At 41.3% G+C, this 544,554-nt stretch overlaps 43 protein-coding genes and 3 long non-coding RNA genes across 70 annotated transcripts; 24 read left to right on the top strand and 22 right to left on the bottom strand.

Annotated features, from left to right (window-relative positions):
- Nucleotides 1-3,009: 3,009 nt before the first annotated feature.
- prkcha (protein kinase C, eta, a) lies at nucleotides 3,010-23,609 on the bottom strand. The gene is made up of 14 exons (XM_063908398.1): nucleotides 22,985-23,609; nucleotides 19,297-19,360; nucleotides 16,373-16,523; nucleotides 16,242-16,276; nucleotides 15,650-15,732; nucleotides 13,870-13,999; nucleotides 13,646-13,779; nucleotides 13,426-13,557; nucleotides 13,130-13,303; nucleotides 10,955-11,109; nucleotides 7,840-7,978; nucleotides 7,066-7,254; nucleotides 3,749-3,895; nucleotides 3,010-3,580 (listed from the first exon to the last, which is right to left on the bottom strand). The coding sequence occupies exons 1-14, from the start codon at nucleotides 23,333-23,335 to the stop codon at nucleotides 3,431-3,433; spliced, it is 2,034 nt and encodes a 677-aa protein (XP_063764468.1). The 5' UTR covers nucleotides 23,336-23,609; the 3' UTR covers nucleotides 3,010-3,430.
- LOC134881223 (uncharacterized) lies at nucleotides 16,355-18,648 on the top strand. The gene is made up of 3 exons (XR_010168024.1): nucleotides 16,355-16,548; nucleotides 17,648-17,701; nucleotides 18,586-18,648. It is a non-coding gene; the product is annotated as an uncharacterized LOC134881223 (long non-coding RNA).
- A 6,924-nt stretch (nucleotides 23,610-30,533) lies between the features above and the next one.
- On the bottom strand, nucleotides 30,534-43,093 carry slc38a6 (solute carrier family 38 member 6). The gene is made up of 16 exons (XM_063908491.1): nucleotides 42,854-43,093; nucleotides 40,819-40,949; nucleotides 40,618-40,691; nucleotides 39,334-39,386; nucleotides 39,182-39,221; nucleotides 37,086-37,164; nucleotides 35,067-35,152; nucleotides 34,917-34,975; nucleotides 34,637-34,708; nucleotides 34,146-34,202; nucleotides 33,472-33,551; nucleotides 33,287-33,387; nucleotides 32,659-32,783; nucleotides 32,049-32,193; nucleotides 31,622-31,716; nucleotides 30,534-31,439 (listed from the first exon to the last, which is right to left on the bottom strand). Exons 1-16 carry the CDS (start codon nucleotides 42,950-42,952, stop codon nucleotides 31,356-31,358), a joined length of 1,380 nt encoding a protein of 459 aa, XP_063764561.1. The 5' UTR covers nucleotides 42,953-43,093; the 3' UTR covers nucleotides 30,534-31,355.
- trmt5 (tRNA methyltransferase 5) lies at nucleotides 43,093-45,874 on the top strand. Its single transcript, XM_063908490.1, has 5 exons — nucleotides 43,093-43,207; nucleotides 43,366-43,949; nucleotides 44,123-44,247; nucleotides 44,385-45,024; nucleotides 45,557-45,874. Exons 1-5 carry the CDS (start codon nucleotides 43,200-43,202, stop codon nucleotides 45,616-45,618), a joined length of 1,419 nt encoding a protein of 472 aa, XP_063764560.1. The 5' UTR covers nucleotides 43,093-43,199; the 3' UTR covers nucleotides 45,619-45,874.
- Nucleotides 45,871-77,909, bottom strand: mnat1 (MNAT1 component of CDK activating kinase). Its single transcript, XM_063908492.1, has 9 exons — nucleotides 77,739-77,909; nucleotides 76,018-76,108; nucleotides 69,538-69,690; nucleotides 69,081-69,154; nucleotides 68,504-68,607; nucleotides 68,214-68,354; nucleotides 66,510-66,641; nucleotides 57,870-57,991; nucleotides 45,871-46,190 (listed from the first exon to the last, which is right to left on the bottom strand). Exons 2-9 carry the CDS (start codon nucleotides 76,104-76,106, stop codon nucleotides 46,070-46,072), a joined length of 936 nt encoding a protein of 311 aa, XP_063764562.1. The 5' UTR covers nucleotides 76,107-76,108; nucleotides 77,739-77,909; the 3' UTR covers nucleotides 45,871-46,069.
- LOC134881276 (uncharacterized) lies at nucleotides 63,559-68,864 on the top strand. Its single transcript, XR_010168026.1, has 3 exons — nucleotides 63,559-63,922; nucleotides 67,782-68,048; nucleotides 68,217-68,864. It is a non-coding gene; the product is annotated as an uncharacterized LOC134881276 (long non-coding RNA).
- A 4-nt stretch (nucleotides 77,910-77,913) lies between the features above and the next one.
- Nucleotides 77,914-84,317, top strand: six4a (SIX homeobox 4a). Its single transcript, XM_063908489.1, has 3 exons — nucleotides 77,914-78,780; nucleotides 80,305-80,999; nucleotides 82,077-84,317. Exons 1-3 carry the CDS (start codon nucleotides 78,056-78,058, stop codon nucleotides 82,670-82,672), a joined length of 2,016 nt encoding a protein of 671 aa, XP_063764559.1. The 5' UTR covers nucleotides 77,914-78,055; the 3' UTR covers nucleotides 82,673-84,317.
- Nucleotides 84,318-90,099: 5,782 nt separating this feature from the next.
- LOC134881898 (homeobox protein six1b) lies at nucleotides 90,100-92,402 on the top strand. Its single transcript, XM_063909494.1, has 2 exons — nucleotides 90,100-90,962; nucleotides 91,716-92,402. Exons 1-2 carry the CDS (start codon nucleotides 90,403-90,405, stop codon nucleotides 92,008-92,010), a joined length of 855 nt encoding a protein of 284 aa, XP_063765564.1. The 5' UTR covers nucleotides 90,100-90,402; the 3' UTR covers nucleotides 92,011-92,402.
- Nucleotides 92,403-108,950: 16,548 nt separating this feature from the next.
- Nucleotides 108,951-127,074, bottom strand: six6a (SIX homeobox 6a). Its single transcript, XM_063909495.1, has 3 exons — nucleotides 126,783-127,074; nucleotides 110,792-111,461; nucleotides 108,951-109,698 (listed from the first exon to the last, which is right to left on the bottom strand). Exons 2-3 carry the CDS (start codon nucleotides 111,361-111,363, stop codon nucleotides 109,533-109,535), a joined length of 738 nt encoding a protein of 245 aa, XP_063765565.1. The 5' UTR covers nucleotides 111,364-111,461; nucleotides 126,783-127,074; the 3' UTR covers nucleotides 108,951-109,532.
- A 3,162-nt stretch (nucleotides 127,075-130,236) lies between these two features.
- ppm1aa (protein phosphatase, Mg2+/Mn2+ dependent, 1Aa) lies at nucleotides 130,237-150,472 on the bottom strand. Of its 3 annotated transcripts, none has more exons than XM_063908444.1 (6): nucleotides 150,078-150,472; nucleotides 148,261-149,114; nucleotides 148,043-148,160; nucleotides 146,679-146,790; nucleotides 146,528-146,585; nucleotides 130,237-130,486 (listed from the first exon to the last, which is right to left on the bottom strand). In XM_063908444.1, exons 2-6 carry the CDS (start codon nucleotides 149,095-149,097, stop codon nucleotides 130,451-130,453), a joined length of 1,161 nt encoding a protein of 386 aa, XP_063764514.1. In that variant the 5' UTR covers nucleotides 149,098-149,114; nucleotides 150,078-150,472; the 3' UTR covers nucleotides 130,237-130,450. The 3 variants fall into 3 exon arrangements, with proteins under 3 accessions (XP_063764514.1, XP_063764513.1, XP_063764515.1); XM_063908443.1 differs by lacking the exon at nucleotides 130,237-130,486 and adding an exon at nucleotides 130,545-131,895; XM_063908445.1 differs by lacking the exon at nucleotides 130,237-130,486 and adding an exon at nucleotides 138,349-142,996 and having other exon boundaries at nucleotides 150,078-150,469.
- Nucleotides 150,473-150,792: 320 nt separating this feature from the next.
- Nucleotides 150,793-156,130, top strand: dhrs7 (dehydrogenase/reductase (SDR family) member 7). Its single transcript, XM_063909298.1, has 7 exons — nucleotides 150,793-151,802; nucleotides 152,799-152,951; nucleotides 153,091-153,197; nucleotides 153,602-153,841; nucleotides 154,387-154,509; nucleotides 154,616-154,831; nucleotides 155,709-156,130. The coding sequence occupies exons 1-7, from the start codon at nucleotides 151,673-151,675 to the stop codon at nucleotides 155,748-155,750; spliced, it is 1,011 nt and encodes a 336-aa protein (XP_063765368.1). The 5' UTR covers nucleotides 150,793-151,672; the 3' UTR covers nucleotides 155,751-156,130.
- On the bottom strand, nucleotides 155,813-166,339 carry pcnx4 (pecanex 4). Of its 2 annotated transcripts, none has more exons than XM_063909296.1 (11): nucleotides 166,204-166,339; nucleotides 164,466-165,240; nucleotides 164,180-164,359; nucleotides 162,794-163,332; nucleotides 162,562-162,662; nucleotides 162,260-162,382; nucleotides 161,118-161,478; nucleotides 159,613-159,716; nucleotides 158,049-159,154; nucleotides 157,491-157,677; nucleotides 155,813-157,310 (listed from the first exon to the last, which is right to left on the bottom strand). In XM_063909296.1, the coding sequence occupies exons 2-11, from the start codon at nucleotides 165,161-165,163 to the stop codon at nucleotides 157,059-157,061; spliced, it is 3,651 nt and encodes a 1,216-aa protein (XP_063765366.1). In that variant the 5' UTR covers nucleotides 165,164-165,240; nucleotides 166,204-166,339; the 3' UTR covers nucleotides 155,813-157,058. The 2 variants fall into 2 exon arrangements, with proteins under 2 accessions (XP_063765366.1, XP_063765367.1); XM_063909297.1 differs by lacking the exon at nucleotides 166,204-166,339 and adding an exon at nucleotides 165,715-165,854.
- Nucleotides 166,340-171,395: 5,056 nt separating this feature from the next.
- lrrc9 (leucine rich repeat containing 9) lies at nucleotides 171,396-185,925 on the bottom strand. Its single transcript, XM_063908813.1, has 32 exons — nucleotides 184,748-185,925; nucleotides 184,373-184,591; nucleotides 183,893-184,033; nucleotides 183,723-183,786; nucleotides 183,549-183,619; nucleotides 182,778-182,960; nucleotides 182,248-182,403; nucleotides 181,920-182,113; nucleotides 181,661-181,792; nucleotides 181,367-181,546; nucleotides 181,097-181,214; nucleotides 180,884-181,016; nucleotides 180,611-180,751; nucleotides 180,411-180,535; nucleotides 179,943-180,116; nucleotides 179,737-179,856; nucleotides 179,359-179,550; nucleotides 179,144-179,269; nucleotides 178,889-179,029; nucleotides 178,591-178,768; nucleotides 178,268-178,488; nucleotides 178,060-178,182; nucleotides 177,836-177,966; nucleotides 177,567-177,675; nucleotides 177,332-177,471; nucleotides 176,097-176,233; nucleotides 175,427-175,644; nucleotides 174,503-174,571; nucleotides 173,535-173,660; nucleotides 172,158-172,341; nucleotides 171,815-171,971; nucleotides 171,396-171,710 (listed from the first exon to the last, which is right to left on the bottom strand). Exons 1-32 carry the CDS (start codon nucleotides 184,802-184,804, stop codon nucleotides 171,677-171,679), a joined length of 4,494 nt encoding a protein of 1,497 aa, XP_063764883.1. The 5' UTR covers nucleotides 184,805-185,925; the 3' UTR covers nucleotides 171,396-171,676.
- Nucleotides 185,666-205,011, top strand: rtn1a (reticulon 1a). Of its 4 annotated transcripts, XM_063908814.1 has the most exons (9): nucleotides 185,666-186,159; nucleotides 193,129-193,839; nucleotides 194,297-194,959; nucleotides 202,339-202,546; nucleotides 202,635-202,773; nucleotides 202,997-203,066; nucleotides 203,374-203,420; nucleotides 203,506-203,564; nucleotides 204,165-205,011. In XM_063908814.1, the coding sequence occupies exons 1-9, from the start codon at nucleotides 185,934-185,936 to the stop codon at nucleotides 204,205-204,207; spliced, it is 2,166 nt and encodes a 721-aa protein (XP_063764884.1). In that variant the 5' UTR covers nucleotides 185,666-185,933; the 3' UTR covers nucleotides 204,208-205,011. The 4 variants fall into 4 exon arrangements, with proteins under 4 accessions (XP_063764884.1, XP_063764885.1, XP_063764886.1 ...); XM_063908815.1 differs by lacking the exons at nucleotides 185,666-186,159; nucleotides 193,129-193,839; nucleotides 194,297-194,959 and adding an exon at nucleotides 197,230-197,551; XM_063908816.1 differs by lacking the exons at nucleotides 185,666-186,159; nucleotides 193,129-193,839; nucleotides 194,297-194,959 and adding an exon at nucleotides 200,455-200,683.
- A 272-nt stretch (nucleotides 205,012-205,283) lies between these two features.
- Nucleotides 205,284-225,104, bottom strand: tdrd9 (tudor domain containing 9). The gene is made up of 35 exons (XM_063909444.1): nucleotides 224,901-225,104; nucleotides 217,924-218,006; nucleotides 217,756-217,823; nucleotides 217,153-217,368; nucleotides 216,378-216,500; nucleotides 215,767-215,847; nucleotides 215,519-215,683; nucleotides 215,327-215,430; nucleotides 215,117-215,236; nucleotides 214,909-214,993; nucleotides 214,775-214,832; nucleotides 214,560-214,664; nucleotides 214,387-214,484; nucleotides 214,170-214,301; nucleotides 213,418-213,580; nucleotides 213,214-213,277; nucleotides 212,817-212,880; nucleotides 212,656-212,700; nucleotides 212,254-212,307; nucleotides 211,834-211,950; nucleotides 211,499-211,606; nucleotides 211,217-211,317; nucleotides 210,952-211,122; nucleotides 210,322-210,433; nucleotides 210,003-210,218; nucleotides 209,026-209,115; nucleotides 208,672-208,929; nucleotides 207,780-207,947; nucleotides 207,270-207,340; nucleotides 206,980-207,089; nucleotides 206,463-206,559; nucleotides 206,243-206,381; nucleotides 205,959-206,077; nucleotides 205,802-205,874; nucleotides 205,284-205,691 (listed from the first exon to the last, which is right to left on the bottom strand). The coding sequence occupies exons 1-35, from the start codon at nucleotides 225,026-225,028 to the stop codon at nucleotides 205,593-205,595; spliced, it is 4,005 nt and encodes a 1,334-aa protein (XP_063765514.1). The 5' UTR covers nucleotides 225,029-225,104; the 3' UTR covers nucleotides 205,284-205,592.
- Nucleotides 218,505-225,402, top strand: rd3l (RD3 like). The gene is made up of 3 exons (XM_063909447.1): nucleotides 218,505-218,955; nucleotides 219,624-219,950; nucleotides 223,656-225,402. Exons 2-3 carry the CDS (start codon nucleotides 219,652-219,654, stop codon nucleotides 224,020-224,022), a joined length of 666 nt encoding a protein of 221 aa, XP_063765517.1. The 5' UTR covers nucleotides 218,505-218,955; nucleotides 219,624-219,651; the 3' UTR covers nucleotides 224,023-225,402.
- A 506-nt stretch (nucleotides 225,403-225,908) lies between these two features.
- On the bottom strand, nucleotides 225,909-235,788 carry kif15 (kinesin family member 15). The gene is made up of 35 exons (XM_063909443.1): nucleotides 235,635-235,788; nucleotides 235,245-235,275; nucleotides 234,692-234,878; nucleotides 234,381-234,457; nucleotides 234,230-234,267; nucleotides 234,026-234,123; nucleotides 233,744-233,923; nucleotides 233,409-233,618; nucleotides 233,190-233,315; nucleotides 232,656-232,778; nucleotides 232,394-232,541; nucleotides 232,032-232,111; nucleotides 231,712-231,921; nucleotides 231,337-231,514; nucleotides 231,110-231,245; nucleotides 230,614-230,755; nucleotides 230,334-230,501; nucleotides 230,121-230,249; nucleotides 229,903-230,008; nucleotides 229,611-229,776; nucleotides 229,374-229,524; nucleotides 229,200-229,285; nucleotides 229,020-229,098; nucleotides 228,844-228,930; nucleotides 228,654-228,758; nucleotides 228,378-228,500; nucleotides 228,162-228,299; nucleotides 227,981-228,076; nucleotides 227,710-227,874; nucleotides 227,394-227,497; nucleotides 227,083-227,149; nucleotides 226,959-226,996; nucleotides 226,715-226,847; nucleotides 226,215-226,346; nucleotides 225,909-226,114 (listed from the first exon to the last, which is right to left on the bottom strand). The coding sequence occupies exons 1-35, from the start codon at nucleotides 235,651-235,653 to the stop codon at nucleotides 226,040-226,042; spliced, it is 4,131 nt and encodes a 1,376-aa protein (XP_063765513.1). The 5' UTR covers nucleotides 235,654-235,788; the 3' UTR covers nucleotides 225,909-226,039.
- Nucleotides 235,789-236,524: 736 nt separating this feature from the next.
- tacc3 (transforming, acidic coiled-coil containing protein 3) lies at nucleotides 236,525-243,116 on the top strand. Of its 2 annotated transcripts, none has more exons than XM_063909161.1 (17): nucleotides 236,525-236,643; nucleotides 237,644-237,809; nucleotides 238,258-238,385; nucleotides 238,471-238,496; nucleotides 238,584-240,066; nucleotides 240,175-240,217; nucleotides 240,317-240,479; nucleotides 240,662-240,720; nucleotides 240,816-240,946; nucleotides 241,116-241,191; nucleotides 241,313-241,441; nucleotides 241,965-242,032; nucleotides 242,117-242,160; nucleotides 242,251-242,411; nucleotides 242,521-242,627; nucleotides 242,710-242,830; nucleotides 242,924-243,116. In XM_063909161.1, the coding sequence occupies exons 2-17, from the start codon at nucleotides 237,645-237,647 to the stop codon at nucleotides 242,987-242,989; spliced, it is 2,970 nt and encodes a 989-aa protein (XP_063765231.1). In that variant the 5' UTR covers nucleotides 236,525-236,643; nucleotide 237,644; the 3' UTR covers nucleotides 242,990-243,116. The 2 variants fall into 2 exon arrangements, with proteins under 2 accessions (XP_063765231.1, XP_063765232.1); XM_063909162.1 differs by having other exon boundaries at nucleotides 236,575-236,643; nucleotides 240,175-240,226.
- Nucleotides 243,117-244,043: 927 nt separating this feature from the next.
- Nucleotides 244,044-269,584, bottom strand: LOC134881654 (fibroblast growth factor receptor-like 1). Of its 2 annotated transcripts, XM_063909163.1 has the most exons (7): nucleotides 269,312-269,584; nucleotides 268,503-268,598; nucleotides 253,218-253,490; nucleotides 248,129-248,215; nucleotides 247,722-248,006; nucleotides 246,390-246,743; nucleotides 244,044-245,407 (listed from the first exon to the last, which is right to left on the bottom strand). In XM_063909163.1, exons 2-7 carry the CDS (start codon nucleotides 268,585-268,587, stop codon nucleotides 244,962-244,964), a joined length of 1,530 nt encoding a protein of 509 aa, XP_063765233.1. In that variant the 5' UTR covers nucleotides 268,588-268,598; nucleotides 269,312-269,584; the 3' UTR covers nucleotides 244,044-244,961. The 2 variants fall into 2 exon arrangements, with proteins under 2 accessions (XP_063765233.1, XP_063765234.1); XM_063909164.1 differs by lacking the exon at nucleotides 253,218-253,490.
- A 1,597-nt stretch (nucleotides 269,585-271,181) lies between these two features.
- Nucleotides 271,182-293,059, bottom strand: zfyve28 (zinc finger, FYVE domain containing 28). 5 transcript variants are annotated; one of them, XM_063909594.1, is made up of 14 exons: nucleotides 292,722-293,059; nucleotides 280,418-280,558; nucleotides 277,974-278,111; nucleotides 277,578-277,780; nucleotides 277,331-277,420; nucleotides 277,121-277,210; nucleotides 276,934-277,035; nucleotides 275,298-276,845; nucleotides 274,980-275,075; nucleotides 274,353-274,516; nucleotides 274,150-274,266; nucleotides 273,587-273,691; nucleotides 273,370-273,473; nucleotides 271,182-273,061 (listed from the first exon to the last, which is right to left on the bottom strand). In XM_063909594.1, the coding sequence occupies exons 1-14, from the start codon at nucleotides 292,755-292,757 to the stop codon at nucleotides 272,930-272,932; spliced, it is 3,066 nt and encodes a 1,021-aa protein (XP_063765664.1). In that variant the 5' UTR covers nucleotides 292,758-293,059; the 3' UTR covers nucleotides 271,182-272,929. The 5 variants fall into 5 exon arrangements, with proteins under 5 accessions (XP_063765664.1, XP_063765665.1, XP_063765669.1 ...); XM_063909595.1 differs by having other exon boundaries at nucleotides 273,587-273,688; XM_063909599.1 differs by lacking the exon at nucleotides 292,722-293,059 and adding an exon at nucleotides 282,329-282,470.
- A 1,116-nt stretch (nucleotides 293,060-294,175) lies between these two features.
- On the top strand, nucleotides 294,176-298,876 carry cfap99 (cilia and flagella associated protein 99). Its single transcript, XM_063909308.1, has 16 exons — nucleotides 294,176-294,432; nucleotides 294,621-294,745; nucleotides 295,172-295,316; nucleotides 295,410-295,504; nucleotides 295,586-295,692; nucleotides 295,768-295,945; nucleotides 296,072-296,152; nucleotides 296,290-296,358; nucleotides 296,508-296,594; nucleotides 296,687-296,775; nucleotides 297,156-297,360; nucleotides 297,543-297,684; nucleotides 297,776-297,927; nucleotides 298,007-298,212; nucleotides 298,330-298,522; nucleotides 298,654-298,876. The coding sequence occupies exons 2-16, from the start codon at nucleotides 294,632-294,634 to the stop codon at nucleotides 298,759-298,761; spliced, it is 1,971 nt and encodes a 656-aa protein (XP_063765378.1). The 5' UTR covers nucleotides 294,176-294,432; nucleotides 294,621-294,631; the 3' UTR covers nucleotides 298,762-298,876.
- A 684-nt stretch (nucleotides 298,877-299,560) lies between these two features.
- Nucleotides 299,561-305,568, top strand: si:dkey-21a6.5 (tumor necrosis factor receptor superfamily member 9). The gene is made up of 9 exons (XM_063908173.1): nucleotides 299,561-299,772; nucleotides 301,385-301,555; nucleotides 301,652-301,790; nucleotides 301,907-301,995; nucleotides 302,240-302,303; nucleotides 303,248-303,336; nucleotides 303,452-303,564; nucleotides 303,654-303,810; nucleotides 304,875-305,568. The coding sequence occupies exons 1-9, from the start codon at nucleotides 299,724-299,726 to the stop codon at nucleotides 305,030-305,032; spliced, it is 1,029 nt and encodes a 342-aa protein (XP_063764243.1). The 5' UTR covers nucleotides 299,561-299,723; the 3' UTR covers nucleotides 305,033-305,568.
- Nucleotides 305,569-307,289: 1,721 nt separating this feature from the next.
- mrpl35 (mitochondrial ribosomal protein L35) lies at nucleotides 307,290-308,858 on the top strand. The gene is made up of 4 exons (XM_063909111.1): nucleotides 307,290-307,354; nucleotides 307,594-307,759; nucleotides 308,341-308,485; nucleotides 308,593-308,858. The coding sequence occupies exons 1-4, from the start codon at nucleotides 307,324-307,326 to the stop codon at nucleotides 308,779-308,781; spliced, it is 531 nt and encodes a 176-aa protein (XP_063765181.1). The 5' UTR covers nucleotides 307,290-307,323; the 3' UTR covers nucleotides 308,782-308,858.
- Nucleotides 308,859-308,919: 61 nt separating this feature from the next.
- Nucleotides 308,920-315,924, bottom strand: reep1 (receptor accessory protein 1). The gene is made up of 8 exons (XM_063909110.1): nucleotides 315,820-315,924; nucleotides 314,231-314,303; nucleotides 314,057-314,133; nucleotides 313,811-313,931; nucleotides 313,300-313,413; nucleotides 312,952-313,114; nucleotides 311,982-312,244; nucleotides 308,920-311,001 (listed from the first exon to the last, which is right to left on the bottom strand). Exons 1-8 carry the CDS (start codon nucleotides 315,849-315,851, stop codon nucleotides 310,942-310,944), a joined length of 903 nt encoding a protein of 300 aa, XP_063765180.1. The 5' UTR covers nucleotides 315,852-315,924; the 3' UTR covers nucleotides 308,920-310,941.
- A 1,209-nt stretch (nucleotides 315,925-317,133) lies between these two features.
- Nucleotides 317,134-320,161, bottom strand: chmp3 (charged multivesicular body protein 3). Its single transcript, XM_063909518.1, has 6 exons — nucleotides 319,915-320,161; nucleotides 319,346-319,406; nucleotides 318,821-319,000; nucleotides 318,543-318,664; nucleotides 318,287-318,401; nucleotides 317,134-318,132 (listed from the first exon to the last, which is right to left on the bottom strand). The coding sequence occupies exons 1-6, from the start codon at nucleotides 319,957-319,959 to the stop codon at nucleotides 317,993-317,995; spliced, it is 663 nt and encodes a 220-aa protein (XP_063765588.1). The 5' UTR covers nucleotides 319,960-320,161; the 3' UTR covers nucleotides 317,134-317,992.
- Nucleotides 320,162-321,447: 1,286 nt separating this feature from the next.
- On the top strand, nucleotides 321,448-329,206 carry hspa4l (heat shock protein 4 like). The gene is given in 20 exon segments (XM_063909633.1): nucleotides 321,448-321,837; nucleotides 322,899-322,956; nucleotides 323,115-323,255; nucleotides 323,480-323,602; nucleotides 323,688-323,787; nucleotides 323,950-323,964; nucleotides 323,967-324,082; nucleotides 324,168-324,412; nucleotides 324,504-324,580; nucleotides 324,677-324,828; nucleotides 324,947-325,053; nucleotides 325,244-325,377; nucleotides 325,591-325,787; nucleotides 325,984-326,058; nucleotides 326,158-326,301; nucleotides 326,774-326,899; nucleotides 326,998-327,105; nucleotides 327,252-327,371; nucleotides 327,484-327,645; nucleotides 328,368-329,206. Coding segments are annotated over 20 exon segments (2,484 nt in total). The 5' UTR covers nucleotides 321,448-321,730; the 3' UTR covers nucleotides 328,545-329,206.
- Nucleotides 329,207-331,452: 2,246 nt separating this feature from the next.
- Nucleotides 331,453-337,295, top strand: plk4 (polo-like kinase 4 (Drosophila)). Its single transcript, XM_063908516.1, is given in 16 exon segments — nucleotides 331,453-331,698; nucleotides 332,638-332,733; nucleotides 333,059-333,154; nucleotides 333,378-333,492; nucleotides 333,613-334,600; nucleotides 334,676-334,767; nucleotides 334,880-335,211; nucleotides 335,298-335,402; nucleotides 335,522-335,624; nucleotides 335,707-335,856; nucleotides 335,951-336,179; nucleotides 336,273-336,306; nucleotides 336,308-336,376; nucleotides 336,491-336,616; nucleotides 336,701-336,807; nucleotides 336,897-337,295. Coding segments are annotated over 16 exon segments (2,784 nt in total). The 5' UTR covers nucleotides 331,453-331,668; the 3' UTR covers nucleotides 337,009-337,295.
- Nucleotides 337,296-337,511: 216 nt separating this feature from the next.
- On the bottom strand, nucleotides 337,512-364,623 carry itpk1b (inositol-tetrakisphosphate 1-kinase b). Of its 2 annotated transcripts, none has more exons than XM_063908518.1 (11): nucleotides 364,414-364,623; nucleotides 363,625-363,775; nucleotides 360,221-360,245; nucleotides 353,306-353,431; nucleotides 349,432-349,549; nucleotides 343,325-343,423; nucleotides 343,044-343,084; nucleotides 342,312-342,477; nucleotides 341,023-341,090; nucleotides 340,779-340,941; nucleotides 337,512-340,139 (listed from the first exon to the last, which is right to left on the bottom strand). In XM_063908518.1, the coding sequence occupies exons 2-11, from the start codon at nucleotides 363,717-363,719 to the stop codon at nucleotides 339,820-339,822; spliced, it is 1,221 nt and encodes a 406-aa protein (XP_063764588.1). In that variant the 5' UTR covers nucleotides 363,720-363,775; nucleotides 364,414-364,623; the 3' UTR covers nucleotides 337,512-339,819. The 2 variants fall into 2 exon arrangements, with proteins under 2 accessions (XP_063764588.1, XP_063764587.1); XM_063908517.1 differs by having other exon boundaries at nucleotides 364,274-364,524.
- Nucleotides 340,947-342,785, top strand: LOC134881292 (uncharacterized). The gene is made up of 2 exons (XR_010168030.1): nucleotides 340,947-341,113; nucleotides 341,737-342,785. It is a non-coding gene; the product is annotated as an uncharacterized LOC134881292 (long non-coding RNA).
- A 2,030-nt stretch (nucleotides 364,624-366,653) lies between the features above and the next one.
- Nucleotides 366,654-373,054, top strand: LOC134881389 (putative E3 ubiquitin-protein ligase UBR7). The gene is made up of 12 exons (XM_063908684.1): nucleotides 366,654-366,714; nucleotides 368,844-369,053; nucleotides 369,412-369,545; nucleotides 369,645-369,705; nucleotides 369,799-369,894; nucleotides 370,004-370,057; nucleotides 370,169-370,274; nucleotides 370,382-370,515; nucleotides 371,604-371,798; nucleotides 371,953-372,109; nucleotides 372,246-372,307; nucleotides 372,477-373,054. Exons 2-12 carry the CDS (start codon nucleotides 368,937-368,939, stop codon nucleotides 372,558-372,560), a joined length of 1,200 nt encoding a protein of 399 aa, XP_063764754.1. The 5' UTR covers nucleotides 366,654-366,714; nucleotides 368,844-368,936; the 3' UTR covers nucleotides 372,561-373,054.
- A 25-nt stretch (nucleotides 373,055-373,079) lies between these two features.
- btbd7 (BTB (POZ) domain containing 7) lies at nucleotides 373,080-397,902 on the bottom strand. Its single transcript, XM_063908683.1, has 11 exons — nucleotides 397,581-397,902; nucleotides 391,916-392,142; nucleotides 388,965-390,098; nucleotides 379,761-379,969; nucleotides 379,097-379,172; nucleotides 378,494-378,654; nucleotides 378,112-378,255; nucleotides 377,474-377,663; nucleotides 377,180-377,358; nucleotides 376,595-376,999; nucleotides 373,080-376,481 (listed from the first exon to the last, which is right to left on the bottom strand). Exons 2-11 carry the CDS (start codon nucleotides 391,995-391,997, stop codon nucleotides 375,717-375,719), a joined length of 3,345 nt encoding a protein of 1,114 aa, XP_063764753.1. The 5' UTR covers nucleotides 391,998-392,142; nucleotides 397,581-397,902; the 3' UTR covers nucleotides 373,080-375,716.
- Nucleotides 397,903-399,591: 1,689 nt separating this feature from the next.
- si:dkey-85n7.8 (COX8 domain-containing protein) lies at nucleotides 399,592-400,929 on the top strand. The gene is made up of 2 exons (XM_063909273.1): nucleotides 399,592-399,807; nucleotides 400,484-400,929. The coding sequence occupies exons 1-2, from the start codon at nucleotides 399,694-399,696 to the stop codon at nucleotides 400,589-400,591; spliced, it is 222 nt and encodes a 73-aa protein (XP_063765343.1). The 5' UTR covers nucleotides 399,592-399,693; the 3' UTR covers nucleotides 400,592-400,929.
- Nucleotides 400,930-401,565: 636 nt separating this feature from the next.
- LOC134881045 (protein unc-79 homolog) lies at nucleotides 401,566-433,841 on the top strand. Its single transcript, XM_063908160.1, has 51 exons — nucleotides 401,566-401,775; nucleotides 403,197-403,317; nucleotides 406,396-406,709; nucleotides 408,032-408,202; nucleotides 408,374-408,469; nucleotides 408,578-408,633; nucleotides 410,466-410,595; nucleotides 410,722-410,786; nucleotides 411,876-411,964; nucleotides 412,286-412,326; nucleotides 412,729-412,757; nucleotides 413,927-414,153; nucleotides 414,370-414,541; nucleotides 414,691-414,921; nucleotides 415,163-415,353; nucleotides 416,149-416,272; nucleotides 417,005-417,145; nucleotides 417,511-417,726; nucleotides 417,868-418,095; nucleotides 418,403-418,544; nucleotides 419,208-419,287; nucleotides 419,378-419,526; nucleotides 419,787-419,944; nucleotides 421,294-421,475; nucleotides 421,573-421,774; nucleotides 421,885-422,067; nucleotides 422,694-422,762; nucleotides 423,142-423,479; nucleotides 423,600-423,782; nucleotides 423,935-424,097; nucleotides 424,320-424,469; nucleotides 424,585-425,829; nucleotides 427,005-427,106; nucleotides 427,567-427,683; nucleotides 427,884-427,986; nucleotides 428,070-428,210; nucleotides 428,337-428,375; nucleotides 428,493-428,605; nucleotides 428,831-428,916; nucleotides 429,309-429,482; nucleotides 429,789-429,857; nucleotides 429,939-430,049; nucleotides 431,276-431,380; nucleotides 431,480-431,557; nucleotides 431,679-431,768; nucleotides 431,846-432,021; nucleotides 432,351-432,534; nucleotides 432,629-432,832; nucleotides 432,949-433,026; nucleotides 433,119-433,160; nucleotides 433,259-433,841. The coding sequence occupies exons 1-51, from the start codon at nucleotides 401,754-401,756 to the stop codon at nucleotides 433,445-433,447; spliced, it is 8,109 nt and encodes a 2,702-aa protein (XP_063764230.1). The 5' UTR covers nucleotides 401,566-401,753; the 3' UTR covers nucleotides 433,448-433,841.
- Nucleotides 433,842-436,223: 2,382 nt separating this feature from the next.
- On the bottom strand, nucleotides 436,224-447,426 carry prima1 (proline rich membrane anchor 1). The gene is made up of 4 exons (XM_063908146.1): nucleotides 446,711-447,426; nucleotides 445,734-445,875; nucleotides 443,307-443,439; nucleotides 436,224-438,371 (listed from the first exon to the last, which is right to left on the bottom strand). The coding sequence occupies exons 1-4, from the start codon at nucleotides 446,990-446,992 to the stop codon at nucleotides 438,272-438,274; spliced, it is 657 nt and encodes a 218-aa protein (XP_063764216.1). The 5' UTR covers nucleotides 446,993-447,426; the 3' UTR covers nucleotides 436,224-438,271.
- Nucleotides 447,427-451,042: 3,616 nt separating this feature from the next.
- Nucleotides 451,043-452,963, top strand: LOC134881891 (protein FAM181A-like). Of its 2 annotated transcripts, XM_063909484.1 has the most exons (3): nucleotides 451,043-451,242; nucleotides 451,370-451,641; nucleotides 451,770-452,963. In XM_063909484.1, the coding sequence occupies exon 3, from the start codon at nucleotides 451,828-451,830 to the stop codon at nucleotides 452,599-452,601; it is 774 nt and encodes a 257-aa protein (XP_063765554.1). In that variant the 5' UTR covers nucleotides 451,043-451,242; nucleotides 451,370-451,641; nucleotides 451,770-451,827; the 3' UTR covers nucleotides 452,602-452,963. The 2 variants fall into 2 exon arrangements, with proteins under 2 accessions (XP_063765554.1, XP_063765553.1); XM_063909483.1 differs by lacking the exon at nucleotides 451,043-451,242 and having other exon boundaries at nucleotides 451,265-451,641.
- Nucleotides 452,964-453,081: 118 nt separating this feature from the next.
- LOC134880968 (ankyrin repeat and SOCS box protein 2-like) lies at nucleotides 453,082-458,690 on the bottom strand. Of its 3 annotated transcripts, none has more exons than XM_063908035.1 (9): nucleotides 457,676-457,793; nucleotides 457,451-457,597; nucleotides 455,634-455,803; nucleotides 455,333-455,488; nucleotides 454,996-455,241; nucleotides 454,731-454,902; nucleotides 453,758-454,361; nucleotides 453,516-453,669; nucleotides 453,083-453,385 (listed from the first exon to the last, which is right to left on the bottom strand). In XM_063908035.1, the coding sequence occupies exons 1-9, from the start codon at nucleotides 457,711-457,713 to the stop codon at nucleotides 453,255-453,257; spliced, it is 1,818 nt and encodes a 605-aa protein (XP_063764105.1). In that variant the 5' UTR covers nucleotides 457,714-457,793; the 3' UTR covers nucleotides 453,083-453,254. The 3 variants fall into 3 exon arrangements, with proteins under 3 accessions (XP_063764106.1, XP_063764105.1, XP_063764107.1); XM_063908037.1 differs by lacking the exon at nucleotides 457,676-457,793 and adding an exon at nucleotides 458,110-458,690 and having other exon boundaries at nucleotides 453,084-453,385; XM_063908036.1 differs by lacking the exons at nucleotides 457,451-457,597; nucleotides 457,676-457,793 and adding an exon at nucleotides 456,119-456,353 and having other exon boundaries at nucleotides 453,082-453,385.
- Nucleotides 458,691-461,092: 2,402 nt separating this feature from the next.
- On the top strand, nucleotides 461,093-464,430 carry si:ch1073-416d2.4 (coiled-coil domain-containing protein 42 homolog). The gene is made up of 9 exons (XM_063909528.1): nucleotides 461,093-461,451; nucleotides 461,558-461,603; nucleotides 461,690-461,866; nucleotides 461,977-462,134; nucleotides 462,223-462,305; nucleotides 462,416-462,588; nucleotides 462,679-462,789; nucleotides 462,894-463,010; nucleotides 463,091-464,430. Exons 1-9 carry the CDS (start codon nucleotides 461,345-461,347, stop codon nucleotides 463,274-463,276), a joined length of 1,158 nt encoding a protein of 385 aa, XP_063765598.1. The 5' UTR covers nucleotides 461,093-461,344; the 3' UTR covers nucleotides 463,277-464,430.
- A 149-nt stretch (nucleotides 464,431-464,579) lies between these two features.
- LOC134881922 (ubiquitin thioesterase OTUB2-like) lies at nucleotides 464,580-467,136 on the top strand. The gene is made up of 6 exons (XM_063909531.1): nucleotides 464,580-464,683; nucleotides 464,802-464,882; nucleotides 464,991-465,109; nucleotides 465,183-465,267; nucleotides 465,793-465,984; nucleotides 466,088-467,136. Exons 2-6 carry the CDS (start codon nucleotides 464,802-464,804, stop codon nucleotides 466,292-466,294), a joined length of 684 nt encoding a protein of 227 aa, XP_063765601.1. The 5' UTR covers nucleotides 464,580-464,683; the 3' UTR covers nucleotides 466,295-467,136.
- On the bottom strand, nucleotides 466,368-472,460 carry ddx24 (DEAD (Asp-Glu-Ala-Asp) box helicase 24). 2 transcript variants are annotated; one of them, XM_063909525.1, is made up of 9 exons: nucleotides 471,374-472,460; nucleotides 470,248-471,161; nucleotides 469,469-469,927; nucleotides 469,220-469,373; nucleotides 468,203-468,718; nucleotides 467,828-467,903; nucleotides 467,371-467,559; nucleotides 467,156-467,285; nucleotides 466,368-467,065 (listed from the first exon to the last, which is right to left on the bottom strand). In XM_063909525.1, the coding sequence occupies exons 2-9, from the start codon at nucleotides 471,155-471,157 to the stop codon at nucleotides 466,794-466,796; spliced, it is 2,706 nt and encodes a 901-aa protein (XP_063765595.1). In that variant the 5' UTR covers nucleotides 471,158-471,161; nucleotides 471,374-472,460; the 3' UTR covers nucleotides 466,368-466,793. The 2 variants fall into 2 exon arrangements, with proteins under 2 accessions (XP_063765595.1, XP_063765596.1); XM_063909526.1 differs by having other exon boundaries at nucleotides 470,248-472,460.
- A 250-nt stretch (nucleotides 472,461-472,710) lies between these two features.
- Nucleotides 472,711-475,071, bottom strand: LOC134881918 (protein Z-dependent protease inhibitor-like). The gene is made up of 5 exons (XM_063909527.1): nucleotides 474,944-475,071; nucleotides 473,901-474,530; nucleotides 473,526-473,799; nucleotides 473,174-473,321; nucleotides 472,711-473,079 (listed from the first exon to the last, which is right to left on the bottom strand). Exons 1-5 carry the CDS (start codon nucleotides 474,978-474,980, stop codon nucleotides 472,888-472,890), a joined length of 1,281 nt encoding a protein of 426 aa, XP_063765597.1. The 5' UTR covers nucleotides 474,981-475,071; the 3' UTR covers nucleotides 472,711-472,887.
- Nucleotides 475,072-475,183: 112 nt separating this feature from the next.
- On the bottom strand, nucleotides 475,184-479,949 carry atxn3 (ataxin 3). 2 transcript variants are annotated; one of them, XM_063909529.1, is made up of 11 exons: nucleotides 479,831-479,949; nucleotides 479,162-479,326; nucleotides 479,031-479,075; nucleotides 478,846-478,931; nucleotides 478,669-478,735; nucleotides 478,501-478,588; nucleotides 478,294-478,423; nucleotides 478,012-478,175; nucleotides 477,614-477,770; nucleotides 477,097-477,161; nucleotides 475,184-477,008 (listed from the first exon to the last, which is right to left on the bottom strand). In XM_063909529.1, exons 1-11 carry the CDS (start codon nucleotides 479,873-479,875, stop codon nucleotides 476,956-476,958), a joined length of 1,065 nt encoding a protein of 354 aa, XP_063765599.1. In that variant the 5' UTR covers nucleotides 479,876-479,949; the 3' UTR covers nucleotides 475,184-476,955. The 2 variants fall into 2 exon arrangements, with proteins under 2 accessions (XP_063765599.1, XP_063765600.1); XM_063909530.1 differs by lacking the exons at nucleotides 475,184-477,008; nucleotides 477,097-477,161 and having other exon boundaries at nucleotides 477,610-477,770.
- A 392-nt stretch (nucleotides 479,950-480,341) lies between these two features.
- On the top strand, nucleotides 480,342-497,752 carry ubr1 (ubiquitin protein ligase E3 component n-recognin 1). The gene is made up of 47 exons (XM_063908787.1): nucleotides 480,342-480,511; nucleotides 482,022-482,281; nucleotides 483,953-484,031; nucleotides 484,397-484,507; nucleotides 485,655-485,782; nucleotides 485,872-486,010; nucleotides 486,112-486,174; nucleotides 486,294-486,417; nucleotides 486,720-486,827; nucleotides 486,915-487,003; nucleotides 487,087-487,185; nucleotides 487,412-487,569; nucleotides 487,655-487,754; nucleotides 487,875-488,003; nucleotides 488,119-488,299; nucleotides 488,388-488,440; nucleotides 488,575-488,685; nucleotides 488,791-488,856; nucleotides 488,946-489,047; nucleotides 489,134-489,197; nucleotides 489,284-489,408; nucleotides 489,494-489,546; nucleotides 489,635-489,737; nucleotides 489,826-489,874; nucleotides 489,995-490,149; nucleotides 490,257-490,356; nucleotides 490,474-490,577; nucleotides 490,701-490,781; nucleotides 490,970-491,151; nucleotides 491,267-491,475; nucleotides 491,567-491,666; nucleotides 491,806-491,958; nucleotides 492,046-492,146; nucleotides 492,594-492,693; nucleotides 492,776-492,924; nucleotides 493,012-493,067; nucleotides 493,144-493,240; nucleotides 493,369-493,436; nucleotides 493,570-493,717; nucleotides 493,796-493,880; nucleotides 494,754-494,890; nucleotides 494,971-495,079; nucleotides 495,161-495,217; nucleotides 495,319-495,396; nucleotides 495,482-495,652; nucleotides 495,793-495,894; nucleotides 496,360-497,752. The coding sequence occupies exons 1-47, from the start codon at nucleotides 480,467-480,469 to the stop codon at nucleotides 496,499-496,501; spliced, it is 5,223 nt and encodes a 1,740-aa protein (XP_063764857.1). The 5' UTR covers nucleotides 480,342-480,466; the 3' UTR covers nucleotides 496,502-497,752.
- On the bottom strand, nucleotides 496,891-501,349 carry LOC134881446 (photoreceptor outer segment membrane glycoprotein 2-like). Of its 2 annotated transcripts, none has more exons than XM_063908788.1 (4): nucleotides 501,184-501,349; nucleotides 500,063-500,875; nucleotides 499,327-499,573; nucleotides 496,891-499,057 (listed from the first exon to the last, which is right to left on the bottom strand). In XM_063908788.1, exons 2-4 carry the CDS (start codon nucleotides 500,641-500,643, stop codon nucleotides 498,785-498,787), a joined length of 1,101 nt encoding a protein of 366 aa, XP_063764858.1. In that variant the 5' UTR covers nucleotides 500,644-500,875; nucleotides 501,184-501,349; the 3' UTR covers nucleotides 496,891-498,784. The 2 variants fall into 2 exon arrangements, with proteins under 2 accessions (XP_063764858.1, XP_063764859.1); XM_063908789.1 differs by having other exon boundaries at nucleotides 501,205-501,292.
- A 1,044-nt stretch (nucleotides 501,350-502,393) lies between these two features.
- LOC134881169 (protein ELYS-like) lies at nucleotides 502,394-508,502 on the top strand. Of its 6 annotated transcripts, none has more exons than XM_063908318.1 (19): nucleotides 502,395-502,690; nucleotides 502,923-503,095; nucleotides 503,200-503,289; nucleotides 503,380-503,523; nucleotides 503,649-503,807; nucleotides 503,894-503,975; nucleotides 504,092-504,281; nucleotides 504,430-504,573; nucleotides 504,993-505,183; nucleotides 505,262-505,397; nucleotides 505,481-505,532; nucleotides 505,613-505,754; nucleotides 505,863-506,034; nucleotides 506,137-506,452; nucleotides 506,538-506,619; nucleotides 506,705-506,814; nucleotides 506,910-507,082; nucleotides 507,192-507,635; nucleotides 508,396-508,502. In XM_063908318.1, the coding sequence occupies exons 2-18, from the start codon at nucleotides 503,005-503,007 to the stop codon at nucleotides 507,342-507,344; spliced, it is 2,427 nt and encodes an 808-aa protein (XP_063764388.1). In that variant the 5' UTR covers nucleotides 502,395-502,690; nucleotides 502,923-503,004; the 3' UTR covers nucleotides 507,345-507,635; nucleotides 508,396-508,502. The 6 variants fall into 6 exon arrangements, with proteins under 6 accessions (XP_063764385.1, XP_063764388.1, XP_063764387.1 ...); XM_063908317.1 differs by having other exon boundaries at nucleotides 506,134-506,452; XM_063908315.1 differs by having other exon boundaries at nucleotides 502,394-502,690; nucleotides 505,863-506,452.
- Nucleotides 508,503-511,946: 3,444 nt separating this feature from the next.
- Nucleotides 511,947-515,217, top strand: LOC134881225 (transmembrane protein 179). Its single transcript, XM_063908400.1, is given in 5 exon segments — nucleotides 511,947-512,637; nucleotides 512,639-512,971; nucleotides 513,419-513,556; nucleotides 513,650-513,728; nucleotides 513,814-515,217. Coding segments are annotated over 5 exon segments (774 nt in total). The 5' UTR covers nucleotides 511,947-512,587; the 3' UTR covers nucleotides 513,988-515,217.
- On the bottom strand, nucleotides 514,869-528,584 carry c19h14orf180 (chromosome 19 C14orf180 homolog). The gene is made up of 10 exons (XM_063908399.1): nucleotides 528,422-528,584; nucleotides 528,114-528,348; nucleotides 527,320-527,350; nucleotides 524,087-524,173; nucleotides 522,393-522,513; nucleotides 520,354-520,384; nucleotides 520,147-520,255; nucleotides 517,954-518,117; nucleotides 517,674-517,806; nucleotides 514,869-516,670 (listed from the first exon to the last, which is right to left on the bottom strand). The coding sequence occupies exons 2-10, from the start codon at nucleotides 528,264-528,266 to the stop codon at nucleotides 516,549-516,551; spliced, it is 951 nt and encodes a 316-aa protein (XP_063764469.1). The 5' UTR covers nucleotides 528,267-528,348; nucleotides 528,422-528,584; the 3' UTR covers nucleotides 514,869-516,548.
- Nucleotides 528,585-544,554: the final 15,970 nt, after the last annotated feature.

Raw genomic sequence — 544,554 nt, 5'->3', positions numbered from 1 at the left:
CTTGAATCAGATTCATGTGGTCCGTCTTTCCCTCACCTTGGCCTGTCCCCCTCCAGTACCTTTTGTAGCATGTGCCTTTCTGCCCCAAAAAATATATTAATTTAATCTGAAAAAATGATATAATGTCATTGCAAATGCTTTTGAATTTAATAAGTGGATTGTGTGCAAACTACATATATAAAGAGAAAGGGATTTTCTGGGTTGATATGTCTTCACGTTACTTTACCATACTCACAACATTTTCCCAATGTTATAGCGTAGTTAGCAACTTAAGAGTGGTATTCTACAAGGTGATGTAAAAAGATTGCGTTACATATAATTGGTATTAGAAAGTTGGTAAATCAACATTTTCTTCAGTGAAATGGACAACATTTAGCTTGTGTGTGCATTTGAGTTTTCTATATAGATTCTACTCATCATTCACTGGCTTAGAGATGGTTTTGGTTATTTGCCTAAAGCGGTTTAGAGATTTCCACTCAGGCTCCTCCTCCCATACCACTGTTTGGAAATGGTTCACATTGCCTGCCATTCAGCCCTGGCTTTGGACAAAATGTCTGTAAAATAATTTTCCAGCCAGCTTTACTGCTCATTAAATTTTCTCTTTTATATTTTGCCATACAGTCCTTCATCCTCTTCCATATAGTTGGTTTTAACTTCTGGCTATGACACATTTAGGCAAAGCTTTGGTCATCACTTCTCAGAACTGTTGGCAAGTCATTGTGTGTTAGATTCAGACTTTGAGTTACAGACAAACAAAGACACAAATAGGCCTGGTGTAGCTAGGCAATACCTTGTTCATTTATTGGGTTGGCCTATAAAGAGGTGTGAATAAGAACACTGTTGAAAAGCATATGTGGATTTATAGGGTTTTTACACTATGCTAGTAGCTGAGCTTTACCAGAGAGGACTGACCTGTATTACACATTGTCTAATAGGTAATTGCAATAAAGATTACACAATTGCAGCAACTACTGTTTATTTATTTAGTCCTTCTGATAAACTATATGATTGTCTGGAAGAAGTCTAAGGAGCCACACCTTTTTGTCAACAAATGGTACTGTACCACCTAAAAAAATGCTATGTTACAACAAGCTCTTCCAGTTATATCTGCAAGAGCACTCTCTGCTGTGCTACAACACCATTAACACAATGCTTCAAAGAGTAATGTTGTAATGTACAAGAAAGATTACATTGTTGTTGTAATAACCACTGGTTGATTTGATTCTGCTTTCCAAGTCGATTCCTACTCAGAGCAAGAACCATAATCTAATGCAATGACTACAGGCCAGGGTGCTGAGCTGTGTGTTTAATCACAGAACTGATTTTGTGTTGTTGCACAAAAAGTCCAAGTGATGTCTATGTAAAGAGTCTCTTTTGTCCTTATCTGTTGCCACTTTCAGGGCTATCAATCATACAACCAGGATAGCAGGGTCGAACTCAGATTCAATCGAGCGTTGCAAAGACGCTGCTGGCAGCCATCAGTAAGTCTCAGTAATGAAAGCTGAGACAAGGTTCCTAAATCTTGCCTCTCATTCAGACATTACCAGAGGAAAGCTGCCAAACAGGGCAACATTAATGGGTAAACAAAAAGTAAAGTAATTCAATCCAATGTCCCGTTCTTTGTATAGCATACACAGCTCATCTTTGTTTGAGCGTGCTTAAAGTGGATTAGTTGTTAAGTACCTGAGATCAATGCAGTTTTAAGCCTGGGTTTAAAATTATGTTTAACTGGGATTGACGCACAATAAGTAGAGCTTAGGATCTCTACTTGTTCAAATGTATTATTTGAAAGTAAATAGAACTTTGCAGTCGCTACTTTTGAGCTACTGTATTCAGTTTCAGATTATATTCACAGGCCTTTCTATATCTGATTCCCCCAATTTACAGTATTCAGTCGCACATTCCTCCACAGGATAGGGGGCTGAGGAGATAAACAGATGTGGGGCCTGAAGACTTCCTGCCTCTAACTAACAGGAAGAGACCATCTCCGTTCTGTAAAGTTGAAGATGTTTGTGTCTCGGCAGGTAGAGACCAGAGAACACGAGATTTCTAACAATGCAAGTTACTTTTCCCTTTGTTGTCGTTTTATTTTAACAGTTTCCATTTATACCACCAACAGCACATACTGTACTGAATTCATGCTTCTTCAAGTGTCCCAAAAGGATGCTTCTTGTCTTCTTGTCTCTTCCTGTTTCTATCAGAGGCAACAGTCATGACGCTGTGTGGTTTCCTGTTTATTCTCTACTGGTTTGCAATGACGGAATGATCTACTTAAGCCCCCCCCGATGATGATTGGCCAATCTTAAAGTGCTGCAGGGTTAAAGTTTCAAGTTCTCACTCTCTGTCTGCCTCCTCCTCATTTATATTCTCACAGCAACGATAGTTTAAATGTTAAGCTGTGAGCATTTTTAATATCTGCAGATTTGAAAATGCTCCTGTGTTTACCCAGGCAGTCTGCCTACGGACCTAAGTTTGCGGAGAGAAAAAGTGTGTGTGTAAGCAGAGAGTGATTACTGTTACTCTTGAGAAACCTTGAGACACACACAAAGACTCAATTGAATCTGACAGTTACCAAATACTATACAAGCATTCTTCCTATCCCTGGACAAGTGTGGTAATATCAAAAGTTCTGGTTGTTTCACAGTAAGCCTGAATCACCACAGCAGTGTTTCATCATACTCTGCCTGGTCAAATGACATGGCTAATCCTTGCCAAAATCTTTTATAAGGTGTGATTGATGTAGACATATTACCTACTGTATTATCTGAAACTGACAGTGGTACATAGACAAATCATCTGTGTAAATTGTTCGAATGGCATTTTGCTTGCATGTGTGCCTGTGGGAATAAGCTGGGACACATCATCGAAAAACTATTTCATCTGCTCCCTCAGTTTTTCCAGGACTCGGGAGCTCAGCTTTTCTGGGAATTTCTAGCAAGACGGTTCCAACTGGATAAATTCTTCCTCTCTAGAAAATTGTCAAGCAAAAAATGAAACACAAAGCACGCCTTTATGCTTCAAAAAGTGCCTTTTCATTTTAAGTAACAGGAAGCAAACTCATCCAGAGTAAAATGTACAGTAAAAATCAATGGTTGTACACTTTTCAAACACATATCAAATACACCATTTACATAATGACATTTGGAGGAATGTGTCCAGAGTGAGGGGTAAGTCAAGATTTAATAGTATTTCAAAAGACGATCACATGGCAATTTCTCTAGAAATACAGGAGCGCTTGAAAGTTCACCAGGTGCAGACCCAGTTCCTGTCAAGCGTGTGTTTGGCTGAGTCCTTGGCAATTTGCATCCTCATGTCTCTGGGGAATTTGGCAGCAACATGCTGCACGTACCACGGGGAACAGTCTTAGGCAATTCACGGATGCTGGAAACAGTTGGGGTGCAGGAAGAATTGTGGATCAATGAGGAAACTCTTAGCTCTCCTGCAGTTCAGGCGAGGTGAAGGAGAAGTTACGGAACTCCTCCTGGTTGATGGAAGGGATCATAGGGTCATCGATGGGCGTTAGGGTGGGCTCTTCCCGGGTGAAATCTGGATCAAAGTTGTTGACGTCTTCTGGTGTTTTCTAAAGGGGAAAATACAAAATGATTTATCAATTGCAACATTTGAGTAAAAACCAGTCGCAGTCACCAGCTAAGAGAAGGTCCATCATTAGGTAATGTCTGCTGAGTGTCTTAATCATCACTTACACACACGCTATCAAGCCATTCATAAAGTAATTAACGTGACTTACGATCCTAGGCTTGAAGGGCGGCTCTATTTCTCTACGATTCAGCTTCGCCCAATCGATGCCAGTGAAGAAGGCATGGCCGGTCACAGCACTCTCTCCGCCTTCTGAGGCCACACAGCCCAGACGTCGGGCAGGGTTTTTGGTCAAGAACTGGGAAAACCAAAAGATTCATGAATATACAGAAGAAGCTTACAAGAAACGGTACTTGATAGTCACTTGTTGGATATACTTCATGTAGAGATGTCTGCTTTACTTAAATATTATTGAACTAGAGGGCATGTGGCTTGTGGTGCTTAACATCAAAATATATGAAGAACTCAAAAGCAATGTCTTATTTCAGAAATAATGACCCTGTTACTCAAGATCATCAATAGACCTTATTGTAAACAGTTTCATAAAAAGGTATTATTTTCTTTAAACCAATACAGTTTGCGGTTGTAGTTCTTTGGAGAATTTGTTTTTTTGTTGAGTTCTTAAACACTAGGCAACTAGCACCAACACAATCTAGATTCATAAATAGCACTACAGGTAAGAGGGTTCGAGAACATATTTTACTTTTAAGAATAAAAAAGAAATGTAATAAAAATGTGCAATTGTCAATAAGATATCACACATAACAGCACAACAACCAAGTAGGGTTTAACTGTTTGAAAACAGTTTACTTAGCAGCAGATTATACTTTGTTGTATCTCTAACGCATGTTATTCAACTAGATCAGACCAGAATGTTTTTGGAGAAGTGCCAAACTTGACTTGAGTCAACATGACATCCAGTCAATCCCTGCCTCCCAATTTCTGAAAAAAACACACCCTGTGTTGTTACTGGCACCAGCAATGCTTTATCTAAAGAGAGTTCAGCTTAGTTCAATAAAGTGCAACTGAGGTGTCTGAACTTCCTGGTTTCGCAAACAATAAAACAATAGAATAGTTAATCACCTCCAACTGCTCCTCTGCCAGAAAAATAGAGGAATGAGTCCAAACAAAGCAAACTCAAAATTGGAAAACTTTATTCTAACTTGCCTCTGGGAGGAGACTGAAAAAAAAAAAAAAAAGTGTATTGGACAGCTCTGTCTGGGCAGAGGAGTCTGTGCACACCTGAGGGCTGACGGTGACATTCAGACAGAGCTGCGACAAACTAACTCACTGTCTGCACAGCAACAGTGACCAGACTAACCCAAAGCCATTGGAAAGGTACGTCTATCAGCTCCAAACACTACAACCCCATATTCCTCTGCAAAACTAAGTTCACAAAGAAAGAGAAAGCTGATTACAGAGACGTCAATGGAATATAATGGCACTTAACTGGAGAGTAAAAGATAAAGAAGAGATGCTGAATGTAAAACACTGTTGGTTTTGCATAGTTTAGTCCTGTAACTCACAATCAGACAAGCTCCACCATGAAGATCTACTTGCAGAGACTTGAATCTTGCATCGACAATGGGACATCTCTCTTCAAGTTTAGAAATCCATTTCATTAATGCTGACATAACACATTATTACTGAGCAGCCTTGCAGTATGTTTGTAGATTTTAAACCTTGGTTACTAAGCAAGTTAAGGATTAGTTGTTAGGCACTTTACTGTAAATCCCCCCCGACTATGTGTTGTTGTATAATGTGTCCTTCTCCAAGGTTGTTGTTGTAGTAATGGTGACAGGTGATGTTGATGTTTGCTTGCTTCAGTCTACTTTTATGTAGGTCCATATTGTACAGCGTTATTGTGAAAGTGTACATTTCTTCCTCTTTGGGGACGTAACATTATGGTTTAATGCTTATGCAGTTGCATATGGGGATTTGCAGCTGTAAGCATGACTGTGATGATGTGATTTGCAGTTACTGAGTTCAAACTTATTTAAAAACCACACCAGTGCACCAGTATGGCCTTGAAGTGAAAATAACAGAGTAACACAGACCAACGGGGGTCGATCAGTTCAGGAGCTTACAGACCACACAACTTAAGGAAATTATAACACTGATGCCATCTTTCCATCCTCAGCACCAGACCTGCCACGTCAGCATTACTGAACTAAGAACGCATTCTCCACCACACTAGCACAAAAATACAAGGTAATCAGAAATTAACATGAGGGCTAGTGCATTAAAAAAATACATATATATTTGTTTTATTGGATTGATTAATCCTCCAAGTAATCTATAAACTAAAGAGAAAGACATACAGGATATCAGCTTTTGGCTCTGATAAATTGTGATGGGCATTTTATACTTTTTTTCTGATATAGTATAGAATAGAGGATTTATCAATTATCAAAATGAAATGTTTTTACTCAGATTGAGCTTCATCTGAATGTGCCTGCATGAACGAGGAGCACCTTGCAAAGATCAACTTGCAGTATAAATAGTGCAGCAGCGTTCAAATCCCATCACACCAACAAGCATCTTTACACAACATGTGACACTGGCAGCAGTGACACAAATCACCAGGGGACATGGGTCCTGTGCTTCCTCAAGCATGTTGGAGTAACAACAAGGATAAGAGTAGGAGGGGAGGGGAGGGAGGGAGTGAGGAGGCGTAGCGTATTTATAGCCTGTGTGCTGTGGCTGGGCAGTGGACCATGCCTTAATATAGTTATGTAAGAGACCTAGGCCAAACAGCTGGCTGGCAGAGTTCCGCCGGTCTGTCAGTCACTCTGCAATCAGAGAGCCTCAGTCACTCTGAAGGACAACAAATAACGAACCCTGATCACAGAAATGCAGAGCAAGGCCATCCAACCTTTGACCTTTAAATACAACACGCAGCAGGCTCATGTTACTCTATCCAACAATGCTGGGAATTGGTCTTTTAGAAAATGTTCACAATTGATTGGTTTTTCTCCACCATGCTGGTTGCCAGTCAAGTGAGAAATTGATTTCCTCTATCATTAGTTCAGTTTTAAAAAAAAGTTTCGATGACATTTCCTGCAATTATATGTTGTGTAAAAAGTCGGACGGAGGCAATCTGGGGATGTCTGCCAAAGAAGAAGATTGAGCAGCTATTACATCCAGCTTTATCCATCATGCAACATTAGGGCTGCAGTAATTATTCACCTAATTGATTATTGGATCAACAGAAAAATGATCGTCAACTAAGAACTGACTGCGAAAATGGCAGTAGATCAGCCTCTTAACTATTGAGATGTCATGCTTTCCTTTGCTTTACATCAAACTGAATATCCTTGGGTTGGAACTCACAGAACAAGATATTACCTTGGATTTTGAACATCTTGGATGGACATTCAACTGTTTTCTTACATTTAAAACATCATTGGTTGCAGTCATATTTAGCAAGTTGATGAAAATGAACCACTTTAAGAGATGCAGACTCACAGATTGGAGTATATTCACTGCCTCATCACTGAGCCAAGACGCATAAACGATCGCTTCATTGAGGATAGATTCAAAGAGGTCATCTTCATTTTCAGCCTCAAATGGAGCGTGTCCCGACAGCATCTCATACAGCAGCACCCCGAGAGCCCACCAATCAACAGAGGGCCCGTATAGCATCTCCTGCAGGATCTGTGGAAACATGTTGCAGCATTAAAGTTAACTACCACAGCACAGAGAGCATTACAAGCCAACTAAAAAAAAAATGGTGGTTGAGCCAGTGAGGCTACACTGAGGAGCAAGTGTTGACTGTTAAAGAAGCCTTTCATAAATCCAGACTCTCAAACATGAGGACACAGAGCATCGTAATCCCTAAATATAAAAACAGAGCACGTTTGTAATGAGGGGATGAGGGCTTGTCATGTCTATAGAGCCTTTCAAAATTTGAGTTCAAAAGGTACACTGACTTCCTGTAAGTCAGGAGAGAATTTGAGTGACAGGCCCTGACCACAGTGTTTGTTTATAGTGGAGTGGTGTGATGGAGAAAGGAGGGCACTGGGAACGGCCTCAAATGAACTCAGAAGACCTCGGTCACAGGATGCAACATGTTTTCTATGTATTTCTTGTTGCAATCTGGTGCGGAAATAAAACAGAACAAAAATATATTAAAATGTCCTGTAAAGCAGGGGAGGTGAATAAAGGGTCCAGATGTCTGTCATTATAGGAAGTTAAGGGTAAAGTTATAGTATGATGTTAAGCACAAGAGCAGAAACTAACCTCGGGTGCAATGTAATCCGGAGTCCCACAGAAAGTTCCTGTTGCCGCGCCTTCAAACATGCCCTCTTTGCACATGCCAAAGTCCGCCAGCTTACAGTGGCCGTCTTTGTCAAGAAGAACATTGTCCAGTTTTAGATCCCTGAAAGGCAATAGAAACACAGACAGAACCAGATAATTATATATTTGTTTTGGGACATTATTAGCCAGCAGACATTAATGGTACATACTGTAGCAAAGCTGGAAGCTATTATTCAAATGGCCCTCATGCTGTCTGGTGTTGTCAATTTTGTGTGTTTATAACGTCTGTTGTTACTCGTGTTTTATAGTTTGGTTCTAATGCTTTTTATGGTTTATTTCTAAAAATGTTACTCTTGGCTTTGTGAACTTGCTCTATGAAAGTTGATAACTTTACATACTAATCACCACCCATAAAAACATTTAATTTACGCTAACAGATGCAGACATGTCAAGTTTGTGTTCAGACTCCAGTAGCATCCTGTTGGTGTTGTTTCTAATTATATCCCATGGAGGTGGAAATTTGTGGTGAGACAAAAAAAGAAGGTCTCCTGAGAACAGTGAAGCTCCTGTATCCTTCCCAGTGATATTTGTGTATGTGAACTGAAGGAAAAGATCTCCCTCTCTGTGTTCATGTCAGCTGGTGCTTTGTCATCTGACAGGGAGATTAAACCTTCAGAGTGTGGGATCTGGAGTTGAGCTCTAATCTGCAATCAGGTGACCAAACTTTAGACCAAGGTCATTTTTCAGAGAGGAAGCTGGATGGAAGATACTTTGTAATGTTACAGGCTGATGCTGCATATAAATGACAACATTTGGGAAAAGCATACAACATTCCAAAGGAAAATATATTTTATTTCCTGTCCTTTCCAGTAAAAGAGGTCTCTGATTGTTTTTCAGAACAGAAACTCTGAATGAAAAAGGGACAGAGACTGCCGATCAAGCCACACTGGCTTGTTTGTATTAATCTGGTTTGCTTTACATAAGCTGATTGTGTAACAGTGACTCAGAGGGTCATGGGGACTTTCTGTCGCATTCAGCCTTACATGTATGCCAAAAGAGAGCAACTCTGACCACTGTGCCGTACAGTATCCAACATGAAACTGCTTAATACAAGAAGAAAAAAATAACTGTAGAGGCCAGCCCACTGGTTATGAGCCCTTTACCCTGACAGATTTGAACAGTGCTCTCATTACACACACAAAAAACCCACTATACCTACTGAAACACTAACTGGGTAAGAGATAAGAGTTCCACTAATGAGCATTTCCAAAAAAAGAGAAGAAGAAGTGCTGACAAACACTATGATGCAGATCCTGTAATAACATTTTTTCTAACTGTGGCAAGGGTAAGAGAACATTTGGACAAACCACCACGGCCTTCTTATACCTTTACAAATAGACATGAATTTAAGGTTGAACCGCTCTCACTATCTAATAAAGTCGCTGTTTACCAGGAACTAGTAAAAAAAAAAGGAATAAGCACCAAAGCAAATATAAAATGGATGAAGTATTTGGATGTTGTCAGCTTTTTTAATGTTTTGTTCCCGTAATATTATTTGTTCTCTAAAGGTATGTACTCTCAGTTTCACAACGGCAAAATGTGTTGTTCCTCATGCTCTAAAATGTTTGATAAATGATTATTGTTGCACCTTTGTATTCCTCATGCTGTTACATTGTCTGAATTGTCTTAAAATGACCTACCTTACTGGTTTTAGGTAGCTGCCTTGTCAAACTTGTACTCAATAAAACTTAATAAATTAAACTGACACCTGAAGATGTTCAGGATACTGTGTTCAACTCCTGCAGACTCTCGTCTCTAGGCAAGTATTTCAAACCAGCCAGCCTGGGTTCAGACCATTTGAAATATAGTTATCAACAAAATGGGATGTTTTATATATCAGGATGAACTACAGCATTTCCACACCTTCAAACGTAGGAGGATAATAATTGGACATGTGCTGTAATAACAACTCAGAAGGTCCAAAGCACCACTTCACATCAGCTAAGGCTAACAGCGATATATCTGGTTGTAACACATTACAGTGACTTGAGGTTGCTGGCTTATTTTTAAGGCGCTCTGCTGTTATTACACTGGCCTGATGTGCAAGCTGCTCTTTGGCTTGTTATTTTGGTTTTAGCATGCAAACTGCGTGTGGCCTCTTAAGCTAACAGTCATGCTATGTGGTGCAGGCCACACTTAATACTTGGACCTCTAAATATAACCAAGGATTTAGCTCACATGATGCCTGCTTCCTTATCATCATGCACCAGCAGGCCCCCAATGGTTTAAAAATAACAAAAACTGAAATATGTGATGCTGGAATACAAGTAGTAAAATGATTACATATGAAATAGAACTAATGATATTATTAAAAGTGCATTTCTCATCAAATTGTAGCTCTGTTTAGATCTGTTGTGTGCTTGCTGTTGCTTGTTTCTATGGTATGAGCCTTGAGGAAAATAAAAATGATAATGAGCTTAAACTAAACATTTGGTAAACAGCCCAAGTTTCTGGCTGCAACACACGGCATAGCAACAGCTGCCTGGAGAATTTTAATGGGAAAATTCATTAAGGGCTAATGGTTTGATTGAAGGCTGGGGAGTATATGATTGATGGCTTCAACAATTGCACGAATGTTGCTACTGAAATGGGGAGTGATAAAATAATGGATGAATAAACCAACATCCATCTTAAAACAAGTTTAATGAGATTTTGTAGTTTACCCTGATAAAGTTGGACAATTTGCAAAAGAAGAGTAGAAAGAATTGAGGCCATTTCTGGGCGTTTCTAGTGTATACACTCACAAAGAGATGCATGTCTTTGTTTTAGACACTTAGGGTTTAATCTGATTAATAACCAGAATGACCATCAAAAAACATAATAGTGGCCAAACAAGATTTAGAAATCTCAATGATATATTTCATTCTTCAAAACACTTCTGAAAGACTCATCAATAGAGTAAATACCTGGTTAAGATGGAGACCTGCTTCAGTAGACTATAGCACAAATGCTTTGAGGACCTTTCTTTGGACATACGTGTTCTAATCTATCAGGCCCGCAAAGCCCATTAAAGTTATTTGTGTTCTGTGACTCAGACCTGTAGATGATGCCTTTGTTGTGCAGGAACATGAGAGCGGAGGTGATCTCTGCAGTGTAGAAACGCGCTCGAGGCTCTTCAAACTTCCTGGACTTCTGGATGTGGAACATAAGATCGCCACCATTCACAAACTCCATCACAAAGAAGAGGCGTTCCTGCAAAAGTGGATGAGATTTAATGACACAAACCACACTAGCCTCACAGAGGCTCTCATGATGTTATACAGTCCACAAATCCGTGACCATGGACATACTGAGATTTCCTCAAGGTTGACGCACGTCTGCTTCTCATAAATTTCACATGTCTGTTTAATATATTCCTGTGCAGCTTGAATGTCAGTGGGGCACAAGAAATATTGATCGAAATCCATATATCTTTTTCTCCTAGTACAGGCTATGGTTGATATGTGATCTAGAAAATGAAAAACTGGAGAACATGATGTTCAGCTTTGCTCGTAAAGCTTCCTGAATGTAGCAGCCACAGCTGACTACATTTTACTGCTCTGTGGTTAAGGGTGGTTTGATATTTAATGTTTAATAATAATGTGTTGCACAAGTAAGGCAGCCAACACTCTGTGTGTGGTGTAGCAGGAAGGGAATCTGTAAATCTACAGTTGAACGATTTTTCTGTTGAACCTCTACTGAGTTTTGTTGAGTTGACAAAATTGAAAATGCTGTTCACACTGACTCACTCAAACTTTTAAGTACTATTACATGTGTTTGTGGATTCACTTTTACTTGAATTAAATTCAATAGCTTTCTTGAACATTAAAGTAGCTACTGATGCAATTTCCTAGGGTGTTCAGTTTGGATCCACAGCTAACGATGGCTGCCTCCGGGAATTCTTATACTTAATTACACTCATTTATTTTGCAAGACATTTTTAAGACCTTGGTCAACTTGATTGAGTTAGATGTGTGGTTACGCAAGGTTAGGTTTTATTTTTCGATCAAAATGAGCAATCAAAGATAAATTGGAAATTCCAGCTTGACTTCATTTGGTTAAAAAAATTTGCCCAATCAAGGAGCAACACTTCCCCTCTCACTCTTTCAAAACCTACCCACTTCAAAATGGTACAGAGTTCAAAAGTTACTCTTTTAAAAAAAATCAACAACGTTTCTATATTCCCTTACAAGAAAATATCAAGTCATTTCCTATACAACCTGCTCAGGAAGGGGCGATGACATGTCAGATAACGAGTAAAGAGTGGTGCAACAAAGGCTTTTCTGTGAGTATAAATGGGTAGGGGGGGAAGTGTCATTCTTCCCTTCATGCAGCTCTTTTTTCAATCCCAGAAGAAATAGGTCGGTAAAGGTTCAAACAACTAAGGCAGATTAGAATTGTCAGCTGTGTGTGGCATCACTCACTCCTCACACATGCACACAAAACACTGGTAAACTGCTGCCACCTGCTGCCCAATGTACATATTACAAAGCTTTGTCCTAATTCCACAATGCATGCTGACTATCTCTAAGGTGTGGTAAAGTTAAAATTTGTGTGGTTAGTATACAATCTCAAGCAATATGGGTGGGTTCAGTTAATCGACCTGATAACAGTGTGGTGGCAATCGATATATAAGATGCAGAAACCACCTATATCATGATATAAGAATGGAAACTGTGCCAAATGAAGACTATCAAAGTACTGTGTTAATTAAGATATATAGATATATGTTAATATGCAAGACTTAAAGCTTGAGTGCAGGACTTTTACAAATACATTTATTTAATGTATACTATTACCACATGGGATATACAGTAGAAAACTGGTATAGTGAAAGCAACAAAAATAAATTGGCATATAAGAGATTTAAAGTGTGATATGATTTTATGTTTCTCTGCAAGTGCTTGTGTGCAAGTGAGCTTCAATAAAAATACCTAAGAGACAATACCAATACTTTAAATTGTTGTAAATATGCAGCTTATTCTTTAGCAATTTAGGCTTCGAATATGTGCAATACAGTATAAAGAGTGTTGAGAGATATGACAGCCTTTGTTTGCATAGAGCTCTTTTCAAGTGAACACTTATTCATCCCACCATTTCATCTCAAAACCTTTCTTCAGGAAAGCAAGTGGGATGGAAAAAAATGTAGCTCTTTGAATTGAAAGAACTGATTTTATCCACAATAGCTTTCTAAGCTGCTATATAAATGCATGTGGGTGTGATCCGTACTGACCGGCGTCTGGAAGCAACAGTACAGCTGTGTGAGGTAGGGGTGGCAGCCGGCCAGAGACAGAACCCTCTTTTCAGTCATGGTGCACTCCACATCATCGTCCTGCAAAATGATGTCCTTCTTCAAAACCTTGATCGCAAAAACTAGATCTTTGCCATTTAGTTTCGCCAGCATCACCTGCACACAGAGTAGGATAGACGAGAATTCTGTTTTTATTTCCAAAATATTGTCTCAACTTGATACAAGTCCTATCAGAAAAGATGAGGTTATGTTTCTCAATATCTTCTGATCATTCCCACCTTGCCAAAACTGCCTTTGCCGAGAACTTGAAGAAACGTGAAGTCTGAGATGCCCAGTCGAGGGGTCTCTGTCTGACTGTTTGTACTCTGCCTCCTTTCAGTGGGCACCCCTATCTGACTGGCACTTCTGGCCTGTCAGAAAACAAATAAATAATAAACAACACTTAGATCAGCCCTTTTGAGGCCACATCTAAATAACAGTTAAATTCAGTCTTTGTACCAATGAGTTGCGTTTCGAGAGTCCTCCAGCCTGCAGACCCATCTCTGCAAGCTTATTGGCCAGTTCCACACTGTTGACCCCACAGTTTGGAGCGACGTTGCCTCTGCAGCGGATGTGAACATTCATTTTACAGACTGCAGAGATAAAACACAGACACAAGCCCTCAATAAGAGACACATTAAAGATATTTAAGATCTAGATGTAGATGTTGATGATGGTCTTACTTTTACAGTGCAGCCCCTGCTTCACTATTCCCCACAGCAGGGAGCCACAGTGGTCACAGAAAGTGGGTGATTTGTAGTTGTGGATGTTGAACATGTGAGGGATGTTGATGCTGAAGCCTTGGGTTACAGGCTGCGGAGAGAAGACACACGGTAAACTAACCACTGTGGGTGGCAACACTATGTTTTACCTACACATGTTGATATTCTATCCTGGAACAACAACACCACTGCACTGGCAAAGAAGGCCCAGCAACGCCTCTACTTCATCAGGAAGCTCAAGCCCCCCCACCCCCCCCCCATCATGCTCTCATTCTACCGAGGCGCCACTGAGAGCAACCTCAGCAGATGCATCACGCTGTGGTTTGGAAGCTGCACCGCCTCCAACCGCAAGAGCCTGCAGCGCATCGTCAACTCTACTCAGAGGATCATCGGGGTCTCACTCCCTACACTACAGGACATCTACAGCACCCGACTCACCCGCAAAGCACTCGGCATTGCGGGGGACCCACCCACCGGCATTGCGGGGACCCCCACCCCTCCAACAGCCTCTTCAGCCTCCTGCCTTTAGGGAGAAAGTTCCGCAGCCTCCGCTCGAGCTCCACCAGGCTGAGGAACAGCTTCTTCCACCAGGCTGTCAGGATGCTGAACTCTCTCCCTCCCTCCCTCTCTCCTCTCACTCTCTCCTCCCTCCATCTCTCGCTCTCTCTCTATCCTCCGTCCCTCCCTCAATCCTCTGTCTCTCTCGCCTCCCTCCCTACCTCTCTCCCTCCCTCTCTCCTCTCACTCCCCCTCTCTCATCTCCCTCTACCCCCGCTCCCATCTCTCCCCTGACCTCTCCGCCCTACCCACCTTTCCCCACAGCCTCAATGGAAATGTACCAGGACATTAATCCCCCTCCCTCACACACCCGTCCCTCATCCAGCACCAGTCACTTTCTATTCTCCGCTGCTACTGAAAATGTACTTTGCACAAAGCATTATTTGCACTAAAGCACTACTTGCACTACCGTCAAACTGTGTTGATTGTGTCGAACATACGTATATATTACTTAGGTTTAAAAAAAATGTATACCCCTTTTTACCCCCCCTTTTTTTTCTACGCTCTTGTCTTTTTATGTTATATGTTCTTGTTTATATTTTCACTGTGGGACTGCCAGAAACGGTATTTCAATTTTCTGTATGTATAACACATGTGGAAACTTTGACAATAAAGTGGACTTTGACTTTGAAATTCAGTTAGTTTCTATATTTGCTACAGTAGGACCTCCTTTCAGTTTATTGCTGCCTTTGCTTCTCTCTGAATTTCGCAAGGAAGAAAAACTTGTCATGCTCAGCAAAAACTAGTAAGTCAGAGCAAAAGTGACATGTTTGAAATGCTAAAACAAGATCAGGTGTATTTATAGAAACGTATATAAAAATGCTAAAACAACCATGGGTGGAAAAATATAGTGTTCTGGTTCAGCGATTAGCTCAACACAGAAACAGGAACCTGTACGGTCTGCTGATCGCTGCAGCTGTTAATTAGATGTGTGTGTGTGTGTGTGTGTGTGTGTGTGTGTGTGTGTGTGTGTGTGTGTGTGTGTGTGTGTGTGTGTGTGTAAATCCTCTTTTACACACAAATGACTTGAGGTGGAAAACAACAGCTACAACACACTTCTGAAACCTTCTGACACACTAATTACTTTGTTATTGACCAAATGAGCTGTAGTGAGATGAAATCCTGTTGTTATAACAGCGTAGTGTTACTGTGTACGGACAGTGTTGTGTCAAACTTTTCTTACCTGCTCATTGGTTGGATTCTTCATGCGTGGACACATGGTGACGACGAGCTGGTGGCATCGTTTGTGAACCACACAGGTACACACTGGAGAAAACAACCGCTCAATGTCAAACTCAACGATAAATGTTCATTTGCTTATCAATTAATGACCTTCTGTTACTTAGAATTTGTGAAAAAAACTAAAAGAATTATCAAAATATCTGAGAATAGTCATAATGGATTTAAATAAATGTGGCCCTGCATTTGAAAACAGCTCAATCAATACATCATGTTACAGACTCTCACACAACTCTTTCAGTAAAATCCACTTCTTATTTTAACCAGACGTATACTCACTTCTGTCCAAGCACAAGCATTTACAGGAACATCCAACTATTCAAATATCAGACTTGGGTTAAACTGTAAGGCATTGTAAAAAAGTTTCTAAACTGCTGTTTTGCTGTTGGAAATGTGGCCCCATTTATTTCTATTCATTTAAAACATTCTCTACTTTTTCTATGTTTCATTCACTAGTTGAGGCATACTTTATACAAATTGCGGTTTTGGGATGTATGCTTTAACTGTGACAGAAAGTGATAATAAGGTCTGCTCACCTTGGCACTGGTAGCCCTGCTTTCCGAAAACACCCCTATAAACAGAGAAAGAGACACAGTCAGATCCCGTTTACAGTCCACACAGATCCTGTATGTGCAGACAGCAGGGAATCTTCCATTTTGACTCTCACCAGATGAACTCTTTGCAATGGAAACAGAAGGTGGGTTGACGGAGAAAAGTAGACATGAACTTGTGCCCGTTGACCTGGTGGATCCTTCGTCTCACGGCGCCCTGACGCTTCCTTGTAAACTGCTTCTTCTTCTCTTTCACTATGGCGTCGTCTGACAGAAAACAATGACAATGAAGGTTTGTTAAGAGTAAAAGTTTGCATTCAAACAAAGAGAGAGCCACAAAAGTACTTTTGTCCAAAAACGTACCTTTCTGTGTCAATATTAATTAAGAATTCAATGTGTTAATTGTATTGTATTTAATTATTGCTTTTATTTTATAATTACTATCATTATTTATTATAATTTCAATGATGTTAAGCACTTTAAAATACTGTTTAAAAGACACCAAAAAAAACACCAATTCCTAGATTCCTAATTAGAATTGATAACCACCATCATGTTGTGGGATTTATTTAAAGCAGATATAATTGAAAAAATGTGGATCAGCTGAAGATAAGATAAGATGTACCTTTATTAATCCCCACGGGGAAATTCAGGAGTTTAAACAGCAACAGAGTGAGAATGAAAAACAGGACAGTACGGACTCACACAACCGTAATAAAATGTAAGGTAAAATTCAAGTTAAACACATTACTACTACTATATGTGAAAGGGGACACCCACAATGAATTATAATTGGTTTTGCAACCCAGACATTTACCTCGTGATTTTCATAGCGACATTTTCAGCCACAACATGCTGCTGTTTAAGGCTGAAAAGCCCCCACACATCACTCACTGTACACTCCCTGCTCAGCAGCGAACGGTAGACGGACACATTTAGCAACTAGCTGGCTAACGCGGTGCAGTGCTTGGCAGTTTATAGGTCAATAGTTTCCACAGACATGGTGTACACCGCTGAATGACCATGTGATTATTGTTTATTTTCATATACTTCAAATTTCAATTTCTACTTATAATACTGTAAATCCGGAATTTTTTTAAAGTTTTTTTGTGATCTTTACACAAAAAGGGACATGGGTGCTTACATGGTCATTTGTCATAAGATTAATGTAAAGGAATGTAAATCCTAAATTGGTTCAATATAGAATCACCAAACACTGAAAAATTGAAAAAGAAAATTGCCTTTCAGAAGCTGGAACCAGGGAAATGTTTGGCCCTCTGGCTTGATAACAATATAATGAAGGAAATTGCTGTAAGTTAGTTTTCATTTCGATTTTCAACGATTAATCATTAACTCTTCCGATTTAATTTTTTTTTTTTTGGCAATTCCAGGATCAATACTCCCTCTTTGACATGAAGTTCCCAACTCGACCACGATTCAAAAAGGTAATTTTTAAAAGGCAAACAAATATTGGAATAAGAAGAATGTCATTGATTATTTTTATTGGTATCATCTGACCATAGCTGTTGTGTGACTAAGGTCACCTGACATACAGGACACACAGAATGTATGACAGATAGAAAAAAAGAAACTGGGAATTAAAAACAAAACACTTTTTTTTTTACATTGTATTGTGTAAATTCATGTGTTCTACGTTTACCTTTGTGCTGCTATTATGTTTTGGCTCTTTGTGTTCTAGCTTCACTTACGTATAAGTGTTGAGGAGCTATTGCGAGATGATGTGAAACCACACCTGCATTAGGGAAACATTACCGCTAAGCCCCCGCCTTCCCCCTGTATGCAACAGTTATATTTTAAGTAGAAGTGTGAAAATTCTTTGAACAGGGCGATTTTACTCTAAAAGCCTTTTGTCATAGGCTCACCTCTTAGTATTTCTCAGTAAAAGGTCAATTGTAAAATGATAAACCTACTAGTTTGTGCGTTTTACCAAAAAGATTTACCTTGACCAGATAGATTTGTGTTACTTTTTTGTTTTCCTTAAATTTTTGCATGGAATAGAGTTTATAGGGCATATCAATGTCTATGGCATGGAAATTATAACGATTTATTAATGATTAACAGTGTAATTCGCATGATAAGGTGAACAGACAGAGGTTTTCCAAATGAATGACCCTGAGGATATTTTAATGTACACAAACAAACTGAGTCATTTCAGTTCTTGTCTCTAATGAGCAAATTGTTTTTCCTGACATAACAAATAGAAATGAAGCCGTTCATTGCGTTCAACAGTTTTTGAAGACTTATTTTTACATTTGCACACATTGAATAATACATATCAATATCATAGCATATTCTTATTTTTTTTCAGGAGCTATTTGTACATGGAGACTGACATTGAAAAAGACACACAGAGACCGTCTTTGTTTAAGCTGTAAATTAATAAATCTTTAAAAAAGAAAGTAATGAATCTGTGAAGATGTTTTGCTAGTTACCAACATTGGGAATCTTCAGTTTATTTAGGCCTTTCTCATTTATTTCTTTATGAGTAAATAAAAAGTAATTGTTTCATGAGGTTTGGCAGGCAGCGAGGCATGCTGGCAGCAGATTGGAAAGAGGAACCTATCCGAGGCCGAGTAGCCAGGAGATAACCAGACTTCTGCTTCAAATGTCCTGCAAGGTCACTTCCTTCTTGTCTTAATTTATTCAACCCATTGTGAAACGATGACGTAGATCTCTCTGCTAAAGATGTCCTCTTGTCATAGCAAGACCTGACATACCAGACACATACTAACCTACCCGAGTCACACACAAACATGCATGCAAACCTTTTCTCAAGTATCTATTATTAATGCTACACAGTTGGACTATGTATTTAACTGCTGACATATGATGATTATTATTAGGGGGTCAGTGTGTCACGGACTGTAAAATATAAGACGGTTACTAAATGAGGTGGTATAATCATTGCTGCTGTTAAAGTGGATGTGAAAAAGAAACAAAAAGAGGGAAAGTGTGAGGGCGCTGTTCCTGCATTGGAGGAAAAAGTGATCTGCCTTGGAATCTACAATAGCAGCCTTACCATCAGTGAAGGATCCAGTCAGTGCAATATGAACGTAAACCTTGCCCTCTGGCTCCAAGTCCATCTGCAGACACACAGAGAGGGCAATTACGTTTTGCATACTCAAATAGCAAACCAGCAACAGTATGGAACAACATCCTACAATACCAATTCAACATTGCAATATAAACTACATATATATTGAACAAAAAGTATATCAGAAATAGGGCATTGGCTATTTTAAAACTATGAGTTTAGTTAGTCAGCGTTATGAACAATAACTGGGTTAAAACAGGCCTATGAGACATCTCCTCTTCCTCTTCATAGGAAGAAAGGAGCTGCGTAAGTGCATATTTGATCATTCTTCAGTGTGCATGTAATGTCGGAGGAATTTGGACACGGTGGCTGACAGAAAAGAAGCTGGTCTGGCTGGTTGGGCTGGTCGCAGAGCTTGTTGTGATTTGATTCTCAGCTGAGAGTGATGTACAAATGTCCTAATATGCATTAAAAGCACTTCATACAGAAAAGGGTCTGTATGAGATAGATACACAGAACAGAAGATACTTCCTGTAGAAACCAATGAGTGGAAACTTAGGTCACTGTAAGGAGCTATTTATGTTACACACACCCACCTGGAAAATAAAGGTTAACCACAAAGCATTTCATTTCATGACAGGGTTCATTTACTTTATCTACAATTGCTTTGTTTTCAGTAACCTGCTCATATCCTGTGTCTGGATCTACAGTCTATACATCAAGACTTGTCCACAGTGGAGACTTCCTATAGGAGAGCTATGTCTAGTATTCTCACCGTTGCAAATTAAAGCCGTCGTTTCTAGAAACTAAAGTGCTGCAAAGCATTTCTGAAATTTCTCATTCTGGTGAAACAGATCAAAGAATAGGTTCACATTTTTTAAAAGTTATTTTAAAACATTATTTCCATGTCTGTAAGTACATAGAAATAGTTATTGGCTGTTCTCCTCATATTGGCTATAGGCTTGTCTTAAGAAGGAATTTGGTCACAGAAGTATGTGTTCCCCTTTTCGGTCAACCAGGAAAGTAATTGGTTATTTTGACCTCAGTCAATCAAGATTTATTTAGTTGATTTGCAGTTTTTCATGCTGAATGACTTATTTAAAAGAAAAATATGTTATGATGTTGATCTGGTTTAAAGAACTAAATAAATATAGAATTTCTTTGAATAAAGACTGCCCCTGAAGACTGTGAATTTTGTCCCCCGTCAATCACATTACAAAAACTTTAGAAAAGGAAAGATAACTCTACGAAATAAAATGGAAAAATAATTGAAATGTGTGAAAGCAGCACAGCGATGTAGGTAAAAAGCAGAACACTTAATGCTGCATCACAAAGGAGGAAGTTTCTTTTTTTTAAACAAGACATGAGGCCCGTTTCAGTCGGGCAAGCAGTTCTCTTTGCTGGAAAATGTTGAGTGGCCTTATTCAACTTACTTTCAGTTTCAATGCTCCTCAGAAGGACTAGATTGCTTTAAGACTTAGAAACTACATATTGTGAAATTAAACAGCTCAATGGAACAAGTCAAGAATGTCACATCGTAGTGACTTCATGTCTCTAAATGTCATACAGTGGTGAACGTCTCAGACTGATGATGTAAGCGCTGACAAATGATTTCAAGATAAAAGAAGGAGTTGTATGACTAGAGATTTAGTGTTTTGTGGGTTAAAGTTTATCAAACGGAACTCTGTGCACGGACCGGGGTGAAAATAGTTATATGGAGCAGTGACAGTGAGTATTTTCCTTGTGAGCCCTCAAGCACTGTTCAGGTGATGGGAACGCTGTGATAAGCAGCAGCGTGGGCGTGTGCAGGCTTGAGCCTCAGTCTCTGCTGCCTCACACTTGAAACAAACCAGCCCTGAACTTCTTGTGCAAAAAACAACTTTCACTTCAGATATACCGAATAACAACTTCAAGCAAGGGTCTTGTCTTGAGAAAGTTAATCGTTTGTTCCGAAACTGAGAGGAGAGCTCCACTTTCACACCACCCCCTCTTAACTTTTGAGGGTCTTCTTGGTAGAGGTGACTGCATAGCTTTCTGTACTGGTTTCTTTTATGATATCATAACGTAGACGTTCTTAAGGGCACCAAACTCATTTGTTGAAATACTTGTCAAGCTATGTTGAAAATTCAATAATTATAGTAAAATTGCGTATAACTGCCACATTTGTCAAACTCCATATCACTGGAGGTTTTCGACAGTTTACTGCAAGGTCATTGTAAATATCTGGTGTGAGGTGATCAACTTTGGTGGTCAGAATATACATTTTAATTCTTGTTTTTTATAAATAGACGTGTGGTGTTGAAGCATTTCACCCCCAAATTACTACTTTTTGTTGCGTAATTCAAACCCACTGATCAATCTATTCCACTTAAGGTTAGGGAATTAGAAAATCCTGCTTATTAATAAAAACAAATGTCAGTAGAAGAGAGGAAGTTACATGTGATGAGAGTGTTGCAGTACGTACTGATACCACCTGAGCCGGCTAGAGGCCGAGACAGGCCCAGGTTACGTTCACCAGCACCTGCACTTGCTTATAATCCTAGAAAGATGCAAATAATCAAGACCAGGGAAACTCCAGGTGACCAGTTTTTGGTTTGTGTCTGGAAGACAGTGAGACGATTATGATACTCTACATAAAGCATTAAATCTGAGCTTTGATGAGGTGCATTCTTCATTCTGAACTGTGCATTAGGAAGCGTGGGAGTTTTATCACGTCTCATTTATTTGGTCAAATGTTGTGCAGGCAAGTCTGATGCAAGTCTGCTTGTGCACTATGGATAGTATAACACGTCTCTATAGGCAGAATTTGCACCTTTCCACAGAGGTGGCAAGTGTTGTCTGAAACCACATTTGCCAATGATCTCAGTAAAAGCTGCTATACCAATGAGTGCAAGACATGAGAGGTCCATGACCACAACATACTGCCCAGACTGAGAAATAAAGGTGTAAAAATGTGAGGGTGTGAAAGCTGTGTATCCAAGGTAGTGGTGATGTTTTCAGCAAGAACAACAGTCAACGTTACCCGCAGTGTGAATATCGAGATAATTAGCATGTTTTTTCCTGAACCTGCTCTCAAATTATTAGAATATACATGGGTGAAATTTCAGACTATAGGTTCCAGTAACAAAAAATAACCGAGGAAGATACAACTAAAATATCAGATTGGACTGGATGGGGGTTTAAGAGCCCCCCTTACTCTGTAAACCCTATGATTGTGTCTGTAGGCCAATTGGGTATCTCAGCCATGGATGTGTTTGTTCTTCTCTTCTCATTGACTTTATAACCATTATTGAAACACAATCAACCTGGGGCCAGATATTGAGTTGTGTTGGCAAATCAATAAGTAAACTAATCAACAATAATAATGGTTGTTAAAATATTTGTTTGATGCATATATACCATAACATGTGGTGTTGTGCCCTCCAATATGGAGATTTTCTGATATATATATTTTTTTATATCAAATTAAACTAAATATATTTGGGGTTATGACTGACAAATCAAAAATATTTAATTTATAAATTGCAGTCTTTATCACTTTGGACTGGGAAGGAACTTTTTCCAAACTATCAATGGAGGAAATAATAGGTTGGTATGAATTCGGCCCTGATTAGGGTCATTAGGATCTGAAACCATTTTTACAATAAATGCTCTGTGTTTACTTCTCACTCACCCATCCATCGAAGGTCTCTCCTGTGTTGGAAGTTTCTATGAGGTCCTCAAACTGAATGATGCAGTTGGCCACAAAGTCATCATAACCGATGGGAGTATCGTGAAAGACTGCCAACTCGATTTGTTTCCCGTCGGTCACGTTGAGGCAGAACTCCTCGTTGAACGTCGGTGTGTTGGTTTTCTGTTTGGTGATAGTTTGTCCAATTTTGATGTCGTCTACCTTCACCACAATGTAGGGGTCCAGGCCCGGGGGGGCTTTGTTGAAGATGACCGAGTGGCGCAGGGAGAAGGTGGTGGGCTTCAGGTCCACCGCCTCACCGATCCGGAGCTTGAGATAGCCATTAAACTTCATGTTCACACAGCTAGTTCAGCAACATGCGACAAAAACACTCGGAAAAAATAAATAAAAAAACATTCATGCGCACTTCATATCAAAACTGACCAATGAAAAAGGTTGTCATGGGTTCAATTACGCTCCAATTTGGTGTCTGCGCTTTGTTGAATTCATTCTGACTTGTACCTGCTCCTGGCGCCTCACAGCGCGGACGTGTTACTGTCACACAACGCTCCTCTGTCTCGGTGTGAACCTGTTTGTGCAAGAAGTTTCAGAGAGTAGGAAGCCACAATACACAACATGCAGAGGAGGCGCCAGTTCCGCGTAACAAAGTCACGGATAACACACAAACACGACACACACAACCTGTCACTGTTGGGTTGGTATGTCACATGGTTGGATTGTAGTTCTTTGTGTATAAAGAGGCGCCTGGAACTACGTTCACCATGATGCACCACTGAAGGTGTTGTGAAGGCTCACCTGTCCTGTGCTGAGTGGAGAAATAACGCCGTCTATCGGCGAATCAAGCAAACTACACAACTGGGCTTTCTTTCTTCTATTTCCTTCTTTCTTTCTTTCCTTCTTCTTTCTTTTTTCTTTCTTTCTGTTTTCTGTGTCGCTGCTGTTTATTAAATCTAATAATTATTCAGTTATTATTCATTTTTGCACTTTCACCTTTATTTTTATATTTTATACCTGTGGTTTCCCATTTCAGCTTGGATCTGGACTGGAAATGACCACTTTGATTGTATTTGAGATTGGGTTCTTTTGCACTTTGTGTTATTGCTTTTTATCTTTAGCATAAACACTTTTACTTTCTTTGTTGCGTAAATGTGCTAATACTTGCCTTGATTGAAAAGCACAAAACCATTTCCTATAGTACAGCAATTGATGGTTGTTAGTTTAAGGCTGAATGTATTTATTAATAACAAATGGATTTTGTGTTTTTCTCCCAGAAACCAAAAGAAGCAACTTCTCATCCATTTTGCAAGGTAAAGGGAATTGAATCATAATGTTGCTATTGCTAGCAGCTATAGATGGCGAAAAGAGGATATGGATATGCCTCAGCTCGAAGTGCATTTCAAATCAACGCAATTCTCTTTGGTTAAATTAGGCACTGTGGCCAATCACAACAATAGAACAACCTGCAGTTGAAATTTGTGATGACATGATTTGTCCAATTAAAAGTCAATCATCTTGAAACAAATCTTTCAAGTCAGAAAATATGGTCAGGGAAAAAAAAAAAAATACTGAACATAATTGAGTCCAGCTTTTCGGATGCGAGGATTTGCTGCTTTTGCCTTTTTTGTAAATGAAATAGTTTGGAGGTGGGGACTGTCAGAAAAAAACAAACATCTTCCCTGTTTCTGAGAAAAAATGTTGGGCATTTTAAAACTTCCCTGGACCACAAGATTAATTAATTGTCGCAAGCAAAAGTAGCAAAGGATGGAATATAAGACAAATCCTTAACTGAAAAGAAGAGATAAATATTTGACAGTAATAAATTCACATGTCTTCTCATACCAGTATTATCCCTTTTTCTTATCTTCTTTGAATGCAATTCTCTCTCCATCGCACTCTTTCTCTCTCTTCCTCTCTCTGAAAGTACTCTGCCTGCTCCATCCATAAATGCCAGGATCAAAGTCTCCTTTTTATTGGTGTTAGACTTGACCTCCGACCCCGCTCTGCCGAATGTCAACGCTCCCCATCTCTCTGCTCTGCTCCAGCTGTTATAAATAAAGAGCCTGGGTCCCAGATCTTACACATCCCTGGGATACAGACTGTCCTGTAAACAACATCTCAGACATGACCTTACTGAGCAGAGAAGGTCGTAATGATAAAGCACGCAGATAGCGGATTGCCTCAGTGCAGGAGTGTGAATACACTCAAAACCATCAGCAGCAAAGGCTAGATATTTTCTGATGGACCTGATGGGTCAAAGTGACACATTTTGCACCTGGAATCAGTCCTACAGATCACCTCAACCAACTAAAGTAAACATGCAAATACATTCACGCTAACCTTAGAGTCAAGGTGTTTTAATGGTATTTCTGAGCCTGGACAATACGTAAGAGGTCATAAATTGTGAGTGGTGAGAGTACCTGCTCCCTGAAGCTCCATGTAAATACGAAAATAAAAAATAACTAATATGTAGCACCGCATAACTCCCCCAGCTGATTACATGTGTTTTGTTTAGAAGTTTAAACATTTTTAAAATTGTATATTTAACCATGCATTTTCCCAGTTATCTTACAAAATATAGCAATGTATACACAAATATATTTGCATATATATTCAGGACATAAATCTGAAAAGCAAAGTACAAAGATGTTTATTTCATTTGGTTGATATATAAGAATCAGGTTGTTAAAAGCTATAAATGACAAACCACTGATAACTTAAATAAAGGCAATATCTGCTCTTTTTTTTATTTAACAAGCATTCTTAACTATGTTTAAATGTGAAAGTTAGGCACAAACAGTAAAAAAAAAAAATGTAAGTGCATAAAAATACTGTTTTTTCATCTCCCCGAAGTGTCACATTGTCCAGCAGATGGCATGATAAGACTGCAAAATTATTTTTCCCACCCTCCTCCTCCTCCTCCTCCTCCTCCTCCTCCTCCTCCTCCTCCTCCTCCTCCCTGCTTGCCTCTCTATTACAATGAAGCAACTTTATTTTATTTCGTCTCTCCCTTGTTTTACCCTGGAGCCAGAGCTGGCACTTTAATGGTCTTGGATGATTTGTTTTGTTTCTTTGTTCTACCTGAAGTCTCCCTCTCATTCTCCCTCTGTCTGTCAGCTCTGTGGCCCTGTATCCCTTCCTCCTCATTTCAGTCTAAACTCCTCTCTGTAAGTGGTTGCCAAATCTTGAATTATGCACCCATGGGAGACGTCTGCAACTTCACATGACTCACACAGATCTGAGAAGACAGACGTGTGGGATTCATGTGGACATGTACACACACAGACACGTGTGTGCCTTTGAGACACACACATGAATGAATACACTTCTGATGTATCTCCTCAACATTTTATTGCACACAAGAACACAGCCAGCTACCAGAAGCCTGCCATATTTCAGGCCGGATCTGTGTATATGACTTAATTTCAGCCACCTGTAGAGTTTCCACATTCACTTCACAGCCTACGCTCCAATTTATGTCCGTGTAACCCAGGACAGCTCAATCCTCTGGCTCCCTGCCCAGGTACACCCTATAGCTGCAGCTAATGAACCATAGCATTGCTGCCAAACAGGGCAGCGGGGAAAGGAGAGCATGGCCCAAAATTTGGCGAAGCCCGTTCCCAACTCTTTTGACCCCGGTGAGAGAAATCCTGCGGGGCCAGTATACACCCCACCACAACCCCTGCCCCACCACAAACTCAATTACATCCATCAGTCACTTTGCAGTGGAACTAACCCCCATCCCACAGTCACAAGACCCCAGCCTAACCTGAGGTATAGAAATGTATACACACACACACACACACACACACACACACACACACACACACACACACACACACACACACACACACACACACACACACACACACACACACACACACACACACACACACACACACACACCACATCCCTGGGGCTGCCAGCATGGAAGCAGGAGCACTCCATAAATCACACCTGTAAAATCTGATTTGGTGCTAAATGTGCTATATTCACAAGTGGTGTTTACTGCCGGTGCGCTACCACAGGAAAACTTGACTTAAAATGTACTATTGTGCATAATTCTACCACGATGTGAGAAGGCCATGAGTATTAACTGTTCAGTTTTAGAGCTGTTGTAAGGAAATTAGGGGATAGGTATAAGCTCATATTATTATTAGTATTTATAGTATTTTCATTATTATAATATATTTTTTAATTATGATTATTATTATATCTCTAGGTCACCTAATACTCTTCTCCAATAAGCTTCTAAACTAAATCCTTGATCAGTAGAGGATGTGTTTTTTTTGTCAAGACAGGGCAGGAGAAGAGGAAAGGGGGACCGACAAAATAAAGAGTAGTGTTGTGAAAAGTGGAGGAATGTAACTGGGAGAGTGGTCGGAGCTGTGTTGGACAGCGGAGCAGAGGGGGGGAGCTCTGTCACAGCCCCTCCAGGGTAATTGGCTCCAGATGTGAGGCAGCGCGGTCCCTGCGCCAGCGAGGCGTCAGGGCCGCATTAAGAGCTCAGCCCACTGCTGATGGGATCGCAGAGACAAACTGACCCCTACTCACCACCCCAAAAACACAGACTGAACCCCATGCTGTGCTGATGACCACTGAGCCTCCATCAGTACTCGTCCTAACTCTCAACCCCTGCTCATCATCTGCCAAAATAACCAAGCACAGCAATACTTCTTAAAACATTGTAAAAGCCCCTTATTTTATTTACCAAAGTCTTATCCCACCCTTGACCCTGATTTCTGTGCTGAAAATATCAAATCTGTTATTCTATCCCTGAGGATTATTATGTGGGGACTATAGGTGACTGCAATCTTTGGTCTTTGTGTTGCTGCTATTATGTTGGTGCTGATTGTGGAGTGTGTCAGGCAATTCTTTTCCGAACAATGTTTCAAGACGCTCTATTCAAGAGAGCAACATGTTTGTTGCACACAATGGTAAAACACAGTTTTCCGTTTTTTTGGTGACTGAGAGCTTTGTGCAGCACGTGGTGCTCTGATATCCACAATGGAAGTTAAGGTGAAGGACAAACACTCTTCGCAGATGTGCAACATAAATGTTAAGACTTACGTTATACATAAAGACCAAGATAAGCACAGCATCGAAAGCTTTTTATGAATAGGCTTACACTTCAATTCCCTAGAGTCTTGTTAGCTGATACTGTCCTAATAAGAAGTATACTTTACTGACTTATTGGCCTTGATATCATATCACAAAAAGCATGAAGAAACTTGAGTGTAAAACGAATAAATTCCTCTATGGCCCAAGCATGTGCTATCTGAAAAAGAGTCCTCAGAGCGAGGAATGCTCTTACTGTGACCCAAAGAGCATGTTTACTGATAGAGCATGGAAATTGATTAAAAGCAGAAAAGCAGCATGGAGTGGTGGTCGATGAAGAGAATGAAAGGGAATAGAAAATATAAGATGGAGAGCACTTCATCAGTGATGACACTTGCATATCGATGGCATTTGCTGTGTTGCAGTCTGCCACCATGACTAACAAGGAAAAGCACTCATCATGCCAACCAGCATTAAAGGGCTCATGCGAAAAGACTCTTGAAGCACCTTTCAGCCAGGAATGCCTGTTGAACAAGATTATACGGGTAAACAGAAAGCAGATGTCCATGTTCTCAGCTCTGTTGCAGTCTCTGACAACCACTACCTGTGAAGGCCGGATCAGATGTTGTTGTTGAAACACAAACAGGAAGAAGAAGTGGGATTTAGCATTGGCTCTGCTTTCTGCTCTTGCTAGTTTGTAGAGGGCTGCAACCACCTCACCCCAAAGACAAACTGTAACATCTAGGCTGTCGAGTGACTGCAGTTTAAATCAATTAATTTTAGTCAGATGTACACAGAAAGTCCTGTAACTGTAACTGACTGTACATGTATTAAAGCTAATCACCTCACCAGTGTAATAGCCTACTATTTATGGCTAGGAATAATTCATATACACTATATGACGGCAATGACGGTCCATTGTATTAGTTGAATTGAGCTAATTAGGTATACTTCAGAAAAGCTTGAATTTCATTCATCTAAGCTATGAAAGCAATGCTATTAACCATAAGATGTCAAACAGTTTTAAAGGTCATAGTGGTGACATTAGGATCAGACCCAGCTGTTACCGAAAAATCCTGATTTCCAACAACAGAAAATAATTTTCAGAGAACACAGTTGACTCCTCTTAAAACAATACCAGAGCTGGGGCTGCCAACAGGGGATTGATTTCAGCCCACCACCGCTCCTCCGCCTCATTCCATCCTTTAACCCTGGGAGATGGTGTTGTCATACTGCTGGACACGGGCCCAGGGTGTGAGTGAGTTTAACTAAACAAAAACACTCCCACCCTGGGACGAGGACTCATGCCCCAGTCAGACGGACCTCCATAAAAACACTCTGGTCTGTGTTAACATGCATGTTTCCAACACATGATAAAACCAGAGCATCTGGTTATCTCTTCCTAATTAGGCGTTCATAAACCCAGAGAGGAATGTCAATGAAAGAAGAAGAGCAAGACTGCTGTGAACACAGTCTGACACTAGGTGGTAATCTTGTTTTGCAAATGGGTTTAGGTATGTTGTTCCCATAGGAGCCCATGTGTAGGAGTCACAGTTTGTTTTTTATTTCTGAAAGAGCTTAGGTTTCCACAATTACGTTGACAGACGGCTGGTGATGGTCGCTGAAAGTGCTGAAGAATTAAACTTGTACTGTACAGCCTTTCAGAGGGTCACACTCTTTAACTCAACTACACTATTTGACAGCTGTTTTGTTACTTTTCCGATCATGGTTTTGAAGCTTTTGAAATATTGAATGTTAAAGATTAAACCAGTGGTTTTGTTAACTTTTTGGCTTGAAAACTCATGCAACTTTCAGATGTTTTTTTATTGTTATGTTAGGGAAAACAAACTTGAAGTTGGGAACTATTGAATTACTCAATAGCACTTTAACCAGCATCAAGAGAAAATAAGTAAAATCATCCCATATATAATAAAGTCAACAGTCACATAAGGAGATGTTTTAATGCTGGGCTTGTAATTATTTTTTATTTTGTTGTATTTGTACTTTTAGCTAAGTATGGGGTCTGAATATTTCTTGCACCAAAAAGTATATATTCAGGCTTGATAGTAGTTGGGGTTTTCTTCATGTTAGTGTCCTTCAAAGTGGAGGATGGGGTATTTGCTGGACTAGGGAACCTCTGTAAGGGGGCGTGAAGGGCGGGCAGCCACTGCTTTCTGCAGGCCCGCGGGGCCCGTCTGCCTAATTCTTCAGATTAAAAGCAGCAGTCGGATGGCTGTAGGTTCCAGAGGCAGCATGAAGACAATCTAAACAGCATCATGATTAGAAACGTACTGAGCATGTGGCTTTTATTAACTGCAGGCTGAACCCACAGCACAGTGCTGAGGAGCAGGTCCCAGCCACCACACTGAGCCTGCCAGTCAAACACAGCCATAGATGTGACATGTTAGACTGATGAGCTTCCCACTAATAAACACTAATAAAGACAGGTTAGTGAATAAATGAGCGAAGGCACATGTCGGTTCATAAACAATTTCCCTTTTATTGAATGCCAATAGTCCTGAAGAGAGTTATATTTTTCTAATGTGCATTATAACCTCATACAGTACATTGGAAATTATAATTGTTTTGGTCATATACATTATAAAAGCTAAAGTACAAAAGTAGCAGCAGAAATAATTATACCTGAAACTTGGAAAATCAAACACAATCATTAAATTACTTAAAACAAGTTTAAAAGAAGAAAAAAAACAAGTGGAAAAAAGCATTTGAATAAATTTGTGATTGTGTACAGTATCTACAAAAAAAAAGTGAAAATGCTCAATAAACAAATTTGAAAAAGTGAAATACATTAAGGCTAAGACTTGGTCAACAGCATTTCAAAAGTATTAGCAGATTGTTTTACATTAGGTGCGTAATCCCCACACAGAACAACAGGCTCTTAGAAAGAAAGTGAAAAAGAAGTACATAAAAAAACAACAACATTAAAATAATGGTCATCTTGTTGAGACTTGCTTGTATAGTTCTGACACAGTAAACGTTGCCTATTTTGTGTTCTAGGCAGATTAAAAAATAAACATTTGCCCTGAATTGGCATATAATCTAAAATCAAGCATTTAAAAAAAAAAAAAAGTACGTATAACATTTAAAATCCTTGATTTCTTCAGGCTTATATGTGCGGAGTTTGGTCTACGTTTGACGAGCCTGGTATTGAGAACCACTTTAAAATATAGATAATCTGCCTGAGGTAATGCTGATTAGCATCTGTTCGTTCCCTTTCTTTATCCACTGCTCAGTGTCTTTGGCACGCATTCTCCTTTCTTTGCGTTGCCAGACGAGGTTAAGAGTAATTTATCCATGTGTTGACAATGACAGAGAGGCTGATTATTCCCATAATGAAACCAGAGACCACCAGAAGTACAGCCTGGAGACAGAAAGGGCATAAACAACATAGTTAACATCATTAACAAAAAGGTAATGGTCAATATGATATAATACCACAAATGTAAGGAAAATGGGCTCAAACTGTTTGGTTGCTTGAATATATCAGCATTCAATATACAGTATTTATGTATCTATAGATGGAGTTTATCAGTGTTTAGTTACCCCAATGGAGTCAAAGGATCTGAGGGGTCCTGGGTTGATCTTGAGGTAGAAAATGCCGGGGTAAACAAACAAGAGACAGGTGGATGTTGTCGATCCTGGAGAAAGGAGCAGGAAAGTCACTTGAAATGCAAAGACAACACACTGTAAATGTCTGACAATAGCAGCTTCATAAACTGTTTGAGAAGGACTGCCCCATTAATTATGTATAAGCAGATACTGTGAATTTAGCCAACACGATCAATAATTGTGGAATATTGACATCTTAGCTGAGAGGTTGGCTGCTTTAATGGCTGCCGCAGTTGAAAACAGATCTGAATGTTTAAAGGTCAAGCAAAAGGATTTTCTGTAAAATAACAAGTTGAATAATCATAGAATTTATAAAGACCAGAATAAAGGAAAACAAACATTATTTTAAAATGATACATACCCACTACTCCAAACACATTTCTGATGTCAGGCACAAAGAGGGCCAACAGCAGCACCACACTCAGGATGGTTAGAGTTGCAGTGACGTGGATCAGCCAGGAGAAGGGCCGATTTCCAAACAGCATAAAGACCACAGCCTTGCGTGCCTTAAACGTACACACAAGCAAAGATTAATCCAACCAAACATACGCAGAGAAGATGTACTGCTTTAATGATTCTGACCAAATGTCTGGCCAGACAAGAGTTGTGGTTAGTCATTTTTTAATCAATTGGAAAACAGTAAGTCAGCAAATGTGCAGAATCTATTCAATATGAAGTTCAGCATTATAAATACACAAGTATTCACACAAAATATTATATTAAAAATATGAATTAATGTACCTCTATACAGTAGATCAATCATGACTTTAAAAAGTGCAACAATGAACTATTTTTATGAAAATACAAAGAAAGGACTCTTGAAACAAATAATCAAATAAACATTTGAAATCAGAGGCTCCCCTTTTTCACATAATTTCATCGAATTGAGAAACGAATCCAACATTTTAAATAAGACATTGGGAAACTACTTTTCATTTGTTTAAAGAATATAATGAGGTCGGTGTACTCACAGGAAAGTGAATCAGGGGTACAGTCAGCAACACAGAGAGCAGGATGGCCAGACGAACCACCATCACCATGATGTCCCGAGGCATGAACGTGTCGTAACTGAGCAACAGCTCAGAGTCCACATGAGCTGTGAGCCGGAGACAAGGACAGAGTGAGGGTGCAGACATGAAAGGGTTTAAAGAAACTATAAAACTGAGGTGAAAATAACTTGGATGCTATGAAAAGAGAAATAAAAGATGAACTTCAGAAATTATAGAATAAAAACCACCAGTTATAAAACTAATATTCTAACTTTATAAACTAATGTACCTGGCAACTGTATTTCCTCCCAAATGACAGTCAACATTTTTTATTTTGTAAGAGAAACCAGAAGAAAGATAATAAGTTGTACAGAAGTAAAAACATGGTGACTTTGCTGCTATAGCTCTGTATAAACACATGATTCTGATTCATTGCTCTTAAAAGAGAGGTGATGTTTGACCGTGAAAAACAGACTGCAAGAAGTTATTCAGATATAACTAATTTTTGTAAAGTTTAATATTGATTGTGTGTAAATGTGCAGTAAAAATTCATATGGTGAGAAGTATCTATAGTAAATAGTTTCAGTAAAGAGTGTCACTTAATGCTTACTGTAGAAGGTGAGGTATCCAAAGAGCGCAGAAATGATGTAAATCGTGAAGCTGAGGCTAATGCTGACATTTGAAATGTTCTGCATCTTGGCCTTACTAGGTCTGAAACACACCAAAACATTTTATTGAGAACATTGCTGGTGAACAACAGGCTTGATCACTTAAATGAAAAAGAGAAATGCTGACCGGTCCAGTTCGCAGTAGATTGGCAGCACAGTTGTGTGACACAGGAAGGAAAATGCCATGGTCGGGATGGCGAAGCCGCTCTGCAACACACATCAGACAGAGCACAGCGGTCATTAACAAATTATCAGCTTACACTGCTGCACAGGAGCGAGGGGGCAGGTGGGTCAAGGTATGGTTTGTGTAGCAGTAATTACCGTCTGGGCTGCATGAGTGTGACAAGGTCAACTTCTCATGAGCACAGAAAAACAGCATCTTCTCAGCTTTGTGACAACGCACTTTCAAGCTGATCCAAGAGGTTTATAAAAAGCTTTGATAGCTTAAGAAGTGGGAACATTTTTAACTATTAAGGATATGAAACTTGTAATCTGTATTATCTCTGAGATGGTGAGGAATAGAAGTACAAAGTTAAATTAAAACAAAACACTTCTATAGTAGCTACATTTTGTACCAAACATGTGCTTCATGTAATTCAGAAAGTACATTTGGCCTCTATATGTAAAATAAATATGAGTGGCAGCTGCATAGTGCACCAGAGTTCCTTACATATACAACCCAACCTATGGAAAAGAGTGCGACCTGTCCCCAGAGTCAAAGAAGTGCAGCAAATCTACTTTCCACTACTTCTCTCTGCCAACTCACAGGAAGAGAGAAAAGGTCTGATGTCATACACGTACCTTACTGGAGATGATAAAGAGTTTGGGTGTACATTCTGAGTCAGAGGAATTTGATATCTGCAGAAACAAGGAGAGAAGAGTGAGCGTGTTATTTCAAAGAGGAGAGGAATTTTGCAGTGACGCTGCAATTGGGAGAAACACATCTAGATTTCATTGCCTGCCTTTAGAGGTATAAAAAGGGAAAACAACCACGCCAGTCTGAAGCCATACTTTGGGTTGTATAATTTCAAGGGGCCAGAGGTCATTTCCAGACTGATGCAAGGTCACCCGAACTTCCTTCCCCTCAGGACTGGCACCATTCACCACACAGAGCTCTCTGGTCCTCATCAGCCAGAGCCAACATAATCAGAAGCTCAGTTTCCGAGGTTCCCCTCCTAATCCTGTGGCCGTGACCGTCGGGCCAGACTACATGCCTCAGGCCTGCGGTATCTTATGTATGTGTGTCTGTGTGCACGTGGACATAAATACTAGGAAACTGGGGTTGTTGTTACCTTGAATGCATCTGAAAGTATCGTCATATTGTGAGGCAGTGGACAGGGGATGGACCATTTCTTGACTACAACCTGGAGAGAAGACGAGACAACATTTAAACAAGGGAATAATATATTTGCTTAATATAGCCATCTCAAAAAGTCATGCTTAAACTATGAAACAATTATTCTACTATCCTGAAGTGCACTACTGCTGCTGCTTCTTTTTTCCTTGATTTCCAATCTAATTATTTTGACCAGTATATCACCAATACTGAATACTGGGTATATGTAAACTTACCACAACTACAAAGTACAGCATAAAGAAAAAGGCGATGCTGCTGGTGTAGCCCAGGAAGCCTGTGAGGGTGAGAGAAAGATCAGGTAAGGAACAACAATTCAAACCAGACATGGTCAGCAAATCCACATGCAACTTGATTAACACACTCACCAATTTTAGGAAACATTGCCAGAGGTACAACAACACACAGTGTGACTATGATCAGAAGCAACCTTCCATCCTCATACCAGTCATGTCTGGAAAAGAAAGAGGACATTAATTATTAAAGGCTGGATCAAGACACATTTCCCATCATTATGTACTAGCACCTCCGATAAGAAGGGCTACAAAGATCAATCTTCAGGGCTTTTAAATGCACCAACTCTGTAAATTTGTCTCCATTTCGTGCTCAAATACAGAGCGACAGATTCATCATGTGGTATGAATTAAGGGCTTTAGTCCTCGCAAACCATAACAATTATGTAATACACATGCAAACTTGGTGTCGCTCCGTCAGATGAGACCACATTTCACTTGCCGGGTTTTTCAGAGAGAGGGAATAATATTTTCCTTTGCTGAGGGATAGCCTTGGCGGTTGGCTCGGGATTGGGGAGCTGAAGGAAGAGAAGTAGGAGGAGGGGGAGGGGGTAGGGAAAAGTGTTCGAGGTGACACATGTGGAAGGCATGCCGGCTCCGATGGGGTCGGGGTTGGGTGGAGAAGGGTGCTGCCTGCCGCTGCTGTATGTTGCAATGCAGCGCGGGGTCACAAGGGACTGGCTCCACCACTCTTTATGGGGCTCCCACAGTCAGCAGCACCTGCTCCGACCACATCAACACCCACTGACCCCTGTTTGGCAGTTTCACAGCTGTGGCGGTACCATAGGCGCTGATAGATTTGTCTCTGCGTCTAGGCCGTTCCTGCCCTGTAACTGGATGTCAGGGAGACCTCTGCTCTGACCCCGCACTCGAGCCCAAGTTTAGCTGAACCACTCGACCGCAGCTTAGCTAACCCCCTCCTGCACTTTTACAGAACATAATGCACACACGGGGATGTATAAAAATCCCAAACACCACTAGGATCCATTCTCAGGAGGCTCGGGGGGCTTACTGTAAAGGCGCAGGTTACCTAGAAGACCCATGAAATGTGGAACATTTCACGCTATGACAAGATGCACGATAGCTCTCAGTTAAGGTGGGAGTATGACTGCCAATAAGTCAATCTCCACATAGTGTCGAGGATCAGCATAAATCTGGCCAACGCAGCACAAACCCAAATCCACAGCTGTGCACGTCTTTGGCCTCGTTATCAAACTGAAACACGCAGAGAGAAACTCATACAGGACTAACAGTCCACTAGCAAAAAGACTAAAAAGATTTAGCACCGCTTTGACTTTGCTCCGCTGTATTATGATAAACGAGCCAGAAAAAAAAAACACATTTCAATAAAAAACAACTTGTTCATTTAGGCTCTGATGAAGCCGAGTATGTGTCTGTTAACATGCCGAAGCCACTCATTAACAGAAATGTTTTGTTTCCTTCAGCAGTGAGCTGTAATTAGAATGGCAAAACTGATATCCCCTTGTATCAGTCTGATTCCGGGGAACATGTGCGAGAGATTTGGGGGTGAAAGGAGAGCACTAATACGAAGCAGCTGTGTGTGGAAGATTCAGATGTTGACGGATTGGGCTGTGAGCAGTTACAACTCTCACTTAAACCAGTGTGGCCAATAATAAAGTGATAGAAGTTACATTCTTGGCCTGGGATTCGTCTGTGAGTCCATGTAGGCCAATGAAAGACGCAGGCTGCTCATGATGGGTGATGTATGGCTCTCCATCATAAATACATTTCCTCTGGGCAAGCTTTATGCTGTACAGCAACGAGCACAAGTCACTCACAGACAAAGTATTAGTACTGTGGTTTGTCGAGATCTTCTTCTACAGCATCAGTTATACATTTCTCATTTCCCGACTAATAGCAGTTTGTGTAGCTTTGTGGAGCAAAAATGTCAAGTTTGAGTTATTTGAAGGCCAAAAGGTGTAATCTACAACATCATGGGAACAGTATGACTCATTCTTTATCTCAGTTCTGTTAATCTAGAAGAATGACTTGGTCTTAGCCACAGCTGTGACACATTGTGAACAAGATTTCCTTATTGGCCCGGATGTAGCTCAAAGTGCTGAAGGTACCCACACTGTTCTGTCTGGACTCAAGAAGCTGCCGATGGCTGCAGGAAGCTCCGACTTCAGGATGAACAAATAGGATGACATGCCTGAGTGAGAGAAGGAAAGGGGTTCAGGAAAGGCCTTTATTTTTCAATAAATTAAACAAAATATCACACAATCATATCAAAGATTAACCCAGCGGCGTGAATGCATGTTGCCACAAGCAATCAGAACCCGAATACCTTTAATCATACCACAGAGGGGATATTTTCAGTCCTAAATTTCTGTGTCAGGGTGGTATGATTTTCCAGCACAAGGAAATGGAAGTCAGGGTGGAGGGGGTACTGTGGCTCTGAGTTAATGCAGATGGGTGGGGCAAGCAGCTCAAGGGGATCACCAGCAAAGCCCTGGCTGCAGAGGAGCAGACGTTATGCAGGTCTTCCAACTGCTGGTGAGTGGAGTAGCAGCCAGGGTGGAGAAGTGCGAGGAGGGGGGAGGAATGCTAACAATAATGATCTCTGACGCTAATCCAGGTATTTCTCCCACTGTTCCACCTCACTAAGGAACAGGATATTATCAGCCTCCGACTGGCTCCAACATCCTTCCCAAGGACAGCCAATCACTGAGGGGATCAGGGTCACTTCCTTGGGGTCATACCAGCCCCAAAAACACCAGGAGGAAGAAAGGGAAAGGGGAGAAGGAGACTGAACAAGGTGGGCAGAAGGTTTCTTGCTGAAACAGGATTCAGATGCAGTGTGTGGTCAGTAATAAAGGGAGATAATGTTGAGTGATTTAAATTTGTGCAGCCAGGCAGAGCCAGAGTTAGCTGGGACCTCATTGCCCCCGAGGCGGGTCTTGCACTCGCCGTTAAATAAGCCTAGACCATAATCCCTAAGATCCTGTATTTGTTTATAACAGAAAATTCCTCCAATAACCCTCCAGCCCACACAGAGACAAGGACACTCCCTATGTGAATAACTAATGGCATTTATGAGCACTAAAATCTGTCAATAAAGTTATTCTGAGGCAGCAGTTGCTTTAGTGTTTTAGCCAAAAACTTTCCCCCAAAAAAGGCTCAGTTTATACAAACCACAAAAATAAAAATATGAGATTTTAACCACACAAGCTAATAAAGAAGCACTGACAGGGATCACACAGCAAGCATGATGCAATGGTTTCATTTCAGGCAGGTTACTGTATGCACAACAACACTTAATACTTACATCTTTAAACAAAATCGGCCCTTGAGTGAAGGAAAAATGTTGTTATTGGCCATGTGGTAGGAAAACATAGTCTTATAATAAGGAACAATTCAAGAAAAATGGATGTAAACCTTCTGTGTGTGTGGCCAGCAAACAGTGGGAGAGTGTGTTCAACGTTAAGACAGAGCCACTTTCATTTCATTAAGAGCGAGGGGACAGGCAGGCTGTGAGAGCACAGGGCTGGTCAGTAATTAAGGTCAATTGGCCCCTCAGCCTTTGGCAGTACAGATGAATGTTTACCCAGAGTGAAGCTAATTGCACTCTTATAAAAGGTGCCGGGGGTGTAGACAGATGCATGCTGGAGTGCTGGCTCTCACACTCTCACACATACTGCCCCATGCTGGGATAACCACAAACATACCAGAGGGCACGGCAATAATCCACTCAGCCATGCCTCTAATGACTGCGGAGGAGCGATCACCTCAGCTTCCACCGTCTGAGAAGAGCAGTTTGGGGCTGAGGGACGGGTGGAGATGTCAGTAAGAGAGAGAAAGAAGTGTGAGGGGGTGGGGGAAATAAAAGGGAGGGGTCCCATTAGGTTACTCAACACTGGGTGGGTTTACCATCAGTGATCAATTAGACGAGAAGTCAGGTTTCAGGCCCAGGGGAGGGGGCAGAGAGGACAGCGGCTACAGGGCCAAAGGTTATCAGGGAGTCCGGATAATAGCCTCACCGGAAGGAGGGAGTAAACCTGAGCTCAGATGCCTCTGATCGTCAGTAGGAGGCACTATCTGCCTCCAAAATGCACCGGCCACAGTCTGACACTGCAGCAGAGTGAACCCTCTTCAACACTCTGTTTCTCAAAAACCACAACATCGGTTTATGTCCACATGTCAAAAGAATTCAACTGGAGCTGACTTACCTCCAATATTTTGGATTACAATGGAAATTCCAACCAGAATCTAAAAAGAAATTTGAAAAGTTGGTTGATGTGAACATCTCTTTTGGTCATGATGAAAATTTCAGTGAATGTATGTATTGAAAACTCACACTAATCCCAAAGACAACACTTACTTTTCCTGGTTTTTGCAAGGCTTTCTCTCCAAGACCTTCATATGAATTGATACCTAAGAGTCAAATCATAAACAATCAGGAATACTATAATAAATGATGGACCGTTTAAAATGGAAAGTAGCAACATTAATGTAGCACAACCAGAGAAAAAACAGTCGAGACATTCTTCCTACTTTTCAAAACCTGGTGCCTACATTACCCACAATGCAAATCAACTGCCAAAGGTGTGTTATTTTAGCAGTAGCTTTTTAATTCATAGGCCTGTCATGATTATGACGTAATTGTCTTATTGTAAAATCTATTTACCTGGCTGCTATATCTCTTTCAGGATGTGTATTTTGTAAATTGTGTGTTTTTCTTTATCTTGATATTTTTTTTAAATGCATATTTTCTTTTGTAAAGCTGTGTTTGGCTCTGTTGCTGCTGTAGCACATTTAAATTTCCCCTCTGTGGGACCAATAAAGGGATTCTGATTCTGATATCGACATGACATAGATCATTTTTGCTGAACTAATTTCTGTTGTGCTTAAATGCGCAACATAATGCTAAAATGAACAGCAGGCTTTTCCCCTAAAAGTATAAGAATGTTTGTAAAGAGAGTAAATTTTGTTTATAGTTTTATATTTTTAGGGTATTTCAATATTTTGTTTTTTTACATCTAATTCCAATGTCTAAATGGAAAGCGGGTTATTCCATATTATGTTAATATATTATCATTGCATGGGGGTCATAAAATGGTCAAAAAATTACACTTAAATATTGTTTATCACAATTATTTTTGGGAAAATATATAACCCAATAATGGTAGTTATCAGGATAAGCCAAAGGTCACTTCTGCCTGACCCCACCTTAAGAATTCTAGCATTTTTAAACTTGCAGACTTCAGACCCAAACAAACTTAAGGCAATTTATCAGAAACTAGAGAAGGTCAACGTAGAAGATGATAAAACAATCAGGACATGTAGCCCCCACTCAGGAAACTCTCACAGTATTTGGGGATAATTGAGAAACAAAAACCCATCCATTATCTCATTTTATCTCGTCTCATCATGGCTCAATTAACCCAGTATTTACATAAACTGATTAAATTACAGAAAGGAAGTAAATAAAGAAACAAAGAGATTGCAACACATCAGCTATTTCCCTGAATAGCATTCTAATTATGAGGTAATTAGGGGAAAGAGTTCAGGGTGTGGTTAAAAAAATCTGGATAACCCCTCTGGGTAAACATACGAGGAAATGACAGTCTAAAGTTAGATAGTGCATCCATTGTTAGTTTCTCACCTGTTTGGTCACACAGCTTTAGAAGGAGATGTATAGAGTACGCTGCCAGGCTGGACACTAGTACTAACAGGAGACTGGAAAGGAAAGATACATTCAGTAGAAATGAGTGCTCATGTAGCTGTATTTATGTCTGATCGGGTCAAAATGGTGTCAGATATTTAAACAACACTGTGGTAAAAGATGTAATGAAAGCAGTCTTACGAAAAACCAACAATTCCAGTGTGAGCCATGGCATAAGACAGACCCAGTATGCCGCTGCCCATGATGGCATTCATCAGGTTAAACACAGAGGAAGCGAAGGAGGATCCTTTGGCTCTGGTCTGCAGCAATCCCTGCAGAAACAGGAGAGATAACATGTGAAAAGATATGGAGGTTAGACAGTTATTGTGAAGAGAAAGGACACTGAAAAATAAATGTTATTATTTGTGTAGGAGCTTAAAGGAAGGCTCATGACAGATTTAAGAACAACTGGCTGGCCCTGATGATGGATGTCATGAAACAACACTGCAGTGGCATGTAGGATCAGGGAATGGAAATGGGAATGGATGTGGTGGGATTTGAGTAGCTAGCAGTGGGACAGCTGCATGAGCTCAGGATAAGGGGAGCTGCCCAAACTGCTTGACCTCTCTAATAGGGGATATCCTGAAGAGAATGAGTGGCAACTCTGGTGTCAGTGTCACAACAAGCTTGGATTGACCTGCGAGCTGCTGAATCAGATCCACCCTGGGTTACAGTTCCGAAAGACAGGAAGTAAACTATGACACAAGGTAAAACTGTAGGGTCGCCATGATAACAACTAATGCACCAAATCAAATTACACAGATAGTTAGGATATTTCAATGTTAAAATAAATATGCACTGGTAAGGTATTGTGATATACAATTAACAGATACATTTAATGACAGTGCTTCTCTTCCGTAGTTCCTTTTACATAGCATTTATTGAGCTTGGTTTCAAAATGTTGATAGGGTTTATATATGTCAAAGTACAAAGGAACATGTTGTATCATGAGAGGTGCAATTAATCAACTTCACAATGCGTCATTAGAAGTGCATGGGTGTTTCTACTCTCATTTTTGACCCGGGGTTTCTGTCCACATGAAAACAGTAAGTAAACAACGCTGATTGATTAGTGTATTAAATAATAAGTCAGATGACTCATTACTTGTTCCTCTACTTTTAAACCTAATATTGCTTTGTGTAGGCCTATCTGAACCATTAAATCCTTTGTTCAACATCATAGAGATGGATTTGAATATCAAAGAGAACTTCTTTGAGCTACTCAATCAATCACTAGAGTGGTGTTAATGGACCAAATACAAAAACAGTCAGTGATAATCAATACCTGTATTGATTAGGATGTACCACAGATCACCCGGGCTATGTTATCTGGATTGATTTGGGGAATTTATAATTATTTTACACACTGAATAGTAGCTAAATTATAACGCAGGACACTTAAAGGTGTGCCTTTTAAGGCTGGCCTCCTATAATGCAACGGTTTTAGGAAAAACAACTAAGTTAAATACAGATTATGAAGAGATGTATTGCAAGGACTTTGGAAAGTTCCCACCAGAGCCCAATTAACATATTAAATAATTTGTTTTAAAGCCCTATGGTACTAATCATGAGTGTCCATTACTGCAATACACGTCTACATTATTGTTATCTGAAAAGGACAGTAACTAGCGGAGACGTATAACATATATAATTTCACTTTATTAATCATAGACTTCTGGCTGAATTGTACATTTTCGTTTCATTGCAATCAATGCAAGCTTTGTGGTAATCTGTTTATCCCTTTTTTTAATTATAACTATTGATAATTAACAGTTATTGTATCTTTTTAGGACATCTTTGATTTCTAACCTTTCCTGCCAACCATTTCTTAAATATTTTTCTCCTTTTGTGTATATGTGCAAACAAACTAAACAAAACAATTAATTTAAACACAATGTCTTTTGTCCAAATTTGAACAAGATAGATACTGTATATCCTCAGTGGAAAGTACTTAATGAAACACCATAGTGTAGTTTGTGTAATGGGTGGACTTTCACAGTTATTGCTGACAGAAGCAGAAAGTGGAAAATGAGAAGTTTACTGAAAAAGCACGTGATGTTATTCATAAATATACACAGAGAACTTTATGTACTGATAATTTGCCTGTTTTCTTAAAGTTCACGTCTTCAGAGTGAAACACTGTTTTTTAACCCATTGAAGAGTGTTTTCTTACTCACATTTGTTATTAAAGGTGTCGTTTCGTCTCCTTCGATATTTCTGTCGCTGGCGACGCATTCCCGATATAAATCTGCAGCTGAATCTTTATTGATGCTCATTTTCTTCTCTCAAAAACTCAGGGCACAAGCTAGAACACTTCCTATTCACGATTGAACTTTTCCTATCAAATTCCAGCTGCTGACTGTTGTTGTTTATAACTCACCTCAGCTGCCTCTTTTTCGTCGCATATGAGACGTCAGGAAATAGACCGCCCAATCAGAGAGCGACTCTCGTTCGCTTGTCCAATCACCAGCCGGCTCTTGTCGACCACTGATGACGCCTTTCAAGCATGCCTGAGAGCGGAGGATGTTGAGGTGAGATCTCAATGTTACATTTCTTAGAAATAACAACATATTTACCAATTATTTAACATGAAGCTACTCTGTTTTGTTTAATATGCCACCCAATTCACAGTTATTTGGTGTTTTATTACTTTTCTGCTTTCTAACCGCCAAGTTTTATGTCATTTTAGGTCCTTCTTCAGGGTCGTTTCCTATGTTCAAGCTGAAAGAAATCTAAAATCTGCAGTAATTCGTAGCCTTTGGTCTGCAGCCTCAGTTTGTTCTGATTTTTATTTGAAGCCCACCATGGAGACTAAACTGTACAGGCCCCCTCAGGAGGTCCGGGGTATGACCTCTCTCAACAAAGATGCCTTTACACAGACCATCAATGTCCCCGCTCTTCGGGTGCCCATTGGGGTCTTAAACAAAGTTGTTAAGAGCCTTAAAAAGGCAACCCTCCAGCGCCCAGGGGTGCCCAGAGTAGTGCAAGATGAAGAAGGAAGTAGTGACTTTCGTTTAGTCCTGTTGGACCCCCACAGAGTCTCCTCGCCAAGCTCCTTTAACGAAGATGAAGCCGAGGCTCTGAGGTCTTTCAGTGTCGTCCAGGAGCTTCGGCACTATGACCTGCAGCTCACCTATCACAACCTGAAGAGTGATGAAGTGCTGGAGGCTGTGCTCCCTCAGGGTCAGGACGTGCCCTCTGGGTTCAGCCGGGTAGGACACATCGCACACTTTAACCTGAGGGACCATCAGCTCCCATACAAGAACCTTATAGGTGAGAGGAACGTGTTGCAAGACAAAAAGGTCTTTTAGCTGCAGTGCATTCTCAAACTTTGCACTAGTCTCTGGAAATGTAATAATGTGATGAACATCATTCATGTGAAAGATTAAGAGTTAGTGACACACTTTATTAATTTATTTCTAACTTTGTGTCTGCTTCCATTGTAGGTCAAGTCATCATAGACAAAAACCCTGGTGTTACCTGTGTGGTCAATAAAACAAACATGATTGACACCACTTATCGCTTCTTCAAGATGGAAGTGCTGGCTGGAGAGGAGAACATGGTTGCAAAAGTATGTTAAATAATAAATGTGCATATATTCCACGTAAATGATACGTTTGTAAAAAAAAAAGACTATCCATTTGTACAATCACTCAAATATAATCAGATCACTGACTGAAAGTTGATAAATCTTTGTCTCTGGTGCAGATAAAAGAAAACGGGGTGACATACGAGTTTGATTTTTCTCGTGTTTACTGGAATCCCCGACTGAGCACAGAGCATCAGCGCGTTGTGCAGCTCGTGAAACGCGGTGACACTGTGTTCGATGTTTTTGCCGGTGTTGGACCTTTCGCTGTCCCGGCTGCCCGCTCCGGTGCCAACGTCTTGGCCAACGATCTCAACCCAGAGTCCCACAGATGGCTGCAGCACAACTGTAAGCTCAACAAGGTGGAGAAGAAAGTCCGCACCTTTAACCTGGACGGGAGAGCCTTCATCCAGGGGCCCGTGAAGCAAGAGCTGCCTGAGCTGCTGAAGGAAAAAGCCAATGTTCACATAGTGATGAACCTGCCAGCATTGGCTCTGGAGTTCCTGGATGCTTTCAGAGGTCTGCTGCACCGGGAGCCTTCCTGTGACGAGAACCTACCCACAGTGCATTGCTACGGCTTCTCTAAAGAAGACAACCCTGAGGCAGATATGGTAGAGAGGGCCTCCTGTAGACTCAAGTTCCCCCTGAAGGACAGATGTTCTGTGCATTTTGTGCGTAATGTAGCACCCAACAAAGATATGATGTGTGTGAGTTTCACAATCCCTAAAGAGGTCCTCTTCAGCAGTGATCGAGAAAAGACAGGTGAGTTATTTCATTCAACCGTGAGGAATTTAATGACCAATTGATGATCACTTCAAAAAAAACATATTCAAACTTGAACAAGAATATTATTTAAACATATAAATAAAGAATTTTAGAGACAAATGTTCATCCCCAGTTTGCCAAGTATGAGAGGCTAAATTATATAAAACATACAGTGATGCAGGGACAGCATTATTTACACCCTCTCTCTACATGGTTCTCTCCATGAAATTGGTCAGCTTAAACTGTATATTATATTTGATATAAATAAGCTCCCAAAATAAGCTGAAAGTTGGCACTTAATTAATAATCAATTTGTTGTTTGACACATTTTTCTAACAAAAATGTATGAAAGTAAACTGAAGTTCTGAAGACAATTTACTATAATGATACCAAGGCAACTTGAAAACCTGTTTCTGGTTCAGATTAACAATAATTAGCAAAGTAATCTGTGATGAAATTCATCTTTATATTCATGCTGTGTGTACATTTTCAGACTATACCACTCTAAACCTATTTTCTTTATCCACAGAGCCTTCAGAAGAACCTGCTCCAAAGAGACAGAAGTGTGAAGAAGCCACAGATTCAACATAGTAATTGACCTGCCAGTGCTAGGAATTAAAAGAAACATTTGAGTTGAATTTTTTTTACAAATCTGAGTTTAACTGATGTTTTAATAACAGATGATGTTGCATGTTGTCATAAGAAATCTGTCCAACCTGTACTTCCAACTACTACATACTACATCACTTCCTTTAGTTTCTACTTGATTGTATTAGAGCTATTTTTATTCAAAGCTTGACCATACATCTTGAGTTGTGTCACGTTTAAATAAAATTCAAAACATTTACAGTTTTTCATTGTCTGATTTATTTAAATATAAAATTAACACAAAATATCAAAAAAGTCATGTACACACGTAACACAAATCAGTCAGAGCAGCATTCCGCTCAGCAACACTGGCCTCTCCGTGGTTGCAGCGAGTGGCTTTTATTGTCCCTTGAGTCACATTTCTCTTCCATGTCTGTTCGGGCTCTGGATGTTCTCAGCGTTTGAAGACGAACATCCCACTGAAAGCGTCCTGAATCGCTCGGTGACAGGCCAAAGCTGAGGTGTATCCTCCAGCTGTGTCCTGAGGCATGGCAGCCCGCACGTGGTTCAGATACCTGAGAACACACACAGAGCTCTGGTCAGTATAAGCAGTGAGGTATTTTGTAAATAATGTGACTGACTGGCAGCCTGAGAGCAGTTTTCAAAAAGTAGTTCCTGTGAGTGTAACCCGAGTACACGTTTATTCTTCATTAAATCCACACTTGAAGTTATTTTTTCTGGCTCTCCGCGACCCTTTGGCCCTTTTGATGAGATCAACGAAGACAGACGTACCCATACAACAACACTGGAACACCTTGTGCCTAAAAGCCTCTCCAACTTTGCTCTATTAAAGTATTATGGGTGTCTTTTCTTTTTTAAGTGCTTACAGATGTATCCTGCCAAAGCCCCTTTTCAGTTTCTTAAGCAAAGCCAAAAGTCACTGTTTATTTTCACGTTCGTGCACAGACAGAAAAACAGTCCAACTGTTCATTTAGTCCTCACATTGATAGATGCCCCTCTACTTCTGCGTTGTGTTGTGTTAGTATAAGGGGGGTTGACCTGTGTCCCCCCACCCACTCTAATCCTTCCTCCACTGTTGTGCCGTCAAAAAGTGGGCATTGGCAGAGAAACCTGCACGCATGTTCTGTTCTCCAGCATCTTGACTACAAAGCTAAAACGACAAAGTCCTCTAACAACTGAGAAGACACGTAGCCTTGCCTGTCAATACTGTCTCCCCCCAACCCCCCCACACCACCCTGCAGAAATCAGAGTCCTGGCAGAAAGGACTAAAGCCCTCACACGAGTCTGGCTTTGTGGCCCCTGTTCCTGTGAGCCGGAGAAACTTCAAAGTGAAACGGGAATCAAGAGCACAGACAGCCCTCTGTGATTTCTGTGCCCATTCAAGCTGCTTTACAGAGTAACCCAACACCTGTGGGGAGGCAGAGAGAGATGGAGAGGGTTGAGAGGTGTGTGTGTGTGTGTGTGTGTGTGTGTGTGTGTGTGTGTGTGTGTGTGTGTGTGTGTGTGTGTGTGTGTGTGTGTGTGTGTGTGTGTGTGTGTGTGTGTGCGCATGTAAATTAAAGATGGACAGGGAAAAAAAAGGTGTTGTGGGAATACATGCCGAATAGACCATATTTTGCTTTGGTGTTATGATTCTACGAGGTGCTTTGCTTGCTACACAATAAAGCCTTCACTGAAAATAAAAGTTAAACATATTCGGTGGCACGACTGTGACTCAAACGCACAAAGTTGAACATTTGCTAGTATCAGAAGGATGACCTTGTCTTGTCTTACAACAGACAGTGAAAGTGAGAGGAAGAGCAGCAAGAGATGTCAATCAGGACACTCATCACCCACTAGAGAAACGACACACAAGTTCAAAACAGGAGGCCCAGTGATTAATAATAACTTCATTAGGCCCAAGCTGCTGTAGCCTGTCCTTCAGAGCACTTGAGGGAGGTCTTCTCATATGGCTTCCTGCATCAGATGAGTGCTATCTATTGATTATATTGTACTGGGCCTTTTTAATGGTGAAAAAAGTGGGCTATTTACAGCCCGGCTAAGTCTGCTCTTCCTGCTAATCTAATCCCCAAGCTACTCATGTGGTCATTCCTTCCAAGAAAGCTGAGAGCTCTGTGTAACTTTATACCTGCCTGCCCCTAAGGAGCGAGAGAGAGGGAGCAAAAAGAGAACATGAAGGAGAGGGGGGAGGAGGGAGAGGAGGGTGAGGGGTGGAAGGGAGTGGGAAGTGGAAAGGAGGGAGGATATGAGGTGAAATCACCTTTGGGTATCATCATCACAAACCCTCTTCTCTTAAACCAACCCTGTCTGCCCTCTGCTCACCCCTAACACCCGAGGTTAGTTCAGTTCTGCTCCATTAACTCAGCGGTCATATCCGCATCTTCCTGTAAGGGCCGGCCGCGTACATGTACAAGCACAGGACCGGCTGCAGAGGAAGCAGAAAGATAAACTTGACTCTTTTCACATGACTGTACTTGACAATGCTGAAACATTAAGAATGGACTGACAACACAGTAGACCTGCAACAACATGAACTGCGTTTACATTCGGAGCAAACCTGCCTATAGAAACAGGAAGACGCCCTCAATCATGAAACGAGGTGCAACACACAAACTATACATCAAACCCCTCTGACGCTACTGTTTCAGTGTGCACTCCCCGTCTCCACACCCTCCCACCCCGTAACCCCCCTCCACTCATCCCCTTTCTCTCAGAGGACTGGACTGCCTTTTGTTCGCAGGGCCCTGAAACCCAAGCCGTGTCGGCCGGTAACATCTTTCACTCTCCGGGCCCCACTCGAGCATTAGCTGCAACTCGATATGGGTCTTTTCAAAGCCTCGTATTATTGGGTAAATATGGGTCACTTTGGACTGGCCCATTATGTCGCTTGGGGGGAGTGGGAAAAGACGAGTGCAGGTGATGAAGACAACTGAATGACACAGTATGACAGTGTGCGTGTCAGACTGCAATTGCCACATGGGAATATGACAGGGGTTTTCCATTAGTATACACACTGAAAAGCAGTGATATATGTTTTGCCAGATTTTTTTCTCACATGATCCTCTCAGCATAAATCTTCAAATTTAGATTTTTCTGTTGTATTCCCATACGCTAAGATGATAAAATGCTTGCAATATTTTCACCATCTACTCATACCATCTGCTGTTAACGCTGTATTTAAAAAAAGGCATGTGGATCAAAATTGCTCAGAGCCAGCAGCATTTTTCCACTTGTGTCTGGAGCTCTGAATACCTGCGCAATGTCTCCTGCTAATGCTAATAATGGTCAGAGATTTTCCTGACGGGACCCCAGGAGTATTCCCCACTCCGGCTGCCTGGAAAACACAGCGCAGCCGCATCCCTAATTCAAAGTGAAAAGATAAGTGGCGAAATGTTCCAGTGGGGTTCTGCGTGATTTCCAGCTGAGAATGTGTGACTCCTCTGTGTTTGGATCGACGATGCTGCTGCGGAACGGCGGGTGTTTAGGTTCTTCAGGGAAATAGCTGTGAGGTTGGGGATCTGGAGGGTAAAACGGCCGATATCAGAGGGAGGTGCAGGCTGTGTTGGGCCTCTTGTCTAGACTCCATGTGTTGGCTGGAATTGGATTAAGAAGAGCTGTGGAAGCGCAGGCTTGATGGAAAAGAAAAGAGGCCTGTAATTCTACAAGTCTATTGCAGCAAGCAGACACTTAATCAGCACACAAACCACAGAGCAGGCGCACAGGACAATGGAGCAATCTGAATCAGTCCTAAACAATGCTAACTTTAGAATAACTGGATGTGGTTTGGTTGCTTTCATTCTTAAACGCTTAGCTCAAAGAAGCTAAACTGCTTCAACAGAAAACACTGCTATCTGAATGAGTTGGATTGATAAGCTCCAAGCTGCTCTCACGTTTTCCTTCAAAGCCCTGACCTGACACCTGTCCACTCGCAACCCTTACTGATCCAGGGTCAGCATTTGTTTTGCTTCACATGAGATGAGAGGCTGTTTGAATTCAGATTGTCGTCAGCATGATTCATGACCCACACAGGGTAAGCAGACTTCCAGGCAGTTGGAGAGATGAACTCTTTCTTCAGTTCAATCAACACTGGAAAGATAAATCAATAAATCCTAACCTACCTGAGAGCGCTCCAAGGACTGAAGTCTCATTAGCTATGTTTATTAAAGCGAAGGAGCTTACACTGTAGTATTGAGTGCACATACGAGGGCAGCTGACAATCACAGGGCAGGCTATATCTGAGCCAAGGCTGCCCCCCACTTCTGTAAGGCCAGTCATGAGGCTGCTGGATGGCAGCGTGGATGTCCGGAAGTCTTCCTTTAACGCTGTGCTCCAGCAGCGGTTGAGGATTCCTGGCCTGGAAATGATGGGGGCTGAAGGGGGGAGGGGGGGGAGAGCCACACACCTGCCAGATGATTTGTCATTATAGAGGGGTCAGCACTCAGCTGTCACCCCCTAATCACCCATCCTACCCCTTAAGTCAGCCCCCCTTTACCCCCCAAACTCTACTCCAGTCCTCCAAAAACACCCCCTGCATTCCTAAGGCAGATCCGGTTTCACTCATAGCACTGCTGCCCCTCCTTCCTACACTCTGCCCTGAGAGAAAATGTACCCCTGTGAGAGACACAGCACACTGAGCACATTGTGTGGATGTGCGATGTGTGCTTATGCCCCCCCATGTGTGTGTCTACACAATTCCAAGTGTGTGAACGTTTTTGTAAGGGCAAAGCTGTTTGTATCGATACTGATGGTGAAACAGACGAAGCAGAATTTACCAGCACGGGATGTGTGAATTGGTCCAGGCTGCAGTCCAGAAACAAAAACCCCTGCAGACAAGCCAAACACAGAGGACTCTCACAGGTATACTATATCTGTCAACAGCGGTCTTTCATCACCACGGGTCAGAGGTCACACTCCTTTCCATTGAGTGCAGCTTCCTCTGGGACGTGCGAGTGTGTGAGACAGATCCTCAGCCATCAGCCTACCCACTGTCCACCAGATTATCTCAAGTTGTGAGTGCGTCTGAGGGGGGCTCGGTGCAGTTACATCATATCCTCACGAGCCTACAGACCCCTTATCCATTATCGTGCTTCTTATCATTACCACCAACAGCCTCTGCATCCAGAAAGCAAGCAGGAGAGGGAGGTGGGTGTAGCTAACACTTAGTTAAGAGGAGAACATGTTTAGAGTGTTAACAGAAGCTTTGGGTGACACTTGACATTAACACTTATAGGAATACACTATCATGTGGATGACTGACAATCTGTACGATGTCAGGAAGGCAGCGTGTTCTATCAGTGATAAAGACTAAGAGGAACACTTGTTTTGTGTCCATGAAAGACAGCATTATGGAGGTGCCCACGATAAAGGCCTATTGTGCCCAAACTCCACTTCCTGGTCCCAGCATCACCTGTCACTACTCATCCAGGGCTCTCATGTGCATCAGCCCTGCACCTCCTCTGTGTGGCCTGATGGGGGCAGTAAAGGCCGGCTGACTGCACCTAACCACAGCAGCCGTGGGGCTTGGAGAGGCATCACACATCCCGCTGAACACTTGATACAGAGAGCATCTTTCTTTCGTCTCCTGAGCTGCCACTTGATAACTCTGCCCCCTGGAGAGTTTAGAGGAAGGAGGAGGGAGGCAAAGCAGACAGGAGAGGGAGGATAATGACATGACATCAGTGTCATCGTTAACCAAATGGGGCCGTAAACAATGGAAGGACATATGCTGTGCAGTGAATGGCTGCTAGCACAAGGCACACCCATACATGCACAGCAAAGGAGCCATGACAGTTAGATGTAACATCCTGGGAATATAGCAGCGATAAAGAGAGGAAGAATAGAGTTTTCCTGAGGGGGAAGAGTCGCCTCCACAGGTATCAGTTACTGAAGCACCTCAAGCACTGAGGAGAGGCAAAGAGGATTTCAATTAGGAAGAAAGATGCGAAAAGAGTAAACAAAAACGCAGGGAAAGCTACAGCAGCAGGGGGAGGGTGATAACTCATACGTCATAGTGGAGAAGTAGATCCTACCACTGTGCGTGGCAAGTCCCTACAGTCAAATCCCCCACATGACGGGAGTTTGTTTTCTTTCTTCAGCTCTTAAGAGGGAAAATGAGCCAGCTAATCCCCCTGTACATTACTAGGCCCTTTGCCCCAGGGGTAAAAAAGAAAGAGAGGCACGAATTTCAGGTCTATTGGTGTTTGTGTGGAAAAACCACATACAACCCCAGGGTGTGTGCACAGAGTTATGAGCCCCATCATGCTCAGAATCATAGCATGCAACTCTAGAAAGTGTGCGGGCGCTCTTCACCTCTACACAGATCACTGTGTGTTAAAATAGTCAGGAGACATCACCTCACCCTCCGCTGGGTGACACAAATAAACCTGCAGGCAAGAGGCGCTGTTATAGTCGGAGTTCCCTGTTAGCTGGTGTCTCCTTCGCTGGCATTGGCCTGGTTTGGCCTGGCCTGCGTTTGTCCTGGGAGGAGACTGCTTGTCTGTCTGGCACACAGCCCGCAGAGGGAAAACAATAACACTAAAAGCAGACCTCTTTCAGATGACCAGAATACACACAAGACAAATGTTTCTCCCGCTCTGACATTTTGTAATGTTCCCTCTGTTTCCGCCCGCTCTCTGGGTCAGAAATGACACACACACACACACACACACACACACACACACACACACACACACACACACACACACACACACACACACACACACACACACACACACACACACACACACACACACACACACACACACACACACACACACACACACACACACACACACACACACACACACACACACACACACACACACACACACACACACACATTTTGACTCGTACTTCAAGAGAGGATCAATATTTGCACAGATCTATGGGATGGGAAACAATAGTGATCTGGCCTCCACCAGCTCTGTCTGTTAATGGTCTGTTTACTGAGGCAGACGGGATAATGGCCTGGGTGGGGGCTGGTGAGAGTCGGACCGTGGCCACGCTCCACTCTGTTTCTGATCTAGTTAGAAACGAAGACAGACGAGCACCTACTGTACAAGAAGCTGAGTATCAAAGCAAGGGGGAAGATGGGGCATTGTGTGAACAGTGACAGGTTTGCAAGTCAAATAGCCGAGCTTGAACCTCCACACTTTCATTGTGCCTGCACTCTCTTTTGGTTATGCAAATGTTAAATCTGAGAGACGTAACACTGCTATGGAAGCTATGGACACACTTAAATGGCCAAAGAAGCACTGCACTCAATCCTATAGCTGCTGGCAATGCAGGAACTTGTAGAACAAAACAGTGGACTGTGGAAGAAAAGAGGATATCAAATATCTGGAAAACCAAGTTCAGCTTCAGGTCTTGGTTTTGGTGGAAACTCAAAGTCTTTCAGGAAATGTTCTATTGTTATGCAAGAGCCAAAAAAACAACTTTTCCTAAACATAAAAAGGCCCTCATGGCAATTTCAATGAATATTTTTTAATTGGATGATTCAGAGCAAAATATGTGCCTTGAGACATTATCTAATAGTAGTAAAAGTAGATCAAAGCATGCTGCTCTTGAGTGAGTTCATCTGAGGTCATGCTAACCGGCGCCTCGTTCTTCAGCTCATAACTTAGCATCAAAGCTGTGTTTGTGCGAGACATAGTGTGAGAAGGCATGACTATTTGAGGCCAAGAATAGGAGTCCCGTCTCTCCAAGGTGCCATCACTCTGCTCCCGTCAGTCTCGGCACTCTGACGTCCCGGTGCTGCACCTCAGCTCCCCCGTGGTCAGTGACCTCTGACCCCTTCCCCCCACCCCCCGGCCCTTCCAGGCCCGTCAGGCCCGTCAGATGGATATGCGCCCTGCAGGGATCAGAGAACCTGGGATGCATGGAAAAAACTACTCACGGCAGTTTCTAGAAATTCCTCTGGAGCTGCTGTTCTCTATTGAGTGAAAAAGAAGAATATCACGGTTGACTTCCACTTTCATCAGAGAGTCAGAGGGGAACGCGGGGGAAGGAAAGAATGATTTGTATGCAATTTAAACCTCATACACACCAATTTAGTGATGGCAGAAATGGATTCATAAGTACTCTATGGACCATGTTTAGTGGTCCTGCTGAGTCCATGAGCCAAATCCAGGGTCAGTGGCAGTGCTCTTGGCCAGCTAGGCCAGAGCTGGAAGATGGAGAGCTCAGACCTGGAGTCAGGCCAACCAGGCAGGGAGAGGCTAACAAAGCCCGCTGCCAGGAAGTGAAGGCTGTGATAGCACCACCGACTATTCTGGATATCTCCCTCCCACCAAAGCACTTAACATGCAGTATAAGCCAACACACAAACAAACAAACAAACAGATACGCACACACCATTAGCATAAACACGCAGACGCCGAGGGATGCTTGTAAAGCGAGAGAACCCGGGCAGAAGGAGAGCATCACTCAGAGACCCATTAACCCTTGGCTCTCAACCAGAACAGTGAGCAGGCTACCTTTAAGTACACGTTAAACATAGCCAGTCCATGTTTGTGTGTGCACAAGTGATTTATGTACTTCTGTGTCTCCATGTGTATGTACATGAAAAGATTAGGTCACTTTAAAGAAGACTTGGGAGCAGTTTCCAGGGGATGAATACCATTGGTTGTCCTCTGTGTTTATGAATGAAGGTGATAGAAAAACTATGCATCGCTATTTAACCCCTTCGTCAGTCACAAGTCTCTTCTGGGGGGGGGGAGCTCTAAGGACTACTTCCTCGTGCACAGAAGTGTATCCCCAGGAGAACATCTCCAGACTAAACACACTGCTCATTCAGCTGCTCTCCTTCACCCTGCAGACAAGAGACTGATGCTTGACAAGCGCTCCCAACAGAAAAACCTCACTTTTTCCACCAATTATAGAAAGTAATGCGGAGTGGGGGAGGAGGCAGAACTTTATAATATTATACACACTGGCATTTGGTGAAACGCATTGAGCAACCTCCGTCAGAAAGAGATGGGCTAATTTCAGGGCGACCTGTGCCAACACAAACAACTGTTCTGGCTAGCTTTCATTGTCAGCACTTGAGGTTTAAGTCAAATTTTTCAGCACTCTGCAGCCAATTTCTCTTTCCCCTATTTTTTTCCCCACATATGATTTGTCCTTGTCCAAGATCCCAGTAAGTCTTTCATCGCCTACGCAGTTAGAGCTTTTTTCTTGTAGGGAACAAACTCAAACCCAGATGCTCATCTACACGGACACGGACACGGACACACACACACACACACACACACACACACACACACACACACACACACACACACAAAATTAGAACTAAATAAAACTTTAAGGTCATGAGCGTGTGTTTACTGAGCTCATGTACGAGAAAACAAGATATATTTTAATTATAATGCATGCGTGACTTCAGTGGTGCTGTGCATTTTGATGTAGTGCTTCCATTCGGGTAATGTCCATCAGCAGACAGGAGTTAAAACAGCTACTACTTCATTCCCTGGCTGCTGTGTGCTGGGACTCATATCACAGCCATGTCCACGTAAACATCATATGTTTTAGTTTGCGTCGAAAGCGCAGTATTTACTTCTACTTTGATTTTGTTTATTAGAGGCTTTTTATGTTCATCATAAAAGCAAGGAGCCATGGCAGGACATTTGGATTACAGGCAGCGATGTTGAATTCATAGCTGGCTCATAATTCTCACCGCTCATGCATGGTTCTGTGTATCTCAATGAGATTGACAGCCCTATAACCTCAGAGCAGGGGTCCTATCCTCTGGCAAATCAAACACACCTATGTACTTCAGGGGAGGAGCATTCGGTTATATTTGTGTGCATGAAGAGGAGGTAGACATTGAGGTAGAAGCTGAATGGGCACTTTTGGAAGCCCCTGTTGCCTGAGCATGCAGGCTCAACTCCGCTCCAGTATTGAGGCAGCTGTCTTTAATATAAGAGCTCTGCTCAGCCCATATTTATTCAGGTACAGCTGACAGAGAGGGGGAGACAGTGAAAGAGGCGTGGCCCTTCTTTTTCCTGGCAGCATTTGCAGTACTCCTGCGGTTTTTGGGGGGCAAAGGGACACGGCAAAAAAGACACAGACACTGAGACAGAGGGAGAATGTGAGCAGTGTAGAAGAAAAGAAAGGATTGAAGCAGAAAAAAGCATGGCTCCAGTCAGTCCTATGTTGACTGGACATCCTGTGCATGAGACTGGCCCCAGAGGCCCCTGGGGCCACTAGAGAGGGGGTGTGTGAGCTCCACTCTCCAGTCTCTCCTGATGGCTGGGTGCAAGACAAATCACCAGTGGTGCTGCTGTCACTGTGGGACTTGACCAAGACAAACAGGCGTGTTTTAAAAAGAGTACCTGCCCCCTCATGGCCCCTTTCACCTCATCCACGCTCAGGCACATTCACATCTCCTCACACATTCAGGCATATTCCCTTCACAGGTCATAGGGCCGGAGCTGTAGTCCTACACAGGGGACTCACTTTTCACCCTCTCAACACTGTATGCATTCTCTTTCCACTGCACACACACTCGTGAATACCTACCACATCACACAACTTCCATTGCGACCAATGCTGGGATTGCAATTACAGGGGTGAGTGTGAGTGTTTATGACACTAAATGTACAGCAGGTTTAAGGGACAGTGTCGGTATGCACTTGAATGTGTGGGGTTGATCATCTATGTATATCTGCGCTTGCATGCACAAAACCTCTAACTTCGCTGAATCACAAACTGCCAACTGCGCAGGAGTGTCAGCATTATTCTTTGGTTTTACTTAAAAGCACATTGCATCTTGGGAGTTGTGGTTTGTCTGAACGGGCCTGTCTGTGTCGCTGACTGCGGCCTGCACCAATGGGACTGGTGCTCCTCACTGGACCTCATTTATCTCAGTGGCAGAGCCCTTCTCTCCAGCATCGGTCCTCCTGGACCCCTGAACTGCTGACACCGCCCACCCCCTCCTCTTCCTTCCTCCTCTGAGCTCCAGCATGCGGCAAAATTTGTGAGATGCGTTTCATCTGCATATTGATCAGCCTGGCCAAAAGAAGTAGGACCTCAGCACTTCACTGAATACATAATGTAAATAAGTAGCAGTTATTCTGCTTAAACTCCACCGCAATCCTTTAAGGAAAATCTTTCACCTTAAGTAGGTGATTTTCAAGGTAATTAGGTAAATGGGGCTGTGCAACAAAAGTCAATAGCAACTTTTATCTGCAGAATAAAGAATAATAAAACCCTCATCTCAAACATGCTGACATTATGTTCAAATCCGCACATCTCAGCTAAATGGAGGTTTCTATCAGGGTGAGGCAGCGCTGAGAGTCAATGCGCTCGCCCAAAAAGAATTAAGAATATGACCCTGTTTTGCTCCTGTCACCCAATAAAAGCAGTCCGCTCTCAGTGTGTGGGCAGGCCTCAGTGCCAGCCGGTTGCAGTACAGATGGCGGGGCGCTGGGCTGTCTGATGGATAGCTTACATTCGGCAAGGACTGGACCAATGGCGTCTTGGATTGATTGGCCCAATGGGGCCGACGGGGAAAGCACTTCCTGTGTGTGTTAATGGACACTCCTACAGAGGCACTGTGGCGGCTTGTGGCAGGGCGATGGTTGTTACTCCCTCTCTCTCTTTCTCTCTCATTCTCCCAGCCCTTCCCCCCTCGGTTGCTCTCACCCTCCCAGTTAATCAGAGGAGAGTCAAGTGAGAGGAGCCAGGCTTTCCCAGCAGACATAACTCTCTAGCAGCTCTCTGGCCCTAAACCACAACATTTATAAAACACACACTATGTGGAGAAATACAAAACTACTCGATTTAAGTTTATTTGGTAAAACCTTTTTATTTATTTTACTCGTCCTGTAACTTCCCAGAAAAATAACTTTAATTTCCTAGGGTGGTCCTTGGAAATACCTTTTTAAATTGGTTTCAATTTCAAGGTAATTTCAGATGTTCTTAATTAATTACAATTACTTGGGATTTAATGGACCAGTTCTTTCAAGGAAATATCCATATACAGCTGCTTAGAAATCCGACCCAACTAATGAATCCGAACAGTCTCAAACGCCTGTCTCTATTATTCTAAAACTACTTGGCAGCAAAATGACATGGTTCTTTCAAGGAAACGTCCAAAGAATTTACGAGGAAATGATGGACTTGTTATTGGTTTATTTTCTATCACTCAACACGATAACTCTGCTCATCTGAAAGTGAAAACTCAAAGTTAATGGCTGCGGCAGATGTGTGTGTGTGTCAATAAGTCGTACCCGAGTCTGCCCAGCTGCTCCAGTTCAGGCACTAGGGGTCCGTAGGTTTCAACATGAAGGGCCTTGTACTGGTACAGAACTTCCTCTATCTTGGGAACAGGCTGAAGAGACACCGTCTGTCGCTGAGAAAAAACAATAGAAAAACCACAATTAACAAAGAACAATAATCTTCATTGTTTTAGCTTTGTGTGCAGCAACATTGGAAACTACGGCTATAGCACAATCACAATGACAGGAACAGGAAAAAACTATTCAAAAAGGTCTAATGTCAAATCAACCGCAGCATTGACAACAACTAGTTCTTGACTGACTGGTTTGGCAATAGGAGTTTTGTCTGACAACATTTAAACTTTCCCAAGGCACTGTTGTTTAGTGGACAAACCTCACTATGACAATCCCTGAGCATTTCTTTAGTGGTCAACATACTGCTGGCAACTCAACAGCTTTTCCTGATAGGAATCTGATTTTGATTTAGAAGAAACTAACAAAACATCACGCAGGAGAACTGAAAGGGCTGATGAGGAAGTATAATTCCTGATAACAGAAAGTGTACTTTGGATCCAAAATGGCCAAGAAAACAAAAAAAGACAAATCGAGTATTTGCAAGAAAAAGGTTATATATTACTTAAACTTAAATTTGGCACGGTAAACTTACTGTGCAAGAAGTGCATTTTTATTGGTTTGGCTGAGATTATTTGCTGTTTTCATTGTGTTTTCCCAGATTGAAAAATGACTGAAATTGTTCATCTAAGAACGTATACTTTTTGTTCTCTTACAGCCTTAAGACCTGCAGTGGCAAGCACAGAAAATGTAGCCAGTTTTATAAAAAACTCAAGTAGTCAAGGTTGAGATTTCAGTCAGGGTACTCCAGTTCCTAATGCTCTTGACCATGGTGATTGAGAGAGAAACACGATACTTCTTAAGGACACTGTAGAATTGTTCGATTTGGGGCTCTGCCATCAAAGGGGAATTTCCGCACCGCGTCAGACCACTTTGTTTTCTCCAGCATTAAAGTAATGAGACTCAGAAGAAAAGCCAGGATCATGAAACAAACCTGGAATTAAGATGATGATGTCTAAACAAACACCAACTATTTTAGAGAAGAGCAAAGGAACTTGGAGACAAAGGAGAGATAAAAAGATAAGAAAAAAAGCAAAGAAAAAAGAAGTGGGGGAGTAAGAACAACACAACACAGAGGGGAGCTGATGAAAACCAAACTAAACGAGTAACATGTGCCCAGCGGCCTCAAACTGCCCGCCCTGCGAGCACACACACGGGGAAATAAAGCAACCAAAGCTGAGCTGGAAGTTACAAAAGCACTGAGGGATGAACAGTGAGACAGCAGTGGATGCAGAGTTTCTGAGCCAAACACAACACCGTGGTAACTGTTCAAACCAGGCCAGCGTGTAGAATAGTGAAGAAAACAATCACCACCAACGCAGAAATCTTACGCTGTATCATTCCAATGTTATTCCAGATCAAGATTTAGTGTTACAACAATCTGGGATTTTTCATTTAATATATCAAAGTCTGTAATAGCTTAGCTTATTATTATTTTAGATAGAGTTTTGTATTTAGTCATTGTTTGCCATGGTGAAAATCATTGACCACGACTATTTTAAAGCAGGATTGAATTTTTTGACAAAGTTAGCAACTACATCATACCAAAGTACATCGATATTTCATATATTTAACTCATTATATCAGCTAAAGAAAAGACGCGCCTGTTTACATATGTTAGACACTAACACTTTTATGAAAATGTACTATATCACGATATACTGTATATCCATACTGCAATATAAAATGACATTCACTTTGATAGAGGATTTTCCAGAATTACTTTAAAGTACCTTAGCAGAACGAGCCTAAACCTGTTGCGTTCTGCTGTGGTTTAAACATGCAGGAGGGGGAGCAGCAGGGGTACGACAACGGCGTTACATTTACAGCATAAGAGTGGGTTTTTCCAACAAAGAAATGGTGAGGGACGATCTACTCTAAGAAACAACATGTATTTCGGCATCATTACCTTATGCTATTGAAACCACAGCCGCTAAAATAAATGATAATTATTTATGACTGATTTATTTTTATATATATATTATCATCAAACTCTTGCTTCTTGGCTTTAATGGATCATTTAACATGTATCCATGATGGTTTACTACTAGAACTACCCACAAAAGTCAATCAAATAATGGACCCAAGAACAGATACATTTTGGCCTATCGCTAAATACTATTTAAATGCTTTACGTTGTTCATTTTTTTCCTTTAAACACAAATGCTAGACACAGGCATCTCTGTTTTTTTTAGTCAACCTCTAACCCCAGGGTGCCAGGGATCCCCTATCCTGTCCTATCCATTCATTCATCCAACACAGTGGAGCCCCACCATAGACTAATGAAACCCAGACAAACCAACTCAAACTCAGTCACTCTCCCTCACTTTCACACTCCTTCAGTCCCTCCATTTATCTTCTTTCAGACTTTCAGCACTGGTTAACTCCCCTGCTGCGCCAATCAAAGAGATTGGGATGAAGGGGTGGAGGGAGAAGCAAAGAAGAAAAAAGTGCACAATGTTGGAGGGGTAGTGAAAGAGAGGCAAATTAGGAGTTGCAGATAGCTAAAGGGCAGCAAATCAGAGTTTTGAGCGACAGACGGAACAGAGCCAGCCCCGAGTCTGGAAGATTTCTGTTGCATTCCTCTGTAAGGGCACCTTGAAAACTGGCAGAGACACTTAATCAGGAACAAACACAGACATGCATACACATGGACAGGCTCTGCTCCTCTGAATATATTTACCAAAAATTGCAATTTGAAAGTTTATGGTACTTCGTAGCTTTTCCGATGCAAGTCATGCTGTCCGTCTAACACAGAGCTGCCTGTCAACTGCATCTAATAGTACTGATGAAACTTCCAATCGGGAACACATCATGTCCTATTAAAAGCTTGTGTGAATTGCAGCATATGAATGTTGTTTTGAAATGCTCCGGTGAAAGAAGGCAACAGAGGGGGAGAGAGAGGTGACCCTCACCCAGGCCCAGCAAAGCAGAAATGGCTAAGGGGCCGCTGGAACAACACCACTGAAAGAGCCAACACAAACATCTGCTTTTACCATCACAGAGGCCCGTCTTACTACCTATACAAGCTCATGTGTGCCCTCAAAGTGCTTTCAAGTTTGTGTATAACTGATATTTCAGAGTCTTATAGTACCCCTGTGACTCTAAAATGAAACTCTGGAGGTCATCAATCTTAATAAAAACAACAGGGGAGGATGATTTCAGGAAATCACCGTTGTGCAAGAGGGAGTCGTCCTGCTTCTGCTTCTTCTGGTGTTGTGATCCTCCAACATCTAACTTGAGTTATAGTGATGGGGCAATACCAGCTTAAATTTCTAGGAGTGGACTCGTTTTAAAAGGTCAAGAAAAGCGGCTTCTGTCGCCTGTCCTCGTGTTGGTGTAGGGGACAGGTGTGCTGGCTTGGAAAACTGTTAAACGCTCCACGCATCTTGGGCGGGGGGGTTAATTTGACATGTGGTGTGCCGTCACATTACTCCTTCAACTACGCTGTCCTTCTTCACCATCCCTTCTGGGAAAGCAAGAGGGTTGACACTTCTGACAGAGTGATATGGCAGACATTCATATGACTTTTACGGGATCGGGGTCTCGTAAAAATTACATTAGTTTAAAAAGTTTGACAGGTCTGTGCCTTTAGGGCATAGCACCCAATGTACCAAAGTCTTAATTAAAAAGTAGAATATTTAAGCAACATTGTTTATTTTGTTACTCATCAACATTTCCCAATGTTCTCCTTTAATGCTTTTACCATGTGTACAAACTTTATGTATGATAGAAAATGACTCTGTGATGAAGGACGTCTTATCTAATGTTCACGATGCCAGCCTTGTCTAAATGCTCATTGGTCAACAGCTCTAATTATGGGTCACCACTAACATTGCCACCAGAAGCATGTGCTACACACACACACAAACACACACCCACTGCATGACCATCAGCACTCTCCAGGCCCCCCAACTCTCCTCTGAATTTGCAGCTCAGCAGGACACATCAAGGTCGCATAGAGACTAACCCCTCCATCAGCACCTCCAGAACACATACACACGCGCACACAAAACCACACACACTTCTGTTGTGGTTCCTGAGGGTTCGGGGGCCTCAAGCAGGGCCCTGGTCACTAATATACAAAGTGATAATGAGAACAGTGGTCAGCATTATATTGGGGGTTACAATTAATAAGGCTAGTTAGGGGCCATCCCATCCTCAGCTCTCACTTCCACCCTCTGCCCTGGCACTGCCCGTGCTTCTGTCTGGATAAAGAGCTTTGGGCTTCCCACAGGCGCACTGAGCAGCAAGTAGCAAGTGTAAACGCTGCTGCCCACACAGTGCCTCCCCTCGCCTCACAAGTTTAAATATAACTGCCTGTCCGGTGGCAGCTGCCCCAGCGCAAAGCCCCTAAAGCCGACAACTCCTTTTTCCGCCAGGATGGGCTAGGCCTGGGCGAGGGTTGCTGAGGCCGACCCACCGGGGCCAAGCCAGGGGCAGAAGTGTGAATGCCCACAGGTGCTGATGCCAATCAGGGTTCACTTTACCCCCGGACCTGACCCCCTCTCACCAAGCCTTATAGCTATCAACCTACATACCAGCAATCCAATAAAAATTAAAGGTTAAAGGGGAAAAGGGTTATGCCCTTTCCCACATAAAACCATTGGTTTGTGAATGTTTTTGTAAGTCAAATTTTATAAAATCATATCAAAATGTGTCTGATGCTATTTGTCTAAAGATTGGGACTACAGGAAATGAGAACTACATAACACTGAAGACAGTAAAAGAGTAAGTGGGGGTTGGGGGAGAGTATGTAGTGTAAAGCTTGCAGGTAAAACAGGTTAGGCAAGTCTGCTAGAGAAAAGTAAAGCAGTGTGAGTACGTCTGCCGAGCAGAGGTCACTGTAGAGGACAACTTCACCAAGTAAATCAGGACTTAGCAAACAAACTCACACCATGAGCGTGAGTGTAAGAGTGTGTACTTGTGTTTGTATTTTCTATGGTAGTCAAATACCACCGGCCTAAGTGTAAAATGGATTAAAGCCAGAGAGAACCCGGGGTTATTTCAGTCGGCCACACATCTATGTTTAGGGATAAACTTTCCACCCACATTTGGCTGGCTGTGTGCGCGAGTTGCTCTTTGTTTATGTGTGTGTGTTTTCTGCTTTCATTAGGTGCCCATACTGGCCTCGTCAGGTATGTCAGCTGCTCCGCCGCTTGTGAGGAGTGGATTGGAGCCCAGCAGTGCAGGAACCTGGGACCTTTCATCTAAGATGGCGCTGAAAGCTGCCCCAAGGTGGAGAGATTCCCCATCGGTCACCGCTTTCAGGAATGGGACACTGTAGCAGCTGAGGACAATCCCCGACCCCACTAAACTAGAAAACACTGTAAAACTACTGGCACAAACAAAGCCAGCATGCTTTAATACTAAAAAAAACACTATTACTCATACGAGACTTAAATCAAACATCATTTATAGAATAATAAACCTTTTAACAGGTGCCAAATGTGATGACTCTTCACGTCATGAGGACTCTTGTCATCGTGCCTGGCACTGAGGCTGGTCTTATGTGTCAGACAACAACAAGCAACCTGTTTAAACAGTGAATAGCCGCCTCCCTCCCACACAGAGGGTCTCTTTTGATATCAGCGGACGTCTATTTTAAAAAGACACTTTATTCTTCAAAGGATGTTTACTCAGACTGGGTGAGGGGAGTGTGTGTTCATATGTGTGTGTTCATCCGCACAAGGGTGTGTGTGTGTGTGTGTGTGTGTGTGTCTCGGTTCAATAGAGTACCTACAAAGTGAGGGATTAGTGAGTGATTCAAGACCATTCCTGAGGCAAGACCAGGCCCATCCCACCTCACATCACACCTGGACCGAGACTACTTTCCCTCAGGATTGGCTAACTGCTTTTAAACATCCGTACAGGCAAACCGAATAATCAGGATCGGGGTCCCCTTCACCGTCTCCTGGAATATCACCCAGGAGGTGAGTAGTGCCAGAATAGCTGAGATGTCCTCTTGCATGTTCGCAGTAAACAACATGACACAACTAGATGCAATGTTAGATCACACTTTAAATAAAGCCTGGGGAAGCTGAGGAAGAAATGGCATCCTCACGATCCAGGGATCATACGGCTCTAAGAGGGAGATATGTCATTCCACTGGTGACGGCTCACCTTGGCCCGGGGTGAGGCAGCTGGCTGAAGTGCTGTTAGGGCAGCTGGTGGCGGGTAAGGGGATGTTAGGGGCACCATGTATTTCTGCTTGTCCTGACTGGGGGAACTTGAACATCACCAAAAGTATCCAGATGAAAAAACAAGAGGTCATGCATCGGTCCCTCCGACCATTCATCACTGTCACAACCGTTCCTGCTCTGAGAATGTGCATCACAACAAAGTATGGATAGTAGCTTCTAGTAGAAAACTATTTTCATTGTCCTAACAGCTTATTTTTTTCTGATTTTTAACTAAATGTAATATATGTTCATCACAACCTCCGAGAGTCATTGTGACGCAATGTAAAATTGGCAGTTTTGTCAGAAAAACAATCAGAAATCACTTTATTATGCTAAACTAAATTACCACATGGTATCGTATATCCTCACAATATAATTGTATCCTATTTTAGCCTAAAAAACATAATGCTTCTGGCCAAAGTTGTTGCCGAAACTGACAAAAAAGACCCCAACCTCACACTTGAGAAACTTCACTAGCATCTGTTTGGCATGCTTAACCTAAATGAGTGATTATCAAAAGCAATTATCTGATGCCTTTTCTGTCGAACGATTAATCAATTAATGACTAAAAATGTCACCACGAAATGGATATTCCTGTAATTGAAGCGAGGAGCACAATTCATCTGAAATGTTGAAAGAGGCACATCATGGAAATGTGGCCCGACTTTAGAAATGTGCTTTTACATTTGCCTCCCCCTAATTTCTGCTGAGGAAAAACCGAAACCTTGCTTGGAACAAGGGACCACAAGTTAGCAGATAAATGAATTCCAGCAAGCTGCAGGAATCCACCGCTCTGTGCTGAAACCCCACCAAGTCAAACAGAAGTCATTCTTATGGACTCTGAAGTGAAGGGAAATCCAAAACCCACACGTTCCCCCGACTCTAGTCTCTCGTTCCAACACAGCAGATGCACGGTGAGAGCTCTGCTACACCAACAGGAGCTCTGGGACGGGAGGATGAAGAGAAATGGGGAGAAAGAAGCGAGGAAAAACAGCCGCAGAGGAAGCCAAGAGCAACACAACCGTGCTGTTTCTCTCTCCATCAGCAGTTTAACTTCATGCTGTATATCAGGGGTGAGAGTCAGAGTACCAAATCCTAGTTTTGGACCTATTCAATGCTTTTCCATTGGTGGTGGATGAGCCAGCTGCTTCTTTGGGGTGTAATGATTAAATTAATGTTTTTGTAAAGTCTGACTTTATTACTGCATCATGTTATTCAACCAAGACCTATGAAAGAGCCAACCCAGTGGAAAACACATTGAAAATGGCAGGATAGGCAAACAAAGTAGGGGAAAAGAGAGATTTGGGTTGTATCAGAGTAAATCAAAAACTGTGCTCCAGTTTGAGCTTAAGGTGAGTACTAAGCAGATATTTCTCCCTCGCATCAGTGAACTGTGGGAAGACAACCATGCCTCATGAGGGTTGCTAGGGGAGAGGTGGGGATGATGACACAGCCTATCTCATCACAGTAAAATGAAAATAAACGACTGAAAACTTGAACGAGAGCCAATTATAATGTCTGTCCTGACACGGTGAGCACAGAGCTGTGAGCTCAGAGCGGCAAGCAGAGCCCTGAGCCCCCATGCTCGCTCTCTGTGTGTCCCGCTGTTCACCAACAGGAATGTGATGACAGGACTGAAGGGGTGAGGGCCCCGTTCACAGATAGAAGAAGCCCCAGACACCAACAAACTTCCTCCCTTTGAAGGTCTGAACTCTTATCACCGCTGTATTGTCAACAAGCAGTTTAAATTAGCACTGAACTAAAGTCACTCCAAGCATCTAACTGTGCAGACCCACCAGTGGGCAGAGCGAGGTATACGACCATGTGACCTTAACCTGCATGGGCACATTGTAAATATAGTGGCCATTTGTTATTTATGCTACATATAGATTCTCCAAGCTCTCATGTTTCACTCTGCTCACCCTGCTTTCACCTGAAGCAGCAAAGCCCACGCTGACAAATGCATGCAAGGTCGTGTTCAGACCGACATTACCCCTGCGTGAAAAAAAGGAGCCCCCTCATTCATTTCAATGAGGCCACTCTCTGCTGATGCATTGGGGGTCCCAGTGCAGAGAGATCCTACAAAAAACAATCAAACCTGCACATTCTTGGGAGATTTGGTTAAGATTATGTCTGTCTAGATAACTTGATAGAGTTGTGAAATACTTCCTCCCTTCTTATTGTGCATCTGATAATACTCATGCTGTATTGTCATTTACTGTCTCAAAAGCACCTGAAATTACAAACACAAACAGCCCCTTGCTGGTTTTGAGTGCAGGCAGGAGTCTGTCACTTTCAGTTTGGATGTATGAAATGGCGTTAAAAAGATGGCACTCACCATATGTATTCCAGTTGAAAACAGGTTTGTAGGTTTGACAGCCTGTTTCTGCTGCTCTATCTCAGTCTCTAGCTTGGCAGCACGGACCCTGTGTTGAGCAAGCAAGATGGTGGCAGGAACGTGAGACTTCTCCTGCAGAAACAGATGGGATTAAAGATTCATGAGGATGAGTGCTTGATGAGGAACTGCTCTTCAAAAACATCTGACACTTATGTATATTGCAGACATCTCCATTTGTAACTGTTGCACGTTGAGAATAGAGATCCTCCCCTATCAGCATCGGGTCCTTTCAGGCCACAATATTGTTGCAAGCCATATCAACAAAACTGTGACAATGCAGGGAACGCCGCTTCAAGTTCACTGCGCCGCCTTCACCTCCATTAAATGCAAGGTCGGACATTTCAATTTCTCCAGTGGAGTGTTGCCAAGCACAGAGGTCTAAGAACACAAGCCTGGACACTTTGTTCACTGAAGACGTAGGACATATTTTGATGGGGTGGACAGCAACGGTAGGACAGTATGGGAAGGTGTCTTAGCATTAAACAGTAAACCAAAAGTGTCTTCGAACATGTATTAGTGCTGGTCTGACTGCAAACCTTTAAACACAGTCACTTATATGAGTTATAATGTTTTTCTTTATCAAATAAATCTTTTATTATGATCACATCCCATGATTAAGGAGTTTCCTATTTCCTAATTTGCAATTATCTTGAGAAGAAAAGGGTAATGCATTTAAGAAAAAAAACAAGCCTGCTGTCAAATGATTTAAAGTCCATGTTCAAGGTGTTGCTACATGCGGGGTTTGACAATAACTGTGACGTGTATTAATAAAAATAACAATATTTTCACATATCATTTTGTGTAAATAAAAAATGTCCAACACATTAAATATTTTTTCAAAGAGAAAAAAACACCAACTAATTTCAAGATGAATTTAAGTGAAAGCAGTATTAAATATCAACACCATTTTTTTCTATAAATTGCGATAACAGCGTTATCATGAATACTTTGCCCATGATAATCGTGTAGTGAAGATCAGATTAAAGAAGACTCGAGAGGTGAGTCAGAAGCTCCCAGAGATGTGTAACATTGATAATTTAACCACAGCTTCCATTACAGGAAGGAATAATCTGAATGTTGGTGTTGTGTGTGTGTGTGTGGTGTGTGTGTGTGTGTGTGTGTGTGTGTGTGTGTGTGTGTGTGTGTGTGTGTGTGTGTGTGTGTGTGTGTGTGTGTCTGTGTGTGTGTGTGTGTGTGCGTGTGGGAGAACAGTGAGCTCTCAGACCACAGGGATGTAAAGATGTCAAGGCTCAGGATAGTTCCCCCTGGGGGGGGCACGGAGCTGATCTCATCTGCCTACAGTCAACAGGCCCTGTGCCTTAAACAAACAAACACACAGCTTAGCCTGCTATCTGCGATGGTCCTTCAGCAACCCGCTCTGCAGGAACAATCACTTCCAAAGCTACAGCTCAACACAATGGAGCCAGGAGGCTTTGGAATCACAGAATGAGAACAATGCAGCCCGCAGCACAATGACTGGTAATAATCTCTTAATGATCTCACTGTCATGAACCCTGGGGCTGAGGGTGTGTGTGTACTTATGTGTGAGGGTCAGATATGAAACATCTGTCATGATGATGTGACTGCTTTTTGCTTCACCTGACTGCAGCAGATGTATGAATTTGCATCATGTGTGTTTCTCACCAGTTCATCCAGCAGAGCCTGCTTGTTCTTCCTCTTGGCCTGCAGCTGCCTCTGCTCCTCCTGCAGCAGGTCCAGTCTCCGCTGCTCGTTGACCGTCTGCTCCTGCAGCAGCATCTCCTCTAGATCCTCCTGCTCTCGCGACTGAGGAGAACAGGGATGGTGCAAAAAAGTGTGTCAAATCTTTGACCACAAGGCTGAATTCTCACCACCGTTGAACTTGACCCGTGGTCAACATCTCCGAGGTGAAGCGTAAGCAGAAAATACTATGTAGGAAAATACTTGGTACAAACCAGTTTAACTTTATTCCTCTGGATGAGATCTCTGTTGTCCTTCTGGTACTGCTCCATCCGTAGCTTAGTGTTCTCCACATCTATGTTGTTTGTCAGGTTAAACACTGCAGAGAAAAACGTAAGGTGTAATTCCTCAGAAGTGCTTGTTGATAACATCTTAAGATGGGAGCTAGGTTAGTATCACAACCCTTCCTGGAATTATACAATCATTTCTTCACTACAGGAGCTATGACTTAACACACGAGAGGTTGTGTTCTTAATTATTTTACCTATTTGTATTCTTCATTTTATTTTTAAATACTATTATTTTTAATGTTGATTTCACTCTTGGTTTGTTCAATAGGGGTGGGGATAATGTAGATGTTGGCATACTGTAACATTTCTAAAACCCAATAAAAACATTTGACTATAAATATAGAAGTGATGGTCGGCTTGTTACTGCTTAACAGCATCACTTTTTTTGAACAACGGATCGGGGGCGGATGTTCCTCATTTTCTGTAACATACGGAATCAATGACGACCGATCATTCACATCGGCCAGCTATGTGGAGGTGAGAAAGGAGACAGGAGGCCTACCTATGTCTTCCACTTGCTCCAGGAAGTCGTTATATTCTCTCAGGCTGGGGAAGTCAAAATCTCTCTTGTTGTATCTGCAGACACAGAACAGAACTGAAGAGACAAACAGTAAAACCTGATGAAAGCAAATATGCTCCGACATTAATAGCCTCCATTAAATCAACCATTGTAAAATACCATGTCTGCATAGTGCCTAATAGACACACATTAGATCTCAATTAAGGGGCTATTAAAGAGCAGATGAGGGAGAAAGGGGAGGCAGGGAGGGGCTGAGAAGTAAAAACCTGGCAGGGAAAGAGCCTTGCCGTTTGAGTCCCCCCGGGGAGGCTCATTGTCTACAAAACAAACAGTGTAATGAGAATGACAAAGGTGGCTTAAAAAGTGGGTGGAGGCACAAGATGACACATAAACACCCAGGGCCACACCCCTCACCGTCCTGGTTCCCCCCCCCACTCACATCTTCAGCACCTTCTTGCGAATATCCACCTCCTTATCTACGGTCGGGTCTTCGAAGAGCTGCACGCGGAAGTTGCTCTTCCTCAGGGGCGTGTCGCACTGGACGCAGTTACCCGAGCCGCGAGCAAACAGCATCTCCACGCAGTTCTCGCATCTGGGGGGGGGGGGAGAGGGAGGGACGTCAAAACAGAAAATAAAACCAGGCTGGGTTTAATGTCTCCAGAGGTGACTCTCTCAGAGATACAGTTTTAAGCATGTGTGCCTCCTGAAGTAAAATTTTCCTCACAGCAAAGATAAATTGTGTTGTTGTTTTCGTGTCTGTAAATGATCAGGCGGTGGGGTGATAATGGGGCTTATGAATATTTCCTCTGAGTGCTCAAAGATGGCCGGGATTATTATTGGAATGTCGATTAGGCTGCCTCCTACTCTCAGACAAGAGGAAATTAGTCTGACACCCCATCAGTGGCGTGTCTGTCTGCACTGGAAAAACATTTGCTTCATTGTTATTTCAACAGACCTCAGTCATGCCACGTTGCATAATATGATAAAACCCAGCTCCGTCAGTCACAGTGTAGTCTATCATTATAAGAATGGAAAACATAATTTTGGGCAGAAAAGTCCAGATGAACAATTGCAGTGTTTGTGTATTCTTTAGGCTACTTATTTGGTAACGTATAGTGTTTTAATTGTCATATATGCTTAAGGCTTTCATTTATTTAAGAATGTAACTTTAATATCTAAATGGAACATCAGTATTTTGTCATGCAATGCCAAACCTCTTTTCTGCCAGAAAATGTCATGATTATTCCTGACAATGCCTAAATGAAAGGAAGCTGTATAATGGCAAGCTGTAAGCCACATTATTACATACTGTGGAAATATTGACAGTTATTGATTTCAGTATACTGCAAATCTTTTTAATGGATACAATCACTTTTCAAGACAAAATATGGAGCTGCACAGCACAGTCATGATGAGTTTTTCAGACAGGCTTTGCTTCCTCATTTAAATCTATTCAGTAAAGAGCACTTCTCTTCACCTGTGACCAATTCTGAACCAAAACACAGAAACACTTTTCAGATGAGAAGTGAAGCCCGGGTTCAAACAGGAAGGTTTACTTCATGCACTCCACGGCAGCTGTCAGAGCTAGCTAAGGGCACAACTGAGCTTAGCCATCAATCACACCTTTATGCAGGTAGGCGTTTACCCATCAGTCACACTCAAGTGAGGAGCGGACACGGAAGACAATGGGAATGTTCCTAAATCTCCCCTGATGGGGTGGAGGGCCTGGATAAACGTTTGCACAGTGCGCTCTCTTAATTAAGTCTCTGTGGAGCTTTATAACCCCAGGAATTTACCTTCCTGCTTGTGACCACCTTCACGAAAATGGACAACATCTGGTTTCCAAATGTCACTATCTGCTTTGAGGTGCAGATAGTTTTCATATTAAAATAACAGAAAAGTTGATGAGAAAGAGTTGGATTTTTCACCATACGTCATTGATGGCAATGTTGAGTCATTTCTTCCCAAAGTCAGGGAGAAACTGGTGCCTAGTGACATACTCTCTGGGGATGGAGCCTATTAGAACAATCATGACAGAGTCATCACGCAAGGCATTTCACTTCATCAGCAGGATTTAAAACCAAATAAAAGCAGTTAAAGAAAAACTGCAGAGCCATGGAGTTTGGCTGTTTACATCTAGCGTCTCAGATATGGGTCAAACAAGCCCAACCTGCCAAGTGTGACACCAGGCTTTCACAGCCAAGCAACAAACAGATCAAACGTGCATCGCAGGGGACTTTCTCCCAAGCATTGCCAGTTTAGCTTGGCTCCAGATGAAGCCTCAAAATAAAAATGAAAGCTGAACGACAGACACACATCTGCGTTGTCCAGTTGGTGTTTCAGAGCATGAAGGAGCTCAAGTGCACTCTGGAAGAGGCAGATGTTCGCTGTGGCCCCGGGCTACAGGAGATGTATAGGACTGGCCATATGGAGGTAGATGGAGGGATTCAGCTTGTTTCCACAGGCCCACAAAGAACCCATTCATCAACACAGGGCGAGGAGTGGGGCGTAGCTTGCCCCCTGCCCCATAAATGGACCACACAACAGAGCTCTCCAAAGGGGAAATCCTGTGTAACTATGGTGCAAAGAGGGAGGGAGGAGATTTAAGAGTCAATTTGCCATCTTTCCTCGGAAATGTGCCTTCTCTTAGTGACAGCTTTTGGATGTTTTGCCTGTTGCGATTTATATTTTTTTTTAAACATTCTTGCCAAGGCTACGCTGCTCTATGGCTGGGCATACTGAACAGACGTTTAAGTTTGCCGACAGATCTCCAACAGCTTGCCATCTCTGTGTCCCAGGGCTGTTGTCGCTGACTGAGTGCTCCTGACTCCTCCCTCTCTCACCTGTCCTGCTCACAGCTCCAGGCTCCTATCTTTCCCATCTGCAGCTGTCAGCAGGTCAAAGAAGGGGGTAGTAAGAGGAGGGTGAACAGGGTCCTGGCTCAGCAAATAGACTGCTCTACCACCACCACCACCACCCCCACCGCCCCTTAGTGACGTTGCCTTCATCTTTCCCTCCTTCTTATGCAAGAAAGAGCAAAAACAATGCAGGACTATGAGGATCTGGATTCACCACAAAGCCTTATGATCTTCGCAGAGACTGGACAGAGCTGGCTTTGTGTCAAATTCAAACCTGCTCTGACACTCTGTCCTGCCCTGTGACCTACAGTACCTGCAGCAGCAAACTCAGAAAATGCTGAGGCCCAGGAGTCTGATTGCTTACACAGGAAGCCAGCATAGGCTTGTGTGATCTTAAAAAAAATAAAGCTTAGATTTGGTGTACTTTAGAGAGAAGCGCAGAGAGCAGAGACAAGTTTCCCAGAGTACATTTAAATGAAACAGCTTTGTAAATAATCATTTCAATGTTTCTAAAAAGGATATGAAAAATGGAACCAATTTAGGGACAAATACTGCCAAAATAAGAAGTTAGTAGACCAGAAGCTGAGCCGGGGATGATGTTAGGATTGGTATAGGCAGCCTTTGCAACACAATGTAAAGATTGACAATTTCATTTGCCTCAAAGAACTTGTGGCTGATTTCTCTCTTTACTAAAAAGTTGTATATAAGCATTTTTGCCCAGACTATTAACAGAAGATCAATACCACTTTCTGTTGTCTGTCTTTTAGATATAAAGCTACAGCCAGTTAGCTCAGTTTAGCATAAATATTTGAAACAGGCAGAAACAGCTGCCTGGTTCAAAATGGTAAAAAAGATCTGCCTTAAGGTTCATTCATTTATATTTTATATTATTTAAAATCTGTATGACAAATCAAATTTAAAAAACAAGATTGATGGAGTTACAGAGAGTTTCAGGTGCTGATAGGCAGATGTTTTTAAGACAAAGCCAGGCTAGCGGTTTCCTGCCTCCATGCAGCTTCAATGCTAAACTAACTGTCTCTTGGATGTAGCTAAGTTGTATTTGACCTTCACATTTAGCTTTAGGCAAGAAAAAATAAAGGTTAATTCCCATTTATCATTTTAGAATATATAACTACCAGGTCAAGAACTAGCTTCTACTCAATGAGGTGTGTCTATCCTCACTGCAGATGGTGGACCCCTATAAACCCCACTGTATGGCCATCGTCTGTGCCCGAGCTCAGTGTCAAATGCCAAAGGACATGGTGTCATTGTGCAAAAGTAATAAATAACACGCATCAAATGCTCCCAGTGACAGGGATACAAAATGTGCTGTGGTGGGGTTTAAATATAGATGCATGCTAAAGGTGGAGAAGCTCAACACTGCATCGCAACAGCCGCTCAACCAGGCAAAGGTAGAGTGAGCCTCACAGTTATCGAATAAATGAAAGCGAGACTTGGGGAGCTAATGATCGCGTTCAGTTTCATTATTGTATATTTACAATTATCAATATAACATAATTAAATGATGTAATACTGCTAATTATTTCATAAAATACAAAGAATAATTCCAGTCTCAGTTTACCAGAGCTAGGTGACATCAGATTTCTGGTTTTGTCAAAGCCAGCCCGTAAAAGGAATTTATTTTAAGTTAAAAAAACATTTAGGATATATCCAATGAGGGGATTTTTGATTGTCCTGTAAAGAATGGTGTTGCTTCAGTACAAAAGTGGACATTAACCAACAACCTCAAAGTAAATAGAAAGGATGACTGTCACTCACATCCTAAACCATTAACGATTTTTGTCTTTAAATTTACTCAAGAAATGGTTATAAGTAAGGAGACTCTATAGACACATAATGTATGAGATTTCTCTGCCTAATAAACAACTGTAAATAGAAGTAAACCACTCTGCAGTTGGGCAGAAACTAAGCCCTGCAGTTGGTACTGTAGATATATTTCCCTTCATAATGTCAGATTTTTCAGGCTTCCTTTCTTTCTTATTTACTTTTTTCTGATAGAATTGTTGATGACACAAAAAATTGGAAATCAGTAACTGTGAAATTGAAACACATTGCTCAAGCTACAGTACAAGTTTCCATATCTATCAACCTCTCAGGAAACCCAGCATATGACATCCGTGGTAAAGAATATTGATACAGTTTGAGAGAACAGCAGTGTCCAAGCAGTGCATTAATTCACCGTTGCACCCGCTCTGAGGAACAAATCCAAGGTGACCCGGGCTAGGAGGACATCTTTCCAAATTGCTTCATTGCAGAATCATTTTAATTTTCTGTGTGTAGCCCCGCATCTAGACAGAGGGCTGAGTTATGAGCTTGCTGACCTGATGACAAAGCACGACCACTTCCTGATGGTACGGTCAATAAACAGACAGGGTCAAAAAGATGCTCTCAACAGGATACCAGCGTCACTGCATGGTGCTCATAGAGAACATGTCGCCTTCGTTTTAATGACCAGGTTTAGAAACAGATGACAAGGTTAAATATTGGAAAATGCACAGCAAACACGTTTACTTGACAGGAGGGTGACTAGTGCTGGAATTGTTTTTTCGTGGTTTTGTAAATCAGATTAAAAAAGAAGAAGAAAAACAATATACGTTTAAAATGTTGGCCTCTGGAAACTTTTGAATGTTTTGAAATATTTTAGATGGTTATTTTCAGGTATGGTATAGAGATGGAAACGATTATGTTAATGTTGCATTTGAATGGCTTGCGCATCAGGGGTAAGGTCTGGGACTGACTTGTGTCTCTGCTTGTGACTATCCATTAGAACCAGCTTAAACATGTAAAATGATTCATCAGTTTAGCACTAAACTAAAAATGAGTCGTAATATGATCGTGCACAGTACTAGTGCAGATAACAAGATTGTGTTTGTGCCTTTAAGCTGGACCTTTACCACCTCTGTATAATTGTGTGCTCCTCATGTGGATTAAAACTCATCCTCAGTGACTCTTCTCTCTGCCATCTTGAGCTTTGTGTACTTTCCATAAAAGGGGATATTTCAAAGGACTGACATCTCTTTCAAGTGAAAATCCACATGTATGATTGAATCACCCACATCTTTTTGAAGACCTCTAAGATGTAGGAATAAGCAGCGGAGGACAGGTGCTGTACCAATGCAGTATAGGTTAATTATTCTTCTGATGTCTTACAAGATTTACAGTTGTCATGCAGCACTATTAAGTCTCTAATAAAGGAATGAATCCACATTTAAACTGTGTCAACTTGCCTGTTAAAGCTAAGTTACCTTGAGTCTTTCTGAGAGTTAGATAGATAAGAGTATGGAGTATTTCCATTTATTGCTACTTTATACTTCTACTCAGCTACATTTCAGAAGCCGATGTTGTACTTTTTACCCCACTACATTTATTTGACACTTTTACTCTGTACACATATAAACACATGATATGCTGATATTGTTTAATCCATTGCTGTTCTAATAATCTACACAGTATAGTAAATGAATTGGGTCACCATTGACCAACTACAGTACTAACATGCTTTTGCATATTTTAAATAAGATAAAACAATAACCATAATAATATAATACTTTGAAAAGATCCATTCTGCATAAAGTGTACTTTTGCTTTTGATACTCAAAACAAATTTATCTGATAATACTTCTTTATAATTTTGGGTCATTGTGCAGAATGAGTACTTTTACTTTCTGTAGTTTGATGTTAATACTTTTGTACTTTTACTTAAGTAACATTTTGTAATGGAGTATTTTAAGAAAAAAATAATTGTACTTTTACTTAAGTAAAGGATCAGAGTACTACTCCAACACTGCTTTTTTCCCACCTTAATCAGTCCAATTATAAAAGAGAAAACAAAGCGTTAGCAGTTAGCTGAAAGTATTTTCTATGTTAACGGCCAACCATTAAGATTTAAGAAAGGTTACGAAGCTTGAATAGTTTGAAGAAATAAGACTTTACCGCTTGCTTAAGGGCTTTCTTGTGTGAGTGCATGTGTTTTCGCACAGTTTGAAGCAAACACTGGGGGATTTTGTGCCTTCCTTTAGCTGTCAGATGTAAATACTCACAGCGTGTGACCGCAGACATTCACCATCAGCTTCAGCGACGGGTTCCTGTACTTGGTTGTTTTGCATCTCGGACACCCCTGGTCGTCCATTTCTGTCAGTTCAACACAAATTTAGATAAAAAGATTGAGTGAAAAAGTGTCTACAACTAGAAGCTCTCCTGTCACTTTCTCGGCGGCGAACTGCTGTGTTACACAGAATGCGGTCCGACGAGCAACGCCATTAAGAGGAGAAGTTCCTCTGTAATGATAACCTCTACTGCAGCAGTGGTCACATTGTGCTACAGGCCCACCCAGGGGTCCCTAAAGAGTCCCAGGGGTTCTGAGGTAAAAAGCTGAGTGGTTTATTTTCACTTGTATTTAAAGAGAGTGGTTGTGTTGATTATAAGTTTCACCGCCTTCTTTGTGTAGTTTCCTATAGCTTACTCTCCCACATATTCCATGATCTGGTAAGCCTGGACTGACACATAATTAAAACCAAAAAGCTCTCCAGATGTTGCTCCCCAGGGCTTCTGACATCATGTAGTTTCTGGGTGAATGTGTAACAGTTTAGGGAAACAAGTCAATAAGAATGGTGGATAATTATACCATGTGATTTATTATCTTAAATAAACAATGAATGATGGAGACTGAAAATTACAATTACAGTGATCAAAGAGTAACACTTACTGGCGTTTTTTTTTTTAGGATATAGCTCTGGACACTTATATTATATTACAATCACTAAAAGCCACGTGCTATATTGATTTATTGTGTGTATAAATATGTATAAATGACAGTTATTAGACTCCAGTGCCATATAAAGACTGGAGTGTATAATTTGCAAAAGACATCATTTACCAATCTTTCAGCTTTCAATTTAAAGTAATAATTTTAAATACATTTCTGTTGAGTCCCCATCGACAAAAAGATAACAAAATCGTGATTCAGACATTAGCCAAGTGATAAAAGTCTTACTATTGCAAGTAAACTGGAAGTCATAAGATAAAAAAAGATAAGAATTACTTTATTAATCCCAAACTGGGATTTTTTGCAGCAGCAGCAGCATCATAATACAATACAAAGCATAGCAAATAATTAGAAATAAAAAGAAGAAATCAACAGTTCTAAAGTATAGACATGAAAAGTGAGAGCCAAAACACTCCTATTATTTAAAACAAATGAGACATCAAAATCCTGTTATTTAAAATTGAATTCATGGGAGTTTGTTAGGTTTGTTTTGGTGTTCGAATAAATGTGTAAGGTGAAAATAAAACTTGTAGCTGTATACTTTTGGGGGAGGACAAATATCACACAACATAATAGGCCATTCCGACAATGCTCTTAATTTTCATTATTGCAGAGATGCTGGTTTATCACTTATATTGTATGTTCATGTTATTTCACCTGACTTTTCTATTAAAGTTATCATGATGTTGGAGCTACTGTCAGCCAAACAGGCAGTATTTACACTTTATCTCATTTACAATCAGCACCTTGAACTATTTATATCCAACAAATCCAGCCTCAGTGTCAAAGTCTGTTTAATGTTATTGTGAGTCGTTTTAAATTGTCAAAATCATTTTAGTTTGATACAATGACTGACATAATCCCGGGATTGTTTTCCTTTGATTTCCTCGATATGTGAGAATGCAAATGTGTTGATGTGTCCGCATTCAGCTAAGTCAGCTCCTGACAAAAGAGACAACAAGGATATCCCGTTCCCACGATCCCAATAGCACTCACCTTGCACAGGTGAGCCACGGGAATACGCTGCATGTTATATGACTGACAGCTGGAAACCAAACATTCGTGCCTGAATCTCGCTCGCTCCTCCCTTATGAGGCCCTCGGCGTCCAATAGCGTAGCTCTCCTGCAGATAGACCCGAGTGAGTCTCGTTCCAGCTCCAGTCCCCGCAGAGTAAAAGTCACGTTGGAAGGAAAAGGGGAGAGAGATATCTACTTTCAGCTGCTGTCAGATATCCGATCGCATTCGCATGGCGAGGAGGTAACCTGATCGAGCTGGGAGGAGTGACTTTACCAGGGAAGGCTTGAACAAAAAAATGTCTTCTTCTTCTGCCGGAGAAGTCACAACAGCAAATGACATCAAGAGGGAAAATGTGAAGGAGTTGGAGAAGCGGGAGTGCATCAAGCTTGTGGCGCTGGACGCAGCGGAGTTGTCCATGGAGCGCAACACCGATGCGGTGCGCACGGAGCTGTTGGTGAGCGCCGCTTCCTCTCTGGCTTTCTCCCCGGAGCAAGTGGCGTGTGTCTGCGAGGCTCTGCAGCAGGGAGGTAATGTGGACCGGCTGGCCAGGTTCTTGTGGTCCCTGCCGCAAAGTGACCTGCTCCGCGGCAACGAAAGCATCCTGAAAGCTCAAGCCCTCGTTGCATACCACCAGGCTCGGTACCAGGAGCTGTACAGTATTCTGGAGAACCACAGTTTCAGTCCCTCCAACCACACCTTTCTGCAAGATCTGTGGTACAAAGCCCGGTACACCGAGGCGGAGAAGGCGAGGGGGAGACCCCTGGGCGCCGTGGACAAGTACAGAATCCGGAGAAAATACCCTCTCCCCAGGACTATCTGGGACGGCGAGGAGACTGTGTATTGTTTCAAGGAGAGGTCCCGAAACGCGCTGAAGGATCTGTATACCCAGAATAGGTACCCCTCGCCCGCCGAGAAAAGAAATCTCGCCAAGATTACAGGACTCTCCTTGACCCAGGTCAGCAACTGGTTCAAAAACAGGAGACAGAGAGACAGAAACCCGTCCGAGGCACAGTCAAAAAGGTGAGGAAACAAAGGGAACACATTTCATTCACATAGAGGAAATTATTAAAATGAGTTCTGGGTGTGCGTAAAGTACGCATTAAAACACGTTTAATTTAAACATTATTTTAATAAGTATAAGAAAGCTTTTTGTGGAATGGGTCTAGTTTACAACCATTCTTTCACACACATTGACTGACAATATTCAGAGTATTTAATAATCTCGTGTCGCATTTATTTCAAGGACTTGAAAATGGGAGCCAATACCGCTGATAATAAACCAAAAAGTGTGCGTAAAAGGGTTTGGAGCACGCTTTTAGTGTTTTGAAATATGAAGCGGTTGCCATTCAGATCCGGTTTCAAGTGTGTTGGTGCTAAGGGGCATGGAAACCATAAGCGACTAAATAACATAGTAACCTCCACACTACAGTGACTGGACAGACACGAGACGCAGCTGCTGAGTTAGAGGAAACAATTAACAAGTTATTTTTATTTTTTATTTATTTAATTTGTAATATTTGTGTGGGTAAAAGAGGAATACACACAAACACAGTAGTGCGTAAACGTACATAAATCATTTTCCACTTTTTTCCCTCTCAGAGCCTTTCTCAGCTCCTGCGTTTCATTTAATAATCCTTCACACAAACAGACTGATACGTAGCTTCTTTCATGTTTCTCTTTCTCTGTGAACAAAGCTGACGCACACCTGGTGGAGGTGACCCCTCTCTCGTTCACACGAACACGCACACGCACAACACGCTCACAAACCAACGTACACTATTATCGACTCCCTTTGAGTAGCTATTCAGAAACAATATTTTAGTATTCTATAAGTCGGTAACCTGTGGATATTTAGATTTTAACTTTCTATGGTAGTGTGTGTGTGTGTGTGTGTGTGTGTGTGTGTGTGTGTGTGTGTGTGTGTGTGTGTGTGTGTGTGTGTGTGTGTGTGTGTGTGTGTGTGTGTGTGTGTGTGTGTGTGTGTGTGTGTTGGTAGGGGTGCAGCTGCTTGAATCAATCTTCTGTTCTTTAAAAAAAAAAAGGTCCTTCATTAATAAGTGTTACCAACTACTTTTGTATAGACTTAATGGAAACAGACACAATATGAAAGGCCAATCAGAGCACCATTTTTAAGTTAAGAAGATATTTAGATAAATCCTCTCAGCCATTTGTTTTGTAACGACAGTGCTGGCAGTTTGTCACTCCAGAATTTATTGCGCCAAATGGTTGCACGGTTGTTGACGTTGGTGGGTTGTTGTCAGTGCAGCTCTCCATGAGGTAAGGGAGGGCTACACCTTCCCAAACACAGCCTGCTCTTCAAAGCTGTGCAATAACACAACAACAAATGTGACTCTGGGAAGGATGGAAATAAATGCCAATATACACAATATATCTTATTAAATTAGGTGCTTGAGAATTTGAACTCTTTGCTTAAAAACAAAATGCACCCACGGGAGAAAAACATGTTCATTTTCCAATCTTATTTTTAAATCCTTATTTTGTTTTCTTTGTTTTGTGACACACCATTTGTAATTTTGTTTCCAGTGAATCTGATGGAAACCACAGCACAGAGGATGAGTCAAGCAAGGGCCAGGATGAGTTGTCTCCCCGGCCACTCTCTAACTCCTCAGATGGTGTAATCACCCATGGGACCCTGCCCATTCAGTCAGGGCCTCTGGACAGTGGGGTGGTCATTCAACAGATCGGGGACATCAAGCTGCCTGCTGGATCCAACGGTGGCAGTCTCTACAATGGAAGTCTAGTGACCAGTAACAACGGCGTGTTTCACAACGGTGGCTCGTCTTACCTTCACACGCCTGGAAACATCCTCTTCAACGGGCTCAATCTGGGCATCCAGCCGCTGGCCTTCAACCCTCTGAGGCCGTCTGGAGGGGTGCTGCTGGGGGGCTCAGGTATGGACATGCAGATGCAGACAGGGCATGAGAAGGGACTGGGCAGCTCTGCGGAGGACTCAGCCCTGCAGTACGCCTCCTACTCGGGCTGTGTGAACGGATCAGATGTGAAGCTGGAGGGGGTACACACCATGGCTGCTCAGAACGGTGGCTCCTCTGTGCTCACGTACAGCTCCTCTTCAGGAGCGCTGCAGCTGGGGGGCTACAGCCTGGTCCAGGTACCAAGTGGAGTCTCTGACAGCGATGGCAGCTCATTACTCAACAGCGACGTAGGTCTTCCTCCACTGCAGCTCTCTTCTGCTTCATCTTCCTCAGCAATCACACAAGGTGGGTTCTGATCAGAAATGGTAGCATGACAATTATTTGGATATGACTCGTTGATTTAGTAAATTTGGTATAATTTATGGTCTGAAATGGGGCCATACCACTTAATGAATTAGAAGCCTCCACTGTGTTTCCCATTTTTAAGCAGTTAAGTATGTAGTGAAGCGTTGAGGACCAGAAAAATAATGAAATTGAGGTCTATAAAACCAAAATCCATCCATAGTCTTCTTTACTATGATCAATTATACAGTAGACATGATATACTTATATTTCACAGCTTGATAGCCAATATGTGGGGCCCTTTGCCCTCCTTTAATGTTCCAATGCATGCTGCACATCCCTGGTGGTTTGTCAACAGGTCTCCACTACGTCCATCAAATATATCTGAGCTGTTTTATTCTTGGCTTGTCTGTTTTTGGACTGTAGCCCAAAGGGCCAATACTACACATAACACAGAGCAGAAGAAATGGGGCAGGGCCACACACACACACACACACACACACACACACACACACACACACACACACACACACACACACACACACACACACACACACACACACACACACACACACACACACACACACACACACACACACACACACACACACACACACACACACACACACACACACAAGAAGAAGGTGGTCCTTTGAAAACCCAAGAGATGAATAAAAACAAGCTCTGATGTCGCCATCACTCATCATCATTGCACTCTTGATCTGCAGAGTAGGGGAAATATGTTTCATACAATCAGAGGCCATGCAACGCACTAACAGGGAATACGCCATTACAGCACTTAGTTTGACAAAAAGCAGAGAATCTACAGCAGGATGAATAATAAGGAAAACAGAAAATTGCCGCTTGCTGTTGAGTACTGGCAGGCCTTTTCGCTCGTTCCCTGGGGCACGGCGGGGTCGAGCTTAAGGAGCACAAAGTGTGTGAGACACACAACAGCAATTTTGGGGCCAAGGCCTGCTGTTAATGAAACTTATAATTCTGTGAGGAATGAGGAGGGGATTGGGAATGTGATCCAAACTGAGGAACTGTATGTATTGATCTTTTGTTGTATTTCCACAGGTACCATGTCTCTGAACAATGTAGCGGTGAGTTCCCCAAGCAACGACTCCTTCCAGCAGCAGGACAAGCTAGCCATGACGTCCCTGCATCACAGCACCGTCCTCTACAGCATGGGCAACGCAGGCCAGACATCCATCAAGAAGGAGCCTCTGGAGGGGGGCGTCTACTCTTCGTATCACCACGGGCTCCACCTGGACGCCAGCGGTCAGCTCAGCTACACCACCCCAAACTCAGAGGAGGGTCCTTCCAGCCAAGGTCCCGTCTCTAGCACCGATGTCTCCGCAGTCAGCTCGTCCAGCCCTGAGCCAGAAGTCTACACCACCCTCACTGTCAGCACGCCGCTGATGGCCCAGCAAACGGACCACAGCAGCCACCACCTCCACCCCACAGAGTACCTTGGGGGCCACGAGATCCGGGGGCACCTGATGGGCTCCGGCATGAACAGCAACTACATGAACCTTTCAGACAACAAGGTGGCCTCGGGGGGTGTGTGTGAGATGGTACGGGCGATGTGTGGGGAGATGGAGGCTGTGGAGGGGAAGGAGCTAGCCAAACTACAGACAGTGCAGATGGAGGAGGACATGGCTGACCTTTGACCTCTTGCAGGGGAACTCTGCCTAAACAGTGATATGGTGAATCATTTTACTTTTGTGTGCGAGTGAGTGTGTGAGTTCCTTTTTCTTTCTTTTTTTACCATTCATTTCCTTTAAATGTTAAATTATTTGTGTTCATTTAACTTTTACAATGCACTCTAGTGAGAGTTGAGCCCTGTGGTTGGGATTTTTTAGTTTATCATTAAAATTAAAAAAGTCTATGACATGTTTTAAAAGCCCTGTTCATAAGATGAAACATTACGACTGTTACGTGCTAACAGAAGAAGAAGTGGCTGTATGTGTTCGAGCCGTGTTTAAATGTTCATTTTTTATAGACAACACCTGCTACTTCCTGTTGAGTGGATTTGATCTGCAGAAGCAGGTGCTGGAATGCCTCGAGTCATGTGACCGGGATGCTCCTCCAAACTAAATGCGTCATATGGGTCAAACCAAAAAGGTCATTAAGAAGGGGGAAGAGGGAGAGAGCCTCTGTGAAAACGCTCAGTTAAACAGCTTCACTTAAGGACAGCACACACACAGAGAATAGGTCAATAAACACATAAAGCTGCTGATTTAGGGAAAAAAGTGTCCTTCAATTATCACTTTACATTTCTTTTAAAGCCTCTCAAGTCCTTGCAAAACCTCTTTTTGTGCTTTTTACGATACCAAATGAACTAGGAGTGTTGGACTGCAAATGTGCCTTTCTGCTACTTAAGAATAAACAATGGCAAAGGTCTGTTTTGGCATTTGCACTACCATGATGGCATTGCAATGTAACATGTTTCAAACAGCCTTCATGTTGGAGGGTTTGAAACGCCTCAACAAATGCACACTATTTCAGTAATGACTCATATTTCAAGCCTCATCGTCAACCTGTGAGACCATGACGTGAATTATGATCTCGAGGTTGTTCACCGTATGTTGTTTATAATGCTGCAACTCATTGTATGTTAACTAGATGTGATGATGCTATACTATATCCTGTTTCATTTGATGTGTCTCTCCAAATGTCATTAATGATATTTTTCTATTAAGGGATTGTAATAATCTCTCTTTGCATGGCGTCAAAATGTTTTGGACACTAGTGCCTTTTGCTTTTGTTTCCTGAAAAACACTGAAAGTGAGCTCGGTCGTAGCTCTCATGCGTTGGCATGCCGGCAGTGACATTGCAGCCTCAGAGATTTACCACCGCCGCCGCTGTCACTGGCACATTTGTTGGGTGTCAGTCGAGGGAAAGACAAGAGAATGTGGAGCCCATTTGTCAAGTGTGTCCAGTGCTTTTCACAACAGGGGCCTAATTCCTCGCTGTCATACGTGACCATAATAGCACATTTCAGCCTCATAGCCAACTCACACCATGCACATCTATCAGTGCGTCACAAAGCTTTATGCAAGTGGACTAGAAATACTTTTCTCTGTCAAGATTTATGACACAATCCCATCAATTTGAATGGCCGTTTCAATGAAAGTATCCTCAGTGCTTTAATGTCATATACCAAAAATGAGTTGTGGGCAAATAGTTCAACTGATGGTCATTCGTTTTTTTTAATCTTAGTTTGAATTATATGTTTGTTATCTGAAATTATGTGAATGTATTTTTCTAAATCTACATACTGCAATAAAAGTTTATATTTATAAAAACATAAAACAGATTTTTTTTTACTTTATTATTTTTCACAGATTTATTTTCAAGATAATAAAATTAAGGAATAATCTCTGAGGTTTTCGATTATTTTAGGCACACAATATGTCTGTAATAAATGTAAGTTCATGCCAGACAGAAAGCATATGTCTTCCCAACATTTAAGAGTCCTATGTAGCCAAACTGAGGATCGGGGGAAAGTGGCATGCAGTAATCCAGCGGGCCTGGTGCTGCTCTCTGAAAACCTGCGGTGATCGTTTGCACATGCCTGGCAACCTGGAGTTCATTAGCCCTCCTTTTCTCATCTCAGCCCCTGTAATTCAAATAAACAGCAATGAGATTTCCAGAGGTAAAGCTCTTTTTGGGTGGGGGGTCTGCAGCTCCCCACAGCTCAGTCCAATCCAATGGCCTTTTCCCCGAGCAAAGGCCGAACAACTCCCCCACTACTTTAACATGTGGAAGAATGAATCTAAGTAGCTGTCACTCACAGACACTGAGCCACTATCCAAAAAAGAGCCTGAACTCCTCTCAAGGCTTGAGGGGATTCTCCCTAAATTCATGAATTTCCAACCCTATGCTTGTTCACTCAGTGGGCACCCGACCAAACCAGCAACGAGAGATAAGATGGAGACAAGGTTTGACAAATGGTTGAACAGCGGGGGATTTTTTTTAATTCACAGCGTGTCTGTCGTGGATTATAGGAGTTGTCCTCTCAGCGGATCCTGGCTAGAGGAGTTATATATGATCTAAGTGATGACCTAAATAAACAGAGGCTGTTTGTCTGTGCTCACTGTTGAGGCACAGAGAGAGAGAAGAAAAATGGGAGAGTCTAGCGGGAAAGGGAGGGAGAGGTAGGTACCCGGGATAAAGTTACCTGTGCACAGGTGACCTCGTCGCCATGGGCAGTGGATTAGCTGATTGTTAGGTATCAGGTAACTCCTCCTGTAATATTGAAGAGGGTGAAAACAGCTTTGTTGGAGCCCAGAACAATATCCCATTCGCAGTATGGTCCGTGGGTCTCACGGGGAGGGGGCCACAGAAAACTCCAAATTCCACCTTTTGTATTGTGCCTATAAATTAGACAGGAAAGGAGCACAATTGTTCCCTCACAGAGGATTGGTGTGCATTTTTCATGAGGACTGCTGGTTGTTGAATTTTACATTTTTACTGCTCCCCTTCATGTGGTAATATCAGGATCCCCATATCTAAATAGTAATGGATCATTCTGTCCACAATTTCAAATATGCAATGTAAAACTTACTTGGGTGTGCAGTAAAAAAGGGGGGAACTCCGCCAGAACTCTGGCCTTATTAAAAACACTGACCTCTGATCTTTCAGATGGTTTCAAAGCTGACATTTAATGCAGCGCAGCAGACTGCAAGCCATATGTAACATGACCTGGGGAGCACGGTACTCCACTGCTCCACGTCCCACTAATGAGAGGGCAGGGGTCAGCGGGTACCAGCCTGCTGCAAAGACCCACCACTACTGGCCAAGGCATGAGAGGACTTCTCCCTCCTGGCAGAAACTAAATCTGCCCCTGGCTCTCGTTGGGTTGTGGAAAGTAGGTGGTGTTTATGAACTAGAAGGAATAAATGTCCTCAAGCCTTGTTGATTTTTCTCTTACCTCCACTTAAAATAATTGGGTTGTTGCTTGGCAGGGTGAAAGGTATGTGCACTTCATCACCCAGTGTGGGAAAGATGCAACCAGCATGATTCACTGGTTTCTTCAGGACTGCAAGGAAAGAGAGCACATGTCAGTTTTGAGAGTGCATTTGTGAATGTGACACTCACACAGAGGCAGCAGCTGGGAGGCAGCGTCAGGTCCAGCACATCCCAAAGAGAAAAACAGCACTTTGTAACAGGAGCAGCAGCAGATGAGACCTGACATGATCAGTGGAGATCACGCACACACACACACACACACCTGCTGCTCAACTGCCTACTAAAACTTTGTCATTAGCTAAAACACATGCATCCTCTGAGGAGGAACGTCCTGACTTGTGTGATAGCACTGTCATGGCGCCCCCTCCCTGCCAGCAGGCACATGGTATAGCAACAGATCCGACTATAATCCTTCATTTTGTTTGTTTATGTGTTTGTTTCACCACCTGGTTGTTTTCTTACTCCAGCCCTGCAGCTGAAAAAAAGAGAGATTTTTCCTAATCATCTGTATGCCCGGGGCGTGTTTACCGAGCAGAGCACTGTAAAAGCCGAAGCCGTAATTGCATATTTGTGGAGGTGGTCCTCTGAGGAAATGCGTAATGATTTTGATGGGGGGCTAACCCCAGTGCACTTGTACCAGGTCTAATTTTCCAACATGACAGGAAACTCTGTTAAGCTGATAATTGCAGCTCCAATTTCATTTAACTCACTCATGTCAACAGTTTTGTTTTGTTTTGAGAGAAGGAGCTGCTTTTTTTCTTACTGCCTTTCACCTCACAGAATAAATCGCTTTAGCTCTTAATTAAATGCACACATTTAAGACATCTTGGAATAACCAGAAACTGAACACCAACCGTTTACTATTGATAAGATTAAGCAATCTGTCAATAAATGTGCAGTTAGTGAAATTATAATTGTTTGTGATTGAATTATGTCTATCAGAAAACAGAAATAAAATAACTGTAGTCCTACCTCTTGTAATTAAGCTTGTCTTTTAAATTTGATTGGATAAATAAATATATTTTCATTGTAGTCTATGTTTTTTCAGTGCAGTAAAAGGACACCCTTAAGATGTCACCAAAACCCCTCCCGAAAAAAAACCCTGGGGACCAAATAAGACATTTTTCACTTAATTTAAACAGTATCGGCTTTGTTCCAGTCGATACAGCTGAAATAGCACTTAGGATTTAGATAGAGTGAAAACCATCTGTTCAGTGAGCCAGTGGTCGGTTCAGTTCTCAAAAAAATAATATCTCTCCTATAGGAAACACTGGCTTTTCTGATGATGACATTTTTATGAAGTGTTTTCTGGTGTTTTGGAGTTGGGACTTTTCCTTTCTTCGTTTTCTCCCACAGGACCGGAGTCACCGTGACTTTTCGTTTTCTCAGTAATGTACGGTGTAATAAATTCCTATAATAATAACACAGCTATTTTCATAAATCAGTAATCAATAGGCCCTACGTCGTTTTCACCTTCATCAAGAGATGGGATAATTTAACAAGCAGAGGGCCACATTTCTCTGAGGCCTGTACCTCTCATTAAACCAGTTTAATGAGAAATGGAAAAAAGCGTATTTTCTCCCGGTGAAAACTGTGACTCATTTGGGTTTTCCGGAAAGGCAATGACTAAAACTTGGAGCATCCATCTGTGATATTTAACAGCCCTGAGCGTCCAGGAGAGGCAGGCTGATTCAATGCGTTTTATAGGTTAAAAGATGAGTTTCACGTAAAGAAAATAACAAGAATAAAGAGTCCCTGGCCCACTGTGAGAGGAGTAACGAGTGATAGCCTACCTAAGTATTGCATTACTTCTCGGGGTTTGAGAAGCGCATGCAGCCCTGGCCGTGTAAGAGGCGGAGAGTCCACATCTTGAAATAATCTCGCCCCCCGGGCTGCTCGGGTTAAAGGAGGAGGCGCGGCGCAATGTGGTAGAGATATTAGAGAAACCCGAGAGCCGCTCATCAGACAGCTCATTTACTGAAGCTCTGAGGTTTTACACACAGCCGAGTGCTGCTGGACCCCGGCCTCAAGTGGCCTGAGAACCTGTGTGTCCACTGTAGACAGTCCAGCAGTCAATCAGAGGATATTCGTCATGTTTAGGCAATATAGGACGATGGCCTTACCACACGATAACATGAGAATGAGCTGTTTTTAAAATCTACTTCCCTTTTATTTTAAATACAAATTCTTCCAGGTTACATACATCATGGTTTTATCCATTATTATAACCATTATAATACGGAAGTTTATTACAGGTTGATGACATTGCTAAAAATATTGCTGAAAATCATTCAAATAATCCTAAAACTTCAGGTGTTGTAAAATGCGACTAGTTTTCGTGTGATTGATTCGATAATGTGATATTTCCTCCAGACAACTGTTGTAAGAGTGCATTAGTTCAGGCGGAAAAAAGCTTCCAGTCTATCTGATAAATTATCAAATAAAACGTTCAAAAAAGTGGTGATAACGTTTAACTGCAGTGTTGTTTTAATTTACACTTTTAAAAAAAGCATATTCACAGCCTGACCCAACCTTATTCCGTCATTCTGAATTAAATCTAATTTCTTTCAGCAGCATATGCCTACATTCCCTGATATTTCTGATTATGTTGTAGCCTATTTGGAAAAACATTACTGTTTTTTTCATGAAATAATTTAGGGAATAAAAGGTTTTCCGGAGTGGAGCTGTTTACAACTGTTCTCTGTTTTTTCAGCTGTCTGCCGCCACAAAAAAAGTTCAAAGCCTTCTATCTTTACAATAAAAAAAACATTTTAAAGAGGTCATCTTCTCAAAACGTTTTAAGGGAGTTTGTTTAGTTAAATCATATTTTCTAGGTCAAATCCTCTTTCTTAAACCAAGGGAGTCTAGTTTCAGACACTGCAGATAAAGAAATGTGATCTATATGGCTCGAACCAACAACTGCACCATCAAGAACCAGTGTGGCAGAGAACTCATTTACTAATGGATTGGTATAGTGTTTCACCCCACAGAAAACACTGGAGCCAGTGCGGTGCCCGTCTAATCCCTGAAATATAAATGTAGGCTACAGGCTGGAAGGAGCTCTTCAAAAACACGTGACGAAAAAAAGAAAGAAATAAACCTACAACAACAAATTAAAGGAAGGAGTGGGTCTGAAATATCTGTCCAGTATTTAATATTCATTTGAAAATCTACAAACAAAATTAAAGAAAAGTCTCTGTATAAAACCAAAAGTCTGACTTAATAAATTAAAGCTGGACTTATCTTTAATTGTACACATTTATACGAATGTGAAGGCTGCTGTCTGTTATTTACAATCTTATACACACACACACACACACACACACACACACACACACACACACACACACACACACACACACACACACACACACACACACACACACACACACACACACACACACACACACACACACACACTTTAAGTGCTGATTTCCTTTTCCTACTAGTGGTCTATGTCCCGTAGCACGTTTGGCAGGTAGTTTAGATTTTCTCCTATAAAAAGGCGTGCGTAATGGCACAAATTGACTCAACAAACATGGGCACTTATTAGATTATATCACCTCATAAAATAAACGGCTTCGGTAATTAATAGAGTATGAAAGGTGAGGATACAACAAAATGTTCAATCTGCATGTAATTAAGGTGGGGGCGTCAACCCTGATCAGCTGTGATGGTCATAAATCTCGAGTTTTAAAAAAAATATAGCAATCAATATTATCTTTTTTGCAATATTAAAAGTTCTGCACACTAATCGTTGGTTGATTAAGTGATTGCTTTTAAGTGTGTTTCAGCCCTTCAAGTAGATAAACGTTCTTTTACTGATAAAAAGTTGTGTGTTGTTGTGGCTTCACCCTTCACTGGCTGTGATTACTGATAACGTTTGGAGATGCAGTGTGTGGTTTTGACCCACCAGGGAAATCTGGAAGCCTATATAGTTGCCGGCATTACAGAGGATGTATATTCAGAACATGTTAATAAGGCTTTTTAAGAGGTCTGTAATAATTGATTAGTGTTTAGGTGCTCTGCTCCCTGAGCTGCAGCGGCAGAGGGACTGTGGGGGCGGGAGGTGGGAGCGCTCCTATTTCAGCCCCTGACGCACTGCCTCTGGGGAGGAAACGGAGCTGCAAACTCAGTCCTGCTCTGCTGTACACGGTGCAGGGCAGAGGGAGAGCCAATCACCGAAACGCACAGGCTCCCTTTAAGCCTGACATATCTCCAACAGGAACAAATTGTCCCAACAATCAACATCCCAATCTGCTGCGCGCATCAGGGGCTGGAGTGGAGAGGATAGCCTATAGGCCTGAGCTGCGCGGACGGATCGCGCTGGATTGCATCGCGACAACAAACTATAAACACTGAGAAATAAACGACAGCTATCGTGTTGGATACCAACGATTTGGGCGGAGGCGCAAGCTCGGACATCATGTCTATATTGCCGTCATTCGGGTTTACGCAGGAGCAAGTGGCATGCGTTTGCGAGGTGTTGCAGCAGGGAGGGAACCTGGAGAGGCTCGGCCGCTTCCTATGGTCCCTGCCCGCCTGTGATCACCTCCACAAGAACGAAAGCGTCCTCAAAGCTAAGGCGGTCGTGGCTTTTCATCGGGGAAACTTCAGAGAGCTTTACAAGATCCTAGAAAGCCACCAGTTTTCTCCGCACAACCACCCAAAGCTGCAGCAGCTTTGGCTTAAGGCGCACTACGTGGAGGCGGAGAAGCTGCGCGGACGGCCGCTCGGAGCTGTAGGGAAGTACCGGGTGCGGAGGAAATTCCCGCTACCCCGCACTATATGGGACGGCGAGGAGACCAGCTACTGCTTTAAAGAGAAGTCCCGGGGTGTCCTGAGAGAGTGGTACACGCACAACCCTTACCCTTCCCCGCGGGAAAAGAGAGAACTGGCCGAGGCCACAGGACTGACCACCACGCAGGTCAGCAACTGGTTCAAAAACAGACGGCAGCGAGACAGAGCAGCAGAGGCGAAGGAGAGGTACGTGACACAGCCTCGTTGCTGCCTGGAATAAATACACAGAAATATTATAATTTTTGCATGTTTTAAGACAAAAAAGGAGGTTTGAGTTGGAACAATATATTTCCAAAACGTGGCTTAAAGCAGCAACGGTTCTGAAAGTGCAGGAATCGCAGTTTTCATATTTCTAGCTCTTTTATTTCTGATAATGAAATCTTTTAATTAATTCTGAGTGTTTTCAAAATGTGGGTGTTACGCCTATCTAGTGCTTAAATTAGACTATTCCTGATAGCAATATTAGTGAGTAAACAGAAGCGTGTTGTTGACAAATGTTTGGCTTTCTTCTGATTTGAGTCTCAGTTATAATATACACCTTTTAAAACACAGACGTTTTGGAAAGGGGATCACATTGTGTGTGATAGTGTTTGAATCATTCAAAGAGCAATACGGTCACATTTAGTGAACTTTTCACGTTTGAAAGGTTAACTTAGGTTACAGAGGAGTAAAATAAAGTACACAACACGTGGTTTAAAGTTACCGGGAACATCAACAGGAAGAGAAACAAATGTGGTCAAAACACCTTTACAGAGAAGTTCAATAATTAAACTTCCTTCTTTATTAGTTTTACTTCAATGGATACACCTACTATGTTTTTGTGGTAATGCACAACAATTAAGGAAGATTTTTTTTTTGCTTTGTTGTCATCAACGGATTTAATGCTATTCTCCCCAACTGATCGTATTTTTTCTAATTTCTCCTTGTTTTCATTTCCAGAGAGAACAGTGAAAACAGCAACGCAGGCGGTAACAAACAGAACCAGCTGTCCCCGCTGGACGGAGGAAAGTCTCTCATGTCCAGCTCGGAGGACGAGTTTTCTCCACCCCAGAGCCCCGACCCGAACTCAGCGCTTTTGCTTCAGGGCAACATGAACCACCCCGGGGCCTCCGCGTACCCCATGTCCAGCCTGGGGCCCCCACAGCCGGTGCACAGCATGCACGGACACCCGCACCAACTGCAGGACTCCTTGTTGGGACCTCTAACCTCCAGCCTTGTGGATTTGGGCTCTTAAAGAGGCTGCCAGATTATTTTATTTTACAACAACAGAAAAAAAGAGGACTGATAAATGTATCAGATTGATGTATGAAATAACACTATAGTAGCTACCTTATAATATAGACTGACTTGTCTGTCGTTAAATTTGGTTAGAACAAAATTCCTTTTATGCGCTTAAACTGTATATCCCCACTGACAGGAGCATTTTCGTCTCCTGCACACGAAAACACACAAACAGGACCTGTCTGAAACTCTTAACTCGACGAGACACTTAACTGGACTGCCCATTTGCTTAATTTATGATATTTTGTTGATATAAAAGGATTATGGCAACATCCTGCGATGGAAACTAAGAGGTAACGTTTTCATTAGTCATGGTAATTAGTTTCCAATAAAACAAAAGTAATACATTTGTCTCTGTGTTATTTGTGTTTAGAGAAAAAAATAGACATTAATTTTATTCTAGATTATAGTGTTACAACAAATGCAAAACAAATTAATCTGGACTATTTTTATTGTAACCATTGTCTAATTGGGAACTGGTGAAAATCAGGTAAATATTTTTTGTAAAAAATGTTTTAACCTGTTAAATTAGGCTATATGTTTGCCTGCTGCTAAGAATGAGTAAATACATGCAAAATGCCAAGCAATCAACAATATTTAATACACTGGAGAGATATCAAACATAAAGAGTCATTTTGTGTCAAATATTAAAATCTGCTCCACGGGTTCTTTGGGATTTTAACAATAACAATGCTAATTAAAATCATATAATTCAAACACAGAGTCATAAAGGGAAATTTAATTATACAAACGTGAGTCAACATGAGCAGCTGTCTGTCAGGAGGCGCAGGAACCAGCTTCGGTCCCTTTGAATGTCTGCTCCGTAATATGATGACTGAAGGAGAAAGGATTTTTTTTTTTTTTCCCTTTTTCGTCATTTTCAGCCCGAGTGCTGCGGATCATTGGCTTTTTGTTGCCGTGTTTTCTTTGCTCTCTCCGAGAGTTTGTTCTGTCGGTTCCGGGCCATGGGAAAGAGCCACCACTCAACCTCTTATACAAGCTCTGGATATTCAAACATCCCATTTGAAAAACGTCATTGCCTGATGAAATCAATATAGATACCCTATAAACAAAAACAAAACAAAGCAAAACAAATAATAGTGGTTCAAAAAAGAGACATTTAACTTCTTAAATAAAATAAGACAAGCAGACACTCCCATAAAAATAATTTCAATAATAAACAACAACAATGTGCCAATTATAATAATAAATAAAGGGACTATATTTGTAGCAGGGAATTTGAAAATACGTTGGCCTGAGAGCAGGAATCTGGTGAGGGCAGCTCTCCTGTCCCCCCACCCTGCACTCCTCTTTGGGCTCATGTCAGGGTAAATTGTTTTGAGCAGAGAGCACAGAGGATTTCCTGAGCATAATCTGAAACAGTCGCTGCTAGCATTACTGCCTGATTGCAAAGATTGCAGGGCTGCAGGGCTGCAACGCCCGGCTTCATGGAGGGACCTTGAGGTATTCTGCATCCCGGAGGCCTCCCTCCCTCTGCCTGTCTCTCTCCCTCTGATCCCCTCAGGTCTACTAACAACACTGGGGCTGTGCTCCCCATATATCACCTACAGAGATCCATATGGTTGTGCTTGAGCGATGTGTCTGTCTGAATGTCCTCAGCAGACCTTCCATCATCAGGCTCTTTGGTCAGTGTTTCTTCTTTTTACCTTTTTAATCTAACATGTGAGGAGAAATGTATGCAGTTATTATAGTAACTATAGTTGTTATTTACTTGTGTACAATTAGAAATGCCACATATTGTAGTTGTCAATTAGTAAAGTTCTTCTTTCAGCATTTGACCTTAAAATAGTATAGACTCAGCTAAATACATTTACAGTATTACAAAGAAAAGCCCCAGTCTTTTTTTTCTTCATGCTAGTAGATTATCAAGGTAAATTAAAGTACATTTTAGCTTATTTGTCAGATGTTTGGTTGGTCTAACAATGCATCGTGTTCATAAAGTGCAATTTATTATATTCTGAAAAGTGTAAGATATACTGTATCTGATTTCCCTAAAAATGTAGCACCTTAGAAGTGTTAAATAGCATAAAATCCAAATACTATAATAAATAGTAAACCACCATAACCTGAACATTTCACTGAAAGCCGTGGACTGAAAATTAGTTAAAGCAGCTTTTTAAAAATGTTTTAAAGAGTTCAAAAATATGTATTGATAATTAAGTTAAAGTTAGGAAAAACAACTTTTCTATTAGTTATAAAGCATTTAAAACTCGAAAGCTTATCTTATTTGCCTTACCAGGAACGTCTGGGTGTTGTTTGATCAGATGTGACTGACAGCGGCCTGCAAAAGTAAACATTTAAATCAGATGTTGATTTGCTGAATCTTGATTGGGAAAAAAAATATGTGAGATACATTTTTTTCCACACGATCCCAGACACTTCAAACCTTGAGACAAAAACAAACAAACAAAAAATCATGAGTCATGAGTAAAAAAATCCAACTAAAGCAAAAAATAGTCTGCTCTACGAATCATCACTCACAATACGAAGCTGGTGTCTTCAGGGCTTTTGGGGTTGATACTAAGAAAATGTACGTAGTTACTGATTAGATTATATTGAGCATTTTAAGTTCACTGAAAATATTAAGAATTTAATTAAAAGATGTCAACATTAATGTGACGTGTTCTTACACAGTTAATCCTGGTTTAATCAACAACTAAAAACATATAGATAAAAATGATTATTGATATTTTACTTTAAAAGCAGTCACAGACTATATGACTGGTTGCATTACTGAGGTATCAAATTGAAAGAATTAACGGATATTTTTAAAGAAGGGAAGTTTGCTCAGTGCAAGTGGATTAATTGAATATACTAATGGCCTTTGTTGTACTATATTAAGATATACATGTGTATTATAGAAGCCTTCAGTGTCACATTCAACAGAGGTCAGCAGAGAGCAGAGGTCCCACGAATCAGATATAATTCTGACCAACCACCACAGCACATGTCCCTGGCACACAGTGTGGCTAAATATTCACAAATTAACAAACAGGTGATCACAAAGCCACCAAAGCGACTCCTCATACCTGTTAATCTAATGACAACATGTCCGGCAGGGTACACACACAGCAAGGATTAAACCGGCTCTGTGCAACATGACAGAGGGAGGCTACCAGAGTCACCTTCAGGATGTGCAAGAGACTAAAATCAATCCAACACGGAAACTCTGACATTGCTTTTAATCACATATGAATCCCTCGCTTCCGAAATCAGGAGGGACAATAAACTCTCTCCTGCATCAGCCACTGTGCCCTCCTCCCATCAGACATGCAACAAGTGCAAGTGGTAGGCGTGCTCCGGCCTATAGACTAAATGACAAAAGCTGGAGGTAACGTCGGTCCATAAAACACGCTAGCATCAACAGCTGCTGATGGCAAACAGAGTCCGAGTCATCAAAAGGGCATTTCATTTCTCATAGTTGTAAGTGGCAGTGGCTCTAAATCAACAGCAGGAAGGGCCCTGACATGTGCAAATAAACATGGAGAGTAGCCTGCATTAGCCTGCGCCGCCTGCCTCAGCTGACTTCATGTTTTCTCTGGCATCAGAGTCAGAGTGCATCTCTTATAAGGACAAAATCCAAAAATGAGGAACATTTGCTCGAGTTGCCTTTCATGGTCTGCTGGTTGCAGGTAGCATTGCCCCACATGGGAGGAGGGTGTGAGCCAGGTATCTATAACCACAGGCTGTATGAGGGGTGTGTGTCAGAGAAGCGGGAGATGGGGGAGAGAAGGGAGTGGGGGGCAGGCGGGTGATGAGGGACAAAAGGATCTTTTCAGGTCTGCCTCAGAGGGGCGGGGGTGGCGGTGGGGTAGAGAGATTTTCTTACCAATGATGCATGGATCTGACAATGTTCCTGCCTGGACGTAGCCAGAGGCAGTGTGTGTGTGTGTGTGTGTGTGTGTGTGTGTGTGTGTGTGTGTGTGTGTGTGTGTGTGTGTGTGTGTGTGTGTGTGTGTGTGTGTGTGTGTGTGTGTGTGTATCTTAGAATATATAACTGATTAAAGTAAAACATTATCCTGATGGCAGTGGCAGGCGTCTGCTATGTTTCTATGACATAAGTGTACAGAGATCAGAGAGATTATGCTACTCCGCACCAAGAAATGTTAATTATGCTGATGTGGGAGCTGCGAGCCAAAAAGTAGGAAGCCTTTTCGTCCAACAGGAAGCTCTTATGTGACAGAGCTGAAAGAAATATTTATCTCTTTCTTCCAGTGAGATGAGTGATGGATGACCCTGGGTTCAGATGTGAGGAGGAGGAGGAGGAGGAGGAGACGCTGCAGTCGATCCCTAACTATTATGGTGTTAAGTAGCATGTTGTGTGTCAAATGAAGGACATCATCATACATTACCTGATGAAAGGGGGGAGTTTTATAATATGTTACAAGAGGAAAAGACAAAGGACAAGATAAGATGTGTGTGTAATGTCTACGAAAAAAAAAAATGTTGCCAGGAGGCTCAGCTCATATAACAAACTCTTCCAGAGACAAAACCCGGCTCTGGTTGCTGAGAATCAGATATGTATATTTTTGGAGCTTGGAGAGAAAGACGATAGTGGCATTAGTCTGATAGGTTTGAGCAGGAAAGTGACTTCAGTCTGGGAGGTTTTAGGGATTCTTTTGTGAGGACTAAACAGATTTTCTCAGTAAGTTGCCGTTTTCAAGATGAATTAAAACAGATCCACTCAAACCAAACTGAAAATGTGATAATTGAACATTATATGTTTAGCAGACACTGAGAGCAGGAGCAGTATGCTAAAATACATGAGATTTGTTATTAGTTATACCTCACATGTTTATAAAAAATGCAAATATATAATCTAAGTAAAACTTTTTTTAAATTGTCCTCAAATGACATTTTATGTCAATTTCAGAATCATCCTGTTTTGCCGTCTTTAATTATTAAAGATGGTGTTAATTTATACATTTCTTGTTGTCAACAAATACAACGATAACAACAAAACCAACAATGTGTTGGTTTTGTTTGTGGCTTGGTCTCACTGGTTCTACTGCCGATGTAAATCTTTGAAAACGAGACACAAATATATATTTTATTCCTTTTTTTAAGACCCTTTAATCTTCCTAAACAGCTGGTCATTCTAGTTTTTAGCAAAAACTGCTAAAACAAGAATAACTAGTACATTTACAAGGAATCTTTAATCTGTGGATTAATACACATTTGTTGAAAGTGACAGAAAAGTGTACCAAAAGGCAGAAACAGAGTGCTATGTCCTACATAAACTGAAGTATTGATGGATTATTTAAAATATATATTTTTTAAAAGCACAGGTTTAAAACATTGAATTTGAACTAGTTGATTAACGTTTTAGAGAAGAGGTTTGTTGGTTGATCTAAGAATGAATTTCACATTATTATCTTTGTAGTCAGTACCAAAAATAGCTACATATCCATGCCATATAGCGTAATTGCAGAGGTCGGAGAAGTACTCAGATGTTGTACTTGAGTAAAAGCAGAAGTACCAGAGTGTAGGAATACCCTCTTACAAGAAAGTCCTGCATGCAAAAGTTTACTCAACTAAAGTACAAAAGTATCAGCAGCAAAATATACTTAAAGTAAAAGTACTCATTATACAGATTGGTCCATTTCAGATTAATATATAATATGTTTTGATTTTCATTATTGGTCAATAAAGTGTTACCAAAGCTGCTAAAGGTGCAGCTAGTTTTAATGACATTGTATACTGCAGGGTAGCTTGTGATTTTACTCCAGGTGGAACTAAAGTCTGAATTAAGTGTTGATTATATTTCACATCATTAATCCAAATCTGTAAACTCAGTGGAGTAACACAAGCATAAAATGGAAATACTCAAAATTTTACTTGAGTACAGTACATAAGTAAATGTATTTAGTTACTTTACACCTCTGCGTAATTGTTGACAATAAACTATTAAAATGTATCCGGGGGACTCACAGTTACAAAGTGGGAAATGGTGCTTCCTTGGGAAAAATATAAAACATCCGCCTCAACCCTAAAAGGGAATTTACAAAATAAACATGTGATATCCAAAAAAAAGAATCTCATTTAAAGGTTTTCATTCTGCCTTGAACATCTCTTCTACTGTAGAAGTATGAACCGAACATAAAACAGCCTTGATGGATTATTTTAAGGAGCCAGACATAACCAGAGCCATAATGACCGTGTTTGGTATCATATTATGGGCATTATTTTTTGCAACATGATTAATAATTGATACTTCTGCAGACTGTTTGCAAGATATGGCTTGATGTTCTGCTTCGATATTCAGCCAAGAACGACTCACGAGTCTAAACACAGACACACCAGTGATCCAGCTCAAGGGCTTTTTGGGAGGGGCAGGGGTGGCAGACACAACAAGAGGAAGTGGTATGGGATATGGGATAATGAAATACACCTCACACTCCCAAAGGGCATCACCTCACCTATCCTGGGGCTCACAAATAGCTCAAGTAACCAAGCCTCCTACTTCACACACATGATCCACACCCCGCTGTGCCAAAACTACACCACAGCTACCCTCCGCCAGGACCCTGCAGCTAAGAGCAGATTGTACTTTATTTGTTTGCCAACGTTGGAGTGACAGCAGCCCGAATTTGAGCTGCCATCTCGCTCCCCTCGACCTTCATCTTCAGGCCGCAGAGCAGGAGGATAAAATACCCTTCTAGGTTTCCATGCAGAAAAAAAAGGAAAGAAAAATATTCAGGAAATGAAAGTTGTAACACGATCCTCTGGGTGCCAAACGTCTCCCTGAGCAGGGACAAAAGGCCCAGAGAAAAGCTGCTGCTGGGCCCATTTTAGCCTGCACATGATAGAAGAACAGGGAGAGAAAGTAGAGAAGAGAAGGCATGAAATTAAGACAAGTTAGAAATTAGGAATTATTGGAGATGCAGTGGGGGATGTACTGAAGTTATTTCCTCAGACAGTGAAAGAGGAGGAGGCTGCTGCAGTGATGAAACTGGTTTGCTCCTGCAAGCCCTCTGTGCTCAGAGCCCCACATCCCACAGATATTCATGCACCAAGCAAAATAAACTTCCCATTCCGGCACTGCAGTATGTTTTCCAGCAGGCCTCTCCTGAGAGAAATCCTCCAGGGCTCCTCATTCAGCACTCATGGCCAAGTCGAGTGTGTCAAAGGCAAAAACAAAGAGAAAGATCAGGGTAAAATAACATATTCTAACTGCTCTAGATTGGTATTAATGGAGCAGAAAGAGAGAATACTTCTTGGTCTGTCTGCTGTTTGGCAAGTACTTTCTTCCCTCTAATAAATCTTGTGCCATGGTTGATCAGTGGGGCACCCTGGCAGCGTGAGGGAGGGAGGGAGGGAGGGAGGGAGGAGGAAATGCTGGTCCCCTCAGTGCTGGCTAGTGCATTTGCAGCATGGTGTCAGCGGCCGGTGGTAATTACCAGGCTCTCTCTGAGTTACCGCTACACCAATGTGCCACCGGCTCTGGTATGCCAGCTAAGCTCTGATATTAGGCACAGAGCTGCCACTGGACAGTAGGCTCAATGCGGCAGAGACAATCAGTGTATCTGTCTCTGTATCCATCTATCTACTGCATCTATGTTTCCATCTATCTTGTCTTCCTGCAAAGGTGATGATTGTCTATGCAGTACAGGCTGGGGTGCTAAATTAGTAGGATTTTTGTTGTTATGTGGGAAACATGTTTATCACATGTGGCAGCTATAATTACGCACAACAGAGCTGTCATCTCACTCCACCACAATGACTGAGTTGTCTTTATTAAGGCTGCACTTTGGAAAAACATTTATGTAAATCCACTCACCGATCAAAGAAGGAGCAAAGAAGAAGGAGCCTTCTCATCATCATTCTGCAGCTGGATGCAGACGGCTTGTTTTTCAGAGAAACACGGAGAGAAGAAGAAAATCCGTCAGTGAAATACTAGTGGAGACTTGATGTTTTAAAAGTGAAATCCAATAATTTCCTTAGAAAACCTTTGTTACAAGTATGTGATTAAGAATTTTCTAAGTAACACACAAGGAAGATTTTAAACAATCACTCAAGGATATTTTGAAGATAAAAAAAAGCAAAAAACCGTCATGATTAAGCAATTTGATGTTTAATTTAAAAAGCGACATTACAATCAGTTGAGGTGAAATTGAAATGCTTTTTTTGGGTTGCTTTGGCAGGAATGTCTTATGGAAACACACGTGTGAAATTGTCAAATCTAGCTCAACTTCTCTGTGAATTACTTTTGTATTGCTTTCAATTATGAAGCAAATATTTAAAGTGTCAAACATTACATTTAACACAATCATCACACTTTGGTTTTCTGTCAAAAAAACACCCTACACACAACACACTTTTACAAATATTCATTAAAAAAGACAGAGATTAAAAAAGAGCATTTAGACACACAGCATGCACACACAAAAAAAAAAATAAATAAATAAAACAGTGTTCTGCATAACATTGAGTTATGACACATGGAGGATAAAACATTGGTCTTCAGATACAACCTTAAACAGTGTATTTCCACACTGATCCATCCAGAATAGTTCGTAAAAACTGAGTTACAACTAAACATTCCTTAGTCTTCATCCATTTAATAGTTAATACTGGAATAAATATGATATGAGCATGATGATTTCAGGTGTATCCAGTATTATGTTCTACTTGGCATAATGAGTTTTGACAAAACACAAATAAATGCATGTCCCTGCACAAATTCCTATTTAACCAATATACAATTTGTATTTGAATATATAAATGATTAGGAAGCAGGGGGAAATAAGAGCAAGCAAAAACAGATAGTTTCCACTCCTTTCTTTCACAGAAAATGTTAAACAATAAGAGTCTGTTAACCATTTCAGAGAAAGTGCAGTATCGCTGTGTATTATGAGGAGAGGCGGTGTGTAACATGAGGATGAGCTGATAATTGTGCAGGTATTTCAGTTCAATGACACTGGGACTTTTGGAGCTCTATGGGATCCCATGAAGGGCAGACTAGGGTCTCTGCTTCACTCTCTCTGTCTCAGAGTTTGGCAGGTTTATAACTGTGACCCAGGAGCATGACTGAGAAAGGCTCAAGGTGCTGAACTTAAACTTGGCGACAGCTGCAGAAACTAGAGACCAGAGAGTTTAAATTTAGACCGTTAAAAATCCCAACTGGTGCCCTCGCCCTGCCTCAACACTTTCTTACACATGTACGTTCACACCCTGCACTCAGTAATGCTGTACGCTCATTTACACTTGGGTCCATGTTTACTGCTGATGTACCTGTAGTTTGTTTGTAAATGTGTAGCCTACAGTCACCATGTTTTTAAGAGCTTTTTGTATAGCACCATATTATCATAATGTGAATTAAGTATTCTCATTAAATGGAGCCCAACTAGAGGCATAAGCCAAAATAAAAATATGTTAAAATTAATCAAAAACATATATGTCCTCGCAGACTATTGTCTCTAGGGAGAGCTGTTCACTTTTTCAGTGAAAGACGTTATAAAAGTTTTCGTTAATTATGTGAGAATTTTCACGAGTACATGAATATAACATTGAATCTGCAGCTTGCAGCACTGAGTGGTTTCCTCTCTATTATGGATCTTGTACACCATCTTGTGGTCAGAACTCAGTACTGCAGGACAGAAACCACATACCGGCATGCAGCTTAAAGTTTTACCAATAAACAATAACTATATAAATATAAATGATATATTTATGATATTAATATTGTTTATTGGCATAAAAACAAACACATATTTGTCACAGTGCTAATCTGAGTTAGAGATAAATGAGTTATGAATTAAAAAATGAAAGTGTTTACTGATATACATAAATATAAACAAATCATATCTGATAAAAGAAATAATGAAGTCATGTAAAAATAACGTCAAAGCACAATTTATTTCATATTTATGATATTTCTGAAAAAAAACATTTCATTTGAGCGTTCAAACATTTTCATTCAAATATGAATATGAAATAAATACTCATTAATAAAACAACATTCAACTAATGTTTTATAAAGGTTAAAAAGGCATACTGTTAAAAATATTCTAGATATAAAAAAACAAAAAAATAAATCTCTTTCTCCGGTCACTGTCTCCATCTAGTGTCCAACCCGGCACCTAACTCACTGAATTGAGAGTAACAGCAACAAATATTATCTTGTCATGCTTACTTTATTATTTCCCCCTCATTGTAAAAAGACAATATACAGTTTTACACATAAAATATGTTGCAATACTTGTTGAAATAGACCCATGGTAAAACAAGGACCCTCACGGACCCACATTACTAAGGTCACTTCTGTGGTAAATCATTTGTGGTGATTTAATTATTTGCACATTTGTTTGACAGTATGCACCACTAAAGCCACAATGAAGGCCTTCACGCTGATTTATCGCACTTCTCAGTAAGCTGAGTTTGATGCAGAGTCTTGTAAAGGGGCCCTGGGTCAAAATTCATGTTTTATAATACAGTAGACTTTACCTTTCATAGGACAAGTGCCGGTGTGTCTAACAACAGACATGGCAGTGTGACAGAAATGTATAAATGTATTGTTTTTAGTGATCAAGGTCAATTATTAAACTATTTTTTTACTAACTTGGGGATGAAGAAGGAAGCTTTAGAGACCCCACAACCTTTACAGTTTGGGCCCCCAAGTGGATGAATCTGGATGAACTACAGGTGTTTGTATTGATAACATACATTAATATTGTAACGTCAAAAGTAGCCATTCTTAATAACAACAGGATTAATAGATAAGGTGCTCAAATATCTTTTACATAACAAGGTATTTGGAGAATTTGTGTATTTACTTTTAATCAAACTTAAGGGGCTACTTTCTCCTTCTTTAAAAGTCCAAGGTTTTCGTAACTAAGCTGCAGGACATCTGACCTCCATCTTCCTCTAATATCTGCTCTGTGGATATTCGTGTTTAAACAACCTCAGCACTGGATCTTATTTTCATCTCATGTTTTGTCACCAGCTCCTGTCAAAACAAAGGCCACTTACAGCTCCACTCGCAGGCGGAGTATTGTGGCTGACAATAGTTCTCTTTGTGCGAGCAGAGCAGCCTGATGATGTGAACGCTGGCTGGCTTCACATAATTGCCTCACATTGTCTGCATTGTATGTGCTAACAAACAGCGGATTTGTGAGCGGAGCAGACAAGCAAGGTTGGAGGAGCGATGTATCAATTGATCCGCCTGGCAAAATATAGAAAGGGCTACTTGGAGCCTGTACATGGAAACGTTTAAAAGCAGAACTAAACAGCCAATCAATTTCTGTGAAGACAAACTCAAATTTAAACACTGCAGAACATCAGTCTATTGTCTTATGGTTCAATATCATCAATAAGTGGCCCTATATCAGACTGACTTACATATGGGGCAATTATCTGAATCTATGTGGGTTTATATAAATTTAAAAGGAATTATAATAACATTTATAAAGTAAACCTCTCAAAAGTAATGTTTCTTTTACCATTTAAAATATGTTTGAATCTGGCTTTACTTGTTGTCAACATGATGATTTAAGTTCTGAAGATAATCCTCTACTACTCAAATGAAATGTATTTACTTTTTTGGCATATTTTAGTAAGTGCTGTTGGATTATTATTACAATATTTTAATTGTTCTTTCCCGTAAAATCTTATAGCTGTTTATTCGCTAATAACAATCTATATTTTAACATGAATGGTTTTGTGCAAACTTTTGCCACATAACGGAAGACATTTGTCTGAAATGATAATGCTTACGGGTCTCAGATCTAAGAGACCTAGTACAAAACCATCATGTGCAACAGCAAAGTAAACAAAAGATGGTGGAGGGGTGTCCACAGTATTTTGACCATAAAGAGTATAAAAATGTGGCCAAAAAAGTAAAAACCACTAGAAAAATCTATGTGGTTTATTTTAGTATAAGACACTAAACACATGATCAAGCCAAGGATAAAGTGCAGGTGTTTTTGTGTAAAAATCAAATGAGGTTTACCTAGAAAAAAATGATATCATAATGTTCTGATAAATTGTGCACAGTTATTGATGAATTAGGTGAACAGTGTCTCTGTCCGTGGTGCTGAAAGTCTCATGCAGTGTTTCAATGTTCATCTGGACTCATACAAATCAGCCTTTGTAATATGAATGTAGTGACATATTACCTTCTATAGAATATGACTACCTGTATTTTAGTTTTACCTGAAGTCTGGGACATGCGTTATTCAACTTCCATCTTTAAATCTTATCAGGTCATTAGAGGGACATTTATGCCGTGTACAGTATTGTTTTCAGAAAAATTGGAGATTTAAAAAAACAAGTTTACAAACTAATTCTGAGATTCTATGAAATCAAATGGGACTATATTAAAAGGGTGATGAATTTAAAGTAAAACAGATAAGGTTTGCTATTTTTTATATTTATTTTATATTACTGAGAGAATTGTATGGAGGATACTTTTAAACGGTGCGTACAATCTTATTTTATTTTTTTACAGTTGTTGGTGTTTGGTCAAGCTTCTTTAGATGGCTGGGTAATGTGCACTGATTGTTATATAATTGTATTTTGGCAGCAGTGGTATGTTGGATAAAAATAATTATTATATTAGAATTGGCATGAGCCTGTTCTACAGCATTTCCTTATTATTTAAATTGGACCCTAAAAGTAACTTGTAATTTTTGTCTTTTTGTAATTTTACAGTCAGGGGCAGCAGGAAATACTTCAGATCAGTGATTTTTTTATTAATATGTTTTGTTCTGGTTTCAATCCGAAAGGGAGGGAGAAATTTTGCGTTTGTAGTTTAATATCGTGCCACTAATATCTAACTTCATCTACGTTTTTTTATGGATTGACAGTTGGTTAAATTTAAAAAGTGCCAACCATCGTGCAGATCCATGTAACATCACATCCCGGCCACGAGGGGGCGTCACTAGTCTGCAGTTTCCATGTTTCCTGTGGCGCATTCCGAGGATGAAGCAGCATCACGATACAGGAGAGTTCTTAAACCTTTGAGAAGAAAAACACATCTCTTGAAGCAAACAATAGGTTACAATAACACTCTACACACACAAGCCTTGAAACAGCTCTAGGCCATTTCCAAGGTTGGGAAACACTGAGGGTAGAATAGCGGTTTCAAATATGAATACATTGATATTAATTCATGGCCTTCCATATAATGAGCTGACAAAAAAGGGCCGCTGTTGATTTCATCTAGCACAAACTGTTTTGATAGCGAGGTTTTGTACATTTTTCAGAAAGATCACCTAAACAGTTCATGTTTAACATTGGAAACAACAAGCAACGGGTTAAAAACTTAGAGGATAGTTGGCGTTAGATGGGATGGAGGAGGTAATTGCTGCAGTTTGTATTATTATAATCGTCCTTACTATGCAACTGTATTTGTTTTTATTTCTTTTCTAAAATACATAAAAAGGTATCAAAGCCCAGACAGAGAACTAGTTAAGGCTGTCAGTAGATAAGGAAAAAGCAAATCAAGCTAAATGACAGTAAGTATATTTTTTTCAAAGTGTCTCTCACGGTGTAAAAATACTCTGCTACAGGTAAAAGTCCTGCATTCAAAAACATTATGCTTATCCAAATAAAATACCAAAAGTGAACGTATACAGTATATATGCAGAACTGAACACTGTATTATAAAGGTAGCCAGATCTATCATACAACTCATTGATTTTTTGGCATTTATACATTTCGTCGCCATGGCGGGATATTTATAATGTTGTACTGCATTTTATTTTTAGAGATGATTGTAAATATTTTTCCTCCCTATTCACATAAATGAGGTCATAACATTAGCACATCATAATGCAATTCAGTACATGTGACCTGAATTGTATAGGCTTAATTTGAGTAACTTTATGCTTAAACAGTGCTATTGGATTGCATCAGACTGTACAGGTGTTAGCCTACCTAACAAAATGCTCACTGGGGGTCATTCCATTCATAATCTGAAATTGCAAAGTAACTAAACCTGATACCTGTTATGTGACGGAAAATTTAAATTTTTTGCGTTCAAATAAAGTGGAATATAAAATTAAAATACTCAAAACATGCTTTAATTGCAATTAAATATACTTAATGCTGCAGAACTTCCAGATGTCTGCTGCCACACCAAGAAACTAAAGACTTACTACGTACTTGTTTTTCAACGAGGAAACGATCTACATGTATACGGTGCACCTCGAAAGTAAAATATTGAGCTACGGGTAAGATGGCAGGTGTTCACAGGGACAGCCAATCGTTAAGCAGGACACGTTTCAATATTTGTATTGCAATCTACAGGTTATGGATAAAGCAGGGTCTCTGAAAGCTGCGTTTATAACGCAACAATATGGCTTTAAGATGCTTAACTTCAATACCAAAGCTGGACGTAAACAGAGTTTTCTGTGCCTGTTACTGTGACTAAAGAAACGATGATGCACCGATGTGCAAAGTGTCCTCACCTTACATCCTCACAGTTTGGAGAGCAGACAGTTTCTATAGCATCTCTGTGACCTTATTTCAGATTTCTCCCTGTAGGATTTTGTTGATAAAAAGGTTATAGTGTATATCGGGCTATAGCTACGTTGTTTTTATTTTTTATTCTTCTCTTCTAGTTAAAGTCTGCCCTGCATGACTTCTTGCCTTAGAAATAAATAAAAAAACAGTTTGGAGTCTGACAGCCAGGCATATTGCTAAGAAAATAATCATGTAGCCTATACCAGCAATAAATGTGGCACATAAAGCTCTTCTGTATTGGCTTTTTATGTTAAAGTATGTTTTATTTTAATCCTATTTGTATTCTCATACCAATGCGGCTGCTCTAAAACATTTTTTCATGTAATAAAAAAAACATCCTTGTTATTTTATCCTTCAATTTATTATGCCGATGTTTAGGCCAACTATCTTAATAGCCTTAAATAGGCGTTTACATTTATAACGTTATGGTAAAAATACAAATACAGATGCCTATTAGGTTTGAGGCTTTATAACAAATACACAAGTACCCTATAGGTTAAAATAGATCGAATCCAATCAGATAAATAAATGCATTTTTTCTGCAGACATACCCGGGCTGTCATGTCAGTGCAGTCATTCCTGATGACAGACTGTGCTGCAGTGTCTACACACTGAACGTGGTTGACAGATTAAATAACCACAAAGAAGACGTTATGTATAGTCGAGGCTGCAGCCTGCCCTTCAACACATATCACAGCCCCAGCTCAAAGAGCCTGTACTGATACGCAGGTTAACCTCACTTATCTGACAACCCTTAACTTGTCGAAATGATCTGAAGCTGAAATACTTGCTGCAGCTCTGCCCACCAGATCAACAGAGTGTGAGAAGTTGTCTCTTCAAGGCCTTGATCAGATTTGACCAAACTATGTTATAATCTAGTCAATTACGCATGTGCTGTCCCCATTGGTAGCCCACTATGCAGGTCATAAAACATTTAACTGGTAATTAAAATCCTTTTATAATAGGCCAAGCCATGAGCTCAACACAGACACACACGCACGCGCACACACACACAAACGCACATTAGAGAAGTTGTGATTTCCGTGCCCCAGACTCCTCTCACAGGAGTCTTTTCTTTGGAGAGGGACCCGCGGTCGCTTCCCTTTACAAAACAGCGGCAGGGCCCCTTTTGTCCGAGCAGGGACCCCAGACCCATCATTAGCACTGATTACCACTGACCAGTTTGACAACCGTATTGACTGCGAAAAAGACTTTTTCATCAAGTCCCCGGTCCTCCTTATGTTCAATAGAAAAGGAAATATTCAGCCATTTTGTCCCTGTGGTTTGAAAAGAGGAGCAGCAAAAAAAAAAACATAAAAAAGGAAGAAAAATCCCCCCAACCTCATTTATTTCCCTTCACTTGTTTCCTCTCTTTCCATACAGATTTAGCTTGTTGTTCGAGCTGAAAGGCTTTTGCCTGTTGCAGAAGTTACTGTAGCCTAATTAATTGCGAATTGGAGGAAACCAGGTGTCTGTCCCATCAGTTGGAAAAGCTCGACTTTAACTTCTGCTTCAGCCTGCTTTGCTCACTTTGCTCTTCTCGCCACATTCAAAAGCTGTAGGCAACTCGGTCCAGTAAAAGTGGTATTTTTACTGGTATGGCATTCAAAATAGTTTGCATTCTGTGCAGGTATATATATTTCACTGATCTTTTTTAAACACGGAACACAAGATTGTTATTCCAGATATCAATGAGGGATGTAGCTGATAACACAGTTTTTTTCCACAGAACATTTTTGAAGTTTTGCTCCAATATTTTAGGAATATCATGTTGATGTGTTTAAGGGTAAACATTTAATTGAAGCAGGTAAACCAATGTATTTAAAATCAAGGACATTAATAAGCCTGCAGTCAATTACAATTTCAACTTGATAAAAGAATAACCAATATTGTCCAAACGGATATAACATCATAGGCTATAGAACGTTTTCGTTAATGCTGAAAAAAAAGTCGTTTTAAAAAGGGATGCATTTGCACTAAAAACGGCCTATTTACTGAATTAAATGCTGTCTTGGGAAAATGGACACTTGCAAATATTTAAGAAGCTTGTTTCTTTATTGTCTGCTTTTCTCTACGGGTAGGATAACGCCCGTTTCCACAATCTGCTGTGTTTTGATCTCCATGATCTCTCTCGCAGATCATCCGGGTTAGTGAGTCGGCCTCTCAGTGACCTCTCGCTGTCACCCTGCATTACACGACGCAAAACATGTTGGCCAATTAGGCCTCGCTATAAAACGTGTCAGGGATAAAGCACTGGCGTTATAAAGTTTCCTTTATGACAACATCGAAAAAGCTTTATATAAGAATATAAAAATGATTCATATTTTATAATAGGGCTCATCGCTGTTTTTTCCCCAAACACATCTATAAAAAAAAGAATAAACTGTATTCTGGCTTGATCCACAATTATTTTATTAAGTTATCTTTACGTTTTTTTTTTCTTTTACTGAAACACATTTTCACTAAAGCGCGCATGCTCAACAGGTTCACCTGTGTACAAGGTAAGTATTAAAAACACCAAGCAAATGAATATGAAATTCAAAGAGACAGAGCAGATCGTTTTTAAATAGGCAAATAAACATTATTTATAAAACTTTGAAAGTAAAGTAAAAATGTCACAGTTCTTTTTCAACATGAAATACCCACAGAGAACAGCAGGCTAGGCGATCATCCCTTTTCTTTTGTACTTTTTTTCTTCTTTTTTTCCTTTTCTTCTCAGGGCGTTGGTTTATTAGTCCGTCAAATATGTTTCGTCCATATTAAGTTCAGTTATCCACACGTGGGTAAAAACAAAAAAAAATAATGAAAAAATGTAGGCCTAAAAGGAAAAGGACGGGCAGTCCGCCGCAGATCCCCTCGTGTTTGGCACCCGTCAAAAATCAGTTTGTGTGTTTGTTTTTTTAACTCAACTAGGCACTATGACTTGTTTTATTAGATTGTCTCTCACTCCTCTCCCCCTTTAATTCATCTTCACCGCGGATCTGCCCGTCAGATGTCACATTCACTGTCGCTGGAGGTGATGGAGATGGCCGAGGCGGCTGCTTTGCTGGACAGACTGGCCTCCGGACTGGAAGAGTTCCCCAGCCGGTCCACGGTGCCGTCATCCTCCGCCAGGGAGCGAACCGAGCCGCCGGACAGGACCTGCTGCTGGAGCCTGGACACACAGAGAGACGGGACAACATCACACAAACGTGTCTACCCTGCAGAGAGTGTATTCATAAATTATTTTTTTCATTATGAAAATAATTTGGGGGAAAATAATTGAAAAAATGACATATTGTGCTGCTATTTCTGAGGATATCGTTAAACTAAGAATATTTGTATTGATTGGCCTATATTTCTATGCTGTGTAATTTTCGTGTTAAAAAAAATGCTGAAACAATTAGGAGTAAAATAAATGGCACATCTAAAAAACAACAGTTTAGTCCTATTTTTCTCCGTTTAAAAACCACACAACATGAAATTATATTATGTAAAATTGGCATTTGTAGTTTTTGCATGGTTGAAAACATTCCTTCTTGTCCCAAAAACAAAGATCACTGTTATGGTTGATTATAATTTAGAGAAATATAACAAGATTGGTTGTTTGCGTTACCCTTTCATAGGTTAAAGCAGTAGGATAATTACGTGCGCTATATCATTTCACAAAGATGTCATTAACTAATGTAGCTCACAGATTATACCACTCTAAACAATAATGGGCTGTTTTAACTGTAGTAAAAATATGAAACAGTATGATCTCTTTGAAATAACAGATTGTAATTGGAAATTACACAACTTTATCTATTTAACTACATTATAGCAAATTACCTTACAAGCTTACTACAACATTGAAACGTAAGCATGACAAACGTGAATGTAGATTTCAATCCATGTTGTTGTTACACAAAATGCTGTTTTGCAATTTTTTGTTCATCTGAAAAGTAGAACCATTTGTCCAGAGCTTTGTTATCTCAATAATCTACAATTACACTGAAATGTTGTTGTTTTTATTTTTCTCACTGCTGGCATCACATACACTGTGAATCTGTGGTATAATACAAAAGAAAATCCCCCTGATTTTAGGACTAAAGAATGATGTTGAATGCATCCAAAATATATCAGATCTGAATAGCTCCAATTAGCGAAGGTCACGGCCTGCTTTGCTACATTGAACTGAAAGACGACACATGCTATTGTCCAAATATTTAGTTTTCTGTTGCAGCTATCATGATCATAAACCATCAAAATATATTGGTGTGGCTCACCTGTTCTTTGCAGCCGCTGCTCTGTCTCTTTGTCTGCGGTTTTTGAACCAGTTTCCTACTTGTGTGGGTGTAAGTCCTGTAGCCTGTGCAAGCTCCCTCTTTTTACTGGGATTCGGATAGGGATCCTGCAAATACCATTCTCTTAATAAGTGCCGGGTCCTCTCCTTGAAGCAGTGGGTTTTCTGCTCTCCATCCCATATGGTTCTTGGAAGGGGGAACTTCTTCCGCACCCGGTATTTGTCCACCGGCCCCAGCGGGCGTCCCCGCAGCTTCTCCGCCTCCTGGTAGTGAGCCTCCAGCCACAGCGCCTGCAGCTTCGTGTGCGACTCTTTGGTGAACTTGTGGTTCTCCAGGATGTGGTACAGTTCACGAAAATTGCCCGTGTGAAAGGCGACGACGGCCCGGGCCCTCAGTACCGACTCGTTCTTGTTGAGGACCTCGCAGGCCGCCGGCGCCACGGGTAGAGACCAGAGGAAGCGGCCGAGGCGCTCCACATCCCCGCTCTCCTCCAGAGTCTCGCAGACCCCGGCGACCTGCTGGGGGCTGAAATTCAAGATGGGCAGCTGAAACATGGAGGCTTCTTCTCCGGTGCTTCCCTCTCCCCCTCCTTTCTCTCCCGTCTCCTCCGCGTCGAGTCCTCCTGCTTCTGTCTTCCGTGCGCCGATGCGGTCTGAAAAAACGAGGCAATCCCAAAGTTACCAAACCAACCGTGTGAGCAGCCGTGAAACACGCAGACACCAGAGGAGGAGGACCGACGCTGCGTGGGGGCCAGCTACCGCATCCTCGGCTCGGCAAACTTGGCAGGCGAAGGACTGAAGGTGCGAGCAAATTAAAGCCGGAGCCGGGGTGTATTTTTCAAGGTAGTCTGGGATTGAAAGTACGAAAGAATTAAAGCCGGAGTGGAGATGTATTTTTTAAGGGGGGAGAAAAAGACAGTCTAGCCCCCTCCGATGATTTCCTATTGGACTTGGCAGATTGGCTGCCCGGTTGCCATGGATGCACGTCAATCACTGTCAAGTTCGGCCAATCAGGCGGAAAGGAGATCTCAGCACCTCCCTTTTCAAAAATAATATAAACATTTTGACCTTTTTGCTTCGCGTCTTCAAACGTTTAGCTGCCCCGCCGTGCTTTCCAAACACCCTCTGCCTTTATGTTAAAGAAAGACTCTTCAGTCTATATAGTCAAGTGCAAAGCAGGCAAACACGCTCAGCTCAGTCTCCCTTTAGAGCTCTTGAAACGGGCTTTACAGCAAAAAGACATCCCCCGCTGCCCTGCCCTAAAACTCATAGGCTATTAAATGTAAGACAATAACACACATCAGTTGATAATTATACAGTGTTAAATATGTTCTTTTACATGTCTGGTTTTATTTGAACTCTCCTATTATCTAATAATAAACCATAACCCTAGAAGGGTTATGGTTTATTAAAAGGAAACAGTAAGAATTGTTATCATTGTTAAAGATTACAATTCGTTATGATTAATACTTGTTTACACCCTCGAGAGCTTTCATCAATGTTGAATTGTTGAGAAATATTAAAAATGGGCTTTATTTCAACAGGACTCGGAATTTGCAGCCAACTCAGATTTGCAACCTTGACCAGAGTTGGTCGAGGCTTCCTGTATTATTTAACCTCACAGAAGTGCTAATATATTAACCAAAATAAATAATGTTACGGTTATGATGACGCAACTCTTTTATTTGGGGCGTGAATAAATGCTCTTTTTGAAAACACAGGCTATTTTTTTCTTTTTATTGTATTGGTAGATGTGTGTGTGATGGTGATCGCAGCAGACTGTAGCTCATTCAGTTTAAATCTACCTTTATTCACAGTATGCTCGTGCCAGGGCGGACAGCATGTGCGCAGAGAGGCTGCTTCTGTGAACTGAAACATAGAAGGGAATAAACGTGATACTTATTTATATAGGATTATCATGGCCCTGCCAGGCTACTCGGCTTTAGTATCAGACACACTCCGTTTTGTGCACAGGCTGATTTGGTAAATAAGAGGGCGGATAGATAGCGCAGATGGTTTGAAGTGTCGGGTCAGATTATTTCATGGCTGGATACAGTAGTAAAGTTCATTCTGACGGAAAAGCCTGATTTTATTTTCACAGATCGCCGCCTCCCGCACACCCACACACACATATATAGGATACAGACTCTCTCTCTCTCTCTTCCCTCTGTCTCTCTCTTCCATGCACGCTCACGCACTAACGCACGCACACACTGGAGCCGAATCCCCTTCGGGCTTTTTTTGCATGAATTATAGACTCTTGATGCGGGGTTATGAAATGCCTTCTGCACAGGAAGCTGTTCATTCTGTAGCTGGTTTACTGGAGACGAAATCATTATGACAATATCAAAAAATAAAATCTCAATATTTAAGAATGAGCTAATAATGTTCAGAAATGGGGCTGATTTGACCAATAATCTGCATCTTAATTATGAAATTGCCATGTTGTATCGGATAGACGAGACACCACGAGCATGAATTAAGACGGTTCTGTATGTGGCCATTCATTCACCCATATTATCACACCAACCGGTAAATATTGGTAAATAAAGGATAGGGCCTCCATGAGATGCAGCATCGGAAGTAAACTCCGAGGGCGAATGACAAGGTGCTGCTCTGAAATATTTAGCCGCCTGTAAATATTTAATCCATGCAGCCTGCACCGCCCAAGCAAAATTTACAAGTACTGCAATACTTTCTCTAGGAAGTGCACATCAATAAAATATGGGCGAGTTTTGGATCTCTTAAACGGAGGGCTGGAAATAACAATTGTAGACTACGCTCTGTAAGCAACACGTCTAGTTTATAGGCACTGTTACAACATTTATGGAAAGGGTGAAAAAGGAAGACACCATTTTTTTTTCTCATTGTGAAATCTCGTTTAGGCATCACTGCGCTAATAAACAGTTAATCTCAAGCAAAACACCACAAATATTCACTTTTGGTTTACTTATTGTTTGGTTTTAATTGCTCACGTCAGACACATTTTTATTCATTAAATGCTTCCCTATATCATTTAACATTCCAGTACATTTTCAATATTGTGCCATCTTTAATCAGACTGAAGGGGCAGCCTAGGCTATACTTCCTCTATGCATCCAGGCCTATGTCACTGTGTCAGCAGAAAGTAGGCCTCCTGACACCAATATCTCCCCACATTCAGCACCACACAGTGGATCTCATTCAAATACGTCTACTTTTTTTTCTCCTTTGTCTATTTGCATTATGGCATCCCCGCAGCCCTCTGTTAGTTTTTCTACATCAAACCTTTTTAAATTTACTCTGTTTAGCTTTTTTTGAAACAAACATTCTCTAAATGTAACCACATCTTTCTACAAAACCCGAGGAGGATTGTTGTGAAGATACAAGATTCAAAAGTTGAGTTTAGAGGGTGGACAAGATATTAGGAACACAGGGAAATACAAGCCACTGACTAGAAAAGTATTTCATAATGATCTTATTCGGAAGAGCAACAAAACATGCCAGTAATTGTTCCCGGGTAAATGCATGTGTGTATGATAGCTTTAAATGTATTTTGTATACCTTCTGCTGATGTTAGATATGAGCATGATGTTTCTCAATATCATCATTTAAAAGCAAAATAATAACTACAAAAAGCCTCTAAAGTGATCAGAGAAATTGAAATATTCAATTACACCTCCACTGGCTAAATCCATTGTTGAAGATCATGGTATTTTTGGGCAATATATCAATATTATATTGACATGATAAGACAAAAAGCCTCAGAACAGAATTAAAATGTTCCTTCAGCAAGGTAGAGTTTAATCAACAGCTGAACAGAATGAAACTTTAAATCTGAAAAAAATAATTATCTTTCAAGTTAGTGTTAAATAATATAAATTCCATGTTTATCCTTATGAACCAAGTATATAGTATGAATCAACTTAATGAAAGTTACTATAATACTATCAGGAACATTTAAGGCTGCTGTGGCTGTTATACCTTATCATTAACTGCATCCAACAGCGGAAGATAATTGCCTAAGAGAAAAAGCTTGATACACGTTTCTTTCTGAAGCTCACTGACAGACAGCAACACAAGGACAACTACAAGGTGAAGAGAGGATTGATACAGAGGCACCGAGGTGTGCTGCACCCTGCTGTAGAACACCGCTCAGTTGCTTCACTATTTATGATAGGAGACGAATGCGTTTACTTTGTGTCATCATTAGCATGTAGCGGGGCAGTGGATGGCCCTGGGCAGAGGGAGGGAAGGAGTGGGGAATAGTTACATGTGAACAGGCTGGAAATGACCCAGATTCCCTAGGATCACTGGAGCAGACGAGACGCTACAAGAGCCCGTCACCAACAGCCATGCTGCCACTATCATATACAGACCTACAGCACCTCTCTCCCCATCACTTCTGCTATTCAGAAACATGCAGGCACACCAAAGAGGGCTGCCTCTGAACGACACTGGTTAATGCTAATCTGAAACAAACAATTTCATCTTAACATGCTCTGTTACTGTAAATATCCCCTGGTGTATTTGTGTAGGCACAGAGCCTGTTTAAAGTACTTAAACAGCATCAAGAGAAGGCGGCAGTGATGTAAACAGTGGCACACAATTCTAATGTATGCTGTTTGCCCGGGGCAGGAAGACACTTCTGCTTAGCAAAACATGGAGGATGCAAGCATTGCTATGTACATTCACTAGCCGCTTGACTTCAGTGTTTGTTGACTTGTGCATGACAGTGTGTTTTAACTAGTCATCTATCCCGGTGTAGGATTAACTTCGACCCGGATGTATTTAAAGGGCAGGCTTACGCAGAGTGACTGAAAGAGAAGTCTCGTACGTTGACTCGTGGCTAAACAGTGACAGGAGGGTTGCAGAAAAGCTCTCCCAGAGTTGTATTTTCAGACCCATTTACCCTCGGGGCAGCAGTGGCTCTCGACACTGTGTTTAATCTGTGGATTTGTGGTAACAGAGAAGACTTCTTATCCACTGACCCATTGGCCCCTAGTGTACGTAATCCAGTGCCTTTCATACAGCCCTGCTGACACGGATCGAGGAGAGCCAATACACTGCAGCATTCAGTGTGGGGGCTGCACGCACACACCCTCAAACATACATACACACACACACACACACACACACACACACACACACACACACTGCCAGCCCTGCCCTGACACACATTCTCCTCCCCCAAGCTTTTGTTTCACAGGGCATACACTACACAGCACAGGCTACTGTTATTATAATCAGTGCACGTGATATTTGACCTTTTCCACTAAGCCAATTCACAATAGTATGGTAATATGTAATACCGTAATAATGCTCACTTAAAAACTGAGATAGACAGCAGTGCTCCATATTTGTACTGGAGAGCCCATTCTCAAAGTCACTAGGAACAGTAATAGTAAAGTAATTTTAGCTATTTTGCAGAACATACACAGTAAGGCAATACAAAAGCAGGGGTGCCATTACACTTGTATAAAAGACATTTTCTGTTGTGAAAATCTCTGCAATTCCCCTGCGTATTACAACAGGCTTTATCAACCCTCAGTGTCTTGTATGTAACTTCATTGAATCCTGCTATTGTCAGACAGCTGAGGCGAGATCGTATATCGAAGGTTTCTACATTTCTTCTACCATGCCCTTAACAAACGCAAGCAAGAGAACTAGGCTGGGATGTCACAAACAAACAATACAGTACAAGTGTCCCTCGAGTCCTTGGAAGAAAGTCATTAGGAATACCTTGAAACCTACCTTTTTTTGAAAACACATTTGCTGAGTATGTTATAGAAGACATGCAATTATTTCATCCATTCCATTCATGAATAGTCAATTCCTACGATAAATGAAACTAGAGAGAGTGCATGTTGCACACGGCGGGCTATATATTACCGATACTTGTGAGTGTTCGTCTAAGAGGGAGAGCATGAAAGCAGAAATTGGAATTGAACAAATGCATGCATCACCTACAGCGCTTGCACAACAAAGTGATGCTGTATGTGAGGCAGCATTTAGCTGTTAGAGCTAAAATGCCAACCTGGGAATTACGAACAGTAAGTCCTCTGTGTTCAGGCACAGCCATATACAGCAAGCTGGAAATTGAACAGAAATAAGGGATTTTCCACACAAAAACATACAAGAAATTGGCATCCAGTGCCTTGCTTTTCTTTTAAATCACTCTTTTGTTTGCAGTCCCACTGAACAGCAACTGTCAAGCGTAATTGTAATAGGATGCAAAGTGTTTTCTTTTTATCATCCAAAACAATGTCCCAGTTGTCAAACCCTAATACTACATGAGGTAGAATGTAAGAAAAACACAATAAAATCTTTTCAGTTAATCTACTGTGTTGACACAGCTAGACAAAAAAAAGGTGGGATGATTGAATGCTTGGTCTTTAGACCTTCCTCTGCAGTCACCCACGTACTATCTCTGTCTTTCTCCTTTTCCATCCTATTCACTAACAAACACACTTTACAATGCTGTGGGTCGGCAATACATAACACCTCAAAGTGTTCTTTACATCTATTATGATACATTATAATACAGTTTATTCGACGTTTCTGACAAAGTTTGTATGCCAGTAATTTTCAGAGTCTATGAAAGATTTCTTTGAATATTCTTCCTGTGTGAAAACAGCAACCCCCTCTTTTTTGGTTTCTTTCTAGAAAGCGTCCTCGATGTCTCCTCTTGTCTTTATTCTCCTCTAGTGTGGACAGTGGTCACCCGTAGAGCATTTTAGGCTGCAGAAAAGCACCCTTTAAAGTAAAAAAAAAAACAAGAACGAAATCAATGTCAGAGAATCTTGACGACACCCAAAGGTGACAGGAGTCAAAACTCATTATGGTCAGAAGGTCCTCTGGCGCCATGGAGCTACATGATGCGTGAGTCAGGGCACAGGTCACAACGCCGCAGCCTTGCAGCCTGGGCCCTCACCTCCACTTCACATTGTCTAAGAGCCTCTGCTCCTCTTAGTCCCCACACACACACACAGAGGACTGTCAATAAATGTCTCTTCTAGCAACAGACTTTGCTCTTTTGTCTGCACTATCGCAGCTTTTTCAACAGTGACCTTTACACGGTCTCTTTAGGATGTGTGCGACTTAATGTGTCTCACGCAATAAACAGCTAGCAATATTTCTTTCTTGAACTGGAAAATAAATGCCAAGCCAGATTCCTTTAAATTATTATACATATATTTATTTATGTGTTTTTTTACCCCCCATACCTACCTATATATCTTCAGGCAAATTGACAGAGCCTGAATTGTGTCCATTAGCTTAGGAGGAATGATTCATACAGAGCAGTGACTTCACCCTGAGCTCAGAATACTTTATAGTAAATGATACACTCATCGCTGCACTACACTCTTCTATACGAATAAAAAAAGACCCCTTTAAGTGGATCAGTTTCAATAAAACAGAAAAGTTTCCTGGACATGGTCATTTATTAGAGACAATCACAGATGGGCAGCAATCTGTAGCTAAACCGAGGTGCACTGGGAGAAGAGCCTCCGCATACAATGCAGCACAACAACACATTTTCTTTTGGAAATGTTTCAATGGCCAATGAAGCTGCCTCTACAGAAAGGAGTTAGAAAATGGAATTCAGTATAAAGTCATAAATGTTACTTATTGTCCTTATCTGCAAATACAGCTTATTTTCAAATATTCTAAGAATTGCATTGAGGTAAAGAATATCAGCAGCTGTGTGAAATTAATAATTGTCAGATAACGTAATAATCTTTCTTCTGATTGGAGCACACACTCAGAATTTGGGAGTTGTTTTCACTACAAGGGGCAGCAGTGAGGGATATCATGGATTTCCGGACTCTTAATGTCTGTCAGCTGTGCTTTATTGATGGCTTATGTCAAATGCCATCCTGACAGAGCTCATTAGGATGAAGGGAGTCGTCTAGGTAGAGGCAGGAGAAGGCAGAGCTGGCGAGCTGCCTGATCACTGTGTGCACCGAGCTCACCACTGTACCTAGAGGGTGAAGCCTCTGACAGGAGTTCGCTGACAGGGATATGTGTGTGTGTGTGTGTGTGTGTGTGTGTGTGTGTGTGTGTGTGTGTGTGTGTGTGTGTGTGTGTGTGTGTGTGTGTGAGACTCAGCGCGGGGTGAGGGAGGCTGATGGACTGCAGAGAGAGAAAGTATATGTGTATGTGTTCATGTCATTGCTTGAGTTACCCAGTGTCACTGAGCAGGTCCCTGCTTGATGCCACAACGCCAAACACAACTGACAGGCTGAGAGTCATCTCGCTTTCGCCACTCACACATACTCAAATATTTATCCGGCGCAGCCCTCTCAGTGCAGTGTGTGGCATCAGCAGTCTTGTGCTACAAGGACATGGCCCTGTAGAGACTTCAGGGACCTTGAGAAGATGAGTCAAATGATTTCCTAGCTGGCCCCTGCTCGTCTCTATCACAGAGTAACATCCTGCGATTCCCTTTAAATGAAACAAAGACAGGCATTTTACTTGTACCTGGACCGTCACTTTTGGTATGTGGTATATGGGTGTTGTATGGCAGAAATACATTTACAAATCCTCTTTCAGGGATTATACTCTATAGCCAGCAGCCATGGTCTAATGTTACTCTAAACAGCTGAATCCATATCTGTTATGGCCAGAGGCACTGGTGATGAGCTCAGACTGTTATGTGACATCTTAATATACTGATTAAAAATGCATGTTTGGAGGGTAAGCAGAGGGGTGCTCTGGGTGCTCCTGCCAGGGAAGATTAAATCACCCTACTTAACAGATATGCTGGGAATTCGGGTCAATGTAAATGAGCAAGCTATAAGAAAAACAAAGTCAGCAGCGGATTATCTAATGAGGCACAAAAAACAATATCACAAAAGAAAATAGGATCAATAAAAGTCATGGCTGTACCAAAACCAGATGTGTTGACATAGAAGCACTAATTCAGATGCTGAACCAAACAATTAATATTTCACTCCAAGAAAATCCATACTGAAATCCACTATAAAGAAGGGAGGGAGATGTATGACAAGCCGAGTGTGAAAGAATGTGATACAAGTTTGTTTGTGACATCATAGGCATCCAGTTGCATTAAAATCTTGCCAAATAATTTGGCACACTGCAGCACATCGACACAGAAGCAGGGAGGCTGAGCCAGGAGAACCAGAGACTGTGATAAAGCTATCGCTGCTTGGAAGTTGTATGGAGCTCGGCCAGAGAGATGGTGTCGCTAATCCAATCAGATAAACACACACACGTCCACAAAGCCACGAGAGAGAATCGGTCACTGTTGCTTTTTTTCCAACAGCCACAAATTATACACAGGTGGAGAGACACAAACTCACCAAAGCCATATACCAAGCCACTCACAATTAAACGGAGGTACTTAAGTCACAACACCAATTGTAAAAAAATTTTTTTTAAATCCAGTGTAAGCTTCAAGAGTAACAGTTGTTTGTGGTTAGAAAATGTGTTCAGTATTGTAAATATAAATGAAAACAAACAAAATAGAAAATAATGGGAATAAAAAATATTGTAGCATCCAATTGTAATATTTAAGTCTAATTTATTAAATGTCACAGGTCTAAAAGTTGATCAAATCAATTATTTATAAAATATTTCATATACAGCTCTGGAAAAAAGAGACCACACCAAATTGTTCTTAAATCTTTATCTCTACAGGTATGGCAGCCATTCCAGTGTCTGTTGAATTCCAACACAGAGAAATGTTGTCAGTAGTTCATGGAATACAATAAATAAAAATAATGTTTTCAACTCAAAGACATACCTATAACTAGTAAAACCAAAGACCTGATAATGCTGAAGTGGTCTCTTATTTTTTCCGGCGCTGTATTGCTAATGTTAGTCATTTCAATGTTATGAATATTACATATCCATATTTAACTGCCAAGGAAAATATGCTTAATGTTTCAAAATGATCATGCATCAAAGAAAATGAACTGTAGCGTTAATCACTTTAAATGTTGAAATCGAGAAATAAAAAGGTGCAATCTTACATTTACCTGTGATCTGATTGAATGATACATAAATGAGACAAAAGTGAGACAAAGAGCCACTAAAAACCTTTAAATCACATGAATTACTGTATGACCCCAGAGTTTTGACTACTTATATCAAAAACAACATATATTATTTTCTGAGGAAAGCACAAGCTTTGTTTCTTTAGCCTTTGGAAGCTACATCAAGGATGTTATTTTGACTATCAAATATGAAGCTCGAATATTGTTCCACACAATTTGTCGGCTCAACACATATGAAAGGAAGCTATTGTATACAGTATCTTTCTTTCTCTTTGTACCTTGGGGGTTCCTGACAAATTTTAGCATCACCATTTACAATCTTCCAAATGCTTTTAGAAACACTGACTGTCATGACCTTGTGCTGAATAATACAGCTTTAGAGAGAGCAGGGGAATTTTCCTCCGGGTACAGGTGTGCCCCGATAGTCTCATAAGCCCAGGCAGCACAAAGAAAGAATGATGCTTTCTTGGTGAAAATGAATAGGGAGGCACGAGGCAGATCAACAATGGCGTTTTCGTTTGGGTGTATTTGGTTTTGACCTTCAGACAGAGCGTCAAGTAAATGCAACACCGAGGGGGGAAATCAAAAATCCCACTGACCCTGAATCTCTACACCCGGCGCTTGCATTGAATAAAAATGTGATGTACAGAGATGACTGGGGAAGAAAAAAAAAATCTATTTCTGAAAGTGTAATACCTTTTTTAGAAAAGCAGAGAGATAAAGTGTGCAGGTAATGCCTCATTATCAGCAGCACCAGCAGGCGCAGTCGTCCCTGTTTGTTACTGGCGCTCTCAAAGACAGGGGTGCTGCACACTTAACACAACAATCAATAAACACTAAGCATCGGACATAACACGAACACCTTTATCAATTTAATGTGAAAACTACTGTTGTTCAAGCTACCTTTTGGATTATTATGCCTAAATCAATTAGTCTACTACAGAGCAGAAGAAAATGCATCGACCTTTAATCGTTATATATATATATATAAATATTTATGAGAATTTCACTACTTGAAGGTTCTTTTCTCCATTTCCGCCGTACTCTCAACTTGTGTCTGCAGATGTCCCGCTGAAAGGGTCAGTGTGGATGCATGGGGCTGAGAGGCTTGACATGCAGTGACGGGGCTGACAAGGTAAGTGGCCAGACTGCTAAGTCAGGCAGTAAGGAGATGGACACACACCTATTGAATGAGGAGAGAGCTGAAGGATGTGTCTGCCCAGGAAAATTCTCTGAACGTCAGAAACATCTGAATAACCGTAATGTGTACTGTATTTATTAACTGCATTTTGATTGGAATAAAGGTTTTTTTTTTAAACACTGCATCTCAGATTTTATTTGCAAATATCACAATTTCAAATGGCAATCTCCCACGCAGCAATGCCTGCAGGGAGGCAGGGGTTCGTAGATCTCCTGCCTGTCCTTGTGTGTCACTTACCGGCCCCGGGAAAATACAGTTTTTTTTATCTGCTGATAGCGCAAAGTGTCTCCATGAGGCTAATGCTTTATGTCAGATTCTATACTAACTGTCGCATTAGAAAGAGGGAATCCACCTTTACTTTCCCTATAAAGCATCTGTCTTTTCCCACCACCCTTAGCAGCATTAAGGTTTTTGAGCATCGAAGCAGTTGAAAAGCTGATGACTAGGTTCTTAGTGGGTGCTAGAGGTGTACTGTAGAATCCTCCGTGATTCACCGTGTTTTGTCTATTTTCTCTTCATTTTATTATCTACACTTCAGCACCGAGGAGAGCAGGACAAGTGAATTGATGGTTGGGTGGAGCAGGGAGGGGAGGTGGAGGTGGAAGGGGGGGAAGGGGTTGATAAGGAAGAAAACAAAATAAAAAAAGAAAACAGACAAGGAGTGCCAAGCTCTGAAAACTGGCATACTGCAGTTGTATGTCAGTCACCTAGCAGTCAGTCACCTAGCAACAAGTCCTCCCCATCACTTACCCCCCGCTTCCCCCGTCTCCCGCTGCGCTCTCTAATTCAACAAATCTGCTCAGAATGTATGGCTGCTCTTCTAACAAAACGCATTCTGCGCTGGGGGCTAAGGATGTGGGCCTCCGCTGAACACGCCACTCAGCTGCCCATTGACCACCGGGGCCTTTCTCTGCACACACTAAGGAGCGAGGGACAAAGACCCTGAAAGCAGGGGCAGCTCCACAGAGAAAACATTTGCTTGTAATTGTGTTTGACTGCATAATGAAAATGATGTTCTTTTTTAATTTGGGCTTGTTAAGGCCACACTATTTTCCTCTGGTCACCTGATTATTGTAAAGAAGCAACCCCTCACTTGCCCTATTGGGTGCAGAGGGGGGAAATATTGAAAATGGTCCAAAGACCTCCTCCCTCTTTACTTTAACCCCTCTTGTGTTTCAAGTGTTCTCTGGTAAAAACATAAATATGTAGACTCTGTTCATTACAGGATGGGAGAGTACGCTAGAATGAGTTTTTTTTTCTTCCCTTGAGAAAGGATAATGACAGTGAAGCGCACACACACACACAAACACACACACCACACACACACACACACACACACACACACACACACACAGATGGGAGTGCTGCCATGCTTGCCCTGAGTCGTGAAGCATTGAGAAGGTTAGCATTCCTGGTGCTACTTCAGTGAAACAGACCATTAGTGGGAGCATCGGGCTAGCACCCGAAGAGAGTGCTTCAATGGACACATTCACATCCAGTGATTATTTGCACTTTTAGCCCACCCAATTTCCAGTTTTATTAATGTGTGTTTTCCACATTCATTTAGCTGTCCCCTTTTTCTCCTCACTGCTCTCCTGTGGCAAAGGTGAGGGGCCATCAGGTGAAAGTCTTGCCACATTATACGTCTTGTAAAAACAGCATTAAAGTACCTTCCTTTAATAACTACTCCGTCTCATTTCTTCAGAGATTTCTGTCATGTTCTATATGATTTATGTCAGAAGTTGATGCAACTCTGAATCAGACAAGGTTTCCTGTCACCCTGCCTATGGACAGCTATTCAGTGATTTAATTGGTTTACGTCTGGGTCCCTTTTTTACTGTCATCCCCAGGAAACCCTGTGATAAAGCAAAAGTCTGCTGAGAGGTCGCAGGTGAGAAGAAACTGGGCTGACCTCTGCTCCCTGATATCCAAACATATTCTCTAGGTTTGTAGCCCAGACGCCGGGGTACAAGGTCGAGTCATGTGACCTTGATGGTGATCGATAGCTTTCCTAACCAAGAATTTAATTCCAGGTGAAATGTCAGTCATGATACTTGCTCATGTTACTGAATCTCACAGTATTTATAGAATCATATAGATGTGATAGCATCCAGCTGCTTTCACGATCACATCAGGCTTAACGTTCGACCTCCATTCACTGCTGTCCTGATTAGTTTCAAACATTTGAACTAGGGCCTGGATAAAAGGGTGCATTTAATACTATCATTGTATATTCAATTTAAAATAAACACTTGGTTGCCAGTTTATTAGGCTAAAAGTTACCCAGTCTAATACAACAGTCCTGCATCAAATGAATGAATGTTATAATGTGAAACTGTAAAGAGGCATTGATTCAATTTTATGGTCATTTTGGAGGCTGCCGTTTGTGATGCTGAAGAATCGCATTCTAATAAACTGAGAGGTGCTGCTAATATTATACCCACTGCATTTAAATCAGTGAGATGGATTTAATATAAATAACACTCCTCAGTATAACACAATAACCAAAATGATCAGTTGAATCAACACTTCTCTAAAATTGTTTCAACAAAACCTTCATGAAAATGGGACTTTTTACATTTTAACTTGAACCTAATCAACTTCTTTTTACATTTTAGTCAATGAAAATAAAATACTTGATTATGTTAAATATGACCAAAAAAGCAGTCCTGCTCATGGATTTGCAACACAACCCACAATTGTTGAACTGTATTCAACCAGAGATATTAAAAACATAACTATGTGGATGTAAAATCCGGCAAAATAATTAACCTCACAGTAGCCAAAAGTCATACATCGTCATATCACTATAAACTATCTATTTGTCACCTGACAGACATGCATCAGCAATGAGTTTGCTGACAGGGTGTGTGTGTGTGTGTGTGTGTGTGTGTGTGTGTGTGTGTGTGTGTGTGTGTGTGTGATCAATTAATCATATTTAAAATGTATGAAAAAAATCATATGCATCATCTAGGGTCTACAATAATAGCATTTTTTATGTTTTTATATCATTTAAATTTTGATCTGGTTTTTGACAAACCCACATTTTTTATCACAGGTAGAATTGTATGTCAGCAGCCCGCAGAAAAAAATTGATCTAAAAGATTTCACACTGACATTAATATCTTTCTCAAGGTTTAAGCGATTCAATGCACAGATGTGTCAGCGTAATTTGGTGTGCATTGTTGAGCAGGTGTAAAGAAAGAAGAAGGGTTGAATATTCTGAGAGGTCAGATGGGACTGACTCCAGTGGAGGGATCCTGTCACACTGGAGTGGCTAGAGGGCTCGCAGTGACACCCCCACCTCCCACTATGGATTAACAAGTTTCAGCACCACATTGACAAGACCCTGTTTCATTCGGTTTCTCAACAACAAGTGTCAACAAGCGAGCGTGTGGGTATTTTCAGGACTTTCACCATAAGGATTCCAACTTTGACACCAATTAAAGAGATTATGTCTTAAGATGAGAGGAAAACTATAGCCGTGTGTTACCACGGTGATTGCTTTTGACAAGGTCACAGGGTACCGTGCCACAGTGCATGACCTCCACAGGGAACTGCAGATCATACTGGGATAAAAAGCAAAGAAACAGTCCATTTACAGACACTTCACTAAAAGAAAAACCAGTGCAGACAGATACTCTGTCTGCTTGTAAGTAGTAGCAGGATATAAGGAACATATGACCTATTTTTAACACTGTCTACATTTAGCTGCAGCTCTCCTCCAAAATGGCCTAGCCTACAATAAGTCAACATTGCACATTTTAAAATTGAGTGCATTATGCATGTTATATGTTATATAAAATCAGTATTTGCTTTATATTTCAGTTTACCTTATTTAATTTTGCATTTGGACTTCATTAAAACGTAATTTCAGTGGATGACTCTTTTCAGAGTAACTGATTGTTTGCGTTTTATTTTCACAATGTAATTTACAACATTAGGCGTACAACCTTGAAATCGAAAGGGCTTAAGATAGCCTACTGAATGAAACTTAAATCACCCAAGATGTATTTCTAGGGAAGAGTAAGAAAACTGGTTAATCTGGTTTATTCAAACAACAAACCATAGTGAGCGTTTGTATTTAATGTTAGACCAGCCTAACAACAAACCATAGTGAGCGTTTGTATTTAATGTTAGACCAGCCTAACAACAAACCATAGTGAGCGTTTGTATTTAATGTTAGACCAGCCTAACACTTCTATGAGATCCTTGAACCCTTTTATTCGTTAATGAGTGTTTTTACACTTTTCAGCAAGGGGTCCTTTTATAATACAAAAACACACGCTGTGCATTTCAGTACACATGCTTTCATTTGTACATTATATGTTTGCAGAAAATCCAACTAAACGAAATATAATGCGAAGCGGATGGCTATTATTTTAAAGGCCAGTTTGATTTAACACAAATAAAACCTCACAACGAAATGTTTGCTGCGTCGCTTTCAGTGAATCGGCAAAGACCTGATTGGCACTTTTTTTTCTACTTTTATCAACTCAATAGTTATGCTAATTCAATTAAAACATTGTAAATATGTTCATAGTATTTCTAAAGACAGTATTAAATTGTTGTCACGTCAATAAAACAGATTACTGCCCATGTTCAAATACATCCCTTTAAAGCTCTTCAAGCAGGCTCAACCAGAGCTGAAGTAGCATTAGCATAATATTAGCTTTACAAGGCAGTTGCTAACATATGCTACATGCTAAACTAATAACAACAACACACTTTTGGGGTCCAGCTCTTAGTTTTAATAGTTTCTGGTGTCCTACCTTGGTGTGGAGGGAAGGTTCATTCTGACTTTTGTGGAGTAAAACTCAGTGGCCTCCTCCCCCTCTGTGTATTTTCCTGTCCAATTTTTTTCACGTGTTTTCACGTTAATTGGCAGCAGTTGAACTGTGAGCCGTAAATCAAGAAGTGCAGAGTGTATTAATGAGTCGGACCACCCAGGAAAACTATTTTCTCTGCACTTTCTTAGCAGACAATGTGAGGATACTCGAGTCTGCAATGCTCTGAAAACCATGAATGAACATTCACAAGAGCAGTGGTCTCCTGCTGCCACATTTCCAGCAGGCGAAGGGCTGCCACAAGAAGGCCCACTGATTACATTTTTTTTATTTTTTAAGTGAAGTATTCTGGGAAAAAACAGAATAATTTATCATACAATTTATCAGACGAAGTTGGGGTCGCTTATTTTCTTATATACGCGGAGCATGAAGCTGTGACAAAAAAAAAGTTAGAAATTGAGTTAGAAATAAGTTAAAATCTTAAGAGTAAGGCGAATGGCTTCAACACTGGCCAATACAAATAAATATCCCGAAAGAGACTTATTAAAGTAACACAATTAGGAACCATTAAGGAATGGGAAAGTTTTCTATTGCAAAAGCAATGTTCATATCTTAAATGTAGCAGAAGATTCAATTCAAATGGAATAGGTCAGGCTATTCCACATGCATCCCAGTAAAAATCGAAATTTACATCTGCAAGGCCTTTTAAAAACCTGTCAAAACTGCCTTTTTTCACACAAGAGCCGATCCTCAGCACTGAAGGTAGTGCTTAATTGTCATCCATTATGAACCCCTCACAAAGCTAGACCACTGGCTACTAAAATACCAAGGTTAATCTTGATTAAATGTCTTCACAGGGTACAAAAAGCATATTTTACATAAAACATCCATCAAGGGGAGTGAAGCATGATGTTGGGAAAAAAATTAAATAAAATATTGCTGATGGCAAGGCCAAGCATCACACCTCTCAAATGAAAGGTATCAAAGAGAATAAAGAAAAACTATTACAAATTCACACACCACTATTATGGCTTCATCTGCATTTCCCATTATCTTCCTTCACAATTCAAGTCAGACCTTGGCAAGCCAAAGCTGTATCTTTAATCTTACCTCAAAGTACATTTTAGGATTTCACATCAATTGTATTTATTGCATATTTGCAGCATTTTAATATGTTCTGCTTTTGAAGCCACAATTGGTAAAGACACGTTTTTTAGCCTTTAGGAACTGCCTTATAGTAGGTGGTAATTGCTGTAAAAGTAAAGAATGACAAACTTTACGCTTCCTTTGTAGGTTTCTTACTACATAAAAAACCGGCTGTGAAGGTGAATAAAATAAATAAGGTTTAATTCAAACTGATTTTACTGAATGACTTTACTGATCATTGTAAAATCTCAATATCTATCAAAGAGCAAAGAAGTGCAGTTAATTCAGCTTCATAAATGCTTCTGCACAACCAGCTGTATCAAGGCTTCCCTCTTCTTTCCTCTGCAGAGCGAGGAAATCCTCCTGCAGGCTGAATGCCCCTTGCCAGCGTCTTTTGTTCTCTCACACTTACCCCACACACTCCAAACGTAACATCCTCTTGCAGAGAAAAAAGTGTTTCCTCCAACACCTGTTGATGAATTGTGTTTGTGTGTGAGGCACCGACAGGGCAGTAAGTCATGTGTCTTTATACAACTGGGGCACAGTCCCAAAATAGTGGTTTCCCCTCATGGATAGTGGTGAATGAGGAAACCCTTTCATAAGAAGACAAGCTTGTGGCCAAATTATAGTGATCGTCATTGACAAGCAGAAAATAATGCCCAATTTGGGCAGAAAGTCATGATGTCTTAATGACTGCTGCTTTAGAGGGAGAAAGGGCTGTTTGTGCTGTGTGGTGGGGGGGAGCTGTATGCTGACAAATTTCTCACCAACACAGGCCGCCCCTCATAAATGAACCCATGCGGTTTTATTATACCAAAAATATAGAGGAACAACATGTGTTCAAAACCACATCCAAACTTTTAAACTTAATTGGAACTAATTGTTAAAAAGCAAAACCTCAACTCAGACAGTTATACAGTGTATGAGCATTATATATATAGGTCTTTATAATATTCACACAATCAAAGGTTCAAAACTTGTTGCACCTTTTTTCCATCACCTTGGGTTTGTTTTATGCAATCTGCAATTTAGAGGTGAATTGTGTACTTTTACTCCATAACATGTATGTAGTACCTTTAGTTACTTTTCAGATTGAATGCATGTTTCATGAGAGATAGGGAGATCGAACGTCACTATAGTGACTTTGTCTTCAGAGAGTCGCATGCACTCTTTGAGAGTGGTGAAAATGGTGTTGTGGTCATTAGGGTCACCTTCGATGACTGGGAAGAAGTCGATCAGCTTGCTCTGCTTGGCATCATCTGCATGGATAAGTTTCATCCAGCCATTCCAGTTGGTGAGTGGGGGTGGCTGTTTTTGCACTAAGGAGTGGTTTTGGTGAAAAACTAATGCTTGCAATTAACTCAGAATCATGAAAAACCCCTAGTTTGACCCCTCACAAGTTACATAAAGCCACATTTAACATTTTCGATTTTTCAGAAATCGGTTTACCCCAACTTTGAGCAATTCTTTAGGAGGTTTCCCACGGGAGATTAATTTCAACATTTTAAGACATGATATTACACACCTTCCTAAATACATTGGTGAAGACATTTCTTGGTAAGGATTTAGTTCCCAGATTGGTCAAATATCTGCTTAAAGGCCCTTACTACATGCAGGCGTCACGTTTCTTCTGCCTACTTAGAATTAGACTCATTTTTGTTTTCCCACAGCATTGTCTGCAGAGTCAATGCAAAAAAAGCACTTCTGTTATTCACTAAAGAGGCACTTGCTTTTGCACTGAAAACTTAAGTTATACAGATCTGACAAACATGTTAAATCTCTAATATTTTCATGTCCAAAATGTGTTAAAAGGACAATCTTTTCTACCAAGCAAACTCTCGTTCTGATTATCTACATACCTTATCTTTCAGAGAGGATGGCTAAAAATGTTATAGATTTACATGCATTAGGTCAGAAATAAATACTGTACATACTGTATGTATTCAATCAAATAAAAGTATTGAATAAAATCAATTCTTTTTACTATATTTTAAGTGACAAGCTTTTCATTCAAAACTTAAAGCAAAACCCTACTGTAAGAAAAAAACTCAAACCTTTAACTTGACTAAATGGATTCAATGACAGTTAAGCTTGTTTTGTAGTTTTGAAATAAAAACAGGAAGAGACACAAAACAGTGTGAAAAGTGCAACCAGTAATTGCTGTGATACATGTTTATATTCAGATGCTTGTGTAGTGAAACTTAAGTGTGCAAGTGTAGAAAGAAACCTTAATGAAAGGACAATCGAGCTCACTGAAATGGAACAGAAATTATTTAAGGCATTTTCGTCACCTATAATTCACTCAGTACATATACACAATAAAAGCTTACATGAACTAAATATTCTTCTAGAAAACTGAGGTTGCAGCTAAATCGCTTAAACTCTGACCTTGTCCTTTCTTGTATTCTACTTAACAATGTAAGCTAATAGCAATGTATTCTATGGCTGTATTTAAGTAGAGTTGGAAGAAAAACATAGCAGTAGATAATGACAGACACTGAAGGCACTTAACGTCTTGGATTCCTCTTCGCAAGCTGGTTGACCTGAAACACAAGGCAACACAATGACATTCACACAACAAAACATACAATGAGGGACAGCTGTGTTCAAGGTTTTATTGGTGGACATGAATTTCACAAAGAGCAATGTTTATTCAAGCAAGATGCTTGAGATGTGCCTTCCAATCAATGCAGATATACAGTACAGTACATGTCAGGGTTAACCTTTGAACTCGAATGCTGATCCGCAGGCTGTGACACAATTTGTGGTCATAGAGCAGGAATAAATATACCTGTTCCTTTTGGAGAATCAACCTTAGCTCAGCACCATTGTTTAACTCAGACTGTTCATATTAAGTCTTAAGATGAGGTCAGGAAGTGACAAAAGCACTACATGTTTTTTTTTTTGATGGAGCAGGAAAAACTGAAGAGCATCACAATCCTCTTGATTTCCCTTGAGTCAAACACACCGACATCAGAAATAGAAGGCTGCTGATAGGCTCAAAGTTTTTCTTTATGTCTGTTAACATACAATATAACGGGAATAAAACTCTTTAAACTGCCTTAAAAATCCATACAGGCGTAGATGATACACTGTCCCTGAAAGGAAAGCTACAGTGACTATTTTTCAATAGTGGCAAACAAAGCTGCAATAGTTCATGGCAGTTGTGGAGAGTCACAATGAAGACTTATAAGTTACAACTGCATTTACTGGCATTTGAGGGGATTCACAGCTCCTGATGCGTGTAAAGGCACGGAAATGTACACAATCTGATCAAAAACAAAGGAAAAACTTCAAACACGAAGGAGGAGCCATCGGAGAAAGGAGCTAGTAGTACTTTGATCCCTGAAGAAGTCAAATATAAGGTTTCCAAATGAAAAGACACCCCTAAAGCTGCATACACTAGATTACTGGGAGATTTATAATTCTCTTACCTTTATCACCTCTAATAAAACATAATATTCCACAATTATAACGTCTCCTTGGCAGGAAACTGCGCATAGAGCATAGATGTTCTTTCAGAGCCAACATTATTGGATAAACAAATATGTTTTTCTCATATTTAGCAAGGGGCCTGAAGGAATAATACATTAAGTAAGTGTACCTTTATATCTACACCATCTTTCTAATTGTTTCTGCTTTACTTAGGTTCAAACATTTTACCATTTAAGCCAATTCTCTGCATAGAATATTATAGTATTTGGAATGGTGTTATAGTGACCAAGACAGGTGTGGATGAGTTCCTCTTTAAATGGAGAAACTGCATGGAGATCAAGTGTTGAATGAATGGTTGGGGCATATGAGATGTGCACACAAATGAAAACTAAATTAAATAAATGATGAAAGGAGGGGAGAAACTTCATTATGGTGATGGACAAATATAAGGTAGCTGGACCTCCTCTGATTAGTTCTTGTTTTAGCTGAAACCACGGAAGAAGAGGATGTCTGGGTCCTGGGGAGGAGAAGAGCAGGATGGGGATGAAGTTTGAAGATACAGATGAAGTGACGGCATGCAGGAGGATTTACACCCACAGGCAGCATGCTTCCAGATGTCAGACGGCATGCATAAGAGATGAAAAAGACAGATCAGTACCAAAGAGTCCGACGTGTGTTCTCTTCTGCACAAACGACATGTATGGCACATCTGCATATAGTATAGGGAAAGGGTTCCCAACCCAGGAATCACTGAAGGTTCTTTTTTTTCTGCACGTTAAAAGGGTTTGAGTTGATTATTTGTGATTTGTTATTTTGTCTGCAAAAGGCAATAACACTCCCAAAACATTTCACACATGCTTAAAACCTTCAACAGTTATTTAGTCAGCATTTGAGCCGCACTGGTCGAAATGTTTCGAAGTTTTTTTGACCATGGCATTCAACTCTGGAAAAGATTCCTATACATAACTCTTTGTTTACAGCCTACTGTACTATACAAGAATGTGAGAATTCTGTATTGCGCAAAGCTTTTTTGTATTTCACTGAGGTTTTTAGATTCAAAGTCACTACTTTACAATCCTGAAAAGAAGGGATCTTTAAAGAGAAAATTCATATAATGTCAGAAACAGTGAACAAAAACATTTTCCAAAAAATGACATCAATGCCGAAGAAAAAAGAAGGCTGGTTATTTTTCTTGAAAGGACAACGATAGTATAGTAAAAATAACAAATCGTACCTCCTCACAGCAAATGATTTCATAGATATTTATGAAATGTACATTTATCGTAGACAATTGTATCTATTCATTTGCACACAAGCCCAAACAGAAGCAATTTGCTTGAATAAAATGAGTACTCTAATCTTTATGAACAACAAACTAATTGTTCAGAGATTTCAACTTACACAAAAAATATGAGTTTACTCAATAATAGAGCCAAAGAAAATGAGAAAAACTGTAAAATTGACTCGACTTTAAGCATTGTGATTTGTTTTTAAGCCATTAATGGTAAAGAGCCCAAAGCGTGATGACAAGACGCCTACATACAGTTTCAATCTCCCCGCAGCCTAATGACGGACAGGAGAGAATGCTGCAAACGAGAAAAGGCAGGGCAGGTACAAAAGAACATTTTTTTTCTAGCAGTCGCATCAATACATTTTCACAGTAGAGCACAATAGATGGTCTTACGCAACAGAGTAATGAAGAAAATTGCTAGTACAGATTGGCAGAAAGCAGCAATGACGGTATTTGACAAACACTATACGCCTTAAGCAGTCCTTAACTATTGAAAAATAAATATCAACTGCATATTTAACCTTTGTCTTACGGAAAGAATCGAATACCATCTGCGTCTTCACGCTTGTGAATTACGTTTCGTTGAGGCTGCACTAAAAAAATACAACATTAAGTGTTTTTCAGACAATGTTGCAGGATCTATTGCTCATCTTTCCTAATGCAGTTCAGCCATGTATTTTAAGACTTTCCTCTAGCCACATTACATAACGGTGCTGGTTTGAAGTGATGAAACAGCTTGAATATCAAATATAAACAGGATTTTGTCAGATTTGAAGGGAAAATCCAATTATTTTAATATTGCATCTCCTCAAAGTTTTGGGACTTGCCTTCGGCAGAATGATCAAAAGCAGAGGATGAGATATTTAGACCAAAAACATCAAACCTGTCACTTTAATTTATTTGGCATTGCAAATATGTTAACATTGTGTTTTCCTATAAGTTAATGAAAATATATTGTTCATTATTGTTCCTGGCATGTGGCAAGAATATTGATACTGAACATATATAAGTAGACATTTTATTGACAAGGTATTTTATTTTTTCCCCATCATATATAAACAAAACTAACACTAACATTACAAAACCAAACAATGTATTTATATGCAGAAACTTCTGTATGGCTATGTTTAGATTCTCACTTACTTTTGGTCAGGGAAACATTGTGGTTTTCAGAACAACTCTACAGTGACATAAATCTCATTGTCTAAAGTTAACCACAAAAGATACAGGAGGCTTTTGTGTGCACATTCTGTCATTCATTCAAAAACAATATAGCCTTTGAACATATTCCAGTAGCGATTACATTTACAAGCACAGAATAATTTGGGAAACTATTAAGCAGTCATTTCTTGGAGACAGATTGAAAACACTTGATCTAGATTTCCTAGAATGCAACTGGATTAGTAGCTTCTGCTGGACTACAGGGATTTTAATTCAGACTTTGTAAAAACCTTCCATAGCGAATTAAGACAATATGTAACATCTATGGACAGTGGTGGAATATCACTGAGTACATTTAATAAAGTACTTTGAGGTACTCTACTTGATTTAAATATTTATATGTAATGCTCCTTGATATGTCAGATTTTTTTACACTAGTTCTATGTAGTTACTTTATAGATTCAGATTCATGTTACAAAATATAACTGTAAAAAAAGGACGATGATTTATCGGTACACAACTTTACAACATTATTGTTCTTTTAGTGAAATCGATAAGCTGCCCAGCATTGTACTGTACAAAACAGCTCCTCCTTACAATTAACATCAAATTAATTATAATACAGGATATTACTTTCTTTATTCCAAACTTTACTTTTAGTGCTTTAAGTATATTTTGATGCTCAATTTCAATAAGTATTTCTATACTGTAGTATTCATTCAGTAAAATATCTGAGTAGTTATTTAAACACTTATGAAAGGCTGACTTTTATGGTGCAGTTAACTGTCCTGAGTGCCCTATAAAATGCAGGTCTGTTTAACGGTTACATTTTTACCCCGTTTCAGGCATTATGTAAAGAAACACACAAAGTCTGAGCTACTGGTCTATCCCCGAAAAACATTACAAAGACATAGAAAAATAAACAAAATCAATAAAAGAACATTATGATAATCAATGAAATGGCTTTATAATGAACAAGCATGTTGCTGTGAAACAGGTTCAGTCATGTTGTCTATCCCCTGCAGCTGGGACAAACAACTAGCCACTTGCCAGACGAGATTTTTCTCCCCCTTCCACACAATGAAATATGGATATGAGCAGTGGGGATTGTGGGCAGCTGTCAACAAATACCACAGCTCTCCGCCACCACTGATCCATCAGAACCACAACAGGGCTGACCTGCTGGCTACGGCTGACATTAATCCTAAACCTCTCCGTCAGTGTGGAGGAATGACAGGACACAACGTGGTGGTGGGAGCCAATGCTGATACGGGCCCTAACAAGGAGAGGTGCTGATGCTAATGGGTTTATCTGTGGCTCTCTAACAAGTCTGCATCGTTTAATGTCCTAATTTACAGTGAGCTGTGTCTCAGGGGTGCAGGATAATGAGCTGGCCCGGGATTCCCAGGGCAGCAGCTTGTGTAATACACCTCATGCAAGGGGAGGCTTACTCCCACCAAGTGTAAGTGAGAGACAGAGAGAGAGAGAGAGAGAGAGAGAGAGAGAGAGAGAGAGAGAGAGAGAGAGAGAGAGAGAGAGAGAGAGAGAGACAAAAGCAGGAACGACATGTCCGCAGGAGAGAGAAGGGCGTGAGGGGGGAGGGAGGGTACATGTCATCTCTGCTTGATATGGTTGTTTGTACACACCAATCATTGAATCGCTGCAACCAAGTGAGAAAAGCGTGTGTTCTCTGTGACAAACTGACCTCGGGCAACAAGAACACTCACAGAAAGAGGAAATGGAGAAGGAAAGCAGCATGGTGAGTGGGGGAAGAATAATACCATGCCATATATAAATACAGCAGGGCAAATGTAGATTTGATCCTATCTTATGTCGTCCACGAACCACCTGTCATCCATTCTTTTGCTCTCCTATGCTTAACTCAATAAAAAAATTATATTCCTCCTTTTTTTTTTAATACAGAGCAACCCTGAAAAATCTGGTTCCTAGTGCACACCAAAGCAAATTAACAAATGTGGAGCTCAGTGACCTCAGTGCAGAGACCATCCACGCAGAGTATGCGGTGTGCCCTACCACCCCCACCTCGTACTGCTGCGTCTGCATGGCTGCATTAGTCAGGCTCAAATGGTTTTTTTCCGCCATGAGAAGCAGAGCATGACATGCGCTAAACAATGGCAGGCAGATGACGAGCCAGCTCCATTTGAGGATGGCCTCTGCCGACGTGGACGCTTTTTTTTTGTGAATGTGGGGGAATATAAGGGCAGAGTGATTCATTAGGGGTGCACAGGTGGCCCGGGATCTAATGAGTGACATTTTGTTCAGTTCTAACGTGCAAATGGCTCCCAGAGTTATGTATGCACTTCAAAAAACAAGCTTGTTTAAGATTATTTTTCTAAATTTAGCTGTGAAAATGTTTCGTATTTTTGTAGCACATTAATCTAGTAGCCAATAGAAAAGGTTTCCAAAGCAACAGAGGGGAGATATTTAATAACATGAGGCTAAAAAGGCAGCAACACAGGGGCAATGACCATTAACATACCAGATATTCAGTGTGATGTGACTTTAAGTCAAGTGTTAAAGTGCTGTTATTTAATTCAAATCTGTCAGCAACATCTACTTAATGAAAGAAAACCCTGACTGTTTCCATCAATTAACTTCCAGAGGCCTGTTTGAGTGTGAATGCCGCAGCTGGTGTTTCTAAGCAGTCTCAGCTATTAACACTGCCCCCCTCTGGTTTACTGGCGGCCGGATTAGGAACCTGTTAGTGCATTGATCAGACAGACATTGAGTCATAAAAAAAGCTGGGAGACATTTTTAAACGTTGTATTTGATAATTGATATCCACTGACTGAGAGAACATATTTTAAAAATATTCTCCTGAATACATTACATTGCAAACTCTAAATTTAATCTAATCTTGCTTCCGTTTCTTTAAAGAATACAGAAAAATATCTCCTAAAGAAGCTTGTTTAAGCATGCCAGTCAATTCCTCACAGGAGCCACAACAATCCAAATTGTACCTGATCTATTAACTGCTCGCCACTGAGCACCGTTTGAACGTTTGACCTTCTAACACAGCTCATGACATTATGTTGACATTTGAAGTAATCCCTCCCACAGTTCTTAATCCCGGTAGCCGTGGACCGCCATGACCCATCCTCTGAGCTCAAGCCCCTGACATGCACTCACCACACACTGACAGAAAAGGCAGGGAGACAAGTCAACAACACCACTGCGCTTCAGAAGCACATGGGGCTCAGGAACATGCAGCGATAAAAGGGCTTGATAATTTGTACACACACTGCAAGCACAGACATTGAAGGTGTAACATGAGGATAGCCCCTGAATGCTCCTCTCATGTTAACCATTATAATGTTCCAAAAATAAACTGGAAATGTTTGGAAAAACACAGAATTTCATATTAAAACAATTAAAAGCTGTTGTCGACTCTGGATGTGGAAAAATATTCTTTCCACTGCACAATAGTGGCCTGAAACAAATCAAATCTGTCCTCTGTAAAAAATGTGAATATTGGAAATAAACATCAAAATATAACATTACAACCTGTGATCATTTTTTCATATTTTGGTTTCACAAATTGAGATACAAAATGTAATTTTCAGCAAACAGGAGTAATTTAGGAAATGGGTTACATATTTTTTTTATCGTACCATTGGTGAAATACTTTTTCATCCAGATGTGTGAAAAGTCTTTAGAGGGAACTACCCCCTTTTATTTATTTTTTCACATTATTCCTACACTCTAAAACAGAGATATTAGACTACATGAACACATTTCTCCCAAATCCAAATACTAGGGTTCCAAAACTCAAATTTTTGAAGTTTCCACAGACAGAGAACACCCAGGGGATTGTTCTGAGTATATGGGCCATTTTTTTGTTTCAAATCTGAGAACACTAGAATAAAGAGGATTTTGGTATAAAAAATTGTTATCAAACTTTGCGTGGGTTTACAAAATCAGTCACTTTTCATGTGTAGCTCAAGACTTCACATTTGAGGAAACCGCATATTTGAGACTCAGAAAACTGTGAACGTGATCATATGAATAAAATATAGCAATGATTTATTTAGGTGGTGTTCGCCTTTGAGGATATACCTTCACAACATCTATAATGCTGTTAAATGAATTGGCCAGGTATTTATTTTTTATAAGATTCTATATTTATGGATGGATGCAATTCATTTACAGTACACTGTCTTCTACATTGTAACACTCAAGTTGTCTCTAGAGTCGTGTGATAAGAACAAAAGGCTCATTCTGCGTAAATAGCATCAGAATTTTGAAGATTTGCGTATGAGCCCTAAACTTATTTTAATGCATGTTCAAGTGTAACATAGGATCGTGCAGAGCTAGTTAATCTTCCAACTTACCATAATTTTAACAAGCAAATTCGATTCAATCCTGTTTTCAACCTACTTTTAAGTAATATAATGTAACTTTTTCTGTAAGAATGTCTTTCAAGTTTTGTTTTCTTTACAATCAATGAAGGTTTTGCTTGGGCAACAGGCCCCCCAAAAAAAGTGATGAATTGAGAGGTACAAGATGACAACCCATTTATTTAGTAATACATTCTGCAAACTAGAAATTTTATTCAAACTTCAAAGGCTAAAAAATGAAAGAAAGGAAGGGAAGAAGGGGAGAAAATGTAAGGACCAGGGAGAGAAATGCATCAATTCACAAGCAAGGAATGCAATTTGTTCAATCGACAACACAAATAGTACAATTTAGTTCAGGGAACAAAGCTTTTTTAAACATTTTCTTTTTTTCTGCCATTCCTTTGGAGCTAGAACATAATACAAAATATACAGTTATTGAACTTTGTAAAATCACTCACAGAGGCCTCTGAGAAGCATTTGAATCAACATTGACAATACTTATCTACAGCACTCTAAAGCTATTCTTGAATGTAATCATAAATATAGCAGACGTGAGTGTATGTATGCACATTTTGAATGCTTACGAGGTTACCATGTCAAAACACTTGCATTGGTTAAAAGTATGACATCATATGCAGTGACAAATTAAATAAGCTTTCAAGACCGAGATTCAAAAAGGTAACATGGGCAGGGGGGGGAGGGGGGACAAATAGCATACAAACCAGCGATGGTTGAAAAGTTGTACCGTGTCACAACCAGAACAAAGTCCCTTTGTTGATCGCTGACGTACCCTAGCATGGTGACAGTTTTGAATCTAGGAGAGTCATTTCAGCTGGATTACTCCTCATAGTGTTTTATTGAACAAGTACTTTAGCAGGGAAACATGAGATTGGGTAAGGCAAATCGGTGAGCTTATTTACGAGCTGAAAAAGTCAGCAAAGTGAGGCTCAGGTCGCCCTGTGAGGGGACAAATAAACCACAACTGCTAAGGGTCACACAGTAAACGCCACAAGCGAGGTACATCAATATGTACAAGAGGGCGCAAGGATTTCAAATCTCTTCAACGTCTGCCAGGTTGTCCTCCGTACAAGAATATACAGGGTGCATTCCAGGCAACCAAAGGTAACTCTGTTAATAGCTTTATAATCTTTTTTTCTACAATAACAATTTTCTAAAAAAACAAAAAAGATGATTATAAATGATCAGTGCATCTGACTTCTGTCATTTTGTCACTTCCCACATCTCTAAAACCCTGAACTCTCGGTACAATTCTAGATTTTAAACTAAGTGAGCTTCACAAGTAGACATGGTGGTGAGCTTTTTTTTTGTTGTTTTTTGTCTGGGGTGGGGGGGGGGGTAGCTTATACGACAAGGCCAATAGTGTTACTAGTTACTAAAATAAGTTGTCATTTGCAGTAGCCACTTATATCCTATCGTTAACATCAGCACAATTCAGTCAAATACTGTACACAAGCACAGGCTTATTCCACTCAAAAGGATCAGTGTTAAAATCATAAAGACTAAGGGCCACAAAACAAATGCTTTCTCCCTCTCTCTGAACAGATTGGATCTACATAACACAAGACAAAACACTTCCTATAAATGTTATGAGGTATTTCAGTTCAAGAAAAAATAAAACAAGGAGAATAAATTTGGGAGATTATTTTGGGGGGGAGATGCGGGACAAATAGGGATGTGATTTTACATGATCTGAACAAAATGCACATATGTAATAAATCACACCCAAGCAACTCTCAATATCGACTAACACTTCAGCTACAGCAATCTTGAATATTAAAAAGCTTATTTCTACATTTTTCATTTTGTGGGTTGTTATCGAAATGGATAATTAACCAGCATCTTTCAGGGGCCACATCCTGATTTTAAATCTCTAGGGCAATGCAGGACTATCCAGGAGCAGGGGGGCGGGGGGGGGTATTGATGGCCTCGAGATGATTACAAATATAGTTTGTTCCTCATTAAGGGTGAAGAAAAACTGCATGAAATGTTGCTTCAAGAGTCATCAAGACCTACCAGGTCTGCAATAAGCAGCTGCGTGCTGGTAACCGTTCCACAAGAGACGTTTAGTGCACTCTCAAAATAAAACTTCTTATCTAAATACAAAAAGGCATTTTGATTACATTTAGTTTTTCCTCAAACATACTGAATGAACTGGCTTGAAGAGTTTATATTAAACAAGAGCACAATATGTTTTGTGAGTATTGTAGTAGGTAATCAATACTGTGAATTGACCGTGTTTTACTGCTCTGTTTTTTGCTTCTTTAAATGGGAGGCAATATTGAGGAAACTACATGTTCATGCAAATAAACACAACGCAATCTGCTGAATTATGACTACGTTAATATGTATGCCGCCTCTCGGTTCTTTAAAAGGAACCCTATGGAGTTTCCGTGTAAACACACTTAGGTTTACGTTCAACACTTCTTACCAAAATGCATCATCAGAGTACCCTCAAGCCTAACGGTGTAAAGAAATGTAAAACGGTTTTCTTTTTTTTACAGGAATCAACTTTATATTGTTACTTCTTGTGATATAGATTTCACAATTTAAATTAATCGAGTGTCTTTGGCCGTTTTGCCACAAAAGTATATTAAAAGCAGCTCATTGAAGATGAACACGAGTTCCTTAAAGATTTGATAATGAGCTACCACCACAAACCTAAAAGCGGTGAAAGTGTTAGGATTGTCTTTTTAATAAACGGAGAGTTGCACATTTAGTACAATATTATTGTGTATTGTATAAAACGAACCGTTAAAACCCTCAGTGTTTATCAGAGGGACAGCAGAGTGATTAGAGGGAACCGTTAGCCCAAAACAAACCAGAATCACATTTTGTCCATGGCAAAAAACTAACTCAAGCGAAATGATTTATTCCTTGAAATTTTAAGTCAAAAATATATACATACATTAATTTCCAACAATGCAATTTTAGACAAAGATGACAGAAAATAAATCTGAATTAAACCATTTCTCTTCAAGAAGTAGATCTACTGTGTGTTAAGAACAGATTTAGACTGTGACTGTTCATCTTTTCAGAGAATTAACTAGCGAGAACAAATCAACCCGCAGATCACACACTGTAGCAGCAAACTATTGGGCTCTGGCTTGTGGTGCTGGGGGGGAGAGGTTTAGGTGGAGCACTCTAAAAAGGTGCTGTACAACCATGAGAACTCATCGCAGTAGGCAGATTTGTTCTTGGTTTGAAAGTCCAACTGAAAACCATGTGAAGAATAAATGTAGCCTTGTTTGTTTGTCCTATTATCTGACAGGTCATTCTGCTCTGAAGTAGACAGCGCTGTAACCGTTTACAAAGAGTAAAATGATCAGATGTTAAAAGGTAGAAGTTAAAAATCTATCTGTACCACATGCAAAATCTGAATCTCATTAAAAAGAAACTTGGCATAGGCTGTCATAAAGCTGAAAAAAGTGATATAAAATCATATGGCACCCACAGTGGGCACAATGCATGTTAACGTGATATTTAAATATGACACAATAGATGTGTAAACTAGTCTAGACTTGACTAACTGCAATGCATTATACACGTTGGGTAAATTGAACTACTCGTGTCATCTCAGGTTACTGTATGGTTCTGATATATAGCTTGAAGTTGTTCAGATAGCGTTACAGCATGTAAACTCTGTTATCCAAAACGTTTTGGAATAAGAAGTAGTGAAAGCCTATGCTGGGTTGATGTGGAACACTGGCTGAAAAAGGGCAGACAGAGGGAAAGCATTGGGAGAGAGATTCCCTTAAACTCCAGCCCGGTCTGACCAAACCACCCTATTTAAATTAGAGTTGCACACACAGATCTGCCTTTACACTGACACACTGACACACGTGCGCACATACATACACACAAGCACCCATGCACGCTTGCAGGTATCTATTTGCACAGACAAATGTGTTAACCGGGGTCTTTTTTTTATCAGATGCCTCAAAAAAAAGGATTAATTTTCAGTTCCAAAATGACTCGAGAAACACGTAGCCATTATTATTTGAGCATGTACAGAAAAAACACTTACAAAAATAAAATACAATAAAAAAAAGCACAGGGGAAAAAATAATTAGGGTTTAAATGGTTTGATATAGAGCTTACTGTGCTGTCAACTATACAATTTACCCGTTTCTTAAAAAGGAGCATAGACTAACTGAAAGAAAAGAAAAGGAAAGTACTGTAAAAGCGCAGAGACATTGTGCCTGGAGGACAAGCAGTAATATTCACTGAATAGACATTTGTTACAATTCCAGAAGAGCAGGAAAAGGCAGATAGTGCATAAAAGGTTCTCTTTTTCATTTCTTTCATTTTTTAACTTAAAATCAAGCTGCATTAAATACAGGCTGTTTGTACAGGACAATTGCACTTCACAAAAAACAGAAATATACAAACACACACAAGGAAATGTGAATCAAATTAATTACAGCAAAAAAAATCTTACTACTTAAGCTGATTATTTAACAAAAAGAAAGAAAAACCTTGGGGACTTGTTATGGGTTACTTTAGAGGAGAGTATCAAGGGGGGGGGGACATAAAGGGGGGAGACAAGACGGTGGGGATCCTGAACTCCAGAGTGGACTGGTGCTGCACTATTCCAGGTTTGTGTGCATGTAACTCCTCTTCTTCCTCCCATGAAATTCCCTTCTTAGAAACCAAAAGCTCAGAGTGACGGAGAGACAGACTGCTTAGCTGAGCTGCTGTGGGTCTTGAGAGGATGGTGGTTTGTAAACTCTATGCTGTGTTAGTGGTGGGAGGTTGTGTTACCACATGTCGTCTGTGGACGCAGAGTCCTTGATGAGAGAGGAGAGGAAGGAGAAACCCTTCAGACTGGCTCTAAAAACCATCAGATCTCTACCAACAGCTGGACAGCTTTAAGCATGTATGACACACACTGACAGAACACAAATCATCCAGGAGTTCACATTCAACAGCGTTATTTCCCCAAATATCCTTTTGAATTCTGCCGTAATCAACTTCTTAAGTGTATAACATATCTATATACCATTGCTATTTAAAACACTCATTACTCATCAACTGTGTATAAGGTTACCTTGTGTATCATTGTTTACCTGACACGCAACAAGTAGGGGCTGAAGCAGTATTAGCAATATCTGACATTATTTGCATGTCTGTTTAAAATATCCCTTTTTCTATAAAAATAAGCCTTTGAGCAGTTAAGTTTGGAAATTATTTTAGCACCCTTTCATCAATCCATATTTACTTTTTGCTATATTTAAATGTGTTTATATGTTTTAACATATGTTAAACCAGGCAACTGCATTATGCAGCTATAAATCCTTAGGCATACAAGTTTAGTATACATGTGTAAAAGTAAATGAGGGTAAAAGAAAATGAAAAGCTACAATTTAAAAATGCTAATAATTAATTATTCACACAAACATAAGATTTATATGAAGGATAAAGCAGACTGTAATGCTATTTCTGACTATTTCCTGATTTAGTTTGTGGACTCCTGTTTTAATTTTCGCCATTGTTTTAGGTTTGTAAGGAAGTGGCAATGTTCGGCAACTCTTGTAACTTGCCACAGGTATCGTCTATTACAAAACACTATTACAGTAGGTCTGATCGTGAATAACGACTTTGTGTGAACGTGTTCAGACTTATTTTTCACATAGAACGAATGACCTTTCACTACAAGTTCAGACATACACCTGGCATCTATCCTCCTTTGGGCTGGAACAGTTATTGTGGAAAAAGATTAGTGCAGTAGCTTCCTGCTAACAGTTAAAGCACAGCGTCACAATGAAGGGCATTATTCTCATGACTGTTGTAACTGCCGTGTTGTTTTAGCACTACCTGCATGATATGCCACTGGTATTCATGTTTAAAAGTCAACCCTTAAGATTAGTATCTGGGCTGATTTGAATACCAGCAAAAATAAACCAGACAAAATTCTGTTCTTTTACTGTAAATCGGTTCCCCTTTGTTACAGCTAGGCTCTACAGGGAGAACATTTAGTCATACGTGTTAAAAATAAAAGTCAAATTTTGAGGAGAACCAGAATTTGAGGTGTAAATCCTACACAGATTTTGTAGGCTAAGCTTGCTTTGAATGTGCCAGATACATAATAGCACTAATTATCTTTGCTGCTATTTAACCCTGCTTATTGCATACATGGAACATTTTTGGCACAACTTTGGGTGTACGTTAAATTCTATATCATCACATTTGTATGTTGTAGTTTTAACGTGCACTAGGCATCTATGTCACTAAAGTTAATATAGGTTAATATAATGAAGTACTTGGTGCAGGGCAAATAACCCAGAAAAGGACTTTCCCTACGTAAGTTGATGTGACGTTGATATTTCTTTTGAAAGTGACCATTTTTATCTTTCTTTATGGATGAAGTAGTTTGTGTAACATTATTCATTGTACCTTAAAAGTCTACCTTGTTAAAAAGACTTCAATACGGCTAGGATTTTTACTTTATTTGTTACTTTCCCTTATCAGAAACAAAGAAAACTGCCAAACATGTAATTGCTTGATGGAGATGTTTAGAGGAGTTTGTAAAGAAGCAAAACAGCACTCCAATTTCAAATGTCAATATTATTATCATTATAGTAACTTCTGTTCTGTCGTTGTTATTTTACAACAGAACAAAGAATACAAAGAGAAGAACAGTTGCCCTTCTTGATGTAGGTAAATAATGAAATAATTGAAGTTTTTATTATTTCAGGCAATATGCCATTTTAAGAACAAATACCTACCACAAAATCTCCAAGGTTAGTCAGTTTGACACCTACCACTGTATGCAGTCAATGTGTTCATATAGAAGGTGTTTTTTACACTGATTCTTTTACTGATTCATGTGATAAAATTGCCACAGAATTAATGACATATCCCCCACAACCTTTTCTGTATTTTGTGGTGCTACAAGACTTAATAATGGGCCATTAGGATTTGTTGTCACTGCCTCAACCCCTTTGTTTTCATTGTGACGTACTCTCCAAAACATTACCTATTCATGCAAAGGTCTTTTCTGAAAAACTGAGAGTCAGAACGAGCTGGATGGAGAAATCCAAACCAGGCAACAAGGAACTATCCAATCAGAGCAACGTGGAGAATAAGAGATGTCACCAGAGGAATAAAAAAAAATGGATTCGATAAACGATAACAACGGGCTTCATCACATGATGTCTGAGGTTTGAAAGCAGGCTAGTTAGACTGACAGCACAAGGCAAAATGAGTTGGTGGTCTCATGAAAAGACCATATAGCGCAGCATTACAGCCGCAGAGTCCTGTTGTCTCTCTTTTAGGGGCTGTGCTAAACAACACATTTCAATTAGATTTCTTGTAATAACTTGGTGAACAAAGATTATAAATACTTGTACTAGAACAACTGAAAGTGCAAACGCTGCTAAAAAGGTGGTTCAAATGACTACCCACTACCAGGTAGAATATGGTAAGAAATACTGTATTAAGTATTTTATAGACAACTTTAAAAACATTTCTACATTCCTACATTCCTACTCCATAGAAACATTTGTGTCTATTTAGCCCATTTATGTATTCAGGCTGTACCACATAATACAGAGGAGGTGAAGGGGCCCCAACGCTTTCTGAAGGTACCCTAATTTCCCCAAAAACGGAATATGTGAATGTAATTCAAAAAGTCTATCATAACGCAAACATAAAACACTGAAACAAAGGGCTAATTTGCACAGTCAAGGACAAGATCAAATATGACCAATTCAAATAGGCTGACCCAGTGAGCTTATCTGATGTACATTCAAAAGCATGATATCTGAGTGGAAGAGGGCAACAGCTTTGTGGTCGGTTTGTATATAAAAAGGAATGATATGCAATGGTCCTCTAAGAAACTATGTTGTAAGAGAGTGCAGGTTTTTTAGCCCATCCACACAAATACCAGACATTTTTTCTTATTAGCTCTTCCCTCTTTGATTTAAAGAGCTCTAATTAGTGAAATCAGCTCATGTAGTATGAAATTCAGTCTTTTTGGCATAGGACCTGCAATGCAATTGTAGTCTTTGGTAGAAAGTAAATGAAGTAGTATTATGTAGTATTACAAAACTACAATAGAATATTAATCAAATGTTCATTTTTTCAGATTCACATGAACAGGACAAAAGGCAATGAGACAACCATAGAAAGGTCGCTATGCAAGTCTGTTGTGTTTTTTAATTAGACCTGGCAACAGGCCTATTTCTCTGTTCCAAGTTGTTGAATGCTAATGACATGCATAAAATTGGTTAAGATTTTGCTGGTCACACGTCAAAAAGCATGCATACTACAGGCCAAGCCCACCTTCAGGGAGTTAAAAGAAGAGTTGGGATACTTACTGTGTCATCACTTCGGTAGGGGTTGAGTTTGTTGTACACTGCTTCAATAACACTTCGTCTGAGGGTAAGAAAAAGTACAAAAATGTTAAAGGTTATTTGATAATTACCATCAGAACAAAGAACGTGTCATTTTCATCAATAGCTCACTCACTTGCTTGCCAGCTCCCCTCCAGGAGGGAGGTTAGGGATGCTCTCAGACGCTAACGTCCGCATAACATGGACCAAATCCGGGACACCTTCATCCCCCTGCTTTTTGAGGATCTCTGTTGGAAAACAAAATATTTAGATTTTAATATAAATGTACATCAGTGTTTCTAAAAACAATATTTCATTGAAATGTGCAATACAAATGTCAGAAAGTATGTATCTATGTGCACAGGACCATGCTGTAGAGAATAATTATGGTTGTAACCTCCCTTACTTAAATGTCGCTATTATCTTGCTTAGACTTAAGCTATTTTCAAAAGGTAGATGTCTTGAGAGCATCAAAGTTTCCATGTGCCATGGTATTTTCCAAGATCTTTTCTTCTTCTAGTGCCGTTTGAATGCAGGACAGGGCATTGAGTGTGGGGAGGCCATGGTCAAAGGCCTGTGCTCTCCAAGTGCCGTCTGCTTCTTAAAAAAGGTTTCTATATATACACTGTACGCACAACATCTACAGTATTGCACGTGCTATTTTGATTGTAAAGCTTTTTGAAGTGATGTTGTGATTCACACTTGTACACTATACAGTAATAAACAAATGTTCTTCCCTCTTGCTAGACTCCAGTGTGAAACCATAAAGGTAGAGTAGTGTAACAATGAAAGGGAGTGGTAACCGGTTGGTTTTTGAGACCTATTGCCAACTACTGAACCTACAATAAAAACATATTAACAAGAATGATTTTATATACAAGTACTTTTTCCACATTGTGGCCTTGTATTTTACACCATGAATTTACTTCATGAAAGTCTACTGAACAACACATCTAGTGTGTGGGATTCCTTTTTTCATACCTGACATAGCAGTAAATTTCCGGTATGAAATGTAAGGTATTGCACTATATAGTTAGCGACAGAATCAAATGCTCTGACAAAAAAAATGAAAACATTTGGCAAAACTGGGATGGGTTACTCTGTTGGATACATTTGAAAATCCAACTCAATGTGTGACCAAATTAAGATGCATTAGATATTTACAAATGCTCAGAGATCACGTATACTCAAGCAGATAACAATAATCTACTAGATTAAAAAGCTGTCTATTTATTTTCAATTTTGTTCGTGCAGTATGTTCTCTGACAATAAAGGAACCGTTTTTATTCTTTGGCATGAAAGCAAATTTTCATCTTTTCCAATAAGCCTAGATGTTTATAACGCTAACATTATTCAAAATGTTATGTAAACTACAACAAAAAAACACGGGGTTTACACTGACCAAAGAAACTACGATACCAAAAAGGAAAGGTATTATTATGTCCATATCCCTTGTTCTATGGTTGTATACTAACCCCAAATATATATATATTTTCTTACCTTCTACTCTGCCCTCCAGGTATTTATCCAGCTCAGCCTCCCGTTTCACCGCTTCTGGAGAAACCTTTGGCGCCCCAGGAAAGCAGATCAACACAACACTCATATTGTCCCTGCTTCCCTGTTGAAATAAATACCAAACATGGAGGTCATGTAAATCATCAACGATACCAAAACAAACATCACACCATGTCAATGAAAGTTTTGTGGACATGCCATACCTTGTACAAGCAGGTGTCAACAATTTCATTGCTGACTCTTTCAAGATCATCAGTCACTTCTAGCCTTGACCTGACAAAGTCACACAGTTCCTCATTGGCCATTACATCCCAGATGCCATCACAAGCTAGTATAATGAATTCATCTTCTCCCTCACATCTCTCTATTGCATAAACTTCGGGCTCAGGAGATACAAGCTGCTCCGTCGGGCCTTTTCCATGCACGCACTTGTAGTCGAAGTCTCCCAAAGCCCGAGACACAGCTAGGGACCCATTTACTCGCTGGATCATAACTGATCCCCCGGCATTCTGGATCCTTTCCTTCTCCAAAGGGTTGCTGGGTTTGTGATCCTGTGTGAAGAAGTGCACAGCTCCACCCCGGCTGAGGAGTCCCCGTGAGTCACCGCAGTTGATAAAGTAGATATGGTTGGGAGCAATCATCACTCCCACTGCAGTGGAACCACTGCGGTCCACGCCATGCTTCTTCTCAGAGATGGTTCGCATGTGCTCATCAATCTGCAGAAAGCCTGTGCGGATCCCAGTCTTGATGCTCTCGACAGAGGGGTCTTCCTGTAGAGCACTCTGGAAGTCTGGGTTGCTGGTGATGTGCTCGAGCAGGTGCTCACAGCAGTACTTGGCCACCTGGGAGCCAGCGTGCCCATCATAAACGGCAAAGAATGACCAGGGGTCGAGACCTTGAGGCAGACCAATTACTGCTGTGTGTGCATCTTCCATCTCTACCCGCCAACCCTGCATGCTACTCAGCCCATATCTCACGTTGTTGCCTTCACCACGGGAATTGTATTTTTCCATCTTTGGTTTGTCCAGAAATGCACCCATTCTGTCCTTCTTAAGAACTGTGACACAAATAAAAAGAAATCGATTAATGTAAAAGATATGACACAAATGTAATATTTTCTAAAAAGGCTAATCATTTAAGAATGGTGGCAATATTCAGCTTCTAATCAAGAAATAATCCAAAAAGGCATACATTTATAGGAACTGTACATCAAATAAATACAGCATATCTAGTGCCAAGAAGGACACAGTGTTCTATTATACCGGGTTAAAATAAAAAATACGTATTTCAACCATTTGTTGCAAAGATTAGTATATTAGAGTTATATTAGAGCTCAGTTCAGGCACCATGCTCTAATCTAAAAATAGTAGACATGTGTACACATTTTGACTACATATTAGGGTACACTGCTATTATGGGTCGGATTGAAACGCCCTTAAACCTGTGCCTGATCGATCGCATGTAATGTTGTGAGTGTAATGTAACGCACGTTGTTATCCTTTGAATACACCGTTGGACAGCTATCTGACCTTCGCAGTGCACACCACTTCACCATAGTTGCTAGTCCGGGCTATGTTAGGTAAAGCTATCGTTACATGCCTGCAGAGCTAACGTCAGCTAACCGACTGACCAGTTACACAAAAACAAACACAAAACAATTTCAGGGGATCTGACAAATCCAACATTAATGCTAACGTTAATGTGAGCTAATTCACAACATGAACCTGCACAGTAAGGATAGATTTTGGTCTTAGATTTACGGAAAAAGTTAGCTCTTTAGCAAGTCCAGACCACAACCCAAATAAACAAACAGCCTTGCCTAGATGCGGGCCTTGACCCTTGTCCCCCACAGCTAACTTTGACAGGCCTCCCTCCACCATAACGTTATGTTAAGGCAAGGAGAGCCCTCGGCCTTGCTAACGTTTTATCGCTAGCGTCGAATGCTAAAACGGCTAGGACAGCTATCTGCCAAACGTTCCTCAACCGCTGCTGGCTTTAGAGAAAACATTGTATGACTTACCAAAACTCCGAAATACAAGTTGACAGCAACGGAAGCAGCGACCGTGACCAGGACGGACTGGCCTCCGTTCACACCGGAGAGTGTACACCGACGAAACTGGGGGGTTTGCGGAGGTTAGCTAGGCTAGCTAGCCAGTTAGCTAGCAATGAGAGCAGTCGTCACTCGGGATTCAATGCATATAAATGGTGTAAGTGCGGAGGTCCCTCTTTGCGTACGCCCGTGATGCATTACATTATCTCAGCTGGCGATCTAAAGTATATTCTGACAGATTTTCAGGGAATTTGTGGGCTGGAGCTTTGCGTGGCCAAGCCAGGGGGGAAGCTGAAACGTCTGTCCCAGCCTCTCTCCACTAGACAGCTTGACAGCTTGCTAGCTAACGTTAGCTTCGGAGGAGCACAGAGCAGCGAGCCCCGGGGACGGCGTAGTGGCTACCTCACGTAATTACAACTTCCGGGATAACAATAAACATCTGAGGTATTTTTTTTGTAAATACTATGTACCCTGGTTATTAATCAAAACAACGGAAAAAGGGACAATCTGAATATAACGACGTCTTCCCTAAACGTTGTAATTCATCCTGAAATAAAGAAAAACATTAAAAGGTATAAACAAAATGTATGATTCAAATGATTTTTTCAGAACAAGGTTTAAAGTTGATGTAAATAATTATCACCTTTGCTAAACTAATGTACAAGCACATTTGCACGTGTGTTATGCATACCATATCCATAAATACAGATTCCTTCTATTTCAAAACAGGATAGCGTAAGACAAGAATATTGCATTTCTTGTTAAAAAAAAATTGTCATTGTATATGTTTTGAATAAAGTTGGTTAAAAAAAGGACATCTTTTAACGTAAGCGCTACAGACGGAGGACCCGGATGTTGCAGGTTGCGTACTAGAAAACATGACATCATCCCTGAGTTGAGGCTTCTCAGGCTGCGCAGTAGGCATGTATGCTGGAAAACATAAACTGATATATCCTGATATAGCTTGTACTTTACAGGACCTACATCTAGTTTTAAAGGTCCTGTGTTAAGCATTTATTGTCATCTAAATTTTTCTGCAAAAAGACCCTCCTAAATCTAACACACTGGATCGTTAAGATGTTTATTTCAGATTGAGTCGTTTCTAAATGATCCATATTCTATTAGTATAGGGTCCTATTGTACTTACATTATTGTAATGAGAAGGGGAAGAGTGGGGGTTGTTGATGGGGTCAACACATTTAATTTTCCCCAGGTTCTTCTTCGAAGAATATGTGGTCATTACGGAATTTGCTCAGGAAATAGAGACTCATGTAGCCTAAATACGACCTAAAACATCCACTGAATTGCCTTTATAATTTTGATTTATTGATATATAATAATCCCAAGTCAGATGGGACTTGCTTCACATACTTAATGTTAATTTATCTTAATGCTGGCTGGCTGGTGATTCTTTTAAAACTGACATCCGCCGAGCTTTAGTTTTGAAAATATCCAAGCGGAAGTGACGTATTATCCTTTAGCTGCAGTATTGTTTTGGCTGAAGCTTAATTATGCAGTAGCAGCTACTGAACTTAAACAATAACTGTATTCATTTATTTCAACCAATGGACTGTTGCATGGTAACTGCACTGTGGAGTTTTGCATCAGTTTATGCACTTCTTCACTTCCTGTGCTTTATTTTCGCGGATGCAGACTTCACTCTGCTGTGGTCGAGTCTGTTCGGACACAGACCAGGTGAGTTAACCTTTCATAATGACTCCTAATGATGAGTCTTGTTTTCCTTTTAACAAACAATGAAATGTATATGTGTGAAATTAAAGCTGTTAAAGTCATGATGAAGATACTTCTCATTTCCAAGTTCTCGTTGCAAAATGTCCACCGTTAAAGAATTACCAGTTAGCTGTTTATGTGTGACCTATGTGCTCTACTGAGGTCCTCAGAGATCAGAACTCCACTTTTATTTAGCCTTACAGATTTCTCAATCCTCCAAGTTCAAGTGATGCACATCAAGGATTAATTTTCACATGTTTTCCCATATCAACAAACTTTGCTGAGTATGACATACATTTTGTCAAGGGTGTGACTTTTTATTTGATTTTGTTAGCTAAAGCAAAGACTCTGACCTTAACCCCTAAAGGTCAACAATTTCCACATTTAAAATACTACCACTACTGCCAGTATATTTACTAGTAAGGTTTTTTGAACTCCCAAATGTCAATATCTTATCAACCACAAAATTCCAGCTAAGGTTGGGCTATAATTGCTCCTGATGGAGTATGTGTAGGAATCATTTTTCTGTGGCGACCAAGGTTGAACAAGTCTTAACTTTATACTTTTGGAATTTGCCATTTAAGAAATGCTTCTAATTTTTGAACTGATCATGTACGTTTTATAATGAAAACATTCTTCCCTGCAAATATTTACTACTGCTTTCAAATAAATGTTGTTGAATAAAAAGAAAAAATTTCGGCAGAAAATAAATGTTACTTTCCACACACATGGGTCACAAAAAAAAAAACCTTGATTCATTTTTCTTGTATATATATATGACTTGTTTCTCTGGAATTATTTTGTCAAAATTAGGTTAAAAAGACAAATATCTGTCCTTATTTTACTATGGATGTTCATGTACTGCTAGGATAACAGATTCAGTGGTCGTCTATCCTCTTTTTAAACAGAGTTATGATGATGTCGAGTACAGCCTAACATTTTTTTCCTGTTGTTAACCAGAGAATAAGCTGAAGGGTCTGGTGGTGTGGATCACAGGAGCCTCCAGTGGTATTGGAGAGGAGCTGGCCTATCAGCTGGCAAAGTGCGGCTCGTGTCTCATCCTGTCTGCACGGCGTGAGGATGAGCTGAATAGAGTGAAACGTGGCTGTTTAGGTGAGGAAAGTTTAAAAGTATTTTTTTTAGCAATTGTAATGACTGGTTTAAAAATCCAATTGCAGAGCATTAATTGTAATTTCATTCAGTCTTCCTTAGTTCTGACTAGCTCAATTCTTTCTGTCATTTACTCCACAAGAGCGCTCCAACCTCCAGGATGTAGATGTACTTGTTCTTCCACTTGATTTGTTGGAGAGAAGTTCGCATGAGGAAAAAACCAAAGCTGCTATTCAGTTCTTTGGACATGTGAGTCTATTGCAATTACTCTTATAATATAATTTGTTGTCATACTGCAAGTGTTTCACTGCAACAGGATCATTTCTATTTCATTATCAAAGCTATCCGTTAGGAGAAGATAATTCTTTAGTTTCTTGTTTTTAGCTGGTGATATTGTTATTATGTTTCCTTTAATAATGAGTTAAAATAAATTCAAATATTCAAGTGTCTGGATTTGACTTCTATTATAGACATCATCTTCTTTTGTTTGAAGGAAAGTGTATTCAATCCTTAAATATTTTATTTGAATTATTCCTTAAACTCAAAATTGACTATGACCAAGTCAAAGCAGTCTCTTCATGCATTTTAATTTAAAATTAATTAAAATCATGCTGTTGTCCTATTCTCTGGTTTTGTCCACTTTTCCTCTTCAGATTGATGTCCTAATTAACAATGGGGGCCGAAGCCAGCGCTCTCTGTGCTTGGAGACCAGTTTTGATGTGTATCAGGCTCTGATGGAGCTCAACTTCCTGGGTACGGTCTCCATCACCAAGCAGGTGCTGCCTCACATGACGCAGCGAGGCAGCGGGAGCATTGTGACCGTCAGCAGCGTGGTCGGCATTGCCGGGGCGCCCCTGGCAACAGGATACTCTGCCAGCAAACATGCTCTTCAGGTGACGTGAATACATTTGCTGTTATTGCATGTGTTGTTGTTATATTATGTGGTACAATGCACACACTTCAACAGAAGTATTTACTATCTTTATTATAACTTCTCAATGTCAATATATGATTCAAAAAACTGGAGCAACTGCAACACCTGAGGATCAATATAAGTACATCTGATTCTGAGATAGCACCTGTTGGATCAGAGCCAAAAAAGTCACAACACTTTCTGATTTAATTTTGCCGGCGTATTCAGACTGTGTATTCATGTTTTTAGGATGCTTTTTTAAAAACTTTATTTTCCTTTTTCTTGGACAACAAATACAGTGTCAAAGACAGAAAAACAGGTGTGCAGGTTGTGAATTATTTTTTAAACCCCCCCCCCCAGAATAAGACAACATTAAGGATGCTTATTTTAATCACAGAAGAGCAGGTGTGGTTTATCTGGATCCCTACTTAACTTTAATAGTTTTATACGTGATACCTTTTACAGACGATTAGCTGTCCAGGCCTTTGTATGTACTACAGCTGATTGTTACTGTATTGTTTACAGGGTTTCTTTAATTCCCTTCGGAGTGAGCTGTCTGACTTTCCGAACATACTTATCAGCACCGTGCTGCCCGGGCCTGTGCAATCACAGATTGTCCAAAATGCCTTCACAGAGGAAGTGACAAAGGTATTCAGTAAAGAGCTTTTGATTTTTAACACAGTGCTGTGTAATATGACCATAGCTATTTCAGTAGTGCGTTTACAATATCACATTTTCCTTCTCTTTTCCTAAGCCTGTGACTGCGGCTGGTAACCAGGAGCACAAGATGCCAACCAGTCGCTGTGTGCGTCTAATGCTGGTGGGAATTGCAAATAATGTGAAGGAAATGTGGATTGCCAATCAGCCCTTCCTCCTGTTTTACTACACCTGGCAGTATGCTCCCACATTTGCGTGGTTCATCACAAACATCTTGGGCAGAAAAAGAGTGCAGCATTTCAAAGCTGGTCTGGTAGGTATTTAATAACATTTTAGGAAAACTATGTGCACAAGGTCAATATAATATGTGTTCAACCAAGCCTATTTTCACCATTCAGAGCCTAGCTGATATAATCCTAGGTAGAGATCTATTGAACCAAACACGTGGAAAGGACCACCTGGGTGTACCATGCGTCTGTAGGACCTTCAAAAATAGCTCTGTTCTATTTCTGTATTATTTTTCATTTAAAAAATGTATTTACACCTGGTCAAATTCAGATAAAAATGATGACTGGTCAGAAGCTCTCACATGATGAGCTGTTTTTGTGTATTGGGCCTTGCTATTGCATTGGGTACGGTTGACCTTGCTCTGTTTGAATTGGTACCGGGGCATTCTCACTGTGTCAAAGGACTTAAAATACTTGAACAAAGCAGAAGGAGGCAGACACTATGCAGAGCTGTGTCTTAACAGCTGGGGGCCTCAGCTGTTACTGACCTTGCTTGACTCTAAATGGAAGACAACGGTGGCTGGGGTATAACAGTGAGAATGACTACCTCCCTGCGGTGCCGACTGACTGACCAGTGTGCCTGTTGGCCTCTGCTGGACAGTGACAGCTGGGGGCCGCAAAGAAAGGTCATGTTCCAACTGGCCAGACATTGCAGCGTCACATGCTTGTGCTTCTGTAAGGACTGGGACGCATACTCATGACAAAAGAAAACTACAAAAAGACGAAATCAATATTTATCCTAAACAGTGAAGTCACTGGTGTTTAGGCAAAATGACAGCCCTGCTTGTGACTACCACACAACACTAGTATTACAAATGTCACCAGTGCATGCAGATAGTTTTCATGTTGGAATTTCACGTACAGTGGTCAAACAGAACTAACAGCTAGCCGTTTGTTTTGCAGGATGCAGACTCTGCATACTTCACCAAGCCCAAGACCTCCTGAGAGTCACATTGTCAAGAGGAAACATGTTTATTGCATTCCTGATGTTCGACCTTCAATTGTAATGGGTTTCTACAGAATATAGGTGTCTTTGCTTTCATCTTAAAGGAAAATATTTAACGGCACAACTGGTTTTAAGCAGAACCAAGGCAGGGTGTAGTAAAAATAATCACCACATTACTTTTTTTCATTATGCTTACCTCTCTGATGTAAAGTAAACCCTATACTTTGCCCTTACTTTACTATACTTGATTTTAAGGTAACACGCATCTCATATAATGTGAAACTTGTGCCGAAAGCCTACATGAATGTAAAACATAAGAATGTAATTGGAAACTAGCACAAACCTTTTGGATGACTAATAAAAAAAAATGTTTGGATTATTTCTTCTGCCCACGCAAGGTTCTTTAGTAAAACAGTAACACTTTTTTTTCTGCCAAGCTATTTTATTATAAGTTTATACCAGTAAACATATAAAAATCAACAATATGTACAAGAGAATATGGACAAATTCATTTAACTTTTCATTCTAAATTGTAAACAAGTGGGTTGTAAACAAAACTATAGCACTAAACACCTTACACACATACAGCAAGACATACCCAAGGCACATCCTTGATATTTTAACAAAACATTACAATTCTCCTCCTTTTCTTTGTGGACATAAATGGGATCACCTGAACATTTTGAAAACTAAGCATTAAAACCAGAGGTATTCTGCAGGTGTCATGTAGAAGGGAGGAGGGCAAATAGATTCACTTTCTTTTTAAGCACAGACATCTATAAACAAACCACAAAGCATATGCTTCTCTGGAAACCCATGAGGGATCTTTTTTTTCCTTTTGTAATGTGCTGTTCTAGGAGGTAGTTCACACTGTCAGTTAAAATGTGTTTACAACATTTTTCCACTTGCAGGAGAGTATACAGTGGTGATGCCACTGCTCTTCCTCTGTAGTGCAGGAAATTAAGGAACCCCACAATTCTTTAACTTACTCAAGACAAGTTTTCTCTTTCCTAAGCTGTAGTTTCCACATCAATTTCCTTGTCACCCTTTACTTTTTTTAGGGTAGTACCAACTGAAAAGCATCCTCCGTATGTCCTTAAAGCTTACTCGACAGAGCAGGGCACCATGTACAAAGGCTGAGTTCTGACCGCAGCGGCTTGGGTTTGAATCCGGAAGTTGCCGTCCTTTTTCTGTATCTAAACAATCCAATAAAGGCTTAAAGATGGAAACAAATCTTTTTTTTTAAAAAAGAGACTACTTCTTTACTTTATAGTGTATTCAGCAGAAAAGGCAGAAGAAGCCACAGGTCAGAGGCAGGGGAAGTGAAGAGGGGCTGAGGAGTAAATGGGGTATCCTAGAGGGGGATCAGCTGCCTGAACAGTTAAGTTCCTTAGCATGAAGGGGTGAGCCTGGATGCTGTAACGCTCCTCGTCGTCATTGGTGGCATACAGGAGCTCCCAGGACAGGTTTGCCCACTGGCCTCGCACCCCCTCTCCATTCAGACGACCCACCTGCACCAGCTGCTCCTGCAGGGAGAGGACTCGCCCTGTGTACGTACCCTGTGCACACAATCATACATTTTAAAAAACACAAGATTGGCTCTAAATTGCAATAATTTTAAATACCCTAAGTTGTTTTTCAATGAAAGAATAAAATGCTGCAGGTAAGGTATCAACAGAGGTCCTTTCACGGTTTTGTAACTTGGCAGGATGTTAAAAAGGACTGGTGCATGTTATTACCATAGCGAGGTCATGTCCTAGAGAGAATAGGAAAGGTTTCTCCTGAAGGACGCTGTCATGCCAGCCTTTCTCTGTCACCAGGCCGATGTACCAATCCCTTTCATATTCCTCCAAGGTGCTGAATAATTCCTCAGGGGACTCCATGGGCCCTAGACTCGCTTGATCAAACAGCAGCTTGAAACTGAACCTGAAGGCGGACAAAGCCAAGTTAAATGTAAATCTTTTTTCCGCTACTTAGACATTAGACATATAGCTCAATTAACTGGTTATATAAAAAAGAAACAAGTCACAGGATTAGACATCTAGCTCAAAGGTTGGATCCGAGATGGAATGGCATAAAACACAAAATATGTATTTTCTTTAATAATTTACCTCTATTTGTATTATTATCATGCTTACTTAATATCTTAATCAATATATAACTACTAATTAAAATGTCATATAGTTGCTTTTTTATTTCTGCTTTTCTTTCTTTTCTAAGGAATAACCACTATAAGGATTCCATTCCATTCCATCAGTCTTTAAAAAAATGTTGAGACTTGTATCTGCCACTGTTACCTGAAAGCCTGAAGTGCAAGCTGGTAAAGTTCTTTACTTGAGGAGAGCCAGTCGAGTCCTTCAGTCCACGGTATGTCTCCACAATAGAGTCTATAGACGTGACTGGGACTGGTGAAGGCAGACTCTGCCCCCACTGATATGAGACATGAAAGTGCAACCTGTGCATGCAGCTCTTTCAAAGCTTCATCCTCCTTCAGCGCTTTGGTCATGTGCTCCGAGGTCTCGCCCTGAACAACAGCCCCAAACTGCCCTAAGCTGAACCGAAACCAGTCCTCAGGAAACAAAGGCCTGAGCTGCAGCAGGCGGGATGGCAGCAAAGGTGCAGTCCTCCACCCTGTCGGTAGGTTGAACACCTCCGACTGGGAGCAGCTGAAGTTCAGCAGAGGGAGAGAGCCAGGACTGTCTCGGAAGACCTCAGGGTTACGCCCTTTATCCACGGCGGGCATCCCAATGCCCAGACCCAAAGGCTGCAGAGGCTGCAGAGCAGAGAGAGCCATGTTTTCAAAAAGGCTGTCCATCTCCACAGAGCCTGGCAGGGAGGCGCCAGTCTGCAGCGCCGTGAGTCCGGGCTGGGCCTCTGCGGTCACCAACGCAACTGTCCGCCTGGCTGGTTGAGGACCAAATAAGTCATCCTCATCTGACCAGTCCCCAAAGGAGGTCAGACTGGAGCTGTCCTGTCTGAATCTGAGAGAAGACACGTTGGATTCCACCACAACAGCCTCAGGTGGCTGGTTACAAGTTGTCTGGGCAAATTGGGAGGACTGGGACTTCCTACCTCCAACCCCGGGCCCTTCTTCACCGCTCCATAGAAATCCTTTATGCTTCTGCACACAGTACCTGAGAAGCAACCAGACCAGTGCTTTCAGAAAGTCATCCTGAAGCTTCCTCAAGTTGTCATGAGAGTCGATGATGCCTGAGAGCACATTTCGGGCGTCAGAGTAGACCCTCACTGTAAGGGCAGCACAAGGAGTGAGGGCGTTCCCCCAGTGCATGTTAAAGGCCTGAGTGAAACCAAGCCGCTCAGGACGCTCGAAAGCGGCCTCGAACACCTCGTCAACCCTCCGTGCCTCCACCGTGTGGCAAGATGTCTCCTGCAGCTCCAGACCCTGTAACAAACCACACATGTAATCTCGTAAAGGACTGCTGAGGAATATGAGTTTAACACCAACTTTAAAAAACTCACTATAATCCGAGTCTCATTTATCCAGCTTTATGCTTAGATGCATATCTACTTAAACTTTTTAACTAAAACCAGCAAGCCTGTGCAAGCTTGAAACTTCTCATAATAAAGGTTTTCGCAAAGCGTTTGTTGAGTAGTGAACATATGAATGGATTAATTACACTTGGATTATACAGCACAAGTTGTGTGTGAGTCTAAACTGGTGTTGAGATATAGTTTTGTGTTGAACTGACGTTTACTTACTTTCATGTAAAGCCTTTTATTTATTTTTTTATTCTTTGTTCACAAAACTAGTTTTCTTGGAGAATTTGAGGTAACACGGTTAATTGAAGGTCAATTTGGGGTGAAGTTTTACTAAAATAGATATGGAGAAAGACACCGTACCTTAATGTTGACTGTACAGTAGCCATATCCTCTCTCCAGGATCATTATCCAAACCATACGGTCCTGAAAGCGCCCAAGAAAATGAGAGCCTGGGGCTAAAGAACCTACAGAGGGGGAAGAACATCATCAGCCATCCATGCCGCTAACATGTAAAGATGTGATCTGTAAGTCGAGAGCAGAGAAATGGTGCACGTTCTTTTCATTTCGCATCAGCCCTGTGTCCCTCAGTAGAACATTGCTACTGGATCAGCTGCAGGGAAACGCGTACCATCACAGTCGCACAGGAAGGTCATGATCCTGTTTTAACTGGCTGACTGCACAGAGATCTAAATATTACATCTTTCTTAGCCTGAGCTTTCCATTAGTCTCTGAAAACGCAGGCGGAAGACAGACGTTTATTTCAACTCAGATGAACAGAAATGAAAGAAGGTGATGGAGGCTTTTGTTTAAAGTTCGCTAATGCTTGCTTTGCTCAAGAAAGAAAAATGTCATGTCCCATAACGACATCTCAGAATAGTCCTAGCCGCTACCTCATGATGGGAAGTGACAAGATGGGAAGACTCCTTTCCCGCTCACTGCCCCCAGTGTGAGGAAAGCAGAGAACACTACAAACTGCCATCGTTACACTGCGAGCATCAACCTAACAAGCGCTTGTTCTGAATTATACATCACAGCTACAGCACCCTGAGCTAAGGAATAACAAAATCAAGATTGAGTGATAACATCACCTCAGCAGCGTCATTCAGTTTTGAATCATCACTCCATAAATAATGATTTGCATTGTTTATTGCTCTTTCCCCCTCCTGATGGAGCACAGAACAAAATCCTAGCAGCAGCAGCAGCAGCTCAGTTTGGCCTAAGAGTATTACACGGTTAATGGTGTGGAAACATTTGGATGTAATGAATACAGATCAGAGCTATTTTTTTTGGGTCACTTCACAGGAAGCTCAACTGGATCATACAAGCTCGCATTACTGCCAGCAAAAAAGAGCTGCTCACAACAACATTCCTCTTATTAATAAACCATACGAGGCGATGGTTCACTGCACCCTGAACAGCAAACTGTCCCTACTTGACCCATAGGAGGATTCAGTCACTGCAATTATAGCACCGTCAAACCACACTGTATAATAATAATTATTATTAAATTAATAATAATACAATTAACATATGTTGTGAATATTGTTGGAGCTGTATACTGGTGTTGTACTGCTGTAGAATGTAAATAATATTTTACTCAAAGCAAAATAAAAAAAGAACGCCACAAAATGCTTTAACTTTAAGATATAATTCTGAACATTGTAATTCTTTCAATTCACGATTTATTGATTTAAAAAAATAAATAAATTCCCAATACATTGATAATAAATAGTTAATTACTTAATATTGATCAAATAGATTTGTTGATGTTGTAAATACAACTATTTCACTATGATTACTTTATTAAAAAACATTTAATGGAAATAAAAAAGACACTATATAGACAGGAGACACATCATGCTTACCCAGTGAGCCTCTCGCGAAGGCGGTCCTCAGAGCAGACGCCAGACTCCCGCTCATCTGCTGGTAGAAGATGGAGTCGGGGCAGGGACAGGCGGTACCTACGGGGCCTGGCCAACTGCGCTGAGGTCTTGGGAACCCCACCAGGAAGATGGGCAGGGTGAAGAGGGGCAGCAGAGGGGCAGAGAGCAGGGCAGACAGGGTCACTACCAGCAGCAGCAGCGGGCATAGGGAGGCGTTCAGGGCCAGCAGGGTCCCAGCCGACTGACGCCGCTGCTTCTTCTCCGTCCAAGATGTCACCAACACAGTCAGGGTGAACTTTAGCTTGGAGAGGAACTGGGTCACTCTGTCGATCAGCAGGCCCACCTGGATAAGACAAACATGCAGAGCACTGATCTACTGAACCACCATCATGTCAGTCGATGTTTGTGTTATGTACATTTAGTTTGAGCTATTGTGTGCTTCATTCCCTTTTTAACTATGTTATTTAAGTTACATTTTTGTTTTTTTCATATCAATGTTTAAGCAAAAGCTCTCAACAGGCCCTGGTAGGCTTTTTGTTTGGCCGAACAGCACCCCTTAGCTGTGATACAATCAAAATAAACGACAGCCTGAATTGACCTATTAACCTATTTTGTTAACAGATAATAATTTTCACAATAAAATAGTCCCTTCTGAGCGTAATGCCTGCACATACAGAGACATCTGCTATGGGGTATACACTAGAAGCTGGCATAACATTTATATTAGTTATAATAATAATAATAATACTAACAACAACAACAACAACAATAGCAAATGATTCATTTTTTATGTCTGCAAGTTTATAACCATTCACATATTCTTACTAGTCTTCAGTTACCTAGCATTATCACTTTGTACCTGTTCTTCACTTAATGAAAAAAAAGTTGCGTATGTTGGTCAAAAATGGTGTCAGTACCAACAGTGATTTTCAAAGTTTCAGTTTAAAGCAAGCTGCAGCCAAAATGGATCAGACAAATGTTGTTAATGTTTAAAATCCCATGCATGTCATCAGTTAAGAGCGCTGTTCAGAGCTACAGTAAGAGATGTGGCGGCACTGGGAAAATGTAGGCCTGCAGATTATAATTTTGGGTGGAAATAAGATGTGAACGAATGTTGACCTCACCAGCAGAAGCTGAACTCCAGTGCCAAGGTTATCCCAACCTGGCAGTACGCTGTTTCCAGCTGCAAGACGCACCAGGACCACCACCACCATCTGCAGCAGAGCCTCTTCTGAGTTCTGCCACACCTGCACGGCAACAAAGAGCAAGCTTTACAATCAAGCAATTTCAGGGATGTGTGAATGTCGTTGATGGCAAAATTTAGATAGATACTTTAATGATAAGGTCTTCGAAGGGGAAAGTTTGTTTTTGCATGTTATGTCCACATTAATACACAGCTTGTTAGCAAGAGGGAGAGTGAACATACCAATCTGAAGGCTCGTGTAAACCCCACACTGAGGGACACCCTGTGGAGCAGCTGAAGAGATTTGTCCATAGACAGGAAAGCAATCATTGCAAATGGAGAGACTGCGAAGTAAAACACAGAGCTATTTAAAGTCTGAAACACATTCACATTAAAGCCATGTGGTTTTCTCTCCTGACAGAGATCTAAAGCATGGAGAACATCAGACTTAAAACACTAATTATAACAAGCTCACCGAGATAAAGAAGGACTCTTCTGATTGCTGCAGCAATATATAAACCTCTGCTCCTCTGCTTGAAAGTCTGCACACTGGTCATGCCTTTAGGGTACAGGGGATTAAGTAAAACCCCTCCAAATACATATGCCCCCTGGATTTCTCGGAGAGTCCAACAGAGGCAAAATAGTCCAAGGAGGAGGTAGCTGACAGGACCTTGAGGTCCTGTAACCAAGCCCTGGGGCTGAGCTGAACCGAGGAAGTGATGCAGCAGCCCCGCCTCTGCCATCGCCACCAGAAACAGGCTCAAATATAGCAGGAGCTCCCTGCAGCCCAGATTCCAGCCAAAGGAACTGGGAGGAGGAGGTGGCGACCCCCCTTTGCTAAAACCAGGGTCCCCGAAGGCTGCTCTGGAACGTCTGCAGAGTGTGCCAACCTGGCTGAGGTCCAGGCTCAGCAGAAATCCCGTGGACACGGAGAAGAGAACCACACCCAGTGTTGATGGGATGAAGTAATTGGACACAGCTACGCTGGCAGATATGGCGAACATCAACAGCAGCCTATGGGACAGCATTCACAAAACAAGGCACGGATGATGATACACAGGCTAATGGAGGCCTAGACTCCCAGGTAACACATCTAACTAATTTAGAGGACACATCTTTTTTAGTAGTGCATTAGGTTTCACATCCTCTTTTGTCTGTCGCACCCCGGCAAATGTAATGCTATTTAATGCTTGCTCCTTGTAGATGTTCATGTGAACTTTTTCACCCATACCACGCAGCAAATAGTCTAACAGTGCTAGAGGATGTAACTATGGCATGTTAGGTCCATTGCTCTGGAGAAAAGCAGAAAGCAGCAATACCGAAAGCTACCGATACCCAATTTGCCAGGCATGTTTTGAGCACTGCATTATTAATGTAAACAAACTCTGTGTTTCGTTCTTATTTTTGAGCAAAAGCTTATTATTTGAACCGTAATATATCTACGTCTCAGGCACACAATAATAATAGATTTATATGAAATAGGTGGAAATTAGATAATGTGCATAGTAATGGTTCCGGAAAACTACATATTTAAAGTAAGAGCAAAGAGATTAAATTAAATTGAGGATGAATAAACTTTATAGGGAAAATTTGATCTAATGTTACAATTGCAAATGTCCCAAACTTCAAAAAAGCATTAAATATGGATGATAAACACAGATTCACACACTACTGTACTAGATATATAATATTCAAAAACAACCATAGCTTTCATCAGAGCCTGATATATTTCATGTTTGTTGTTTATGTAATTTCTACTTTCAGATCTACTAAATTCATTCATTTTAACTGACACAAAAATAACAACATCAGAGCCAAACTGCTGCTGAAGGCTAAGGCTGAATCCTGTTCTTTGTGTTACCTGAGGTTGCTGGACATAGGTGAGCCTCCTAAGCCAAAAACAAGAGCCTGCTCCATGCCCCAGAGGAGCAGAGCATCCAGGGGAGGGAGTATACCCAGCGCCCACAGCAGAGGTAGGAAGAGGAACAGAACATGGAGAACCTGGCTGGCCAGTTGGAGCTCAGGAACAGGGCCCGAGAACCTAAATCAGAACAAGACATGGAGATTCATTATGGCAGCAAGCACTGAAAATATATTCTATATGAAAACATCTAAATTAAGCAGAAAGCTGTTTTGGAGTTGCTCACCTGCCAGCCAAGTCCACTGAAATAAAAATAAAAATGTAGAGGGGCCGGGTGAGCGGGGTGATCTCATAAGTGTCCTGTGCGTGGAAAGTGGCCGTCTCTGTGGCTGTGTTCACAATGAGGGAGTACTCTGCTATACACAGTGTCACCCAACTCAGAACAAAGACGACCAGAGATACTCCGATGCTGCCGTAGAGAGCGGTCAGTCTTCCAAGGAACACATACCATGTCCCAAAGCCACAAAGCACCCCGGCTAGTACTGTGTGCAGCACCACATTCAGTCCAAACCTCTTCCCTGGCGCAATAAATCTGACTGTCTCTGGGCTGACACAGTGGGTGAATTCCACTTCCTCTTCATCTACGAGGATGTTGGGCGCACCTAGTCTCTCCACCGTGCCATTCCTCCGGGCAGCATAAAATGCCAGGGCCTGGACACCCGCCGCAGCCCCGAACATAAGCATGCCAGCGAGCACTGTGGCGTGGAGCTCCTGCAGCAACTGCAGCTGGCAGAGCAGAGTACCAATGCCCCCAAAAAGCCATGGTGTCAAGAACAACACTGCCTGATTGACGTAAACATAGGGTGGGGCACAGTAGCCCAACTTGAAACGTGGACCCCCCAACACCGTCTGGGGGAAGCGCTTCCAGAAGAACTCCTGCTTGTACTCATTAAGAAGGGGCACATCTGGCCCCATTCTGACCATTCCCGAAGGGGTGGCAGGTCATCTCCATCCAGCTGTAGGTGGGGGTCCATTCATCGTACCATACAGAATGAAGGTATCTGCAATAAAGCACACCTTCAGTTAGGCAATGTAGAAACAATTATTACAAACAAGATAGGCCCTCATACAATCATCACTGTCATACAACAGTTACACAGGTCTGTGCCTCTAATGTTGTCACATCATACAATCTTAAGAAATATGACAGTAGTGATTCAACAGCAAAAGGGACACAACTCCTAAAGTTAATAATATAACAATGTAACTTTTTTAAACTGCATTATACTGTCAACTATTTTAGCAGTGTTCTTGGATGATTTTAATACAGCTCTCATAATATAAAGGAATACCCCAGTATACTTTAACCAGTGGTTCATATGAAGTGAGCACTAAATGTGAATAATAAGCTTATTCCATTTATCTCATTACTTATTTGTAAACAAAATAAATAATTGTTAAGCCATTTACTAACAACAGGGAGAGCCATGAACCAACACCAGGACAAACAAAAGCCCAACTTCTTTGGCACCTACCATCATCTTCATCAATCTGTAAAGTTAAGTTGTCAGAGCATCCCTGAAACTCTAGTTACTCGGTTTGTTTAAGTTGTCGTTAGCACATTGGATTAAAAGCTTCAACTGAGAATGCGTGTTTTAAAAGCCAAGAATCGAAAATAACCTTTTGTTTAAAATGCATAACACAAAATAAGAGAGAACACAGCAACAGCTGCTGGGTTACCATATAAACACAGAGGCAGTAGCTTGTGGGTGCGCTAACGTGGGCTAACCTGTTCAAGCTAGTCCCCAAGAGAATATATAACCAAGTGATCGCCATTAGTGATACATTAACCGATTACTGGATCTCTCTGGCTGTTCTCATCTTTTCACGTTAGCTAGCTATATTATTGTTAGCTAGCGATGCCAGCAAGTCTTTGCAGCTTGACTGTGCGTTAGCCTGCTATCACAACAGGTAAATAAGAGCAGACTAGCATCCTGCAACACACGGATGGGAGGTAAACTTACCATTAGCAGCAGAATAACCAACCGCAGGTACTCTTGGTGTAAAAGTGGCGATATATGATGTATTATGATTAAACAGGCAGATATTGCCAGCATCAGCTGCGAGCTAACCGCCTGAAAGCCAAGCAACATGAGTATGATACACAAACAGATTGAGAACCAATAGGAGTGGAGAGTAGGGGAGAGCGCGTCCTCCAGTTGGTTTAAAAAGTATAAGACCCGCCTACACAACACAACCCACGCCCCTTCAACTACACACGTTTTTAAAACAAAAGAAAACAACACAGATACATGTTATTGTGTTTCAAACGAAAAAGGAACTGGGGGTGGGGTTCTAAAGACAACAAGAGTGACACAGATCATCCAGATGTGTTCAACAATAATAGCAGTAAAACACTGGTTTATAGCGTAGAGATGTGATGCTGCGAATTGAACGGACTGTAACTATAGCCACGCTTGGTGTGCAGAGGGTTAAAAACGGCCCCAAAAATGTTTGGCACTCTGACGTGTTCACCGTTGTTGTATGCATAGGTGAATGAAGAATTTCTTAGATATTTTTGACACTCTCTAAGTTGTTCTTCAAATAAAAATGGCCATTAAGTCAATGTGTACCACGAAAAGCTGGAACACAATTAAGATTAAGCCTGGGGCCCACTGATAAAAGTTTCCAATATTTATATATTTGCAGTATAACTGTCCTGATTTCCCGAAAACAATCCGCATCGTAATTGTTGTTTTGATTATAAAAACACAAAAAAGAACTATACACAGAATTCTGAAACGTGCAGTATCAACAACAAAAGTCCGGACTGCTGTAGTATTGATTATAATTATTGATTGATAATGTATTCACTTCTTGAATATTGCATCTGTTAATGGTGGAGCTCCTTATAATGACTTTTAATACATAAATATGTGCTTAGTTACTTTCCATACCTGACTGTTGGACAACCAAAACAAAAAGGAACCAAAAAGTGATAACTGACTAATATAATTTGGAGTCAATATACTAATGGTAAATATTGAGAGAAATTTAGATTTATTTGGGCTTTTGGAGTTATTTGATTATTCCCTGTCAATTGGGGCTTCTAAAGACACAACATTTAATAAGGAATATGAATTGCATTGCTTGAAATACCAATGAATACCAAAAAAAGCTACTGCACACTGGGTTTATAACCATAAAACACACAAAAAATGTATTGATTTCATGAAGTCAAAGGCAAGGCAAGTTTATTTATATAGCACCTTTCAACACAAGGCAATTCAAAGTGCTTTATAAAAGTTAAAGACATCTTAAGTATAACATAACTTTTATACTTAATGTCTTTAACTGTCAATATTATAAAGTACAATAAAGTAGCCACATTTAACGTACGGCACAAGAAACTGTCAGTTTCCTTTGTGAGTGTGAATCACAGTAAACTGTACCATCAGGGCTCTACCAAACTGTATTGTTTGAAAAATTGATCAAAATACCTGAATACACTTAGGCCTACCTGAAAATGGCAGACAACCCTGCTAAAAAAAAAAAAAAACAGATTTACACCGGACAATGAAAAGACCATTCCTCTTTACAATCATAATTACATCAAATTACACATCCCAAGGGCTTGTTAATCCCTCCTCTCCGAATCATTTTTCAACCTCCCACTCGTCAGGGTATTTAAATCCTGAACCTAATGCGCTTAGATGACCCCAAAAACTGACATAAGATTAGAAATATTAATATTATATTCTTAAGCCTTGTTATCATGTTCCTAAAACTAAAAGATTAAATCTATGTATTTTATTATTTCATTATAATGAAAGTGGTTGCGTTCAAGTGTCTACCCTCAAACAACGTTGATTTATTTAGAGAAAAGGAGTGCTAAGAGGAGGATCATGAAGTGATCAACTAAAAAGGCCATAATATCAACACAAAGAAAGATAATAATCTGGAGATTACATTGTTGATGTTGTTGTTATTCTTCAGTGGGGCTGAGGGGATAAGTGTAAGCAGGAGGTTGTGTTTCCTCGTCATCTTGAAAAAGCAATCTCTTTTTCTGCGTAGGACACAATAAACCATAACAACAGAGAAGCCCTTCAGTCACGACAACATGCATCGCACCCTGTAATCCTCCCATAGCACCACTTATTTAAAATCATTGCTCCATCTTTTTTTTTATAGCTGCCTGATGAAGATAATCAACTTGAATTAGGATAAGAGACATTAAAGGAGAAACACAAATGCAAATGTCATGAAATAAAAAAAGCTGATACCAAATTGGCTACAATCTACGAAAAGCAATCCATTTGACGGGGCTCTGAAAATGGATTCTCTTTGAATATACGCGAAAATTGGGTGTTTTCTGCTGTTTGGTTATCGGTAACCGTGTTTGCGCCCATTTTAACCAACAACACACAGTGTGATTGAAATAATGTGATTAATGACACACAAGTTCAATAATGGGATAAGTCCAGAAATGAAAAACAGTTTAGATTTAATGCTGTCCTCAAACATATCTACACAAAATAAAAGCATTTTCCTTTTCAGTCTAATTGTCACTACATTCTTTTATCTGTATTTCCTCTCCTTTCACTCTTCTAGGGAGCCTCACAGGAAACAAATTACAGGAAAATGACAGGCGACAACAATAACTCAATGACAGATTTCAAGAGAAGCAATATGGCAAGATTGTTTTTGAAAAGAGGATGTATTTGTGGGGTTGGAAAATGAACTCTGGGACGTAATATGCATCTTTAGAAAACAAAATAATTTATATTTTCATTATCTGAATTGGTTTCCCATCAGCAGTTTAAGTGTGGGCGAAAAGCATATTTTATTTTTACGACAACAATTCCAAGTCAAGTGAGGATGTTGATGTAATTGCAACCTCAATCGAGGCACTTCTAAACTTAATACAAACTGGTAAATGTGTAATGCATAAAGAGTTTAATGTTGTTTATCCATTACACATACCACACATAATGCCTCGATAAGCATTGCACAAGATGCGGTGTTATCTCAGCATCAAACATCAATCAATGTCCTGATCCCTCTCACTTCACCCACAACATCAAGCAACACTGGAACCTGAGTATATAGCGGTGAAAACATGGTCCATTCAGCAATTATTCACAGAGTCTTGGACTAATGGTGCTCTGAATGCACAGACACAGCAAATGTAGGGAGTTAGTGGACCAGAAGTAATGGCCCCATATAGAGCATGTGTTTCTATGTGTGTGTGTGTGTGTGTGTGTGTGTGTGTGTGTGTGTGTGTGTGTGTGTGTGGGGATGGGAAAGGGAGCATCATCTATAACTGATTCCCAACTAGCAAAAACATGTCTAATTATGAATCCAGACTACCACTGTAGAAACTCTTTCCCCTTCCCACCCTCTCTCCTCCTCTCCAAGCCAGGCTCCATATCAGGCAGATGAAAACATAACCTGTCACATTCCATCCCATTAAACCAGCTTCCAACCATGTGGTCTACTCACATGGAGGAGCGAAGAGAGGGAGCGAGAGATATAGACAGAGCGAGAGAGAGAGACTGGGTTCACTCAGGACTGATGAATTATTCACTATCTTTATGTTAATGTCATTTTAATGTTAGAAATACTGACAGATATGCAAAGAGAAGCATACTGTATGTGGTGCTATAAGCCTACACACAGGAATTGCATTAAAAGCTGTTTTATTTTTTTAACATATCCGTACTGCACATACTGTACACAGATATTAAATATGTAATTATCCTTTGAAATACCTAATGCATTAGAGAGCTCTTCCTGAGCCTCCAAATCTGTGCATTAGAGGGTTTTTTCATAATGTTAGTCCATCATCTGCCATTTGATGTCAGGCAGAGCAAGGTAATGACAGTGCACTGTCATTAGCCCCGCTTAATGCTGGGAATTAACACAAATTAAGTGAAGTTAAGTACATGCATTAGAGGAGCTTGTTTGGGGAGAGCTTTTCAATTTTACTGCTGTGTTCATCCAAGGCAGGGAACACAAAACTAAAACATACACACACATCCGCCTTCAGCTGATAAATGACTACCTACAAGGCAAGAGGTACAGTACATTCATAGAGGAGGACTGATTAGCATAGAGAGAGCTAATGGAACTCTAAGGACACCTAGTGGTGGCACCCCTGATCCATAAAGAGTTCAGGTTGGTCAGGGAAGTGTGGTAGATAATGATGCTGCTCCTGGCTTCAATGGATTCAAAGGGATCTCCTTTGGAAAGGGTCATCTATGAAATCTTTGCTTTTGTTAAGGCACATCTTTACCAAACCAGGGTCCCTACTTAATTGTGTATGATGCCTATTGCTTATGGAGTATGCTTTATAAAAAGATAATGGGTCTCAGGTTAAATACATCAATTATTTAAAGAAGATATTGAGAAAGATAAAAACACTGACAGTGAGAAGTTTTATTTCTCAGCTATACATATATGCATAGCTGAGAAATACAACTTTTCTCACTGTCAGTGTTTTTAATAATATATATATATATATATATTTTTTTTTTCTTGGAAACAGATGACCTCTAAATATGAACCCACAGAGGTTTCAATCTTTCAATGCTCAGTTTAGAGGTCCCAGACATTCTTAGATCATATAATATAGCCTCCTCATCTAAGGCTTAGACTGAGTTTTAGTTAACCACAGGACTTCAAAACTAAACTGGAAGGATTATTATGTTCAACAGAACTGACATCCTAAATATTGAGTGGAGTAGGTTCATTTCCAGTTAAAACACACAAGATTTGCCTATTAGTCGAAACTGCAATGGGCTTTTCGAAAAGAGGCTAACATGATGAAACTGACAATCTCTGAAATCCATTTGGACCTCATTCAAGATTACATCTTTATCTGAGTGACCGCAGATTATTGTCCACAGAGAGGTGTGCTAAAGCTGGATTATCCACTTGTTGGGGATCCATCTGACCCCATGGAAGCAGCCTGCCAGCTCACACGCCCTTACATCTGTGGGTGTTTTTTGTTCTCATGTTTGGGGCCAAGGACGGGATAGCAGCAGAAATGACACCAAAACCTCTCATCCTCAGATTACCATGGTTAGTGATCCACATATGTGGATAAAAAACAAGGTCATAGTCATTACACATGCATTTGCAAGGGATGCGCTACCTTCAAGTAGCCTGATTAATGTAACCCTAAACATGCCTTAATATTCAACTACAATTCAACGAGTGGAAAAGGTGATTTATTGATTTGTTAACAGCAACAAATAAATCAATACAAGTTTACAGGAAGTTAAAGCTAGGTCAGAAAAAGGCACTGGAATTATCTGATGCCTTTTTATTTTTCTACTTCTTCATCAAAAATGCAATTGCATGCAGATATACATTAAGGCACACTTACAAAAACACCACCTTCAAAATATAAGGCCCTAACAAATTATGATTTATGACTACACAGTCACATGTGTTCATCTTTGATTCACCTTCATGCTCCACCTCCAGTTGCTGCTACATGGGTGGAGGTTTGCCACCATTTGGATATCTATAAAGAAAGGGGAACAAGTCAACGTGGGTTCTATTGTCTTAAACAGATCTATTATGTTTTTAAAAGGCATTCAAAAGTCCCTTGAATGTTGGTTTCCTAACCTGCTGTCTTGCTCCTGGCTTGGATATGTGATGATGACACTGTTCCCATCATGAAGCTGGCCTGCGGCTGGCAGGTTGCTTACTGTTCTTCGAATGTGTCTTAAGGTGATGTCACTTTGGCCGCTGCGAACCGCATTGCTGTGCTTGTGCTTTTTGTCTGTAATGGAAAGTATTACAACGGTCTTGGTTAGAGAGAACAAGTAAACAAGTGGTCAAACCGTTATAAAGAAAGTTTGTTTTTTACTGTACAACAGACCTTTCGTGTGACTTTAAAAGTTGTTGATACACACAATGAAACTCATCAGACACGAATGACCTTAAAGAAGATATATATCCCACTCACGCTTGAAAGTGTAGTGAGACTCGTCCATGTTGCTCGGCAGGATGTCGTGTCCGTGCATAAAGTTCTGCAGGCCTCCACTTATAGTCATTCCTCTGAGAGCGGTGTTCCGAGGCACAAGGGGTAGCAGTCCAGGGAGGTTTATTTCATTGGTAGGAAGAGAAGCTCCAGGGTATTGGGCACAAGGCTTTAAGAGAAATATTAAATGTGGAGCATAAGGAATACGTATTACGCCAGAAAGAATCATGGCGCTTTACTTGTACACACATAATGACAGTGGGTCCGACTGAACAGGACATCGTTCATATATTTTTCCTTTTCGAACGTCTAGCTGATTCATTTTAGGCAAGTGGATGAAGTGGTTAGTCTCCCTTTTTGGAACTATTTATTTAAGCTCATATTCAGTGTATTTTGTGCAGTCAACATTTCCAAATAAAATATATTAAAAAGCTATATTCAGATAATGTGTTGCTGCAGCGTCAACTCAACATACTAATATTTGAATCCTTACCGTGTAAAAGTTTCTCCTTTCTCTACCTCCCTAAGACCACTACTGTCACTGCGGCGTGTACACACTTGGCGAGGGTTGGTTATAACATTGCTTATTGTTCCACATATATAAGCATATTAGGGGAATACTAATTACGACTCGTCAATAACAAAAGCAGAGGCCCAAGCAGAAATTGAAGGTGACAAGCTAGATGGCAGTAATGATAGGGGGTTTGTGTTTTTAATGAAAAAAAACAACCAGGATCTGTGCTCTCTCAATTCCACATGTACGATTAACAAGCAGAGGGGGTCGTGTTGACCTGGCTAATAGGGGGTAAATCCACTGGTGCATTATCGGCCGGGCACATTTCATCTAATCAGCAGGATGAAGCCAGCAGGCTTAGGCTGCTTTTAATTCAGAGCTGCAGGAGAATTACTGCCCTGCTCTCTCATTACATAAACATCAAATCAGTCGTACTGAAAGAGTATGATCCCGGCTTTCCCCGTTTTTATGGAGTCTGCTTGTTGACATTTTGATTCTATCAGTTGAACTGCATCTTACCTGATGAGGACCATGGAGAGATAGGGTTTATCTACATTTGTATTTCATGCTAAAAGGATAGTAGAGTGTTGGAATGAACCTTACAAACTGAGTTAAAACCTGAGCTCCCTCATCAGCCCAATATTATGACCCCACTTAAAGATCTAAATTGTGTTCACAAGCCTTCTCCTCACAGGAACATATACTGAAGACTCAGATTGTTTACTATTTGGCTCTCCTAAAATAGTGATATCTGAGCAAAAAATAAATATTTCAAATAGGTGTGTGTCCTCAAAGTATGTCCAGTGTGTGTATGAATGCTTCTGAGTGAGTGTTGTGTGCAGTCTCACTGAAGGCTCAGCATTGAAGAGTTCAGCCCTCGTCTTTTCCTCCAGCGTGACCATCACTCCGTCCAGGACCTGCAGCTGGGACAGGCGGAGTACTATTACTGGTCTGTGGAGAGAGTTTTTGGCCACCTGGAAAACGAAAAAGGCGCCTTTTTGGATAAAATAACCCAGAAATAGAGTCAAAGTGTTGCTACTGAGTAGCGTCAGTGAAGCCTGCCCTGAGGCATCTGGGATAAATATGATGCTATGTGGGACCCTATGTAGTTTTGTCCCCAACGGATCTTCCAGTGAACAGCTGAGAGCAGCCTCTGGCCAGGGCACATATTCAGCCAACTTTCTGTTCCTATAGGACACTGCTGCTGTGAGCGCATGCCAATGGATGTCCAGTGGAGAGGAGGAGACAGACTTTGGCGAGGGAACATGGGTGAGGTAGCAATCTCATGCTGTCAACAGCAGGAGGTATTGTCTCCAGGGTGGCTGTTGGCCTCTACCCCTGGCAGGATTAACCCCCATCCCTATGGGAAGAGAAGGGGGATGGGGTCCAGCAGCATTGAGGCTACCACAGCTGAGCATGGCCCTGTGGACCACAGAGAGGCTCTGGGCTGCAGGCTCTGCTCAGGCCTGATCCATGAGCTCCAGATGGGTGATGTAACGGGGCCAATAGCTCGCTGCCATTTGGTCAACGGATTTGTCTCTGATGCCGGCCAGTTTGAGGCACAGCAGATGGCCCATCATGTAATCGCTTAATTTGGAAACATAGAGTTACACTGGGATAATGTTTTGGATTGTGCAAGTGAGAAATTGATTCTGTGAGTGTGCTTTTGATAATAGGTTTGCGAGCAGAACAGTTTCAAAGTGTCCTGGGACCGATACCTTGTAGATTCACATCACTTGGCAAAGCTCATAACAGAAACACACATATTTTCATATCACCTTAGTGTGTTAAATGCACAAACACTTGTAACACTTACAGGATTGCCAACAACAGAGAGCTCAGTCAGCGAAGGAAGAACTTCTAGTTTGTCAAGCTCTGTGATGTCCTACAAGAAGTACAGAAACAAAGATTACATTAAATTATTATTCACTCACGTTTCTTTTCCACTAGCCATAGCCCGCTGTGTGTTGAGAGGAGAGATAGGAATGAACCTTTCAACATTTTGGTGTGGGAGGATGGAAGCAGCTGATGGGAGAGATTACATGTGTGAGCTCCCATTAATCTCATGAGAGTTTGGGCACGCTACAGGGCATGGGGGTGTTTTCTCTCATTCCCAGGTTTATGGTTGCACTTGGCTGTGATTCAAAGACGCCCCCACTGTGAGAACTGTTGCGCGGGGATGATTGCTGTATGTCATGTCTTAATTGAATGCATAGAAACATTAAGGATGTGAAGGGAAGAAGGAACAGGCAACAAAAGTACAAATCACTCGCCCTGGGCGAGCAGCAGATGCAGACTGAGCAGCTGATTACACGTTGCCCTGATTGTTCCCCTCTTTCTACACAGCCCTGACCTTCAATCAAAACTTGATTCTCCTTAATGCTAACCCTCGCAAGCCACAGTGGGGTGGTAATGACTCATGATTACTATACTTCACGTCTTACTTTGCAAATGCCAGGCAAAGTAATACTGCTGCATACTGAATAAAATACATTCTTAAACATCCAACACATTTGTTTTTAATGAACCAATCAGTCACGTTTGGTGGCAAACCAAAAACTTTTCAAAAGCGTACTGTGACCTTGGTGGTCACCTCAATGTGTTGTGAATCATTACGGTAGCTTCAATAACATTTGAATATGCAGTTTCATTTAAAAATGTATATAATATATAATGTATAATATAAGCATTAAAAGCATCCAGCATGTGAGAGATCCCTGCTGCTGGAGGAGGAGAGTACCTGCAGCTTGTTTATGCCAAGGAAGAGCTTGCGAAGCTCAGTCAAAGAGTCGAGATGGTTGAGCTCCCGGATCCGGTTCTCTGCTAGGTGCAGCTCCAACAGGACGTTCTGGGCTATGAAAGAGTTCTCAGCCAGAGCTTTAATCCGGTTCCTGTCTAACACAAGCTCTCGTAGCTGACGAAGCCCCTCCAATCCTTCCACCTGGCTGATATCATTACCTATGGAGAGAGAAAACCTCAATAAAACATTGGAAAGATATTTCAAACAATCACATTTTTCTATATGCAGAATAAGAGCCTAAATTGCAGACTTAAAATAAGGCAAGGTTTGAATGCAACATAAACATGTGTTGGGTATTCGTCAGGTTCCCTTGGTGTCAAAGGCTCTGAAATCTCAGAACCAGCTTTGAAAGGTTTTCTAGCAAAAAGAGAAGAATGGACAAGTAAGGTCAGCTTTGTGGGACAAAACACACTGACAAAGCAAACCTCAATCCAAAGCTATCAAAAGCATTTGAAAAGAAAGTCAGTCGTTCTTTTCTTCGGGTCTCATCCCCCACCTGGCCTGTGGTCTATTGGAGACGTTGCTCTCGGTGCTTGCCTTTTCACAGGCTCTGTACACCGCACTTTTAACAGGCTTTGTGAGGGAGGGGTTGCACGTTACCCATACATACCTTGAAGGAAGAGTGCTTTAAGATTGGTGAGCCTGCTGAGCTGCAGATTGGCCATATTGGAGATGCCATTGTGACTCAAATGCAGAACCTCCAGGCTGCCCATCAGTGGCTCCAGACTGCCAGTGGGCCCAGTTTCCCTTTAAAAAAGTCAAGAGAATGACAGTTTGCAACCTCTGTGGTTAAATGAACATCTCTTTCTCCCTCCCACTACCTCATTTAACTGCTCAGACCTCACAGGAGCAGACCACCTTAAGGCAATCAGGTACTACTTTACAATAAGACTACCCTTATAAAGGGTTAACGAATAGTTTGTAATTCATTTATTAATTAGGTTGTGAACACTTTATAAATCATTAATAAGCTTTTATAAGACAAGAGATAAACAGGGCAACTGTGACCGGTTGCTTAACATTGGGGGGAGAATCAACTCAGTAAACAAAAGATACCAAGGATGTTGGCTGATGAAGAAGAAGAGGTAAGCTAGGTAGCCAATATAAGTGAGCCTGTGTTGATGTATGAAAACTATGTTTATAAATGGTTCTTAATGATTAATAAAGTGGTTACAACCTAATTAATAACCTAATTAAAAACCCTTTATGAATCCTTTATAAAGGTAGTCTTATTGTTAAGTGGTACCGGCAACCAGAGTCAGGGCAAAGGCTTATAAACTGGTTTCTATTAAAGGTAAAAGTGATTGGAAAAAAATCAGCTCAGTGTTATTCCCACAAAATACTGACAACAAAGTATACAAACCAAGATTTAAACATTTCCTTTAAGGTATAATATCTCTAGAGAGAATATATTTTAACTTATTTAATACTTGATTTTATTTATATGTTCTTCCCATTTGTGCGCTTCTTTTTGAAATTATTTATTAAGTGTATGTTATTTCTTTTTCTAATTTATGAAAGATTAGTTTTCTTTTTTAAATTATTTTGATCTTATTTGTTTTTCTCTTATGAGAAGTTGAGAAAATGCCTTTTCTATAACCCCGTTGCTCTTGACATGTTCTGACTTATTTGTTTCTTTTTTTGTAATATTTGGATCTGGCAGTCTTATGTGCTTTTTATGTATGTGGAAAAAAACAACTGTGATGAAAATCATACTAACAGGTCAGACATGGAATGGTCAGTGCTGCCCCCTAATGGTGACTTGCTTCATGTTCAGTTGAACTTCATAATTTACGAGTCGAAAATGTAAAGATATGTCAAAAACTGCAATAGGAATTTTGTTACCCTTTCCCTTTAGATGGGCTGGGTTGGCCGTAACCGCTGGAGTGAACTTTGCTGTACAGAATCTGTCGGTTTGTCAGAGGAGCCTGAGTCTTCTGTCTGGGCAGGATGGACTCGATGTGGTTGTAGTTCAGACAAAGAGCCTATAACAAAGAAAACGGAAATAATGGAGTTGTCCACGGCGCAGGTGCATTACAAGCCAGTTTGTTATTTTTTGACATTCAGTTTTAATATTTACTTTGATATTAGGCAGGTAAATGAGGCCAGAGAAGGAGGTGAGGTTGTTGTGGTCTAAGTTGACACTGAGCAGGCTACAGAACAAGTCTGCTGGAGACAGATCAACAATCCTGTGGGGGAAATCAACACATGAAATTAGCCCTGAAAGGACCAAATATTGGGATGTGGCTTAAAGGGTGTCTCTGTTTAGCTCTGTTTATCAACGTAAGTAAATTACCATTGCAAATGTTTTGGACCTGTGTTCATCTGTCTGTATACCTAGGCTATTACCTGATGGAGCAGGACTGCAGGGTGAGGTAGGTGATGTCTGTGTAGTTTGAGTGGCCCAGCTTCTCTGCCACCATGTCAGGGGTGAGTCTTCCTCCAAACATATCCTTCGCACTTTCACACTCAGTTACCTCCTGGAGGAAACAGCAAACACAAACCACTTGATGAACCATCAGCACTTCAACATCTGAGAGGTTTGACTGGTAGCCGCTGTTGTCTATTTTTACCACTGCAACGCCATCTAGAGCTTTTAAGGAGGGTAGATGGAACACCACATAAATCCGATAGTTTTCCAGTTTTTCCAGTAAAGGATTCCCATAAAGATCCAGAATGATGAGGTTTGTCAATCCCTGAGGAGACAAATAAAAAGCATACAAACTCAGAAAACATGCATGGGAATACAAATCTTACCGTCCTTATTTCTTTCCCACTTGCCTTTAGAAAGTAGATGTCTCGTGATGCAGAGATGCGGTTGTTGCCAATGTAGAGCTCAAGAAGAGAGCGGAATCTGTGGATCCCATGCAGGGAACTGACAGAGTTGTTCTCCGCAGACAGAAAACACAAGTTGGGCAGCTGTTCTAGGACTGAAGGATCCAGACTAGTCAGCTGATTCCCATCAACACTCAGTTTATTAAGGCAATGCAGTTTTGATATCCCTAAAAGACAGAAGGGTAAAAACAGATAGAAAGTATTATTAGTATTGGTTTATATTAATGTTGTTGTTCCAACTTTCTAGTCAAGTTAAGCATGTGACTTACCATTTAGTGTGCTTATGCTGTTGTTGTTGAGGGAAAGCTCCTCCAGCTTCAAGCAGCTCTCCAGACCCTCCACTTTAGAAATGTCATTATCGTTAAAGGAAGCCCAGCGAAGATTGACCAGCTTATTCAGATTTATCAGTTTGGAAATCCTCTGGTTGTCAAAGTTCAGCACAGTGATCTGGTCAATATAACGCAGAAAAATGTAGGTTATTGATGTGAAAAGTGTACTTCAATTGTACCAAATGTCAGGAAAGGTAATTAAATTAGGTCTCATTTAAGAAGCATGTATGTAGCTCACTTTTGCTGTCCAGTCTGGCTCCAGCTCTTGGTTGAGGCCCGAGGCTGCAGGACTGAAAGAACATAGGAGCTGGGCTGTTGACAGCAGGCTGAGACTGCGGGGACGATCACTGTTGGTTCGCGAGTTGGCCAGAAGAGATGCCTGCAAGCAGAGTGTCAAAAGGTTGGATTGAATTATAGTAAATCCTGTTTTTTACCTGAAGATATTCACGTACTGTACTTTGTTCTTCATTGTAGAATGGAAATACTCATAAACCTGGGTAACTTTGGATCCAGCAGCCATCTGAACAGCACAAGCAGCCTCCTCCTCTGCCACCATCATGTCGTCCAGGTGTGTGAGGGTCGTGAGGCGGCCCAGTATGGTCATTCTGACTGCTTCTGGCTGAAATAGAAAACAGTTTCATTGTTTACCTTATATTTGTACCTTGTACAGTATGTTTTATTAGATTTATTTTTGAAAACAGCACACACCCAGTTCCAGGGATTGTATCTGGTGTCCAGCTTCAGCAGGGCTGGTGTGTGTTTCCTCAGCACAGCCGTGTCCTCTCTGGCCTTGGTCAGCTTGTTCCAGCGCAGGTCGAGCTGTTTGAGTTGTCCCAACCGCTTCAGCCCTTCAAGAGTCACAATGCGATTGTAGCTAGCGTCCAAAAACTCAAGGTTGGGCTGTGATGTGGATAACAGAGAAAATAGATTGTTAAATGTCTCCACTTTTTGCTATGGTCTGCTACACAGCTGCTATAAATGATGTGCCACACCACTAACTAATGCCATCCAATATTACAGAGACACCTTACCATGAAAATGCAGTTATTTATGACTACAGACTAATAGATAATTCTCTTATCTTACCATGTGAGAAATGTCCTCTAGGTGTGTGAACTCATTAAAGCTGATGGTAAGATGCCGTAGAGCTGTGAGATGGGAAATCTCCTTTATTTTACTCAGACTGTTGCCGTGAAGGTTCAGCACCTGGAGGATAAATATGTTGAACATTGTCAGGAGTGTACAAAAAGACTTCAAAACTCAATATGGTTTTTGAAAAGACAGAATATTACAGTGATTTGACTGAGGACGTTGGCTCGGGCCACGTTAAGTAGAATTTTGTCATCCAAGCTCAACAGCTTGGGCTGCGGCGGCAGCACAGGGTCCATGTTGAGGACTTCCCTGTCCAGGATTATATCGTTTGACGGAGTTTCATCTCTGCCTGTGCTGTGTGGTTGTACTTGATCCTAATAACAACATATCAACAGGTTTAAGGCATGTCAATTGGTTAGTAGGAATGTAATCGATTACTTCTAATGTGTTTTAAAATTAAATTTTAATATACTAATGCAAATAAATATATCAAATGATTTGTAAACCAAGTATGCAACTAGGGAAGACACAAAAAAACTAAATTATGTTTAACATGTGTATGTTTTGGTTAAAAAAAGCAATGCTACTGAATTCTGATCACATGACAGCTCAACAAGAGTTATGTTGAAATGGAAAGTACAGTTAGTTGAAAGAACACAATAACCCACCGCGCTGATATATTCAAAGTAAATGATGTACTCGGGCAGGACAAGCTCATGGTCAAACACAAACCATTGTCTTCGTCTGGGACTGCACTCAGGACCAGTGTGTGTTTTAGTGGAGCGAGGTCTCTCTGAATGAAAAACACATGGATTTGCAATGACATTTCACAACTACTTGAACACTTAATATTTAATAGAGTGTATACCTTCACTGACTGCACTTCTGTGCTTAGCGTCCACATTGCGATACACAGAAATCACTTTTGGATATCTGCTTCTGTCCAATGGGTCTCCCTCTCTGAGAGGCGTGCTGTGGCCCACAAACACTTTGGAAACAATAATCTGACCTAAAGGCCAAACACAAAAGCCTTTTAGCAACAAAACAAGTGACAAAAAGAGGGAGGCTGTTGTGCACTGGCCAAATAATAACAATATATTTCACTTAACGGACAGACTAGAGCAAGTCAAATGTAACTTACCGTGCCTGAAGGGGATCCGGTCCGTATTGAGCTTTGAATCTTGGCTGGCCCGGCCCAGAGTGTGTTCAATTCTGGGCTGTTCAGCCACACTCAGGCTGTTGGATAAAGGTATGGCACTGTCTTTTTCCAAGGCCTAGTTCAAAGAAAACATTTTGAGAGTCAGCATGATTTGGTGTTTGTGTGAAAAAAGCTTAAAGAAGATGATACACACACCTCATTCTGTTCAGATGTTTTGAAGCCTTCCTCTACGATGCACAAACTGTCTTCTCTCCCGTTATTGTTTTCACAGTCTGCTACATAGAACAAGTGCTCCAGCCGACGTTTGTAATTGCTGTTTAAAAAGTTTGAAATTAGATTCAAATTCTAATAATGCATGGTTCAATTACTGTTAGAATCATGGAAATAGTAAGAATAAACTGACTGTAAATAATGAGTAAAAATGTGTCACCTATCATCAGTCTTCAGCACAGTATAGTTACTTACTGTGAAGAGAGAGCCGACTCTTCGCTTGCTAAAAGGGTGTGAAGTTTGTCTTCAAAGCGAAGCCTCAAAGCAATGTTGTGGATGCGGATGAGTCTGTTGACCTTAATACCAGTGATGCTGTGAACCTTAAAGTCTGAATGAGAGAAGCGGGAATGCAGGAGGTCGCAACAGGTAGTAAACCTGTTGGGTGTCAAATATAGAAAACTGATGTAAGGAAAGATTCTTGAAATGTCATCTGTGTTAACTTGGATGAGGGATGTTAGTCATTTTTGATAATACTAAATAAGTACGTACCAAGCGTCAGTCGAGCAGCCTTCTTCCAAACGAATATTTCCAACACTTTCCAGCTCCATCAGCAGAAACTGAACTCTATATTCCATCATGCTTGTGGCTTGTGTCCAAACCCGCTCGTACCAGTCTTCAATCCTGAATTCAACAGAGAGATTTTTGGAATGTAGGAATGTCGAATGTAGGACTATGCACTGTACAGAATGAAGCCTAATTCTACAAAGCACTGTCAGATTCTCTTTGTATTTAATAAAAATAAACAGACTCCTTCAGCCTCCTGGTCCACAGCTGTAGTCTCTCCCTCAGTGCTTCAATCTTGCTGAGTATTTTGTGCTCCATAGCCGGACTGATGTCAGCGGTTATGTCACTTCTGTCGATTGAACCTTCAACCAAGTGAGTGGATCCGTCCTCCATCGTGCAGGCGGACTTCTTACAACTAGCCGGCATCTCACGTTCAAGCTAGGTAGGTATAAAACATCTTCCTTAATATTGTACAATAACAGCAATCTGAAGTTAGAGATTAAAGCAGAATAAATGTTTTTGTTGCAGCTGATGAACAGTTTTTTGTTAACATTTTCCAAGGATGCACCTACACTCTTTAGGGCGTGATTGAGTGTTCTGATGCAGTCTTCGGGTAACTGTAACATGGTTTCCTTCCTCTCTATTAGACTCAGCCGGATCTCTGCCAGGTTTCTCTGAGCAGTACGTACACGCATGTTGTAGTACATCATTTTCTTCATTACTGTCGACTAAAAGTTATTTTAAAAAAGGCATTAAGACAACAAATAAACAACATTTGACATACTTTTTTTTGATTGATGACAATTTTACAAACCTCCAGAACCTAACTTTATATTAATCAATACTTCAATAAGGTTTCCAAATAAATTAAATGTGTCAAGATACTTAAGGAAATGACCATATTTGATGCATAAGACACTTAAAATTAGTGTCTTGAAATCTAAATAAATGACGCATTTTATGTATGATATGTTACTTTGCTGCAGAACTACCAAAACAGTAAATAACACTAACAATTGGAATAAATCAAGATAATTAGTATCCTCTCAAGAGTAAAAAAACTCAGAAAAGAAACGCAGATGCCTGCTCATGTTCTCCGTACCTCAGCTGCATCCTTGACTTGCTTGCTCGAGACGTCATAGGTGTCAAGCAGCTGGAGGCCTGGCATGTGGTAAAGGACATGTGTGGCGTAGTTACAGAGCAGACACACTGGGTTTGGAGATGACGTTGGGTCCTTCAGGGCTAGTTCTCTCAGATGGGGTAAGCAGGCAAGCAGAGTCAGCTCCTGATACACAGATAACAGCAAGATAACAAACGGGATAATTATTTATAGGTTCTCTCCATGTTATACCCTCAATAAAGTTGTATTTGATTCCGCAGCAGTTGCAATATCGTGACACTGTGCTGTCACTGACAATAATTGCATTCCTTATAGCAAAGCCGAGTATGGACAAAAGGTGGATTGCAGATAGATGATTGAGTTTGTTGATCTTCAAATCAATACTAGAGTCACAAAATGTTCACATCAGAATAACCTTGAACATGAATGAATGAGCTACAGTATGTCCATAAACCTGCATTTCACAAACATCCAAATAGTCTTTTAAGATTTATTTTCTGATTAAATGCAGCCATGAAAGTATATCATTGAATCCTGAATAACATAAATTGAAATGATCCTGCTCAGTACCTTATTGAAGTTCTTGTACAGCCAGCCCATTGTGGTATTGATTAAAAAAACAGAACTGACCCCGACATATGAAGAATTTGGAATAACCCTTTTCTGACCAAGGATTTTAATGAGATTTCCAAATAAGTCGGAAACCTTTTTTATAAAGACATTCCAAAAGCATCATTCTGTGTTTAGTCTTACTTTAAAGGAGCTGATCTTGTTTCCAGACAGATTAAGTTTCCGAAGGCCGACGTTAGGATCAAGGCTATGCCCTTAAAAGAAGTTTAAAATGATTTAATTAATATTTCTTTCAAACAGCTCAAGGAATCTCAATCAAACATGGCAAAGAAAACGTAGAGGAATTTAAAAACGTACCAATCTTTTCAATATCGTTGTCAGCGAGGTTTAGTTCTTTGAGGTTTTGAAGCATGTCCAAGCCCTTTGGAAACACAAACAACCACACAAGATCAAAACATGAAAGCACACTAGAGCAAAGTCAGACAGATATACAGATATACAGATAACTCATAATGTTTCGTACAAACCTGGATTTTAGTTATGCAGTTGTTGTTAAGCCACAACACTTCTAGGTTGATAAGCAATTCTAAATGATTTATCTCACAGATGTGATTATCATAAATGTAGAGTTTCTCTAGTTGTACACAGTTCTGTAGTCCAGCTACTCCCTGCAAAATAAGAAAATGGAACACATTATTAGTTGATGTATATGACATGTGTTGTACAATTCACTATAACAGGATACTGTTTTGAGGCAAGCTATGTGTTTTCATCCATAAATGGTGGCCCATGCATGCAAAATGTGTTGCCATCAAATGCCTGAGGGGAGACTCTGTGTTTACTAAGTGTAAGGTTTAATTACCACTGCAACAAACAATCTGTTGCGATAACTACCATTATAAACGTTGGTGGACTGTCATTTGACACATTAAATATTATTGTTATCATTATTGTTTCAGCAGTGCCAGAGATGGTTATTAGAAAGGTTACCAGCAAAACAAACTTACTGTCAGGTCGCACTGGACTACCCAGAGCTCCCGAAGCAGGGGACAGCACTCAAGTCCTTCAATGTGTTTTATATTCTGGCCCACTATGGTCAGCTGGCAGAGCCTTGGGAAGAAGGAAAGTCCAACCATGCGAGGAAAACCAGAGAAGAAGATCTCCAGGGAGCTTACATTGCTTCGTTCTTGTGCAATTTTTTCATAGCACACCCCATTGGCCATGCACTGTTGAGAGAAAAATATTCATGCCACTTAAAAAAGTAAAGAAGGGAAAATGAACAGTTGCATTTTAACATTTCAGATTATGAATTCATCTGTTTTAGTAATACAACTGGATATTGTTTGCAACTTTAGCCAAATAAATGTGAATTTGAAACTTACCAGTTCTTTGACTACCTCCTCATCACCGGGATGCTTTTGTTTCTCACTCTGTATCATAGCTTTTCTGCCTTCAAAGAATGCCTACTGCAGCTGGGACCACTCCAAATTAAGTAATTTGATCTTGTAATGCATATATCAAACTTTATTCTAGTTGTCTATTTGAACCAACAACAAAAACCCATGCCGTCATATTAATAGGGCAAGTATGGTAACAGATAGATGAGGATAGTAAAAAAAAACACATTCATGCTAAATCCGCTAGCCTTAAAGTAATGCTACTTCACTAGCTAGCTAACGATAGATGCATATATTAACTCACGTCAGTCAACGCAGAAAATATCCTTTAAAACTAAACCTTGCATGCCAGACAAAATTAACATCATTGTCCGCCTTAGAATTACATAATATCTGTGGACTTAAACTCAAACACAAACTCTGTGGACCAGCAGCTATGTTTGGCATCAGCCTGTGTCCAAGCAGGAGCGTCTGGTTGCTAGGGAGCCATGTTGAAACTTTGGCTTGTCCCGATCATATGTTGAGTTTCCACGTGATGGCGCCACACTGCAAGCTACAATTTCCCACAACCATAAATCCACTTTTCAGGCACACTTTGATAAAACATTTGAAATGATGTTTGTTTGTTTTTTACATCGTGATTTAGTGTAATTGCCCTGTAGATTCCGCTTTCCTTCTGCTCTCTTTCGGCCATGCGTATTATTTGTACTTTCTTTACGTAGGAAGACTTTCGCATGTTTTACAACACCAAGCATCATTTTGCTTTCATCTACTCAGCCAATTTCAAACACTTGACTTCATTTTATACACCAAAATGCCCCTTTTTATATTTCACTGCCCCAAATAAAGTGCCAACCCTGATGCCTAGCGGACACCATGACGTCACCGTTGGATCATTGAACTAAAACAATCACCCTCGCTCCTCTCTTCTTTGCTCCCCGACCGACTGCAACGTCTCCTCTGTGGCGTCTACAAACCATTCAAGCAGGCTCTCTCAGTTGACAGACTCCAGCAAGCAAAGAGCTGCATTCTTAAGTGTGTGTCTCAGTCAGCCATTCTAGCGCAGAGGGACACCGCCGCTCATTTACAGTAACAGCCGGTAGAGACGGAGAAGAAGAAGAAGCAGCTTTGTAGCTAGTATATATTCTGTCCAAAAACAGGAATAAAAAGCATGTCTGCTCAGCCCGGTGAGGAGCTAGGCTCGGATGGGAGGTGGTTTGGAGATGACTATGAGAGGAATGGCCTCTTTGGGAACACACCGACCCGGTTCGACGACCTACGTGAAGAATTCAAGCCGAGAGGCGGCGAGGTGGCGGGCGACCTGGATCAACAATTTCATCCTTTCCACCAGGACGACGGGAAAAGGCCTCCCGTTGCTATGGAAACTGTCTCTACAGGTAAAGCAAACTGTTATTGTCGTTAAGTATCAATATTTCGTAACTAACAGTAGCCTGTGTTAGCAGCGTTATGTTCAATTTCCAAAGCTTTTAGCAAACACAAACCCGGTATACATGTGTAAATAGAGATGCAGCCGAGTCCATATTCACAGACAGAGCGTTACGACAGAAGGCCTGTCTATCGGCAGAGTTCAAACTTCTGGGCTTGAAAACACCAAAGATACAAGCGAGTAACATAGATAGCGTGATAAGGAATCAGTTGTCACAACAGTGATGGTGAACGGAATAATATAGGACATGTTCAAAACTATTCAGATAGCAATGAGATCTCATTTTTGTTCCGGTTGTTTTTCCCATTAGTACACAAAGTTCTCTGGTTGATGAGTCTGTAGGGAGGATTCAGATGGGATGCAACATGCATTAACAAATAGCCTGTTGAACTTTAAGGCCTATGGATGTTCACTGTGTGCCAGCTCCCACATGTAGGCCTGTGTAATAATAGACTTGCATCCTTGATGTGTTGGGGTAGAGGGATAATACATATAAAAATCCTCCTAGCTGTTTTATCAAGTTACCTGTATGGTGACAAGATTCATTTATTCCAGTTGTGTTATTGTTGATTGTAAACCTATATTGGTGCAGGAGGTAGAGTTTTTTGTGGAAACATCATGCAGACCTAAGTCCGTCACTCTCCTCACAGCTTGGCTAATGTTGCTATTTTTAATCCTGAAGGAACAGGACTCACTATTCGCTTGGCTCGCAAAACTAGAGCCCTGTACTTTCATTCACGAATTCACTGAAATATTCATGAGATGATGTTTTAAAAAAAAAAAAGAAGGAGCCTAGTTTCCTCTTTTTGCTGCTCAGATCTTTTTAATTTCTCTGGCTAGTGCTGGTCCGCAAGAAGAAAAAAACTGTTTTTGTAAATCCGTTAAGTACAAGAGCATTTTTTTAATGCATGATTTAGACATTAATCCATTGAAGCACAGTGCATAAGTAGAATCTAAATATGTAGCCCTAAAAGTGCTGAAAAAAGGCATTGCAAAGATAGCATTACTTAGAAAAGCTAAATTCGATCCAATCAAGCAGACTGTGTGAAATATGTGGACGAAGGCACTGCTTAGTCAATGCTTTGCCATGCTTTCTGGAAAAGAAAACAATGCTCACGCTCTATTTTCACAACAGTGTGCCAGACAAGGACCAGCTTGTGTAGGTGCACACACAAAAACAAAGAATATGAAGAATAGTTTTTCAAAAATGGAAAGAAAAGCTGTCTTGTATTGCTCGGACTCCTGCTGAACTGTCTCCATACCAGTGAAATAATTTCCTCTGTCACTTAAGTTCTTGGCGAGAACAGTGCAGATCTCATCACATCTAGCTGGGCCTTTTCCTCTTGACCAGACATGTTAGAGTCTATTCTAATCTTTGTCAGAGACATACACTCTCTCTGTTACAAACGTTCCTTCTCTGCTGTGCTTCTAGATAGTCGCATATTTATATTTCATGTTTAAGAAATGTAAATAAATATATATGTTTTTACTGAGGGCATCTAAAAGTGCTTAATGTGAAATAGTATCTCTTCAACATGTCTAGAATTGCCTCTACGTAATTGACCCCTGCCTATCCTAAATTGTGTTCACAACAGTAATGTACCTGCAGGATGCTGAAAATGCTGATTTCAGCTGTATTAAATTACCACAGGACAGAACCTTAGCCTTGGACAACACATCTAATCCTATGAAGGATTTAAGAGGCATTCGAAAGAAAGTTGTGGCAGATATTGCTGCATCATGATGAAGTCTAAGTGTAACAACTAAGTGGATATTACACAAACAGTAAAACGTCATTTTGACATTCTTTTTTTTTCCTCCAACAAGGCCTTCCTCCTCTAAGTGCATTATCACTGTCACTTCATCACTTCCTGACAGGTCAACAGTCATAATAACCTTCTCCCATAATCCAGTGCCTGAAAGGTGTCCTGGACTTCTCACTTTCAGTTTATCATCAGTGACAAGGATGAGACAGCATATGTCTGGCTGGGCCTTTTCCATATCTGTCAGATAGAGAAAGCACTTAGTAGACTCCGCTGGACTGCATAAGCCAGCACTGTGCATTTCAGCCTTTAGCTTCTTTTCCCAGGGGGCCAAGCAGTGCTAGGTTTTTTCAGAGCAGATGATAAAGATGCAAGATAATACAGGGATGGAGGAGGAGGGGGGGGTCAGCCTAATGGCAAGAGAGGCGAGGCTATGATAAATGGCTGGACACTTAAGGGAAAAACAGGAAATGCAAAGAACCGTCTTTAATATAGACGTCTTTTATCACGTAGCTGACAAACGCTCGTTGATGTCAGCTCCCAGGTGTGAGTCAGTGTCTGCATGTAAGCTATTTAAATGTGTTGTCCAGCACCTTACATAATTAAATAAGGCTTAAAGGTCGTACAGCGTGTCTGCTTTCCAGAATGATTTAGAGAGCTCATCCCATGTGTTACCTGCCAGGTTTCCAATCTCTTTTATCTTCATCGGTCTCCACAAGCAATTAGCTAATGCCGAGTTATAAAAGGAAAGATAAAGGAATGACAGACCGTACCCAAGAAGCTCCACTGCAGGGGACAATAACAAAGCATTAGTGCTATCATTATATCAATAACTCATAAATTATAATGTCTTTTGATCCCCTGTGTTTACCCTGACAACAATTAAAAGCCAATATGTGAAATATGAGGCTATGTTTACGATCATAGTGCCCCAGTCCAGATGTCTAGCCTGTCCTCAGAGTAATCCCTGAGCCGAGTATTGCAAAACTGCTCACGGGATTAGACCCCCCATCAGCAGAGATGCTTTTAAAAGTTTAGTCCATTTATTTTTGTGTGCCTGCCTTCCTGCCTGTGTTGTTACTCTTTAATGCCAAGTTCTGTCTGCATGTAGAAAGTAAAATGCCAATCCAAAGTCACACTGAATTGACAGCTTTTCCCTGAAGCAGACAGCATGCGGACAGTCTGGATCCTCCCACATCCTCTCCATTCATCCTTAAAGCTCTGTCCAAGCAAGGCAAATACGATCAATACAGTGAAAGACAGGTATTGTACGTACCACAGCTTCAGTGCCTGAATGGGGGCACATTAGCTTTAATTTAAACTGCCTCTACATTGATTTATCTTCAGCAATAGCTGCTGGAACAACGTTTGTCCTGTGTGGCCTTAAAATGATTTTTTAGGAATAGTGGATACAGTGACGTTGCTTACAGTAATTGTAGGTCCTCATTGTCTTGGATCAATGCAGCTCAGGGCCGTTGAATCCCTCGCCACAGCTGTTTTCCTATCGACCCCTGCTAGTAGTTTTGTTGTAGCTCATATCTTAGTATAGACTGTTTTTGTGCTCTCCATTATCTTCTTCTTTAAAGAGGGATGCTTATTATCTAGTATTCATACATGCCTGCAGCCAAGGATATTGTAATCAATACATTACAATCATAAACGTCACAACAAAAGCTTTTAAAGCTGGAGACCATCAACTGTTGAAGTGGTGCTTTCAGGTAAACGCAGACAAATAAGTAAGGGACTTGTTATTGGAATCTAACATTATGCATCTTTTACAGAACACAATATGTACTTCAAATTACTTTCAAGCTACATATTTATGGGAACAAAGATGAATGAATTCTAACAAAGCGGGCACCCCATGTATCAAGGGCGAGTCCTTACCACAGCGGCTCAGGTTTGATTCCATTTTGTGACTTTTGCATTTCATCTCGTCTCTCTTTCTCCCCTGCCTGAGCTGTTTCTCTCCAGGCTGTCACTATAAAATGAAGTAGAAATACCAAACTTATGTCTACAAAATATAACATGAGAATAAAAATGGATGCTTTTGGTAAACAAGCATAGTCTGTGCTAATAATGGGGGTTTAATTTTGTTCTTTTCTCACCTAGAAGGCTTTCTCCAAGGTGTATTTAAGGCTTTTTGAAATGTCGATGTACATTATCTATGTTTACAAAAGCCATACCATTCTGAACACAGTACTGCACAGTTCCCTATAAACAGGGAAATGTAAGTAATAAAGCTGAGGATATGAATTACGGTTAAAGAAACGAGACGGCTCTGAAAGAAGAGCTCAGTAGGCGTGTTGATGGATTGATTTCCACAAGGTCAAGGAGACAAAGAGAGATCTAAATGATAACACCACAGTGGAGAAGGTCGGGGACAGGGTGACTGAATCGTTACAGAGCAGTAGATTAACAGATGTTTAAAAGTTAAGTTGAGCTACTGATGAAATGAATGATGGAGTGTGCTTGGACAACACAGACAGACGGAGAGAGATAGTTCCTTGAGAAGTCAGCAGCTACCCACTCAATGGAAACGAGCCTTGGGGTTTTATTGTGTTATCCCAACTTTTCCTTTCATGTAAGCACTCTGGCTGTGCTGGCGTTTATTTTTAATTGTGCAAATGCAACAAACAAAATATGTTCGCTGTCCTTGCACTTGACTCCTGACTCAAATGAGAGGATATACTGATGTTATTTTCCAATTAGAACTATTTTGGGGATATTTGGAATCACAAAACATTAGAAGACATCATGTTTTTCTGTGTCTAGTTTTGATCGCCATATTATAAAGACACACGGATTATGGTTGAATTGAAAAAATCATGGATACATTTAACAACAATGAAAATAACCCCGTTCGGGACTACCCGGCACAGGTGTTTGGGCACATTTGTTTTACTGTGCTTATTGTTTTACTCTTTTTATTCCGCATTGCATAACAGCAGTGGATCAGTGAGTGTCTTCAAGGGAGTAAACTCTGCCGCACACAGAGTCCCACATGCAGCTCAGTAAACCCTTGATTTCAAAGTGGTAATGTATTCATTTTGCAACCCTGGCTCTTTTGATATTGTCTTTGCTCACATGTTTTTGTCTGTAGCCTGACAATTGGGAGCCTATGCCTTGGCGTAGAACAGATTGTCAGGCTGCATTAGTTTCGGGGCTGCACAGAGGACAACAAAAGGACTGCCCCTTCGCAGCACATCCACCAGGACTTATTTATTCAACTGCACCATCCTTTCAGTGACATGATTATGTTGTGTGGCTACAGTGTGAGCTGAGAATTCCTCTGTTGTCATGTCCAATCCCATCGGAGTGCAGCAGACCATTTGTTTCAGCCTTGTGGGTATTTTCTTAGTGTCTGGGTGCTATAGGCCCTATCAGCTGATTCAAAAATGCCCTCAATCTCTGCACACCAACTTCAGCAAGCAGCTGAACTGCTGCCCTCAAGCCCCGGCCTCTTTATGTTACAGATGCCTTACGCAACTGCTGCTGACTTTATCTGTTGGTACATAGAATAGGTTGATAGAGAGGGAGGGGGGGGGTGTTGCTTTACTGGCTATTCACAGCTGCAGAGATCACCTCTCTTCAGTTTGTAGTGGCCTGAGTGCTTCCCACAACAGTAGGTATTTTTACTTTGAATACGTGATAGTGAATGTAAGATTATAATGGTGTTGCAAGGGTGATGGCTGATTGGACCGATACCATGATTGTACACTAAGAGGATTAACATAGCTTCCAACAGCAGTACATTAAGGGCATTCATGTCCCTGAACTAAACTTGGCTCCACATCTGTCCCTCCATACTGCAGACAGCTGGGATGTTTACCTACAAGACATTTAAGTCAGATTTAAAATAATCTGAAGCTCCAGAGCCTGCTTCACTTTTCGTCCATGTCACGTCAGCCCTCCCCCTGAGTCCCAGCATGGGTGTGTAGTGTTTACGCAATTGTACTGCGGTATGATGTATTGTTAATGACTGTGGCAGCAGCAGAAGGAAGGACAGCAGAAGGAAAGGGTGGTGGGGCTTTTTAGAGGAAGTGAAGGGAGGGACGGGACGTCCTGACCTGTTGGGTCCTCTGTCAGTCAGTCTGCATTCTCCAAAGCTAACCCTGAGGCTGCTTTCTAAATCGTCCCCCCCCCACCCCCATCCAGCCCAACAGCTGGACCAAGCCTATTATTAGCTCCACCGCTGCCCTGAGAAAGACGGACTAGAGAGCAGCAGTTGGAGCCCCGTTTGTGTTAGGATAAACTCTGACACAGCACAACAAAAACGTAAGCATCAGATGGGAGGTGCTGAACTTCATAGTTTTGTGTTTATTATTGTTTACTTAAGACTTGAGGTAGTGTGTATTTTTTAGTGGAGTTGAATTACTTAAAGACATGAAGCCAAACTGAATACTTGACCCCAACTTATTTAGAACAACATTCCTATCAAGTCCGCCTCTTCCTGTTTTGCAAGTCATATGTAATATGAGCATCCTTTACGCCTCCCTGCAGAACTGTAACAAATTATTCAGTGAGAGGTTGAGGTTTTTTTACAGCAGAGCACATACACATTCAGAGCTAACAACTGCTGGTCTTTAATCCTTACTTCAGGTTGAAACACAATTTCATTAGTATTGTGTTATTAAAGTGTTGCATACTGTGTTTGGCGGGCTGTGTTTTGGAATATTTATTTGATACATTAATCATGGAAGAGTTTTGTCCACAGTGTAGCCTAGCTTACGCCATTTACATTTTAAAGAGGCTAGCCTGCACATGCAGTAGTTTGTTAATATAATGTGTGTTTGTTTTTTTGGTACACTAATTTGTCTGGGGAGATGCAGGATAAGGGAGTACAGAGCAGAGATGAGACTACAGAAAACCATTTGCCTGCATGATTTAGAACAGACTCTGGTTGTGGCCCTGTGTTTTTTTGGGGTCTGAACAATCCCCCTTTGTCCCACACTGGTTACAAGAACCCTCTGTTACTGCTGCCTCACTGATCTTCACAGCCGAGCACCCAGTCTGACTGTGCCCCCCCCAATAGCCCCTCTCCCTGGCAGCAGCGCCAACTGGATGATTTAATTTGGTCGTGTAACTGTTGTTCTTTCTCATCTGTTCCTGTGTGGACCCTCACTGATATTTTATTTCCCTGTCGATCTCCGTAGATGACCCCATGACTGGCCTGTTCAGGAAGCCAATGAATGATGATGGTGATGTCTACACTTCCCTGACGTCAAATCAGAGCTTCACTTCAGGTCGAGAAGCCTCCTACCTGTCTGACGACCTTAAGCCCACCAAGCCCTCCTCAGGCTCCTCTGACCTGGACCACTTCTCCAGCGACAACTACAGCTTCAGCTCCAACACCAAGATGACCTCCAACCTGGCTGAGGGAATGCCAAAGTCTCTGTTCGGCTCAGATAAGACGGAGTCCTACAACTACATGGACATCACCCACGGAGATGAGCGCCGCGACCAGCACAGCCTGGTGGACACAGGCTCATCTGGTCGCGACTCATTGGTCAGCTACATGGATAAAAACCTGGGAAGAGATGAGGAGGAGGAAGAGGAGAACCTAGGGTCAGCACTGGGCTCCCAGTCTTTCCCTTATGTCGAGGAGCCATCTGATGAGGAGCTGTCAGACTACCGCTCCTACCGAAACCTTGGTGGCACCCCGCAGACAGCCAGCCCGGTGAAGATCACGCTGACCGAGTCCCAGCCTCCGACTGCCAAAGCAGAGCCGCAGCAGAAAGCACCCCCAGTCAGCGCGTCTGAGCGTGAAAACGTGCTCAGTGTGGGCTTACAGGGGGTTCCCACTGTGACGCTCTCTGAGCCAGAGGATGACAGCCCTGCCTCCACTCCCAACACTTCACCAACACGTAGGCACAGCACACACACAAACACCTGTCACATAGAAGTTGGTGATGTTGATAAAATACCCCATAATGGTATATCATTTAAGGTTGCAGTACCAGTTTAAATAATTATTATTGGCATGTTTATGGAAAATCAATTAGGAAGTAATCAGATTCAAATGCATGTGTTTGTCTAATTAAGTGAAATAGAAACCTGAAAAATCAAGACACTATTTCAAACTGACTCAGTATTGGCAGTTGTACAACAACTATCTAAAGTTAATGTTAACTTTAGCTATTGTTGGTCATCATGAGCTAACCTTGTAAGGTTGAACAGGAACACTGAAATGAGAAAGTAAACATTTGATTTTGAGTGGAAGATTGTGCTTTAATCTTCTTACAAGTTACATAGATACTGTACGTCTGAATGTGTGATGTGAATGAAGACCTGAAGGTCCACTTTGCATTTCCTTTTGAACAGAGAAAGATTTCCCTTCCCATGACATGACTGCCTCCAAAAGCAGCCCGGGCACAAAGGCCGGCAGCAGGGAGCATGACGGCAGCAGCGCAGAGTCTGGAGACTCAGAGATAGAGCTGGTGTCTGAGGAGCCTCCAAAGGCCGCTAGCAACCCATTTGCCCAAGCGCCTAAAAGCAAGGGCCCTGTCTGCCAGCCTAACAACCCCTTCGACAATCCCCCGGTCGCCAAGGGTGGCTTTGGCCAAGCAGGCAACCACGCTCCACCCACTAGCTACAGCATTCTGAGGGAGGAGAGAGAGGCAGAGCTCGACAGTGATCTGTTCATTGAATCTGCGTCTGAAGAGAGCCCGAAGAGAGAGCAGGGCTTCAGTGGCCCCAAACAGGGAGCCAGCCCTCCCTCCCCCCTGGTTCCCAGTGCCGCCCCTCCCCGCAGCCCGGCTGAGGCTGTGGCAGCCGAGCCCCTGATCCCTGAAATAGTGAAGACCCCAGTGAAAACAGAGGAGGATCGCCCCAGCAAGCCCAAGCCACCCACTGCTGCCGTGCCCCCAGAGGTGCGATCAGAGAAGCCCCACCAGGACGACATGCACAAGCTCACCGACGAGGGCAAAGGAGACCTGGGGAAGCCTGCTGCCTCCCTCTCCCTGCAGGGCTTTGATAAACAGAAAGGTCAGTCCTAATTATCTTGATTTTCTAAAAGAAACACTTTTGACATATTGGTCATGCTTCTCAGTGGAAGAAAAAGGATTTTACAAAATATGTCTGTGATCTTTTCATTGTTGCAGTGGTTTCCCCTTGGCTTAAAATCTCCAGTATTGGCTTTCCAGAAATAGTGCTGTGGAACAGGTAGCGTTGCTGATGTGCCTTCATGCTCTGATGAAACAGCAATCGCATGGCATTTATGTTTAAAATCTTTCCCATGATATCAACGGGCTGAAAACCGTTTGAAAGCACTTTTTCTAATCAAACGAGTGACGAGGTACAGGGTTTGTTTACCTCCTGGTAGCTACCTGCATGGTGTGCATTGACCTTGTTTTTGTTGACAGAGCTGAGAAGGTAAACAGGATTGCTCAGAGAGATGGGATGTTCCGGGGTTTCTGCTTCTGGGTGGGTGGGAACTAAATGCTGTACTTTCCTGAAGTCTGCTTCCACCTGGTGGTACATTTGAGAGGAGAATAAGCGAGGGAGGATGCATTGGATCACATTTCTGACGATTGCATGACGACTGAAGCTCAACAGCCACAATTTCTAACCCTTCAACATTACTCTGTTTTCAGAAGAAACTCAAAGCATGATTAATGGAATTGCATACGTTGAAAATAACTGCGTTCTGCATCTTGACAGGCTCCTTACATAACTCGGTGGTGAGCTAGGTCAGACAGGCCAGTCGCAGTCAGCAGGAGTCAATGCTGTGCACATTGGCATATTTTGACTAGTACTGTCGGTTCTCTCTGCCCTTGTAGACAGAGGGGGTTACATAATCCTATGATGTAAAATCTGGGGCACACTCCTACTCAGGGGCTGCGGGGGCTTCTCTTGGATTTGACTTTGTTTTCGAGCTGAGAACATCTTAATGAATGTTGCATGGTTTTGGTTTCATGAAACTAACGTCTGATACACCCTGGTCCAGCAGAATGTGATGATTGATTCAGTTACATATTTGAAATGTAAAATATGTTGAGTAAATAATAAATTAAAGAGGCTTTCCTTGTTTTGTTTACTCGGACCGTAAGAAGCTTCTGGAAACGGTAAAAAGCAGGTCATCTGTATTTTCTCCACCACTAGAGGGCGCACTGCACCTTTGTTATGGATGCGATGTTGAAGACCATCCAATATTGTTTTCATCAGTCCGACCTGCTCCATGCCAGTTGCCATAGCAACAGTGATGGGGGAGCGTGTTCAGTCTGGTTCAGGGGAATCAGTTTTTTTGTTTTTTTTCCATCTTGGTTCCTGTTGGCATTGAAGTCTGTCAAAGCTGCAGTGAGCAGAAGGTGTGAGGTGTGGCTGTCTGCTGGTGGGTGAGGGTGGGGGGGCTAGAGGACAGGATTATTGGCTTTGATTTGATTAAAAAATGACGTAAACTACAAAGGAATCGTTCTGCCCAGTGCTGACGAAACAGTGACTGTGTTGATTCTTCTGCAATTCTTTTTTAATGCTCCCACACTGCCAGGTCTCTTTACAGATCAGTTAGAATTAAAACACAGAGCATCATAAATCCCAAACACACCCTGAGAGGACTAAACAAAGAACATTGTGCCATAATGCCCAGGGTCTGTCAATATGAATAATTGAAGTGCAAGCACTTTGTCTCCTCAATTAACAGCGAGTCATAGTGGAACAGCTATTTTAATATCTGGCCTCAACCTTAAACAATATCCTGTTAAAAAAAAAGAGCATCAGACCTGGAAGTGTTCCAAATTTTTCCTTAGCAACATGGCCGCAAATCTGGCTATTTTCAACTGTGAAAATTAAAATAACTACTGTATGTGCTAACATGCCATGTTCATTGCCTATTTCCTTAATTGCAACATTATTAAATAAGGATCTGTTCGGAACAAAATCTAACAAGCTTTTAGGGAAGCCACAGCGGCATGCTGGAAAGTATATAACAAGCGTATGTGGGATAACCCTCCCACTGCTGGTCCCCTGCTAGCAGCAGTCTGTTGGATGCTGTTTGGGCTTTTATTGTGAAAGCTAGTTTACCTTCCCTATAAAGAAAAAGAGCTTAGTCTCCGACCATCACCACCCTCACCCCCGAGGCTCTAAATCATTGCATGGATGGTTTGCTGCAGCAGTGACTGTGGTGTGGTGTTTACAATTTGAACCCCCTCCCCCAGCACGCACACACACACACACACACACACACACACACACACACACACACACACACACACACACACACACACACACACACACACACACATACGCACTTTCCCCGCTCCTTCTTTTCTAGCCAACGCTGCTCTACAGCATCAGTCTGTGAGCTCCACGAGCCGGCAGCACCTTGGAAACCTTTCCTCCCTCCCTCCCTTCCTCCCTCTCTGTCATCTCAGCCTATCTCCAAGCATCCTTCTTTGCGACCATTCATGCCTTTCTGGAAAGAGTGAGTGAGTCGGTGCTACTGAAGAGGGAGACAAAGAAGAACACGGACACCATATAGAGAGAGAGAAAAGAGAACAGGGAGATAACTGATCACCAGCATGCAGGCCACTGCAGACGTTACGAAGAAGGAGAGCGCCTGGAGCGGCTGGAAGGGCCAGGGTACTGATGTGTTTACTGTGATTTACCCATGAGTCTGTCTGTGTTTGTGAGACATCTCTGCATGTGGGTTAAATATTCATGACACTGTAGGAGTGTATTCTTGAACGTGTGCGTGTGCTTTGCATGTGTACATTGGTCATCTAAATGTATATTTGGGAATTTAACATCAGGGTTATGATGCACCTCCACATGGTCACGCCCTGATGACAACTCCTTTTTTGTGTGTGAGACAATTAAAAAAGGAAGGGTGGGGCAAGAGATGCTGGTGGGAAAATAAGTGCATACACACCAGTGGGCTAAGAGCCGTGTGTTTTGGGTGCATGTTAATATGGATGCCAGCGTTGTGCTGTGGACTAAGGCGTGTCATTGTCATAGCCCTCCCCGCTCTGCGACCGTGCAGGGGAGCTGTTTTTTTATGGCGTATGCTCTGTTTTTGTGTAGCGAGGCAGTCGGAATATCAGGACGGCAGTGACAGACTGTCTCCATGGTAACCAGGGCACACCCATCCTAATTACATCAGCCCTATCTCTGCTGCCATGGCGCCTTGCAGAGCGGGCCGGAGGAGAGCATCCTCCATCTGTCTGTTTTCGTAGCATGGAGGGCTCGTAGAGGGCCCATCACAGAAAATGGCGTCCCTTCCTCCACACTGGTTGTGGGTAATTATCTGCCAGCTTTTTAGGTTTAGCTCAGCAGTACAAGTGCAAAACATTGGACCGCTACTGTCTATAAACAGACGGCAACAGTCACTGATTGTGGATGTGCAGCTCTGTAAAAATAACCTTTGTGACAATCCTCCATTTGTCATTATTCTACTGAGTCATGCATTTTCCGTTTGATTGTCCAAGACTGTAACATGAGCCTATCAGAAGGGATCCGAACATGCAGAACGCATCAAATTAAGCTGATTCAGTGAGCACAGCAAAGGATAGGAATTGATTTATTTGCTGCAGTGGAATGTTAGCACATCACCTTAGGCTGAAGGCAGTTTTATGTTTAGTCATTCTCACATGCACAGTACTGACTCACTGCCAACAAGCTAGCAGCTTCTCTCCCCAGGCTCAACTCATCCTACACAACCCACCACAAAGTGTTTCTGTATTAACTAAAGTAACACAATGGGAATACACTACATCTGCATTTAATTATCACAACCCTGTTCTGTATAATGACATTATTATTGGTTTTTCAATATTTGTTCAACATTTAGAAAATTCAACAGGACTCAGGATTACACAGCAGTCAGGTTTTGTGATGCCAAACTCAGACTGTCTGTGTACTTCAATCAAGGGGCTATCCTTATTCAAACAAATGAATACATATTCTTTAATATACTGAATAATGTGTCAACAAGCGACTCAGATTACCAGATGAAGAATATAGGTGTTACTTTAAAAAATAAAGCAGCTACAGATCAGTTTTACAATATTGTATTTTCTAGTTGCATATTTACTTTGTGTTTTGAGGAAGACCGAATTCAAATTTGACGGCAGTTAAAAATGGTTTGTTATCTGGAGGAGTGCAGGACTTACTCACTGTTGGTGTTATGACTTTTAAATGTATTCAAATAAGTTTCATGATATAGCGAGGTCTGAGAGAAGAATCAAACCTTGACATTCACTAAGGGTAGTTTAACAATTGAAACTTTTGACAGTACTTTGTTTGATCTGTTAACTGTCCCCTGTTCATTTCTGTTGGACAAGCTGTCTTTGCTGAGTTACCTCGGGCAAATGTCCGTGCATCAGGTCAGAAATTCCTATTACAAATTCAGAACAAACACTAACAAAACAGACTGAAACATAATCGCCACGAGGCCTTCAAATCTAAACTTCATGTCCCTGAGTTTAAGTTCCATGTCTGAGCCCTGAATCTCATTTCTCTGCAGCTGAAGGAGTTTTGCATGTTTCAGTCTGACGGCTGGTTTGAGGCCACAAAGATGTCTTCAGTGATCTAATGAGGTCAGGCTAAACTAGTTTCACTATAGAAAAAGAGGGAGGGGGAATCATATTATTGTCACTGGTGGTTATCATTTGCTCTGGTTTTTGCTCGGTGTAGGCCGGTGTGTTTAATACCAGAGGCGAGAGTCAAATAAAGAAACAGCTAGTCCCTTCCTCTGTACGCCAGTCAACATCCTGCCGGTCTAACATGAAACTGTCCCCCATGCAGTTAAGTTTTTGCTACTGTCAAAAACTAGGTTTTCTATAGGTGCATGCCTTAATATAAAGATCATGAGTTTTCACCCCGACTGTCCTCCAATGTAAACCAGCTGCACTGATCAAAAGGCTTTTTTATTCTCATCTTTTATCCTACTGCAATCTTGTGATGCGACTCTTTATAGAGACAGTCTTTCTTATTTTCCTGACACAGACTTGACAACTATCTGGCTTTGTGTTGAACCTGCTATTGTCCTTTTGTGCGGCACAATAAAGGGAGAGGCTGTCTTGGTGTGTCGGGCGGCAGACACATTATGTGTCGCTGATTCCCCAGACTCGGAGCAAATGAATTTTTGCTCTGTTCCCAAAGGGAGGCTCTTTCTCTCCCTCCCTCCCTGTCCCCTCCACTTGCAGCCCCTCCCTTCCTGTCTCTCATCCTCTCTCAGCGAGCGGTGGAGAGAAAATGGAGCACGGTAACTATGGTAACTGCATCAGGCAGGTGCTTAGCAGTTCTTTGCCACTGAAGCATTTTAATGGAGGAGCAAAATAATGGATACGGTCTGTGGGGGTGATTAGAGCAGTGTTACTGTGATTAGCTACTGAAGGCCTGAAATGCTAATAAAAAGGACTTAGGGTTCATTTTACATTTTGATTCTCGTCTTTTATTTTAGTCGCCGCCTGGCATTCTTTGTCAGTGGGGCTACGCTTTAGAGCCTGAGCATAAAGGAGCTCGCAGAGAGAGAGACAGTGTTTGCATGTGTGTGATAGTGTATGTGTGCTGGATTGCAATGTGATTCTTTGGCAACCGCACCCCATAGACGCCAGCCCCCCCCTTCAGTCCCCCTGCGCAGGCGGATGCTGATTTGCTGGTGTGGCTGTGGCCCCTCCTCTCCTGTGCAGGGGGGACTCCCCCTCCACTGCTCTCCTTTTGTCCGTGGATAAAGCAGCTGCCTCTTTCCCTGTTCAGCCATGGGAGCCGCAGGTCAGTACATGCTTTACTCGCTCCAGCTTTCTCAGTCTGCAGTACAGAGCACCGGCGCCGGGCAACACCTGTCTCTGTAGCAGAGCCGTCTGATGTTGCTGTGTCTGTGTGTTGTTACAGCTGCTGTGTGTGCTACCTGTGCCTGACTTAGTTTGTGTGTATGTGTGTGTGAGTGTGTGTGCATGAGTGTTTGATCATCACATGTTGTCAGTGATGACAGAAACAAAGGCCTCCGTGGGGAGTGGTGCATGTGCAGCATAAGGATTCTTTTTCTCACCATTTCTGAATGAGTCTTTGATTTGATAGTGGGGGGGTGGGGGTTAATAGGTACTAAGTCACTATTGTTCAGTGAAGAAAACACGCATCATACGTGCAATTTTACAGTGCAAGGAGGATGGTTTGTGGGCAGCAGAGATTTTTTCAGTCACAATGTCTGTTCTTGTGACACCCGGCTTTTAGCCTTTTTGGCATCCATAGATGCCTTTTAGTGGAGACTAAAGATGGCCGTCATCACTATGCTGCTCACAGCGCCACGGCTAAAATTAGACAGGCAGGCGGACAGCTTAGATAGGAAGAGTCAAACCCCCAAGAGACCTCAGCTGCGATTCTCTATTCTTCACGAGCACAAGCGTTTATATTTACATACCGCTGCTCCTTGCCTGCTCACGCTACACAAAGGATTCTCAGGTGTTGATGAATGGTAAACTGGCAGTGCTGTCATATGTACAGCTGGTTCCACAGAAGTAAAACTAGCAGCCCACAGTTCTCATGGAAACGGGCCCATGTTTCCAGCCAACACAGACGAATACCAGAGGAGCACCGTGTCGGCTGTAATGGTACACTGGTCTAATCCTCAGTTATCACTTCTCTCTCTCATCTCTGCTAGTGGCTTTGAGTTACAGGCCCCGCCACCCACAGAAGTTGGAATAAAAAGGAAAATGGTGCAGTGAGATGCGCCTGCAGCATGTTGTGCAGTTTAGCTCTTTGTTGCTGTACGAGTGACACAGGAGGATTTCACTGCATTGAAGCTTTGTCATCCTTCCTCACTGACCCCAGAGCTGCAGGTCACATTGAACCGTTATCTGTGAGCTGCTGATAGTGCCTCTATTTCTGAGACTGCCTTCACAGCGTTATAGGTCAATCATTAATTCTGCAGTAGTCACCCTGTTGTAATACAGTTTCTGCTGCCTGGTTGCCTGGATGTTTGTATGAGACCAGACCAGATGCCTCTAACCATAAGTACACGTCAGACGTAAATAAGAGCTCTTCTTTTTGGGAGTGTTGCAACGGAGGGAGGCACCACTTGCTCTACAGCGGAGAGTCCGCTATTATCTTCTTCAAAGGTTGCTCTATATATAGGAGGAGAGAAACTGAGGTGACAAATTGTCACTTATCGCCACCTTCACAGCTCACTCCTACCGAAGGAAAAGCTAGGTTAGGAAGCTGGGTTAAATCAGGATCACATGACAGCCGAGAATCTCTGAGGACGTCAAGTTGTGAACAGCTTCCAGATATTTGACCCAAATGTGTGGTGTGTAGTGCGCAGAATCCACTTGGAAACGGATACTTCTGTGGATAACCGGGCCTACAGAGCGAGAGGTCGGCTCATGCCAGATCCTAACCCTGTTTCTCCTTCTTCTGTCCTTCCCTTCCAGCGATTGACCTGCTCTACTGGAGGAATGTGAAGCAGTCGGGGGCCGTGTTCAGCAGCGTGCTCCTGCTCCTCTTCTCCCTGACCCAGTTCAGCGTGGTCAGCGTCGGGGCCTACTTGGCCCTGGCAGCGCTCTCTGCCTCCATCAGCTTCAGGATCTACAAGTCTGTGCTGCAGGCTGTGCAGAAGACCGATGAAGGACATCCTTTCAAGTGAGTAAAGTAGGAGATCGTTGGATTTCATGTCAACGTCTATAGAATTTACTCACTGAAAGGTTCATCTTCCTGTGTGTACTCCCAGATCCTACCTGGAGATGGAAATCGCTCTCTCCCAGGACCAGATTAGTAAATATGCTGACAAAATCCTGCTGTACTCCAACACCTGTATGAAGGAGCTCCGCAGGCTGTTCCTCGTACAAGACCTGATCGACTCCTTGAAGGTTTGCCTCAAACTTGCTTGTTTTGCCCTTTAAGTTAGCAGGGGGGAGGGGGGAAGTCGATATTTCTCAGTTACTTCAAACTGCATCACAGTGTAACATCTGCACTGCTCCTCTTTTTTAACTTGTGTGATGAAACTAAAGAACGCAGACTGTAGAACAATCTGGTAGTTTATACGGTTAGAAAAGCATCTTACAAGGACTGAATGGTGGTATGTCATTTCAGTTTGCTGTTCTGATGTGGCTGCTGACCTACGTGGGCGCTCTCTTCAACGGCCTGACACTGCTCATCCTAGGTGAGGTCACCTCGACACACAATCATTCGTCTTTCGGGATTTAGTTTAATAATCTCCAGGGACTTGACAAAGCTATTTTATATTATATCGTACATGTCATTTTAGAAGTACAGCATGTCCTTATTACTATGTCAGATCGAATTTGTTTTAATGGACGCGTTTACTTCACTGCTGAAGGTGCGCGTTATCTGTTTACTTTTCAAGTTTACCTTAGATAAGTGTCAGGGCGCGCTGGAGGCTTTGCGTTACTGTTTGAATATACTGTAGGTCAGAATACCTTAACATTGCTCTCCCCATGCCTCTACAGCTGTGGTCTCCATGTTCACCATGCCTGTGGTCTATGAGAAGCATCAGGTAAGAATGTAATCTTTATGATAACTCAAAACAACCCCATTTAACGAAATGTTGTCCTGTATTTACACTTTCCTTTTGTTTTCAGGCACAGATCGATCAGTACGTGGGATTAATACGGACCCAGGTCAACTCTGTGGTGGGAAAGTGAGTCTTTAACATTTAAACTTTTACTTCAATTACGATATACAAACAAATGTAGCTACAAGAAGAAATCAGAGCATCCTGATCACAAATAGTGAGGCAAAGAGTCACATGTACCTTCATTAGAGCCCCTGGCCTCCCTTTGTGAAAGGCACTTACCCTCACTTGTCTCGCCCCAGTGAGTGAATGCATATTCGACTCATTTGGTGCTGCCCTACTTCACTCACTTCATGGCTTAACAGTGTCCACCATGAAGTCTGTTTACGATCAATAAAAAAGGCTACTGATGCTAACAGGATGCCCAGGTTATCATGGTGGATATAATAGTCCGTTTAATACTTTGTACTATTCGTGTTAACCCAGACACTTCAAGACTACAGTCCATGAGCTTATAAACGGTTAATAGCTGCCAAAATATCTGCCTGTAGCTTTTTTTTTAAAGGACAGAGTACTGTCAATTTTCCAATTTTAGTCAAACTCGACACCCAGTTCCATGGACTACCATAAAAAGAGCACAAAAACAGCAGGCAGTGTAATAATAAACCTAATCTAGATTAAATACCTTGTTAGACATGTGGTATTAGGCCTGTTCTCTTTGTCTAGGATCCAGGCGAAGATCCCCGGGGCCAAGAGGAAGGAGGAGTAGATGTGTCTGTCTGTCTCACCACGAAGCTGACCGTCAGCTCAGAGTCAGGCAGCTCGCTCACTGTTGAAGAGCCTGGTCGTCATCTGTGGGGCATAGTGCTGTCATCTTGGTGTTCTCTAAAAGCATCCACTGGAGAAACCGTCACCCTGTCCATAACAGTCTTAACACTAACAGTCACACGTACATAATCCTGTTTCTAGGTAGACAAGTACACAACTCAAAAACAAAAAGAGAAACTGACTTTTTTTGTGTTGCTTATTATTAAAGTGCATGAAGTCGAGACTTGGGTAAATAATATTTGATATATTTTGTGCAGTTTTTAAAATCACGCTACATTTTTGCTTTGCAGTGCCTCCCGCAAACTGTATGGTCTGGCACAAAAGAAGCTAAATGCCCACAGACGTGCTCTGATGCCAACGTTAAATACTGCTTCATGTTTCTGAGTTAGCGGACAGGGCTTCTCAGTATATGTCCATATATATATAAATAGCAAAAATGATTTCCTTTGGTGTTTCCAAGCACAACATAATTTAACAATATGCGTCTTAGATGTGGTAATTGTAGGGTTTTTGCTTTTGTATAACCATAAGGAACACACGCTCATGTTTAAGGTACTGTTGTACAACTACTATGAAGACAAGGAGTATCTGGTGATATTTAGCTTGTTTGAATAACTGTCCAACTTTGTACTTTGTTCGACTATACTCTGTAGTTCTTTAGACCCTGGACTCTTTAACTATTTGCACTTACACTATGTATTTAATTACAAGAATAAGAAAAATAAATGTACCTTGATGTAAAACATCTCCTGGCCACTTTTCTGATGAGTTCACATTCAGTGGAGGCCTTGGAGAGGGTGAAGATGAGTCTGTGACACCATGGCTAAGTTTGATGTGATAACACTTTGGATGGATAGGAGATGTTGAATGAGTTAAAAATACCAGCCAATGAAATCTGGCGCAGACACTCGTTCGACGTGTAGTAGGAGTTCAGTGTGTGTGTGTGTGGATATATTTAACTTGACTCTCAGGTCACAATGAGGCTATGTTTGAATGAACACTGATTGACAAGCCTCATCTGTTGCACAAAACTATTTTTAATGAACCTCTGCTGAAGGGCTATAATAAGGAACATTACAGAAGGTTTGGCATGAATGAGCTTTACATTTCTTATTAGCAGCTTGTCATGTATTTAAACAGGGAATAACCACTCCCAACTAAGCAAGGATTGAGGATTTGCCTGTGCAGATGAAAGGCACAGTCTCAATTGAACCTAAAAACATAAATACACTGAACATAAATATATAAAAAATCCAGGAAACCAAGTAAAGCACAACATAGGAATCAGTTCTGTGTGAAGACAAACAGAAGAAGCACAGCGACTATTCAGCCGTTGAGCAGAGTGACAGGATGCAGCTGGAAGAGGACTCCTGTGGTCTCCCCTTCTCCAGGCTCCACGATGTCCATCTTCAGAGCAGGATCCACCTAAAGGTTCAATAAACAAATAGTCATAACACGAGGGTAAAATCTGCTCAGAAAACCGACAAGCAGAGGACAAAAACAATTTGATTTAGGAGCTCTGTAATGTACCATACCTGGTTCCATTTCTCTTTTTTCTCAAAGAACACTTGAGGGCCTTCTTCCCTGGGCGGCGACTTGGTGAACAGCCTGCATTAAAGAACATCGTCATGCATCAACACGTGCGGACTCATTGATCTTCACACCTGATTTCTGTGGGAGTATGTGGCTGACCTTATGAGGCGGTCCCGGCAGTCTTCCTGCAGGTGGCTGATCCTGTCGGGACCCAGACGCATGGTGCCATTGGGCCCCTCACAGACAAGGCGGTTTACAGCCGCTCGCAAAGCATTTATCTTAAGAAGAAAGAAAAACGGAATCAATCAGTAATAAAGAAAATGCTACATCCTGTGTCAGAGAACGAGGTAAAACAGTTTACGGTACTTGTCACAAACGCTCAGATTAACCAATGAACAACAGAATATAAGCATTCCAGCCTTTCAGTCAACACTCAGCTGTACCTCCGTGATGTCGTCAACGTCAAATTTGACATCAAAGGTGAGTTCGACTTCGTGCTCCGGTAGGACGCCCTCCTGATTCTGACCGCACCAGCCCAGGCCACAGAGGGCGCCGGAGTAGCAGGTCCTCTCTTCATCAGTGCTACAAATATAGGGGGGAAGGGGGTGTAAGCATGGTATTTGGATTATGAGGCTTGCCATAATAAGTCTGTGTCTGACTGACCGTAACTCCATGATGGGTGTGAAGAGCATGGTGATGAGAGCAGGCAGTCCGGGGATATCTGGCATCCTGGTGGTGTCTCTCAGGATAATACACGTCCCTGCAACACAGCCACACATTCCAAGCAGTAGACTTTAAAATGTAGAATGAAAAAAACGTGGTCATACCTTAAGATAACATAAAGCTGATCAAATAAATGCATTAGCATGTTTTCACATTCAGCTAAGAGATCAACAGGAGCATTTATATTTACTTTGGAGACCAGACATCATCATGTCTAACATTAATACTTAAAAAGAAGATCTTGATGCTCCATTATGTTCCCCAGCTAGTTGCTAACTCTGTTTGCTGTAGTGTACAGTGGGTTCAGTGGAGTAAATAAACTAAAAAGCTTCATAGAGGTGAGAGGGTCAGTGACCGTTTGTGTTTGTCACTTCAAGCAACCCCTCATATAATCATGAGATACAATGATTTCAAAATAATGATTAATGGAGCTTTAAGACGTTGCTATATCCCATACCTGTGGAGCTGACTGACACACTCCCAGCCACCAGCATCCTCTGATGTTTGTAGTGAGGGTTGTCGTCCACAGACACGTTGTTGATGCTACTTTTCTCAACACAGACTGTCCTGCAGGAGGACAAACACACACGGAAGCCATTAATATCACAAATATTTGAAATGATAAGGTTATCATAATGTTCCCCTGCGTTAATAAAATATCTCGGGTTGAGAGTGTTGCTAATATCAAATCATATGGTGCAATCCCTACCATCAATTGATTTGGCAGTCTCGTCTATAATTGCTTACTTGTAGCAGGTGCTGTGGCTCAAGCTGTAGAACATCATCTTATAGGGACTGTTTGGTCCTTGCAGATGAACCTGTGGTGTAACAGTGAGGTGACAGTCAGACATCATGAGACAGATTCATGCATTGGTTATTGTTGACAGTCAGCCTATTGTCAGTGTTCAGCTGTCAGACAGAATGGGTGTGCCCCAGAGAACACAGCACAGGAACTGAAGTGGCTCCATCTCCTGGACAAACGGAGAGCAGCAGGCGGCGCAGAAGTGATGCCGTCATCTCCAAAAACTGAATACTACTAACAATCTTAGTCCTTTTTTGTCCCTCTCCTCAAAAACCATTTTAAATCTGAAAGATTTCTCTTAATGTATTTATTGAACTTTAGATTTCTAATGGACTTTGTAATAGTGTCTATGAAAGGCGCAAATATATCCCGAAATACAAGAAAGATCTTGTCATTTTAAATATTTTACTGGAAATATATCCTTTAAATATTCTGCATGATGCAGTGCATCTTGCCTTTGTCTTGGAATGGGAGTGATGGCCCTTGGAAAAGTGAGCCAGCAGGTTGTCAATGATCTCCTTCTCCTCTTTCTTGCGATCTTTCCAGGAGCTGCTGACAGCGTTGGGGACATACGTACCTCTCTCCATGTCCTTGTACAGGGACATTATTGTCTCATGGTTTTGCTGCAAGTGCACACAAAAAAAGACATCTAAAATGTAAAGGGCACAGATATTGTATGGATCTTTCTGTATCGTGAGCATAGTTCTCAAAACATTGGGGGTCTCTCGTAGTGTTTTACAGTAAGGTTGGTCCTAAAAACTAACTCAACGATTCATGCTTTTATCTTCAAGACACCAAAGCAACGGTCACAGCGTCAAACCACAACATCTACTGGGAGAAATCAGCACTGCAAGTACAGAGAGGAACACTTGTAGAAGTCAGTGTGGGAGCAGGGAAATGTTGTCAGAACACAAATATAATTTCTATAGTAAGTGGAATATGCTGCAGATTCTGGTGGATTTTTCTATGGATGATGTGATGCTGTTTATTTTTCACAAAAACGTTGTACACAGTAACTGATGCTAATTTGTGACTAAACCAACTGGTTTCTCTCTCTAGAAGAGAAAAAGTTGGGATGAAGTTTAACCAAATAAAACATTTTCTTTTGGCGCATTACTTAGAATAAATGAAAAACTATATACTAAAAGTAATGACAAAGTAAAATGACAATTTGAAAAGAAAAAATAGCTGCCAAAATGAAAAACTCCCATCATGCCTGACAAGGGTAGGTAGTTGATAGTCCCAAAAGTTGTTTAGCTGGGATATGTATTCAAGCAGAGCTTGTAATGATTGATAGATAACTAAAACATGTCATTAGAGAGAGCCGTAGCTTCCAAAGTTTCTCACCTTGGAATCGAAGCTCTCTTCGGCCTTCACAGCATGTTCTTCTTCTACCAAGATGTCCAGCACGCTGGTGCTGGACGTTTCAGTGTCGATGAGCAGCTCTACACGCATGACACCGTGGAGGATGGAGTACAGCGACACGATCAGCGAGCTGCCCTTCACTAGTGTGATGAAGCGGTCTCGTGCTTGGCTGCTCCACTGATTCCCCAGGATGATGGACTGAGCTGACGGACGCATCGCAATCACTTGGAACTCCTGAGCCTGAGACGGTGAGCGGCGTTTTACTGCTAGTTCACAGCCAGGACATTGGAACAGATAAGTGTGAATATATTCTCTGACCACTCGTAATATTCCTACCTGGAACGGGTGTGATTGGAGATCAGGAGGCAGCTCCCTGAGGCCGCTGCAGGAAACAACCACACTGTTTCCAAAGTCCAAGAAGAACACCTGCAGGGCCAAAACAGATTTTGGAAAATAATCTAATTGCGATTTAATATGCGATTATTTTTTCAAGGTCCTCTTGTATGTATTTTTCGACAAACACAAGCAATAAATCAATCGTGATTACAATCGTGAACCTCGTGAGGTAGCAACAGTAGCGAGGCACGTTCTGCACAATACCAGACGTTGCGCAGCATCTTCCTTTTTAAAGCCAAAATAATTCCACACGACTGACGTGCCGCCCCTCTTTGGTACCAAACTTCCAGCCGTGCACTCTTCTGACGAGCCTGAGGCCATTGTGCAACAGGTTCAAGCGCAGCGTTTACTTATTTCCCTGCCTGCTCGGCTTCACTCGGCTCCGCTTGGCTCGCTCGCAAGTCACGTGACCAAATCACGTGACCAGTCAAATCGCAGCCTTTGCGGTTGGAAAATCTCATTTTGTCATATCGCGATATTATCGCAAATGCAATTAATCGTTCAGCCCTACTGCAGACAATCCCTCCTATTTTACACCGTCAAAGGTCCACACTGAGCCTTAATGTCCGGTGACAACCCTTTGATATGTTTTTGAGATTTAAAATAAAATACAAATGACTTGTCTGCATGAACATAAAATACTGACACATGACTAAACCAGACGGAGGTTCTCTAATGTTTGAATGTTATTTGGAAATGTTTCCAATAAAATGCATTTACTCTGTCCCTCTGCTTTTCTTCCAATAATTCCTCTTTGGCCTTCCTTGATCAGCATCACTTAACATCAGTTATGTTCTACCATGACATAATCATATAAGAAAATCTTTTTAAAAACAAATTGAAAGTAAGACAGGGGAGGAGTGAAAGATGAGTGGGTGCACTACATCTTAAGCAGAGAGCGAGCGAGTGATGTTCACCTCCACTGTGGTGCCGCGCATGTGCAGGATCTCGGCTCGGTAGTACATGTTCTGCTCATTGGTCTCCGAGTAGGGAGCCAGACAAAGCAGGTTGGGGTAAAGCGACACAGACACAGGCTGCAGCGTGCGGGAGTTTATCTCTGCTGTCAGACAGCGCTGCTTCGCCAAGCTGGCTTCATCTGCCTGGAAGCCCCAGAAATGACCCACCTCCACCACCTGAAGCCAGACCAGAGTAACAAGGGATACATTCACTCAGTTTAAGACAAACAAAAAATAATAAGAGTGACCTTTTTGATCAAGTTAAATGTAAAGGACTAACCTCTGTGATGTTGACCACAAACAACTGGTTGGGGGGTAACTTTTCAGGGTCAACAGCCCCACAAACCAATCCCACCGGGCAGACCGTCTGGTTCTGGAAGTCGACATTCACCCTGCGCAGCAGCGGAACAGAGAGGAATGGACTTTATAGTTTTGCTTTTTATTAATTATATTTGTTAACAGATATATCGTTTCATCATCGTGTGATCAACATTATAGTTACTCAGAACTGTTCATTCAGAAACAAGAAAACAACGACCATTCTAACAAATCACTGGTAAGATTATCCACGCATCAGCTTTATCATCCTGATGAGTTTTATTGCGTTGAGTCCTGAACACTGTGGTTCTCAGTAAGCTGTATTATTGTTAGATAGCTAATGTGAAGTCAGAGGGAGATGGGAAGAAGCTGGTGTTGCCTCTGCCTCAAACCTCCCCTCTGAGTCCATGTGATCGCTGCAGAGTCATGCAGAGTGTGAGGATGTCAGATTATATTAAGGCTCAGCAGAGGCACTGACAAATGAAGGGGCACCGACTTTTCAGCTGCAAAGTACGGACAGTAAAACATTTCAGTACTGATTTCCCCCACTCACATACAGAAAGACTTGCATAATGTTTGAACAGTGCCTTACCGTGCAGCTTTCATGTGAGTTATGTTTCTTCCATTTGCCAACATTTCTATTTGTTCGTTGGAGAAGATGGAAAGCTCCAGGGGAGGACCCTGCTGTGACAGGAGGAGGGCCAGAGACACCTCAGGGATCACCTCCGACTCTTGGGACGTCCTGTAGAACTCCACATATGCTCTGAAAACACACATGGGAATAATGACCATGCGTATTTCAAGGTTTCTTTAAAAAGACGAGAAGGTGTCTGATTAGCGATAGTGGCTTCCATTACCTGGAGCTCTCAAAGGAAATGGCTTTGACCTGTCCACACAGGCGGAACAGAGACTGCAGCTGCTTGTGGTACAGGAAGGAGTACGAGGGGAGCTTTCTCACCTAAAAAAAACCATCAGGGAGTCGGCTGTTATTTTATCCATTTTCCAACATAATAAGGCTAGAAAACAACAAACATACAAAGCCATTAGGGTTTTGATGGTGACCAGAAAAGGGGTCAGTCAATAACAATGACATTATTGTTTTGAACAGAAAACTATTCTTTTAACACCATGGGTCGTACCATCACTGTTGTTCTGGGGTTGAAACCACTCAACTCTTTGGAGGCCAGGTCTTCAGCTATATCTCCCTGGACAAAGTAGTTAGGGTAGTGGGCTCCAGCAATGACCACCTAACAAAAAGAGAAGTGCAACCTAAAGCAAACTGACATTTAGGTGTAGATACCGTGCAGATGAATACTTATTCACATCGATCAACCAAGAATGTTTTTTGAGATTTATTTTGAAGTGTATTCAACAATGATCAAAATCCTTGGGGAGGGGGAGACGGTCAGTCCATCTAACTAAACCAAAGACAAAAGCCAAGAGGCTTCACACAATGGGTATCACTGACTCTAACCTGAAGAATGAACTTCTGCCTGTGTGCGCTGGTGTAATCCAAGGTTTGAGTGCTCTCCTGCACATGCATGTTGAACTGGGAAACGCGCTTCTTCAGCTCCTCGTACAGTTGCGCCACCTTGACAGTGAGTTACTTGTGAGGAGATCTGTGCCACATTACACTGCTTTAATATATCACTTCATCTGGACTGGAAGTTGACACGCTAAACAGTCAACTGTGCACCAATAGGCATCATTAACTGACATCACGGAATTTATTCACCAAGTATCATCTGTCAGCCTACCTTGTTAGATATATATTTAGAGTCTGACTGGACCAAACAAAAACAGTCAATAAACAGAAGCAAGTTTCATTTTGCTAACACTTGGGGATAGGTGATGAAAAAGACTTCCTGTTATACTCTCGGCCTGATCTATGTACCTCCTTGATCCTCTTGATCTGAATGAAGTTCTCCTTTCCCCAGTCCAGCTCATCCTAAGAGGAGAAGCAGCAGAGGCAAAGAAAACATTAACTTGAAGAAAAAACACAGAAGAAAAAGAGAGCGCACCACTGATTCTCACCGCCCAAATAAAAGCTTGAGTCAATAGTTTAAATGTAAACATAGACAGAGACACTCTCCTTGAACCGAAGTCAAATTGTATTAACCATCTTAAAAAGAGACCATGCTCACTTAAAGATACTCATCTTTAAAATAATTTAAGATGATTGATTAGTGTCAAGGGTTGGCTCCAAACAACAGCAGTAGCACAAAAGGAAAATAAACGAGCGTCTTTTGTTCCGTGTCTGTTGATTCAGAGAGCCGATGTTTGGTGTTTTGTTCACCTTTGGATGTCTCAGCTGTCCTCTATTTTTGGCTGAGTGCCATGCCTGACAGTAAGAATAAAAAGAAAAATAGGAAAGGGTTTAATAAAGATCAGCCATCAGGCAAATGTATCCATCGAGCGTGGTTGAACTCGCTGCTGACCTGCCAGCAAACACTTTACCTGGAAGGCATTGACGAAAGCTATAGAATCACTCTGCGTGCCACGGGTAAAGGCCAACTTGCTCCTAGAATAACAAATATCATTCATTGTTCAGAGAAAAAAAACATACAATAAACAGGGCAAGTAGACTGCAAGTAGTGTAATGAAAATGTGTCACAGGTCTGCAGCCTTGGGCTTGTAGGCATGGGAACTGCAAGAATATACATTATGTTTGTGCTATCTTAAGGTTTCTTACTATGAAAAGCAGGTTTTAAGATAAAGCAACATTTCTTTTCTTTAAGGTGGTCAGACACAGTAGACAAGAAAACATGGGACTGACAGAGTTGAAAATGCCTAATGCCGCTTTGGTGGAACATGAAAATGATCCAGGCTGACAGGCTGGCAGTCAGTGACTCACCTGTGGCCGGCCAGCTGCTGCATGGAGGGTATGGCAAAGAAACTCTTCAGAGAGTGTGAGGCAGCTGCAAAGTTATTGTTGTTATTGACAACAGCCAATGAAAGAAAGCACATCATTATTTATGTTATGTTCACAAACCCTAGATTGCTGTCATGACATGCATTTGCCGAAACAGAGGTGTCTTCGTGTAGCATAATAACAGACCTATGATGAGGCACTCGTCCAGGCAGCCGAAGACGTGTCCCAGGACTATCATCTTCCCCAGGCACAGGGGGACAGGCAGGTGGGCCAACACTCGACCCAGGAACGTTATATCGCCATCGTCATTGTGACCCGTGCCATCACTTTTCACAGATAGAGCGCCAATCTAGAGAGGGAGACACCCAGCTAAGTCAAGAACACAGGCTTCATTTATACCTCCAAATCAACCACGAAATCTAATCTCAGAATAAAAGTTTGACTTTTGCTCGGATAGACATAAAAGAGGCTTTATTTAATGCATTGAAAAGTTGACTTGTAATCTTTATCACACTTCATGGTTCTACATTTGCCAAATTGCAGGTTGTCTGGCCTCAGATTGATCGAAAGAAAAACGGTTTTCAAATGACCAGGACTAAGGATTGGAGTTGTGAGCCTTGTCCAAGAATATCAGGTTATGTTCAAACACCATAACATCTTTTACAGTAACCTCTTCTGATACATTTTGTTATCTAATGTCTGTCATTGATTTATGAATTTTGGTCAAGTAATTGTGAAAGACAGTACACTGACACAGCACCGCACCTTACAGATTTATGCAAACTCTGGCTGACAGAAAGCTCCCCTGAGAGAGAACTCCTGCTCTAATACTGTGTGACAGAGCTGGGTGCTCAGCAGCTCGCTCAAATTCATCCTTACAGCCACACATTCATAAGAACTTGACTTAACAGCAATGGCTTTCTAACAGAAGAATTCACCTCCTTGAGCTGCAGCACTGTCCTCACTATTTCACCTAGGTTGGGGGGTGAGAGTGCTGTGGAGAGGATGGAGCAGGGATCTCCCATGTCCAGCAGCTTCACCTTCAGCACGATGTTGGACAGCGGGGCCAGCTGAGAGTAAAGCAAAGAGCAGTGCAGATTAGTTGCCTTAAATCAAATACACAATACAAAACTCTGGTCATGTATGTTTTCTTACCAGCATCGCAGGGATCATGTAGTCTGGGATATCATTCTTCCAGAACTCTTTGGTAACAAGACGGTAACAGTAGCCCTTCGACACTCGACCTGCCCTACCTGCCAGAGAGGAAAGAGTTCAAAGTGTGGAAGGACAGAAATGAGAGGTAAACCTCTGAACTGCAGGTACTGTACCCCGACGCTGGTTGCAGTTGGTTTTGGATGCCCAGGTGAGGCGCAGAGACTGATAGTTGGTATCTTGATCGCAGACCAACTGACGGGCCAGGCAGAAGTCAATCACTGTGAGGACAAAAAAAACGCACCCATCACATTTTAGATTTTACTGTTATTAATTAAGAAACAAACATCCAGCCAATCCATAAATCCTATTTGAGGACCACAAAACTCACCGTATTTGACATCTGGAACAGTCACCGAACTCTCAGCAATGTTGGTGGAAAGGATGACCTGTTTAGATGAAGAGATCATTGGGTCGGCAGTTAGCAGAGACACGCAAGACCAAGCAGATAAGTGTTTTTTTTACCTTTCTGTATCCAGGGACGGGGAGCAGAAACACGCCGTTCTGCTCCTCTAGAGTCACAGTGGAGTTGAGAGGATACACCTGCAATCTGAAGAGAACCCCATTCATTGCAAGAGTTCAGGTTTATCACAAATAGAAAGTATACAAAGTTTACGAGACAAAAGCAAAAGGTCTTAGCTAGAGAGACGGATTAAACATATTCATCGCTCACCTTTTGTGGACCAGCTTGGCTAAAGCCTCTTGCATGAGGCTTATCTCGGCTTTACCAGGGAGGAACACCAGCACACTGCCCCGCTCTGCTAAAGTCAACCTCCCTTTGTTCTCTGCTGCGCTGCTCACACACAAACACACACAAGATCTGTCCTTTCCGTGTCTGCCGAGTTTTACAGCTGTCAGGTGGGACAAAATACTGAGGCTTTACCTGGAACCTTTGCCCTCCAGCTCATCAAAGCTCTGGATGAGTCTGACGGCAAGATTGTACCTCTCCACTGAGATGTGAGGGTCATTCAGATTTGTCCACTCTACCTGATAGACACACACAATATGTTCCCATCAACTACACACCGTCAATAATGACAACCGTAACATCTGCAAACATTTCCCATCTTCCTACCCTGTATTGAAACAGTCGCTCAAGGTCATCCAGATAAAACTCCTCAATGGCATATGGTGCCCCCTCCACCTCAAACACGTAGGCCGGGTTCATTTTGCCACGAATCAGGTTGCCAAAGTAATCAGCAAACTGTTTGCAGTTAATGGTGGCTGACATGAGGATGATCTGAAAAAAGCACAGGTCCTTTGATGGTTGAATGGATACAAAAAAAGGACAGGAGGGGGATTTCACCTGATGCCTGCAATTACCTTGACATAACAAGAGTTGGAATGAAGCAGTTTTCTCAAAATCAGCAGGAGAAAGTCCATCTCCTCAGTGCGCTCATGAACCTTGGGCAAAGGCAGAGTAGTTAAATGGCTCCATTTGCACCAAATTGTCAGGGATCAATGAATATGTCACAGAGCTAATGAAACCTGAAACTAAACTGCAGAAACATACTATTGATGAAACCACAGCAGAACCAAAACCCATCAGAAAAACATCGCACTTTACTGACTAAATAGGGAGGTAAACTTGAACTAAACATGGTGTAGCATGATGGAATTGCATTTGTATCATTAACCAAAAACTAGAGTTACTGCTAGGAAGAGTCTAATTGAAGTGAACATCTTTGTCTGTCCAAAATGTAATCACTTCATACTTTTGTCTTATTAAATATGTGTATGAAAGTGTCATAACTAGCAAGTGGGTTCTTGATGTATGGCCTTTTGTGAGATCTTGGTGGCCTTCAGTATTGGACACCCAAATTGTGAAGAGTCGTCTCATGGTGTTCCTGAGATAATGCTTTCATGAGAATGGGACAACCCAATGAAATAATGTGACAGAGAAGCATGATTACAAAAACGTTGAATTTAAGCACCTCGTCTACAAAGATGTGGGAGAACTCTGTGAGGCATTTGGCTGCAACCACCTTTTGCAGCAGCACCCCTGTGGTCATGTAGATGAGCCGGGTGTCCTCAGAAGCCATCTTCTCCAGTCCAACCTGAGAAACAGTTGCATTTATAAATCGGTGAACAGTAGAGATACTTTTATTACATCACCAGAAAACATTAGCTCAGTGACATACCATCACCCTTTGGGCTTTTGTACAATGTTCATGCACTGCTTGAGAAGAGGAGCAGGAGAAGCCATAGTATGCTTCCTATACAGTAGCTTTAGGCGTCAACTTTCCCATTGTTTTGATATATATAAATATAATATACATCGGCAATGCCATCATTTTGGTAGCTGTTGGAAAAAGTGAGCTTTCATGAAATCTATTGTAACCCTTTGCATGACCTTAGGAGAACACTTTTGAGGCTAACATAACTTTCCATTCAGTGACTGCAGGACTGACGCAAAAGAAAATAGGAAAGGGAACGTGGAAAAGGTTTTTGATAAGGCAAATAGGTACATTTCTGAAGGACAATAAGACAAAAATCTAAAGAACAACTTCTAAGTATGTGTATGAAGACAGTCATGTTTTTATTATTCTGCATAACTCTATTAGTTTTGAAAGCAGTCCAATGAGTGCTTCTCTTTCTTATTTATTCAAACACATTTAGTGGGACCTAAGCGTGTTATCTTCAGGTTCATGTATGTATCTGCATGGCACAGTTTAGGTAAATCTGATCCTTTCTAAAAGTTGCACTAACCTGATATCCAACCAGACTACCAAGGGTACACTTCCGCTGTTTGGCTACCCATCGGGCAATACTGGTGGCCCCGATCTTGCGTGGTTGGGTGACCACCACTTTGCAGCCAGAGTTGTTGTAGTGGTCCAGAACGAACTGTGGCACCTGGGTGGTCTTGCCACTGCCTGTGGATCCTCGTATGATCACTACAGAGTTGTTTTCTATGAGGGAAATCAGCTGGAAGCAAACACACACACACACACACACACATTTCAAAAACTAGTTGAAATGAAATTGTAGAGCAGATGGGTGTGCTAAGCTGATTAGTTACCAACAGTCAACACTTTATCATTTGCATTAAGAAGACATGAATGACAGCTTGAACGACACAGAACAGTTTAAACGGGTGGATTTAAACTTGGCTGTTCTGCAACATTAAATGACTTTGAGTTCATCTTGAGAGTAATAGCTCCAGTAAGTGCACCAAGGTCCTGAGGACTTTTTTTCAGCACACCAACAGAACAAAAAGAGAAATGACTGCAGGAGAATGACAGTGTACTTTCAGACCATCAGGCTTAAGGGTTGGGGGGGGGGGGGTGTGTTGATATGAATGGTGCATTATACCTTCTGTTTGTTTTTGGTTATGGGCAAGCTTGCGTACTTGTAGCTGGCCAGTGGAGGAGTAGCAGGACCTAAGGATAGAGAAGTGAGTTTGCAACACACAGAGTTAAACAGTTTAGGGCAGGCGGCAGCTCTTGTATATGTAGCAGTGGAGCGAGGTTTAATACTCACTCCCTGCATGTTCTGGCGTCTGAAACTGGCCTCTATTAGAGTTCACATTGTTCAGTCTGCCTTCATCAGGAACGCTTGATGGACTGAAACAAAATCAAAGCACAGAAACATTGGTACCATGTTTAATGTCTGAATGTAATAATGTGTAGTGCTTTGTTTAGTCTAGAATTAGCCAGCTGTGATATGAGTAGCTACTTCTGTTGAGGCAAACGCTGCAGCAATTAAAGCTGTTTTAATGATCACTTTTAAAAGCACTGATTTCAGTAAAAAGCAGGTCATCAATAAAAGCAAACTTCAAATGTAGGTTCACAGTGGGTAAGGGGGATAAAGTACCAGCAGCTAACCACTCCCTTACTTGGTACCATTTCAAACTTTGCTCATTTGAGTCTCTGCCTCCTCTCGTCCTCTGGTCAGCTCGCCCGGGGCCACAGCACTGTAGCCCAGAGAGCATTCCCAGTTGTCTCTGCCTCACACTGTAGCGTAGTGGGGGGAGGACTTTATCGCAACAGCAGACACAAACCCTGACAGTACTAAGAGGAGCTCAAACACAAAACACCCACGGCTTGTGCACACACACATGCACTCTCGACTCTTCCTTTCTCTCCAATGCACACATTTCGTGCAAGCTCCAAAGCAGCTGACCTTACAACAAAGCTGCACACAGCACAGAGGAGAGTGGGGTGAAAGGAGAGGAGAGGTGACAGCTCTTAGTCAGTTAGCAGTGTGTGACTAACTCTCCTGGAAAAAGTCTGCATGACAGGAGCAGTGGGAGGGACGATAGGGACAAGACAATAACAACAGCACGAAAAGGAAAACGCTTCCAACAACCAAGACATTGGAGGATCGCTGCCGACACACAAGTGATGTGCTTCTTTGAGGGCATCTGGCACCACGGTTCATAGTTGACAGCGAGTGAAGGAATTTGGTTTACATGGACTGACCCCAGGAGCTGGAGGCAGGACTCTGTGAAAAGCTGATCTTTGGCTAATTTCTGAATATCTCATAAAAGCTTCAGCGGTGCAGGTTTCACTTGTAAGTATAAATATTTTCTTTACATTTTTTAAATGATTAGTTTGATCGTTGCTTCCTGTAAATGCTGGAAGACTGACAACGCTTTACAAACTGATATTGAGTCAGAAACCTAAAAAGCTTTGTTTCACAAGCTGAAAATGAGAGGCTGCAAGTACACATCGTGTTCAGTGAGGCTGACCTCTGACCCTGCAGGCAGTTTCAGCCATCTGAATCCCAGGTGGTTAGCTGTATTGGATCTATCAGTCTGAGAAGAATAGCCAAAAGCACACACCTGGGACATTGTCCTTCTTCAAGTCTGACTTCAAAAGAAGGCAATCGGAGCACCCTTCAGGCAGGGCAGAGGGCTCAGCTTGGTAACGGGGTGATCAACTTTCACCTTTAACCTTAGTCAGGGCACACAGTCACAATTAATATTGCCTTACTCAGAGTATTTATGTTGCGATATTCTCATATATTTCTCATCGCATACTTTTTGAAGCTAAAAGGTGCAAGACATCAGAAATAGGATTGTATATTCCAATAAATAAAATATTTAGATTTTTACTTTTTTGGTCATTATGTTGTCATTTGTACGAGTAATTTAGAGAAGTTAGCACTTAAAATTTGCAGAAGTATATTTTCCAGCATATTCAAAATGAGTTGCCAACAAAAACTTTCCGTTTCCCCAGTTTTTCAGGACGACCTCCTGTGACTGCCATGCCCCTGTTCAGCTGGATGAAATGGTCCAATGAATCGAGGGTGCAGGCTCAGGATGAAGCGCAGGGGGTCGTACCCAGCCGCCTGTTGATCAGGGAGCTCCTTTGGCATGTGGAGGAGCGTGAGCATCTGGCAAGGGCGCTGGAGCGCGAGCACAGGTTGTCCCACAGCTCCCTGGGTCTCCATTGGTTTCAGAAATACCCAAGGTTACGGACCCTCATCCCCACATCAGAGCTACACCAGCTGGAGTTCCTGTGTGCCCAGATCCCACCCATCCACGCAGCCACCGTGCTCTCCAGGTGCTTGTAGCAGCCATGTCATGCATCAGCCTCATATTAGCATGCTGTCAACAGTGGCTAGATGCTCCGGCCTCAACACAAGGCTTGACAGCAGGCAAAGCATTAAAGGCCCAAAGGGAAAGGGAGGCAGGGCAGGCTGCCAAGACAGCCATTATGTGTTACTGTCACAGAGGCAGGCGGTGTAGGGTGTGAACATGTGAAGGTGAACGATGCCCAGTTAGCCTGACTGGAGACAACCTGCCACTCATTATCTCTGTTAGCCATAATGATATCAAAATTATTGTTCTACATGGTTGAGCACTGTGACCTACTTACTCATTTCCCATTAAATTCACTACTGGGTCACCACAGAGCGCTTACATAACCACTTTACCAAGGAATAACACATCCAGGAAGAAATGTGTTATGTTTGTCCAAAAAGAGCTGTGCTGTTCATCATTTGAGAAAACATGAGAGACTCCTGGTCAAATGATATAACATTATATAGAAAATGTTGAACATAAAATGTGCATTTCCATCCACTTTTGTAATGCACATTTTCAATTTGTGAATAAATTATGACATACATCAGGGGTATTCAAGAAAACTATGAGAAGGTCCAGTTCAAATACATTTCCTCAAGCAGAGGTCCGGAACATCATATGTCTATTTGCAGTATGACGATATCCGAATAAATTGTGTTTAAAAAAATAATAATACAGGTTAAAATCATTTCAAAGAAGTGTATTAGCACTGAAACACAGGATAACCTTGTGAGGCTGCAGTTTAAATAAAAAATAACTAAATTATGTATTCAAAAACAAAGAAAGTGCTTAAGAAAAAATAGCAGCTTCAGTTTCCTTTTGATTGAACAATCTCAATATTTCTCCTGAGCAAAACATTCTCAAAACACCTTAACTATTTCTCTTACAGATTTCTCTCACATCTGTCTTCCCCCCTATCATTTCCCCTGCTCAGTGTGAGAATTGAGCTTTGGCTTGCCCTGCCAACATTTTAAATCTGGGCTTGAAGGAGGTCAAGGCCATTCTCATGCACATGTGCAGATGCTCATTGGTGAGCGTGGAACGATATTTTGTTTTTATTATGTTCATTGTAGAGAACGCTGCCTCACAGCTGTATGTGGAGCCGAACATGGTCAAGATAAACAGGGCCACTTTTTTCAGATCTGGGAAAGCTGTCTCAGAAACCATCTGGAGCCAGAAGGTGGTACATTCGGTTCTTGCAAACTGCTCTTTCAGGGCCACGACTGCCTGGAGGTCAATCATTTGCATCTGGAGAGGCCCAGAGTTTGCCCACTTGAAGTGATGTGCGACATCATTTGAGAATGCTCTGACATCAGTGATGAGAATTGGATTCTGTATGAAGAGGGTGAGCTCCTCTCCAATGCTGAAGCTATCAAAGCGTTTGCTGAAGTTTTCAATCAACTTGTCAACAAAGTCAACAAAAGAGGAGACATCTCTACGGCCCTGCACCTGTTCTTTCACTTTTGGGAAGTGTGTGTAGTCTCCTTGCAGATCTTCTTTGAACAGCTGAAGTTTTCGTTGAAATGAGCGGACAGCTGTCATCAGATCACAAATGGAATTGTTCTTTCCCTGCAGCTGCAAATTAAGCCCATTCAGGTGTGACATGATATCAGCCAAAAAAGCTATGATATCCACGTTTTTCTCGTCATTTAGAAAGACAGAAAAGTTTGCTGCTTTCTGACTTTCCAGTTGTTCCAAGAAAGCTGTTACTTCACATCTAATTGACCAAAATCGCTCTAGCACCCTGCCTTTGCTGAGCCATCTCACATTGTTGTGGAGCAAAAGATCATCAGAGTTTGCATTAACCTCTTTGAGAAATTCCCTGAGCATGCGATGCTGACAAGAAGATGCCCTGAGAAAGTTTATGATTTTCATCATTGTCTTCATCACCTCAGCATACTCATCTGACAGGGCGGAGCAAAGGACAGCCTTATGAATAATGCAGTGGTAAGAGATGAGGTCAGCGTTGTCTTGTTTCAACCTTGCCACAGCTCCCTTTTCATTTTCTCCCTATCATGGCAGGGGCTCCATCAGTGGTTATTGATATGACTTGTTTTGGCTCTATTCCTCGCTTTGATAGCATTTCCTTAATGGCCAGGTAGATGTCTTCTCCTTTGGTAGTGGTCTGCAGGGGAGTCAGGCCTAAGAGGTCTTCACAGAACTCATTTTTCTCCCTGTTTAACAATCTTATGTAAACTAACAGCTGAGCATTGTCAGACACATCAGTAGATTCATCCACAGCCAAGCCTACACATGGTGCCTTAGAAATAGCATCTTCCAGCTGGGACAGTGTATCTTGAGCTAGTATCTCACTTCTCCTTGTGGCTGTGTAGGCTGACAGGGGTATTTTCTCTATTTTGTCACAGAGGTCATCTTTTTCTTTACCATCAAGTAACGCCTCTGTTATTGCAGTCATGCACTCTTTGACAACACTTGCATCTGTAAAGGGCTTTTTGTGTTTTCCTAAAACCCAAGCAACACGGAGGGAACATTCATTTGCACGCTGTTGTGCGCTGAAAGCACGGCTTAATACCCTGGTGGACTGATCATATTGGGCAGTGAGACTTCGAATTTTCTGCGCCCGGAGTTCGGACTTAGGTGGGTATGATTGGTCAAATGCTTTGTGCCTAGTCTCATAGTGACACTTGACATTGGCACTTTTAATAAGTGCCACGGTTTCGGAGCATATGAGGCACACTGGTTTCGTGTTCGCAGGCGGAAGAATGAACATGTATGCATCAGTCCATTCCGTGTTGAACGCTCTATTTTCGGCGTCTACTTTTCCCTTTTTTGAAAGCGCCATAGTGTTTGCACCTCTTCTGACTATAACTCACGCCCTGTATTCCTGTATCATCTCCCTGCGTTTCTCGCTTCAATCGCTTTTCGCTTGCCTTTCACCTTCTCTTCCTTATCACACTGCGTGTATGTCTGTGCCTGGCTGACTGGCTACAAACCTCGGCTTCGGTTTGCTAATACAACTCGCGCTGAGTTCAAGCTGGCAATTTGATTGGCTAGTTGAACCATGTGGTTAGTATGACTCGCACGCGATTGGTTTGTAGCTTCCAATCCTTGCTCAGTGTAGTGCTGGTAAAATCACTGTTGTGTCAGATAGGGGGAAAAGTAACGCTCCGGTTTAAAATGAATTCTCCCGTCAAAATTAAAAATATTTTAACAATTTATTCCAGGTCCGGATGGGATTGCATTTGGGTCCGTATCCGGACCGCGGTCCGTTGGTTGCGGGACCACTGAATGTCATACATGAAGAGAGTGACTTCAGCATTAACTGAAGTTTTTTCCCCACTGAAATATGTAAAATTAGCAGCAGATAAAAACAGTCTCCACATTGATCCACAAATATCTTAAGTACATTTTCCTACACCAACACAAAAGTCATATTTCCATGCAGTTTTCTACATTTTGCTCACAGATTATGGTCTGATTGGCGCTTAATAAGTTATTTTGTTGAGTCTCTTTTTCTGCAGTTTGTATAAATTCAGACATGGTGCCACCTACAGCTAACCTTGAGGAACAACTAGCCATCCCAGTGTGGTAATGGATGGAGTGAAGAATTCCTTTAAAATGTCTTTTGCCCGTTTTTACCAAAGTTTGGTGAAAATGTGTGATACTGTTAGCTAACCCTGTGATGATGCAAATCTTTCATTAACTTTATTGGTTTCCACAGGTTTCGTGAGGTGCTTGCCACTAACAACATTATGCCCTGGGAGTTGGCATGTGTCTTCAAGCAGGTTCTGAGCGACTTCTTGAGCCAGAAGGAACATGATGAAGAGGAGGACCTCTCAGTGAAGCCAGCACAGAACCGACCAATGGAGGAATGGACCAGCCGCTACATAATGAAGCAAGGCTTTGTCACACCCACCGTCCCCAATTGTGGAGACCACCCAAGGGAGGAGATCCCAACAATCTCCGGATATGTGGATAGGGCCATGCGGCACTCCAGTTCGTTCGCAGGGTCCAACAGGGACTGGGACCTTCCATACATCTACCCAGTTTCTCTCAGGCCCAAAGCACCATACAGCACTACACTGTGAGAGATAGGAACAACCACCAAGACCCACATCATGGAGAAAATATGCAAAAACTTGATGTTTTGTATCAGTTGTAGATATATTGTAGCTTTATACCAAATAGTGAAGAAATTATGCTGAGTGGACAATGTGTTGCACTTTTTAATTACAATAACTAGTTTGACCCCATCTCTTTTGAATCTCAATAGACTGACTAGTTTTGTGTAGTTTTGTATATAGATTGTTTTGTCATCTCGTAACTTATTAAATCAACCTGTGACTATCCCATTTTTGACAGAAGGCCATATCCTCAGTATTATTTTATGCAAAATCCAAAGTTTTAGGTAACTGATATTCCTTGCAGTCTACAGAAGCCAGGATAAAGCACCTGAAACCCATTTTAATGTGTTCATTTAAAAAACATCACTGAATTAGTTTAGGCTATATTGAAAGTTTTAAAATGTGGGCTGTATTAAAAGAATAACGCTTAAAAAGTGACATTAAAGAATCGCTTGTTAACTTTGGAAAAGCCTTTTATATATACTGTCTGTATGGAATCCCAACAAAACGCTGAGTTAATTCATAAACTATACCATTTAGGGTTTGCTTACCGTCAGGCCTGTGACCGTCTCCCCCCAGTTCAGACTGATGCCACTTGCTAATTAACGTTACTAAATGTTAGCTAAAGCTCTGCACCCACAAGATCCGAAACATTTGTATTTTCAAAAAGTTTATCCAAGCAAGGTTTTGGATACGATAAACCAAACGACTCATTAAGTCTGAGATATGTTTTTGTGACTTGCTAAAGCGTTATTGAAATAAGACACGTGGCATCCAGCGCTATGCTAACTAGCATGATGTTAGCCCAATCTAAGCTAATATTAACTGCCCGTTTTTCTCACCTGGTCTCTTTCGACGATGCCTCATCCAACTTTCTTTCAACCACTTCCTCCGTGAGATTAATGTTAGCAAACGTCACCCCCGAGGTGAACCAATCCGAAATTTGTTCTGCGGTGAACACTTTCTTCATTTTGAAGGTGTGTAGTTATAGCATTTTTCAATTGATTCTCTCTAACTTGACCAGTTACCCGCCAGATTAGGGCGAGTGAGGAAAATGAGGAACACCTTCCACCAGAGCGGTGTCTGCCTTCCACACAGCGTCATCTGGCGGTTGGACTGCGAATTGAAAATGATTACTGCATTTCAACAGCATGTTTATTCTACTGCCATTTGCATCAAAGTACAGTACTTCAGCAAATTGACTTTACCATCACTGCTAGGGTGGACACATTTTGCTGTTTGCATGTAAATTGTCTGCCTTCAGTTAATTTATAAAAAGTGTTGGAGCTTGACCAACATGCATTTCTAACAGCATAACATCTACTTAATAAAATGAATATGAAGTTCAATGGAAAACCTCTTTTTCATTTGGAAATGGGTACGTCTCAAAGGCACCTTATGGTGACATTGACTCATATACCTGTAAAACAGTCTTGAAGAGTTCAGGAACCAATACTTCAAAATCTTTAAAAAAGTGTTTTTAATTATAGCAATACAAAAAAAGCCTATGGCTATACAGCTCAGTGTGACGATAAACATAAACCATATAGGCTACCATGGATACAAATCACAGTACAAGAATTAAGCACCTTAAAATGGCAATACAAAAATGTTACGTTTTCACATTGAGATTAATTTCATCATTGTTAAAAATTCAATACCATCTGAGAAATGAGTCTATATTTACATTCATAGAAACCCACAGGGACAGTAGAAGCTGAACAAGTGGAAGTTATCACAGCTGATCTGTCCATGCTGCTGTAACAGCAGATCAATATAAAAGGTACAGTATGCCTCCAGGCAAAACCTTGCAAGAGATACATTAATATGAAAACATGTCATGAGCAAAATTATAACTGCATATACCTTCTTTTATTTTTTTATTACTTGAAACCATTACAACAAAATCAGTACAGTAAAAAAAATAATTAAAAAAAAGATGCAAATTCCTGTAATTTAAAACCATAAAAGAACCAGGGATTTAGGTCATCTCCAGTGGCAGACCTCCACCGTTGTCCCGCATTAAGATAAGCTCCGTTCTGAGTTTTTCATTTTCCTTCAAAACAAAAATAACAAAATGGATTAATCTGATGTTTTAACTGTATTCACGTGACCAAAGAGAGACATCCTATGATGACAGCAGAAATGCTAGTTACCTCTTGAAGTTTGGTGTTGTCCTTCTTTAGCTTCACCAGATATTCAATCCTCTGTTTGTGGTTCTTATGTCCGACAAGTTTTCCATTTTCCTCAGACAGCTGAACATTCTGCTTACGGAGAACCTCTTTCTCCTGTAAAACACAAGAAATTACAGCAAATATAATGAGAATGTTAGATACATTTTTCCCCCATTTTCGAATATTTTGCTACACTAAATAATTCATCAATCATTTTTTTTAAAGTTTCATTTGTAGGCCGTGATTATCAGAGTTAGGTTTAGCTGTTTTGAGATAAAGGAGTATAATTCTATACTTTCCACAAACTTGGCCTTAAATTAACTTTCTAGAGTAACAAATCACAGCCAGGAACTAATAGTTCTACAAGGGACAGATTTCAGCTTCTGACTATGTTACCAGTAGTCCATGTAATCATACTTGAAACATACATCACGCAGAATGTTCTTTAGTGAAAGATAAAACTCATCTACGCAGACTCTGACCTGGAATAGTTTCTCCTGGTCCTGTATCCTCTGGCTCAAATCTCTCAACTCTAGACAGCGGTTCCTCAGCTCATTGGTGAGCTCCTGGACGCAGGTTTGAGACTGGCCCAACAACAACTCCTGAGATTGCAGTCTTATTGAGAAAAAAAATGAGACAGAGCTCGTAAAATGTCAAGCATAAATAAAGGATGGTTATAACATGCATAACACTGATTTATATAGTGACTAAAGCACAGGTCCGTACCTTTTTTGAGTATCAGACAGCTGCTGCATTATGTTGCTCTGTTAATGAATGCGAGGAACACATTAAAATTAAAATCTGAGAATTCCATACAGAGATTAAACAAAACCAGCAGATAAATACAGACCTTATTTGCTCTCTCTTCCTGTAGCTCTTTAAGTATGGTTTTCTTGATGGAATCATTCAACTCATCACTGAAAAATGACAAGATAACAGTATTAATCTACAGTACTTGTGCCATTAACAACGGATGATATGATGCAGGGCAGTGTATGGCTGAATGACTGAATCAGAATCAGAATACCTTTAATAGTCCCACAGAGGGGAAATATGCATTGTTACAGCAGAAAGAGCCAAAGACAGCTTAATGTTACACCCAAGATACTACAAAAATATACATACAAGAGTCACACAATTGGACTGGAGTAATAAACTCACGCTTTATTTTTTCCATTGAGATTCAGCTGGTTCTCCTTGTTGTAGAACTGGTCAAGTAAAGCCTGGATCTCAATTCGGACCATCTCCTTCTCCGTCAGCTGCATCTGAGGACAGAACACATATATTTAATGGACCTCAAAGTCCATAAAACCATAACACTATTAAAGGTTTTTACTTCTATTTTTTATGTATATATTTAATGTAAGTGGAGAAAAAGACACTAAACTACTAAAGTCTGCTGTTACCTTGCTGAAGAAATACATCAGTCCAGTAAGAAATGGCTATAGATATATTAAACATTTGAACAAAGATATACCTTGAGCCTTTGGATCTCGTCATTCTTGGCCGCCCTTTCAGCGCCCAGCTCTGTTAAAAGTATCTCCATGGACATCATAGAGGAGCGTCGATTCTCCAGCTCCCTCTCCTGGCTCTCGAGTACCTGACTCAGGTCCCTGTTGAAACTCCATGGAGTGGAGGGTGTCTGAGAAACAGCAAAAGAGTATTAGTTAGTCTTACTGGAAGCTTGCCACAGATGTTTTATTTGTAAATGCAGAATTAAGCAGCAAACTACAGCAAGCAAGTCTTACCCGAGGTAAGGATTTAGGCGTCCCTGCCTGATCAACCAGAGGCTTGAAATTTACATTTCTGATCGTTCTCTCAACTGCCTCCTGCTGTTGTTGCAACTGGTACAAAAGTTCAGATTTTAGATTTGTTTGACCATAGTAGTTGTGTCTTTGCTCTGTGTTGAGAATATTTTGAGGAAGTTACCTTCTGCTGCAGATTCTGTATCATGATGTCCTTCTGGGCAGTTTGCTCCTGAAGGAGGCTGTTCTGCTCATCTAAGACCTTAGTGAGTCTCTCAACCTCCTCAGTGGCATAAACAACCTCCTCCTGCAACACCTCCACCTGAGGACAACCACATACGCTTTATCATCCCCTGCAGTAAATATACCAAACAAATCACACAAAAATGATCAAACATACCTCTATTTTGTTGGATGCCACCCGCCTCTCTATATGTTCTTTCAGGTCACAGGTTTCTGCCTGCATCTTAGAGTTTTGCCCCTGGAGATCCTCCCTTTCCAGGCAGGCAACATTGTACTTGGCCTGAAAGAGCAATGACATCATTATCATCAGCATGCTATGGCTGAGCAAACATTAAACATAACTACAACATGAAGAGCAATGAATAGGTAACGCAGCAAAACAGTCAAGTCATTCAAGACAAATAAAGGGTAAAATAGATGGAGGGGTAATTACTGTGATGTCTTTGATGTCTTCAGATAGGTGAACAATAGTCTGGTCCTTCTGGCTCAGCTCACTGCGCAGGTCTCTGGTTTGGTTAATCAGATCTACAACAACATCCTGCCAAAATACACAGGTAGGATTCAGAAGGGTAGCATTAAGCAATGGTATTACACTGGAGGGAATAAGAACAACTCAGGCTTACTTTGTCCTGTTCAGTCTTCTGTTCCAAGCCTTTTATCGTTTCATTGGCAGAGTTTGAATTTTGCTCAAGATCGACAATTTTTGACGCCTTCAAAACAAAAATCAGAAAACCAGGTTCAGCATATACTGCTTCATATATTTTATTTTGAAAACATGCATGCTGTTCTTAGGACTGACCTGCTGTTGATTCTGTACCGTCAGGTCTGAGACTTGCTTTCTCAGCTGTGTATTCTGCTCCATCGTTTCAATAAGTTCTCTGAAGGGAAACACCGAGGTTGCTTGTGTTAAAAAGAGTTATTTAAAACTGTTACAAGCATTAAGCAACTCTTAAAAGGAGAGAGCTGTGGACAAACTCACTTTGATGTGCTCTCTTTATTTTCTCTTAACTGGGAGATCAGGGTGCTTGTGTGCTCCTGCTCCATCTGCAGCGAACTATTCAGCTCCTACAGAAAAAAAACAAAAGAAAGTTTAGACAGAGATATTAGGGCCGAAAAATGACCATAGTTTAGATTTTTTTGAGAGTTTACTAACCGTGAGCTGTGCATTCAGTTGATCGTTCTCCTGCTGCCTGTCCTGCAGCTGCTGTTTGGCCTGGTCCGCATCAAACTTGGCCTCAGCTTGGAGCTGGTCAAATGAATCCTGCAGCGTCCGATGCTGCTCCAGAAGCTGCTCCCACTCCAGCCTGATAGAAAACACATTGTGATTGTGGTCACTTCAACCCATCAGATCAAGGAGGACATAGTGCAAAGGTATTAAACTAATGCTTACTGGACTTTGTCGAGTTGGAGCTGAGTGCTGATCAGACTGCTGGAGAGTTGAGCCGTCTCTCTCTGCTGCTCGCTCTGACCCTCTCTCAGCTCGTTCCTCACAGCGGCCAGTTCCTTGTCAGACGACTGCAGCACCAGGCGCAGATCACAGATCTCACTCCTCAGTACTGAAACCAGAGGTAACAAAGAATCATCACCTCCATCTGACATAAACTTCCAAATTTAACAGCAGTAAGCATTTAGGCCTGCGAAAGGGTGTTTAGAACAACACCAGAGGAGCATGAGATCCTTACCTTCTGCGGCCTGCTGTTCAGACTGAAGGCTCTGTTGCAGCTCGTTCACAGTTTCTTGTCGGTTGAGCTGATCTTTGTTCCTGTTAGCTCGCTCGGTTGAAAGCAGCTGCATAATTTGTAAAGGAAAAAAATGGGCATCATGTCAAACAGATATCATTTTTACACAGCCCGACATTTAAATGAAAAACTGTAAATGAAGAAAATGAGAAAAATTCTACCTCATCCTTGTGGTCAGACTCTTGTGACATCACAGTGATCTGCTCCTCAAGTTTTGCAATCTGCTGCAGCAGCTTGCTGTTCTTCAGCTCTTCCTCATTAAACTGTGTCTGGAAGTGGCTAGCTTGCTCCTGGTGAGGAATTAAAGAAAGTATGAGACAATGGAGGACTTAATGTGTTATACATACATTTACAGGTGTACCACACTTTCGTACCTGCACTTGACGCAGTTCCTCAGTCAGAGCCATCTCAGTCATGTCTGAAGGAGGCTGCTCTGTCCAGAGGTCGTCTGCGCTGTCGTCTGACCCATTCAGGTGCTCCGGACTGGAGAAAGGCACGAGACGAGTCCGCAGGTTGTATGCTTTGGTGGGCGTGGTGAGAATCTGGTGAATTCGATATTGAGGGTAAGCGGGATTGTCAGCAAGACAACAATAACATATGTTAAAAGAAAAGTTTGCCTCAGTGATCTAAATACAAATTCCCATGTCCACTCGCCTTTATGGTTTCAACATGAATTCTGTTCAGCTCAGACACCTCCTTTTTCTTGTAAGCGTTTGTGGCTTCTAAAATGTTTTCCAAATGCCTGTTGGACTTGTCGAGGTACCTTTTCTCAGACTCCAGCTGAGACATCTGTTTCCTAGAACACAAAGAACCATCCAAAAAACTAATTAATCTCTAATCTAAAGTTTCTTTATGAGAATTTTAACACAACGCATGAAAAAGTACAATACGGTCACCAAACAAACCCAGCTGACCAAAAAAGCTGTACTGGGCAAGGCTATTGTGATTGTTGATATTACATCCAGGGATGGATTGTCACTCCAAATTTATGAAGACAATTTATTTGAAGTATAAGTCAGTTTCAAATTAAAAACGTATGAACTCCTACATACATTTGCCCTTCTTTCACTGTGCAGACAGAGGTTATTGACAAAGAATGATGTCCATGAAAAGTGAGACGAACACGTGTGCCCTCAGTAAACATCCTTACTTGGTGACTTCTTTGTACTCCTCAAAGGCCTGAAGGACGCCTGTGAAGTCGTTCTGTTTCTGGAGCAGCTGAGCCTTCAGCTTCTCAATGGTAGCAGCCGAGGCACTGTCTGCAACCCTGGGTGTCGAAGCGGTTCCTGGAGTTGTGGAGCGACAAAAGTTCAGGAAAAGGATACAACATTTTAACTGGACCTGTTCTCTTATGATAGCAGCTGGTAATGATCTTACCCTCTGTAAGTCTTTCTGTCTCCGTAGCCCTGTGAAAATGATCTTCCAGATCAGCAGTCACTTGGGCTGCAGCCTCTTCAGCGTTCACCACTGACGGAAGAGAGCGCAGTTGACGGTTCTCCTCTCTGAGAGCGAAGTTCTCCGCTGTATATCGAGTCATCTTTGGGTGATGTTCAACCTAAAAGGGCAGCGATGTGAAAACAGTGTTAAAAAAATACAACATGTTTGGAATTAATGGCCATTATTTAGGAAAAAAATGAGTATAGAGGATCTACTAGAAAAAATCATATAAATATTCATGTTTTGTACATCCAAACCACATTCATACACATACAGAAATCGGCAGTGGGTAAGGCAGTGTTTGAGATTGTGTACCTGATCTCTCAGTATCTTTATCTCCTCTTTCAGCTGGTCAATCACAACCTGAGACTCCTTCTCTGAAATCAAGCCTGGTCCCGCCTTCAGTTTTTTCTCAAGGCGAAAGATGTGGTCCTCTCTGAACTTGACGATCATTCGGCTGGAATGGATGAACTTGTCTTTCTGAGTCCATGCCTCCTCAAGCTGGGCCACTTTCTTGAGCAGCATCTGAGTGTAGTCAAACATGTCTGTAAGTTTCATGCACCAAAAGTATTTCCTCACAGCAGCATCAATTCCAAAATTAAATAACCATCCGAAAAAAGTTATTATTTTCATACCCTCCTCTCCTCTTCGCACTTCTTCCAGAGACGAGCTGCAGCCGTAAACTTTGCTTTATATGCGACATCGGGTTGAATTTCTATGGAAGCATTTGATGGGAAAAGCACTTTTTTTTAATGAATTCATATTTGTTTACATTTGACATAATACTACAGTAGCCCAAATAGCTGTATATATATATATATATATATATATATATATATATATATATATATATATATATATATATATATATATATATATCAGTCACTTACATGTAATACATGTAAGTGACTGATCTTTTGAATATTTGCCAATTGTTTAAAGACAATGTTATTAGAGAGTGTTAGGGTTAACATATGTTGGGTCCTTGTGTTGTTACCTATGGGGAGTCCGGGTCCTCCTGGGACTACATCTTTCCCATAGTCCACTCCTGGAGAAGTTATTGCCTGTGCAAGCAGCTCCTTCAGCTTCTTCACCTCAGCTTGTAACTGCCTCACATTTCCCTGTGTGTCTTCATTGATGATGGCCTGAAAAAACAGAATAATTGCACAAGGATGAGATTATCATGCCCTTTTGGAAATAACCAGAACTGTAAGTCAACTTTGTTGTAATACATCAAGAATTGTGTTTAATGACAATACCTTATTCTTGATCAACTTTGCCCTCTGAGCAAACTGCAAAGTGGACAGCGTTTCTCCAAAACACTTGGAACCAGGATGAACATTGGCTATAATGTAGGTCTTTGCATTTCCTCCAAGAGAGTCCTGAAAACAACAATAACTGTTACAGAGAATATATTTTCAAATTATAAAGGTGCAATAACATCTTTTAGTGCAGTATTATAACATTTTATATTCTATTAAAGTGGAAATAATATGAATCAATGTGAAGGAAAATCAAATATTGGAAGTGCACAAGATTTAAAGTCTGTTTTAAATTTGAACCAATTCTCAATGCAACCCTTATTTATGAGAAAATATTTTCCAATTACGATTTTAGTAGAATCATCCCATCATATAAACTTGTATTTTACACAATAATTGCACTTGAGCCATGCTGCTGGAAACACAGTGCCATAACACTAGAGAAGTTGACTCCACATTGATACACAGAAATATAACAAGTACTGCACCAAAGACACACCAAAGGTATATCTAGTATTTAGAGCCACTCACCCTCAGCAAGAAGGTAAGTTTGGACTCTCTGTAGCAGATGTGACGGTTCTTCCCATTGGACACATCAACCAGGGCCATGATCACCTGACCAAGGCACATGAGGGATCGATTGATGCTGCTGGCCTCCTAAAACAGCAATGCAGGTATCAGGAGTTAGAAACAGCAGCAATCATAGTGTAGCACTTCCGGTTGAGACTGGATTCATGGACAAAGGTTCACCTTTAGTCTGGATCCTTCTGTGTTTGTGTCTTTCTGCCTCTCAGACCCTGCCAGGTCTACCAGGTTCAACTGAGACATTCGAATGTTCACCACTTCATTGATTGACTCTTTTGACTCCAACATCATGGTGAACACGGCGTGAGATCTGGAAGACTCTCTGTTCATGGAGGTGGAGGCCACTCGCCTGTTACGCCAGCCCGTAGACAGCACCTAAATGGTTTTAAACAAAAAGTATTGGCACCCACAATTTAATTATCAATTTCTTGTGATCTCAACTCAACAGCTATTATACACGACAATAACTTTTGGAGTCACAACATGCACAGAATGTTTACCTGGTAGGCTTCAGCAGCTGAGTTGACGAACTTCTCCACGGCTCCCTCAACAAACAAACCTTTCTTGATGTTTTCCCGGAGGAACAGGCTAGCTGAGGCTGTGTCCAGAAGGTCGTAAATTTGTTCATTGTAGATCTCAATAAAGGAACATTTGCAAAGGAAACTCTTGGACTTCCCAGACTTTTAGGAAAAAAAGAACGAACAAAGCAGTAAGGTTATTAGAAAGCAAAAATTAAATATTGGTTTACAAGACCTTCATGACAATGAAAACATATAGCTCACCCTTTCCACCTCTCTGTTGATGAGAAAAAACAGGTACTCAAAACATCGAGGAATAACGCCCCTTAATTCATCTGTAAAGTTGTCTAACTCAGATGGCCCTAGAGCAGAAAACAAAAAAAATTGTCATTGAAATGACTCTCTAGCTGGACGTAAAAGAACATGTAGATATTATATGTACATGTAAATTATATATTGAATTCTCACCAAGCATGGTGAATGTTTTTCCTGAGCCTGTTTGTCCGCTGCAGAAGCAAAAGAGAAATTGATAAGGGATTAAATGTAACACAGGAAGCCCAACACCACAAAGTGCTGTAAACTATGTTATTTTTACTTAATATAAACCAAAACCACTTACTAGGCAAAAATAGTTCCATTGTATCCATTTACGCAAGACTCAACAATATTCTTGGCCACGCTGGAGAATACAGACTCCTGTTAAAGAATGACCCAAAGATTATGCACACACACTTGATGAGTCATACTTGCTTAATCCTACTAGAATTGCATTTATTTGGCATATAAATTGATCATAATAATAATTGTTAATAATAAAAAATACATGTTATTTATATGGTGCTTTTCCTGGTGCTCAAAGCGCTAATGGCAGCCCTACATTCCCAGTTGACAAACTAAGTATGTTGTTATATAAAAACTGTATGTCCCAACCTGAGATATGTCCACGTCAGCAACATGATCATAAGTGAAGGTTCGTGGTTCTGGTTTTGATAGCAGGCGGATGGTTTTGGGTGAGGTAACTGTGAGACAAAGCTTCTGGTCTCCATCTGTGGTCAGCCCAGTACTATGGGTCAAAGGTCTTACTCGCACAAACACTTTGATGGAATCCCCGTCACCGCTGTAGGACCAGAAATAAGATTAAACCTTCAACAGCATAAGATGAAGTAGTTTAAATGACAAACATGTTAATATACAAGTCAGTGAAACGCAACACAAATCCAGTAGTTATTTATCCAGACGTCACATTAAAGCACTGACAAAGAACATTTTACAGCAGTTACTACTTTTACTATTAAGTAGAAGTATTACAAAGTATATACTATATTTGCCATTCAAAACATTACAAAAGCAACAAACACAGGGATGTTGACATATGTGTCTGCTGAAGATGCTTTCACTCTATATCTTTATAAAACAAATATTTGTTTGATGCCTTATTAATGCTTTGAATGAACCAAGCAAAGTGTCCTTAAAGGTACATTACCTGGCAACAAGTTGGGAGGAATCGCCAGATCCTGTGAAGTTAAACAAAATGACAAGGTTGTTAACTTTTGTTTAATGAATGTTTGGCTTCCTAGCTCTGTATAAATAGTGTATATACTGTGCGCTAGGGTAAACATTTTGGTTATACAGTTTAATGTAAAAACACAACAACTTCACAGTGACGAAAGCCATGTTAAAGGTTATTGTGTTGGCTGCATGTTAAAAATGGCTATATGTAACTATTTTAGCTTTAAAGCGAGTTAGCAAAGTCATGCTAGCAGTCGCGTATGTGGACATCTTACTTGCTAAGGTTACCAAACATTGCGACATTTAGCAAAAACTATTTAGCAGTTAGTTTGCAAATCTAATAAATATATCTTTGGTGCGCTACCTTTTACAATGGAATTCATTGTTGACGACGATTTATTCGCTGCTATGATGTCAAATACAACGCTACGTCCTTCATAGCACAGTCCGACGGAAGAGTACGAGGTTGTTTACATCCTTCGAAATTGGCGGGCAGGTTTGCCTCGATTTCTTCTTCGTTGGTTTTCAGAGGCAGTTGCTATCCAATTCTTCTTCTCTTTGGAGGTCGTCTACAAACAAGCGTGAGCTGCGTGACAGGTGCATACCGCCCCCTGTTGTAGCAGAGTGAAACATCATGGCTTTTGTTTTCTTTTTGAAGAATTTAAAGATCAGAATAAGGGCTATCAATTTACAGAGCTGTCTCTTTCGCTGATCTTTACTCTCCCAAAAAACATAAAGACACTTTAATACAGACTTACAAGGGAGGAAGACATCTTCACATCACCATGACTTGGCTATTTCAAGTAAAACGTGCCGGGGCAAATGAAATAATAATGTATTAAATACACCCTACATTTTGTATGGCACACAAAGCATCAGTCAATCATTATGCAGTGTCATGTATGTATTCAACAGGGATGTCAGTTTATAGCCCTATTACAGGTGTATGCCTTTGTGTTTGGAATATATGCATTGACACTAAATACATCAACCATTAAAGCATTTCGAAGAACAGCAATTATCAAGAAGCCAGTTTTCAGGAGTGTCGATAACTTTTACATTTCCTCAGTTAGTCAGTTCTGTTTGAGTTTTTAGTTGTCATAACAATTCTCTTGCCATGTCTTTTATCCCTGCGGTTTCCATTGGGCGCAGCCGTCGTCTGGATCATATCCGCTCTTCAGTGCAATTGGCTGCATAACCAGGAAGTGCGTTTCCTTTGAGTGATTCTGCCAATTTCATTGGTACATTTCGCTTTTAAAATCCAAACGGTTTTCGCCCAGGGAAGGAGAGGGGTTTTCAAAAACGACCCAGTTGATCTCGAATGTGTTGAAGAAAGACGTTTGTGATTTCGGCCAAGTGCTACTGTTTTTAAGGTACGAATGTTGAGTATAATTTCATAACATAGCATCTTACTGCTTGATCTGTTGTGTGATCCTTAGTTTCCCTCCGCTTTACGTTAACTGTTGGTAAGTTTTATCATTAGACCGCAACTAGAACTGTGTTAACAGTTAACGTTAGCTTAGCTTATACAGCTTTTGTCGCTAATTTACTGTCAACGCTTGCGTTAGATCTCTCCGTAATTGATCAAATGATGGCAGTTATCTAGGTTAATGTTGATGCGTTGCCGTTAATTAAAACCAGCAGTAGTTACTTTAGTCATTTCTAATGTTGTTGGACATTATAGATAACAAGCTGTCGGCGTTGAGTCGCACTATACCGTTACCTGTTGTCCGATTACATGCAGTGTTGAACGCTAAATCTGTGTAACGGATGGTAGAAGTCCTGGATGTATGTTAATTTTGGCAGCAGGTCCAAAAAAGGACAAAGATGTGATTAACTTGCGTTTGAAATGTGTGTATAGCAACATTTTGAAGACTGTTTATAGCTGACAAAGCACCACACAGTTATTGAAATCATCAAAGTCAGTTTAAAACAACTTGCCAAATTAACTTAAAATGTTTCACTGAGATAAAGTCATTCCCTTCATTTTGTATTTCATTGTAAAACCAGAATTCCTTCTGTTTTTTTTTTTAAAGCATAACTGTTCAATCTTTTCAAAGCTGATTTTAATACATTAATATAACAAAATACGTTACATATTTTTTAATTAGGTCATGTGGCTATGCTGAACTGCACTTTTATATAGTGCAATTTATAGTTAAATTAACCTGTTAGTGCTCTCTGGTGGACACTTTATGTAATGGCAGTGCTGTGACACATTTGACGTGTTATCTGTTGTTACCTTTTCACTTTTAGAGAAGGAATCTGAATGTCTTATCAACGGAGTGCAGCTTTCATGATGACGCCTCCCTCAGAGTTCCACCAGATCACTCTTGGCCCCATAACTTACAATTTGTCCCTCTGCTATTACAGGATGAGTTCTGTTGACGTGAATGATGAGAATCGCGGGGTCTGCCCTGGAGGAAAGAACAACACCTCTATTAACGACATATTTGCTCTGGATCAGCCAACTGGGAGGCCCTCTATCCTGCGACAGACAGAGAACCTGCCCAGCAAGACTGTGCCAAAGGCGGCTAAGGTACAGAACCACCCTGCTGTTTTTTTTATGTCCTGTCGCCATTTTTATCTTGATTCTTTTAACGCACTTTTTTCATGACACCAGGAGGAAAATGATGTATACACTTGGCTCTTGTTAACCTAAAGTGATGGATGGAGAGATTAATACCTGCTTGTTAATATTTGTCTGCTTTTTTTTGTTTCTTTGACAAATAACAATTGAATGCCCCATTGTATTTACAGCATAGCTCTACACATCTTTACACAGACTGTGATCAAATGGAAAAACGTGTCTGTTGGTGGTCAAAGCTGAAAGACAGTTTTTTTTGCATGCATTTGTGAAGTCCACTAACATTTGTTGCATACACTTATGGGGAAATGGCAATTTATTTATTTCCTGTTCCTCTTTTCAGAATATAATTTTGTATCTAGGATATACCTAAGATCCTAATCAAATTACTTGTGTGCAGGTTTGTTTTCAGACTCCAAGAAGAGACCCTCTGACTAAAAGACTTGTATCTCCATCCAAATCTCTTAAGATGACAAGTTTAGATGAGTGTACCAAAGCAATCGAGTCCTTACATTTGGGTCCAATAAAGTAAGTAACATTTCTGATACACCACTATTCTTCCAGATAAATGTGTGCTGCCTTTTAATTAACCAACTCTGTTCTGTCTTTATAGTTCTTTACATGATGAACCCAAACAAGGTAAATCATCATGCATCATTAAGGTATTTTCCCTGAATGTCTCTAAAGGCTGCAAAAATGATGAAGATCTTCTTGAATTTTCCACAGAAGTATCATCCTTTCCTGATGATGACATCCCCATACAAAGCAAAGGAGGCTATCAACTGGATTTTGAAAACCTTGATGCTATCGATCCATTTCTGGGTTCTATTAAGATGGTCCTCTCTCCCGTGATGCCTGCTTTTAATAACCCTTCCACAGAGTCTCCAAATACAAAAACGGAGAATATCGCAGAGCAACCCACCCGAATGAAATCTGCTCTAGATGAGACGCTTCCCTTAACCCAATCTGTGGAAAACTCACTGGTTGACACCTCCTACAACATCAGCTCCACAGACAGTAGTGTGGTCACAGTGTTGAAGGTCCTTACAATGGAAGAACAAGATTCATGCACTGCCACACCTGATGAAAAACAGCCGTCTCTAAATGTCACTCAAGACTGTTTTTCAGGCAGTTTTGTGGAAGATGCTCCACTGCCGACGAAAGGTTCTTATTCTTTTGATTTTGACAACCTTGATGAGGTCAATCCTTTCGAAACGGGGGGCTCTAAAATTCCGAATTCCCCTTTCCTTGGGATAGAGGTGGCCGACACAAACCCATCAGTTGCAGAGATGATGGAAAATGAATCCACAAAAGCTCAAGATGTTCAGCCTGAGATGAAACCAATAGCTGCAGTGGACCCAATCACAACTAATGCTGTCGAGCCTACAGCTGCTGACTCCATGTCCCAGCCAGCAGCCAACTCACTGGTTGACACCTCCTCCAACATCAGCTCCACTGAGAGCAGCGTGGTGACAGTGTTGAAGCTCCCTGCAATGGAAGAACAAGATTCATGCACTGCTGCACCTGATGAAAAACAACCATCTTTAAATGTCACTCAAGACTATTCTTCAGGCAGTTTTGTGGAAGATGCTCCACTGCCAACGAAGGGTGCTTATTCTTTTGACTTTGACAACCTTGATGAGGTCAATCCTTTCCAAACAGGTGGCTCCAAAATTCCAAATTCCCCTGCCCTTGGGAGAGAGGTGGCAGACACAAACCCACATGAATCCACAAAAGCTCAAGATGTTCAGCCTGAGATGAAACCAATAGCTGCAGTGGACCCAATCACAACTAATGCTCCTAAAACGCCAGCTGCTGAATCCACATCCCAGCCAGCTGATGCCCATACCCAGGAAGGAGCAGTCAAACTTGAGTTCAATTTTGACGATGGCAGAGAGGTCAAACGGAAACCACCACCCAAGAAATTTGGCAAAAGGCCTGGTCTCAAACCTAAAGAGGGAAAGCCAGAATGTGCCGTGAAACCACCAAAAGAAACTCCAGTGACGCCTGGTGCCAGTGATGCTGATGTTCCACTCTCCAAAGGCTCTTACTCAGTTGACTTGGCCAAGTTTGATGACCCAAACTTCAATCCCTTTGGCACAAAAGCAAGCATGGCCAACTCGCCAAAGTGTAGCAAGAAGTCTGACCCTGTGCTCACAGAAAATCTGATTCCAGAGACAGCGGAGAAGGAAGCAGTGTCATTAGAATGGTATGTTTTTCTTCTTTATCAGAGTGTATTCATTTATTTATTTGAAGCAAATTCTTCACTTACTAGGATAACTTTATTTCACTAAGTTTGTATGCTTTTGCCCTCTAGTGCTGGAGAGAGTGTCCCAGCTGCAGAAAACTTCCCTGGAGCAGTAAGAGATGTAATGCAGTTTGATGCTATTTTTATCCATTTTGCATTCTCTCGTTTGAATCTTTTTAAAGACATGCATTTTATTTTTGTGAAATTACAGCATGCTAAAGACAAGGCGGCTCCTGATCATGACTTGGGATCTCAACTCGAAGTTCAACGTCCCACTGAGAGTCTTCCTGAACTTTTTGAAATGTTTCCACCTGAGCAGAAGACACAGACTGCCGAGTCAGAATTCAATGAGGAGTTTGTTCCAGGAACTACGTGTAAGTAAACATTGGACTCTATTTTGTTCGGTTTCCACAAGGATCCCCAAATGTTTCCTTTGCCTTCACCTGGACTTTTAGTTTGTTTGTAATAACAAATAATAACAGGAAAAGGTGTTTTTCAGCATCACATAAATAAATGTAAAGCTTGTTTGACTGTATCCTATCCTCTATATCTGTAGTCATGGCCAATGACTTTGATGGACAAATGGATTACCTTGAACAGTTTGGGTCCAGCAGTGTAAGTACTCTCTTTACATATTCAGAATGACACCCTTTTCTTATTATCAGTGCATGACCTGAATGAACTTAAATGTTTGTTTATTTTGTCAACAGTTCAAGGAATCTGCATTGAGGAAACAATCCTTGTACCTTAAATTCGACCCCCTCCTGAGAGAGAGCCCCAAGAAGTGCGCAGGCCCGGTCGCTCAGGCCCCCGTGCCTCTCCCTGCTGCCTTTGTTTCACGGTATGACGTACTTCTGTTTCCACTCACTCTGATTACTGCTGTCACTGAACGTTAGGGCTGAATTGGTTCCGCTTTGGACATCTGTTCAACAAAAAGAGATTTGTCTTAAATGTAACCACTTTGACAAGTAAGGTTGTTTTTTGTTTTTTTTTCCTTCTCCCAAACTCAGGCTTGAAAATTCACAGATGGTAGAAAAGTATGCAAGCGGAACACAAAGGGATGATTTCAAACTGTTTGATGCTTCAGTAAGTAACTGTAAAAATGTAACCACTCACTGTGCATGGCAATGTTTCTTAAAAATAACTGTGGAAACGACATTCAATGCTTCTCCTATCCTGATTTATTCACACTGGAACTGTTGTCTAGACTTCCCCAATCCTCGCGGACCTCGTCCCTCCTTTCTTCCAGCCAGAAAACACAGAGGAGGCCATTATTGAAGTGCTGAGGTACAGTCAGCAGGACATGGACGCAGCCATCGCCAGAGTCCAGGCACAAGTATGTCCTGCTCAGTGTTTGTTCATTTTTACAAATAACAGCCACGGAAGAAGTTTTCCATTTGAAATCCCCTTTTTTGTTTGCGTCTTTGTGAATACAAAACCAGGAAATACAAAAACTACCTTGATTTTACATGATACTTTCAGTGGTTTTCCAAACAATCCCCAGAGCAGTTTAAAGGAATCTCATTCAACCAGAGCAACAACAGAGCGTTCCGTATTCAACACAAGCCAAGTAGAGAAATGTATAACCGGCAATCGTCAGTGATTGTGCCATTTACAAGGGTTTTTTGTATTCTTTCATCCTTTACTGAGATACATTCAAAAGAGCGATAATCTCTTTTTTAATGATTCCTCCATTAGGCACAGTATTTGAAACCCAAATTTGCTAGGCTTTAAGCTCCCAAATTAAAAAATAAATGGTTGTTTCTATAAACTTTATATTTTACTACACAATCAAAGGTATGCTTGTTTGAATAAATGTACCTTAAAAGTCCACCCTTGATTTTCTTTTCTTCAAATAGGCAAAGGAAACGGAGGATCAATGGAGTGCAAAATATAAAAGGATACTTGACGATGGGCAAGAAATGAGGTAAGCTCGTTTTGTTAATATTTTAATGTCTCGTTTCAATTATTTTTAAGGAAATTTGACAACCTTTTCATTTTTATTCGACAGGAAAATAATGGCAGAGTATGAGCTCATGATTGCTAAAATGATGGGTGAGTTATTATACGTTATGTACATGGCTCAGTTTTAAGTATTTAGGATGTAATGGTGTTATGAGAGCTTTTTAACTTTCTGGTTTTCAGCTGATCAAGAGAAAGAGAGGGAGGTGGCCCAGGCGAAGCTCACTGGGGCTCTGCTGGAAAAGGAGCAGATCTCCAGTGACCTGAACACTATGGAGAGATCGTGCTCGGACCTTTTCAAGAGACTGGACAAGTACAAGGATGTTATTGAAGGCTACAAAAAGGTTAAAAAACAACACTCGCCCTGATATAATCCACAATTTCATGACGTAGTTTAAACAAATAGCAGCGGCAATATAGTTTGGTAACATGTTTCCTGTGGCCGTTCTGCAGAATGAAGAGACTCTGAAAGCCTGTGCTCAGGACTATCTGACCCGGATCAAAAAGGAGGAGCAGCGCTACCAGACCCTTAAAGCCCATGCTGAGGAGAAGATTGGCCAGTAAGAAACCTTACTATACTGTGTTGAAAGTGTAAAATGCAAAACGTGCAGCGTTTAACTGACTTCTGTTGTCCTTCTCCAGAGCAAACGGGGAGATTGCCGAGGTTCGGTCTAAGAACAAGTCTGAGATATCTGCACTCCAAGCCCAGCTGCGACGGGAGCAGCTGAAGGTGCAGTCCCTGGAGAAGAGCCTGGACCAGAAGGTCAAAGAAGATGAACATTGCATAGTAATTGTTTGCAGTTTTATTGAAGATCAAATATTGTATTAATTTTTGCCTTTTTTTTTTTAATTGTAGGAAAAGGAGGCAGAAGAGCTCACCAAACTTTGTGATGAGCTTATCAGCAAAGTCCAGAAGGGTTGAGCTAATTTGTAAATTGTGTATATTTTAACGCTTTCCTGTTTCTGTTCTTCATTTGTTGCTGTTTTATGTTTGTCTTTTTCAATGTTAGTAAAGTACTGTAAAAGTTAATAAAGATGATTACAGTAAATGATGATTTAATCTTTAATAACGATGTTTTAATGACTTTTATAGTTTACTTTTTCTTCTTTCTGCATGATTTCAAACCGCTAGGGGGCAGCATTGCCTTCATAATGGGTTGTGGGTTAATGGGTTTTGGACTTAATTTTTTATTCACGGGTAAGGAAGTAACATGGCCTATAACAAAAGTGATGTTCTGTGCAAAACCTTTACTTTAGACCCACAGAGTGATTCAGTGCACTCACTCCTAACCTGTCTGGAGCCAAAGCTCATCCCCGTCCTGTAGTGCTTACAACAAAACAGGCGCTCACCTGATACAATGCTCCCCTTCTTCCCTGAGCAAGCGCAGGGTCCTGTCACATCACTCCCAGAGGCAGGACAATGCACTTCCTAAATGGTGAAAGGAAATCCTACCTAGATTGGAGTTGAATGAGGTGGTAGTGCGGACCAGGGGGCAGGCGGAGAGGGTCGAGTCTCTTAAATGGGGGAAAAAGATGCTGGTCACTCGGTGTAGTCTTGCAGGGGCCATCACTCATCTAAAAAGGAGGACTGTGTGAGGCTGCTCTTGTGTCTATCCACTCATTCTTCACAGCAGCGTCTCTCCCTCTGCTGGCTGCCCTCTGTGTCACCCACAGTAGACACTTGCTCAAAGGAGGAAAGCTGACCTGTCTGTACCCGACTCTCATGTTCAGGACACGTAATCACTGATCGTATTCACCAGGACTTTACGCCTTTTTCTAAAGTGTATATACCGATATTTAAATTAAAAGGGCATTGATCTTCCTGAGGCATGTAACTTGTTGTTTTCAGGCCATTTAATGAAACTATCAAATTCTTTTTTTATATATGATTTTTGTTTTTGAACAGAATACATCATAAAAAGATTGTCAAAAATATCGGCATGAAATAAATGTGATTAAACTTGGAGACTCAAATGTACTATACACAACAGTATACTTTAATAACATTACATAGATATGTAAAATGCCTTATTCTGAAAAATAAACTTTGATACATTTTTTTTTTAGCAAAATAAATTAAATATTCATGACTCAACTTGATTATAAAATGACTAAAGCTTCATACACTGGGTGGAGCAGGTGGCATCCTCTGCTGGTTTGTGTCGACATGCTAGATGTAAACCTACCATTAAAAAAGATTAAATGATGAACATTATTTTAGTTAACATGGAATCACAATTATTCCATCCCTTCAAGTCCGAGCTAAGGTGTGCGTGCGATTTAAAAACTCTAGTCTACTCTCACTTTTACCAGAGAATAAAGGAAGGGATGAAGAAAGGTAATAAAAAGGATAGTGGTCAGCTTTTGAAACATTATGCATCTTTAACAAACAAAAGGACGACCTGAGTAGGGCACAAAACCAAGCCCTTTTGTAAATCTTGAGTACCATTTTCATCTTCTTTACCAGGCAGAACTTACGGAGCCTCTACGCTCCAACAGCTGAATCGGTGAAAGGTAAAACCTCACCTCCATTTTCAGCTACACCTCAAGTAGGAAAATGCAAAACCTTTCAGCTGGTGTGAAAAGCTGCGATTAAACTCACACGCAAAAATGTCCTTGTCCTTTTTGTATTAAGTGCACAACAAGGATTAATGGATTCTTAGTGGTGTGAGAATCTGATAGGTCACAAATAAGCACCAAATATGGAAGTTTGGATGTAAAAACACAAGGGATGTGTTACTGGCCACTGTTTTTTTGTCCTCATGCACACTCTCCAGCTACGTGGAGAGTCTTTAAAGAGTAATGCCCAGTGTTAGGGAGCCGCTGTTCAGTCCCAGAGCTCATTGTCCCTCTGAGATACTGGAGCTGATGGTGGGGGATGTCTGGCACCAAGGCTAACACTGAAAATGAATGTGTTGATGCTGATGTACTTTCCCGTCCACGTGGGAGTGGGTGTGCGTGTGAATGTCAGTGTAGATTTTGGGGTAGATTTTAGGGGGGATTGTTGGTCCTCCCTGTGCGAGGAGGAGCTGCTGCTGTGCCAGGTACTCCTCATAGTTCATGGAGCTCATGCAGTCTTTCTCCGGGCTGCAGGAGCTGGAGGACGCAGCCACGCAGCCTCGGTCCCTCTCTCGGTACGGCAGCCGGTGGGAGCTCTGCTGCAGGACCTGTGCAGGAGCAGCTGCAGCGGAGGGAGGGGGACAGTGCTTTCTGCTCTGGCAGAACCACAGCAGCACCGTGCCAAAGATGAACACTATTCCAGCAGGGATGCCGATGATGACGGGCCAGGGGAGGGAGCTGGAGGTCGGAGAGAACATAGGCATGATGGGAGGCTTCGTGTCTGCAAAAAGAAGAAGGGCAAAATAAAATCAGAACAGGTTTATAACTCTTCATTGTTGCCAAGGGTTGTTTTTTTGCACAGCTGAAATGCTCAAAGGAACAGTTCATACTGAAATCAAAAATACATACATTTCCTCTAAGCTGTAGCGCCATGTTTCAATCTAAAGGGTTTGGTATGAGTTGCCAAGGGTTTGAAAATGGGCACTAAAGATGTCTGCCTTTTCTCAAATATAATGGTCAGAGATGGCTTTTGGCTTATCGAGTAACCGGCTAATGATTTCTAAAAAAGAGACATTGCTGTTGAGCTGTAATATTTGAACTACAATTACCACAACCAATCTAGTTCCATTATATTCAATTTAAGGCAGACATTGCTATTTTTAGCAACTAAAACCAAATCAATCTAAATTGATAAATAACCAAAAACAGTATTTAGCATTTAGCTTAAACCCATTTTACCGAGATGGATTCTATCCTAATGTCACGTGTTGACTGAGGAACACCGTGAGATGTTCTGCAATCAGCTAGTCAGTGGACTTTGTCAAATCAAATATGTTGGATATACAATGATATAAAGCTGAAAAAGTAATGTATTTTTTATTTTTTTAACAAAAATGTCCTACAAAACAATGAAAAACTCAACCCAAAAGAACCAGGATTGTATAGCTTGACTGCATATTTAATCTGACAGGTTTTCATTTATCCAGTGAAAAATAACCCAATCAAAAACTGAAATAAAACAGACACACAACATCTGTGATTGTTAACATTGCTCTGTTGGCATCTGTCCTCACTGATACTTTCATGTCAGTTGGATGTTCCTCTTGTGTTTTTGTGTTATATCCACTAAGGCAGATTCCTTCAAATAAACATTCACATAAAATACACAAACTAACAGCACAGATCCTTTCCCTCGCTGCTGATTTGTTGCTCTGCAGTGTTTGTGAGGGTAACACTGTAACCAAACGTTCCCGGGGCCTTACCTGGCAGCACAGTGAGGAAGGCGCTGCGGAAGCTGTAGCCCATGGTGTTGGCGCCTAAGCAGATGTACATGCCAGCGTCCTCCTCCTTGGCACGAGTAATGAGCAGCTTGTTGAGGTAGGAGCCGTCGGGTCGCGACCACACCTCCCCCATGGGCAGCACCACGAACCGGTGGTCCCCCACCTCGATGGTGGAGTTGTAGCGGCTCTCCTCGTGCGACTCCACGCGTTTGAGCCACTGAATAACCGGCTTCACGTCGCTCCTCACTTTGCACTGGAACGACGTGGTGCCTCCGTAGTCTACCGTTGTGTTGACCGGGTGAGTGCCGGTCAAAACAGGCTTGGAGTTGGTCCTCTCTGCAGGAACACAGAGAATAAACTGTCAAACACACAGACCGTTTTTGACATGTCTAGTAAAGGTCTTAGTTGTCCAGTCCCTTATTAGCCGTGGGCTCAGGCCTTATAATTGACAGAGAGGGAGGAATACCACATGTAACACAAGAAGTATGTGTGATTAGTTTCCTCTCTTTCTTTGCTCCAAGTTGTACAGCACACATTTCTCATGGGAAGGGGGGGGGGGGCAGTTGGTCTGGCAGACAGCTGGGCTTTAATCTGCTCCAGATTGGTTGGAGGGTCTCGGAGTTAAACAGTCTCTCTCTCTCTCTCTCTCTCGCTCTCTCTCGCTCTCTCCCTCTCTCTCCCTCTCTCTCCCCCTCTCTCTCTCTCTCTCTCTCCCTCTCTCCCTCCCCCCCTCTTTCTCTCTCCCTCTCCCCCTCTCTCCCCCCCCCCCCCCCCTCTCTCTCTCTCCCCCTCTCCCCCTATGCAAACACCAGGGCACAAGCCCTCAGTCTGGAGCCTGCTTCCTCAATATGCTTCTCATATCCATGATTACACAAGCACGTCCATCCAGGCAGCAAGGATATGAATAAGTCCTGCTGATCGCAATCAGACGTCAGGCGTAGGTAGATCAGAGAGAAGATTTTTTCAAAGGTTACAGTCTTTCCTCGGTTAGAATCAGAACCACAATTACAGGTATTACGTTGTTTTAATTTCCCCGCAGCAATGTATAAAAGATCACAAAAGTTATTCATACAAACAGCAGTAATCAAGTAAATGAATAACCTCTGCCTCATCTGTTAGCATTTATACCTGAAGGTGAATATGTTTGGTATGCGTGCAGCTCAGCCTCTCTGTTGGTTTTTGTGTGCTGTAAAATATGTAGGTTAACGAGTGTGGTGTGTTTTTGTATATTTATAAGACTCTTGGAAGAATAAACCAGTTCAGTTTTAAAGAGGTCCTAATATCAAGAATCAAATACCAATGTGGGATACTCACGTATGACCTCTACTTTATACGTAGCGTTGATTTCTCCGGCCCGATTGGAGACCCTGCAGGTGTATTTGCCGCTGTGCTCCGGGGTCAAGTTTTTCAGACTCAGAGTCCACTTCTTCTGACGGCCTTCTCCGACCTCCTGCTCCGTCAGCGGCCTGTCGTCCTTCAGCCACACGATGTCCGGTCGAGGGTTTCCACTGGCCGTGCACTTGAGCCGCACCGAGCTGCCGACGGGTCGAGCTATCACACGTTTCCTCATTTTAGCAGGCTGAGAGAAGCGGGGACGCACTGTAATGGACAGAAGAGGAACTACTTAGTTTCATATCTCAGCAGTGGATAGTGAGTTGAAAGAGGAAAAATACAATCCTAAAGACACACAGAAAGGTTTGCAAAATGAATTAAAATCTTACCAAGTTTTTCTGCCAAGCCATCAGTACCCAGGTTAGACTGGGCTCCATCAGCTGCACCAGGTCTGGTTTTATCGGAACCCGAGTCATCTGTAAACACAGCAGGACAACAGTCAGTGAACAGCTGAGGACCAAAGGAAACAGCCAGGAGCAATTTCATAGTGAAGATAAAGGAAATCTTGCCGCATGGGATTGTGCGTATCGTGGGTAAAGTGCTGCTTTTAAAGCCTGTGTTCATTAATTGATACAGTCCGGTTCTTAATTGTTAACAGTGTCACCATCACAGCTCCTATGGTGCTGACCCAGCACTACACAGTCACAGCAAAGCGTTCTTGGCTCCATTTGAGTAAATTTTGCATTTATAGATAGGCTCCTCTGAGCGGGGTGCATGCTCGGGTCATTCTCTGGAGCATTTGGAAGTAATATGATCAGTTTTCATAAGCCCAGTTTCAGGAGACAGCTGTGGAGTTTATGTCATTGGTTGACATCATGCAGCGGGGCTAAGACAGGGCTTAGAGCAAATATAATGAGTGAAACCTAATCGATGGTTTGTGATGCATATGGACTTTTCGAGTTAAGCGTTGATGAATTAACCGAGCAAATCGCGTTCCCCGCCAGTATCTGCTACTCTGTGCAAGAAGAGACATCAAACAGGTTATTATTAAAATAGGGCTGCTGTTAAATGATGTTATATGATACTCCTGAGAAGTCACTTCACATTAGACATAGTACTCCTGGCGTTTGTAGTAAACCTAAAGACAAGGGAAGTATAGACACAATATCAGAGGTGAGCTCTATGCTGCTCAATGGAAAACTACCAGCCAGTTCTGCACCTTTTGTACCTCTTTTGGATTTCCAGTTCAGAGCAGCCTCAAGTTGGGTTTTTCTAGATGTAGTTTGGCACACTTGATTCCCTCTCAGGGTTTGATTGGGTCAGGTAAATAGGCCAGATGTGACTTCTAACCCCGTCGTTGTTCCTCCCGCCGAGTCCCCCCGAAACCCTCAAAGCTCTCCGGGGTTCTCTGGGTACAAACCCTCCTTTGTTTGTCCCCTGCAGCACCAAGCCCAGCCATGATGTCATGGCTATTTGAAGGGCTTTAACTGGCCAACTATAATAACCCATTCCTTTAAAACAGCCTGTGCTGGAAGAAATATTTCTCTGTTGCTCACTTAGGCTCTCCACATTCCTCCTGGTTCCTGAACCTCCCAATCCAAACAGAACACAGTCCCACACTGCCGGGGTTTTCTTTTGGATTTTTTTTTTTCCTGAATCTATTTCCTCTCTACTTTTAGGCAATTCTAGGGAACAATGGTGCCCTTTATATGTGTGTCCTGTTAAAGCTATCCCTTGCCACTATTGTCTTTACACTATATAGGCTCACTAGACTGCAGACGGGGCGGGGTGGAACATTGCATAGCTGCCATATGATGATACTTTTGGCTGAAAATAAAAACAAAACAAAAAAGGAGGTGACTGAGAGGCTTCTTAATGTATGAGAGACATGTTCTAGTGTACTGGAAAATAAGTAAGAGCTGCAACTTCTTAAGGTAATCAAACAAAAATCCTCATGGTTGATGCACTGTATGAAATCAAAGAAAGGCAAACGGAAATTCAATCACTCATGATTCACATTCATGCTTATGCAAGAAAAGGAATTCAATTGTTTAAAATGCAATCAGCCTCCTTCCATACAACTTCAATCCATTCATGGTCTCTCTGCAGTGTTGAGACGCCGTCCCCTCCCACTTCATTCACAAATCCAGCCACAGGAAACAGGTCACTACACACTCTCTGTGCTAGCCTCTGTGCCAGCTGAATCACAGGAAGAGGCCAGATGATTGGAGGTCACAATGAGCTCCAGATGTTATTGGGGACAGTGTAATGTCAAGGGAAAGTTATGCACAGTGGCCTTGCAACACACTCTGGAAATCTCCAAGCAGCTTCCACATGTGATCAGTCAAACACAGGGCAGTTTATCCAACAGCGTCTCCAGAGAGGAGCGAGATGAAAAATGTGCTACGAAAGCCAAAACCTCCATGTAGAATTACAAGCGCCGCCAGCGCTGCGTTAGCCTCGTGATATATTATCTGAGCCGACATAAACATTAAAATCCAATCCTGTAAACGTTAATATGACAATCCCATGTTAATGCTAATGTGCATTCTGCTGTAAACTGAGCAGCTGAGGTTGCTGCATGCATTGGTCTGTCCTGGAGAGGGGGGGGGGGGGGGGGGGGGGGTGCGCTGGGAGGTGATGGGGCCAGTTGTCAAGAGACCACCCCAAACAGGGCCCAAACAGCCAGCTGGAGGGATTGAGGAGGCGCCATGTTGCACTGACTGACCAGATTCTTCAGATAGCTCAGGGGAGGACAGGCAGTCCACTGGCAGATGGGAGGAGGGATATCTCTCCAAGTGGACGCCCCCCCCCCTCCTCCTTACATCACCCTGCTACAAAACCCTTCACTCTTTCAGTTCCAATCTCACTTCACGTCTTCGCTGTCTCTTTATCTTACCGTCTTGGATTCTCTGCTGGATCTCAGGCGAAGTTTAAAAAGTTCTGCTCCCCCGACTTTAGGTCTTGAACTTGAACAGCTGCCATGATTTCATCGACCTGTCCCCCCTGACCAGCACTACAGACTGCAGTCTCTTCTCTTACTTCTTCACTATGTAATCCAGTACAAATAATAAACTGACATGATAGATACCGTGTGTGGAGCTATGCTGGGAGTCACCCTCCATTTAGGGCATTTAAAATAAATAATCTCTCTGCTCTGATCTTTTAAAGAGGCCTCCCAGCAGGTCAGTGCAGCGAACTGCATGCAACTAAATGCAAATGGCTAACAATTAGGGGATTTAATGTGAATGGAAAGTGTTGCTCATGATAAATGCAGACTGTATTACTCCAATCCTGGAAGTATTTTGACAATGAGGCCCCGTAATCTTTGTGGCAAAAAGGCACCCAGAATGCAATGCAGCCCTGATTGAACAATTATCTAGAAAAACAAACCCTCTTGTGATGCTCGCCAGGGCCTAATGGGATGATGGACAAGAAAGAAGAAAGAGGGGAGGGGGGGGAGTGGCTGGCTGCTGAGATTCTACAGTCAGTGTGTGACGCACTTAGAGGACAACTACGAATTGGAACAAACCAAATCAGGATCAAGAGTAAGGCCAGAAGAGTCTCTAGGTAACTCCATAAAGGGCCAAAACACTCTGAAATATTTCCATGAGATTTTTTCAAACATAATGACCAGGTGGGAGCAACGTACGCAGACAGGTTGAACTAAACTGCCAGGGATTCAGATCACAGCAGTCTCTCACTGTCTTTCTCTCTTCTCCGCGCTGCAGCAGAAGCCAAAATAGACAAATAATCTGTAACATTGACACACACACAGGGGGAAAGTGATCTATCACTGAGATTAATGGCTTTAATTTAACAATATAATTTCCCCCGACTTCAAATCAGGATTTGATCTGTGAAACAAGTTCCATGTGCATGTACTGTATTTATTTAGAAGATATTTTGCTTATGATTTCACAAACTCTTTCTCAGCTAACAAAGACCTTTAAGAATGTCCCACAAGTCATCTCTATTACTTTGGTTAATATAATCCATTAAATTGAACTGAATAATAAGTGTAAACATTCTAGTTGACCCCTTATAGATTTGTAAGTACCATTAGGTCTGTATAAAGACTGAAACAGGTTAGTTTTTACTATTATTTTACACATACACCCTATGAATTATAGCAATGTATATTGTTGCAGCAATAATTGACGCTGTGAGGCTGCCCTTTAGTTTCTATTCTCTCCACTTCCCACTTGAAATAATCTAAATTAACTTTCCACATCCCGTCATAATGCACCAGGGATGGTGACAGCGTCCAATCAACAGAGCTTGAAACTATGAAATTGACATGTTGGTTGTCATCCATCCCATGATTGATTTGGCGTGCGTTACTCAACATATGTTTAGCGCACATACACACTCCGGATGCCCTTTATGTGCAACACAGACACAGACATAGCCACGCCTGACTTTGATACTATATAGCCCCACTGTCGTATGAACCTTGGCATTATGGCTGGCTGCGTGCCTTCATCTCCAGCCTTTCATTTTAGCACAATCAGCAGACACCCTCTCTTTGAACTCACTGGCAATTTCATATTGAGGGGACCCTAAAATAAACTTTGGTCCAGACTATTCCCATCTCAGGAGCATGCTTTACTACAGAAAGCACAGGCACTGTTTTTCCACATCTGCCTGATTATGGCTCTTCTTCTGCAGACTGGCTATCACAAGAGCAAGCTGCCGAGAGAGACAGGAAGAGAGAGCGCGCAGAGACTCGGCCCTAATTAGGCATCTTAGAGTAATTACACTAAACACAGCCTTCACGCTCCACTCCGCTCATTCATCATGTTCTGCTGTAGCGCAGAGGGAAAGCACTGTATGAACAAACGAGTAACACACTGGGTCAAACCGTGGCCCAATCCTCCAGGCCCCGCTCAAAAGCTGTGTGAGAGTCCGAAGACAGACCGCCACTATTACTCTGAATGTGTTTGTTATTGTGGAGCTGCAGACCTCCTGCCTCCACAGAGTGTAGCCTGAGGAAAGGGAAGAGCTTGAGATCCATTTGAGTCGCGGAGGATGAAGTAGTATGAAACAATATCCCATGCCGCTGTTGACTTTGGGCAGGGAGAGGTAGGGGCTGCAACACATACAATAGAAGAGGGGATCAAGCGCTAAAGCTCTACAAATCCACTTGTTTCAGACCTCGACCTCTGTGAGCAATGCTGACTCTAAAAAGTTGAAGTGTTGTGAGATTTTTTTTTAGCCAGCAGGAAAGTGTAATAAATACGGCTTCAGAACAGCAAAAGATGATGCAGTCCATCCGTACGAATCAGGGGATTGACTCACGGCTGGTTTGAGTTACCCGACAGGTGACTTCATGTTTTATAGATGCTGAATCGAAGCTTGAATTTTTAACAACAGTGACATATTTTATGACCCTGGATGATCTCATCTCAGGACCCTGCAGAGCAACAGGTGATACGATGTCTCTAATGTGATAGACACAGCGGCCCCTGCACTCACCGATGACGATGAGGGTGTAGTTGATGTTAACGCTCCCAAAGCCGTTGGTGGCTTTGCAGATGTAAGTCCCTGTGTCGTCCGCCTCCACCTCCTTGATCTTCAGGCCCATGCGGAGGATACGGAAACGGATCCAGCCGCTGTGGATGTTGCGGCCATCTTTGGTCCACATTATGAGGGGCGGAGGGTCTCCTTCCACCGGGCAGGGCAGCTTGATGTTGCTTCCGAGCCGAGCCATTTGTCTGTGAGCGACTTTTTCAGACACCCTCGGAGGACCTGAGGACACACGGAAATGGGGAAGTCTGTAAAACCAATTATTGGCCTTTTTTTAGCTTTGCAGGTTTTTACAGGTATTACTTCTTCCAGTTGTGACCAGTTCAGTCAAAGGGTGATTCCCAAGAAAAGTTAGGAACATATTTTCAACCAAAATAACTAATTGGGTGATGAAAAAATCTCACCAAAAACTGGATTCAGTAGCTGTTTACTGGCTTTGATCTTAAAGTTTAGGCTAAAATGGAAGAAGTCCATTAAGTTCACATAGGAAAGGAAATTTGAACATCTATGTGCACTTTCATGACATCTGGAAAACTCCATCTGCTAATGAAGATCAAGGAAAGCTTCACAACAGCTGTTGAAAGACCCAACAGTGAAATGGTTTTACCAACTGCTGTTTTAAGGTCAAGACTGAATTTTTTATCCATTTTTTTTTCCTTTTCCCAGATCAAGAAAATCGTATTTATACCACTTTACATTGAGGTCCCCATTGGAAAGCACTTCAGTATTTAGGAGTACAATTTGGTTTTCGCTTACCTTACCAATAAGTGGCTGGCAAAACAATGGGGTAAGAATATTAGGCAGGTCACTGTGAACATGACTTGATGAAATAAGCATGATTGAGGATGAAGTAGCCATTGTAAGTTTTAGTTTTAGTCAGAGTGGCGCCTCTTTCATATCCAACATTTTAAAATATATAACCACATTTTTTTGAACCACGTTACACTGCAGAAATAATGTTTTAAACACCAGAGCTGCTTGGCTCACAAAACCGTATTGGAAGAAAAATTAAATAAAGTACCCTGATTTCCCCGACTAAAAACAGCCCGGATGTGGGCAGATGGAATGAAATAGAGGTCATTTGTCTTCTTTTTGTCTGATTAGCCAGAAATGTTGAAACCAGATTGTAATAATTGGACAAGCCCAGCCGTCCACTGCCTGCACAAAGAGGGTAAAGTGTTCTGGCTCTGGTTTTGCGTGCAAGAGATCAAAGCGATGAGGGGGGCGGGTCGCAGAGAGACGGACAGCAGCCTGTTCTCCCTGTGCTTAATTGGCTCAGGTCTGCTCCCTCAGATCTGGTGAAGTGGAGCGGGCAGAAACACCCTGTGATGGTGTTAGGAGGCCTGCGCCGCTGCTCGTTCAACTAACCCCACAACCAAAAACCAAACAAAACCCAGAATTACTGAGCAGACTAGACATGGAAGAGAAACAGGAGATAGGGTGAGTGAAAGAGGGGGAGGTAATACAACAGAACCCTATAGCTGCAGCAGCCTTCAAAAGTACACAGTCCGTGCCTCAGAACAAATGGCCGGCCTGGTAGCAGTAAAAACAATGGGGAGGGGGGTAAGTACACATGGCCTCTCCTGAAACATATACACACGCTCAAACACACACACACACACACACACTCACATTCCTTTGCTGCATTTCACACATGGTAAACAAACGATCATTATACTGATGGGGCTGCAGTGGGGGAGGCGACACAGGTCAGTCCATCTGGCTGTTATATTCTTCATATTGCCAGCAGATGTATTTAGGCTGCAGGTACAACATCTGGACTGCTGGGCCGGTGACCTTTAATGCTGAAAAAGCTGGACTCACTCATATTTTCTCAAAACTAGTTAGGATTTATATGTCATGGCACAGAACTGATTGGAAAAAAAGCGCCACTTGAGGGTAAAACCAAGGAAACCTCCTTCCTTTTTTGTTTCTATGTTTTTCTCAGTCATGCATGAAAACACACACAAACTCAGAGTTTTCCTTCCTCTCTGTGAAAGGCCTTTCCTGGTCCGCAGCATGCACAGGAAATTGGAAGTGTCATTGTTTATGTCTGTGGAGAAAACGCGACCACAGTCTTTTTGGCTGTTGTCAGCTGGCCCATATCTCACTCCTCTGCTACCAGGACAGCTGAACAGAGGCTCTCAGTGTTTAGCTGCAGTCTCTGCTTTAACAACACAGACTGGTCACAGCCTTGGCTCGGTGCTGCGGGAGCTCATTTGGACTGAATTGATCCTGAAAGACTGAAACGCCTTGTAAAAACAAAAATAAATTTCTGCCAAATCTCGAACAAAAGGGCTTCAGTTATCTCTCTTGACTTATGGTCCCGCAAGCCACTTAGCCATGTGCCTCTAGTGGATTAATTGACACGCAAAAAAACAAGGCCTGATTCATTTCAAAGATTTAACTAAAGCAAAATGCCAAAGCACATTGACCCAGCATAGAAACGTCTTCTGTCAAACAAAGATTACTGAAAGACAGAAAAGGCTGCACTACAAAATATTTCTGCACTGCAGGACATCTAGCACTTACTGCAAACTTAACCTTTGGTACAGTGTATCTAATAACTGTTTCTTTCATTGTGATAAAGGTCTATGTTATCTTGAAGTTTGGTCATTTAGTACATCTCCTGATTTTTTTTTGATTTTGCTCCAAGTCCAAGGTATGTGCAACAAATGATTTCCTCCCTCCATCTCTTAGAAAACCTTTGAAGTCCTTTTGAAAAACAAGGCTTGAAGAGGTGCTGAAATCAAGGACACCGTCTGAGTAACTTAATCAGTATTTGTGCTGTGTGCATGACCACAATCCTTTCTTCAATAGGGACTCTCCTCCAACCTCCACCTCCTTCTCAAGGACAGGTTCTTTTAACCTTGGAGTTGAAAGCTCGGAAACTACCACACAGAGGCCCTCTGTAAAAAAATACAAATTCTGAGAGAATTTGTTGCCTTATCGGCTTGATTGTAAGATGCTGTTTTAGATTTGATCTTCTGAGGCCACCTTAGGCAGCTGAACTAAGCATTGTGGTACTCTACCAAGGTGTTGCTGAATTGAAATCTTACCAAATTATGACAAACAGGTGAGTGGGGTATTTACTGAAATTGCTAGAATTGTAATCTGGCATGTAAATGGAAAATGATACACACGACCACATGGGCTTTCCCGTATTTCAGTGTTGGTACGGCGCTCCTTATTATAGCCAAGCTCCATGACTGAATGGGATCTTTCATAGCGCAGGAAGAGGAGGAGGAGGCCTGGCGACTCTCGGAATTAGCTCTGTTTTTCTTTTCTCAATTTGGTGATGGATTATTTTAAGAGAAAGGGGCACATTCAATAGGAGGCATTCTTGTGATTCAGACTAAATATAGACATTTTTCAGAACCTTGTGAGCGGGTTAATAAACTGTTGATCTGACGTGCAGGCCTCCATGGAGGGAAATGTTTTCCGAAGAAAGAATAACACACTACAAAGATTGCCAGAAGTATAATGTAATTGTGTATTGATTTGTAATGACGTTAAAATGCATTCTTCTTCCCATACAGAGTGCTTTGGTCTTTCTAGTCATTGCAAACATGTCAATAAAGGGCTGGCTTTGCTGCTGACAGCCGCTCTTATAGTGAACACCTGGAACTTAACCAACCGCAATGAGAACAACTTGATAATGCACGCAACACCGTCTGCCCTGCACAGGATATAGTTTTTCAAACAACACTTAAAACATGTTCTAATAAAAAGGATTCAGTCCTTGATCTCTAGCCAACTGCAAAAATGTCTTGTGCATCAAAAGGCTTTTGCACCGTGCCAGACTGATTCATTACTTGGATAAACACTGATCTGAGTGAATGTGTCTTCAATATGCAGTATTTACATAAAGGATAAGAGGCAGAGAGACAGATAGAAGCTGGAGAATGCTTCCTCCTCCTCAGCAGCACTGTGAGAGCTCAGCAGACCGTACAAGAGCGGACAGACCTCCAACATGAGAGAGGAAGTTTAATGGAGCCTGTGCTTCCAGGGAAATATTCTATCATGCAGCTCTTAAAACCTCAGGAGCACTTGTATACTACTTGTATAGTAAAAATCAACACAATGACTGGAGAGAAAGTAAGTTGAGTTCAAGGAACACAGGAGGGAAGGAAATAAAAAGCACCAAAAACGACATGAAAGCTGGAAACCAAATCCAGAGTCGGTGACTTTACTTGAGACTGGAGGGGTCGGTTTGGAGGCAAAGGTGAGGCAAGACTCCGCAGCTCGGGGAGTGTGTGAAAGGCCAGAGCTTCTGTTCAGAGCCTGCACTCAGCTATACATTTCACAAGCAAAGATAAAAATCAGCATAAAACAGTGAGAGAGAAAGAGAGGAAGGGGGGAAACCACCTTGGCAAATCAAGAAAGGAGGTGAGGTGAGGGGAGGCAAGAGAGGGGGAGGCAGTGGCAGTGCCGGGGTGAGAGGGGCCGGGGTACGTGGAGTGGCTGTGGAGGCTGTTCTGACAGCAGCGGGGCAGCCAGGGGTGAAGAATGCCGTCTTTTCTTACCAGACGTCCTGCCCAGCTCCTTCACCCAGCGTGGTAATCAATACCGCTTATTTTCCCCTCTCGGCTTTCCAATCAATAGATAAGAGCAGGGTAGGACCAGCAGGGACAATAGCTCTTTCTTCAGCACCATCTGATGTGGGCTGAATAGCAACTGCTTCGCTGGTGGGAATGGTACAGGAGGAGCTATTGGGTGACATGAGGGACCAGAGAAACAGCAGGAGAGGGTGGTATATAAAGAAAGAGGGGGAGAGAATAAGATGCTCCAGTCGATCCATCTCATTAAAGCTGAATCACTAGAATATCGTTGCTGCCTGCTTGCAGGGAATCTGCTTCCTTTACTAATGGCCCCCCGAACAACAGGCTCCTTCCGAACCCTCATCAAAAGAACAGGAAAGAAGCAGGGAGAAATTACTCCAACGTCATAAAGCTTCTGGAAACATCTCCATCACGCGGCCTACCCTTGACAGGCCCTACTGTGGAGCCTTTGAACTCTAAGCTTCTATATTTCATTAAACTTGACTGCCTTCTCCCGGTCCCAGCTGCCTCTGTTGGAGAGAAGCAGCATGTGTGTGTGTTTCTTGTAAAACCCTTACAACTGTCATCTGTAGCTACAACCATTACAACTCAGTTTGTTCGTCAATTCACTGGGGAGACATTTAAATGTTTCTGAATATAATTTAAACAAAGGGCATCCAACTTCCCTGAAACAGCCTCTGCTAACGTGCTAATAAACCACCACCCTTTATTAAAATAAAACACTGATTAACAAAACTTTAAAAATCCATATATTTAGCTGGTGTGCGTATTGTTTGTGTAACTACTGAATAATCTGAGACGCATAAAGATCCAGGTAGCTAAATCCCGCTCCTTGGAGAAATATTCCATCTCAAAAGTGACTGATAGTGTGATTATATGAAGAGCCCCTTTTCATTCAGGTTTTCCCTTAAGGATTCCATACTTTTCCATACTTCCGCAAGCCTGGAAAAGTACGGAGTCATTATGGAAAAAGTCATTAAGTTGGATTAATAGAAGCCTTTCATATAATGTTTACAAAGTGCCCATTTTGTTTTATAACGGGATATTACATACGAGTTGCTGTGGAAAAGTTTAAAGCCTGCTTTTCAAATGTCTTTACCCCTACCACTGAACCACAGAGAGTAAGGTATTTTCTCTAAAACCTTTTTAATATGTTTGGTAATAATGAGTAGTAATCTTACTAGTTAGGAGTCTTCTAAAATGTGCCAGTACTTCATTTACTATTATTGTCTACATTGGTTTGAGTGAAAGAGTGTGGTTCATTCTTCTGTTTCAGTTCTTTTTTGTTGTTTTCCTTGTGTTTCCCAAAGGGAATAGCAATATTTTATATTTCCTAAATGTAAACATAAAACTAAAACAACACTAAATGATGTTACAAACGTTTTGTGTGAATGCATGAATGCAGGGATGCATGTCAATGCATTTTCACAGCTATTGTGAGCTTGTTATCTCTTTCTGGAGTATGTTTCCTTTAAAGGAAAAGAAAGACATGGCCAAAACAAGAGCATGTTAATGTTAACTATTTAGTTTTATTATTTTAACAAACTGCAAAAAAATTAACAAATACGAAAATTGTAGAGGAAATATTGTATCTATGGTCTGACAGAGATTTAGAAAAAAACAAACATTTCCTGCAAAAACTATGTGATCAATTGGTTAGGACAAACTGATATTTTGAATTGCATATTAATGTTGTCGTTATATTGACTACTTCAAATTGAGCCTCCTAGTAAAAGTGTTCCACACTCCTAGAGTAGCAATAAACATCTTAAATCTTGAACAACCTTCAATCAGTCCGTGAAAATACAATAATATTCTTAGTCAATACACTCACAAACTAATTCAGTGGCATAACATTTCATGCAAATTTGAGTTGGTAATTCTGTGGTCCTGCCCCTTCAGAAAGAGCGCACAGTGAGTGGCACTCTAGTCGCTTTATCTCACTCCATTAGGCTAAGGCCCGGTGCACACACAGGGGCTGAGTGTGTGCTTAGGGCCACTTATCAAGGGAGAGGCAACAGGAGGGAGGCTGGGAAGGCAGAGAAAGGCCAGATAGAGTGACAGACAGAGACAGAGAAAGAGGGGTCAGAGGAGGGGAGAGAAAGAAAATGAAGCCAAGGACAGAGAGGGGAGTAGGGTGAGGGTTAAACAGAGGATGGTTGATTTAGAGAGTGGCAGGGAGCAGAGGCTAAGATGGCAGAGAGGCCTCCTTTAACACACGGTTTAAAAGGAGAGGAGGGCTGCATGGGGGAGAGAAGGGGGATTAGGTGGGCCCAGGCGGCAGTAACCAGGAATCCCAACAATCTCACACCCCACTCCCTGGCCCGGGCTCAGCCTCGGCCACATGACACACTCAAACAGACCTCTCTCTCTGCAGCACATAGCCGGGCACCTGCTTGTTACTGTCTGTCTCGTGTGTTTGGAGATGGGCCCACCACTTGGCACTGAAAGGAACATTGTGTGAACGCTCACACATGCTTGGCTTCTCAGGACCGCCTGTGCATTGTCTCCTATTCTGTCTCACAAACACAGAGAGGAAGGGAAGTTTAGACAGAAAGTTTATATTGTAGTCCTCGTGCCACAGAAAACAAAGTCGGTCCAAGATTAAAACCCTAACTGTAGATAAGGATTCAACCACATACTCCCTCCTGCAGAGCAGTGGTGCCAAACATCTTTCCTGAGGGGAGACAATCAGCAGAATGGGAAAGCAGTAAAAAAAAAAAACATTTATGCACCTTATTATTCAACTGTTTCCCATAGATGTTTCTCACATCCAGAGGTTTCAGATATAGGATGTAGGACCCTCACATTGATCCCACAGTAAATCTCAAAGGTCTTAGATCGTGAAATTGATATAGTATCTTTCCTTGAGAAGTACTGAATAGGTACCACCCCTAAAGCATGTAATAATCCCCCATATAAAGACAAGGAGACAGTGTTTCATAGTAAGGGTCTTAAAAGACAAAACACTTTGGTACTTATCTTTGATTTCATCATGAATAGCTGAAACATTTTCCCTACTCAGGCCCCAAAAAATGGATCAAATATAGATTTTTTTTTTATTGAGATGATGCAGATACCCTCAGGGCCAATAAAATGTTTTTAAAAGAAGATTTTGTTTAAGAACATTTTCTCATCTGAGAAAATAGCCACATCACGTCACTAATGTAAAGTGTTAACAAGGATCTAAAAGTTGACCTAAATCAGGTCAGGCAAGCATTTGATCCCAGCTTCCTCTGTTTTATGGGCCCTTTTTAATTGGTACAACCAACGTTTTGGCTCTTATCCCATATAGTGTACAAATACAACTGACAATGGGACACAAGCAATCATTGCTTTTTTCCAAAACCATGAGAACCACTGCTCCAGAGCATGCTTACTGGACAATAAACCCTGATGGTATGTTCCAGCGTGTCTTCATAACAAGAACTCTGTTTATGTTGTTTTGTGGGCTCCATCAGTCAACAGCGAGTAGCATCCTTCCACTCCCTGCTTCCACACTTCCTCCTTCTTTATACCTCCTGCATTCCACTGTGGGAAAAAAACTACCCAACCTGCACTGGGCTCCTTGTGTACGGCTGACACAGTCGGAGTCCAGTCTGAAGGTGCAGAATGAGATACAGATGTCTTTTTCAGGAAAGCCACCGTTGCTCTGCGTTGGTCTGCTGTTGTACTGACTGGCGGGGAAGCACAGAGGCTGTAAACAAGACGTTATAACCCAGACATGCTGTCACCAGTGGACCAGTGTGTGTGTGTCTTTGTGTGTTGCGGTCACATCTGTGTGATGATGACGATGATGATGGCCAACCCAGCACTGAGTGCCCCTTATTTCTCCGTCTCCAGGAACCCTACACCGGCGTACAGTCTGAGGATCAGCCAATCTCCATGACACTGGGAAGCGCTTTACACCAGCGCCTTTGTCAACAAGGTCTTTTCAGGAGAGGGCCATTGACAGACTGCGATGTAGCAGGAGTGTTTGGGCAGAATGGAGTGATTCAGACTGTAGCAGGAGGGAGGGAGAGGCTAGGAGAGTAGTGGGTGAGGGAAAGAGAAAGGCGGGCGAGACAGAGACGAGACAGAGCGGGAGAAAGGGGGGAGAGGCAACGCGAGACAGACGGACGGGGTGGAGGAACTGGCAAAGCTCTCACTGACAGCAATGGGGCCTCTTGACAATCCAGGAATATTGTCTGAAATCAATCTGTCGACGTGGAGCTGTTGAGCCTGTCATTACGATGTGGTACTCGCCCTTTCACTGCGACAATTTGTTCAGTGCGTTCCCAGTTCACCTTACCACTCGGCCATACAAAGGTCACTGCCCTCTATCCATCGCTGTCTGCCAGTCGTACTGTCTCTCTCTTAGTTTCAATCAACTGTCCACTCTGAGCTTCACAGTCCTTTAAGCAAGGTGACCTGCACAGGAACAGGCGGCTGATGACCAGAATAATCTGCTGTCACATCATTAAATCCCTTTATTAGAAGTGACACATTTCCCTGAAGAACTGAAAAGTTTGGCCGCACTCAAGGTGTAGAAAGAAAAGTCAGAGAAGCCTCAAAGTCATTCAACATCGAGAGGCCTTGAATATCTCCACCAAATTTCAAGGCAATCCATCATATAGTTGTCAAGATATTTCACTCTGAACCACAACTGTCAAACTCATGGTGGCTTTACAGGAAACGCCAAAGGATCACCACATTTCATGAAAATCCATCAAATAGTTGTTGAGATATTTCAGTCTTGACCAAAGTGGAACTGACCGAAGAACCCGCAGACATGCCCGCGATGCCATCCCTAGAGGCTAGCTGCTAACATGCTCTAAAAATAAACAAAAAGAACACTTGGTTGAGTTAATATTGAATCTAGACACAAAATAACTGTATAAATGAAGCAGTGCCCCCATCTGCCAAGCCTCTAACTCCAAGTACATCCAGGCTGCGGGCTGATCCCAGGCCAAACTCACATCCCTATGCATGAGGAAATCAAATCAGTTTCACTGCATGGTGCAGAATTCCAGTCTGGGACAGCAGTAGCTCTGCTATAAAATATGACAGATTATACTCTTTGCTCCTGAAATGAATTTTCCTCCCTTGTCCCATTCCGCTCTTTGAGTCAAAGTAGGGACTGTATTTTTCCATTCATTACAGAGGTCCCCTGAATAAAAAACCAGGGCCTCTTAGCCTCGCTGCCTCACCTTCAGCGTTGAGAGAGACTGCTCCTGGAAACGGGTGCAAACAAATTCCATCCTGACAGCCTATCCACTTGGAATGAAAACTTCTATTTTGACGAACTGTGACAAGCGATCGCCCGGACCAGACTCTTTTTAACCACAATCAATGGGTACAAAGCACAAAGAATTTCCGAGGTCACTCAAAAGAATCGCTAATGAAAAACAAAGTGGAAGTGAAAAAGCCACAAAGCCATGTGGGGTCTTATTGAAGCTCATCGGAGGTGAACTGAGAAAGGGGGAGACTGAGGAGGGGAGGATGGAAGAAGCTGGAAGGAGGGTCCGGGGGTGTGTGTCGATGGCAGTGGAGGCCTCATTCAGAGCTCGTTATCCCAGCCATCCCCTGGCTCGGCTTTCTTCAGGATCAGCCAGCCATCTCTGTTGCCACCACCATAACTTTCAATCAACCTTTTAAATGCAGAAAGGCGGTGTGTGTGTGTGTGTGTGTGTGTGTGTGTGTGTGTGTGTGTGTGTGTGTGTGTGTGTGTGTGTGTGTGTGTGTGTGTGTGTGTGTGTGTGTGTGTGTGAGCGTGCGTGTGAGCGTGCGTGCATATGTGTGCGTGTGTGTGAGCGAGCGTGCGTGCGTGCGTGCGTGCGTGCGTGCATGCGTGCGTATGTGCTTCAGAACAACAAGGGACTTCTAATGAAACCCCCGGAGAGCTGGAGATGGCAGAAAAACAAAGCGAAAAACTTGGATAATCCATGACGCCTGATATCAGAATATAAAGAAGACTATCATAAAGCTGCATCCCAAATCCTAAACAGAAAGATAACTATGAAAGACTTGAAAGCACAAAGAAGTAAAAAAGAAAACACAGGAAGTTCATCTTAACGTTATATGCATCAGGCACCTCCTTTCTGCCTGATTTGGGATCTTGATAAGTCAGTAGAACCCATTCAAGCAGGCTGTGGCAAGTACAGCAAACAAGCGCATACAGTAAGATGGGGCAGATAATATTTCTGCAGTTAAAATATGCCTTTTATTCACTCACATCACAATGACAACTGTTGAGCCTGTCCCAACCTGCTCAGTCTAAGCAACATCCTAAAGGCCCCCATCTCACCAATACAGTATAGATGTGTTTTCCTGACATGACGAATGGTTGTCACGGTACATTTTTGTCGATTTTTCCCAAGGTTGTTTAAGTCCAATGAGCATGCAGATGACGCAAAAAGTGAAAAGTTTCAATTTCTGCACGTCCTGCCTGCAGCTACATGCCGCCTCATGGTCCAAACCTTAAATCTACAAGCTAAAGTCAACAGGAAAACAAAACCTGCTGAGGGTGAAAGAGGAGCAATCTCATCCTTTCACAAAAGTAACTCAGTGAACAGCTGTGGAGCACAAAACAGTGAGGTGGGAGAAGGAGGAGAAGGAGGAGGAGGGTGGTGTGTGTGTGTGTGGGGGGGGGGGTGTCTCTCTCTCCATGACTTCTCAAAAGAAAAAGAGAAAACAGAGCAGACTGGAGAAATGAAGCAAGCCTAGAAAGAGGGGTTACGCAAGACAAACACTTCCCACTGTGGGGCTGAAATGTTATTGTAAGGTCACTTGTAAGGTTCCAGCAAGGCGGACACTGAGCCCCCCCATAGGCCCCCTTCCAGTTGCTCAGTCCAATCTCCATCCAAGGGTGTAACACAGCAGCCTGAACTGTGGAGTCTAACAACGTCCTGTGTCATCACCAAAACAGATGTAAATTCATTCACACATCTGTGAAATAAGATGTATGGAGTCAGAGAAGTCTACAGTAATTTATCATCAGGATGGAGTTTGCCTGGCTCCTCCATAAGGCTCTTTCTAGGCAGCTCCATGGGTTTTGGGGCAGGTTAATGAGAGCAAAAGGAATTCTATTTAACTGACCCCAAATCCATTCAGCAAGCAGGAAGAGTGTGTGTGGTCTGAAAACACTCCCAGAGCCAACTGCCCAAACAGACTAATGAGCATTGTACACACACGGACCTTGATATGATTTAGAAAACTAAATTCTCCTCCTGTGCATTGAAGCATTAGCATATAGCTGGAAATGACAAACACAGAAAGCGGACAATACCTTGTTGAAACTCCACATGAATGCTAATTGAAGAGGCCATTAAAGTCAGTCAATGAGGGGAGTGTTGCTCACAGGGATTATATGACCCTGCTAAAGTAAACACCAACTGACCTCCATTATGACTACTTATCACAGCTACAGCCCTTTCCTTTCTTTCCCCTCGGAGGGGTGAAGTCTGACACATTCCTCTCCATGAATGTATCCTCCTGAACCGGCCAGGTCAGCGTTGTGCGCTGATAGATGAGGAGCGTGGATTGCTAGCATGGCGGTAGCATTATTTCCGTAATAGAAACAGGGGGATCGTAGCGGGAGGAATATTATTTCCACCTGGCGTGGAGGAATAGGAGGTTGAGCGGGGTTGTTGAGTTGTTGGTATACCTCTGAGGTTTTCTAAATTGCCCTGTGCTCCTTGGATGTCTCATTATCATGACTGTTCTCAGGGTAATTTCAGCCTGCTTAATAAAACACACGCATTTATTCAGACGCACGAAAGCGGCACCCATTCGCTCTCGTAACTTCTTCTCACGCACCTCTAAACGGCAGCGCCTCAGTAAAGAGAGTCCCTCGTCTACTGTGAGCTCTAATAGATGTCTACAGTCTACGGGGATGGATGAGGAGTGTTTAAAATTAATTACTGCTGCCCTGTCCAACCTGGGGGACCACTGCATGTAATAATCCATCCATTGTTCTCCACAAATGGACCCAGACTCAGCAAATAGGGGCAACGCCAGGCTGAGAAAGGCTGGGTGGGATTAAAGGTCAGCTCATGCCTTGTTTTAACGACAGCACATTAACTTAACTTACTTCCTTCGACTTTACACTGGTAATAAATGGGAGGAAATGCAAAGAGAAGCAGGGGAAAAGAAGGGGGACGTGTGTAAGAAGGGTGGCAGAAAGTGTCTGCTTTGCAAAAGAGAAAATTGGAGGTGATGTGTTGAACAGTCACTTGGTGAAGTAGAAATGTTTTACTTTACTTGAGTGGGCTAATAAAAAGCTACGCCTATCATGGAACTGATTTTATTTCTAAAACTCTGAATGGAGCATTGAAGTGTGTTTGGGATGGATTGTATTAAACACAGTCATGCTAAATTCTCAAAAGAAAAAAAAAACAGCTTAGCTCAGAAGCCATAAAACCACTTTTTACACTTTCTTACTATTCAGGAGCTATTTAAAACATAAGAGGACTTTGGGGCATTTGGTTACTGAGAAACTAGCCTCATTATGGTTTAAGGAAGTGGAAAACTGTCTGGGAGCCAAATACCCTTGTGATTTTAAAAGCCTTTGGCATACAATTTATCTCATTGTACCTTCTTGTTATGAAACCATGATGTAACTCTCCTATAAAAATGTATACTTTCCAAGGGGGTTGCAGAGGTGAAGCAAAATAAAAGTCACATACATGCACAAAAACACACTGTACTGGATGCCTGTTTCTAATTAACAACGCATCAGAACAGAACCATTCAGTGAGTGTGAGTGTGTGTTCATTGTTAGGCACCTGGTGCCTCTGTGTTTCTCTCAGGGTGCATTTCTGCAGATCCATATGTCCAGGCTGCTGCATTCCTCAGTTAGAGGAGCCCAGTGGTCCCCGGGCCTGTCACCACATTAGAGCTCTGCTGGGACACATCACTGAGCACCTCCTCCAGCTGCTGGGGGTGGCCCGACACCAGAGGGGGAGGAAAGAAGGCACTGGGATGGAGGAAGTGCAGGGGTTCCTCGAGGGGGGGTCTTAGGGAATAATTCTTGCTTGGCCAGTCGCAAAGTTGTGGCAGTGGAGAGAGGGAGGGTCCATATGTGCGTGTGTGTGTGGGCAGGGGGTCCGGGGTCAGATGTCGCCAGATGACTGACAGCAACAGGCTTAAAGTCATTCACCCAAACTCACTGTCTTCTGGTGAGTGGTTTGAAATGTTTGTTAAGTAACACTTCCCATTTTCTTTTACTGTTTCACACACAAGTCAGCAGGGGCCTGTCTTTTATAATTTCATTTACAGTTGTCAAAGATGTCATCATGCATTGTTAAATTGTACAGGAAGAGTTTTACAGCTTTCCTGGCTTCAGCTGCACTATAACTGCACAAGTTTCGAGTCAAACCCCCGACTGTATTTAAGAGGTTGTCAGAGTCAAGCTGTTGCATTTGGACTGTCACACAGAGCTCACTGTATTTTTTCTGCTGCTGCTGCTGCTGCTGCTGCTGCTGGAGGGAGAATATTTACACTTCACTGTTACGTCAGGCATCATTCAAAATCATCTCACTGCCAACTACATATTTTCTGATGTGTCTATCTGCCTGTGCATATGCAATCACTTTCAGGGAAACTGAAAAAACAGGCTGTGAATTCTTCCTTTTGACTGCCATTAATTCAGTTTACATGCATTGGACCTCCACTGATATCTGTTCATCTGTAAACATACAAAATTGCCTGTCTAATCTTATTTAGCCCTCACGTCTTGTTTACTTTTGGTTTAGTTTTGCCGTGAAGGTATGGCTGCCACGCTGTGAATAAGGCATTGTCTGCAGACCCACAGATCTAATCTCCCCCTCTAAACTGCCGTCAAACCCCCTCCTGCGTCCTCTACCTTGAGCCCTGATAGCCACATGCAGGTATTGTAGCCATCAGACGCCTCTTGAATTCACTCCCATGCTGAGCAGGAGAAGAAAGACAGCGCTATGGAGCCTGCTTGTTGTACCAGCTTGTGATCTTCCAGGGAAATGTGTCTGGCTTTCAGATTTCTTTCATTAAAGTAATAGTTTCAAGTTTTGGCTCGGTCTTTGACTCATGCCGCTGGATTGCATCAGACACGGTTCAATAGCCAGTGATGGTGGATGAAATCATAGAAATTGCCTCGACAGTTGTTCATGACCTGTTGACAAGCTTACTGTAAGTTGTCTTTATAAAGAAAAGTATTGGTACTGGCACAATACACACTGCAGTGAATTGTGGTCAGACTGAGGTCCCCCCCCCCCCCCACACACACACACACACATAGAAGTGAGACAGTCCCTTGGACAGCAGAGGGAGTTGGACTCTTACATTGACTTGTGTTCTTTCACCCTGGGAAGCTGATGGATGATGTTTGTTTGGTTTAGCTTTAGTGAATGTGCACACACACACATTCGGCCATGACTGAAACACACACAAACCAGGGGTAGGGGGTTGGCTTGCCCTCTCTCATTCCCCTGCCCAGTGTTGATTTTGGGCCATGTTTAGAGATTTTTGAGTTCCTAGTTTTCCGTCTTCTCGGTGCGAAAACATTAAGGGCCTACTGAGACTTTCTTCATGCTCACAAGTAACCGGCCAGTCAACTTGAGTTATAATGAGCTATGAATGTGGTGTTCACATCCAGCTTTGAAACATGCAATACTAGTAAGAAAAGAAAGAAACATTTATGAGGAAAGTCTCTTACCTCTTGCGCAGTTGGTCAGTAAAACAACCTCGAAGATGAACAGCACAACATTCAGGAAGCCCATGCTGTCCAAAGATAACTTCATGTCCCCTAAATCTGAAAGACACATGGTCACAGTGACATATGCACATTATTCTCCATGGGGCTATCAGAGGATGTAGGAAAAATAATCTTTGTTGTGAAAGCCATTTCATAGTATGATTTAAAACATATACTGCAACACTTATAAAACATCATGACACACATAATAAGTATCAATACATGTAGGCCTATTATAAATTGCAACTGGATTTTCATGTCAATAAACCCCTTTTTCTGGCTGGACAAAGTTTTTGGAGGAACTTTATTGGACAAAGTTTTTTGCGGTACTTTTTTTCCAGACTCCTGTGACTTTTTGCAATCCGTAACGGGTCTAAAATGAACCCAAAAATAATTGTAGTTCATTTCTATACATGAAAGTGTATCGTAAATCCATAACAATAAATTATCGAAACGTAAACGCCATGACATAATGTGACAGTGATTATTTTGTCCAACAGTGAAGCAGTTTTGGGGTCTATCTTGGACTTTTTACAGGGGTCCACATACTTTTAAGGTCCTTATAAAGTTAAGAAATTATTTATATGTTGGCTGAATATTCAAAGAGCTACCCGACTTCAATAAAACTTTATGTGAACTTCAGTTTTAGTTTGTTAATCTTTCCTCACAGGAACACTGATGCTGCTCACTTGTAGTTCGGGTAAGCATTCAAATAAAACATTTTACAACAAAATGGAGGAAAGGTTAGCATTAATATGTCGATAACATACCTGTCAATTCAATGAATGAAGTCAACCTCTTGTCAGGCTCTTGACAGAAATGTTTTTAACTGAAGTCCGCGTTGAGCCCATGAATCAAAAGTGACAGTGGTCGACTTTTCACCGACCTCTAACGGTGCAGGACGCCGCTGTCTCCTACATAAAATAACGGATTCAGAGGCGGAATAAAACCGGATATTTCCATGAAACACAACAAAAGTATTTTAAGCTAATGTTTGAAATCTCTGTGTTGTCTGTATAGTCCGCTTCGTCCACCAAGTGACTTTTCCACAGAGCGCATACAGCGGAGGCTTGTTGTCCGTCCCTGCGCTGCAGCTGCGGGCCAATCACAGCCGCGGAGGCCGGACACGTTTAACTCTTTATCTCTCAGCCACACACACCTCTTCATCACAGGCCATTATCCTCACCGCTGTCAGCCTGATGTACGAGAAAAGAGATAACAGCTGTAGAGATTTAAAAAGCATACCACACCAAAACACCGCAAAATGAAGTCCTCATGGCAAAGGGAGAGTATTAAAACGTTTTATTGCTGTGCTCCAAGATGAGATTAAAACACTTTTAGTAGGGTTAGTCATTTTGAACAGACTCAAATCTCAAACATAATTTTAAAGTATTTAATTGGGAATTTGATATTTAAACCACGTCTGGAATAAAAACCTGTTTTAATGTTTTTTAGGTAAATACATTGAAATAAATCGTTAAGTACTTTACCTCTCTGCTGTGACTATGGTGAACACCATTTTATTACCAGGCCATGAAGAATTCCTGCCATCTAGTGGTAACCACAAAGAACAGACCAGTTCCTACAATAACTCAAGAGATTTTCCAGAAGTATTTACTTAGTATATGTTAGCAGCATATAGTTGTGGGACTGCTGTTTTTGCCTCTGAATTTGTGGGTATTGAAAAGTGTTTCTCTGCCTGTCCAGTATGGTGTTCTGTTACTATTGGATCATATCTTACATTTTTCTTAGATGATTATAAAGTAGTTTTGCCCCAGAGGTGGATAAAAAGAAAATGCAAATAAAGAAGCAAAGGCTGAGATATTATGGTCTCTAGTACGGCTAAGGCATTGAAAACCCCGGATCCTATACACACTGAATAATTCCACCAATAAGACAGTTTGTTCCCTCCATGTCTGGTAAACATCTTTTAATCTCCATTCCCTCATTTTTGAAGCACAAACATTCTGTTATAAAAGTGTTATCTTCATTGCATGGCCAAGATAAGAAAAGCTTTCTTTAGAAAACTCCCCCCAGAGCCACAGAGGAACGTAAACGACTATTTTCACAGGCTGAAGTGGTTCCTCATGAGTAAGTAAACTGTATTAAGTTATGTGGAAAAACTGAAGCTTGAATAATGTGTCATTACTGCTCCCCATAAAACTCAGAAATGCAGTTAGGGAGGGTGTTGCTCATTTGATGAGTAGGCCCATGCTGACTACTTAAGTGGCAGAAAAATAACTGGAACTAAAATAGCCCCAGGCTGTTAAACAGCATCTCCCGAAAATATTCATTTAGTCTCACTTCAAATCAAAACTATATTTAACACTTACGCCTTTCAACCAACTGTTCCTGTGGCCTAGAAAACTACACATCAGCTTGTGGTTGGAGACAAATCAAGTCACATTTGAGTTGCATGTCTTGAATCGACAATATTGATCACTTACATTTCATAAACTTTCATAGCAGGTGGAGCTCTACATCAGTATGACTTTACCAATCATGGGGCAAGAATGCATAATAGATTTTATGCGTAATAGATTTTATTTGACAGTAATTACTGACACATTTCAAGGCAAAATTTCAATGGTATTTCGTACTTGCTTTAAAAGTGAAGAGAATAAGTTATCAGTCGACCAATTTAAACAGGAAAAAGTAATTTATTTCAATATACATCGCATTTAAAACTATATAACATTATTTGATCGTTGATTATTTTACACAGCTGTTATCATGGAAATGTCCTTGAATTTTATAAAATAAGACCAAGCTCTGAAACAATAATAGGATAACCCGCCCTTTAATTACTGCATGATTCCTTGTATTTTACATTAAAGTAATTACAGCTTCATACATTATTTTTGTTCTTTATAAAAGGGAAGAAAACATACCTTTCAAAGTTACTTTATATGTTCTTTGATGAAAATAAAATTGATCCAAAACTAGTGAAGGATGTTGATTATGTAATGCCTGAGAAACTGCTTTATGCGAGAGCAGAATGGACACGATGTGTCTTTTCATTTATGTTGCTTTAAGGTCCATATTTGTAGATTGGACATTCTGGACAGTCCATTTAGATGTGCACACTGTGATATACGATGAGCATGGAAAATACTTTGTATGGAAGCAGATTCAAGAGCAGAAAGGAAGTCAGGTATAAATTATGTCAGTCTGAAAACAAAAATCACCTTATCATCACTCAAAGTACCACCAGAGCTGAAGCTTGAAATAATTTAATGTAAACCCAAATCAGCGTAATGTATCAGAATTGGCCTATAAATACAATTTAAATATCTTAGTGTTGTCTCTAAAATATGCAGGACAATTGCCGTAAGTAGTCAGAATATTGCACTATAACAAGTGTGAGGAAGAGAAATCAGTGGGCAATAATCGGCCTGTAGTCTCTAGGCTGTCACATGAGAAGGCCTCTGGTTCAGAACAAACAGTTCACAACATAGTGATAAAAGCATGGAGCGAAGAGAGGTCAACTCTCCACTAGGGGGCCTCCAAGATCCTGACAGTGATGACTAAGGAATCCCTTGAATCCATCAGTGTGCATCGGAGTCCCCAGAGGAACTAAACATGCCATGGTGCAACTGTAAAAGCATCGGGCACAGCCCATTGCTATCAAGAGGTGCAACTTGTTGGAACCTAGACGCCGTTTCACAAAGTGATACAGAATAACATTCATTGGCATTAAAAGCATGAAAGAATCGCAGTATAAAAGCTGTTTGTCATTCTTGCTTTACTGGGACTGGTAGCCTGGTAAAGACTGCTTTCTAGCGCCTGTATAAAAAGCTTTACTGAAGACATTGTAATGTAGCTTTTACCAGAAATATCCTTATTTACATAGTAATCATGACTTACATTCTTTTGAGTAATCCAAATCCCGTGGGAGACCTGGCACAATGTAGGAAGCTCGCGAAAGCATAGGAAAATATGTCACAAGTCACTTTCATTTTCATTCAAAGCAACAAAACAAACTGGGTGGCACGTTCTGATTTTGTGCTGCAAGCTGCTACAGAGGACTGTTGCACATTGCCAGTTCAAAATCTGTTATTGCCTTTTTATCCCCTCTCTCTTTTGCGCCTCTTTAGTCAGACAGGCATTTGTGAATCATTTCTGTGTGTTGGCTGGGCTCTGAAATCAAACCCTTTGGCTGCCAGTCTCTCCTAACGAGCGGATCGAATCATCACTGGAGTCTGCGTGTCTCTTGGCTTTGCTCTGTCATCTCTAATGGCCTGTCTCTGCAGCTTTGCTTAGCAGATACGATGACGACCATTATTTTTTCCAGAGCAGTGTGGCATTTTCTTTGTGCACAGCCCTGGATTGTTTGTTGCATATGCTTGTTGTGGCGGATTATGTGTGCTTTCTGGGACAATCTGAGTTTAGATGCCGGCCTTGTCGCTGTAGAAAGGCGTGACATGAAACATGTAGCAGTGTGTGCAAACCCTGACGGGCTTCACCTGGCCATACCGCGGCAAGGGAGCCGAGTGGGAGGAGCAGCGAGAGCAGAAGATCTGAAATGACAAAGCATGTAATGTGTTAGTTAATAAAAAAAAATCTTGGTTGGATCAAATACATGTAAACAGAAAATTCTATTTCAATTGTTTTCTTATAGTGCATGCACTGTACACGGACCGATGAGCATGAACAGTTTATAATATTGCCACGTCATGTCTTTTTTCAACTATAATACATGTTGATTCAATCACAGTTTGTGTTAGATGGCGTCGGTGCCGTCATTGTCTTCGACATGAAAAAAAGGTTGTTAGCAAACATATTTATCATCACGATCAATACTGCCTTAGACTGAGAGTCATTGTACCTTTCCACAGCTTCTACAGTGATGCTTCCTGCGAATGACAGTAAAGGGAGCCTTGCAGGCAATGCAGGAGTTGCAGGCTTCATCAGGGACCCAGTCTGGAGGGTCTGCACAGAGAGAAGCAGTTAACACTAAGTCAGTCTGTGACCACCAGCAGGTCTGCTGCAGAGCAAAGGGAGAAAAAGAACGTAGCAACTAATCTGTTTGTTGATTTTCTGACCTTCAAACTGGCCTTCCCGGGCCTTAGCTGCCAATTCCGAGGAAGAAATGGTCTCCTGACAGAGAGCGCAGTCTTCCAGCACAGCATTACGCAGAACAGGACCTGCTGGACACCACAGAAGAAGAAACTCAAACCGGTGTACTGAGCAATAAATGAAGATCACTGACAGAAGGGGGAAGAATTTACAGCAAGTGGAGTGTGACTGGAAGGGGGTGTATATATTTGTATATTTATTGTTGTGTGGGAAAAACAAAATGCCCCACAAATATTTTTGTCAATAAATATGGTGAAGTGTGTGATTGAGTGATGTTTGTGTTAAAAGCTCTGCTGCAATGATGGATCAGTTGAACAATTATGTTCTGACAATATTTACAGCTAAATATCAAATCTTCACAAGGAGATTTCATATTTTGAGCAACAGAAGCAATACAGTGTGTCTGCTATGGTCTCTGGAGCAGTAACACCTGTACTTTCTCGTAGTTCAGTTGAAGACATTTAGCTTTAAGGCTCTTCCACCTGTATTTACATTTTTCTAACATTCCCTTTCCAGACGTGTAACTTACCTTTCTTGTGGTTATCGTCGTCTCCCTCCTCGCACTTTGTTGCCATGACTTCAAACAGAGTCTTGAGGATGCTGCGAAGGTCACTAGCATAGTTTGTCTGCAGCTGATCAGCAACGCCTGCATCAAACCAGAACACGCAATGGCTATCAGCACGAGGGTGGGGGGGGGGGGGGGGGGTGCACTGACATGGTGAGAGCTTTTACCTGATATACAAACAAAGAGGCGGTGGATGAGGTCGCTGCTGCTGTGGAAGCGCGATCGGATTTTGTTCCTGGCGGCCAACTTTGCATTTTGCAGAGCCAGCTGGATCTCCTGATGGTCCAGGTCCTCTGACATCCCTGAGCTGGGGGTCAGACTGCTGATAGGGCTGAAGGGAGTGGTGACAGACAGGAGAAGACTGTCATTAAATACAAATTCAATTCTTATTTCATTCATTTTAGATTGTAATCTTTAAGTAAAAAAAATGAATAATGCATTGTAAATAAAAGTAAACAACTCTGCTCCCTACAAACTTCACAAAATGGCAGGAAATTGCTGTTAATTTCCAATTATTTCTGAAGAATAAACATGTAAATCACTACTACACATCTGTCTAATTAAACCTGCAGGCTAAGCCAAGAGGCAAATTAATGCTGTCACCTGTAGCCCATATACGAAGGAGTGACTGACACTTCAATCGATGGCTGAATGCAAACAAAGGACTGCATAAAGACTGGAAATTAACAAACGCTACCTTTTCATCTATCAGTTATTAGCTAGTTTTTGGAGCGTGGGCAATAATAAACGCACAGATGTGTCGGTGTAACACACTTTCATGAGTGACGAGTTACCTGGGAGTGTATGCGCTGCTTGACAGACTACATGTGGTGACCGACACACTCTCACAGTCACTACCTGACACAGAGCTGAGGGGAGAGCTCTGAAAACTAAAAACAACCAAATAAAGAGTTTTTCAAATTAAAGAAGTGAAATGATAAAAGAAATACAGAATAAAATGAATAAACATAAAAATAATGGCAAAAGGAACGTAGAAACAACAAATGTAAATGATGAAACAGATTTAAATGTTGATACACGATTGTGTCGAGATCACAGGGCCGGAGTTAATCAAAAGGCTAATAAAAGGACTCATTCAAATGACATCATACCTAGAGCTCTTCCTGCTGTCCTCCTTGATGTCCCTCTTCGAGTCTTTACTTCCCGATTTGTCCTTATCTGTCTCCCTGTCCCTCTGCTGGCCCCCACTGGCCTGCTGTCTCTTATCATTCCTCAGCTGGTGGTTGCACAGGGAGGGTCCGTCCCCTCCAATGTAGCCACAGTCCTGAGCGCGATGCCCCGGCCCTGGAGCCATGGCCAGGCACTTCTCACAGAGCTGAGACTTTGAGTCCTCTTCCAGGGTCTCTGCAGAGCAGCGGGAAGAAGGAGTCAACTGGGCGAGCTCTCCCTTACTGTGGGGATCGTGACCTCGTGGTGGCAGCCGGCAAGCGGAAGATTGTATGACAGCGCTGGGGGCTGCGGTCTTACAGTGTTTATCCAACCCCAGGGAGAGGCCTAACCCCAGTCCAGTGCTCTCTGTGGTGATGGCGTCCTCATGGGCATCCTCACAGCTCCCGCAACACACGCAGGAGTTGAGCAGGCAGTGAGTGGCCACCATTGGGCCGCAGGGTTCAACCTCAGAGGGAGCGGGCCGCGGCGGCAGCAGCAGCTTGTCCACAGCAAGCTCCGTCAAGCTGGGGGAGCGAGGGTTGAAGATGACCGTGGCAGACAGCTTCATCCCACCCATGCGGTGGGCGATGACCTCAGCAGTTTCAGACGTTGTGCCCTCTAGACCCGTCTCCCACCCGTTGGTGAAAGGCAGAGATTCAGAGCTGGGAGAGGAAGTGCAGGGAGGGCGCTTTGCGTTGGGGCAGAGTGCATTCAGGCTGCGCGGCTGTGGGCACGGCTGCTCCGACTGCGTCTCAGAGCACCAGCCGTTCCTGGTGGAGTCTGGCTGAAGTCCCGGCTTATGCTGCGCGGGACGAGCAGACTCCGGTGCTTTGGAAGGAGAGGCGATACAAACGCAGGCTTCTCTTGAAATGCTGGTGATACCGTCTCCTGCCGCGTCGAGGTCATCCATGAAGAAGACCTTGTCCTCCTCCTCTACATAGATGCCCGTCCTTCCAAGGCTAACCAGGTACCTGCGGGGGGAGGCCTCCGTGCTGGATGCCCCGCTCGAGCCTCCCGCCCCTCCTCTGTGGGGATGGTGCGCCGGGGACTGACCCTGGCTGGGAGGCGACAAAAGGGTGGACATCTCGTCCCCCACGCGGTACACCATCATGTTGAGCTGCTCCAGTTCCTCCTCGTCGTACTGCATGGAGCACGCCAACTCTGCCTCCTCCGCCTCCTCACACAGTAGGCCCTGCTCCTGTTCCACCTCCCCCTTCTCTGTTTCCACCTCCTCCCAGCCCTTCTCTACTTCTGCCAGCTCCTCCTCCTGGCTGCCAGAGACAAACGGAGCCAGATGCTCCTGCTCCCCCTCACTCTCCCCCTTGGAGTTGTCATTAGCGGGGCAGCAAGATGAGTGGTTCTCTTGGACTGGAGCTGGTGAGCTGTCTGTTGCCGGCTCCGGGTTTACGGACATCTCCCCGTCCTGAGAGATACACAGGTTCTTTTCCAGTGTCACCAACTCTTCATCACTCAAGGTCTGCAGCAAATCTCTGCAAAACATCGCAAGATAGTTGTCATGTTGTGAAAAAAGAGCATTTAAAAAGATGGAAAAAAGTGTTTAATTCAATATTGACTTACCTGATTTTCTTCAATAAAGTGCGAAAAGGTCGGAAGAGCTCAGACATGTCCTCTGATTTGCGTTCTAAGTTTAGAGGTCCCTCTGAATACACAACCAGCCCACTGAAAAATAGATTTAAACTTCTTAAAATGGGCAGGAGAGAGCGGAAAACAAGGAAGTGGGGAGAAGAATGGAGAAGACACTTACCACACAATGGCTAGTCGGGGAATTGTAAACATGAGTGCAGGTTCGTAGTCATCGATCATGTCCTGTGTGAGATAGCCCAGCTTAAGGGCCCTAGGGAAACAAAACAGGGAAAAATAATCACATTATCTCCAGATACTATTTAGATTCTGCTTCCAGATGAAGTAAGCAGTCGGCTGCAAATTCTTCAAAAATGTTCCTCTGTAAACTCACCGGTCCACAGTCTCACAGAAGAGCACGACCACCTCCTGCTGTACATAGTATTCTTTGGGAGACTTCACAGGCACCATGGCTGACACATAACTGGCAATGGAAGAAAAAGACAGTAGAATGTGATGACATGTTCAAATTTTCTTTCACATTTTTCTTCAAACGTGCACCAAAGGGTTTTTAAAGATGATAAACGCAGATTAATCGTATTGCTTTATTTGCCATTAATCCCAGCAATGTCTTCATTTACCTGAGCTCAAACTCAGCAAAAAGGCTGTCGAAATGTCGCAATGCGTCCTTGATGCGGTCCGTGTACAAGTTGAGGTCTCTCAGGGCCTGGTCTCTGGTGATGTTGCGTACCTCCTCCAGGCTGCGAGTGAGGTCCTTAGCCAGGGGCCTCATCGCTATACTCTCTATCTCCCTGTTCATGATGATGGAGCCGGCGGCCAAACACTGCACAGGAACACATCACGTGTTTAATCATCTCGCCTTGTACAGAATTCAAACAGAAAAAAATGTTCATAATGGCGAAATGACATTCAACAAAACATCACATTTTAACAATTAAATACACTATCTCTATGCACAGGTGTAGATTTGTGCAAGGTTGTTTTCTCCTCGACTCATGCTGGAGGGAATACACTACCTCAGCCCCAAACCACAGCTGCCCGGCCAAGTTGTCATGACGAATCTCCTCAGGGAACTTGACGCAGAAGTCTCTGTTGGCCCGCTCGTCGGGAATACATTCATCCATAATCTGGTTGATAATGTTCAACACATTGTCCTGCAGATGAGAGACAGGAAACAAATTGAACAAAGTACTTTGAGGGGTAAACATGATGGAGAAAAAACTCTTCGTTAACTTGGAGTCACTAACGTTTGTTACAATCCAGGCTTGGCTTTATCCTAAAAAGGCCACTGTGTTGCAGTGTTTAAAGACCATTGATTGGAAAGTAAATGAACACAATTTGACAACTAAATGAGACCATTACACAGCTACAGTTCCCTCAATAAAAACACAAAACTAAAGACCATAACTCCAGCAGTGAAAATGCAGTGTCACACGCAGTGAGAGCTAATCAAGGGCTTATGTGCCGCTGGCATGTACAACAGCCCTAACAATGACTTACAATGAGCCTTTCACTCAACCGCAGCTGCACCGTGCACTGTAATCTGGTCATGCCCAGCACTGCGTCTTTCTGCTGGCCCCGAGGAGAAAGATTATAAAGCTTTGAGAAGAGAGCTTAACCACTGATTCCTTTATGGCTGTGTGCTGTGTGTGTCCCGAGTCCCCACTGTCTGCAGCGTCTCCCAGCGGGGGGGACACTGATGATAACCTTCACTGCTGCTGGTGTCAAATCACCCAGAGATGGTGACTGCGCCGTGATACGTGTGTCCGACAGAAGGCTAACTTCTATCATTTTTTGCAGTCTACCTCTCACTGTTTTCAATATCTCTGACATATTCTCCTTTTTGGTCTCTCGTGTACGCATTCTTACTCAATCTGTGTCCATCTCAAACACACACACACACTCCCTCGCCTGTTCCAGCAGGCCGCACCATAGGAGCAGCCGTGCCAGCATAATATGAGCAGCATGGCAGCGACCCCCACTGTGTCCCGTGAATAAGAGCTGATAGCAGCAGTGACAGGTTCAAGTGCAACATTTTGGCTTGAGTGCACTTGCTTTCTATTCTTGGGGCCTCTGGGCTGTGGTGGGGTATCATGCTGCTTAATTCATTCTCCAAAACCCTTGAGGAGGCATGCCACTGAACAGACTCCTACGAGTGCTTTCTGTTAAATGTTTTATACTGCAAATTGCAGGGAGACCAAATCAGACACTAATTTGAGGTACATCCTAACAAGAGATAGTCTAGGGTTGCAACCTAAGATGAATTTATTATTGATTAATCCAAATATTATTGGATCTAGGTGAATGGCGGGGTCCTTCAATATGTGAACAAATTGTAACAAATCTTAATCCCTGTTTCTCAGAGTCCAAGGTGATGTCTTTGAATGTCTGGTCTGGAAGTCTCAAACTCCAATATATTCAGTTAAATATAATACAAAACAGAGAAAGTAGGACATATTTAAAAATCTAAGCATGCAAGAGGTTTTGAAAGCGTTAAAACAATGAAAATAAACGGCAAAGAAGTAAATAAGAGAAGCAAGCTGGAAGATTGGCAGAGGGAAAGGGTGAAGGGTAAAAAGAGAACAGTCGGGGATCAAGTGATGACCTTATTAAGTGTTTCTCCCCTGTGTGCTGTGGGGATGGGGGGGGCTAAGGCACAACGGGCAAGATGACGACCTCCCTCTACCACCTCCAGCTTGCTCAGCGGGACAGCCATCACTCATGCACAGCAACACCCTCTCTGCCCCTCTCAGCCCTGACCACATAAAGACCTGGACCCACATTTACAGCCTGATCCTGCGTCAGCACACACACTACCGTACCATTCATCCCCAGTGTTTCACTCAGGGAGGAAAAACAGAAAGAGGGAGATATCTGACCTAATTTGTGTTCTTAACACAATTACCTTCATTAAAGCTACGGTAATAAAAAGCCTCTGACCCAAAGAAGCCGCTCTGGTAACCATTCACTAAAAACCATCATAACACAGAGCCCACACATAGTCTGCTCATCACGTCTTATCAGAAAAACTGCTGTAAGTAGGAACCCGACTAAGCAATAGTAGTAAAGAAAACACCATATCACTACTCCTGGTTCCAGAAAGTGGTGATAAGACTGGTGTTTATGTTTGGCTTTCATGTCAAACCTAAAAGTCCAGTTTTAGATTAAGTTTTAAATACACAAGGGCAGCGCAATTTGTCAACCATCACCTTCATTAAAAAGCAGTAGGTAATGGTCTATTCATGGCAAAAAATGATGGCAACCCAAACCTTTCTTATGTTCATTTGAGCCCCTTTAGATATTTTGAACCTTTACTCTATCTCTCCTCCAATCCCAGAGCTATTTTTAAGTATTATTTGTGATGAATGGATGAAATAACCCTAATTCACAAAGACTGAGCTTCATCCTTTGTGAAATGAAGGTCACAGAAAGATGACTTTGTTGGTTTCTCCCTGCTGACCTGACACGAGCGGAACTGGTTGACCAGCAGGGTACATCTCTGAGGGTCCTTCCTGCCGTCCAGGCCGTCCAGCTCAGTGGCCACCTGATTCAGCTCTTCATCAGCATAGTAGAACTGGGCCAGGAGCTGGGGGTCCGTCCTCTGCACGGAAACACAAAGAGACACAAGGAGGTCATTTCCAACACAAGTGTAGCCGTTTATCGGAGAAAATACAGACGAGGCAATGCACAAAAAAGGTTATAAATTTAAATCCCTACAACAATTAATAACTGGGCTTGACACACTTTATATGTTTTGTGTAAGCAAGTTTGCATGCATGCTGTACTCATTCTATGACCGTGTTATTTCCAAAACATGCAGTAGTTTCCCAAGGGCAGCCAGTATTCCTTTCAGCTTCAACTATTCCGTTGATTTGTTTTTATTACTTGTTTCATTTAAAAAATGTTGGAAAATGCCCATAACAATGTCCCAAAGCACAAGGTGACATCTCTTATGTTATAATAGTCCACAACCTAAAGTTTCACATCACAGAAGAATAAAGAGCCCCAAAAATATTCCGTTTCGAGAAGCTGAAAGCAGAGAATGTTGTTCCTGAAAGGATACACACTTCGTTCTGGTCACAGCGAAGTGCCCTTTACTAACTGGTTCTTCAGCTGTAGACAATAAAACACTATAAAAGCTCCAACAGCCGACAAATAATCTGAGTCGACCTTACATCTTAAGAAAACACAGTATTAGCAGAGGACATGACTGAATACAAATGCAAACAAGATTTTCTATCGACCAAAACCAGAGTACAATCAGGCCTCTGTTGTCTCGTACAAGATGCTATTTTTTTTTACTGTTATCTGAGGATGACTGAGACAGAATCCTGTGAGAAATGGAAAAAATCCCTGTGTCCAAAAGCTCCTGGATGATCTCATGAGGTGAGTAAATTATTCATTCCAGCTGCAAAACTGAAGTCACGCATCAAGGAAATCAGGAAACAATACAGAGGGAGGTTCATCACTCTTGGTGTGCTCTAATTTAACCTTAAGGTCTGATTGTTGCTCAGGGGTAGGCATTGTGTTCCGTCATCACACTACTTCCGTGTGTAGAGCTTGTGGGAATAACATGTATGCTATTTAGAGCTCTGCATGAGTGAAATACAGTGTGAAGCATGGACAGCTGCCGTCTCCAGAACACCAGCTCAATGCTAGGTGGTTTTCTAACAGTGGGCAAGTGAATAGATAAATCACTTTTTGTGTTCAAGTCTATGCTACTTTAGCACGTTGGTGTCCACAAGTTAGCATAGTGATTCCCCAAATACATAGCCAACAGTGAGTGTAACTCTTAGTCATCATCTGCTATAGAGATATATGCTCGTACAAAGAACCCACTGAGATAAAGTGATAAACATCAAACATATTATAGAAACATAATTTAAATCGGTAGGACAAAAAATATAGGGTAAGTAGGGCAGTGCGCAGACCATCTTGTTCTTTCGTTTGCCCAGCTACTCTGTTGATTTATGAGCCAAGACTGGGTTTATACAAATTCACGCTTTCCAACAAGGTAATTCATAAAATATAGCCTTAATCCTGATGAGAGTAGTTAACAAAGGTTAATATAGTATGAAAGCTCCCCAGAAGGGTGGGCGTAATTAGAGAGGCTGGCCCTGGTAGAGGATTTATGTCATTATCTCCCACCGCGCTCCCCTCAGTGTGGCGCGGAACAGCACAGCAAATCCCTCCGCTGCTGCGTGAGGCGCACTTACAGCAAAAACACACAAGGTAGAGAGACACTGACAAACAAGGAACGTAAACAACCATTAATCATTTGCATTGCTTACACCAACGCACATGCCATTAAAATGTTACAGTACACAAACAAACACTGTATACCCTCACACACATCCTGGGGAGGGCTCACATTGTTGGAAAGGTTAATGGTTTTGAAAATGGCGACCGCACGCCTACGCGTATCATCCCAAACCACGACGACCCAGTGACGGGACTGGAGCTTAAAAAGGACCGCATGACTGTGCAGAAGAGCTACAGCGGTAAACAGGCTCGTTTTAACTGCAGAGCGTCCAGTGTCTGGAAATGTTTTTCACAAAGTCGAACTGCATACTGGTATTTACGGAATCCTCTCACAGGACCTTTTCCCTTAAGTTTGCAGTGCTTCCTGTTGCGTGCTGCTCTCCCGTGGGCCCTCGCTCCTCTCTCTGAATATGATACATGGTGCTGTTCCCTCACTCCCTCTCATTAATAATGAAACAAACAGCAAGGAGAAAACACAGAGATATAACCTACAGCTGGGGTACTTGTCGCATTGTAACTGCGAGGAGGGAGACATCTTTTAGATTTCAAAGGTTATTTGGAGGACTGAGATGGCTATATTTTGACAATTGGCGACCTTTATTTATAGTGATGTCATGTTTTTGCTGAGAGAACTAGAGAAGGTCCTTCACTCTGAGATACTTGAGTTTTCAGCAAGAGCTTCTGGAGGCTGAGATAAATAACAACAGCGTGGATTAAAGCAGATTTTCTTCTTGCTTATGGAAACATAGATACTTACATAACATAGATACGACATTAAACCCAGTTTGCCCCATAGTGCAAAACTTTATTCCTGCACATTTGGTTCATGTGTGTGCATGAGGATTCCTCTGTTCATGTTTACTAAATATATTGAAAGGGCGAAGAAGAGGGCATTTTATCAGACCTAAAAGAAGCAACAAGCAATCTGTGTTAAGCAGGCACATAGTAACGGTTTCACACACTCTATTAAGTGCTCTTTCCTAATAAGGTCACATACATGCTCTATATATAACTAATCTGTGAAGAATATGAATAGATAGCGACAGTATAATGACAAGATATAAAAATCAGCTGTGTGTACTAGTTATGTTAATCTTCACACTTCCACAATGGAAATCCCTTTAAGTAGTTTTTTCGAAATTTGTAGGCTAAGGGGAAATAACACACAGGACATCTAAATTAAAAAAGGAAGCAAACATCCCTATGTACAGTTCAGGTATTTATCTTTACATCCAAGTGTCATCTGTGTCAATGATGTCACCAGTCAGGGGTCAGATTTGACTTGACAAACAATGAGTGGGTCTATGATGAAAATGTCACGATGAACCAAACAGGAAACAAGAGTGGGAGACAGTGAAAGACATGTCTCAAGCACGGGCCAAACACGGCCCACAGAGTGGTGGCATTCATGTTGAGATTTATGAAGCATATAGTTCAATGCTGACGGAGGAAGAGAAGAAGTATTTGACACAGATGCCATCCTATTGCCTCCTCCTGCTGCATTCCTCACACAAGAGGCAACATTCCTGCAGCATTGCATCATGGGGGAAAAGTCAAAGGCAGGCAATGTTCGAGATATGCTGATTTACTTTGAGATAGATCACGATGCTAGAGGAGGCGCTCTGCAAGTTTAATGTACAGTGGAATTATCATGTATTGAATATTTTAAAAGAAAAAAGGTATGCAAAGACCATTAGTGCCCTAGCCTGGTCAAACTGTTTACCAGATCAGGAGAGTTAAATAGCTACATGAAAACAGGTTAAACCACACAAACTACACCTACAGAAGATAGTTGTAACTCCATATTTGCCTGTAATTATTGCCAAGTGTAGCAGTTACCAAGTATAAAAGGCACAGAGTAAAGTAATGGCTTGGGCAGGTACATGAGAGGTAAATGGTTAAAGAAAATGTGGTAATACGATGCTCACATCAATTAAAAAACTCAAATAAAAAGCAAATGTAGAAACACCCTGACAGAGAAAATCAATATGTTTTAAAAAAAGTAAAAATCCAAGTAAGAAGACGATAAACAACACCTTCCTATGAGTGTACTAAAAGTGTCGTATCTGGGGATCTGACTCCTGAACTCTTTGCGAGTTGTGTCATCATCACCAATGACGGCCCTACCTTGCGTAAGTGAAGGAATGATTCAGCAGATTGGGCTCCTGTCCCCTGTGGCGTGAAGCTCTCCTGTTATAGTCCTGCTGTCGGTTGTCCTGGGTGCCCTCTCTTTAAGATGACTCAAAAACTCTATCCACTGCGGTCACAAACCCATCATTTCAGACTATTAGTCTCCCATAACTTCATCCACAGTGACAATTACTGTTAAGCCCCCCTCAATCACGGGCATTTCGCAATGACTTGGTGAAATCTCTGACCATTTTGTTTATCATTAAATCAATAAGAGGCGATGACAGTGTGACCCTTATTGACGCGTGTCACTGATGCTGTGCGATCAACATTTTCATCATCTCAGACAGCTTTCTCCTTCAGCGGCCGATTCTGGGCTTCCTTTCTATTCAGACTGTGCGGATGATGGAGGACATCCGGCTAAGTCTCCATGAACCTCCATAGCATCAGTGCGTGCACATTGAGCCCACTTAGGGGACTTATGAGAAGCCTTGCTTCTGCCTTCTATTCCAGGCTCAATTTGAAGCCTTTTGGCTGCCTTCCAAGGAACAGGGGCAAATATTGTAAGGGGGGGAATCCAGTTCACTCCGTTCCATCCAGTCAGTTGTCAGAGTGGCAAAAAAAAGCAGCCGGATACAGTTCATCCTTATTTATTATTCAGGACTCAGCATTAATGCCAAGCAAGAGAGAGCCATTCGTTTTGGGTAACAAACAAGAAACTTCCTCAGTCATTATTCATATTAAATTTGGCAGAAAGGTATTTTTTCTTCTGGATGCAGTGATGCTGAAGTACTTTCAGATGTGTTGAGTCATTGCTTCCTCATATCTTTGTTGTTTTCTGAAGCTACTAAGTTATTAATAGTGACTTCTCAGGAATAAACTCCAACCGTCTTAAGATCACATTTCAAGAAGGTTTTCTATTAGAGTTGTATAATTAAATCAAAGGCACTGATCACAGCTGAGGAGTGCTACTGCATTACCCACGCGAGAGTGGGACCCACAGCAGACTGGAGATTTCCCTTCATTGACTCAATATATTCAGAGTGGTCCGCACATCTGGACTGATGGCATAATCTGTGCGCTCCTCTCAGAGGGCTGCCCTAATCTGGCATTTGGACCAAGCACCGACCTGTGCATGTGATCTGGGACGTGGATTAGCATGACAGGCTGAAGTGACACTGGGGGGGGGCGGAGGATTTAGGTGGTCACAAGTCGTGTCGAGGATCGCCTGATGGAAGTGTGGGGGCACACGGGGAGACCTTCCCAGCAATAACACGGGGGCTCCAGAAGCGTCTGTTGTTGTGGCTGGGGGGGAGGGGGGAACTGTGTCCTGAAGAGACCACAACATTGGAGGAGACACAAAAAAACTGGCATGACTAATATTTAAGAATAAAACTTAAGCAAACCAACAATGACCTCTCATAATTCCTCTGCACCATGTTGACCCACACCCCCCACTTGCAGGCTGAGGATGTGCATGACTCAGAGTCAGTCTAAATCTGTCCAGATACCTCTCATTGTTTTAAGAACAGTGACTGAGAGCCGGCATCGGTACGGCTGTGCCAAATTATACACACTGACACACTTGAAGAGTCATGAAGAGCAACAGTATGTGTGTGTGTGTGTGTGTGTGTGTGTGTGTGTGTGTGTGTGTGTGTGTGTGTGTGTGTGTGTGTGTGTGTGTGTGTGTGTGTGTGTGTGTAAACACACAGCTTTGATGGCTGTCTGCAGAGATGAAATGAAACACAGGACTGGGATAGTACCACTAACATCTAAACCTAACTGCAGAACAGCAACTTAAGTGATAATAAAATCAATGAATGCATGAATAATTAACACGTAAAGCGGTAATCTGGTTGCAGCTTTTCACTTCTCCAAACTGGGTTTCACCCATAACTAAGTGATATTTTGCAATGAACACTGTCAATTATACAATCATTAACACTACAGCATAAAGACATGGACATGTTTTAATATCCATTTACTGTTTTCTATTGAAACACAAGCTATAATATCTATGCTATAGTCCAGTAAGAAGAAACACTAGAGCAGCTAAAGAGAGACATCCTCTCATCTTATCTCCTGCCAACTGTAACCAAGGCCAAAATCTAATCCCAAAAATACAGCCTACTGTTCTCCTCCTTTCCCTCCCTCTCTACCCTGCTGATAAGACACAGTCCAGAGCGGGAGGGGTGGCTCTCCATTTGCTGGCTCTTACTCAACAATCAGACTCAAAATATGAAAAAAATGCACCTTTAAAACCTGCTCTCATTTCTGCTCACCGAAAAATAAGAGAGGAATTCACATTAACCACCAATAGGGAAAGAGATGTAGGAGTGCAGCCTCTCAATCGATACAAGCAGATTTTTTTTGTGGTGCCTTTAAATGTCACTCACCTTCCGCAGCTATTTTCTTTCAATCATCACTTCCCCACCCCTCAGACGGCGGGCCCTGATTCCCCTATCCTGCAATGAATTTAAAAAGGCCTTCAATCGCCCGCCTGTCTCGCTCTGCACTTGGGTCAGCTCTCTAAATCCCGGCAGTTGACACCAAATCAATTACGGCATGGCAGGTGGGTAAGCAGAACGGGACGTCCACAAAGAACCCCAGAAACAAGGCTATGTGAAGCACCCTCACTGGATGCTGATAAGCGGTTTTGCCGTTCCCTCTCACATCGACTCCGTGCCAACAGTGCGGATTCATGTTTGCAAAGACAAGCCCCTAATTGCTTCACCTGCTCTCACTTCCTCCTCTCGCATGTTCACATAATTTGCAAACAGAGCAGGGTTGTGATGAACGACAAATGAACGGCAAGGAGGCGAGTTAAATCACAGCCAGGCCTGTCCTGATCTGTAACGGTGGAGCAATCATTACGGAGGAAAAAAACAGCCATGATTCACCAGTTATTGAGAACGGTACGAAAATATGTACCGGGAAAGAACAGGTGTGATCTGATAAAAACAAAAATTAGGGACTTTTTCATAATATAATATTTCCGAAAAAGTAACTACATCTAAAACTGTGTAAATGGAATAATATTAAACCGATTTAATGGGTGTAACTTATCAAGGACCAGGGTAAATGTGTATAATTATGTAGAAGAATACTTTAATATGTATCCGTTTTATTGCCTACTATTGCAATTAAGTAGGTAGGGAATTTGCTTTGGTCTATGTGGTGCATGCGCCATCTGCTTTAAATGATAGATTTTTCCTTTGGTCAATAATATGTCAGACAATGTGTCCAATCTATCTTCAAATAAAACAGACTACATTTAAAATGAACAAAGGCAAAGTCACAAATCCTTATATTTAGGAACCCAAACACAGTAAATATTGGACTGATCAACTGAACACTAACAATTATGTCAAAAGAACGCAAACTAATTTCCTGTTCTGTGATCCTACTGATTAACTGATTATAGTTTTGTGGTTTCATGATTACAAACTATCTAAAAGACAACGCTCTCAACTTCATATGGGTTTAAAAGTCATCTCCATCTAAGTCTTGTTTTTTTTTAGCACCTTCACAGATCTTAGAAGAGCTTTACAAATAGGACACCTCCTGCCCATCTATGCCTGTAATGACCCATGCTTTACTTTCACAGTTTTTTATTAGACATATTGAGATATTACTAATGATTTAACCATGTGTCATTTCCACCTCCTCATAGATGAACATTTCCTTTCAGAGTCAAATTCAACGGCTGCATTTTAAGTCGGGCCCACACAGCTTGCAGCAGGAGGAGAAGAGGCTCCTGAGTGGATGATAAGTTAAAATGTGTTGCTTTGTGGAAAACATCAGCTGTCAACACGTCTGTGTTTCTCTCTGACAGTGACAACCCTCTCTAAAGCATCTTTTATGGTCGTTGACAATGATGTATAACCATAGAATTATAACTAACATACTTTGTTGTGTTTCATTAACATGCGTACAAATGATTTCACACCATTCATTTTAGAGATTTCCCCTTAAATAACTTCATATACTGTACATACGGTTAAGCGTTTATTGAGAGCTAGATTATTAGTTCAGCCACAATTTCAATGAAAGATCTTTTTAGTCTTTTTGCTATACACAAACTTAAAGATGAATTGGTTGTAGCTTATCTAATGAAAATAGTTGCTGGGTTTCTTAGTCTCCTAGGATGGAATTTGAACAGATTTGTGTAAATATCTGGTTGCCTGGAGAAGACAGGACGTTGAAAATGCCAACGTGGGCTTTGATGAATTATGATGGGCCTTTTCTACATGTTTCTACAAAGAAAATATGATTATTTGTGAAAGAAATCCGAAGATTAAGAATTAAAACAATGTTAGGATTTACAATAGACTAAACCCTTATTTCTACTGAATTATTGTATTGGTTTCATTTTGTTGAGGCGAACATACCAGGATTTAATGTTCCTATACGTTTCTGTTATTATCTTTAGATGCAGCATAACCATAAGGAAGGCCAAGAGAAAACCATGTGTAGTTCCAAACTGCTATTTTGTTTTATTCTATATTAAATATAAAGCTGCATATCAGACATGTCTCATGTTTTATTGAAATCTAAAAGCATTTATTGCACGTGGAGTTCAGGTGCATAAATGTAGCTTTTGATGCTCTTAATTTTGCAAAACTATTTCTAAAATATATTATTTATTTATTATTATTTAGTATTGAAAAAAACACAGTTGAAATAAATTAAAATAAGAAAATAAATGACAGTTGTGAAGTTCAAGGTATAATAGGAGGTTAAACTGAAAATCTCCTTGGGAACTTTCCTTCCTTTTAAAATGACCATAATTATATCGAAAAATTAGTTAGCAATAACAGCGACATGTCAGAATTGGATGATAATCAAATAAGTCAGGCATCAGCTTTACATATGATCATACAGCCTACATTGTTACACACCGATATCTGCCAGCTAACCAAGCACTAAACTATCCAGACGGGCGAGTGGAAAACAGAGGCAATGAGTAGCATCCTGTAGATGGAGATGCACCCGGTCTGGAGGAGTTGTGAGGCTGTCACGCTGACTGATGAGGCGGTGTGGAGCTGAAGGTCAGCTCTTGAATGCCTGATGGAATAACAACCAAGACAGGAAGTGTACAGGTCCAGCCTCCTGACATCTTTCTCTCTCGCCACCAGTCACTCTGCAAGTTTGCTGCTGATGAATGAGAGGCGGGGGAGACAGTGGCCATTTTGGCTGCTCAGAAACCCGAGCCAGGTCTCATCTTTGTTTGGGACTGCAAGGATGTGAGCTGAAGCAGATTTCTATGGAAGCTTCTCCCCTGATTTCTCTCTCTCCAAAGCCTATCCGGAACTTTCCCCTGCTGAGAGTACAGTCAAAGTTCAACTCAAATAAAAGCGCACTAAATACTTAGAGTGAGTAAGATCTCCTTTGTTGATATTTGGGGGGAAAAGGTGAAGCATTTACATAAAAACATGCTGAACCCTTTAAAAGTCCTTGCAGGAGTTTCGAAAATATCTTTACAAAGAGGGTGAGTTAACCATTACAGCCTTTCCCACACACCCTTACAGGAGAGCAGGACAATCCATCCCTATACACTTATCTTTTTCCCAAAAGTGGCACTTCGATGACAGATTCAGGGGATCAGACAGGTCCAGCACAGAGCTGCACACTCCCCTTGAACACAAATGGAAGGGATTGTGTAGCAGCTGGGGCAAAATAAAAGTCCTCCACAGTGGGACTTATCTGGGGAAGTATGAGCAGCTCTGCAAATATCAATAGCTCTGCTTCAGTAAAGGGAACATGCTGAATCGACACTTTTCTGTCTCCAGGAGAACATAGTTCAATAATTAACTGCTTACTGTTGATGCAAAATGACAATGCTATGCGGCGTTCAACCCTAAATGCTATAATATGTGGGTTGGGCACAGATTTGAATTACCACAGAAATATTTTCTCTCTGTGTAAACTACTTGCTAGCTTAGCTGCCGTTATCAACAGGAGCATAACGCAATCTGAACCCTCCTTTCATTACTGTTGTCTTTTCATACTGATTGGTGTAATTACTAAGCCTTTCAGCGCTGTTCTCCTCTCTACTTTGAGGCAGAACTGATCATTTTAAACCCACAGACTTACGTGTAAATCTGTTAATACCTAGCAGAGCTGTGTTTTGGCAGAAAAGGTGCTGATGTCATAGCCCAGCACACCGGGTCAGAAGTCTTTCATGAATGTGACAATGCTCTGGTGAACCCCAACACTTAGGCCTAAACCCAACAATGGAGCACCATAATGCTGTGACAGCAAACATGGTTAAACAGAGAAAAGAGGACTGACGCAGGTGTGTGCATGTGGTAAAGAGCAGGTGGATGATATATAATCTCAGGCAATTTATTTTATCCCCGTCTGACATTACTGTTGCAGAAACTCCCAATTACTGTTATTCTTTGATATGGAAATGCAGCAGTCTTCTTTTATCAGAGAGACTGACATATCAACTATTACTGCCTATTAGGAATACATGTCGACAAATCTTTCAGTAAAACATTTGATTTTCTTTGCCAAGAAACACAACTCTTCACCACATTAACCAACTTGTTTAAGAGGCTGTCTGCAGTATAGTCTCCTCGGTTTCTATCACCAGAAAAATCTGCTTTCAGGACTTGTTTATGTGCAGCTCCTATAGCAATGTACTGAAAGGACTGCATGTATGAAAAAGACATTATTCAACCCTGTCGAGTGTGTCTAAACTACAGCAGAAAACTTCAGCCTCTTTATCAAAAGTCAAGATGTTTTATTGAGTACACAAGTTATGGAATTCCATGTTCTTTATTAATAATGTTTGTTTTATAGAAACGCAGTTGATAACAATACACTTTTTCACCTATCCACCTTCATTAGAATACTGTGTAGTACAAGTGGTTTGTATCAAGTGCTTTTCAATGTAACATTTGCTCATTCTTATCAGTAAATACAGAACGTTGCATAAGAGCATATGAGTAACTGAGACAGGAGGATGAGTGTTAACCCCACATTAGAAATTACAACACCCAATGATCAGAATTCGCTACAAAATAACCGGATAGAGGTTTCTCAGTCCACCTTGGTTGCAAAGTCTGTGAGTGTTTAAGGACTACTAATTGCTTTATGATGGTACAGCACTAAAAACCAAGTTACAACTACATGCATTTTTGTGTGTGTGCAAGTTGTCACATTGAGTTGAGTGCTTTACAGTTTTGCCTCCTGAAACCTATTAGCTAAAAAAAAATTCTCTCCCTGGAGGAATATTCACTCTCACTCAAAGTAAAAAAAGTGCTGCAGTTGGCACATATTAAACTGTTCATTTAACAAGGCGATCAAGCCTTCAATACTTCCTCTGCTGTGTCAGGCATGTTTCCACACTCTGAGCTTGATTTAAAGAATCTAAGCACATCCATTAGTAGCTCACCCCCTAAAGTGATGATTCTGCCTCCAAATGGAGTGTCCTGGTCCTGAGCAGCTGCTGATTTAACATGTTTTGCTTTTAACTACAATTGATCCAGTTTCAGGTGGTGTCTACAATCAACAAACAAAGCCCATTAAAATGCAACAAAGCTATAAAATATAACACATTTAATTCAACTATAACTATGTTGATCCTTCAATTCCCCATTTCTGTCATGTTTCAAGTTTCAGCTTTTCCGTTATGAGGTGTTTTTTCTGCTTTGCTTTGTCTAATGCTAACTTAAGTTACATATATTTCAGTCAGACATAAAGCAACTCTCCTCAAGCATCAAAGAAGCTGACATGTGAATTTTATTTTACTGTTTTCTGTCATTTTATACACATACAATTAATCTGTTCATTTAAAACTGATTAATCGTAAGAAAATAATTATCAGTAGCAGTCCTAAAATGCTATTAACTCTGTTTTATTAACTTATAAATCATAAAGTATATTAGTTTTGATTTATTTCACATTTTTTGTTATTATTATTGTTGTCATTTTTGTGATTATGTGTTCATAATTGATGCTGTTATTGTTGCTATTAAACTATGACTAAGTAAACGGTTCCACTATGAATTTGGACTATAAAACCATTAGAAAATCACTTCAACAAAACATCAATAATGACAAAGCCAGCTGAGGACAACAGTAAATCAATCAGTGTAGTTCAGTGTGCATTGTCATAGTGTAACATTGTTATCCCCGGTTTGATGACAAAAGCATCATCAACAACAACATCAACAAAGGGATATCTGCTGGTAAATAACATCAGTGAAACAGGCTAACGTTAGCAGATGTGTGGCAGTTTATGAAGTGATCAGGCTAGCCAGCCTCACTGATCGGCTGTTTTGCTAGCTATCTCCAGAGCTATGCATAAAAAATGACTTGACTGCAGAGCTGACACAGCGTGTGAATCCAAGATAACTTACCTTTGGCTTATACAGCCACTTTCGAAAGCGGTTCATCGTTACCTCGCCACCTTCCTTTGTCACCCTCCTCTCCTCTCCTGTACCTGAGTGTCTGACACTATCGGCGGCTGGTTGCTAAGCTAGCTTCGCGCTGCTGGGTTGCAAAAACGTTAAATGTACAAAAACACATTCACGGTAAGTTGTCCTGAATGTTACAACGCGGCTCTGAATGCATACATAGGAGATATTATAAAGCAACGACTTATTTCCATCTTCCCTGAATCCCGAGGTTGGCTGCCTGTCTCCCCCACCCGGCCACTTTCCAAGACCCGACGATACAGACACGGAGCTCCGGCGGCTGTGAGCCTCACTGTTACTGGATGACAGTCACGTTGACAACATTCACCTCCCACTTTCCCAGGAAGTGATGCCTTCAAGGGCTGATCCCAAACACCGAGCTATCAAACACTCCTGGTCCTGTACAAAACAGACCATGTAAGAATTGCAATGGAACTTCTAAATATCCCTTCCAGTTTCTTTATAAAAGGACATCTTTGACTTTTAGTAATGATTCTTGTCAGTTGCCAGATATTGTTTAAAAATATCCTAAAAGGAGGACCTCAGGCTAGCAAACTCAATATCTTTATTTAAATCTCTTTTTGAAATCCACTTTTATCTTGACTTAACTGGTGGTATTTGTTTTAGCTCTATAAATTCATTTTTAATGTTTAAATCTTCAGTTATAGATCTTAATTGGGCTATTTTTACAATTGTATTTGTGAATGATGTTGTAGGCTTCCTTTGTTTTTTTAAGATCCATATAAATATGTTATTATTATGATTATGATTATTATTATTATACGTTTTATAATTATTTAGAAAACATGTAGGACTATAAGTTTTCCCTCATAAATCAAGATTATGATCAAATTAGATGTTTTCAGTTTATGAAGTTTATTAAACGGCTTTCACTTATTATTGTATGTATACAAAGAAAACTCCCCTTTTCAGCCGATGGTGCTGTATCTGATATTTCTGAGTGGAGAGGGAAATTTAATTTCCTCGTTTATTTATCATCAGATATGTGACTACAGAGTGGCAACCCCGTGACTTTGTTTACATGCTCACATAAATCAGTTTATGTTAATCAGATTATGGCAGGAAATCAGATGATGCATTGTGAGGATAAAGAACCTCAGCTTCCATGTGATTTGTTCAGTAATCAGCTTTTCACCAGTAGCCTCTCAGAAACTCTAATGTGAAGTCACTTTTCCAAACAACTGTTATTTGTAATCATCACACAAAAGTCTGCTGCCCTAATCTGGTTAGTATTATCAGCAGGCTATTCCTTATTCCTTATTGTAATTGTGCTTGATGTGCTTGTTACAACATTTCCAACAGCACTTGAAGGCGGCGCTTGTCTCGCACAGACGTCACAACAAGCTACGTCATAATAATTGTTATGGCAGCCAACAAAGGATAAAGATGTCACGCTGTTAATCTGCATCCGATGGATTAAAACCATGTATATTTTTAATCTGTTGAACAAAACAGCCCAATAATAACACTTGAATTTTTGAACTTGAAAAATCTCATTAACGTTGCTAATCCTTGTTTTTGTAAGGCCTACCTTGGGTGATAGTTCTGTTTACGCTGGTGAGTTGCTAGGCAACGGTTGAACATGGAAACGGTGTGCGCTGAAAACAAGCCGTGAATTTTTCTTCGTGAAAACGTAACTTTTTATCAATTTCTTTTTTATTATCAACTCTTTGGTCAGTCTCAAGTAGAGATAAGATGTTACTCTTTAAACAACAGATAGGCCTACGTTACCAATGAGCACATATACTGTATTTTGTTGAAGCATTTCTCTCAGCAAAGATCTTTTCGCCACAGTTATCAATCTACCCCGGCTTTCTGCAGATCGATACAAAATGGCATCGAGCTATGGATCGCTTGCTAAAGAAGCCATTGTGCTGCTCAATAAGTTCAGAGCTGGCAAACAGTGTTTGGATGAATTCATGGAAGACGCTTCGAAGGATCTGCAGGTAGGTAGACTCACATCAGTGCTCTGCAAAGGTGGCAGAAGTCGGCATATACTCAGATTTTCTATTACAATAAAAGCAGGAAATTGTATTAACACCATTAGTACCAAAGTAAAAAAACTCAGGTAGAATAATGAATTATTAGATTCATTTTATGTTACATCTTGTAAATGAGAACTAATATTAATCAGTCTTTTTATACACTGTTTGTTAGTGTTATCTGGGGCATAATTCATCATTCAGTATGTTTATATTTTGTAACAACTTAATCTACAAAGAAATGCAGCACATTAAAGTACTAGTGCAGTTTAAAGTAGTGTGTCATTACTACTAAGTACAGAAGTTGAGCAAATGTACTTACTTTCCATCACAGGTGCCCTGAGGCTGCTTGGGTTGACAACTGAATGTGTCATTCATTTTGTGTTACAGAACATGGATACTGTGCATCAGAAGTTCATACTTGATGTAGTTTCTGGATGCATTGAGCACACAAAGATACTGGACGTAGTTGTCAATGGCTTCTATGGCCAGAATGGAAGATGCTTATCTAGAGATGATCACAGCCAGTTTGTCAGTAAGTTACAAACCTCTACATTCTTATCAAAATTGGACTTTAAATAAAACAAGATTTCCATTAACATGTTTATAATACTATTCTGTTCTTCAGTTATCTGTTACCTCGCCACATTTTCTCTTGATGACTTTGGTCTTCAGCGCTTAAGTAACATTATCAAATCTCTGGACATCAAGAAGATGCACACAGTAAGACACTCATCACTGTTGTTGAATGGGGAAATTACCATAATGCTGTGCTGACAGTGTGTGTCTTGTGTTTTGCTGTAGTTCCTGACCTTCTTTTTCACAAACCTCACCACGTGGATACAAGAGGAGTGGAATAGTATCTATGATTCTGCCTATGTGGAGAAATACTGGGTTGGCCCTCTTTTACGGTGAGTACAACCATATATTTTTTAGGAAATCAATGCTTTCTCAATGTCAAGGATTCAAGGCATATTTGTCTTTAGGTGGCGCCCTGAGATCGATATTCTCCTGGACAAGCTGGCTGTCAAAATATCTCATGGGAGTCAGGTCAAGAAAACTCACATCAAAACAACTGAGCCTCAGGAGTTCTCTCTTACCAAACCTAAACCTCGACATCTGCCTGTGCCAGAGCTCATTCCTCAGCAGGAAAAATCTAAACCAGTCAGTATCATTGACAATCCTATATTACCAAAAACATTGTACTTTCTGTGTTTACTGTGTTTTAAAGACCATAGACAAGACATTATCCTTGTGTTGAGGCTCATGGACTCAAACATGTATGTTTAGGTGCCAGATAGCACATACAGGGCTCCAAAGGAGATGCAGATGATCGAGGAGATCAAACAAAAAAACCTTCAAAAGACTGAGGTAAAATATCTGCTTTTACTTTAGTGATCAGATTCCAAATATGAATGTGTACTATCATGTTATTATTAGCACTTTTTTAGCAGTTTTCTCATTTGCTTCTGAAATGACATCAAATCTGTTTTGTTTTTTTACTAAAGGAACTGCTCTATGAGGCAAATATGAAACAGTTCAGATGTGTTAATCCACAGAAGTCGGACCACACCAAGGTAGGGGTATTCACTTACCTTTAGTAATAATAGTGATTAATTTCCAAGCTAACTTATATAGATAAAAAATTGAGAAAATAAGAAACACTCATTGACTCTGTTAACAGTCCAGAGTTTACATTTCTGACCAACCATCAATTGTATTGCAGAAAGCGATGTCTCAGATAAAGGAGGACTTGGATTCAAAACTCAAATTCAATTCCTTTCATTCCTCTGGAAATCCCTCGAGTAATAAGGTGAAATCTAATTACTTGCTTCAGTAGATCAGTCTTCAGTCCAATAGCGATGGATATCAACTAATACAGACATTGTTATCTGATTCTGTAAGACGAAAAGCTGGCCCATCAAGCTTAACAGTGCAGCCATCCTGAGGCAGGGGGCGCTGTACGACCGGCAAGTGGAGGAGGAGCTGCAAAGGTACAGCTTTCAAATGCCACTGCTTGACCTATTTTTGTGGCATCATATATTCTAACCTGATCAGAGTCTTGCCCCAAACAGTACTGGAAATGCAAATCTAGTTGAATGTGAGCAACATTAAAATTAACTGATCATTTTGAAAATACTTGTGCTTACATTTTCTGGAGTTCTGGAAATTGATCTCTTATGGAAAAAAGATATTCATCTTTAATCAATAAAGCTTAACTAGATTAAATGAGATAAAATAAGACTGGACCTGAGTAGAATAAGAGTGGATATTAGTAAAAAAAATACCATATATGGCTAGAATAAGACTGAGTTTATAAGACTGGATCTACCAGATGTTGAGTCAGTTCTCTGTGTTTGAATCTGTGACACAGAATGGAGCGTCTGGTGGAAGGGGCACATGAGCCCTCGTCTTTCCTCCAGTGGCAGAAGGAGATGCGTGAGAGGGACCTTCAGGAGAAGCTGGCCAAGATTGAGCGCAGACGCCTGGAGGGACGCATCAGTTATGAGGAGGCAGCTATGGCCCGCATACGCGTAATGGAACGCAACCAGAAGGCTGCTCATCTGAAGAAAGAAGAGGTGGGTAAAGATCCATTGACAAATGACAAGAAAAGGAATATACATAAGATTGCAAAGTGCTTTAAAGTCTGCAATGAGACTGGAAACTTGTCAAACAGATGTCTGTTCTCGGCAAAGAAATATCTTTACAATTATGCATGGATAATGTGGCTTTTTTTGGTTGTTGTTTTATTGTTTCTTAGACAGCTCAGCTGATGCGGTCATATGCAGAGAAAAGGATCCAGGAAGAAAAAGAAATAAGAGACTTAGTGCAACAAGTGGCAGAAGGACACAAGAATTCAAAAGTAGCTAAAGAAAGAATTCAGAAATTCAAGCAAAGTATAGGTAGGTCTCCTTGTTTCACATCACATGTGATGCAATGACCTCTTCTTCATGGTTTCCTTTTCATTTTCATCAATTTCACTCACTTTCACAGTGAAAGAAGTCTCAGAGCAAAGACAGGAGCTCCTTCGTCAAGCATTGGAGGAAGCTCAAGCAGAGCTCTGCAGAAAATTTGAAATCATTCGTGAAATCCGCGCCATCCAATCGCTTCCTCACATTAGAGTGAGGAATTTTGACTACACAGAGGTGAGTGAAGGAAAGCATGGTTGCAATAACATTTGACATAGTTTCACATACTTCTTATGAATCGATTGTGCCATGTCAGACTGCAGGCCATGAGCTTCTTGGAGAGATGTCCCTGGTGGAGCTGAAGGAGCGTCTGGCCCTGCTGAGGGAGGCGCAGCAGACAGAGCAGCAGGAGAAACGGGAGCACATCCTGGAGGAGAAGCAAAACAAGAAGCAGCTGCTGCTGGAGCAGCTGGACACCATCGACCTCCACAGGAGAGCGCTGGCACAGGCTGCTGCCATCAGGTCAGGAAAATATTTGGCTCTCATCTGATTGTGGTAGGAAAATATGGGGCTAAAGCAGACATACACAAACACTGAAATATCATCAAGACATTCATGAGGAGTTCTGGCATGTTGCAGGAAAGAGGAGAGGGAATCCAGGCCATTTTTTCGGCAGGCTATGACTCATGATGAGACAGTTTTGGCTCTGCAGAAGAAACTTGAAGAGAAACAGCAAGAGCGCCAAAGAATGAAGCAAACTCAAAGCAAGAAGGCCAAACCCTCTGAGCTGAGAGCAGCAGACACTGTTAGAGATACAAGGACACACAACAAAGTGAGTGTGAAATCCAGAACAAAGAAGAACTGACTTCTCTCAGTGTGTCGTCTGTTTTTGTTAGTGTTGCGATTTCACATGGCAGCAGCAGCAGTGAATGATATTCGTCTCTCTCTTTCTTTTACTGCCAGAAAAGCCTGACTGATACAAGCTGGAAGGAATTGGAGCTGAGCTTAGAGCGTCACGTCCAGAAGGACGCTCCTTATGTTGTTTCTCAGACAGAAACACTCAAGACATAAATCAGCTGCTGCAACAAACATGTGGGATGATACCTTTGTTCCTGTATATTCTTTGATGCATTTCAAATTAAAATTGAAGTGTTGAAAAATTGCTGTTGAAATGTTTGAGTGCCATTATGATTTATTTCCAGAAATTATAAAGTAATATTATTATTTTTGGACTCACTATTGTTTATCTTGACTTGTATCATCAATTGTTATTTGAGGTTTCCAATAAATAACACAAATGATCCCCAACGTAGTTTCCATACCTGTATTTGGCCTTAAAAGGGAAGTGGACCTTTAACTCACGACTTACAAAGAAAATGTCTCTTCCCTAAAAACATTTTCTGTTTTTATTGATGGGTGTCTGTTTTGGTAACAAGTTACTGTAAAATGTTTTACTCATTATTAGTCATCATCAAGATCATGCAAGAATCCCTCCCACTGTAAAGCAGAACTAGAGCAAATGAATAAGAACTGTATTTCTGACATATTTTTTGTTATGCTGATCTATATATATATGTGTGTGTGTGTGTGTGTGTGTGTGTGTGTGTGTGTGTGTGTGTGTGTGTGTGTGTGTGTGTGTGTGTGTGTGTGTGTGTGTGTGTGTGTGTGTGTGTGTGTGTGTGTGTAAAACATCGTCTATGTAACGGTTCGCTAACAGATATTAATCATACAGAATATTCTGTACTTTGCCACACATTTGATTGTAATCACACACCAGGCGCCCCTGGTGGCTGCTCCTTGTAACATCACGAGATCTGTCTGAATCCGGCCCATTTCCCCTGGTTTTTCCCTGTAAAGCAAAATCACATGATGTGTATTTTGTCATATGACACTGATGAGAGGACTGGTCCCACTGCGAGCGAGCGTCACTGACGTCTTCTGTAAAAACAAAGGCAGCTCGCGGGACACTTGTCAGGGATGCTGTAGCGTCCTCCTGACATTGTTTGGAGATAGTACTCGATATTATCTGGAGGATGGACGGCCGGGGACTTCTGCCTGCCATATGTGCCGCTTGTTTCATTGGTAAGCTTGGCTCTTAATCGAAAATACTGTAACTGCTGTATTACTGCTACACAGTGGGCACGACATAGGTCTATACAGAATCATTTCTGAGAGTGTAAACTCACTAATCAAAACTGAAATAGCATATTATATTTATATTTCTTAGAAGTAAGGTTATTAAAGAATTGTTCTAAATTTAAAAAAGTATAAAACAGATTTACACTGAATACAAATGTCATGCACAAAAGCTAAAGCTGAAAAGTGGGACACATCTTTCTAAAATAAAGGTTTGTTAGTTGGGAATCATTAAAATCTTACTTTCTTGCACAACAAACGTTCTCCTCATGAAGAATGACCACAGAATTAATGCAGCCTATGTTGTTGCTTTGGTCTTTTAATAACTTCTATATTAAAACATGGTGTCATGTGGTATAAGTAATCTTCTTGAAGGGATTTTTCCAGTTTTATTAAGATTTGAATATGATATTACTAAATACTTAGGAATACAACTTTTCTTTCTGTAAGTTCAACAAAGGATTGGGTCTAAACGTTTGAGAGAGAAATGTTACCAACCCAGAAAACCAAAGAAATCACATGACCCCCATTTCTGAATAATTGCATTTCATGAGGAGGATGGCTCATATTGAAGAAAGCACTTAAGCACATGGCTAATGTCATTACTAATACAATATGGGCTCTATTTTGCTAAAGCCTGTTGCTCTCACTTTCTCAGTGGTTAAAGGAATGTGAATGGTATACTTACGATTTTGTGGAGTGATTTAAGGTATCACGATAACACAGCTATAGTTTACAAGGAGAACCACCCTGCTGCCACATTTTCTGTTTAGTTCCAGAGGCTGGATCGATATTCAGTGCATGTCTGAGAATGAGGGAGAGGATTTAATGATGAATACACAGTATACTTAAATCTTTAATACTAAGAGCACTACTGTGAATGGCTAACATATAAATACATTCAATTTCTAATCCTCCAAGACTACATTTTGACACAACAGCAGAAAATCTACTTTTTTTTATTTTTCAGTGTGCTAAGACATGAGCAGAAACGACACAAACACAGCAAGCCAGTGGACCTGTGAAACTTGGAAGGCAGAGATTGGAAAGGAGAGATCAGATTAATAACTAATAATGTGGTTGATTATGCATTTGTTAAATAAATAAATTCCAAAACACATAGGCTCAAAAAAGGCTCGGTGTAGCACTAATCCTATTTACTTTTAGTTTTTGCCTCTGTTGTTGTATTAAATATTCAGGAACGAATATACTCAAAAAGGCCAAGAGATATTTGCATGACCTTTGCAACATGTCAGCTTCAGGTCAAATCAATAATTGCACTCTTTTTATTTTATTTATGACAGACACATACCTTTTAAGTCTTCTGTGTGCATGTTATGGCCTTATTAGATGTGGTAGTAAAGTGATGACACAAATTGAGTAGAAAAAGCAAGATGGTTACAAGATGTGACAAATAATCCTAGCTGGATTTAATCCAGTCCTGTTGTAGCACAATATTAGTCACCTAAGCACCAGTCGTGATGATAAATCTATTATTACTCCTACTGCAGTCCACTACCAGAAGTCAGATATGAAACAAAGTGTCCTTCTCCTCCAGGCATGGTGGTGAGCCAGACCACACTAGCTCCTGCAGTGATGAACACCACTTTCATCGACAATGTGACTGATATGACAGTAACTCCCGTGATTCTCACCACGACCCCGGGCTGCTTTGCATACAACACTTCTACTTGTGAGCCTTGTGCACCAGGATCGCAGTACGACAACAGTGAGTCAACAGCTGTGTCATCTGACATGAAGCCACAATTTTAAGATGTAAACAGAAAAGTTGTGGTTAAGAAAATGCTTTCCTATCCCTCCCCAGACACCCTGCTGTGTGCATGCTGTTCTGACCCAGGGCTGTGTCTATTTCCTGGTGCTTGCCTACCATGCAACAGAGGTTTCTATCAGCCGCTAGCAGGACAGCAGCAGTGTCTGCCCTGCAACCGGGGCTTCTACACAAAGTAAGGATACACATCACATCACAAGTTTTACATTTTATTTTACTTCTAATGAATGTTTTCGGCTTTACTATGTAGTTCACTGGTCAATTTCTTGTGTGTTTTGCACAACTGCACAGTTTCACTGGAAGTCCATTATGTAATCCCTGCCCTGCTGGATCCTTCAACAATATCACTGGTGGAGACAGTTGCTCAAGTTGTCCAGCAGGTGTGTTTATTTAGCTGAAGACCAACAAATCATTGCACTGTTGTTAATCAGTAACTATTCCTATGCTTTCAGACAAAACCAGCAGTATGCTTGAGGTCATTTGTTTATGTAATTATAAACAAACATTAGCTTGCAACTGAATAGATTGTCTGTATATCTCATCCTAGTTTGACATCTTTAACATTTTAGAGGAAACACATACAGTATCACATGTGCTGAGTTATTTTCTCCCTGCTGCTTTCAGGTTTCTTTTCCTCCCAGCACAGCTCCACTTCATGTTCACCATGTGCACAGGGTCATTTTTGCAAGTAAGTTTCACTTAAATGTCACAGCCGGGTTTCTGTTTGTATTTCTGTTATGGTTTGTTTCTAGGACCCAGAAATCTTTGTGAAACCCTCCTAACTAGTTTAGATAATCACTTCATCTAACAACATCACATGATTATATGATCCCATGGTTCTCTTTGGCAGCACACACAAACGCACGCGCACGCGCGCGCACGCACACACACACACACACACACACACACACACACACACACACACACACACACACACACACACACACACACACACACACACACACACACACACACACACACACACACACACACACACACACACACACACACACACACACACACACACACAGTCGGTGCTTTGATAAATCAGCAGAAGGTACAAAATGTAAGCAGTAAAGTTACACTATCATGTCCCGGCACATATGAAGGCTTATAGAACTGGACTTACACAAGATTGTATGCCCAGAGGCAATATGACTTTTATCATTACCTCAGCGTGTTACCCTGAATTCATGTAGAAAACTGTGTTTTTGTCTCACATACATCATAATGAAAGAAACATTTTAAAAACGAATAATTTTACAAAAGAAAAACGATATTAAAAGCTAAGTTTATTAACTCTCAGACACCTCATGCATTATAATCGATGTCTCATATATGTATATATATAGACTTCTCAAACAATTTTTGCTCAAACTTAATACACTTCTGCAAAAAATAGTCTTGATATACAAATGGAGATGTTGCATTTCTTTAACCCTTTGAAACGTCCTATATCAAACCATTGCTTATACTTTATGTCTGTTACCACTGTTAAACCAAGCTGCTAAACAGCTTTAAAATAATCAGCTTTTACATTTTTCATAGTTACTTGCTACAGCTATTTTCCATAGTAGTAATTCATAGTAGTTTATCAAACTACTAAATGTCAAAAATATGTGTCTCTCTCAGTTCCTCGGGTTGTAGCCAGTGTCAGATGTGTCCTGGAGGAACAGAAGCTCTACAGTCTGCCGCAAAGGGCTGCACACTGTGTCGGCCAGGTAATTGTTACCATGATAACTTCATGCTACAGGGCCAAAAGAGGAATGTTTATCAGTGTGGTAGCTCATGATAAAAAGTGGCATATCCATCCAGGTGATATTTGCTTTTAAACAGGCATGCACAAGTTTCCCCATCAGACTATGTGTCAAATCTGTGGCAGTGGATTCTACCAGATCCATTGGGGCAGGGAAACCTGTGATCCATGCCCAGAGAATCACTACTGCCCTGTGAGTACTGCACCTTCCAAATATGATAGGCAAATTAGATAAAAAAAAGTATATCTTGCATACGTTGATTGACATGTTTTTTTCCTCAGAGTCCAGATGTGAACCCCATTAAGTGTCCCAGCGATGCTTTTTGTCCAGAGGGCAGCTTGTCTCCGGGATACTGCATGGAGACTTTCTTCCGCAAAGAAGGGGACACATGTGAACTGGCACCTGTCACCTTGGCCCTTTTAGTAATTGGAGGAGGGGGTAAGAAACAACTGCCTATGTAGTATGTTTTTCAGATATTTCAGAACTTCTTTCAAAATGCATTTTGGCTTTACTCAACTTTGTCCCTTTACATTTACTTACTCAACGTTTTCCAAACCGTTAGGACATTGTTGTATATATATATATATCTATATATCTTTATATATATAATATAAAAATATATATATTACTTCTCTGTTTATTCATTTGCAGTAGTGTCTCCCACAAATGTATCTCTTGAGTTTATATATGTTTATTTTTAGCCCTATATTTAAACTTGCATGTTTTAAATCTTTCATTTTGCTTTTACTTGCATGTTTTTCTTGTTAAACACATATAAAATGCCTGATATTTAGGATTCAATATTTTTCAAAGTGAACAATTCTTTGTGCAAGCTATTTTCAGAAAATGTTTAACAAGTTATCCTCATGCAAAGTGGTAGGGAAACATTTGGCCATTTGGACATGTCGCCCATCGTCCCCAGTAGAAATTACGCCTATGGCTAACACCAAATTTCAATGCATTGCTTTGCAGTTTAGCTTTTCAAACTGATTACCTTTAAAGATGTGAAGCTTCAGGCTGCAATGTATGGGAAGTAGATTATATGTATAATATAATTACACACAAAAACCTTTCTTGAAAGTAAGTATATAATGTGTTTGATATTTTTAGGCTTTGTAGCTCCCTTTATATATAGTAATGGCATTCCTATTTTCTCTAGCTTTCACATATGAAAAGAAATGAACAAAGATGAAAAAAGCTCATTGAAATCAAAGGACTCTAAATGACAATTCCTTTTTATTTTATTTTTAGGTTTATCACAGCATGTATTTAAAATGAAAAAGACTAGTTTCTTACTTCAGATTTCAAATATACACAACGAATTGTTGAGGGTATATTGTCCTAAGATGAACCTGTGGTATATAACAATTTAATTTTGAGAGGGACTGATTATACAATACCTCTCAAAAACTGAGAACCACATCAGTATAATATGGTGTATGTGTTATCAGTCGTACTGTAGATGGACATTTCCTGTAACATCCTCTGGTATTTTCTTTCAGTGGCTGTACTCTTTATCATTTTAATGGTCCTACGTCGACGGAGAGACACTGACGGAGAACTGACTGTAGCCCGAGCTCCGCTATTACGGAAAGAGCGACCTCAGGGTCGATACTATGGTGTCCCCTGTGATGCAGAACCTGTGTATGCTGGCTGGTAAAACAGAGGACCTCATCTTAACTGTGCTTGGCATCTTCTTATTGGTCCGAACTAAAGACGCAAGAACTGATTGAGGAATACGAAGTTAAAACACTGGACTGGTGCCTTGAGAGTACTATGGCAATCCACTAGCTTTTTTATATCTGGTACGTTTTAATATATTATAAAGAAACAGAAACTTCTTTCTGATTTTTTGTATTTTTACACTGTTACAGTTGTTCCACTCGAAGACAAACACGCTTATTTTGTAAACTAGATCAACGGATTATGAGAGGTATGTGGAAGGTTTAAAATAGATGCGTGCCATGACTTTGTGAGAACCTCTCTGTCTTATGAAAAGCACTTTTTTTACAGAGGTAATTGATTTACTTCCCACTGATGTGTTGTTAGACTTGTTGATACTTCCACTAATTATTTTGGTTCCTCAGAGAAGTGTAAACTGGTTGTTGCCATGGTTGCTAAATGTTTTTCAACTGCTTTTTTAAAGATTATATTTGTATGTTTTAAAGGAAAATAAATAAAAAATAATTAAATTGATCCTCCTTTCTCACAGTTGTGTAATTGCAAACCTAAAATAGAATATATTTTTTAAATCTATTGCAAATGTGACAATATTAAACTTATTCACCCAATCCTGGAAAACCACTACTATCAGAACCAGTAGGTTTTCTCACCATTATCAAAAAAGAAATACCAGTGTTTTAAGTTTCAGTCGGCCAGTACTGCACAACAAGGGGTTAACCATGTAACTCACTGACAATAATCTGGACTGCACATAAAGCCTGCACTTTTGCACAAAAACTTTGACCTGCACTCTCTTTCTGCACACATACATGTCTATATTTTAAACAATACATCGTTACTTATTTGTGTATGTTTTTTTTATTTAGAATTTGTGTTTCATATCCCTTTGTGAACCGATACTGTTTTTCCTCTTCTCTGTTGCTGCATAAACCCTTGAATTTCCCCACGGGGAGTAATAAAGGTAAATCTTATCTTATCTTACTGTCAAGACAGCGTGACCTCTTCAAAGCTTCAAAGATGTAAAAGATGTAGTGGTACAAATCTGCCATTTACAAGTATTATTTTAAGGTGGTATAAAGTTGAGGGGTCCGAAAAATGGAAATGGTATAATGTCCCTATCCTCTGCAATCTAAATCTTATTTTTCTATTATATGCAACTTGAATATCATTCTAGATTAAGCTCTTATTTTTTGTATACATATTCATGTCTGACTATTGCACAATGGTTTTAAAACAATATGGACCTCTACTACAGATATTTAGACATGTTATAGCTGGAAAATCAAAGGTGAAATTAATAATTTATGATTTCACAAATTCCAGATCAAAGTCCAGATCAAGGGCCATTGTTCATTGCATCAGTTGCACCTAGCATTTCCTGCAATGAGATGGTAATAATTTGTGCAATGAAGAATATTTATTCAGGGGATACTACAAAGTTCACCAGACTGAAGGAAAAAGGAAAAGTCCCTCTAACAAATATGTGGTTTGCTCACACTAGTGAACATTTCTTTCCACATTATGTAAACATCAAATGGGAGACTGTGACAAATAGCAGATCTGTGGTTCCGATAAACAAGTTTACAGAGTGTGACAACCATGGAGTAGAAAGACAGATTAAGCTGAGAGTTGCACACAACACTATTCTGAAGTGTAACATGCACAGAAAGTTGATGCCAGAGTACTAGCATACTTTCTTGAGACTGAAACGTCATACACAGTTATTCTATGTTACCAGGATTTTTATTTCAACAACAGTCAGCAGTGGTGCAAGAGGTACTTGATCCTTTACTTCAGTAAAAATAGTTATAATGTGGAAATAAGCTCCTCTATTCAAAATTCCTGCATTCATTAAAACTCTTATAAAAGTACAGTTAGTTACAGTAAATAAATGTAAGTATAATAACATGTAATTAGTAGATTTGTTAAAATGATACATTTACATGAAAGAAGCATATAATTGTTGCAAAGGGCAGCACATTCCCTATATCTTAAAGTGTAATCTTCTTTTAAATATATAATTTAAATGGATGTCAAATGAAGGTAGAGTGGTTAAAAGTACAGTTTTTGCCTCTGAAATGTTTTCAGCGAGAAAGATACAATAGTACACATAGGAACTATATTAAACCAAATCCAACAAAACTGTTATTTCGCCATATTTTTCTGATAATCAATTCTGGATTTTCTAAACATATGCACAGTATGCGCAATAACAATGACATTTGTCCTAACAGGACTCCGTACATACGCGAATATCAAGGAGAAAAGATGGCGGCCGCCTTTGCAAGAAGGGTGTCTGGTATGTACCAACAATTTGACATTAAACATTTTAATATCTCACACTCCTAAACATGTAAATATTTAGTGGTGTTCCATATTCTAAAAGACTGAGCTTTTGGCGTAATTGTGGGAACACGTGTTGTTTGATAGCACAGCTAGTTCAGGTGTTGCAAAATTAGCTAATTAGCAACAATGCTAGGTTTTCTCTGTGCTGACCTGCCTCCGCATGTGTTTTCATGTTGTCCTTGTGTCTGACAGCGCTGCTGAGGCCGCTGTCTGTCTCTCTATGTGCCAGGACACAACAGCTCTGTCCGCTCTCCAGCCTCATCCAGCCTGCCCCTCTCCACGGCTCTGCAGCAACCGCTTGTCGCGCTCCTCTGCGGTCTGCGTTGTGCCTGACGACCCGCTGCAACATCCTTCAAAGGTACAACCCTGTCACCACTTCATAGTTGAATATATCAACCACTTTTATCTTTAAAACTCTCCTATTCATCGTGTTAAATAATTACATTTAAACTATAGGCAATATAATATAACGCATGAAGTTGTCTACTCCACTGTTCCATTTAAGTGATATCTTGATGTCACAACATATAGAATATGAACTAATTTTATACCGTGCGTGGTGAAAACAAATCTGGGCTGAGATTATAGTCAGTAAGGGTGCAACAAAAAATACTTTGTTCCATATCTACCTCTTGTCATTTGATAATTCGTTTTTATTTATATGATGTAAAGATTGAACATCCAAAAGAGTTAAGCACCACAAACAGAATGTCATTCTCCACTTTACTCTACTCCATAAGTATATTTCAAAACCTGAGCAAATAAAACAAAGACTTGTGTTAAGAGATAAAATATTGTTCTGTAATTTCATTGAATTGAACGTTCTTTAATTAAGCATCCAGCCTCAAAAAGGCCTGAGACTCCCATAGTTATGGATCTTGGCATTTATCTGACTGATTAACAATAGGTGTTCCCTTTCTCTACTCTCTGTTGTTGTAGGGTATCAGCTCTTATTCCCAGTCTGACTCAACAGCCAACCCGAAGTCTGACCTATGTCAGTCTGAAGAAGGGAAAGAGGAAGTCTGTCAAATCTGTGACAGAGAGATTCATGAGGCTGCACTGTGATCTTTGGATAAGACGCAAGGTATGAATAATTTGCTAAGAACTGACAAACAATCAGCCATTTCTTATGTTCGCACATTTTTAAAACCGAGTGTTGCCAACCTGTCTTCTTGTTGACATTGTTTACAGGCTGGATACAAAAAGAAACTGTGGACAAAGAAACCTGCTAGGCAAAACCGCCTGAGGGAGCATGTATTCTGTAACAAATCACAAAGCAAGCTTCTGGATAAGATGACAACCTCTTTTTGGAAAAGGAGGAACTGGTTTGTTGATGATCCGTACCTGAAGTACCACGATCGGGTCAACCTCAAAGTGTAATATGCTGATTCACGTATTGACATCTATTTTTTGTGTTTCATTTCAATGTGTAAGTAATAAAATCGTATGTTAAATTATGCTTTCCTTTTGAATGCTCTTTTTTTCAAATAACACACAAAAATGATTAAAACAAAGACAATTCTTTACTTAGTCTTTAATGGCTGTAAATCGATTTTTAACAGAAATCCAGTAGAAAGATTAATTGATGGCAATTAACCATCATTTCATTACTTCACCTTAGTTTTGTATTTCACAATCGGGTAGAATTTAATTTTTTTGACATTCTGGCCTGCCAGAACCAAATTACTTAAGTGGTATCTCCTCATGAATGAAGTCAAAGTGGCTAATTTACCAGTACATAAGACAGTATTCATATATATGTATAGCCAACATGGATGTATAGTCAGAACATTTCACATTCTTCCTACAAAGCAACAGAACATGACAAAAATGATTCATCGTTTACCTGCAAGTTATCTGAGCAAACTCACTTGAATCAAATGTTAATACAAATTCATAACAAACATCATGCAGTGATGGTTTATCAGTTTAAGCACATGTATACAAATCTGCTTCTTAGCAACCTTTTTTTTTCTCGTTTGCTTTGCATGAATTTTAATAGGATATCACATCCATCACTAACACTGATACTACTAACGTTGAAACACATAATCGATTTTTCCTGTTTCATTTTTTTTCACCATATGTCCATTAAAAGGACAGTGTATGTGCATAAGTGTATCTACAACATCAGAGTGAGCGACGTGTAAACAGAACAGCTGTACCTGAGAAGCTTTTGTTTGAAACTTCCGACTTCACACTCTTAATGAAACCGTTAAAAGGATGAACATGTTAGATCTACGGCAGAAGTTCTCACATTGACAACCAACACAGTGATACTTTGTGTGATGTTGCTATGTTTTAGGCTCAGTGAATAAGGTAAAGCATGAAAACATACAGTGTATCAACATGCACTTTAAACTTAAATGCAAGTTTGTAAACCTGCAAACTAATAAAGTCACTCTAATGAATTCTTAAAAATCAGCAAGCAGAAGGTAAGATCACTGGGTTTAGTGTTGCTCAGTTAACAGCAGAGCACTACACAGTGATATCTAATGGAAAAACAACCATGTTTATATTCAATAAATGTTTACTCATGGTATACCCTATTTCTGCTATAGTTCAAAGTAACATATTCCTAATTGGCCAACCATTGCCAAATTAATGATCAAATGAACAGTACATTGTCAAAAACAGTATTCTCCGTAACATCCTGTAGTAGTGACTTCATTTATACTTTCACTCGTAATACAAATCAGTATTTATTTACTAGAATAAAAGCAATAATACAGTTTTAGTGATGATATCTAGCTGTTAATTTGTTATAACAAAATGTTTGTGGCTTTTTTGGGGACATTTAGGAGCATTGAGAGTCTGTTTGTATTGTGAACATAGTGCAAAATGATTGTTTAATGACAACTTATTTGTTAGAAATACATTTTACGTTTTTATGTCTTTCTTTAAGGCTTTAATAGAGAGATAAGTAACAAAATATTGTCTGCCACTGGTGTCTGAATGTTCAGTGTTACAAAGGTATGAAGTTTAAACTTAGAACAGGTTTTTGAGTGATTTCTGAATGACATGAGAATTAATCAGCTGAACATAGATATTTCTCTAGGACAGATTAAATGTGGGTAAGACTTTTCTATTGAACATTGGCTTTTACTACCTTCTCTTACATTGACCATGTAACTCTCACTCCGGCTTGTAGTATTCATGAAAGTACATTCTGTTAATTAACAGCGGACCAATGTCTGGGAAGACACACATGCAATTGCTGACCCAAACCTGATATATAAAAACAATCAACTCAGAAAGATGAAGTACACACACACTGTACATAAAAACATAAAAAATAACCCATCAAAGTAAAAATGTCTATCAGCATGGAGACCATTCATTCATATCAATATCACATCCCTCAAGGTTTTTCAAATCATGAGCCACAAGATGTTATATAAATAGAGGGGTCATCATAGGTCACTTTGGTAATACCTTATTCCAAAGCAAGGCTGCTTTAGTCATGTAGCTTTTGGCCATTCATATTTTTACTTCTTGCAGCGAAGGCAGCTGGAGTCTTTAGGACAGTTTCACATGGCTTCATTGTTCGGAGAGAGCACTCCTGGATCTTGTGAGAGGCCTTAAGACTCTAAGAGGAGGCTAGAAGGGAGGACAAATAAAGACAGTATTTAATTGATTTACACACGTTATTTAAAGGATACTGCTGGCTGTATTTTGTATTTTTCTTCCTTTCCAAAGCCCATTAGTTCCTAATAAGGATCTATAAAAGCAGGTAGTTAGTTGATTTTTTTTAATAAGTCAATAATAGCTGGGCACTGCATATTTTTAGAAACATTGCTTAAACAGATGCATTTGTTGGGGACCATTTTCAGCTAGCTGCAGATTAATAAACATGTTGTCCTTTACTAAGTATTGATGGCCGCAGGACGCATGATTCTGGGATAGTTTTAACTCAAATATAGTACCAATGTTCAATCTACTGTAGAAATAAGTCACCCAGTGCAGCTGTGGCTCATGTGTTTGAGTTATTTTTAATAGTCTCTGGCAAACAGGAATAAGTAATATCAGGCTTTGGCTTAAAATGATAATACTTAGTTGTAGAATCAATGCAGTCAACTTGTTTTTTCTTCATGGGATTGGTAAACAGTAAGAAAAATATAGAATATTGCTGTGTTTTGTCCTTAGAACCGTGCTGCTTAATTCAGCATCACCATGCCCAACAAAGTGACATTAGAGGTTAAAATGTATTAATTAAAACCAATTCAGGGTTCACACCTAGGGACCGACTATGGAGAATAATTTCCATAAACATCACGTTATCAAGTTATTATCAGGGTTGAAATTAATTGGAAAGCAATGTTTTAAATCCATGTTTCTATTTTTATCCCATGCCACATTTCCAAACCAGTGAACAATTGCACCCATGCAGGATCACACGTTCATTTGAACCAAACAATGACTCCACTAAACACTCTCCACAGTTGCAGGAGTTCTGAACAGTGATGATTTGTTTAGCTATCCAGCACCAGAAATTAGTGAATCTGTGAGTAAATCCCCACTCTCAAGGGCCGGTTAGATTCAGGCAGCAGCTGAGAAGCCACATTGACGAGGCATTGTACCTCAGGAGCCTTCCTCTTCATCAGCCTCAACTGCGGAGAGCTTGATGCTACCTGCAGCCCTCTCTCCACCTCTTCAGTTTCCTCTGGAGCAGAAAAAGAGGGAGGTGGAGAGGGTGTGGAGGGTGGAGAGGACTGGGGCGTCAGTGAGGGCGTAATGAGTGTGGACTCGGACTCAGAAGTGGAAATGGTCTTGGACAGCGACTCCTTGGAGTCCCATTGGTCCAACCCCAACACCTCATACTCAGTCATATCAAAATCCTGTCCTGTGCCGTAAAGAAGGATCAGTGGAAGGTATGAACAACATGTCTGTGGTTTATTGAATTTGTGTTACTCCTGTAAAGTCCTCTTACTGAGGTTGACAATTCTAAAAGTTCTTATCTCGTGAAAGTCATAAATAAATTGAAAATTAAGTATTTAGTGACGGAGTAAAACATTTTGGGGTATTAATGGGATTTGGTGCCAATATTATAAAATAAAATAACCTAAGTTTATTATTGTTTAATTAGGGAAAATCAATAATTGAGTATAAAGTTTTCTTTATGTCTTGATTTTCTCTTCAAAGGAATAATTATCAGCTGAGAATAAGTACTTAAGGACCCGATCCAGAATAAAACAAACAACAACTGTTTCCACATGATGGTGGGAACAAATCCCCCCAGCTACATGTGAGTTTAATCAAAGGCTGGTGGGCCTGGCAGGCCTGCGACACCTGACCTGCTCCAAACAGGAAGGCAGGACTGACGCTTGGGGCCCACTCAGGAAAGCAGAGGCTCTACACAATATCTGACAGCTTAAACAAGCTGGAATAGGAAGACAGAAATCTAAAAGATAATCAGTTTTACACAAACGAACCAGGCACTATTATTGTGTTATAATAGCACCATTATGGCTTATATTCTCAGCACTACAAGGGAGTTTTATTATGCCCCAATAACAATTTCCTGTGCTGGCCAGAGTAATGTATGCTCACCCTTGTTGCAGCTCTCCGACTTGCTGCGCATCATGGACCTGGGTCGAGGTTGTGCTGCTGCAGGCTGCGTAGTGCCAGGGCCGGTTTTAATGGTGTCAGACTCATAGGAAGACAGATCCTGCATACTGAAGCTCCTCAATCTGTCTGACAGGACCCCTTGGCTCTAGAAAGGGTAAAACAAGATTTTTATCTAGTGTTAGTGGCAGTGTGTCAACAACATGGATCATCGTGACAATAGGCTACTTTAAAAACAAACACTGAATAAGCCTGGGTGCATAGGATTTATATACAACGCCCCCTACTGTACCCCCAGGTCAAAACAAACAAAATATCCAGAGTCTGCATTACCTTTGTTGCAGCCAGGACAGCAGCTGTGGCGGCAACATTCAGCCCTTTTCTCCCAAAATGCACCAGTGTGTCATAGCTTTTGTCCTTGGCTTGGCAGATATACTCGTCAATGTCCTGTAACAAGAACAGAAAGAAAATTATGTTAATGTTGTCTCCCTCAATGTTATTAATTCACTACTTAATTTATGTGCCATGTTGACATTTGCTTCTTATATTGCTTAATTGTCTTACTTATCTCCACCAACTCACTAATGTGTTTCCTGACTTAAACAAGGAGGAAAAAGGAAAGGAGAAAGGGAGGATCACTATGACATTTCCTCTCTCCTGTCCTGCCAACACATCCTTAACAGCTAGAAAAAACAGAAAGGGCACCTTGTTCACTGGACAGCTGCGAAGCTCAAATTCTATTAGTTACAAAACATGCAGGCTAAGTTAAACTACATTTTTTGCCCAAAGACTTTCCTTGGATCCCTCCAAGAATAGGAAGGTACGACAAAGGGAGGGATTTCACCTTTTCTTTTGAGGAAAGCGTAGGATGAACAAACTTCCTGTACAGCACACTGGAGCCTTTAGTGTAAGGGGACAGCAGCCACACCACAAAGGCTATCTTCAGTTCATAGTAGAAAGGAATCCTGCAACAAAGACACAAAATGATGGAGCCACTTTTATAACAAAGCATAAGGAAAACACATTATTCCATCTGTGACAGAATAAGTGATATAAACTTGGTTAAGGGGTATGCAAATAAGCTACTTACCAGCAAAGAAACATATCTGTAAATACTTCCACAGCAGTGAATAGGGCAAATATTATCCAGTACATCATCCATTTTACCTAAAATGTAAGACAACAGTGAAAGTTAAAGTAGCACACAATACTTTAATGAATTACATATTTAAGGAAGTCACTGAAATACAAATGATATACTTACGTATTCTTTCACATCTTTCGACTTCACAGCTTTATAAGATGAGTATGCAGGATAAAGTGTACCGAAGATAAGTCTAGAAAGCAGAAAATGTGCCCATTAACTCGAGAAACAAAATATTAAACACTGCACCCCGAGATATATGATAAATATGCATGAAAAAAACTTTAAATTCAAGGGATTTGAAATGTTACAAATAATTTTGGACCGCATATTGAAGGAAGAGATTCGAAATTACCTTGGCTAAAATAGTAAATGTCTAACTAAATGCCTTCCCAAATCCATGAAAAGTATTTGGAAATGTTTTGCTTTGTTTCAGTATATACAGCTCATTTTATTCCATGAGCCTTCTGAGCTACCTGCCACAATAACTAAACTGATTTACAGGTTATCAACCAGGTTTCCCCTCCAGAGAGGAACTATTAAATCAACCCTGAAAAGCTAGATTTAGCCCTGGCTGATTTTGCTGAACAAGCTGTCCTGAAGCTAAATTTCCAGCCATAAATTCTGAGCGTTTTATTTCTTTCTTAACATTTCAAGTCCTAGGCAGACACCTGTGCTGCAGGGTGTCCCACAGAGACGTGTTACAGCCAGGCAACAGCTGTGAGGGCGACATGATCAAATTACTGACCCACATCATGTTGCAGCTCTCCCGCTGCCTTTGCTCCGAAAAAACACAAGGGCACTAAAAATAAACAGATCATCTGTGGGAGACGCTACTGAGAGGGTCATGTTGGAGAATGGACCCAGAATGATGCATATAACAGGGTGGAAAGCAGCCTGGGCTGCGACTGTTCAATCTATGTAACTATATCTAGTAATCTAAATTTAATTGCCTCACTATTTTGAGGTTGGGCCCGCTGTTGGAGTAGACTACTCCACACGGGCTGCAATGGCGCTGATTCATACTTTGTGCAGGTGAAAATAACCATAACTTAAATCTCGTCATATCCGTTATCATTCCGAGCTCCAGCTTTAAGGGAGTGTATCTGGATGTATGCATACATTTCTTATTACATGAACAACTCTTGCATTGTAACCTGAGAAGGCTGACCCATCCCTTTTGTATTTTCCAATATGGGACATCAACAGAGCATATTGCTCCACTCACTGAACGCTCCTGTTGTTCTGACAGTCATCTCGCTGCTCACTGACATTTAGCTCTCTGCCTCTGATTTTTGGATCTGACTCATATCATTTCATGGATGATAATACATGATTCAGTCAATCACGTTACCTCTTTGTCTGTGATAAATAAGGGCACAAACACAAAGAGTGGCATGATACTGAGCGCTGTTCAGAAATACATCAGGTCTACACAGGCCTAGCTCAGCATTCCTGTTGATGAAATGGCAAAGTGCAATCTGTTGGAATTTGGACTGCTTTCCACTACAACACAATAATAAACCACTCTCTTTAGACACCTAGGTCTGGTTTCGATTACATATTAGACAATTTGCGGGGGCTTGTAAAGCGCGCCGCTGCTGCACCGTTAAGGTGCGCCTCAAATAGCCACAATAACAGGGAACAGATATTTATTATGAAGCTAGTCTATGACAGAAAATATGTAAAGAAATATTAAAATGACTTACACCACAAGCCTAGAGATGATCCACGAGACCATTGCGCTTGAAAGGCGACAGGACGCGCTGTCTGCTGGGAGGAGTTTCCTCCAGTTGACAGTCAGGAGGCGACGTTTGGACGCACACTGGCGGCAACGTGATGCAGAATAAACACACCACAACTCTTATCCATAGATGGCAGTGTTGCCTTGCACAGACAGATACAGATACTCAGAATGTCTGCTGGGTAGATGAGGCTGCCTGGCTGGTTGTGATATGATAGTAGGAATACCGGAGGGTGGTCTTGAAAGGAAATATTATATTATATTATATTTTGAGCCCATACTGACCAGCTCTCCTCTTAGGTGCACAGAGTGTGTATTGAGCACTTTGCAACTGCAGAAATGGCAGCTTTATCATTTGATCAGAGATCCAGAAACTTAAGTGTTCGGTCATTTTGACTAGAAATATTCATTATGTGGTTAGGAACGAAACTCTTTTCAATCACAACTCTCTAAAATCAAATGAACGTTATTTTTAAATTATTTGGTTTGTCAGACCAACAGTCCAAAAGCCAATATTCTTCACTTTAAAGTGATAACAATACATAAGGTAAAAGCAGAGAATGGTTGCCGTTTTTGTTTGATAACCAAGATTATGAGTTGAATATCTAACAAGTTGCCCATTCATTTCCTGTGAATTGACTTATCATCAGTTGTTGTTTTTTTAGCTTAACATGTGACCATAGTATTTCAGAAGAAATTACAAATCTTTAACTTGATGCCCGTGGACAAACTGGGAATAACAGCTCCATTAGAGCTACTGTACCTTTGCTTTGTCCAGCCTCTGGCCTACATACTGTAGCACGAGAACAGAGGAATAGTTTTGTTAAAGCAAAACAAAAGCCACTAAAGGCTGGAAGAAATCGAATCCCTTTTGAATGAATAGGAACATGAAATGCCCTACCAAAAAAGATTTGTTTCCTGCGCTTTAAAAGACATAACCTAGATTGTAAATGTCTATATATTGCACTTAAATTCCTAGTCATAAACAGAAGAATAACAAAAATATCCCACTCAGTTTACTCACCTTGGAGTTGTATAGCTGAGTAGCCTTTCAGCAGGACAGGTGTTAGTGTCAACCAAATTAGATTTCTGTGCAGTACAGTTTCCGACCTGTTGAGTGTGCTGTTGCAAGCCAACCAGTTCAGGATGACCTAAAAACTCATATCTGATCATATTTAGCCAAGAGTTCAGTGTTTACTGTGAGGTTAAGGGGCTTACTGTAAAGTAAGTTGTTGCTAGAAGCATGATTTGGTGTAATACAGTCTGGATATCAACAGCCTTTGTTCTTAAAAGTTTATTTTCTTATTTTTTTCCCCCCATTCACACAGAAAAATTATACACACAGTACTTCCACAATACATAGGTTCTGCACTAACCAACCTTTTCATTTCCTTTTCGTCTTCCTGCTGGTAAGGAACTCAACCGTAATACAAAGTCTAAGATTTGACAAGCTGAATGTTAATGCAAAATAAATGGGTTAGGGGTAGTATGCGTGTACTTTTCTGATGAGTGCACTTAACATGTATAATCACATATAGAACAGATACAATTTAGCTGTACAGAAATCAACTATCAAAATTGATGAATCCATCCACCGTCTGTAGTGTTTCAGATATAGGCGTGTTAGCAGTAAACAGAACAGCTGTTTCTAACAAAATGTATCTGAACAGATTTGGAGCAACTGCTGAATAGCGATTTGGGGTGTGTTTTAAGGGCAGGGCGGTTATCTAATCGCTTATTAGGATCATAAATATCCAAGTACCAAAGGACCACCAGTCCGTAACTTAGGACATAAGAATATGATGAAGCACTGTAGGCACAGCAGGCTTTCCTTACTTACATTATTTACACTTTCTTAAACCTTCTGTTTGACTTTGGATAATAAAGACTTACCTAGGGTCACCCCCGATAATAAAAGACAAAATAAAGCAATACACATTTTCTTCTGGCTGAGAAGACAAAACTTCCTATATAAAAAAAAACGTTTTAAAGACACCAACTGTCGTAGCACGAAGTTAACCCCAAATGATTATGTTACTTATAATATGGAGTGGAGAGGATGCTCAGCACTGTACACCCAGCACCACAATTGTCCTTATTAGAGTGAGCTGACTTTGACAGAGCAGTGGCAGTTCACCTTAGCTCCTCAAAGCTGCCAATCTTGACTGCATCTCTTCAATGTCCTCCTCTGACTCATCATCTGAAGCCGCAGCAGCTTCAGGGGGCTTTATTTCAGGCAGGGCATCAGTGACTTTGCTGGGCGCTTTGCCAAGGGCACCTGACAAAGCAAATAGCACCACGAAATAGAGGATTCAGTATTAATAATCTTAAACTTAATTCTAAGAAGAATTAGACAACAAAGTCTTATAATTTGAACAAAACAGGAATGTAATTATGTAATGTGATTAACTGATGAGAACAAATGTCTTCACCTGCTGTGATGTCAAAGAGGATCTTGTCAACTTCCTCCTCTGCTGCTTCCTCCATGTCCTCTCCATCTTCCATGCTCTCAAATGTGTCTTCAAGCATTTCCTCAATGATGCCAGCCTGAAAGATTAACATGCAACAGTGTATTATAATGAAGTAATGATAGATGGTGATTAGACGAATTAGATGAAATGTTCAACTTCTTCTAGTTACTTGATGTTTGGTTAATTGTTCTCATTTATGTTGGGCACTGGAATTTACCTTCATCATCTCCTTTGAAAGCTCCCTCATGGCTCCCTGGATCTCTGGGATCTTTACTAGGTTTTGCATCGCTTTCATCACCTCTGTGCTTTTCTGCAGGGCCCCGGCTACACGAAGTACAGCTAGAAACACACAAAATACAGTTCCTTCACAAACAGTGCAGAGCCGAAATGAAGTTTTATGATAAAAGAGAACACTGGTTTGACTGATGACAGTATATCATTTGACATATGTATGATACAAGTTGTCCTGTCTAATGGAGGTTCTCCCAAACTCACCGAGCTGATTCTTCATGCTGAGGAGAACAGAGTTCATGTGAGCTTTGGAAGCGTAAAGTTTGGTGACGGCTCGTTTTGACTGAATCATCTCCTTTGCGAGAACCACGCACACATCCTTCTGGCCCCTTTTGGCAGCATCTTTAATGGATCTTTTAACTTTTTCTTCTTCCCTTTGAATATCTGAAACAAAAGGGCTTTATATTATATACAACACAAACACTGTTAAAGCTAATATGGTTTAAAAACACAACTTTATTTTATGAATAATTTATACCATAATTATTTTAATTTTATATTTTTTAAGCCAATGAGATAACCAGTACCAATCAATGTGAAATTCTTTAAAATGATCCTTCAAAATATAAGATATTTTAAAAATACTTTTTGTTTTATGATTGCTTGAAATTACAGAATTGTTATGGAACTACAATGTAAATGACTACACTGCACAAACATTTTACAATAAACACACATTATTAATTTTCTTATGTTCAGTGGTAGTGTCACATTCTGACTGTATCTTACCTCGGATTTGTCTGTCAATCACTCTCATTTCCTTCCTGATTTTTTGAGACCACTCTGTGACCTGAAATCATACATCGTTATTACAAACTGCAGTAGTTACCTTAAACAGCTACAGTAAGTTGTAGCACCCACTTCAACAAAGCATTGCGTGTTACATTAGATTAAAGCAATGTTTAACAGCTAAACTGTAACAGATCATGATGTCATCTGAGCTAAAGCTAAAACAATCAGGATTTGTTTACATCGAGGTGTCCGACAGCTACCAGGGTTAGCTTGTATGCTAGCTAGTTGGTTGTCAGTACAGAAAGAAACATTAGAGGCATATAAACGGACGTAAAACGTACAACACGGTACACATAATACTGATTAAAGCAGGATGATATTACAGGGACTGTTTCAACTTGTTTACTAAAGTAACATCAGCTGTCCACTCAGCAGAAGCAGCAACAGATTGGACGGAGTAACCCTGACAGCTAACGATAGCAGGTTAGCAAAAGGCGCTTACGTTGTTTTGTTTCTACGGACAAAACTCTCAAAGAGGGTCCTGGTGTTCAGCAGTTAGTACTCACCAGGTCTTTTGGTGGTTTTTCTGATGTTCTGCCGAACAGCCCCATTGTGACGACTGAATTAAAGGCCAAACTAACCCACCTCCCTAAAACTAGCTGGCTAGCTCTGCTTGTAAAACCAGCACTTCCTGTTCTCGCTCAGGTCCTCGGGGTGAGTCCGAACATGAAGAAACATTCAGTCAATCTGGTCCTCATCAAGGAAGCGAGGAAACAAGGACAGATGTTCAAGTGGAGATGATATTGAACCAAATACACAACCAATACAATGTTGTTCATATGTTAAACCATTTTTGAACAGTAAAACGTGTTTTGTCTAATTAAAATAAAAACTGCACTACAATACCATAAACCTGTTTCTGATTCTGATATAAACCAATAAAACAACAGACACATTTAAGCGTATACAATTAAGGATCAACATGGGACTAGTTCTAATAAATTAAAAGCAACTAAGCTGGAGATGTATTAAGTAAACAGTCTGTACAAAATCCCCTTGTGTAGGTGTAAGTGTGCAGAGTAATTTGATAGTTTTGATTCTATTTTCTTTCTATTCCACAATTCAATTTAGTCTTACTACATGTATTTCATTTCTATATTTGCTTTGTCGATGAAGATTTGACAAAACATTTAATAATCTTTGAGAAAATATGATGTATACAGATTTCTTACGTTTATGTTCTTTCAGTTCCAACCTCTGATTATGTTTTCTAAATGGTGGAAAATTGTTTTGACAGTAACTTACATCTTCCTCTACCTAAAAGAAAATACTGGTTGTACGTTTATGTTCAGATAATGATTCTATATTATAACGCAAAGGCCTATAGTAACAGAACATTACGAAGCAGTGTATTTCTTCTTCATACTTTAAGAATTGTCTTCAACAATAATTTTGTACTTCTTACACCACCACAAGGGGTACATTTGTGACTATAGGCATCTGGAATTAGATTATGTTGAAACAAAACCAATAAATAAAAAAAGGAAAATAGTGAAATTTAATCTTGATCTATTTCAAAAACAAACAGAGAAGCTGATGTTAAAGGAATATCCAGTAATGCAGCACGTAACATCAAACAAGGAGATTTATTTGACCTGTTATTTCCATGTTTACATGATCATATTTGATACGAGTAGATGGACAGCTCAGCCACACCCTTATCTTTGCCCCTGTCTAAAGCTTTTCAGAAGCTCCTGCTTACAAACTGGAAGCCACAACTTTCAAGCTCCAAAGATAAATTTGAAATCTGTCATGTTAGTTATATTTAACTCTACTGTGCACAGATAAATCCTGAATCACTTAAGATTTGGACAGAGAAACTCTACCTGACAGTTTCCATTTAGGGCAAACGTGTCTGTAAAGCTACTGCTGTCCCTAGTGCTTGTGACGTAATTCACGGACCTCTTTCCGAGGGTTCTAGATTTTTCCTTTATTGATTGAGTTTCACACCAATCAGATAAGGGCATTGGGTGTGACTCATCCAATGAGAGGCATGCGGGGGCAGACTTAAGGGGATCCGTCAGTCAGAGCGGATGGTGATGCTAGGGCCGCCTAGGAGTGGGAGAATCCGGTCTGGACATCATTGCTCCCTGGGATTACTCTGAATGAGTTTGCTATAAACAGCTCGACTTACATAACAGCTAGTCAATCAGTTAGTACTCCCTCAGCTAGCTTTCCCGTAGTTTTCCAGATTAGAGGACACGCTTGATTACATTTATTTTTTGGGAATATACCACCATTGCATGTCTATTTTTTTCATAGCTGTCAAGTGCGGTCATTGCGGAGGATATTTTACAGGAGGTGCATTTCAGAGCGCTCACCATGTCAGTGGTAGGGATTGATGTGGGTTACCAAAATTGTCACATCGCCGTGGCCAGGAGCGGTGGCATTGAAACCATTGCCAACGAATACAGTGACAGATGCACCCCGTAAGTATTGACCATCATCATCACCGTGAAATGTGCTCTGGTTATGGCTGTGTTACGCAATGCTTTCTACTGCAGGCGCACTGGCAGAACAGTGACGATATAAAGTATGGATGAATAAATAAATACAGAGGCAGCAGGGATGGTGGTGGTGGCGTCATGAGGCCTGAGGCTATTGGTTTATTCCACCGTCACAGCAGTTTTACGTAGGTCAAAATGTAGCATGTGTTTTTCTAAACTAACCTTTTATTCTTACTAACAGACCTTTCTCCTGATAACAACAAACAGTGCGCCTCAAAGTTGACTGAAATGAGTAACTTAAGGAGAACAGGGTGCAATATAGATTACAGTAGGCTATACAGCATGTTAGTAGACTGATGTGAACGGTAAGAAGTTGTTTTAAATGACATAGCAAAAGTGCGTTTATTATGGCCTGCTAGAACTACATCCAAAAAGCAAAAATAGTCCATATTTGACAGGGAATTGGAGTGTTTAATTAATCGACTAGATAATAAAATAAGTAATTTTACAATATTAAGTGATATATATATACTCTGGAGCTACATACTGTATAGCAGACCAACTGGAGTACATCTACTGCAGCATCCTGCAAACAGGGATGTGCGACTGGGGAGGAGAATGAGCATTGCACCTTTTAATTGAATGGGGATTTTTTTTTGTTGGCAAGATGAACCTAGGGAGTGACATGTCACTGCTTGCTCGTGTGAAATGGATCCCTAAATGGCTAGAAGCATTTATCATTGTCACACATCGGTCTGCAGTTTTTCTGCTGAAATAAGAATTAAGATCAGCTTTGGAAGTTGTGTTTTTTTTGGACTGGATGAGCTTACTTTTAAGGGTGATCTGTTTTGTCTCACTGCTATAATTTGTTGTTCTTTGTCAGACTCCCTTGGGTTCATTCTTTAATTGATATTTGCCTCTAAGCACTGGACATTTGACTCTGTCTGCATCAGTCAATTACAGTTCGAGCATCGTCTGCCATATCTGGTAACATTATTCAATTGTGCCTACCTGATTTGTTAATGTGTTTGTTTTCCATCAAGGGCTTGTGTTTCTTTGGCCCCCAAAAACCGCATGATTGGAAATGCGGCCAAAAGTCAAGTAAGATCATCCATTGTTTGTCTAATAAATCTATAATATAAAAATGTAGGCTACTATGAAATTATGACTGAAATTGTAACAGTTGTGTTTTTAATTATGAACAACAATTCACATTTAGAAAATAGTGACTATGTCTACTGAGTGTCTTTTTATTTTAGATCACAACAAACTTCAAAAATACAGTCCATGGTTTTAAAAAGTTCCACGGCAGAGCATTTGATGACCCACTTGTCCAAGCTGAAAAACCCAAACTGCCCTACAACTTACATAAACTGGCCAATGGAAACACTGGTATCAAGGTAAAGCAGTGTACAAACCTCCAGCACGTTTTTCTTTACTTTGTGTCATTGCCCACCTTTTTGTGTAAATTAAATTATGACGCTTGTAGTGATACGTTAGCGGGATGCACACATTTTTTGGGTCTTCTGTAATTAACCTCCTAACTACTTATTGGCTACCTATATAATATGCTAATTATCACGCCTAACAAGCCTCAGAGGTCATAATCCTGTCATGTTTACAGGTGCGTTATTTGGATGAGGACAAAGTGTTCACAGTGGAGCAGATCACTGGGATGCTGCTCACCAAGCTGAAGGAGACATCAGAGAGCGCCCTGAAGAAGCCGGTGGTGGACTGTGTCGTCTCTGTGAGTGAAGAACAGAAAATACAAGAGCATTAACATAATTAAAGTGGTTCAATGATACATAACGATTTGTGTCTTGTTTTTTTAGGTCCCAAGTTTCTTTACAGATGCTGAGAGGCGATCAGTGTTTGATGCAACTCAAATCGCAGGGCTGAACTGTTTACGGCTAATAAATGACACCACTGCAGGTCAGTGCTCTTGGTAAAATAAGTAAGAGTGACATTTTTAGGAGGGTGCATAGATCTATCCTTGAAGGACATTCAGTTTTGTGAATTGGACTTTGTTAATTTTATATGATGGTGCACACAGAATATCTTTGCATTAATACATTTGTTCATTTGTATTCACAGTGGCTTTGGCATATGGATCTACAAACAGGACCTTCCCACTCCAGAAGAGAGGCCAAGAAATGTGGTATTTGTCGACATGGGCCATTCATCATTCCAGGTCTCTATCACTGCCTTTAACAAAGGCAAGCTAAAGGTTCGACTTCCACCTTTTTACAGCTTCGATTAACACCTAAACCTGTAGCTTTAAATCTCAACTCAATGTAAATCCTTCTCATCAGGTCCTAGCCACTGCATATGACCTTTACCTTGGAGGGCGCAATTTTGATGAGGCATTGGTTGATTACTTCTGCGAGGACTTTAAGAGCAAGTACAAGCTCAATGTAAGGGAGAACCCAAGGGCTCTGCTGCGGCTGCACCAGGAGTGTGAGAAACTGAAGAAGCTAATGAGTGCCAATTCCTCCGATCTGCCTCTGAACATCGAGTGCTTCATGAACGACATCGATGTTTCCGGCAAGATGAACAGGTACACACTAAGTTTCCTCTTAATTTGTACATCTTTAAAGTGTAACATTTGCATTAAAAATGATTTTTTCTTTTTAATTTTTAACCCATAGGGGCCAGTTTGAAGAAATGTCTGCTCAATATCTGATGAAAGTAGAGATGCCACTAAAATCAGTCCTTGAACAATCAAGTATGTGCCTCAATCTGCTTGAATTAGTAAAGCTACATTTCATTTAAGGTCTTTACAGTAAGCATAAACTGAGTCATGTGATTGTTTGTTGGGCAGAGTTGAGCCGGGATGATATCTATGCAGTAGAGATAGTTGGAGGAGCCACGAGAATCCCTGCCGTCAAAGAAAGAATCGCCAAATTTTTTGGAAAAGACGTCAGCACCACGCTCAATGCAGACGAAGCTGTTGCTAGAGGCTGTGCACTTCAGGTGAGACTCTTCTTTTGACACTAGTGATTTCTTGTTATGATGCAATTTACAAACACTCTTTAGCTCGTAATGTATAATGTAGTAAAGGTGTTTGTTTGTGCTCTTTGTTTGCTTGCAGTGTGCAATTCTGTCTCCAGCATTTAAGGTGCGTGAATTCTCCATCACTGACGTGGTTCCCTTTCCTATTACTCTTCGCTGGAAATCCCCGACAGACGAGGGTTTGGGGTATGGACAGTTCACCTTGTCTTAATGAGCCGTGTATGGCGGAATTATTATAGGCATACTTAAAACAAGCAACTATATTTCTCTGAAGTATTTCTTAATGTGGTGAGCGACTTTTAAGAACCAGTAACTGCTGACTTTTTTCCACATCCTGACTAAGCTTTTTCTCTTACTGCATTTTGTTTTGTCACAGAGAGTGTGAGGTGTTCAGTAAGAATCACGCTGCTCCATTTTCCAAAGTGATCACCTTTCACAAGAAGGAACCCTTTGACCTTGAAGCCTTCTACAGCAACCCTCAAGAGCTCCCCTACCCAGACCACAGGATAGGTAACTCTGATTATAACACAGTGCCCTTGTTATTTTCTTTGGTTGGTCCATTTGAATCCCGAGAGAAAGAAGCCACAGTTGCCCACAGATGGGTCCTTATTTGCCAGGTGCTGGGGGATTTCATTTTGAAACCTCTACCTTAAATGAATATGTTCAAGGTGTTTCAACAAAGCTTTTTAACTTGACACTCATTTTTTTCCCATCTGCCACCAGGATGTTTTTCTGTACAGAATGTGGTTCCCCAGCCGGACGGAGACAGCTCTAAAGTGAAGGTGAAAGTGCGTGTCAACGTCCACGGCATCTTCAGCGTGTCCAGCGCCTCTCTGATCGAGAAGCAGAAAGGAGAGGGAGAGGACATGCAAATTGACTCGGAGCCAATGGTGCAGAATGAAGGCAGAGCAGAGGACCAGGTAACAGGATTTTGCCAACGTTCCTATTGTGCTATCTTTTGTTTCAAATAAGTATGGCAGAGAAGATAATCCTTTACATTTGTCTGCTGTACACTAAAGTTTAATTTTACTTTGGGGATTTTTGCTAAATATTATTTTAAAGTGTATTTATATCTAACCGGTCTTGGATAAAACAGCTGAATGTGTTGTGTCTCAGACCAAAATGCAGGTGGATCAGGAAGGTCAGAGCTCAGGGGACCAGCAGAACGAGGACAACAGCTCCAGCAGTAAGGTCAGCTGGACTTGCATACAGGGTAGCAGATTTTAACCTTTGTACTGAGAAACATACTCCACGAAGAGTGAATTGTGTTTTACTGGATTCCAAATTCAGGAGGGGGCATCTGGAGAAAAGCAGGACCCAGCAGCAGGGGGAAGCAAGCCCAAAGTGAAAGTGAAGAGTATTGATCTGCCCATTGTGGCCAACAACATTCGACAGCTCGACAGCGATGTCCTTAACAACTTTGTGGAGTACGAGGTCAGTGCTTCTTCTGGCCTTTAGAAAAGCTGAGTCATGGTCTGACTGAAATGTTGATTACCTGAGCCCTAATTGAGTTGAATTAAAAACCTGATATGTAACTTGTACGCGTTATGGTCGATATAACAGGGACTACAGTATTTATTTGATGCTTATTCATTTACATAATCTGTGCCAGTATTATTTTAGGAGAATAATTTAGCACAGAAATTATGTTCTCTGACTAAGATTTGGTTTAAGGTACAGTAAGCCACAAAGTCATATTAACTCCATTTTAAGAATTTTTTAATTATTATGACGATTCCAGCTGCTCTTTTATTAATTATTCATGTTAGTTTAAGTTAATTCAGCTCATTTTTAACACTTAAAATTGTGATTTTGTTGTGGTTGTCAGATAACACTACGTTGCACGTTTTTGCTGTTGTTGTTTTGCTCCCTCATGACTTTTTTTCTGTTTCTTTTTTCCTCCCAGCATCAGATGATTGTCCAGGACAAACTGGTGAAGGAGCAGAATGATGCTAAAAATGCTGTTGAGGAGTATGTATACGATCTGCGGGACAAACTTTGTGGCATATATGTAAAGTATATCACTGAGGAGGTAAGTGCCGCTTTCTTGCATACATTTGATCTACCAATATAAATGAACTACTCAACTATTCAATCAGTATCTGTTTTATTTTGGGACATTGAAAACAGGACAGTAGCCGGCTGACACTGATGCTGGAGGACACGGAGAACTGGCTGTATGAGGATGGAGAAGACCAACCCAAACAAGTCTATGAGGAGAAGCTAGATGAACTCAAGGTATATTTTTTATTCTGTTTTCAGTTTTAGATTGGATTTCATGAACCAAAAGAAAAGCTTTACAAAGCTTCTCAGAGAGAGACATTTGAAAGGTTTTTAAGGTTTCTGGACACTTTAACTTTATCACCAATTCTGTTATTCTCCAGAGGTTGGGTCAACCTATTCAGGATCGACACAGAGAGCAAGAGGACAGGCCGAGGGCTTTTGAAGAGCTGGGAAAGAAAATGCAACTTTACATGAAGTGTGTGGATTCCTTTAAACAGAAGGTAAATCATTTTGATTTTGGGATGTATTACGTGTACACATACAAATAGTTTTACAAAAATGAAAGGTTTCATTGTCATTTTAGTAATTTTCTTGTCACAAATTCTCCCCTAGGATGAGCGATATCTGCATTTGAGTCCAGAGGAAATGAGCACTGTGGAAAAGTGTGTGAATGAAAGCATGGGCTGGATGAACAGCATGATGAATGCACAGAGCAAACTCGGTATTACTCAAGATCCCGTTGTCAAAGTAGCAGAAATCATTTTCAAAATACAGGTATGTGAATGACTACCTAACATTAAATGCTTATGTTAAAGGTCCCCTATTATGCAAAATGCACTTTTTGCTGTCTTTTATACATAAATATGTCCCCGGTGTGTAAGGAGACTCACAGAGTGTCAGAAAATACAACCTTCTCTGTTTTCCTCCTTACCCACATCTCTAAAAACGGGGGAACAAAAGAGCTGTTCCAGATTTGGTGGCGTCATATCGGAAATGTGTGCTGGCTTTACATTGAACTCCTGGCAACGTCCCACCTACGTGACACGTCTCAACCTATCGTCTGCAATATACAGTCGCGAGCTGAATCCTCTCTGCAGCAGCTCTGTGTCTCTGTGCATGTTGTCTGCAGTAGGGACTTAGAGTTGTTGTATATATAATACATATAATGTCACTGTTCTAGTGGTAAACACTGAGAAGTGTTTCAGAAATAATGCTTGATGTGTTTTGAAACATAATATGGCGTTTAATCCCGGCAGCATTTAGCTGAGTTTCTCCGATAGAAGCTTCTCTCTTCAGCTCAAATTTAAAGCGACAGTCACATAGCAGGCATGCTAACATGCATGATAATTTTGGTATTTTGAGCAAAACACTCCAGAGACATGGTTTTTTATATATATTTGAGACCTATAATATATGCCATAAAAGAGCCTATTAGGAGACCTTTAATGATCAGAGAGTTTCTTTTGCCAACATGTTGTATGCTTCTAACCCACCAGGAACTGGAGGATGTATGTAATCCAGTGATCAACAGACCAAAGCCCTCAGTGGAGGAGGCCCCTGAAGTGAATGACCAAAACAGTGGAGCTCATAATGGCCCGACAGCCAAGCAAGGAGCAGAAGGGAAGGGAAGCCAGCAGACGAAGCCTGGTGCAAAAGAGATGGAGGTGGACTGAGAAAAGCAAACTTTGCAACCATCCCTGCTCCTCCCACAGCTGACCATTTAGGCAGTAGAAACATCCGAACCTGGGACAATCTCTCAGTCATCAACAGACACTTTTATTTGTGCCCCACCATTGAACTTTACCTTTTGAGGTTTCTGTTTTCATCCTTATGTGTGACAATGGTGTGCTTTACGCTCACAAAGATTTGACATATTTAATAAATGAAGGAATGATGCAATAGATTAAACTCCAAGTCTAATGTAACCTGTTTCCTCTGTACAACATAGGAATGTACCCTTTGTGTTTCATAGGCATACATGATCAGCAGCAAATCCTATCACTCAACACAGAAGAAACATAGTGCAGTCTAAACTATTCATTTGTTTTCGCTAATACAAGTTATATATACTGTATATATATATATTGTATTAAAAGACTTTGAAAGGATGTCTATGTCTAGAAACTGTATATACTTTTTTAGCAAATAAGAGCAGCCAGCATATATAATATATGTACATAAAGAAGATATTCCTAGTACAATGGCAATGCTTGATAACAAAACTCTTTAGTAAGTGATTGGATGACTATTTCCTTTATTGTTTTCTTGCATTTTTCACATTTAAGTCATGGGCTATAAGGATCGCAAAAATAAATGCATTTGTTCTGCAAGACAGTATTTGAAAAGTCTGAAATTTTATTTTCTGCAATAAACAAAAGGTGGGACAGGAAGATATTTAGCTTAGATATTTAGCTTAGATATTTAGCTTAGCTTTATTTGTAATATACTATATTGAAATTGTGGAGGTTACATACTGTCACTTCTGTTACTGCTATTTTATCTGCCAAAAATATATAATTAAAAGAACCCTTGTTGCTGACAAAACTCTCCGCAAGTAAAATGTTGCTTTAAGGGTAATGTGTGTGAAGCCCTGTATTGTTAAAATGTTTTAGTAATAAATCATGCGTTAAGATATACTAATCACGAGATAAACAACAGATTAACTCTTTCATGCAACGAGGAAAATAAGAAATAATCCAATATTTTACTTTTCATTTTTATTTTTCAGCAGTTACCATGTACAGTGGAGGAAATAAGTATTGCATCCCCTGCCAATTTACTTAGTTTACCCACTTACAGAGAAATTAACAGTCTTGTGGAAGGTTTATTTTAACAGTGAGAGACAGAATATCAAAAACAAATCCAGAAATTTAGATTAAAAAAAAGATATAAATTAATATGCATTTCATTGGGGGAAATAAGTATTTGATCCCCTTGCAAAACATGCCATAAGGGAATAATAATAATAATAATAATAATAATAATAATAACTTACTATTATATAGCGCCTTTCATGGTACCCAAGGTCGCTTTACAAATAGGGAGGGGAAAAGGGGAGTGGGGGTTAGGAGGTTATCAGCCAATATTATACGATACATGGCCCCCTCCATTATCCCCTCGATGCAGTTAACCGCCCGGTCCCCTTAGCAGAGAAACCCCCCCAAAGCATAATGTTTCCACCTCCATGCTTGACTCTTGGGATGGTGTTCTTCGGCTAATAGTCGGCATTTATCTTCCTCCAAACACAACATGTCGAATTGATGCCAAAGATCTTGATTTTGGTCTCATCTGACCTCATCACCTTCTCATAAGCCTTCTCTGAATTATTCAGAAGATCACTGGCAGACTTCAGACAGCCTGTACATGTGCCTTCTTGAGCAGGGGCGCTGCAGGATTTTCATCCATTACGGCGCAGTGTGTTACCAATAGTTTTCTTGGTGACTGTGGTCCCAGCTGACTTGAAACCATTAACAAGTCCCTCCTTTGCAGTTCTTGGCTGACCCCTCACCTTTTTCATGATCATTGATGCCACAAGAGACGAGATTTTAGATGGTGGAGACCCAGACCGAGGGCGATTGATGGTCATTTTGTGCTTCTTCCATCTTCTAATAATCAAACCAGTTGGCTCTTTCTCACCAAGCTGCTTGCTGGTGGTCTTGTCTTCTATTCCAGCCTTGTACAATCTTGTCCATGGTGTCCTTAGACATTAGTTGCACCATGATCACAAGATGTCTTTGGTCTTCCCATTGTGGAGAGGTTGTAATCTGATTTATTGACTGTGGACAGGTGTCTTTGAACGAGTTGACATCAGGAGTACTTTCTTAAAGCGAGAGGACTTATTTAACCGGTCCTTGGGAGCCAGAATCCTTGTTGGTGCAAGGGGATCAAATACTTATTTCCCCAAATTAAATACAAATCAATTAATATCTTCTTTTTTTTAATGTATATTCTGTCTCTCACTGTTCAAATAAACCTTCCATAGAAATTACAGACTGTTCATTTCTTTGTAAGTGCAGGTAAACTAACTAAATTGGCAGGGGATCAAATACTTATTTCCTCCACTGTATATACAAATAATGTTATCTAATAAAGGCACTAGATCTTTGTCAATCAAGAGAAACAGTGCAGAGTCAGTCATGTGGCTGTAGAATTGAAATCTAGGCAAATAATTAAATAGTCAATATTGTCAATAAAAAAACAACAACAAATGATTCAATGATATACACATTTTATTATTAACAGACTAGGAATCAAATTATTATTTGCAGCAGTAGATTAAATAATATTTAATCAAAATGAGCTGATTTTAAAAAGATAATTATTTCCCTAAAGTATTTCAACATGTCATGGTTTAATATCTTGTGTGTACACTCCTCTGATTGCTTATAATATATTATTTACTTATTACTTTTATACAATTTGGTCCCCCTAGAATGAATGCACAACGGATTTCTTAAGAATAACAACAACAACAACAACAACAAAACTGAAATATATTCATAAACTTCACCAATATAACACACAGAATAAGCTTACAAACTTGGCTGGCAGGAGTGGGCTCCTTGGTGGGGGCGTGGCAAACGTTTGTAGTTGCCGTGTGACGTAGCCTGTGACGTGAGCCCGAGAGCAACGGGCGGAGATTTTGAAAATGGAAGAAATGGCAAAGTTTTGGAGGGGAGCACAGGATCAACATTTATATATCTTCTGAACACTCCATTACCGACTATCGATGTACTGTACCGACCGAGGAATATTATTACAAACTTGCATGCATCTGCAAGGCGAAAACCAGGCACGATGAGTGTTTCCATCGGCGATAAGATTGAGGTGAGCTCTTTTGAGAGGCTAACGCCCACAAGCTAACTGCACACTATCTTTGTTTGGTAGCGTTAGCATACATTACAGTTAGTTTTAGCTGTGAATGGCTGATGTGTCGTGTTTTTAAAGCTATTTGTCTCTACATCCTTACGTCAATAGTGTCAAAGCATTCAATTTGATTCACTTGTATGTATATAACTTTCCGCTAATTCAATGCTAGTACTACATGTTAGACGATAGTTAGCCATTTAACTCTACGTGAGTGTTAGTGCTTGTTTGTTTTTTCAGGTGTTTTTTACTTAAACTTGCTGAACTACTATTATAATAATTAATATTATTATTATTATTATTATTAATAATAATAATAATATATCAGTTGGTGTATTGCTATCAGCTTTACGTTGTAGCTTAGTGATGTGTAACCTAACCTCACTCTCCCGGGACACACACTGTTGTTAGCCCTGCTTCAGTTTGATAGTTGAACATGCTGCTTGGAGACAGCTCAGGGGTGCTGGTTAGCGGGAAGAGAGCCGGGATAATTGAGGGCTTTGGTTGGCCATATGACAGCGTCAGGTGTTGGTGGCTTGTTTGACAGTTAACGTTTGTTGTGGGATGGATTTCCCTATGCCAGGTGGTTAGGTGTAACATTGTGGGTTTTGCTGTTCATTCAACATGTCGCAGGCCAGAGGGACGATATTTGATCAAGTTATTCAATATTTCTTACAAAACCATTCTGCTGACACCCAAGCCAGCAGAGATGAGGACAGTTGTTTACCTTATGATCAGGAGCTCGGGATTGAGGTATCATGTTATTGAAGATCCTGTCTCGATCAAAATAGAAAGACCTTTAAATCTGAAATAATGTTTTTAGGTTTTTTTGCAAATACGTTTTATTTTAATGATCTATTGTCAAACTCAATGTTTATTTTGTTCTCTTTCCTTGTTAAGGACTTTAAGGTCCTCACCCTCCTTGGGAAAGGCTCCTTTGCATGTGTTTACCGGGCCAAATCTATGAGGACTGGTGTGGAGGTTGCTATCAAAACGGTAAGGACCCCATCATTTATCTTTCAAATGAGGTAATTAAAGCATGCTTAACCTGTGATATAAAATGTAAACCCTCGCCCATGCTGTTACCAGTGACGGTTGATGTGTAAAATGGAACTGTTTGGATAATAAGACCCTACTTGCCTCCCAAGGGCTTCTTGTGGTCTCTCGAGTCCCCACAAGTGAGGTCTGAAAGTTCAATGTGTTTGTGGGCGACAGATTGACTATTAGCCAACAGACCAAACCACCAGGCAGCAGCGCAGTAACACAGTGTTTATCCTATGAGGGGCAGGTCTATAATTATCTCTTTTGTTCCCATCTGCAGATTGACAAAAAAGCAATGCACAAAGCTGGTATGGTCCAGCGTGTGACAAACGAGGTGGAGATTCAGTGCCGATTGAAACATCCTTCTATACTCGAGGTAACGTTGGCTGGACTCAACTGATTCGGTATTACACTATATAAAGTTTGACCTGGCTCTCATTTTTGCTTTCTGTGCTGGTTCATGTTTTTCTATAAAAAATTTACAATTAACAACGTGGCTGTTTCGTAGTTACAGGCAAAGAGCACTAATTGTAGAATTTAATTTCATTGTTTTTGGGAAGTCATGGTTGTCCTCACTTTCCTCAATTTCTTTATTTAAGCTGTACAACTACTTTGAGGACAGCAACTATGTGTACCTGGTGTTGGAGATGTGCCACAATGGAGAGATGAGTCGGTACCTTAAAGAGCAGAAGAAGGCTTTCGCTGAGGATGAAGGTCAGGCACAACTTTTTTACTTTGAAAATTAAACTTATATTATGTTAAAGTAAATGATTTATTGATGTTCAGTTTTGCAAGCTGCCTTTTTCTAAAAAAGGGTGTTGTTTTGTTCCACAGCACGACATTTCATGCATCAAATATTGAAAGGAATGCTGTACTTGCATACCCACGGCATATTGCATCGAGACCTGACCTTGTCAAACCTTTTGCTGACAAGCAACATGAACATTAAGATTGCAGACTTTGGGCTGGCCACTCAGCTCAAACTCCCAAATGAAAAGCACTTCACCATGTGTGGGACACCCAACTACATCTCCCCGGAGGTGGCCACTCGAAGCGCTCACGGTCTTGAATCGGACGTCTGGTCGCTGGGGTGCATGTTCTACGCATTCCTGATGGGTCGCCCTCCGTTCGACACAGACACAGTGAAGAACACTCTGTCTAAAGTGGTTCTCGGGGAGTATGATATGCCTAGCCATGTTTCTCTGGAAGCTCAGGACCTTATCCACCAGCTGCTGCAGAGGGACCCCGCCCATCGGCCCAGCCTGTCTGCAGTGCTGGACCACCCGTTCATGACCCAAAGTCTGCTGGTCCGGACCAAGGAGCAGGGTTTGGTGGATGATTGTTCCATGGACAGCGGCATTGCCACAATCTCCACAGCTTGCACCTCCTCCTCCATTTCGGCCAGCACCAGCAGCCGCCTCCAGAGGAGAACCAGGAACATGATTGGCTCTGCCCTGCCGAACCGAATGGTGCCTATTTCAACCTTTCCACGCAAACCCAACAGCGCCTGTTTTGAGGATGGAGACCAGTGGCAGCAGCAGCAGCAGCATCATTCAGTGGACATATTTCACAGAGAGGGAAGAAGCATGGGGGTTCACGGTGGAGACAGCAGGGAGCCCCATTCCCGCTACCTGAGGAGGGCTCACTCTTCAGATCGCTCGGGCTCCTCTGCACCGGGCCAGGGGTCGGGTCACGCAGAACTGGGGAGATGCCACTCAGAGGAGTCTCTGACTGGTTTAGGAAGACCAGGCTTCCCCTCCTCTCAGCAACCTTTCTCAGAGCATAGAAGGCTCCCCTCTCCCCCCGTCAAACAGTCAACAAAGTGAGAAATGTCTTTATGATCTTCTGTTTATTTTTATAAATGTTATGAGACTAACAGCTTGCACTTCTGTTTCAGTTGTGGTTATTTGTTACCCACACAGACTGCACATCCACCAAACTTGCAATTTCAAGACCTGGAGGGAGTTACAAATTGGCTGAATAATGACGGTAAGGTTTAGATTTGGATTATTTTTGTAAAACAAAAAAAAGCTACTTGCTACTCAAACAATTAAAACAATCCTGTTTCACAAAATCCTTACAAAAATGTCTTCTTCCTCAGCTTCTGATCAGAGACCCGCAGACGGCAGCACTCACAGCAGCAGCGGCAGTTTTCACAGCGGCCGAGGACCTCTGGGGGTTCACAACTCCTGGACAGACCAGCCAATGGGCCGAGGCGTGAACTCTAACCACAACCTGCAACACAGCCTTCACCCAAACTCTGACTCGTACAGGGAAAATATACCAGAGTTCCAGCCTCCTCACAGCAGGGAAGTAAAGCTCCCTTCAGCCAAACCCGGTGTGGATAAAGAGAAGAAAATGCTGAGAGACGTAATCCCGCCCCTGTGCGCGTCCAGGCTGAAGCCTATCAGACAGAAGACCAAAAATGCTGTTGTAAGATATTACACACCTATATTATACATTTGTTAATGTTCACTATACGAGCAGATGAGATAACTGTCTTATTTCCTTTCCTTCAGGTGAGCGTTCTGGACACAGGTGAAGTGTGTATGGAGTTGTTAAAAAGCCAGAGCGGTCAAGAAAGGGTCAAAGAAGTCCTTCGGATTTCCTGCGACGGTTCCATGGTGAGCTCACAGATTTACATATTCAAGTACCTCTCTGAAATGTTCCATATGTGACATTTAGGGGGTAGTATAACAATAATAAGATAATGTTTTATATATCGTATTATTATCATCTGAAGGTGACAATATACCAGCCTAATGGTGGAAAGGGGTTTCCTGTCCTGGACTGTCCTCCTGCTCCACCTGAAGATATTCTGATCTGCAGCTACGAAGACCTTCCAGGTATTATGACTGACATAATGCAACAAGTAACATCGGCTTGAATAAGATACAATTTACTATAAGATGTATTATTTTCTCACAGAAAAGTACTGGAAGAAGTACCAATACGCATCTAAGTTTGTGCAGCTTGTGAAATCAAAGACTCCAAAAGTGACCCTTTACACCAAGTACGCAAAAGTCATGCTGATGGAAAACTCTCCGAATGCAGACCTGGAAGTTTGCTTTTATGACGGTGAGTCAAAAGTGTTTATTGGAACATGTGATCCCACCGCTGACTTTTCATTTTGTGAAGAGTTAACATGTCATGTTTGACTTGCATTATGTAGGAGCAAAGACCCACAAGACGTCGGAACTGGTGCGGGTGGTGGAGAAGAGCGGGAAGTCGTACACAGTGAAGGGCGAGGTGGGGCTGAGCGTCCTGAGCCCGGAGAGCAGAGGGTACGTGGGGCTGTCTGAGGAGGGCCACAGCATGTGTTTGTCCCTGGAGGCGGCCATCACAGCGGAGGAGCAGCGCAGCACCAAGAAAGTTCCTTTCTTCCCCATCACTATTGGCAGGTGAGAGGAACAACAAGTAAATGTCGTTTCTTGGTTTGAATGTTGTCTTGTGTTGTGGTTAATGTTAGTTTTGTTTAAATCACCCGCTCCCAGGAGGCCTGCCGTCCCAGACTCCCTGTGCTCTTCAGTCCCTGCCGTCCCACCCGGGGCCTCCTGAGACCGCTTCACCTCCTCAACCTCTGCAAATCACTCCTTCAGTAGGTGTTTTACAGCTTTACACTACAGGGTGTACAAACAGAACATTAAGAGGCTTTAACAACTTGACTTTTGATGGGATTTGTCTTTTAATTTCAAATTCAAATCACTTTCAGATGATCTCGTACGACGGGTCTGATTTCACCACAGCCAGCCTGATCAGGAAAACCTCCCCGCTGCGACAGGACACAGGAAAAGTGGTGAAGTCGATATTTGTGCCCAATGTTGGATGGGCATCCCAGGTAATTGATAAATACATTTGACTAATATTCTATAATCAGAGAAGGAATTGACGGTTTATTAAATCTCTGTGTCTGTTTCTGCAGCTGACGAGCGGGGAGGTGTGGGTGCAGTTCAACGACGGCTCCCAGCTGGTGGTTCAGGCGGGAGTTTCCTGCATCACCTATACATCTCCAGAGGGGAGGGTCACCAGGTGCTGCAACAGAAGCGTGTTGTCACTTTTTAGGAGTGTGTGTGTGTGTGTGCGGAAACAGCTCTCTTTAACATTTGTCGTCTCCTCAGGTACAAGGAGAGTGAGAAGTTGCCAGAGCACGTCAAGGAAAAGCTGCACTGTCTCTCAACCATCCTGGGACTGCTGGCCAACCCCACAGAGCATCACCTACAACCTCATTAACTACCTGTGGTTAAAATAACAAACCCTCCCAGCATGGAATAGAAAGTAGCATTAGAAAACCTTTGTACTGTCTTGTGTTCTTGTAAATATGTCTTTGTATTGTTTTTTTTACATGTACAGAAGATTATGAAAAGATATATTTTATTTTAATGAGCGAGCCCTTTTGTCTCTTTTCTCCTTGTTTAAAAAAAGCGTCATGAAGTGTCCTTTTTTTTTTACCGTGGTTCCAATTCGATGAATTTTGCAAACCATAAACGCCGAGTCAATAAACATCTGGAGGCATGCGGCACTTTGTTTTGCAGGGGTTTTATTCGCTAAGATGTAGAAAGAAATTAAAGTATTTCAAGATGACCATTAGAGGTCACGTGAATGGATTGAGCAGCATTAAGAGACATTTCCTCTCGTAGTCTCAGGAACAGATTTAAGGTGTGTGCTATGTGAGAATACTATACATGAAAGCATTAAGTACTTGGATTGGTAAACAAAGCAATTCAAAAGCCAGATAAGGGTTCACATGTTTATTTCGCCCTGTTGGTTTGGCCATTTAATTACAAAAGGATTGCAGATTCCTCTCAATTACAGAACTGATACAAAACATACTGTACGGATGTAAGCCTAGGCATATATACACGTACTGTACAAGACACCCAGGAAGTAAACATTCAGGTGGAAACTGGAGCAGGTTGACAACGTCTGAGTTGCAGAAATGACAAAGGGCAGGATTAACCATTTATTTCCCATTAAGAAGCACGATAAGGAACACAACATAGGACACACAATATAGTGGTGTACACAGATTTCAGCCTTTCCAGCTTTACCAGGGAAAAGATTCCCTGTTTTCTAGAGGGGGTTATAGTTTCTCTGAACCCGCTGCTTTACACACTGACTTTTTTTCTTAATGACACACACATTGTAAGAGATAAAGCCAGAATGCTAACCCTACAATGTGATGCGTCTAGAGAAGATCAAATTTCAGAGCATTAATGGTTTTCTTTTTATCCCGGAGAGAGGCTGTTGAGATGGCTGCACTGACACCTATTCAAGGTCAGTTCCCAGGAGGAAATGACACAGCTAGGAGGAGCTCTCTGGGACAAGAGAAGAAGAAGCAGGCTCAGAGGAATGTGAAAATCTACAGGTTGGCACTCCTTCCCACTAGATGCTAGAGGGAGACAAAAGCATCAACCACACTTTGACACCACCTGAACAACCAGACCCAGCGTTTTACTAAACCTCTAGTAAATATCCACCGTTTGTTCCAAAACGTCCCTCTCATTTAATTTATATAAAACATTTTTTTCCCATAAAATCTCAATAAAATAAAGTTGCTCTTAGTAGATATCAGGACAAAGATATTAACAAAATCGGAGTAAAAAAATCTCACAGTGAACACTGGGAACAAAAGCTGGACCGTCTCCCCCACCGCTTCCCCTCCAAAGGATTTTAACGCGTGACAAATACAGCAGCTGGAACAGAAGACAGGTCCGAGGATCTGAGCTTCAAGCTTTATCGAGTTTCCTTTACTGCGCTTTGTAAGAAAATGCTGTTAGTGAAACTAAATCAAGCAGAGACGCTACACAGCCGAACAACTTCCTCTATCATCTGGAACTGTTGTCATTTAATGTTATCAAAATATTTGAAACCCAATTGGAAACTTTAACATTTTACCTTCATTTTGGTGGAATAATTCATTTTCTGATTCTTAATTATGTAATTAAAGCAGCATTATTTTGATAGGTTTAGCCTCAGTAGAGGAGTTTGCTCACATTACAGATAGAAGCACAGACGACATGTGGAGGAGTCTGTCTGAGGAGACTATAAACCCTTGAAGAGATTAGTTAAATCTCACACTGGAATTCTGAAAATAAATCATGGAAATGTCTGAAAACACGAAAAGGAATGTGACCCTCGTCTTCCTGCACCGCAGCGACTCAAACTGGGACTCTAACAAGGACGTGTTGTCTGTTGACTACCTAATGTCGGCATCTGACACACAGTAGAACACTCAAAAACCTTAAATCATTGATGCAACAATCATAAAAAAGAAAACCTTGGTCATATGGTCATGGAGATTTGATTCTGCAGTCGTCCCTCCTACACATGACGGAAATTTGATGGCACTCGGAAAAGTAAACGGCTTACCCGTTTGTTCAAAAACCCACAAAACCCCCAAACTATCTTTGTCGTTCAGACTCATTCTGTCCTCTGCAGTATGTTGGCCACAGTCACATAGCAGCCCTGGACCTGTGGAGTCGTGTTCAAATGCCCAGTCACCTTTTCCCCCCCCGTCACTTTGTGCAGAGGAGTCAGTGGTATTGACCAGAAAACCGACACACACATCACAGGCATGGTCGCAATGCAATCATACCTGTGTGTGTGTGTGTGTGTGTATGTGTGTGTGTGTGAGATACAAGGGAGCATACATTGCACGTCTAGTGGCACATCTTTCTCCAGTCAGCCTGACTCAGCCATTGCCATTAGCTACCTCATCTGGACCCTTTCATTACAGAGAACTCACACGAGAGAGAAAAATAAAATCAGCTATTAGGCAAAAGTTCCCAAAAGTTCACATTACAGTACTGTTAAGTCTCATTAGATGAAACGGAAAATACAAAAAGGCAGAGAGAAAAAAGCTGACACTCAATCACCACCATTTTCAATAACTATATAGGAAAAGGTTTGTTTTTGATTAGATATATTATCATCGTTAACATCATAATTATTATGATTATTATTCATTATTATTGTCACCATTGTCATCCGTTTTTTCTTTTTTTTGTTCAGGGATCAAACGGAGTGGGGGCGGGGGGTCAGTCACTGGGAGGAAGCCTTGGTAGCTATCGTGGAGACACAGTGCTGCTGGAAGTTAGGGGACATGGCCGAGTTGCAGCCCAGTCTCTGGCGGGGGCCCTTCAGCCCGCTGTCGCCCTCTACGATCCAGGGGCTGCCGCTAGCCTCTTTTCCCAGTATGCTGCAGCAGGCGGGAGCCGGCGTGGCGGCGTTCGGTACCGTGGTAGTCACCGGCAGGCTTTTGGGCTGCTCGCTGCCCGGGGCGAAGTCCGGGTTGTGGCTCTGAAGCACGCTGGTGATGTGGTTCAGGAGGTCGTTGAAAAACTCGGGGACGCCTTCATAACCTGAGAACACCGGGGGACACCGTCAGGCCATCAAGTTTAACCGTATTGCAAACATGTTATTGGGTCATTTGTCTGTTGTGGTACCTAGTGTACAGCCCCGGAGACCACTGCAGCATTATCAGTTCCTCAGGTTTTACTATTTCTAGGTATGTCTTTGATTTAAATGATTGTTTTTTTATTGTATTCTATAAACTACTGACATATTTCTCTGTGTTGGAATTCAACAGACACTTGAATGGCTGTCATACATGTAGAGATACAGATTTAAGAAACATTTGGAGTGGTCTCTTGAATTTTTTACCAGAGCTGTATGTATATATTTTTGTATATTTACTGGTGCTATTATCATTTTGATGTACAATATTATCTTACATCCTGAAAAACAGACTAATGCAGCCATAAGTCTATGAATTTTAGATCTGAAATCCTTTTTTGTGATGTAATAAAATGGGTTAGTAGAAGATTGCAGGTCATGTTAACACAGACCTGGTCAAACAGAGGTCATGTAATGTTTACCACCAAACAACTGGTTGCACAAAAGAACTGCATTTCCTATGACAACATGCAGAAGGTCCGCTCCATAGATAAACAAAATTAAGATAAAAAGGACAGCCCACCCCTGTGTATGGGTTCACCTACCAGGGAATGCATTGATGTCGATGACGGCATGCTGGCCTGTTTGGTTGTTGATGATAACGTCGATGCCAAACAGGGACACGCCCAGCGCCTGCCGCAAAGACCTGGACAACTCTCTGATGACGTCATCGCTGGGCGGCTGAGACACACCCTCCACGTTCTCTCTCTGAGAAAATAATAAAGATTATTATCAACATAATCATAAAGAAATCAAACAGGAGAGCAGTCAGTGGCATTGTGAACGTACCGTGGTCAAGTCTGAGGAAGACTCTGGTTTGGAAACATTGTGGCTGTTGAAGAAAATGGCTTCCCGGTCTGAAAGGAGAAGGAGGAAAAAGGTGAGGTTAAATGTAAAGAGCTTTGAGTACATGCTTTCCCAGCAGCCATCTACATACAGCTCTCATTTCTGGCACTAGGTGGCAGCAGAACGTAATGAGGAAACCAGGCTTCACTAAATACATTTCTTTCCTCAGGTGTAAAGACACAGAAAGATAAGGCCACACCACCCAGATGGGAATTCCTTTAATGTTTAACCGTCTCTTCATAATCATGTCATGTTGAGTTGTCATATATGAACAAAACAGCATGTAAGTTGTGTGCCTCTGGCCTCAGAATTTCTTTCAAGCGGTGATAAATGAGACAGGATGAACTTCAGAGAGGATTGCTCCTCTTTTTCTTTGTTATCATTGCACTGATTAACTTTGGAGTGTTAGAGAGAACGATGAGGGGCGGGGGGTGAAGTAAATTCCATCACTGTCCAAATAAATATGCCCCTCTCGGCTTGTAGAGGGTCGTGGTAATGAAGTGTCAGGCCGATGGGCTTGTTCATTCCCAGACTGGATGAACAAACAGCAGTTTATGTCGACAGAAGCAGAGGCAGGAAGGCGGGATGGGACAGAACATCCCTCAATTATTTTTAAGTTCTTTCCAAACACTAACCCGTACCTCTCTTTATCTTCAGACCTCACTCTTTCATCCGGCCTTTCCCTCCACTTTACAAAACACGATGTATAGCTCCGGGCGGCCGAGCCAATCAGAACGCTGTGCAGACGCAACGCTGTGGTATGTTGCTTTATGTGTTTGACAAGGGCTGTGCTTTTTTTTCTGCTGCATCGCTCAGCATTCCAGGCTGAAAGCAACTGTTCTCTGAGCTGCGTTACACAAGGCAGAAGACTACCCTGATGGAGCTGCTGCTTTGCATGGTGGACTATACTGAATCACATGCAAATGCTGGAGAGTGTGCCAGGGGGCAACCCTATGTTCAAATCTCTATCATGACACATTTATAGGGAAAACACCGCTGCGCTTTTTTATTTTCAGCATGCACCAACAGGGCAGAACTCAATAGCACTCTGCTGCATCCCTTAAAAGGGTGAATAGGTCCAATCACAGGGACTATAAAGCCCTTTTATGAGGGCTTTTATTGGGTTCTTTGTAAGAAGCCTTGCATCTTGTACGCACGGGCCAGTGTTGCTGTCGGCAGCCCTCCCACTTCCCCACCTGTCTCTCTCCCTCCTCGCCTCTCTGTCTTCTCACCTGCAGGTCCAGCAGGGAAGTTCTTCAGTGAAGGTCTCTCCACCACGGTGTAGGAGTCTCCCACCACGAACACCTTGTAGAGCACCGCGTTGTGGTTGATGAAGCTCTGGATCACACAGGGAGGCTTCACGTCCTTCAGGTCCTCTTCACTGAAGATAATGGCCATCTGTGGACGGGAGGACACACCGTAAAGGAACATATTTGTCACAGAACAAAACTCTAGGGGCTACAGATAAACATTAGTTTTGTTATCCATTAACATGCCAATTGTTTTCAAGATTAAGGGTCTGTAAATGTGAGAAAACTGGAAGCTTGTATCTTAATTATCTTGTCTGTCCGTCCCACACCCACATATTTTGAGTTTAATAAGATGTAAATAGCAGGAAATCCACATATGTGAGGGGCTGAAAACAGCCTGTTCTGCCTTTTTTAAAGAAACATTTTTCTTTAACGATTAAACGCTTATCAAACAGTTGGCAGGTATTTCTCGATCCTCTTATTGTTGCAGCTGTAGTTAAATCCGGTCTTAGATTAATGGAGTGAGTGTGGAGGAATGAAAACTATGAGTCCTGCCTGACAGCGTATTCATTTCAGCTGACACGTGCATACACATGCTTATCTGATTGAGTTGTTTGGCCTTGTGTTAAATGACAGTCCTGTGGCAGGACAAGTGTCGCTGCTCACACAGACTGTGAAGGCTGTGAGTGACCTCTGAGTTCTGTGACCTCTCACCTCGTGGGAGTTGGTTCCATGAGCCACCCGTGTTTTGCAAACTGAGGAAAAAAGACAGACGGGGAAATACATTTAGAACGGTTACATAACTTAATGCAATACTGTGAAATCTCTGCAGGGAAACAAAACATTTCACACTTAAAAAAACAACATTGACAGTAAAAGAACTGTGAGACAGGAAGTTAGTCAACACAACCAAATTAAGCGGTTAACGTCACAATATTAGATGAAAAGGTGTTGATTTCAGTCCTCGATATCAAGCAAAAAGAGAAACCACTTACTGAAGGGGAATGTGAGTCCTTGCCTCTTGATCTGCTCCAGCACATCTGGGCTGCACTCAGTGTTCAGGACCATGAAGGGAGGAGAGCAGATCCTTTCGTCTAATAAAAAGAAAAGGAAAGAAGGTGCATAAGCATGAGCAAAGTTAGAGACTTAGAAGGTCTTGGTGTTTCAGATTAACAGTAACAAATTATGGAGATGGAAATTTCCCTTGGAATAAAATAAATAAAAGCCTCATCGACTATCAATTTACAATTTACAACTTTGACAGTCCATTAAATCACATAATAAACAGTATGTGTAAGTAGACATAAAGAGAGAATCTGTGTAGAAAGTGTAAGTGATTTTTGTTCCATGATAGAAGAAGAGATCCTGAAATGCTGCTCTTAAGGCTATTTGTTCTGTAACAAAAAGATAAAAGGGCAGCACCCTTGACTTTAGTTTAAGAAAAAAGGCGTTAGACCTGTTCCACAAGGGAAGCAGATCCGTCTCTATCATATGCAGATGCACCTCATTTCATTCGGTCCAAAGAAATGATATATTTATATTCCATCCTTGTGATGGTTTAGACAACAAACACATCAGAGGCCATCTGAGGCCCTGGGGGACAAATGACTCCTGTTCAAATAAATAAAGCAGAGAGCTGCCAGGCCCTTCTGCTCCACACACACACACACACACACACACACACACACACACACACACACACACACACACACACACACACACACACACACACACACACACACACACACACACACACACACACACACACACACACACACACACACACACACACACACACACACACACACACACACACACACACACACACACACACACACACACACACACAAAAGTGCTGAAATACAGGAAGACACAACCTCATGAGGAACTACAGGCAAGTCAAACCAGTTGAGGACATTACCCAGTCATCAGATACAGCACCTGACTAACAGGCGTGATTGATCACTCATGCCTAAACCGCAAACAATGCAGGGGCAATCAGAAGATACAAAATGTCAGCCAAGCCTTAATTAAACGTAAATTAGGCCAGGACTGACTCAGCCTCTCCACCGTGTTTTTACATCACACCATGTTTGTTTACATAATATTTTCACATCATATCCTGTAGCAGCAGGTCGGTCAGTTCCGATAAGAGGGAAAATAACAAACATCCTGCAGCTCCGTCACACTGCTCCATATCGTGGCTCAGGATGCATCTATATTAATGTTCTGCCTTCGGTAATTTCCGCCCCACAGTAGGTACATTGGGGGTGATAAGGCAGCCGGTACCAGATATCAACACAGGAAATCAGTGAGGGGGGCCAAACCAAGAGCTGGCAAATTGCTAATGACAAAAACACAATGGGAACACGCCGGTCTTTGTGAGCCGTGGGGCTCCGCAGCGGCAGGGCTCTCTGCTCCCGCTACTGCTGAGGTCAGGGCAATCTCATTTGCCTACATTAGCTCCAGTGCTGAACTCTGGGTGTGCACTGGGCCCCACACACACCCACAGCTCCCACAGCAGCCACATAGTGTACACACACACACACACACACACACACACACACACACACACACACACACACACACACACACACACACACACACACACACACACACACACACACACACACACACACACACACACACACACACACACACACACACACACACACACACACACACACACACACACACACACACAGTATTGCACAAGGCAAAAGAGAAAGCCTGAATGTTACCACAGACAAATACTGTGACATTAAACTGCAGGAAAACCTGGAATAAGGATGATAAGAGCCACTAGGTAGCCCTATCATTAAGGATAATTGCAGCTTATTGTTGTAGCTTTGGCCATCATCCACTTTGGTAATTATAGCAAAAAAGTAAAGTAATTCTCTAAGCAGAAGAGCCACAAAACAATTTGAAGATGGGACATTTAGTTCTGGGAAATTATAATGTATCTTGCATGGTATTGAATAATGTAATATGTAATCAAATACCATTAATTGGCATCAGCCAGAGTTCTTCAAAGAAGTCCAACAGGACAACAAATGTGTGTCAGGGGAAACAGCCAGGACAGTCAAACTCATCTCAGAGGGAGATTTCCCTTTCCACTGCTTAGAATCGATGGCAGTGTAACTTATTTCTTAGATTTAAATGATGTTATTGATTATTCTTGATGACCACCTCTACAGCAATAAGACCCGACCCATTATAATGTGGAGTCAGAAATCCTTTATTAGTCCCACAATAAAGGATTTCTGATTCCACATTATATGGGTGGGGTCTTATTGCTGGAATAACCCCTCATGTGTTTACCTTGTTGTTGTGCCTTCCAGCTTAAGTTGCTCCGCTGCAGCTCAACATGTGCTTTCACCACTTTGTGCACAACTAATTCCCTAATAGGAACACTTGTTTTCCCCACCAAAAAGGAATAAATCGGCATGATAATTTGATCCAGCACAGTTCGAATGTTTCTATTTTTGCTGTAACATGACAGATGGACACAATACTCCTATTCTCTCTCACAGGCAGACACTTGTTCTGTGCTCAATAACCTTTCCATCTGCTGGGTTTGTTCCAGTCACTTTTGGGAATGGGAAGACTGAAGGGTTACCCATCAGTCATCTGTGTTCCTGGTACAGCCACGCTGAGCATGCTGCTGTTATTTTACGAGGACAGGAATAGCAGCAAAATGTTTTTCAGAAAACAGTCTGTTGGAGAAAATATCCCCATTACATTACATCACCGAGTTCCCAAAGACTGATGTCGCTGAAATGTTGTCAAACAAAAAAAAACAAAACATCAAGACTGTCAGACGGAAAACATTTCGAGCTCCAAGTTAAGGATTTATAATAAAGAGACCGGGAAATGCAGGATAAGCGAACGTGGCCAAGTTTGTAATAGCGTGCATGCTTGGCTCTGGTCGACACTTTAGGGATAAGGGGGTGAAGGGGAGGATCAATCTCGGACTCTGTCTAAACAGTGCATGCTCACAGCAGACCCAGCGGAGCCGAGGACGACGTTTACGGGACACTTTTTAAATGTCATTATCCTGTTACGCTGCTGTTTTTGTTCTTCATTTATCTCACCGGGACATCCGCTGCATACCCATGTCCTGTCTCTCTTAACATCATATGCATGCGTGAAAATAAATAACTAAACTCCAAACTTATAGGCAATGAATGCCAGAGAAAAAGGCCCTTATACTCCCTCTGGTTTTTTGCCTGTGGTGCATTAAGCTTTATAAAGTGCCGTGTTGTTTAGGTGGAAGTCTGAACTCTCTGGTTGCTATTTAGAGCTTTGTTTCCTAGAAACCTCAGCATCCTCTCTTGCTGCGCCCCCCCCCTCCCCTCACTGAGGCAAAGCAGTAGGATTTCCAATATTTCAAATTGAACTCCAAACACGGCTATGCTCGGAGAGTGATGCACTTTCCAATATATACAGTAAGAGGCTTACGCTCCAATAACAATTAAGAGTTGATGAATGAATACAAATGTTCTCATAAAAAGGTAAGTCCTATTTTGATGAGATATTAAAGGAGTGTCATATATACCTGACACGCTTTTTTATTCCAGCTGCCGCCTGAGTGTTGTGGTGCTAAAGTGTCTCTTGTGTTTGTCTTTCACAGGCCGTGACTTAATGAAATATTGATCACTTGCATAAATGGGAAACTTGTTCTCTTTGGTCCTTGCACAGGGCCTTCACCCAGTGTGAGTAATATAAGAGCAAACCCAGAACAGTTACAATTTGATCCCGAGGAATCCCAGTTGTTGTCACGATAATTCTTATATCCTAAGCTGCAGAGAAATAAGCTCAACACATTGAGAGAGAATTTGCTTTATCGCAGGGTTCACTTGACGACCGTTTCTGTCTATAAAAACAGTCCAAGATAACACAACTCAAGAATACACAGGAACCAGTGAGTTCCACTCAGTCAGATAAACAGTTACCTTTCTCTGGCTCATAGGAAACACAAAATAAAGTGGGACAACAGAGCAGTGCCAAAGATTTAACAAGCACAACTATGAATCACTGATCCATTAGTGCTCACGTGTCCCTTGTCTGGATATTTTCTATTAAACATAACATTTAAATGGGACACAATTCTTGAACTTTATATTGAATTAAATGGAGTATCACAGCTAAATGTATCGTGACTCATATATTTTAACACCAAGAGCTTACTTGTGGTAAAATAAGGTTTCCAGAGAAAGCACAAGCTCATCTCAAGTGCTTCCTCCAATTGAGAATTGAGAACTGAGTCATGCAGACTGTGAAGCATGGCGGCCTTTTAGCACTGGGTTGCCTTGGCAGCTGCTCTTGGACTCCATGGCCTCTGCTGATAAGGAGGAGGAAGTGGCTTTGCCTAAGAAAGCAAGGTGGACTTTCCCCACGCTCAGCCACTATTTTACTCTGACGCCAGCCCATTTTTCTCAGTTATTTTCTGTCTGAGGAAAGTGCATTTATCCCCAGTCCTTTGGGAGGTGTGGTGTAAGATTATAATGACTTACACTCCATGCGTGTGTCTAAACCCACCACAATTGTCAGGGAGGTTTGGTATGCAGGCCTAACTGAGAGCAGAGAGCACCACTTGCATTAATGGAGGCAGAGTGCTGAGAGAAAAGAAGCTTCCTATAAATTCAGCCAGTAATCCATCTTCCTCTTCAGACCTGATACAAACAGTAAGAGGGAATGCTGCAGATTATACCCTCTGTTACATAACAGCCATCACGTCTGTTTGGATAAAAAGATGTCTTCTTGTGTTGCTATTTTAAGAAACCAATGGCACTGCGGACATGCTGAAACGCCTCTGATCTGCTACTCTGACTGTGGTCGCTCCTAGCATGCTGTCTGTGAAGTAATTGTTAAAAGGTTTACGTTCCCTGCCTTGTATGGGGTTCAGAGAAATGTGGATGAGTCACAGGTGTGTTTACAGTGTGTGTGGGTAGGGAATGTGCTCCAGCCGTCATTGCATTTCTGCGCCTCCAGCCAAAAGATTTCTCCTGCTGAATAGTTTATGGCATCAGTGACAGAAGAAGGTGTTGGACTGGCTCGGAGGCAAGTTCAGATCCATCAGTGACAAACCTGCACCGAGCCAAGTTTATATAGGGTTCAGGCAGGGGGGGAAATGGAGGAGAGGAGTTATTATATCAGCATAGCACCCTGCCGGCACGAATTAAACATCTGCTCGGAAGCATGGAGTAACATAATTCAAGAGCGAGGCGACAGGGCCGTCGTATGTTATCTATGTTTCCCTTCTGGAAGCAAAGAGGAAAGACAGAGAACCCGCAGTTAGCACGACACTTTCCCTTCAATAACATCACACATGTTACGTAAGATAGGAGACCGTCCTTGGTATAAACAGTTCCTTTATTGTTTTAGACAACTTCTCCTTTATATAGGGCTGTGATAGTAGCAGGGACACTAATGGTGTTTACCTTACCCGAACCAATGACACACTGGGTATTGACCGTATACACAGGGCAAGAGCTTGGCCACACGGCAAAGCGACACAGCAGAAAACACCTAGTTGTCAGTTTTGAAGCTAGCTAAAAAAAACCTAATGGAAAAGTCCAGCAGTAAATTCTAGTTTTTTTACATTTACTTTTTGTTGAAACTGTTTTCATATTTCATCTGTTTTGATAAAGAAATGGTGGACACAATATTAGAAACGTGTATCAGACAACTACTGTAGGATTGTTGAAGCAGCTAATTGTTAAGACAGGATTATTTTAATTATTATAATTTTTTTAAGTTATTTTTTGGGGGCTTTTTGCCTTTAATCGGATAGGACAGTGGAGATTGACAGGAAAGTGGGAGAGAGAGTCGGGGTGGGGTCGGGAATCGAACCCGGGTCGCCGGCGTACGGTGCAGGTGCCCCAGCCAGTTGCGCCACGGCCGGGGCCAAGGCAGGATTATTTTAATGTACATGTACCTATTAAAGCGTGTGGATTCACATGTCTTCTGAAATAGGTGGTGCCGAAGCTTAGCGACGTAGTGACTACTTGCGCTGTCCGTCGCTAACCAGAGAATATGTTAATGAGGTTATAGTGGAGCAGATAATTGAAGATTGATATCAACAAGGGGGACATCTTACCTTGCATACAGCTCTCTATCCTGTGGATGAGCTGGTAGGACTTGCAGCGGTCCAGCAGCGTTCGGATGGCTGGCAGAGGGTCCAGGACAATGGTCTCAGGGTGGGCATCAATGTAGTCCTGAAACACAGCCATGCAAACATCTTAGTTTTGTTTACATTACTTTGGTTTGTATTTAGAAAAAAAAACATTACAGAAATACTAAACAAAAGTCTCACACCCGATTTGGTTACAACCACTATCCAAAAAACAAATACTGCTAAACATTCATAATTCCAAAATTAAATGATGGGTTTTGGTCATATATGTGCTATCTGAGGACGTTTTCATTGGCTCTGAGAATATCGAAGGGTCTTTTTCTCCATTTTATAAAACACTCACAATGAATCAATTCATCATATTTATAATTAATCAATAATAAAAATAAGGGTGTGTATTAGTACATCAATATGATAAAAGGGGGTCTCCACACCCCAAGGGAACACTATGACAAACACAAAAATACATTCAGACAGATTAGAAATGTAAAACAAATATTTTGAAGGAGGCTTACTATAAATACAAACAGAGTTGAAGGGTCAACATTCCTCACTCTGTGCACATGTGAGCCAGAAACAGCATGAGATGCCAGCGGGGGTGTGTGTGTAGGTTACATCACTTCATCTCATTCAGCATGGCCGGCTGTTAGGTCAGCGTGAGGTTTGCTTTTTTACATAACTGCACTCCCCTTCCTTTCTCTCGTTGGCTCTCCTCTGGCTCTGTCCCCGCACCACCTCCTCTCCACTTTGCAGCCCTCCATGCCCTCCACATTTCCAACCCTGCTCTGTGGATTTCCCTGCCAACCGTCCCTTCCCAGCAATGTTTTACTGACTCACAAACTGTCAGGTGGAGATGGCTGACCCGCACATCACACAAACAGCCTACCTGCTCCACAGCTCTACTGTCATGAAGGTTTTGCATTATATTAAACACACGCGGAAATGCGAGACATCAAGAAGAGGGTAAAAGGAAAAAACCTCATATTTGCAAACGGACTCTTGGGCACACATTGATGCATGCAGTGTAAAAGAAATGCCATGGAAAACCCATCTGCAGGATTTGCCAGGGTCTTACAAGCAATGCTGACCAAAGCCTGTCGAGCGATTATGCAAGTCAAACATGCTTCCGCAAAAAAATATAATCCAAACTAATCTCCAAGAAGTTTAGAGGAATACTCTGCTGATAAGGACCGTCAAGTGCTGATTTGTGCATCCCAGAAGAAGGATCACATTAAACACAGGCGAGAGGGGGAGGTGAGATTGAGAGGAGCACTGGTGAACAGGTGTGAAGAGAGAGAAAGAGCCAGACGTATGTCAGTGTGGGTGTGAGAGCGTGGGCGTTAAGGCTGCACATTTTCTTTCAGTTTTTCCAGAAGGAATTTGTTTCCACAGAGGAAATAAATAAATGATTGGAATCTCAGAGAATATGGTCAGCAGAGGACCTAGCTGTAGCTACTGGCTGTAAACCATGTCTGTGCACCTCAGAACCACCATAAACCTGAAATTGGATTATCAATTTTACCACTTACATGAACCACAACCAACCAGATGGGTGTGATTTACCAGCTTAGGTGACATATGCTCTGGACCATGGAGAGGCACAATAAACTGATACGTTTATTATGTTTAAAGCAAACCTTAGCAAACTAATAAAACCACGGCCGTAATCATGCAACTCTAAAATCACGTCAATATTCGTCCCAGGTCCGCTGTCTGCTCACAACTCAGGCTGCTGAATCACCCGAGCACATCCCAGCCTGACATTTTGTTTCAAATAAAGAAGTATTTAGGAGAGGAGCCTCCACCACACTAAAGGGTATTTATAATCACAGCTGGGTCCTATTAGAAATGCACCAGCGCTTATATCTCAACACAAATGTAATCAGATGACAGCTGGATTCAGGTAAATGACCAGAACTACAGAGGAGTGAGCCACAAAGCTGTGATGTTGATTTAACAGCTGATACTTGATCCACTAGTCATCTACAGTCATAGGTTTGAATTGGTGAGTGGAAGGAATGACACTGTTGGACTAAAGCTAAACGTTCAACTTCACTTAGGGCGCCACAAACAACAGTTCCCTCTGCTGCTTAGCCGTGGGAGAAATATTTGTGTCAGTTCACATTACTGGCGACGCTCAGCCCAAACGAGCTGAATTATGATAATATGAGAACAGTTTGACACAGTTGAGTTTTATTGAGAACAGGGAAAGAAGACAAAATGTGGCATGTGTCTTCAGGTGTTGGAGAAGAAGCCACAAAGCCAGTCAAAGTATAGCGACCCCCGATTACAAAGCACCTAGAATATAAGGGCAGAGCTAAATGGTGATTCCTGATGAACCGGATTCAAATAGGTTTTTGTTTATCACTACTAAACAGGTCCTAAGCACATTCCTGGGGCATAAAAGAGCAGAGCACTGAACTAGAAAATAATGTAATTGGAAAAGTTCAAATATGTCAACAGGTCAGCACCGTTTTTGGGCGAGAACTGCTACAATTAGGGCTGTGCAGTTACCACTGTTGTTCTAAACCAAGAGCCTTTCAACTACGGATATATATTTTTTATAAATGTGATAAATGATTTGTCTTTAAATGTGAGGAAATGGTAAAAAAAAAAATGCACATCATAACCGATGGAACTTATTCAAATAGCTTGTTTTGACACAAAGTGAAAAGAAAAAAAGGACGACGACAAGTGTTAAAAAGCACAATCAAATAAGTGGTATTTCATCGAAAATGTTTAATCAAATATAACACTTGTATTTATTACTTGTCTATGAGTGTGCCTGTGTTATGCGCCAAGCGTAGGGGTCAAAGTTCACCTCCATTGTGTCATTTTCCACAGCCACCATTGTTTCCATCTGAGAAGGTGGGGATGAATTCTTTCTAAAGCGCTTCTTTGTCACACAGACCTTTACAAAAAACAAGGTGTGTGCATGTGCTTCACTATGACCTAGAGTGCCATAAAACTGTGCAAATGCAGCCAGATGTAACATATTGACCTGTTAAGTGATTGCTCCACACTGACTTCCTGTTTGTCTTTCCTAATTGAACAGCCAGGTACAGGCTGACAGGATTACGTGTCGTTGATCACCATTAGCTTCTCTGACTCATTTAGACACACACACACAAGAGACAGAGAGACAGAGAGCGACAGAGAGAGAGACAGAGAGACAGAGAGACAGAGAGAGAGAGAGAGAGAGAGAGAGAGAGAGAGAGAGAGAGAGAGAGAGAGAGAGAGAGACCGAGTGTGAGCCGGTGGACTGAAATTAATTTTAACACCCTCTATAACACTGCTGGATTATAGAGTACACAGACACACACACTTTCATACACGTTTTCCTGAAGTGTGTTCAGAGCGCATGATTTGGAGCTGTGACCTGCTGTCTAAGTGAGATTGTTCTCACTTCAGGAAGTACAGGAAATCTCTCCAATAACTTTTCGTTAAAGCATGCAGGTTTTAGAGTGTGAGTCTATAATTGTAAGCTCAAATTAAGCTGCTTTATGTTCCTGGTGCTATGTTAAGACTCTTTGACCTTTCTGTCAGGTTCCTGGATTTGGAAAATGTATAGCAGGATAAACATTAAAGTCTGTCATCCATAAATGTACTGCCTGGTGCAACGCTGCTGTTAGCTATGGACAATGCTAACCAGAGCCTATTCACTCTTATCTTCATTTCATTTCATCTATTTTAAATTCTGGTTTGATGGGACCTGGATATTATTTATCATTATTGATGTCAAATGCAAATCACAATGTGTTATCAAATTAAGATTTTACACTTCTATACATCCCCTTATACTCTGGGTCTGAAACGAGAGAAGACCAAAGAGACATACCTGTACTCTCTGCACCAGCAGCACGGCCTGCGAATCGTTCTGGTCTGCCTCCAGGATGAGGTCGGTCAGTTTGTGGATGATGACGTCCAGCGGACCCTGCTCCTCCAGAGGCTGGCTGAGGTCCAGCTGCAAAGGAGGAAAGCCATGAGTCAAAGGTTATTGTGCGGAAGCTTCTCCACTAAGGTATTCATTTATCACATTATGAATGGTTTACCAAAACAGTCATCCAAAAATAGCCATGTGGTTTTTTATTCTTGAAAACAGCCAAGAGCCTCCTAGCTGCAAAGCGTTACATTTGGCCAATGACTCAGATAAAGCTGCAGCATTACATCAGCTTTATTAAAAAGGGGAATAGTATTTGATTGATTTATTGACAATGAGTCTTAAAAGAAGGTGACACGATGGCACCAGTATACCTCATACAAATCTAAATGTTCCCTCAAAGTATTGTTGCTGTTTAGCCAAACCACATCCATCTCATTTGCACGCAGAAAAAATGCAAGAGGGAAGGTAGGGAACAAGAAGTACAAGCACCAGTTCACTAGCAGATAAACGGACTACTTATTTTGGAAAATCATCAATCTGCTATTGTACAATTTATTTATACTCCCAGTCCGTCTAATTTCTGCAGTAAAAGGTCATCTCTCCACCCATCTCATAACTCTACTCTAGTAAACAAACATTCATTTTCCTTTCTTCCTCTCTGGTTATAAAAGTGCATCAGGGACTGAATCTAAATCACTTTCTGCCTTATTTATATCTCCAGCTTTGGTGCAGCCGGAGTTTATGTTGCATTTGTTTTGAATTACAACAACAGGATTTATTTTTGGTGCCATATATTTTACTATAAGTTAGAAACTTTCTCCCCCTCTGGCCAGACCTCCAGTCTCGCTGAGCATGGTCGACAGCCTCTGAGAAAACGCTAAATTAGCATGCGTTTGAAGTTTACTGCAGCTGAAAGACTGACTGCCCTGGCCAAGTAGTTCACAAGTAGTCAAAGCTGCTCTCCAAGTGTGATAAGACTTATGTAGGTCAGCGCTTGCACAGACATACACACAAACACGTAGCAACATTACATGAGATAGAAGAGCGATGCTCGGCTTAAGCAACCAACGTTAAGTCTTCTGCTGAGGAAATTACCATGTCTAATTCACAAGAGGCCCAGATTCTGGCTGAATCTGTCCAATGTGTTGCTCAAAAGTGGGTTGTGAGAGGCTGGTGTGAGAAAACTTAAAAGTTAGAACGATCCAAGCCTGCTTGGAGTTATGGCTGTTTTCCCCACTGTGTAGTTGGTGCTACATTAAGGACCTTTTGAGTGTAGAGGCAGAGTTGTGTGAAAGAAGGACAAACTATTAGGCAGACAAAGCAGCCTCAAAACGTGGCTAAGCATAATACCCTGAAAAAGGTCTTATGGGTGAAAGTACATTTTGAGACAAACTAACCTCAAGCCATGTGTTTCCTAACAGAAGTAACACAACTGTAGCATTATACCAAAGGCACTGTGACAAATAATTATGCAGCCCGGTAAATGTCAAATGAAATGATGGGACTAATAGACACTGAAACTAAAATCAGATCAATCGCAGTAACATTGCACTGACTTGATGGTGTCTAATAGAGCTCATTGAGTAGGTTCGGGGCTGCTGTTGGGTAATATAAACTATTTGCATTACAGTAACTCAGTATCTTATCAGCAAATGGGGATCACCTAATCATTAGAGACAAAAGACAATGAGGCAAAACCTCTGCCAATAAGCCAGAGCCAGGCAGGAACCCTCTGTGCTTTGTGCCGTCTAGATAGTACGCAAACTGAGAGCGACACACCTTAGTCACACTGTTGTGGATCAATGAAGAACTGTAAAACTGTACAGACTTTCAGTTGGTTTAGGGCTGGCCGCAGTCAAACTGTCAGTAAAGATAACATTACCTGGTTAATAATTGTGAGAATGATGATGGTAGATGACTAATTAGCTTACCCTTGGTCCTCCCCAGACGAGTAAATTGCACAGTGTAAACCTGGTAAATATCAGATGATTTATCTACTGTATTCTTGGCACGGATGTATCAAAAGGAACAACATGTACAGCTGTGAAGGGCAGGCACAATTTATACTACACATCATTAAGTATGTGCACGCTATGCTAACATGCAAAGAAATACCAACACGCCTTCCAATGTGGAAGTCAAGCAGCATGCCTTCAAGAGCTCATTATGCTACATCAACAGGGCATGTCTTTCCCTGCCCATCTTAACACTTCAGGATCTCATTCTGCTCCGCGCTCCATTCCTGCTGCCAGTAGAAACACGTCCTTTAGCACGAAAACAATGTGCCAACGAGCGCTCCAAAAAAATGTATACAAGGCAGAGTCGCTCTAGCAATGAAACTGACACAGACAACATTTCCAAATTCAGTGCAGATCTGTATTTTTGTGGTTAAGGGAGGGCAGCCTTAAGGTGTGGACAATATGGCTCAAATGTTTGATCAGCATATGTCCATTTTGGATACATCCATAATCAGAGACGTGCTAATTCTCTTTGCCAAGATAATAATTAATAAGAAGCAGAAGCTAGAAGACAGCGGCTATGAGACACTTAATAACCAGGTCCACCAGTAGGTGTTATGTAACAATTCATTAGAATCAACCTGTATTATAACAATACCTAAAGTGGAAATGTAAAGCACAGGTTTTCATCAAACAAACTGCAGACGCTTTTGTGAATCACTGTTCGGACGCCCAGATGGTTTATCAGGAGTCATGTGGTGGACGGAGGTGTGGTATATGGCAGATGCATAAAACAAAAACAGGCTGGCATGACCTAAATAGCACAGACTTAGTAAGGAAACACCATAAAAACGTCTTGTCACCTGTGGATAAACTATTACTGGGTTAACAGTGGTGGTGACAGGGCCTCAGCAGAGATGGGGTTACTTGTCTGTCTAGCAAGCCCTGTCAGTGTGGCAGAGCCCGGTGTCTGTACACCAGTGAGGCATGGCTTTAAATCTTTTGGTTACACAACACAGAGGGCCCATCTACAGGCTGGCCCCTGCACAAAACAGGACTAGACATCACGGGGGTCAACACCCACTGGCAAAGACACATCACAGAGGATGAAGCTCTCGTCTCCTCATGCGTAGACAGAATGACCCCGCTTTGGAGCTCATCCAAAAACCCACTGATGTTCTGCTAAATGCTAAAAGCAGAAATGTCAGCTGACGTCTGTGCACATCCCTCTGGGACTCAGTAAGGGGACATGGTATTGATGGACAGCATAGAAAACACGCTTAGATGCTGGAGGTCAGGGACAATACATTTCAGCTTTGATGTCGCTTCATGGTGGCCGGCGCTAAGCCCCAGGGAAAGCCAAGATTTTGGGCAAACAGAGGTTGACATTTTCACTTCAGTTTTTGACATAATTGTGTACATGTATGGTAACACTGAATTATTTTCAGCAGTACTTTGTCACTGCTGTTTTGCCATAGATCATCCTTCATGTCTCTGTCTAGTTGCCCTCAGCTGGATCTCAGCTCACCTGGCTTTTGCTTTGTTGTCAGACTTGCCCACAGTGCAGACAGACATGTGATGAATGATTTATATGGTATGAGGTGCAGCACTCCACACCCTTGTGTAAGAGAAACATAGGTGTCGTAGAAAGATGATGGCTGCTAGCCACACCTCTCATCGTGTACAAGACTAAACATGAGAAGGGATGACTGTGTGTCTTCATATGGAGGGTCAACCTGGAGCTCATGAGGCTAATGGCCGTCCACTCAGCATCCCTGGTCCCCTGGCTGATTATGTTGAGCACTGGAAGCCTATGGGGCAACTGCCTTTCAGCGTTTATCAATTAATGCACTTGAGTATTCATTAAAAACATGGACTAAATATTTAATTAACCTTTAATAAAAGCTGTGAGCTAGCTTTTATTAAAATGCATTTGTGGCAGCAGGATGAGTAATTGTAGAGGAAAAATGACTTCTTAGGAAAAGAGTCTTCTACAAGGTCTATGAAAGAATTAGCTTTCAGTGAAGTCACAGTGAAATCCTCTTTGTCAAATTGATTAATATCATCTTTACCCTGGTTTCAAGACTCCTAAAACACCAATATATATAGTAATCACAAAAACTGACCACCAGTCAACTTTCTTTGGAGGGTGGTGGTGCACTGTAGATCAATAAATACCATCTAAAGATAATCTCTATTCGTCACGCTCCACAAATTCAATATGTGGGTGGGATACAGTTAGTATGCCTTCAATTCCTAGCAAGCACTCCATATATTAAACAGAAAAAGTAACTCAATAACTTTCTAAGGACAGCCCACTCAAACGCTGTCCATTTGCCGTGACGGGTTCTCTCTCATACAGCGAATATTGGCTCACGTGAGGCCGAGCCTGGCAAGTTAAACTCATCCGCCCTGTGACCAGGGGGGATAGCTATCATGAGCTCCAGGCTAAGGGGTCAGTATTGATGAGCTGCTGCAAAATCATTTGGATGAGGGAGTGCAAGCATTGGGAGATTAGAAGAAGGGACAAGGTGAGCGTGATAATGGGGTACTTAAAAATAGAGCCAGAGAGGAAAGATGCTAGAGGCTAAAGGAGCAATCATGTAAAGTCAAACTAAAGTGCCATCTGTTCCTTTTCACTTCTGTCAGTCCTGATGGGTAATGTAGATGGTTTCCCACACTACAAATGGAAATACAAAATGAGCTCCCTAGGGCTGCCAGATTTAGCGAAGATCTGTTCACACAGGATGACGTCATAACCACTGGCAACCCTCTGGAGGATCCAACATCTAGTGGCTAATCACATAGATGCTAGGTGGTGGTTCAATATGAAATATATATATCATTAAATAAATATTCCCTTGACTCCAACAGACAAGTATTTTCTTTAATCTTCAGATCGTTTTCTAGATGATCAGTTACTTATCTTGTTTAAGGTGTCAGAAAAATGAACAATTATGGTTTAAGCTCTAGTTTGCAACCGTTATTCTAAGAACTCTGTGTTTTCTGCATACACAAATTAAGTGAAATAGCTTTTAATGATGCATAGGTAATCAATTTGGACTCATGGTTTAATCTGCCAGAAAAATGCATACGATTAGTTGATCCTTGGATAACCAAGGCTGAGTTGTTATCATCAGTGAGTCAGACCACAGGGACAAGGTTAGGTGATTCAAATGGCTGCAGGAGATACATATGCAGCTATGTTCTACCACAGCCTTCGAGGGAAGGTTAAATAGACAACAGGAAACAGCAACACTCCCACCGACCATTGAAGCTCTTAAATGAATAAAACATAGATTACGCTGTGAACATGAACACCTAATCTGCAATGAAACACATTTTTCATTTTGAAGCAATAGTAGTGCCAGACCAGTTTTAGGGTTGTGTAACGTACCAATGGCTTCCTTTCCCCTGACATCCCTTTCTGCTCCATCCTTATCACTCTGATCTCTGACTCGTCTTGGTCGAAGTTTAATTCATTAATGCATTCAATTACTTTCTCAATGTGGAAATTTTTCTTCAGTTTTGTTCAGATTGGGCTTAAAACAACATAACATAATTACAAATACATTATAGCATAGAATATTAAACACAGAAAAACACACACATAATCGGGCATTAGAAACTGCTTCAGTGATTGCACAATAACAGTCGAAGGAAAGGTCTAGGGAATGCTGGGCTCAAGATTCACAAGTGAAATAGGAGACGACAGCTTTGTACACAGACTTGCATAACAAGGCCAAAGCATTACAACGGCTACCATTATCTCCGCTTGTGATGTAGCCTTCACAGTGCAGGCACTGACTGGCTCTGGGTGCATCAGAGGCAACCGAGTCGCCGATGTAAATTCAGACATACCTCTGAGAGTCTGAGTAAACTGAGCATTCTTAACTAGCAGGGACAGTTAAGGGATTTGTAAAACATGGTGGTCAACAGGTAGTGCTAGAAAAAGAGTTATAATGGGGAGGGCCAGAGGGCTGTTCATGTCCCAGGGTTCCCCCGAGCTAAGAGTTTTTGAGAATCCTCTCTCCAAGGAGTGACTGAATGCTCAGTGGGAAACAAAGCCCTGCTTACTTTGGGACTATTCCCAGGACAAGGCTCTTTCTGGGTGTGCTGATAGAACAGCTAAAGGAAAAAAATAACCTCAAAGCAAAGGAAGAAAGAAAGCCCCTCCCCAAACAAGAACACATGAGACAGCATTAAAAAAGAAAAAACGGAGTAAGAGACTGAGAGAAAGGCAGGCTGCTTTCCTCCTGATTTGCAGAAAGCTATTCAACTGACAAGCACTTGTCAACACTGAGCTGGCAGGACTTAGCAACAATTGTTACTGTGCTGCTGTATGTGCCATGTTTGCTTACTCAATGCAGAGAACTGCGCCCAATATCCATTAATGACAGCCGTCTGTATTACCCCGGGGCTTGTATGCACCTGAACAGAACTCAGCAAACTCTCTTTTAATTCAGCTAAGTAATGACTGGAGATAGAAGATGTTTTGCTCTAGGGCAAATTAATAGCGTATATAGAATACATTAAGTACTCTGTCAAGAGTTGTGAATTATCATATTTCTGGGAGCTTTTTATTAAGTTTCAACCACACATAGTCGCACCTATACAGTCACAGAATGAGTAAAAAGTAGTACAGTACATTCCTCTCATGTACAACAGTCTTAAAAGAGAGGCCATATTGTACTTAGATGAATGCACCACAGCTTAACAATGAACACAGCCTTGTCTGGTAGACTTTCCCCGACAGCGTTAACCGACCGAAAAGAGTAAGACTGTATAGCAACTACATTAGATATGTAGAAGGGTTGGTCACAACTCTACCTCAAACTAACAATTAAATGCATCTCAACACATATATACATTCAAAAAATATATCAGAAAAAAAAGTGTGTTGTCCACTTACCTGAACAACTTCTATTCCTCTTTTCCTGAAAAATAAAACAAAATTAACAGTCAATTATTTTACCAAAAATAAACTGAAAGTTATTAAAAGACACTGCCATGCATCAAAGTACCCAAAATGTATTAAATGAAGGAGGATGTGTAAAAGTGTCTCAGGCACTACAGGTGGGGATGCCTGTGCTCTCTTTTCAGTGCCAGGACAAAAAAGACTCCAACACACAAGTGATGCAAAACATACATATTACTTGCACTTATAATATAAGTCTATTTGTAAAAAAACAGTTCCAAGACAGAGATAAAGTGAAGTAACTATGGGAAAGGTTTGACAATAAATAAAACAATGAACAATGAACCTGAATTATTGGCAACCAGTAGACTAGAAACTCGAGAAGTTGGCAGAGGGGACGATCATAATGTAGCAGCACTAATCTGCACACATGTGGAACCTGGACTCTTCCCTTCACCTCCAATAGCACACAGCAGTTAATAACCTGTTTCATTTACAATGCCTCAGGGCTGTAGACTATTTTCGATGAATCTGCAGATTATTAACAAGATTTATCGATTGGACTACGAATTACCCATATCAGTTGATCAAAATCCAAGATGGTGTCTGTAAAAGTCTTGTTTTGACACAAAAAACCCAGAGATATTCAGTTTCATATATTTTATTTGGGAAAAATAAGTCGATTAGTCCTCTATTTGTTGCAGGTCTACGATGAATACAAAACCAGTGCAGCAGCAGCACCACCAACAGAGCCTGTCCAGCCCAGTTGTTTTTGAGGTTACAGTCCCATGGTAACAGCAGAGCCGCCATTCACCGCTTGACAACAATGTGGATATTTAATACTGCAGCTGGCATGTTTCATGTGGTGTGAATGGGGCCTTTAGTTTCATCCCATCTCAGATATGGAGATCTTCTGCTGCACTCGTATATTGTTACACAGCCAGCAGAATGAATGGATGGAGGGGAAGACCCCGGGTGAAGCAGGCTAAGGTCACAACTTTTTGAACAGACACCTTTTGTTACACCTGTTTCTCACTCGCATACAGTATAATATATCCATAAACTGTAACCCTAAAGTCAGGTATTTATAGCTCATCATAAACAAGGCTACTGGCCTGCATAACAAGAAATGATTACAAAGTTTACAGGGTGGAGTCAAATAAGGTAAGTCAAACAGGTGAAGCCACAATACCAGTATGGGCTGTTCAAAACTTTGATCCCTCCTTCCTTTAAATCAATGCAACCAGTTGTTTACATGACAATGGGAAAGAAAGTGATACCCAACACAGACCTGAAATGACCACAATCCTCTCATCAATAGTAAATTATATCATTTGGGTGAAAGCCAACATACAAGCACACAGTGAGTGCAGCTCAACATAATCTCCTCAGTGTTGTTATCGTAGAGAGGACTTGCCCTGACATTAACCAATTCACATATTTGTACATTATCCAAAGATGCTAAGCGCAGCTGTTTAAGGGCATTGGTTGTTTTTTAAATCAGCTAGCCTATACTGTATGCGAGTCACTAGGAAGCCTCTACATGGTTGTGTGAGACCCAAGGGATACAAATATAATCCTAAGTGGCTCTGACCAGCAGGCATCCAGTAAGTCCAGCTGCACGAGACAGGCCAGAGCCTACACTGAGGCTCTCACACCGTCAGCTGCATACCACATGATGAGAGGGAGAAAACCTGTTTTAGTGCTATTGGAGTATGATACTGGCAAAATCTGTTAAGATGAAACATTTGGTTCATCTTTGATAATCAGGCCTTACATGTCATAACCCTGCACCAATCTATTTGTGAAGGAAAATCAAAGGGCATGAAATGGGATTCAAAGAGTGTGATATGAACGAAGAAACCTTTTTCTTAATAATAAGGCGTGTCATATGATGTGGGAAATATGTTAGGAAGAGGAGGACCATGAGAGAGGTTTCAGTACGTAACGAAGCATTCATGTGGTGATCAAATCCATGATACAATCACATTTACAGTCACTCTTTCTGTTTAAATGGGCTGGGACTTGTTATTATTCCTGAATAAAGGCCAGTCAATAGAATAGTTATTTTCAATCTCGTCACAAATACTACTTTTTAACATTTGGCCCCCTCCCCTCATATTACACAACCCTCTCCTGCTCTTATGGAAAAGTGGGGATAGGCAGGATGCAGGGTTAGGGACTGTTACTTGGAGATTTAACAATAGGTTAAAAATGTTTTGTGGATTACGCTTTGGTAATCTAGGTTGGCTCAACCAGGATGTTTCGTGAGGCAAAAACCCTCCAGAAAAAAATAAGGAAGCAAATGCCTGCTGTAATGCACACCGAGTGACAACACACCTGACCCGCCAGAACACACCAGAAAGACTGACGACTCGTAGCATTTTACCATTTTCCCTCACTGATGATTGTTTGTGAACAGCATAGGCAGCTAGGCAATGTTGCAACAAGTAATAAAAACTCTGCTGCCATACCTTGGAGCCTATCCCAAGTCCATTATACCAATAGTAGCTATTGTAAATCAGTGAGGGAGAGTCCACTCATCCTGAGGAAATCCATGTCCTACTATAAGAGCTAATATAAGATTTGACCTGGCCTGGAGAAGTATAAGCTACAACAAAGATAACATTCATCCATACATACATAAACATCTCATATAGCTGCCCCTCTCAAAGCTGGGGGAATAAAATCATGGCTACAGTGGGAGTACACCCTTGAACAAATTAATGTTTTGACTATGCAGCTCAACAGAAAAGTGTGTTCGTAGACAAATGAAACATCTACTACAGACACAAGGCCATGACCGTTCCCATTACAATAATTATAAAGATACTGTATTGAGCAAAGGTTAACTCTGGGGGATCGGAGCACATAATCTGGTCTAGATAAATAATCAACACGTCGGCAGAAATATATTTCCTCATTTCAAAGCATACAGTTTTAATGCTTCAGCACAAAGACATATTAACACCGGTTTTGGATGATTATCTTATTACATATATGCACTTTAGGTCACTGTCAACCCCTTTACAACTACACACTTTCCCTCCTCCCTTAGTCTCAACAGGCATTGACTTCAGACATGGCAAACAAGATCTACAACACTAATTGACTTTTGTTGTAACCACCTTCCCTGGGGCAAGATTTAGAAAAGAAGCACATCAGCTATAGGCCTTATAGTTTTGGTAAACCCTGATATTCTTAAAAGCAGACATGATCAGGGTTGTTGTGCACAAGTAGGTATTATAAAGTTCAAATGAAAAGTGTTTAGAGAGAAAAAGATGATAATATGTCCCTTTTTGCCATTGAATCACTAAGAGGAAGTGCAGTGTCTGTCACCGCACAGTTTAATACACTGGTGATGATTTTAACATATTAAATGTTTTTTCCACACATACCTGCACAAATCGGCAAAGGCCTGGAAATTCAGCTTCTTCATCTTCTTCTCGCTGAGCCAGTAGCCGACTCTCCGGCCTTTTAGGAAGGTCTGCATCTCCACTGTACTCCGGTTCCTGCTCTGGAGGTAAATGGTGTGACTGGAGGCTCAACCTGTACAGGCGAAACAACAGGAAGCAACACTATGACGTTAACCTAGCAGCAAAAGCAATGAAGATACACTGAAGTCCACCACTCGGTTTGCGTTACTAAAACACAGCCAGAAGTGGCGCTTTCTATCTTTTACTAGTGTGCCTCGTGGAGCCTAGCGCCCTCATGGTTCACATCATTTTGTTTCTAAAGGTAACACCACAGAGAGTAGTTCAGCATCAGCGAAACACACACACTGACCATTTCTGCTAACTGCTAATGTTAGCTAGCAAGCTGGGCAGTGACAGTCTGTACCGCTAACCGATGGTAACTAGGAAACGTAAGCTAGCTTGCTAACAAGGCTGAACATCGTTACATGGCTACACAGATTCACACCACTTTCTCATACTGAATGAATTAACCAATGGTGTGAAGCAAAGGCTACCTGGCTAACAGATGAACCCACTGACTGGACGGTAACTACGTCAAAAGAGGGGCAGTGTTGAGCTAGCGTTAACTAACCTGACAGTTTTAGCACAGCTCCCCCCTGAATGTGTGTCCTCTTCAGAAACTAGCTCGGATAGTTTCCCATTCTCTGTCCGTCAGGTGGAGAAGGAGAAGTTTCAAACAAGGTGACAGATGACAGGCTGAGCTGCACTCACGTTGAGATGTTCCTGGTGCTTTCTCCCTCAGTCTCTGGATTGAACTGCCTGCACACACCCAGGATCCAGGAGACTGATGCTGCCTTCACGAGCCCCTCGGAAAATACCACTCCCGACGGCCGAATCACAGCCTATCCTGATTTCACGTGGTGTCGTGCTTTCATTATCGATTAACTTGCAGTTAGAGGTGGGAGAAGTACTCAGGTCGTGTACTTAATCAAAAGTAGATGTTAGTGTAGGAATACTCCGCTACAAGTTAAAGGCCAGCATCAAAATGTTACTCAAGTGAAAGTACAAAAGCTTGAGCATCAAAATATACTTAAACTAAAAAAGTAATCAAAATCATTAAATATATTATATGTTTTAATGATAATTATTGATGCATTAATGTGCTCATCAAATCTGGTAACGGTGCAGCTAATTTTATTTGACGTTTTATACTGCAGGGTAGCTTGTGGATTTTACTCTAGGTGTAACTAAAATCTTATTTAAGTGTTGTTTATATTTCACATGATTAATCCTAATCCTAATAGCAAAGTAAATAAAGATATTAAATACAACAAATGGAAATACTCAGTTATGTACAAGTCTTTACAAAATGTACTTACTGTACACTAGAGTAAATGTGTTTAGTTACTTTACACCACTGTTTGCACAGATATGACAGAGATATCATGGACTGGATTTTTGATGAACATGAAAAAAAAAAAAACATGTATTTTTGGTTTTGCATGTTGAGTAATTGATCAATTGACTCAAATATTCTACTCATGTCTCAAAAGTCATCTTCTGTTGAACAGTGAATAAAGAGGATAATGACCATAATGAGTGTGATTGATGTTAATATACATGTATATATGGGGTGTTTCTTTTAACACATTTTTTTTAAATGATCATTGTTGAGTCTCTGTCTAATGATGATGAGGCTAGTCCCTGCTCATTTAGTATACAATCTCTTTAAACTGTTCACGACAGCCTGTAAAGGCATCCGGGATGCGGTCAGAGTTCTGTGTGTTCCCTGTGAGCGCCACTTCACAGTCAGACAACATCAACCACATGCACATTTTCAAAAGTTTAAAAGAAAAAGGGGATTAGTGAACAGGTTTGTGAATTTTACTCAAACCAACTGCAGTTGGCATACGTTCATAACCTGTATTGTATGTGTGGGCCCGTTGCAGCTTGCATAATGCCATCAGCCCCAACATCTAACAACTGTTTTCGGGACGGCAACGCGCACATATAACCTCAACAGAGAAACATGTCACTGTGGCGCCACCCATTGGAAAACCACTGCAAAATACAAAAGTTTGTCTTCAAGTTTAACTGCCAAAACAAAACAGAAAGCAACAACGCCCATGACATAACAAAAAAACGACTTAACCCTTTTCCTGTGTTTCGGGTCAAATCTGACCGAGTGACATCCAATTGCCCCAAGACCTTATGCATTCCTCCACACTAGGCCTCTGAACATATACAATTGATAATCACCACTTGCAGTGCATTTGAGTGATTTATTGAACAGTGACACACCTATGATATTTTTGGTCAGAATTGACTGCCATAGAAATGAATGGGTATGAGTATATTATGTTCATCCTGCGGATGGAAAACATCTTCACACACACACACACACACACACACACACACACACACACACACACACACACACACACACACACACACACACACACACACACACACACACACACACACACACACACACACACACACAAAGTAAATGCAGTGAATGCTGAACTTGATGGGCCCACCGGTGGGTCCGGACCATATACTGTAGTTGAAACAATACAATACCACCCCTTGATTCTACTTGCTTTGACTGTTCAAATGAGATGTCAACCACCAAAAAAAGGGTTCCAGAAATATAACTATGCAAAACACCCCGGTCAATTTTAGCCAAAAATAGTATGGGAAGGGGGTATGACCAAACGCAAGAGAAGGGTTAAGATGTTATTATAATTAGGCCTATAGGAATATGTACCAGTATAATGGCTGTAGTTATTCAGTTATTATCTGTTTTTAATTATATATTATCATTTCACCTCCTGTATCCTGCCCTTTAAAATTATACGACACTACTTTATTGATATTATGACTGAATGAGGTATTTGTACATGCAGATCATTTTTCTGCATAGGTGTATTTGTCAAGAGGAAATGATTTGAATATCACGAAAGCTTCCTGGAAAGAAAATGAAACAAGAGAGGAGCTGTTAAGATCACTGGAGGGTCTAGGACACACCATATCCAATACTTCTCCCTACTCTGTATTCCACCAGGACAGGTCTGTAACAAACTAAAACTTATAATAAATACGTTTTTAAATATTTTGCGAGATGGTTCTAGTGTGTGTTAGTTAAGTTATGACCAGTAGTCATGATGACATAAGGTCGAGTAACATGAACCTTTCATAACTGGTTACAAAAGTATTTAAAATGTTCACCTTGCCATTTGACAGGTTTATCACTATTTTGTGTTTAAAAGTTATAGCAAAATTGTAGAAAAACGTTCGTTATTTTGTTTTTATTTATGTAAAATATATCATACAGACATTGAAAATGCCACAATGGTCACTGAAATAACTTGAAACTGACAAAACTAATAATAAATAAAAATGTATTGAAAAATAACGAACGAAAATCAGACATTGCTTTTGAATTGTGGTTCAACAGAAGCATTTAAAAAAACAAAATAATGAAACTAGCCTGGACAAAAATGATGGTACCCTTAGAAAAGACTGAAAATAATTTGACCACAGGGTCATGGTAAACTAAGGTGTGTCCTGTAATTAGCATCACAGATGTCTTCAGACCTGTAATCAGTCAGTCTGCCTATTTAAAGGGGGAAAAGCAATCACTGTGCTACTGTTTAGTATCATGGTGTGTACCACACTGAACATAGAGCACAGAAAACTAAGGAGAGAGTTATCTCAGGATATTAGAAAGACAATTATAGACAAGCATGTTAAAGGTAAAGGCTATAAGACCATTTCCAAGTAGCTTGATGTTCCTGTGACTACAGTTGCACATATTATTCAGAAGTTTAAGGTCCACACGACTGTTGCCAACCTCCCTGGACGTGGCCGCAGGAGGAAAATTGATGACAAATTGAAGAGACGGATAATACGAATGGTAACCAAAGAACCCCCAACAACTTCCAAGGAGATTAGAGGTGAACTCCAAGGTCAAGGTACGTCAGTGTCAGATCGCACCATCTGCCGCTGTTTGAGCTAAAGTGGACTTAATGGAAGACGGCCGAGGAGGACACCACTGTTGAAAGCAAATCATAAAAAAGCGAGACTGGAATTTGCCACAATGCATGTTGACAAGCCACAAAGCTTCTGGGAGAATGTCCTTTGGACAGATGAGACAAAACTATAAGTGTTTGCCAAGTCACATCATCACTATGTTTACAGACACAAAAATGTAGCATACAAAAAAGAAAAGAAAACTATACTGTGAAACATGGAGGAGGCTCGATTATGTTCTAGGGCTGCTTTGCTGCATCTGGCACAGGGTATCATGAAATCTCAAGACTATCAAGTCATTCTGGAGTGAAATGCCCAGTGTCAGAAAACTTGGTCTTAGTTGCAGGTCATGGGTCCTCCAACAGGATAATGATCCAAAACACACAGCAAAAAACATCCAAGAATGGCTCAGAACAAAACGTTGGACTATTCTGAAGTGGCCTTCTATGAGCCCTGATCCAAACCCTATTGAATTGTGGAAGGAGCTGAAACATGCAGTCTGGAGAAGGCACCCTTCAAACCTGAGATAACTGGAGCATATGCCTGTCAACCGGTGCAGAAGTCTCATTGAGAGTTACAGAAATTGCTTGATTGCAGTGATTCACTCAAAAGGTTGTGCAACAAAATATTAACTTAAGGGTACCATAGTTTTTGTCCAGATCAGTTTCATTATTTTGTTTTTTTAAATGATTCTGTTGAACCACAATTCAAAAGCAATGTCTGATTTTCATTCGTTATTTTTCAATACATTTTTATTTATTATTACTTTAGTCAGTTTCAAGTTATTTCAGTGACCATTGTGAGTTTTCTTTCTTTAACGGAAGGGTACCAACCATTTTGTGCACGTCTTTATATCTAATCAATACGTGTATATTGAATTCAGTGTTTTATTCTTATGGTACAATACATAAAATGACATTCTAACACTCATCTTGATTTTAGTTTTACTAAATGTTTAGGTCCTGTTTAACGCTACATATCTTCATATACTTTGTGTTTCTCTATTGAACTGCGTGAACACACATTTCGATAAAATCGTATATGAAAAAAACATACACTATTAAAAAGTAAAGCATTGTAGAGATACAATTAATACATTTTGGTCGCCCCGGCGCTGTTGTTGATTGTTGATCGGTATCTTGCGTAACTTCCTCCACGTGGTCTAGGCCCAAACTCCAGCTCAGAACAACCATTTGTCAACACTGGTGTGCAGCTCAGACCCGTGTGCGTCTTTGTCTGCTTCGGCCAGTTTTACCAGAATGGCTGCAAATAAGGAAGAACCAGGCATCGTCGATAGTATTGCCAGCGAGGGGGAGCTCGAGGAGGCTTTGGCTGTGCTGGCTGGAAGCGACCCAGAAAACTGCTCCTATTCTAGGGTAAGAAAAGCTCCCTGCAGCCGTCGCCTTTATCCGCCTACAGTCGCCTCGTCGCTTTTTGCGACAACAAGCACTGCAGTTTAACATGCAGTAGGCCTACAGTGTGTCCATTGTGACCATGTGGCTGACAATTAAACCGTACTGTTTTTTCACGTTATACTAATTTCTCGTATGGGTTGTTTTTTCCAAGGGGCATCCAAGAGAAACACTATTTAAAAAAACAAAAAACACCCATTGTCTCTTTGCAGTATTTCCAATCAGAGTATTTCCAATAACTTAAGTGCTAAATTACATGGGCTATGGGATCAATACTATGTGGATTGCTGTATTTTTATTCCTCTTTGTGCTATTGTTTCAGGGCTACGTAAAGAGACAGGCTGTGTTTGTCTGCAGCACCTGCACTCATAATGCTGCAGAGCCTGCTGGGGTTTGTCTGGCCTGTGCCAATAAATGCCACGATGGACATGATATATTTGAACTGTACACCAAGAGGTAATTTATTTAGGTGTGTGTATGTAGGTCTGGTTGTGTTTGTAAACTGCTTACAAAAAATGCTTTATCCTCTCAATAATAAAAAAACAATTATTTTAGGAATTTCCGCTGTGACTGTGGAAATAGCAAGTTTGGGGAGTTCAAGTGCCAGCTAATTCCTGTAAGTCCTCTGATTTTACTAAGATGTTCAAACTGAATCAGTGCCATTTCGGTTCTGATTTGTTGAAGTTGTTCCAATGTCTTATATTCACAGGACAAAGATGAGCAAAACATCAGAAATCAATACAATCACAACTTCAGCGGATGCTACTGCACGTGTGACCGACCATACCCAGACTCAGACGATCAGGTACTCCTTTTTCTTTTTGATCTCAGAGCTAATGTAAGTCAGATTACTGGAATGAAATCTAGTGTGTATTTATCTGTTTCACAAAACACCTTTTTTATTTACCCAATAGTCCATTGATGAGATGATTCAGTGTGTCATCTGTGAGGATTGGCTTCATAGCAGGGTGAGCACGAGTCGTGTTATTGAAACAACATTTCTGAGCATCTTTTTAATAAAATGTACATTGCTATAAGACTTCCACTCATTGTCTAGTCATTTTGTTTATCTTTGACAGCACCTGGGCTGCAATGCAGTGGATCCTGACGAGCTGCAAGAGATGATATGCGAGACCTGCATGAACAAGTTTCCCCCCCTGTGGATGTACGCTGCTCACTTTGCAGGTATCTAATTATCCTGAGCTTCTTCTCAGAGCAAAAATAAACCCACATGTCTAACATTTAACACAAACATACAGAGAGTACATTTTCCATTGTTGTTTCCCCTTTAGTACCACCTGTGATCAGCGTCAGTCAGCCTGAAGAGGAGGTAGAAGTCGATGTAGAGGAAGGAGCAGAAAAGGAAGAGACCAGTCCAAGCAGAGATGAGGAATTGTCCGCCAGTGTTGAGCAAACAAAACAGGAGGTGAGAAGCCTTGCTCATGAGACCCTCTGGCTCTGTTTCAGAGTATGCATCAAGGGGTTCCATTGTTAAGACTGAAAACAGATAAAAAGAAAACCAACTAAATACTGGTGCTTCCCCAGCTTTAAACTAAGTTATACATGGCTGCTTTTAGAGATGTTAAACATAAGTTAACTAATGCCAGTGTCCATGTCGCTTGTCACAGTTTCAGGGGTCAATTTAATGATAAAATGTGATTTATTTCTATTTAACAATAATGTTTGGTTATTTTTCTGGCACTTTCACGTTGTACATTTCCATGTAAAAATATGTATAAGCTTTCCCTGTGGCAGTTTATGGTTTGGATTTATCAGTCCCTCAATTCTGCTCATCGTAGATTGTAACAGGTTTTGGTCCCATATATTTGTCAGATAGTTTACAGATTTTGAAAAATTTGGGAATAATAAACTATGTCTTATTTTGAACTGTTAGATGTGGGTTGATTCTGCGCGAGCATGTAAGTATTGTTAGTGTATAGCCAGGAACAATTACTAAAGTTATAGATTCACTTGAAATGTTAGAGTATGTATGGAGTATATCTCATTAGGAAAATGTTCCATACTTTTAATTTTTAAGTAATGTCGAAGGACTTCTCAGCAGTCAGTGTGACTCTGTGGAGTTTCCCTGTATAATGCAGGGTTTTTTTTCAGAAGAAGTCCCCAAAGGTTCAGTATTTGTTCTCTGCATATTCCTCCTTGGCAGCTGGTGTTTTGTAGCCACAAGATGGGGCTGGAGGGTAATGAGCAGATTATAGAGCAGGTTCCAGTTATCCTGCTTTCCCCCTTCTCTGGGTAATTAAGGGGGAAATGACCCATGAGGCACTGCTTCTCCTGCTCTGTAGACAGCATTGGCCAGGCTTCACAGGACCGCTTACTGTAAACTGGAAATTTTCATCACCCAATCATCTCATTGTGTCAGTCGCCTTGAGACTTCCCCAGAGCTACGCTGTGTGTGTGGAGATGTTCCACAAAGTCAAGCTTTTATCATTCATTGCTGCAGACAGCTTTTTTTAAAGTAACTCACTCCATCCTCTGTTAATATATGTATCCTAGGAAGCGGCAAACAGGAGTTTCCCTTGCAAACGGAGCCATGAGGAAATGACAGGCAGCGATGCAAAAGCCACGACCAAAACAGATGTGTGCAGGCTGAAGGAACTGCAGGCCAAAGGGCTGGAGAGGCAGCGACAGGGAGCAGTGTTCTGGCCCTACAGCTGGCGCTCCAAGCTCTGCACCTGCATGAGCTGCAAGGTAGGCCACAAACACGAGGCCAGAATGTGGGCTTCTGCATAGGGCTCAAGCAAGCCCCTCTGCACATGTTGACTCTACACGTGATCCTGCTTCACATAGCAGTGTCTATGGACATTCATTAATGAATGTTTTTTTCCTTCCTTGTGTTGCACAGAAGCTCTATGTGGCTGCCGAGGTGCAGTTCCTTATGGATCTGTCCGACACTATTCTGGCCTACGAGAACAAAGGCATGGACCAGCCGTTTGGGCAGCACCCGCTGATGGCACTGACTAACTCGATGGACCGTGTGCAGCAGCTGGAGGTCATTTACGGTGAGTGCAGGGAGGGAAGGGGGGGAGAAGATGCCAGGTCATTTTTCCCTCCTGAGGATGTTCATTAATCATGCAAAGTGAAATTTATGGCAGAGGTGATTGGTTGAGTCTAATTAATCATGTGGTCCTCCCTCAGGTTTCAACGAGTTGACAACTTCGATCACTGCCTTTTTAGAACAGTGTGTTGCAGAAGGAAAGGTGAGGAATGAATGTCTGACTGTAATCTAGTCGGGATTAGCATTTAACATAGCAATTGTTTGGATTTAATTATGACCCACATGCATGTCTTGGTTTCATATTACAAAATGTTGGTGTTGTCTGCTTTTATACTCTAATTCTCAAACCTGAAACACTCTGTCACTATCAGACGGTCACGGTCGAAGCTGTTCACCAGTTCTTTGAGGAGCTGCGGGCTAGAAAGAGACGAAGGACCAATGTAGAGTACCAGTAACAAGGAGGCCATGCTGCTATCACATGCCTGCTTCATACGGTGCTTTGAATGAATGTGAAGATTAGAAAATGATCCTTTCTCCTTGTTGAATAAAGGGGATTCTTGCTGCAACCAATGTGATCCTAAAGCTTGAATAACAAAGAGTACTGACTTGCTGTTAAAGTTTAGGTGAGTTTCATGTTCAATTGTTTTCATTGATTTAAAAAAATGCCTTAACTCTGAAGCTCATAATGAATGTTACTTGAATTATTGATGAACAAAATAAATGTTGTTCCAGCACGATATGCTTTAAAAAGATTGTATTTGCTATGTTGTTGGTCTATCGAGGGAACATGGTAATGTCATGTGCACTCCTATTCAGTATGTCAGTTTAATACCAGTGTGTTTCAATGTTTTCTGGGGGCGAAAAAACATGTTTGTAAAAGTGATGTAAACAAATATTGCGGTTTTATGTGGATTATTGTTTTGAATAAAGTTACATGTTTTAGTGCACAAAACAACCCAACTGAGATCAAATCATTTCCATAATATCAAACCAGTTTATTTTGAGGATGCCCAAGTTGACCACTGTTACGCACCTTTTGAGGTGACAGTAGAAAAATAGATTCAGTGAAACTAAATGCAACTTAATATCAATCTACAAACATGTTTTCTATGATACCATACAAGTACAAAGTACCTGTTATATTCCAACACAAGCAATCACACATTTCAGATGGTTCAATTTCAAAAGGTGCTAAATAACACTATGTACACAAAATGAGCTACATGAGATTTAAAAGGACTATTTGATGCAGGCTGGTAGAAAAGAGCTTGCATAGACATCAAAGTCACTTCTCCAATAAAAGCCCAGCCGCAGGCGGGGGAAGGCACTGACTTCTCTACAGCAAAGAGCAAAACAAGGACTTTTATTCGACGGAACATTGTCCTGGAAAATAAAACAACTACCCAACATGAACATGGGGAGGAATCTGGAGTTTTGCATTTTTTCCCCATGAAGCAATCTAGATGGAAAAATGATTTTTCTGCTTGGCAACTTCATCACTGCAGAGCAGAGAGCTAATATCTTCAGATCCTCTACATATTCCTGTTACTTTGAAAGTAAAGAAACATAGGGAAGAAAAAGAAAACATCTCTACAAAACATAGTAATCCACACCATCTACAACATTGAACAGACTGCCCTAATCGTAACATTTAGGAACAAAATAGATTCTGAGACAATCGTTATGTTTTAGACCACACATTCTTAGTGAGAGTTCATGACAAAGACAAGTACACAGTGTTGTCCACTACAATACAAACTCCAACCTTCGACAACCACTAACATGTGATAGAAACCGTTAAACATTTCTCAGAACATGTGGAGCTCAATTCATTATATATAATTTCCATTGGAGATGTGAGCCAGCAATCGCCAACTTCTCTTCAGATTCCTTTTGCTCAAAAGTCATTTGTTCTTTTTCCCTTCAGCTAATGGACAGGTGGCTCCTACAGTGCAATGAAACTCATATGTGAGGTTGTATGCCAGCTGCTGGCTGTAACAGGCTTTCATGTGTGCATTTGCATGGTTCTTTAGCTACAGCTGCTGCAGCTCTTATCAGCATATTTAACAGTATCAACACTGACTGTGCAGGTCCACAGTCTGCCATAGGGTGGCGTCATGGAGGCATGATGTGTGGTTTCAAATTTTGGGTTGGGGTAGCTAATGTATCTTTTGTGATCAGAACAGTCAAATAGGCAATTAACAGGGGTTGCGATACTATGACATCATTCTTAATTGAACAAAGGTAGCTAAAACTGGATATTCCAAGCACTGATTAAGGCTTTAGATTTCATTACTTGATGCTATTGGATTAAATAGAACAAGAGGCTCTAGCAAGTTAACCGCAGCACTCTGTGCCGCAGCTTCTGGTTAATCTGACTCTGATATGTACAAACAGACCTGACTAAAGATGGGAGTGTACAGTACTGAGATTGTCTAAACACCTGTGTGTATCAAATGTATCCTCGCACACACTCACACGCACACACATACAATTGTTTCAGCTGAAAAACCAACAAACCCCCATTATTCTAGTCGATTACTGTACGTCAGTTGCCATGGCACCCCTATATTTCCACTGTATCCCAGCAATGAACCTGCTTGCGATCCATATGCACCCCCACCCCTCTGGAAACACCAGGCCTTTGCCTCCAAGCCAGACACTCAAAGGCTGCGATAGGTAAAGCCTGACACAATTATCAGACTTGGTTACTGGAGAATGATGACCTACTTCCTGTCGGATCCAATTCCTGCTTTGTGTGACCAAACCTTGGCCTCATCAGCACTGCAAAACCAAGGCTGGGAGGAGACAACTAGTTAAGAGGGTTGCTATAGGCATGCTACAGGAAGAAATGGAAATGGGAGGAAAATAATACTGCCAGACGTATTTACATATGATTTTATCATAATTCTCCCTGTCCCAGACTGTGTACCATTGCTAGCTTGTGTAAATTGAGATTCCTTTCCTGACATCTCCCCATTCAATGCTGTAAAAAAACAGAGACAACCGGGTCTATGAATATAATCTTTGTTAAACCATCAGTTCATAACTGAGCTACATATTCTAGTTTTGTGACCACCTAATGCTGGACTCACCAAGCAAAGAGCTAACCTCTTTCTTTACAATCAAACTCAAGTGACTAATCCATCCTAGTAGAGCCTGAGTCATCCTCTAAACCAGCAGGACCAGGCAATCAATTACAAGTATTGACAATTACCCTACAGCTCTTACTCATTCCATACTCTGACTGTGTGATGGATAGCACAGTGTGATAGAGGTAGGACAAAAAGGACAGATCCTATAAATAGCAACCATCGACCACCCCGCTCCCCTGTTCCCCACACACACACACACACACACACACACACACACACACACACACACACACACACACACACACACACACACACACACACACACACACACACACACACACACACACACACACACACACACACACACACACACACACACACACACACACACACACACACACACACACACACACACACACACACACACACACACACACACACACACACACATTTAGATAGACAGTCACTCATCATGCTTTCCCTTTTCTTAACTCAACCCCTGCTCCTCAGGTGGGGTTAAAGTGCAGATTTCTTATAAGGGTAGTCAGGCTTGCTGGGTGACCTGCGGTCCTCGCTGACACTGTTCCTGTGAGGCTGCTGGAGGGACCCGGGGCCCAATGATTCTCCAGATAAAACCATTTCCTCCGGGGCATCCCGTGGTCCTGTGTGCCTCTCCTCATAGCTGTCCATGTTTCCGCTGGGTGACCGTAAATGGCCTAAGCCGTGAGTCAGGTCTGTCTCATTTGAACGCCCCCTCGGGATGTGCCCCATCCTAGGCTGGGCCCCAGAAGGGCTGGCTAGGACTCCATCATGCCTCTGAGAGGTCATGCTGAGGACATCTAGACGAAGCGGGTCTTGGGCAGTCCGCCCCTGCGTTCGGCCCTGGGGCTGAGAGTCAGAAATGTAAGGTGGTGGATAAGAGCTGGAGGGGTTGCAGCTGTGGCTGTAAAGGTCTGGTCCTGCAAAGGAGGGCAGGGGGTGAGTGGAGGTCGGGGTCGCAGGTCGGCAGGAGAAATCATACAGGTCAGGGAACTCGGCCTGAGCCTCCAGCTTGGGCTCAGGAGCGTGTCTCTTGCAGGAGTGGCCATGTCCCGGACCGTGGCCATGGCTGTGGCGCGCAGCAGGGCAGGGCCCGTGAGGCAGATGGTGGCCTGATGGGCCCATCGGGCTGTGAGGGCCTTCCCTGTCCATCTCTGCCATGTGCTGATCCCTCAGGGACATTACAGAGACACCCAGTGCAATGTCAGGCATGAACTCCCTCATAACAGGCTCCAGGCTCATCTGCATCAGAAAACATACAAATGTGTTACGTTACCTGACGTTTGAGCAACTCCTGATCCCAGGCAAAACCCACAAAGCTGCATTTAAATAAAGAAATCCATCACACAACTCACCGCTTGCTGGTCTGAAAGCAAAGCTCTGCCCATAGCCTGCGGGTTGGTGCAGTCTGGGGGCTGTGGCCTGGGAACAGAGGCGTAGTCTGAGCTGCCATGCTTAGCGGCTGCATGGCGCTGGATCAGGGTACGGTTGCAGGGGTAGGAGAAGGAACGGGTGGGGGTTGGCATGGGCACACGGGGACGCCAGGCACCCTTGAGCTGAGCATGGCTGGGTGTGGCAGGGGGGTGGTATGGGGGAGGTGGAGGAGGTAAGGGAGGGTGGAAGCCCACTACTCCTTCCAGCTCTGTGAACATGCTATCCATGGCTGGGCTGCTGTTTACCCGACACCGACCCACCTGGCGCAGAGCCAGAATTGGACTCTCGTCTCCAAACCGTTCATCAGGGAAGAACTTGTACGGGTTCTGAAAACACCAAAAGACAACAGAAGATAAGAAAAACTGTATCGATTGGGAGCTGACAAATCTATTTCAAGATTTGTCTTCCTGCGGTTTTTCAAGGTCCTTGTTCAACGCGTTACCCCACCTGTTGGACTCCCCTCTCATCCCCCTCCACACCCTGAGGACAAACTGCTTCACACTGACCTGCAGTAGCTCAGTGGCCCCGTCTGCGAGACCGAACTCCCTCAGCACCCGCAGCTGCAGCTCATAGCTCACGGTGGCTCCTTCACCACAGTTGAGGGCATAGGCTCTCTGGACCTGCTCTGTGTGCCTCAGCTCCTGCAGCCTCCGGATCATCTCCTTCACCACAGACAGCTGGGGCACTGAAAGATGCACAGAAAAACACACAAACATTGACGGATGGATCCTTTTTGATATGAGCAAAGTGTTAAGGATACCTGAGTAGTTTGGATTTTTGAGCACCGACGATCCTGTTACCTGGAATTTCATTGGCCACAACTGATGGAGCGGTGTTGGAGTTGCTGGCCATTTGCTGGTGGTTGATCATGTGACAGCACTGAGGCACGGCATTGTTGACCATGTAGAGTGTGTCTGGGACATTGGACATGCGCACTAACCGCAAACGCACCAGGTCGGTCTGCTCCACCATCATTTCATCAAGCACAGACTGGGGGGCAGGCAGATGACAGAGGGCAAGTTACAGCAGAACTTCTGAGAAATAAAAACTTCTATGTGCAACTCAAGGACACAGAGAGGGTTTGCAAATCAGTTCCACTTGATTGACACTTCATCTAATATGATTCTCTCTGGTCTAGGGAAACGTTCATAAATATTCATGGGAAGCCCTATAAGTTATTGGGAAAATGTGCAAATGGACATAAAATGAACTTCACTCAAGGAGATGGAGGCTGCTCTTTGAAACGGTGAGTATGCATAGCAACAGCTGGGCATGGTTGAGCTTAACGGTCTCTGAGCTATGAACAGGTCCACAAATTTAGTCTGTCCTCTTCATAGAACCTCTACTCTCTTTGATGATAGCAATAAGGGACACAAAATATTCCACTACGTCCTGCGCTGTCTGAAGGCCCCATTAATCAGGCGTGAATGAGCCTTACCTTAGCCTCCTCCACATAAGGAGAGAAGAGGCGGGGGCGCACATAGATGCCAGCACTCTTCTGCCGTAACCAGGCATTGGCTTTGCCCCCCTCAGCTGTGGGCAGCATGTCTGAAGGAGGGGTGCTTATCAAACCCCTTTTCAGCTGCGAACAGAGGTGAGGAATGTGCTGCTCAGTTTATGAAGGTAACAATGACTCAAGTGCAGAGCCACACACACACACAAGCAGACACACAACACACACACACACACACACACACACACACACACACACACACACACACACACACACACACACACACACACACACACACACACACACACACACACACACACACACACACACACACACACACACACACACGCAGACAATGAGTACTGACCGCGTCAGCGAGGACGTCACTGTTGGGGGGTAAGATGTGCTCAGTCCGGATGAAGGGCAGGAGTGGAGACAGGATCTCTTTTAGCTCCTCCACATCCAGGTCTCTCCTTTTCACTCCCCTTTTATTCACACTGTGGGCTGTGCCGCTCAACAGGTTGGGCTCTGGGTAAACGAGGACAGGAACAGCCATTAGCAGGTTTTTAATATAATGCATATAACTGTGACTATTTATGCATCCATGACAAGGCTTTCAATGTTTTTAAGTCAACCTGCTGGCTTTTTTTCCACATTGTTCAGGCAATTTCAATTGAATAAATTGCAGATAAGTATTTCTTTGTCTGAAATGCCTGCAGTGGTGTTAAGCTTCCTAAGCAGGTTACTCGCCCATATAATATGATGACATAAAACCTTGACCATAAATCCGACATAGATACAGAGGAATACAAGGTCATAACACACATGAGGCACTCCTTTCTGAAGGGTAAAGTTTGGTTCATTTTAGTAATGCTTTAAGGCATATTTTGGAGGCTCTTGGTAAGTGGGTAATTTCCTCAGAGCCATTAGGGGTCTGCTCAAAGGGTAATTATAGAGTGTATTATCTTACCCCTGTCTGCCATCCTCTTAATAAGCTGCTGCTCGCCCCACTTAACAACATACTTGAGAATGTCCTGTTCACTCGCCTGTGAATGAGCCAGGGGTAAAGAGAGAGAGAGAGGAAGAGAGAGACATAGAGATATAGGACGGGGAGAAAAAAAGACACAACAGAATTATTAGGACAAGGTTAGATATTTTCTGGAACAAATCTAGAAAGCTGTTAAGTGAGGATAAGGTGCAAATGCAATATGTTCCGATGGTGTCCCGGCACAGCTCCGGCCTGGTTGGTCTGTTTGTGTATTTGCATGTCAACACTTCACCTCAACCATCTGGTCTGATGCCCGACTAGCTTGGCAGTGCAGATGACAGCTCAGCTTTGATTAGGTTCTTGGTTTGAAGGCATTTTCCTCAAGGGAATTGTACTCAACTCTGGAGAACCTTAGTGTCATCAGTGTGTGTGTGTGTGTGTGTATGTGTGTGTGTGTGGTGTATGAGTGACACAGAGTTTGTTAATGCATTGATGTCTATGTTTTCACTGTATTTTCACTAGGCAGTAATTCTGACAACATGTCAGGCTCCCATTACTGACGCTTCCCACTGAAAAATGTATCTTCCCTGCTGAGAAATGTCAGAGGGAGTGACAACGGATTGACAGCTCATGTTCCGTTTCTTACCTGAAGGTAGTCAGACTGAATTGCGCAGAGGAGGTGCTCTTTACTAAGCTCGTAGAGAACATCCGAAGTGACGACCTGACTGAATTCCTCGCAGAGGAAATGCAGGGCCTGCCTGTGGACCCACTTGGAGCCATACGGCTGAGAGCTCCACTTCAGGATGGGGACGAGTGAGTCCAGAGAAAGGCTTTCCACCACAATGTCCTCACAGCCTGGGAGACACAATGAGATGCATAAGTAATTTACACCAAGATATTCGATCCAGTCTCTTCATGGGAACACATGTCTCATATTTCAAGTTCATATATTAAAGCTAGCTCTATGATACTTAACAAGAGCTAAAGGAAAATAAGTACAATAATGAATGATTTAACTGAAATAAGAACAAACTGTAATTCTGCAGCCACTGCCAGACCATAAGTAGTTTTGACTCGTATTCACTGACCCAGGGATCTCCCTCTACTAGCCCCCACATCCTCCTTGCTGTGTTTCCTAAATCAGGGCACATACCAGAACAGCAGGCAGTGGTTTAACTCTGTAACACACCAACCCATATAAATGCCTTTGATACCTTGATGTGTTTCAGTCTCAAGCTGCCTTCTTTTAACAGTGATAAGTAAACACAGCAGCCTGAGGAAATGTGCTACCGGTGCACCGGCGCACACACAATTCACAATAGTGTACACAGTTGTGTACATAAATCAAAAATGCAATAAAAAGCCACAGAAGGCTTAGGGATTTTTGCAACTGCTGCTCTAGACATTTAAAAAAGGAACCGAGTTTTGAAAATGTAGCCTGCGCCTGCTAAAACTCACACTTATTCTAAGAGGGATTCTTTTAGCCACAATTAAACCCCCAAACATCCACTCAGATTAACATATGATTGGCTAGGTAAAGTGTTCTATGACAAACGCGTCAGAGCTTTAGTGGCTTTTATCCTCTGGTCAACAACATTTATAAAACGTATTTCCATGGAGATAAAGCCAGACTGACTGACGTCCAGTTAGAGCTGATCTAAACTGAAACATAAGCTTGCCAACTTCCTCATTCCAGTCTCTCCTGTCCATCAGCTCAAGGTTGGGCAAGTAGCAACGCTCCTCTGGGAAATAGTCTAGACGGATTTCAGAAAAAAGGCCTTTTATAAGAAGTAAGGAGCATTTATGGGTACAAGTCGGGAACCGGCCTACCTTACATATTTCAAGGGTGCTGAGTCCAAAAAAACCGGTACCCGGGTGAAATTTTGAGGTTTTGACCTTCTAATTTGCATATTAAAATGGCCGCCAAATTGCCCATCTTGCACAGTTATTGGACCATTTCCTCCTAGTTTTTTTTGTAAGTAGGCAATCAAGATGAGGAAATTAAGTTTCTAGATCGATAGTCAAGGGTCAAACAAGGATATAGTGGAGGCTCAGTGCCTTTTTTATGTATATATATATGCAAAATACCAACTTTTAAGGTGAAATTAAGCATTATTTGTGTCATTTTTTAAGGCCGACATAAATATTAAATAAAAGTTACTCTGAAATTTTCCCTGTTGATATGACATATGATGTACACCATATTATATGATAACAAAGAAAAAAATCCATTGCAAGTTGTCTGAGATTTCATGTTTTTTTTTTGTTTTTTTTTTGCAAATTAAGCATTTGTTCTCTAAATTCTAAGACGGGAAAAACCCAGGTGAATAGGGAAAAATATTCAAAAAGAGACCACCATGAAACGTACCAAGTTGAATATTTAGATCAGTACATAGCATGGTCAGTCCCATCGCTGAGGACCCTTTGCCTGAGGTGAATTAACAGCAAAGAGGATCGTAACAGTTTCACACGCTTTGGTAAGTTTCCTGCTTTTTGATTTTTTTAGACAAAAAATGTCAATATTCCTTAGTTATTGATTGAGCTTGTTAACCCTATTTATCCAAAATGATACTTTTTCAACCATAGTGGGTCAAAATTGTGTATTTCAATGATATTGAGATGGCTAGCAACTGGGAGAAAACTAGCTAACAGTTAGCTAACAGTTTTGGAGGGGAAAAAAAACAGCTAGCTAGTTTTTTTTTCTTCCAGTTGTGCCCTAAAGATGACCACCTCTGTTGATACAAGTTTATTTCTTATAATTCCAACCCAAACATAGCCCTGTGGCAGCATAAATCCCCCTACTTTCTAGCTAGCTAGCTAGCTAACAAGCTATCATAGGGCAATGGATGCTGGGGAGTGACTGCTGTGACAGGGCTAGATTTGGGGGGAGGAATTATCAAAAATACATGTGTCAACAGAGGTGGTATTTCATCTTCACTCCTTCAGCTGGATGTTGCCGTACTTCATGCGATATGACCACCTGAACTATGCAAGATGGGGGCCAGTGTATATTGCTGAGATGCACCAACTCCCAGAACCTGTACTATCTGAGTTCCAAAGAGGCAACTTTGTTGTGAAGCGGTCCGATCAACGATTCAACCAGGTCGATCCAGACCAAGCAATGGAGTGGATCAACGGAACAGGGAAAAAAGGAGGGGGGATCATTGGCATTACTAAGACACCTTCAGCCCTTTCCAGATGGACACTCTCCTACAACATGAGGTCCCATGTAGCAGAAGAGACACATTTGATGTTCAGCAACACACCTGAGAAAACCTACGTCCACAATGAAGCTACCAAATCCCGTGAAAAGAGAGACAACAGAGACGAAATGGCATTGGTTTTAGTCTTCAAAGGGTTCAAGGTGTTTGATTCAGTCTCCTCAGGCTCATTGCAAAATCTCGCCACGAAAGACGTTGCCACAGAGGCTATCCAAAGCTCATTACTTTCTGCCAAAGACCTAGGACAAGAAAAAGTGAATTCATTCATTGAGAAAAGGATGATTGTTCCTGAGGACAAAGATAAACCAGAGGTCCCAATCCATGCAACCCTACATAAGAGCAAAGCTAAAACATTTGCATCTCTGTATGAAGTGGCCAAAAATCCTAAAATCAAAGACAACAGAACTGTCATAAAGGCTGACCGAAACATTCTCAAACGCCTTGTTACGGCCTATGAGGCAGGTCGTCCAGTTGACTTACCAGCTGTCCTAAAACACGAGCTTCTGCCAGTTCCCATATCCCTTGCTGAAATGAATGGGACACTTCGCACTGGAAACAAGTCTGTATTAGTAAATAAGTTAACTGAAGACATAGTCTGTCCTGAGGCTATTGAACTTCCCGACATGTCATCTTGTCTCATCATAGATGGACAGGCACTTGTGGTTGCCCTTGGAAAGCCAGACAAAGCAGTAACATTTGGGGATCTGGCCGACACATTTGTCAGAGCAGTGTTGAAAGCAGGATGTTACTATAAAAGGATAGACGTTGTGTTTGACAGATACAGAGAAGAGACCATCAAGGGTGCTACCAGGACACGACGCACAAAAGCAGCTCAACCAATCAGACGACTTGTTGAGGGCCTCTTCCAAAAAACTGGACCAATTTCCTGTCCCTCCCTGACAACAAAGCTGATCTTGCCAATCTACTTTCTGAAGAACTATGTGCTCAGGCACCGGATGATAAAGAGATAGTAGTTGCTGGTGGGTTCAGAGACGAAGAGACGGAGGTTAGGTCATCAAAAGCAACAACCAACCTGACTCATCTGAGAGCCACACACGAAGAGGCAGATACCCGATTGGTATTACATGCAGTGCACTGCCAGTCAGACACAGTAGTCGTGTCATCTAGAGACACTGATGTACTTGTGATTCTCGTTTCCCATTTCCCACACGTAGCATGTAAAAAACTCTGGCTGTTGTCTGGTACCACAAGGAAGCCACAATATATACCAATTGATGCTGTTTTTAACAAACTGCCAAAGGATTCAGCACCAAGCCTTGTAGCATTTCATGCACTAACTGGTTGTGATACCACATCATACATTGCAAGTCACACCAAAAGTACATCATGGAAAGTCTGGAAAATGCACCATCAATTGCTCAGCAACCTCGGAATTGGTGATCTCACGGAGGAGACTCAAAGATCTTCAGAGGCTTTTGTCTGCAGAATATATGATGTGCATAAAACAGACTCTGTTGATGCAGCAAGGCATATACTTTTCTCCAGGACAGGTAAACCAGAAGCAATGCCGCCTACAAGCGATGCGCTCCACTTCCATCTGCTGAGAGTACACTACCAGGCAATGGTTTGGAGAAATGCTCACTATGCCACACCTGAGCTTCCTTCACCTTTGGACATGGGATGGAAAGATGGTGATTCAGGACTACAGCCCATTCTTATGTCACAGAACCCAATACCTGAAAGTTGCCTGGAAATGATCAGGTGTGCCTGTAAAAAACAATGCACAACACGCCAGTGCAAATGCCGAAAATCGGGGCTGTTATGCACTGCAATGTGTACATGTCAGAGTGATGACCAATGTCCTTGTTTAAATGTGGAGTTGTAGTCCTCAAGCATACCAAGGCAATGGGTAACCAAAGAACTTGGAAAAGGACTGCAGAAAGAAATACTAATCAAAATGAAATTCCAAAGACAAATGGCACACAAGCAAACTAGAAAGGTATAAAAACAATTTACCAAAACAAGTGACCTATGGAACTTACAGAAGACAGATGAAAGCAAAGCAATTCAGCTAGAAACATGAAAGAAAATATACAGAAACAAGATGTGATCTGTAGAACTGTTCAAGGGAAGTTTCATGTTTTTTTTTTCCCTATTCACTTGGGTTTTTCGATGTTTGAATTAAGAGCATTATGCTTTGTTTGCATAAAAAAATGAATTCTCAGACAACTTGCAATGGTGTTTTTCTTAGTTATTATGTAATATGGAATACATCACATATCATATATACACTGGGAACATTTAAGAGTGATATTGACTGAATATTTATGTCGGCCTTAAAAAATGACACAAATAATGCTTAATTTCACCTTAAAAGTTGGTATTTTGCATATATATATACATAAAAAAGGCACTGAGCCTCCACTATATCCTTGCTCTGACCCCAGACTATAGATCTAGACACTTAATTCATCATCTTTGATTGCCTACTTACAAAAAAACTTGGGGAAAATGGTCCAACGACTGAGCAAGATAGGGAGTTTGGCGGCCATTTTGATATGCAAATTAGAAGGTCAAAAACTCAAAATTTCGCTCGGGTACCGGTTTTTTTTGGATTCAGCACCCTTGAAATATGTAAAGTAGGCCGGTTCCCAACTTGTACCCATAAATGCTCCTTACATTCACTTTTTGGGTACATCCCGTCTAGTCTAAAACGCTTATCTTAAAGTAGAGGATCTAAACTGCCTTTCCGCCCCCAAACCAACACTTTGAACACACTCTCTGGGAAACTAGACACCAGACTTGAGAGTGATGGCTCCAAAGATGCTTTTGCTTTTAAATCTAAGGCTTCATTTCCATCCACGCACAACTCACACACTTTTAAGAATTGCACACGTGTTAAAAGTAATGTAGATGCACACACACATGAATGCATGGACGCACAAACGTGTGATACTTCCTCTTTAAGGCATCGTCAGTTTACATTTCAAGTTAGCGAAATGCAAAGCAGACACCTACAGAGTTCAAATGAAGAGTGGAAAACCTGCATCATTAAGTAGACAGATGAAGTTGAAATGTTGACCAAGGCACTAGGGCTTTTTTATCTGCTATAAACAAACAGGAAATGTATTCAAAACATCTGTGCCTCCAGCTCCAGCACTCCTCCCTGTGCTGTCTCTCTTCTAGAAAGTGCATTTTCTCACGTCAGTCTTTCACCTTTGCGTCCCTGCCCTCTCCAAAAAGCAGACACACAAACAAACACTTGCACAAAGGCAAAGAATACCCCACCCACCCAAAAGCAAACAGCTCTGCTCTGTGTTAGCACATTATAATTCACAGACTGTCTTTTAAATCACAGCACTTTTATTATGAGCAGGAGATTAGAATCAGCATTATATCTAATACTAACCCACCTCCCCTTCGCTCCACGGGTGGTACACCACATTCATTGGAGCTTAGCCGATTGACAAGAATATGAACACAACAGCAGGAGCAGCAACAGCCAGCTTAACACTACACTAACTTTGGAGGACGTATGCATTTTGTCCTGCTGTTATTATTTGGAGCTCTTTGTTTATGAAGCGCACCGTCTCCAAAGCCACTTAAATCATGAACCGCGCTCTGTGGCCTGTAAACAAGCTGCTGGATGTAAATCATGTCTGATGATGATCACTCAGGGCCAAAGACTCCAGTAAACTGAAAGCACTGGTCAGTGATTGTGTATGCAGGGAGAGGGAGAGGAAGTACCACAGTGAAACCACACCAATTTGCTATCATCTCTGCGGCGCCCTTGAAAAATGAATAAGGCTTTTAATATTGGTTGCTATTTGAGTGGGAGGGAGTCATAAAGGGATACACATGTTGAGAATTATTTTTCGAAGAATGACAGGGAGCTAAACTGCTCTACAATAAAAGAGTCAAAACTTCACACAGCCAGACGGCAGCAGTGGAAGACCACACGAGGAGCGAGATGGTGTGTCAGATGAGAGGGCTCGCTGCAGATTAAACCCCTGACAAAAGCCCTCTGCTGCCTCATGAAGTGACATGGTAGCAACACAATTTTCAAGGTATGGGATGGGAACAGACACATTTCTTAAAATCTCATAATCAACTTACAGATGCTAGTTGCTAAGATTTTTTAAATTAAATGTGAAATACAATATCCCCTGCCAACCAGACAAATAGCTTTTTACATTCAAGTCTGTCCAAGATTAGACATGTTTGTAAAGTCAATTCATTTTGATTTATGGCCCAAAATGTGTTTTTGAAGTCAAAGTATTATTGAACTCTGTCTCCAAAGTGGACATTACTGCCAGGTTGGAAGAAAGTCCCTAAATGCGTTCCTGAGATTTTGTGTTTACAATAATATGATCGAAGTGAGATCACAATGACCTTTCATCCCAAAAATGTAATCTTTGAGGCAAAGTGGACGTTTGTGCCAAATCTGAAGAAATTCCCACCCTCCCATAATACCACTGGTCTTTGCTGTCCCCGACAAAAAAAGATACAAAATAGAGACGGTAATAGGAAGTTGCAAAATAAAAAAATAAAAACTGGACCACTAGATAAAATGACACCAGGTCAACCTCGACTAGCTCCCCCCCATTTAACGGAGGTTTCATGGGAACTGATTAGAGCGGTGCAGCACTGAGGGAGAGGGGGATAAAAATACCCCCGGTTAGGGGCTTGTTGAGAGGGGGGATGGGAAGAAAGAGGGGGTGATGGTGCGTGGGGATGACACTATTTGGCTGTTCGTTGGCTTAAGCTGCCACAGTGACCCTGAGTGACACTAGAGCTTGAGGGTGGGAGGGGGTGTCTACCCAGCTGTGTATGGTGTAAGTGTACAGTAATATTGAGATCAGCAGCTTAGCCACAACTTATCCTGTGCTTTTAAAATATTTTATGCAAGCATCTTTATGTTTGAGTGTCCCAGATATATCTTGTGTTTTTCATAAAGGTAACCATTTTGTCAGGATGAATCTTGTTGTCATTTTTATAGATAAATAGTAAGCTTTGATACCTTGATGTGTTTCAGTCTGCATCATTGGTGCCATTCTACCAAACCCGAGTGATATTGGTTAGACCAGGTGCCTGCGAAGAGCCCGAAGGACATTTAAAGACAATACCCGCCTCAGCAACAGCCTGTTCACCTTGCTGACGCCTGTCAAGCGATACAGGAGTATCTGATGCCATACCACCTGACCAGCAGCTTTTATCTCAGGCTGTGAGACTCCATAACCTGATTTCATCTTCATTTTGATGTGTAATCTCGTGTTGTACAATGACAACAAATTCATCTTGAACATCTAAACCCATTAAGATTATGATGTATTAAAACTGTATCAATATTGCAGTATGAATTTGCAAAGAGAAGCTGCAATATCTGCCTACTGAGGAATCGATACTTTTGAGCTCGATTCAAACTAACTTTTATAAATCCATGTTAGCATAGCATACTATCAAACTTTCTTTTGATGTGAAAACGCTTCACTAAAATGTTTTGAGTCACACCAAAGTTATAAAACTCAGTCACCCAGCCTCTCTGGATCCACAGTTCTGACAGGCAGCCAAATGCAACACTTTTTGTCTACATTTGAAATAGACCGCTATACTAATCGAAAAAGAGCTTTATGTGTTAAAAAACTGGACAGCACTCAGACATGAGACTCTGCAAGAGGTGAGAATGACAAAGTGATTGGCTCATGTCAAGCCACTCGCTTTGTCATTCTCACCTCTTGCAGAGTTCCAGAGTCATGACTTTAATCTTCGACATGTTACTGGGGTCAGTAAGTGAAATAGTGGATAGAGTCAGAACGATACTGTGACCTGGGAAAAGATATACCAGTGACGAAGTAGATGACAGAGACGACAGAGGCTCAGAAGCGCTGCATGTTTCAGACAGTAAGCTGTCTGCCCCGGGAGACGCAGACAAACCCTTCAGCCTGTATCAATCTGTTACTGGCAGCCGCAGCTCTAACACCCATCACTGTCAGCCAAGCTGTTTAACACCAGCCTGTTCTGCACAACCATATTGCACATATTCCACCATATGCATAATGTAATTCTAAGGACTGTGTAGAATAATTATACATTAGCGTGAAACATGTTATATGAATGTACAGAGGGAGGGATATAAATAGGCCTTGCGAGGCATTATTCACAACAAAATCCAGTCCGATTTGAAAAAAATACAACTCCAATTATTTGATCCACAGGACCAATTATATAATTATGATTAATTACAAATTACCTTTGAAATTCATGGTTAAGTCTTGTCAGCTACAAAATCAGTTTAAAACTATTTGTCCAAGGTAGGACTTTAGAAGAAGCGTTCTGCAGCACTGAGACTCATTGAGTCAGAGAACACATGATGAATAAATCAAATTAAACTAAACTCTGAGGCAGACCATGCATAAAAGTAGAGCTAGATAATTAAAAACATTTATTTCATAATTTTGAATATTTTTGTTTAAATTAACTCATATCTCAATCCTAAAACTTGTATATAAAACAATGAAAGCCTCACTTTCTTTTAATGATATTGAACTTACGTATATAAGAGGACATATCAGAAATGAGCAAAAATGAAAAGGGAAAAAGATGCAAAGCATAAAAACTTATCACAGCATTTATATACCGTTCTATATATGGCGGTAAATTTGTCTTACCTTGAGCCAGCATACTAAATTCTAGGAATAGAGCGATGTGGTACAGCTCCATGGCCTCCTCTGTGCGTGTGCTGGCTCCACGACCCCCAGATACCAGGGCTTGAACCTCGCCCAGGCTGCCCGCCGAAGGGCTGCCCCGCAGCACAAGCCCAAGCTCCACCGCATCTGTGTACATGCAGTGGAGAATGACCTGCACATATTTCCGTGGTATGATGGACTCATCGAGCACTATGCGCGTTGGTGTCTGCAATGTGCGCTCTGTCATTTCCTCTCCTGTGCGGATGCGCCGCTGGAGAAGGTTCCTAAAGAAAGGAGACCGTGCCGAGAGGATAGCTTTATGAGCCCTAAGGTCCTCGTCTGGGGTCCCGGGGCATCCTGAGCCCACTGTTGGTGCTGCGGCCACAGCACCTCGCTCATTACAGCTCTCTATCATCTCAGAGTCTGAGGAGAAGCTGAGCAGAGCGTCGTAGTAACACATGTAGTCGAACAGGCCCTTCATATCAGCCTCCAGGGAGTTCGGAGTACCAAACTCCTCACTGAGTTGCACCAGCACATCCACGTTCTGCAGCCTGGTATCCTCCGCCCCGCCTACCCCAAACTCCCCAGTGTACAAGTAGTGAAGTAGGGCAGAGAACATGGGCACATCAATGCCAGCGGTCTCAATGTCCATGAGAACCTCTGCTCCATAGCCAGGCGATGACGATAGCAGAGTCTTAAAAAAGGGGCAGCGGGCAGCCAGGATGGCCCGGTGAGCTGGGAAGCAAGTACCTTGGAAGATAAGATCCACATCAGTGCAGTATTTATGCTGGTAGAGGGCGGCCAGATTCCGCTGCAGGTTGGGGGCCTCGGCACGTGCCAGGCTGGCCTGAAAACTTAGCTCCTTGAGTGCTGCTGTGCCCTCGTATTCCTCCACCAGGGCGTTTGTGTCACGGACGTCCCACCCTGACAAAAGCTCACGCATCTGCCGCGCATGATCTGCTGAGCGGCTTGACTTCCTCCTCTTGATGAATCTCCGTTTGAGGGTCGCCAGACCAAGGCTCTTCTTCTTCCTGTCTGTAGGCCGCTCATGGCCGTGCTCCAGGCTGTATAGCTTAGACTCCCAGCCATATCCCTGCTGCGAGTAGGATGACGTCCCTGGAACAAACACAATGCATATTAGATTAATACACATTTTTACTTTGTGTTTAAAAAAAATGAAAATCTTGATTTACACTTGATACATTATGAAATAGCGATGACAGTTTTTTCTAGATAACTCCTTTAAATTGTTTTCTAGTGAGACATTTCATAACCCTAACACCAGTTCACTCTGGAGGGCAGACTGCTAGAAACACATTCTGTCTCTAGCACCCCTGTGGTGTGGCCAGCTCCGTCAGGCCAAACACACATCGCCCTGACCCAGCTTCCAAAGCATCTGGAACTAGTTCAACAGCAGAAAAAAACATAATTAATCTCTTTATTTTGTTATGTAGTGTCAAAACGATGGTTATTCAAAGACAATGAACCAATTAGCTCATAGAAGACTTTGTCCTGCGTTGTACTCCTCCATGAACTTCCGGCCATTCACATACCTCTGCCCAATCAATTACTCTAAACGGCAGTGGTCTTTGGCATGCGAGACAGACCTCGTACGTCAGAGGAAACTCTGCCAAGGAGATCCTCTCTCTTCCTGCCCTTCTCTCAACATCCATCAGTGTGACCCAAATAGTAATCATTCTAATACTGTGAATCATCAGTGGCACAGATCAGCTCACCCCAGCAAATAACGGTTTAAAGTAAACCTCATGGGTCTCGGCGGCTACAGTGATAATTTGGCTTTACTTTCACTTTAGAGAAACTTTCAACATAAACCTCGGAGCCGAAGTCATTTAGAAAGTGAAATAAATAACGATTTTTGTTCAGGACAGATTTATTTAAATTAATCTCTGAAGCAGTTCCCCAAACCGTCTGGCACAGAGGGCAGCGGGGAAAGATTTAAGGACCATAAACGAAAAAGACTCCAAAAAGGTTGATAATTTAGAGTTAGTCTCCTCCCATGCCCATGATGAACAGTGATTCATAACAACCAACCAAAAGCACTACTTCAAAATACAAGAAGTACAGAGTGATCTCATACACTCGAGTTCAAACAAGTAACACACATGGAATGAGCAACCTAAATGTGACCCTTTTTAGCACATGCAGGCAGACAGAAAATAGCTAGCTGTTGTAGTAAAGCAATGTTCTCGGGGAATGACAACCACACTGCTGATATTGAAAGAAAAATGTAAAAGGTAGCCGTCATGTCATTCAGTAGAAAAATGTTACAGTCTAACAAACGGACAAAAGGTCACGACACCAGACGACATCAGCTCTGATAGCCAGCAGCTATCATAATCACATCACACCACCCCCCACACTAACAACAAAGCAAAAAAGAGCAATACTGAAATGCTGGTACTTTCTTGGTGGAAGTTATTTTAAACTCTGACAGCAGCATACTTAATGTGATTTTGGTTAACCACCCAATTTGGACACACATTTCTCGGCATATCTGCCTCTCATAATACTTCATAAAATCCATATGGCAGGGAAAAGTAGATATTTCTTTTTAATGCATCGGTTGAGTAAGGCAATGGCCCGCTTCAAGAGCTCTCATGCACAATTATATTCACCTCTTGCACCATTAGTTGTCATGGAAGCAGGTTAATGTAAATTAAAGTGTGAGTTTGGCCATGCTAAACCCCCCTTGTGTGTTTTTTTTAGCAGGGGTGTGATTTGCCAAAAGGGTTGAGAAATACATGTTCACACCTTACTTCAGAAGAGTGAAGCCGTTTTTCACTTACAGTACATTTAACAGATATTTTATCGTCTGCTGGCTGAAAATACAGAATCATCTATCGGAGTGCTCTTTGTTAACCGTGCAACTCATCATAACACTCTTAATTAAATAAGATAGATAAAATACCAACCTATAAAAGTCTGCTGTGCCTGTGCATTTCCCCCGATGCGTGGGGAGCATGAGTGTGGATAGCTGGAACCATTGGCACCCATCCTCACTTCTCTTCACTTGCTATTTGGGGTCCCCCCTCTTGCTGAGTCATTCTGCTCAGACAAAGTACTCCTCTCAATCCTCAGTCGTGGGTCAGGCACGGATCCTGTGAAGTAGCCTTAGAGCCCCGGGCCCAGCCTGCCATACCTGGAGGAAGAAACATGAAAGAGGACAGAGAGAGAGATGTTTCAGTCAAAGAGTGAAGGCCTTTTAAAATGTTGCTGACTAACATCTCACAGGGATTGCAACATGATGCGTTTGGACTGTTTGGACTCTGTCAAAAGATAATGAATAGCCAGGGGCGTCAATGTTAAGAGAGCTGAACAAAAGGACATCTATAACAATCTATCACACTGTTTCAGCCACATTGAATGCAGCGCTATCATGAATCAAAGCTGCCTTGGCCATTTTGAAAGGCTTGAATGGCAAAAAAATGTGATGATGAGGATTTTTTGGAGTGACAGTCTTGAGGACTTTGTGTTCAGGTTTTGTTGTATCTTTAATCTTCAATGGTGCCTTGTGTTAACAGAGACTTCCTCTGCTCAGCCCTCAGGAAACTCAGTGGCAGTCAACAACAAATCTAATGCAGATGTACAGTGAATTTTCAAAGGGAAGGTACAACACACTCCGCATTTACTCCCTCTCACACTCTAATTTCACATTCCAATTAGAAATGTGGATGTTTTTCCAGGTCAATGTGCATTCAGAGTATAATTATACGGCACATTGAGGGAAAATTCATTGACCAAGACCATATCCATTTGAGCCAGGCAGCTTAGTTTTACGTTCTCATTTAATTACTAATGAAATATCTCTAAGCTAACTTTCAAACTATGGATCTCTAGTCGGATCACGTCAGTAGTCAGACTAAGAACCCAGTGAAACTCTTTTCAATGTTAAAGCAAATGTAGCAAATTATTTGACAAAGACAAGGTTAATATGACATTATATAGTATAAGACGATACAAATATTTCAGAGATGTTGCCCTTCAGCAGTGCTAGCTTGTCCATTAAAACTTCTAGCTGCTTTGGGCCATGTTGCTTATTGAATATTGAATATGACTTTGGCATCAATGGGATGAAATACTTTTGACTTGTCGGGGTTTAATAAATTGCATAAGCCAAACAAAAAAACAGCACTTTCTGCTTTTCTTTTTTTTAGCCTATTAACAGCTTTCATTCAAGCCTTCTTCAAAGATTACATTTTTAACAATTTATTATTACATTATTAAAACGATTGATGGCTGAATTCCATTTAGCTACAGCTTCATTAACTTCTGGTCTAGGACAAAAAGAATGTGATTTTTCAGGTGGTTGCTCATTCATAACGTTTGGTCAAATAAACATTACTTTAAGACAGAAAATGTGAGCGACAGAGATCCACTGCAGCAAATAGCTACACATCTTGGCAGCAGTAAAAGGCGCTTGCAAAACCCTTTCTGCTCTCTTCTATGTAACGTCTCTGGCTGCGATCTAACAGAAAACAGGCCACCTCATTAGCTAAGCATACCATCAGGCTATTAATTACAAACTGAGTCTAGATTTATGTTTAAGAGCAATCCCATTGAGATCAAAATCATGTTGATTGTTTTCCAAACCAGAAGGACAGCTTCTCAATTGTACATGCCACTTACATCTCTAGTTAATTTGAATAAATATGTGCCCTTTTAAAAACACGATGAAGAGACGTGGAAATGTAATTCTGTTAGCTCTTGACCTGATCATAACTAAATGTAAAAACAGTGATATATATGTACACATTTCGTCTGTTTTTCATGCCAGGCCAGACGGAGAACTGGAGTGTGATGGGAAATCTGTTTTATCTCAGCCTGCTAGTTTTTCCTGCCGACCATACCAATAAATCATTGTGTCTGCCCCGGTAGAGCAGCACAACCCAACCTCCCAAGGGTTCAATGGAAAACCACAGCCTCTTACTCCACACTCACAAATAGTCACCAGGCAGTCACACTGGAGCACTCCAATAAAAATGTTGGTTGATCTTTATTTCATTAGGCCGCCTTAAATAAGCTCCATCTTCACAGGGAATTCGTTTGGACAAAATTAGAAATTGAATTTGAATATGTAGGAGAGGGAAGAAGCCCTTGAGATATATACTGCCTTGTTTACAAAAGGGGGTAGACGGGTGGGGTCCTCAAAGGAGCACAGCAGAGGCAGAATAAAACAAAGCAACCAACACATCAATCGAACAATACACTGACTCCCAGCTTTAACTCATTCAAATGAGTGAACCAAATTTAACTTTAGCTGCAGTGCAGGATTCTAAAAGCATAATTTAAGACAGTTATTTCCTTCATACGAACACTGTTCATGAAGAATCTCCGCCATAATCTCTCTGATGTCGACACTTTCCTGTAGTTTAGACTGAAACAGTGTGCTGCTCTGTTGTGCTCAGGCGGGGAGCAGAAGAGGGCAGTTCCATAGACGTGGGGTTGGGGGCAGACACCGGCCGAGCTGGACTATATGTCCCTAATGAGAGGTGACAGGAGACACTCCCTGCCCCCACCTATCTCTCTCTACATACACACAGACATATGTACCCTTTCAAAAAGGGCTTACCTTGCCTCAGTCACTCGGTTCATTTTCTTTTATTTAAATTAGACCCTTGCACAGATTTCAAAGACAGAATCCCAGACTCCCACAGAACATTACTATACAAAACTGCTTGGCACAAAAACAGGTCTGATGTATTATTCAAATGACAGTCAGGGCACTTTATCCATCATTTATGTGGATTTCCTCATCATGGCAAGAGAAACGGGAAGCAGTAGGTATCTGGATCTCATATCCTGTCTGCAACTCCAACATTTCAGGAGCATGTTCTTATTATTTTAAAGCAGGTTTCTACAGGCCATCCCCTATCAAGAGCTCTGCTAATGAAACACACAGCCAACATTTTTGAATCAAAGTGACAGCTGTAATGAAGCTATGGCAGCATGACAAATCTTCAGCAATCAAAAGTGATGTGGGGAATTACTTGGGCAGTGTAGCAGATGATTGAGAATTTTATATTCCTTGCCTTTCTGGTTATTGAATAGTTTGTAAACCTAAAGGGTCCCATTGATTTGCTCAAATGGCACAAAGACACCTAGGTGATGTGCTCTCCATTGGTCCCACTATGAACCCTATGAATGAAATGATGTAATCACCACCTTTTGACAGTGATCTTTGTTAGGCTCAATGACACAGCCAGTAATCTTCTAAAGAGGAGCAATCACTGTGCCAATATCACATTCAGGTCTGCCTGAAAGAGCAGCAACTGTAGAAATACATCCCCTCAAAACACTTTCTTTTCTAAATGACACAGTAGCTGTAAAGTGCAATACATGTGTCAGAGCTGTTAAATACACAGTTTGATATAATTTCATTAAAAGGGGATTTTTATTAATCCGCTGATGGCTTGTTATTATCTCATGAAGTCCCAGTCATCACACTGATCCCAGGAGAAGCGTAGAGAATTTACATAGTGGAACCGCATACAACTATACAGAAAAAAATGCAGGCAATATGTCAACTAATCCATTCTTAGAATTTCTGTTGATGTTTAGATGTATATCAGAATAAGGTAGGTTTTGCTGACAGTAAAGCTTTTAAATGACCTGTAAGGGTAGTTAGACTAAATGTGCTTTGCTAAACAAAGAAAACACAGCGTCAGAGTCATTTTCGACTTTTTGGACATTTGATATGATAAGACGGGGACATTATAAGCAATGCAGCAGTAAGCAGGAACCAGAACCTTCTGCCACAGCGACCTCCACCCTATTGTGTCCGTATAGCCTACATCTCCTAGCAATATGCGCGTTTGGAATATGGACCGCAGGTGGATAAAAAAAAGAATACTGAATAAATGACTCTCTCTAAAGAAATAATGTTGTGACATTTTCTCTGAAATGTCACAATACAGCAGCAGAGCAGACCGCTTCACTTTGCAGTGTTTTCGCCAATCAAAATTACAGTTAATCAGGCCATTCAACTGATTACAGACTCTATGCCAGGAGAGCTACAGGAAACTACAGGAGTCAGAACAGTCTAGAAAACAGCGACACACTGAAATGACAGACAGACGAAACAAAAGTCTCCACAGTGATGACTCATGGTGGGCAGCCTCGGGATTAGCCAGTCAACCAACAATATGAACCCTAGTGATGCATATTCACCATTTCACGGACTATGTTGTCAGCTGATTGTATATTTTTGGCTCTGCAGGTCATTGTAAGAACACAAAAATGAGTGTTTCACACATGACATTTTATCGGCATCAACAACTTATTTTCTTTAAAGACCTTTGGGTTAACATCTTTTTAATAAAGAAATGAGTGTGCACACACTAATGATTATATAAACACAGCCTGGTAGTCAACATCCAAATAATGAATGGCAGGCCGGGAAACAATGAATGCTCATTTCAAGTGAGTTGTCAATGCTCTTTGTTAAGTTCTCCATCCATCTGGTCAGGGTAAACAGCACTCAGGCCAAAGTCCAGCTCGTTCGGTCACTCTGTGGCAAGTACTTGCTAGTTTGCAGCCTTTCATGCCAGTCATGGACTTCTGAGCATGTAACAACAATAATTACATGTCATTATATTGTGGAGCACTGACACAAATACTTAACCTGGTGAAATGACAACCCTATATAGTGCAGAGCGCAGTGAACGCACCTTTCCCAAATGAAAAGACAGTGATACACAGGTTGTCTTTCAGAGGGAAGCAGGGTGTAGCCTACAGAATGCTGAGTCTAGCACGAATTTCAGTGAGATTACCACAGGATTACCAGTGTGCATATGGTTCTTCACCACTTAAATAGATAGTGGAACAAAGATATATTATACACCTCGTAAAAAAAACCGATAGGATTGAAGCACATTCAAAAAACAGTTTTGGTGGGTGAACCAAAACTGTGAACAGAAAAACAGAATACCTACTCCCTGACCTTCACGTATATGCTGGATATTAGACTATTGGACATCATTATACGACTCTGATATCAATAAAACCTTTTCCACAAGTATTCTACAGATTGCAATAAATGTCAGGCCACATTGTTGCCATAGCACAACCTATCAACAACTATCTGACACCGAGGCAATAAACAGCAACATGTAGGTGTATTTACAAAGTGAAAATGTACATTCATCCCGAACTTTTCTATCGACCAAGCCTCACACAACGGAGGAAGTGTTCCCCTCTGTAAGCTGTGCATAAAGAAAACAATCATTTGAGATGGCTTTGTTAGCCATACGTTTACGCGGAGCTATTGTTGCTCTTTGCCTATCGGTGGGCTATCCGCTTCCCAGCGGAAGCCCTAGTTAAAAGTGCTTGTACGAGCAAAAACCAAGTGGGTTGTTTGACTCAGCTGATAAAAAAGGGAAGAAATGTCCAAATATTTGGCGACAGCCTGGCGAGAGGAGTCATATTCACCCCAGCCCTGTAATTAGTAGCATATCCTAGGAGGCTAGGGTTAGCTATCTCTGCTCTGTGTCGCTTTGACTTTACCGTTAACGTTCCCCATCGGAAACAGCAATTTACTTCGAGCAGGATGCAATGCAACTGTTCAGAAAAATTGTTTACCAGAAAGTGGAGAGCTTCGTGGGCATTTTTTTTTCTTCGTATCAGCTCGTAGTTCAGACAGTACTCCAACCCAAGTTGTCCATGGCAGAGAGAGAAAAAATGCAGCTCAACACCTTCTTTTTCCAACTCTGCTCATTACGCACGGCTCGACGTCAACGTCCACATTTGATCCCTAATATGCCGTCATTTCCACTTGCATCGAATTTCCAGCAATTACCTAGACTTAAAACTAGACCTAAACCATTTTTATTTTCGGTTCGGTTCGGTATTTCCCCATAGTAGCACAACGCCTTGTTGGGTGGTTGTGATGGCCTATCCCAGCGCTAACCGTTTCAAGATAGCCAGATTAGGAAACGGTGCTTCCGGTCAGACTTTCAAAACAAAACATGGAATATAACACTTTTCAATGTGTACAATAACAGCGTTATCTGATAATATCCATTTCTATCACGTCTGTAGTTAAAATCTTGAATTGCAATTTCACCAGTTCGCTTTTGTTTAGCTCATTAAAATACCAGTCCTGTAGTCAAGGCAAGCCTGCCCTGCTGCTTTATTTGCCTTACATTTCCCGGAAAATCCCTTTTTTCCCCTGTATCTTTCTTCAGCTTGACATGTTCTCAATCGCTGTACACCGACTGGTCAAGAGGCCCGTCAGTACTCTGAGCTCTTTGTGCAATAACGTAATTGCGAGTGCCCCCTAACGGTGTATCTGTGGCAATGAGGATTATTTGACCGTCGTACATAATTATCAAGATATTTTGTAAATGGGTTTACAGTTACATTTCACTGTAACATTCGTAATCCGTCCCGGTTTATTTTCTGTTGTTGTATGTAAATAACATCAGATACATCTCAGGCAGAAGACATAGACCCAAGCTGTGGCCTAGCAATGCAATTCCGTTAAAACGGTCTGTAAAAATTCCCTTATGTTTCCCTGTGGATGTCAGTTTATAGGTAGGGGGCAAAATAACCAGTGGAAGTAGGCTTATGTACATAAGAAGCATACTTACATTATCATTAATATAATTGAAATATATTGTTGACCATTATCTTATGTCATGGTGGCATAGTGTTTGAATTAGTATAACATCTATTGTATAGTCATCTGATTGAAGTTCGTTGAGCGTCCTGTTGAGGGCGACACGATACATAAAATGTCCAAATCCTCTTTGGCACATCTGTGTACATTCAAAAGCCCCGTGTAATTTGACAAAACATAAAAGTGAAGAGATACCGGTCAAGAAACTAGGAAAAACACAACTGACTGTGACACCTGTAAAACCAAAGAAAAGTCATATATATCTTTATGCTCAACGTGAGAGAGAGCATGCTCTCACATTAATAATTAAGGACCTTAAGTACTTAAATCAAATGGTAGACCGACTGTAAGCTGGCAAGTCAAGACAATGTCGTTTATTAAGACTATTGAGTGACTATGTTTATATTGTGGTTTGTTATTGTAGATAATGCACTTTTTAAGCTTATTGCATTTTTAATGTTTTACCCTAGGGATCAGGATAAGTGCTAACATTGTGTTAAATATATTCAATTATGAGTGTATGGCATCATTAACCGCAAATAAATTAATGTGCTTTTCTACTTCATAATTTTTCATCATTTCATGTTAGAATTTTGGCATTTTTATTTTATACTTGATGTAAAGTAGTTATTTAACAAACATTATGTTCCTGGGAAAAAAAATACTGGTGCTAATTCAAACTCTAAATCTTCTACTTAACAACAAATAATTGCTCAATATACTGGAAACACTTGATCAACATTAGATGTACATTTAAGATATTGAAGTAATGTTGGCTCAGTGGATGCTGTTGTTGTTAAGTACTACTCCATCCATTTACAGTCAAGAATTGATTATAAAGTTGATCCTACCATCCTTGTCCTCTCATAGGCAAGGCCAGATTTGTTATCCTGATGAGAGTTTGGTCAGTAGCCTATGTTTACATGAAGGTCTTTGGACCATGGAAGTAACTCCTCCCAGGAACAGGGATGGGAATTAGATGAAAGCAGTTAGTATCTCACAGGACATGAGAAAACATTTCCACAGAAACATTACTGTTTTCCAGTCGTGGCAAGTGACTCTGCGAACGTTAAGATGTTTTCCCTTCGCAGGAGACCCATACTGACCTGGCCCAGGCTGACGAAAGCCATACTGCAAAATCACAGGTCAATCTACAGCAAGCCGGCAAAGGAAAAGATCGGGCCAGGGGTAGGAATGAATGTTTTTCTTAGGAGTTGAATTGAAAGGCATACCAAGTAGTTTGACTGTATGAAAATGTATTGCAGGGATTTTAGTATTATTATTTTTTCCTGCACAAACTAGGTGCTAAACTACAATTACTTAAAATATAAGTATGATGTTGGCACTCAAAATGTGAAACTGTCTTGGAGAGTCAGTATCTCTTGTATTTCACTGTATTTCCCCTAATGCGATGAATTCAAGCAAACTCTATTCTCAACTCTGCAGAGTGGGAGGAATGTTTTATTCATTTCTTATCCATAAGTCAGTATGAAACTCTGGCCTCTGTAAAGAGATCCTATGATGGAACTGCAACATAGCGGCCAATGTTTATGCCACTATAAATCTGTTGATCTGTCCTCTGGGACATACACTGGGGCTTTTACAAAGCTTGGCTCATGGTTAGGAATACCAGAGTGCAGAGGGACAAAGGGAATACCATGGAAGGATGATATAAATGCGGTCTGCTGTTAAATCACCTGGTGAGTCACTAAGATTGGGACCTTCTGTTGTGGACACAGGTGTTCAATCCCCACAACCTGTAGATTATGACAGGAAACGTTTGGGATACTACAGTGCCTTGAAATGTGTACTAACACTTCTTCCTCATACATTTATTTATATTTTCTCATGAACTTTCTTACAGCAATCTTTCATTGCCCTCTTTGTGTTTGCTGCGACACTCTTGACCCCGGCTGGATGGATCATGCATCATATCCCAGAATACCGGCGGAGATCACCTCAACAACCCTGACTTCTGCAAGAGCTCTGCATTCAGCAACACACCTGTGCACTGTTATTGTTTGTGGATTTCCCAATGTGTAAAATGTTATAAATTAATCTAAAACTTGATAATGAGAACGTTTTCTTGTATAAAGACTTTGATGTGATATCTGCCATTGATTGTTTTCATGCAAGCTGATAGTCAATGTGATGACTGCTCTGATTACTGCACTGTTTGGAAAGGCTTAATAGTTGCTTCATGAAACAGAAATAAGAAGTAGGGGTCATCCCAGGGTTCAGTGACAGGATGTTGCTCTTAATCAGTTGGATGTGAGATGGAAATACACAAACTTGGCACAAACTATAAAAGGAATGGCCTGTCATTTCAAGTCCATCTTTTAGTTGCATTTTGCTCCCAAAATAATATTTTTATCACAAGCTTGCAGAATAGTGGGCCACTATACGTATTTTGAATAATACTATATATATATAATAATACTATTGGCCTACGTTAAAATATGTAATGATAATTAGTTTTATAAGGTCTTCATGTGTTAATTTGGGATTAAAATTAACCTAATTACACAATGTTTACACTACTTGTTACCGAAATTAGGAAAAAATGCCAATTACAAACACAATATTTAAATATCCCCCAAAAACATGAATACAAAAAAAAATATTATTATGATCATAACAATGTGACAACCATCTGTTGCATGTTTTGCTTTTTATATGCCGGACAAATACAATACAAATGCGCAGGAATACCGGGCCAAATATGTTTTCCCTTGGTATTCCCCTCCTATAATCAGTTCAAATAGCACTGATAGGGTTGCTGGAAATCTTGAATGACAATTTGTCAAAGGCGGATCAGTCCATTTGGAAAGGTATGCTGGGGCAGATGTACGTCAACATTCCTCTCCGTTACGAAAGAATAACATTCCTAAAATTAAAAGCGGAATCACAAAATAGAATCTTTCATTTAATTCTGCTAAAAGCGACCGCATCACTGCTAAAAACAGAGAGTGTAAAAATCCATTGCGCAGAGTGGTACAATCAAGCCGAGCCTGGGCTGCAAGGGGGGTATGTTCACTTTTTCACGACTGAGGAAAACACAGCGCCGGGGAGGAAAAAAAAAACACCTAAACAATTGACAGTCTGGGTTCTATGTTTCCCCAAGAGTCTGCGAAATGTCTACGAAGGCGGAGCAGTGTAAGTACGGCTGTGTGTGTGTGTTTTTCCTGTCATGTCATGGTGGTTTTGGAAACTGGAAATGTGATTTTTGTTTTAACCAAGAAAGCGAATGAGGGGAGCTGTCCTTGGTGATGAAACCGCGGTTGCCATGGCAGGTTGCAACACGTCCTCTCACTGCAGACGATGGCTGGGGGGGCTCAGCACAGGAAGACAATATGTATATGTGTTTCTCTGTATGTTAAGGGACAATTTTTCAATGGCTACATCGTCATGTTATCTTATTTTGATTGACGTGGCTGGATGAGACGAGTGCAGAAAGCGAGATGTGCAGCTGGTGTCAAGGTCGACTTGACAGTTTTTTTTTTACTGAAAGATGCTGTGGCATTATGATTGATCAATAATGTGGTTGGATCACACCTTCCTAAAAGACTATTGTTCATTTCCTGCTTATCCCTCCGATGGCTTTTGAACAGGTGGAGAGCAGCCGCTATCCTTAGATTCTTTGTTTCTGAGTGATCTGTTCAAACTATTAATCAGAATAGCTTGTTTTCAGTATATAAAGCTAAAAAAAAAAAAAAATGTAGTCAAACTTTATGTTGGGGGGCTTCCAAATCAATTAGCTAAAAGTTATAATTTTCTGATCATTTTTGTGGGCAATATGGAAGATTTATTCAGGCTAGCTATGTTGTCTCCATATTTCTTTAAATGTATTACTGTTTTGAGGCATCAACGTTTGTATCCATCAAGAAGTTTAGATATAAGAAGAGAGAAGCATGTGTGCTACAGTATGTTTTGCAGCACAGGCTTTGACCACACATGCTCTAAAGCCTGCAGCTGTTTTTTTCATTTTGGGATTTGTAATCTACAGGTCAGGGAGGAAGCTAAACACCACTGCCCAAAGTCACTGAAAATAGGACAACAATCACCCCCCTTCAACTTAATTTAGCTCTTTATTAACCCCCCCAAAAAGACACATTCATGAATAAAACAATTGCCCTGAGGGGGGTGTTCAACATAGAAAGGGTTCTTGCTGAAATGTGTCTCACTATCAAATGTTAAGGGATGAGTAATCCTTCTTTAATGTCTCATGCTGACTGCATTTTCCCATCTTGTCTTGGGACTTGAACTGGCAACCTTTTGTACATAAGCTTGTTTCTGTAAGCAATAGGTTATTTCATCCTCTAGGGATGCCTGTGACCCCACTGATGTACCAAAAAGGTCACCTGGTGAAGGCCAGAGAGCCATGGGAACACGGACTCTTTGTTTAACTTGATAATATGTACATCCGCATTACATGCATGAATCCTGGCCAAAAGAAACTACAACAGAAGCACAGCTTCAAGCATGTCATGCCATTTGCCCTATCTGTGTACTAAGATTCATATGATGAGTCTCACAAGTGTTGATTTCCTTGTTACTCTGCTCTTTATTTTGTCTAGTTGCCTCTAAGATACGATACTTGCAAGAGTATCACAACCGTGTGCAACACAATATTTACCCTGTGCCCTCCGGAACAGACATTGCAAACACACTGAAATACTTTTCCCAAACCCTGCTCAGGTAAGTACCCTGCTTTGGAGCCAACAGGTGAAGTACAAGACTGTAGAATGTTTGATATTTAGTTTCCTTTCTCAGCCAGGCTAGATAACTTACAGCAGGTTGCTCTGAGACACTTGAAATATTTGACAGAAGGAACCACTGTAGAGCGGATATGAAGTTATGCTTCTGTGTTAAAGCAGCAGCGATAGGAGGCTCAGGGATGTTTATTGATTCAGTGGTCTCTTGCTAAATGAGCATGGCCTGTTGTGTCCTTCCCAGAGGAGGCTGGTGGAGAGCAGCTCCTCCGGCGCTGCAGTTGCAGGGTCAGCCTGCTCCCCTGGGTCCCGTGAAAGCCTGTGGAAGGAACAGCATGTAATTTCCTCTCCAACACGGGTCAAGTAGGCCGCCATTTTGGACACATCTTATTTCACCATGTTTTCTCCAGCTAGAACTTCTTCACACTGAAGTGATAGGGTATTTTGGTTTTGAAGAAAATATTAGTGGTGACGTAACTTATTAGCCAATTTGCAAAAAAGGCAGTTATTACTGACGGCTGAATTTATATGCCCCACTTTTATCATTATTATCAGCTTAGGATACAATATATTTAAGATTGGCAGCTGGCCTCAATTCTACACTTCATGCCTCAGCCCCATAAGGATTATTCCTCTGCTGAGTGCTCACAGTGTATTGTGGTTATGTTGTGCTTTGCTGAAGGGCTGTCCAGCAGTCCCTTTACTGTTTTATAAAGGGCCACTCATATGTCTTTGGCACAGATGGATCATGACAGGGGCTGCAACTGTGTGACGTTTTTGTCTCTAAGGGGCATTTTGAGTGTGAAAAGCAATGATGCCACAGTTGAACAGTTGCTTGATTTTTCCCAAAGCAGTCCCTCTAAGCCTCAGGTATGCAGAGCAAGTAATATTCTGCACTATTATAAGGGTCTGGTTTCCTCAGCAGGGACTGCAGGATTATCCATACAGCTGTGCCTTCTTAAGCCCAGGGTGAAGATAGAGAGACATTCAAAATAAAGGGAGTCAGAAAGTTGGAGTAGCGAGCCTTGAAAAGTGGAGCAGGCATGTGCCATGTTCCTGGAATGAGAACATGAAATGGCCAAAGGAGGTAGTTGCTGATTCATACATCGATTTTAGGGTTAGCGCAGGTCAGCTGCAGAGCAAAAAATAAAGAAGGGCTACATTTTTCTCTTCACTGACAATTATATGCCTCTGTAAAGATGAGACATAGATTTGTCATATTTCTCCAAGTCAGACAGAGCTCTCTGAATCAGTGAGCCATACCGACTCCATGCCAAACTGTGTCACGATAAGAAGAGTGACTGTAGGCAGCAGAAATCACATTGTTTAGACATGATTTTCTGTAAATGTGTACATTTAGGAAGGCTGTGAATTACTGCTCAGTAAATGACTTTGTATTGATAGTGCAGGGTTTGACAGTCAATGTATGTCATGTGTCTGTATCGGTGCATTTCTACATGTGTTTAATGTGTCGTACATGTCTGTAAATGTTTGTGTTGTTTGTATGTATGTGTGTGTGTGAATGTATGCACATATGTGTGTATCTTTATGTGTATTTGTTTAGTGTATGCGTGAGAGAGAGTCTGTTTATCTTTATGTTCATTGTTCAAAATAATGATGTGTTCTATATGAGAAATGGGCAGTGAAAAAGTCATACTCTGAGATACAGTCTGTTGTTGTGAATTAGCCATGTTTAAGTTTACATTGTATATTAATTCAGCTTAATTAATAATCTACACTGACTCAAATCTTACAGAGTATAACTTTGGGGGGATCAGAAGTCAGAAAATGTTACATTCTGTTGTTGACAGTGTAAACTGTTGATCTTAAAGGCTAAACATTATGCATCTATTGTCATGTTAAAAAATATTGAAATCCCCCTTCTCACTGCCCGAACATGCTGTAACTCTACTTTTTGAGTGACCTTTCAAAATAAATTAAAAACCAAAATGCAATACATCAGAATTTATAATCTGGGCTCTCTTGATAAATCCCAATCGTTTGCCTGATAGAACAGCTTAGCTCTTTAATAATGTGCAGTAAAAAGAGCAATGCTCTCTGGCCCCCCTTCCCCCTCCTCCAACCTAGATGCTCCACACTCAACCCAACTAGTTTTTTCCTTTTGTTTTTTCTCCTCTCTTGAAATTTTTTAAAATGTCCACCACCTTCCCCAGGGGACAGCAAACACAATTGTCCATTCTGCATTAGCTCACAAACATAATGCTACCAGTCATCTCCCCCTGAAACAACCTATTCCTTTGTCATTATAGTTTCTCCTCTACCGTAGATTAGTTGTTACATTTATTTTAGAAACCTGAATCCATATGCCTGTTGGATCTCATTATTTCTCCCAATGATACTGGAACAGTATCATAACGTATGCATACGGACATTATTTCTCTGGTGCAATAAACATGTGCTGTGACCTAGGAGCATTTGATCTAAGCTCACACACATGTTTATTACTGGCTGAAGCATGTTTCAAAAGTGTCACCTCTGTATTTTCCCGAGCCAATTTGGTGTCACTCCCATCCTTGACAGCCCCACTAAAGACAAGGAAATTTCTTTTTCTTTTTCTTTTATTCCACGGCTCATTGGCCTTTTTGCATGGCAGCCTCTGACCTTGCTGATTGAAAGATGGCAGCCATCGAGGGACAGTCATTTGAACTGTACCTTTTTGGAGAAGTATGGGGTTGCCACTGAAAACATGCCATTTTTTATATTTTTGCTCCTTGTCACCAGATACGCATGAGATGCAGTGATCATTGCAGTTTGTGCTCATGTTTTTTTTGTTTTCCAAGTGCAGACAAAACAAAATAAATTGAATTAAAGTCACTCTGAACCGACAAAGCAGGGAAAAATTGCCCGTGCCTTCAGTGAAACAGTCAAATAGTGAGACACTGCATCCTATGTGGGGTTTATCTGGGTTTGTTTTTTTCTATTTACGCTGTCTCTGTAGTGCCATTTCAATGTAATGTGCTGTTTTTTTGTGTCTTTGTTGTCTCTTTTTTTCCCTTGTTCCCCTCCCCTACCCTCCCTCCCCTCCCCTCCCGCCCCGGAGCAGCATTCTGTCCCGCACAGGCAGGAAGGAGAACCAGGAAGCTTCCAATTTGGCCGTGCCCATGACCATGTGTCTTTTTCCTGTGCCATTCCCACTCACCCCATCTCTAAGACCACAAGTCAGTTCCATCAACCCTACAGTTACTCGCTCCCTCCTTTACAGCGTTCTGCGCGATGCCCCGTCAGACCGCGGGGGGCAGGGGCAGCAGAGTCGGGACGCTCAGCTCTCAGAGTACCCCTCTCTGGACTATCAGGGCCTCTATGTGACCCTCGTGACCCTGCTTGACCTGGTGCCCCTGCTGCAGCACGGTCAGCATGGTGAGTCAAGGCCCAGTGCACCACTGTTTGTCATCATCATCCCCGAGCCGCCTGGCCTGCATGAAGCCGCTGCTGCTTTTTTGGCCTCTTTTGTAACTGGAGGAGAGAAGTCCTGCTGAGGATCTTGAGGGATGCATGGGGTGATTGGGAGCACGCTGGATCCTGTCAACTTAATCGTTCATAAGCCATTGGATACACCAGACATAGGCCCTCTCTTCTGTGTATCATACTTGATTGCATGTTTGTTATGTAAAGTGGGAGAAATGTTTTACCTATGTTGTCATGTGCAAGTAAATAGGTTTAATGGGAAAGTTAGGCTAATGTTATGTTTATTTGGAAACACTTTCTATGATGGCAATGTCTATAATGTAGTATAGAAATACTTATATTGTGATATAATCTGTTTGCTGGATAATTATAGTAATGAGCACTCATTAATATTCATCATGCATGTATCATAACAATAGCCTGTCACTCACTGACATTGTTTTGCAAGGAGTAATATAAATGTTTTAATTGTGCATTTAATCACTGTTGTAAAGCACCATACTGGGATTTATAGTGACTCTTCTTGCAGAGATTGAATTATACATTTTGCTTTATTTTTAAACAAACAATGACCATTTAAAATAACTTGTAACAATGTTATTTCTGTTATACATTTCAGAGTATTATTGCTGATTATTATGAATGAGTATTACTATGGGAATTATGATATGATCCTTGCTAAAAATGTCACTGAAAAATAAATGTCTTGTGATACTAGATTTGATAAGTAACTAGAAATTGCTTTAAATGAGTTATGATTATTATTTGAAAGCATTACAAATATGAGGAGAGCTTATCGCTATCTTAAGTGTGTTTATAACGCGTTTGAAACATAGACATCAGAGAAAGTGTTTCCTTTTGTTATTTTCCATACATTTAGAATACATCTGAGAATGAGTATTTCCTGCAATGTTTTTCATGGGCCTAGGCTGCATCACAGTCAGTGCTCTTGTTGTTCGTTAATATTTTACCACTGTTAAAGAAGCTCAAAAGCATGAAAACCCATCTCCTTGACTTGAATGCTCAACTTTTCCTGGGGGCAAACTGTACTTTAGTGGCTGTTAAAGAAAGCTCTCCGCCCTCAGCTAAAGTTCAATGGCAAATTTTCTTTTTTTTCACTGTTAAAATGTTGTAGTATATTAATATCTTATGACTGAAATTGACTGTAATGTTGTCATCTGCGGATGCATACAGTATGCGAATACTGTATGTACTGTTATTTGAATGAGTCTGTGTATCTCTGTCTTTTTTTTGCCTTTTCCCTTTCTCCTCAGATTTGGGACAGTCCATATTTTACACAACAACTTGCCTCCTGCCCTTTCTCAGTGATGATATTCTCAGCACTTTGCCCTATACTATGATCTCCACTTTAGCCACATTTCCCCCTTTCCTTCACAAAGACATCATTGAGTACCTGAGCACCTCTTTCCTCCCCATGGCTATATGTGAGTATAATTTAGACAACTGATTAAATAAATTAAGTTCAGATAATAAGTGAATCGTTAATTGTATTTATCTTATTTTATTTAATATATGTTATTTTCTGAACCTATGCTACAATATTGAATGGAAAGTGAAGTACATTTTTTCTTTTTCTCCTCCCTGCTTGTGTGTAGTGGGCTCCACTCGGAGGGAGGGTGGAGTCCCTGCCTATGTCAATCTGTCTGCATCCTCTATGCTTATGATTGCAATGCAGTACACAACAAATCCAGGTAAACCAGCATGGCAGCTGCTTTCCAAGCCTGCATACAAAGATAACCTTTCCTGTAATGTTGTGTGGTAATGGCGCATTCCTTAAGCTGATCTCTTTGTCTTTTCAGTGTATCACTGTCAATTGTTGGAGTGTCTAATGAAGCACAAACAGGAAGTGTGGAAGGTATGTGTCATATAAAAACACAATACAGATATGAGAATATTTGTGTAGAAGCACAATGGAAGAAGCAGTGAGCTGAAGTCATAACATACAGTATGTCCGGGTTTATCCACATTCCATTGGCTTCTGATACAAAAGAAATATTTCATTTCTGGGGGTAAAATAAGAGACGAGTGTGCAGGGACTATGGTCTACAAAGTGCAACTCTGAAACAAATGAATGGTCTTCTACTGTATAAAAATATAATGCTTTTGGTGAATTTATTTTTTGGAAAAGTTCAATAGGCTACCTCCTTTTAGTAGTGCTACCAACATCACGTGGCGCCTTTTGGTTGAACTACTTTAATAGGTTTCAATGGTGGGGTTTGAAACATAAATTTCAGCATTTTAACCATAATGTCCTGAACATGATGGATCTCGTCTGCTCTCTGGAGCTGAGCAGGATCGGGTAGGGTCAGTATTCAGATGGCAAGCCGTCTGGGAAAACCCAGAGCTGCAAGCGTTTAATTAAACATGTATGTACCTGCCTAAAGTGTTAAAAAGTGGGACTCCAGTCAGAAAATATTATATATTAAAGCACACAAGGCAGAGGCATTGTTAAAGACACAAGTACATTTGTTGAAACTTTAATTTTGTTGTGTACACAGAATACAAGGCTAACAATACTTTTAAAAAAAAACTTAATTTGAGGCCAAATTACACCTTTTTTCTAAGTTGTTTCTGTAGTTTAACCAACAGGACACAATTACTAGGTGTTTTTTGTGTAGCACTACACTGTATAATAGTAATGTTATTATATATTTTCCACAATAAATGAAATCACTGTGTTTGTTTCAATCATTTTTCTTTAGAATACCTTTTGTAGTTTTACCAGTTGACCATTTATATGTGAAGTGATGTTGGTTCGGCGTTGCACCTTATAGACGATCTCTGCACACTTGTCTCTCTCCAGTTGCATAGATCAATGTAAGTGAAAACTAGATGTTAGCGTGTATTTCGCTTACTACAGTTGTTCTGAAGTGACTTCGTATGTGTTTTAACAATGATTTATTTATGAGTTGTTGATCCGTCAAATTGAAATCTGTCAATATCTCTACATTACTTTACCGAACTGGCTCTCTCGGTGTTTGTAAACAAAGCACGACATTGCATTGTGGGCAAAAGCCTCATTCTCATATAATATAGCTAGCAGAGCAAACACCAGTTATTCTTACCAAAGAGGTTCCTTTTCTGTAGTCCACTGCTCCCTTGAATCGGTTTTAAATCCTTTACATTTCGCGAACTGTTCTTGTTAGCTTTCTTACTGAGAGGGAAGATCAAAAACTACCGATCTTAACTAAGTGCACTCAGCATTAAACTAGCTTAAACACTGGGAAAATGTGGGGAAAGCTTGCAGGCTCTGTTCAAAGGCAAAAATAATATCCTACTTAAGCTAAAGTAGAACGACATGACATGTTATATATAACTTTATACATCTTTATAAATAATCTAACACATAGCTCCCTCTAAAAACCACTGCTTTTTTAGTACATTTCAGGCAAACTGCTTCTAATGTTTATGCTAACAATATAAAAAGATTTAGCCTAGAGTTGAGCTTCATATAGCGATGCCCTAGCAAAAAAGGCCAATATGCCTCACAAAATTTACAAATAACTTTCAAACATTTTAAACAATATTTTCTTAACATTGACAACGGGCAACATTTAGTTTATACAAAAGGGGTTAAAAGCATGTTGGATAGAAAACCTACAACTAGTTTTCTTCCATTAACTATTATTCGAACATCTTGAAATTGCATTGCTCCTTTTAATTCCTTTTGATGTTTATACTTCACAGGACCTTCTTTATGTTATATCCTACGGCCCATCCCAAGTCAAGCCTCCGGCTGTGCAGATGCTGTTTCATTATTGGCCCAACCTGAAGCCACCAGGAGCCATCAGCGAATACAGGGGGCTTCAGTACACAGGTCAGACTCTCTTACACATTTTCTGCTTATTCTTTCCTTAAACTCACTAAAAGTCTAACCTGTGCCCTATTTTCCTTCTTTTTTTATTTATATAACGCCTTGCGACTCTTCTATTACCTGAATAAGCCTGGAATCCCATCCACTGTCAACACATTGAGTGCCACAATGCCATCAATAAACCGGCTGTCAAGGTGAAGAAAACATATTTCTTTTTGTTAAATAAGCCTTAAACATACAACTACATCCCAGGACCTATTTATGGTTTTGGATCCCTCGTTCTTTTATGTATACAATGCTTTATGCCATATTTTAAGAGGATAAATTAACAACACACTCTGTATTTAAAATCCCTCGATAACCTATTTTGGGAATGCATGGGGCATGTGTCAGACTGCCTTGCTGAGTTCAACTATGCATTTATGTGTGTTTTATTTTGTGAGCCCCTCAGTAAATAAATCAGGGCAGCTGTGGGAGTAGGGTAATGATATCAGCTTCTATGGTACACGCACCAGTCTTTGCTGTCGTTGCTGTGCTTTATAAGCTTTGCCTGTCTTTACTCAACTGTGCTCAAAACTGACAATTAAAGTAGAAACAGGGCCACGGACATGGGCCGGATTTCAATTACCAGGAGCAGGGAGGGGGTACAGGGATGGGGGGCTTAATTGAAAGTGGTGACCCCGTGCAGCCCTTGAGGATAAGGTGGCATCAAGTGAGCACAGTAAATTACAGTGCAGTGCACCATCTGAGCATTGAGGTCAAGAGCATTGAGGTTTAGCACAGGGCCAGGCACAGGTTGCAAGAGAACAGAGAGCAACATATGCACGCAGCCATCCACACAGAGGCGTGGGGAGACAGGTATAGGTGTCACATGATTTATTTGGCAAGATTGTGATGTACTACCCTTGGAGAGCACAATGTGAAAGAGAAAAATGGTTTGCTTAGTAAATGAACAATATGATATTCAATTCTCAGGGACTTATTTGGTGGGAAAGGGATTCAAAAAAAGGGGATGAGATCATTGGAGTTTTTTTGTAATGTGAAAATGATCATTCCACTGCGTGTTTGAATTGTCATGCCCCTATGTAAACTCTTTATGCGTTTTTGGATATTATTCGAAAATATTTCCATATTGTCACACCACTGTAATTTTTGAACAGTCCTTAAATCTTTGTAGAAATGGTTTATTTACTTATAGTTTTTATGAAAATACAATCGTATTCAGTGTGTTCTCTTTTTAAATACCACATCCATGTTCTAACAATACCTCTCTTCCGTTGCAGATGTGTATAGATCCTACTCTTTCTGTTGCCCTTGGAGACAAGCCACCTCCTCTTTATATATGCGAGGAGTGCAGCCAGAGGATAGCAGGGTATGCATCTGTTTCACCTCTTACCTCCATCCCCCTCCTTCAATAGGATGCCATTCAAAACATGCATCACCTAATGCCTGTCTCATTATCCCTCACTTTAACCCAGGGGAAATGCATCGCCATGGTTACATAATTCCCTTGTGCTGATAATGAGAGCATCATCATGAAACTACGCAGCCACTTGTTTCTCTTTTTATCCAGCATGTAGCATGCTAGTTTTGTATTCGACGAGACATTAAGAGAAGATACTTTGTTCCACAACTCTGTAATACCGTTGTTGGTCTGTACATCAAGCAGCTTACTTTACTTTGACCCTTTCAGGGACCACGCTGAATGGCTTGTTGATGTCCTCCTGCCCCAAGGTGAGCGTTCACAAACAGCAAGGTGTTTAAGAGTCTCTCAGTCCGTCTACCTCCCCACAGACTAAGAGACATGCGAAAATATTCAGTAAATGTACAATATAAAGAACGTTTTTTTTCTGAGGATATACATTAAAAAAATCTGTCTCCTGTTTTAAAAAGTCATTTGTGCTTTGCAGTGGAAAAGGTGCAGCTTTTCTTTGCAGTGGGCTGATATATAATGTTACATTATATGTATATAATACTACCATTATTTGAGCTGTATTTCATGTGTTAAAGCTGCTTTATATTGTATATGAGGTTTAAAGCACAGTTTTCATTTTCCACGGAAACATATGACTGGTTGGAATAAAGCTACTTTTGTTGCCTGCACATTTAACATGTTTGTTTAATTTGTCTTTGCAGCAGAGATATCTGCCATCTGTCAAAAGAAGGTAAGATTTGTATTTGTACTGCAACTGCCTACACTCTCATTTGCTCATGTTATCCATCCCACTACAGTTCTGTGACATATGTTGAATATTATCCAATGTTTCCCTATATTTAGGACAAATAAACATTAGCAGTGTGTTTGTTGTCACAGATTACCTTCACTACATCAGAATAATAAAGTCTCATTTGCACAAACTGAACCCAAATCAAGCCATAGCTTTCAATGGTTTTATCTCTGAAAACCGAAATAAATTGAATCTGTTAACATTGTGGGAGAGATTTCACAAAATCCATTTTCACCTAAGATAGGCAGTTCATTCATTTATAAACCTGACATGTTTTTCCATTGAGAAGTCCATTCACTGGAGCGGCTCAGTAAAGGCCACATCATTTCAAATGAAGTTGCTGGGGCATGATGTTTGCTCACTGTTTTTTGATCGCGCTGCTAAGGGCAAGTACTCCCTGCTGGTTTCCAGGAAGACCCGGGGAAAGTGTGAGATGATCTCAGGTACTCCCATCAGGCCTAGCAGCCGCCCTGTGTTGTTAGGGGAAACGGCCTCCTTCCTGGTTTGCCCGAGAGTTTTATAATCCACTACCTCCCTTTTTGATCAGGCTTTGTCACACTCATTTCAGAAACCTTTTTTAAACTCCCACCAGGATTTACACCAGCTCTGCCATCTCCATCTGAAAATAGCTATTTTTTACACCATGAGGCCCAAACATAGAATGTACTGATAATTAATAACAGTAACATCAGGGTTGTGCTTTTGTTGAAAGCTGGATGAGTGAATTACAGAACTCACCATTATATGACAGATATGTTAATTTGATAGGGAGCACTGCATCTCTCTAATGGCACAAGATTAGAGGCTGATCAGATTAGGATGGTCCTCCAGTGCCATCATTTTATTTTTAGAAACCTGAGACACCATGGGGACACATAAAGGCTTTTTTCTGACAGATCATCATCTCTAAACAAATTTGAGAGTACGACATTCAAAGTCAGAGCAGTTAGTTGCTTTTGAGGCCAGAAAATATGTTTATTTTTAGAGGCTTGTCATAATGCATTGTTGGCTGTGATTGTGGCATATTTTTATTTTGTTGCCTAGTGCACAGAACAGAAATAACCTGATCTCCGCCGCCTACTTTCCCCTGTTTTTTGGCTTTGTAGAACTGTAGCTCTCATGTGAGGAGGGCCGTGGTCACCTGCTTCTCGGCTGGCTGCTGTGGGCGCCATGGCAACCGGCCTGTCCGCTACTGCAAGCGTTGCCATGTCAACCACCACAGCGAGGTGGGGGCTGCGGCGGAGACCCATCTGTACCAGACCTCACCCCCTCCCATCAACACCCGCGAGTGCGGAGCAGAGGAGCTAGTGTGCACTGTTGAAGCTGTTATAAGGTACATCACAGTGTTAACACAGCCGCAGTTAGAGGGCATACGCCTGCAATGCTGTGAAACATGGTGTCACGACATTAGATAATTAATGTATATGCCGTGTCAGGATGTTTGTTTGTGTGATTTTAGTTTCTCCCCTGCTCTTTCTCCATCAATATATCCCTTTTAATATTTCTTTCTGCCTCTGAAAACCCCGTTATCCTCTCCATATCCCTCCAGTCTTCTCAAGGAGGCAGAAATTCATGCAGAACAGCGCGAGTTTGAGATGAACAGGCGTCGTCAGATGGGCCTGTCTGCCTCCCACCACTCCCTGGACAACATCGAGTTTGACAACAAGGAGGACGACCAGCACGACCAGCGGCTCCTCAGTCAGTTCGGCATCTGGTTCCTGGTGTGTAATCACTGCTGTGTCTGTCAATAACAGGACGTTTTGAGATAAGGATGTTCGCAGTGCATGGCCTCTTATCAGTACAGTGTTGAATTCATGGTTACCTGACTAATTAGTTTGCTTGTCTGGGCTTCACTCATGTGTATCTGCAGGTGAGCCTGTGCACACCCAACGAGAACACGCCGACAGAGAGTCTGGCTCGGCTGGTCAGTATGGTTTTCCAGTGGTTTCACTCCACAGCCTACATGATGGACGATGAGGTTGGAAGCCTGGTGGAAAAGCTAAAGCCTCAGTTTGTCACCAAGTGGTTAAAGACAGTGTGCGATGTGAGATTTGACGTCATGGTGATGTGTCTGCTGCCCAAGCCTGTTGAGTTTGCCAGGGTAAGGCCACAATCCAGGTCAACAAAACACACAATTTGATTATATTTCTATAACAGAAATAACATTAACATACAAATAAGTTTTGTTAAGATTGAACATGGTGCACTTTTCAACAGCTCTCTATATAATTAATTCAGCTTCTTACTGAAGCCAGGGGTTTACGAAACTAAGTAGTGTAAGTCACCATCTGAATTATCTTGGCTGTGTTTGATTCAAGCCCCTCCATCCACACATTTCCCAGGTCGGAGGTTACTGGGACAAGTCCTGTAGCACAGTGACGCAGCTGAAGGAGGGCCTGAATCGGATCCTGTGTTTGATACCTTACAATGTCATCAGTCAGCCGCTGTGGGAGTGCTTCATGCCTGAGTGGCTGGAGTCCATCCGCACCGAGGTGCCCGACAACCAGCTCAAAGAGTTCCGAGAAGTGCTCAGGTACATCCATCACCTCAAGTGTTTGCATGTTGTAGTTGTTATTTTATAAAGACATTTCTTGTTCCATGTAAGCAGGGGTAAATATGTTACATGTAACTGTGCTTATTCTCATTATATACAACATTTACTGACAATCTAAACATTTCAGTTGTGTCACTTGCTGGTGTTTTTAATATTAATCGTTGACATCACGACATGACGTCAAAATATTTCCAGTGAAGATTTTTTTTGTGGCCCAAACATTAAAGATAAATGATTGGTGTGAAGTCCACAGAATCAGGGAAATCAGTCTCTTTCCAAAAATACTACTTCAATGGTCTATAATGCATGACACTAGCTTTTAAAGCACAGACCATTTTAAGATTGGAGGGGTGGATACATCTCTCAGCTTTTTATTTTTCTTGAAAAGAGTTGCTGATACAACTCAGGTGCCTGTGCACAGAACCAGGAAGTAATAAGCTTAACTTAACATAAAAACTGGAAACCGGGGGAAAACAGCTAGTTTCACACTTTAAAAAATACACCTTGTTTGGTAATCTGTGCAGAAATGAAAATGTAAATTAAAAACGTTGTGGTTTTAGTTTTCATGCAGTCTGGTATTCACAGCAAAATAACACGGATATGACTGGGCCTGGCCCCCTGGCTGTTAGCCGAGTCAAACTACAATTTTTGTTTTCTATTTGTGTGTACTGAATAAACAAACAGGAGGAGGTTATATCAGGAGTCAGATAAACATTACTGATTGTGTAACAGTTTCAGAGGAATGTTATATTCTGTTCTGCCTTCTGCTTACAGTAAGATGTTTGATATTGAGCTGTGCCCGCTGCCCTTCTCCATGGAAGAAATGTTTGGCTTCATCAGCTGCAGATTCTCTGGTTACCCAGCGTCTGTGCAGGAGCAGGCTCTGCTGTGGCTGCATGTAAGCACACACACACACACCCCCACACACACACATGCATGAACACACTGTCTCGTGTCCATTTCACATCCTGTGGTTCTGTCCACAGTGCGTGTGAATTGAACAGGTTGTCATAGAGTGTGAGAGTCTGAGCAGGGGCTCTGCTGAATATGGATCTGGGTCACTGAAGCAATCTTAGAGTGATAGGAGCGGTTTTGCCTTTCATCCCATATGCACTCACAGCTTGCTGCCTGTATACATGGATCAGTTTCAAGTTTTCTGTCACAAATAGGAGATTGCATCTGCCCTCATAAAATAGGGCACATTCAAATTAGACCAAGAAGAAGGGTTTTTTTCTCTGCATAGTGTACCTCTAGAAACCCACACTACATACACAGAGCATCCACCCCTTAAGAGGGAACGCACACAAACTAAATACACAAGGCACTAGCAAACTATTGTTGGAAAGGTGAGACAGAAAACAGGCAGGGGAAAAAAGGCAGGAAGTAAAATAAGACACATGATGAGAATGACTTCAAGAGATGAAACAGGGTACAAAATCCCACCTAACATGACTTACTGAGTAACTTGAAAATGTCCTTCTGGAAAATGACATTGCTGAATTATTAATCAATGCTTTGATCAGTATGAACACCCTCTATTGTATTGGGAAAGTGGCAGACCTTTTGGTATGTAGGAAAACAATTTGTTTTAGTTATTAGTGAGATTGAACCCTTGTCTTGTTTGGACCAGGTGCTGTCGGAGCTGGACATTGTGGTGCCTCTTCAGCTGCTAATCGGGATGTTCTCCGATGGAGTGAACTCTTTGAAGGAGCTAGCCAATCAGAGAAAGGCTCGCGCCTCGGATCTAACTGAAAACACTGGGGCTCGCAGGGTGAGGGAGACAGGAATGCCAAAACGTCAACCTAAAACATCACCTGACACATTTGGCTGTTGGATTATGACACTTTTCTATTCTTCTCTCTTTTATACCTTTCATTGATATGTGATGTATGCTACCATGGTAACAGGCAATGTCTAAATATAGCTCCTTTTAAGATCTTATTTTAACTTGACTGTGATATGGATTTACCTTTGAAATTTAAACCAGAGCAACTCTGCACGCATCATGTCATTATAACTGTGACAGTAAACAGGGGCACATGAAGATTGAAAGACTGCCAGAAGCACAAAATGGTTTGAATTTGAAATGAAAAACATATACTCTACTTTATAAAGTGATGTCCTCTTTGCTTGTAGGTGAGCGTGGTGTCAGATCCAGGACGCCGCGGGCAGCATAACACCCTCAGTCCGTTCCCCAGCCCCTTCAGGAGCCCTTTCCGTAGCCCCCTGCGCTGCAGCCCATTTAAAAACCTGGGTCACGCCACTGGCCACTGCGCTCTGGATTTGGACTGTGATGATGATGACATGAACCTAGGCTGCTTCATCCTCATGTTTGACCTCATCCTAAAGCAGGTGACCACACCTTCCCCCCCAATAAAAGCTAAAATAATCAATTTCCTAAAGGGACTATTCGTGTTTCTCAATGGTGATGATATTTTACAAAGGGAACACTTTATTGCCATGTTTTTATGGTCACTTCTCTTGCTGTTCCAGATGGAGCTTCAGGATGACGGTGTGATGCTGGGACTAGACAGCAGCCTGGGGAAGGATATCGTGGGCATCGTCAATAACGTCTTCCAAGCCCCGTGGGGGGGCACTCACACCTGCCAGAAGGATGAGAAGGCCCTAGAGTGCAGCCTGTGCCAATCCAGTATCCTGTGCTACCAGCTGGGCTGTGAGCTCCTGGAGAGGCTGACCCCCCGAGAAGAGATTCGCCTTGTGGTGAGACACAGCATGAATTTAAATTTGTCTCATATAATTTAATTCTGTGCATTAAGCAGGGCTTTGAAATGACTCCCATGTAAACCCCCCATGTCCCAAATATCAATGCCAAAAACACTATACCAGGCTGAGTTGATGTTGTTATACATGAAAATATGTCCATAAATAATTTCAACCTCTGTCTCTTTTGTTTGTGACAACTAACAGACATTTTAAATTATGCAATGACAATCACGCTCAGCTGATTTACTGATAAGGATGACACATATAAATGAGAGATCATGACAGTGTTTGATTTGCTCTGCAGGAACCTACGGATTCTCTGGAGGAGACCTTGCTAATGTCAGCGCCAGATTTCTCCTTCGGTGCATCAAATGGAAGTGCAGAAGGAGACAACCAAAATGGCGTGAACACCGAAAACCCCAGTAACAATTCTCCTGATAACCCACGTGTGTATCAGTTCTGTACACAAAGTTAAACATCTTTAAATGTGTTAGCCATGACTGAAAATATTTGTGGAACTTTTCACTGCCAGAAGAAGAGCAGTCTTTCTTAAAGTTACAATTCCCCATTTAAAAAAGCGTATTTGCTTAAGCTAAACTATTTTGCTACACCTACCAGTTGTTAGATGTAGCTTTATATTTAAAAGAAAAATGTTCAACATTTTGGCAGACATGTTTATTTGCTTTCTTGCCACCAGTAAGAAGAGAAGATTGATACCACTCTCATGTTTGTAAGCCTATGGTAAACAAAAGCTACCCATAGCAGCTGCTAAGGGTAGCAAAAGACAATAAAAGCAGCCTCCCAGCCCCTTTATTTCTATCTATTTTACACCATATCTCATTTGTTTAACCACACAGTTTCACTGGGATTCAAGTCCCTTATTATTTCTTAACCAGGAAAAACTAATCTTGAAAATGATGGAAACTTGTCAGGAAATACGTCTTTCCCACTGTTTCCAGTCTTTATACTAAACTGAGCTAAAGGGATTAGCAGATCTAGTATTACATTTACCATATAGAAGTACAAGGGGTATCAATTTTGGACTTGTGTTTGCATCCATATGTGAAAAACTCATTCAGTTGTTTCTAACACCACACTCTTCCTTCCAGCCATGAAGAACAACTCTGATAAGAAGTTCTGCTACCAGCAGCTCCCTGTGTCTTTAAAGCTCATATACACCATTTTACAGGTACATGTATAATAAAACTGAGAAAAAAAGAGACCTTTTCAAAAATATGTTCTCTGATTGACTTGAGTCTCACATTTTGTCTGTATTCAGGAAATGTCTAAGTTTGAGGAGCCTGACATCTTGTTCAACATGTTGAACTGTCTGAAGATCCTGTGTCTCCATGGAGAGTGTTTGTATTTGGCCCGCAAGGATCACCCTCAGTTTCTGGCATACGTCCAGGAAAAGATGCTCATCCCCAGGTGTGTGCTGTCAGGCTTTTTGATTCGAAACTGTGGGAAAATGTTTTATTCATGTTAGATTTTCTGCTTTGATTTAGATGTATTGTCCCATAGAGATATTTGTTTTTACAGTCACTAAAACAAAAGATATACACACAGCAAAACTGAAAAAACATAGCAACTGAAAAAAGAGATGGCAACAGATCAACCTATGGCAACATACATAGGTGTAGATAGTACACAAAAACTCCTTGACAGCAATGTGTGCATTTGTGTTTCAGCCTGTGGTCCATGTTGAAGTCAGAGTATTGCCAGCTGGCCTCCCTGGCTGTGCCTCAGCTTCTCCACGCTCTGTCTCTGTCACATGGGGCGGACATCTTCTGGAACCTCATCAACACAAACTTCAACAGCAAAGACTGGAAAACACGATTTGAAGCAGGTGAGACATGTGTAGCTCATGGTGTAAAATAGCATAAATTGTTATCTGCTTTCTGTTTCTCAATATGATAAATAACACCTCATCAAGCTCATCATTAACCTGACATTATTTTTTTGTGCAAGCGAGGTAGTAATGAATGAACCATTAGACGACCCCCAGTCTGCTTATGTAATATGCTACCTAAACCACTGCCTCCCCATATCTCTTGCTGTTGTCATGGTTACCGTGTGGCTCAAACTGGCGGTATAGAGGAATTGTGGGATTAATATGTGTTTTCCTCGCCTTGTGATTGGCAGAGAGGGGCTGTATGACCTTGAGACAGGGGCAGAGGACAGGTTGTCTGAGTCAGTGTATATATTAAGGGAAACAGGAGAACAATTGAACTGACAATATCCCCAAAACATGGTTAACATCTCTGAAAAGGTGTACAGATATTCGCCTTTTGTGTATATAAACACCATCAAAATGTTAAAATACATTCAGTCAGTGTCTCTATCTAGTAAAATGATGAACAACACAAAACCTAATGGTTTATATCATCATATCTACGTGGAATGATAATGTTATTACACCCTCTTATTAGCAGTGTTGAAACAGATATAATTATGGGCGTAGATCATTCAAATATAGCTTTTATTTATATATTCACAACCTTAAATGTGAAGAACAAGCCATGTTGGGCTGTTCTGGAATTTCTTTTTTAAACCCCACACTGACACCTAGTGGTCCACAGTATGTGGTATCCATGAGTCCTGTGTCGGTGAAAGTTTATTGATTTCAGCCAAAAAAAAGAAGCGTCTATAATAGATTTTGATCCAAGTCATAGTAAAGAAACAAAACAAAAAACAACCTTTTTTTTTTAAAGACCAAATGCATTCTTATTTTATCCACACAGAGGATGTGGGACGTTGTGTGGTCAATATCTTTGTGAATGTGAACATCATCCATCATTATAGCTCAGCATTATACTCAAAACTGTCTTTTACCACCTTTTACACCAATAGAGAAGATAAGGTATGAGACTCTGTTTATATATTTTGCATTACAATGACACACACAACAGATATTATGACATTTGGAAATTTTGTTCGTAGAAAAACTGTACTTATTATTAATATCATTTGTTAACATTTTTCCTAAATTCTTTAAAAAACTAAATCCATATTCATACCCCCATGCATTATGAGAAGACAAATATGCTGACATGGAGAGCCAAGTAACACATGAATATATCTTCTTTAATGTTTATTATATCGAGGTAATTATGGCCGAACCTGTGGAAGCTCAGTTGTCTCTGCTTATTGTGTGATCTGTTCCTGTTAACTCTATATTCTTATGTTAACCCTCAGTGGAAAAGGTAGCAGTTCTGTGTCGGTTCCTGGATATCGGTGCTGTGACGAAAAACCACTTGCTGAAATATTCCCTGGCTCAAGCTTTCTGCTGCTTCCTGGCATCGGTGGAGGACGTCAACCCAGCTGTGGCCACCCGGGCCCGACTGCTGCTGGACACCATCAAGAGGCCGGCCCTGCAGGTGACCCTGTTAGGCCCCATTTAAATCCAAATGTTATTGGACTTTAATGAGTGTTATCTAAGTGCTCATGTCCCTTTGTGTGTTGTTTATTATACAGGGGTTATGCCTGTGCCTGGATTTCCAGTTTGACACTGTTGTGAGGGATCGGCCCATTATCCTCAGCAAGCTCCTGCTGCTGCACTGCCTGAAGAAAGACATTCCCGCACTCAGCTGGGAGTTCTTTGTCAACCGTTTTGAAACGCTATCTTTGGAGGCTCAGCTGCACCTGGACTGCAACAAGGAGTTTCCTTTCCCTACTAGTATGTAGCTGTCCCCATTCAGAAGTTTTTACAGCTGCTCCCACTAACCTGCATGTTGCTTGACAGAAAATAACATAAACACTGCTCTAAATTATACTCTTTATTGACAGCCATCACAGCAGTAAGAACCAACGTAGCCAACCTCAGTGATGCAGCAATGTGGAAGATACGGCGGGCCCGCTTCGCCAGGAATCGCCAGAAGAGCGTGCGCTCCCTTCGGGACAGTGTGAAGGGAGCCCCACCAGAGTCTAAACGGGCGTTTTCACTCCCTGAGTCACTGAGCAACCGTATTCGTGAGTAGCACAGATTCGCCTCTCAATGAATCTGACCCTGTGTCACTGTCATTCAATCTGTGGTTGAAAAGTGTTTGCAAAGCCTCTAAAGAGCCTCATAGTTGATTTGTTGGAGCTGAAAATACAGATATAAAACTTGAATGTATCTTTAGATCAGTTTATAATCCATTTTGATTTAGAGAAGCACCTACTGTCTGTGTTGTCTTAATGTGGTGATTACAGCCAAATCCTATTCCTTATGAGTAAAACCAAATACTCATCTATTTGCAAATACTATTCGACCAAAGATGAGCCATTTTCCTAATGTTTCTCTACTCACATGTTTGTTCATGTCACTTAAATGTCTAAATACCACTTTGTTTAATAAAGGAGTAGCTCCCTATCATGTCATTACTTTCATCGTTCTGGGAGATGTTTCAAACATGATGTGGTCATTTGATATTTGTGATTGGCCTTTATTGTTGATGACACTTGGACTTTACACAGTTTTGAGGTCATGTGTTGTTTTGTGTGTTTATTTGTGTGTGTGTGCACATGTGTTGGGTGGCGATGAAGCTCAGACATGTGTCCTGTGCTACCTCCCCTGGGAGTTATCTTAAATTGTGTTCTTCATATGTGGTTTTTAGCTCTAAGGCTTACGAGGCAAGAGCATTCTGCCCCGACACTGGGAGATATGATAGAGAAAGTCCTGCCAGGTAAATAACAACCTAAATCTGAAACGTTATTCTTCATTATCACATCATATTGGAGGAAAATGCAGTATGATTAACAATAAAGCTACATGAAATTATGACAGAAAATATGAAAAAGCAATGTTTGCTCCACGGTGGCAGTCATTGTTTTTTCATTAACTAATTCTAACACTTAAAAAGTACAACTTTTGCTAACAGCTAGCTGTTTTTTTTTGTTTTGTTTAACCTCATTTATGTATTCCATAAACACTGATGTATATGTATTGCATGAGAATGTCTCCACCTGTGTTGACAGAGATGAGTTTTTGACCCCCCTCCCTCTATGTTGTTACCCCTCCGGGCCTGCACCCTTCCTTCTGGCCACCCTCTCTCCTCTCTGCAGTACTTTTCCTCCCGCACTTTAACCCTGACGCTTCAGCCCCTCTTGCAGGCCAGACCCCATCCCCCGAGGAGGACACCGTCATCAGAGACCTGCTCCCTGAGGACGCAGGCATTGATCACCAGACGGTTCACCAGCTCATGATGGTGCTCATGAAATTTATGGCCAAAGACCAGAGCAGTGCCGAGGCTGACATCGGCAGTGCCAAGGCTTTCAACACAGTGAAGCGCCACCTGTTCGTGCTGCTCGGCTATGACCAGCAGGAGGGCTGCTTTATGATTGCACCTCAGAAGATGCGTACCTCCACCTGCTTTAATGCCTTCATCGCCGGCATTGCACAAGTGACTGACATATAGTCTATTATCATTTATTTTTGATTTCCTGTGACTGCATTTACATGTTAACTGGTATTTATGGTAAGAAATTGTTAGGAATATGACATTGTAACATTTTTGTTCCAGGTGATGGACTACAATATTGGTTTAGGGAAGCAGCTGCTCCCCCTGGTGGTCCAGGTGTTGAAGTACTGCACGTGTCCCCAGCTGAGGCACTACTTCCAGCAGCCGCCTCGATGCTCTCTCTGGGCCCTGAAGCCACACATCAGACAGATGTGGCTCAAAGCCTTGCTAGTTATCCTCTATAAGGTACTATTTGTGTTTCTGTGTTAGTGGGTCTTCATTGCATGGAATATTCATTCAGTCTCTAGATGTTTTTTCACCTTTTTTCTTAATATGATATACATGCTGGATTGCAAAGAGAATAACATAAGCCTATTATATTTGTCTTTGCTCCATAGTACCCTTACAGAGACATGGACGGGAGTAAAGTGGTCCTCCATCTGATTCACATCACCATCAACACGCTGAATGCCCAATATCACAGCTGTCGTCCCCACGCTACAGCAGGACCGCTCTACAGCGACAACTCCAACATGAGCCGTTACAGCGAGAAAGAAAAAGGTGAAGCAAAATAAAGGATGTTGTTTATCTCAACAGCAGACTTCACAAATGTCAGGTTTGCTGTTTTATTTGTTTAATCGTTTCTTTTACGTGGAACTCATGTTTTAAAAGGATCCCATTTGTTACTACAAATAAGAAAAAAGCATCACTATTCCATGTACATTATGATGGCAAAAAATGATGAGAATGAATCCAATTCATGTAGACTTTTCTCCATCTTAGAAGAGGACAGTGTATTCGATGAGTCAGACGTGCATGACACACCGACTGGTGCCGCTAACAAGGAGTCACAGACCTTCTTTGCCCGTCTGAAGAGGATTGGTGGCAGCAAGTCTGTGAAGTACCAGCCGGTAGAGCTGAATGCCAAGAGAAGTAAGAAGCAGACTCTTTCAAATTCAAACGTAGTATAACAGCAGAACATATTTTTGAGCTACAGGAAGGTGCTATGTTCACTGGGATAAATTCTAACTCTTCTTCTGTAAATCAGGTGAAATTGAGCTGTCAGAGTACCGTGAAGCCAGCGCGCTTCAGGACAGCATTCTGCACTGTGTGAGGGAGGAGAGCACCAGGAAGAAGCGGCTGCAGGCCATGCACAAGCAGAAGTCTCTGGACATTTCCAACACTGACTCCATCCTCTTCAACCTGGATGAACACCGACGTAAATCCTGCATTGATCGCTGCGACATGCAGGCGCCCCCTGAGGTCCTGCTCCCATCTTCGGCCACGTCCCATCACGGCAGGCGTCACGGCAAGGGATCATCTGATGGCTCTTCGGTTCGGGTGGAGGGCAGCGATGCCGTTGACCGACGGGGCTCAAAGCCTGTTATCCCTGAGGTCCGTCTCAGCTGTATGGAGACCTTTGAGGACAAACTGGACCTGAGCTCACTAGGAGGATCAGTTCAAGGGAAGGAGGACCAAGACCTCATCGACCTCTCCTCTGACTGCACCTCCATTCCAGAAAAGCACTCGCTGCTCTCGATGTCTGACAGCGACTCCTTGGTGTTCGAGCCGCTGCCTCCTCTGAGGATCGTAGAAAGTGATGAGGAGTTTGACCTTAACACCATCATGTCCTCCAAGTTCAACGGCAGCCCAAAGTTATCTTCTTCCCCTGCCAGCAGCAAGACTTTGCGACTGTCTCCTGTGGTTCAGGTGAGTGTAGAGGACTGTTCCAGTGACAAAAAGGGCCCAGAGCGCCTGGTGGGAGATGGAGGCTCAGAGCAGACGTTAGTGATTAAAAGGCCAAACCGTGTGACTCCCAGCACCTCTCTGGATATTCCTGATCGACTGGAAAATGTCTGCCATGAAAGCCCCATGACCCTAAAGCAGAAGAGAGACATGCTAAGGAAGACCCCACATGTCCCCGACACCTCGCTAGACGACATGTGTGATGAGGTAAAGAGCTTTGTACTCGGGACCAGTCCCTCTGGTAGGACAATCTTCTTGGACATCCCAGAAGACAAAGCCGAGCCTCCTTCCTCACCGGAAAAAAGCAAGAGGGACAGCAATGACGAAGAAGAGGATGGGGATGATGAAGATGACGACGACATGGCTGATGAAGGGGACAGCGACCAAAAACCTGACAATGGAGACGATGAAGCAGAGTTTAAAATCCAGATTGTTCCCCGACAACGGAAGCAGAGGAAGATAGCTGTCAGTGCCATCCAGAGGGAATACCTGGATATCACCTTCAATATGTTCGACAAGCTGGGGGGGGAGCAGACCACAGAAACAGGTACGGAAAAAAGATGGTTAGGATAATTTCTTTTTTACCACTGTGCTGCTCAGAAAGTGTGTACATTTGATGATGTCTTACATTTAAAGAAGCTTATCCCATACACAAAAATCTATTTTTTGTGTAGCTTGTTCAAAAGTGAACTAAACTTTAGAGAACACCTTTTTTTTGTTACAATTCTTGTCAATTTACATCAAATCATCTACACTTGAGGTCCCAGTTAACAATTTTGCCCACAATTAAAATGAGGCTGTTTCCATTTCTGTACAATATGAAAATAAATTAGCAGATGATGAAAACAGTAGAATCCCGCATGGACCACTTCACAGCCTCGCTGCTGACTTAATCACTGACCTCGTCACAGTTTATGTTCCTGACAGATCACTGTGTACTGCTGACTCTCACACATCAACTGTTCCTCAGTCTAAGACTGAAGGCTACAGTGATGCTGCGTTTACTTCCTTTGTTTCAATCTCAGTGTCGATCTGAGAATGTGCACCTCACTTTCAATGTTTAAATGAACACTCATCTTCTATGATGAAAGTGTTTTTTACTGTGATGGATCGTACAATTCTAGGAAAAGTTTTTGACCCATGTTCAGAAAAAAAGGGAACGATGGCAGCCTGTTATGCTGGGAAAATGCACCCAAAAATAGTAATAGTATGCATTTCAAAATGGACAGCATAAATGTGAAGGATACATGATTTGAGGATTGAAATAAATATTGGCAAGACATTGGTATACTCTTATTAGTTTCTAGGATATAAGTGTACCCTGAAAAATGCCTCCAACCGGTATATACCTAACCACTCCGGCTGTGTGGTGTCCTGTGGTGTGTATATGTATGTGTTCACTGTATTGTTTCATACTAACGCTTTGGAAGTTTTTCAGAAGCAGTCAAACCTTTACATTTCAGTGCAAGCTAAGTAGAAGAGCATAATTTCAGATCAAATTGCCAATTTAAATCTGCCTACAGGCAAACAAAAATCATTAAACTTCACATAACCGTAAATTAGTACTAAACACTTAAACAATCACCTAATGGTAGCAAAAGTAATGCTTATTACTACTGAATGTCCATATCTTATCAGTTTTTATTGGAATATAGCGGCATAAATTCTGGCAAGATTCTGATGGCAAAGCCCAGCCCATTATTTACCCATATTGCCTTGCAGATCACAAAGTTCTGTCTACTTTGGAAAAGCCACGAGAATCGGCTTCAGCACCAACGCTCGAAGCTGCTATGCCTGAAACAAGCCACCGCTCTTCAGTATCAAGTAGGATCCAGATACTTTACCTATTGGTTCCTTATAAACTAAATCTGACAGTTGTGGATTTGTTAAAGAGGGCCTTATTCTATCTGTTTCTATTTATGATGGTGCGATTATGTGAAATATCTTGATCCTGATGCTGGAAATATGAAATAAAATAACATAATATTATTTGACATCTTAGCTTTTACATTCCTAAGAAAATGCAGAGAGAAATATAAAGTTTTACATATTCTTTTTTTCTAATTAATTTTGCTTTAAAGTATTATCATAGTTTTCTAGTTAGTCAAACAGACTGAGCTACGTTCTTGACCTCATTTTGTCCTTATGATAAAAGCAAATCACAATATTCCCCTCCTTTCATGTGTGTCTAGTTTTTATCAATGTACCCACACACACACTTGTTGGTATTGCTGAAAGGGTCTTGGCAGCTGCTTCACCCCAGGTGTCGTTCTCTGACCTTTAGCTCAGTACCGTCAGGTGAAGCGCGGCTCCCTGGGAGCTCTGACCATGAGCCAGCTAATGAAGAGACAGCTGGAACACCAATCCAGTGCGCCACACAACATCAGCACCTGGGAGACGGGTCAGTCACTTTAGACTTTTCTACATCCCATAACAGAAGGAGATACAGTATATGGACATACAGTAGTAGCACATGATAGATGAAAACAGAGACAGTAAACCCACATGTTGTTCCTCACTAACCTAATCAATCAGCATCTAATGACTGACAAGAAAAGCCGTCTACTGTTTTATTTCATCACTCTGTTCCTTCTTTTGTAGGCCCTACAAAGACCAGTTTGCTCTCTGCACCAAGCACAGTCAGCATGTTTGTCCCGGCGCCCGAGGAATTTATTGATGAGCAGCCTACCACGATGTCTGACAGGTAAATGAACTTATCAGCGGATACCTGTCTGGAAACAGGTAATCATAATGCTTAAACTTGCCTGTTTCTACACATTGTTCCAGGTGTCGGGACTGTGCGGCCGTGCTGGAGGAGTACGACGAGGAGACTCTCAGCCTTGCAGTGGTCGTTCTGTCCATGTTCATCCACCTCAGCCCTGATTTGGCTGCACCCATGCTCCTCGACATCATGCAGTCTGTGGGAAGGTACAGCCGCTCCTGTAATCCACATCCACAAAGCACTTCAGAGTCAAATGAAGTTTCATAACTCGCCCTCAGAACTCATGCATAATTCATCCCTGAATCCTAATCCGCTGCTTTAACTACTTTCAGGTTGGCATCCAGTGCCAATTTTTCTGGACAAGCTGAGAGGTATGAGACATTAAAGCTGTCACATAAGCCTTTACTGTGCTTATGGCTGAGTTTAATAATAGATGTGAAGTTAAACCGCCTGTCCAACGCTGCTTTTCTTCCTGTGATGTTTTGCAGTATGTTGATCCCAGGAAATGTAGCAGGTGTAGCCAAGCAGTTCCTCCGCTGTATGTTTCACCAGCTGGCCCCTAATGGCATCCTGCCCCAACTCTTCCAAAGCAACATCAAAGGTCTGCGCACACCACAGGCTACTCAACTCAAAAATCCTATAAATGTACCTGCACTATTTCTATAGTGACTTACAGCATGTCTGAAGTGCTCCGTTCAACCTTGTTTGACTATCCGTTACATTTTATTACTGATTTATATAAACCTGGATAATAGTAATAGCAGTCTTTCTTTACCCATCTGTTTGAATGTGTCTGAAACTTGTGTCCACCTTTCTTATTTTACAGATGGAAGTTTTCTGCGAACACTGGCCTCCTCCCTGATAGATTTTAATGAACTGAGTTCTGTTGCTGCCCTCAACATGCTGCTTGAGGTGAGATATTTTAGCAGTTGTGTAGTCATTTACCCAGCAGGAGGAGCTCTTGTCAAAGCAAAAGCTTTTTTCTTTTTTCTGGCTTCAGCTACATGAACAGCATAAGCCCATCTAAAGCAACAAAACATTGGGGTATTCCAGAAAACCTGCCTTCCTCTGCACCATTGTACCAGTTTATTGTTAATATTAAAGCTAAATAAATGACACAGATAACAACCCACTGATGCATGAGCTCATCCCTGCAATCATCTGTGCTTCACTGTGCTAATCCCTCGCGCTCATCATCAGCTCTGTGATTGATCAGGACTGAATGATCAGTTAAATGGAAATATCTTCGCTTATAGAATCTCCTTATATAACCCTGTTATGGTTTATGCCTCTGTGCCCTCCAGGGCTTAAACAACAAGAAGAGTCTGCCAGCAGGGGGCACAATGCTGCACTGCCTGGACAACATCGCAACCTTCATGGAGGCCCTTCCCATGGACTCTCCTAGCAACCTGTGGACGACCATCTGCAACCAGTTCCAGACCTTCCTCACAAAACTGCCCTCTGTGCTTCCTCTGAAGGTAGATATGGACTCTTCCGTTCACTTAGTCATGGGCTGATATGGTCTAATGTGATTATGGCCCGAGGAAAAAGTATCTTGCAGTGCCCTTTTCGGGTTCAATAGGACAGAGTCTTAAAATTGTAATTGATTTGACTCTGCCGCTTTTGACCTTGGAGGTCAATTGAATGTCTTCTAATCAATTTATCACTGCAGGCACATTTTAATTCCAGGAATATGGCTATGCACCATGCAATGTCTTTTTATATTGGCAAAACCAACTGTCACGCCAAAATCTTTCCCTTTTGCAATCTGTGTGTCTCATTAGTGCCCCATGGATTCCAGTTTAAGGATAATCATTTGTCTACTAAAAATCCCAACTACAAATGCAACCCGGGTAAGCCCAGAGCAGAATATTTCAAACTGATGCATTAAAATACGAGACTTTATTATCTTACCCTTTCCTTCCACCATACAGAGCCTCCTGGAGCCTTTCTCCAAGCTGCTGAGCTTTGTCATCCAGTATGGCATGTTCAGTCTCTCCTACCTCGTAGAACTGTGTGGACTATGTTACAAAGGCTTCAACAAGGTACTCTTGAGTGTGCTTTCATAACATCTTTTCTGTAAATAGAGTTTAGTAGGAATAAAGCCCGTGTTGACAGTAATCACGCAGTCTTTAAGGAGTTAAACCTTTTAAACTAATCTGCAGTTTTAAAAATGTTGAGCCGCTGTTCACAGGCCTCTGGCTCATCACTCTGTGGGTGCTTTACCTACTTCCCTGACTCTCCAGTCAGCCAGAAATGTGGCCATGTGTCACAGATGATTAAGTAGGCAATCAGCTAGTATTGATTAACATGATTAGTTGATGTGCTAGGGCAGACCGGTGTGATTCTGAGTGGCTGTCTCAGACAGAGATGGAGCCAGGGCTGTCTGAACTGTTGGGCCAGATGAATCCTCAGTCCTCTACCACTGTCAGTGCTGCATGCTTTATGTCTCCTGCAGTATTGATTTTCTACACCCTCTTTAATTCCTCACCGTATAATATCCGCTTTTCAAAACACAGAGTCACTATCAGCAATTGCTTTTGGACCCTGTCCTGTGTTTTATGAAGAGGTGCGCTTTCCGGGAAGCTTCCCCCAGTTATCTTTGGAGGTCAGTTTTTAAGGATACAAAGTCACATTTACTAGCCCTACAAAAGTTTGTCCCGCCATGCATCATTTGTGAAAGCTGCACTGCACTATGCGACTGGGCCCTCTAGCTTAAGAGCAGAGTATGATTTGCTATTTACCGAACGGACATGCTCCATTAACTTTTAATTATGAGAGTGCTGCGTACAGGTATGCGCATTAACGAGAGTCAGAAGCAGCTCTGCATTCTGTAGGAGCGGAGGAGCATGTGCCTGCGCCTAACATAAGCAAACATGACTGCATAGAGAAAGAGGGAGGCAAAGTGGAAGCCAGAAGATGACAGTGTGGTTTGTAAACAGGCAGCTGGGCTTTGTGTGGAAGGGATGAACAAAGAGAGAGCCTGTCCTCAGGGAGGGAGAAGGCAGCCTGACAGCCTCATCTGAGCTGCCTGGGACTCTGGGAGGAGAGATCTGGACTGGCCTAAATCTACTCCTCAGCTTCCCTATTCTCTGTCTATTCTCTGTCTCCCCTGCCTCCCCTCCCTCCCCTCTCACTGCCTGTCCTTCCCCCTCTATTCAGGCTACAGAGTTTATGCTCTCCTCGCAGCATGAGTAAGGGAGAGTGATAATAGAAAAAGGCAGTCTTGCTGCATCGGTACATTTACCCCACTCTCTATCTCCCCATCCAGGAGAGAGATAAGTTCTACATGTCCCGCATTGTGGTGTTAGAGCTCCTGCAGGCTCTCAAGTTCAAGTCTCCTCTGCCCGACACAAACTTGTTACTGCTGGTCCAGGTAAAAAAAATGCTCTTTTATTCACAGTTTACAAGATCCACATAAATCACAGTGTTGCATCCTGAATACAAATGTAAAAACTGCTGTGGGATTTCTCAGTTTGTTTGTGCAGATATCGGAACACGGCTAGCAGAATCCACCATCATCCAAAAGCACATGATCTTAACGCTGCCGGGGGTAAGACTTTAGCCGATGTGTATTTGCCTCCTATTAGAATAAGCCTCATTAAGCAGCGGGGAATAAAGATGGAGCCCGCTGTGATTCCTCCTAAAGGATAAACTGCTTTTGTTCTCCACAGTGCACAACAGCAGCCATGGAATGCATGAGACAATACATAAGTGAACTCCTGGACTTCATTGCAGATATGCACACACTAACCAAACTTAAAGTAAGTCTTATTCTTATCAAATGTTTATTATATATTTCCCATTGTCCCGCACTTATATTTCCAAATCTGTCACTCAGAGCCATATGAAGGCTTGCTGTCAGCCTCTGCATGAGGACACTTTTGGGGGGAACCTGAAAGTGGGCTTGGCACAAGTTGCTGCCATGGAGATCAGCAAAGGCAATCACCGTGATAACAAAGCTGTGGTCCGATATCTTCCTTGGCTTTATCATCCGCCATCCACCATGCAACAAGGGTAAGCATGAGAAAAACGGCAGACGGGTTTAGTAATGACTTAAAGAGACAGTTCCGAATTACATAAAAACATATTGCTTCATCTATTTCTGGTGATATCTAGATGTATTCATTGAAGTTGTAACAAATGTTTAAGGTATATTGGTGCAAAAGCAGAATTGTCAAAACCTGGGAAATTATCTTCGATGTCGGGTACAACCAAATCTGTTTTATGTACCTTCCGTTAACCAACACTAATGTTAAACTACCAGATATTTAGTATAATCCTCTAATTAGAATATATTGTGGGCTGATTTGTGAAACTGAAGATTTAATATTTTCTCCCTTCAGGCCAAAAGAATTCATTGAGTGTGTGTCCCACATTCGTCAGCTGTCCTGGCTACTTTTGGGCTCCCTGACACACTGCGCCCTGCACCAGGGCTCCACCTCCTGCATGCCCATCCCTCTGGATGCTGGATCCCATATTGCAGATCATCTTATCGTTATCCTCATCGGTTTCCCAGAACAGTCAAAGGTCAGGCGGAAAGAAAATCCCTCTAATGACCCCGTCCAGGTTGTGTTAATATGATCCATAACAACCTCTCATTGTTCTTGATCTCTGTCCCCAGACTTCGGTGCTGCACATGTGCTCTCTGTTCCACGCCTTCATGTTTGCCCAGCTGTGGACTATCTACTGCGAGCAGGCGGCCGCTTCTCCGTCCCTGCAGAATCAAAACCAGACAGAGTTTTCCTCCAGCGCTATCCTTACTGGCCTGGAGTTCTGGAGTCGGGTAACACCCAGCATCCTGCAGCTCATGGCCCACAATAAAGTAGTGAGTGAGCTGCCTGTTAATTAACAATTACATTTTGGACTGATTTCTTTCGTAAATGATGGGAAATCTGTAGCTTTGATAGAGAAAATCACAGTTTGATTGTTATCTGTTTTCAGATGGTAGAAATGGTGTGTCTTCATGTCATTAGTTTGATGGAAGCACTGCAGGAGTGCAACTCAACCATCTTTGTCAAGGTTTGATATGACTCTGGTATCTTTCTACATCGTTAATCATAATCACTTTAACATGTATCCTCATACTTATCTATCCTCATTTTTTCTTATAGCTAATTCCTATGTGGCTACCCATGATTCAGTCAAACCTTAAGGTAAAGATTTAAAGATGTTGATACAGATTTGTAATATGTAGCTAACCATTGACTCTTTAGAGGATTTTAGACTCATCTTACCTTTTTTTGTTCATCAGCATCTCTCTGCGGGGCTGCAGCTACGTCTCCAGGCCATCCAGAACCGTGTGAACCATCAGTGTCTGCAGGGCCCGACATCTGGAGCCCCTCCGATTGCTCTGCGTAAATGGCTGCAGTGCACCCAGTTCAAGATGGCGCAGGTGGAGATCCAATCGTCTGAGGCCGCCTCTCAATTCTACCCAATGTGACCTGCTCCGTGCTCACATCTGGATCCTTAGACCTGCATGCATCCTCTCTGACCAAAAAACAGACTCTTCTGTAAACCGAGGATGTGTGGAATTCATGTGGAATGAATCATTTTCAGCACCTTCAGTATCATACCTGTACAGAAAATCTATGCTATTTTGAAGTACTATCACTGGAGCTGATAATTAAAAGTTTGGCAGGCTTGTGTGGGATGATTGTATCAGGTGCCTAACTGTTGTATTCAACAGAGAGACTTTCTATAGATGTTAGTAACAGTGAGGGGGTGAAAGCAAATGCTTGTTGAATATAAGCTACTCTCACTGTTACATTCCTATTCTATCACTTTTTAAGTTGCTTGGTCACAAGCCGAATAATAAAAGAATGAGTTTTTCTACAGATTGAGTACACTTTATCATTTCAAATGAATTTCAAATCCCTTTCAAATTCAAATGTGACATTTACTGCCCTTTTGATGTCCTGGCTGATTTGGAAAATGTCCAGTTTACCATAATGCAGATAAAATCAGCTCTGTTTTTCACTCTGCTAGACGAGAATCTGAACCTCAGGTGTGTCCGGGAAAATGGCATGACATGCATTACTCAGCTCCCGTCTGAGATCCTTGTCGGACTGTCAGTCATGCTGCCTCTCGCCATCAGAGCTCTGATCGATCAGAGGCCGCTCTTGAGTTGCAGCAGCAGCTTTGTAACTCGATAAGATGGAGCCAGACATTAGAGGTAAACAAGACTATTTTGGTTGTGCCCCCCTCCCAGCCCTAAAGTGGAAGGCATCCTCCCCCTTCCCCATTTGTCTATTCCCTTCTTCATTGGCAGCAGCGAAACAGATTGGCCCACGCATATACCAAGCAAACACAATTACCTTTGGCCTAATGTGGTTTGTTGTGATTAAGCATTGTTGTGAGGTCTAACCGCATTACCACAAAGCTCTTGTCTGAGAATAACAGATGACATGACAGCAGGGCTAGAATTCAGAACAGCACATTAATCTTTGTTTTGATCTTCGCTGCTGCAAGGATTTCATTATCAAGCATTAGAATGAATAACATCTGATGATATAAATGTTTTTTGCAAGAAGAAATTGGTTTATCGGACAAAAATAAGTCAAATTTGATTTGCATGTATATATTTTTTATGTTCTTTTAGTCACTGCAAGTGTAAAAGGACCCATGTTGAGAGGTGTGGACCAAATGAGTCACTAGTGTAATGATATCACATAATGTGACTAATGAACACGCACATACACACACACACTCTCACACACACTCCCCGGTGACCCCAAGCTGGCTGAATCAGGCTGCAGTGCCCCTGCTCATCCACCTGTAGTCTTGGCTCATCAAAGAGCCCCCCCTCCTGCTGTGTACCTCTGTGAGTGTGTGTGTCTGTTAAAGTGATGCAGGATGCAGGTGTGTGTGTGATGTGTCCCAGCATGTGCACAGGTGTGTGTGTCTGTGTGTTTAATCAAGTCCCCCTTGCTCTGGGGTTGCATCTGTCAGCCACTGCCACCGTTGTGATCGTTTGAACTCGCAGCCCTTTTCGAAAGAACCTCTCTCATTAGCAGCAGCTTATGTAATCAGTGTCCCACAGGTATCAAGCCCTTTCCCCGCCCCTGCCTGCCTTCCCCGCCTGCCTGCTGCCTCCTGGAGGACCATATGGGAGCGCTGACCTGATGAGCAGGCAGCTGGAGGTAGTGAGGGTAATTAATGTTGACCAAAGGCCTCTCAGGTAGAGAGGGTGTGAGTGGGTCCTCACAGATTGTGAAGGTCAGCTTTGAAAGGACTTTGCAGGCTCTCACACAAACACACACATGCATTCACCAGCATGGTGTAACACCAGGTGTGTACATTAGTGACATTCCTTGATTAAAGAGTCTCCAACATGCTGCTAGATTTGTACAGATATTTTTAGGAATGTGTGTATCAGTGCCACTTTGCGCTATGGAAATACCTTCTGAGAGCCTGGTAAAGCTTGTTGAGTCAGTGACAATCTCTGGTCCCCCCGCCTAGTGCTGTCACATTGCTTTTATAACAGTGAAATTCACAGCGCCCTGGCTGGACAATGCATGAATGTTTAAATTGCTCAGAGTGTCCATTGGCATTACCATCAAGTAGCACATCTAAAACAGGGCAGGCAAACTCTACGGTCCCTCATTCACATTATAGTTCATTGACATTCCTCTTCAGTGCTCCTCTGCATCAGCCTGTAGAGTACAGGTTTGTCCCCCTTGTTTGTTTCACATCATTAACTACAGTTATAATGTGCAAATTAAAATGGGAACATGTCCATACAATTTAATCTAAGAATGAAACCTATTTCAAGAGGTGTTTCAGAACCATCTTTTCGCTTCCTGTTAAAACCCTTATTTTGTAGCAGCAACTTGTGTTCTTTCTTCAGCTGCAGAAATCCTTAACACATTTTTTTGTCACATGAGCATATCCTGAGACCATAGCGAGCACAATATGCAACCTACAAGTTTTCTTGTTTGCGTCATTAGGCCCCACGGAGAGCAGTTCATTAAAGATGCACTGTGTGAGACAGACTGAGAACATGTCCTTCACTGCAGGAGGGGGTGGGGGGCCGGGGGGGGAGAGAGACATGGACGGCACAGATCTCTGCCCAAGACGTGGACCAAACAACACAGACAGGACGAGCACAGGCTAAATATAACAGTCTCATTTTTATCACAGGCGGCCAGTTTGTCTGCCATAACATAATAACAGATCTGTGTGTGTACATATACCGCTTTAAACACAATAGACTGTGGGTCTGTTGTTATGTACAGTTTTATTTACAACTGAAAAACTCAGCAATGAAATCAACTTATGCACATCTTTCTATCTGTTTGGTATAATGCATAAATTGTGTATGTACTATTGATTGCCATATATACATGAATGGCTTGCTCCATCAACATGACAACATTGACATTATTCTAAATGGTAGCACATTGTTTAAGTTTAACTATGTATAAACATATGTTCTGTTACACTGTACATTAATTAACAGTCCAGAAGGCAGATATTTAATTATGGATATTTACATTCATGCATCCATCATTTCTCTCATATAGGTACATGGTGGGGTATACTGGTAGCTAATATCTGTGCATGTTTTAGATGCAAGCATGTGTTTTTACCAAATTTCAACAGTTTAGCCAATATCTATACTTAACTGACAGCCACAGAGCACAGCCCACTCTCACTGAGTACACTCATCCGCATGCACACTCACAGACAGATAGACACACACACAAACACGCCCTCACACACATGCACGCACAGACACACGCAGATTTAATTTATAAAAGCAGAGCAGCGTTGAGTGATGCTCCAGTTCAGCTCAGTTGTGTTTTTCCAGCGGGGATGTGGAGGATGCCTGTGACAGCACTGAGTCACACACACATCCCTGCTGAGGCCATCCTCTGTGCAACCTGATCTCTGGCTATTGGCTAAGTCTCCTGTCTCTCACCAGTCACAAGGTCAGCCCTGGGCTCATGTCCCCTGTTTCTATAGCGATGAGCTAAGCCCTACTTGACAGATGGAAAAATAAAGATTCAAACAAAGCATGGCTGTGGGCATCTAGCTGACCCCAAGACTTTGAAACAACAAAATGACTTGTATGAGCAGGTTTAACGTGTAGTGGGGAGCTTGCTTTGAGATAACTAATCAGCAATGGTAACTGCCATTATGATGCAGCACAGAAATAATGTTTCAAAACACACATTCACATAGAGACACATAGAGACCGGTGACTTACGAAGTCTCAGGGAAACAGAGAAAAGCATATCAAACACCCAGAGACAAAACAACTGATACAAAAACTCTTTGCAGAGCAAGCGCGTTTTCTGCATCAGTGTCTCAACAAACTGACAGCAGGCTTAAAGCATCGGAGCGTCACAAATGAATTATACGGTTTATAAATTATTCACTTAAAAACAGAGCTATCAAGAAATAAAAAGAATCCATCAAGATGTTTGAGATTTGTAAAGATATGAGTAACTTCCAGGACAGGGTTTTTTCCTTTAAGTAGAAAAATAAATTCAAAAGGTAGATAAGTAATTCAATTGAGCAAATAAATGGATGAATGACTGAAGTATATTACATTGAGCATTTTTGGCATGGTAAAATAACCACAAAGTCCTGTGTTGATGTCGTTGCTCCTCTTTTTTTTCAACGTGGATTTCTTTAAATTGCATAGTCAAATGAATCCACATCTCAGAGCCAGGACTGACAGGAACAACATGCCTCTCACAAAGCATTCGTCTTAAAAACTGCAGAACAAAAGATGGACAGTGTTGGGACGGGGATATAAAAAAATGTTGCATTCTCTGTAAAAACTGCATGCACGTTATTTATTGTGTATAATGGGCTTCTTCTTTCCTGGGACTGCAGGGGGGCTGTATTGTCTGTTGTTCCTTTGCAGATGTCAACAGTGTGTGAGGTCTGGATCTGCGGCCGACTGGCAGTCAGTCCCTCTCCAGCCAGCAGCCAACCAGCCTGTCAGCAACACTTGCTGTTACTAAGAGCATAATGTTCAGCCTGCTGTGCCACTTTCGACACCATGGGGGTTTGTGGATTTTTCACTCCGTCCTTTCTGGCTTGATTTTTTTTCCTTCCATCTTTTGCAGCTCCTCTTGAGCTGAATGGTGTCTTCAGTCTGGGCAACATGCCAAGCAAAGAGGGACGGTTAACCTATTGGAAAACCTCGGGTAAAACCCTGTTGCATTCTGGGTGAGAAGGGATTGTTGTATTCGGTGGTATAGGTGAGAGACGGTAATGGTGATGTTACTTCCTGTGTCTATCTGGAGACAGTCTATACCACAGTGTTGTTCGTACCAATGGCCTTCTTGTTACGGATGCTCATGGCATATTCCCCGCGACTGGTCCCGTTCTCCTCCTTTCGTAGTGGTTTCCTGCAAATAAACATTTTCATAAAGTGAAGACAAACTCCTTTACAAGACATTACATTGACCCTCAGCTGAAGGCTATGTCATTAAACAGAGTTTTCTGGACTGTTAACCTTTAGGCTGATTTGATTTCTCGCGCTTCTCTGACTGGACACGCTGCTCTCAGCGATCCTTTCTAATAAGCAAAATGTTCAAAGGTCACTTTTGCAGGGAGACAGGAGGAGAATAAACATTGCAACACGGGGAATACAGCAATTACCTGCTCTGACTGGTAGATGCAATCTTCCCCCTAAGTAATGAATATTTGTGTGGCTGTCAAAACAACTTGGGAATAACATCGATACATATACTCCTCTAAACAGGGGGTAGTAGGCCTACTCTGTCCTTTCTATGAGTACGTCCTGGTGCAAAGTAAAGCTGCAACACATGATCCCCGCTCTTCTAGTGAAGAGCAGTATCATTCAATGCAGCCCTTTTCATGCATTACTCTGTGCCTTTGTGGTTATTATATTTGTCCAGTGTACTGTGGCTTCTGCACCGACCCCCTCAGCTGCTCTCCCCTGCTCGGGCTTATGTAACTCGGAGACAGATCTGAATACAGTTAGTACAGTCATTGTCCCACTCAACACTGTACTATGCCTTCATTGCCACAGAGGACCCTTGAGCGACATCTTAGCTCAGCATCTCCTCCTTTCTCCTTTGCTCTTGAAAGCTCTGGCTGGCCAGTGCAACTTTGACAGTCATTCTCAGTCCATTCCAGCACAAATCTTTTTCCCTTATTGGGCATCGTGCCGCAAGGGAATCCTTACAGGGTGAGATGAGCTCATCTAACCCAATACCACAGTTTGTTATGTTTAATTTTTGGTTAGACTGCGTAAGAGAGAGGAGGATTCACTCTTTAATATATTGAAAAAGAGACTGGGTACCCTTTGAGATACGTTTAATTTTGTAAACATTAAAATGTTATGACATTTTCTACAGTCCTAGCTACGTTTTAGCCATTATACACAGAAAGTTCAGCAACAAAAATACAAATACTAGCTTCAGGACAGCATTTTGTGCTGCTTTTGTATGAGATTGTGTTGTACTCTCTCTCCGATCTCAGTAAAAAAAAAAGGAAAATGGAAACATTGTGAGGTTTAAATTGTTGCATTATTTATGCTTCAACATTGATTGAATTATAGTTTATGCCCCCTCGTGTTTTACACTCTAAATAAAAATGGATGGCTTATGTAAAATCTTTCAATTTCTTGGACATACTGTAGGCCTAATATGATTGATAGTCTTGTAAATGTACAATTAAGGTGTGTTTTTTGTGTGCAAATGTCTATTTGTGGCTGTCAACTCAATTGGTCTGCTGTCTTTTCCCGTTGCTCCAATGCACTTTAGCCAGTCTGTTTTTGCCACACCTGTTATTCAAACGTCTTGTAGCTGTCAGGTTTTTAAACGGTTCCTGTCTTGGCTGTTTTTCAGCTGTCATTACAGCTCTGTGAACCTCCACCTCCTGTGCTCCAGAAACTCTCATCTGTCAACAAAGTCACTCTCAGAGTCTTTATCAGTCTTTAAAGATTCACTCAAAAAAAAAGGAACTGTCACAATGGGGTCACAATAATAAACACTCTCAGCATGCCTCCTCTGTCATTTTAGCTATGCGAGCAGCATGGATAGGAATTGCAATTTTAGTCTGTCAGCCCATCTCTTTGTTCCACAATGAAATATCTGACATTTTGCACACATTCATTGTCTCCAGAGGATGAATTTTACCAACTTTTATGATCCCCTGACTTTTACTCTATTGTCATCAGTTATTTTTGCAATTTATTTATAAAATGTTTGCCTTTTCGCCTTTATTTGAAAGAAGATGGGAGGTTGAAAGAGAGTTATGACATGAAAATAAGTTCCCATGGCCGGAATCTAACCCTGGACATGATATAAAAAACATAACAATAAATGACCGATTTTTGAACTTCCTACACTGCATTGAGTTGGTGGGGCTGTTGAAAGTGATCTGAGCCAATGGTATTGAGCAAAGTTGTAAACAAAACATGTGGCGATGATGACTAAGACTTCCTGGGGGACTCTGTCAGCTGGGAGGGGTCACAGGGCTTAGGACACCAGGGATACATGGCGGCCATATAGGACAGATGCTGCTTCCGGTGTCCCCATGGGACCCGGTGAAAGCCTCAGAATAGAAACCGTCCAGCCTCAGGATGGAAACACATTTTGCTGCAGGGGAGATGATTGGCTGATGCAGAGGCAGCTATGGGAGTTGGGATAGACCAACGTTTTCTCTAAGGGAGAGACAGCAGTGTTTACAGCCAGTCTGGGAATTCTACCACTTGGAATAAAAAGTCAGCAAGGTCAATATTCTTTGAAAGTTATGCAACATCCTTGCATGTCACTAATGATTTTAATTAGGAATACTTTTTCCAGGTCGGTATTTCATCTGCTATGTTGTAAAATGCTGTCTGACACTGGTAAACTATAGCATGCTGGAAGGTGCTTCGGCCCTGTTTGTTGTAATCTCCGCTCAGACTGACCATGTCACTCTGGGCCGCCACACAGGGCCGAGCACTGGGGCCTCAAGCCGACCTCTACCCAGGCCTTCAATAATAGATGCAATGCTGTTGACACATGGCAGGTGGCAACACAACATTTCACAGGTTAGATGAATATTTCATATCAAAGCTGTGGAATCACAGCGCACATTCCTGTTTGAAGTTTGGGGAATGGATCATGGCAAAATTGGGACATGTGTTGAGCTGTTTACAATTACTCCAGCCATCTGGAAATTAGAGTAACATGCTATGATTTAAAGAAAACACATTAAAAACAGACTAAATTCTGTCGCCGGTTTTAATGGTGCTGGTGTAGTAATTTTGAATATAAAACACAGGACATTAATAATGTATTAATAAATATTGAATTTTAAACCATTTTGTCTGACAAGTATTTCCCTTGTATTGCATTTTGGATATTCACTCTTGCCCTTGGATGGAGCAGCTGTGATGTATTATCCGTCTTTGGACAAGCCTCCCCGAGCGGTAAGTGATTGGGAAATGCATCTAGCTTCATTAGTCTCTTGGTCTGAGTTTTGTTTGTTGTGGCTTCTTGGATGGCTGACAGCCTGGACTGCAGCATCATGTCTTTAGTTTTGGATGGCACAGCAACACTGAAACGCAGCATGTGTCTGAATCCTCTTCTCTATGCTTGCACACACCAGCCTCCCTGGTGCTGTGGACTCTGAATAGAATTGTATGGAAGTGTTTTTTCCTTCCCAGCTTGTTTGCTTCTGACACATGACTGGCAGACAAAGATTATAAAAAATAACAAAAGGCCAGGAGGGCTGGGACCCGCAGAGCAAGTTTCTGTGCTTTCTGTGGTGTTCAAGCAGGCCTTGGCCCTCGTCCAGCTGATTTTCATTGGGAAAGCCCGAAGCTCTGAGAAGCTGCAACGCTATATATAACTGGCTATGTTATTCTCACTGACAAACCCTCTCTCACATTGTTATTGACTAGGACGCACAATTACTGCTTTTAATTTCTTTTATGGACAACATTTTTCTGTCCTTTTCGCTGTGTTGTCTCCTCTGCCTTCCGCTCAGGAACGATGGATGATTAGAGCATCTGTGACAAATGTTAAAGGGATCCCAGTTTTCCCTGGACTGCTCTCTTATTGGCTTGTGACTAATGAATGTCTAATGAGGCCAGTCTGGCTGGACCTGTGTATTTCTCTCCTTCTCAGAGAGGGCAGCTTGGCACAGTGTCTGCAGTCTAGAGCCCACAGAGCTTCAGGACACGACCCGCTTGCATGTATAAAAGATGTTGCCTGCGACTGAATGACTGCGCAAATTAATTCATAAATAATGACTTGGGTTTGGGGCCAGAGCCTGTATTGCAACAACACTTTTCTACCACTGCTGCATTAAAAAAGGTGCCCCTTGGCTACACAAGGGGCTGGAGAATTGCCATAATGAATTCCTGAGCCAACCACCCATTACTTCCACTGCCTGACTTTGCCTATTTGTTGTTTAAAGGAAGGAGAAATACAGTTCTGCTGAGGAAAGCCATATGTGACATACAGGCTTAATACAATTCCATAAAAATAACAAGGTATGCTATTACATCAATTTAAATACACATAAATAAAAGATAGAAGTAGCTCCCTGATTCAGCGCATACATCCTTGGCTGTTTTTACATGGGTGTGTGGAGAGTCAATGTTTATAGTCATTTTATAGAGGGTGTAAATATGCCAACATGATGTATCTATGTATGTAAAGATGTTGTGAGTTTATGGATGAGTGAACACAAATCGCTGCATGTGTGTGTGTGTTTGTAAAATGTCTACGAACATTACCGTAGATGTCAGAGTGCATGTGTGACACGGTGCTGCCTGCATGTCACACAGAGAATTGGGTCTGCGTTGTGCTGCAGGCTAAAACCTCACGCAATCTTTTCTCTAATAAGCCAAATGGGAGAAACATTTCCCGCTGCCACAGCGGCGTCTTGGGATTCCTCTGCTCGCCTCTCGCTTTCGCTTTCATGAATCCAGCTGCTGTTTTAGAAAGCTTTAGACACTTATGCAAATTAAAAATCAACACAGTATATTTCAAGTCGGATCATCATGCGCCTCGATACATTCATTTATATGATGTTTCTGGGCGACTCAGTGTAGAGGATCTTTCTAAGTGACATTTACAACCCATTCCATTATCTAACCTCTGACCTCAGTGTGACCCAGCTGGGTGACGACCTCACACACAAAGGCAGGGAGATAATACAGTCTAAAATTAGTCAGATTACACATGATGTGTTGGGTAGCCTGCCTGTGATGGTTCCTATTTCATTTTGTGATCACTTAGAAAACATTTCAAAGATACAGGTGAGTGAGGTCAGACTGAAATACTACAGAACAGAACAAGAAAAGAGTAACATCCAACCTCTTGATGGCCTTGTAGCAGATGATGATGGCTGAGAGGAGGAATATGACTGAGGCGCAGCCCACCGTTCCCAGCACTACGATATCCATCTCAATCCACCAGGGCCTCAACAAGGGCACCGTGGGCTCTGCCACTGAGAAAAATAGAAAGAGGAAGAAGAGGTGGCAGGAGGAAAGAGTCAGATACAAAATAATGAAAAAAAAACATTTAGATGAAACAATGACTTGAATTATTCTTAATGATTGCAATATACAACTTGGTGATTTTCTTGCCAGGTCACTGAGTTGAGAAGAAGTTGTGTCCTCGTCTGTTCTGAAGGTCTTAGGTTCAACGTTCAAAGATATCTAACCCAACACCATGAATCATTTAAGGTCCCATCAGCCTTCCGTACACCAGCACTCTTGTCCACACAAATTACTGTTGCAGGAACCTCCTGCTCTTTCTACATTAGATATGTGGTGTAAGACCACTCACCAGGAATGGTGTATAACATTATGTGCATCAGCAACTTCGTATCTGTAATGCAGAACTTTTTCTCTTCTCTTTCTGCAGCGTTTGATGCTCTCCCAGCATCTATAAATCAGTTTAGTCATGTGCATATCTATCAATCAATGAAGGCCGGTTTGTTCCAGTTTTGTGCTCCTGAGAAAATACTCTGTGCTGTATATAATAACAAACGTGTAGCTCCTGCATTGACAGGTATTTTGTTTTGAATGGGGGGAAGGGTTTACACCATGGCAACAACTACTCCTTAGTAATGCTGTGGACTATTTTCTAACACAGCACATTTCTAACAACGCACGGTTTTCCCCCGTACAGCACACTACGTCATAAGTCAGTGAATGTAAAACCTCCTCTCAGCCAAATTTCCATTTTAATCCTGCGTTTTGTCAACGGCTGTAGGATTTAATACAGTCAGTGTAAGGATCTACTTATTTGAGATATAGCACACTCCTTTGAAAGGATTTTGGAAACCATTTTTAGCACACAGAGACTTAAGTTTCAGTGCCAATTGTAGCACTTTTTTTCAAAGACTTCAGATAGATAAGATTGCAGTTATTGTCCCAGTTTTAGCTATGCATATTTATTCATTTTTAAAGACTACAGTTAAATTTCAGCTTTAACTGCTCTGCAAATTGGGCTACGGAAGGAAGATCAGGATAATTATGCGCCTGTATAGATTAAATTGAAAACTGAAGAAAAAACTCCCTTTAAGTGAATTATTCATGGAGTCTCCACCCTCTGCAAACATTTCTGTGTAAAGTTAAAAAGGAATAAAAATTGGCCTGCTTATCATATTTATCCTGATGCGCCGCTGTTTATGGATGCAGCTTTCACAGTTCCACTCAAGCACTGTCTGTAATTGGGCATTCAAACCCCCACCTTCGCTTACAGTCAGTGGATCCTGACAGCATTTATGCAGTGACCAACATTTAGAGAAGGGTATATAACTCTTGATAGGTAGCTCAGATGTTAAATTGGGGGGGAAGGTCTATTTAAAATTGACCAGACAGAAGGAAATAATTGGAAATTATTGATTAAAACCTTTACACTGCTGCCTTTTGAGACATATGATTAAGTGCTCCTTCCTTCTCATAATATTAAGGGCTCAGGGTGAGTGATTCTTAAGAGTCACAGTAATAGCTCAGAATGGCTGCATCATCAGCAACACCTGTCTCATATTTCAGTGCACTGTTCATTAAGGTGCTTGAGACCATATACAAATCATATCAACTTTCAGCAAGCAGCCTCATGAAATATGGTAGCCTATCTGTCAATGGATTTACCATCTCAGAGGGAGTGTCGGATGGAAAACTGCTGCAACAGGCAGCAGATCCTCACAGATATACAGTTCATGCTTGTTGTACACAAGCATTAACACACATGCACACACACACCCTCATTGCCGCCAGCTCAACTTCAAAATGAAGCTTAAACTAGATGGTTGGTTCATTAGATGCTTATCTCTAACAACTACCTCTAAAGCTAATTTAATTAACTCATCTGTGTTTTAATCAGGGGTCCTCCGGGGGAAACCCTACCACTGAAACACTGAGCTTGGCAGCCCAGCAGGCATGGATTTCACAGGCAGCTGGGTACTCCCTGAGGTCAGACCCGGCATAAATTTGTCCTGTGTTCAGCTGTCAACATCCTGCTGGCTCTATCACACGCACAGACACACACGTGCAAAACAGTGCCCATATACGGGGGCTCGAACAGTAATCTCAAGGGGTTGATGGTATATTTTTCTTTTGGAGCATAAAAGGAAACACTTCACGTCAAAACAGTCGGACTAGCCAGTTGCTTGACACCTGCGTTTGGCTTGGAATGAGATCCAACTGTGGGGCGAGAGCAGACTCAAAGTGAGACAGGCAGACTTGGACCGAGACATGTGTGAAACCTGGGAGTGTGAGCTGGGAGTCTTACCTGTGGTGCCCAGTAGCCGTGGAGGAGGTGGAGGAGGTGGTGGAGGAGGAAGGGGGGGATATCTTCTACAGTGGCATGCCAGCTGGCACTGTTCACTAACTTTCTCCGCCACAGTCTGTGAGCATGACCTCTGGAGTTCTCCCTTATGGTGAGGAAGAAAAAGAAAAAGAGACAGAGAGGGAGAGAGACATTGAAATGACTGTGGCACTGTCCTTCAGTGCATTACTCATGAGTGCCATCAGCACAACACTGTGCATCACAAATGGAGAGGCTTGAACACTCAGCAGCCTCTCAGTTAGCAGCCCTGTGGATATCCTCCCTGCATTCTTTCCCTATCACAGTGTTGTTGTCACCGGGGCTGCTGTGTATGTAGTACATGCAGAATAGTATCGGATCTATGGCTGCAGCACACTCCCTGTAAGAAACCACCCACCAACAGAGTGGGCAGCCGGCTGCCCCGAGGAGTGTGCGTGGGTGGACTTGGAAACTCAAGCAGATCACATTACACATGAACCCTGGCAACACTGCGTGCGTGTGAACAACAGCTCACCACTATCTGTAGGCAGCAGCGTGGGGCAGAGGTTAGAATACTCATCACTAACATATGCCTGCTGCAGGGATCCTTGTGGGATAACTGAATATTGTTATCATAAAAACACAGTTGACTACTCCATGTACACTCCACTACAAGAGAGAATGGTGTGTGTGCATAGCTATATTTCGTGATGGAAACTCTGCACATGCATGCCTGTCAGTATTTCCTAAACAAAGGTGAACTGGTGATCCGAGCATCTGGTGTAAACAAACAAAGCACTGCATTGCAAAATAATTAATGCATAATGAGTAGATAAGTTTCTTGAAAAATTCAATCAGTTCCACAGTTCTTATCCATCAGTAAATCAACTCCAGTTACATTATAGTGTGACATAATCTCATGCGTAAAATGACTAAGTGGAGCGGCTGAACATGATCCTTACCTGGCATGAGAGTAAAAACAGTGAGAGAAGGCAATGACCGAAGAAAAAAGGCCAAAAACTTAAAGTAAATGGCATTAGATCTTGGACCAGCATTCCTCTTGCGCTGTTCTCGAAGATACTAGGCAGGGGTTCCAACAAATAAATGCAGTATACATAGGCTTGAACTGTTTGGAAAATAACCATCCACCCTGTCCAATTCAGCGGCGATATCTGTGACAAGCGTCTCCAGAAATAGTTTATGCCACAATCATTTTCCTCTTGAAATCCCGTTGTCGATAGCATAGGACAGGCGAGCCGGTGGAATGAGTAGCAAATCTCGATAATTCACATCTCGAAAGTAGTTTTTTTCTTATTGGCACTCAGATAGCGACCTGAATCACGCCGCTACTCCGTGCAATGTGAGGGCGGTATGGCCCGTACCTACATCCCTCCTCGGCTGCAAGCATGAGTGCAAATGGGCCACTCAAGCCATCGAAGTTGAAGGAAAAAAAGCGAACAGAGAGAGATCCTCAGGAATATCGTGCGGCAGGATTCCTCACAATAGGATCACACATCCCCTCAACTTATCTAGGCTGAACACTGTATGGGCGAGACCGGAGGGCAGAGCCGAGGGTTAAACTGATGCATCCCCCTCTGTGCCAAAATACATTTTATACGGGAGCATCACCACCGCGCACTTGATGCAGCGCTCACATCAGCTCATCCTGACAGCGTGTGCTCAAACAAATTCACCCTCCGCTACTCACAAAGTCCCCCCCCTCCTCTAAAAAAAAAAAAAAAAACCACACAGGAGGTGGTTATGTAGGCGTCGGTAATGTCAGCTGTTTGTTTTTGTTTACTTGTTTATGTTGGTTCTTTTTTTTTTAATAGTGGTCCAGGCAGAAAGTATAGCCCACAATGCGTGGAGGCGAGTCCGTAAGGATGACGCGTACAAGACCGAATTAAAGTCAAGTAGAGAAAGCTAGAGAGAGCGCTTGAGACGCCTACCGACTGAAAACACTGCCGTACCCATGTTTGATTTGTGCCTGCGAGAAGAACACTCTGTGGTCCAATGTCCCAAAGTAGGTTGAGATAAACAATACTGATGTAACCTGGCATTCGCTGCTAATGTTCAACTGCAAAGTCATTTATAAGATATTTATTAGATGTTTCTTTTTCAACCAGAGCTTCATTTTATTTATTTAAAACCATCATGGTGAAATGGTTTATAGAATGTGATGCTTTGACCAAAGTGCAAAAAGAATCAGACTGAAATGGGTAGTTTTTTAAGAGTTGCATAATATTGTTGGTGGTCTACTCTTCTCTACTCTTCACAAGGCACAGTTATGAAATTACCCCACAGCCAACAGCCATGGACAGAGAGAGACAACGTGACATTCACAGTTTACTGGAAGTTACTAAAACACATAACTGGCAGTGGCAATAAACCCCTGTGTTTATCTTTGTGCAAGTAGGGGAGGCAAATTAGAAGCAAGGCTTTGGGATGTGTGAAATAAATCAGCCTATTAGAAAAAACATTTCAACTTCAAAATGTCAACCAACTATACTCCTAAATGGGATACTTTAATGATCACTATCGATCGGGGTATTTAAAAAAAAAAGGATTATTCTTTGATAATTTTTGAATAGCTGCAAAGTCTACCAATCTTAAGCTTCAAAAAGTATTTTTGTAATTATGAATTGTATATATTTATGTGTTGGGCTGCTGATTGGACTAATTCAGACATTTTGAGACCTTTCTTTGAGATTAAATAAATGGCGATAGGCATTTTTCACTATTTTCTTACTTTCATTTTCTTAATTATTCAATTGTGACAAAATTGATTGCTGCATCCCTGCACAGTTTGTATTCTTTCCCCATACTAGCTTCGACAGGGGACTTGTTGTTGAGGAGCATTGGCCTTTTACCTGTTAAAAAAAACATGGTACCTAAACTGCTTGAAGCTTTGCAGGTCAGTTTCTCTGCTCAGCAAACACTGCTCGGGTTGTATGTCAGACTCATTGCTTATTCATGTTTCATAAATCCATAATCATTTGTTGTGCTCCTCTGTTTGAAAGTATTGCTGTTGGTTTAAATAACAGAAGTGACAGCCAAATGTGTCACATCCTGCTTATTCCAAATAACACAAACAGCATTTAAGCCAACTATTCAAACAATTTTGGCTTAACATCAATGGATTGTAGGCCTACAGCCTTTTGATGCAGCTCAGCATTTATCACATCTCTTGCCTATCAAAACGTTCTTCACAGGCAGTAATGGGGTGAGCTAATGCACAAGAGCTGTGGATGGCTTTTAGAGTAGAAAATCCACATCTGCTGCTGAATGCATTTGAGCTTACAATGCAGAGATTTTCCCAGAGTTTCTAAAAAGTGCACAACAAGCCTGGTTTTTCGTGGTGTGCGTGGCAGTTCAGCTCGTCCATCCTCTCATACAGTCTGTCCCAGTATTGATTATCTGACAAGAGTAAAGCATTACATCCTCCTGGTTCCTTCCTGCTGCCTCAACTCATTCCAACTAGCAGCAATCTGCCACAACATACATCACAGCCCTTTTAAACTCAGATAAGAAAACCTCTTAATGAAATTACTGTGGTCTTTCAGTGTTATTATTCCTGCCAAGATACTTAATCAGCATCTCTGCAAACAAACAGTGCCCAAAATATGACATGCTTCCAACAAAAGGAACTTTTAATACCCAGTGTCATTTAAGGAATATTTATGTTCCAAGACTATTAACTCCACTGCATTTATCGTTGATATCTGTGTATTTCTAATTGACTATAAAAGTCCAGCTTGGCTGTGCCATAGTAGAGGTAGATTGCCACCTAGTGGGAAAGCCTGGAAACACAAGACATTAGGGCACTATAAATTGGAGCAAGGGGATGAGTTAAGTTGGAATGTTTTCTCTACCAGATTTTTATTTTCTATTTAATAGTTGTTTTCTATTTATTGTAAATTATTCTGCAAGTATTCCTTATATAGCGTTTCTGACGTTGGAACAATTGTAATATATTTTACAAAAAACATTGGTCTAAGGTCTGGTTTTCTATCACTATATTGTTCTTGATTTGTCAAGATCCAGATGGTTTTTAGCAATGACAGAGGTGACAGAAAAATGGCTAACCGTAGAAAGTTGCAGTAACATTGCACCTGCCAAGGAGCTGGACAGAATCAATTTTCAGTCATATTACAGCCCTATTGGACCACTAAAGACATGTATGTTACAGTAGTTGTAGGAGAAACTTATTCACTCACTGTTTGCAGAATTTTCGCAGTTTGCCTGTGTACAAAAAAATCAGCTTAGGTGTATATCTTTGGTGCACACATGCAGCAGTGAAAAATTACTCTAGCTGTATGTTAGTGATGGCAGCTCTCATGTCCCTCTTAAATTGGATTAAAGTTGATAAGGTAAATAAAGATCGAGTCAAATTTGTAATTTGGTTGAGTGTTTTATCAGTTAAATCGGCTCTATCTTCAAAATATCTGAAATGCTGGATAAACATCCTGTCCACCTGTCTTGCCACAAGGACAGCATCACATTGTGGGATTCATGGATGCCACTATGCTTCCTCCTTCTCCTTCACTTCAAAAGCTCAGGAGTGGTGTGACAGGCCAGGGGAGGGGAGCCCCATTGTTAATTGGCCTTTTCAGATGAACAGAGAGGTGAAGGAAAGAAGAAGAGAGGAGGACAAAAGGGTCCCATTGCCTCTTCAGAACAAAAGGGATGCACTGCCTGAGAAAGATAGACCAGCCAGAGCACATATAGACCTGCAGGGCTCTCCTCAGACAACCCCAAACAGAGTGAATGAGGCAATCAATCATGTTGGCTGCAGCTCACTCCAAACAAATGGCCTGTAGCCTCCAGCCTGCAGATTGTTTTTTAAAAACCCTCTGTCCTGTTGCTAGAGTGGTTCAGAGTATGCTTTAAGGGCAACATATTGCACAAGTATGTGGTGTTACTTACCAGACAAACATTTCCTCAAATCTCAGGCCACTACTGCTGCTGTTCAATGGGACGATAGGTACTCTTTTTCCACTTCAATAAGGGGATGAAGCTCAATTAGCATTTCACAAGTCCCCTTTCCTCCTCCATTGCAACCTTCCCCGCAGAGCCCATGCTTTCTCTGGGGATTGTCCTGTTTAGGGCCCTTGTTGCCGTTGGCAGGGTGACAGTATTCGAGTGTGCAAACTTGTGCTATTGTCCGCGGGCCAGAGGGAGCCATGGAGACCCCATAATATGACACAGGAAAATGTTTGCTGATGGCAATTCTATGGGCTTTGTCCGACTCTTTCTCCTTCATGACGACTCGATTTAAGTCTCTAAATGTTTGACTACAAATGCAGGAGTGCTATCCAGCTCCTTTCCCTTTGTCCCGCGAGGTTTGAATGAGTAATTCAGCCTTTGTGTCGCTCGATTGAGGGGGCAAACAGAAAGACAAGATTCTTGAGCGTTCAAGCCCCTTTCCATGGTTATGCACTCTTTAGATCCCCCCCCTCACCAAATCCTACAGCTGACATCACTCCTGGGGAGGGTATGAGGGGCATTTATGTTAAAAACTCAACTTTATCTGCTTCAGAAAACCTCAGAACAAGTCACAATGCAGGTATATTTCAGTGAAACTTGCACTCATTTTATTTTATGCACACTTCGGATTTCAGGAGATATTCGGCCAACACGCGGAAATCACCGAGAAATATCGCATCCCCGCTTTTTCAAGGTCTCCATGACAACAATTTGCAATGGTGAAGAATTCGATACCGGGGCGCTTGGAGGCTGATTGGGGTGCATTGTAAGGGGCCTGGGGTCGCTGATTGGTTCAAGCAAAGCACCATAACTACAAGGAGTTTATATTCATTCAACTGGTTGAAGTGCTCCTATTGCAGCCTCGACAGAAGTCTGAGCTTGGACTGTGGCAGGATTCATCCCGAGGGTGAGTAAAGGGTTATTACTCTTAACTGAGAGGCATCATATAATTTAGGCTTGATTATAGAATTTAGACAAAAAAAGAATGATGCTTAATTACGCAAAGCCTCAATTTGTTTTCTGATTTCTCTTTAGATTTCGATGGTGGACTACAACTCCAACATGGACTGATTTGATCCACATCTCTGCAATAATGGCGAACACGGACAGTGAGGTCAAGACGTTGCTGAATTTTGTCAATTTGGCATCCAGCGATATCAAAGCGGCCTTGGACAAGTCAGCTCCTTGCAGACGCTCCGTGGATCACAGGAAATATCTGCAGAAACAACTGAAGCGTTTCTCTCAGAAGTACTCCAGAGTCCCCAGGTGCCACACACACAGGTCTGCTGACTTTGGGTGCGCCAAAACTGTGGGGACTGCTAACCAGAGTGTGAAGGTCACACAGAAGGCCAGCTCGCATACTCATTGTGCAGAAAATGTGGGAAGCTTAACCGAGCAGGTGCCTATGAGGAAACGTCAACTACCAGCCTCCTTTTGGGAGGAACCTAAGTTCACCCAAACTAAAGGGGACGACTCACATATAGGATTAAAAAAGAACCCTGCAGGGCCATGTGAGGGCAGTGAAAATGAAAAGAAGAAAAGGAGTTATGATGATGACGCAAAGGTTACTCTGTCTTCGTCCAGTCGACGCAGCACTGCGGATAAAGACACTTTGAAAATGGAATTGAGCTCTCAACACTGTGTGAGTGCGTGTGGCTGCTGCCCCTTCCAGTACCATGGACACCAGGTCCTCCACAGTCACATTGTTGTCCCCCATCCGTCCCTGGGACTGTGGAGCAAAGCAACAGAGACAGAGAGACCTGAGCATCCTTATGGACAGAAAATACACACGCACGTTGTGATCAAACCCATACCGACTAAACCCACAGTGCAGTCTCCAATATTCAGTGTGTTTGGATTCATTTAATCACCCTATTAATGGACCAGGGGCACAAAATGTGTAAATAGGACTAATTATTTAGATATGTTTATGTTTGACTTCAACATTTGTACCAGAGACACTTCCTTGAGCACTTATTGGAGAGCTGCATCTATTTTTCTTGTTACCTAAAGGACTAAGTTGCACTTGCAGAACCACGTTCACTGATGCCTTCCAAGTTTTTGAATACCGACAGTGAGTCAAAAGGTTTTTACTTTCAGGTTTCTGCATTGAATGACTGCTCTTTTTTTCATGCAAATGAATGAGACCATCCTGTTTTAGTTTCTCTTCAAACCATGAGAATAGAATGTGGGACATAGATTGTTTTTTGTTTTCAAAGTAATTTTTGATAGGCACATTTGAAACAATGACTTTTATTTTTAAATAAATGATTCAACTTCCCTTCCTTTGGGCATTAGATCATTTTTGCTTTCATTGAGCATATCTGTGAAGCTACAAACACACTGATGGACAGATTAAAGAAACTCATTGTCACGTTTTTTTTTGTTATAAATAGATATTTTATACATAGAGGATTGCATTTACAGATTAAAGACACCGGATGCAGCTAAAAACAGGAACACAAATGATAAATTTAGTCACTTCTCTGATGCATATATTGCTTGAAGTTCACTTTAAAGTCAGTCAGCCAGGCTTAGGTATCTGATCAGTCTGTCTGGCAGAGGTAGACTTGGGAGAGATTTCAGTCTGTGTCTTCCTATTTGTGTCCGAATCCTGAATCTGCAAAGGTGCATCAGTGGACGAGGTGACGCTGTGGACAAGAAAAGGAGAAGAGATACACAAGATTGTCCTCAGCATATTTGTGGGCCACATTTGCATTGCATGGGGAAGTGAAATACAAATTTGCATGTCATGATGATAAGATTTTGTCAGATGCTTACATGACTTCCTCTTTACAGCAAGCCATTCTTCTCGGCTGTCCAACAGTTCAGTGAGCTTGCTGCATAGCTGAATATGACCAACATGCTCCAGCAGCAGGTCTATGATCGGTCCAGCCCATTGACACATAACTGATGAATATATCCATTCACAGAACTGAAAAAGAAAAAGAAACTTATAAAGTGCAAACAAATCTTATTTAATGTGAAATCCATGACACTGTATATTTGCTTATTTTTCACACCTGTGTTTCTCTGTCTGACGGCTCACTGCAGTTTAAAGGAAGCATATTGTCATTCTGTAAAACAAATCCATTGCTGCCAACAGCTCTTATGTCTGATCCTGATGTTGTTAAGTGAGAGGCACAGCCGTATGTACAGGAAAAACAGGAGAGGGCATCACAGCCATTGTCCAAAAGGCACTTAAGTAGAGGCAGATTATCCATGCAAAGTGCAACAACAGAGGGGAATGTAGTGGCATAAGAGGGTAATCTGGCATTGACATCGGCCCCTCTGTCCAGCAGTAGGGACACTGTGCTGACACAGCCCTGATGTACAGCCATCAGCAGAGGACTGACCGGGTCTAAGCTTAGACTAGCACCAGCATTCAGCAACACCTCTGCTGTCTTGGTGCTGCCGTTGGCAATAGCAAAGTAGAGGGCTGTTGCTCGTCTATCCGTATACTGCATGGAGTGACTGCTGGCCAGTGTAGCATTTACGTCTGCACCTGTCTTGAGGAGAACAGCTGCCACCGTGTGTCTGTTGTGCTCTGCTGCCAGGTGGAGGGGGCTGACACAACTGTGGCGGAGCCTGGCTCGACTTGTCACTGAGACAAGCATTGACACAATCCTGAACGCAAAGAGAGGACAAAAAACACATAAAGAAGGCAAATACAAAGATGCTTCTATCATGCTTATCATAGCTCCGTTCAAAACAACTGAAGCTGTCTTCCACCAGGAAATAACAATTTGACTAACACTGATACAACTGTGTTAAGTAAATACTGTGTTAACCTAAGATGTGAAAGAAAAACATATTTATCAACTTAAGAAATCTTAGTCGACTATGACCACAACAACCAATTAGTACATAGGGGGGCAGCCCTACCAGCAACCATTTCTATATTATTACAACACATTTGGTACATGTATTCCAATTTTACATCTTTACCAATGTTGCTTCTTAAAATAATGCCTAATTAACAAGATCTCAACTTACTCATGATGTCCATACTGGGCAGCAATATGTATTGGAAGCAGTCCTGAATTATTGGGTTTGTTGGCATCTGCATTTTTAGTTAACAGCAGTGCCACACTTTCCTTGGTTCCATTTTTACTAGCTTCATGCAGTGCCGTGTTACCATCACATGTCTGCATGTTCACATCTGCACCTACAGAAAAACATTACTTAATTATGTTACTTTACAGCGTTAAAATAGGGATCAGAAACGTATAAAGGAGGAATATTTTCGGCAGAAATGTACCTTTCCCAATAAGGTAACACAGTGCCCTCATCTGTCCTCGCTGAGCTGCTACAATGAGAGGTGTGACGCTGTAGGTGTTGGATGGATTCATTGTGGCCCTTGCTCTTGTTAGTATCTCACAGATCTCAGTGTTGTCCCTGGATACAGCCTCGTGGAGGGCTGTCCAACCCTGACCACACCGCTGGTTCACAGTAGCCCCGTAGGAGAGAATGAGACTCACCATGTCCACATTCTCCAACTCACAGGCTACAGAAACAGACAAGACGCTCAGCTGTTATACTGTTACCCATAATGTTTTCTTCCAAGTCTGTTGTAGAGATTGATTTCACAGCTGTACCTTTGTACAAAGGGGTTTCTTTGTTCTTGCTGCTGATGTCGGGGTCTGCGCCTGTCTCCAGAAGACACCGAACACATGACAAGTGTTCACATGACACAGCGAGCAGCAATGCCGTCTGCTCCTGCAAGGTACGCTTGTCTACTGTACCTGGATGAGCTGGAGCAAAATATATACATATCACACATTTGCAACAGACAGATTGATGAAAATATACATATTTTTCTTTACCACATGGTCACTCTGAGCCCACATGATTCAAACTGAACAAATGGACTGTACAATAATGCTTTTAATGTCATACCCTTCAGTAGGATCTTCAAGCACTGTGTCTGCCCACAGAAGGCAGCATCATGCAGAGGTATCCACCCATCTTTGTTCTCTTTCAGCAGGCTAAGAGGAGCAGATGTTGCCAGTTCATTAACAGCCTTCACATCCCCTCTCCTGACAGCAAAGACCACTGGCTCAACATCCCTTGGGAAGAGAGAGAAACAACACTTTAATTGAATTACACTTAAATGCAATTAAGGCAGACATCAGCAGAGCTTGAGGTCTGTAATTTTGATGGTATCATGGATTTTTAATCTTTATATATATAGTGAATATCTCGATTATTTAACCCAAATAAATTGGCATGGTGTGTTATTAAATCAATCAAACATGTCATATTCTTATACACAGACATCTGAGTTGTACGCAAGGTCTACCAACAAACACAAACGTACACTACAAACACACACACATACAGCAGCCCCCATGTTAAAGAGCCCCTCGCAACAAAAGACTCACTCCGGCTCTGACGGTACGTCGCTCTGACTGTGTCCTCTAACGCTATCTCCCCGCAGTCGCGACACCACATTATTACATTTACCTCCAGCATTACGGAACTGAGATAAGTATTCCGAATAGCTGAATTTCGTCATTGCTGATGATAGATATCTCGGCAGTGTTTCCTCGCACAACGGAGCCGCATGTAAAGCCGAGCGGGGCTCAGCTGTGCTGCCGAGGATTATTTTGGGACTGTATTGTCAGGCGGCAGGGTGACCGTTTATCCATATATGTCAAGAGACTCGGACATCCAAAGATAAGGCGAGAAGCACTGGAGATAAAGCAGCCTGAGCCGAAATGTCTTTCTTTGCGTTAAGCTTTTATTACATTGGCTGGTTTCCACACGGAAAAGGCAGATAATAAAAAGCACGAGTCTCAAAGGGCACTTTTGGGAAGAATAGGCCTGGTCTTGACAATAAGCACTATAGAAGTAAAAGATAAACACATCACAATTCAAGAAATAACTCTACTAGGCACTGTTAAATGAGAAAATGATATTTCCATAATTTTGTTTCCTAAGAGGGTTCACAATTACTATTGAGATATCTGTGTGACATATCTGAATAGTTTGACTGGCAAAACTATAACTTCTTTGAACTGAACCATCCCATGTACATCATTATTTATGTTAATGACCTCTGGGCATACCTCATGTGTCTTATCTATTTTTCTTGATATATTATATGATACCAGCTTGTAACCAATTTACACAGTCACATTCACAAAGCAGGCTTCAGTTTGTCCACCAGAGGGACATGTTTTGACTTTGACAATGACAACTACAGGAAATTGAAATAATAGCAGCAGAGGTTTATATCTGCATACGGATACATTTCCATGTCCATGCTTTTGTGGCAGAAAAAAAAAAAGTCTTGCAAAATCAGGCAACCTGCTGATACTAATGGAAAATCCTTTTGCCACATTTCCCCTCCTGATTAGCCTGTGACACTTCATCACTATGTTTTTGTCTTGAATAATTACATATTCGCCTTTAATGAGCTAAGCCTACAGAAACTCTCAAGTTTCTACTTCAAAGACCAGAGAAAAACGTGTTTCGTGTTTCTTCGCCTCCTTTTCTTAATTTAAATGTATATTTAAATAGGTTAGTTAATGTCAAATAGCATACGATTAATACATTGTTAATCACATGAAATGACTATTTTAAGGATTTAAAGGGGATTTCTCAGGGATCGTTCAATATTAAACATTTGCAAATGAATATCATTTAAGTGCATACTGTGGACATTTTCTCATAAAAAAGTGACTTAATAAATAAATCTGATGAATCCTCACCTGAGCAAGTTTACTGTTGAGTTGTCTGAAGTGTGGAGACTCAGGGAGCAGACAGCCAGCCTGTGTTTGATATCATTGTTTATTCTCTGGTAAAGAGACCTGGATCTACTGACTGCGATCATCACGGGAGGAAATGTGTGGTCCAGTCTGAGGATAAGGACATCACACAGTGAGTTGCTGAAGAATATCCAAAACAGATCAATAAACAAAAATCAGAACACTTACTGCAGCAATTGTAAAAACAGGTTTGCAAAGAGGAACATGCATAGTACACTGCATAAATGTTCATACTGAATTAGAGACTGAGCTCATTTGACAGAGCTTCGAGCAGCAGCTCAGGCAAGGAGGATGGATGCCTTTTAAGGGCATGTTCAACTGTGTTTGATTCCACTTGATGCTGGTGCTCCAGAGGCTACGCTGAGGTTAGGTCGTGTGTAGTGTAACAGTCAGTTATTCAGCAGAAAGTTGGCACACGTATAACACATAAACCTGGACTTTATATGTTCTGCTACGACTATGATTAATGGACTTTGAATGTTGTGAATCTTAACAAAATGTAATGCATTCACACAGATTGAAGATTTGAGAACATTCTAATGAGCATGTGTTTACATATATTTAAAAATGTATAAAGCTTTAATTCAGATACTTCAACTCACCACATGACAGTGTTCCTCATCCTCGTTCACAGAAGCTGCTTTAACGTTACAAAGTGTCCACCTTTGTAACAACAAGAGTATCCTGCTGTTGTATCAGCTCTGAATGTTAGGAAGATGAAATGAGAAAATGTGCAGACAACAATGACAGATGCCTCTTGTTTCGCAATACCTTCTTAGGAGGTGTTTGTAAAAAAAATGCTTCCTGCATCTAAACTGGAAGTGGCGTATTCTGGTTAACGTGACATAAACAAGTCCATCAGCTTATCTATTTACAGCTGGAGGAACTAAACTGTGATGACAAGCTCTGAGGCTGTTTCCAAATGCCTGTGGAGCCCTACATATTTTGGCAAACGAAGACAGACTTGGTTATTTAACACGAAAGTTGCACCACTATTCTATTCAAGGTAACACTACAACAAGACCAGCCAGTATCCATACTACGAAAACACTTAACACGCAGTTAATTATCACTGTACATCTATACCAATGTGTCGCTTTGTATTTAAGATGTTTTTATTGCATACATTTATTTTCAACGGCATGTATGTTAAATCCATATTGATCTGATTACCTACTCTAATGGAGTGGACACAATACTAGTTACACTTCTATAACACAAAACAATTCAACTTCCCAAATAGCCCCTCCAAAAAGACCATAATGTCAACGAGCACTTCTCTATGTTGAGCAAAAAACTGAAGCACTAGTGATTTGGAGCAGGGTTGTTGATTTTGAAGATACTGGAAATACTGAATGGTTGTGTCTAATTATAACAAGTTCAATTTTTACAATCTGGCAAGTTACTCGTAACATTATCAGCATTGTTCTCTGTTTAACACAGTGATTATAGACCTTTTGAAAAGACTTGGCTTGTTCTAGCAGGTGTGACAGGTTTAATTACCAGGCAACAGGCCTTGTCAGGCCAGTGTAGTTTTCCTGCATTAGATAGTCAAATGGTCTGCTGTGAAAAAAGTTGTACTGGTATAACTTATGTGAATGAAGCCATTCTTATTGTTATTTATTTAACATGCTGTTCTATATCCTTACTGTATCCTGTTGAAATATGTCCATAAATCTAGAAAAATCCTTTGACTTTCACTAAGTAGAAGGATGCATGCTGAATTTGAAACCAAAAGCCTTTTTTTTTTTCATCTGCTAAAGGGGAAATGTTTTTTGTGCTTACTCAAATCTGAAGTTACAGTAAGATGTAGTTGTGGTGAAGTCAGGACTGGTTTTGAAATCACTCAGTCAATCTGCAGCTTACACAAGTGTGATGGGAAAACGTAAAAAGAAAGTGAACAAGCCGAGACCGAGCCTCTCAGTAAAGTACACTTCTTGCATCCGTTTACACTTTTGAGATGAAAAATAATTGTATATTGGAAAAATCCTGAATTTTCAATGACTGAAAAGCAGTACAAATACTTTGTAAATACTGAAGTGTTTTATTTTAAAAGGTTTTAAAACTTTTTTTTAAACCTAATTCACTCACAGCAGCGTAATAAAATATATCTAAAACATTTCTGAGAAAGGGATCATTAATGGAAAGTTGGAAAAACAGAAGGCTTTCTTCTATTAATTATGCTACTTTATTATCATTAGGAGCAGGTGGATACATTCTTAAAGATACCAAGAAGAAAATTATCTTATTGCTATATATAATCCTATAGTATAACTATTAGGACTAAGAGGATAGATATGTGTGTATAAAATGAGCCATGGCATGCAAGATCACATCCTGGGAACATAAACACATCTCTGCTGTATTGAAAATGGATCCTTATGTTTCACAAAGGATTTGCTGTTACTGCTAAAAGTAGCCAGCATTAGCCGAAGTTCACGTTATAAATCATGACACATATATCTTCCAAAAATAAAACATATCTTCTGTTAACATTTAGAAGAATCAATATTTGTAATGATTATACAATTTGTATCACTTGATGAAAATCACATTTTGAGGTATCACTCACATCTACTTATCATTCCATAATAACAATACTTTAATTGTGGGACATATCTCACTGGTAAACTCTGCAAAGTAGGCCTAGTTATCCAAGGTCGTCAGAGGCATTTTGAGTGTGGGGGGGGGGGGGGGAGACATTTTAGCGGGGGTCTGGGGGTCCTCCACCAGAACATTTTGAAAGAAGTAGTTGCAATTTCCTGCATTCTGGTGCATTTGACCATGTTTTTAGATTGAAAATGATCTCCATCTTTCATTGTTTTTCCTTGGAGCTGGCATGGTCTGCAATTACTGACTACTATTATCTTCTGGTGTAATACACAGAGGACTGACACTGACAACTTTTTTGGCACTTTATTCTCTCTTTGATGAGAGCAAAAGATGAGGATTTAAAAAAAAAAAGTGAATTAGAAAAGAATGAGGTAACTTTGAGGCAACATATAAGCCCTACATTAACGTCATGCAACAAAATAGTTATGAGGAAACATAAAATGTGTACCTAGCAAAAAGCTAGCAAAAGCTGGACATTTTGACTGACTGTTTAGGACCTAAAACGCAGCCGCATCATGCACAAAACAAGCCTATGTTAAGAGTCTGCCGAAGTCTGTCTGTCGGTGATCCAACTCTCAACATAGGCTTGTTGCGTGCGTGATGCAGCTGCGTGTAGGAAACCAGGAAAACGCGGAGTGGATTGATATGGGTATTCCCCCTATGACAAAGTGGAACGGATTTGATTGTGAAGCAATGGAAAGATCGCTGGACTAAAATGCAGTCACGCACTAATATTTTTGATGGCAAATGTGTGTGTGTGTGTGTGGGGGGGTCCAATCGACTTTTTTTTATGTGAGGGGGACGTGTCCCCCCCAAATTATATTGCGGCAACGCCCATGCAGTTATCATAAAAACTATAAAACGGTACACTCCTAAAACCCTTCCTAAAATTCAGAGTCAGCTATGTTTTGGACTTGATTCACAGTTCTCGGGATTTAAAGAGGAGTGAGCGCTCTTCATTCTACCCTCGTCTTGGACCTCTCGATCTAATTTCTCAGTCAATGAAACAGAACCGCCTCTTTGACAGTTGCCATGACAACGCCGAAACGATCCCGGCGCATTCCCTGTTGTCACCCCTGCAGTTACCAGGCAACAGCTACACAAATCCAGGAAAACATCCGGAAAGACCGTCGGTCGTCCTTCAGGTCGCCAGAACTTGGAATAACTACAAGCACTTGTTTACTCAGCTGCATTTCTGGACAAAATATTTGCAATTAAACAAACATGACGACTTCTTCCCTCGGTGTGTTACATCCCGGCGACCCTCGACTAAAACTGAGGATGGAAAACAGAATAAAAAACATTTTTGTAACACAACCGGAGGACACCAGGTAGGCCTGTGCTTTCACTATAGGCCTGCAATGAGCAGTCAACTCCCTTTTCTCAACAACACAATGTGTGAATGGTGTTGACACTGAAACCCCATTTTCTCCTCAGGAATCAAAAGGAGGAAAATGTTAACCACATACCTGTTGTGACAGAGGTAGACAGACTTGTATTTTCATAATAACAAAATGATATAATTTGAATATTAAGATATTTTAGTAAGACTTTTAGTGTTTTGCTCAGACTTCAGGCAGAGTCCTTGAGGCAGGAGTGAACACTTTGCAAAAGACCCTGGTTCTGAAGAAAAAGGCTGAGCTGGATGTGGTGGATCAGCAACTTGTACTCAAATGGGCAGAGTTCAAAGGCCGTGTGGACGCTCTAGCTCAGAGAAGGTCTGAACTGGAATTAAAACTACAGCAGGTAATTTGAAACCCCCTAAAACGAATTAAAAGCATGAATGATTATCTGGATATCTACTGATGACATTGCCTGATATTACGCATGCCCCTGGTGTTTGTATTTTCACCCAGACTCAAGAGAGGGCTATGAAGTTTGAAAAGTTTGTGGCTGAAAATGAAGTTAAGCGACGCCGAGCACTGAAGAAGTATGAGGCCGCACGGGAGCTGAACATTTCCAAACAGAGAGAGATAGAAACTCACACAGAACAGTTGAAACAACTTAAAGCCAGGTGATTATCTTCAAACCAAAGCCTTAATGTGAAGATAATGCTCATTTAGACACCCTAAACCTCAGGTATACCATATCTCCATTCACAGATATCAAGTTTTAAAGGACAGAATGGCAAAATACAAAATCTTTGAGGACTACTTGATGAAAACGCTACATTTTCTCCCCAGTAGTAAGTTAAACTGACCTTAATTAACCTCCATAAGCAGCTTTTACATGAACTTGTACTGTTTATTCTACGCAAATGTTATAAGATGGAACAAATTGCATTATCTCTTTCAGCCTACCTTGATAATGGGTCGGAATCTTTAGTGATGCCCATCATTCGGCGCCATGAGACCCTGTCCATCACCCACCGGGAGCTGCTACAGCGTTGGGGACATCTGGAGGAGGAGGTGGAGCAGGGCCAGCGACAACTGCAGATCATGAAGCAGGAGCACAGTATTAAAAAATTGGTCAGACATATAGAAAATTACTGCAACTTTTCATGAATGTACAGTGTTTGTGAATGAAAAACCGATTAAGAATTTGAACATTTGTTGCAGATGGCCAATAAGGAACTTTCTGAGCTCCAGAGTGAGTTAGAAAGTCTCAAAGAGAAGAACGAGCAGGCAGAGGTTAACCTGCTGATGGAGCAAGGGCTGTCCAGAGAGAAGGTGAGCTTGTATGATTGCGAGATGGAAATTACCCCTGGAAATGTTCCATTTGCAGATAGGGCCATTTGGATATAAATGTTGTCAAATGTGCCATTATCACTCAGGTTAAGGAAGTAGGCTGCTTGCTTATGGCCCTCAACAACCTGGCCGACCAGTGTTACCTATCGACATATGGACCCCTGGAAAACATGAACATACTGACTATGATGGACATGGTGAAGGTAAGTTGGTTATTATTCATTATTCATATTGCAAAATGTTCCTTTCCTTACCTTTTAACATATGAAGAGTATGATTTCAGGAGTACATCCAGGACAAGGCAGACACAGAGAGGAGAGCGAGGAGACTGATGGAGTCGGGGTCTGCCATGACAAGTAGAACAGCTCTGACAGACAAAAGAGAGAAGGGATCAATAAAAATCATCGGCAGTAAAACACTTATTAAAAATTCAAGTAAAGTCAGTAGAAAGAGTGAGACAATGAGTTGATGTAGAATGTTTATAACTGCCCATGCTGTCACTGCTCAGTGATAGGTATGTTGAGTGTATAACAACCAATTATGAAGAATGTGAAAACTGCAGAAATGTTTGGCAAATATTCAAATCCATAAGTCAATGAACTCTTATGGCATTTTCAGTGGTTAAAACTATGGTAATGTTTGTAATGCACCCAATTTGCACTTCAAATGTAAACATTTTTGAAAATGAGGTGATCAGGTTTATTGAAGCATTAGAACTTTGTAAATGTGTATCTATGGAATGTAGCGATAGTTGCATTTTGAAAGAAATGGTTACAATCAAATGAAGCTGTCAGATAAGAAACAACACCCATCAAAATGGCATATACATTGGTAAGCATGAGATTTCTAACATATTTTGATAATACAAACAAAAAGGAGAAAATAAGTATTTTCAATGATGTATCATAAGATTTATTTGATATTCTGTGTTTTATATATAAATAAATTGAGATTAACTATAGTACAGCAGAGTGAGGGTGACTTTTTGACATGTAAATCCTACATACAACACCACATGGTGCATCCATTTTTCATTTTCTGCTTTGTATATGCACAATCTAACTCTTGATTGTGGCCTCCTCCATGTTGTCAAACACTGCTATACAGGTTTTCTTACAGCCCTCTATTGGAGACAGTGATCATCAATTATGTTGCAACGTGACTAGGGGGGCAGTGCAGTTAAATAGCAAAACATGTTCAGACACAGGCTGCTTTTTTTAATGGTTTATGTTGTCAGTACTTCTCTTTCCTAAGGATAGCATAGTAAACTGGGTTGTCAGGCTATTAGTACATGTATTTATTTTTAAATACTTGTAATCAATGTGAGTTTTTTGTTTGGATGTTATTTTTTACTTTTAAATGTTTTGCTCAAGTAAAATAACGTTACACACTTAAGTTACACTCAGTCATTTTGAAGTTTCAAAACATAACAAATATGATGCATTAACCTAAAGTAGTGGAAATCAGCCCCACGTTGTCCAAATAAACCAATAAATTGCCATTTTTCTATAATGAGAATGAAAGAAAAACGTGCTTATAATGCTGTTGTACTTTGATGTAATTAACATTTTGAATGAAGGATTTTTGACAGAAGTTTTACCTTCAAGTATTGCATTCACCACTGTTATAACAGTTTACATGTACAATGGTAGAAATAGGGTAACCCACAATAAGCTATGTGGAATTCGTGTTCGAGCCATCACATGTTCTGGTTACTAGTCCCTTACAAAAGGCATGACGCCAGCATTAAAGAGCCCTGTACTGTCCCTTTAACTTGAACACGTGGTACCTGCAAACATCCGGTTTTCAGAAAATGGAAATAAGATTGCAAAAATGTTTTGACACGCAGCTTTGACGCACGGATTCTTGCTTAACTGTAATTATGTGTTCTTACCTTGTTTCCATGTTGTTGTAATTCGAGTGTCTGTCGAGCCGGCAGTCGACCCCGGAAACTGTTTGGTCCGAAAATAGTAAAGCTGTTTGTTTCTCGACAGATGGAGGCAGGCAGCCTTGTCTCATACCGAGAGGACATTTCTACACTGTTCCCAGAGCAAACGCCGGGTGAAAAATATAAAGTACGACATTTATTTGGGGTGGGGTCGTTTACTGTATGTGGTCATGGTCCATCTTTTCCAATCAAAGTGTCCGCCGCATACTAATCCTTCATATTGTCCTTTTGTTAGGAATTAAGCAGCCAGTTCCACACCGTCAGACAAGTGCGCGGAGATGGAAACTGCTTCTACAGAGCCCTCTTCTTTTCATACTTGGAGACAGTCTTACACAATCCCAGGGCTCTACAGAGGTCAGTTATCATTTCACAATTCAAATAAACTAAACTCACTGTTTATTCAAGGTGGCCTTGTTTTAATTTGCAGATTTAAGGAGAAAATTCTTCAAACCAGTGAAGATTTCTCTACTGCGGGATTTGATGAGAGTTCCTTCAAGCACCACCTGAATACAGTAAATAATGCATTTCCTTTGACCTTGTTTTTGCTATGACATGAGAACACTAGGGGGACTTTTTTCTGTTGAAAATAGTTCAGAAATAACAGTTGTTTCAAGCAATAAAAGAAAGTTAGGCAGATGACTAACGGATTTTTAGTTTGGTATTTTGGTTAGGCCATAACATGAAATAACAAAGGTATTATTCGACTTAATGCATGCTAAATGCACACAATGAGAATCCTGGTACAAGACAATTATAATACTCAAGATAAGAGAATGATTTTGTGGTATGAATCTCTGAAGTCTGATACTTGGAACAGCTGCTCAACTACATATCATTCACAAGCTTTCCACCTTAAAGAGGTAATTACTGCAAGTCGAAACCAATTGGTCGTGATGAATTGACAGGTTTTTGGCAATAATCCATTATTTGCAACAGATAAATCTCTGCTTTTCCACATGGCACAGGGAATGAACATCTAAAGTATTCAAGCAAGAACAGTTTTTTGACAATGTTGTTAACCGTTTGTTTTCTTGAAGGTTGTTATTGTTCTGGAGCAGTGTCAGGCTGATGAGCACGAAGAGACACTGCTCAGGCTCTTCAATGAGCAGAGGACATCCGACAGTGTGGTGCAGTATCTCCGGCTGCTCACCTCAGCACACCTTCAAAACCAGGCAGAATTCTTCTGCAACTTTGTAGAGGCGCCCAATCTTCTAGTCTACTGTCATCAGGTTAGTTCAAATGGTTTCTGCCATCTACTGAAAAGTATAATTGATAAGTGTTTACAAAAAAAAAGTCTAGGAAATGTAACTGTCGGACTTGATAATGTTTCAGGAAGTGGAGGCCATGGCGATGGAGTGTGATCATGTGGACATCTTAGCGCTGTCACAGGCTCTGGATATTTGCATCCACATCGTCTCCATGGAGGGTGATGAGCAGCAGCTGTCTCACCACGTCATTCCAGAGGGTGCCGAACCCTCCCTGCACCTCCTCTACCAGACGTCACATTATAACATTCTGTACCCGCGACTACAACACTGACCAGAGATCCACGTGGACTCAGCTTAACTCAGGAATATTGACTTCGGTTCAATAAATCCCAAGTGGGCTTAAGGACACTTTAGAAAACAGATTTTTATATAGTCTTGCAGTGTACAGCGATTTAACATTTAGAAATACATGTTTTTTTTGCACACTGTGCAGTAAGTATTTAAAGTTACAATCTCGAAGATCTCTGTGCTCTTTTTGGCAGCATTTATTGCGGTAAACTCCAATTGTAGGTCTTTTTTAAAAATTCTCCCTTCCCAGACACGGCGCTGATGAACTCAGTGTCCGCATCGAGTCGCCATAGACACTGAATTCCTAAAATTGCAAGAGCTTTCATTAGTGGGTCAAAGGCTTTACCACCATTGTGTTATCTCCTTCTCTACAATAGTGTTAAACAACATTTTTTTTCATGAAAATCTTCGAAAACATTACTTTAAATGAACTGAAATTAATTTATGTAAACAATTACATAAATACACATTCCATTAACACGTCACTGCTGCTGCTTTTCTTTCTTCTGCTTTTTCTGCTGTTGTTGAACACCTTTCTTTAACTTGAGTTCCTCCTGCTCTGAAACCCTGTTAAGGGCACTTTCCTTTCCAACTCGATGCATGTTAGCCAGTGAGAGCTTTCCCATTTGAGTGGGGTACTTGGTCATAATCTCCCTCTTGAACACAGGCTTGGAGATCAGATATTTCAAATGCTTTTTCATCCCCTTTACCATCTTCTGCTGATCTCTGTCACCCTGATCATCCCTTGCTCCACCTGTAGACAAAGATGGCATATTCAGTTGTCTGTATTTAAACATTTTTAAATAAAGGGAACCTGTCACAAAATGTGTTGTGTTGGTCTTACCGATTAAAAGGTCATCATCCAGGTCGACCTCCAGAGCCTCTGCTGCTTGTCTGAACCAGGAGTTGTGATGCTTCTCCCGGCTGTTGTGGAACTCAATCTTCTCTATCTGTCTGGCCAAGTTTACCCGCTCCTGTGGAGGAATGCACTCAACAGTTTAGGATCAAATAAAATCTTTTAAATGTTCCATAAAGTTATGACCTTAAGCTGGATCTTACCTTGATGGCTTCCATGCATTTGCTCTCTATGGGGAACATTGGAAGATCCTCGTCCTTCCCAAGGGCCTTGTAGATCTTTTTGAAGTTCATCATGTCGTCTGGGCCTATAAGCAGCAAACTCAGACCCTCTTTGGTGGCTCTCGCTGTTCTGCCACTCCGATGGACGTAAGTCTCAGATGTCCTGGGAACCTGATGTTTACAGGAAACATTATAATATATCTTTGTGCATAGACTGCAGTAGAACATACTCTAACGCACTATTACACACAGAGCTATGCAGTTGTATTCCTTAAAATCAAATATCTGACAATGTAAAACCAATGCTCACAACTGGAACCAAAATTCAGCTTGACTGTTAAGCAAAGTGTATATTTTAACAGTTTTTATAAATACATATATGAAATTAAATGTGAATTGAAAATAAATATACAGAATGGAACACAATAAAAAAGCTTGCCTGGTAGTGAATAACATGCTCAACATTGGGGATGTCCAGCCCTCGAGCCGCTACATCAGTAGTCAGCAGGACACAGCTGTGAATTAAATGTTAAAATGTAATTGTTAATTCAGTAAGCAATGATAAATTGTATTAAATACTTAAGAATTAAAAGGTGAATAAAACTTTCCAAGACATTCCCTTAATATTAAAGCAACAATGAATATTCTTTAAGTAAGTACTTTGCAATTAATATTTACTTTCACACATACCATATAAAACTCTGAAGCACTTTGTTGCAGTGAACATGTACCTATATTTCATCCTAGGTACACAATTTAACCTAACCTGAGGAAAATATCTTCATACATCTACTTCAAGTGTGTGCAAACCTACCTCTCCCTCTCAGCAAACCTCTCCAGGTTTTTGAGGCGTTGTTTCTGGTGCATGTTGGCATGCAGTGGTAGTGGAGTACAGTCCAGGATAACCAGCAGGGAGTTCAGTCTCTTGATGCAGTCTATACTGTTGGCAAACACCATGGTGCGGCCAGGATACTGGAGCAAGAAGTAATAAAGGAAGAAGTCCTTTTCTTCCTTCTGACAATGGATCCGGGTCTCAGTCAGGGACTCCACAGTTGCCTCCTTCCTGGTCAAGTCAATTATTTTTGGTTTGGACTTGATCCCCATTTTCTCCATGAGAATTTCCAGCTGGTTCCTCTGGTCCAGATTCTTCCTCTTCTTCTTCTGCAGGAGGCGGATGGGCAGGCTGCGAGCCATGGTCAGTGTAGCAGAGAACACAAAAGTTTGCCTCTTGGGATTAAAGTGCACGGTGTTGAGCATCTCCAGCAGACTATCCAGCTCGGCAAAGTGGCCTCTCTCCACCATGCGATCCGCTTCATCAATGACCAGGCACCTGCAAGAAGAAAAAAACAAACAGCAGCAGTTAATAAAAGTGTCAGGAGAAATGATATATGCTTATATGGTCTTTCTCAACCTGCCTATAAGAATCAAGGCATACTCCATATCTTTTTCAATGTATATTTAAAAACAGGGAATAGCCATGAACAAGTGGTTATGGTCTGACTTCTCACACGTCAAGAACCCAAACATATTACGCTGTTAATGATAAATAAATATACAAATAAAAAAGGATTCCAGTTGATTGCCTTTAAATTGCTTAATATAGAGATGACATGATCATAAAAGGAAGGTTTCATCAATCTCAGTTGATTATTGAATTTTAAAAATAATAATTTAAAATAATATTTATCCTGAACGGCCCCAAGCTTAAGAAAATCACATGTATGGCAAACATAAGTATAGCACATTCATTTTTTTTTAGATATCATATTGCCATACATATTTATTCCATATTACCAAACCATAAAATAAAGAGGAGAGAATTGAGACCTACCTGAGCTGTCTTAAATTCTGCAGATGTGGATGGCGCTCCTGGATCAAGTCCCACAGACGTCCTGGAGTAGCGATAATGATCTCTGGTCTTCGCCTCAGAATCCTCCTTTGTTTCTCTTGTGCCATTCCACCCACCACAATCGCTGTTTTGATGTCTATACAACAGAAACATCTTCAGTATCTTGACATCCATTATTCATTCTGATTACTTAAAAAATAAATGGTACTCATAGAACTTTAACAAACTCACCTGTAAATTTCGCAACAGCATCAATATGGTGTTTGACCTGAACAGCCAGCTCCCTGGTGGGAGTGAGCACCAGTCCAAGCAGAGGCTGCCTCCGACCGGCTGCAGCTTCTTCTTTTTCTTCAGCGGTGTGTTCAAAACCAAAAGTTGCATTTTCAATTACCTGAACACAGCCAAGCTTATTATCATCATCTGTTTCTTCAAAATCCTCCTGTTGGTCTTCGATGTCAGGTTCATCTGGGTCAGGTTGATCCTCTTCTGAGGTACTTTCACCCTCTTCTTCCTCAGCCTCCATGTCGTCCTCCTTGTCTTCTATTGTAGACTCATCTACATCTGGTAAATACAAACTCTTCACATTTGTGGTTGGTTCGGTGCTGTCATCAACAGGCTTTTCTGAACTGCTCTTCCACTCTAGGATGGCGTGGATCATCGGAATACCAAAAGCCAATGTCTTCCCACTTCCTGTAATGACGGTGCTCACATTAGTTTCAATTATGAAAACATGAAGACAAATGGTTTAGGGGTGTAAATCACAATACGGTATCAATTATTTGGAAACAATAGAACATTTGCTTATATCACAATGTATGTTGATATATTAACTAACAATAAGCTATTTACTTTGAGTTTTAGAACAGGGCTATTAAAAAAAAAAGTTATTTAAATTTTAAAAAATCAATAAAAAAGATACGTATCAATGCTGTTGGATCGATACATCACTCCAGATCGATGAATTGTGACACCAATATGGGACAAAGAAAAGAAAAGAGTATTTATCTCACCTGTCTCAGCTGCTCCCAGTATATCCATACGATCCCTGATGGCAGGAGGCAGAGCCAGGGCTTGTATGGGGCTCGGTGAGCTAAATCCAAGACTGCTCAGTGCCTTTAGCACAGGGGAGGGGACGAACAGGTCCTTCCATGCATCCACATCAGCATTTTTGTCATCAGAATCACAACGTGCTGCATTTGTCCAATTATTTATCTGCTTTTTGCTTTTAGGAAGCTTTGGCTCTTTATTTTGGGTGGATTTTGTAGGATTTTCTTCTTCCAGTGCTCGAGGTTCGGATGGAGACTCCAGGTTTGGCTGAGCCTCTGGAGTTTTATCATTTTCTATCTGCTGCTTCTGTTTCTTGTTATTCTTCTTTTTGATCTTCTTCGTGAGTTTTGATGGTGCATCAGATTCTGGAGCAGTTGCTGTATCTGTGGACGTGTCTTCTTTAGGCATCTCATCTTCCCCTTCTTCCTCACCTGCAGCTACATCCTTCTGTGTCACTTCCTCAGTGGTGTCATCTGATTTTTCTGATTCCTTAGCTTTTGGTTTCTTATTTTTCTTCTTCTTTGCTTTTTTCTTGGCTGGTTCAGCTGCTTTCTCTCCCTCATTACTCTCTGCATCCACCTTCTCTGTAGCCTCCTCTCCCTCGCTGGATTTTCTTTTCTTGTTTTTCTTCTTCTTCTTCTTCTCCTTTAGCAGATCCTTTGCTGCTGTAGTTGCAGTCTTCTCAGAGTCTACCAAACGGTAATTTGTGAGCTCTTCAAAACACACAAGGCCCTCCAAGCCCTCCTCGGAGAAGATACTGGGGTCGAGCTCTATAGCTTTCCATTTGCCTTTCACGTGGATGCCTCGTTTAGATGGCCTCTTCACTCCGAAGGATATGCGCTTGTTTCTGGGCTTGCTCTTCTGGATCTTCATTTTCCTACAAATAATTGGAGTTACAAAAAGTGTTAAACTGCGTACCTTGGACTGAGTTGTTCAAAGCGTATGTCTCAAGTTAGCTAACAGCTAGGTGCCGAGCCACTCCAACTATATATGAAATGCTCGCAATAATATCCGACCCAACTGACTTGGCATACAGCATACAACGCACGCAACAACTATACGTTCATACGATAATACAAAAAGTACTACCTTGATGATTCTAGCGTCTTTTTAATTCCTAAATATTGTCACGAATGTTTACAACCACGCATGACACGAGGGCGCAGCCATGACAGTCTTCATCACGTGGTTTGAAAAAACTTTATTTGTCGAAAGAAAACAAACGATTTCTTTCCTCCAGCATGGGGCGTAGTCTTTAAAAACGATTGTGATCCGTTTTATTATCTGTTGTGGGAGACTTATTTGGACCTTTAAGTAGCAGTATCACAGTTAAAAAAAAACCTTACTTTAGTAGTCCATATAGTTAGAGGTGTCAGAAGTACTTGAGTAAAAGTACACAAGTTACAAGCAAAAGTCCTGCATTCAAAATGTTACTCAAGTAAAAGTACAAAAGTATTAGCATCAAAATATACCTAAACTACTCATTATGCTGATTGGTCCATTTCAGAATAATATATTACGTTTTCATTATTATTGATGCATTAAAGTATTAATCAAAGTTGGTAAAGGTGCAGGTCATTTTAATAACTTATAGCTACCAAGCAGGGTAGCTTGGGAATTTACTCGAGGTAACTAAATTTTGATTGAAGTGTTGATTATATTTCACATTATTAATCCAAATATGCAAAGTAACTGAAGATAAATACATGTAGTGGGGTAAAAGTACACTACACACATCTGAATTGTAGTGGAGAAGCACAAAGTAGCATCAATTGGAAAAACTCAAGTAAAGTACAAGTATCTTTAAAAGTGTACTTAACTACAGTACTTGAGTAAATGTACTTAGTTACTTCCCTCCTCTGCTTATAGTGGACTACAACAAGTCTACTATTTACATTGAAACATACATAAAGGCACCAAAAGTAAAACAACTCAAAATACATCAGTTGTATTTTATAAACAAGAGCCCATTCTTAATGCCAAGTTCTAAAAGAAATCTTGCTTGTGAGCCATCAGAAATGTATAAATGGTCATAATGTTTCAGCTGTTAATAAGCCACCAGTTTGGTGCTTTTCATAGAAGTTAAAGGTCCTGTTGAAGAGGGTATGGTGCTGCTCCTAAGCTCTGCTGCTTGAGCTTTCAGATATAAAGTAGTTAATAGCTGGTGGTGTTTCCAATTAACCATCAAAGTTTTAATGGTAATCTGCATAAGAGTATGAATGTAGGTAAAACATGGGTAAATTGTCTTTAGAGTATGGTAATAGTTTGTCATGCCTGGAGTTTTGTAACGTTATACAATCACAGGTCAAAATGGTCCTTGTGCTGGTGCTCACATGTATATGCCAAACACTGCCCTCATGCAGTACGCCTTAAGCACACATCAATTTCTGAGAAAATAATATGTTTAATCGAATCCAAAAGAAAAGCACAATAATGTATTCTTTTATTTATTTGTATTAATATGGATCACATTTCAGTTGGCTTACAGACCAGACCAGCATTTGGAATTCAAGAAAAAGCCATCAAAACAATCTTTTAAAACCCTTAATAAACACAATGTTATGTGCCTGTTCTCCAGGACTCAAACAGCCCCCTCATGACTGCTAGTTTTTGGTAGGGTCAATTACCCTTCCCATAAATAGCAGACAGTTTGTATCTTCATGGTATATGAAGAAGAAAAATGGTCTGTTCACTGTGAAGGTCCGGGGTAAGGAATATGGAATAATTCCAGTGGCTGTGGCAGCTGCTGCAGTGGTGCCTGTCTCATCCACCTCGATCACAGCCTTGTGCAGCACCTGTGATTTTACAATAGAGATCAAAAATTTAAAAAATCATCAACTGCAAGGATTAGAATATACAAACATTTTTCTTACATTATGGAAAACTAACCTCTGACACTTGGAGGCCTTTTTGATTACTCAGCTTTGTCAAATTGGCTGAATTACTGAAGAGACTGGATATGCCCATGTCTGGTAAGATATTGTGCAGGGAATAGGAGTCCTCCATCTTGAATTTGGGCATGTTGATTTCCAGTTTGCTATGAACACAAAATATGACAACCCAGGTTAAGTGGACTGTTGTTTTTTGATACTCTAAAATTGCCCATTTATTTAAAAAACAAATTTACTAAAATGATCAGAACGTCTTCTACAATGATAGCTGAAATACAACAGAATACAGATGATAAAAGGCCTTACAGATGTTTCAAACGTTTCCACATAATGACTTTCTATGCACTTACGTTTTTTGCAGGCTTTTGATCCAGCTGAGAAACCTCTCAGCAGTGATCCCATCATTAATCACAGTGTAGTCGATGCCTTTGTTTGGGAGCAGAATAAGCATGGAAACACCTTCCAGGTACGGCAGCTTCAGCACTCTGGCACCAAGAGGAGTATCTTCCATTGTATAGAACTTATCCTCTAAAAACATCATCGGCACTTGCACAATATTATAGTTGTCAATGAAGAATGGTGCATTTGATGTGAAATTGGAATTGAAAGGGTTCTGCCAGCCTCCTGTGAAAGAAAATATAATTATTTAGCAGTGGATACTATAGGTGAAAGTTAACAATGACCCAAGATGAAGATCTAAACTCCAAGAGATTGTTTCAACTTACCCTGGAAGAAAATTGTGTTAATCAACATGACCTGGGTCAGGGCATCCAGGGAGGAAATCATATCGTTCACTTTGTCTTGAGTCTTTTGCTTGATATACTCATTGATGAAGTTGATACTCCCCCTTGTGTCAGCAAAGTCTACACTTTGGATATCAGCATCAAAAAACGTCTTGATTTGGTCTTCAAATGCCTTCTTCAGCACAAACTGCTGGCGCGTAAACAGAGTCATGCCTTGATCCAGTTTCATGGTTCCATTCTGCGTGATGTTCTCATGCAGGAGTTTGAAGAGTGTTGGGATAAGCTGTGGCTGGTCAGCCCGCTCCAGCTGCTCCAGATTGAGTCCCTTCAGTATTTCCTGATGTGTAACTCCATCAGAAGCCAGCAAAAGAGCAGCAAAGCTTGTGGAGATACTCAAAGATGAGAAAAATATGTTCTTGTCATGGTAGTTGGAAATCTTTCTGTATAGGTTCATGGCAAAGTCCATATTTTTGAAGGAAAGATCAGATATGGTGGCGATTGGGATGTCTGCTTGGTGGACAGGAGCGAGGAAGCACATGAAGGTGACAATGAAAATAAGTTCCATTTTCAATTTCTGTACCACCATGTTTTTGAGAGATTTGGTTACACAACCTGTAACATGCAGACATGTAGATGTCAAAAGATTAAAACAAATAAACAGCACACATTTTGACTTGAAAAGCGTGGGTGTTACGAATAACACCAACGATGGATCTATTCAATGAGCAAGCAGTCATGATGCCAAACCTAAAATCAAAGCAGCTAAAGAAAAAAATACTTTCATCATCTACACCTTCACCTTTCTTACAGTGACAATGCCAAATTGTCATCTGTGAAAAGGGCCTTTTTGACAATAACACAATACACTCACACAATATTTAACCAAATGATCACACATATTAGATTTCATCCATCACAATTTTCCCCAAACTAAATTCCGACCTAAAGCGCTTGAATTAATTCAGGTTTTAAATGCAATAGATAGCTGTGACTAAAACATTTTTTCCCAAAACTGTTGTACATACCATTCCGCTTGTGCAAGTTTACTTCTGAGAGCTTCATGTATTATTTGGGGAGACAAAGTGCAAGTGTGCTCTCAGCGTTACATATTAACCATGACGCATTGCCTGTTGTGTTGTCCAAATGGGAGTCAGAGCTCAAATATTCCAGGCCTCTTTTTTCAGGAGTAAAAAGTCCCCAAATTAATCCATCAATAATAGCATGTTATGGTTCAGTTAGAAAAACCGAGGCATGAGAAACTTCAGCAGGAGTGAATGTCACTTTAATCCCGGAACAAGACCTAATACATTAAATCAAAGAATGTGCTATGGTAACATGTGAAATATAAGAAAAAAGATTTGTAAGAGTACTTATTGTGAGAATGTAGTGAAAAACAATGTAATGATAAACACCCAACAACCAACATTTCATGCACTTTCACAAGTGTCATTTAAATAGAAAAAAAGGCCTAACATATCCAAAGGAAATGAAAACAATAAGGACAACATGGATCTTTCTTAGAAGTCATCCAGTACAAAAAGTTGAGTTTGTATGAGACTGAATACTTTTTTGGAGGCACCAAGATATATCCATGCTGTCATTGGTTCCAGCAATCAAAATAACTGTAAACAAACATTTTTAATGCAGTTATGTGCTCAATCAATTAACATCCTTTTGCTTTTAAAAAAAAAAGAAGGGGGAAAGCAAGAAGAGATTGTTGTAGAAACAAAAATGCAACAAATACACGGTGACGTTTTGTTCTATCTTTGGGTTTTAAAATCATAAAAATGATGTCCCTCCCCTCACTACTGTTATTTCTGAAGGCCATCAATCCGAAAATAGCTTCTATAGATTTAACCAATGGCCACCTCAGTGCATTATTGGAATAGAAGACAAGTCTAAGCAGTGAAATTAAAATCTAATTACAGGGTTAAACTATCAACCACTTGTGAAGGTACATCAAAAAGATGTTTTTTAATTTCCCTAAACAGCTCATGACAAATACTGATGAGGAGGAACGACAGAGGCAGTCCTAAACTAGTTAGACTGGACTGGACGTCTCAAACTGTTTTTCGTTTTTTTGGTGTTCATATTTGCTGGAAAAAATATTTTTTGATTTAGCAGCAGTAGTTTAATGTTGTTTAAAGGTTTATTTTTTGTTCCGCGTTACATGCCAACTTAATCTGGACAAGACATGAAAAATATGCATCAGTCAAAAGCCTCTTAGATTCAGCAAATAGCTTTATAGTTTTTTTGTGCACTGTCCATCCTAAATGGAAAAGCTGTGTAATCTTAGATTTGATTATGCCTACTTATACACTTATGGGTAATAACAAAGCCACAACATCAGTTATATGTTGTTTTTGGAATACTACTCTTAGATGTTCACAAGTAAAGATTAGGAAAGAACAAACGACTGACACATGTTAGTGCTGATTGCTAAAATATATTTCAGTACTAGAAGTGATTTCAGAGCTAAACTGGTGTTTGGGTGGGGCAGGAGTTGGAAATACTTCTTATGTTCTACAAACACAAGTCCAAAGTAAAAGTGGGGGTCACACTATTATCTATCAAACCTCTTATCTGTGTGTTTGCTGTCCTATTGGCTTTCACAGAACAATCCCCTCCATATGTATTCCCCTCCATATGTATTCCCCCTAAATAGATAAACACACTGTTTGTTTTTCATCTCTTGTGGGGAAAAAAACAAGAATAAAAAACAGTGTACAATAGAAATAGAAGGCGCCATGGCAAAAAGGCAAATGCAAACTTGGATAAACTGCATTGTGGGTTCTGTGGTCACCCTTTTCCCAGCGTCAGTGTCTCGCTGAGTTAGACTAGACTAACTGCTGCCTTTTCCTCATCGTTGTTCTCTTCTCTATTGCCCGTCAGCGAACTAACCAGGGGAAACGCGTCAGCCTTCTGACTGTCCTTATGTTCGCAGGTGCAAAAGGTTAGAGCAAGGAGCAAAGCTTCCCCTGTACGGGGTTGCCAATCCTGGCAGCTGGTAAACAACATAGGCAAACCGTGCACACTTTCACTGGCTGGGCTTTTGTTGTTGGTCCTCTCCAGAGCCAGTGTTCACTGATCCTAGAAGAGGGGAGAGAGCTGTTTTCAGTATATTGCATGGGTTACCTGGATAGGCTTATTTTATTAATAATAAGTCAGATGTCACTACCTGAGCCACCTGATGATTTTGTGTCCGGTTGCTGAGGAATGTTCGACTGAGCTTGTTGCTGCTGCCTAAGAAATCAACAAAGAGAATTTTCAGAAAGATCCATGAATTCAGTTTACATTCACTTAAGAGGGGTGGACACAATATCATGAAAACTGTCATCGGTTCTAACTATAAATTAAATACATGTTTTAATGAAGACACAGTTACAATGTAAAATTACAACTTTTGACAAAATTCCACTCCACAATCTCAATAGGTATGGCAGCCATTCCAGTGTATGTTGAATTCAAACACAGAGAAAAGTTGTCCGTAATTTATAGAATACAATAAAAAAAATGTTTTAACTCAAAGACATACATATAAATAGTAAAACCAGAGAAACTGATAAAGCTGCAATGATCTCTTAAGTTTTTCCAGAGCTGTATAAAAGTCTATTGCAGCTCTATTTAATAGAAGTCAAGTGTTTATTATTCATTGTGTCCAGTACAGTAGTCACCAGACATTCAGTTAAACCTACCGATCAAAATAGGCTTGTCTCCTCTTTCGCAGTTCTTCAGCTGTGAGCGCCTCATTCTGGCCTGCTCTTTGCCCTACTGCAGAACTCCCCGCTGCCTGGCTTGCCAATTTCACGTTTCCCATTTCAGACTCAGAGGGCTTGTTGCTCATCACTGCTCCTATAATATTATAAATAAACAAAGAAAACCCTGTTTTGCTTAAAACAATTTTATTGTTGAGAACCTGGAGCCCAATTTGAGAAATTAACAATGAAAACGAAAATACTTGTTGATATGATCGACTGCAGAAGTTTAAATAAAAGTGCTGTGTATTAAGAATTGTAGATTAATTTAATAATCAACTGTTGATGATATCCGCAACCTATATCATATTAAATACTTTGGATATCTAATTATTTACCTTGCATGCTAAGCTGTATGGCTCTGCGGAGATCAGCTTCTTCATCTTCCACGTCTATGTCCTGTCGGCTGAGTGCCAGAGCTTTCTTCAGCTCTTCGTCTTCATCTACAACCTCGTCCTCCACAGCAAAGGTCATATCCACCTGGCTCTGAGCTGCCGACCTGCTGCTCACACCAAAAGTACAGATAAGTTAGATATGTGAAAAAGCTTGCTTTTAGCAGCTGAATACATAAATGAAGATAATTCTGTTCTGTTTGTACTGGCAGCAAATACAGTACATACCCAGCACTTGTCTGGGCTTCATCTTCTCCAATAAGCTTTGGTCGCTGCTGCTGATGCACCCTCATGATCCCTAAAATCTGCTCTGCTTCACACTCAGGGAGGTTTCCTCGGATCACAAATATGGAATAACCTGCCCAAATTCAACTTTAAAATGATTTCTGCACAGCAAAAAAACATCATAGCGTTACAAAATTAATTTTACAATACCTTCTTGTTGTAACTGTGCAAGGAAAAGGGCTAGATAGGTGTCTGATATCAACTCTGGTCCAGTCAGCAGTGAATTCAGGTTAAACCACTGCAATGAAAACAAAACAGTGTGTTTTTTTGGTAAATCAGGCTGTGTCAACATTGTTTATGATGACAATCGCCCCATACCTGTTGTCCTAGTTTGCGTATAGTAAACCAGTGCTCCTTGTAGTTGCAAATGAAGGCTTTCTCATTTCTGAAAAAATTAATGTAGTTGCACAATCAATTTACACTGTAAAGTGGCTATGAGATTACAGATGAGGACAATACACAGTAAATACAATAAATAGACAGTAAATGTTTTACATGGGATTAATCATCAGGCTCTGGTACTCCCGGCTGTTGAAGAGGATTAGCTCCAAGCCCCAGACTCTCAGTGCATTGCTAATTACCTAGGAGGAAATATATAACAGAACAGAGAAATGACATTACTGATTAAAAAAGTTATTGATTTGATAATAAACAACAATTGAAATGACTGAATCTCTCACTTGAATTGAAAAGAATCCGCTGTCGTCCATGTTGCCAGACGGTTGCTAGAAACACATTCATAGAAAATAAAGTTGGAACATGTTTCTAAGAGCACCTGCTGCATTAGCATTCATATCTAAAGCCTCCTCACCTGTAAGAAGGTCCTATACTCCTCACTGGCCATACCTCCCTCTGCCATCCTCATCCTCTCCTCTTCATCAAGCTGATGAGCGATGGAGGACAGATCCACAGGAGTGAAATACTCACCCTGCAGGAGGTTGTTCAGACAGTGTTGGGCGCAAAGAGAGCCCTCTTGCTACAAATAGAGATGAGTTATTGAAGAGAGAAGAGAGCATTATTTTTGATATATAAACTTAGTTAACTTTATAGACATTGAATTAGTTCACGTTAATAGTAACATGTTGTTAATTTGCCTTGTCGCCACGGATACAGCCTTACTGGCTACATATAGCATCCGTTAACTAACACAACTACTTTTAACACTACTTTATAACACGAGATAGCCCTATTAAGCTAGTTCGTTTACTAAGTGGACAAAAAATAACATGCTTGCAGCCATTATGAAGCTTTTAGCGTTTGTACTCCTAGCTGAAGAGAAACTTTTCATAATCTATGATTAGCAGGTGTAGTTAGCATGCTAGATGTCTGGACAACAATACTACCAAACATCACCACAAATCTCTCACCACCGGACAGATAGCGCCGGGTTACAAACCGCCGCTAGAAGGTACAAGGCTTTCCGAATAAACGAGACGAATTACTCGTGGCTTGATAAGTAAAGTTACATGTTTAAACTTACTTTCTCATGAAATATGGAATCCATATTTAGCTTTCTGTCAAACATTCAACTCTGAACTCAAGATCATTCATAACCACGGAGAGAAGGGACTATATCGACCAGCGCCTTCTAGCGGCCTGGTTCCACATCCAAATCTCCATTGACCGATTTATGCATTTATAAACTCTATTCTTACCAGTGAATCATTGAAACCACTGGCTGTGTTTGAAATAGAGCACTGTACATACGAGTCATTGTGAAACTGTGTGCATCCGTTTCTCTGTTAAATACATTTATGTCAATGATACCAGATTTGACAAAAAACATTATAGAATGGACCCATTTTATTTGTCAAATCATGCATGGAGAACCATTACCACTAGATGACGCTGCTAGGTCTGGCAGGATGTTTTTGTTTACAAAATGCTTCTTTTTTTCTTTTTCTTTTTTTACCAGAGGTACATTTACTAATAGAAATAAACGGGCAGTTTTTCCAAACAAGTGTTATATTTGATTAATGCAGTAAGCTATAGGTCATAACCTACATCTTAGTAGTTCTGACTATTATAATTATTGTTTAATAACGTCGCAAAAAAGGTTTCGATTACAAGTGGAAGAGTCTCCTAGTGACGCCACCTCCTTTACGGCAAATGGAATATGGCGGAGGGTGAGAAATCCCTAAACGGACTGGAGCTCAGCAAGGTATGAATTTCAAATAGCTAATATAGCTGTCAGTGGTTACTGAGAGTCAGGGGCAACACACTGAAGTATAATGTGTTAGTTTCTCTGTACAAAATGCTTTGACCGTGCATTTAAAGGGCATTTAATTACGTTGCTAGCATTCGTAGGTAGCTACTGTGCTAGCTACCTAAAATGGTAAAAATGTCTGCAAAGGCTGCAGTATTTACTGCTCACCAACAGCCCTTGTTTGTTATTGTTGTTATGGGTCGGTATGTGTTTTATGCTACACAATACTCAGTGTGAAAATATGGCAGTGTTGTACGTAAATAAGTGTGTTAATCTCCATCCTGTGGTATTTTGGTGGGCGCATTGTCTACAGCGCTACAAATGAGTTTTCATGAGTTTATATATTTTGAGTACCATTGCCCCCACTGTTTTCCAACCTCAAACTCTTGCAGCGTTTCATAAAATCTTATACAAGACGTTTTTGCCGATGTGACAGTAAAACTGGCCTATTTGGATCTGATTTTATTGAGTCAGATTGTAGTAGTTAGACATTTGGTTAAGTTGACTGGATTTGTACATCGAAAAAAATTGATGTACAATTGCACCAAAATGACAGGCATTGTTTGTGGTAGATACACATGGCAGAACCAACAATATACAATGTAACAATGATTTTAAGTGGAACCCGAACCTCAACCTTCAGTATGCAGTAATGTGTACAGCAGAGCTATATAGATACTAATTAGTATCTATATAGCTCTGGTGTACAGCATCTACCTGCCAATAGGATGGTTTGAAATTGAAAAAAAATTCTCAGCTGTGAGTACTGCACAATATTTATATATTGTTAAACTACTACATGTTTCTAGCTTATACTTACCTAAAACGTATTCGAAATGTCTACTGGTTTTACCCATGTATGTATTAGGTCAATCCATGTGCCATTCACACTTCTTGAGTTTGGTCTCAAAACACTGTTTTAACTACAGACCACATTCAGGTCAATGATTGGATATTTTGTTTAAAATAAAACAAACCAATACTATTTTTTGACTTCTGTTCTACCCAATAATGTATAAAAATATATAGATCCAATATGAATAATTCTTGCTCCAAAGATCTAGGTGAATTCCAACAGTAAAAACTACCTTGTGTTCATGCTGCTTTTTATTCAGCTGCCAGTAAATATAGATGTCAGAGTCAAACAAGCTTCTGTATTTAGGCAGACCACAAGAAGAAAAGTGTGACTAAGACTTACGTTATTAATGAGTAAGTTAAGAAATTGAATGACTTACAAATGTCTTTTTTGCAAACACTTACATTTATTATATTATATCATGAATGACATGCCATTAATCCAAAAATGTGAAGCTTGAATTGATAAGTAAACATAGCCCATTGCTAAAGTTAAAATGTATCTGCGTATAACTTTGATAATTATAGCTGATAAATGCAGTTATGAGTCAGGTGACGAGACGGATGTGAGTTATTGCAAAACAAGTCATGCCCAACTCTTGTCTTGCAGCAATGGCTGGAGGCTGCAGACAGCAGGGCGGAGCTGTTCCGCTACCTGAAGGAGCAGGTGCCACAGATCTTCTGCCTGAAGAAGGAGTCCAGCCCTCAGGAGGAAGAGGAGATCATGCAGAGCCGACTCCTCTACCCTCTGGAGTGCTTCCTGTTTGGAGAGGATCCTCAGGAGGGTCTGGAGAAGCTCAATCAGGGCAGCACCTCCTCCCAACTCTGTGGACGGGTTTTTAAAGAAGGAGAGACAGTCTACTCCTGCAGGTCTAAATGCATATCTGGTCTATAATTGTCACAGCCATAATAATAGTAATTATGATTTAAATTAGCTTATAATTAAAAGTATTGGATGATGAAAGATTATCGTTTTGATTGTTGATATCCTTTAGGCATAAGTAAAGGTATAAAAAAGTACTTGCGCAATGCTCAGCCCCTTTGGAATCTAGATTACTGGATTAGGTATAAATCCATGGAGTTCAAAGAGAGCAATACACCTACATGGAGACTGTTAGTCATCATTTATTGTTACTGTAATGATTAGTTTGGCCTCATTAGGTTTTAGTTCTGCAACCATCTTATCACAAGACAATCCCACAGTATTTAGGTGTTAAAAATGAATAGTTAATGAGCAGACTCTCAAGTCGCAGTAGGTCTCAGTGGACTCTGAGCCTGAAAGATGTAAATCTGCTCATGTATCATTTTTTGTGGCAGCTCTTCCTCAAATTCCTTATCAAAGTGTCATAAAAAGTTGTATGTGTTAGTAGAAACTAGAGGACAACACTTTTAACACACCTATTGGCTGGTGAACTACAAAACACGTTACCTATAATAAGTGTGAGTGACATAACTCAAGGAATACAAAAAAAGGTCACAGTTTTAAATGTGTCTCCTAAAAAACTCACTTGTCATAATAAAATGAGCACAAACAGATATTGGAATCTGCTACCTGAATATACAATTAGACAAAAGTCTGTTTGTTATTGTATGAAGCATATCCTCTGATACTATAATAAATAGGGTGTAAAGCCAATGACAATGATTTAGTTTCAACAGAACTAAAGCTTTTTTAAATGTTGACATTAGAGTAAACAGGAAGGGTTAATAGAGTGCTGCAGGAACGAGTCCTAAAACCCGGAAGTGAGTTAGCATTTTACAACTTACGGTCCCCTCGTCTCAGAGTCAATGTGATTTCTCCAGAGGATTTGGGAAAATAGCTCAAAATAACGTCTGTGGTTGACACAAATTTAAGAGACGGATCACGTTTTGTTCAACGACATTAAATACATCAGCAGTGACCCCCCCCCACTGGTGATTACTGATAAGTTTACATGTCTGAAAAACGATGGTTGTTAACAAGTGGCTGAATATGACTACAAAAGTTGTCGAGGACGAGGTATGTCGTTACGCCGAAAACGTAAACACTCCTACTTAGTTTGTTTTCCCTTGTTCTGCTTGAAGCTTTGTTAAAATATGCAAGCGCACGAAAGTCAGTTGAAACGATCTTAAGTTGGCGTGACGTTGAAGTCATGCGACCCTGCTGTACTCCTCTGTAGTTCGTTTATAGCACAACGTTAGCATTTCACTTCTGGCGATTGGATTTATGTTTTGAAAATGATAAAGAGTAGGGTAGACATGTGGAGATTATCCGGCTGAACAAAACGTGCATTTATCAAACAGGTTCGTTTTCCACAGATCTCATTTTTTACAATATTCCAAAAGCCTATGGAGAAATTGCATTGCTTTTTAATCGAGGGAACCCATGCGCAGCTTACTTCCGGGTCGGCCTACAAAAGTACGTCATCCCTGTGGCGCTCTATGCAGGAAAGGTTTTCAACCAGTTCAGTTTGTACAGTAACTATGACAACATTCAGCTTCTGATAATACACATTTGTTGTGATTTTCTCCATCAAGTCACAAATCCTCTTTTCATTTCAGGGATTGTGCAATAGATCCCACTTGTGTCCTGTGCATGGACTGCTTCCAGGATAGCGTGCACAAAAGCCATCGTTATAAGGTTTGGGTCAATGTTTATGAGTTCAAAGTGTTCAATTTTATCTGTATTTTTATTTGGACTGATCACAGTCAGCTCTGTCCCCCTTTGATAAAGAGGAGTAATAGAAAATCTGTGATTATCAGATGTATTTGTGTTATGACATTGCTTTGTAGGCTAACGCATCCTTAAAGTCTTTGGAAAAGACACATTTCCATATGCACTAAAATGTATGATTAATTAATTTCTAATATTTGCTCTTTCATGTTGTAACTCCAGTTTGACATAATAGTAAATTCCCACAGCTCCAGCAGTTACATGACTTAATGTCTGCTCAGGGAGCCCATTACTCGCCCATAGTGATATACAGCATGTACATTTCTTGCCAGATGCACGCGTCATCAGGAGGGGGCTTCTGTGATTGTGGGGATGTAGAAGCCTGGAAGATTGGCCCCTGTTGCTCCAAACACGACCCAGGAGCAGCCACTGCCATGGAAACGGTGAGTTACATAAGAGAGCGGAAAGAGGGATGTGGGCAGGGCGTACTTGTCCCATTCTGTGTCAGTGAACCCCAGAATGCTTATTTTCCCATCTTAGTCCTGGATGCTGCTCTCTTGGCTCCGGAAACGAGAAAGAAAAAGCACATTGTTGACCTGCAACGACTGAGAAAATGTAAAACTAGGTTAAAAGATTAGGCGGGTGTTTGAGTGCTGAGAAGCTGGAGGAAAGCATTTGTTGGTGCTGGACTGTGTGTGTAATCAGTTTACGGCCTCTCCTACCGAGCTGCTGCTTGGAAACATTTTGATGATTGATTGTCCTGTGCAGCAGTTGTTGGTCAGGCCCTTCTTTGCTGATGGGTTTGGGCTTTTTCTCTGATAAGATCCCGCTCAGGAGCTCTGAGCAGACGTACAGCTGGACGGCTCTGTGCCTGTTTCCGTAAACAGCAGGTGCTCCTATTAACAAAGACATTACTGGCACCAGGCTGCAGTGTTGTTTTTACATCAGAGCTGAACCTGTGCCTAACAACAAGTGACACATCACATGACCATGAACACATCTCCATGCTGAACATAAAAACCCATCATTCTGCTTCAGACCTCTTTTTGTTTAGATTGTGGTAGATTCCAGTGCTAGTTCTCACACAGTAGTGTGACATAGGGACTGCTGTAAACACACAGACTCACTTTTATGTTTGTTTGGTTTGTGTGTTAAATGTCAGACATTTGTATGAAATACTTAGCCGCTATGTGGAATGTTACTCCCAGGGGATTTGATTTTAACTCTGCTAGGTCGGCTGCCTGTTTAGCTCTTATTAAGACAAATATATAGACCAACTCCCCGTCATACTGGAGAGTCAGTGCTTGTGCCAAAGAAAATAGGAAATTATAGGAGGTCAGAAATGTTATCCATGTTGGAGTAGCCTGTGTTTTTGCAAAGTAAATTATTTCTATTTCTCAGTTTTAATCATGGAATACTTTCACTTAAAACGTTTATGAAATCATTGACGTCACTAACAAATCGCACCTGTGGAACAGTTGTCACAAAATAAACATTTCCCTAGTATAAGACGATGTTTTTAGTTTGTTAGTTCTGGATCTTGAGAGTGTTAGTGGTGTGCTGAAAAACCCTGTGTCTCTTTTTGTGCAGGATGAGTGTGTGCTGGAGCCTGAGTTATACGAGCGTGCCGAGAGGCTGTTTCGGATACTGCTGCACTACGTCACAGATTTCTTGGTGTGGGAGGAGAGCCACGACCTATCAGCCGAGCTTCAACCCCGGTATGGCGTGTCTAATCACATGCAAATACATAAATTCAAATGCAAAGCACACAACTTTACTTTGTCAGTGTATTTCTCCCTCTGTGCAGGACAAAAGACAATGCATACTACTGTGTACTGTACAATGATGAGCACCACTCGTACGACCATGTGATCTACACCCTGCAGCGATCTGTTAACTGTGATCAGGCTGAAGCACAGACACACACAGCACTTATTGACAAGGAGGTACTTTCTGTTTTCATAAAGGAAGGGAGGCGATTGAAATCTCCATAATATGCACTCATCATATCTACTGCAGAAAATGTAATATTTGATAACTGTTGCAGGGTCGGCGGGCAGTAAAGAGAGGAACGCTTCGTTCCTGCCAACAAGCAAAAGATCTCATCAGGGTAAACACCAGCCTCTGACTCCCACACCTGAAATGTTAAATAAAAAAGTTTTGAATCTGAAATCATTATTGTCCAGTTTTGCATTTCTAAGCAGGCTCTCTTTCTCTTCTGTTTTTCAGTCCAACTCTGAGCACATTTCCCAGCAGCCACTACGTGTAGAGATTCTTCACTCAGCAGTCATGGCTCATCAAACTTTTGTTCTGCGCCTCGGCCCCTGGTTCCAGAAGATCATCAGTTACTCAGGTGCGGCCCTCATTGTCACCACACCTGCACAACACCAACTTCAAAGACATGTATATTGATTTTGCACATTTCACAAGTAGTATTGTCTAAGAAAAGCAAAATGTGTGTATAGTTTAATTCTAAAAAGTCCTGTTACAGGTTGACCTGTATTACAAAAATATCCTTCTACCTTAAACACACAAACAAGTCTCACAAATTTTCATTTTGGTTTTAGTTAGTCCTGAGTTGTCCGTGCCCAGTTCCATGTCATGTGACAACCTTTGTGTGTGTATATGTGTGTGTGTTTGTGTGTGTGTGTGCAGTGGGCTTCAGGCAGGCTTTCTGTCAGGTGGCACTAGAGACCAATCCGGACGAGGACCAGCCTTGCCTCATCAGCAAACTAATGCTGCACGATGGCAAGATGTACAAAGGCGAGTAGATCTGAGCTTGATCTTCAGTACAAGCGTATCTTCCATTCGATTCCTGGTGAAACTAAACATTTTTCTTATTTCCTCAAGGTGCACGCAAGATAGTCCATGAACTGATTTTCTGTAGCATGCTAATGGAGACGGAGTTCAAGAGGCTTTTTGCAATAGCATTTACAAAGGTAAAAAAGGAGGAAAAGATATCCTTTTTTTACAATTCTATTACTTGCTTTAATGAATACATATCTCCACTATGTCTTTTCAGCACTACAAGCAACTGCAAAGGGACTTCATAGTTGATGACCATGAGAGGAGCATATCCATAACTGCTCTGTCTGTTCAAATATTCACTGTTCCCACACTGGTGAGTGTTGTTTTTTGTTCAGGCATTAATTTAGATCTGGTGTAGAAAATGATTGGAAATATTCAGGTAGTTTATTTATGCAGGATAAATTTGTCCCTGGGATATATGCCTGTCGTAACCTTTTCCCCTGGAGTGTAAAAGGGGCTTTCATGGGGTGAATGTTATTTGTCTTCAAATCTGGGACTTAACATCCATGTCTATTCTCACGCTCCTGTTCCTCTTTTAGGCCAGACAGCTCATCGAAGTGGGCAATGTCATTAAAGTGATAGTTGGTACAGTCATGGATTTGCTGCGTGAACATCTGGATGACAACAATCGCTTCTTCTTCCTCGGCTACAACTCTGACAAATTTTCACGTATTCAGGTCATCTTCCACGACCTCAGGTCATTAAACAGGAAACAACTTTAATTCACACTCAGTTTCTAACTGTGTGGGTTTTTTATCTAATATGGAACGTATGTCTCCCAGGTATATCCTGATCAGTAAACCCTCAATATGGACTGAAGAGCTGCGGACAGAGTTCATGGAGGGGTTCAAAGTCTTTCTTGGGCTTCTCAAATGCATGCAGGTAATAATGATCTCAACCCTGATACATTGTTGATACTGTGTAAGAGCGGGGCAATTACATCAGCTTACAGAAACTTGACAAACCAGATATCTGATGCCTTATTTTCCTTTTCCTTTTCAGGGTATGGAGGAGGTTAAGCGCCAGTTTGGTCAACACATTGCAGTAGAGCCAGAATGGGAGGCTGGCTTTTCTCTTCAGATCCAACTTCGCCACATTCTTGCTATGTTTCAGGACTGGTGTTCCTCTGACGTGAGTTGTCAGGCAAATTGTCCCCCCCCCTCACTGTCTGTTCATTAGAATAGGCACAAGTGAAGAAGAGAGGATGTGATTGCTTTGGTCATTTATTGCTTGTTTTCCCCCTCAGGAGGAGATATTGATGCTTGCATTTAAAGAGTGCCACAGAGTCCTGATGCAGTGTAATAACCAGCCCTTCCACAGAGAGGCCACCGACTACTACATGTGCAAGCACATCATCCATGTTCATCCATACAAAGTGTCTCAAGAGCCAGTCAGCATACACCTGCCCGTCTCCAGGCTACTGGCTGGTAGGATCATTTATTTCAGACTCTTATATATTCTTTTTTTTTGTTGTTTTTACAATGATCTTACTATTCTGTACATTTCGATCTCTAGGTCTATATGTACTGATGTGCAGAGCAGGGGCCGTTGAACGTCTGGATGAACTTGTAAGTGACACATCTTTTTAGTAAGCAGCTGTCTTCAGTGTTCAGTGTGTGCTGTGTTGTTGTCTTTTTGATTTAAACATCTTAACATCTACTGCTGGCATTAGAGAGAAAAGGGTTTTCTCCATCTGTTGCAGGAGGGCTTTGACCGCACCCAGCTGGTGGAGCATCCTCTGCGCTGTGTGGTGCTGGCTGCACAGGTCTCTGCTGAAATGTGGCGGAGAAACGGGCTCTCATTGGTCAGCCAGGTATGCTACACTCCTTTGCGGCTCAATGCATAGTTTTTTTTCTGCAAGCTCTCTTTTATTATTTCTTAAATGAACAAATAACAACTCAGTTCACTCTTGTTTCAGGTCTACTACTATCAGGATGTGAAATGCAGGGACGAGATGTACGATAAGGACATCCTCATGCTTCAGGTTGGCGGCTCCATCCAATATCTTCTATTACTCTTTACCTTTTTTACACATATGTTAATATATGACCTTCTGTTAAAATGTTTAAACAGATTGCTGCTTCCAAAATGGACCCCAACCACTTCCTCATGCTGGTCCTGTTGAGATTTGAGCTCTTTGATTATTTCAATGGAAGCTGTTCAAGCAAAGACCAGGTAAGCAACACATTCTTAAACATTTAGAAAAAAAATAGATTTGCACCACAAAATGCTCTACTTATGTAATGCAACATCATTTTCAGGATGAACTGATCCAGTGGAACCGCCTGACGGAGGAGATGCTGTACCTCCTCATCGTCATCACAGGTACAGCATCACACTCTGATTAACAACGGAGGTTAGTAAGTTGGATATGAAGAAAACTCTAGTATCTGACCAGTGTTGTGTTTCAGGTGAGCGCTATGTCCCCGGTGTCAGTGAGGTGACCAAAGAGGACGTGACAATGAGGGAGGTTATCCACCTGCTGTGCATCGAGCCCATGGCTCATAGTAGCCTGGTCAAAGGTCTGCCAGAGAACGTAAGAACCACATACTCTCTACATACAAGTTTAATTATTCGTTTTATATTTGAATAATCATTTTAAAACAATGTTTTCTTTTTAGGAGAGCCATGAAACTGGCCTGGAGACTGTAATAACCAAAGTTGCCACCTTCAAGTACGTAAAGACTGAAAGAGCTAATGGTTTAATAGTTAATAGTCATTTCGGAGTGGGTTTAAATCTGTCTGTTCTGCTTCTCCTATAGAAAACCCGGAGTTTCAGGGCATGGATTGTATGGAGTAAAAAAAGAGCGTCTGGTAGAATTCAACCCTTTCTTCTACCACTATTCAAGATCACAGCATAGCAAGGTACGCAGTGTTTTAACTCCAGTTTTACATTAAATTGGAACTTTAATTGAATATTCCTTATTCCATTTGTCTCTTTTACTGTTTGCAGGCTGAGGAGTCTCAGAAGAAGAGGAGGACTCATGAGGGCAATGACAAAGGTTTTTAATGTCTTTCCTCTGCACACTGTTCTGTATACCTCTAAGATATATAACAATATGTTCTCCCCTTGCTAATGAAGCAGCTCCCCAAACATTCCCTCTGTTTGTGTTTGTTCACAGCACTGCGTCCTCCGATGCCCCCACCCTTCTGCCCAGCTTTCTCCAGCATAGTGCGTCTGCTCTGCTGCGACATTATCATCCACATCCTGAGACGTGTCCTGCAGAGAGCTGCAGAGGACCGGTCCACCCATTGGACAGAAGCCATGATCCAGAGGGTAGACATTGCATCAGTTTCTTTCTTTGCAGAGTTCACCTTGCTCCGGCTTTTTCTTTTTCTTACTTAAACCACTTACAGTAACAAATGCATGCATTTACCACACAGGCGCTGCACTTGATTGGTCAGGCTTTGCTTGAAGAGAAAACACAGCTTGAGGATAGCACTGATGAGGAGGTGACTTTTGATTTCAGCCTCAAGGCCCGCAGTAAGTGACAACTAATTATTTTGTTTTCAGCACTCCCTTACTATTAATCAGATTTCTCTAATCTATAAATCGATTTAGTTTTGGGTATTTTGTGATATAAATGTTCTGGTGCTCCAGGAATCGGTTCAGAACATGGGAAGTCAGTGTTTCTCTTGCTGTCCAAGATTAAGGCTGTTCCTTCCCTCGAAGCTCAAAAAGACATGGTCAAGTGGGTACTACAGGTAGGCAATGCAATGTTTTTTAAAATGATATGATAACGGTTTCTATCATTTTTGTACACCCATGCATTCATCTTCAAGATTCAATTAACCTTAAATGTACAATGTTTTATATTTTTCTGCCAGATGTTTGAGATTGTCAAGTGCCTTAGAGAGAAGTCCAGTCCAACTGCCTCCATGAGCATGGATACCAGCAAACCAGAGGAGGTAAAAGGACCTTTCAAAGTCATAAACACGTTTTCCTTTACTGATACAGTTGACTCAAGCTAACTGTTGCTTACGCGAGTATACAAGAGAGCTTAATGTCATTGAAATGATATGAACTAAATAAATGTGATTGGATTGTGTATGTGTTTAGTATCAGGAAGTTTTACTTTGTCATGTTATTATTCCAGAGCGCTCAGGACAAAGAGAAAGCTGAACGCAAAAGAAAAGCCGAAGCAGCCAAACTCCACCGGCAGAAGATTATGGCTCAGATGTCAGCGATGCAGAAAAACTTCATCGAGTCAAACAAGATGCTGTATGAAAACATGCCAGAGAGCGGGACACAGGGAGAGCCTGTGACAACTCCTGAGAGGTGAGGAGCAACATGGGGGAAAAAAATCAGTGGCTGTGTGTAGCTTGTTTGAGGTTTTGGATCCAAACCAAATAGGTCTGGCTAATTCTCGTTGGGGTTATGTTGACTCTTCTAGCTGTGCCATGGAGCACAGGGAGCTGTGTGTAGCTGTCGGGCCCCACCGAGGCTGCTCTCCTGCCGAAAGGGAGGTGCTCACCTGCATTCTGTGCCAGGAGGAACAGGAAGTGGTGGCCCAGGCTCCAGCCATGGTACTGACTGCGTGTGTCCAGAGGTCCACAGTGCTGACGCAGTGCAGAGGAAAGATACCGAGCAACAGAGCAGATGGTCCGTCCCTATTTGTTTCATTTAATTGTTAACTGTCATTTGATTGGAAGAAATCTCTGACTAATGTGTGCTTTTTATTTATCCCTTAAAGGGACAGGGACATCTTATCCCCTCTTCATGCCTCCTGAACTGGCCGTTGGGACCCACACTGGCAGCTGTGGACACGTCATGCATGCCACATGTTGGCAGAAGTGAGTCATTTTATACATTTATAAAACTAAACATAAACTATAAAGAATACATTTCATTATTATTTATCAGTCAATGCTATCAAATGTGATCCACTTTAGACTCCATTTGCCATTAAGCTGCTACTTCTATATTTTTCAGATATTTTGAGGCAGTTCAAAACATGACTAGGAACCGGCTTCATGCTGAGCTAATCATCGACCTGGAGAACGGGGAGTACTTGTGTCCCCTGTGCAAGTCTCTGTGCAACACTGTTGTCCCTCTCATCCCTTTTGAGACACTAACGTTTAACTAGTAAGTCCAGCTCAGCTTCTTCAGGCCAATCTGCAATGGGTTGCTAGCTGTACGAATGTTGATTGAGTATTTGTTTCCTGTGTGCAGTGAAAATGCAGAGATAATTGGACAGCATTTGACCCTGCCTCGCTGGATCCAGATCCTCTCTGCCAGGATTAAAGGACTCAAGTCAGTTGCTCAGGATAATGGTAAGAAGACATAATCCACACACAATGATTGTATATGTGTTGGAGTGTTAGGACTAGTCGCTGCAGCTCTAGGCCTGACATGTATGTAAAACTGATCGACCAATAAAACCAGCACAAAAATGTCCAATAAAGATGTAGAGCATTATCATAGCTGGCAAACTCACCTGTAAATGCTGTTTGATAGGTTAATATACAGTATATTTTAACTCAGCACTGCAGTTATATCACAAGAAAAGCCAAAGTAACCTTTATTCGATGGAGGACAAGCAGCTGCAGAACAAATGTGCATATACTGTCCTAACAAATGGAAAACAGCTGCATGCCGACCACAATATGAAGGTTGATAGTTGCATATGTCATCTCTTTTGCTTCACTATCTACTGTTCCATGCTAACTGTTTGCTGACATGTGTTGCATGAGATAACTGATGATCTCTCTTTGGAGCAGAATGCAACACAGAAGGCGGCAGTGTTGATGGGGACATGGGTCTGTGTGGGGAGGGCCAACCAGACTTTAGATCCATCCTAAGCTACGGAGTACAAGAACCGTGAGTGAACCTGTCAGCCCTCTGAGTGTCTTTGTTTCCTATAGAGCAGCAGTTTGAACTCTCTGCTGCTGGTTGTTTTCAGGAGGAAGTTCTCCGACAGCATAGTGGAGATGCTGGTTGTTTGCGCCACCACAGTTCACAGGGTGGGCCTGCAGACGGGACTCAATGAGCTGTGCCCACGTGTGCCCCTCATGTCTTGGAACACATGTGCCTTCACTATACAGGCCATAGGTACAGTAAGAGTGTTAGTACTTATTGAGTCACTCTGCCCCCTTTTTTATGTTTTTGCAATCCTCAAAATATGTTTTGTCTTCACAGAAAACATATTGCAGGAAGACGGGAAGCCTCTCTTTGGGTCCTTGCAGAACAGACAGGTTGGCTGCCACATGCCTAGATAAGAGTTTCTACATGATATATATAATGTTATGACTCAACGCTTCTCTATTTCAGCTTGCAGGTTTGAAGGCAATTGTTCAGTTTTCTGCAGCTCAGAGACTAAAGAGCTCCCAGGCTGTCGTTCAAAGGCACTTCAACGACATGTTGGGTGGTATGTGGACATTTCACAATAATTGAACGTGTCATTATTGCGTTCTTCCTCTATGTACGATATGTGCCAATTCACTTTTTTCATGCTGTCCATTTTCACTGTGGTCATAACTGTGACTTTTCCCTCAGTCTTGGTACCGGTCGTAGGCAGAAAGAACACGCCTTCCATTCTGGAGGTCGACTTCTTCCATCTTCTGGTAGGTTTCACCTGAATCAGGGGTCCAGTGGATCCTCAAAGGGTCTTACAAGGCGTCATTAATTTCATTTTTTCTTTATTTTAGTTTCTCCCAATTGGAAGCTTTTAGTTGTATTTATCTTGTGTGTTGTCAGGTGGGCTTGGTGTTGTCTATACCCTCACTGTATCAGGAGGAGGCTGTGGACCTGCAGCCGTCTGCCGTCAGCTCTGCCTACAACCACCTGCACATCCTTCACATGGTCACCATGGCTCACGTGCTGCAGGTCCTCCTGTCCTCTACAGGTACAACAACAAAACCTCCTACCTCAGAATGCTGTTTAAGGTCACAGATGATTAAATAATGGTGCCCTTTCTACCTAGATTTCCCTGCAGTAGCTGGAGAGGAAACAGAGGAGACGAGGGCCGCAGCAGAGCTGTACACTGTGGTGTCCCAACACACAGACAGGTACATGTGTCTGTTTTTGTCCGAAAAACACGAGCAGAAGTTTTTCGGGTTTAGCATTTGTATATGATAAAAAAAAAATACAAAAAATGTAATGCTTTAGTCTCTTGTAGTTTTTAATCTTAGTTATCCTTTAATAAGTATAGTGGTAAACTAAAGGTGAATGACGTGCTCTCCATTTCTCTTGAATAATAAGCAAAACTATTTGTGTTATAAAGGCCTTTAGCTTATACAGCAACGTGGAGCACATCCATTAAAATCTACAAAAAGCAAGCGTGTAGATGTGCAATTATATTGTGCTCCAAACTAATGAAGACATGTATATTAGGGAAAAGCGAAGGTCATGTGTTGTGTTTGATTAAAACATTCAAAGACAAGACAAATGGGAGCAAAAAGTATTTCCTGCTATAGATGATTAAATATAAACAATGTATTTAGCTGTTCCTTATTGGAGTAAAAGTTTAACATTTACATAAAGGTCACACTTCTAAGCTCAGATTCAGAGTCACTGTGAGATCCGTTCACACTAAGTATGGATGTTACTCTCAGCGGTGACACACCCTTACAGTTTTTCTACTGTTACATTACCGTCTCAGAGGCTGATGCTTAAACTGAGCTTTTGCAAGTGTTACCTTCTTTGTGGCAGATGTGTTTTTTCTCTCTGCTAAGGTTTGTCTGATGTCTGCACTGCTACCACCCTTATATTATTTTTGACGCTGTGTTTGACCGTCCCAGTACCCCTGTGATCGTTTTTTTTATATCAGATCTTTTATGAAAACATTGGAAGCCCTTTTTATGCTGCATGTTCAGAGAAGTACACAGTAATATTGACTTCCCTCAACTTGTTTGACTGAATTATCTTGGTTTGCTCATCAGGCTGATTCCCGATGTGTCCGGCAGCTCTGTGGCAGAAAGAGTAAAGAGAGGAATCGAACCTTTCCTGCGCTGTGCTGCTCTCTTTTTCAATTGCCTTACAGGAGTCAATCCTCCAGAGGAGCTTTGTAGTGCTGCAGGTAGGGGAAGGAATGTATAACTATAACAAAATGCATCTGGTGATTCGAGGAAATCCAGCTGACATTTTGGGTCTTTGCAGTTACCTCTCAAGAACAGATGGAGGCACTATGCAGCTACTTGGCTCTTCCCTCCAATGTTTTCCAGCTCTTCCAGGAGCACAGAGACCCCATTACTCCACTGCTGCAGAGGTAAATGATGAACATGAGGCAAAATCCAGATGTTTTCATATTTATCCGAGAGATTTTATGACAATGTTTTTAATTCCTTAGGTGGTGCGGGAACCCAGCTGTTACCAAAGCCCTGCGAGGCAAAATCCAGACCGTCAGGTAGACTTTGGCCTTTGTTTCTTTCAGTCACACTTTTATCTTCAATTCTTCTTCTTAATAAAATATAATCCTGTAAATTGATGAATAAACTCTTTCCCCAGATACCCCAGAAGAAGGAATCGTCTGATTGATCTTCCTGAGGATTACAGTGCTCTCCTCAATCAAGCAAGCCATTTTCAGTAAGTGGGAAATGAATTGTCCCCTCCGTCACAACGTTCTGGTGTAAAGTCTGTGCGAGATGTCTCCTTTTTACTTTATCCTCAGGTGCCCCAAATCCACAGACGACGACAGGAAGCATCCGACCCTGTGCCTGTTTTGCGGGGCGATGCTGTGCTCTCAGAGCTCCTGCTGTCTCAGCCAGCTGGATGGGGAAGATGTGGGAGCTTGCACTGCTCACGCTGCTACTTGTGGTGCCGGAGTGGGCATGTTCCTCAGGTGGGTCCACCCAAGCCTCTTAAGGATTAAGAATCTTTTTTTTTCAGCTCTAAAACATGATTTTAATCTGCTTTTTCAAAATAATTGCATGCTTTCTTGCTTGAAATGTACTGAATATGAGGTTTGTTTCATGTTGACAGGATAAGAGAGTGTGAAGTTGTACTTATGGCCAGTAAGACTCGAGGAAGCACTTACCCCGCTCCTTACCTGGACGATTATGGGGAGACTGATCCTCACCTTGGGTAAGTTCACAGCTTTTTGTTCTGGTGCTATGCTGTTTTAACTTCTGCTTAAAATGTAGACATGTTGATATGGCCTCCTACAGGCAAGTCAGTAATAACTGCTGCAAGTTTAACACCTCCACCACCTGCAGACATTAAGTATCACAGCTGCCTTTTTATTCAGAGCTGCAGGGGGTTACCCATTGTGTTCAGATAATATTTGCTGAGACTGCTGCTTCACATCAGTGGCACCATTTGTCCCTTTGACCAAAAGGATCTGGATTTCCGGGATTGGCAGCAAGATTATATCACACCTTTAAACATAATTTAACAATCCTGGAACTGAAAAAAAAACTGAATTATATGATTTAGTATTGCTGCTTCTGTAGCAGCACGTTTTAATATAGCATTGTTGTATCAAATGGTTTGCGTGTTTCTTGAACAATCCGTTCAATAAGTCACGCCCTCTGTCTTTTTTATTTCTAGAAGGGGCAATCCATTGCACCTTTGCCCAGAGCGCTATAGGAAGCTGAACCAGCTGTGGCAGCAGCACTGCATCCTGGAAGAAATCGCCCGAAGCCTGGAGGTGGTCAACGTTATGTTTGCCTTTGAGTGGCAGATGTTGTGATGATTGCTCCAGCTGTGATGGCCTGGAAGTAAAGAGCACAGCCATAGAGCACAACCTGCTCCGGTGCTCCTAGGGCACAAGCACAAGCACACACACACACACACACACACACACACACACACACACACACACACACACACACACACACACACACACACACACACACACACACACACACCTCTCCTTCAATCAAAGGAGGTCTGAGCAGCCACCCCCTCCCTGATGAAACCCCTGCTGGAGTATAGAGAGGTGGGATGGCCAGAGGAGGAAGAATAGTGGAGCAAGATGAAAAATATGTAAACCCAAGTCGCCTTGTTTTTATTTGATTGTCTGCTGTGACAATGAGTTTCTCCCAGAGTAATGTTATTTGCAAGAGGCTCATTCAAATAAAGACAAACATCAGTTACACACCAACATGTTTCAGTTATCCATTTATATATTTGACTTCCCTCGGTGATGCTGTGAATTTTCTGCATTCTCTTTTGGTGTTAGACATTATGATTTGTCACAAGTTATAATAGTTGAATAATGCTATTTAAAAAGATACATTCATTTGGAAATCAGGCATGTTCAGAGACATCACACATTTTTGCTTTTGCCCATTAATTATGTAACCAGTCCAAATGATGAAGCCACATCCTACCGTCACCTTTACTCACACATATGAGCATATGTAAGGAATAAAGCATTTATAGAATATACCTTTTCTTCAAAGTTGTATTTAAGTTCAGTATTCTGACGATAATGTAACGTTCCCACATTGTTTCCTGACAAAAAAGATTCATTGAATGATAAGCAGACACAAGTTTTTGTGAATATTTCAGACACACATCCCCCTTGGGAATTAATGAGCCAATAATATAAAAACATCCATACCATATATGGTATTATAAAACGCCCTTTTATAAATATAAGGTTTAGGTCAAAGTGATTCTTATTATCTGATATCCACTGTAAATTTGTAATGATGAAACTTATAAAGGGGACCATTGCTAGTCATAATTATCCATGTGGTGGTAATCCAATTTATACAAATGGAAGTTAAGTTAAGATAAACATATTTTCTTTTTAGGAAGAAATGAGCTTTATATTGAACACAATATAAGATAGTATATCATTTATTTTCTGTTACTCATCCATTATTCAGCCTTTTCAGGAAATGTGTGAATATAAAATGTCCTCCTCTGTGTTGTTTGACAGTTCTTCATGACTTCCAGGCTATGGAAATAAAGACATTGGCCTATATACTGATTTACTGCTTCTGTGCCTTGAATCAATACACTCGTGTGTATAAAATCTAAAGTGTTACGGGATAAGATTTAATTAAAGGTAATAGAAACCTTCTTGTAGCACACCATAGAATAAATAAATAGTGATCTTTAATTTTGGAAAAAAGGCAGAAATGTTCATTTGACCAAAAAATGTAATCCTGCCGACATTAGCTAACATGTTGAAGGCATATTTATTCAAATTGAGTAAGACGTGGTAGCATAGTTTGCAATGTACCGTTTTTAGAGCCCTAACAAAACAATAGTAATGACAATCTCTAGCTCCGAAGGTTTATTGTCAAGCTTTTGGTTACACATCCCAGCAAAAATAACTGAGGTGGGTTTATAAGAACATGGTGGCATTGCTGAGGCACGTTAGTCATTGTTCCAAAATGGATTAGGTGTTATAAGTTATGAGTTTTCAATTGGGTTTGTGTCTGAGTTTGCATTTTTTAACTAAAAGCAGATGCGTACTAATATAACATTTGTGCAATTCTGTTTGCTTGAGTCCTACAATATGCACCGATAAGATCCAGAACTGGAAAGATTGACTTGAAAGTACTTGAGCTCCATTTAACTTGAGGCCAGAAGCACATAGAAGTTTTGCCTCCAGTGTTGCAGCTGACAGGTGTATGAGACAGTTGAGGGAACCTGTTGCTAAACTGTGATATAGAGACAAAAAGATGTCATTTGTAAACAACAGATGACCAGAAATGATGTACAGTTTTCATGTGAAATGGATGTTTAGGTCTCTGTATCAAAAAGAAAGAGTTTGGTTATTCAACAAGGCATATTTGCAATTTGAAAAAGATCTACCCTGTCATATTAAGAGATGTATTATACATATATTGATTGATTTCTTGCAATATATTTCAGTTTTCACACGCTCAACATTGTATAGGTATTTCTTAGCTGTAAATCTTGCCTCGTGGATAAAAAAGTATTAAAACAACATAAAGAAACCTTTAGATAACGTTTTAAAGGCCTTCATGTGTGTCCTTCAGCCTGATGAAGGTCAACTGGACTCAGGTATTTCCTTTGGCGGCACATTGTCCGGCCCATAGTGTGCTATAGAGGTGGATGGAACGTCAATGTTAGGGTCTCCGTTGTTGGCTGTGTCTATCTGGTTGCACTTGCCGATGTTCTTCATTATGTTCAAGTTGATGCGTGCAGTTTCCATTAAGCTGTTTTCCAGCAGCCAGCCGTCAGACTCAGAGTTCAGGTCACCCTGTCTCAACCCATTTTCCAGGGAGGTCTGGAGGTAACGAACCCCTGTCAACACTGACAGCTGAAACAAAACACACAGAGTCATATTAGTGACAACATCACACAATGTGGACACAACTCAGGATTCAAGAGATCAAAAAATTAAGTTTGTTTCCTCTTCTTTATTCATTTCATCCAAACATCATTTTCAACTTGTGGCCTTAAGTCCCAACCAACCTTGCCTCAAGTTAAGTCACTTGAGGCAGACTGACAAAGAAAACTGACTTTGATTGTAAGATAAGTGTAGTTGTGTTTTAACTTCATGATTGTGTTATGACCGTGTCTCCTCACCTCAAACAGCCAGGTGATGAGGACTGTGAGGCCAATGGACTGCACGATGTGGGTGTAGTACTCGAGCAGGGCCTGGCGACACCCTTTCATCCACAGGTTCAGCTCCTCTGACTGGTGCTCGTAGTTGAAGTGAGCGGAGTTGTTGCTGATCTGCTGCTGGATGCAGGGCCGGGGAGAGTTGATGTTGCAGCAGCTGAAGGGGACTCCATCCATCAGGTACTTCCCCTGCACGTTACTTCTTAATCGGCTAGAAACCAGGGGAAAAAAAGGAGATGCTCAGGGTCTTTCTGAATGTTTTGAAGGCATCAGTCTGTGAACCTCAGGTGTTTTATTGTTTGGGATTACATGGGAGGGTTAGGGTTTCCAAAGAGTGAATGAGAAACATTTGGTACACAAGGATCTTAATGAATTTTATTTTTTATCTCTACCACTAGCCTTTCCCTTTTACACTTTACCCTTCATCATATCAAAATCTTTAACAAAAGTCATTATGATTCAAGCTATTTTTTTTTTTACAGATTTCAGAAAATGGCTAGAATATTCACAATTGGACATGACTCATTTATCATGAGTTGTTAATTTTTCTTTTGACTCGTCGGGTTAGAAAGGTTGAATCAAATTATATTAGCATGAATTTTGAGATATGTGGGGAAGGTTGGTTTTAAACAGTCTCATTCACTGCAACTTAGATGTGATTATACTCTTGATATGAAATCATTATCCTCATTGTACTTACTCTAACACTTCTTTGTTGGACATATCCAGGTAACGGTTGCTGATCCACTGGATTTGAAACCAGTCCTTATAGCCATTGTTCCCACAGCACTTGAACTCTATCTGCAACAGGTCCACAGTTCGCTTCAGGAAGCATCGTCCTGGTGTGTCTGTGTCCTTATAGAACCTGATGGCCTCTGTCAGCCCCAGGTTCAGAGACTCCTCTAGCTCCCCATGCATGCTGTAACACATCAGAGCCCCCACCAGCACGCAGAAGGTGAAGAAGAAGGTGCACGTTATGTATGGCAGCAAGATGAGCTTCCAGCGCAAGAACTTGCTGGTGTCCACACAGTCGTAGCATATCTTCCCACCTAGGAAGTTTATGGCACAGGCGATGAGGCCAACGGCAATCAGCATGTTGGGCACATATTGGATGTCCCTCTCAGCCATCAGCTCTACCCGCTTGTTGATCTCCACCTTGAGAAAGAGCCCTAGGCTGAACAGGAGGACCCCTGTAACCACTGAGATCCAGTTCAGGATCCATAGCACCTGGGCCAGCTTGTCCCTCTTGTTCTTGCTGAACGTCAATTTCAAGAAAGCCATTGTTTATATGTCCTGTGTGAGTTTTCCTTTAAGTCCAGGGGAGGATTAAGGGTGGGACACAGGTCGAGCAGTGAAGAGGAACAGGTTATCCTCCAGGGTGTGTGGGGGACCAAGGCGAGGGGGATTGGTGGTACAGTTCTCTGAAGGTCCTCTCATAAGCAGCTTAGCTCGGTTGTAATGATCGATTTCATGTGGACGCTGCATTATGGTTACGCTGTAGATGTCGGTAGGTCTGTGAGAACACAAACGTGAGAGTACATAAAATAAATGTTCTTATATGACAGCAAGATTTTTTTGATTAGCAAACAAACAAAAAGACCAAACACAATGACATTTGATCAGTCGTATGCAAGAAACATGTATGAAAACATGAGACATCCTGAGAAAAGTTGATTGTGATATAATTTGGTTTGAAAAAGAAAAACATAATTTCATTAATAAAATACATTTGTCCTGGCATTTCTTCATGGACAAAGCTCCTACAAACAAATGTGTCAGTAATAAGTGACATAATGACACAGACTTCAAGACTGTACCTACCTTATCCAGATCAGCATTTACCTTGAATATCTAACATCATTCTCCTCTTGTTTGTTTTCCTGAATGTATCCTCAGATTTAGTCCTGAGAGGCGAGTAGCCATAGTGACACAGATAATATGAAGGCAGACACGGTAACATTGGAGTGAGACTAATAGCCAAGTCTTGACCCTCCTCCTAATCGCCTTTAATCATTAATCAGCCCTGTGGGCCCGAGAGGGATTTGGACCTACCTTCTGCCACCTACGCAAATCTGTCTGTCCCAGCACTGAAAGTAATGGATGATGGCCATTGTGTGTGTGTGTGTGTGTGTGTGTGTGTGTAGTGGTAGAAGTAGTAGTACTAGTACAAAATGGAAATGATGACTTTAATTAAATGTTTTATGTCAACAGATTTCACATAACTGTATTAGGTTAGTTGAGAGCCATAATATTAACTTTAAATAAAAAACAATAGGTTCAATTTAATATTATTGCTTCCAACTAACCTCATACAGTTATGTGAAGTTTGTTGACATAATACATTTAATAAAAGTTGACGTGTCAGTTTTTTCAGTGTAGTAGTAAAAATAGGTAGCAATCCAAGTTGACAATCTGAAAAGTAATATTTTAGTTCAGAATCAAGTTTATTGCAAGTTACATTTACAGAGACAAGGAATTTGATCGGGTATCTGGTGGTGCGAACATAAACAATCTAAGAAAATAAGTTGCAAAAGTAGGTCAAGAATATAAAGATAATAAAAATAAGTATTTTTAAGAAACAATTTTTTGCATTAAAAAGAAAATGCTAAGGACGGGTATCTACACCAAATTTAAATTTAAATAAACAAAGAACCTTAAAAAAACAACAATTTAGGACAATGAAAATTCATCTGTGGTATCTAAAGTATGGTAAAGCAAATTCACATATTAAAAAGTCAGTTTGTACTTGCTTACTTAAAATGAATTCATGTAAACAGATGCAACTACTTTCCAGTGAGGTGCCGCTAACAGTTATCTAAAATTGTTTATAAATCATTTTCTTGAATTATCATGAAAGCTCTACTTTGTTTTGTGAGGCATTTGTTTTGCTGTTGCACAATGGTGAAAACAACTCGTTGTGACATCACTGATTGGGGTGTGGCCAAAAATACAAATGCCTGAAAGATTAAAGCTGTAGATAGAGCAGGGGATTTCCGTCCTGTGTTATTTAAGAAGTCGCTTTTCAAATCCTTGCTATCATCTCACCCTTGCTGGCTCTAGCTATTCTGTTTCCAACTTTAAGTTGAACTCACACACACAACACTAAACAGTCACAGACAGACTGCCAATCAGCCAATGAAATGTTAACTGAGAGTGAGATTAGTGGATTAACATGTACCAAAGTAGCTTGTCTAAGAAGAGAACGTTACAGAAGCCCCCGAACCAGTCAGCTAATCCACAAGGGACGGGACACATAATACTCACCACTGTGCAGAGTAAAGAGAGTGAACCTTAACGGAGCTACCGGGAAACTACACCTCGTTCCCAAGTAAGTACTGGGATTCCATCAAATCTTTGAATTATTTCTTTGTGTAAATTGTTTTTTAAATCACAACTGCCACTTTCATCTGTTATTGCACAATCCATTGATTTAATTAGAGACACCTGTCTGAGAGAGGGCTTTAGCACATTACAGAAGCTATGGTTATAACAACTCTAGAAAAGAGAACGTAAGATGTTTTAAACAGATCCTTCTTCTCTGTAATGAACCTGTGTATCAGGATTTGTTTTGCAGCCATAGTCCTGTGGTCCCACCATGTGAACTCCCTGGTCTGTGAGTGGAGCCTAGGATCTGAGGGCATCATGCTGGATACAGAGGGCCGGTGGTCGGAGGCGTTAGCCAGCAACAACATAAGAGCCATCATCCGCTGGCTACGGAAGCTAACAGCTGAAGGTGCATTAGGAACAACAATGTTTACATTTTGTCCTCTACCTGCAGAAACACTTCATGAGTTGTTTTTCTTTCTGTATTTCATCTCAAATATTATCCTGCTGCAGGTGAGGGTGAGCAGGAGGAAATCCTACAGACCTTCAGCTGCTGGGTACAGAGGACATCAGAGTTTGCTAAGAAGGAGTTATTAACACTATGTAAGATGTTTCTCTATCAGTCATATTTAAATGTTTAAAATTCAAAGTACACTGAGGATTTAAAAAAAACTCTCTTGTGTCTTCCCACAGGTTTCAGCCGTTGCAAGGGCCTGTGGATGTTTCTGGACCGCAGTGCGTTCAGCAGAGTGCACACGCTGCTGCAGAGGCTGAGGAATTTGCTCACCCTGGCCCAGTGGGCAACAAAGCAGCTCGGTTCAGCCCACCTCTGGCATGGTACACTTTTCAATACACACACAGCATACAGCTGGAACAGCATGGTGGTTTGGTTGATATTTTTCACTGTAATTGAATCCCTGACGATCATCTAGAATTTAATAAAATCAAATGTCTTTATTTAGGTGTGGGCGTCCCTTGTGTGGTCTGCAGGGACACATTTGACTCTTCAGAAGTCAGACGTGGCTGCTGGAACCGAGAGCACAGGGCCCTAGAGCAACACATCTGGCTGGGACAGCTGGTACAGTGGTGGGGCATTATGGGACTTCTACCCAAGTATGCTGGTAAAGATATGATCACGCACATTACATTACATTTACGTGATAAAATGTAATCGTTCTTCTAAAGGCTTTTCTGCTGTCTTTGTCAGAGGCTCAAGAGGTGAGGCGTATTTCTCAATTGTGGAAGGACATGGCTCACAGCCAACAGAAAGCTTGTCTCGAGACTCCTGGGTAACTCAGATGATTTGACTTGAAGAAGGCATTGTGAGCTATTGTTATTATTTTATCTCCAGCAAGTTTCTCTCTTTCTTTTTTCCTGATTTTCTATTTCCTATTTGTTTGATTAGACGGAAAGAGGGAGAAATGGCAAGATTTCAATCCTTGATACAGGGTATAGTGACCCAGCTAAACCGACAACATGGATGCATTTGGGTTTCAGAAGACTGCACAGACCAGTGCTATCCTCCTCCTAATCTGCAGGCCCTGCTAAAGCTCGTGTTGGTGCCTCATATCGATAAGATGTCAGTCGAAGCACTTGTATCCTTCCGAATACAGCATCAAGAAAGCCAAATGTACATTTGTTTGTCTTCTATTTATGCCTGTTCTGCTTTATTCTAGACAAATATTCTATACATACAGTGTATTTGATTAAGTTCATATAGTCCTTAACCTACATGTGTCACAGCTCATGTACTTTGTCCTGGATACAGCTAACTTCCTGCAGTGCAAAGACAACCTTCTCCAATCTTTCTGCCATGCCTTTTCTATTCCCTCCTGCTTCTCCCAACAAATCAAGGCCTTCTGGATGCTTGATCATGGACAAATTAAGGTATATAACCATGAAGTTACATTAGAAAAGGTTTCATACAAAAGATGAGTGACTGATCTGATTTTATTTTTATTTTTTAAATGAGGATGTGCAAGCTGATCGGGCCAGTCACTATCCTGTCAATTACATTAGTGTCCTAGTTTTTACACCCGTAATGGTCAGCAGGGGACACAAGTGTACCACTTTAGTAGCTGGTATGATTACTGTTATAACGTTCCACTGTACCATCCATTATGGACAATATTACAGCATACCGCTGTTTTGAAAGAGAAGAGGCTTTCATGGATGATGAGACGTGCCGGTTTATTTATCCTAAACAATAACAGATACACAACTGACATTCTTTTCTTATAAATATTAGGAAAACACATTTTAAATGACAGTCGCTGCTCCTTTATGTCCTTGAACATTCTGTCCAGGCCTCCATGGAGTTACTGCTGAGCCCCCGGGCTGCTGCTCCATGTCTCACATGGCAGCATCGCTGTATCATCCACTGTCTGCTAACCAGGAAGCAGCCTCAGCTGGCGTTAAAGTATCTTCACTGGACTAGCCCTGCAATGGAGAGCGTTGAGGATGTTAAGCTATGTGCAGATGTGCTACTTCAAAACAGGTGCATTATGCTACACTGATGGCTATATCATTACCTATCGTCTTTTTGTGTGTTACTGACAATGTCTCTGCTCCCCAGTTGTATCTCTGAAGCCTGGGCTCTGCTGAAGAGAGGCCACACAGAAAGCGATGAGGTGGTCCTGTACTTCCTCCAGGCCTGCAATGGATTAGGTCTCTGTGCAGAAGCTTTAAAGTGCATCCCTGCAGGATACCATGTAGGTGAATATCAATTATACAGCAAATGCACCGAAGATATTTGGCCTTGAATTACATTTTTTTCCTAACATGTTTTAATTAGGATGAGGGGGACATCGCAAATGGGACTACAGGGTTTCCACTGATAAAGAAAGGTACGCTGATTAAATACATAGAACTTTAAATGGATAGATTTAAGTGTAATACATTTAACAACTTCATCTTTTCCTAATAGATATGTCAGCAGAAAGGCCACCCTGCCCACTATCTGCCAAACTGTATCAGGCTCAGAGCGTAAACACAGTCCTCCCAGCAGAACTGGTACAACTGGTTAGAAAGGCTGTGATGGAAGTGAGAACGCTACATCCCAAGATAAGGTACTGAGCTTGTAGTTGGCATGTGGACATCACAGGTTGAATCACTTTGAAATATGTTTATTTGAATGCAAAACTCCGTGGATTATTTTTCCATGTTCTTTATTCCAGTGAGGTTGCGTGGCCGGAGCATGATGAGAGAAAATCGAACAGCAGAGAGATGTTTCTGTCAACCCAGGCTCTCCGTCATCTCACGCCCAGCCCCTCCCCACTGGACGTGTTAGAAGAAACAGTTCAAACAGCACATACAGATTTAGCAGTAGAGAAACAGCCTGTCTCTAATGTATGCATTGTCGGTGTCCCTAAGATAAATGACCACAACAGTAAATCATTGATTTTGAGAAATAATGATCCTTGCCCTTTACATCTCTTCTTGTCCCAGCAGCAGCCTGAACCACCAGAGAGCATTTCTTCTTCTGAGGATCTGAGCTCTGAGAACATTTCCTCCTTAACCTCAGCATCCTCGTTGCCTCTGTTAAGACGGGACCGTGCTTATGAGTACAAAAGTACTGCGACCCTGCAGAGGATCTCCTCTCTCCTCACCGATGGAGAGAACCAAAGCAGCGAAGAGGAGGAAGAAGAAGAAAGCGGAACATCTTTTCCACATTTCCCTGAGATGACAGCAGATGGCGCCACAGACCCCATTGTTGTGAGCAACTCGAACACAGACGTTGTGGTAGAGCTGGTTCTTTCTGCTGAGGGTAAGCTTTATGAAACATCAACTTGCACAATATTCACATCGAGAGACAGTCATAAGATAAAAAGAAACTTCAACTCTTTTCTCAGAGCTAGAGGATATTCAGACACATGTTTTCTCCAGCGAGACCTCAGGACCTTTAATGGATGAAAACGTTCCTGTAAAAGAAAGGTCAGAGGTCATCTTATCCTGCAATATGCTTATGGTCACACTTGTGAGTCGATTAATACTGAGTTATATGTTTCCTTTGGTCAAGTTGCAGGTTACATCTTCCCCCTGAGCTCTACAGCAATGAGGTCAGCCAATCAGGGCCCTCACTCTGTGAGTGTGTGGTGGAGAGTAACAGCTTCCTCTCACCTAACTATGGTGAGTAGGTTTATCCAGCTGAAGCTACAAAAAGACATCTTGCTAAAGTGTTCTTTACTGAGTGCTCACATCACTGCGTGAACATTTATCCGCAGAGAAAATGGCCTGCACAGGAGAGGACCTAGTTCATGGACACCCAGATGTCTCTGATTTCTGCAGCTCTGCGTTGTCACTCCACCAAGAGGACCAATCAGACTGCACGCTTTCACAGATGTTCAATTTTAGTGAAGCAGACATATCTGACTTTTTCATGGAAAAGGAAGTTCTGGTATGCAATCTTTTTAACTTACTAACTACATACCATAGTTAGATTTGTACAGTAGCTTTTTACAAAACGTGGATCTTTATGTGTAATATTTTTTACTGTATGTGCCCAGAAAACATATGAGCCTGACCATCAAGAGGAAGCAGCTGGATGCTTCAATCAAGACCTCTCCTGGGCTCTGTCTGAAACCACTCAGGACCTTCTGACTGACCTTCACCACAGCCTTCACTCGAGGATTCAGCAGCCACAGGCTCAGGGGATTTAGAGACGGGTCAGCAGGACATCTCCCTCCTCACCCCTGTGTGCAGCTCAATTTTCCCCTCACAGCTTCACATCTCTGGTAGCTCTCTGACCCCCAGCATAACCTGCAACCTCATTACCACCTCTGCTCCTTCTGACACCACCACTGAGTGCTCCCTGGAAGCCCAATTAAAGAGCACCTCAGCCTGGCTTGAACAATGTAGAATGGGCATCTGTTTGAAAGAGGAGCTGGAAAAACATAGAGCCTACACTGGCCTTCTACCTACTACAGCACCAGGAGCAACTTTCACATCAGGTAAAACATTTTCAATGTTTTTTTTATTCAAGAATAAATGCTGGTATTCAGAAACAACCATTTACAACTAGATGGTGTACACTGGTCTGTAAAGATAATTCAATATTTGGCCTCATTTACATTTAGAGCTCCTGAAACACTGCAAATGTTAAATTAACAGGTGTTAATTGAATACCCCAATTCATGTCATTGCTAGCATTGGTCTAAGGATGCATCATTTGTGTTTGTGTTCTGGTGGGATGTAATTATATGTCAGAGGGGCCGCTGTTCACATCAGGGTGCAGAACACAGGTACATGTAGCAGAGGCAGGGGGTCTGCGCTGTGAGGAGCGAGGCTAGTGAGGAAGTGAAGTGTCAGAGATTGGTTCCCTTAACCTTGCTGAAGCAGTCAGTCATCCATATAACAACCCCTTCACCAGCCTCCCCCACACTTTCCATTGGGGGTGTATACCATCTTCCACTGCAGGCAGACCTCCCTCCATCTGCCGGGTTGTGCTCATCACCGCGGGGCCTCAGGGATCCACAGCCTATTGCCCCATGCTGATGCCCCAACCTTGTCACTGTGACAAGGGTCAAAGACATAAGAGTGGAGCAATGTTGCATACAATTAAAAGCATTGTGTCAAATAGGCAGCCTTTGGAATACAAATCATGTCTGATGTTCCCAGCAATGGATCATTATCAGTGGTGAAGTTTCATTAGAAAACAAATGAAGATAATTGTAATGTTTTATTCATGTTTTTGTTTCCGTTTATTCACAGAGGATATGAAGCATTCTTTTGTTCTTGGCCAACCGTACTCCAACAGTCTGTTCAACTTCATGGACTTCACTGCAAAAAAGAAAGGAGACAGCAGCCATGGCAAACAGGTACTGTGCTGTACATGGAGGCTGTGGTGTGTTTATTTTGGGGAGATTTAAGCCAATAGGGGTCACTGTTGTTCCAGTTAAAGAGTCTGACAGCGTCTCTGATTTGGATGATCTCATTTCTGGTGCCTGGGGATTTCGCTCCATCACAACCCAGCAGGTGCCCTCTTTAGTACCCTTCATCCTTCTTTCTCCTGTCCTCAAGCATTAACACCACTGCTTTTAAGATCCCAGCATACAATGATGTCATTTAGTTGAATATGAAGGCTGTATTTGAGGGGATATGAATCAATGGTGTTGTTTCTTGAAGTGCAGAGTTAAAAGAAACATTGAATGTATTTATTTTTTGTCAAAAATAATACTATCTGACGCTGATGTCGTCACCTCTTTATATTGCATAATTATAATGTTGTGCATCAACTCAAACAAGCACTTTAACATCATTGCGCAGATACGACCATGTAATTGCTTTTACTGAGAGTTGATTGGATAATTGTTTGATTGGGATTCAGTCACCTAGTTATTTTTGTTTTATGATGATTATACCTTGGGCCTGAGTGGTATACACTGTACAAACAGTGTGTGTCTATCACGGCTAATCTATTTCGGTTGTACAGAGCATGTTTCTAGTGAATGCATTACATCCATTAACTCTCAGTGTGAGTGTGTTTCCAGGGGGTTGTGTTGAAAGAAGTGCTGTTAGTGTTATCTAATTATTTATCCAGGCCAGAAATGATACTGTGTAGGATTTTCTTAATTTGCACATAAAGAGATATTAATGACTAATGTGTGAAAATTAGTTTAGGACGAACCCTTACTGGCTGATCAAACGATCATCCTTTTAATAGCAGGGTGGCTAAAGATAAGAAAATCAGGATATTAAAAATAGTAATTAGTGTTAGCTATAAACTTTGATCTCGTCTCGTATGACCTCATGACTGTTTATGATGATTGTTTTGGCAGACTTTTAAACGAAATATTCACCCTGGTCAAAACAAAGTCATCGATCAAATCCAAGAAGCTCAAAAAGAGATCATGCCTGCTTATTTACCTATTATCGACTTTGCTGTCTTTATGAAAATACCAATATTTTCCCAGACGGAGGCGGGGAGTAGTCGTGTTGGATGATGTTGCATGTTGAAACATTCAAAATCCGAGGGGAGACGAATGGCCTCTATTAGGAGCATTTAATCAGTGCACCCATTCTTCTGCGCCCCCCTGGGGAAAGATTAATGGGTACAGGATATTTCATCAGGCCATCCACATCACTGCCCAGGATATGAGGCTGTAATTGTGTCTGTTTTTTGCTTTGTATTACAGACAGAAAAAAAGGAGCCCGCAGGATGGAGCAGTTTGGGGAAGTGTTCACAAGGTGCCATAAGAAGTGGGAGAACGCTATTACGGAAAGGGAAGAGAGTGAAGAGAGCATGAAGATATAAAACCAATCTAATTTACACATAAACGGAATGGAATATATTCGCTAAGTCTTTTAACATTTTTTTTATTGATGCAGATCAGAGTCATTTCGTAATGTAACAGTAAACTTGCACCAAATGAACTGACAGATACAGACAAGATTGGTGAGCACCACATAGACTTTTTCACCTTGAAGTGATCTGTCTCCCCTTCCTCATCAATCAGCGGGTCAGATTAATCTGACGGCTGTTGCTTCTGCTTCTATCGGCAACCTACCCCACCCGCTGATATTGTCCTGCCACACCCTTTTTCCTCCACTGTGACAACTCGTTTCAGGAACACTCATTAATGGATTTCTCAGGAATTATTGATAACACACACAATCTATTAAATATTTAGCTAATTAAAACTCCAATAAAAAATAAGAATGTTGGCTTATATTGTGTATTTGTATTATCTGGTCACAAGGATGTATGTTGGTCCATTTTAAACGGAAATGCTCTTCACCTAAAATGCAGTGTGGTGTCCTTGAAAAATAATTCTGCACTTAAGATTCTTGACTGTTTTTTCCTCTAGAAAAAAGGATGTTTGCTTTGCTGCCATTGCATCTCATGAAAAATGAATGACTTCCCAGTGCTTTCTGCTGCCCATCGCTCCCCATATTTGCACAGAGCCAAGGGACTGCATTTGGGTTAGCATCCTCCTCCCTGCCTCCTTCCCTCCCACGTTAGCTTGTTCTGGGGGTGAATAACTTAACACATATTTCAGCTTGACACACTTGTGCTCTGGGTCTCCCCTGGGTGCCCAGTTCACAAGCCCACACATGCTGTATTATTTTAAAGTGTGGTTCGGAGTTTTGTGTGTGGATGTGCATGTTATCTCCTGTTTGTGTTAAGGAGGAATGCCTTATGGAGTTGTTCCAATTTTCTCTGTGACCTTGCAGGTGTGGCAGCAGCTCTGATACCAGATGATGTCTGAAGTCTAGCCAGATAAAGCATTAGCATAGCAGCATAGTTATGGATCACTCCTTTTTTGTTGTATTTTATTTTCCTGTGCTCTGATTTTCTATTAGAAAAGGAGAGAATGCTGTTTTACAAGCACCGACAATTCGAGTAAAGCATCAACAAAAAAAGGTCTAAACTGCAACCTGATGTATTATAAGGAAATATGGACAATTTATCATATAAGAATAAGATCTGCCAGAACAAAATGCCCAAGGAGCATGAAACATAAGTTACAATACCTAATGATGTCTAAAAGCAGACCGAGAACACATGCACAAAAGCACACACAATGACTCAAGCTAATCTGAGAGCTGATAACATCATGAAAAAAAGAATGCTGTGGAGCAGCAAAATGGCACATAAATCATGTGCAAGGGAGAGCATGCAAAATGCAGCACTTTGTATGATGGATACAAATAACCATCTAATGTCTAGAAAGCTCTCGTATAAATACTTGTCTTTGTGTGTGTCTATGCACACAAATCATTCATATTTGTTTTCACAATGAATGAATGTTAGCCTGTAAAGAAGCTGGTTCCTTTACTGTTTCCCTTGTATCTGAAGGTGTTTTCATCCCAACATTTTGTAGCATCTGTGGGCTACGTCAAGGAAATAATTGAAGGAAGAACATCAGACAGAGGGGTCTGACTATGCAGGTGCCTTTCCCACTGGAGGGCACTGTGAGCTGCGTTGAGGCTGGGTGGTGGAGGGAGGTTGAGAGACACCTTGGCCTGCTCACCAGATGGGCTCAGTGAAGCGTATCAGATGGCTGTGACAGCTACCTGCCCTTCCTTAAGGACTGTCACCATGTATAAACAAACCATTACTCTAATTTCTGAGTGCACTGCCTGTGTGTGTGTGTGTGTGTGTGTGTGTGTGTGTGTGTGTGTGTGTGTGTGTGTGTGTGTGTGTGTGTGTGTGTGTGTGTGTGTGTGTGTGTGTGTGTGTGTGTGTGTGTGTGTGTGTGTGTGTGTTTGTTTGTGTGTGGCTGCATGTGTGTGTATTAGTCTGTGTAGGGTTGCATATGTGTACAAGGGCATGATTGCACTGGACACCTTAAATAAACATATTTGAAGAGTTACACCTAGAGTATCTAGCGTACCAGATAAAGAAACATTTTGGCTAATTTTTGCAAATGTATAGAATTTTTTTAAATAGAAGAGATTCTAAAGTTTCTACAGTAAATAGCAAATAAGTTTGCTGGATTTTGGGTACAACACCCTATGTTTCTCATTGAAAACATCATATACACTATGATTTTTTAAATGGCATTATATAGCATGACCTTTTTTTATGACACATTATACTTAAACTTTTGTACAACATGACATACTATACTTTGATTTATTTAATGACATTTATGGTAAACTATATGTCATACTTTTCCTGATTATGGGTAATCATAATTACGACTTTTGATTACTTTTTGACATACTATAATATGACTTTTTCCATGATACTTTCTACAAACTAAAGTATGCCTTATCGACATACTGAACTATGACTTTTTAAAAATATATATTCAAAAACGATACTATTACTCTTTTCGACATACTGTGCTATTACTTTTTTTATTATAATTTTAACATTAAACCTTTCGAAGCCTTGAATTTATAATCAAATAAGTGTTGAATATTCTTGCAAATATCCCAGCTGTCTGAGCATCGGATGCTGTGCCTCCGCTCGTCGCTGCCTCCACTGCGCAGCCGCAGTTTCTCTTGGAAGCAGAGAGCAGCAGACAGATATAAAAATGGCCCTCGATAATTTAATTTTCGGCCAATGCATCCTTTATTTTTTAGCCTTCGTATTCGGCTTCATCGCCGTGGTGCCTATGTCTGAAAACACGGAGGATTTCGGAGGAAAATGCCTGCTCTTCACGCGGGGAATGTGGCAAAACGAGAACATCACAGTGTCGAAGCAGCGCTTCATCGTGGAGGAGTGGGGACCCGAGTCTTCGTGCAGCTTCATCACTTTTGTCGGGATAGCGTCCCTCATACTGTCCGCAGTGCAGGCATGGAGGCTGCTGTTCTTTCTGTGCAAAGGACACGATGAGTGAGTGACCGTCCACTTGTGCTCCGTCATCACAATTCAATACAGCACTATTAAAAGCTCAGGGCATGCTGCATCACGTAGGGCTCAATGTAGAAGTGTTTTTATTTGTCCATCTCCCACGCCCTTTTAAATGCGTTATTATGGCACTGCGTGTAAAGTTAGCTATGCTAGGATGATGAATGCCATAGAATGAGCCTATAAAAAGGACTAGTCACTGTGGTCCTCCATTTAAAAGATGGGAGCTATACACTGTTGCCTTTAAAACATCCAAGTCATACTGTGGCTTACATACAGTATTTCCAACCTTTGTCATAAAATTCACATTTGACTGGAAGACATTATAAAACACAAATAACTAAATTATGCCATGCGATATCCCCGAGATGAACTTGTTTAAACATAATGCAGTGATTTCACAGTTTTATCCTCTGTTCCACCTGCCTGCAGCTCCATCTTTAATGCATTCCTCAACCTGATGATCAGCTCCCTGGTGGTGTTCATAGTCTTCCTGTCCAGCACCATCGTCAGTGTTGGTTTCAACATGTGGTGCGACTCCGTCACAGAGGGTGGGACTATGCCCAGCAGGTAAGAGAGCAGTACACAACCTCAACTTTTCAGAACATTTCCTTTTGCAATGCAGCGGCTCTCCTCAACACCAGCTGTTGTGTCATATTTTAGCTGTGAGGACCTGCAGGACACTGATCTAGAACTCAGCCTGGACAACTCTGCTTTCTACGACCAGTTTGCTATAGCTCAGGTAAGACTATGGTTAATATCCTTCAAGAAAGATGAACACATCCTGAATTATAGTTATATAAGATAATTTCCATTTCTGTCTCCAGTTCGGCCTGTGGGCTTCCTGGCTCACTTGGCTTGGGATCGCAGTGATGGCTTTCCTTAAGGTCTACCACAACTACAGACAAGAGGACCTTCTGGACAGCTTGATCCACGAGAAGGACCTGCTGCTTGGTCGCTCCTCACGCCGCAACTCTGACCTCAAGAGCGGCCTGATTTAGAAACCAGAGGACACACCAACATACACACTCGCTCATATTCATTTGCGCAGTCTTCATGCCATGAGAAACACCAATGTTTGCCTCTGTAGACAATCAAACTGGCTTTTGCTCTCATTGATCATGGATTGAATAAAACAGAAGGTTTTAGCTTTGTTCTCCAAAGGTAATTGATTTTCCCTCCAAAAATCTCCCAGTGGTGGTTAATCCTTGAGGAATTTAGCCTTATTGAGCTTATTCGTCCAATGCTTGCATTCCTCTTCCACACAAACAACCATAATTCAGCTCCCACAGTATTAAAACCATTTAATGGAAATGTACTTCCAGTTTTTTCTATTTAGCGACCCATTTTTAATGGATGGACAAATTGGCTAGTGGATCATGTTGTCTTTGTGAAAGTTCTGCATGGACCAAATGCATGACAAATTAATAGGGTGGTGGTTTTTAGATGTAAAGGGTTGTTATTTTTAGTTTTATACACCAATTAATGTATTCCGAAGGATATTTTCTGGTAGGATGTGCAATGAATCTCTATGAAGAAGTCTTTGCATGCTGCAGCAAAGTAAAAGGATATGTGCTGTTGCAATGTATTCAAATCTTAAATCAGCAGTCACAAAAGGTGTTTCATAAAATGACAAATTGTAGTTCAGTACATTTAGGTATCAGGCAGTCGGTCCCAAAATGCTTTTAGCAATCTATGTGAGATAAAAATATATTGTGCCATATAGTAACTCAGGCCTCTTCTTCACACTTTTGCTACAAACCAATATACTGTATTACTGTGAGTAGACACAAATATACCCGCATGCATCTTTGTCCCTCTTACATACACATCACACACTTACTTTTTGGCAGATATAACAGGAAGGAAGCACATCACCTGCTTGTCCTTGATAGGCAATGACAGTTTTATTCAAAACAAGTGAAATCATAAAACGGTAGGAACCAAGAAAACCCTCCATAAAGGCACTTCTTTCAAAGTGACCATAAACATGTAGACAGCCATGAAATGCTGCTTCTAAACTAAATGTGCATATGCAGGACATGTGTTTACTGGATAGCCTGTTGTTTTATTGCTATTGACAATTGAGTCTGACAGTATGGAGTTGGGAGTGTTTGTTTCTTCTATACAGGCGTTATTAGCCTAATATTGCTTTGACATTCAAATGTGAAACCTCCAACATCCGATGCTTTTCTTCCAAACCCTGAAACCTGTTATATAAAGCAACGTGTTTTACTGGAAACTGTGAGATGTGTGTTATTGCTCATATTGAGGTCGGATGTGTCACTGTGCCCTTTGATTCCTATCTATTTGTGAGGCTTGAATTTGAAAGAGGGATTCATACAATAACATACAGAAACTGATTCTGCTATATCTCTGTGTTTGGCCTCTTATTAGTAGTAAAGAAATTAATCTAATTAAATATATTGATTTCATAAGTTTTGAAAACATGTGTCTAACCATGTATTTCTCCAAAGCTTGGTGAGCATTTGAAATCATGGTTAAATCCTGAATACCAGTGTTTTAAATAGAAATGCAATAGGTAACAAAACGTTAAAAAACTAAAGATTATTGAAAGTTGGATATAATTGTAGATGCAGATATACAGTATAGAAGAATAAATAACATTTAGGATCAAGGATAATTGGTTGGATTAAAGCGGTTATAAAGAGGAACACTGCTAAAAGCATTAGTATCCATTCAGTTTGAGTATACTCTCTTCAATGATACATAAGGAGAGAGAATCGTAACATTGTGCTGCAGATTTTCTCCTCAGTGGAGCTAAAGACAGTCAGTCGTACAGGACAGCAGACAGTCCGTAAAGGAGGCGTTTTTCCTCCGTTAGACAATCAACCTGGTGCTGTGAAGTGATGCAGCCCTGTGTTTTCATTCTCACAGATCATTGTCCATTAAATTCAAACATTGGTGTGTCCATCCTCATCCTCCTTGCGAAAAGTGCCAGTCAAAGCCGTTTCCAAAAATCTCTACATTCATATATGTGCAATTACAAGGCTGAATAATGTGATAGTCCTTAGTATATTGATCCATATATACACATTCAGTTATGTGTGATATACAAATATGGTGTATTGTAACAAACAAAAAATGTGCATTCCATGGAAACATTCACTCACAAACAATAGACTGTGACTCAGACGGAGAGATGGAATGGTTATGTTGATAAAGTGACTGCATATGTGAGCATCAACATTTCAGATGTGCAAAACCATATGCTAAATAAGGAGTGGCGTGCTCACCACCTTAGCACATAATACATACAGACATGGAAGCTACATATTTCTGGGGTTACATTTCTCCCCTTTGTCACTGTGAGGGTGGTTCAACCCCACAGACAGTGTTCAGAGCCTTGCAAAAAAGACTGAGGTGTTTGTAGGCCCGGGCTCTTTCAGAGATAGGAAAAAAGAGGGTCTGAAAAATTAAAGGGGGCTCGATGTTGCCACCTGTGGTCGGTTTCAGTCACTGCATAGTCAGCCATATCCAGCAGCCCCACACAATCTGCTTCATGTGCAGCAGGTAGACAGCAAGGGCGGCCTCCAGCTCCTCACACACTCGCTGAGGGCGCCGCCGGTCTGTGCAGTACATGGCCACACCAAGGCATGACATCAGCAGGAAGAGGCAAGTGAAGAGGGCGAGGTGGGGGCGGGACGCCTGTCGTCTCGTAGGCTACAAAAAAAAGAAAAGTACAATTTTGATTTGTAAATGAGCATTTGAATTGCCACATGCACAAATCCCTCTTTAGCCTGTTGGACTAACAAAGTCAAGACCTCAAGAGGGACGTTTTTAATGGATGATATAATGTGACCAGGGTGTAGTGGAGGCCTCGTCACACAAAGTGGTGCTCTCTGTGTTTCAACCATTGTTTAGGGCGTCAACAGTGAAAGTTATAACTCCATTTTGCATGGAGGGAAACGTTAATCACAAGTGACATTGGAGTTACACCCTTTGCCTAACAATTAACTTAAATCCTTTCTTCCCACACATATATATTCACATTTAGTTGACTTTCTCTTTACATAAACAGTGTGGTGTTGTCATTTTTTCATGCACGTTAAGCTAGTTAATCTTTATATTTTCAGACAAACTTACCACCTATGGAGGAACAGTAAGGTATTTCTGTGAAGCCGACAGAAAAGAGGTCAGTCAGTCAACAAGAGCCAGCCTCTGTGATGTACACCAGCTGCTGTGCCCTCACAGACTCTACTATCTCTCTTGAGCAGACTCCATGGTGCCTCATTTGCATGCATAATTAATTACCTAGAGTAAATCACTTGCTAATGTTTGGGGGCTCTTACAGCATTATGTTATTTTTATATAGTACAGAATCCCCAAAGGACAATAGTTTACGATGCAATGTCAGCATGTTGGAAATCATTTTGTCCTTTCTGTTTCCTGGTAGGTGAAGGGCATACACTACTGTTACACTTTGATTATGGGCTCCTCGATCGACTGGAATTGCACACATTTTAATTTTTTCTTAATTAAACAATTAGATTCACATTTTTATTGTAACTGTATGAATGGATTTTCAAGCTGACAACTACAGGTAGAAGGATATAAAGATGAAAGGAGTCACTGGAATAGTTTGGTTGAGGTGTAAAAGCTGCAGAGGGCAGCATCTGTTCTGAGCAGGCTGGACGTTAGACTGTTTACTTGTGTGTTCACTCACCATGTACTGTGGTCTCCGGCTCCCTGAATCGAACCCTCCGCTCGCCTTTTCGTCTGTGGTTTGGTTCAGTGTCTGACCCGTAGTTGGGACATGGCCTCTTTAGAATGGAGGTGGGCACTTTGCCATTGGTGACCTGCATCAGAAACATCTGAGGATGAGTATACCCGTTGCAAACTCTGGATACATTTCAAAGATGGGCTTCAAACAGCTGGAAGGAACACACCTTTTACAAACCATCTGCTCACACCCAGAGTTAGACTGCTGAAGCATCGCCGCTTACCTTAAGTGTCGGTGCATCCTCCTGTTGGTGGTGGGTGTCCTTTCTCTGGCGGACCTCTGAGTGTTTCTCCCGGTGGGAATGAGGAGTACAGTTGACGGTGTCTCTGATGGACTCTGCAGCAGCAAAGCGTTTGGACAGTGCAGACACACACTGACCCAGGGAGTCTAGTAAGAGAGCCATGACCACACAGCACATGAGTAGTGAGCTAGTTTAGTTCACACAGGAGTCTGCAGCCTGTTCTTAAGCCAGACAATGAGGCGGGGTAAAACATACAAAGGTAAACATGCAAATGTGTCTTAGAAAAGATGGCAGGTATCTCTGTCAGCGCCAGGTGGAGTGGCTAAGTACTTTCTAGCTAAAAACATGAGGCAAAGGCCTTGATCTAATCATAGTTTCTAAAAGCGACATACTGTACTTCCCAAAAGGTAAAAGAAGGTCAAATTGAGCCTCTGTCTGAATGATCCTAGTTTGTTTCCCATAAACCCCCCCCACACCGTCTGTCAACTTTAGCTGATGAATCACTTTCATAACTTAATCAACTGTTAATCATCTATTAAGATTCATGGAGAATTCATTGTCAGAGACAGACAGATAGGCATTTAAAGTAAGTGTATATTGTTTGTATAAATAAATAAAACAAGAGTATACTTTGTTATACTGTATACGGCAGAACAATAACACTATTTACAGACATAGCTAAAAACATTGTTAAGACGCTTTGAGATGCAGAATGATGTCAACAAAAGTAAAAAGTACTAACTCTTAATATTCTTTAGATGAAACATGAATAATTTATACTAACAAAAAAATAAAATGATAATAATAATAATAATAAAAAAACACATGTAAATATATGCTTCAGAAAATGTATAGCAATTATAACATATCCAAATTTCCCACTTTTGTAATGTAAAGTGGGTCATATTTAGGGCAGCTGAACATCCTCCATAAGAGACTGTTTGCAAATGATTAAGTTGAACGAGGGGGTCAAGAATAATAGGGCTCTGCATTTTGTATCATTTTGGTTTCTGAATGTTTAGAAGGCCTTATATATTTTATTTCAGCCTTCCGTTAAGATTTACCGCTGTGCCCTGTTTTTATTTTTAATAATATAATTGTGTGTGTGAGAGGGCCTTGATTTGAATAAAGCGAAACAAAAAAGAGGCTTGACTGCCTCACCCCACCTTAACAATTTTCAATCTCCTAAGTAGTGAGCAGTTTGGCTAATCACTCATCAAAGTTTCAAAGCGTTACCACAAAGTGCTACACAACACACTACAGCTGACTTACTAATTTAATTTATATAAATAGTTTTTCAGCTGATGGAGGTTGACTGACCCACTTTACACTGAACAGTGTCTAAGGGACAAATGCTGCAACCACTTAAACATGTCCCTGTTCAATCCTCTTACAGTGGGCGGGTCAAAGAGGATTTCTCTGTGTACAATACAAAGTAAAAGGTTGCGTAAAGTGCACAGAGACTTCTGTGTGTGCTGATCTGCAACAACAACTACATCCGCGCTCTTGCACTCTTGACCTTGCACTCTCACCATCTCACCAAATACATTTACGAAGATCTGAGGTGAACAAGGAGTGTTATAAATCTTTGTCTTGATATGCTGTACACTCCCTTCCTCCTGTTCAGCACCACTGCCTCTGAAAGCTGACTCGACAGCAAGGCTGGTTTGTGCATATTGCTTTTTTACACCGCAGCATTCTTCCCAAAAATGCAGAGTTCAGAGAGTGTTGCTCTTGCTTAAAGCCAGCCAAGTATTCAAACTGTACAACAAACTGTGCCCTCAAACTGCCACAAAGCTACGTTCTTTTATGCCCTGCATAAAAGCACTTTTATGTCCGACATGACTGCAAGTGTTTATTAATTTATTAATTTTCGTGGGTTGAAAAATGGTTAAAAGGGTAACTGAATTGCATCCAACCACATCCCCCTGTCTGTGTCCTCTTTACAGCAGAGAAGAGATAACTTGTTCTTGAGATCAACATGACTTTTGTTTTTTGACGCAGGGATCTCCACCCTCAGACTGAATGTTAAATATGTACTGCAGAGAGAGATGTCCTAGACTGTTTGTGAAAAACAAACAAGCATGTTTGCTTTTCCCCTGTTAACATCGTTGCATGATCATAGGTCAAGATTAACTGTACCACTCGTGTCATTCATCCCATGCAAGTGTTTACCTGAATATTCAGTCTTGCCGATTTCTGCATAGACGGTGGCCATTAGCTCGAGGCTCCTGGCTGTAATGGGGTGGTCATTACCAAAAGCCCTCTGGTGGATCTTTGCAGCCTGAAACATTAATAAACGGACAGCAGGGATTTGAATTTCACACAGAGTGCTATAAAATATTGAATCTAGAAAGGAATCAGAGAGAATGATGGACATACCTTACCGCTGTATTCTAAAGCGAGATGAGGTCTGAAAGGAAAAGGAAACCGTTAAACAAATAGACTACCTCTACTTTCTTTTGCTGGCACTGGTGTTCAATATTTGATACCTACTGAAAACAAAAGACATGTCTTAAAAAATGCACTGAAGTGTCAGATGACCTCTGCACATTCTTCTTCCATTCAAACACAAATTGGCGCCGTGCTAGGCTCCCTGTGTTTTATTACATGTGGTATTTTGCTGCTGCAATGAAAAAATGTCCCAGTTTGGGATGAATAACGTATTTCTGATTCTGATTCACAAATATATTCAAAGACAACAACAACAGCAACAACAACAGTGCTTGACCTTAATCAAGTCTAGTGACCCGTGCAATTTTGCCAGGTGAGCAGATCAGTTTCAGCAGCATGACATTTCTAAACATCCGTGAGCTGTGATTAGACACACAGCGCAGGGCCGCAGGTACCCAGGTGCCTTAGGGAGGAAGTGGAAACCTTCTATTTCTGCCAGTACTGACGGCCCCTTTCTTTTCTCCAGGGTAACTTTCAGAAGGCATGGTGCTTACAGGTTTGTTTACTGACTTGTGCCCTTTCACTACTCTTTTGCTTGGTGCTAAGCTTGATGAACATGATGTGGTACATTGAGAATCTGCCAGCTGTTCCACTCATATCTGCCATGGAAAGTCAGCCAAGGACATTCATCACCTTCACACCTTCACGTCACACCCTATAGATGTAGAGCAAGCTCTGTTTAGTGTGACAGATGTCAGCTTCGCTGCTCCAAACCCACACTTCCTTCAATTAGTAATGGCCAAGTGTCAGTTTGCACTGCTTCGGAACGTCCTTTTCTGGGGACATCTGATCAGTGAAGACAGAGCTAGCCAAAAGGACTTCCTAAGACATCACTGAAAGATTCAGGGAGGATTACAACTTCCTGTCTACACAAAAAAAAAGATTGGGACTGAGGTTTATGATGATGGTAGTAAAAACATTACGACTTGTTCCCCTCTTCGAAAAACCAAAGCTGGTTTGATTTTATTTATGTTACTCATTTTGTACAACTTTATTTTCCCCACAGGGCAAGTCTGCAAGAAAAGATCAAAGAGTCAAATCTAACAGCTTGTTCTTCTTTTGCCAGAAACCAAAGCCTTTGGGAACAGTCATGAACAATCAGTACAATCTCATGTAAGTTTAATTACTGTATGCTCCTTTGATTAATAAAGCACCGTGACCGGCCCTCCGTTGAGCAAACCTTCCACCCTCTGTCACCCTCTCTGGCAGTCAGGTTAAATGGCCTAATTCCAACAATGACAACAGACGCACAGAAAATGGGTGCAAGCTATGGCCTAACAAAGTACCCCTGCAACAGGAGACACCAGATCCAGTTAAGGTATTTATTCAGTAACACTCAGGTAGAGTGCGGTGTCTCTTTTCTCCATCTACAGGGAAATTCAACTCTAGCTAAAAAGACCTTGAGATGGAGTTTATCTAGCTTGAGAAATTTCCATACCAGAAAGGTGAATGCGTGTACATGGAAATCCAAGTTGTTCGTGCCAAACATGACAAATACCTGTGATCAAACATAAGTGATACATTCTTTAAATAGGCTTCGTTAAACTGTCAAGCAAATTTACCCTAGTGACCCAAATATTCATCTTACTATCCTACCGTAAATTATTTATCTCAAGATTATTTCAGTCCATGCTGTAGCTTTGCTCAGGGTTACACTTTATAAACAAATTCGTTTTTTATTGCTGCTGATTCTTCTGTAATAAAAAAAATGCAAATATTTGTTACTACTGAATCAGCAATATAAAGTGATGAATGTTCAAATTCAACTCACACACATTTATATAAAACAAATATATATAGAAGCTGTGTTTTAACAGTATAAAACTGGTAGTAAAACAGTCATAAAAGTGAATTTATTTCACTATATATTCTCTCCTGATGAGCCCCCTGAGTCCTTAAACTCACAGAACATGTAACGCCTCATTAATTACGCCACAGAAGCTGCAGCAGGACACAGTTTTACCTACTGTTTGCTCATGATGCAGAGCTGGGCCAGCCGCTCGAGGTGCTGTGCCTGGGAGGCCTGCTCCGATAGCTCCTCTGGGGTTGTCCATCCAGCAGAACCCAGTGTAGCCTCCTCCTGAGGCCCTGTTACACAAACACAGGGCATGGAGTCACAGTCTGCCCGCCAGCAAAACACTTAGTCTTTCCCTCTGCTCCTTACACTATCAATCCCTCTCTCCTCGCCGTCCTGTGATCTCTTTAGTTTTCTCACACTGCACAGAGTTTAAAAAGTAATGCCCAAAAAGTCTGGGTATCTGGCTATCAGCCTGTCTGGCACTGCTGTGGACTCTAAGCCTGAATAGCAGAGTGGAGCCAACTGAGGACTGGAGACAAGCGAGATAAGGGCAGGAGAGAGCAGATACGGGAGTCAAACAACACAGTCACCACGCCCACTGGAACACTGAGACACACGCAGGCACACTGTGACACATTACAAACATACTGCATGTACTGTGCTCACACTGCACAAACTCACAATAATGGAGGTGGAAATGAGTTGGGCTTGTGATCCACGCAAAAAGCAAGTGCAAATTAATCATTGAAGCAGATACGGTTTGTTTGCTTTACAAAACCACAAAAATGACAATTATGTGAGCGGTCGGTGGGGGATACAGCGAAGGGTTAATTTGAAATAGAAAACGGTGAGAGGAAGAACGATTGTTAGATGCAGCCATAGTGCCAGCTCTGCCTCTGGACATACAGAATTCAATTCAAGTGAGTGCTGAATCAAGGCTTTCAGTATCCTCCAGCAACACACAGCAACTAATGAGATGGTGCAAAGTGTGGCCATTTGTCTTCTACAATGTCTTTCCCTTTCTCTTCCACTGTGCTCATGCTACACTGCGCTGCTGCCTCAGCAGCAGACAGAGGAAGAGGCAGACGTCTGGAGCAGCAGCTGATGAATGAGCGGCCTCGCTGTGAATGTCCGCTTAAAGCTACACCATGTATATTGTAAACAAAGATGGACTTGGGCAGGAAGAGGATGTCATTTCATATTGGCTTTATGAGTTAACAGAATATATTTTTGAGCTGCTGAAGAGGCACATTGTGTAATAGGCTATACATTATGTTTGGGTCAGTTTGCTTGGAGAGCTGCCCACTAAAAACAGACTGTCAACCACTGAACAGCTTCAGTGCATCTGCTGATCTGCTAACAGCCTCAAATACAGTAAAATACTTAATGTTACTTTCAAATAAGATAATATAAGTTAGGAAGGTTTGTGATTGGGTCTTATAATAGTGATATTAGAGACTTAAACTGTTTTTTTCCAAGAATAATTTCCTTAAAATAACTGCTCCAGACAAGTAAAAATTCATTCACAATACTTTCTGCTTCAAAACTAAATTATATACGTGCTTGTTGCCTATGCTTGCCACACGTTCATCTTTGCATCAAAGGACCAAAAGGATCTAGGTTACACTACAGCTTACCATTGAATTTTAATCAAATCATTAATACAAAATGAGAACTATTACTATTTTACCTATAATCATGTATTTCAAATAAAACTTCCTAGGAGGCTACAAAGAACACAAAGCATTACCAATACCAAAGTAGATAATTTAACCAAGGCTGCATTATTTGGTAGTATATTTCATTCAATACTGTATGTTGACTTACAGTATTCATCAATATCTTTCTGTCAAAAGTACTTGCCTGTGCTACCCTGAAGAGCCGTGAGCTCGATCAATGCCACCTCGTAGAACATTTTCTCCGCCTGGATGAACTGCAGGGCCTTCTCATCTGTTCTTATAGGTCATGGATGTCAATAGATTTGAGTTGGTTATTGCAGTTTGAAACAGCCAAGCTCAATGCTGTTTTTCACCCCTCGAGACCAACAGAAACCAAAAGCAGATAGTGGTTCTTTAATGAATGTTAGTACTGGTGTTTGTGTTGTGCTGTTATCTACTGTTTGTGGTTTCTGTATTGATTTGAAGTGGACGCATATCAAGTTTCAAATGCTACATCTCATGCTGTAGTTGAATCTGATTATATCCCTTTGTATCATATCATATTACATTCCTATTTCAGTGTCTTTTGAATTTGTGTTTTTTACAGAATCCTCTTGATTGATCTGAATGTCACTTTTTGTTTCCATGAAAAGCTTCTCTATAAAAGCGTCCTAAAAATAGAGCCTCTTCACTTTATCAAAGCATTCTGCGTACTGAGAGTCTGTCCCACTGTAAAATGACACCACTGATGCTTGTCAGGTGAATTTAAAGACCAATGAGAAGGAGAAAGCTTAAAATAAACAAAGCCCTGCCTGTCCAAACGTGCTACTTAACACCAGATCTCCTGTGGGTAAAACACTATAAATTACATTCTAGGTGTTTCACTTTTCACACTATTTTCCAATTATACATCACTATACTCTTATACTGGGATTGGAAAGATGGACATCATGTTTCTACTTTTATACACTAGTTAAGCTTGGAGCTGAAAAGCACCACAGCTGGTTTCCTTTATTTTGGCACCTTGAGAATAATGTCAGTATTGTACACGACTGAACAAAAACAACAGGCTAGCGCAAGATCCACCAGGAAAACCAGAGGCAAAATGCAGTTAGCTACCCTATATATGCTCCTCATTAAAAGAAAAGGAACGTTATCAAAAGGAAAGATTGTTTTTCAGCTGATCAGAATCAGAATACCTTTATTCGTCCCACAGCATGATACCAGAAAAGTTGACTGATGTTGAAAAGCTAGTATATGTGTATCTAAAGAATGTACTGTACATTAGAGCAAAAGTGATATTACCACCAGTAAAAACCCTAGCATCTTTGCATAATAAAGTGAAACTCCTCTCGATAATATTCTTATTGCATACAAACCACACTTTTGTTTTAGTTTTTTTTTAGCAAATCCTGATATATAAGACAGGGTAATAAGTGATGCATTGTACCTGCCCCAGTTCCTGCGATCACCTGGCATCAGGGAATAATGTGAGTGTGAAGTGGACCATCTGGGAGAGAGGATTAGGGGAACAGCCATCATCAAAGGTCAGTCTACTACTTCTGCCTCCTATTTTTAGCCGGAATGGACCACAACAGAGACCTCACACAATCCTCTCCGGGGAATATGTGCTCCACTAAATGCACGTACACCCAAACACACACACACACACACACACACACACACACACACACACACACACACACACACACACACACACACACACACACACACACACACACACACACACACACACACACACACACACACACACACACACACACACACACACACACACACACACACACACAACCTCCCCTGAGCTGGTAATTGGACTGCACTCCAAAACTCGACAAGAACTTGCATTGGCATTGGCACCTTTAAAGGTACATCTCATCACACGTGCAGCATTGCTCTGCTAATGGTGCACTGAGATGAAGCACACTATCACCTCTAGCCAGAAGAGTTATAGATCACAGTATCAAGTATGACTGACTGTGATACTACTATATTGATTAAAAGATTTTAATCTGATACCCCCTCTATTTGTGATTACATTCAAATTGCTAGGTTGGCATGCTTTCCAAGAAACGCGTATCAGTAAACACTCAGCAGCCAAAAGAGCTTTTGGCTTCAGACAAAGGACGCTTGTAGATACTGCCAGCTCTGATAACGATACATCAAGCCTCAAATATATAAATATAGCTTTGTTTCGTAATTGGGAAGATTAGTTTGACCCCACAGACAAAATTTAAGGAGACATAGCACATCCTGTTGTCGTAGAAATTTGTGTGAAACTCTAAAGTTCCCACATCCTCTCGGTTTGAGCACACTGACCCTTCACCTCCTTCTCCAGAGGACCATTTAAAAAACACAACATCCCTGCTGCAGCTACTTTGATGCCAATATAAGCTACAGCAAATAAATCTAAGCAAAACTTGAAAATGATTACAAACTTTCAGTCACTGCACACAATGGAATTATCAATATAATATAATAAGATGTAGTTCTTACTGAATCCTGTTATTGTGAATATCATATTGTAGCGGATTACATTACTTTAAATACTTTTTGAATTATTTAGATTTGGTCTTCTGTGCTTCTGACCTACTAAACAATGAAGAACACAATACAATTCAATTTCCTTTACCTTACACTAAAAGTAAAATACATGTAACAAAGTAACTCTGACATTCATAAAATGCCACCATTTCTATTGATGAAGTAACATAATAAAGTACTGTATGTCAAAAGATTTAACCCTGTCATGGTAGATAACTCTCTTAAGTGCCATTATGTGCTAAGAGGGGGCCTACTTATGGCTATTGATGAAGTAAAGCTCAGCAAATCGACCTATTTTGGAAAATGGACAGTAAGGGGGTAGATGCATGGTGAGGCAGATAACCTGAGCTGGCAAGTTAAGTGTTGGAGTGTCTCAGTAACCGGGAGAAGAGTCATGGAGGTAATATATACTGACACGTAACACCCCCTATATTATCTCCATGTCCTATTCTGCTATTGTTTATAGAAGCAGTGAGTGGCGATGAAGAGGCTAGTCAGTCCGGAAACAGGTTAATTAGTGCTCTTCCACTCTGTTGTGCAGAGATAAGAGCGCACAAATCCTCTTAAGAGACAGACACACAGCCTGAGCTGCACACAAAACACAAGGCATTCTGGGACAAATGTGTTATTATGACCTCACACACAGGCATCCATTTATACCCCTCAGTTTATACTGGTTTCTTTAAAGGGGCTACATCCTCCATTGTGCGGGAATTCGCCACGCCTTCCACCAAAGGCAATCCTTTACATGTCCACTTCACAGAAAGGGAATGCTAGCTGTATAGTTAGCCTGCTTGCTAACACTTACATTCCTGAGGGGATGGTGAAAGTAAAAGTGTAAGATGGGGTGTGAGGCTTTCTCTGAGTAAAGGATACAGTTCTTTTCGGTGATGAAGAGTTCTGCGATCTGTAGAGCAAAGAGAATGGACATGGGTAATTATTAATTTACAACATCATTCCTGCTTGTGTGCGTGCATGGTGTCATGTGCTGTCATAACAAGTAATCCTTCTTCCCGATCAACATTGAGAAACACTTTCCAAAGTTCTGGTTTAGAGGCTTTGTTTTGACATCAGGGACATTCCTTCAGGCATTACTAAACAGAATTAAAATTGTAACCTTGCTTTTGTAGGACAGCCTTACAAAGGACCCCAGTGTGTAATCTGCTAAATCTTTGGCCTGGATACAAAGTGCTATAAAGCCTGTGACCCAAAAATAGCAAAAAAATAGCCCACACACAGGGGAACATTAACTGGGTACTGTAGTATTTTTAACAATGTGAGTAATGAAACAACATTGGTAATGTATACGAGTGCAGCGTCCTATACCTCATTTAGCAGCATGCACACTATGAGCTATAGTAAATGATCTCACAGTGTCAACACAGAGACACATGATGGACTGTGCTGTTAAATTTGACATTGGTGTTTGTGATATGAAGGTTGAATGTCTCCTGTGTGTCATGGTGTGTGATAATTGATGGTGCTTTATGGGAGAAGAGGTGCAAATGTGTCTATACAGCTGTGTAAAGACATGATACAGCAGATTTTGTGAATGCATGTAATGAACACGCAAGTTGGTGGGTGTTAGACAAAGAAAGGGACAGAGTAATAAGAAATGTGTTATGAGTATATGTGGTGGTGTTTGTGTAGTCTTCAGTCTTCTTGCTCACCTGGTGTAGGCAGTTGGGCAGAGAGTTGAAGCTCTGCACATGGGTCAGTCCCAACAGGCAGCTGAGGAAGCAGTGGAGGGCAGCCTGATACTCCCCCTGCTGCTGGAGCTGCTGTCCCAGCTCAAACAGGCCCTCCCTCCCCCCGGTCAGCATCCCCAGTCCCAGCCAGAGCCAGCACCGCCTCCCATCAGAGCTCCACCGGCCGAGGACAGACGCTCCTCTCTTCGCCACTCCACTGAAGCACCACAGGTTAGAAAGAAATAGCCACACACAGAGTGAAAGATTTTTTTAAAAATGTAGCTGCTCACATAAACACAGAGAGAAACCAGAGGGAGGAGTGAGCAGCACAGTTTCCTCTCAGTCTTGTCGGAGCTCTGTAAGTCAAGGACAGGTGGTAAGGAGCAGGCTGAAGGAGCTCCGACGACTCACACAGAAAAGATCCATTCCCCTCCCTCCTCTCAGGCTGCACCAGGAAAGGAGGACAGAGGAAGTGGGGAAGCGTTTGCTCTTTGAGTGACAGAGCTGTGGACCAATCCCTGCTCGGCTCATGTACAGTAGCTCTGCCAGCATGTGTTTCACTTTTGGTCTCTCTCCAATCCTGGATAATGGAAATTGCCATGCTGTAGGTATTGATAAAAACAAATGTAGTGTGCACATGTTCTGTGATGAATATTTAAACGTATACATAATAAGACTAACACTAGTTTTTGATTTATTTTCCCTGCATTAACAGAGCAGTGCATTATGTTTATCTACAGTGTGTGAGAGAATCCCTTTAAGTCTTACTGCCCTACTTATGATTTATAAATGAGGAGTGCATGGAAATTATGCACCAACAAGCAAAACAGAAGAAATGCTGTGCGAGCACGTTTCACATCACCTCAGAATAAAGCAAGCTTTTGTAAATTCTCTGAAGCAAACCAGACAGCAAATGTATGCAAACACAGGGTCATTAGGAACAGCCAGTGTAATGTGTGAGAGAGAAAGAAAGAGAGAGCACTCCTCACTATCCAAACAAGGGAAACAAATATTTATTCAGAAGGAGTGCCTCCTCTGGATGTGTGCACACTTCCCTTCACACTCTGCTAATCAACATTAATGTAAGGCCAATCTGTACCTGGGGAGAGCGAGGCGAGAGAAGAGATACGACTTCAGCTCTTGATCCACGGATGATCCAGAGGATCATGAATGAGTCTCGACTTTGGGAGCAGCAATCCTCCCCACCCATGCTCTATTTGGACACAAGTGTGGTAGCTGCAGAAAATGAATGGGGCAACGCAAAGCAAATGGGCAGAGTCAGTCTCCATTAGTGTCAAATGCACCTAGCTAACCAAGATGGGATTTTAATGGTTGTGAATGCCAGTGGCAGTAGGATCAGAGAGCATTAAACTTGTCCTGGCATGTCAGAGTCAGGGAACTGTGAACAGTGCTCATTCCGGACTAACAGAATCCTGACATTGGTGGGACTTGATTATGCTGATGCAGGTTGCTTTAACTGGAGAACACAGACAGGTGATTGTGCTCACTTCGCTGGGTCCAGCAAGAAAGCAAGCAAAGCATCTGATGAAATTGACTTTGAGGGCCAATGGCTGACTGTGTTCAGTCCTAATTGAAAAAAGAGTGAGCTCCATCTCCTCATTACAGCCCAGTCAAGCTGAACAGACGCACATCAGCTGTGAGGAGGCGGCACAGAGCGTTCTTGTCGTCATGTTAACAACATTTGAAAACAACCATGCGACAGGAAACCCACCCAGGCTGGACAGCAACCCTTTCAATCTAAACGTGTGTATGAGGCGTATTATTTGATATTTTTACAAGATAGCAATATGTATTTCAAGTAAGTCACTGTTCTAGTTAGTCAGAGCAATCTTAGCTTTCATGATACTGATTTTTGGAAACCAGTCTTTACAAAATAAACATACTGATGTATTAGTCTTGTAAATATAGCATCAGACACACAAAAAACAACCCAGAAACAAATAAATGAAATACAGTGAAATAAAAAAGCTAAGTCACCAGCAAAATGTGTAAAATAATGTAAGAGAAATGCACAAAATACGTAAGACACAATACTCGTGGTACACAGCTTGTTTCTGCATTCATTCATGCATTTTATGTCACTAAATCTACCATGAGATTATACTCACCTCTGTGAATGAACCATACATTATTTATGTCTTGAAGTCCCTGTAATACCCTAAAGTTTACATGATACAGCTTTGCATATCATAGATTGAAGAACTGTTCAGCAGCGGTGAAGATTTACATTTGAACCAACTGCACTCAGGTACTCTAACAGATTGACTTATTGCTTGAACATTGACTCATTTGACTTTCTGGCACCAAATATCTGGAGGTTATCTTGCTAAAATCCTGTTCCAAACCCCTTCTCACACACGCACTGACAGTACATTTGACAAACAAATTGATTGATGTTTGCTATTCTGCAATGCAAGAATGGAAATCTACCTGTAATTGGAATACTGACTGCCTGTCTTGCGGAGTTGGTGGACAAATACACAAGTGTGATCAGTAAACACTCCCCATAGCACCGATACAACGGACTAATGCAAATGAATGGTAAGCAGGCCATGGAACAGGTTAGAGTGAAAGAGTAACTTATCAAATAGAAAGCATCAGCAGGTTATTGCAGTGCAGTAAACCCCAAAATATTCAATTAGTTCTAATGCTTTGTTTAATCTCTAATTACAATGTACTACCATAAGTACTGCTAGCGCTGATGTATCACATACCCCTGGTAAAAAGAAACAAAACTCAAGGGCTTAATATCAAATGTGTTCTCTGTTATATAATGAAACTCTGAGTTCTAAATTGTATATTTGCACATTCTTCTATTTTGACTCCCTATAAAGTCATAAATCTTATATGATGTCATAAACCATTTGTTAGAATAATGCATTTTGCATTGTCCAGCAGGTTTGCAGAGGAACATTGCCTCTCTTGTGTCCTCGTGTCATTTCACAACACTGCGCATGACCCTACATCAGCATATACTATTTATATTTCCTGCATTGTTCACATACAGCCACTCTATGCACGTTTTCTGTAGCCTAAAGGCCTGTGGTATAGAATGTTTTACTCAGTGAGTGACAGAAGCTACCACATTCCCTATAAAATGCCAAATACAGTGATGTGAGAAAAACTTCTTTTTTTTAATAAAACAAAGCACCATAGATGTCCTGCAGGACTGAGTCTAGGTTGCAAAATGTCAGCATTAATGCTACACACATGTACCTTGGATATACATATTGTGCATCTGTACTCTGGATGTTGGAGTCTCTAGTGCTGGCCCACTGTTAAAGCCCCTCCACTCCCCATCCCTCTCAGATTCAGGCTCCAGCAATTTAATAGACTTGGACCTGACACCCCCAGTTTCTGAAAGGCAGTTTATGACCTCCATGTAATCAGCAGTAAATGCTGCCACCATCTGTCTCCTTTTACTCAATTATCTGACCCAGTGACTTTTACTGACAAACACTGTCCAGGTAAAAACAGTAACGCAATTCCCCCAGCATAGATTATGACACGTCTATACATCATCCCAAACTCTTCTTTTACGATTTCTGTTTGGTCAGTTCTCATTGTAGCCAGGCTTCAAACGCAGCCGCTGCCCTCCAGTAATGAGCAGAAAGGCTAGTGTGAATCATCAGAGATCCTGTACAATTACAGCTGTGTGGGCGGTATAACCTGAATCCTCATTACTGATTCATTGTGAAAGGGTTACCTACTGTACACGAACCACAGTACACACAGCATGACTAACACTGCGAGTTGCTTGGTTTACTTAATGAAAACAGCCTCTTAACTGGGTTTATGGTGTTTCATCACAGTATGTTAAAATCAAGTCATTACGAACTGTTGATTAAAGAGAATAGCTGCTCTGCTGCTGGGCTCATTTGACTACTTAATATTGTTTTTACTGGCTTCAACCTTTTTTCAATACTTAGTAGTGTAACCACACTGTTGTAAATAACGCAATATACTCTATACTTCTCACTTTTAACAACTGCTATAACATGCTGCTAATTACACCTGGGATGTGTTTATTTGATTTGATTTATTATTTAATGTCAGTCTCTTCTTTTATTTTGTCTTTTATCTGCACTTTCCCTTTGCTGTAACATGGTTAATTTCCCCTCTGTTGGACAAATAAGGGATTTCTGATTCTGATTATCTTTTGCTCCACTCTTGCAACCCCTAGTGGACAAGTTGTAGATGGAAGTCTGACATGCTGTTTTCAACAAAGCTTGGCAAAAAGGGTGAAGTCATTTGTATCTCTAGAGTTTAGTCATTTTCGGTATGGCTCATTACCACAAACGCATTTAGTTAAGACAAAATATATACATGTAGCAGAAGATTCATTTTGCAATTGTAATTTAGTTTTTGCTGATGAAAAGTCAAGTGTTGCTACTTCCTAAACACTCTCAAGAATCAGTCTGAATATGGATAGGTTTGTGTGAGTGAAACAAGTAAAACTGTAATCACCTGAGTGAAGTGATTGTTGCCATAAATCCTTACACACCCTCGTGCCTCATACTCCTCCTCGCTCCTTCTGAGAGCATGGGGCCATCTGTCGGCAAAAACAGAGTGCAGGGTTTCTTTCTCTATGCGGGAGCTAAACTAAAAGACAGCAGCAAGGGTCAAAAGACATCATTGATTTCTTATTGTTAAATGAAGGTCTTCTTGACATCAACTTTCTCCCACTCCTTTTATCTATCACATGTATTTAAATGCATGGAGTGCAATCCACTCCTCAAAGTCAATCTCTCTTCTAATTTCTTCTGTACCTTCATTTGTCTGTGCAATTTTAAATGCTTATAATGAGACACGATGTCAGAGTGTAAGATAGGGACAGTGACACAGCTGCTTACTCACTCGAACAGGGATATCATGACGCTACAGTCACAGGATCTCTGCCAGACCTTGTAGACATCACCTTATTTCACACAGCTTTACACTGAGTCATTGAGGGATTGAGGGGGCTGAAGAAAACAAGGGAAACAAATATATAAAAGACATTAAAGTTCAATTGTATTTTGTAAGAGGAATAAATACAGTATGGACACAATAATGCAAAAGTCTTGGCTATTGGCAGCAGATCATCTACGGGGTACCTGAGAGACATATCAGAAGACACAGCATCAACTGACAGGAGGTTGCCATGCCAACTGGTATCAGTCTAGCAAAGGATGTCTCTTGTTGTTGAAAAGGCCACAGGGTTAATGTCTGTGATGAATTCAAACTAGACCGCATGCCACCTGTCAATAAGGTTCAAGTGTCAACAAGACACCTGCAGCCCTGCCGGCTTTGCGGCTGCTCATCATTTTATCATTTTCTTTCTCCCATGTTGCCCCTCTTCCTGTGTAATCATGCAGGTGTGGGCCACTCCATCAAAGGGGGCTGCATTGGGCTGCTTTCTCCCATTCGAGGTGTCTGAGTGGAAAAAAAAAGACAGGGGAGATCTGGGAAGTTTTTTTATAACAAGCAACACACCAAAGCCCATGATTCTTCCAATATGAGCTGAAGACAGGCGCATAGTTTTCGCTGGCCGAGCTCTCTGGGGCAGACACATGTCTAAATCTGGGATAGGTTGGAACGGAAAACACTACAGCTGTTTATACTTTTCTCCACTAGGAGTCTAAATTGAGCCACAAAGAAGAACCACACAACCGAGCAATATTCTACCGAGTCATATTAAAAAAGCTGATCATGTTCATTACAACCACACTAATGGTATGATCTTAAAAATACTGCAAACAAACCAATGAAGATATTTTGAATGGAAACCCCTGTGTGTCTTAAACAGATGAGAACATCAAACTAGATCGCATGAGCTTCAAACTAATGAATGATTGCATTACGGATACAACTGTAAGGTCTTGAGCAACAACCTAAATATGTATTCATTTGTCAAATTCCTGTTCATAAAACGTATAATGCTTTGAAAATGTTGTTATTTTCTATTTGAATGCTGTACAGGAACTTACCTTCAAAACACATAAACAAAGCCTATTTTATTTGTCAAAAATGTCATTACCATAGAGCTGCAAATCAAATGAGATTCCCTCCAGCCGCAGCTGTCTTTGGTTTAGTGCTCATTGGGAAATGCTAACACTCTAAATATACATGGCAAATATGGTAAACATTGTACCTGCTAGACATCAGCATGTTAGCATTGCTAGTGTGAGCATGCTGGTTTATTTGAGCATTTAGATCAAAACACTGCAGTGCGTTGCAGAATTGCTAAATTTGAAACGGTGTTATTAAAATGTGTATTTGCAATTCCAACCCTCTTTTGCCTTGTGAGAGCTTTCCTAAAACAGCTCAGGGACTACTGCACGCTCCTAATCTGATCACCCAAAGCTCTTTGCCATGCACATTTCCACTTCTCTTTTATTACATGCTGGTAAAATTGTAATTTGGTGGATATTACTTTTGATCAGAGTAGCAGGGTCTAGTCGAGCGAGTCTATCAGGCAAAACAGCCCTCTGTAACAACTCCTGCTTTTAATGTTACGCTGAGAAAACTTAATTTGATCAGTTCCCTCCTGCACGATTTCATATCAGGAGAGACATCTCACAGGTTTAAAGGAATGCCAATGATGAAATTAAAGGTCAAGCGCTGTTCCACATTCATTGACCCACAGAAATGACCGTGGCTGTGTGATGTTGCTGCCTCGGCGGTCAGCGTCACGGCCAATCAACCACTGATACAGGCTTCAGAGACACACACCTCACTCTATGATAACTCAATAGGTAGGGGGGTTTATTATGGAAGGACATTGAAGTCTGGTGACCAGCAGGGACTATCCACACACAGTAAATGTTTATGTGTCATTATTCATCCTCCAAGAGAAGCGGTGCACTTCTATTCTCAAATTCCTTTTTATTATGGTCCATTCTAAACCGGGATGAGAGGCTTTTAAATTTAATTGGTTGGAAAATTTGGTCATTTTGTTTTTGGTGGCGAACTGGTGCTACTGTACAATACATAGCCTACTTATTCCTGGGAATTTCCACTCGTTTTACATGCCAGTGGTTTAGAGAGAGTCAGGGAAATTGGCTCATCGCTCAATAGAGCCGTGAGATTTCTGCTGATGACATTTCCATTAACAACAGGACATAATATGTTTATAGATCCCTGTTTGCTTGGCCCTTTAATTTCTCTCTCTGCAACACAGTTTCTAACAGCTGCGTGGGTGTGATGAGGAGGGAGGACTTTATAGATTGTCCATACAGTGGATCTATATGCAGTAAATTGTGCTGACAAAGCATGGTAAGGTGGCTGGGGTAGAAAACTACATCACAGAACACGCAGCGCTCAATTGAGACGGCACAATGAGAATGCTTTACAATGACAACATTTACTAAATGTACATCTTATTTCCTCATGGAGCATTTTTGTACTCGTGAACCTGACATTTTCAGATAATGATAATGGTGTGATGAGGTCATTGTGAAAAATCGATTTCACTTAATCCAAGGAAGAACAACAAATTACTAATGAAGCTGTTGTAACAGTTGCCAGACTTCCTGTTCCTGCAGATTCAGCTGTTCTGGTGTGAGCACACAGATCCTGCCACATGAAGTCCATTAATTGTTAGTAAATTAGATTCAATTCTGTATGACCAGGTCTGCTTGTTGGTTGTAATTGGGTTTGTGGGGCCCCAATGATGTGTTTCTTCCATTAAGGAGATTGTTGGATTTTTAAAGAAAAAGTTGTATGCAGTACCTAACGAAAGGTCATTTTACCAGTGAAGTTTTAGACAGAATTAAGTCTGTTAATATAATCACATTATGAAAGTGGTGGCGTGGGAATGGTGTTTTAGAACAAATGTTGTCCATAAGGTTGAGTGGATACAGGTGGTGTTCCTCAGTCTCTCTTCTGTTGTTACAGCAAAAAAAAGAAAAAAAAAGAAGCTGCTGGACACTTGTACAGCCACATCTGCCCTGCGATGATTACACAATAATAATTACATTGCTCACCGGAAGCCAAGAGCAACTGCTCCATGACCTGTTTATTTACGGAGTCATCAACCCTATGAACAATTTCATCATGGGGAATAAACAACCAGGGTCACGTCCTTCACTGGTGAAATATGTCACCTCATCTGTGAGGCACTGAGTTAATAAACCATCTTGGCACGGAAACGTAAAACTCAAAACTAACGTGCACACACACACAGCTGCACAGAGTTTAGGCAAGATGTAGCCCCAGTTAAACCATCTCAAATCAGTGTAAAAAATAATTAAATGAAAAGCTTGTGCTGACATTTCAGTGCACCTAATTAAAGCGTTCCATCTGGGATGGCAGCTTTGACATAATTTGGATTTTCATTTAAGGGAGAAAGAGCCGGAAATCTCAGGGTGCATTCTGTATATAATGAGGTTGACATCAAAGAAAAAGTTCTATTCAAATAAAAAAATCTGAAAAATGATTCTTAGCAATCTGACATACCAAATGCAAAATATGATTAACCATGTTTTTAACATGGTATGAAGCAAATGCTGGAAAATCCACCTGATCCACATTACACGAGTTATTGGAAAAGCACCATTGTACTATAAATGTGCTTTCCATGTTCAATCAGAATTGTTAAATGGTTAAATAAATTCAATTTACCACCCTATAACCTATTGTAGGTTCTGATGCACGAATCAGGAGATGGATTAAAATAAAACTTGAGCATAATTGCTTGTCTGCAAAATGAAACAGGGCACACACAGAAGAACGACAGGCATGATCAGCATGCAGATTTATAGCACATCCACTTGTTTTGTGCAAATAATTGAGCTGAATCTAAGCTCTGCTCTCGCACAAACACACCTTTTTAAAAATGGTGTTTTAACTGTTCTCATCTGGCTGTGATGCCCGTAAAGCATGTCCACTGAAGACGCCGTGTGGGGGCCGGGAACTCTCATGGGAAATCTAGTAGTTTGTTTGGCGGGAAACAGGAGGCGTAAACAAATGGAGGACGGTGGAGGATTTACAGCTTCCTGATGCATACATCTCCGTGGCGGGACAATCCCACCTGCTCTGCCATGGCTCATTCTGACAGGCTGCAAAGAGGGAGTCAGAGAGGCTAACCTGCTGCTTCTGTGAGTCTTAGGATGTACTGCTGCTTTTCTGTCAAACAATACTGAGGTAAAATGTACTAAAAAATGCAGAAGTACCCTCCGTTCAGTAAATTAAATGGAGGCCAAACATGTGACTGGCTGGCAAAAACTGGTAGTGGATTTGTGTCTGCTATAAAGGTTGACATGTTAACCACAACTGCCCTGAAGTTAATTAAACATGCCTTTCACAGGTACATTTTCATGATAAAAATAATCACTTTCGCAATAATTCTGTTATAATGCAGCTCAGGAACCCTGACATGTCAAACTCTCCTTTACTGCCATCACTTCTGTCACTACACAGCGAAAAAAACATGCCCCTGTTTGCAAGAATAACAAAGATATATTTTTTGATTACGTCCTGTCCAATGAAAAACCAAATAACCTGAATATCTTCAAGTTGAATCAGTGAAGAACCACTTTGTGTGCAAAAATTCAGGAACGCTGCACACAGGAAGAGTTCTGTCCCATATGGTAGGCTTGCAAGGAAACAGACTTCAGTTGTAAAGGTGACTATTTGAATTACGAAAAAGCAGGTCAGCATCTACGCTGTGGGCCCATCTGGACATTAGTTACATAAAAACAAATACCTAACATAAAACAACGTGACTGCATACTGTATAATATGCATTATGTTGCACATTACATTAGTATGCAGCCACTGATGCGTTTATTTTTTATTGCAGATTCCCTTGACTATAAAGCTATGCTTTTGTATTCCATCTAAGATAGCGAGGCAGTGTTTTACTGTGAGCTAATAAAAAGCAAAATTCATCTGCTAACGCTTGACAGTATCCCCTCCAGGAGAAATGCAGTGGGCATATTGTAAAATCCATGATAATTATCTTGCAATATTGGTTTTATTACTGGAGGATGTATCCCAAACACATGCTGCTTTCTGGTATAATTTCAATGCTTCACTGCCAAATCAGGATGGGAGGATGTTAACCACGAAACAAAAACAAAAACCAACAAAAGACCGGTTCAGACTAACTCTGAACAGTATTGTTTACTATACAGAGGCATGAAAAATGTAAACATTAACTTCCGTCTATTTGTGATTTAAGATGATGTGTTATGTTTTAAACAATGCAGGGCATAGTTCTCCTTCCTGCTACTTCTACAGTACCAATGCATTATTGTAAATGTGGGATCGTATTGAAGCAAAACATCATTCAATGTTTTTAACTTTGTATATTCAGTCATCCCCTGATCTGACCTGTTGTTACTATTTCAATATCATCTCAAACTCTACAGCCATGCTAACAGATCCCTGAGGCTGTACTCACAGGCTAAATGCTAACATTATCCATGCTAACGTGTTCCCAGTGACAGTGCTTCCATGCCAGTGATTAGTTTAGTGTTCTACCATTCCCACATTTGCAATTAGCACCGGATGAGATTGTCATTGTTTGTGTCAAAATACCACTGGGAATGTTTTTAACAAAAGGACAATCTTCAAATTATTATATAGATATTCCTCTTGACAACATTGTACTGTAGGTGGCACAAGAGTAAAAACCAACTATAATACAGACTGACATTGACCTCCATAGAACCACGCTGCTACAGCTAGAAATCTTTAGGTTTCAACACAACAGGAACTGATGAAAGTGAATTATAGTGTTGGAGATAGTCCTTGTTGGAAAGCCCCCTTCAATCCCTTCCAAAGGCCATTCACTGATCCTCTAAAGGCTCTCTAGCAGCACTCTACCTTTTCAGAGACTTCTTGGCATAAAAAACCCTTATGCATAATTTTCTGTGTTTTCTCGCTTGATTTACTCTTTGTCTGGTGTTGTTGGTGCATCACAGGGGGGAATCACTAAAGCCAAACATTCATCTTTCAAGGCACTTCCTGCTCACCAGCCAATATATGTGGGTTTAGCATGCCTCTTGCCTGATTAACTTCTTGTCAGAAGAGGATGGACCCAACAGGGGGTAAACCTCAGCACGACCTCCACTTACTGAACCTGACTGGAGAGCAATCTACTATAAGACTTTATTCCTGATCCCCAGCTTCCATTCTCCTGAAACCATCCAACGGTAATGTACGTAAAGATCTCGGTATAGAATCATACAGCTTACTGTCAGACCTCATATGACCCTGGACTGCAGATTGAGGGGGACAGTGCATAATCCTGGGTGAATGCTCTTTGGAGTCAGTGCAAAGCCCTGTCAATGAAAGTTTTGATGACTATTTTGTTGTACATGCTTGTAAAGAAAATCATAGAGGCATTGTAGGGTTTGAAAGTCTATGGCTGTATTTCAGATTTAAAATCCATTAAGGTTCCATATTTGCCTTGTGGCTTACAGTGATGTCATATTTCAAAATTCAATCTTGAAGGGATTGGAGAGGAAAAACTCCATGGTGCGTATGCAGCACAGCGCCAGGCTCTGCCTAGCTAAAGGCAGTCTAACAGTGTAGTTCAGTAGGGCATTAGGCCTGGCATAATTGCATCCACTGTCTGAGGTCGCAGAAGGCCAGTGAGTATTGGGTTGAATGTGTATTACTGATGGAACCTTGTGGAGTGAGAGGAGCCCATTACTGCAAGTCCAACACAAGGGTAAAAAATGAAATGGCTTTTCAGAAAGTGGGCTGCTTTAACATTTCAGGTGCCATACGGAGGTGGCTAACTGTGTCAGTTCCAGCGGGGGAGTCAGTGAGGAAGTGAGCAGATCGACAGGCTCGGGGAGAATGGAGTGATATGAGCAAGGTGTAATTTCCTCAGAGGCCCCCAGAGAATCTGGTCCCCTGGATGGGAATTGTCACAAATTGCAGATGCACTACTGCACATACACACTGGAGCTTGATTCCCTTTATGTCTGCACACACACAGACATGTATGCACACATGCACCTACACACCTACACAAAACCCTTTTCTGCACTTCTTTTTAACTGAGGCAGAAATTGGCTCCAGTAGCAGCTACATACAGTATGCTGGTTGGGGGAAATGGGGCAAATAAAACTAATCTAATTGCAAATAAGTTACCTGGTGAGTTCAGTTAGGTGTTCTCCTCCAGGGCCGCAGCGTGAAAAAAAACACAAGACAATGGGGGGTGGAGGGGGGCAAAAAGTGTACCAACTGATATACACCTGATGCTGCACCTGCAACACCTGTTTGGGTTAATTGGATTTTCTGACATTCAGAGTTTCTCCTACTGTATAGAACAATGGCAGTTTTACATTCCTACATTATTTTCCAGGCCTGAAGGCATCTCATTCTAAACATGGAAATCAGTTATTAAGCACATCCACTATGTGTTCTCCCCAAACGCAGACATTTGTACAATATTTAGATAGTAGTTCAATTTGCTAAGACATACAAGGTATTCCAGCTTATTCGAAGAACCAACATCTGTATAATTTATGACATCTTATTTGGAAAATTGAGCACATGCATCTCTACAACCAAGCCACATAAACCTATACATAACTCCGTTGTATTTGAATGTATGGGGCTCGGCAAACACACTCCTATCGGATCCATTAGTTCCACCAATATAACAGTGACAATGTCATGATAACTGCCCCGTGGGCAACAACAATCACATGAAATAGGAGTGTATTTCTCTGTGACGTGAGCCATAAAACGCACCCATCCAAAGAAGTGTGTGTGTGTGTGTTCAGACAAAAGCTAACAGTGGCACATGGCTGGGGAGCAGAGAAACACCTGTCTTCTTATCTTTATGATGCTGCGGTGATGGCGCCTTCCCCGGCCGAGGCTTTTACTACAGCAGGAGTTCCCCTCATTCACAGCCTTTCTTTTTTCTCTGGGAGAGTTAATCTGCTATTCTCTAGTTACCATTTATGTACCCATCAAAATGGGGATGCAAGATGCTTGACTATGTGCAGAGAAAACATCCTCTTAACGTTATTTTGCTTATAGCACATCCACAATAATAAACTGGGATCTATATGGTCATTTTCACATGAGGAAGCACAATAAATCCCATTCTTCTTGTGAAGGTTGGAGTCTTAATATGCACAAATGAGAGCAATTAACTTCAAGGATCTATTGCTCTTAATCAACAGATTTTGTAGGGATAATAAAGAGTGTAATAAGCCAATCAGACGTCGCCGAAAATCCTACTTGTTCTTTCATTAAGAATATGCTGAAAAAGGGAAAAACATAAAAAAAGGCCATAAGGAAACGACTGTGCTTTAAACTGAAGGAGACAAGCTACTTAAATTACGAAATGGTCCATTTATGGAAAATGAAGTTATCATGGAAAACAATGTGGTGTAATTACTGGTGCGGTAATAAGACAGAAAAAAACAGTTTCCCCGTGTAATCACACTTCTGTAGTATGAAACCCAGCGGTGTGGGGCACAGAGATGTCATTACTTTGTGGTCACCAGATCCATCGCTCTCACTGTAATAGTCCATAAAATTCTACTGCAATCATCTCTCTTAGTACAGTAATTTTGCAATGTCTTTGAGAAACAATGGGATGACTCACACAAGATGATATGTCTTAGGATTCTGCAGCGAGATCTGCTTGTCTCAGACAAAATAATGGCACTGGTTGCCGCTTCGTCCTCCCTTTCATAGAGGAAATGAAAATGAATCAGGGCGAAAGATAAAAGCTTGACAAGCACCACAGTCAATCCTTCAGTTTAACAGCCAGAGAATTCACTACTGAACAAATGAAAGTGGGCTGCTGGGGAGAGGGGAATAGCATTATTGTGAAAGAGGATAGCATTGCGAGGGCTAAACTGTTTTATGTGTGTGTGCCTTTGTCACCACTCTGCACTTTCTCACTTACTGAGGGAAAAGGAGAAGGCGTGGATGTGTTTAGAGGTTATGGGCTTTGAACACAGAGGTTATGTGAGCTTCAGCCCTTCCTCAGAGAGAGCAGATTTGACCCATGAAACGGCCCTGACTCTCTGAAGTCTGTTGCCCTTTTCTCTGTGGGGGGACCGCTGTATTATTCACCGCAGCGTGGTGAGTGTGTGCATCCTCGCTTGGCAGTGATGCAGTGACTTCTAATCGGTAAGTAAGTCTAGCATCAGCATTTCATTGAAAACGTGTTGCTGTCTCTTGGGCTGCTCACCTAATCGCTGGAGCTAGCAATGAGCGGACTAATCCATCAATGTGACACCACCAATCCCCCCATGCCCACCACCTGCACCACACACCTCTGCATACACACCTTGCGTTTTTGAGGGGGTGTGGACAGCGAGGAGCAGGGACATCCGGATGGGAAACTGTAAACCCAGCTGGGTCAAAATGAGAGAATTCTGCTTAGGTTGTGTTTCGTTAGAAGAAAAGCTTCCATGTGGTGGCTTGGGAGTTTTCACAGTCACAGGCCTCTATAAGTTACTGTGTCCTTTTCACCTAATCAGATCACCACATCTCCTGTGTGAGGTCCTGCAGGCTCCACTAATCTCATTACAAACCCCCATGTGGAGGAGCTGCCGAGCAGTCCCTTGTACACCACACCTGCTCACACAACAGAGCCCTGTACACTGATCTAATCAGGTGATATGCCCACCATTGATTTCCAGCTATAGAATTTTGAATAGGATGTAAGCGAGGAGACAGACAGGGGAAATGACTTGGAAAGCAAGAAATGAGATGAAGAAACAATCCGACGAAATGAGAATGATACCCGTGACGATGCAAGATCCACAACTTATTCCATCTGCTGTCATCTGCGTGTCCCCAGGGCTCAGATAGCAGCAGTCCGTATTGAGAAGTGTATTAAACACGTGGAAAACCCTAAAAGAATTTAACCTTACAAATCCCTAAAAAAAGCCTAAAAATCTCTTTTCCTAAGACAAACTAAACAAAACCTGCACGACAGATTAAGACAAAACCATTAACCATTAATTTTAGAGACAACTGAAGCTACTTTTTTTAGTTTAATGAAATGTAGTTTATTCAGCACTCTTGCAAATCCACAGCCATTTACTTGTGGCTAATGGCATATGGAGGAATGATAAGCATTACATTGTTTATTGTTGCTCTTTGACTCCAGTTCATTAATGCCGTCTCACTGTCGGTTCTCTTGTGTGGTGTACTGGAGAGGGTAGGCACATATCAGGTCTGTGGGACAATAGGGGGATTAATGGGGAGTGAGCCTGGCTGCTGATATGAGGTCGAAACAGACAGAGAACTGAATCCCTTGCCCTCAAGGGACAGCTTAATGACAGACATTAAAAATAATTAGGAAAGACAAAACAGTCCTGCTCAGAATTAACCCTCCTTAAATCCAAGACATGTCCCTGTGTGAGCAGCATTCGGGCTGTTCAATTACGATTATCATGATTATAACAGTTTCCTCAAACGTCATTAGAAAATCTGTTTTCATGATGTGGTGTTTGCTGTTTAGTATTCAGTATAGCTATTGCAAGAGGTTTCATATTTGTTGCAGAAGGCTTGTCCTTTACACAGATTAGATGTGAAATCTCTCTGCCATTTAGCCAAAATACCACAAATGAGTTATTGATTCTGAGACGTAATGAAAATACACAGATTTTGAAAAAAAAGACTGAAAAGATCTTTAAAATGGAAGTAAAAGAGAGTAAACTCACCATGTGCCATCTAAACCCAGGATATATCTTAAATATCTATTAGTATATTCAATTTAAATCACTGAGCTTTAATTCGCTCAGGGGTTATACTCCAACAAGTGTGATGCACAGCAGTGTTCTGCATACTTATTATTTTCCATGTGGATTTAATCCGGAGGGTATTTAGTGAAAGAAAGAGAGATCTTTGAGCAGCAGGACTGCATTGTTTCTTAATACTTTTTTTTATTGCACTTCTAGTTACCTCACATTTAATGGTCCTAGTTTCTTTCTACTGCACGTTGAAATGAAGTAATGAATCATCGGAGTGATGTTTAAAATAACTCAACCTTTCAGTGGCTGCGCTCTTGAACAATTAATATTGAATATTAGGAGCAAAGTAAGGGCACACTAAGAGATTTTACAAACACTATGTATAAAAACTGAATATTAAATGATTTGTTGCTGAAATGAGACCTGCCCATTGTAATTTCACAGAAGAGAACTCCATAAAAATGAAAAAGTAGAGAGTAAGTAGAGAAGATGGGCTTAGGGAGGTGATTTGTGTGGCTCTCACAACCATATAATTTATAGGGCATTTGGGAGTGTTACATGTCCAGTGGACAGCGGCTTCATATTTCCATAAAGCCTCCTTTCAGATCCCACACTGTGTATGAATGTCAGAGACATCCGTCTGCTCTGCTCTGGGGAAGACAGGGAAGCTGCCAGAAGCGCAGTGGATCCGTGTTTAGGTCCCGTACCACAGACAGGGGAGAATGGGTGGCGTG

This window comes from Eleginops maclovinus, chromosome 19, assembly GCF_036324505.1.
Source record: "Eleginops maclovinus isolate JMC-PN-2008 ecotype Puerto Natales chromosome 19, JC_Emac_rtc_rv5, whole genome shotgun sequence".
NCBI lineage: Eukaryota > Metazoa > Chordata > Actinopteri > Perciformes > Eleginopidae > Eleginops > Eleginops maclovinus.
Note: the sequence above shows the minus strand (reverse complement) of the source record. Positions and strands in the feature narration are given on the sequence as shown.

Excerpts from the sequence above, each read along its gene's own strand:
- prkcha (XM_063908398.1), bottom strand. The coding sequence starts at position 23,335 with ATGAAGTTTAATGGCTATCTCAAGCTCCGGATCGGTGAGGCGGTGGAC. Across the intron at positions 14,000-15,649 it reads AGAATCCAACCAATGAGCAG|CCTGTAACCCAAGGCTTCAG; the intron begins GTAAGAAAAGTT and ends TTCTCTCCGCAG. Across the intron at positions 3,896-7,065 it reads CAGTGAATATACTCCAATCT|TTCTTGACCAAAAACCCTGC; the intron begins GTGAGTCTGCAT and ends TGGTTTTCCCAG.
- slc38a6 (XM_063908491.1), bottom strand. The coding sequence starts at position 42,952 with ATGAGCATCAATAAAGATTCAGCTGCAGATTTATATCGGGAATGCGTC. Across the intron at positions 39,387-40,617 it reads AAAGCTGTGTGACCAAACAG|GTATCAATTCATATGAAGGT; the intron begins GTGAGAAACTAA and ends TTTGACTCTTAG. Across the intron at positions 34,203-34,636 it reads TACTTTCAGATGCATTCAAG|ATATCAAATTCCTCTGACTC; the intron begins GTAACAACAACC and ends TTGTTTCTGCAG.
- trmt5 (XM_063908490.1), top strand. Across the intron at positions 44,248-44,384 it reads AGGAGAACATGGTTGCAAAA|ATAAAAGAAAACGGGGTGAC; the intron begins GTATGTTAAATA and ends TCTCTGGTGCAG. Across the intron at positions 45,025-45,556 it reads CAGTGATCGAGAAAAGACAG|AGCCTTCAGAAGAACCTGCT; the intron begins GTGAGTTATTTC and ends CTTTATCCACAG.
- mnat1 (XM_063908492.1), bottom strand. The coding sequence starts at position 76,106 with ATGGACGACCAGGGGTGTCCGAGATGCAAAACAACCAAGTACAGGAAC. Across the intron at positions 69,155-69,537 it reads CGCAAGAAGGTGCTGAAGAT|ATACAACAAGAGAGATTTTG; the intron begins GTGAGTGGGGGG and ends CTGTGTCTGCAG. Across the intron at positions 57,992-66,509 it reads TTTCAACTGGAATACATATG|CGACAGACGGTGTCTCTTCA; the intron begins GTGAGTGCCATC and ends GTTTTTTCTCAG.
- six4a (XM_063908489.1), top strand. The coding sequence starts at position 78,056 with ATGTCTTCTTCTTCTGCCGGAGAAGTCACAACAGCAAATGACATCAAG. Across the intron at positions 78,781-80,304 it reads TCCGAGGCACAGTCAAAAAG|TGAATCTGATGGAAACCACA; the intron begins GTGAGGAAACAA and ends TTTTGTTTCCAG. Across the intron at positions 81,000-82,076 it reads TTCCTCAGCAATCACACAAG|GTACCATGTCTCTGAACAAT; the intron begins GTGGGTTCTGAT and ends GTATTTCCACAG.
- LOC134881898 (XM_063909494.1), top strand. The coding sequence starts at position 90,403 with ATGTCTATATTGCCGTCATTCGGGTTTACGCAGGAGCAAGTGGCATGC. Across the intron at positions 90,963-91,715 it reads GCAGCAGAGGCGAAGGAGAG|AGAGAACAGTGAAAACAGCA; the intron begins GTACGTGACACA and ends TTTCATTTCCAG.
- six6a (XM_063909495.1), bottom strand. The coding sequence starts at position 111,363 with ATGTTTCAGCTGCCCATCTTGAATTTCAGCCCCCAGCAGGTCGCCGGG. Across the intron at positions 109,699-110,791 it reads GCAGCGGCTGCAAAGAACAG|GCTCCAGCAGCAGGTCCTGT; the intron begins GTGAGCCACACC and ends CTGTGTGTCCAG.
- ppm1aa (XM_063908444.1), bottom strand. The coding sequence starts at position 149,097 with ATGGGTGCATTTCTGGACAAACCAAAGATGGAAAAATACAATTCCCGT. Across the intron at positions 148,161-148,260 it reads TTGACACCTGCTTGTACAAG|GGAAGCAGGGACAATATGAG; the intron begins GTATGGCATGTC and ends TTATTTCAACAG. Across the intron at positions 146,586-146,678 it reads GGAGGGGAGCTGGCAAGCAA|ACGAAGTGTTATTGAAGCAG; the intron begins GTGAGTGAGCTA and ends TCTTACCCTCAG.
- dhrs7 (XM_063909298.1), top strand. The coding sequence starts at position 151,673 with ATGGACTGTTGCATGGTAACTGCACTGTGGAGTTTTGCATCAGTTTAT. Across the intron at positions 154,510-154,615 it reads TCACAGAGGAAGTGACAAAG|CCTGTGACTGCGGCTGGTAA; the intron begins GTATTCAGTAAA and ends TCTTTTCCTAAG. Across the intron at positions 154,832-155,708 it reads AGCATTTCAAAGCTGGTCTG|GATGCAGACTCTGCATACTT; the intron begins GTAGGTATTTAA and ends TTTGTTTTGCAG.
- pcnx4 (XM_063909296.1), bottom strand. The coding sequence starts at position 165,163 with ATGGTCAGAATGGGGCCAGATGTGCCCCTTCTTAATGAGTACAAGCAG. Across the intron at positions 163,333-164,179 it reads CCTATGTCCAGCAACCTCAG|GCTGCTGTTGATGTTCGCCA; the intron begins GTAACACAAAGA and ends GCTGTCCCATAG. Across the intron at positions 157,311-157,490 it reads TAGGACATGACCTCGCTATG|GGTACGTACACAGGGCGAGT; the intron begins GTAATAACATGC and ends TTGTGTGCACAG.
- lrrc9 (XM_063908813.1), bottom strand. The coding sequence starts at position 184,804 with ATGATACAGAGTGAGAAACAAAAGCATCCCGGTGATGAGGAGGTAGTC. Across the intron at positions 182,404-182,777 it reads AAGTCAAGGATGCAGCTGAG|TCGACAGTAATGAAGAAAAT; the intron begins GTACGGAGAACA and ends AATAACTTTTAG. Across the intron at positions 179,030-179,143 it reads CTGGATCCAAAGTTACCCAG|GCATCTCTTCTGGCCAACTC; the intron begins GTTTATGAGTAT and ends CTCTGCTTGCAG.
- rtn1a (XM_063908814.1), top strand. The coding sequence starts at position 185,934 with ATGTCTGCTCAGCCCGGTGAGGAGCTAGGCTCGGATGGGAGGTGGTTT. Across the intron at positions 194,960-202,338 it reads GGGCTTTGATAAACAGAAAG|CGATTGACCTGCTCTACTGG; the intron begins GTCAGTCCTAAT and ends CTTCCCTTCCAG. Across the intron at positions 203,565-204,164 it reads GTCAACTCTGTGGTGGGAAA|GATCCAGGCGAAGATCCCCG; the intron begins GTGAGTCTTTAA and ends CTCTTTGTCTAG.
- rd3l (XM_063909447.1), top strand. The coding sequence starts at position 219,652 with ATGCCCCTGTTCAGCTGGATGAAATGGTCCAATGAATCGAGGGTGCAG. Across the intron at positions 219,951-223,655 it reads GCAGCCACCGTGCTCTCCAG|GTTTCGTGAGGTGCTTGCCA; the intron begins GTGCTTGTAGCA and ends TGGTTTCCACAG.
- tdrd9 (XM_063909444.1), bottom strand. The coding sequence starts at position 225,028 with ATGAAGAAAGTGTTCACCGCAGAACAAATTTCGGATTGGTTCACCTCG. Across the intron at positions 215,237-215,326 it reads CTGGAGGGCAAAGGTTCCAG|CGCAGCAGAGAACAAAGGGA; the intron begins GTAAAGCCTCAG and ends GTGTGTGAGCAG. Across the intron at positions 207,090-207,269 it reads AGCCACAGCACCTGCTACAA|GACAGTCTGTGTTGAGAAAA; the intron begins GTAAGCAATTAT and ends GTCCTCCTGCAG.
- kif15 (XM_063909443.1), bottom strand. Across the intron at positions 227,150-227,393 it reads CTCAATGGAAAAAATAAAGC|TGATGAGTTGAATGATTCCA; the intron begins GTGAGTTTATTA and ends GTCATTTTTCAG. Across the intron at positions 226,997-227,082 it reads AGGAAGAGAGAGCAAATAAG|AGCAACATAATGCAGCAGCT; the intron begins GTCTGTATTTAT and ends ATTCATTAACAG.
- tacc3 (XM_063909162.1), top strand. The coding sequence starts at position 237,645 with ATGAGTTCTGTTGACGTGAATGATGAGAATCGCGGGGTCTGCCCTGGA. Across the intron at positions 238,497-238,583 it reads ACATGATGAACCCAAACAAG|AAGTATCATCCTTTCCTGAT; the intron begins GTAAATCATCAT and ends AATTTTCCACAG. Across the intron at positions 240,067-240,174 it reads GAAGCAGTGTCATTAGAATG|TGCTGGAGAGAGTGTCCCAG; the intron begins GTATGTTTTTCT and ends TTTGCCCTCTAG.
- LOC134881654 (XM_063909163.1), bottom strand. The coding sequence starts at position 268,587 with ATGAAGTTATCTTTGGACAGCATGGGCTTCCTGAATGTTGTGCTGTTC. Across the intron at positions 248,216-253,217 it reads CTACACCCTCATCGTCATCG|ATGACTCGGGTTCCGATAAA; the intron begins GTGAGTGCAGGG and ends CTGTGTTTACAG. Across the intron at positions 245,408-246,389 it reads CTTCCTCACTGTGCTGCCAG|ACACGAAGCCTCCCATCATG; the intron begins GTAAGGCCCCGG and ends TTCTTTTTGCAG.
- zfyve28 (XM_063909594.1), bottom strand. The coding sequence starts at position 292,757 with ATGAACCGCTTTCGAAAGTGGCTGTATAAGCCAAAG. Across the intron at positions 274,267-274,352 it reads CCTCTTTGTTTGTATATCAG|GCGTTGCTGATCAGCTGCAG; the intron begins GTAAAAGCTCTC and ends GGTTTGATGCAG. Across the intron at positions 273,474-273,586 it reads CCGGGAAGGCCAGTTTGAAG|ACCCTCCAGACTGGGTCCCT; the intron begins GTCAGAAAATCA and ends CTCTCTGTGCAG.
- cfap99 (XM_063909308.1), top strand. The coding sequence starts at position 294,632 with ATGGCATCGAGCTATGGATCGCTTGCTAAAGAAGCCATTGTGCTGCTC. Across the intron at positions 295,693-295,767 it reads TGGGTTGGCCCTCTTTTACG|GTGGCGCCCTGAGATCGATA; the intron begins GTGAGTACAACC and ends ATTTGTCTTTAG. Across the intron at positions 296,359-296,507 it reads AGAAGTCGGACCACACCAAG|AAAGCGATGTCTCAGATAAA; the intron begins GTAGGGGTATTC and ends ATTGTATTGCAG.
- si:dkey-21a6.5 (XM_063908173.1), top strand. The coding sequence starts at position 299,724 with ATGGACGGCCGGGGACTTCTGCCTGCCATATGTGCCGCTTGTTTCATT. Across the intron at positions 301,556-301,651 it reads AGGATCGCAGTACGACAACA|ACACCCTGCTGTGTGCATGC; the intron begins GTGAGTCAACAG and ends ATCCCTCCCCAG. Across the intron at positions 303,811-304,874 it reads TTTAGTAATTGGAGGAGGGG|TGGCTGTACTCTTTATCATT; the intron begins GTAAGAAACAAC and ends ATTTTCTTTCAG.
- mrpl35 (XM_063909111.1), top strand. The coding sequence starts at position 307,324 with ATGGCGGCCGCCTTTGCAAGAAGGGTGTCTG. Across the intron at positions 307,355-307,593 it reads CTTTGCAAGAAGGGTGTCTG|CGCTGCTGAGGCCGCTGTCT; the intron begins GTATGTACCAAC and ends TGTGTCTGACAG. Across the intron at positions 308,486-308,592 it reads ATCTTTGGATAAGACGCAAG|GCTGGATACAAAAAGAAACT; the intron begins GTATGAATAATT and ends CATTGTTTACAG.
- reep1 (XM_063909110.1), bottom strand. The coding sequence starts at position 315,851 with ATGGTCTCGTGGATCATCTCTAGGCTTGTGGT. Across the intron at positions 313,932-314,056 it reads ACAGATATGTTTCTTTGCTG|GATTCCTTTCTACTATGAAC; the intron begins GTAAGTAGCTTA and ends TCTTTGTTGCAG. Across the intron at positions 311,002-311,981 it reads TGAAGAGGAAGGCTCCTGAG|CCTCCTCTTAGAGTCTTAAG; the intron begins GTACAATGCCTC and ends CCTCCCTTCTAG.
- chmp3 (XM_063909518.1), bottom strand. The coding sequence starts at position 319,959 with ATGGGGCTGTTCGGCAGAACATCAGAAAAACCACCAAAAGACCTG. Across the intron at positions 319,407-319,914 it reads AAAAACCACCAAAAGACCTG|GTCACAGAGTGGTCTCAAAA; the intron begins GTGAGTACTAAC and ends GTATGATTTCAG. Across the intron at positions 318,665-318,820 it reads CAGCATGAAGAATCAGCTCG|CTGTACTTCGTGTAGCCGGG; the intron begins GTGAGTTTGGGA and ends GTGTGTTTCTAG.
- itpk1b (XM_063908518.1), bottom strand. The coding sequence starts at position 363,719 with ATGCAGACCTTCCTAAAAGGCCGGAGAGTCGGCTACTGGCTCAGCGAG. Across the intron at positions 360,246-363,624 it reads GCCTTTGCCGATTTGTGCAG|GAAAAGAGGAATAGAAGTTG; the intron begins GTATGTGTGGAA and ends TTTATTTTTCAG. Across the intron at positions 343,424-349,431 it reads GATAGAGAGCTGTATGCAAG|ACGAAAGGATCTGCTCTCCT; the intron begins GTAAGATGTCCC and ends TCTTTTTATTAG.
- LOC134881389 (XM_063908684.1), top strand. The coding sequence starts at position 368,937 with ATGGCTGCAAATAAGGAAGAACCAGGCATCGTCGATAGTATTGCCAGC. Across the intron at positions 369,546-369,644 it reads TTTGAACTGTACACCAAGAG|GAATTTCCGCTGTGACTGTG; the intron begins GTAATTTATTTA and ends CAATTATTTTAG. Across the intron at positions 370,058-370,168 it reads AGGATTGGCTTCATAGCAGG|CACCTGGGCTGCAATGCAGT; the intron begins GTGAGCACGAGT and ends TATCTTTGACAG.
- btbd7 (XM_063908683.1), bottom strand. The coding sequence starts at position 391,997 with ATGGGTGCCAATGGTTCCAGCTATCCACACTCATGCTCCCCACGCATC. Across the intron at positions 379,970-388,964 it reads ATTTAGTATGCTGGCTCAAG|GCTGTGAGGACATTGTGGTG; the intron begins GTAAGACAAATT and ends TGTGTCTCCCAG. Across the intron at positions 379,173-379,760 it reads TTCAGTCTGACTACCTTCAG|GCGAGTGAACAGGACATTCT; the intron begins GTAAGAAACGGA and ends GCTCATTCACAG.
- si:dkey-85n7.8 (XM_063909273.1), top strand. The coding sequence starts at position 399,694 with ATGTTTTCCCTTCGCAGGAGACCCATACTGACCTGGCCCAGGCTGACG. Across the intron at positions 399,808-400,483 it reads AGGAAAAGATCGGGCCAGGG|CAATCTTTCATTGCCCTCTT; the intron begins GTAGGAATGAAT and ends ACTTTCTTACAG.
- LOC134881045 (XM_063908160.1), top strand. The coding sequence starts at position 401,754 with ATGTCTACGAAGGCGGAGCAGT. Across the intron at positions 424,098-424,319 it reads TTACAGCGAGAAAGAAAAAG|AAGAGGACAGTGTATTCGAT; the intron begins GTGAAGCAAAAT and ends TCTCCATCTTAG. Across the intron at positions 427,684-427,883 it reads CATCAGCACCTGGGAGACGG|GCCCTACAAAGACCAGTTTG; the intron begins GTCAGTCACTTT and ends CTTCTTTTGTAG.
- prima1 (XM_063908146.1), bottom strand. The coding sequence starts at position 446,992 with ATGCTATCGACAACGGGATTTCAAGAGGAAAATGATTGTGGCATAAAC. Across the intron at positions 445,876-446,710 it reads TGTTTTTACTCTCATGCCAG|GGAGAACTCCAGAGGTCATG; the intron begins GTAAGGATCATG and ends CCTCACCATAAG. Across the intron at positions 443,440-445,733 it reads ACGGCTACTGGGCACCACAG|TGGCAGAGCCCACGGTGCCC; the intron begins GTAAGACTCCCA and ends TATTTTTCTCAG.
- LOC134881891 (XM_063909484.1), top strand. The coding sequence starts at position 451,828 with ATGGCGAACACGGACAGTGAGGTCAAGACGTTGCTGAATTTTGTCAAT.
- LOC134880968 (XM_063908035.1), bottom strand. The coding sequence starts at position 457,713 with ATGTTCCTCTTTGCAAACCTGTTTTTACAATTGCTGCA. Across the intron at positions 455,242-455,332 it reads AGAAACCCCTTTGTACAAAG|CCTGTGAGTTGGAGAATGTG; the intron begins GTACAGCTGTGA and ends CTGTTTCTGTAG. Across the intron at positions 453,670-453,757 it reads CGTCAGACAGAGAAACACAG|TTCTGTGAATGGATATATTC; the intron begins GTGTGAAAAATA and ends TTTCTTTTTCAG.
- si:ch1073-416d2.4 (XM_063909528.1), top strand. The coding sequence starts at position 461,345 with ATGACGACTTCTTCCCTCGGTGTGTTACATCCCGGCGACCCTCGACTA. Across the intron at positions 461,867-461,976 it reads TGGAATTAAAACTACAGCAG|ACTCAAGAGAGGGCTATGAA; the intron begins GTAATTTGAAAC and ends ATTTTCACCCAG. Across the intron at positions 462,135-462,222 it reads TTGAAACAACTTAAAGCCAG|ATATCAAGTTTTAAAGGACA; the intron begins GTGATTATCTTC and ends CTCCATTCACAG.
- LOC134881922 (XM_063909531.1), top strand. The coding sequence starts at position 464,802 with ATGGAGGCAGGCAGCCTTGTCTCATACCGAGAGGACATTTCTACACTG. Across the intron at positions 465,268-465,792 it reads TCAAGCACCACCTGAATACA|GTTGTTATTGTTCTGGAGCA; the intron begins GTAAATAATGCA and ends GTTTTCTTGAAG. Across the intron at positions 465,985-466,087 it reads TTCTAGTCTACTGTCATCAG|GAAGTGGAGGCCATGGCGAT; the intron begins GTTAGTTCAAAT and ends ATAATGTTTCAG.
- ddx24 (XM_063909526.1), bottom strand. The coding sequence starts at position 471,157 with ATGAAGATCCAGAAGAGCAAGCCCAGAAACAAGCGCATATCCTTCGGA. Across the intron at positions 467,286-467,370 it reads AATGCATGGAAGCCATCAAG|GAGCGGGTAAACTTGGCCAG; the intron begins GTAAGATCCAGC and ends ATTCCTCCACAG. Across the intron at positions 467,066-467,155 it reads GGATGATGACCTTTTAATCG|GTGGAGCAAGGGATGATCAG; the intron begins GTAAGACCAACA and ends CTTTGTCTACAG.
- LOC134881918 (XM_063909527.1), bottom strand. The coding sequence starts at position 474,980 with ATGAAGCTCTCAGAAGTAAACTTGCACAAGCGGAATG. Across the intron at positions 474,531-474,943 it reads AAACTTGCACAAGCGGAATG|GTTGTGTAACCAAATCTCTC; the intron begins GTATGTACAACA and ends TGCATGTTACAG. Across the intron at positions 473,322-473,525 it reads ATCAAAAGCCTGCAAAAAAC|CAAACTGGAAATCAACATGC; the intron begins GTAAGTGCATAG and ends TTGTGTTCATAG.
- atxn3 (XM_063909529.1), bottom strand. The coding sequence starts at position 479,875 with ATGTTTGACAGAAAGCTAAATATGGATTCCATATTTCATGAGAAA. Across the intron at positions 479,076-479,161 it reads AGTATAGGACCTTCTTACAG|CAACCGTCTGGCAACATGGA; the intron begins GTGAGGAGGCTT and ends ATGTGTTTCTAG. Across the intron at positions 477,009-477,096 it reads AAAATCATCAGGTGGCTCAG|GATCAGTGAACACTGGCTCT; the intron begins GTAGTGACATCT and ends CCCCTCTTCTAG.
- ubr1 (XM_063908787.1), top strand. The coding sequence starts at position 480,467 with ATGGCGGAGGGTGAGAAATCCCTAAACGGACTGGAGCTCAGCAAG. Across the intron at positions 492,694-492,775 it reads AGCTACGGAGTACAAGAACC|GAGGAAGTTCTCCGACAGCA; the intron begins GTGAGTGAACCT and ends GGTTGTTTTCAG. Across the intron at positions 493,881-494,753 it reads GTGTCCCAACACACAGACAG|GCTGATTCCCGATGTGTCCG; the intron begins GTACATGTGTCT and ends TTTGCTCATCAG.
- LOC134881446 (XM_063908788.1), bottom strand. The coding sequence starts at position 500,643 with ATGGCTTTCTTGAAATTGACGTTCAGCAAGAACAAGAGGGACAAGCTG. Across the intron at positions 499,574-500,062 it reads TCCAACAAAGAAGTGTTAGA|CCGATTAAGAAGTAACGTGC; the intron begins GTAAGTACAATG and ends CCTGGTTTCTAG. Across the intron at positions 499,058-499,326 it reads TCATCACCTGGCTGTTTGAG|CTGTCAGTGTTGACAGGGGT; the intron begins GTGAGGAGACAC and ends GTTTTGTTTCAG.
- LOC134881169 (XM_063908315.1), top strand. The coding sequence starts at position 503,005 with ATGCTGGATACAGAGGGCCGGTGGTCGGAGGCGTTAGCCAGCAACAAC. Across the intron at positions 504,574-504,992 it reads TTGATCATGGACAAATTAAG|GCCTCCATGGAGTTACTGCT; the intron begins GTATATAACCAT and ends CATTCTGTCCAG. Across the intron at positions 506,453-506,537 it reads GCTGGTTCTTTCTGCTGAGG|AGCTAGAGGATATTCAGACA; the intron begins GTAAGCTTTATG and ends CTCTTTTCTCAG.
- c19h14orf180 (XM_063908399.1), bottom strand. The coding sequence starts at position 528,266 with ATGCTGACCGGGGGGAGGGAGGGCCTGTTTGAGCTGGGACAGCAGCTC. Across the intron at positions 527,351-528,113 it reads TGCCCAACTGCCTACACCAG|ATCGCAGAACTCTTCATCAC; the intron begins GTGAGCAAGAAG and ends TTTGCTCTACAG. Across the intron at positions 522,514-524,086 it reads GGCTCTTCAGGGTAGCACAG|GGCCTCAGGAGGAGGCTACA; the intron begins GCAAGTACTTTT and ends TTTGTGTAACAG.